Source organism: Opisthocomus hoazin, chromosome 6 (assembly GCF_030867145.1).
Source record: "Opisthocomus hoazin isolate bOpiHoa1 chromosome 6, bOpiHoa1.hap1, whole genome shotgun sequence".
NCBI lineage: Eukaryota > Metazoa > Chordata > Aves > Opisthocomiformes > Opisthocomidae > Opisthocomus > Opisthocomus hoazin.
Window position 1 is genome coordinate 19445472 of NC_134419.1, and position 458830 is coordinate 19904301.

At 40.0% G+C, this 458830-nt stretch overlaps 13 protein-coding genes, 1 long non-coding RNA gene and 1 other non-coding gene across 38 annotated transcripts; 10 read left to right on the top strand and 5 right to left on the bottom strand.

The window, feature by feature from the left end:
* Positions 1 to 31454: 31454 nt before the first annotated feature.
* On the top strand, positions 31455 to 53690 carry BRDT (bromodomain testis associated). The gene is made up of 18 exons (XM_075424092.1): positions 31455 to 31646; positions 33944 to 34081; positions 34837 to 34966; positions 37059 to 37231; positions 38337 to 38708; positions 39690 to 39818; positions 40022 to 40210; positions 41525 to 41706; positions 41783 to 42075; positions 42231 to 42344; positions 43874 to 44005; positions 44916 to 44977; positions 46175 to 46364; positions 47010 to 47162; positions 49175 to 49234; positions 50475 to 50670; positions 52737 to 52896; positions 53613 to 53690. The coding sequence occupies exons 1-18, from the start codon at positions 31455 to 31457 to the stop codon at positions 53688 to 53690; spliced, it is 2943 nt and encodes a 980-aa protein (XP_075280207.1).
* A 6857-nt stretch (positions 53691 to 60547) lies between these two features.
* On the top strand, positions 60548 to 77579 carry EPHX4 (epoxide hydrolase 4). Its single transcript, XM_075424074.1, has 7 exons — positions 60548 to 60822; positions 64201 to 64286; positions 67525 to 67682; positions 69752 to 69880; positions 71953 to 72056; positions 73004 to 73152; positions 76657 to 77579. The coding sequence occupies exons 1-7, from the start codon at positions 60580 to 60582 to the stop codon at positions 76889 to 76891; spliced, it is 1104 nt and encodes a 367-aa protein (XP_075280189.1). The 5' UTR covers positions 60548 to 60579; the 3' UTR covers positions 76892 to 77579.
* Positions 77580 to 78944: 1365 nt separating this feature from the next.
* On the top strand, positions 78945 to 123227 carry BTBD8 (BTB domain containing 8). Of its 7 annotated transcripts, none has more exons than XM_075424896.1 (18): positions 78945 to 79241; positions 79322 to 79507; positions 90196 to 90467; positions 91378 to 91495; positions 94543 to 94632; positions 96825 to 96905; positions 98055 to 98151; positions 98766 to 98854; positions 99067 to 99169; positions 102562 to 102744; positions 103542 to 103679; positions 104757 to 104886; positions 107428 to 107486; positions 108567 to 109203; positions 109549 to 109636; positions 110175 to 110314; positions 111453 to 113813; positions 115163 to 123227. In XM_075424896.1, exons 1-18 carry the CDS (start codon positions 79045 to 79047, stop codon positions 115630 to 115632), a joined length of 5439 nt encoding a protein of 1812 aa, XP_075281011.1. In that variant the 5' UTR covers positions 78945 to 79044; the 3' UTR covers positions 115633 to 123227. The 7 variants fall into 7 exon arrangements, with proteins under 7 accessions (XP_075281011.1, XP_075281010.1, XP_075281012.1 ...); XM_075424895.1 differs by having other exon boundaries at positions 78946 to 79241; positions 107425 to 107486; XM_075424900.1 differs by lacking the exon at positions 79322 to 79507 and adding an exon at positions 79605 to 81539 and having other exon boundaries at positions 79177 to 79241; positions 107425 to 107486.
* A 5999-nt stretch (positions 123228 to 129226) lies between these two features.
* Positions 129227 to 134832, top strand: C6H1orf146 (chromosome 6 C1orf146 homolog). Its single transcript, XM_009941163.2, has 4 exons — positions 129227 to 129290; positions 130433 to 130601; positions 133428 to 133506; positions 134568 to 134832. The coding sequence occupies exons 2-4, from the start codon at positions 130471 to 130473 to the stop codon at positions 134667 to 134669; spliced, it is 312 nt and encodes a 103-aa protein (XP_009939465.2). The 5' UTR covers positions 129227 to 129290; positions 130433 to 130470; the 3' UTR covers positions 134670 to 134832.
* A 23-nt stretch (positions 134833 to 134855) lies between these two features.
* Positions 134856 to 158735, bottom strand: GLMN (glomulin, FKBP associated protein). Of its 3 annotated transcripts, none has more exons than XM_075424904.1 (19): positions 158688 to 158735; positions 157005 to 157076; positions 156381 to 156506; positions 154854 to 154973; positions 153940 to 154048; positions 152542 to 152788; positions 151908 to 152007; positions 147354 to 147541; positions 146816 to 146869; positions 146023 to 146053; positions 145578 to 145667; positions 145006 to 145047; positions 144851 to 144924; positions 144449 to 144533; positions 142161 to 142267; positions 140970 to 141033; positions 137485 to 137608; positions 135985 to 136067; positions 134856 to 135849 (listed from the first exon to the last, which is right to left on the bottom strand). In XM_075424904.1, exons 2-19 carry the CDS (start codon positions 157068 to 157070, stop codon positions 135742 to 135744), a joined length of 1818 nt encoding a protein of 605 aa, XP_075281019.1. In that variant the 5' UTR covers positions 157071 to 157076; positions 158688 to 158735; the 3' UTR covers positions 134856 to 135741. The 3 variants fall into 3 exon arrangements, with proteins under 3 accessions (XP_075281019.1, XP_075281018.1, XP_075281020.1); XM_075424903.1 differs by having other exon boundaries at positions 142161 to 142270; XM_075424905.1 differs by lacking the exons at positions 157005 to 157076; positions 158688 to 158735 and adding an exon at positions 156023 to 156086 and having other exon boundaries at positions 134857 to 135849; positions 142161 to 142270; positions 156381 to 156438.
* Positions 158736 to 158761: 26 nt separating this feature from the next.
* RPAP2 (RNA polymerase II associated protein 2) lies at positions 158762 to 228410 on the top strand. Of its 5 annotated transcripts, none has more exons than XM_075424909.1 (13): positions 158762 to 158844; positions 159786 to 159831; positions 160828 to 160942; positions 161628 to 161726; positions 162687 to 162752; positions 166162 to 166250; positions 168324 to 168359; positions 169242 to 170181; positions 171209 to 171303; positions 173761 to 173841; positions 181425 to 181493; positions 202103 to 202252; positions 202842 to 203440. In XM_075424909.1, coding segments are annotated over exons 1-13 (1848 nt in total). In that variant the 5' UTR covers positions 158762 to 158783; the 3' UTR covers positions 202843 to 203440. The 5 variants fall into 5 exon arrangements, with proteins under 5 accessions (XP_075281024.1, XP_075281021.1, XP_075281026.1 ...); XM_075424910.1 differs by lacking the exons at positions 202103 to 202252; positions 202842 to 203440 and adding exons at positions 160525 to 160652; positions 226655 to 228410 and having other exon boundaries at positions 158812 to 158844; XM_075424906.1 differs by lacking the exons at positions 202103 to 202252; positions 202842 to 203440 and adding an exon at positions 226655 to 228410.
* Positions 228411 to 229422: 1012 nt separating this feature from the next.
* GFI1 (growth factor independent 1 transcriptional repressor) lies at positions 229423 to 240443 on the bottom strand. 2 transcript variants are annotated; one of them, XM_075424075.1, is made up of 6 exons: positions 240329 to 240443; positions 239887 to 240093; positions 234813 to 235228; positions 234587 to 234724; positions 232853 to 233018; positions 229423 to 230749 (listed from the first exon to the last, which is right to left on the bottom strand). In XM_075424075.1, the coding sequence occupies exons 1-6, from the start codon at positions 240441 to 240443 to the stop codon at positions 230571 to 230573; spliced, it is 1221 nt and encodes a 406-aa protein (XP_075280190.1). In that variant the 3' UTR covers positions 229423 to 230570. The 2 variants fall into 2 exon arrangements, with proteins under 2 accessions (XP_075280190.1, XP_075280191.1); XM_075424076.1 differs by having other exon boundaries at positions 239887 to 240028; positions 240273 to 240443.
* Positions 240444 to 249474: 9031 nt separating this feature from the next.
* On the bottom strand, positions 249475 to 333907 carry EVI5 (ecotropic viral integration site 5). Of its 8 annotated transcripts, XM_075424916.1 has the most exons (21): positions 332819 to 333268; positions 320721 to 320950; positions 316117 to 316306; positions 312884 to 313108; positions 311787 to 311861; positions 311045 to 311170; positions 310077 to 310220; positions 308985 to 309074; positions 308779 to 308876; positions 307336 to 307396; positions 305384 to 305437; positions 302976 to 303008; positions 302266 to 302412; positions 294470 to 294604; positions 292192 to 292332; positions 291516 to 291674; positions 289659 to 289805; positions 284625 to 284720; positions 272969 to 273064; positions 262864 to 262891; positions 260519 to 260562 (listed from the first exon to the last, which is right to left on the bottom strand). In XM_075424916.1, the coding sequence occupies exons 2-21, from the start codon at positions 320867 to 320869 to the stop codon at positions 260534 to 260536; spliced, it is 2223 nt and encodes a 740-aa protein (XP_075281031.1). In that variant the 5' UTR covers positions 320870 to 320950; positions 332819 to 333268; the 3' UTR covers positions 260519 to 260533. The 8 variants fall into 8 exon arrangements, with proteins under 8 accessions (XP_075281032.1, XP_075281027.1, XP_075281029.1 ...); XM_075424917.1 differs by lacking the exons at positions 260519 to 260562; positions 262864 to 262891; positions 332819 to 333268 and adding exons at positions 249475 to 250733; positions 333789 to 333907; XM_075424912.1 differs by lacking the exons at positions 260519 to 260562; positions 262864 to 262891 and adding an exon at positions 249475 to 250733 and having other exon boundaries at positions 332819 to 333263.
* Positions 333908 to 338342: 4435 nt separating this feature from the next.
* RPL5 (ribosomal protein L5) lies at positions 338343 to 345793 on the top strand. The gene is made up of 8 exons (XM_075424925.1): positions 338343 to 338469; positions 339348 to 339417; positions 339514 to 339629; positions 341151 to 341285; positions 341873 to 342075; positions 342942 to 343119; positions 344886 to 344974; positions 345630 to 345793. Exons 1-8 carry the CDS (start codon positions 338467 to 338469, stop codon positions 345727 to 345729), a joined length of 894 nt encoding a protein of 297 aa, XP_075281040.1. The 5' UTR covers positions 338343 to 338466; the 3' UTR covers positions 345730 to 345793.
* LOC142361813 (small nucleolar RNA SNORD21) lies at positions 342662 to 342758 on the top strand. Its single transcript, XR_012764431.1, has one exon. It is a non-coding gene; the product is annotated as a small nucleolar RNA SNORD21 (small nucleolar RNA).
* A 24-nt stretch (positions 345794 to 345817) lies between the features above and the next one.
* On the bottom strand, positions 345818 to 368216 carry DIPK1A (divergent protein kinase domain 1A). 2 transcript variants are annotated; one of them, XM_075424923.1, is made up of 6 exons: positions 367124 to 367380; positions 352204 to 352307; positions 351984 to 352118; positions 351544 to 351651; positions 350663 to 350839; positions 345818 to 349316 (listed from the first exon to the last, which is right to left on the bottom strand). In XM_075424923.1, exons 2-6 carry the CDS (start codon positions 352258 to 352260, stop codon positions 348504 to 348506), a joined length of 1290 nt encoding a protein of 429 aa, XP_075281038.1. In that variant the 5' UTR covers positions 352261 to 352307; positions 367124 to 367380; the 3' UTR covers positions 345818 to 348503. The 2 variants fall into 2 exon arrangements, with proteins under 2 accessions (XP_075281038.1, XP_075281039.1); XM_075424924.1 differs by lacking the exons at positions 352204 to 352307; positions 367124 to 367380 and adding an exon at positions 367858 to 368216.
* On the top strand, positions 367630 to 384187 carry LOC142361802 (uncharacterized). Its single transcript, XR_012764416.1, has 4 exons — positions 367630 to 367753; positions 368706 to 368781; positions 370351 to 370627; positions 381376 to 384187. It is a non-coding gene; the product is annotated as an uncharacterized LOC142361802 (long non-coding RNA).
* A 1455-nt stretch (positions 384188 to 385642) lies between these two features.
* On the top strand, positions 385643 to 415774 carry MTF2 (metal response element binding transcription factor 2). Of its 3 annotated transcripts, XR_012764415.1 has the most exons (16): positions 385643 to 385851; positions 396627 to 396825; positions 396973 to 397054; positions 398568 to 398663; positions 399029 to 399129; positions 399473 to 399621; positions 400872 to 400967; positions 402103 to 402171; positions 402969 to 403092; positions 406379 to 406446; positions 406837 to 407007; positions 407671 to 407779; positions 407982 to 408040; positions 408176 to 408280; positions 410426 to 411668; positions 413813 to 415774. XR_012764415.1 is itself a non-coding variant. In XM_075424921.1 (15 exons), the coding sequence occupies exons 1-15, from the start codon at positions 385847 to 385849 to the stop codon at positions 410778 to 410780; spliced, it is 1788 nt and encodes a 595-aa protein (XP_075281036.1). In that variant the 5' UTR covers positions 385643 to 385846; the 3' UTR covers positions 410781 to 413789. The 3 variants fall into 3 exon arrangements, 2 of the variants coding, with proteins under 2 accessions (XP_075281036.1, XP_075281037.1); XM_075424921.1 differs by lacking the exon at positions 413813 to 415774 and having other exon boundaries at positions 410426 to 413789; XM_075424922.1 differs by lacking the exons at positions 385643 to 385851; positions 413813 to 415774 and adding an exon at positions 385998 to 386196 and having other exon boundaries at positions 410426 to 413789.
* A 3076-nt stretch (positions 415775 to 418850) lies between these two features.
* TMED5 (transmembrane p24 trafficking protein 5) lies at positions 418851 to 428022 on the bottom strand. The gene is made up of 4 exons (XM_075424926.1): positions 427779 to 428022; positions 425387 to 425484; positions 424502 to 424685; positions 418851 to 421957 (listed from the first exon to the last, which is right to left on the bottom strand). Exons 1-4 carry the CDS (start codon positions 427971 to 427973, stop codon positions 421739 to 421741), a joined length of 696 nt encoding a protein of 231 aa, XP_075281041.1. The 5' UTR covers positions 427974 to 428022; the 3' UTR covers positions 418851 to 421738.
* Positions 428023 to 428197: 175 nt separating this feature from the next.
* Positions 428198 to 451310, top strand: CCDC18 (coiled-coil domain containing 18). Its single transcript, XM_075424928.1, has 24 exons — positions 428198 to 428279; positions 428961 to 429108; positions 429286 to 429442; positions 429702 to 429869; positions 431870 to 431979; positions 432834 to 432962; positions 434319 to 434415; positions 435187 to 435308; positions 437210 to 437519; positions 438815 to 438918; positions 439028 to 439188; positions 439846 to 440066; positions 440862 to 440972; positions 441772 to 441903; positions 442676 to 442810; positions 443382 to 443459; positions 444833 to 444949; positions 446275 to 446442; positions 446904 to 447046; positions 447489 to 447652; positions 448475 to 448688; positions 449265 to 449364; positions 450454 to 450570; positions 451016 to 451310. Exons 2-24 carry the CDS (start codon positions 428978 to 428980, stop codon positions 451199 to 451201), a joined length of 3375 nt encoding a protein of 1124 aa, XP_075281043.1. The 5' UTR covers positions 428198 to 428279; positions 428961 to 428977; the 3' UTR covers positions 451202 to 451310.
* Positions 451311 to 458830: the final 7520 nt, after the last annotated feature.

The window sequence follows — 458830 nt, forward strand, 5'->3', positions numbered from 1 at the left end:
ATTGTGGCAAGATATTGCTGCCCGGCTGGAGCAGTTGGTTGTAAAAGTCTGTCACGTGGACGCCCACTTCCCTAAGAGTCGGGCCACTGAGGAACATCAAAACAACCACCACGTGGATCAGGCTGCTAAGATTGAAGTGGCTCAGGTGGATCTGGACTGGCAACATAAGGGTGAACTCTTTATAGCTCGGTGGGCCCATGACACCTCAGGCCACCAAGGAAGAGACGCGACATACAGATGGGCTCGTGACCGAGGGGTAGACTTGACCATGGACACCATCGCACAGGTTATCCATGAATGTGAAACATGCGCTGCAATCAAGCAAGCCAAGCGGGTAAAGCCTCAGTGGTATGGAGGACAATGGCTAAAATATAAATATGGGGAGGCTTGGCAGATTGACTACATCACACTGCCACAAACCCGCCAAGGCAAGCGCCATGTGCTCACAATGGTGGAGGCCACCACCGGATGGCTGGAAACCTACCCTGTGCCCCATGCCACTGCCCGGAATACCATCCTGGGCCTGGAAAAACAAGTCCTGTGGCGACATGGCACTCCCAAAAGAATCGAGTCGGACAACGGGACTCACTTTCACAACAGCCTCATAGACACCTGGGCCAAAGAACACGGTATCGAGTGGGTGTATCACATCCCCTACTGTGCACCAGCCTCTGGAAAGATCGAGCGGTACAATGGGCTGCTAAAAACCACTTTGAGAGCAACGGGGGGTGGGACTTTCAAAAATTGGGATACTCATTTAGCAAAGGCCACCTGGTTGGTTAACACCAGAGGATCCACCAACCAGTCTGGTCCTGCCCAGTCAAGACCTCAGCACCCCGTAGAAGGGGATAAAGTCCCTGTAGTGCACATGCGGAACATGTTAGGGAAGACAGTCTGGGTTAGTCCTGCCTTGGGCAAAGGCAAGCCCGTCTGCAGGATTGCTTTAGCTCAAGGACCTGGGTGTACCTGGTGGGTAATGCAGAAGGATGGGGAAGTCCGATGTGTACCTCATGGGGATTTGATTTTGGGTGAGAATAGTCCATAAATAAATTGTATAAAGTTAATTGTTAAATAACCCTGTCACTCTCTGTTATCACTGTTATAATTGTTATATGTTAGACCAGTAGTACCATAGAAGGCTGCGAGGGGACCTTATAAATGCCTACGAATATCTGAAGGGTGGGTGTCAGGAGGATGGGGCCAAGCTCTTTTCGGTGGTGCCCAGTGACAGGACAAGGGGCAATGGGCACAAACTGAAGCATAGGAAGTTCCGTCTGAACATGAGGAAGAACTTCTTCCCTCTGAGGGTGACGGAGCACTGGAACAGGCTGCCCAGGGAGGTTGTGGAGTCTCCTTCTCTGGAGATATTCAAGACCCACCTGGACGTGGTCCTGTGCAGCCTGCTGTAGGTGACCCTGCTTCGGCACAGGGGTTGGACTAGATGACCCACAGAGGTCCCTTCCAACCCCTACTATTCTGTGATTCTGTGATTCTGTAAGAATCATCCAGATTAAATAAGGATGGACTTTTTAATGAAACCTAGCAGAGCACAGCGATGATGGGACTGGACCTGGTTTTCAACAACTGGCACCCAGCAACTTCATCAAGATCGACATCTCCAACCTGCAGACTGTGGGAATGGGCCACACCAGATACATCAGCCGTGAGCTCCGGATGCAGCAAGTGACCGCCCATCACCACACATCACCTCTCCTGCCATGGAAGACCATTACGATGGATGGAGCCCGAAGTCATGGATTAAATGAACTCAACAGACACTTTAGAGTGATGATCCATAGACTAAGGGAATGATATCTGGAGACAGGAGAAGTGGTGGTGATCAACTGGACAATGGGGAACCTGGGCATGACGTAGATGGTATGGAATAAGGGGTGGATAATGTCCTCGGTTCGGCCAGGACAGAGTTAATTTTCACTGGACTCCAGGAAGCGGCACAGCGGTGGGGGAGTTGGAGGGGGGGAGGGGGGGGTGGCTGACCCCACCTGCCCAAACAGAGCAGGGTATTCCATACCATGTGCCCTCATGCGGGGTTCCGGTGGGGGGAAGCTGGGCGGCGGGAACTCACTCTTTGCTCGGGAGTTCGCAGTGGCAGTCGTGGAGGGCGGCTCTCTGGGTTGTGCGGTTTGTGTTGTGTTTTTCTCCTTATCTGTATCAGTGTTGTTCCTGTTCCCTCTGTTTGCTGTTCTGTTCAACAGCCCTTATCCCGACCCACCAGTTTCTGCCTGTTTCTTTCCATTCTCCTCCGCACCCCGGCGGGGGGAGGGGCGGCCACGTGGCGCTTTTGTTGCCAGCCGCACCAAACCAGAACAGTTTCAAAAACTGCAGTAACAGGTCTTAATACTTGGTGCTTCAGTAATAGTTTTTAATACTTGGTGCTTCTGCAAGCTAGTATAATGTAGGGAGTTGAGCTGGACTTCTCTTGCCTGGTCTTACCTGGGAAACTGCCCTCGTTGCACATACACAGATTCCTCCTAAAACTAGTAGGTGTCAAGGCACCATGAGGACCTCATTCTACACATGGGGGAATTACTGCCGTCAGAGTGGAGGAGTAACAACTGTTGTGCTGGATCAGGCCCATAGTGCAGCTGGTGCAGAGCTTTGTGCTTGGCCACAGCTGTTTCATAAAACTTCAAGGAGTTTTGCAAAAGGTAGTTAGGTCACATCTGTCTCAGGTAAAGATTCTTCTAGAACATGTGAGTCGAAGCATGAGAATTTATCTCTTTTCTGAAATGCTTTTTTCTTTACTTAACAGTATGTCAAATTAGAGCAAGCTTGGGGGTTGGTTTTGTTGGGATTTTTCAGTCAACTCCTTTTCTAGGTCCAATTAAACTCTAGATATCGAACAGTATCCTGAAATAATGATTTTCCCAAGGAAAATACACATTGTACGAAAAAAACTTCCTTTCAATTTTGAAAGCAAAACATTTGAGTTTCACGAATATCTTATCCACCATGTTCTGTAAGATAAAGTGATAGCCATTCCTGCTCTAGTTATTACTTTGTAAAAGACTGGGTGCATCATGGCACAGCTTATTTACCTAAGGTATAAAATTATCTTAATTGGAGTTTTTCACCTCTCTGTTTGAAAGCTTTTCTGTGTTTTTATTACTTTTTTGACCAAGCTAATCTTGTAGCCAGCTGTAATTCAAGGCGAGAAAGATTTTGCGGCAGCAGGAGTCTTATCAATATTTGTGACATACTCTGTCTGCTCCACTTGTATTACATTCACAGTACACAGTGATGTGATGCAGGGAAAGCCTTGCACAATGTAGGGAACTGAGGGTGCCTTGCAAGCGGCAGCTCTGGGCTTTCTGTATTTGTAGATGTCAGATACACAACAATATCTCTGTAATTTTACTTAGGACCAAAACCTTCTGCCCAACAGTTACAGACAACTGTTCCTTTCTGTAATAAAAAGAAGCAACAATGCAGAAGAGTGAAATGTTTCCAGCACTGAGGTTACTCATTTTAAAACAAGTCCAATAGCTCTTGTTGGAAACTTTGCACAACTGAGGACTGGCATTTGACAAAATTTTTAATCCTAAGGGAACACTGAAAGAATTGAAAACTATTTCAAATTAATGGAAAGGTACGTGGCATGTTAAGAATATTAAAGAATATCTCTTCAAAAGAGCGCCAGCAACACCAGTCAATTTAGGTTTCTCATAAGCCTTAAAAAAAGGAAGTATCGAATAGACATTTATTCATATTTCATGAAATATTAGAATTATTTATGTTCCTACATAATTTTGCTGAAATCTACAGCTAACTGAGCACCACCTATGAAATTTACATATTCTGTGTAAAATCATACAGATAAGACAAGATTTCTTCATCTTGTAAAATCTGCTTAAGTCTTCAGATCCTCACTGCAGGACAGTATTACCTGAACATAAGGAGATTTTGCACAGAAAAACCATGTCTGAGACTTCTATCAGTGTTAAATTTTCCGTGGTAGCATAGCCTGTGAGTAGGTGTTTATTTTGCAAGAATTCCTTGGTTTCAGCTTCTCTAAGCTGTCATAACCCTCGTATTTACAAACTGCTACAGCAACTGTAATGAAGCTCATTCCCAGCTCTGCTTTTTGCATCCAACACTTAACACTTCTCAGAATTTACCACTAATGCATGTAGTACAAAGTGTTCACAGAATATCTTAAGTATCCTGTAAGACTCCATTTCAGCTCCTCGATATATCTATTCAACTGCCTATAAATTGTTCAGAATTATTACTGTAGATTTTACTATTATGCAGCTTTAAAATTAATGAGATGCAATATGAAAGACTAAATCAGATTTTCACTTGTTCATATTTTCCTAGATCATAATTACTAATAAATAGAAATAGAATGGACAAGACAGAAACCTCAATTACAGTTGACAATACAAATACGTCTATTAAAAAAACAGTAATTGCATAAGCATTATATGTATGGATCTACACATGTATAATATTTTTTCTTCATTCTAAGCAGTGCAATGTCTCAGTTATTTTCAGATTATGCAAACAGAAGAGAAGAATACTTGCCATACTACAGAAATAACTGCTGTCTCTGTTCTGTGGCAGCAACAAAGAGAAAAATCTTGGTGAAAATGTGAAAAAAAAAAACCCAAAACCTATCTCTTTTCCAGCAATTTGTAAATTCTGTTGCAACTACAACTCAACAAAATACGTTTTTAAAAGGGCAGTAAATGATGTATTATTCTACTATAAGCCTATTTGCACTATTTGTCAGCCTGAGATTTTACCCTGATACTGATACATTCATCTCTGATTAACTTCTTTTCATTTTAGATACAATTCTAAAATAAATAGTTTTAAACTCCTAAACTGACCTTTGTCTCTGTTTCAGTAGTTCTCCCATAAGAAGAAACAGTATAGCAGGACCTGAAATAATGTAAGGTATTTGGTTAATTAAAAAAGGTTTAATAAAGCAAGTTTTGCCATGTTAAGTCTACCCAGGAGTTATTTCTTCTACAGTGAATAGAAAGATATAGTTCATAGCTATTCAGTTTTAATTCGTGATTAGTGAAGTCAAGAGCTGTGGTGCCTCATGAGAGCTGTAAGAAATCCTAGGTTTGATCCAGCTCTTATTAATTTTAACAGTAGCTGAAGTCGGCTCCATTTTTCCCCTGATATCTCCACTGTACTACAGGCAAACAATCCTTTTTCATTTTTGTCCTTTTACACTTTCACAGATAACATGTAAGTTTATAAATGTAAAGAAAAAGAGTTCCTGCTTAATATAGGGATATATTCTCAGTCACTTTTTGAGATTATTGATTAATTTTAATAATTTTTAATAATTTTTAAGTTGATTAATTGGATTAATCAAATACTTGAAGAAATACAGAGCACTTCCACCTTCCACTAAATTAGAGGGGTTTAGACCTATCTTAGGACTAAACCCTCAACATGTAACATTTTTTTACAATATGGCTATAATTTTATCTGCCACTCACACAGCACAAGAACCTACACAAATAAATGAAAATATGCAAAATATCTGGACGTATTTTTTTTCCTCCTATATGAACATTGTACACATTGTATTTACAATGATAAGTACACAAAGTACAGTGGGTTTTGTCCTCTGCATGCAGCAATTTTTACAAAGAGAGAATGCTGAAAGGTCACACTGTTAATGACTTCCATAATTTCTCCACATTTAGAATATTCCAGTGCTGGATGGATACTACAGTGGATTTATGTTTGCAGGAATCACCTGGAAAAGGTATTGGAAGAAATGAAAGTAAAGTTGCACAGTTTTTGTTACTCAGAGGCAGCAAAGCTGTCTGGAACAATTTTCTCTTAATGGCTGTTTTAGCTCAAAAGAGGCCCTGAAGTGAAGAATAAACAAACTGTCACAGGAACAGAGAGTAAGTCTCTTAAGATCAGGGTTAAGGTTCATTGGTACAATTGCTCTAAGGCAAAACATTGCCGCATCTTGGATTAATCTTGGCATGTAGATAAATATAAAGGTACAGTAGTAATGCACATATAGTGCCTTTTTTGTAACCCTTGGACATGCAGTACAGCCAAAGGCATGACACAAAATGTAGTGTCTTGTGAAAATGAAATAGGAATTCTAAATATGTTGAAACAGAGGTTTAGAAATTCAGAAAACTAGATAATAATAAACAAAAGTTAGATAAATATGCTCTGCTGTCCCAATCTTGCACAAATGGTATTACCCTTGTTTAAGCTAAAACATAGACTCCAGCCAGCAATGTATCTTCAAAAATAAAAGACCGTTTTCCTATCTACAACTTCCCTTCACCTTCTTTCTTCCCCTCAAAACCTCAACATTTTATTTTTTGTTTTAAAAGATTAGTTCAACATATTTTGACCCTCCCATGACCAAAACCAGATATGCACAGTGCAACTGCGGACTGGAGGACCAAGGGCAGGATTCAGAGAATCAGATATGGAAGCTTCTGCACACACCCTATGGAGGGGTTAGTCCTCCACATTTATTTAAATATTGTTATATCATGTTACTGAACAAACATTCAATTTAGGATCAGTTAAAAGAAAGGTTATACCAAAACCCTCTTCCCTTCTCTCTGCTGATTGTTCATTATCCACGAGTACCAGAGTCCAGAATTTAGCCACATGTCTCTCACCCCCTGAAACACGCCTCTCCGTACATCCCCCTGACCCGTCCAGCTACAGACATCTCAGCTCTCAGAGCTGGGTCAGAAGTGTCAGCACACAGGCTGCAGTCTCAACCTGAGCACTCTGTTCTCCTTTGCCACCTTCAAAGCTGCCCCTGTAGCCATTGCTGAGCTTCACGCAGCAGCCGAGGACGTGCAGAGGTTGGGACAGTCCTAAGCTGCAAGAGCAGGACTTGGCAAGGATGTCTCCTCTCCTCTCCTCTCCTCTCCTCTCCTCTCCTCTCATGTGAGGTTCCTCATTCCCTCGCTATGGACTGTAGTTTTAGTTAACACCTCACCCTGTGCAAAAGTCACATATTGCCACGCTGATACGGTGATAAATGTTTCCAACTAGCAACAGACTGTTACTACTGCAAGAACAAAGCCGTATAAAGCTGTATGTCCATGCTGCTTATCCCTTCTCATTTATTTGCAGAACATAGCTGAGCTAAGAGGGTGAAGGGGAAGAAGCCATTCTTCCGATGGCAGGCATCCGCATCCCAGTGCAGCATTGCATTATCCTTTCTCCTCTCTAATAACTAATGTTAGCCAGCATTATTTATCAGAGTAAGAGCAGTAACAGTCTATCAGACTGGGGAAGCTCCTGAGGCCTGCACTGGTCACTTACTAAGCCTCTCCGTTTGCTGATACACTGCTCCCTTCACAAGCTCGTTGGCACAGAGAGGTGGAATATTCCCACTGGCCTCAAATATTAGTTCTTTTTTCCATTATAGTATTTTAGAAACTGTTGTACTCTCCAGGAGTTCCCTGGCTTGAAACATAGTTAGAACCAGCACTGGTAACAGAGGCTCTCCCAGACAAAATTCTAACATTATTAAATTGCTCTTAACGTAATGTGCCTATAGACATTAATAGCAAGAGCTGCTGCTGACATGTATGGAGGGAGGAGCGTTTAATGATGGAGGAAAGGCAAGCAGGCCTTGGATGAGTTTTCCACAGAAGTGGACGTAGAACGCAGCACTGCACAGGCAGGAACGGCAGGACAGGTTCCTTGCAGAAGGACAGAGGCTTAGGAGCAGGACCTCATCCTTGTGAAATCACACGCCAGCCTGCTTGCATAGGCAGTCTCACAGCAGTTTCTCTACCAGCTTCAATATGAGTGCTTTCAATAGCCTTCAATATCAGTGCTCTGAAGTACCAGCATCCATATGCTCAGCCTCAAGCCACTTCATACAAGCACTTATAGGAACTGCTATACTCTGGGGATGGCCAAGGAGTGGAAGAGTTCTTCAGATAGCCATTACCTATGAGACTGACCCTAATAATCTTATTCATGACTCACATAATTTTACTGTAACTATGTTAGATGTTTTGAGCACATAAACATACAGATCGTTTAAATTTACACTGCATGGGAGTTATTTTCTCTGTATATGAATAAGCAGCTAGTAGGCTTAAAATGTTTTGGCTTTAACTGAAGAGTTAATAATTTGGTTTGTTTTTAAAATAAGTTGCTACATGGGTTCTGCACACACAGAAGAGCCAAGGAACAGATTAGTAAGCTTTAAAAAAGTTGCAAAATGTCACTGTAACCTACAAGCTAAAGCCATATTAAGCCTGTAAAACATACGGACACTTAACACTTAAAAATCTCAACAAATCTATAATCTCATAAAGCCTATGACAAATTAACTGACGGTTGTACAGTGAAATCTAACTACAAATTGATTAAAATTACTCAAACCCTTATAACCCCCCTCAGAAATTCACATGCTGTGTCACTTGGATGTAGATATGCAGGGTGTCTCTTCATTCCTCACCTGCCTAGGTCCAGCCCCAGGAGCAAAGGGAGCCACTCTGGCTGCCCGTATCAGCTCTGTAAACAAGCAGGCTGGAACCACTCTGTATGAAAACACCTCTGGGTCTACAGGTGCAAGGTTTGTTAGCTCAATCTAATTGATGGCACTGACCACACTGGTATCCAAATGGATTTTTGTCACCAGCATCAACCTTCACTCAGCTCAACAAAATCAGTCTTTTGCCATTGTCAAACATTTACAGCTGGTTCAACTGTGTCCGGCCCTCTGATGCTGAAGAAGTCCCTTTTGCTGAGCAATGGCAATACTGAGGAAGCCCACCCAAAAAAACCCATGACACATGATAAGCAGCAACGTCACTAGAGTCCAGTTTTTAAGCAAAGAGGCAGTTAAATCTCCTAAAGACATTGGAACTGTGCAACTTGGCTTTCCTGAAATGAATACATTGGCATTCACGATTGTGCATTGAGCTAGCCCACAGTCTGCAAAAAAAAAAGGAATAACGTTCCCTTGGAACCGATGTATGTGCTCTCTATGTAGAGCACCAAGCGGGAGCAAGTATGCCATCTATTCAAGGCCTAATCTCTGAAAATCATCTATTACTTCTTATCTTCATAAATTTTGAGGAGATGCGTCATTAATCACTTAATAGACTCTGTGGTACTACTACAGAGAACTGAACTGCCAACACAAGTTTAATTTTAACTTATTCATGTATTTATAAATCATAATCTGTAATACACATAACATAAATGAGCCTGTGATAGCTACCCATTGGTAACAGCAGGTTAGCGTCAGGGAGCAGATGGAGCTGGCTGCTCCATCAGGGAAGGTGAGCACGGAGCCAATGGTGGTGGCCTCACCAGCAAGGTCCCCGTCCCCAAGCCCCCAGGCAAGGCGAGCAGAGCAGGTTCTGCAACAGTAACCAGGGCCAGCCGACAGTCCAGTGACCGTCGGACAAGTTCGTGGTGACGAGGCAGGTCCTGGGCCAAGCCAGGCAGCCGGCCGGGGGTCACAACTAGCAGGGAGATGGCCAGGCACGGGCACAAGTACCACACAGCTCAGGCAAGGGCAAGGGCCTGAGCCAAAAGGGGAAGATCCCGAGGAGGCCCCTCGCAGCCCCTTCTCACACCGCTCTCTCCATAGCAGTCTCGTCCAAGGCGACACAGCTGCGCTGTGTCCGGGCTGGCCTCGGACACAGGCAGGCAGACCCTCTCCCAGGGGAGGAGCAGGGCCTGCCCAGCCTGCTGGTGCACCCAGGGTCCCCAGCCCCACGCTCTAGCTGCCGGGTGCCCCGCTGCTGGTTCCCCCAGATGTGTACGACAACGCGGCCTCAGCCCGACCTGCAGCCCCATCCCTCCACAGAGATGCACAGTAACCCCAGTGTTCACACAGCTGTTGAGTCTGTGTCCTCATCCCCCATGCCCTGTGCCTTCTGCATTTCAAGCGGAAAAAAACACTTCTGAACGCCACTGATTTCACCAAACAGCATGAGCAACTCGCCTGCAAGCAGGAGAAATCAGCCCACTGCTAGACGTGGGTTTGCGCAGGTGAGGCTCAGCAACGCAGGGGACAGAAGAGCCTCAGTCGAACGTGGCGTGGCGGCGGGCCGAAGCCCCTGCCGCAGAGGGCACGCCAAGCTCTCCCAGCAAACCACGGGCCGGCTCGGCACAGCCCCGCGGCTGCGGCACTGAGATCCCCAGGGCAGGCCTCTAGGAGCCCCCAGGAGAAACAGCTACAGCTACAGCCATATGGAAAGTGGGGGAATATACTAATAGCGTGCTTCTATCCCCGAAGCAGGAATTTCTGAACACAAGACTGACTGTGCCGCGCACGCTCGCTCACAAAACACAGGAACACGCCAAAGCAAGGACGTGTCCCAAGAGCACGGCAGTAATTCTGTCTGTCTGCCTGGAGAGCAGGTGCCGTAAAGCAAGCAGAGACAGCGCTATGGCACCCATCTCCACAGTACGTAGAGAAATACACCTCCTCCTCTTCCAGCTTGTGCTTGTATGTACAGTGCCATGCTACTCTGAAGATCAGTGATCAAATTTTTGCCTCTCAGATTATGCTCCAGCAACATAAACAAGCTGCAAATAGCCCTATAATTTTAAGAAAACAAAAAAGAAAAAAATCCCAGCAGAGCAGTACAGACCAAGCGTATTCCCCACTCACATTGTCTCGCAGGGGCAACTGGTTCACTGGGGCAGAGACTCCTCCGAATGCTCCAGTAATTCTGGTTTTGGCAGCACAGAGGCTGTCACAAATTACTACCTCCCTCTGCGCCACAGCGGTTCCTTTGCTCTGGCTTATTAGCTTAATCTAGAAGTACGTCAACTTGGAACTAGAGTTTGATCTTGAAAAATCTTTCCTTAAATTTTAGTAACTAACAGAATAACTGGCTTTCTTTTTTTGATCACACATTTATTCAGTCTGAATTCTCTCTATCCTTGCAAATGTCACAGTGGTCATATGTTGAATGTCTGAACAGTGACATCATGATTTCTGATGTTCTGAACAAGCACTCCGATATCAAAAGCCAAGGCCAAAGCCACAAAACCACTAATTTTGATTACCTTGAAATAAACAGAACAAATTTTCATCAGTTCTGAGCTGACATCTACTGGTAGAAGATTGCAACAGGGTAGGACAGTGGACACAATCAGGAAACATATAGCAAGATATTTTGTTACAGATCTCCAAGTGGTACCTGGTGTATGATCTGGGATTGGAAAGGATGAGAGCTCACAAAAGTGTAAATTTCATGCAATTCTGCTGTGAGGGTAGTAATCTCTTGCAGAGGGATCAGGCACATAGCTGGGGGATGAAACTCCTCAATCATCACCTCAAGTTTTGCATTTCAAGCATAACTTTGAGACAATTTTATTAATACAAACAACTGTGCTGAAATTCATTTTAGTCTGATCTGCTTTGGGTTAGCTTAGACCATGAAGCGTATGAACACATAATAGCTTGCAACTGTGTCAGAGCAGTTCAAAAAGTTCTTAGGTCTCAGCTGAGGCACAGTAATTAATAGCATGCACATCCTCCTAGCCAGCTGCAATGTAAAGTCAACACAGCTTGCTTAAAGCCACCACTGAAGAGGGTTTAAAAATTCAAATTATGCTGAAATAAACCATTGCTAAATCAGAAAAATATTGTTTTCTCAGGGACTTGCACTACTGTAAGAACACTACTTCAACAAAATAAATTCAGTATGCAGATAAGGCTGCGGATGCATCTTTTCCACTCTCGGTTTCTCACATAGCAGAATGAAGAGACTGGCAGCGTTGGGAGCATCCAAACCTTTCAATACACATGGAAGTGGCACTCAAATTCTCTGTACTCAATTGTATGACAGCAGCACTGCCACACCATAGATACACTTGAAAATTACTGCCACAGATTCTGTCCAAACTACTATAAATTATGTGATTTAACATATTCTACGTAACAGAAATTAGATCCCTAATTTATGACTAAACACATAGGATTTTATCACACGCTGTTTCTTTAGGCAAACATTACAAGATCTCCTAGGAAAGAACACGTCCCTTTCTGACATGTTCAAAGAGGGCATCCCATCAAGGAAAAGAAAAAGGTGAAATGCAGATTCAGTATGCTGCTTTATTTCTCCTGTTCATTGCACCCTAGCTGGTTCTAAAAACCACAAACTTTACACATATTTAGTGCTGATATGGAGTATCAACATCCTGGGGAGTACAAAAATATACTGAACAACTCAGTCATTGTCCCTTGGCAACCTATTTAAATCTTTGGTTCTGAAAAGCACACTGGGACTTTGATTCTGCTGGTTTTTCATACCATGAAAAGAACCCCCTTTTCCATGTCAGGGGAGTTTGGTTTTTTTTTTCCATTCTTTCTCTGTGTCTAAAGGCCGGGAGATGGGACAAAGAACTGATGGGTACTTGAGTTCTTCAGAATAGTGCATTGAAGTCCTATATGGGAAAGACCACACACCAGTCCTTTAGTAACTGAGGCTTCTTTTCATGCTCAATGTACAGAGGAATGGGCACTTCCACAAGACACCCTCCCTTTCGAAGCAGAGTAGTCCCCACATCTGCATACAGGTGTGGTCTCTGGAAGCACAGAAGCAAGCTGGCCGTCACAAGTGAAGGCCTAACCAGACAGAAATTATTTTGAAGAGGTAATTAGTGAAGGGAATATGGGTAAAGAAAGAACTTACAAGATCCAAGGAGTAAGCAGACATCCTTTACCGACCCAATGAACAATAAGGCCAGGCAGGAGCAAAGCAGCTGGAGGGACACATCTGTTTCAGGTGAGAAGATGAAGTGCTGGAAGGGAGAGCAAGGCAGAGAAGACTGCTCATCCACAGGCTGGCAGAGGCCAGGGAAGCAGCAGCAGGGGTACACGGAGCATCTCACTAGCTGAATGTCAGAAATAATTGACTCAGTTGTAATGAAAGAGTTTAGAAATTAATTTTCAGGGAGAGAAATAGGTAGTTGCCAGTTCTATCAGCTGACGATGTAATATGGCCCCAATCAGGGATCATGCTGCAATAGTCTCTTGGTTGGACACTCACTGAAGGCTGAGTTAATGAAGTGTAAGATTTCTCAAGTGAGACCACTCTAATGGGTAAGAAAGGCAGCAGTAAGCAAGAATGGGGCTGCTTTCTGGGACAGATTAATTTTTTCATTCACATTTCCTGTATGTGCCAAAGACCTGCCTGTACAACTTTCATGGGTACTCTACCACAGAGTCTTAGATAAAAGTAGATTTATAAATAACCATGAAAATGTACCAATGAGTTAAATGAATAACACAGGGCAATGACACTTTGCTATCATTTACCCTGACAGAAACCCAAGGCAACTCTATTGAAGTTCATAGAGTTATTCCAAATTTACAGTGGTACCTGAGAGCCAAATGTGGCCTATAAATTAAAGCAGTAGTCATGAACTTCAGTTTCTATATCTTGCTGTGATGCAGAGCTGACTTCTGTAATCACATTTTGTTTGTGGGGTGCTTCAGTCCCCGTTACTCCGTTTCCCATGGATTTTGAAGTATTTGTTACTTGTGTAGTTATATGTGCTGTCACACAGCATTCACAGAGTGAAGCAGTGCTTTAAATGCTCACAGGAGAAAAAATTAACATGCTATAAGTGAATACTTCTGGGAAATACCATTCAACTGTAATAAATTAAACAAATCAAAGTCTTCATTCACAAGGTTTCAATTTTGTTTGCATTTCACATGTTATGAGGCTGATTCAGCACTCTCAGCAACAGCCAAAACCACAAAGTAAGCATATCTCAATATGAATTATTAACATATGCATCAAACCAATGCTGCTATTTAGGATAGTGCTCTCCATACATGATTAAACCTAGAAACCGGTGAAAAGTAAGTGTGGGGAGTGGGGGAAATAAAAAAAAAAGTTACAGGAATCTGATTTATAAATTATCTTGCATCACTTATCCCAGTTCCTCCCTAAGGTCATCTTTGCAGAACACAGGCAGTACAATTCTGCCAAGTGTTTGCCTTTGTTCAATGTTCTGTTCCAAACACAGTGTTGCTGAAATGCAGTAATATGTGCAGCAGCACCTCTAGAGCTGTTTTTAAACTAATAATAGGAAGTAACACTACAGTAGCTCAGACATCATTTCATAAAATCCTATTCAGAACAGATCTAGGTGGGCACAATTCAGAGAACTGCTATGGGAATGACTACGTCAGCACTCTCACCAGTGCACTGTCTCCAGTGAAGTACCTGAGCATTTTAGAAAACGTACCGTAGATAGGAACACTGTAGACAGCTGCTGGTATCTTAACTACTGTATCACCTTACATTATAAGCAAGGGAGAGCAGAGGGTTCTTTTAGTATACACATCTACAAAAACACAGCTTCCTGTTCCTTTTTCTTTTTCCATTTAGTATTTTAATGTTACTAGAAAGGATTGATTTTTAAGAACTTAATTCTGACCTAAACACATTACCTGCCTTATCACAAAGACTTCAATGTTGTAAATTGTTGTTTCATGTTGCTACACCATGATAACCTCCATGCTTCTAACTCAAAGTAACTCTTTATATGAAAATTTTATCCAGATACGACTATAATCACTATTCTTTGTCCACAAAGACTGATTTCTTGGCACCTTCTTCAAGTTCATTTTTACTGCAACCATGGACCTTTCCGTCCCAGTTTCATGTTGGCTGCACATTCAGCATTAAAGCTGCATCACATGTACAACTCATTTATAGTTTTGCTTCACCTCTTGCTGTTGGTCTAGGAATAATAACAAGGAAGCGTTGTCATTTCCAAAGACAAGACTGCATTTACAGCTTCAAAGTGATGTATGGTAAAGGTGTATCAGTGGTAGGCAAAGGTTTTCATAAAGGAGAATTTCTACCAGATGGGAATACTATGGCAACTCTAGAAACTGTATCTGGAATATGAACTCATGCGAAACATGTAAGAGTTAGTCAATGAAACAAGTCCACATGCTAAGGAATAGGGGCTGAAAATCCAGCTAGCCTTAAGACATAGCTTAAACATTTTATGAGGGATATAGGACATGGTTGCTGGTGACAAGAGGAGATTAAACTCAGTAAGCCAAGAGGTCCTTCCAGCCACAGTTAAAAAAAAACAAACGCCTCCTTGTTAGCTCAAACTGGGTGCCCAAATTTCTTTTTGATAGTACTGTTTTTTAATTTCTGAACTTCAGTTGTCAATACATAATGACGCAGTGTGCAGTTGGCATTGTTTATCACCACTAGACAATGTTTACATGGATGTTTATAATCAGGAAGAGTTCATCATGACTCAGAGATAAATGGCTATCTGTAATAGAAATTTTCACCAGAATGTGTAAAACTTGCAAATCTCAGCTAATGTGATCCATAGCAACTGAAGAAGATAACCTGTAGCAAAAGAACATTTTTTATTTAAAGATGACTGAGCAATATATAGTTCACTATTTCATATCTCCTAAGCAAACATTTAAAAATTCACCTTTTCTCCACGGAACCTTCAAAGGTCTTTGTTCAGTAGGTCAGATCCCACTCATAACATATTTTCTACCTTTGTAGACATTTAACAATCATCAGTGATACCTGCTTTAACATTCTAAGTAGATTAATAATTTCAAATATAATACCCAACTCAGAGTCATCGATGTATTTCTATGATACTCACCACATTTATGGAGTCTTGGCCTACTACCTCGGACATTGTCTTACAGTCTCCCAGACAGAAGTGATTAAAAGTCTTTGCTGAGTAAGATATCTTCAGAAAGATGCAGTCTAACCCACTGCAGGAAGAGAAAACTGTCAAGAAGTTTGCCACTGAAATACCACTCCATTTCAGCCATCCTATTATACTTGTAAAAGTTCATTTTCTGGAGTATGTTAGGAACGTTATTCTAATCTCTCACGTAAGTGGATGGCACAAGGACTGTTTTCGAAATAGCAGATACTGGGTAAGGACAAAAGCACAGAGGTGACCTCCTCTTTCCGCTCCTCTGTTGTCCTCTGCTCTCTACCCAGTGATCACCTCTGGGAGAACTGCCAAAAGTATTGCTAGCAGCTACCTGCCCACAGGTTACAGACAGGCAGAATCAGGACTTGTAGCAAGTGCTGAGACTGTGGAGCCAGCAAGGAATACTACCATATTTTCGAAGTCATATTTTTCAAGTCTTTTTTTCAATACCATATTTAAATTAAAAAAAAAATATTGTAATACACTCTTTTCCATCTTATTTTAACATCAGATACACAAAGGTAGTGATTTCTTTAAAACTTAGTTTTCTAAGTGATTACAAACCAAACTAGTACAGTCTGCAAACATAGTGCTTCCCCATCCACAGTACAGCCTAACAAATCCAGCTGTCTTAAATTTTTACAGGACAAAAACAGATTTAAAGGAGAATTAAGCAGAAGTTAAAAGCAGAAAGCAGAATAAGACAGCAAACAAGTACACTTAATGGACAACAGCTTCTCTTTTCTTTTGCCAGTACCCTTCTCTTCTCACTGTCCAACCCCATCAATAGTAACAAAACCTCACACTCCCCAATGACAGTCTTCTAGCGAGATCACTCAGTTCAACAAACCTTGAGTTCGCCTTATAGAGGATTCCACTCGCTTTCCTTGCTTCACTTCATTGAGCAAGGCTTCTATTACTTGCTCTGCTTCAAATACAGGAACAACTGCCATCTCAGTAAAAATATCCCCTTCCTGTCACCTGTAAAGAATAAGCTTTGCATTAGCTACTCCCAGCTTAGTAGAGATGCCAGAGGTGTTTGCTGCTTCCCACGACAACTGAATCCATATGCTCCTAACAGACTGGGCTGCTTAAGTCAGAATACATGCTGGATCTATGTGCTGGTTTTGGCTGCGGTAGAGTTAGTTTTCTTCATCGTAGCAAGTATGGGGCTAAGTTTTAGATTTGTGCTGAAGGCAGCATTGATAATACAGGGATGTTTTCATTATTGCTGAGCAGTGCTTACACAGAGTCAAGGCCATTTGTGCTTCTCACACTGCTCCTCCAGCAAGTAGGCTGGGGGTGCACAAGAAGTTGGGATGGGACACAGCTGGGACAGCTGACCCCACCTGACCAGAGGGATATTCCATACCCTATGGCCTCATGCTCAGCATATAAAGTGTGGGGAAGGAGGAGGGGGGACATTCGGGGTGATGGTGTTTATCTTCCCAAGTAACCATTATGCATGATGGAGCCCTGCTTTCCTGGAGATGGCTGAGCACCTGCCTGCCAGTGGGAAGCAGTGAATGAATTCCTTGTTTTGCTTTGCTTGTGTGCACGGCTTTTGCTTTAACCGTTACTGTCTTCACTTCAACCCACAAGTTTTCTCACTTCTACTCTTCCAGTTCTCTCCACCATCCCAGCCAGGGGGAGTGAGCGAGCAGCTGTCTGGTGCCGTCATGGCTTAACCCAGCAGCCAGCAACGAGGACCAAGCAGATGCTCAGTTGCTCCTCCCCCCCTCAGTGGGATGGGGAGAAGAATGAAAAAAGAGTAAAACTCATGGGTTGAGATAAAAACAGTTTAATTAGACAACAAAGGAAATACTACTACTACTAATAGTAATAATAATGATTATGCAAAACAAGCTATACACAATACAATTTTCTCACTGCCCGACAACCAATTGCGTAGGCAGTGCCCAAACAGCAACCACAGAACCCAGAGGTTTGCCAGAGCTCACAACTTTTGCAGCTTTTGCTGAGTCTATGAATTTTGCAGAACTCGCCAAACTCACAGAAAAAGACTGAACTCATAGAAAAGTTCGAACTCCTGGATAAGAGGTTTCTTCCCCTTGGCCAATCCCCACTCATAAAATGAGCATAGCGTCCATGGTATGGAATATTTCCATTGGCCAGCTGGGGCTCGCTGCCTGGCTGTGCTCCTGCCCAGCTCCTGCCCAGCTGCTCATGAGCTGAACAGGGGAGACTGGAAAAAGTCCTTGATTTCTTACCAACAACTAAAACCATTGCTGTATTATCAACACTCTTCTTGTTCTAGATCCAAAACACAGGAGCTACTAGGAGGAAACTTAACTCTATCTCGGCCAAAACCAGGACAGGTGTTTAGGTGCTGGCCGGGGTTAAACCACAGCAGTACTTTTTGGCACCCAGCATGGGGCTCGAAGGGTTTGAGACAGTAACAGATTGACCTGAGTGTATTAGAAGGGATTTATATCTTTTAACAGTTGCAGGTCATGATATCGTTTCATCTGTTCTTGATATTCACTTACATGATCTGCTCCATGCTCTTTTTTTTGCTGTACCTGTTAAAGATTGGTGTTGACTTTTTCTGTTTGCTGTGCTCTGTAGTGATTAGTGATGTTTTGCCTTGGACATCTGTTATTAAAAAACTGACATTGATCTTAGTCTGGTATCTGGGCTCTGTACTGAAGCCGTTAACTGTATTTTGGGTACCATCTCATGGAGACAATTAACAATTATACTTATTCCTCTGAGAGGTTTTTTGTGGAGGAAATACAGGATTGCACCTTCACTGCCTTCTTCTGTGATGTCTTCTCCCTCATTACAATAACTCCTCAGTATCTTGAACATCCTTGGGTAGTTAAAATACTCGTATTGGCATTTCTCAGAAATATTGCTTTGGTTTTGTCTAAGGTTAATTAGCAATATAGGAATATGACCCAGGCCCCATGAGAATATGGGAGAATATAGGCAGGTATCTGGAGGACTTCTCACCACCAATGGTCTGGAACTTCACTCCTGAACTTCTGGATCCTGATTAACTGATAGAATGTTTGAAAAAATATGCCGTGGCTATCCCAGAGAGGCACAGCTTCCCGCACTATGCTGAGCCCTGGCCAGTATCTACCAAACACTGCTCGATATTATGCAACACCCTCAGGGAGGAGAGAGGGAAAATAAACCAGCAGATGCTGTGGCTAAACCAGACACTATATCAGTCACCCCTGTAACTAAAAACAAACAACGGAAATGGAAGTCAGTTTGTTTAGTAAGGGACAAAGAAGCTTCTCCTAAGAGGGAGCAGTCACAGGAACAGGAGGAGGAAGAGACTGAAATAAATGACACAGAAGCCACCCAATCCGTATCCCTGAGCGAGTTGCAAGATATGCGGAAAGATTGTAGTCATCAACCAGGTGAGCTAATTCTCAGCTGGCTACTCCTGTGCGGGGATATCGGGACCAGTAGTCAGGAATTAGAGGGCAGGGAAGCCCAGCAGCTAGGATCCCTTGTTACAGATAAGGCCATGGACAAAGGGATTGGAAAAAAGGCAGGAATCCTCAGTCTGTGGCAGCGACTCCTGTCAAGTGTGAAGGACAGGCATCCCTTCAAGAAAGAACTTGAAAATTCCCGAAGCAAATGGACCAACATCAAAGGAGGTATCCTGTATCTGAGGCAATTAGCTGTGTTGGAGGCGATCTATAATGACCAGTCATCCAAAGACCCAGAAGAAATATAGATTATGCAGCCCAAGTGGTGAAAGTTTGTGCGAAATGCACTGATGTCACATACCCACAGTCTGGCAATAATGAGCTGGACAGATGTGGAAGCAGCAACTGTAGATGAACTGGCCAGACATCTCCGAGAATACGAAGATAATCTCGCTCCCTCCATGTGTGCCTGTGTCCCGGCTGTGGGTATGTCTTCCTCACACACTCCAACCAAGGCCTCAGCTATTAAGAGTCCACCTTTTTCCGTTCAAGGGAAAGGGTACCGGTGGCATTCAGCATGTGCAGCTCTGTGGTTCTTCCCGTGTGACTGGGGGAGGACATGAGAAAGTGGGATGGTGAACCTACCTGGAGACTAGAAGCTCAGGCACAGGAACTGCAAGGAAAAACAACAGCCAAAAAGCATCCATCCAGGAAAATGACTGCTCCAGTGTCTGTTGGGCAGAGTAGATGGTCTGACTGGACTTCTGACCGTGATGAAGGGACTTCTGTTTTGCAGTTACAAAAATTAAGTCATGAAGACTCCAACCAGAAATAGAGGGTCCCTGCCTTCAGACAGGTGGAGGAAAGGGACAAATGGGCTTACTGGACTGTGTGGATTCGATGGCCTGGCACATCAGCCCTACAGACATATAAAGCTCTAGTAGACATCGGTGTACAGTGTGCTCTCATATGATTAGATTACAAAGGGGCAGAATCCATCTGTATTCTGGAGTGATGCAGGGATCCCAAGAACAGCCTGTGTTGGAGGCTGAGGTAAGCCTAACTTGGAATGAGTAGCAAAAGCATCCTATTGTGACCGGTCTGGAAGCTCCATGTATCCTTGGCATAGACTACTTCAGGAGAGGCTACTTCATTTGTCATTGATTGATACAGATTGCACTGGAACAAGGTGAAGCTCCCAAACACTTGCAGTATATTGATAACATCATTGTGTGGGGCAACACAGAGGAGGAAATGTTTGAGAAGGGGAGAAGAATAATGCAGATTCTTTTGAAAGCTGTTTTTGCTATAAAACAAAGTAAGGTCAAAGGACCTGCAAAGGAAATTCAGTTTTTAGGAATAAAATGTCAAGATGGGCGTCATTAGATCCCAATGGATGTGATCTTAGGTGTTGTAGGTTTTTGGAGAATGCATATTCCCGGTTATAGTCTGATCATAAGTCCTCTCTATCAAGTGACCCGAAAGAAGAACGACTTTGAATGGGGCCCTGAGCAGCAGCAAGCCTCTGAACAAATTAAACGGGAGGTAGATCGTGCAGTAGCACTTGGGCCAGTCCAGGCAGGACAAGATGTGAAAAACATTCTTTACTCCTCAGCCAGGGATAACAGCCCCACTTGAAGCCTCTGGCAGAAAGCAACCGGAGAGACTTGAGGTCAATTTTTAGGGTTTTAGAGCCAGGGATATAGGGGATCTGAAGCCTGTTACACTCCAACTGAAAAAGAAATATTAGCAGCATATGAAGGAATGTGAGCTGCTTCAGAAGTAGCTGGTACCGAAGCACAGCTCCTTTTGGCACCTCAGTTGCCTGTGCTTGGCTGGATATTCAAAGGGAAGTTCCCTTTTATGCATCATGCAACTGATGCTACATGGAGTACATAGGTCGTGCCAAAAATGCAACAGGTTTGAATGGGAAACCCCAACCGCCCGGGAATCCTGGAAGTGATCATGGACTGGCCAGAGGGCTGAAATTTTGGAGTGTCACCAGAGGAGGTGACCCATGCTGAAGAGGCCCCTCTGTGTAATAAATTACCAGAAAATGAAAAGCAATATGCCCTGTTTACAGATGGCTCCTGTCATATTGTGGGAAAACATCGAAGGCGGAAAGCTGCTGTGTGGAGTCCTACACAAGTTGCAGAAACTGCTGAGGAACAAGGTGAATTGAGTCAGTTTGCAGAGGTGAAAGCCATCCAGCTGGCTTTAGATATTGCTGAATGAGAAAAATAGCCAGTGCTCTATCTCTGTACTGACTCATGGATGGTGGCAAATGCTCTGTAGGGGTGGCTACAGCAATGGAAGCAGAGCAACTGGCAGCACAGAGGTAAAGCCATCTGGGCTGCTGAATTATAGCACGACACTGCTGCTTGGGTACAGAACCTGGTTGTAAAAGTATGTCACATAGATGCTCACATACCCAGGAGGCGTGCCACTGAAGAGCATCAAAACAATAGGCAAGTGGACCAGGCTGCTAGAATTGAAGTGGCCCAGGTGGATCTGGATTGGGAGCACAAAGGTGACCTATTTATAGCTCGATGGGCCCGTGACACATCAGGACATTTAGAAAGAGATGCAACATACAAATGGGCTCGTGATTGAGGGGTGGACTTGACTATTGATGCCACTGCAGGGGTTATCTATGAATGTCAAACATGTACCATAACAAAACCAGCTAAGTGGCTGAAGCCTTTTCAGTATAGGGGATGACGGCAGAAATATCAATATGGGGAAGCCTGGCAGACATTGTTTCACACTACCATGAACCCGCCATGGCAAGCAGCATGTGCTTACAATGGGAGAAGTGACTACTGGATGGTTGGAAACAAACCCTGTGACCCATGCCACTGCCCAGAATACTATCTTGGGCCTTGAAAAACAAGTTTCACGGTGACACAGCATGCTTGAAAGAATTGAATCAGACAGTGGGACTCATTTCTGAAACAACCATATAAACACCTGGCCAAGGAGCATGGCATTGACCAGGTGTATCACATCCCCTATTATGCACCAGCCTCCAGGAAAACTGAAGGAGAAAACAGACTATTAAAAACTAGACGGGGAGCAAAGGGAGTGCTGTGTCCAGTTCTGGGCTCCCCAGTTCAAGAAAGATGAGGAGCTACTGGAGACAGTCCAACAGAGGGCTACAAGGATGGTGAGGGGACTGGAGCATCTGTCCTACGAGGAGAGACTGATGGAGCTAGGCTTGTTCAGCCTGAAGAAGAGAAGGCTGAGAGGGGCCCTTAGAAATGCTTATAAATATCTTAAGCGTGGGTGTCAGGAGGATGGGACCAAACTCTTTTCAGTGGTGCCCAGTGACAGGACAAGGGGCAACGGGCACAAACTGAAGCATAGGAAGTTCCACCTGAACATGAGGAAGAACTTCTTCACTCTGAGGGTGACAGAGCACTGGAACCAGTTGCCCAGGGAGGTTGTGGAGTCTCCTTCTCTGGAGATATTCAAGACCCGCCTGGACGTGGTCCTGTGCAGCCTGCTGTAGGTGACCCTGCTTCAGCAGGGGGGTTGGACTAGATGACCCACAGAGGTCCCTTCCAACCCCTACCATTCTGTGATTCTGTGATTCTGTGATGGTGGGACCTTCAAACACTGGGATACACATTTAGCAGAAGCCACTTGGTTAGTTAACACTAGAGGATCTGCCCATCGATCTGGCCCTGCCCAATCAAAACCCCTGCGCACTGTGGATGGAGATAAGATCCTTGTAATACATAAAAGGAACTTGTTGGGAAAAGCAGCCTGGGTTGTTCCTTCCTCAGGAAAGAGTAAACCTATTAATGGGATTATTTTTGCTCAAGGACCTGAGTGCCCTTGGTGGGTAATGCAGAAGGATGGGAGAGTCCAATGTATATCTCAGGGTGATTTAATCCTGGGTGAAAATAATCCATGATTTGTGTTGCACATTATGGAACCTCTTGTTGCTAGCTAAACTAGGAGCAAGGGGAGTAGTTCATTGCAGTGTTAAACCCTATAACCTGGCCCAAAGGGACCAGGGGTGGAGACTGTAATGAATATACCTTTAAACTGTTGTAACTAGTGATTTGATTTGCATGTTATAGGAATTACTACAGCAGGAACCACCCAAACCAGTGGAGGACAAGTCTTATAAGAAGCATTGCAAGTGCAGCAGTGACCCAACCTGAGCTGGCTTTGGTGCTCAATAACTCCACGCAACACACCATGTCTCTTATGATCACCATAACAGATGGAGCCCACAGTCATAGACTAAATGAACTCAGTCGACGTTCTGTGGACATTTGTGGACATTTTACAGACATTTTATAGGGGTTGTCCATAGACTAAGGGAACGATATCTGTGTATTACATAAAAGGATGGGAAGGGTGGGGGAGGTTAATGAGCATGTATAGGATAATGTGGGACCTGAGCATGATGTAAATGGAATGGAATAAGGGGTGGCGAACGTGCTGGTTTTGGCTGCAGTAGAGTTAGTTTTCTTCCTAGTAGTGAGTATGGGGCTAAGTTTTGGATTTATGCTGAAAACAACATTGATAATATAGGGATATTTTCATTATTGCTGAGCAGTGCTTACATAGAGTCAAGGCCATTTCTGCTTCTCACACTGCTCTGCCAGCGAGTAGGCTGGGGGTGCACAAGAAGTCGGGAGAAGACACAGCCGGGACAGCTGACCCCACCTGACCACGAAAGGGATATTCTGTACCATATGGCCTCATGCTCAGCATATAAAGTGTGGGGAAGAAGAAGGAAGGGGATGGTGTTTATCTTCCCAAGTAACCATTATGCATGATGGAGCCCTGCTTTCCTGGAGATGGCTGAGCACCTGCCTGCCAGTGGGAAGTAGTGAATGAATTCCTTGTTTTGCTTTGCTTGTGCGCACGGCTTTTGCTTTACCTATTAATCTGTCTTTACCTCAACCCACGAGTTTTCTCACTTTCACTCTTCCAATTCTCTCCCTCATCCCAACCAGGGGGAGTGAGCGAGTGGTTGTGTCGTGCTTAGTTGCTGGCTGGGGTTAAACCACCACAATCTACCTAGATATTTTAAATCCTATACCAGTACTTCATGCATTTGCCAGGGAAACAAAAAAGTCCAAGTAAAGTTGGCCTCGTAACAAGGATATCTTGCTGAAAAAGAAGGAGAGGAGAAAAAAGAGAGAAAAAAGCATGGAGATTAATCACTTACATGATAAGAATCCAAGCAGGTTTTGGTCCCAAGTTGACACACGCACCTGAATGAAAAAACTTATTAAATACCAATCTGATTTTTGTACTACAGCATGCCAGGGCTGAAATGTTTAGGCGTACTGAGAGAAAAAAAAGCTTAGTCAATAACCAAAATTGAAACCAAGCTGGCTAAATTCCCAGTCTTTGTAGTTCCAATAACAGCAAATAACATTTATTAGGAAACAACCTGGTCCTCACTTTAATGCTACAGCAGCTTTTACTATAGTATATATTTATATATATGTATAATATATAATACTATATATTTGGTTTTCAAATTAAGTAAAGGAACTGGAGAGCAAAGGAATGTGTGAATACTTTAGAGCCCTTAACAAGATATGCTATTTATACATCCATCTTATGCCACAACACAGTATAATTTAGGATGATTGATAAAACATAAGCATTTCCATTACATTTAACCTTAAGACTTTAAACCTAAGATAAGAAAATCATACCAAAGTTGATGTAAGTAGAATCACTCATCTTTTTACAACCCTCCACCTTGTTTTATTGACTAACTAGTGAGCGGGTCTAGCATAACTAACTATCTGGTGTGTCTTAGCCCTTAGCAGCTGTTCCTATTTTATACTGATAACTTTCCAATAAGAACCACTGATAGGGCAGGTTTTAGTTAGGGTTGCAGGTGTATGCTAGAGAGCAAAATGAGGGAGTGAGTAGATTATAAAGACTTCTCTGTCTCTTTTCTAAAGTTCTATTCTTCCTTTGCTCCTCAGAGGGGGAGGAACTAAGTTGTGGCTTTCCCTAAAATTAAGGTAAAAAGGTACCTGGTCTGTTCTGAGGGTGGTAATTAAGTTTTGATTGCCTAAGGCTAGTAAGACTGGCTGGTTATGGTGGTAGCTGTAAGTCAGTGACTTCTTAGGATCTAATGTTTATATGGCTTGTCTCTACAACTAATGTTTGTTTGATGTCTCAGGAGAGGTCCTAAGAATAATGAAATATTGTTTTATGGGTATGTGTAAGGGGATAGTGTTCTTCTGAAAGAAGAGATTGTGCTGCTTGGAGTAAGAAGGCTGTGCTCTGTTCTGGGTGCCCTTAATATACCAGTGGGGGGGGGGGGGGGGTGTGATATTGTTTATGAAACTTCTGTGTGATAACTGACTACTGGTTGAATAAAACCTGTTAAGAAGGCCTTGCAAGATGAAATGTTCCTATTGTGTAGAGTCTGGTAGACTGTATGTTTCTGTTTTGTATGTGGTATATTAATACTTCTCTGAGCTGCTGTTCCTGACTAGTAGGATAATATGCACAAGTTCTATGTTGGTAGGTATAATGCTGAGCTAAAACAAGGGGATGTAGCCACCTTTTTGGTAGGCTTGCTAGTGCCTGCTTTAAGAGAACTATCAGAGATAGCAAATAATCTTTTCTTTAAAAAAAAAAGTTTGCTTCTCACAAGATATGATTTTTTTGCCAAAAACCTTGATTTTTCTCGTGATGTAATTCATATGAACTATTTGCTTTTTACTCTTGAACTAAATAACGTACCTCTATTGTGTTAGCTAAAAACTTTAGTCTCTAAGGCTTCTCTTTTGAGACTGCTTGACCTCTGGGACCTGCCTCAGCGGCTCAAGGATGCATGGGACTGGGAAGGGGTGCTTTGAAAAATATCAAACAATCTATCTAGCTGGAATCTGATCACACTTTTGCTACAGTATACAAACTCAGGTTTTATTTTAAGTGAGAGAAGAGTGCTATGTGATTAGGGAAAAGGGGAACAGAAGGTAGTAAAGGAGGGATTGACTAAAACATAAACCTTTGTCTCTTCTTTCGAAGATGCAGTCTCAGCTCTTTTGTTGGCATGTAAGCTAGTTTCCACGGCATAAATTAAGTTTTTAAAAGCTAGGCCCAAGACATGGTGTTATGTACACAAAACTTCAGTCTTCCGGTTTCCTTGGGCACTCTTGATGCCAAGTTTGAGCTTCCTTCCAGACTCCGCTGTGCTGATTTATAAAATGTTCAAGAAATTAGACGTTATCTTATGTTCTTACTTCAGCATTAAAAGTTATTTATCTGCTTTTTATGATTGGATTTTTGAAGTTCAAACAATAGTCTTTCCCTTCGTGTCTTCCACTTCTAGCCTTTGTGCTTCAGACAGGGAAGGTGAACAACTTGCAGTTTATATCACAAAATGTCTTTTTTCGTAGAAAGAATCAGAGAAAAATGGTGTGGCCTAATGGATTAAACCAATGGATGCTAATTGGGTTGTGCGGTTCTTAAAACTGCCTCAGAAATTTTCCCAGTTATAATACTGACCAGCTATAGGAGAGGCAGATCCTATGTGTGTCTGGATTTTTCCATTCTGAGATATATACATTGGTGAAAAGGTTAGTATTTAGCATGATGTGTGGTGGTGCAAACTATATGCACTCTTATGGTGTTTCTAAGCCCCTCTGGAAAGAGAGAGTGGGAATGGGGAAAAAAATTAGCTAGTGAAGTCACTTCTGAATTAAAAAAGACACCAAGTTCCCTACTGCAGCATGCTCCAGTACCTAGCACTGTATCAGCTAGCTTTGCAAAGCAGGCAGCACCTTCACCTTTCTGCTCTCCTCCTTCCTTTCCTCCCCCTCTTTCTAGCGTATCCAAGAAACCTCAATGTTTGGAATTTACTTGGCATTCCAAATTCTAAGCACATCACAGAAGGCTCTGTTAAGTTCTAGTCCTTGCTTGGTTTGGATGACACACTGCTCTCTGCTTGTGTGTCTCCTTCTGAACGAGAGACGTGCGAAGCCTGAGACTGTGTACTTGGTAATAAAAAGTATAGTTGCATTCATTTTTCATACTAGGTAAGTGTTGCGATTTTCCAAGGCATGCGAACTCTAAATGTGTGCAGCAAACTCCAGAAAAATAACGCATGTTGCTCGTGCAGAGGGAGAGCAGTACGGATGCCTTAACTGGTACTGCACCAACGGAAGGTGTCTGAGCTTGGCTCTGGCTGGTGCCAGGAGGGAGGCAGGGCGTGGCACTGATGCGAAGCGCCATGCTGGGAAGGTTGTTCTCAATACTCTAGCTGGCTGGGCTGCCTCTGGGTAGCTACAGGCATCTCCAACTGAAAGTACAGAATGAGTGGTCAAAAAGAGCAGGTTAGTCTGATACGAGCTTCTCCCTAGGAGAAAATAAGTTGCTGCAAGACTGACAACCACAAAAATGCAACACATCTTGTGCTGATGGTTACTGCCTCAGCACCTGAGACCAAAATCATACATAGCTAACAGTTCAAAACTGCTATCTTTTCTGTAAGGAGGTAGCTGGGACTTCAGCATTTTAAGGGGAGGTATTGTGAGTTATGGTGTTTCTAAGCCCCTCTGGAAAGAGAGAGTGGGAATGGGGAAAAAAATTAGCTAGTGAAGTCACTTCTGAATTAAAAAAGACACCAAGTTCCCTACTGCAGCATGCTCCAGTACCTAGCACTGTATCAGCTGGCTTTGCAAAAGCAGGCAGCACCTTCACCTTTCTGCTCTCCTCCTTCCTTTCCTCCCCCTCTTTCTAGCGTATCCAAGAAACCTCAATGTTTGGAATTTACTTGGCATTCCAAATTCTAAGCACATCACAGAAGGCTCTGTTAAGTTCTAGTCCTTGCTTGGTTTGGATGACACACTGCTCTCTGCTTGTGTGTCTCCTTCTGAACGAGAGACGTGCGAAGCCTGAGACTGTGTACTTGGTAATAAAAAGTATAGTTGCATTCATTTTTCATACTAGGTAAGTGTTGCGATTTTCCAAGGCATGCGAACTCTAAATGTGTGCAGCAAACTCCAGAAAAATAACGCATGTTGCTCGTGCAGAGGGAGAGCAGTACGGATGCCTTAACTGGTACTGCACCAACGGAAGGTGTCTGAGCTTGGCTCTGGCTGGTGCCAGGAGGGAGGCAGGGCATGGCACTGATGCAAAGCGCCATGCTGGGAAGGTTGTTCTCAATACTCTAGCTGGCTGGGCTGCCTCTGGGTAGCTACAGGCATCTCCAACTGAAAGTACAGAATGAGTGGTCAAAAAGAGCAGGTTAGTCTGATACGAGCTTCTCCCTAGGAGAAAATAAGTTGCTGCAAGACTGACAACCACAAAAATGCAACACATCTTGTGCTGATGGTTACTGCCTCAGCACCTGAGACCAAAATCATACATAGCTAACAGTTCAAAACTGCTATCTTTTCTGTAAGGAGGTAGCTGGGACTTCAGCATTTTAAGGGGAGGTATTGTGAGTTATGGTGTTTCTAAGCCCCTCTGGAAAGAGAGAGTGGGAATGGGGAAAAAAATTAGCTAGTGAAGTCACTTCTGAATTAAAAAAGACACCAAGTTCCCTACTGCAGCATGCTCCAGTACCTAGCACTGTATCAGCTGGCTTTGCAAAAGCAGGCAGCACCTTCACCTTTCTGCTCTCCTCCTTCCTTTCCTCCCCCTCTTTCTAGCGTATCCAAGAAACCTCAATGTTTGGAATTTACTTGGCATTCCAAATTCTAAGCACATCACAGAAGGCTCTGTTAAGTTCTAGTCCTTGCTTGGTTTGGATGACACACTGCTCTCTGCTTGTGTGTCTCCTTCTGAACGAGAGACGTGCGAAGCCTGAGACTGTGTACTTGGTAATAAAAAGTATAGTTGCATTCATTTTTCATACTAGGTAAGTGTTGCGATTTTCCAAGGCATGCGAACTCTAAATGTGTGCAGCAAACTCCAGAAAAATAACGCATGTTGCTCGTGCAGAGGGAGAGCAGTACGGATGCCTTAACTGGTACTGCACCAACGGAAGGTGTCTGAGCTTGGCTCTGGCTGGTGCCAGGAGGGAGGCAGGGCATGGCACTGATGCGAAGCGCCATGCTGGGAAGGTTGTTCTCAATACTCTAGCTGGCTGGGCTGCCTCTGGGTAGCTACAGGCATCTCCAACTGAAAGTACAGAATGAGTGGTCAAAAAGAGCAGGTTAGTCTGATACGAGCTTCTCCCTAGGAGAAAATAAGTTGCTGCAAGACTGACAACCACAAAAATGCAACACATCTTGTGCTGATGGTTACTGCCTCAGCACCTGAGACCAAAATCATACATAGCTAACAGTTCAAAACTGCTATCTTTTCTGTAAGGAGGTAGCTGGGACTTCAGCATTTTAAGGGGAGGTATTGTGAGTTATGGTGTTTCTAAGCCCCTCTGGAAAGAGAGAGTGGGAATGGGGAAAAAAATTAGCTAGTGAAGTCACTTCTGAATTAAAAAAGACACCAAGTTCCCTACTGCAGCATGCTCCAGTACCTAGCACTGTATCAGCTGGCTTTGCAAAAGCGGGCAGCAGACAAATGCCTAACTTCAGAGTCAGCAGGCTGTTAAGCACAAAGCAGATTATTTTATCTGCCTGCAGAGTGCAAGCTCTTGTGCACATGCCATACCCTGGAAGCAGCACATCTTATTCCAGGGAGACTAGGTTCCCTTTGGGATTTTTGAAATTTGCTTTAGAGTAAATGCTAGATTTGGCCTCATCAGAAGACACAGGTGACAGAGAATGATTATTCCCCAGTTTAAAATTAACACAGCTTGTTATTTATGACTTGAAACAAAAACTTGATCCCTAAACTATTAAAATTATCCTCTCAAGTAAAATGAGTATTATGAAAAATAATAGTAGCTTTGATACCTTCTTTACTGTGGACCTCAAAACCAGTACCTCTTGTACTAAATTTACTACTGATGTAGTGTCTATGTAGGTATGCTGGCTCAGCCCAGAGGTGTTCCTGGTGTTAACAACTCAGGTTTGATATATTTTCCTTACTTAAGAAAAAAGGAAGCTTTTACCTTGATGGCAGTACTGTTCAATGAAAGTCATCTGCATTCTGTATATGACTAGACTGAACACATGGGGGAGAAATCAGAACAGTTCTTAGGCTTCAAGAGCTGTTTGAGAAGAGGCATGCTTTTGAATGCTGAAGTAAAGAAAAAGATGAAATCGTACGGTGTGTGATATGTAATGTCTGATGGGATGCTGCAGTTGTATGAGTGGGACACAGATGATGTTCCAGCAGTGTGCTGACAACAGTACGCTTTCTGAAACTCATGAAATACTTTATACCATGATGAAAATCAGGCTATTAGATTTTTTTCTACCAGAAAGCAGGACAAACTGAGAATGGAATAAGCAGTGCTCAATCAAATGAATGCACAAAAAGAAACTGTTACATTGGTAAACCAAGGAATTGTTAGAATAAGGGAAACATGGTGCTTTTCTGACTTACTGGAGAGAAGAAATTGATATGCCTGATTGAGTGTTTGTAACTCAGTGACGAGCTAAGGAGGTGGGGAAAGACTGGAACTTTTGTAATCATGCTTGTGAAGGTCTTGCCTTTAACACAGCCTCTGCCATTCATAAGTACCTGCATGCTCTGCTCCTGCACAGCAATGCTGTGCTGGCTAAAGACAAATTACCATGGCTGCTTCTTGCAGCATTCTTTAAAAGATCCAAAACTGTTTGAGGGGAATAAACTTTTTGTAGTCCTCTGGTACATAACAAAGCTGAAGCACAGTGGCAGAAAATACTGTTATGAATATACCCACACTTGAAAAGTACTGTTTCAAAACACACTTTTGCTAAAACATTTCATTGGCAGTTGTAGGACTTCTGTGTGGTCACTTGGCCCAGATGCATGAGGAAGGTAATACCTAGCTATTGCTGTGTGAGAAGTGAGACTTGCAATGGGTGCTGTAAAGCTGCATCTCAAGGTTAAACCTCTTCTACAGGACTCCATCTGTGGAGGGGGGGAGGCAGAAGATGTATTTCTAGACTTTGATAGATGAACCTTGGTGAGGAAGCTTATTTCTAGGGAAACCTTACAGATCTCAACATGCTTCCTCTTTCAGCATTTATAAATATAGCTGTTTATAACCTAAAGAACTGACCTCTGGTGGTCCAGCACATGCAATTATGCACTGTAAAACATATGTGTCTTGGTTAAACTATGAAGGTATGCCTGTGACTACAGTATTGACACTCCACAAACAGAAGTGAACATGTAAACAGTGTTAAATCTAGATATCTTCACTGAATACTATTTGTTTTTTTTTTCCCAGGTTAGATCTATAGTGAAGATCTTTGAACAAGTGGATGTGGATATACAAACTTGCTGAAGATGTCTGTTCCAAGCCAACACCATTCTACTATTATTAACCCTCCTCCACCAGAATATATAAATAACAAAAATAGCGGCTGTCAAACAAACCAACTTCAGTTCTTACAGAGAGTGGTCATGAAAGCCATGTGGAAACACAACTATTCCTGGCCGTTTCACCAGCCTGTAGATGCAGTAGCACTGAATCTTCCTGTAAGAACCACTTTGATGTTGGAATATTAGTATGTAAAGTATTACAGGACACGTGAATGAATGTTAGTTTAAAAAAGTTTTTCTGATGCAACAGGTCATGGACAACTACTTTTGCATATGAACTGCTTTCTTTAATCCAAGTCTGCAAGAAAACTGTGGTTTTGCTCTGGTTCATACTAAATGCTGCATCTTTGTTCATTTACTTTCTGATCTGAGACTGTAGTAAATCAGTATTTCTGAAGGATAATAAGAATGCTTAGATAGGCCTCTTGGAGTTTCTGGTTGCTGGTATTTGGTCTTGTCGTCTTTCCACCTCCCTGCTGGTTTAGTCATATTTCTTAATGCTGCATATGATGAGCATTTTCTTTTGCCTTTGAGGTTTTTTTATTTTTAATAGGAGGCGACCAATTTCTTTCAATGTCAAATACTTCATGGTGGAAAAGCAGATCTGATTCACCCTAAAATAGAGGCAAATCTGGATCTGGTTTGATGCAGAGAAGTAATTACTCTGGTAGTACTTCTTAATTTCAAATCAACTTTGGCATCTTGCTCTGAAATTTCTAGAAGAATTAAGTATCCATGCAAAAATAGAGAAGAAAACGGAGATTGGGGTTCTCATCATACCACAGTGGTAGAACATTCTGCTAGGAAACAGATGATCTGATGCTTACATTCTTGTTCTGTATTGCCTTGTCGGTTTTGTTTGTTACAATTTAATTGCAACTAAGTGAATAAATACAATGTCTTGTGACAAATTGTCTTAAAACAGCTATCTTTAGACTCCAGTTTTGGATTACCCCAGGTTTTTCAGTCAAATGAAAACATTGGTTATCCACACAATGGTATTTCAAATTACTTGAAAGATACTGCTCCTAGTAGTGTTAAATAAACACATGGTACATTTCCTTTGATTCCTTTTTTCCTCCCCCAGCTTAAGCATTCATATTTAGTTCTCTCAAATTTCCAAGACTAATTCTACAAAATTATTGGCTCTGTTTAGAGTAGACAGAAGCCTTTATCTGCAGCTGTTTCTCGTGACAAAGGCGTTTGGTCAGTTCATCCAAAAGCACAGTCAAAGTGACTATCTTTTTGTGTCTTTTCTTACTCTTCTTTCTTCTTGAAAAGAACTGTCACTTAAGGTTAATATTAAGAGTCATTCAATCAGAGTTGTAGCAACATTTGCAGCTGACTTCAGGCCAGTTCTGCCTCTTTGGATTTCTAAGGCAGCCACTTGACTTCTAAAAAGTATGTGCTAGTTCAACCACTGCACAATAACAAGCAAACCTCTGGCTCTGTGGCAAGGACAAGGAGGCATTTGCTTCCTTTGACTCTCTCCTCCAGGTGTTAGCAGATGCAGAATGGATAACAATTAATTGTTAGCTGTATTATTTAAGTTTTCTTGGGTTTGTTTTGGTAAATTCAATAGGCTGCACTATGATGTATTTAGCTTTTTAATGTCACCAAAACAGATTGTTAGGACAGCCTTAGACTCCTGAAGCAGTGATTTCACACAACTACAACCACAGAATCACAGAATGGTAGGGGTTGGAAGGGATCTCTGGAGATCTAGTCCAACCCTGCTGCCAAAGTAAGTTTACCTAGAGCAGGCTGCGCAGGACCACATCCAGCATATCTATATCACAATGTATATGTGAATTTAGTGGAGATATTCCTGTTCTGATTTCTTCAGTGCGCCAGCAGGGAATTAGCCTCAAGCTCTTCATCACAAGATTTTAGCCATGCTACTAAAATAATCACGACAGTTCACATTCCAGATGTCTTTCAGTCATATTGCCACATCTCCACTAGACTGACCCTGAGAGGAGAGCCAATATAACCCAAGGGATGAAGTGTTTGATCAGCAACTGTGAAAACTTGGCAGCTTCTTTTTGTCAGTGACCAAGTCTCTGTCAAAGTCTGTCTTTGGCTTCTTTCCCCCTCCTCTGTAAACCAGAGTGCTACTTCAGATAAATGGCTTTGAGATAACAAATGAGAAGTTTGTACACTTTTCATATGTCTTACTACTAGTATAGCTCTGGATCCTATTGAAATAAATATTCTTTGGGGCTTTGAACGGTGGATGTTATATAAAAGAGCAAGGAAAAAATATGGGGTGAAGAGTTCCTGAACACTTACTTCTGTGGTATGTACCTATGACTATGGGGGAAAGTTTTCCTTTAAAATATTCTGTCCAACACAATGCAATTATTCTTTTGCAATTTAAGTTTCATAACTAAATGTAAGAATCTTCATATCCTAATATTAAAGATATGTTGTGGACTCTTTTAAAACCAAAGGATTATTACAGTATTATAAAGAAACCTATGGATTTGAGCACCATCAAAAAGCGTCTGGAACACAATTACTACACAAAAGCTGCAGAATGCATTGAAGACTTTAAAACAATGTTCTTGAACTGCTACATATATAACAAGGTATGTGAAACATTTTACCAGTAACCCATTCTGTTGAACAATACAAACAAGTCTAAAACAAGCAAATGGTTATCAGAGCCTACGCTAAATCAGTTGATGTCTTCATGATTTTTTTAAACTTTTTTTCTCTGAAAGGTGGGGGGGCTTTGTCACTAGGGTTGACTGAGGGCATGTAAGTGAAGTCTAGCCTGCTGTTACGACAACCCAGTGCATAGTCTTTTCTGCACAGGGATTCAGCCCACAAAATCTGTGTTTTAGTTGCAGAGCTCATGATCAGCAAGCACCACGTGACTGCTATACAAGTTCAAGGCTAGCAACCCTGAGACATGCCCTACTCCAAGTTCAACTAGTCTAACTTGAAGTGTGAGCATCTCCCCACACTTGGAGGTTTGCTGGCTGTGTCTTAGTATCTTTAAGCTTTAATATCTTTAAGCTTGAACAGCTTTCTTCAGAACATATGAATGAATAAGGGAGATGGACTGCCCCATTTCCCTTTGCTGTGGGAAGTATGTGGATATAAAGCAGGTAGGACTGTGTGATGGGACAGTGGGAGAAAGAGTATTTCAATAATTCAGTAACTTATATTAAAGTGAGTTGAGGAGGGCAGGGATGGCAAGGTCTTAGAGACCTCTCTGGTACTGGTGGCTTGGTTCAACCTGTTGGAGCACGATTTTGTAGACTTTTTATTTTATGACGTAGCTCTCCATTACTGCAACCTCTCCTTTACTCAGCATGTTACTGACTATGTTTTGTAGCCAGGTGATGACATTGTATTTATGGCCCAAGAACTAGAAAAAGTATTTATGCAGAAAATAGTCCAAATGCCACCAGAAGAAAGACTAGTGATTCTAAACAAAGGAAAGAGAAAAGGAAAGAAGTTGGAAGGTAAGGCCTGTATTATAAGTTGAATTGTTAACATATTAAACAAGCAAAAGCTGGAAATATGGAATCCTTCGTAGCTTGTCAAAACTCAACCCTGGAGCAGTCAAGGTCTTCTCCACTCTTCCCAGAGCATATCAGACAACTAACATTGCTACAAGGCTTTAGCAGATTCAGTACAGTCATAATATTTTTTATAGGTACTAGCTAAATTTCCTGTTTTCTGTTAATGAATTGTGTTTAAGAGGGAGTAAAAATCAGAATTAACTTCAGTAGCGTAACAGCATAGCCTCACAGGCAAACTTCTGGTGCAGTGTGTTTGCCCACAAAAAGGACAATTCAGTCAAGACATCTCAAACTTACTAGGAAATCACATTGTAAGTGCTTGAAGTAACATTGGGAAGCCTAATTGCAAGGGGCCATGTGATTAGCTGCAACTTATCACTCATCACTGGCTTCCTAAGTCTTTTTAATTCCTCTTATAACATGTTTCACTTTGTATAAAGTGTGCTCATTTCTACACCTAAGCTCTCAACATTACCAAAGAATAAATATTTATATTGATAGAAGTAAGACTATGCAGTGCTTGGAATCCCATGTGCATCTCAGTGAGTTAACTTGGAGACCTCCAAGACAGTCTCTAAATTGGCCTGGAGGTACTGCTGTCAGTTATTGGGGGAATGTTAGCTATGTCTCAAGAGCTGCAACACTTCACCCTGATACCTCTTAATTTGCCTTCTGACAGCCATGGAGCAGTGATCTTAGCTAGCTCAGTTGTTACTGGGTCACTTCGCTATGCAACTATATAGCTCTTCAGGGTCTCCTGATGAATTCATTTGCCTCCTTGTACTGCTGTTTGTGGTGGTGTAGTCCTTGTTGCTGGTAGTATCCAAAACAAATATTTCTTCAAAATAGTTTTATAGTTTGATAGATCTCTGTAGCTTTCTTCTCAAGGTATATTTGGGGAGTAACACTACCTTTCAGTGATCTGGTAGCTGGATATGGAAAAGCAGTGGATTTCTTGGTCTTTTCACAAGAACTGTTAGAGGGTTAGGAGGGAAGAGGAGGATACTCAGCTGGCTTCCTGCTCTTACCAGCTTATCTGTGTAAATTCTTAAGCAATTCATTGCCTTGGCAGAATATGTTGGTTGAACAGGCAGAAGTGACTCCCAGAAAAGGTTTCTGAGAAATGTGTTGGAAGCTGAGTTAGTGTCTTGGCTCTCACATGATTGCAACAATTTGTGATGCTTTCGTAACGCCATCTTGCTAGTATTAATGTGGTTTAAGTCCCCTTGTTCCCTTTGCGCACAAACATCCAGCTTGTACAAATTTTGAAGTGTTCTAAGCACCTCATTTTTTAGTTAGATAGTAGAGTATACTGATATGACCAAGGAATATTTCTGTCCCGTCTTTTGCAGACTCTGGCTTTAGAGACAGATCTAAACACACAGCTTATTTCCCTTCTTTTAAAGAAAGGCAACTGACTCCCATTTCAGAGAATTTCATGGTGTTGCCTGGTGTTATGTTACATAAACTAATAGGTGTGAACGTTTATGGGAACTAAACAGAATCACAGAGCTGGAAAAAACATTAGTACTCTAACCAGCCAAATCAAATATAGAAAAAATTGGTCTAACCTGTCCTCAAATCACTGATGGGTATCTGTAACATTGCTAGCAATACATGCAGGTTTTAACTATGCTTAGGAAATATGAACCTTCATGATGCAGTTTGCATCCTTTGCTGCTTTGTCTTTATGAGTATGTAGAAAACAACTTGATTCTCTTTTTGGCAAGAATGTTTTTACTATGTACAGGTTTCAGTGTGATGTCTCCTTGATCTTCCCTCTGAGGTTAATCTGCCACTTCTTTGAAGCCAAATACGCATAACTTGGTACAACGTTCTAGCTGAGGTGCTAACGGTGTTGAGTAGAGGAGGATACCAATGTAGCTATACATAACAATGCTCTTGTTTGTATTTATTTATATAGTTGGGATTTGGAAGAGTGGTTCTGTTGACAACTGTTCAATTTGATCGTGAAGGACATTAACTGCAACACTTAAGACCTACCTCTAAAACTTTGTTTTAAAATAACCAGAACCCCAGCAGCCCAACCCTGGGACTTCAAATGAACAAGGTAGAATGCAGAAACAAGCTGAAAGCAGCGAGCAGCCTCCGGTGATGACTCAAGATCTACAGCAGGTTACACCAGGTCCTTTGCCTGCAGCTCAGCTGACCACTTTAATGCCAACTGCAGTCGCTATAAAAAAAGTAAGTTTCCTCAAATAACTTTCAGAAAGAAAGGTATTGAAATTGCTCCTTCAAGCACTAACAGCAAAACCATAGGCACCACGCTTATTGCAGTATTTTTACAAAAATTCTATTGTGACAAAAGATAGTAAGAAATCTCTATTAAATCTTCTAGGTTTCTGCTAAATAATTGGGCCAGTACTAATTCTAGAAACTAAGAAATTGGGATGACTGCTTGGTACATCTCTTATAAATGCGACTTTAAAATGTTGTTCTCAAAGAAACAAAGTGAACTTTAAGATTGTCTTTCTTCAAGCGTACTACTACAGTTCTCCAGGCTTCACCTTCATGTAGAAACTGTTCTTTCCTTCAGGGGTAGATAATAGCTTTAGTATTAAAATAAAGGTCTTTCTAAGTTCTATTTAATAACTTCTCATGTTTTCAATGTAAATCAAATGCTTGATTCCCCAGAAACAGCATGTTTGCTTAAACACTGTGTGAATAGCCTGGAAGGTGTTTGTAGATCACAAAAGAAAACTCTTGTTAACTGCAGTCTGCATTGTATGTGAACATCTGACATTTTCATCAGATAAACCCTCTTGTATTGAGGGAGTTTGGGTTTTCCTCCTGCAGTGAGGAATAGGCACATGTGCCAGGCTCTCCTACAGTGTATATTTACACTTTACTGAAGAATTTGAACACTGATGATAAAGCACACAAAGTATCAGTTCCAAACCAAATATCACCGAGGTTAAAAAAAATAGAGATAAACCTTGAACATAAAGCTCTTAACCAGGCTTGAAATGAATTGCAGTAATTTATCCCCTTCCCATGGCAGTCACCTTGTGGTAACTTCAGAATTTACCAATTCTTGGAGTCTTCTCGGATGCCAAAAACCCGACCACAACTTGACCTGCAGTACACCCTGTTCTTCCCTTTACATCCGAGTTTGGTGTGCTGCTCTTGTAACACCTTTCAGTCTAAACTTGTAGCAGTGCCACATTCTGCTCTGACTTCAATAGCTGTAAAAGTTCTGACACTTAGGGGTTTTTTTGCGTAGTCTGAAAGCTGACCATTCTCACTGTTCTGGACACCTGTATTTTAGACTGAAAAATTTTTTTCCTAGGCAAAAAAATGTGCGAAAAGGAAGGCTGACACAACAACTCCTACTACTTCAATATTCACAGCGAGCAGTGACTCTTCTGCAACATTTAATGAAAGAAAAGCTGTTCAAGCATGCAGAGGTGAAAATGAGCATATGACACCAAATAAGCTTCTGAAGAGACACTTGCCAGATTCTCAACAGTCACCTCATATTCCTAATAAGATTCAGTTGTCAGAACAACTAAAACATTGTAATGAAATACTTCAAGAAATGTTTTCAAAGAAACATGCAGCATATGCGTGGCCTTTCTTAAAACCTGCAGGCGTTTCATCTTTCTCACTTTGTGAGAAGCAAGGGATCACCAAATGTCCTACAGACCTGGGAACCATTAAAGTAAGTATGTTTCAGAAGGAATTAGACTACTTGTGTGCTTGCTTTAATAAATTGTGTAATGACTGGATTTTAAGTGTTAGCTGAAAAGGTGTAATGAAAGCTATTTCCCCTTTGAAAGAAATAATGGGCATATAACTTCATACACCTATCTCAACAAATTAAGCCACAGCTCATTGAAAAAAGTCTTGAAGTCTCACTGCAACTATGTGCATGGTGGCTAATCTACTTATCTGTTGATCAAACTAATAAGTAGTGAGGGCATTACCATCTCCATGAAGCACTTCCCATCAGGCTGTGTGTTAAATATCTTTCAGTCTGTGTATGCAATGCTTTTGCTAACACCCTACAAAACACAATGCAATTCTGTAATGTCAGTGTCAGTACTGGATATTTGCATCACCATTCACATTTTCTGTAAAAATGAACCCTTCTAGATGGAGAATCTGGACAGTGCTTTGTGAACACTTGGCACATCTGTCTGAGGTTCAGGGATTTAGCCAAGTTAAGATCCACCTTTGTGGGAAGGGTTAAATTTTAATAGCTTATTGGACTGTCTTGAAAACTGGCTTGTGCAATATAAAGGTTATTTCCCAATTTCTAGCCCACTTCTTTGACTCAAACAATTATGGAATAGGCTTTGTATAAATACCATGCTTAGAATCAAGAACAAGTGCTGAGTACATGACCAAATAAAATCACCTGAACATTCTTGTCTTGGCCTAGTACTGAAACTAGTATTACAAAGTCCTTACAGCAACTACAGTTAGCAAATCTTAAGAGGAAATTCTGTTATTTTGTTAAAAGGACAATGTTGAAATGAGAAGCAGGTCTTTCCATAATGGTTCTTACAATATTTACTGTTTTGATACAAGCTGAACCTGGTACTGGACATCAAAATTCTTCCTCTTCTCTTTCTGCAAGTTCATGGTGACGCTCTCTACCTTTAAGCTGTAAATGTGCATTAATTTTCTTTTCCTTTAGAAGAAAATGGATAATTATGAATATAATGATATACAAGAATTTGCTGCGGATGTTAGATTAATGTTCATGAGCTGCTACAAACATAATTCTCCAGACCATGAAATAGTTGCTATGGCAAGAAAACTTCAGGTGAGTATCACTTAAGTCAGACTTGAAAAAGAGTAAGACTAAGATTTCTTTGTGGCCCTGTGCCCTGATGTAGCATCTACTGATGTTACCAACTACTATGTTGCCGTGTCATTCTAGAAAACAAGCAGCAACTTCATAATGCTTTTACAAATATGAACAACATGCTGACCCAAAACATGCTGTTCCCAAACCTGATTCTTTAGGATGTTTTTGAGAGGCACTTCACCAAAATTCCTGATGAACATGTTGCAAGTGTTCCTCTGCCACAGCCTACAAGAGAAATGACAGAAGCTTATTCCAGTGAGAGCAGTAATGATGACTCTTCAGAAAAAAAATCACCTGAAGATTCTAAAGAGGAGAGAACAGTGCACCTTGCAGAGCTTCAGGAGCGAGTAAGCATTAGTATTCAATGTGCATGATTTATAATATAGTGCCACTTGTAATTGTCCATTCTAAGGCTTAGCACTAAGAATCAGTATCTAAAAGATTCTACAGTCATTTGTTTTTCTTAATACAGAACTTTATTCCAGTTTGGAATTATCTCCAAATATGAAGTGAATAGTGCTTCAGCAAATGCAAACTGGTTTTAGTGAAAAGTTGCTTTAGTACTCTTGCCTACCATTTCTTCAGATGACTCTCACACTTTTAAAAAAATAAAACTGTGTTGCTGTGGTATAATGAGAGCATCCAGATACTCCACATATAGCTTAGTGGCATATTCTTCTAACAATGGTTTTCCTTCATAAGGTTGAAGACCTCTCTTACGCTCAGTCTCTTTTGAGCCACACAAAAGCAAGTCATTAAATTCTACTTCAGAAAGCTCAGTATGAAGTAAAACGGAAGGAATCTTATGTTCATGCTAATGTGAAGCATGGCCTTGCTTCACTGGCTGAGTGGAATGAGTCTTGCTTTTGCTTGGACATGATGCTTTAACCTGCTGCTGCTGTATCTATAAACTGTGGGGAAAATTAGCATTTGTTCTGCTAGTCAAGGGACAGTCTAGTTTTCAGACTACACATATATCTACATATACACATATATATGTACATATACTACATATGCATATACATGTATATGCATATACATTGTTGATTTATGAATATGGGCATGAGGACAACCAAAAGTCTGCAAGACAGCCTTTGCAACAGGGAAGTATTTCAGTGTGTCTGGTCAGATTATGAGAACTGGAATACATCTTCCTTCTAATTCCTATGAGATTTAACCAAACTGGTGTTAGGTCTTTCTCGAAGCTGTTAGTATGTCCCAACTGGCCATTTTATATCACAGAGTATCTGGGATTCATGGGTCAAAGATGCACAAGCCTGGTCCCACTAGCCTAATTCAGTAGCACTGCAGAGGTCTAACCTAGTAAGGCACTTACGTGCTTCCCAAATGCTTGAGATTAAAGAGAAGCTGCTGGGTACTCCTACAGTGATTTTTGCTTTTGTTTATTCCTCACAGGATGCTAGAAGACATATGCTGTTAGAAAGGTCTGCATAAAATAAGTAGCCTTACATCTTCTATATCCATAGTCTGTGATTAATCTATAATATAGTAAGATGCTTGGAAAATAAACCCCACTTGGAAAGCAAACATCCTATTAATATCCCCTCAGCTGCCACAAATCTCCTGTGATATTTAGGACCAGTTTGTTATTCCTCCTACATTGCATAAGATTATCAGCATTCATTTTCTGCTTTTGATAGCTTAAAGCTGTTCACCAGAAATTGCGGGCTTTGACCGGAGCATACTTACCTAGACTGAAAAAGAAAGAAGGGAAGTCTGAAAGGGAGAAAATCAAGGAAAAAGCTAAAAAAGAAAGCCTGATTCAAAAGAAGAAAAATCTAAAACACAAGAAGAAATCTAGGAAAAAGTTGTCTTTAAGCATGTAAGTGTGGGGGACTTGTGTGGGTGTCAAATTGATTTTTAAACTGCCGTTACTGCAGCACACTTTTTTCTTGCAGTCAATCAAAGAAAACCACGCAGCAGGTCTTTTTGGCACATAAGTCAGAAGATGAAGATGGTGCCAAGCCTATGAATTGTGATGAAAAACAACAGTTGAGTTTGGACATAAATAAACTCCCGGAAGGTAAGCTTGGGAAAGTAGTCCATATAATACAGTCAAAAGAACCTTCACTGAGGAACTCTAACCCTGATGAGACAGAAATAGACTTTGAAACTTTAAACGCTTCAGTACTCAGAGAACTAGAGAAATATGTGGCAACCTGTTTGAGGAAGACACCAAGAAAGCAGCAGGGTATGTAGCAAAAATGATTCCTAAAAAAAAATAAAAAAACAAAAAAAAAACCCACAAAACAAAAAAAAAAACCAAACAAAAAAAACCAAACAAAAAAAAAACCACTAGATTTGTTTTCTGTTTGCTGTCAATGTTAATTTCTGTTTCACATGCAGCTAAAAACGCAACAAAGTTCAAAGAACAACTTAATTCTGAGAAGAAACAAGAGCTAGAGAAGAGACTACTGGATGTCAGTGGGCAACTAAACCCACAGAAGGAGAACTTAAAGTGTAATGTGACTCTTACTTTTATTCATTTGCAAAAATAGCTTAAAGTGGGATTCTCCCCTTGGGCTTATGTACTATTGTGCAGCTGGGGACTTTCTCCTCAGAGCAGCTGAGGTCTTAAGCTTCCCTTTGCTAGTTTTAAGATACTTTCTATGCCGAGCGAGCTGGTCAGCAGCAAATTTGGTCAGTCGCTTGTCCTGTCTAAAACATCTTCCTTATTCTTGCACCTAATCCTTTATTACAGGTAAAGATGGTAACAGTTTCAGAGCATAAGGCACACTGAACATCCTTCTCCCTTATGCTGACATATGAAAACATGGTGGGGGCAGGAGGAGTGTCCAACAGTCTATGTATTTGTTTGCAATTCACTTTCTGTGGCTTAGATTCAAGAACAACAAATTCTAGTTATACTTAGATTGCAGCCTCACTAGCACTGTCATGCTAGCATCAGGGACAGGTGTGATGTGTTGCCTTAATCTTAAGGAAGTGCCCTAGGAGAATCAGTTCAGTTTTTCAGGCAATATTGCATTCAATATCAAAGTCAGACATTCAGTACATACTTGAGCGTGTCTACACCTACCGGTGGTTCTCATCAGGGACTGAGAACAGATCAAGGCAGCTGATGCTGCATCAAGTTCTTCCTCATCAAACTAGTGAGTGCTATTATTGCCCTCTATCGGATAGCTATTAAGGTCCTTTGTAAAGCTAGTTAGGTGAACTGGTAAGAAGCAGCCCTGCAAGACACAGGCTTGCATCCAGCATTAGCTTAGGCAACAGTCTTCCTGTCTGGTATACGTGAAGACTTGAAAACATCTTAGGAAGAAAAACTTAAATAAGTAGCTGAAATCAATTGTGAAGGATATGCTGTGGGGAGAGGGAGGAGGCAGGCCAGTGGCTCTTTACAACAGGCATCTGGCTTGTTTACAGGGAAGAGCTTAAGCTGGCACTTAAGCTACATGGATACCTGTTTCCCTGGACACAAGTCTCTGTTATCTCCAAAGCTTCCATCGGAGCAACACACTTTGAAAAAGCTTTTTGACTGCAAAATCACTATAAATTGAGTTAAATCAACCCTGCAGATGCAAAATAGTCAGATGGTGGGGAGGTGGCAAAAGATGACAATTCTGGAGTGCATATGATTTGAGAAAGAGGAGAATTGGCTGTAAAGACCTCAGTGTGCAAGTCTTGCAGTAGCAACAAGCATAGAATGGACTCTTAACAGCAGGAAAAACTTCTGGGAGGGAAATTGCTTGAATAATATCCTGAGACACCAGTTTTAACCTACTTTAGCATTATAAATTGTGTGTTTACAGTTCCTTCTTAGCTGTTTCATTCATTCAGCTAGCTTGCTGCTGGTAAACCTCCCTCCTCTATAAAGGTCTCAAATCCATTGCTAAATGGACAGTGGACAAGGAAATGGCAGAAGACAAACTGTTACATGGAAGAATAGACCTAACAAAGTTGATCCTAGTCTTGTATATGAAGACTGCTCCATTGCAGGTTGTTCTAAATTCTTTCTTTTTCTCCTGCAGTTGAAAACAATGCTGAGTCCAGTATTGGACCAAGCAGGCTGAGCGACAGCAGTGACAGCAGCAGCTCCTTGGACTCTGGCAGTAGTACTAGTAGTGGCTCTAGCTCCTCAGATAGCAGTGACTCTGAATCAGGTCAGAAAGCTTCTGTTTGTGTAGGCAATTAGTCTACTGTTCCACATGCTTACCAAGGATTTCAGTTACCCTTGTAAGCTTGTTCCATGTTGAACGTGCAATTCCAATGCTATTAAATGAGTGTCCTTACTACTGAGTTTGTGGGGGGGAACACCAAGAAAACCCAAACCAAAAAACACTACAACATCCACCCAACTTATCAGTGAAAAACTTCAGGAACAAAAATCGGCAAGAGATCTGTGTATCTAACCTGGAGACTTGACTACTAGGCTATAGCTTACTCTTGTGGCTTTGATTCCTTTTTGAAAGTGTGATTTACTTTATTTTCATCTTCTGGTCTGCAGCATGAAGGGTGTGTTACCTCGAGAGTAAGGCTTTGTCCCTAAGATGAGGGACAAAAGTGCCAACAGCATTGACTGTAAAGCCAAAGTCTGCCCTGATGCTTAAGTTGTATCAAACTTCTTCCAGGGACATCACAGTGCTGCAGCATCAGGATATCAGAATGATGTTTCTCTCTGTACACAGAACTCTCTCTAGTTTTCTAGGACAGAACAGATCTGCCAAACTGGAGGTCTTCAATGTAGCTATCTGCATGAGGTAACAGTGTAAGCTGAGATGAGTGCTCAACCCTTTGCAGTGTGGGGAAGCAAACAGTCAAGTCACTGATGGCAGCAAAGACCTTGACCCTGCAGGAATCCCTGTAGGTTTTTTATATCTGGGAGAAGTTCTCTAAACTCATCAAGCTGAAGTCAAAAGTATTCAGGATAGAATGTTCCTTTCACTGTGAGCTCTGACTGTCTAGGTACAACTGCAACTTGCATCTTGTATGTGTGAATAATGAAACACATGCAACTGATTTTATTTTTTTCATCTCCCTCTTTCTGCCCACTCACTGTATTTACAATTACAGAAACCTGCTCAAAACAGACTGAAGCCAGGCAGAACTGTCTAGCTCCTATGGAAAAGCCTAAGGTAAACCGACCAGAATGGAAATAACATTTTTGCCCTAAACAGTTACCTGTTGCATACAGTGGTACTCAAAATCACACAACTTTATCAGGAAATAATGAATGTGGCTTGAATGCTACTTGTTCCATAGACCTTACTTACATGGAGATGTCAAATCTGCTGTTTGTTAAAAGTAGCTTATGTATCCGTATAGAAACGGATGTACTGGGAGAACTGCTGAGGCTTTTGCCTCTTACAGTCATTGTGGTAATTCCATGTTGGTTGAAGGAGAAAGGAAAAGAAGAGAGGAGGACAGTGCTCCACACTTCCCAAACTTCCACTCCAGCCATCTCCAAAAAAGGAAAATACTCTTCAACTTGATCTTTGAGTATAGAATTGACCTAATAAACAGTGCAAACCCCCTTAAATGTTTTCTTTATGAATAACCTCATTTTACACCTGAAAAATAAATAAATTGTACAATATACTAGTCATTTTCAGGATACTTTACTTATTATGGTATTATTATGAGCAACAGCAGTTCTATCTAGAAATAATTTTTAATGTCTCAAAGATTGAATTGCTATGTTCCTGTATATACACTGAGTGTTAATTCTTGTCAGGGGTAGCTGCCTTTCATAATTTCCCTTGAAGCTACCAGAGATGGAGACCTTGGATTTCAAAGCAAGATCACAGCAAAGCCTCCATTCTTCTTACAACAGGCTTGCTTTCACTTGAAGTGCTTAGTTGGATACAGGAAACTAGGCTGCAAATTTATTATTCAGCTGCTCCTTCTGCACTTTCATAAGCAAAGACTGAGGGAAGGAATTATGCAACACCTTTTTTTCTTTTTTGTTTAAAAACTGCAGCCTCTGCAGTGACAGAATGACAGCAATAAACTTGACAAAACAGGATCCAGGAATTAAATTTCAGCTTGATCAGTTATAGCAGCACCTGACTGAGTAACAAAAATGATCATATCATAAATCCTCACATTTACATCTTGTTCTCGTGGGTTTTCTGTATCTGACAGACCAAGGAAGTGCCCTTTACCTCGTGGAGTTTTGTCATCTGAACTCATAGAAAATGCTACCTTAGTATTACAACACAAGGACTACTGAATCCTATAAACAGTGAAAACGGGGCAGGGGTGGGGAAAGAGGATGAGATAGCTACAAAAATTAAGATTTGGCTGTATTTACTACTGCAATCTCTTTCTAGAGAATACCACTGCCTTTACAGAGGAGATCCTGCGATGTGCTGCAAGCACAGCCCTCATCACTCACCACTAGCTTGCCAAATCATGGATCATCTGAACTGCAGCAGCCACCTCCCAATGTACTGCAGAGGCTTCAGCCTTTACAGAATAGATCACTTAAACAAGCAGAACAAAATTCCCAGTCTTCCTCAGGTAACAACTTCATGGCAAGATGCATGGCTACATTTGACTGCTGAGGAAAGAAGGGATGGCAGAACTAATGTTTGTATTGCTCAACAAGGGTTTCAGATTACTGGGGTGCTTGTGGTGGGGCAGAATAGCATTTTAAAACAGGAAGACATGTTCATGCCTCCCTATGATAAGATGGAAATTGATACCTAATGAACCTAGGGTTACATGAAGTCCTGAACACCTTAAGGCAGGAATTGGACGCTTACACTTAAACCCATCACCACCACTCAAGTTCATGTCTGAAATCCCTATTAGCCAAATTTAAGCCTTGGTGCTATAGGCCCTCTGAATTGTTTGCTGTTGTCTAGACATATCAAATATTAAGTGGCTTAGAAACTTGATCCAAGGAGTTATTCTCTTCCCTCCTTCACTCCAAAAAGTCTAACTCCAGACACTTCTGAGTTTTTGGTAAAAGACAGCTTGAGCTGGTAGCTGATTAACTAAGAAATCAATTTAAAATTAATTAAAAATAACTGTCTCAAATCATGCAGCTAGGATACATCTCAAAATTAGGTCACTGTTTAGATCTGTGGATTAACTGGATATGAATATATGTAGGACTACACTTTGCGTGTTAGGGGAAATCATACTCTACTCCTTTCTCAGGTATAAACTTGGCTGTATCTCCTCTGTGTGATGTGCCAGACCAGCAACTTCCTCAGAGTACTCCAAGGACAGCTCAGCCTTCTGTCACATTCATTTTAGAACTGGATACTCAGAGCAACTCATTGAATTTTGTAGAGAATCCCACTGTGTCAGGCATTTCTGTGAGGTTACCTGCATCTCTGAAATGAGCTCTAGATTTTAGACTTGTGACACTTCTGACGGCATGGGTATAGGCCTGGTGTGTTGCTGAATTCAGTGGTGGCTTGTTACGAAGCTCAACTTACGAAACTGGTAATCACAAGCTTTCCTTCATATCAAAAAGCAGTGTATCTCAATGAGAGGTTCTGTGAAGGCTGGCATTGCTTCAAGGAGCTCTAAAATGCACGTTTCAAAGTGTGTGGCTGCAAATACATTTGACGCAGCCTCATGTTCCTGTGTTATGTCTAGAGCTTTAAGAAAACTTAAACTCATCGTAAGTTGGCTTCAGGTAGATCTTCTTAGCAGGTATAACAGGTTGATCAATTGATCTTAACAATGGGGTTAGACTTTCTTGAGTATGTGAAGCTCCTGCTTTATTTTGGAGTGTTCAGTGCTCAAGACTGTCAAGAGGATTCCAGCTGCCTGTATGAGGATAAATGATCTTTGAAAGATGTCTATTATATTGAGAGGGACACCTTAATATGCTAGTTCTCTAGTCTGGAGGAGAACAAGTTTCTGATAACAGAATTCAATCTAGGCTTTGCTTAACTGGACCTAGAATCCATAAGAATGGAGATCTTAGGATTTGGAACCCTCTTCAATAGTACGTGAGGGACTTCAGAGGTTTTTCATCCTATTTTATTCCACTGTATAGTAAAAAATCTCCTGCTCACTTGCAATTATACCATCTTGGAGGCAATGCATGGGGCATAGGGTAAAGGCCAGGTACTGTTCTTGTCTTGACTTTTGGAAGCTCTGAGGTCTTTCTGAAAACCCCTTTTATGACAAACTGGCTGAGGGTTTGAGACTCTGCCTTCACCATTTGAGATTCAAACATCCAAAAACTTTACCCTTTACATAAAAAAAACCCCACGCAACATGTTAAGTTTCTTTTTAAACATTTACTTAAATACTGAAACATCACAAACTATAGTAGTGGATCATTGCTGAATGATATAAAATACCTGACTTGTCTATATCTGGTTCTAAAACAGTGGCTTTTACAGGTTACACCTAGATTTTCATCCTAGAAGGTCTTTAGAAAGGGAATGTAACAAAGTAATACACAAGATTAAAAAAAAACCAAAAAAACACTACCCTATAATACGTGGCTTTTGTTAACCATGAGATATTCTGGCCAGGCCTTAGTATTGCAAAAGTCTATTTTCAGGCTTACAGTAATGACTATAGGAAATTGTATCTGTTCCTGCATTTAAAAAGTTTTTTGAAGTCTTAAAAACTTTGTGGAAAGTGTTTTTCACACAAAATAGTGTGGACCTTCTGCAGTAACGCAGCATATCAGAGCTGTTAATCTGAAGTTAGTATTGTCAAAATAGTACTTCTACTTTGCCTGTGTAAGTGTTGGGGGTTTTTTCCCTCACAAGTAACAAAGAGGTAACAGCATGGATTATTTGTACATCCTGTAGGCTACTGGAAATGTCACGGCTAGCCCTTACTGGCTGATCTACTTGCCTTTTAAAACGCAAAACAAACAAACAAAAAAAAACCCACCACTGAAATAGGCTGTAGAGCTTTAGGCAAAATGAGTTTACATGATGAATGAGGTACTCTTAAATAATGCTGGAATAAAAACAGAATAGGGCTGCGTGAGGAGGGGACTGGGGGTGAGCAACTGGCAAGGTGCTGTGTTGATAGTTTCTGAGCAAATTTCGGGACATTCTGCTGGGACTTGTCCTAGAATTAACCAGGAGTTAATTTCTCATCTATAGTTGACGTTATCCATTCCTTTCCCTGACCCAAACTGGAAGTGGTCCAGTTCAACTTCAGCTTAGGAAATGTTTGGGAGCATTTCTGTCATTCAGAATCAAACAATAATAATAAGAAAAAACTGCGGTGTAAATTCTTTAGTAAATTTCTAGAATGACTGAATTTTTATCACTTGCATTTGAGGAAATTTAGTCCATAAAAGCAATGTGAGTCAAAAATCTTTTTTATTATTCCATCAGGTCATTGTACACCTAATGATAAAAGCATGCTGGAGCCAAAATCCAGAATTCTTCCAAGAAAGATAAGCATTTCAATTCCTATTGGAGGAGAAGAGCTTGAGTATACTTACTAGGATCAATGATTCCCTGTCCTGGCATCGTCTCTGAAGATGATCTTCTATGGTTCAAATATTTAGTGTCTGATAGGTCTTGGGCATTGCTATAACCTGTATAGATTTATCTCATTTCTAGTGCTAATAACAAACAACAACAAAATCTATGGGTTCTGATCATTTCAGGAGGTAAATTATACAAGATTGTTCAAAATAGCATATCCGTATTGTCATTAAAAATAACATATCCATATTGTCATTAAAATATGGCTTATGTCATCTAGTTCTAATATTTAAACTATTAGTGTTCCTTGATCTAGTTCTGATATTGAAGCTTTTAGTGTGCTTTCCCTTGCTGATCCAGTAACAAAAAGAAGCGTAGTATGGAATATAGCCATGGGTACTATTGAGAAACCTGTTCTGAAACAGGACGATACACTTCTGATGATATCATTACAATTGGGAAATAATCTGAAGGTTTTTATGAACGTTAAGCAAAATATTTCCTAGCATACAATAGGCTATCTTAAATCAAGGAACAGAGGAATTTTCTTACCTATTATTTAAATTCTTCAGTGGTAATCAGCTATTTGAAAACATCAAATCAAAATTGCTTGTCTAAATAATTGATCATGTCAGCCTCTGGACCTAAAAAGTTTGTATATAGTCTCTTGAACTAAAATATTCCTAGGATTTTTCTTTAGGCACTTAGCTTTCAAAAAGCTATTAACTAACTTACTGAATTAAATTAAAAAATATGTATTCCTTCACAAATATGTGACCTTCTTCTACAAGCAGTACTTTTTAAGAATACTGGGTTTATGCTGGTTTATACCACGAAGAAAATGCCACTGGGGATGTGGGGGGAAAGAAAACACAGGTATTTAAAACAAACAAAACCCATAAGCCTTTTCTGGAATTAAAAAATGGAAAGGGAGATATATAGGATTGGGTAAGAATAGCTACAAATGCTAATGACTTTCACCATATTGCTAAAGAATCTCAAAGTTGAAGAGAAAACATATTAAAGTCTGCTCAGATTGCTGTATTTGCACTAATATTCTGCCACAGTAAGGATATTTTGTTGCAAATACTCTCAAATAGATCCATTCAAAACAGCATTGTGCTAATGTAAGAACTAAGCAGATAGTGGATGATTGGTAGCTCTATTTTTGCCTCTTCCATGTTTTCCATTTTCTAATAATTTCAGGATACAGGATTTAAGAATATAAATTCCTGGGTAAACTTCTGTAAAATGATGACACTTCCGGCTCCGATAAAAGCATCTGCTGACGTGTTCAAACAGTTCAGGAAAGTAGCATTAAAGAAGAAGAGTGAGCAAGCACAGGAGTTAAAAAGGCAAGCCGAGAGGGAACTGCAAAAGCTTTCTCAGGAAAAAGAAAGGTTTGTGACCACATATGCTGAAATATTATTCTATTTTTCGCTCCTATGCTTCATTTATGTGCAGGGCCCACAATTTGGATAGTTAAATAATTCTGTGGTCTTTCTGTTTTCAAGAAAATATTTCAGCCTCAGGCTGCTTAATTGATGCGATACATGCCTCCCATCATGGTTAAGGATACAAGTGTGTTGAAGAATAAAAGTCACCTTTATAAACTGATAATACTATTATTTAAAGTTTTATTAATAACTATAGTTGTAATAACCATATTTATGGTATTTGTGGTTGGTTTTTGGGGTTGGTTTTTTTTTTTTTTTTTGTCCCTTGGAGCACTCAGTTCCTCTGGTCATGACCAGAATTCACCCCTGTCCTCAGCACCTTACTTTCCTATATCTGTAGTCAGGAAAATCCCCATCTTATTGCTATCCTAAGGGGAAGCAGGATAATCTAGTCTTCAAGAACTTGGCATTAACATAGCTAAAGGAGTTCCAGTGTGCACCACTTCAGACAGCAGAATTCTTTGCATTGCTGTAGAGAAACATATTCAATAAGCTACTGCTGTAGTATTCTTCCCTCGTTGTTTGGAGCCACTGTTTCAGTGAGTGCCCACATATGTATCCCAGTCTGAGGTCTATTATTATGCTGAGTGGGATAAGTGACTGCCTATTAATTACTGCATTGCAGTAATATCTTAGATTGCTCTTTGCCACCTTTTTGAAACTCTGCTTCCTGTAATATTTCCTTCTTCAGTAATCTTGACTTTTTTCTTGCCTGTTTAATCCTGTGAAAGATAAGGCTGATCTGGTTCCAAAATTCTCCTGCTCCTGCCAGTTGCTGGCTGTATTAGAATAGGCTACTTGTTTGGAGTGTATTATTATAATAAACAGAGCATTTGAGATCCTTAAGAGTAGGCTCCTTGTTCAGAATGTATAGTGAACAGTTCAGGCACCTTCACAGAATCACAGAATCACAGAATGGTAGGGCTTGGAAGGGACCTCTGTGGGTCATCTAGTCCAACCCCCCTGCCGAAGCAGGGTCACCTACAGCAGGCTGCACAGGACCTTGTCCAGGCAGGTCTTGAATATCTCCAGAGTAGGAGACTCCACAACCTCCCTGGGCAGCCTGTTCCAGGGCTCCATCACCCTCAGAGGGAAGAAATTCTTCCTCATGTTCAGACGGAACTTCCTGTTCTTCAGTTTGTGCCCATTGCCCCTTGTCCTGTCGCTGGGCACCACTGAAAAGAGCTTGGCCCCATCCTCCTGACACCCACTCTTCAGATATTTGTAGGCATTTATAAGGTCCCCTCTCAGCCTTCTCTTTTTCAGGCTGAACAAGCCCAGCTCCCTCAGCCTCTCCTCATAGCAGAGATGCTCCAGTCCCCTCACCATCCTTGTAGCCCTCTGCTGGACTCTCTCCAGTAGCTCCTCATCTTTCTTGAAGTGGGGAGCCCAGAACTGGACAGAGTACTCGAGATGAGGCCTTACTAGGGCAGTGTAGAGGGGAAGGAGAACCTCCCTCGACCTGCTGGCCACGCATCAGTTCCGCTTGACAGTAAATGTAGGTTTGAAGATCAAATGGGGGTGAGGATGATTGAGCTTGCTTGTAACCTTCAGCTACCACAGGTTTCCATGAGGAGGAAACTGGGCATGTAGCTCTATGGAATAAGACATTACAGATGCTTGCCGGAAGTTAGATTTCACTAACTTGAGTAATCAGTTGAAGAGGAACAAAGCAGAAGCACAACATTATGGGCCAAGAAAGTAACAGAAATTTAAGTGTTTATGTCTGTCAAAATAAGTGTGTGTAACCTTTGTGTAGTGTCTATATAAATCCTGTGTGCATAAGGATTGGAAATGGAACACAGGAAACCTTGTCCTGTTACAGCCCAACAACTGCATGCACATACCTCTTGCAGAGGGAAATTGCTATGAATCGACATGTAAAACAGAACCACAGTTTGAGTGCTATATGCTGATTTATTTGCAGAATTCTCTTCAGGTGCAAAGGCTTCTTACGAAGAAAAAGAACAACTTTTACTCTATACCAATCTCTTCTCCTTTCTTTAAAGGGGCCATGAAGGCCCAGGACTGGATGCCATGGCAGCAACAGACTGTGAGCTCCAAAAGGAGCAAAAGAGCAAACAACTGCCCCAAGTTCAACAACAGACTCCTCTTGAAGACCGTAACTTGGCTAGAAAAATGGCACAAGAACGCAGGAGGAGAGAAGTAGTAAGTTGCTGACTCTTGCCAGCTAATTTTATTTCAATTTTAGTACAAAATAAAAAGTGTTAGCTCAGGTTCTTATTTTAAAGGGCCTGAATGACTGTAAACAACAGAACTACGCTACCTGAAGAGTTAGTCCAGAAAACTAAATAGGAAACTCAAAGTAGATCTTCAAGTAGCAGAATATGAAAAACTATCTGCTTGGTGCTATTACTCCCATCAGCTTAGAATAATTGCACAGTAAAATCAAATTTTAAAGGGGAATTCCAGCCATTTGAATAACTTCAAGCCTCAAGTCTTGCAAGCTGTCTATGCTGTTTAATGTACTCCATGTCAACAAAAGTGCTAGTCCTACTGTTCAGGTCTGAAATATCAAAACTGAGCCTTTCAAAAACTAGCTTAATGGGTTTATTGATGTAGGTCACAAATGTTTTTTAATTGCTACTATTTTTTTAGATTAAACATTTTTTTTTAAATTCATAATATTGTACAATGCAATGTAACAGCTGCAGTGTGAGATCATGCCAGATTCAGATGTTTACTGAAGCTTTCATCCTGTTTCAAAGCGCACTTCAACAACATGCACACTCAAACTTCTAATAACAGAGGAAGCATACGCTTTTGGGGAAGAAGCTTTGTAGGTTTTTCTCAGATCTTTATTAAATATTTGACATGCATAGTATTAATGTCCAAGTACTCTACACTAATTTGCTTTCTTGCAGATGGCTTCCACATTTGATATTTATCTGCAGCGTGATATTATGTCATCTTTTGAAGAATCTCTTAAGGGAAACCTGTAGTTAATATATAACTTCACTTCAACAATACTACAAACTCTGTACAACTTTGAAAATGTACTAGTTGCAACCTTCAATGTTAAGACTACTTTAAAGAGCATGTAACCTCCTCTAAGATGTTTAATATTAAAAGTTGTTCTCTGACACTTGAAGCATCACAAGATCTTTTTTGCTACTTGTTTACAATATCTGTAATCTAGTCTGCTACACAGTGGAATGCAGTTGTTTTTTTGATTACAGTTTTATATGTTGTGTATATATATGATAAAATTTCAGCTGCTTGATTTTTTTTTCTTTTTTTTTTTTAAATCTTTTTTTTTTCAGAAACACTTGGGAATCTGTTATACTGAGCATAGCCAAATTCTTGTGTTTCACTGTATTAAGTCATAGCATGATCTAAATATACACCTATAGAAACTACTTTAAACCAAGGTCTTGTCAATTATGTGACTGCTACTAAAGCAATCACTTTACTGTGACACACTTGCATGGAATCTGAGCTGTGACAAAAGACCTCTATAATAGTGATAATTTCTAAAGGATGTGTAACATTATTTGTAATTGTAAAAAAAACAAACAAACAAAAATAAAAAACCAAAAAAACCCCATGTTTCCTGGAACTCTATAATTTCCGCAACAAATCCTGTATATTTGCATGTCTTTTAAGGCCCAGACATGATCTTCTGTTTAACGTATTTTATGTTAACATAACATTTGGATAAGGGTGCAGTCATGTTTGCCAGATGGTTTTGGTCCTACACAGAAAGAAATTATCTAACACTTCCCACTTCTGGCTCCAGTTTGAAAGACCTTCTGATTAATGCAAGATTTCATTAATGTTGGGATACTTGTCTAAAGGAGAAACTAGAGTGTAAAAACCCTGTGTCCTTCTTGATTACATATAGCTATCTCAAATTCAAGTACAGGGCTAATAAAACATTGTTCTATAGAATTAATACCAAAACACAATGTATATTACAGAAATGTTGGGTGGAAGGGGCCCCCTCGAGATAATCTAGTTCAGTGGTCTTCAAAGTTGTTTTCATCATGCACCCCATCAGTAAAAATTTCTAAGCATGCACCCCCAAGATATAGATATTCATTTATAAGTTATATAAATTTTCTGCAGTACTAATATGTGCATTATAAAAAAATACATTAAAAGATAAATTTAAAATATTTTAAATAGTCTTTCTTTAATTTTGTTTATTTAAGTTTATTTTATTTTGTTTTGTAATTTAAAAGAAAAATGTATTCTATTAAATATTTTCTTCCCCCATTCCACTTTGGAGACCATCAATCTAGCTGAACCTCCCTCTCAAAACTCTCTCTCCCTGTGGAGACCTCTGGTCTGTTCATTTCCTGGATCAAAGTTGGAAGTGAAGGAACCATTGCCAGTGTTGTGCTGAGGGTCTGCCACAGACCACCCAACTACCTAAGTGGACAAGGCTTTCTACAAATAAATAAGTTGCATCTAAAATCATAAACAACAGCTAAAGCATTGCTAAAAATGGTAGCCTGGACTTTCAGGTAGCAGGCTGAAGAGCTAGTGCTAGCTCCAAAATACCTATTCTGCAATAAACTACCCCTCTGTATCTTCTACCTCTGCCATTGCTGGAAGGGTAGTATTTCATCCAACAGCAGAATGAGTGTATATTGCCAAACGCTCAGACTGGGGTATCACCCCTTGAAATGTCTAGGGAAGTCATAGAATCGTTAAGGTTGGAAAAGACCTCCAAGATCATCAAGCCCAACCGTCAACCCAGCACCATCATGCCTGCTAAACCAGGTCCTGAAGTTCTGTATCTCCATGTTTTTTGAACCCCTCCAGGGACGGGGACTCCACCACTGCCCTGGGCAGCCTGGTTCAATGCCTGACCACCCTTTCAGCAAAGAATTTTTTCCTAACATCCAATTTAAACTTCCCCTAAGTTACCTGAGAGAAGAGACCAACACCCACTTACATGAGCCTTGCCTGGATGCATGCTGAAGTGTATGCTGCTTGGGAGCCATGAGTACTTGGCTAGGAAGGGGACCTGGGGTGAAAGATGTGTCGTAATGTAAAGTGGTGCTGTTAGGATGTCTTCTTTCACATCCACATCAAAAGTGATTTATGCCTGCCTTCATTTGTAGCTTATACATCATTAATAGCTATTTGTCCTGCAATAAAATACTACAGTTCACATTCAGGACTCCCTACCTTGCTGTCATTTGGCCATACTTTCTGATGGGATTAATGCAAGCTCAAGACATCCCTTTGTTTTGGAAACAGGACTTGACAGAGGTAAGGGCAAGAATTTATTCTCTGCATTTCCTCTATTCTATATAACCATATGTGCATTGCTAACAGTATGAACTGGTACTCTTGCCCCTTCAAAAACTAATTCTAGCTTCCACGATGTTGTAATTTAACCCGGCAGCTGGCAACTAGGCACCAGACAGCTACTCGCTCACCCCTCCCCTCCCTCCCCCAGTGGGATGTGGAGGAGAAATGGACATGAGATAAAGACAGTTTAATAAGACAACAAATAAAATAATAATAATAATGGATATGAAAAACAAACTATACACAATACAATTTTATCACCACCCTATGACTGATTCACAGCCACTCCCTGAGCAGTGATCATGGAACCCAGAACTCACGGATTTCGCGAATTTTGTGGAACTCCTGAAAAAGACCAAACTCCTGGACAAGAGAAGACTTGAACTCCCAGACAAGAGACTCAAAAAAAAGAATCAAAAGAGAATTCCTGCCCCCTAGCCAACCCCCACTCATAAACTGAGCATGGCGTCCATGGTATGGAATATTTCCACTGGCCAGCTGGGTCTTGCTGCCTGGCTGTGCTCGCGCCCAGCTCCTGCCCAGCTGCTCATGAGCTGAACAGGGGAGACTGGAAAAAGTCCTTGATTTCTTACCAACAACTAAAACCATTGCGGTATTATCAGCATTCTTCTGGTACTAAATCCAAAACACAGCAGCTACTGGGAGGAAACTGAACTCCATCCCAGTCAAAACCAGGACACATTGACACTCTATATTGTCATGATGACTTAATGTCACAATGTCAGTGCTGCTAACACTAATCTGACAAACCCTTTGTTTGCAACCTACAAGCCAGCTAAAGAGGATAATCAGTTCCTACCTCCAGACAGAAGGCTGAGTGCAGAGGAAACAGAGATGGCCCCCAAACATAAGTGAGCAGCAAGCCCAAAACGACTGTGTTTGCGCAAAGCTGTCACCACACTCAAGCAAGCAGGAATACCACTTGTGCAGATATAGCCTGCAAACAAAAAGCTGCTTAAACAGACGAAGTATTGTTAGGTACCTAACAGTTAAAATGTGTACTAAGTTCTGTTATGCCGTTAAATTACCTTGATCATTTGTGGAAACAGCTGCGCTAATGTGTCATTTTTATACTGGTGTCTATACTAGTAGATTATATCGACATATAAATGCAGGGTAAGATAGTTAAAAGCTTCAAAAAGTTCCTCTGTCACTGATAAACAGAATATGTTAAATTTTTTACTATCAGCTATGAGTTGGTCATGCTGGAGGCAGAGTCAGTGACATGCAAAGTTGTCCTCTTTTGTCTCTCAGAGAAATGGGATTAGTTGAACTGACAAAAGATAAGCAGGCAGATGGCACATCATGGAGGGCGAAGCACACTGTCAAAGCACTTAAGACAATCTGCCCTGGGGATGGTTTGGCTTGGCACCCATTACAACAATAATTTAGAGCAGAAGACGAGAAAATCAAAATATAAGGATGACAGAAAAATAATTGTTGGGGTCCTCGATTTTTCTTATTTATATTTGCTACTAGTTGGCATGAGATATATAGAAGATTCTAAGATTTCTTCTGCAAAATGCTGGAAAATGTGTGGAAGATATTTGCCTTGTACAAACAGGTTTGCCATACATACGTAGATGGCATGGTCCTGGAGCACAAAGAGAGCACTCCTTAGTAAAACAGGAATTCTGCTGCTTGCTTGATAAACAGGACAGCCAAGGTAGTGCAGCTGGAGGTGCCCAGAAACACTGAGCCAGGGTGTGCAGCAATTTCATCGTGCAAAAGCCACTCACAACTGCTAGGTCCCCAGCACTTCTCGTCTTTTCAGCTCTGATACTGGATCCGTACCTCATGGCGGAAGATGACATAGCTAAAATCCATAGGCTGTTGCAAAAGGTTTGTATCATTTAGAAGTTTGACATAAAACCACCTAGGTAGTTAGCGATGTATAAACTACAAATAGACTTAGTTCTATTCTTGCGAAAAAAATGGCTCTACTGTTTGTACAGGAAATAGGCATAGCTTGGCCAAATCCCTGCTTATAATAAGGCACATCATGGTTCCATCCTTAATCTTTCTGTTTTAGATGGCTACTACAATTTTGTGACTGCTGTGCCTGACCTATTGCTGCGCTTCTGCCAACCTTTCTTTAGAGGTAAGTGGAAGCTTGTGGTCAACTCCAGGATTTCCAACCTTGGTTTTCCAATTTTTCTTAGGGGATGTTTTCTACCAGTTCATTCCGATTATTAGTTTATTAAGGAATTTAATGACTACTGTGATATGAACAACAACATTGGTTGCTTTGCTCCTGCCAAACTTTCTAACTTCTCTAACTGGGTCACTGACTTACTGAGGTGCACTTCAGGGAAAATCCTGCTGCAGCTAGTCTGATATTGAGAAGCTGCGAAGGCTTCTTCCCTACAAAAAAAGTTATTAGCACAAAGTCTGATGAATAAAAAATTAGCTATATGCTAATCCTAGGGTTGGCGGTATGAGTAATCTGAGCATGAACGGAAAGCTCAGGCTTGGTAGGCATGATTCATATAATCCTGCTGGAGTCTGCAGAGGTTAGTGTCTTAACTGAATCATCAGCTTCTGATGTTATTCCTTCTCACCCAAGAGAAGGAAGGACCCTTAAACGGCCCAGCACCTTTTTCCCCAGCAGCCTAATAAAGCTCCTGACCTTGAGTTTGTAGGGCTCACACTGAGACAACGAGCAGGGATCGTGAAACGCATGATTCAGTGTTGTCAGCTGATGTGGGTTGCTGATATTTCATTTGTGTTATTGGTAAGAGGAAGCCAGGCAGCTTTTTATAGCTACTTGAAGATGTTATCTTTAGTAGTAAAAAATAAACTCAAGTAATGGTTTTGTGTCTTAAACTTTTAAATGCATGAAAATGCAGTAATGGGCAATTCTTTACAACATTCCTTTCTGCTGCTTAAGTTTTTTGTTTGATTTTTTCAAAAAGAAAAATTCTGAACTGGTTGAAACCAGCATTAATTCTGTCACTGCCTTCAACGGGACTAGGACTCAGCATCAGTGTCTATATTTGTAAGTCTGAATTTAGAACAAGTAGGAGAAAGCATTTGGTATGCTACAGACAGAAACTGTCTACAAGCTGTGTTCCGTGCGTAGTGAATAATGATATATATTCCATCTGTATACATGCTTATCCAATTTGGTTTGTGGTTGTTTTTTTTTTTTGTAAATAGCTCATTAAATTATGTATCTTAGAGTTAACAGATGCACGACGTCTCTGTACCAGCTCCTACTTGCACTGCTGGACATAGCAAACAAAAAAAAAAATCTTGCAAGGTAAGTTCTAATTCTCCAGACTCACCCAGGGCAAGAAATTCTGGTCTTCATCAAATCCCAGTAGCATCTGGCAAAGGCCCGCCGCCAAACCGGCAGGCAGTTGCGCACAGTGCTGTGTTACCAGCCGCGACTCCCAGGTGGGCTCTGCAAGGCCCAGGCCTGCCTGCGCCCTCGCTCAGATGCAGCAGCAAAGCAGAGCAGGCTCCGCAGCGCGCTGGGTCGGGACGCGTCGGGGTTCGACTCGCAAGCCCCGTTCTGCGTTTCTTGTGGTCAGCAAGTGCAATGTCCACTTTCCCTTGCCTCCCAGGCCTCAACCGTAACTTTTCATAACTTGCATTTTTACAACACGTCAAATCCATTGCTCGATATCGCTGGGCTTTCTCTTACAGTTCCGGATTCCGTGACCCGTCCCGACCCCGAACCACCCCTCGCCCCGCCTGAGGGAGGCTAGCCCGAGACCGGCGCGGGCCGGGGCCTGCCGCCTCCCACCCGCGGCCCGCGGTGTGGCTGCCGCTGCGGGCTAACGGGGGCGCCGGGGGGCTCCGCTTCCAGCGGCGGCCTCGGGCGGGCGAGAGCTCCGAGCGGGATCGGCTCGGTCGGCAGCGACGGCCCGGCTGCCTCTTCCGGCAGACTTCTCCGCTGGGACAAGCTCCGGTTTTAAAGCTACGAATTTTGGCGCTGGAGCTTGGAATTTGTTATCTTTTTAGTAATAACTAAAACCGCAGCGCATGCACAAACCCACCCGCAACCGGGGAACCGCGCAGCAGCGGCGGAAGCACGCGCAGCCCTGACGAGCGCGGCGCGGCGCCCGCGCGGCCCCAGACCCGCGCGCTGCCCCGCACAGGTGAGCGGGGCAGGCGCGCCCAGCGCGCGGGCGAAGCGGCGGCCTCAGAGCCCGGCGGGCCCCCGAGCCCGGGCCGTCCCGCGCGCTCGTGGCGGTGCCGTCCGAGGGAGTGTCGGGGTTCCCGGCGGTTCCGCCGGCGCGCGCAGCTGACAGCCCCGCTCCGCCGCCGCCCCAGGGACGGTTTCTCCTCACTTCGCTGGGGAATTCGGGGCGCGGGGGGAGGAGGGGGAGCCCTCCGCGGCCGAGCCGGCGGTCGCGCCCCCCCCAAGCGCTGCCCGGGGCCTAGCGAGCCGGGCGGGGCGGGCGGCGCGGCGCTGTGCCCGGCGCGGGCCCCGGGGCGGGCGCGCCGCCGCCGCTCCCGGTGCCTCCGCTCGGGCGGCTCCTGGCGGCGGCGGCGCTGCGAGCCCCTCCCGGCCGGCGGGGACGGCGGCGGGGCCCGATGGCGAGACCCGGCGCTGCGTGCCCGCCGCCCGCGCGCCGGGTGATGGTGGCCGCCCGGGCGCTGCTTTTCTGGGCGCTGGTGTACAGCTACTGCGGGGTGTGCGCCTGCATCGCCGGGCTGCGGCTGCTCTGGAGCATCGGCCGGCGCCCGGGCGAGACCTTCCGCTGGGCGGTGCGGGAGAACCCCCCCGCCTGCCTCAACGACCCCTCCCTGGGCACTCACTGCTACGTCCGCATCAAGGTGAGGGCGAGGGCGGACGGAGCGGGCCCCGCGGCGCGCGAGACCCCCGGTCGTGGCACCCCCCTGCCTGCCTGCACCCCCCCGGGGCATCGTGCGTGCCCTCCCGTGCACGCCCGCACACCTGCGCGCGCGTACGCGCCCGCCTGCGCCGCCCGCGGGGAGCCGTGCGGGGCCGAGGGGCCGCCGGGAGGGGCCGCAGGCCGGGCCCGGCCCGGCTGCCGCGGCGGGGTGCGGGGCGCTGGGCGCGGCGGGCGGCAGAGGCGCTGGCCGGCCCCGGGTCTCTCGCAGTCCGGGTGCCGGTGCGTGCCCCGCCGCTCGCCGCTGTCTCCGGTGCCGGGCCCTGCCCGTTAGTCACGGTGTGCCCAGCCGCGCCTGGGCGCCCCTTCCGCGCATGGGGGTGGCGGGGGAAGGCGCGGTCGGAAGAGCAGCCCGGTGTGGGAGGCTGTGCGGCTGCGGCCCCCGGTCAGTTCTCATCCCTGCCTGGGAGCTCTGCCTGCGCCTGGTGCCTCCACCAAACGTGCCGAGGGAAGCTGCAGCGGCTTGGCTGCTTTTGGAGGTACACCTGAGCAAAGGATGAACCGCAAATTTTGTCAAGTGTTATTTCTGACAAAACGAGCACAAAGATCTCGGGGATCTGTGCAGATGATTCCGTGCCGAGCAGTACTAATATAAATTATTGAGCCTCCCAGTTTCTCACGATCGCTTGGGGTTTTTTTCTGTTGTTAGGAGGCATGTGTGTGCTTTTTTACTTGCATGCCACATTCTTTTTTCCTATAGCAGCAAATGGACCTGTTGCTGCGGAAGTGAAGGGGTGTGATAGCAATAGAAGAGCATTTGGGAGAAAATCAAACTGCTGTCAATACGACAGTCTATCACTCATTTCAGGAAATATGAAACCCGCTTGCTGTTGGACAACAGCAGCCTAATGTGTTACTTTCCAAACACATGTATCCTACAGATCTGTACAGATTTCAACAAAACAAAGAAAAAAGTGTGTTTCAGAAAAGATGGCAACATCCTATGTCTGTTTGGGGGGGGGCAGAAAAAAGGGGACAGAAAGGAGCAACTGAAAAAGTAGAGGATGGGCTTACTTTGGGGCATGTGACATTTAAATTGCTGCTGTACAAGTGGTGATTGAATTTGTATGAGTAAAGGGGGTGAGCATAAAAGCAATAAATAGATTAAAATAAAAACATTGGAAGTAAATCCCTAGAGGCCACTAGCTGAAAGAAGCGGAATGGAGGAGGGCTTACCCACTACTGGCTAAATTGAGAAGAGAAACTGTGGAAGGAAACTTGAGAAACTTCTACTTTTTTATGTATAAAAGAATCAAAGGCAGAGCGATGTGGAGAATGGTGAAGATGATGTAATGGCCCTAAAATTTACTAGGAAGAGATCATTAAGTTCTTAGAAATGAATAGATACTTTTATCTCTAGGTACTCGTCCCAGTTTCATCTGGGATAGAGTTAATTTTCTCCCCAGTAGCTGCTGTGTTTTGAATTTAGTACCAGAAGAATGCTGAGAACACTGATGTTTTCACTTGTTGCTATGAGATCAAGGACTTTTTCCAGTCTCCCCTGTTCAGCTCATGAGCAGCTGGGCAGGAGCTGGGCGCGAGCACAGCCAGGCAGCGAGCCCCAGCTGGCCAGTGGAAATATTCCATACCATGGACGCCATGCTCAGTTTATGAGTAGGGGTTGGCCAAGGGGAAGGAATCTTTCTCTCTCACTTCCGTGAGTTTGAATCCTCTCTTGTCTGGGAGTTCAAACTTTTCCAGGAGTTTGTTTTTTTGGGGGAGTTTCGTGAAATTCATGAAATCCGAGAGTTCCAGGTTCTGCAGTCGCTGCTCAGGGACTGGCTGTGAATCAGTCATAGGGTAGTGATAAAATTGCAGTGTATAGTTTGGTTTTAAAATTCATTAGTAGTAGCAGTAGTAGTAGTAGTTGATTTGTTCTCTTATTAAACTGTCTTTATCTCAAGCCACGAGTTTCCCCTTTTGTCCATTTCTCCTCCCCACCCTGCTGGGGGTGTGGGTAGAGGAGGGGCAAGCGAGCAGCTGGCCAGTGCTTAGCTGCCAGCTGCAGGGATAAACCATAACAGGACTTCATTGGCATCCCAGAGGAGAAATATCGGTGTAGTTTTGCGCAGAACTGAGCAAAAGTCCCTATGGTATCCATAGCGAGTATAAAAAACCCAGATGTTCTCTTTGTAGAGACCTTTCACGAATCAAGACATAAGTTAATGGTTCTGTAGTTGCTTAGTGACTTAGCAGTGCCAGGGTAGCTCAGAGAATTTGAAGCATTTCTGGCAAGAAAAACTTTTTCTCTGCATTTGTGATCCTTGGCGTGATATAAGCTCTTCATGTACAGCAAAGGCATAGGGTTTTTCTTCCCTTTTTGAAATAGCAGAGACAATGCAGGCTCTGATGTCTGTTCAAGAGCTGTACAAACTTTGTTCCTGTAGTATCCTTCACGTGGCATCTAAATAGCATGTTGTATTTTGTGAGCTCACTCCCAGCTTCTGTATCTGCTTCTGTGCCAGAACTCAGTAAACCCTCTAGGTCATAATTTTAGCTTATTAAAAGTCCATTGGATTTGACCTTGAGTTAGTGTAAGCTTGTGTACGTCCGTTCATTTCAATGGCATTTCAACGTTCAGCCTCTGCACTGCTAGCAATAAGAAACTTGGCTGCTGGTAATTCTCCGAAGACCCATTTTTTTAAAAGGTGCATCAGAAATAGGGACTATAGGTAGGGGAGAAAGAAGATGGTTACAGGAAGGATTTCTTTTCTGAAGTGAGTCTGAAACCTTGAACAATAAAAGCAAGGAAAAAACACTTGCTTTCTAGTTACTTAATTTTGATTGGATTTGGTTTTTAAGAATCCATGCAGTCCTTTGTTGTTCCAGAATGCAAGGTGATGGTTTAAAATACAAACGAACTGAAAAATTGAAAGTGCATTTAAAGCATACTATGTCTTAAAATCTTTCTGTAAAGCACGACTGGTGTCTGTGTGAAAGCAAGGTGCCTGCTTCAACAATAATTTGCATTTCCTAGTCACCGTGCCAGGCGGTGCTCTTTTGCAGAAAGGTTAGCATGCTCATGGCTGAACTGGCATGTAGTCAACAGTGATAAAGATGATTCTCCCTAGAAGAAACTGTGGCAGCCGGGATGTGGGATACTCTGCATTGCCAGAGTGTAGCAGGTAGCTGGTCTGCAGGTCGCAGAAGACTTCAGCTTCAAGAACTGACAACCTGATTTTTTTTTCAGGGGCAATACATTGTTTCTTAGAATATTGTCTGAAACCATATTCATTCTCAAATCCCAGTACAACAGATCTACGCAGCAATAAAACCACACTTCTTTTTCTCTTCGTTTTAGGATTCAGGGTTAAGATTCCACTATGTGGCTGCTGGAGAAAGGGGTAAACCACTGATGCTGCTGCTGCATGGCTTTCCAGAATTCTGGTAAAACTCCCTACGTGCTTTTCTTGTATAAAAGAGGCTGCTTAAGATACCCGAGAGGGATCATCTCAGCTCAAGTGTACCCAATGCGATCCATTTTACGTATCTATGAGTACTAACTAATGGCATGAAATTTTAGTGGGGAACAAATCATTGACACTTTTTTAACTGCAGCATCCACAAAAAATTCCTGCACGCTCACACAAACCAACCATCTTTTTTGCACTGTCAATCCATTTTTCCCCAAGTATGTACACATTTCTTTAAACTTTGGGGAGGAACTGCTCATTTTTAATGAATTTCCTGTTCAGATAATGTTTGTATTAATACAGCTGAATTTAAGAATTATAGCAGAGGGTGTTTAAATGAGGATCCATGATATGTTAAGTGCAATATGGATTGCTGCATTTGTTAAAAATACTATACATTAATTTTTAACGAGGGGAGGGGAAGAAGAGCTATGAGTTCTATAGGCTATTGTGCAGCCTAATTTCAGAATGCTACTCAGGAAAAAAGGTTCTATTATTAGTTCATCATAAGATGAATGATGAATCAAACCCAGTCCTAAATGTTTGTTTATAACAATGAAAAGCAGTCATGTGTCTAATGATTTAATCACATTGCTTGGGCTGTCATTGCCAGGTTTAACTAGTGAACATGGCTTACAGAGCTTGCACTGAAAATATAAGGAAATAGAGGAAGTGGTGATGCCAGTAATTCAGCAAGTTAAATGGTCCTTTTCCTTTCTAAACTCAGATACGGAGCTAGGCTCCACTGTTGGAACTGTGATCTTTCAAGCTGGACTCAGGTCATACCATGATAAATTGACCCAGGTAAACCAGAGGTCAGTTCTTTTCCCTTAGCAACTTCCTATAGATACTAACGGCCTTGAGGATGGTGGTAGAAAGTCATATTTATTTAAAAAAAAATTCAAAGTAGTAGGTTGTTCTAATAATAAATTGCTATCTAAAAGGATTGAAATGGTAAGCTTTGATTAAAAATACAGTTAGATTGGGGGGTTTGCATATTCTGTGCAAACATTATGCCTACCTTGCATAATGCATATTCTAACACACTAAGACAGCCTACAGCTAATTTCACTTACAGTGATAAGAATATTGCAAAATTTAGTATGTTATATACATATTCTGCTGAGATATGGTATATTATTTTCAAAAAGCAGAAAGCCATTCTTACAGTTTAGAACGGTGGGTCAATATATTAACTGTCACCATTCAAAAGGAATTAATAAGAAACTGTTATATAGGTCACTGGGACTATCAATAGTAGAGGTTATATAACTGTTTTTAAAAGGAAGAAATCCCAATATTCTGTAATGTAGTCACACTACCAATACTGGTGTTGGTTTGTTAATTCAATCAGTGAGGAATTTTTTATGCAAGACTAGAGATTGTTTTGAAAGTACAAGATAAAATAATCACAATTTAAGAGATATTTAAAGCCGCATCAAATTTGCATCATTTGTCTAGCAAAAAAGACCCCAAAACAGATACCATTCACAGTTACAATTCTTAATTGTAACAAATCCTCTGCCTTCAAATGTCTCAAGGTTATAAGTAGGACATCTGTACCCAGACAATACTGAGCTTAGTGAGGGGTTATAATGTCTGAAGATGAAAGATCACTTAAGAATATAATGCACCAGAGCCATTAAGTGCTTTAGATGCATAAGAACTTGAAAGTCAGTACCAGTGTCATGCAAAGACCATAATAAAATATTTGACATTAGGCATGATGTATTGAGCGTATAAAACATACCCATTTGGTAGGTTAGACGTTTGGTAATTGATGGACTGTTGTGAAAACAGAAGATGAGGATAGCAACTAGACATTTTCTGAAAACAAAAATAGTTTATTTATTTATTTATAGGCCTCATTTTTTCTTCTTACTGAAGTATATAGGATAGCTACAACTGTTACCATGGCAAATTCAGCTTCCAAGTCATTGTATAATGCCTTTAAAAACTTCATTCCTGGAGATCTCAGCTAAATCATGTATTTGCATGATATGGCACTGAAAGAAAAAGGTTCTGACTGTTCTGTTTATATGAATACAAATTTCCATAATTAATTAGTGTTACTGTAATATTACTTATGTTCAAAATCCCTAATAGGCTGGAGGCAAAGCTAAAGTGGAAGAGCCAATGGTCTGATACAAACATGGTTTAAATTTAAATTCTGTGCATCACTCTTATGATCGCTGATGGTCCAAATGTTATATATCATTTATCTGAGGTCGTTGAGACAAGAGCAGAAGTAAAAGCTAGATCCTAGCACAGAGGGATGCAGCCATTGTTATATATGCCTAGAAGGATCATGTTTTTCGTATGTCTTTCTGTTACTGTATACGGTAAGGTCATGTCTGTCTTGGTACTGGCTATTCTGGAATTTATCTGGTTCAGTAGCAGTTGAAGGACAGGTAGTTATTGCAGGATGAGGCCCACGATTTTCTTGTTATTTTTGCTTCTTAACAGACATGTAGTCACTACATACCATTCCAGAATGAGGAACAGCCCAGGCGTGTGCCTGAGCTCTTACTTTTGTATGTCTTTTAATGTGTGTAATGTTATCACTCTTTTCCATAGAAACACAAGCAATGAAATACTTTGTGTAGTTCTGGAACAATTCTGGTAGTAAAGACACAGATGAAAGTGTACATAATATAAATCATATAAACTTCACCAAGTTCATTTGACAGTAATTGTATTTATTTCTTTGGTTTATGTAGTGTATGAGTTATCTGACATTCCTTTTCTGAAAAGAAAAAAAAACCCACATGCCTTGAGGCTTGTTTCCCTACTCCATCAGAATGTGTGTGTGAGCAAGCCAGGGAGAAGAGAAAGCTTTTTCAAACCTTACTTTTTTGATGATACTATGGCTCCAAGGGTAAAACAGAATAGTCCTCTGTGTGCTCTGGTTTATGCCTGCTTCCTTTGCAGCACAGGGACCATGCCAGACTCCAGGAACTGTTGAAACACCCAGGCTCTGGCCATGCCCCCTTTCTGGCAGCTGCAGTTCCTTACTGGGGAATTCAAGAAGGGAGCACAAAACTACTCTAGCCACAAAGGACCATCAGCATACTACAGAAAGAAAAAAGAATCTCACTATAGACAAAGCCATGCTAATTTACCCTCAACTATTTGGGACCAAAAGCATTGAGTACATTTTGGTATCATACTGCTTGACCTTGTAACTCCAACTTTTTTTTCCCCTTTGTTAGGTATTCTTGGCGCCATCAATTGCGGGAATTTAAAAGTGAATATCGAGTGGTGGCCCTGGATTTGAGAGGTTATGGAGAAACAGATGCTCCTTCTCACAAAGAAAATTACAAGTTAGATTGCCTGATAACAGATATAAAGGATATTTTGGAATCTCTAGGTGCGTTAGTAGAAAGCAAACTACTCAGCTCATAGATGACTTGCTTTTCTGGGAAAAAACCCACAGAGATCTAGCATTGATTTTTTTTTCAAACTGCATTCTCATTAATATATACACACTGCAGATATGTATAGGTATAAATCTAAGGATACTCATATTTTGTGGACTATTATCAGTGAAAAAGATCTGTTTTCTAATTATGATGTGTATGTCAGTATAAACAATATGTAAAGATGATTTTTGTTAGGAGTTTAAAAGAAATCTTCCCTATGTGCTGTGAAATCCAGCAGTTCAAACCTATGGTCTTTTTCCCGAAGAAGATCTCCTAACCATTGCACTTGGTGGCTAATGTTCTGGAGTAGAGTCTAATAGCGCTTGCAGACCAAAGAATTTAAATCAGGTGACTTTTTTCTTGCACAAACAAGATAGAATAAATATTGTGGGCTTTATAAAGATGATGACAGTACATCTGCTGTATTAAAAAAAAAATCCCAAAACACTACTCCTGCACGGTAGTCAGTTCTCAGGAGCTGAATCACTCTGTCTTATACAACAGTGAAAAGAACAGAAGGGAGAACAACGGACACATTGCTCCCTGTGGCAAAGACATGGTGTAACGGTCTAGAGCTGAAGCAGGCCTGCAAAACTTGCCCCTCCAGTTGACTTTGAAGCGTAGCTGTTCTGGTGATAAATTATAACACCTAGTGAAGCACATTTCCCTTCCACACCAGTAGCAAGACAAGGGATTAGACTCTGATTCTCTTGAGTCATTTTAATTTCCTGGATACTCTACAGATAGTGAAACAACTTCCTGCATTTCACATGAAGAAATAGCGAAGCAGTAATGCCAGTTCTAAGGTTCGAATTTAGGATTTGCTTTGCTTGTGATGACTGAATATTGTCAAAAATTGGGCAGGCAGTCCTACACTGTGTTTACATTTTCCAGCCTTTGCTGGTTGTGTTAATCTCCATGGTAATGCCATGGTTATGCTTGAGAAGTGCTCCCATCATAATTCAATTTCACAGAGATTTTACATTTTTTGGAAAAAGTATTTCTGAGGCTTGTTATCTTTGTTTGTTCTAACCCCAAGTTAAATTCTTTTGGAGAACTTGATTATATTAATTGTGCTCCAAAGATTCCTATTCAAGAGGAGTTATAAGGTGCTTTGACAACTGTGTTCAAATTTATGTCAGAATTCTGAACAGTTTGGCTTTTATACATTTCATTTGTAGTGTATGTGCTCAGTGTGACAATCTTCAATGAGGAGGGTGATGGTATGTGATGATACTACCATATGTATTCCAGCAGTGGTTAAAGGAGGAATGGTTAGGCTTTCAAAAACACAGTCATGATTTTTCTGCCCCCTTTAATTGCAGTTAAATTACCATTTTTATCGATGGCAGAATAAGTATGTGAATGCCAAGAACTTTAAAAATTACCATCAGAACAGCATACGGAGAAAAGCTACAGGCCTACTAAGTATATAAATGAGTGTATTTACATGTGTATATATATTATATATATATGGCTATTAAGTATAGTGCCCACTTTGTCCATAATGATGATATTCAGTGCTTAGATAATGTCCCATATTCAGAGAAATTCATACGAATTAGTTTTGTTCAGGAGGGGCTCAGGAGATTGCTCAGTCTTTCTGTCTGCAGTTTCAACTCCAAACTCCCTAAACACAACAAATGTAGATGCATTATAATGACTGCAAGTTGAATTGTATATCTAACACTACATTGGCCAAGATGTGAACAGGATGGTCATTTGGATACCATTTGGATACTATTTGAATACCGAGTGACTTTGGTTTAACATTGAGGTAGTACAGTTAAAGTGTAATTGAAGTCCAATTAAATAATTTTGACTATTTGTGAATTTTTTAACTATAATAGTGCACTGTTTTTTCTGGCCATTAGTAATGGAAGCAGTGTAGTATTAATTACATGAATATATGTGCTGGACCACATATTTTGGCCAATAATTATTTTATTGTATGTGATAATTTGTATGGATACAAGTCCCTCTGAATTAAAAGCACAAATCTGTGTTTATGTGGTAGGATACAACAAGTGTGTGTTGGTTGGCCATGACTGGGGAGGAATGATCGCTTGGTTAGTGGCCATATGTTACCCTGAAATGGTGACTAAGCTGATTGTGGTTAATTTCCCTCATCCTTCTGTGTTTACAGGTAAGTTTTACAGTAGTCTTCATTCATCCAGAGTACCTGCATTTTCATTAAGCTTGTGTTTGCTTTGAGGTTGCTAAAGAAGAACCATTTGCTCCTTTAGATGTTCAGTAGATAAGCTGCCAGTGCTCAGTGCCTCTCACAGTCTGGACTGTGTTTTATGAAGCAGTAAGGTATCAAATATTTGACTTTTGGAAATAATTTATTATAGGAAGTGGGAGTGCTTGCAACTAAACTTACTGATGTTTTTCTTAATCCTTGAATCCTGTCCACAAACATAATTTTCATATACGTGAATCTGTTTTATACTACTTTGGCAGGATAAAATTCCCTGAACAGGGATGTATATTGCATTACACCTAGGTTAAGCCCTCACTGTATTATGAAACCTGCATAAAACAGCCTTTGTATAAATGCGAATCGGACATTAGAACTTAATCCCGATTTAGGTGACAAGTGACGATTTATGATCTTGTACAATATTCATTGGAACAAGACAGCCTTTCCAGGCTACTTACTAGAGGCTCAGGAATGCAGTAGTCGTGAGCTGAAACAAGGATTTAGGTACACTAGCAAAATTTGTTGTGTGACAGCCTGCTTGTCTGCTACCCAGAATTACAAATCATTTCACAGGGATTAGATCAACATTCAGCAATTAAAATGAAAGTAGTCTCTCACTAATTTTAATTCCTTCAGTTGCTGACCTTACTGTATTTCCATTTGAAAAGTCACACCATTTCCCAAGAAATTGGTTAAGAATATTCAGTGCAGCTTTCATTTTGATTTCAATTGACGGTAAACCTGACTTTACACCACTGTGGAATCGGAGCCATTCACCCATGTTGTTCTCACAGTGTTCTTGGGCACCTTTCTAAGATATTAAAGAACATTTTGCAAGGTAGTTAAGCCTCACTTACCCAAGGAAAGGTCTGTTCACCACCGCCTGAGCAAGCAGGAGATTTTTGCAGTACTTTCACTGAGAGCAGGAGCCAGGCTGTATAGAAGACAAATACATTTTACTATAGTATTTCTTAGTATTTGTTTGCATATTTGTTAAAGTACAAAATCTGTTCTGTAGCTTGATAAAGTCTCCCTGGAGCAAATTTGTTCTGCTGTGGATTAAATGAAAATACACAGTTTATAAATTTTGCAGATCAGGAAAGTGAGCAGTGTTGATGATGGTCCATCAAGGAAAAGTACAATGGGTAATGCAATTTAAGACTGTATACGATACGAAAGCTTAGAAGATAGCTGACACTTCAATTTACTTTGTTTTAAAACCCATTTTTATTCACTGTCAGAATTAATATTTCAGAGACATCTCCTATGTTGGGAGTGCAATTTTGCCTTCCTGAATTTGCATCTGTAAAGGACAGGTTCTAGACTTCCTAGTACGTGCATACATGCTGTGGTTGCTTCGAGGAAATTAGATGTTTGAATGCCAGTGTTGCCTCTTGCCACTCATTGGAGACACAAAATTACAATTATTTTTTTTTTTAAGAGACAATTCTAATTTGGCTATGTCTTTTTCATTTGTTATATATGCTCTAATGTCTTTAAAAAGTGACACTATGTAATCTTGATTATGCTTCTTGAAATTGCCAAGAAGACAACTGTTAGAAAAATTCTGTACTTTCATGAGCAGGATGGATGCTGTCTTCAGCATGTAAGTGGATATCATCTACAGATTTCTGTTCATCACATCTTTGATGGGAGAATTACTTAAAGACTTGTATTTACGCCTCTCCACAACTGAAAAAACTGCTTTGGACTAGCTACACAAATAGATCTCTAAGTGAAAACCTATCATGCAATTAAACTCTCCTGTGTCACTGCCTTCACCTAATCTGTGGCAGGCTTCCGGTTTGCCAACTGTTTCTATTAGCACATATAAAGGAAGTATGTTTTAATGGCCACATCATATACTTACTCCTGAAACAACAGCCATCGTTTGTCACATAGCACGCTCTAACGTAGTATTTTTAAAACATTAAGTTTAAAAAATAGTAATATTAATAGTAATTTTGTTTGAGTCATCAGTTTTCATTTTTAATTCATGGGCATTTTTGTTTCAGAATACATTCTACGACATCCATCACAACTGATTAAATCTGGTTACTACTTCTTTTTCCAAATGCCATGGTTTCCTGAATTCATGTTTACAGTAAATGATTTCAAGGTGAGCAAAATGAGTGCTCTTGTTTATCTATTTAACTGTGAGTGATGGGAGAATTTCTTGATCCCTTCTGATGTAGTTATAATTACTGGAAAAAATACGGATCTTTCTGATTTTTATTCTTAAGCTTTATGGGTTTATATAAAGTAGGATATAAGTACATAGAGTCTCTGAGATTAACTCTTGCTTTTGCATTTCTGGGAGGCTTTCAGGTACATACTTTTAACCTCCAGCACTACAGTGCATTACTCCACGTAGACAGTCAGCTGGTTTTACTTGTGCCCATGCCAGTAGGACACATTTGGTGCCTGGGGAACTCGTGCTGACTGATCTGAAGCTCCTGTGTGCAGTGGGACATCTCCTATCCCTCAGGGACTGCTACGGGGCAGGCAGCCGGGGAGTCTGGGCATCAGATTCAGCCAGGTGATTAATTCTGCCTGAGGAACCAACAAGGCCAACACCTTGTATAACCTTAAAAAATAAGCACAAGCATATAGAAAGGGAAACAGCAGCAGCAGGCACGCATCCTCCTAATGCATACAGCCCAGTGCAGAGCTCCCAGTGCTGCACGCATACGGGGCACGGCAAGCTGGGGGGGTCCTGAATCATTCTCCCTCCTGCCCTCTCAGCTGCTGGGGTCCAGCCCAAAGAAAAGTATGTGCCTGCGCTTGCCTATGCCTGGCACAGGTGGCAGGTCAGGGTGCAGAACTAAGTAACTTGGTAATACTGCTATTTGCCTGTACTTGATTATTGTGAAGTAAGTTATACCAGAAATAAGTTTACTGTGTGCTTTACACACAGCTCTCTAAAAAAAAAAAAAAAGGATTTAAACCATTCATTATACTCTAAACAATGTATAACTAGATTTTAGAAAGATCTGTCCTGATGAAGGAGAGAAATCACATTTTCTAGTTATCTTAGGTGGTGGCTTTTTATTCTTCCTTTTGTAGGTTCTGAAAAGTTTATTTACCAGCCAGGCCACTGGAATTGGAAGGAAAGGCTGCAGATTAACAGCAGAGGATATTGAAGCTTATCTGTATGTCTTTTCACAACCTGGAGCATTAACTGGACCCATAAACCATTACAGAAATATTTTCAGGTGAGTAGAACATTTGGAAACAAAGTAAAATATTCTAGAGACGCCTGGAGGCCAAAAATATTACTGCAGCTTGTACCGCTGAAGAAGAAGGAAAAAATGCATTTGGTGGCAAGCAGTGTGATGCAAAGTGAATTGTACAAGATACCCACACGAAACAGTGAAAACAACCAGAGTGCAGGTAAAGAAAATCTTTGTTTCAAAATCTAATAAAGCAAAGACCCTTCCTCATTCACAGAACCCATGGCAATCACAAAAATCCCTCTCTAAATAATACTTAGAAAATTGACATCAATTAATTGTTTGCATTACAGTTCATGTTATCTAATAATAATATGTCTTCGCTATGAATAGCTTATTATTAGATAATACTACTAGATACTATGGCATCCAAGTAAGTTACCCTCACTTTTCCTTTAAACTCTACAAAACCGTGTCTGACTTCAATTTTATTGTATTTGCGCTGGGTTTTTTTATAAAAAGGTGGAGTAGGGTTTTTTGTAACTAAGCCTAAAACTAACCCTAACTCATTTTTTCTTTTTGTTCCTGCACTGGTCTTATCAGACTCACTGGCAGCAGTAAGCACATATAGCAGGGTGCATGCATAGACTAAAAATGAGAGATAGCATCATAATAGGAAATATTTTTGCAAGCTAAATATTTTTTTTCTCAAGTAGTTTTCTCATGTTTTTAACTTTCCTGAAAGGAGTTGGCTTGGCCTTAGAGACTGATGCCCCCTTTTTATCTAACAAAAGCTTAACAGGCCAGAAGGTCTTTAACTCAGCATATACTCTACTTACGCCTGGTAGCCCTAACCTGAAGGACTATACCGAGAAAAGTGAGATTGAACTCTTTTCTCCTTTACTGCCTCCAGTCTTCAACAGTGCTAAATCTGCATGCTTCTCTAACACAAGACTAGCGTGTCAATATTCTTTAAAAATGACACTTTTCTTCCTTCCTGAAACTCAGACAGATGGTTTTTGAATGGATTAACTTCTCATTTTCCCTGGTCCAAATTTAGTGCCATCTTTACTGCTCTTTCCATGAGTTCCATGCTGTTGCTGTCAGGAGTGCAGTCAGCAAGGAAATAGTGGGAGGAAAACAGATCTGAGCTGGGTGCTGTCTTGTTCAGGCTAGGAGACAAAACTGGAATGAGAGAGACCATATATTTTCTTCTAAACAAGGTAACACCAAGCACAGACCCCAATGGGGAATAAATGAGATGGTTGTGCTGGTAACAGTGCCCTTATTTAACGCTGCACAGGGAGCGGTGATGACATGGGCTGGGATGTCCACGGGCAACAAGGAGCTGCGCAGCTGCACATCGGCTCCCTGGCCCTGCCACTGCACTGCAGGAGGCCCCTGGGCAAGGCTGATGGGAGCCGGGGAGCCCTCAGCACCTGAGCCCTGTTCCTTGCATCCGCCCCAGCACCTCCCATCACTGAGTGTGCACTTCAGCCAGGTGCTTCTCTGACAACAACAGTGAAATAGCTGTGCTAGCCGATAGAGGAATTGCTGTGGGATTCAGATGGGACGAATGTTAGAGTCACATATGTTTAAACTATTGCTTCAGGCCTGTTCAGGCTCAAAAAGAGCCTAATAACAGTTGTTAATCAGTAAGTATCTTCACAGCATTAATGCCTCTCTGTGTGTCTGTATGTTTGGGCAGTGTTTGCTTTATTTTTCTAATTAAGGTATACCTGTACTGAATTCAGAGAATATTACTTTAGGTGGTATCAGCCACAATGCAGCAGGCTTTGGACTGGAAGGAAAAGATCAGTGTTCAGCCCATTCAGCTCTTGCCACCAATTCTGATGGTCACAGGTTATGGGATGTGAATCATTAAATACTAAAACTGGATTGAAATTTTCACTCCCTCTCATATAAGCCATTGAGCAGCGCTTGGATGCTAATGACTTGTATTCACCGTAACTCCCAGCGGGCTGGCCCTGGTGACCTATGTGTTAAAGGCTTCCAATTCATCACTATCCACCTGGAGTTTCATTCTTCAGAGCTTAATTTTTCTGAAAAGTTATTTCCAAAGAGATGATTGAAATCACCTACTTCCATCCATCACCAACACATCCTTGTGTAAATAGCACAGCAGTTGTTCCTTTCACTATACTTTAGATACAAACACTTTTCAAATAAGTCATAAAGCTTTTGTGTCATGCTTGGTTAAGAGAGATAGGTAAGCAGCTGAAGCTTGAATTTGCTCTGATATGCAATTTTTTAGAAGATGGGATTACTTCTTTTACAGCAGTTACAAAGTACTTCAGTATATGTTTACAGACAAACTGTGTAACAGTGCTGTATGAAGGTTTCAGTCTGCTTTTCAAAGACTTAAACTTTGCGAGTGGAACTTCCTTTCTAAAGGGGAAAGCTGCGTGTTAATTCTTTCTAGAAACTTCAGGCATGATATAATGTCCTGTATTCCAGACTGAAAAGAAATATAGTGTAGCTCGTAGGCAATGAAGTGACGGGTTGTTCATCCATGCGGTGTGTGTAAAAAGCCCAGTAGAGTTTTCTTAAGTGAGACTACAAATCTTGCAAGGCATTTAGACACAAAACAGTAAACTCCACAGCAGTGAAAAAATACACATAAACTTAGTGGAGTATTATACACATATAATAGTGGAGTTTTTCAAACTGATCCTATGAATAAGCTATGGTTCAGTGGGTGAGGTCAGGTTGCTTGAAAAATGAGATCTTAAATCCATTGTCACAAAAGCCATTTTAAGATGTTCCTAATTCATCAATCAAAATGAAATTAAATTATTATTTAAAGTGACCTTTTATTAATATTTCTTGACATATGTATGTGTAGGGAGGAAGAATGTCTTCAAAATCTCCATTTCTTTGTCTCATTTTAAACTAATGCATGCTGTCTTCTGTGTCTTTCCCTTTTTACAGAGCATCGTCTCTTAACTAACTCCTAAGTTTCAGCCTAGCACTTGTCATAGAAGTTTGTTCAGAAAATTTTTTTATACATTATTGGTTTAAAATAATCATGTTTGAGCATTAAAGTAATAAAGATTTGTATCTGATCAGATGGAATCTGTTTTGAATTGTCACAGGTAGTCTGTCAGAATATGTGGCTAAGATTAAAAAGTTCAAGCATAAATTAGGTAAATTTTTCAGCATCTCCAAAAAGATCAGCTGGAATAAACTCTGGTGGGTGATCCTGAGCTGTGCATCATGCTGAAGCATCATTCATGTTCCAAAAATAAGACTTCTGTTGCCATCAGCTGCTGATGACAGATGTTGCAGTAAAAGTATCTTCTAATAATTTTACCATCCTTAAAAACAACTGAAGGACTTTGAGTCACAGGAGTGTTGTCTTGGTATCATAGAACCAATATTGGTATGTATTGGTATCTTGGATATTGGTATCTTGGAACCTGGAAGGCTTGCAATGAGATTCACTGTGTTGATTTCGAAAGTTGACTGAAATCTGTCTTGATGATTTTTGTAAAAAAAGGACCTAACTGTGTTTTATTTTTAAAGCTGCCTACCTCTGCAGCACCATGAAGTCACCATGCCAACCCTGCTGTTGTGGGGAGAAAGAGATGCATTTATGGAAGTTGAGATGGCAGAAACTACACGGATTTATGTTAAAAATCATTTCAGATTAACTATTTTGTCTGAAGCCAGTCATTGGCTCCAGCAGGATCAGCCTGACATTGTGAACAAGTTGATATGGACCTTTCTAAAGGAGGAGACAACAAGAAAAAGACAATGACTTTGTACATGTTTCAACATGTCTATATAAAAGCTCTAATTAAAAACTAATTGTTATCAGGGCCATTCTTCCAGCCTGCCTTCTATTTTGAGCTCTGTTAGAGAAAAGTGTTTTCAATGTACTGTACATTTGGACACCAATGTTACTGCTAAAAGAAGTGAGTATGAGACTATATGATACCAACATTGGTTTTACCTGTATGCTTGTATTTTGCACATAAAAACACCTGCCTTAAGATATATATGTATTTGTACAGAAAGAAAATCATGGAAAGTTGCTTGGTTTTGTTTTCTCCCTTGCTTTACAGTTTTAATGTGTGGTGCCTTTTACAAATTTATAATGAAACAATAGAGTGGTGCCATACATACATACCCATGAAGGAAGTCATGAGTTTTCATTCTAGATTCACCTGATTTTTTTTAATGTATTTTACCATTAAACAGTAACTAACTCTTTTTATTATCTATATTTTAGTTACTGAATGACTGAAAAATTTCTGGGCACATTTCTAGTCTTCAAGTGAATAATGATACATATCTTGTTGTATTGTTGAATGCAGCTGCTTTGTGCGATGTGTTCTTCTTTCTTGACTAAAAAATGGGAAAACCTGTACACTTAACATGTCTGAACAAGAAGAATGAAAAATTAAGATATAACATGTATCAAATCCACCTCTGTCTAATAAAGTGCAACTTACACTACTCCTGTTATCTGACTTCCTATGGAGGGAGACTTCTTACTGCAGCTGAGAACTGGGTTTGAATAGCTGAAGTGTCTGTCCACTGTGCAGCCTTCCCGATGCTATAGTGGTTGTAGTTTCTTGGAAATAATGCCTCGTTGTTGGCATTGTCCTGCCCCTGTTAGCAGCGACTGTTCTCGTCCCCAAGAACCGCTGCCAAGTTCCTGTGTTTGTAGGAGGAAGAGGCACAGTGATTACGGAAACAGAGGGCAGAATTAACTTGGACCTGATGGCAGGGGAGGAGAAAACTGGATGGTAACTGCAAAGAAAAAAGAAGCACGAAACGTGAGTCCCCAGACGAGGTGCGTCACCTGCTGTAGGGTTTCCCAAGGCTCCCTCTCCAGCTGCAGAGAAGCGCGGTGCCCTGGGAACAGACGAGGACGAACATGGAGGGGGGAGAACTGGAGCCACCTGAGCCTGAACCGACTGCCCGCGCCAGAGCAGAGCAGGGCTGGCAGTTACCGGGGAGCGCCCGCAAGCCCCACGCTGCCTCATGCGTTGTCTCTCGCGAGCCGCGCAGGTACCAGGCGCAGCCCCGGCTGTCGCCCTCCCACGGAAGGGGGCCGAGGGGTGCTGGCAGCGCGGCATCAGCTCTCAGCTGGCGGCTGGCTGCCTTCGTGCGGCGCTCACAATCTGAAGGAGAGTCCTCTCGGTGTGGGGACGATGGTGTTGATCTCGCCTCTTCCATCTACGGCTGGTACCTGCTTTTGACGGATAATCTTCCCCCGAATATCTTCAGCATTTATCAACTTAAATCGTTATGTGCCTTTTTCACTTAAAGTTGGAAAGGGTCTGCTTGTCTCCGAAGCGTCTTGTAGGGCGACCCTTATCGCCTAACGCGGCAGTTTAATTTCTCGGCAAGAGAGCCGGCGCTGGGGAGCGGGGTTTTCCCGCGGAGCGCCCGCTCGCCGGGGCTCCTGCTCTCTGTGACAAGGGCAGCGGGCGAACACGTAGCGGCCAGCAGCCAGGCTCCGGGGGCGAAGCGGCCGGCGGCGCTGTCCCGGTCGGGGCGGCACCGGTTGCCCACGACCCCGCCACGGCTCTCCCCGGGAAGAGCGCGGCAGGAAACCACCGGCCTCGGCGCCGGCCGGCAGGCGGCGCCCTCCCCGCTGCAGCCGGGGCTCGGGGGGGCCGGGCCGGAAGGGCCCCGCCCCCCCCCGCGGGAGGGACCGCCCCGGCCACAGGGGAGGGAGGCGGGGAGGGCCGGGTCTCCGACCCCCCGCTAGGGACGGGCGGGGCCAGCCGGAGCGCCGCTTGCCTCCATTAGCGGAGGCCGCTGCTGGCCACGCCCCCTGAGAGCGAGTGGGGAAGGCGGTGCAGCCCGCGGCGGGGGGCTGTCGCGCCCTGTTGGGAGACATTCCCTGGGCTGCGGGCGGGGCTGGCGGCGACGGGAAGGAGGGCGCCGCTCGCGGCGATGAGCGCTGTGCCGGTCGTTCTCGCGAATACGGCGGGCCGCCCCTCCGGCCGTCTGTCAGTCCCGAGCGGGAGCGGCTGCGGACACATGGCGCGCTGCGGGGGCGGCGCCGCGCCGAAGGGCCCCGGCCCGGCGGCGGTGGAGCGGCAGCGGCTGAAGGCGGCGCTGGCCGAACAGCTCCGGCAGGACCTCGGCAGGTAGGCGCCGGGGGGCGGCTCCGGGCGGGCCGGCGAGCCGGGCCGGGCGGGCAGGCGGCGGTGACGGTTCGCTCCCGCAGGCTGCTGGCGGAGGGGACGCGCTCCGACGTGACCATCCGCGTGGGCGAGGCGGCGCTGCGGGCGCACCGGGCGGTGCTGCTGGCGCGGGCGCCGCGGCTCTTCGCCGGGCTGGGCGGGGGGCGGCCGCCCCGGCAGGTGCTGCGGCTGGAGGGCGCGGGGCCGGCGGAGCTGCGGCGCTTCCTGCGGTGAGTGCGCGGCGGCGGCGGCGGCGGCGGCGGCGGCGGGCGGGGGGCCGGCGCCATTCCTCCCCCGTTTTCCTCCCTGTTAACGGCTGTTTTGAAGCTTTCCCCGTCGGAGCAGCATCTTCACCGCCTGCCCGCAGCGCCTGCAGAGGACTTCCCTGTACCTTACTGATTTCCCTCTGCCTTCCTCCCGCTGCTGACGGCGCGTGGGTAAACTCTCCACCACAGCGTGTTTTTTATGGTATGTAAAGGCTTTGTAATAGAACAAGAGAAAAAGCAGCAAAAATCCCGAACGTATCCTTTAAAATTGTCTGTGCCTACTAATATCCTCGTTAGCAAGATTCCCCTAATGAAAAACAACAAAGAAAAATCACTCTGGTATCGTGTTAGGAACAAAGTTACGGATTCGGAGACCTGGGAGGCCTTGGTCAAGTTAGGTGAAGGTGCTTCACAAGGATGCACCAAGTTAGAAGCGGCGTGGTCAGCAGCGAAGCCGTAGCGACCCGCAGGCTGGGCCGGACACGGCACAGCCTCCCCACCGAACCGGGGTCCCAGAGGCCAGCGCGGCCGGTGGGCTGGCTGCTCCCCAGCACTGGTGCAGGGGCCGGCGTGTTTCCTGCTGCCAGCTTGCCCGACTTCCCGCTCATCTCGCTGCACGCTGCCGGGGAGCACGTCGGGGCGCTGGCCAGTGCCACCACCAGACCCTGCAACCCTCCATGCCTGTCAGTGCCTCTGATCCTTCCCTCAAAGAACTGAGCGGCGCTGGCTTTTCTGTGGCGGTGCCACCGACCTCCTATGAAAAGGGGCTGATGCGAGAGCCGGTGGGCTCGCTGGGGCACACGCGGGAGCGGAGCGTAGGCACTCTGGGGTGTCAGATGGGTTCAGGATGTGCCTAGAAAATGGATGCACCTGCAAGCTCAAGAGTGCTGGCAAGAGGAGGGGGAAGGTGTTGCAGTTTTGAAGTTTAGTGCCTAAAATATAACCTAGGCTGACCTCTCCCCACTGGTTTCACTTGTTCTCTCTTTAAATTTGTAAATAAGGCAGTAAATGGCTAAAAATGTGTATTCAGGGTACTAAAGTTACAAGTATGAAAGAAAACTTTCTGAACTGAGAGTAAAACCACAGAATCACTGTAGTGGAACAGGCTGATAAACTGGCATTTGTTAGGTGACTCTCAAAGCCTGGCAGGAGCATCAGCAAAACAAGCGGTAAGAAACAAAACAGCATGGATTTTGTCTCGTATTGTTCTGAACTCTGTTATTGTTTTGATCACGTTCATTTGCTTCACATTCACGTAAGTGGTGGTACAGAAGACTTTCATGCATAAGCATGATAATACAAATTTTAAAAATTCCAAATTATTTTAATTTGGACATTGGGAAATAATTATTGGGAATAATTATTTTAGTTCTTTATCTACTGTTATTTGCTTGTTTTCCTAATGTAAGCACTTAATATGCCTATAGTTAATTGATACTTGCTTTCAATTTTGTTAGTGTTTGCTGGAAGGCAAATAACGATCGCTAGAGCCCTGCATGTTCTCCAAAAAACATGGTACTGAAAAACGCCTTTCAACTCAAAACAGCTTATCTAATTAGAAATCTTTTGTCTTTTCAGTGTGAGTTTAGATTCTTCAGATGAACATCCCCATATATTCTAAGCTATGTATGAAGTGCACTTCGCAAAATGGTTGATTTTTCTTAACTTGGTCTTCAGTGCTGTTTGATATTTCAGATTTTGAATTCTCTAAACTAGTATATTTTGTGAAAATGTGTGTCAGAGAATGCACTGGAGTTTGACCACAGTGAACTACTCTGCACCAAAAGCAGCTTTGGTGGAAAAGAGCCTAATTTCATTATTGGTTCATTGTTGGACTGATGACTTCTGCTAGTGTCGGTGGCTATTGAATCTCAACGAGGTCTTACTGTTAAGATGCAAATGGATTAGATCTTCACAAATCCAAGCCAGTGCCTTACATTATACCTTGAGGTTGCCTGAAAGCTAGCCTAGTTCTTGGAGCACGGGATTCGCCATGGTGAGTTGTAACAAAGACCTGTAGCTGCAGTTGAGCTCCCAAGAGAAAGTTGTCATCTTCTACAAAAGCTCTATGTTTTCTGCTTATATATTCTGTTTCTCTGTAGAACAGAAGTGGAATACTAGTATAGCACTGAAGAGTTCATCAAAACTCTGACAGAACCTCATTCCTTTTCCTGTTTGTGTTCAGCTTTTATTTTGGCATCCCAAGTAAAAATGATCCTTCCTTGCGGATTTAGGGATTTTTTTTTCTCACAAGCTGTATCTGGCATGCATCTTGGTGAGACAGACTTCCGTTGGGCCTCTGTCTCTCTTAATCAGGAGAGATGTAGGCTACGTGTCAGTTGTGTGCTGAAGGCTGTGCAGCTCCTCTTGCCAAATTTCTGAGCATTTTTGAGCAGGATGGAGGACATGGTGAACTTCATGCTGATCTTTCTGCATAGCCTCAGCGTGAAATAGATGAGCACTACTTAGTTTCCCTCCCTGTACTTGTACTGTCTGAGGACACCAGCAAGAAACTGCTGGTCACCAGCAAGTGCAGTATCCGTACTGCAGACGCTATTCACCCTATGTTTTTGCCCAGTGAAGCTAATGTAATATTGACTCTGCCCTCCAATAGCCATCTGTCACGGAACTAGGAAAGGGTCAACAATTGCAAGTATGTCAATGGCAGGAGATGACTGTTCAAGCAGGGTTCTGCAGTCTGCCTTGAGAACTGAGCAACTTAGCATCCCTGAAGGACAGCAGTCTGTCACAGATCATTAGTATCTTGTCTTCTGAGAGACAAGCTGCTTTTACCCTTTCAGTCAGAAAAATGAAGCTTTAGAAATAAAAATCTAGTTACTATTCTCATTGTCTCCTGATATTTGTATTAAAGAGATCTGATTTAAGGAAGGACAGAGAAGGACCTAATGACAGTCAGATCCAGTTAAAAAGCAATAAATATGGATCAAATACAAAGGAATACAGTTGTCATTGTGACGTTTACTGCCACAGGGGTTAATTTGCAGCACCAGCAGTTGATGCAAAGTAGACCAGCCAAGGCTTCGACCGTGTTGTTGTGTTTGTATAGATCTGTATTGGGGAATAGAAGGATGCTACCTCTAGCTTAAGTGGAGATGCAAATATTCTTGAAGGTAGACTCCTAGACAGCATGATGACAGTAACTTCTTTCTGTAGACTGTATGCACACCTTTCTTTTGTAGAATAAATTTTAGGCTGTAGCAACTGCTATTAATACAACAGATATCCTACAGCATTGTTCCAGTTTCATCTGTCACTGAGTCACACCTCTTGCAATCTCATTGCTGCTCATGTCTGTCAGAATCTTTCCTGTGTGCAGGGGAGAAAAAAACAAGCCAGAAGGGCAGGCACCTGTTCAAATTATGTGAAATCAGATTGACACTATAGAAGATGATGGCTTAGCTCTATTTTCAGCTTGACCTTCTCTTGTGTGTGAGGTTTTCATAACACAGTTGCGCCAAATACACCACAACTTGTTTGTGAGTATTTCTTCTTCAAATGCAATTCCTAGTTACAGTTCCATAACACTGGATTACACAGTAGTGAAAAAGGAAACATTTCTTTAAACAAGTTGTGGATGAGATTATTCTTATTGATTGCTAGACTGTCGTAGTCCCCATTGGATACTGGCTATTTTGGAGGAAACAAATGTGGGTTCTGTTCAAGTACACTGAATTCCTTTACGCTTATGCCTCAGCAATCTTACCCTTAATATCTAGGCTTCTACATTCCCCTCTAATGGGTTATGATTGCAGACCACTCTGTTTCAGAAGAGTAGCATGCCTCCTATGTTCTTGAAATGTTTTGGGTTATGCAGTTTACTCTGATATGATCTTTCCTTTTTATCCTCTTACCACTTGTGCCTGTTGATGTGGTGTGCCCTACCATGCAAGGAGTATCTTCTCTGAGCCACTGATTTATGAAACTTGAAGCTAACTGCAAAAAGGGCTTTCTGTGACACTTGCAGGTGCGTTTCATGGCTCAACAACTATTCTTTCCCTTGCATTAAGACATAAGGGAATCAGCAATACAGCTGAAAAAAAATCATCCCTCCCAAAACAAATGGTATTAACAAACCCCCACCCTGCGGGGTTTGAGCAACACAAGAAATTTGATGTGACTGTCTTAAACTTTGTGAAACGATATATCCTGAATTATGGAAGTTAAAATGCTTTGTAAAGGCTTATCTCCAGTGAACAGTGAAAACTGAGAAAGTTGAAAACAAATTATCATGAACCAAAGTGTTTTTTTTCCCAAGTTAAGGGATTAAGGAATTCACTCCTGAATAGCTAAGCTGTTTTAACTTAATGGCTTTTGTTCATACAACCATATTTTCTGGTATGAGTTTGTTCCTGCAGCGACAAGTTAGTTTGTTGTGGTTGTAAATGTGAGCTAAGCTAGTCATTGAGAATAATTAGACTTTGATAAGCAAGGAAGGTGGGAGGAAGGGCAATAAGTAAGATACTGCATGAAGCTTATAGTTTAGATTTTTATGCTATATCCTGTTGGGGGAAGAAAGCCTTCACCATGAGGACTTGTTTCTTTTGATGAAAACAGGCTTTAAACACATGCCAAACAATGGCGACCTTATCTCCTTTCACCATCCATAGAAACAATGAGTTTGTCTTTTGTATTACTGGATTTTTTTTTTTGGACCCATGTTTATATCTAATCTCAATTTCTCAGGGGAAGCTGAGAAGCTAAACTGTCAAGTCACAATATATTCGGTATATGTGCATTATTAACATCTTGCTTTGGAAAACATAGTGTCTTAATGCCATGGATTTATGCCTCGAAAAAAAAAAATCAATTTATGTGAGAAATTGGTAGAAACCTTTCACTGGGACCATGATTTCTTAAGGCCCAGATTCTTCTGCTGCTGAAATGCTTAGCTTTCACAAGAAATTGGAAAATTTAATTAGCATCTGTGTGAGGCAGTGAAGCAGTTGATGTTGCATCTCATGAGAAGAAATTTACTGAAACACTTGTCTCAAGAAATCAATTAAGTTAAAATAATCATCTGAGCTGCAAAAGTCAAGCAGATGGTTGTTTTAGCAAATCTAAAGGGAAATGGAAGAATCTTAAGTGATTAAAGTAGGTGGAAGTTGTGCGTATAACATGCCTAACTTGCACTAAAAAAGATTGACTCCTATAGCTATATTGCTGAAATACTTTTGCAAGTCCACCAAGATTAAATGCAGTGTGTGAGAGTATTTGCTGCAGCTGGGTTTGCTGAAGACATCAATGCATTAAAACCGTGGGCAGGAAGTGGTTTGGAGACTTCCTGCATTCTCAATGTTATTTCTATTAATAACAGTTACTAGATCTTGTTTTTATTTTGGCATTTAATTGTGATAGCACATAGCTTTAAGTAAAACTGTATATTATGGTATTTTACACATGTATAGCAGATATTTCATTGCTAATCTTCTTACTACATGAAGTTCTGGTATGTGCTATACCAAGTTCCCATTGAAAACAACACACAGCATCTATACAACTTGTGAATAAAAGAAAAACATGGGGGGTTTTGTCTGTTTTCATTAATTGTATTATCCCCTATGTTACCAAATAACTATCCTGTTCTGGGCATTTGTAGTTGTCCATCTATTCTAAAGTTACCATAGTATCTTTTTTTCCAGGGCAATTAAACCGACGCACTGTCCAACAGTAGAATTTCCCCTTTTCATATGTGTCGGACTTTTGTGCTGACAGCTTCATGCTATCCATAGTATTTATGACAGAGAAGTTTCTGATTTCCTGATGGACTTTAGCGTTAACAATCAGTCTGTGTTGCTAGCTGGTAGTAAAAATGTATCAAGATTAAAAAAAAATAAATCCTCTCCCCTGGCATTAATGGCTTTTGTTCAAGCCTGCTTTGTAATCTCTTTACTAATGCTCTGCAAATCTGGGCATATACACAACATATCCATAACAACATGTACAAGATCCTGTCTGTTTAAACAGTGAGTGTCTAAGAAAAAAGCACTTCTCTAGTGCCATCAATGATGAGTGTGTATGTATAACTTTAAGGAGAAAGTGGGTAAGGAGAAGATGTCAGGTAACTGTCTTCTCCTGATGGGCTCTCAGTGAAGAACTCTGACTCAGAGGAAATGGAAGCTGTTGTATGGGAGCATTTGAAAGGTGGATGCCTAATTCATTGAGAATTTTTTATTTATTTGGTTAACAACTGTTTTGGGAACAATAGGAGAGGCTGTACTAATAGCCTTCAGTAAAGTTTGGTGATGATGGTGTTAATTCCAGTGACTTTTGGTGTTCTCAGAAATAAAAAATGGGTTCCTCATGCTTTTAAATATGGTGTTTCATTAAAATAAAACCTGCCGTTTCTTGCTTTCCTTCTTATTTGTGTTGTCTCCATGGCCATTAGTGGCATACTACAGTTCCATTTGGGATTTTGTTAGTCTTGCAGACAGTGGGTGTGTCCCACAGTAAGGAAATTCACCTCTTGACTCGAAGGACCAAAGAACTGGATCATAACTCAAAATTCTTTTTCAATCTAAATATTATCTTAGAATTTGTTTTTGTGGTCCTTTTTTTAAATATTTTTACTGAGCATAAAAATGTCTTACTGATTCTAATCGGTATTGGCTTTGTGGCTGTTCTGAGCACAGAACTGCATTATTGTTCTTCTAATGACACTATGGTTTTCAGGACTCTGGAGTCATGCGTCTACAATTGATAGAAATAGGTGGGCTTTAAAAAGAGCTCTCAGGCTGAGAAACTTCCCAAAGAATTTAGCCTAAGTGGTTTGGAATGAAAGGAGATACAACTTCAGGGCACCTTTAAAAACAAAACTGTGAATTAAATTTTCAGATGCACAAAAGTAAGTTTGGTTGGGCTACTTAGTATTTTTTAGTACTTTGCAAACTACCCACAAAGTACATGCTTTTCTTCAAAGTGCGTTTTGAGATGTCTGTGTAGACTATGTGTTGTTATAAAAACAAAATAACTCCATACTCTTCATGCATTCTAGGAAGCTGTTTGGTTACAGTGAGTACAATCTAGTTCTTTCCTGATCACCATTAGGGATGTTGGAAGAACTGGAACATTTTTATGCCTTCTTAGATTGTTCAGATGACTATGAAAACTGCCTTCTTGTAAATACTTAACTCTGTTCAAAACTGGTCAAGCTCTAAGACCTCCTGATGATACCTCTGTAATCTTCTGCACTTTAACTTACTAAACTAAGGTGTCACATCAAATGATGCCTACTCAAGAGGTCTGGAACAGTAAAAACTATTCATATCATAATTCTGTAGGAAGGGTCCTGGTTTCTTCCAGCAACTGTGTTTTAAAGAGATGGTTTTACATTATCACTAAAACATCTGAGCTCCAAGGTCCGAGCTATGTATTTTGCTATAAATGAAAGATTTTCCTGGCTTTTGCTTACGCAGGAAGGTGCCATTTGATACTCTGTAGAAGACAGTCTAGAAAGCTTCACTCTGCCTTTAGAAGTGAGCCTATAAAATAAAGGGTGTTGCCAAGCAAAGTTTTCTGTAACAGGTTTTATTTAGAAAGCTGGAGAATCTTCCATTCTGGAAAAAACATTTAATGGGATTTAACTGAGAGAAAGGAAAATTTCTAAAAGATGTGCCAAAATCATTATTGTTGTCTGTGAAGCAGAAAAATGGATGCCTCTATGAGTCTTTCAAAGTAGTAAATTTACAGTCTGTGTTAAGCAGGACTCTAATATACAGATACTCTGATAAGTTTCTGGAAGTAATAAATCCAGGACTGGCTGGATTTTAAACATTAACTAAAATAATCAAGGCTCCCTGACTTTTTACAGGAAAAAACTTAGACTAACTTTTTGAGATCTAAAAACCAGTTACTTAGTTCTCGTTCAACAACATGCCACTTCTTTTATTTACAGAGTTGTGGTAAGGGTGCCATTTTCATTGACTTAAGCCTAGTGATAATAGAATTGCATTCCTGAGTTTTCTTATGTAAATTATCTGAAAATACCCTGAAGATTCCCAGGAGACTGTTGCCTCATTGCCCAGCTTATCAGATTCCCTGTGGATATGTTTTTCAGTTACTGGCAGAAAGTAAGCAAGAATATTAAAATAATGAATTTATGGCAAAGCAGGGCATCTTTTACCGCTGATTTTATTTCTCCCTCAAAGTCCATTTATACTGTCTTGACATGTTGAATATGCAACAGCTCCACAGCAACATAAAGGTGAATAAGTAGAGTTCCAGTGCTAATTCAACATAACGTGTTTTGAATAGCAATTTTCTTTCAACAAACCCTTACTAGAGATCTTCCTGCAGTTTTTCACATTCAGTATGTGTTACCAGTTTGCTTCTGTAATTGTGGTATTTGCTTGCATCTGGTGAAGATGCAGGGACAAAGGGGGAGTGATTGGATTTTTGTCTAGTAGTAGTATTGTCTATTTAAGTGACATTTCTTGGAAGATCTAATGTGGAGAAACAACTTGAAGACAAAGCTCCAGAATACTTCTGTGGAATTCTGAAATCTCTAGGTTAATTGGGTTTCTACTTTGAATTTCTGTTCTTGAGTCCTACTGGCATAGATCTGTAAAACACAGATGGCCAGGATGGAAATTTACTGATGCCTGAAGTCAATCATCTCATGACCCTATGAACAGCGGTACCCATTGAGGCCCTTTGAGCTCTCCTGGACCGCAGCAGACTGTGCCCAGCATCTCCCTCTGAGTGGGATGCCTCTCAGAGCACTTCGAACTCTGAAGTTCGAAGTTACCGTCGCTGACGGAACCTGGGCTGAACTGCAGGGATCCCTCACTCCGTGAGGCTCAACCTTTGCCCATTGAGAAAATCATTTGAAGTGAGTATTTCACTTAACTCGAGGGGAGTTTTTAAGAGGTACGTTTATATATGCATATTGTCTGTGTGCATGTGTGTGTGAATCGCTTCAAATCATAATATCCTACTGTTGTGATCGTAGTGAATCCTACTTAATCCCTTTGTAAATGCTAAATTAACCAATGATTAATTGCTGCTAAAATCCGTTTACTTTCTCTTTAGCTGTGAACAAACTTTAAATTGTTGCTAGACATATCCTTTAGACATAAACTGTTAAAGTCTGAGGCTAAATCTGGATCCAGCTGGACACGGGCTCCTCTCTGAGAAGAGTTTAGAAAGCAAGGGGGTCCATTCTGAACCTTGTGACTTAACGGAGGGACCTCCCTTATCCCTTACCTCTTTCTTCTATCGCTGTATAAATCATTCTACCTCAATCCTACCTTGATCTTTCCTTTGCACATTCCGTTCATTTAATAAGTAATAGAGTGGACCTTGCCATCAAACTTTGTTAAATCACATTGTTACAAATTCCTATTAAAATCACTTCTTGCAAATACCTTTGACGGTGATTCTTTAAGCGACCTAACCACTCATTTGTGACAAAGCCTAAAAACCCATGTAAAGAGGGTCCACCAATCTTAACTCTTTCAATGTGAAATTTTATTACTCCTGTCACATGTTTTCCTGTACCTTACTTTCAAAATCTAATAACATGTTAACATTCCCATTCCCTACGTTCTTATTTCTTGTCATTCTCTCTTAGTGAGAACCTGTATCACACAGACAAAAACTTCTACCTAACTCAGTCCTTCAAATACAGGACATAAGAAGGAAGATTTATTTGTGTGTTTTCTCTGCCCCTTTAGAGGACAGTGTTCAAATAGCATACTCAAATTACTGTGTTCCCAATATTAACAATAAAGCCTCTTTGCTGTGGAATGATTGACTAAATGCAGATCTGTAAGTACAAGTCTGCTAAATCAAAAGTAACTGTAGCTCTTCTGTTAGACACTGCTAACTTCATCTATATGGTATGAAACCCCTGATAAAGCATGGTATCTGTTCACATTGACTTTTCAGAGCCCCATGAAGTTGCTGGAGTGCAGTATCTTTCTATAAATACAAGATCTTTGCAGTCACAGACTGCAGGCTTTGTTAGTCTTTCCAGATCTTAAGCCAAAAATAAGCTGGCGAAACAGAAGGGGAAGGTGGGAAGCTGGAGCTACTGTATGGGCAAAGTGAAAGTTCTTGGGTCATCTTAACTGCACATTTTCATGCTTTCAAGTACGTCCTGTGAAACTAAAATTTATCTCTGTAATACAATTCATTTATATCTCTATACCGTTCTTACAGTTTTGTACTTGTAACCTTGGTTTCCTCAAAGGTTTTTGTATTTTTGGGTTTGTAAATTTAATGACATTAAAGGAAAATCAAATGGCTTTTCTTGATCATGCTAAGATTTATAAATCGGTCCTCTCATGACTGATACAGTTCACTTCTGCTTTTGCCAGTAGATGATTATAGTAGATCAGCTATAAAGAGCAGACAAAAGTTTCCTTAATCAAAAAAGCAAAGTAAGGGAGAGGAAACTTTGTTCCTTTTAACCTGATACTACATTTTACTTGTAATCCTTGTTTATGCTTTTTCAAGCACTGCAGAAGTAAGTTTTCCAGAGATACAGTTTTTAAAGGTTTTTTTTTTTATTAAGTACTGTAGAGTCCAGCTTTTGTATTCTGATCATGAACTTTGCTAGACAAAAAAAATGACATTTTTTTTGTTTTGATCAATTAAAAGATTACAGGAGTAAACCTAGTGTCATCTTCTAGGCTTGTGTATTCATCTGATAAAAATCTTAAAGAAGCTGAGGAGCTGGCTATGATGAAAAAAGTATGGGAACCCAAATTAATACAAGAAGACAGCATTGCCGCTCTTCAGAACACTCAGACAAATGTAAATTGTCTTGGAGATGGCAAAAGAACACATGTTGATCAGAATACTCCAAGTGGAGCTGTGCAGAAAGAAGTTGCTTGTTCATCTTGTATTGAAGAGGAAATTCCGGAAGTAGTTGTTGATGCAGAAGCCAACAAAGCCACTGCAGGTAGGTTTGGAGTTATACTTGTGTTCATTTTTGTGTTTGGTTTTTTTCTTTTAAGTAATTATCCAAAGACTTATACAGATGTAAAAATTAAAGATATTGTTATAACAGAGCTTACATGGATATTCTTTGCTATGGTCTACCTCATTCTCTCACACTTTGAACAAAGGAATTGCTGTAGAAGTTTGGTAGGAGTGGTTCCCAGCCAATGTGTAGCATAATAAATCTGACAAGACTTGCCAGGCATCAGGCATGTTCATCAGCATCGTGTCCCGTCTCTTCTCTGTAATACAGCAAACTTGAGGCCTCACCACGTGGGACTTGCACAAAGCAGAATGTCTCCATTCCCTTCCCTTTCTAGCAAATTACACTAGTTTCACTGTTGTTTTATTAGGATTTTGGACTCTTTCAGAATCTTCCCTACTACAACTGTGAATGAATAAGCAACACGAGGAAATGTGTAACTGCATCTACACCAGAGGTGCTGGCTGCTACAGCTGTGTCAGTAAGATAGGCTCAAGCAACAAATCTGTTCAGGCAGAAGCTTGTAGCACTACATAACCCTGAACTTCTTCAAGGTTTACTTTTCTTTAATGCTGAGGTATCAGATCTCGGTAGAAAAAAAAAAATGAAGTGGCTTATGAAAAAGTAACCGTAGCACTTCTGTAGATACCAAACATGAAACATTGGTCAAATTTCTGATATCTTCAGTCAAAATGAGAGGTAAAATGCAAGGTCTGGAAAACCTTTCAAGGAAAATTCTAGCTTGAATATGCAATATTAAAAAAAAATCATTATGTCAGATTCTTCTCAAATATTTTAAGCTGCCTGTGTACTGTCAATAGTCTCGCCTACATGAATAGTTGAGTCTACACCAGACAAAGTGAAAACAGCTATTTTTCTCCATCTGCAGGTAATTCCAAACTAGAAACTGCATCTGTGCTAGGAGAAGACTTAATGATGCTCTACAAGAAGCACTGTTGTCCAGATATTAATATTTGCGTAGAAGGCAAAGATTTTCAAGCTCACAGGTACATAAGTATTTACTGTAAAGTTTTTCAATGAAAATCCTTCTAGTATAAAATGCTGCTGGTACTGTATAGTAAGTTATTGCTGGTGCTGTTATCTAGCCATGAACCATTATAGTTTTTAGGTCTCATGTGAGAAGTGGTCATACTTTGATACTAATGAAAATTATTTCTCTCATTAATGGCAACTGTGAAAACAATTGCGTTTTTAGCACTTCTAAGCTTGCCATTGTAAACTCATATAATGAGTATTTACTCACGTATAAATACTGTGTAGGTTTTCTTTGCTAACCTTTTTTTAAATAATCTGTGCTCTCTGAAGAAAATGAAAACTTTATTAATAAACTACTTGGCTATTAATGCTGCATAAAATTACCATGCAGGTAGAAAATTTTTGGAGTAGTAATTATATTTTTTTTTCTGCTCTTCAGAGTCTGCGCATACTAAACCTGATTTTACTTTCATTCCTTCAGTCACAAGGATGTAAAGATTGTTAGCAGCTTTTATTAGACCTGAAGTCCAAGACCATTTAGGAACTTTGACTTGTTTGACTTCTGTAGCTTGGGAAAGCAAATTAAAGCATCAGTACCATACCTTGTACCTTTGTTATGAGTCTGTTTGCATTTGAGATAGCAAACCAGACAGCCTGTATTTTGATCGCTTTGAGTGTATAACTAACTGAGAGAGATTATTAAAACCTCCACTACTTTAAGTATTTTCTCAACAGTGTCGGGGGGTTATATTACTGACATTTCAGATATCTTTACAGAAGATACATTATAACAGTGTGTGTGCTGGGTTGTTTTTGGTTTTTTTAAATAATGGAATTAGGGTATAGACTAAATTTCCATAATGTAGTGTACTTAGGCATGTTTGTTTCTTCTGGTCTACACTATAGGAAGACATGTTCTCAGGTCCATAACCGAGAAACAAATACTTTAATGCAAAAAGAAAGTCACCAAAAAGATTCCATCAGCAGAGCTGCTTTAATTTAGGCCACTAACTGCCTGCAGCAATGTGTCTAGTCTAACTAGCATCAAAAATATAGCAGTAAATCATAGAGAAAACAAGGATGTTCTGAAACGGGCACAAGACTTGCTTGTTTTAGTACTGCATCACATGAACAGTAGGAGTCAATAAGGAAAATCTAACTTTGGGTAAAATTGTGGTGAAAGCACCAGTATGATCTACTTATTTTAAGTTTTTTTTTTAAATTCTCAAACAGGAGACAGTTTAAGCCCCCACCTTCTCCCCACCCACTTATCTCAATATTCCTTACTTTCTCATGAAGCCCTATTAACTTCTTCCAATAGACTTTACAGTGTGAGCACCAGTGCTCTGAGCGAGCTGCGAAGTTTTTTCTTCCTAGTGCTGTATTGTATTCTTACAGAGCTCTGAGCGGAGCAAGTCAAACTTGTTCAGTAATAAACTTGTAGCACAAACCATGACAGTAGGAAAGCACAGATAAATTTACTTCAAATTTATTTGGTATCTCCATATATTTTAAAAGTTAAAATTGTATCAGTGTATATTTAGGTAGTACATACTTGTCCATATTCTACTGAGAAGCTATTTATATTATATGTATATTATATTATGTCTTTGAAATATCCACTTCAACTATGCCATTGAAGTTAGTTCATTACTAAAATTTATTTGGAGGACGATGACAAGATAGGAGATAGTGTATTTCATATCTCCATGATACTGTGTTATTGTATCTTATAAAAACAAGATCGTGTGTGTATTCAGAATTTCACATACTCAAATTTGTGATGTCCCATTTACATGTGGACATATTTCACTAAGATATAAAAGGCTCTGTAAAATCTTCTTTACTATTATTTCTGGATGAATCACAGGAGGAATGTGCAAGAAGTTCCTTATTGAAAGTATTGAGACTTCTGAAGCAGAAGGAAGGGAGATGAGAGATTCCAGAACATATAGTGACTAGAAAAGAGACCATAAATAGAATTCTTCTTACTTCTTCCTACACAAAATGAGAATGCTCTGAAATATTTTAAGAGCCAACAAATACATGTAAAATAAAGGATTCTCATGCCTAATATAACACATTGTTTTTTCTGCCACATGAAATACATAAGTAATTTTATAAGTAATGGGAAGCTTAGTAAGCGTCAGGAAAAAATCGTATGTATGAGAACGTTATCTACAGCTGCAAGAGCCCAGATAAGATATATAAAGGCTAACACTATAACTGGTGTAAATCTGGAAGGCTGAAATCATACAGCAATTTTCATCCACTATCTTCTCTTACTTGTGCCCTTCCACTTCCACCTTAAGAAGTTCCTGTTGCAAAGATCTTCACGTCTGGTTTTTTGAAGACTGTGATACTGGTGGAGATACTGAGCTACACAGACTACTGGTCTGGGGTTTCTTTGTTGTCTTTGATAGAAGTAGTAGTAAATTGGATTAGCTCCTTTATGGCCAGTCATGCCTTTTAAATATACAAGGTAATAAGTCTAAACAGAAGTAATTGATAGCTCTCCTAAACAGTGCTGGAAACACAGGTTATAGGGCATCATATGTTAGTATTAGTTTGTTTGACTGTTAGGATGTTCTGGTAGGTGGCCAGCCAATTTCAAATATGAGAAGTTTTATACTTCTCTTTTCATTTTAATAAACACACATTTTGTAGTATGAAAAGAATTTAAGAGATTCAGGATATAATTATTTGGCTAAAATGGGGCTGCATAAACAAGGTTATTTACTGTTATTTGGTAAATAAAACAGATGAAATAAATTTGCCATTTTATATTATATAAAAGGAAAATGCTTGTGATAATAGATTTCTTCTGTGTGAATGTCAGTCATACTAGAGCCAAGCTTTAACTGAGAAATTTAGAGTACTGCTTGGTTTTTTTTTCCTTCAGCTTATTTTGAAATTCCAAACATACTGGAAGAAAAGGCATGCAGTACACAGATGACACCTTAATGTATAAAGGGCAAAGATTTAAGTCAATGTTATCAAAGAGTCTCGCAATAAATATTTGTATGTAGTGGAATAATGTTTACTTTTTGTCTCTCAGGGCCATTTTATGTGCCAGATCTAGTTACTTCGCTGCTATGCTGAGTGGAAGTTGGGCTGAAAGCTCCCAAGAGCGCATCACTCTTCAAGGGTAAGTGTTGTCTTTGCAAGTCATGGGGGAGCAAAGGTAGGCAATTTAAAATCACTGCAAATATGTAACAACTGTGTTGTGTATAGAGCACTGAAGATTAATCTGCCTTGACACTTTTCTTCGCCCTGATACATTTCCTGAGTACTCTTTTGACTTCAATATGAAACTCTGTGTGCAGTGTATTTGTCAATATTGTCAGATGGTTCAGGGAAGAAGTCTTTTTCATCAGTAGAAGGGTACTAATCCTTTTTTTGTAAAAGAGTATGTTTTATGTTTATGTTTTAGTATTCAGTCTATTTTACAATTCTGTTCTTTCACTTCATGTTGTACATGTCGTGAAAATTATTATGAATATCTGAACAATGTAATTTATTTTTGTACCTATTTGTACAATAAGAGTATATTCACTATGTAAAGACAAATAATTAAATTTCTTAAATAGTGGTTAATAATGATATTTCAGCATCATATACTAAAACAAATTTTGACTAGTGTGCTCATTTGCAATGGCGCTCTGTGTGAGACCTGAAAATAATGGAGCTGTCAGAGTAGGATGAATACTTAGGACTTCATGAATCATCTGGGACTGCCAGGTTCTTTTCAGTATCAGAAAAATCAATTGAAATACATTAAATTTTCTTTAAAAGCAAACTAGTACTGATACTTGTACATGTTAGCTTTTTTGTTCAGGCATGATGTTAGCTGACTCAGCTTTCTTCAGAAAGAACTGTGTACCTTACAGTGCTGCAAAATATAATTGCTTTGTGTTAATATAAAATTGCTTGACCAAGTGGTCCTTTCTCGTATTTTCATAATTTTAGTTTTCTGTCAGTGTAATAATATTGCTGAAAAATCAGGAAGGTTATCTGTTGATCTGGTTATGGCTTCCTAATCCTTATAAAATAATACACTTTTAATGGATTCCTTAGCTTTTATGCTATACCTAGTATATTTTAGAGGCTGATAGTCAGCAATTACTCTGGTATTTACACTTCTTTCCCTATAATTGATTTCCATATGGCTAAGAAATTTTCATCCTTATTTTTCAGTAGAGGCTTTCTCCTGAGAAGTACTTAATCTTTATATGAATATATTCTCATGCCAATGTCTCATGATTTCTGTTATTAAGAATCATATTCATAAGTTTAGTTTTTTGAGTTCAGCTTTCTGCTTGGTGCAGATTTCCACACTCTTTTATAAGTTAAGTACCTATGGCTTATTCTGAAATAATGAAAATTCTGCTTAAGATAGCAGCTGTGGAGACTGTGGGGAAACTCCTTCTTGCTGATTTTATGGCTATCATGTGCACTAATATACAGAGAGACAATTGTGCTGATTTTGCTTCTTAGCATGTTGCAGTGGGGGTTTTTTCCTTTTGTTTTTAGGAGTCAACATCTGTTGTTTAAACATGTCTGATGTTTTAAATGGTCTTAGCTCAATCTGCATGACTACATTCCATTTATACTAATGTACACAGCACTTATGGGTTCTGAAGATTGCACACAAAGACATACATATAGAAGTACAATAATGTATTGTTCAGGAGATCGTATTCACCACTTAAAATAGACATTCTGTGCCTTTCTGCATTATGGTGCTGGGGTGATACAAGGATGCACACACTACTCTGTGTAGGAATTCCATATTTCTTAATCTGAATGTAGGCATAAACACCTTTTCTAAATATTTTGCGATGTGACATTCCTACTTGTGTTGTAATAAAACTATTATATATATTTTTATTGTGGGAAAAGCTTAAATACATCGTAAAATCAAGAATTAAAAATAACTGTTATAAAACAATTTTTAAATATATAGTTGCTTAATAATTGACTTATTACTAGTGAAGAGCTTGGAGATGATGAAAAAAATCCTTTCTGCATATTATCAATGTATATAATCTAGATGCTAGTATTAGTCTGCTTATGACTTATTTTCAAAGATTTCAAGTATTACAAAGTTTCAGCAAGACTATTCAGTAGCAAAATTCACCCAAAATATAGTCCATTTAGATACTTTTACATTGCAGTAATCTTGAAAATAGCTTTAGTTTTCTTAGATGATGTACCTTCCATTCACAGAACAGCTGGACGATGTGTCAGCCTTTTGACCAACTTCCTTTGGCTAAGAAATGTAGTGTGTTTATTCTGGACATGTCTTTATTTGTATTTTTTTTCTTTCTTTTTTTGCAGCATAAGCCATGTAGAAATGAGTGTCATCTTGCTTTTTATATACGGAGGTATTCTGGACTTCCCAGACGAAGTTGATGTTGGGTATATGTCGAATTCTATTATTTTTTTTAATTGTAGTTTGTTCTTGTTCTGTATTTTCTCGGTTAAAAGTCAAAAGGAAAATTCTTCATGTGGTATAAATAAGACAGAGATGTCAAACATAATGATCACTACACCTAAACATACTTGAGGAAATTCCAAAAATAAAGCTGTTGAAGAAATCTTATTTATTTGGCAGCCACTGGAAAAGGTGTGCCAGCCATTTCTGGAATATTATATGAGGAGAGTGAAAAACAGGAGGGTGTTTTATACCAAAGTAATTTCCAATTTGCATGTACCTTCCTTTTAGTTTCAGAATAATATAGACAATGTGTGATAACATATTTGGAATTTATTTTTAAATAATTTGAGTTGATGTGAGGGCTAAGCAGTCTTAGATCCATAAAAGACGATATATAGCAACCAATGTTAAATGTTGGCATTTTCTTCTGGGATAGTTTTAAATCACAGTTTTATACATAATTCTGTATTAGTGAAGTAAGTTCTGAAATGTGTGAATTATTCTCTGAAATCATTTATATATTAGCTGTTGAACTCTGCCGCTAAACATTAAAGCACTACAACTTCTTAATGCTAGAAATTGTTCAAAGTTTGTCCATCTAGAATAAAAATATGGAATTGTTTATAATATGCCCCAATGTCAATATTTATGTAATTAATTTATATAGAAAATAAAACTATGATATTGATTATTATATAAAAGAATTAATAGTGTGCTTACTGTGCTTTTCAGTATTTGGAAGGGACATAATTCTCAGGTATGATGTCATCAATAGCATTTTACGTAATCCTTGGAGAAAAACTACAAAATGCCAAAACTCTGCTGGCACCATTATCTTTTTCACTTGCTACCTTTAGAACAGAGAAACTGAGAGTTTTCTAAACAGTTTCTCAGCCAGTGGCTGAGGCTTATTATATAGACTGAACTCGGTGTTTGGGAGATTGTTATTAGGTCAATACATGTTTCTGTTGGAAGATCATTCTCTGGCAAGTTTCACGCTTGGTTATCAGTCTGTTTCTGCAGTAAATCCTGACTGAACAAAGAGGTGAAATTAGCATGTAAATTGTCTTGTAAGCAAAATACATATATCAAAATGATTTTTGATTCCTGTTGTACCTCTTTCTCTTTAGTCGCATGTTGGGCATTGCAGATATGTATGGGCTAGATGGGCTGAAAGAAGTAGCTATCTACATTTTGAAAAGAGATTACTGCAATTTTTTCCAAAAGGTATGTCAGTTCTCATGCTACTTAGTGAGCCGAAAACCCTAAGACAAATTTTCATTCTATTACTTATACATCATACTGACATGATACTTAAGCTAACACATTGAGCACACAGTTGTTAAGTCAACAGACCCTATTCTTAAGTGTAAATCTGCTAAATTCACTGGGACTGATGATGGGAGGGAGGCCTGTTGTATCATCCACCTATGTATACAAACCTGTAAACGAGAACTGATGAAAAGCAGTATTCCACAAGATTAATTCAATATATTAGAGTATAATTTAAATACATATATGCAATTGTTCTTAATAGAATATGGAAATATTCTATATATTTGCATATCACATTTCATGGGCATATAGTTAGAAAATATTTCTGTTCAATTAAAACTAGTTTAATAACAACTGCTTAGAGCTGAGCATAGGCTCACTAGGCTGAATGCTACTTTATTGACATGTGTGGAAGCAGATGACCTCCCTATTCTGCATGAAGGCAAACAAGCTTAGATACCATGGTAGCTAACAGTACTTCTGTTTGAACTGAAGATTTTGTACTTCTGTACAGCTTCTGTAAGTCAGAATGTACAATAATTGTGATAATTTGCTAATAACTCTAGCCTGTTCCTGGAAAACAGCAACCTGTACTAGAATGCATGGCTATTGCTCATTCATTAGGAGTGGAAAACCTATATGCTGCTTGCCTGAAGTAAGTAAAATAAATTATATTTATGTTTTTCATTTCTCTGCTTTCTGTTGAAATTTTTTTATTTTGCAAGATTGGGTTTATTTTGGCATGTAAAATGTTCACATTGTAAACATTTTTTTCTTCACAATACTTTAGAGGTATCATTTATGTTAACAAGTGAAGACAGAACATTTTTCATCTTCCTTACCTAAGAAAGGCTCTCTTTTCAACAGATGGGTAGGAAAACATTTTGCAAAATGTTTGTCAGAGAGAAGCTTTGCCAGTTTACCTACTGAACTTCAAAACAACTGTCTTGTTATGTTGATTAACTCCTTGGTAAGTAGTATATAGTGTGCTTTATATGAAAAGTACAGTAGTGTAAATTTTTTCCTTATTTAGCAGTACAATGTAATTTAAGAGTTAATAAATATAGTATTTTAAATCTCTAGTACACTTATACTATGTAAAAGTTCCCATTAAAATAACAACTTAAAAACAGATTTTGATGTGCAGGTGTCATTGTTAACTGGCTATCAGTGATCATAAGCCATTTGTTTACAGGCAAACTAACTTTTCAAAAATAAAGTTAACAGTATAGTACACATCTTCTGCTTCTCAGGTAACAGTACTGAATTGGTCCCCTCAAAGCTCAGCATTTGTTTTTTGTGGCACATGCTTACATTGTTCCAATTTAGATCTGCCTAAACTTAAGTACTTTCTAACTGTGTTCTGTATAAAGCTACACTCAGAGCTGACTTAAAGTAACTGATTTGAACTAGACCTGTTATCGGGAATTTGATCCACTAAATGCACTGAATTGTAACAGAGATATGAAGAGTACGTAAGGAGCTAAAGGTGAACCTGTATAGCTGCTGCCAAGCAGGACCGTATGTGTATGTGGCTGTAATGTGGATTGGCATGCACAAAGTGTAATCTAACTAGCTTGGGTAACGTTCATAGGATGATATTGGTTGTAGCACACACCAGACAGCTAACTACGTGATGTCTCTCATATCTCATGCTGAAGTCCTTGTCCCCATGTCTCTCTTATCGTTGTTATCTAAGCTGAATAGCTCGGATATGGCTACCCACACTGCTAAACATACCCCTGGTTCAAGAGATTCACTCTTAAATGGTTCTGGCCAAGAACTGCCCCTGTTTTTTCTCAGGCACTTCTTTGATGGAGTACTTACCCCATCAAGTGCTGAGGCCAGCAGGTCAGCTGTGAGTGGCGGCTGCTACTGCATATTCAGGTGAAAGACTCAAAAACAAGAGATTTCAGAGCTATGTGGCTGTACCACAGGAAGCTTGAGAGTATCCACAGTTATAAAACCTGAACAGTCCTTCTGCCATAACGCATAATTTCTAACAGAATAAAGATAGTAGCTATAGCTCTTCAGATACTAGGTATTCTGCTGTTATATTGGATCAGTATACTTGGTTGTTCCTAGAATATGTACATATTCGTATGACACGTTGTATAAATATTTGAGAAGTTTTAAGTAACACTTTCGGGATTATAGATCAATTCATTCTGATCTGCAGGTGTTTGTAGTTATACCCCCACCCATCTCCAAACTAGGTCAGGTGTGTACTGTAGCCAAGAGTGTAGGTAGGCACAGTTCTAGGCTCCTCTCCAGGCACCCTTGTGCAACATTATCAGGACAGCTTAAAGGTAAACCTAAGCCACTTTAGGCCTTCGTTCCCCTCTGTGCCTGTTATAATATATGAAGATGCTGTGGTTACAGTTTGTGCTGAAATAACGTGTGCTATCTTTAAGCTACCAGTATTTGCAGAACTGCCATGGCACCGTGGTTCTTTGTACTACTCCAGCTGTGTACCCAGCTTCTCTGGAAGATTTTTGCAGTCCGGACTAAAGTGTGTTTTGGTTCCCATTCTACTGATTTAAAATTTGTGTTGGTGTGTCTTTGCAAGATTCGCTGGTATTCAGTGGAAGCCTAGAAACCTTTTCGAATTGCAAAATTAAAAGATAAAGCATAAGCCTCTTCTGCCCACAGAACTGTTCTGGCGAGTGACCATGTAACTCAGAGCAGTTAAGACACCCAGTCCAAAAACTTGTGGAATTCACAATGGAATTTTTCACAAGCTGCAAAATTGCTTAAGGCTGCTTGAGGGAGAGAGAAGAAAAGGTCTGATATTAATTTTGCAGGGGCTACTGTTTTACTATCCTCTTTGCTGCTGCAGTTCTCTGCTGTAAAACTTTTTAACAGTTACACCCAGTTAAACAGTATGACTCTCCTGATCTTTTCATTTACCAATCTTGGAAATGTAAAACCTAGTTAATGTGGGGCAGCCATTTAGAGGAAGAAAAGGTACAAAGAAAAGGAGATTGCTGATCGGAAAATCTCTGGGAAGCCACAATGATGAACACAGAAACATGAAAATGGGAGTGCAGTTTAAAACACTGTTTAGGTACTTATCCCTGATGTCTCAACTACATGCAAGAAGATTACCGGTTTTTTAGATAAGTGGACTCCACTTTAGAATGCTTAGGAAAAATATATAACAAGAGAAGTAAAATTCAGTTAGAGCCACTCCTACGAAGTGCTGATTTAATTAGAAGTCAATGAAGGAATTTTATATTTCACTGGAAGTGTCTAATGGGAGTAAATGCTTATTGCCTTGTGAGCAGGGACTGAATTCTGGACAATTCACAAAGCTTGTAATTGAGTCCAGTGGGAGCAGGATCAAACCATAAGCATATACTTAATCCTTAATTTACCTTATCTGCATGGTAAACTGGTTTTGCCCACAGATGAGTAAAATAATAAAAAAGTATAGTTGAACCATGGCTGGCCACATTTTGTTTTAACTGTAGTACGCATGAAGAAAATCCTCCCTGCTTTATACTTTGCATGGGACAAACATGATTATAGTTTGAATTTACAGTAGGGGGTTTTGTGTCAAATATTTATCTGAATTGTTGCCTTCTCCAGTGTCACTGATCTTACTGCATAATTTATCAGTGACCTGCTAGGTCATGTTGAGTAGAGCTTTCGTTCCATTCTAATGTGGATAACAATAAATAGCAAGTTCTTTTTAAGTTATATGTTAGCCAGGAGGAGTTGCCCTCAGGTACCGTGCTGACGCAGTGCACGAAAGAACCAAAGGCACAGACCAGGGGAATAGATATTAGCAGATCTGTTTGCTTGTTTTAAATGTAACTATAAACATAACAGTAACATTTCTTAGAGAAACGTTAGACAACAAAGAGGGTACATTCAGTTAAAACTCCCATCCGGGAAGACAAATATTTGATGTCTGACTCCTTTTAAATAAAGCAAAAGGATTCATAAATATTAAAATGCTTGGGTATTTATGTATCCCAAATACTAGGCCAGCCACACTCACCTAAAACTTTCACTTACCTGTTTACATAAAAGATTTTTCTCTATTCAGTTTTCTTCAGCGAACATTCGCCTTAGTTCAGGACTGCAGTATGTAATGATACACAGTTGAAAAAATACAATAAAAGATACTGAAAACTTTACTGCCTAACCTCAGCAAGCAAAACAGAAGCAGTAGATTTTTCATTTTCTGCTTTAGTTTCAAAGGTGGGTATAATGTTTGGAATTATCAAAACCTGAATTTGTTTAAAGAAGGGAAATTAATACATGAGTAAGTCTTCAGTAACAGAAGCTGCTTTACAAGCAGCAATTCTTTAGGTGATTACTTGGCAACAGGCTAATTTCTGTTTTTATTTTAAGAACCACAAGAATGCTGCTTTCCTTTTGATGGAGAGTGATCGGCTGATCAATAGTCTTCCCCAAGTGAAATGGACAGAGACAGCTGTGGCCTTGGCATCCAGGCTACAAGAAGAATGCGTAACATTTATTGTGGCAAATTTCCTACATGTAGTACAAAGTGAAGGCTTCTCCATTTTGTTGCAGGTAAAAGTGCCCTCAAGTTATTGTATGCCTCCAAATAAATTGAATTATATCACACTTTGGATAGTTCAGTCTGCTAAATAATGAAAACAGTTTTAACTTTTGCTCTAAACTACAATTTTATAGAAAAAATAAAAAAAAAAACCCATTAGGCAGTGCTAAGTCTTTTTGGGGGCTGGAGTGGTTGTTTTCAGTGTTGTTTTAAAGCACGTTACTTTGATACACAGGGTTGATACTGCATTCAGGTTATGTGCCTCAGTTAAGCAAAAGTTCCAATGAACTTAGTGTGACAGTTTGTGTGTTGGCAAGAGATAAGTATATGCATAAGCTTCAGAAAAGCTTTCGGACCCCTAGAACAGCATGTACTTCTAAGATGAAGTATTAGCAGTATACTCAAACTTCTGATTTTTGTTGCAAATTGCAGGAAGGTGGCAATGCTGCAGGTCCTGGTGAGAACATATCTAGTCACCTAGCTGGTTTTCTCCAGTGACAGGGTTTTTTTTAGCATGTATAGAGGCTTAAAAAGAAATAAATAGGGAGATGTTAAAACATTTTGTCTTTATGTGGCTGTAAATTCATCACAGTGTGTTTGTTCCAATAATTCGGGTTAGTGAGAGGCCTCAGGATGATTTGCAGGAGGCCTGGAGGGGGGTGGCATTATGGAATGGATACAAAGGAAGATGCTCAGCTTTGGAATGCCTCCTGCACAGCGCGATAGCAGATCCTCTCTGCTCAGTAATGCTTTTGCATACAAAATACACTTTTTTATTTTAAATGGCTGCCTTTTGTTGTTTCCTCAGGCGCAGGCAATGAGCAGCAAACCTGACCTTCTAGAACTAATTTTTAATGCAATTGAAAAAAATATTAATAACGAAAATAGCTGCTTTCTTCTTGTAGCTGTGGATACGTTGTTGGACTCCACAAATGTGAAGGAAATGGTAGGTTTTTCAATGTGCAATGTCTGTAGGAAAAACTATTCTGATATTGTTTCATGTAATGGTTCAAATCAGATGATGTGGTTTGAGCTCTGGTGGCGGAGTCCTGCAACTGGGGTCACACAGAAAAGCATCTGCATAAATCCAAGGTCCTGTTGGAAATGCAGAAAATGTTGGCATTTCTTTACAGGATATTAACACTTTTTTCCTTTAAAGAGGAACCCTGTCTATGGCAATAAGAAAACTATTGTGTATTACTGAAAATGTAAGTCCCATGGGCACCGCTGCTCTGTTGATCTTCACTATCACTTTAAATTTGTGATGTATCAAAATGGTGCATTACCTTAAGCTTGCAGGGGAAGCCCGCTTATTCTCTTTTGCTCCATGTATCTTTTCCCCTCTTTTTGTAAAAGTCACAGCTACATTTGGTTTTGTTCAAGACTGTCCTCTGAAGCAAGGACTGCCTCTTTATCTAGTGTGTGTTTTTTGGACTGGGGGGAGGTGTCAGTCTCCATGTGTGTAACATACCATGTATATCTGCATAATCTAGTAATATTTAAGCTGCGGTTGACTGAAATGCTGGGGATAATTCATTAATAACGTGACATACTGATTAAAATCCAGAATGATGCTACAAGCAAAGAAAGAAAAATAAATACAAACTGAATTACTGCAGTCTGGTACTATTGTAGATCTTCTTGGTAAAAGAAATGAAAATTTAATCAGATACATTATTTTTCCCTAGAGTATTTGACCTTGTTGTGACACAGCTGACAGTAAAAAGCTATTATGGGTTTCATTTAAAAAAAAAAAAAGGGGGGGGAAGAAAAAAAAAAGCAGTGTGGTGCTTTTTAGTGCTGTAGTATGCCTTCAAGTGACTTGGTTTTAAATTATTGTAAAAATTACTGTGGTGGGCAATAATCCTTCAAAAACAGCATCTCCATCTACCAGGCCATTATAAAATATAAGTGATGACATCATTGATCTAGCTTAGGGAGTAAGTAGATTCTGAAAGGAATAATGACTGGTTGCTATGACAATATGCCCCTCGCCAGCTGCTGATTTGTTACTTGAACACAGGGTTTTACGTGCAAGATCCAGGCTCTGCGTGATAAGCTCTGGGTCTTCCTGGTTCAGTCTTTTTATGCTGTTCGTCACACAGAAAGCTGGAAGCTGGTGAGGCCAGAACATCAACAGAAAATACAAGCAGGTATGTCTGCTGTTGAATGGCTTTAGAATTTTTTAGCAATCTGTTTAGTAGAGAAAATATAGGTGGTATTGTGGAGCCAGATACAAATAAAAGCAAAATTGTGATGCTCTAGGTTTTTGAAGGGGTGTTTTAGAATAGAAGCATGACAGCATGCTTAGCTAGTTTCAAACGTGGAAATCAGTAAGTCATTTTCTGTGAAAAGTCTCCCCTGCTTTTCTTTTTAGGGGTGTATATAATAGGAACGAAAACCATGTAGAGATTGATTCTATTTGTATTTACAGTTATTCTACGTTATTGAAAATACTGCAGTAGGATTAAAAACCTTATCTGTCTCATTTTTAAGGAGATAAGCACTGTGGATGAATTAAATTTGCACAAAGCAGATTATCCGTTCTGTGAATTCAGTTTCTGTCCTTTACCATTTCCTACATAATGTATAAATATTGCTTGTCTCTTGCAGAATGCTTATCTCGTGCACTGTGAGTAAATGCAGATAGCTTGACTTCACAGTTGATTGGTATTGTGATAATGTGTATGCTACTGCAGAGAGCCCCTCAGGAGCTGCACAGCGTTCTCTCAAAATTTTAACAGGCAGCACTTCCAACAAAAAGGAGTTTTTGTTCTGAACGTTTCTTTGTTTTGAAGTACATAAGTATTCTGAGGGTGCAGAACTGATGATGGAGTTCAGGTTATGGTTGAATATTAGATTTGACAGTACAGTGTTACAAAAGAAAAGAATGCATTGAAGACTTCTCTAAAATCAAATCACTTTGATTCAAAGGAGAAATAAACATTTTGGTGTTTTTGTTAAAGACATTAGTAGCTAGGATATGATAGTTAAAAATTTGTTTACGTATATAGGTAGATGAAAATTTTGTTCTAGTGTTACATGCCAAGAGAAAGATGCAGTGACTGTCTTTCTATGCATGATTTAGGGATGTAGTGAAATAACATCTCACTGCTATTGTATGAAACAGGTTTATGATTTCTTTCGGGATTATAAAATCCTTCAGAAGCTGAGGAGCTGGCTTTAGAAACAAGAGTGTGTTTTTTTGTTTGGGGGTGTCTTACTTTTTAGGATGATCGTGTCCTTACCGTAAATAATGTTTAGGCTGCTTTGCACTAGTGCTTTCAATACAAAAAAATATTTAAGACTTAGGTGTGCGTTAGTTGTCCAAACTCCATCTTGCCAGAAATTGTTTTGTTTTCTTTTAGATTAAATTATGAGTCAGAGCTAGCATACACTTTGTATGTAAACAGGCTGAAATGATTGCATAAATTATCTGTTTTTAATAACAAGCAAAGTGATCACACAATACTGGTAGACAAATTTTAATCGTCAGGTGAAAAATGTCTAGGATAACTTAAATCAACTTTCATCTTAAAGATTTGTGGTAGTGGTTTATCTTTAAGGGATTTAACCTATATAGAATTAGGCGGCTATAATAGAGGAGGAAAGATGCCAAAAGAAGACAGATGATATTGTGGGGTTTTTTATTCACAACGTCTTGTGTTTTCTTAGGCATAAGTTTATATGGATTTTGTCTTAATATATTGGTATGTATTAATGTGCAGAGTCATTGCTAGAAAAAGGATTAGATCTCTGGGGTGCCATTTTCAGCATACCTTTTGTGTGATTTTTACAGACCTGTATAAAAATTATTTTTAGTATCTTCAATAAGAATTCATTAGAATTCTTGCGTGTTACACATGGACACATTTTTTGTCTGTATAAATCTTATGTCAGAATATGAGGCACTGAATGCTTAAATTTTTAATACATTTTTTGCACATTCTTTTTTCAGCTCAAACATTAATACAAACAAGAATGAAACCTTATCGATTCTGGGTCTGTACAGTGTCTATAAATATCCTTTTTGTATTCAACAAACGCAATTGATTTAAAGGCTTTATTGAAAAATGCTTCCCTCCCAGAGTAGACCAGTCAAAAAAAAAAAAAAAAAAGCCTGAAAATTCCACATGACAATCACAGGGATAACTCTCATGACATTATGCTACATGCTAGCTAAAGAGGCACTATGATCTTATGTGTACATGTAGATATTTTTACTTTACTGCTTTTGAAAACTAATGTAATTTAATGTAATTAATCTCTTCTTTAAATAGTATAAATATTCTATAAATGACAGTACATCACTTAAGTCTTTAGTACTTTAAATACGAACGTCTCTTTTCTGTAAATTGCATACAATTTCAAAGGTCTCAGTGCACTGCAAGCTTTAAGTGAGCTAGTCTTGGATAAACAAAAGTGTGTCTTACTATGGAAATGGGGAGACAGAAGAGTTAAACAACTTGCTTACGGCCATGTGACCTCATTACAGATACCACATTTTTTGTTCTGAACATAAAACCATGATTTCCACTTAACATTTGCCATGTCAAGACAATTAGCCTTCCCTTGCAGGACCCAAAGAACTGCTTTCTGATTTCAGATGGTGTGAACTGAGTAGGCTGGATTGTTTTCTATCTCCCTTCTTTCGTGCTAAATAGTAAAGAAACTGCTTGTTCCTTTAACAGCAGCATTTGACAAGGGTGACGACCGAAGACTTGGTAAAAAACCTGTATTCACTAGTTCTCAGGTAAACATTTATATCCAAACATTAAAAATACTCAGAAGCTTGCAAATAAAACTATTTTCATAATCTGTTTTAAATTTAATATTAATTTGTCATATTATTTAATGGAACTTGCTTTTGAAAAATTAATATTTTTTTGGTGAACTGTTATTTCTGCAGAATCAGTAATGTCCATTACTGGAAACATCTTAGGACTCAGCCTATGCTCTGCTACATTTTCAAACAGATAAGCTCAAATAAAAGACAGGAATTTGTGTTCAGAATCTCACATTCCCCTGTTGCTATGTAATGCAACCAATCTGTTTCCCAGAGCAAATGGTTTGCTACTGAGCTAATGAATCTTTGCTATTATCGCAAGCCACCACAGCACTGAGTCTGTTACACTCTCTGCCCTGAAAAAATATTTTTTAGTGCTCTCAACTCTTCTATTGAGACGTACACTGAAAACTACATTACTATTTGGTAGAAAAACAGTATGGGTTTCACATGATTTGACAGTCTTAGATACATTGCAATGACACTGGTATCACAAAGATTCCATTTCATGCACTTAATTCTCCATGTATCAGTACATGTCTTTACCTGGCAGAGAGAATGAATGTTGGCACTTATCTAGCCAACACACTGTTGGTAATGGTTAAAAACATCCCATGCATTATAAATGAATTTTTGTTTTTATGTTTGTAATATTTCGTAGTCTTTATTCCTCTTCAGAAAATATGCACATATAACTCAGAAAAAGTTTTCTTACTTCAGCAGACACTAATAATGTAAATAAATAATACAGAGTAATGTGTCAAAAGTTAAAATGAAACTCTGCTTAGGTATTGCTATATCCTTTATATAGAGCAGTATTCACATGAGATTTACTCTAGTTACCTCTGGTACTTTTATATATTTGAAAGCCAGCAATCTGAGCTAAAATATAGTATGTTTTTTAAATTTTTTTCTGTGCTGAATCTTGTTTCTTTAGATTCAAATACTTTAAAAAGTAGCTATGTTTCGTAAATGGAAGGTTATGGGTAGTTTGGTGTTATAAATGTCTTTTTGTTCTGTTTTTTTGTGATGCTTTTTTTTTTCTAGCTAAACAAATCTATTACTGAATCTGTTGGTGTAAGGAATACTTCCTGGATAGAACACAGCAAGAAAGATTGCTCAGAAGATTCATCCACTAATCAGGATAAAATGAAATCTGATGGATTAGGAGCATCTGGACATACATCAAGCACGAATAGAAACACTGTTAACAAGACTTCAAAGCATGAGGATGTAAAGGGGAAAGATGGCAAAAAAGTAGTTTCCAAGATTACTAAGGATTCAAAACCTGGGGAAAAAGCTGCTTCGCCAAAGGCTAGAGCTGTTATAAAGACCAAAACAGAAAATAATGGCAATGTGAAGGATGAAAGCATGCTTACCAAGCCAGATATAGAAAAAACATCACCAGCAAGTGGACAAAAAAATTTAGGAAGTGGCAAAGGACTGAAGAACCATGAAGGAAAAATTGCAGGTGCCAGACCTAAAGTGCTCACAGTAACCTCAAGTGTGCAGATCAAAACAAAACCATTGAAAAAAACCACAGCAAAGGAATCTCCCTCTTTAGTGACTGTGTCAGGAACTTCCAGCAAGTCAGCAAACTCAAGCATAGATATCCAGACTGCCAGTGAACAGACAGAGGAACCCAGAGAGGATAAATTGGTAGAGAAAGGGAAAAAACAGACTGGTAATTTTTCTTTTTTTTCTTTTAAACTCCCCTTATGGTTTATCCCAGGCTGGTCATACACTGAAAACCAGCCTGGGAAGCTTTAAAAAAGATCTACTATAGATTGATAAGAGTCAACTTCTTCCCCTGTAAATGAATATTAACTTGAGATAAGAATATTAAATTTCTCCTCTATTAACTGATTTTATTTTATGATCAACTGGTAAACATAGAAAATGGTGAAAGTTTTACCAGTTTAGCATCTATACTGTTTTCAATAGCTGATTTTCATGTATTAGAATTTTTTCAGTACTTACATGCAATGCATTTCCGCCTATAATTAACTTTGAATTTACTTTACAATAGTGAAAACAAAGTCATCTGTGAAGACATCAAATGGAGTCACCACCAAAAAAAAAAAGACTGAGCTTGAGGCTACTATCATAACAAGCAGGTATGTTACACATCAATATGATGCTATATATGTGCGTACATATGCATATATGTTTGTGAAAAAAGTTTCAGGTGAACTATTAAACTTACTCTTAAGTGAATATGTTCCTTTTAATCTGAGAATGGTTGTCTATTGCATGTTGTTATTAGCAAAATTTGAGTTAGCTATTGGAAACTGCTGTACAGATAAAACTGGTTTGGCTGTTCTGTTGGATTGTTTCATGCTAATCATTTTAAAATTGTTATAGGTCATTCAGAATTCTGCACACTGGAACAGTTAATTGCTATACAAGTGTTGTAAACGTATCATTTCTGGGATAGCTTACATTAAACTGGCCAGGAAGACAGCTGAAGCACTGAAACTGTGAAATGGATCATATATATATATATATAGGTTTTATTTTCAAAAAGTGTATCTTTTACATTTAATTTTCAATGTTTATGTATGTGTGCATACTAAAACACATATTGCCAGTTTAAATATAATTAAACGTTCCTAGATCTTAAGCTTGGAAATAATCAATGTAATTTCCTTGCAGTCTGACAAAAAAATCAACTGTAAAAGGGTGTAATGAACAAAATGTACAACCTGTTCTAAAGAAAAAAGGGAATGTGAGTAGCAATTCTGCAACACAGCAAAAGGCTCAAAACACACCTACCAGTTCTCCCAAGAACCAAGGTAAAGTTTCATACAGCAGTGAAACAGTCTGCCATTATTATGCAAAGCACTTTTTTTTTTTTTTTTTTTTTTTTTTTTTTAGTGCAAGCTTTTGGCAAAATCTTCTGAAGAATTCTGTTTATTTTCCATATTTCACTTTTGGTGAGAATCCTAAACTGTAAAATGCAAATGAATGTGTGTCAGCTTCAAAATATTTAAAAGATGGTCTTCACTGCCAATTGGTGTTTTCTTCTTAAATTAATCTGCTTTGCAGAGTCTTTTATTTGCTGATCCCCTGCACGTCTGCACTTGGAACTATGACTGAGTTCAACAGAAATTCTGTAGGTCAAGCATTTATAATACGCATAAAAGATGTGGGCTGCAGACTTCTTTATGAACTGTTAGTTTATGCCTCCCTTTTTTGGTGGTCGGCCCCTAGGTGCAGCACTACTGATACTGACCTACCCCACAAACAAATACTTGATTTCAACAGCTGTTGATACCAAGTGTGGGAAATGACATTGTAGACCACAGAGAGGAAACCCTGTTTTATAAAGATACAAAGTGTTAAGGACGGAGCTCTTTTTAATCCCATTTGGACTTGACACTTACTCGGGGCGGGGGGAAAAATACTCAAGTTATATTATCTTAAATGCATTATGACCTAGAAAACACAGGTCCTGTCAATTTGTGGTCAGTAAAGATCTTGCAGTGTTTTCTGACTGCGCAGGGATATTAATTCTGGTATTCTAATCACATTATAACTAATGTAATGATCTTCTGCCAACTTTCCTCTATAATATAAATTGAATACTGTACTCATCATTTCCTGTGCTAAGCTGCTGTGCAGTGTCTCTATGCACTATTAGCTGCTGATTTCTACTGCAGTGATGACTACTTCAGTTAGAGGTTGAAGTAATTCCTTGATGTATAGTCTGTAAAGTGCTTTAGTTTTAAAAATGGCATGTAAATGCAGGATGATATTTTTGTCTCGTATTTGTTTAAGATCTCAATTCTTTAACAGACCTTAAATCCTTTAGTTACATAAAAAGTTGAGTAACTTGCTTCTCAACAGAAACAAACACTAACATAAATTGGGTTAATATACTTTGACTGGCATATACAATTTTTATAGTCTTTTTTTTCTACTGTTTGTTAGGACCTCAGGGGGAATCACCAAATTCACTGAAATCAGGAATGTCTCCACAACATAACGAAGAAAAAAATGTGTTACAACATCTCATTCAGACAACATTCCCAGAAAAACATCCTTCAGCCAAGAAGAGGAGTGTTAAGCAGTTGCAAACACCTGTAGCAAAAGTCACTGCAAAAATAACACCTAAAACTCTGTCTCCATCAAAGCATGCTGAGAATATGAATAACAAAGACCCAAAACCGAAAGCACCTGGGCAATCTGTATTAAAATCTCAGTCCTCTGCCCAAAAACATTCAAGGAGTGAATCCCCTGTTGTCCAGAAGAATGTGCACACCTCTGAGCACAGAAGTTCAGGACAGAAACTTGAAAAAAACGTGGCTGATGCTGTTTTAAAGCATCATGACAGTAATGAATGTTATCCTGCAAAGCAAAATGAATCTTTAAAATCTGTTGTGGAAAGTAGCAGTGAAAAACTGCTGGCGACCTGTGAACCCAATAAACAAAAATTAGCAGATCCTTCTGAAAATGTGGAATACAAAATACAATCTGTATCTTCTTCTCCTCTAATTACAGAAGAAACTATTTCTAAACTGCACATTTCACTGCAAAATCAAACAGAAGCAAGACAAATCTGCGGAGATCAGACTGGAATTAAACAGATTGAAGACACAGAGGAAGATGATAATACAGCTGAATTTCACTGTCATGCACAGTCTTCCAGTGATGGATACTCAGACTTTGACAAGGAAACCAATCAAAAGGCTAATGCTTCAGGAGAACTGGTGAAACGTTCAAAAGCAACCAAAGTCTGTACTGAACAAAGTGAAAAATTAAACTCTGAAACAGGACTTAACTACAGTGAAAATGTTTTACCAAGCTTTTCCAGACCTATAACTAATAAAGAGGATGAGACATCATCTCCTCACATGCATATGGAGGGATTTCTTACAGCTGATGAGCTGTGTGATGCATCAGCTTTGAATGCATCAGCTTTGACTGAATACAAATCAGTTACAGCAGATTTAGATGATGTTTCAGAATGTTCCACAGAACAAATAACAGAAAAATGTTCACCTAGTTACACAGAGCCTATAGATCCTACAGAAACTCCAGAAAACCATGAAAATGCAGACATTCCCTTTGTGGACCACTGGAGTACTGGTGCCCTAGATCCAAAAGAGAGTCCTGAATCAGATACTGGCAGTGCAACCACGTCCTCTGATGACATAAAACCAAGATCAGAAGATTATGATGCTGGAGGCTCTCAAGATGATGAAGGATCAAATGAAAGAGGAATTTCTAAATGTAGCACTATGTTATGCCACGATTTTCTTGGAAGAAGCAGCAGTGACACAAGTACACCTGAGGAGTTGAAAATTTACGACAGCAGCCTAAGAATAGAAGTGAAAATGAAAAAAGAGAGTTCTGATCTCTTCCGTATTAATTCAACAAGTGATGATGAAATACCAAGAAAAAGACCTGAAATTTGGTCCCATCAAGAAAGTGCAAGGACCAATACTAGAGAAAGCAAAAGTTCTACTTCTGGCAATGCACAGTTTACTCAGGAAGCAGACCAAGTTTCTTCTTCTGCTGATGAAACAGAAGAAGACAGATCAGAAGCAGAGAATGTTGCACAAAACTTTCCTCCATTGAATGCCCCTACTCAGCAGTTCCAAGGAATTGATAATTTAGCTTTTGAAGATGCAACAGAAAATGCAAATCAAGAGTTTTCTAAAACTAAAAATTTCAAACGATCTGTTTTACTTTCAGTAGACGAATGCGAAGAATTGGGATCTGATGATAGAGTGGAAACCCATATTTCACGTGAGCATTCAATAGATTCTCTTACTCCTTCAGAAGTATTTGACAGTGTTGCTCAAGAGCACCATGGAAAGACTTTGTATTCAAGATACTCACTGGAAATTGAAGATGGATTCCTGGATTGCAAACAGCATAAGGACAGTGACAATAGATCAGATAAAAAAGAAAGTTCTCTCCTACACCTTCATGGCACTGAAATCCCAGGGAAGGAGAATCAAGGTGCTTCAATGACTGAACAAAAATGCCCAGAGAAAGTATATTCAGCATCTAGTCCATGTCCAGGAGAAAAGCAAAAAGTAAATCTGAAGAAAGAGGTGGCTAGTGAATTTCACCAGTGCAATAAATACTTAGACAGTGATGCAAAATCTCAAGAAAGACCATGTCATCTGGATCTTCACCAGAGAGAAACTAATTCTGATGTGCAAAAGAGCAGCTCTGCAAAACCTGTAGAAGCCAGTAAGAATCAGATACTGACTCAGGAAGGTCAAGTGAGAGACAGTCAACCAGCAACTACTGAATGCGCTAATACTGATTTACTTCCAGGTAATGTACAGAAATAGAAACATTCAGTCACTCAAAAACAAATTAATAGGGAAAGCTTTGGCAATTTGTCTAGGATTGAATCCTGAACTGAAGTAATTTTGGCTGAAACGATATTAAATTTAAATATTGTTAAGTATTTCAGTTGGGTAGAGAATGCTTGACTGTTTGAAATATCCGTCAATATCCTGCTGTTCAATGAGAAACTTGACTACAAGAAAAGAGATTTTATGTAACATTAAAAGAAAGATTGGATGCAGTTGTCTGTACTTCAGTTATTTTTGATCCAATCTAACATTGACAGCATCAGCTTTTGATGGAACCTAAGTATTTTGTTTTGTCTGCTTGACAACATATAGTATGTCTGAATGGGATGTGCAATAACTACAGTAATAACCTTAACTAAAGCGCACTGAACTGTTTACCTGAACAGCTATATGCATTATTGTTGTAATTTATTTATATATTATACACAAATTTGGATCCTTCTCCCACTGAATATAACTATTTGCCATATACATCAGTGGGAGCAGGTTTAAACTCTGATTTAGAGCTTTTGAGATGTCTAAAATTCTAAATTTTACCAGTAAAAGCTTATTTCCTAAAAGAGAAATTATACTTAAAACTAACGCTTATATACAGAAAAGTTCTAACTTGTTTCATGTAGCTAGATGTATACTTGTCTAGTTTTGTGTTTTGTCTTCTTTATACCAATAATTCAGTCTGTTTATTCCATCAAAAATATACAATAGTGTTGATCACAACTATTGTGTATTCAAGAGTAATGAAATGCTGATGATGGTCTATGTTCAGCCAGACTACAGAACAAGAAGACATTAAAAGTACTATCTTTTTTTAAGTTTGCTTGCCCTTGCCTGCAGCTGCCCTTGCATGTGCAGTGTAGAAAAAAGCCTGTGGATAAACAATTTTGGTTTTAATTCTCTTCTAAGCTGACATAGCTTAAGTCACCATTCAGTAATCATTCTCTATTAATTCCCTCCAGGCACCTCCTGATCTAAATTTAATTTATGTAGTAAAAGAAAAATTTCATGTGCATTAAGTGTGTATTTACATTGTCATTTTATGTATCAGAAACTTAATTATGGAGGTTATTGTTAATTACCAGTGGTGATTACTGCTTTAACTTCATTTATAAATCATACTTTGTTTTTTATATAGGAAATAAATGCCTCAAATTTTGTCAATTTTCTATAACCCTCCACCCCCCCCACCCCCCTTTTTTTAACCTGGTTGGATTGTCCTTCCTGAATGAGTTAAATTTTGCTCTACACAGCCCTGAGGGGAGGCTCATCTGCAATTTTTACATTGTACAGTATTGTGAATTATTTCAGGAGACATAGATGATTATGACACAATGGCACAAACCTGCATGTATGACCATCGGCCTTCAAAAACCCTTTCTCCAATATATGAGATGGATGTTGGAGAAGCAATTGAGCAGAGGATGGATTCAGAAACAGCAGTTCTAGATGTGGATTTTGAAGATCAGCAGTTTGCAGAACAGGACTGGACTCTTCTCAGGCAATTGTTATCTGAGCAGGACTCAAATATAGGTTTCAAAAACTCTGTTCCTGAAGACCTTAACTTAGCACAATGTCTTATCAATCAGACACTGTTTCTGGCACGAGATGGTTCAAATCCTCAGGGTACATCACAAATCGACACATTCAGTAGGTGGACTGAGCTCATGTCTCCACTTGATGATTCTTCAGCAAGCATTACAGTGGCAAGCTTTTCATCTGAAGACTGTTCGTCCCCTCAAGGCGAATGGACAATTCTTGAACTGGAAACCCATCATTAAGGTGATCAAATGTTTGCAACTGAACTTCAGCGCATTCCCCAAATCTATTTTTGATGAGTTGTTTCCATACAATAATGAAATAATCAGTCAAGAACGAGCAATTCTTGATACTGAGGCAATCTTTCTGATATAATGAGGTAAATATGTTAATTTATAATCTAGATTTAATCACAAGTACAATAATTTTTCAAGACTTAAATGTATGTCTTTTCTAAAAATGAACTTTGAGCATGTATTTTCTAGAATTGTTAGAAAAATTAGATGACATGAAAGAAAAATCTTGGTTTCCACCCTCTCTCTTATCATCCTTTCTGACATTTAATATTCTCATTGAGCAAGAATTTAAAGATGGCTGCACAATTAGTAGAGCTATTCCCCTCCTTTTTCTCCCCCCGCCCCCCCCCCCTTCATATGGTGACTTCATTTTACAACAATAAAGATTCAGAATGGTTGTGTCAAAAGGTGATGTGTGCCAACGCTGCTTTAAATGACGGAAACATATATTCAAGGAAAACATTTCAATATGAATCTGCCTTGGGCCTTTATTAATATGAGCAGCATGTTTCATCTGTTTCTTCTAGATTTGATTTTTGTATTTTTGTTTTGTTTAGAATTCTCCAATAAATTTTTTTAAATTGTCTTTCCTTTAAATGTAAGACTTCAGAGGGCCTGAGCTATAGGAAGAGCACTGTTTCTTTCTTGGAAATGCACGTTTTTAATGGCATAGTGCATGAATTCAGAGGAGTGGGTAGAATGCTGCTCCTGTTCTAAAAAGCCAGTATGTCTGACATCTCCAAAAGTGTATCTCAGTCTGAAGTGATGGTCAGTGTTACATCAGAAGCCTGACGCTCTAGAATTTCTTTCAGGCTTCAGTTCATTACACTTGCACCCTCCTGACGCTATTGGAGGCATAGCAAGATTCTCAGGAATGTGGTTTTGTTTGTTCTCATAGATGATACATTTTTTGAGGGGTAATGGGATTCTTGAATCTTCGTTAATACCTGTAGTGTAGCTTTTATATTGAGACTAAATGTCAACATAACCATTCTTCTAAGAGTGAAATAGGATATACTTCTCAGTACTGCTCATTCTGCTGCTTTTGGCTATTAATTTGGGTGTGGGTAGGACTGTCTGCTGTCTTTTCTGATTTGACAGGGGAGAAAGGGAATGAGAAACTACTTGTAATTCTTACCAAGTCAGAACTCCTCCTGCAACTTACAGGGTTTTTTCCCTGCTAAGGTTAGGCCCTCTAAGATTATCTGCGTTATGAAAATAGTAGGGCTTGTCTTTCACACAGCTTGAAATCTAACCAGGAAGTATTCTACCTCCTCTTAGTCATTAACAGAAGTGCCTTCAGAAGTGGGTGCCATATGGCTACTAAATTTTTTTTTGTTAAAACTATTTAAGAGAATTGACAACTTAAGCGAGCTGTAACCACTGATAATATGGTCAGTTTTGCAATCTTTTGCGCCATTCCAACAGTGCATCTTAATTTTCTTTAGGAACTTCATTTATTTTTGTTCATAGTCAGAAGCTCTCAGTTGTGTGAAAATATGAAGCTGCCCCAGCATATGACTAAAGAAGTTATGCCTTGTCTTATCTTTGGACTTGACATAATAAAGAGCTCTGAGGCAAAACAGTTTATCTAGAAAGCCACTTGGTTGAACTTCTGATACAGAAGTAAAAGTGGTGTTTTATTTTCCCCAAATGAAATGGAGGAAGAATTTGACCTCATGCTTTAATATCAAGGCATGACAAAAAAAGGAAAGCCTTCCTTTCTCTTCATGTCAATGAAGAAGGACTTGAAGCTCGTGGAAGGAAGATGTTCAGTCTCATAATAAATATCTTTCCCCTACTCTTTTAGCTTTTAGCAGCATAAATAGTCTGAGATATTATAATTCAAAATATTTTAAGTGTCATATGCTGTATTTACCCTGGTCTTCATACTGGGAGAGTTAAAACCTTTAGAAGTGCAAATCATCAAGAAAATCTATTTTTAACTTTCCAGTTTACAACTTGTATCAACAGTGGACAATCGTTTGGATGAATGAAAGAACTATAACGTTAGCCATAGCAAGAGATGAAACTCTAGAGAACGTCTCACAGAAGGCTGAGGAATGGTGTTTTCTCAATTTTAGTGTAAAAAGCTAAAGTAAAAGTTGTTTAAAATAAAGTTTAATCAGCTTTAAAGTCCTGCTGATATTCTGGTAGAGGGCATTCATATGTTAAACAAAATGAAATGATGGAAAGGAAAATATAAAGGATTAGGAAAACTGACAGAACGTGAAAGAAGGGTCCTTTTTGTCTGTTTTTTGCTTTACCCATATTTTTAACTTCATACTGAATTGAAAAAAGTAACACTGGAAAGTGGCACACAAACTTCCATGTTTGTCATATAAATACAATCACAGAGTTTTTTATTTGTTTTTTCTTTTCTTTGCATTTACTTTTCCACTTGTATGAAAATTGAATTAGCGTCTCTCTTCAAGTCCCCAGTGATGTTCTTGCAATTCCTTTAATAGTTTTGCAGTAGAGCAGTGATTAGGATTTGATGTATTGTTCAGTTGGTACATATGCAGTCATAGAATTCAGCTTCGCACAGCCAAATAATCTCTGTAGAGGTAGCAGGAATAGAAAGTGGTATTGTTTTTAATTCACGTTAGCAGAGTGCCTGTGAGGCTTAATCAGACCAGCATCCCACTGGCTAGACATTGTACAAACACAGAACAAAAACAATGACATCCCACAGAGTGGTTATAATCCAAGTTAAGACAAAAGACAAAAAAAAACATGAATGGAAAGGTAAAATGAGAGTGTCAGCATTTGTCTAGCTGATTAGCAATGGTTTCAGCATGCTATCATTTTAAATATTGTTATTTTTTAAATTCTGTATGCATTATGAGAAGGGGAAATTGGAGGGTGAGATTTGGAGGCTGGATAATGAGGGAGCTGTAAAGGCTCTGTATTCCTGACCAGCCCTGCGTGTCATTTAAACTCTGCTCCTGTTTGACATTGTTTCGTAGTCCCTCCTCTTTCAGGAGGATGTTCAAGCTTTAAGGAGGCATAGGTGGCTATCTGTTTAATAGTAGCACTCGAGTTCCTTGGAGTCCAGCGCATACCTCCTGACAGTGATTTTGCCACTGTAGTGGCCTCTTCTCCAAAACATGAGAGAATGGACAAAGGTTTGTTTTAAATTTCCATATATAAACAATCAAAGCTAGTGTCATGGGCTTCGAGTGTATAGTGATTAAGAGGTCCTGAATGACCTCTGAAGTAAAGACACGGTATGTATACCTGATGAACCAGTGAAAGGGTATCAATGAAGAAAATAAAGAAAGAGATGGTATAGTCAAAAGAATGTTTAAGAATTTACCATTACAGTAGTATTTTGAATGAGTAAAAGCAGTGAAATTGCTTTGTCAAAGTCTGAGAAGACAATGTTGCAGTCAACAGGCAATACTGACAGCTTACCTGAGATTGTTATATGAATGTGTAAGAATGTCTGTATCCTACAGGTAGTAACAAGAAATTTAGTGAAATACCAATGAAATTTAGAGGAGAGGACTCGGAAATCAGAGTTTAAAGTAATGACCCTGGTTTTGCCTACCTTAAATGACATGTTATGAAAGTGAAAAATAAGGAAGGATGTTTTATGTGTGTTATGTTTAAAATAGGCTAGACCTCCAAAAGGTAGTGTCAATAGGCAGAATTACTTTTTTTGTTTGGAAAATTAGAGTCTAGTCTGGACTGGAGAAGCAGCCCTGCAGGTTTTTCACATATAGATGCTAGCTAAAATAGTATTTGTGGAATAAATCACCAACAGACATACTGCAGAGGGACAAGAGAAGGAAATTGAGGTCCAAGCACTTGGACCACTACAGGAAACTGAGGAAAGTGTAGATTCTTCCAAATGATCTGCTCAAAAAAACAAAACAAAACCAAAAACAATTAGGGAAGTAAAGGAAATAAACAAAGATTGTGAGGAGTAAAATGAGCAGACAGGATATAACAGAAGCACCACCACTGGCTCATTGAAGATGGCCCACAAGACAGATGAGTATGAAATAGCAGTTCTGAGGCTGGTTAAGTACATGTTCTTATGGATTGTGATCAAAATGAGATATTGGCTTCCTCAGAATGAAAGACAGGCAGATCCCAGTTTGGTAGAGTACGGCAGAACTGCAGGAAGGAAACTGATCTTAACCACTGAGAGAGAGGCAAGAGCACATCAGTTAATTTTTTTGTTTTGCTTTTTAAAGGCATGAGGTTATACCATATTTATATAGTGCAGCAAAAGAAATGAGAAGACTAAGATCTAAAGTCAGATAAGTATGCGTGAAACAAGACCAGCAGCCAGTCTGGGCTGCTACCACAAGTGATCTGATAAGAGCATAGGAAAAGAAACATCTGCTTTTGTGGCAAGGGTAGTGGGAAGGGCACTCCATGTATTAATAATTTTTCTGTTAGAAAAACCTGCTGTAGAATCATAGAATTACAGAAAAAATTGCAGAAAAATCATGGAATTACAGAAAAACGCAGGCTTGAAGGGACCTCCAAAGGTCTGTAGTCCAACCTCCTGCTAAAAGCAGGGGTAACTTCAAAGTTAGGTTTGCAGCCCGAGGTTGCTAGGGCCATATCAAGGTCCACAGCATGTAAAATGGTAATAAAGTCAGCAGACAGGAACGTGGTGCTCACAGGAAATAGTGATTTGAGATAAAAAATATTCTCATAAAATTACTTTTGAGTATTGCTGGAAAAAATTAGTAATGAAGTACAAGAAATATGGCTTGCTTGCAATATTTTTAAGTTCTCGATTATTTGTGACGGAACTGTACACATTTAATAGTATTATTCCACGCTTTACTTTTTAAGGTTTTAAATTATTTCAAAATGGCACTGCATTTTTGAGTTTGCAAGTTTTATTATTATTTTGGAGGAACTAGTGGGCTAGAGAACTGCCCATGTTTCTCACACAACAACTGTCCATGGGATCTGTTCCCCTAGCATTGTCTATCTCAGTTCCTTTCAGGGAATATGTACAAAAAAAATGAACGTACCTGCTCTAGATACAGACTGCAGGAGACTACTTTAAAACTTTGAATATATATTGTTGCCATCTGGAAAATAATTACTAGCATGCTCATTCTAGTTTGATGCAGAAAATGTAAACCTTTGCATGAAGGAGTCAAGAACTGCTATTATGTTGTTCATCGGTTGCTCAGAACCAAGACATTTAAGAAGTCATTATTTTGCTTCCACTCATGTCAAAGGAAAAACTCCTGTTGACCTCAGCTGAAGCAGGTTCAGGGCTTAACTATATTAACTGCATGTACTAGAAATGCTATTTTTCCAATATGTCTATTTCATAGTTTTCTAGTTTTACTCTACTAATAATGTTGTACAATTGTAGATATGATAAATTGCAGCTAGAAAGACTTCAATTTAGGAGTCATAATTGTATTCATTCTGTTAATATTTCATGACTGGGGTGATTTAACATTTGTACATTGATAGATGGCATTCTTGCCAGGACTACACAGGAACAGAGGACGAAAAATAGAATGAGAAGTGGCAGCTTTATTACAACGGATGATTCCATGGAAATAGGCTTTCTGATTTTAAATCCAATACAATTAGAAGCTTTCATCTCTTGCAGAAAATCCATACTGCTTTTCAGCTCTATCTCTTGAACGCAAACTATATATGCTATTTTTGAAAAATAACCTTTAATGTGTTCAATTTTGGAAAAATGACAGCTCATATCTCTTCTTTGGCTAATTTAAAACAAAGCCTCCTGTCGACAACTACTACGTGTTGAAGGAAACTAAACCTGTAACAGAGGAAAGTGATTTATATAATGGATATCAATGGATATAGTGGATATAAATTGGGAAAAAAATACTGGGTTTGATAATTATTTTTTGTTTTCAGCTTTTGTAACTAGTAACTGAAGAAGCTACACAGTGCATGCATGCATGCATGCACACATACCTGCTTATTTCTTGCATTTGACCTTCCTTTTACATTTTGCTTTGCAATCTATATTGTATAGTCAGTTAGGCCACAGTTCTGCAGACATGGGAGCAAATCCACTTAAACGTTTGTGGATTGGCTTTCAGGTTAACATTCACTTTTCAGAAAGGGTAATGGAACTGGCACTGGGGGCAGGCAGTGTGAATACTTGTGTTTTTATATGGTACTCGAGAGGTTCTAATCCTGATAAACCATCTGGATGCAGTTAAAGTATGAAATAATAATGAAATTCCATTAAGTTGCTTCACTGTTCTTCTTGATTTATTGCTGAAGTTCCCAGCTCAGAAGACTGTTCCATTAGAGAAATCAAAGTCCTGAGAAATCTAACTTCTGGCATTATGTGCAACAAAAGATCTTTTGCTATTGCACAGTAAAATATGAATAGTGATCGGATCTTCAGTAGTTGAAGCCTTAATATTTGGGGGGGTTAAGTATAACTCAGTAACTAGATATATTTAACAAGGACATCAATGGTCAAAATAAGTTTTGTATGTTAACAGGAAATGACAACAGGATTAGAGTAAGTGCATATTCTTGTGCACCAGAACACGTACAAATTTGGGGACTGAGCCCAATTACCCACGTAATCTATCAGGTTTTGTATTTATAAACACAAGTACTTTTACCCTGACTTTTTCTCAGCTCCCACTGAAATTAGTGTGAGTGGTATCAGATCCACATTTATAAAAATCAGGGTATTTTTAAGTGTCTGAACAGAAATACTGGTAACCAGAGTAAAAATTTTGGCTCATGTAACTTACTTTTTAACTGTATAAGACAGTTTTGAGACTGATCTCGCCAAATGACTTAGATCTACAGCATCCTCATTTATGCAATCCTTATTTAGTCATTTGTGTGATCTTCTTACACTTGTGTTTAATGAAATCACTTTAGTTCTTCGCTCCTTTTTTTATAAGCCTCTTTGAGAGTGGCATGGCATCCTGCCCCTCAGTAGAATTGTATCAGTGTGCTTAAGATCAGTATAAATAGGCCAAACCATCTGTACATGCCAGATTCAGTGTAGGTAGTGTAAAAACTTCTTGTTACCTTCATAAAATGAGGTAATTTTCATGTTGATGAACATGACACCTACATATAAATCAAACTTCCTACCTGTAACAAGATGTCCTCCTTTATCTTTGTGGTAGAGAAGGAAACTTCAATCTCTATCTTCTGGATTATCATATTCTAGTAATCAAGATTAATCCTATATATGTATAATGGGATGCATTTGGAGAAAAATTTCATTCATCACCTGTAGTCCATGGCTTTATGGTCCTAGAATATTTTGACCTCTCGATCTTTGGGAAGGTGAGGGGAGGTGTTCAGCTCTCAAACTGAATGTCTGCATGTTTTCCACCTGCTTGTTTTTCAAACCTAGATAATTAGCTGGGGCCTAAGTAACCATATTTCCAAATGACTCTTTGTGAACACAGTCTTCTGTTTCCACAATCTCTGTACGGTTGCATAGTCCCACCAGCTTTCTTCCCCATGCTACATACTGAAGACTCTTAGTTGGTTTATGTATGACAGAAAATAATAAAGCCTATGTGTAACTTAAATGCTGAGTCATTGTACTTCATTGAACTTGTGGACTGCTGCCATCTACTTTTATTTGTGCTCCGTAAATCGCAAAAGAAGTGCTACTTTCCTCTTTTACCAGTTTAGCGGACCTTCACTCCTCCTTTTTCTCCTCTAAAAGGAAAAAAACTACTTTTTCTTGGATTGTGTCATGTCGTTGGAGAACAAGACAGGTGATGTGTGTGAAGATGAACAACCAGTTCTCATAAAAATCTATAGAGAAGGAAGACACCTATGCAACTGCCCCACGCAATCATAAAATGGTGCTATTTAGAACATACAGAATATGGCCCAGGAGAGCACAGCAAAACACTAATTTGATGAAAGATTTTGCCTTGTCATAAATTAATTATTCATCCAAATGCTTAAGCCGTTATCTTCATCATATGGGAGTTCTAATCCGAAGATCCTTCTATTCCTGTCTACCTGGGGTTCCCTGCTCCTCTCCCAGGAGTTATTTGATACGCTACTAGGCACAACCCTATTCTTTCTCTTGCAGCTTCGCCTGTATGTGAAATGCACTATGCAGGTATGTGGGAAAAGGAATGCTTCTGAGATCTAAAGCTAAGACTAGCAAAATGTCAGAAACTGTCACAGCAGAGATAACAACGTAAGTAGTAAAATAAATTTAGCTCAGAATATCAGGTAGCACAGGATCTCCCAAAGTCACTTTTTGGATGGGAAACTACTGGGGAGAGGAATGTTCTGAAGAATACGCAATCCAGAAAAAAATATTTTCTTTGAGTCCAGGATCTATTTAATTAGTCTTCTGACATTAGGTTCATAAAAAGAGAAAGCCAGGTCATGTAGTGAGATTCGGACTCAAATGGCATTGCAAAACAAACTACTACCAGAATTATCCCTTGAGCAGTCCCCAGCCCAGGGGCTCAGCATGTCCCATTGCATAAGACTTGAACCAGACAAGTGTTAGGCCAGGGTATCTCTTACAGAAGAGGCAGTGGGGTCCGTTTCCATCAGAGCTTTCCAACTCAGAGTCTTATTTTTATTTCAGATGTGAACTACTGTCAATATTTTATGCAGAAATACATTCAGTTAAGTTTCCAGTATAACTTTTGGATAACTGAAATTAAGATATACAGAATTTACACAAGTTAAAATGTAAGAACTGGAGTCAAAATACTGACAGGAGGCAGGCTCTGTTAAGGCTTTGGTTTTTCTCACTGTCTCGCGCTTGCCTATCATTGTACTTTGATGCCTCTCAAACAGGTATTTTGAGTTGGGGGGTGGGGGTGTCCAACTTCATGTATGATAAATAGCTATATGGGAAAAAGGCATCTGCTGGTAGGCCCAGAGTCTAAATCCAGTGTTGAAATTTCCCTGTAAATTTTTTTTAAATGTAGTAATTTATCCTTTTTTTTTTTTTATGTACCATACATTTCTAACAGTATTACACTGAAGGAAACAAAAAATCTACTCACCTGTTAAAGATATTTACATTGTGAGTCATCTTTTTATTCCATCCTATTCCCTTCTATTATTTTTTCTCCATCTGAATTGTTGTAATTCAACTAATGTATGTACATATTCGACATATTCCAAAATATGAATTCAGATACACTATAGTGTGATAAATCAAGTATAATCACTACAGTGAACCACTTCCTACTCTATACTGCTGAAACACAAAATCATTCACAGTGTGCGTGAATTCGGACTTCGCATCAGCAGATGTCAGCAGGATCATCAATCCTCATCATAAAACTGCCTTATTTTATAACTGTATTTTAAAATAATTCCCTATGTTCTTATCTCCCTGATTTTTGTACGCAGTCAGAGCACGTGGCTGCATGGTTTGTTGGTCCTGTCACAGCTCTCCAGAACACTGCAGCCGGGTTACCTCATTTGTTATTTTCCTTTAATTTGCTGACTTTCAAATTTATAATCAACACAAATTTAAAAATTTAGTATTAGAAATATTCAACTTACTATCAAAAGCAGCATGACATTTCCATAGCCTTGCAGTGAGGGGTACCTGTAACTTGGGTGCATTTAACAAATGGAAGTAGGTAATCAGATGTCACTCCACTTATTTGTCTGAAACAAAAAGAAGAGTCATCTTTAAATCACTAAGATGTCTAATTATTTCTAAGGAAGCCAGATAATTCACTGTTTAAATATATAATTTTTAATATATAAACAAGGTAACTTTCTTTGATTTTAAAATGTTCTTAAAAGAGTTTTAAAATGAAAAGCTTTTATTAGAGTAAAACTACTGGTTTCAGTAGATAGGCATGAGTCTAGATTCACATGCTGGGTGAAGAGCAGAGCTGGAAATCAGTGCTCCTTTTCAGTACTTTTAATGACTCTGTGCTCCAGTTCTTCTTTACCACATAAAAGAATTACTGTTTCCTCTCATATGATGAAAAAAGAAGCTCCAACATGCCCAGTATTTCTCTTTCACTGAAAGCGGTGCTGTTCCTTGCTTTCACATTTTTGTACTGTGTAACTTCTATATTTAGAATATCATAGAAACTAATTTGGAATATTCTTCCCCAGAAACAGCTGCAGAATTAGCTGTCCATCAAAAACACTCCCTCAGTATTTTTTCCTATGCAAAAGTGGAATTATTACCATTATTGTTGATTACACCCATTTGTTCTGCCTGGTGTCCTTCCACATTTTTGCCCTTTCAGTCCTTTTTATCATCTAACAATGTCACACAATCTATAGCAGCACGCCAGCAGCCTCTCAGGCCGGCAACACATTTCTGGAGGCCTTTTTCGGGGACGCCTGCAAGGCGACAGGGCCTGCCGCAGCGCCCGGCACAGCGCGGGCCCCAGGGGTCGGGCAGCCGGCGGGGGCCGAGGGAAGGCCACCGGCCTCGGTGCTTCCTCGCCTCCCACCAAGGCCTGGGTTACTTTCTCAGCAGTACGCTACGCGCTCTTCATCTGGCTGCTGGGAGCTTTTCTCTGCCGCCTCTTAATTCCTCAGCGCCGTGACGCAAGGCTGCTTGCAGCTGCCGCGCTTCCCCCCGAGGGCGGCGGGAGGCAGATGGCAGCGCCGCGGAGGCCCGGCCGTGCCGGGGACGGACCTGCCCCCCGCTCCACGCCCCGCTGCCAGGCGGAGAGGCGCGGCGGCCACTGCGCGCGGCGGGGGTCGGCCGGCCCGACGGGCGGGAAGCGCGGGGCGGGCGGTGCCTGCCCGCTGTCGCCAGTGCTGCCGCTGCCCCGCCGAGCCACGGGGATGTCATTTTAGCGCCTTACGAGGTTTGTAAAAAGAGGAGAGGCCGGACTAAAGCTTACACTGGGACCCAGCTGGCGCAAAGGCTCCGAGGAAACCGGCAGTCCCGCCGCGCCCCGGGCACCCGCCTCAGGGCCTCGGCGTCCCCAGCTGCCCCGCCTGAGCCTCACTGAGACGGAAGCGCCCGCCAAGCTGGGTATCCAGGAGTATTCTCATCAGCGCGAAATGCAAGCGTACGTGAAAAGAGCCAGCGCCCAGGCCCGTGGCGCGGTGGGGGCTCCGGAGGCCCGGGGCAGTCTTCCCGAAAGGATCTCAGTGTAAAAGGCGCCCGGTGACAAATGTGCCCTGTGAAAATAAGGCAAACGTCCCTTAGTCATTGTAACTGCTTTTAGGAATGTTTTTCTGAAGTCGTTTACTCATGATGCTGCTCTCTCTGTTATGAGTTACAGTGGAAGCCCTCTCAGCTGCAGATTCTTTAAAGCCATGTAGGTATCTAATTACCATCTTAAATTAGTTCACTGGTAGTAGGCACCTGTATACATTTTGGAGAGTTGGGTAGTGCCCTGGTTTTTAATCAGATCTTTAATGGATCCGTGTGCCTTAAACATTTCACCTCTTTAATTGTCAGGTAATATTTGTCATTTTTTCTAAGCTTTTCGGAAGGTGGCAGCTGAGGTTTCACTGGATAGCCATTAACCCCGTGAAAAAAATGTCAGAGAGCGGTGGGCAGGAGCAGTCAAGATGGATAACAACAGTTATCATGAGTACAGCTCTGCAGGTACAATACCCCTTGTTAAGAGCAGCATCTGACTCACTAAGAAACGCTGAAAGAAGCATTTCCTATATTCTATATGTGAAAATACTTTATGCAATGTCAATGAATGTAGTTTTTTGAGATAAAACAGTGACATTAGTCTGAAGTTGTTTTTACTATAGTACTGGTTCTTTTTTTTGCGGGGGAGGGGTTCTCCTAGCTCCTTCTGTACCTATTTAGTATTCTTGCCACCTGCTATTCTGAGTAATACTGCTTTAGGATTGTCTTCCTGACTCATCATTTTTGCCCTGCACTGATGCTGCTTTCAGTTAGCACTATGAATAATTCCATCAGAATTTTTTTTAATTTTCTGAGTTTCTTCCTAAGCACTTTATTTTCTACTACACATTATAAACATCGGGGTAGATTATTACTCAGTCAGTGTGCAATTCAGTTTAAATTAGTGAGTCTTACGGATATTTATGTATATTTCTGTCCGTTAATATCAGAAGCCTGGACTGTGTTCCTCAGTAAAGTGAAAGGGTATGTCAAGGAGCTGGTAATTAGTTCCTGCAGCTGAGATCAATTTCATGCCAGCTGAAGAGAATTTAGAGGCAAGAGGGCTTTGATTCACAAGCAAGGAGATCTTATGCTATTTTGGCTGACAAGGTTATCGCCCCGTCTCTGCTGTATAAATGGGTGAATGGTGTTAAGGTAATTCCTGAATCACATCAGTTTAAAGCCTGTTCTTATTTGCCTGCTTGTCGTGGAATGACAGCCTGTAAACTGTTCCAGTTTGGGAACTGCTTCAGTTTCCAGCAACTTAATCCATAATGCGGTGAGAGGTATTGGAGGGCAGTGATCTCATCAGCTATACCAGCATAACTCACTCATTAATAAGAGTCCCAGCTCTACTCAAAACTATTGCTGTTGGTAAGGCCTCCCAGTGAGCAAAGGTATGGAAATAGCTGAATACAAATTTAAGATGGCTCTTCTTTTACAAAGGCATTGCTTTGTATCAGTTTTGGTTATGAGCTTTTTTTTTTTCCCTTGTGCAGCTATCCTTTTCTTATAGCTGTTATTTATATTTGTGCATTAAATAATTCACTGTCAGCAGTGGCTTTGAAGCAGTGAGTTTTTCCAAAATTGTAGTTACACCTCATAAGCAGCTGTCATTGAGTGTTCCCTTTCCAGACCAATTGAAAGCGTAACATTTCTGGTTACAGTCTCCTTCAGGGTTCGTTTGCTGTCCTGACTTTATTTTGTACTCTTCTACTAAATCATGACACTTCCTATATAGGCCGGTTGGCTACATTTTAAATGGGTAGGTTAAAGAACATGTTATTAGCTAAAAAGGATTCCGTGGTTTAATCTTTAAAATGTGTGTGCTTGAGCAGCTGTGGTAGAACACGCTGCAGAAATGCTTTTTTCAGGCTGAAAAATATATCCAAACCTGCTCCATTCTGTAGATTATTATGTTGCATAGTGCCATGTTCTAGTTTTCCTGAGTGGATTGCATTCTGCAAAAAGCTTCAAAGAAAATCATGTCCCATACGGATTTTCTAAACTATCTTCCAAATGAAATGCTGACACCTGTGAAAATAATGCTGTCTAATTAACCAGAGTCATAGAAACACACTACTGTATGTTCCTCACTTGTGCAAATCCTCCTTTAGCACATCTTACAAAATTAGACTGTAAAATGTTTGAGCTCCTTTATGTGTTATGCAAGAGTTTCCTGTGGCAAACTGAATGTATGCATACAAAATTGTCATTCAATGTTTGAGAACTTCCAATGCAAATATTTCAAAATTTGATTAACGGAAAAAGTTTAATTAACTTTTTACTAATTTTTTATTGCGAGTGGAATAAAAAACGGTTTTTAAACAGCAATGCCAAAGTTCTATCTATAATGGTTCGGGCAATGCTTTAAAAATATTTCTAACTTGCTGGCTGAAAATGTATTTTTAAAATAACCTTTTAAAACTTATTTAGAATCATGAAATTTCTACAGTTCTACAGAGGCAACAACACCGAGTTCGATATTCAGAATCAGTGGAAATTGGATCCGTGATTTTTCCTCTTTCTGGTACAGTACTCTGAAGTTTATGTTTTTAAACTCATTAGCTCTGGTGAGGTCCAAGATCAGGCCCTGCTGTAGGCTACACTAAACTGAATAAAAGCTGCCTTGTTGGAATGCCGTGCAGTAGTGGAAGGAGCTGTGCTGCAATTGCACATAAATCAGAGGATGGGGCGGAGAACTTTGAGGATGAAACATTTTAATTGGTTTTTACTTTTTTGTCAGATTGTATTGGATGTATTGCAGAACAGCTATATTGGATTTGGTGATCAGCTGAACTGTTTAGTAAATTCGTGTTATAACTGAGCAAACATGCTAAGTGCCATTAGTATATAAGACAGCCATCAGGATTTTTAGTATTTGTGGCTGTAAACACACGAGTGAACCAAGACCCTTGGCTTTCACCTTCCAAGTTGAGTTTGCAGACCTGGTGGTAGTGGAGGAGTTAGGGAAAGGATTCATTGAGCAGGTTTGATTAGGAGATTATTGCAACTGCAAATATGAAATATCTGTCCTTCCTTTTTAGAGCAGAAGATGCTTTAGACAGGTAGACAAGATCCTTAAGCTGAAGCATTCCTGAACTATGAGGTGTAACAAGGGACACATTGGCCTAGTCTTTTGTATCCTCGATTGTTAAGCCTCCTAAACTTCAGCCTTCTTAACTTTCTATTTCAGAATCACTTATTTGATAGGGTTACAATTTCATTTTTTGTGATAGTTTAGGTTACTTTTATTATGTTACAGGTGTGTTTATTTATCTCATTTAGAAAATGGGCTTGCTGAGCTCTTCAATCAGTCTTTGCATTTGCCCTAAATTCATTTAATTATAGCAGCTGCCTGTTGCTGAAGTGCGTGCTTTCAAAGGCATTCAGATGTCTGTACTTTGAGTGGATTGAACAGTTGGGGTTTTTTGATGTTATGGTCAAAAATAACCACAGAGTTATTTGTAGTTTTATCTTAAAAACACTAGTCATCGCTGGCCAAATCTCATGATCGCATTTCACTGTCAGGATGTGTAAATTCATTCAGGTGTTTTGTTCCATTCCCTTTTAAAGAAATGGTTGAATTCAGATTCGCGCTTCCTGGTTTGTGGTGAGAACTTAATCACGTTACTGCCGTGACATACTCATTTATGTCAATTTCTTCAATAGGTCTTGCATTTATACTGGCAGCCACTCAAGACTTGCTTATGACAGGGGAAGAGCAGTTTTTCAGAAGAATTCAGAAGTTTATAAACATTCATCGGAACGGTTTTTTGGTTTTGTCAGCCGCTCTTCATGGACCGGAAGAATGGAATGTCATGTTTAGGATTCAGAAAAGGTATGGCTTCAACCTCAAACAAAAATTTTTGTTGCTATGAAGAAATGAAGTAGCAGTCCTAGATTTAGGAATGTTATTTTAGGAATTATTTTCAGGAATATGAGTTTTATTTTGCTAATGCACTGGAAAATTATTTAAAGCATGTGTTTATTAATGGCAAATGAATACTAAATTAATCAATCTGACATGTCATAGGTAACAAAAGGGGACGTTCCTCAAAACACAGCAAGTAACATCCCTTTCAATCACTTTAGGGCTATGTAATATAATTAAAGTTTTCTCTTGAACAGGAAAATTAGGCACTTTTCTTGGCTCTGTCAGCATCTTTTCATGGTCATTTATACAACAGAAGAGGCGAGTTTCCTTCATGAGAAAAGGCTTTATTATAAAGTACAGACTCTTTACCAGCTTTTAAAATCTGTTTACTTGGAACAGCGTCAATTATACAGAGCTAGAACAATTGAAATAGTCAATGTTATTTTACAACAAAAGTACAAAACTGGACATTAAAACTGGTTTAAAACTTTATTTGTGATTTCTAATGAAGCCTGAAAACCTGCATGTTTCGGTACATACCTACTGACAACAGTTACCAGATTGTGTTCCATGCTTGTAGTCAAAACTGTTTTCTGGTAGGTAGAGTAGCCCTCACTGCAGCTGACTTTCACTCTTGACATCAAAGAAGTGACTATTCTAATGCAGTCTTTGATCTTTACCTCCTTGAAACTAGCACGTTTCATTAAATCCTGGGCACACTGCCAATTGCTGATGAGTGGCAGAGTGTATAGGATGAAATGTAGGAAATCTATTACCCATTTGTGAAAATTTCATAGATTTTCATGAGAGGTCTTAAAAGTTCTGCCACCATTCAGCAAGAACATGTTATTCAGCTGATGGCAATGCTAATTCTCAATCTACTTTGTGGTTACGTACAACAGATTTTGTGCACATCTTGATCACTAACAAATGTGATGTCTTAAAACTATATTCCATTTGGCAAGTCAGTAATTTTATTAAAATAAGTTTTGTCATTGCAGGCCGTACCAAATTGATGGTGACAAGGCACAACTATGTTTTAGATGTGCTTTGTTACTACCCAGTAGCTTGGAGTTCTGCTGTTGTATGTAAATCACTGACTCACCTTTTGCATTGGTGGGGTTGATCCTTGTGCCATATTCTTTCAAACTGCAAGTCACTTGTGGGATTCAAAATCCCCTGGTATTTTCAGGTCTTCCTGTGTTTCTGCTTGTCTATGGGTTTGTTGCAACTGGGGAAGGATTTTTATTTACTTATCTAATTTATTACTTATCTAATTTTAACAAGAGCATTATAGGATTGTTGTTCAACACCATGAATACTTTATCTAGGGTTGCGTACATTACAGGGGAAGGGGGAGAAAAGCAATCTTTATCATCACATCACAAATGAGCATTCCACTAATATCATCAGAAAATCCTTATGTTAATTTTTAAACACCTCAGAGCAAAGACTAGATGTATTGTAATGGCCACTATTCTGCCCATTGGTCAAATTAATAAAATACAAACTAAACTTAGACATGCTGTAATTGAAAGCAAAACTATTGATAGAAATGGATTTTCATGGACCTAGGTAAGTACATGTAATTGTTTATTTGTTGTACTTCATTCATTCACCCTTCACTTAGTCCATTTGCTAGTATTAGCAAAGTTGCATCTATTTATTTCCATAATCCCTAAATGTAAATCAGACCACCGTTTCTGCATCAGATTTTAGCAAAACTCAGCAGTGACATGAGTACCTATTCTTAGGGAAGGGCACTGCCTACAACATGTATTTTTGCTAATCAGAAGATTGGGCAGCCAAGTTCAGATCAGGAGGTATCTAACCAGCATAGGTCTTAACATGAACGTGTCCAAGTCATCAAACAGACTGAGGGGAAGGACAGGTGGCAGTCGCAAGGGGAGGTCACAGGGGAGTACACAACAGAGCAGCTGGGCACTTTGTTGGGATTAAATTTTTGATTATTTAAAATTCCTCATTCTTTGTTGGTAAGTCCCTATCATGTTTTAGATCTACACCAGAAAATGGCAGCAATGCTAACTTTGTTGCCATGTTACAACACACTAAAGATACAAGTCTAAGGAGAGGGAGAGGCTCTGTGCTTGCCTAAGCTTTGAGCTCTCTCTCCTCCATGACTGCACCGAATGCCAACTGATGCTAATGTTTTAAATCTTCATAGTCCATTCTTAAGAATGAATGCATATGAATAACATTATTTAGAGAATGAATTTTAGGTTAAATTATTTGAATGAACAAGTCTTTACATCAATTTCTTAGCAGAATTATCCCATTATCTTAATCATATCTGACGTACAGATTGCTGTATTTAGACAGAACACTACAACGATTTAGGTCAAGTTCTGAAGTATTTTTAGCACAGTGTTTTTAGATACTTTCCCATGTTCTTCCAAAGCCATAAAAACTCCCAAACATTTTTTTAATGGCACTGAGAACATACAGTTTTCAACAATATAGCAGAGGAGGGTTTAGTTCTCTCTGAATGTACATGTAAGAAGTGTTGATTGATCGTCGAGGAACCCCAGAAAAAAAAAAATGAGCCCTTCCAAATCCCACCTGAACAAGTGGTACAGAAATGGGACAGATGGCTATACAAACAGCATGAACTCTCCAGTTGCCTTTAAAGAAAAAAGCAATCTTCTGTGTGCTCTTGGTGAAGGCACACTAAGAAGTTGTTTCTATCATGCAGGAATGCTTTTTGAGTTTTATGGCATAATAAATTAAATGTGCATTCTAAAAGTAACCTTAATTTATTTTGATGTGTAGATTCCTGGGCAGTAACCTACGTATAATACCAGTTCATAATACTGCTGAAACTGTTAAGTTAATGCTAACTATAGCTAAGGTAAGTCTGGTTGCATATACTTAAAAATATTAGTTCCTCAGAACTTCAGAAGCATATTAGCCAGGAAATGCCAAGAACTAAAAAATACTTATTTTTCCTTAACGGAACGTTTTGGGTCACATTGACCACAATCCCTGTAATACACTGAGGTAGGACTGTTACTCTGATGCTTTAGCCGAGTGTTTAAACTATTGTTAAAGGTAACTTTAAAAGCTCTTAATAGCATCTGTAAAGACAAATTAGATACTAACTGTAACAGTACTAGCAGCATCCCACGTACCAAAAATAAAAAGAGCAGGTTGAATGACATGTTAGGAATCAAATACAAATTTACTTTTTATCCTTTCCTGAAATGGGCATCTCAAAATAATAACCATTATCCTATTTAGAGTATTCATCATTTTAAACGTGTGTAAGCTATGTCTCACTTATTATATGGCAAAAGTTGTTAAACACATAAGCTTTTTATGGAATCTAGTGATGTTTGGCCCAGTCCCTTAATACAGCATTAACCTTATAGCTTTTAAGATTACTGCTGATACTATAAATTTGAATTTGCTTTTCTGCTTGTTCAGAATGTTTATACAAAACCTCAACAGCAGAGCCCCATAAGAAGTGTTGACTGTATATACCACGAATCTGGTTGCCATTACATTATCTCTTACTGATACAGTGCAAAACCAGTTTAAGGAGCTGATCTTTTGCCACAGAATCCCTAACTGGTATAGGGCCTACAGAATGAACTTTTTTGCTCCAGGTTAACAGACAAGGCCAAGGGAGCAAAACCACCCAACCAACCAATGAGCTACCATACCAGCTCCTGTTGAAATGCCGTCCAGATAATCAGATGCAAAGCTGACAAGACTGGTTATTTTAGGACTGGTCTTGCATGTAAGGGATACATCAGATCACCTCTCTGTACATAATTCCTGAATATCTACTTCAGAAAACATAATTCAAATTTCACTGCCGAACAATTTTACATTTGTACTATTTGAAAAGATGTTGAATATTCTATTACCTGATAATGTCCTACTCATAATATTTTTCTTTCCTCTAAGATAACTTCCAAGCCACAAGCAGATGATATTCGTTACAAAATGGCAATGACAAAAGCCCAAATAATAGAAAACAGCCCAGTTTGGAAGATGCTTCAGGAGTAACAGCTGCATTGTAATTAATTTAATATTTGGGGTTTTTATTAATAAATAGAGTGGCTACATTTTAAACAATATAGAATGTTCTTAAAAAAATAGTTACATTTCAAAAGACTGTATATACAACTTATGCATTTGGAATGAAAATTTATATTAAATAACTATACAGTGAAAAATAGCATACATTATACCAAATGTGCATTCTAAGGAAAAAAAAAAAAAGTGGTTTAACTGCACTGTAGAAAAGCCACCCTTATTTATAACTTGATTCTGAACTTACAAGCTCATCTGTTTATAATAATGTCCCAAAATATTTAAGGAATAATAAGGAAAAAAGGCAAAATAATTAACGAATCTGAGGAAAGCTTTATCATTAAAGATAAGGATGATCAAAACAATTCCAAAATATAGGTTTCCCATGCATAAACAGGTATGTGTATGAATTCTTATACAGTGTGGTTTTCTTAAACACAAGTGTTCTCTGTTGTGTTACTAAATTTTAACATCTTATTTGGCTCAAAGTTGATGTATTTTTCTATAAACCTGGTTACATTTGCCATAGTGTTTCTACTATTATCTATCTATAGCTTACAGTCCTGTTTGCAAATACAGAAGTTTGTTTGTCAACATTAAAAAGTGCCAATAAAAATACCTTGTGCTTACACAATGCTTTTTAATTAATGGTTCTCCAGCCACTTCATAAAAATCTTTGTAATTCACAGCACCAGTCACCAACTATTATCTAAGAAATTTTGAAAATGAACAGAAAAATAAATGCACAACCATACCTCCTGCCACAGCATAAGAACAAAAAAACCCCTTTGTTTTTGGTTTCTAAAGTTAAGAAAAAGCATCAAATGCTGAATTACTTTAGTAAATAGGCCATCCCAGTGAATCGCATACAACAATAGCAAAAGAAAATAAAAAAGAACAGCAACAAGACATATGAAAAGCAGCATCTGCAATTTTCTAGAGGCCACTCCAAATTGCTCTTTAAAGGTTGGTAGCCTCCTTTTCAACTAAAGCCTCAGTCAAAATGATCTTGTAAGAAGCATGTTATTCAAATACTTAAGCTGACCTAACTGTTTTCATCCATTACAGCTTTTAGTTTCACTTCAATGAGTTCTTCTACTCGAGCTAGAACACTTTCTATTAAATCAAACGTGAAGAGAGCTGAGTGTAAAACCTGAAATGACAAAAGAGAATAATATTATTTTTGTTAGAAGAATTGGGTTTTTTTTTATCCACTGTAGATGTACATTTGTCTCCACATTGAAAATTCCAATACTTCTAAATAACTCTGAAGGAAACGCAAACTCACCTGAAGCTGCATTTCAGTAGTCATGGCAGGCAGCTTTTCCCCACTAACAGTTACAGAACTGACTGTGTTAGAACCGTGTGCCTCTGTAGAAGAAAATAACCGATCAGAGATCAGGCTGCTATTTCACATCACTTTTAAAATGAAAAGCATATTTAATATATTACCATTTCTAGATAGTAATTGTTTAAAAACACAAACCTAGAGGTTGACCAAACACCAGACAGAAGGTGCAGAAGAGGAAGACAGTTTGAGCTGGTTACTGTCACTACACTTTCTATATCACATATGACTACATTACTAAACAGGCAGTATCTGCAACTCAAAACAATTTTGTATAGCTAAAATGCTCCTTAAAAGGAAAAAAAATAGTATTAACAGGTTATTTTTTGATACATTTTTAAAATTTCCGCATCCAGAGAGATACTAGGAGGTTCTTTAGCTTCACTTAATGAATCCAGACATTAAATACTTATTTTATTAAGAAAAGGCTGCAGGCTTCTCTGTTTCTGGCAAATTACTTGCAGCAGGGAAAAGTACAAGGACAAGTATGAAAACTAAGGGGAAGGCCTCTTACATTCAGACTACATATGTGAAATTCAACGTAATGCTCACAAAGATTATACTTTGGGGGAAAAAGGCTAAACCATTTACTGTTATGAGTTAGATGTTCTCCTAAACTCTCAACACTTTATGCTTTGTCAAAGGCTAGGGAAATGTAAGAGGGACTTAAATAAAAAGCTTCCTGATTCATTTTAAAGGATTCCCTTTGGAAAGATATCCACAGGCTGCCTTCAGAAAAATTCCCCTTCTCTAGCTCATACGTACATAGTTTACAACAAAGAGGAGAATAAGATTAGAGGCAAAAAGCTGTACTGACATTTTTGGTAGCAGAACCAAGTTCCTTAGGCTGTCTTAATTATACTGGAGACCACAAAGGAAGAGAGGATCTGACGTACAGAGAGACAGCCTAAAGCATCTACAGGTCTTACGCCCTGTGGAATGTGTCTGCTTAACCCAGAGCAGAATCTGATTCTATGTGTCAGATTAAAATAAATAAATAAATACAGCCTGAAGGATTACATTCTGGAGTAAGAGAGCACCTATTTGCTGCGTGAGTTATGTCTTCTCTTGTTAACCCCCCCACACCTAGTATGAAGCTTAAGGGCTATATATTCAGAGAGACTTAGATGCTCCTGTCTAACCTTAAAATCAAAAGTATAAATGCAGAACAAGTTCTGAAGGTCTTCATGTGACATTTCTATCAGGTTTCCGTAAGGTTTACAAACATGATGAGAGAGAAACAAGTTAAGATTTTTCTGACCAATTATGGAAATTAATAATATCAAATATACCAACTACTGAATTACTATTTGAAATCTGGAATAGTGTCAACAGTCAAATAAAACATGATCTATACAGCACTCACCGATTCTTCGTTTCCAAAGGATTTCCAAAGTTTCTAAATATGAACAAAGCTAAGAAAACAAGAAAACAACTAACCTCTTCTGTTTTCTTTCTTATTCTTTATTTCTGCTTCATAGTGCGCTTTTGACATATTGAGTCCTACATGCAGTGGTTTTAAAAAGTTTTGCTCAATCTTGGCAAGTGTAGTCCATACACCAGTCTGTTCAAACAGAACAGAGGTTACACATTAGTTTTAATGAGGCATTCCAATGCAGTTTTCAAGCACAAGTTTTTGAACTAGTCTTTATAACATACACTTCTGTGCTGGAAGGAAGAAGAAAAAAAAGAATTTAGACTCATCCATTTAATTGTGAATAGCATCATGGTGGATATTTAAGCTCCTCTCCCTCAACATTATTTATTGAAAATTGGAGGATGAAGCAGTCAAAAAAAGGGGGGGGACAAACTTAGTATGTAGGCTGATAACTACAACAATGGAAATGCACATTTTCAACCTCTTCTTGTAAGCAAAGCTGAAAGGATCTTGGTATGCTGGAGCGGGGTACTAGCCCCTTACTCCCTGTAGAGATTCTAGCCGGAGAAAACAGCAGTTGTGGATTCCTCTAAGATAATTCAGCAGCAAAATAGCACAAATATTTAAATTCATGTTCCCAAATTAACACTGTATTGTGATGCCAAATGAAAGCTCTGATAAATGTCATGCTTCCCAAATACATAAGGCTCCTGTCTATATTGCATTCAGTTTAAAAAGCGCTGTAGGAATGTTACTGCATATGCTACTACCCCATCCTTAGGTACAGTAGCCAAAGTGACCATGCATTTCTCCCCAATCTGGCATGGGTGAAAGAAGGAGCTTATAAAAATGGCACTCCAGAAGCAAGAGATACAAGGAAAAGGTGCTCAAAAGAAAGGCTGTTCAAGATTACACAGCACAAGAGGAAAAATTCTCTGCCTTGGCACCTTATAAGCTTGTAGTTACAAAGAGCTGTAGAAGGAAACAAATACAAAGCAGTCGTTGTGTCTTTAAATACAGGAGCCATTTATACCACTCCTTTCTTCAGGCAGTATCCTCAAAGGGTAGAGTAAGTACGATAAAAATTAGAATTCTCAATGTTAAATAGCGTTGTTGATCACAGCAGAAAATGCACCAAATTCTAATGCTAAATGACAGAAAGTTAACTGGTTAAGTAAGAAAACCGGTAATTACTTCCATCAGAATGGGGCTAAAAATGAAGAAATAACTTTCCAGAAAAATACTGATTTTTAAACTTGATTAATGAAAGTGCTTGTTACACAGCAATCAAAACATCTGAACTGACATGAAAGGAGGCAGTTTCTTCTGCCCCACTTGCACTATACAAAGGGAGACAGGGAGGAAGTCAAGAAGAAGTGGCAGGGCTTAAATTTAAAGGAAAACTTCAGAAGAGGTGATGCTATTTTCTCCTCAAACTGCAGGGACATTCTTTATGCCAAATACAGACAGCACTATTACAGCAATTGTGTGCTACTGTGTATAAATTTTTAAAGAGGAATTCTCTTTTCTTACAAAGCTACGCATTTACATGAAACTGAGTGGACCATAATGAGAACCTAAATATTAATCACTTCTTAAATCTGAGAAACAGATATAGTCTATCAATACTACCTGATTACATAAATAGAAAATTAGAAATGCACCAATTGAAAGCTCTTGTTATTATTCATTTTCATTATGGTTTTGGTAATCACTGCAAGCTATATTATTATTATTCTACTTAGACTAATACCATCATCAAGCACTTAAACTTCTATTCATAGATCTCAAAGTGCTATAAAAGTAGATCAGAATTTTTTATGTATTTTAGAAAACTGAAAAGGATATGCTGAAATCCATTACTCCAAATCATAAAGAAAGTCAAGGAACTGGGTGAGAACAACAAAACACCTTAGGATGCTTATCTGCTGGTTAGAATATTCATCTGACCATAACATTGCTTATTCAAGTCAGGAAAGTACTGACTGTACTTTAAAACTGAAAAGCAATTTTTCTTTAAACTGTCACTAATTTAAACAAATATTTTAATACAAAAATCAAAACATTTAGTACTAAGGGATAGGTGATACTTGTTTACTACACAATATACTGGATAAAAAGCTCCTGAATTGCATAAGTTAGAGGAATGGCAGAACGTAATGGTTTGAAAGAGTCAACGGAAGTTGCATTTACTATTAGAGTAAGTAGCTGTTTGGTAGTGGAATGTAATGATAAACTAAACACAAGTAATTCCATTGGCTCTTGAATGCTGTAGCAACACCATCCAAGTCAGAGTACCTATAAATCAGCTGCTACAACATGGAATGCGTATAACTGACCAGTTGTGAAATTCAAACAAGCTTCCTCTTGAGTATGCAGGAACACATTTCCATCAACTGCAGGTGGACAGGACTGACTGTACACAAAACCACCAAATCCACCACAATATAATACACTGAAAAGCCATACAGCAGCTGAATAAGAAATATAGTTTACACTGATCTATCAGTAACAAACGTTGCTGACTGCTTCAGACAGAAAAGAGCTAAACAAAACAGAGAAGAAAGAGGTGGGGATTACAACTGAAGCTATAAAATCCTGCTTTAAACTGAGGTAGCAAAATATTATATGGATAAAATACATAAGGGCAGTTTCAGTTTCTCAAACATACTGCAAAATTTAAATATGCAGAGTGTATCTGAAATATCTACATTCAAACGTCCACACACAGGAGAAATGAAGGTAAAGAGGTTTACCTATAATAAAAACATAGATAAACTTCAGCGGTGGGGATTTTAGGCTGGCAGGTTACCTTTGTGCACAAAACATTCTAGGCTGTATCCGGTAAAGCAATGTAGCAGAAAATTGGATAGGTCTGGCCGTTCCTTTTATTACTTCAGCAGATGGATCTTACAGACAAGAACTTTTTTAATGCCAACACCTAGAGAAGCTTTTAATATGTACCTATCATGCAGCTGCACAGTTACTGTAAATACAGAATACTGTTTTGCACAGCTAAAAACCTATTTAAATATGATTATGAAATACTTTATGAGAAATCTTAATACTATTAACTTTTAGCATATCACACAAAAAGTATTTTGCCTTAAGATGAATAAAATGGATCTCTTAAACTGCAAAGGTTTGTATTATTATTATAAAGAAATCCACTTGGAGGCTTGAGGGATACCACTGAATAAATAAGCAAGAGTAACAAGTACTTTTTTCTCATGGGAATACTTGGTAGAGATGTTATTTTATGGTGACATGCTCTAAAATTATGGACATAGACCACAGTTCATCCATCAGAGTAAAAGGATTAGCTTGTTTACAGTAACAGGTAAGTATGAATGCAATCAAATTTCATCAGAATAAAGTAACATCACATAGCTCCTAATGTAGTTAATAAAAACATCACTTCTGGATTACTGACCATTGCAAAGAAAAAAGCAAAAAGCATGATTTTGAATCAAGGATAACAGTGTTCACGTGAATCCAGCTCTCAGCCCTTAGCTAATCCATCACTTTCAAATCAATTATAACTTACTTGATTATCACTTTCACAATCCTTAATGACCAAGTATCTCAGTAGATTTAGTGACGCCATAATCCTGTGAATTAAAAATACACTATCATTTAAAACACAGATTTATAATAGTGATAATAATTTAAATTGTCCATTAGCCAGACATCCTAAAAATATCCATTTGTGCAAAATGCAACCACTCATCTGCTGAACAATATAGCTTAGTCTAGGGCACCACTGTGAAGTAACGTCCACGTTACAACAGTTGACACTTTGCAAGTAAGATTAAACTGTCAGCAGACTGGAGAAGGCTGGTGATTGTGAAGGAAAGCACTCTGAAGAGGCAGAACCTTATTACAAAATTTCTAATATGCACCACTGGTAATCCACAGTTGAAACTAGTGTGACAGTTTTCTTTAGTACTGTATTGAATTTTTACCTTTGAGTGCTTTTTTAAAAACACTTTTTGCTTTTGTTTTACCATAGTTTTTAGCAGAAACTATTTATTGCTTTTTCCAGATAAACAGTACAATTACAGATCACACATCTGGGTTTTTAAGTAGTTATGTGTCCATCTGGACACTATCACCTTACTGACTTACAAGCCTAGCCTTTACTCATCATAGAGGAAGAGACTTGTCCTACGCAGGAGATTTTCAGATATGTTTCCAGTTATTTTATATTACTTAACACCAGCATTTGCTGCTTAGATGGCTCTGTATTCCCACTCAGGAGATACTGGATTCCCAGCAGCAGTCTGTGAAACAGCTTCAAAAAGCCTGTGTGCTGTAAGTTGTATCTGATAATTCTTGTTCCCCTGTATCACAGAAGACAACATACCACATTTCTTTTGTTCCTCCAATTGCTTCTGCAGAAAGCTGACAAACCATACAGTCCTGAAGAAATAATGCTTTACCAATTAGTTCTGTGATTTGACATCTGAGGCCTTATATCATCAGAGAACAGAGAAGGAATTCCTCTTTTATTGTTAAAATCAATGTAATAGCATTGTGACATTCTTCTATACAGTTAGTTGAAAGGATGGTTGAAATAAGTGATCATTTCCATTTCTAGTTCCAAAAATTTAAAATACATTGATGCTGTTGCCTCATTAATTACATGACAGTATACCTCCCACTGTAATAAGGTAGTCTGAAGTCCTTCTAAATGATTAAAATAGGTGAAAAGCCTCTAACTGTGATTACAACTCACCTATCTGAGTTTTGCAGAAGATCTGTCTCAGCACCTTCTGGAAGCAAAAGCACTAAATCCAGAAGGGAGATCAGGTGATGTCCTGTAAACCAAATGTTGTCACATGCCTTCTGAAAAAATGATACAAAAAGTTTAGCTGAGTGCAAAATTTAAATGTTAAAATATCTTAAATAAGTCTTAAATAATTTAACAACAATTTCGGCAAAAAAAGGAAATAAAAAAAAAATCAAACACTGGAAGAAATATTTTCTAATTACTACATGTGATTGAAATATACAAACTAGTCTTTTCATAATCCTCCCTACGTTGTCTCTCCATGCCAAGCTGCTCTTTTCAGTTTCAACAGAATAGATTCTCCACCTCTTCACCACACCATCATCAATATACTTTGTATTTGTTTACATAAACTTAGAAAATTGCACTAGGCACTCTTTGGGTATGGAACAATTTGCTATCTTTATCAGAGACTATTCATTTTGTAACAGTAGTGTCACAATTTTTTTTTAAAGATGATCGGGTGTTTTAAGTTTTCTTTGCGTATTTCTAAACCCACAACTCCTAGCAAGGCTTGCAAGTAAAGGACACCTTCACGTCTGTAATTCTTTGATGGCAGAAGGACATTCAGTTACTTTCTTTCAAAAGAGGGAGAGGGGAGAGAATAGAAGGGAGCATCGTTTAAGCATAAGATGGAGAGTACTAGGTTTTGAAGTGGCAGAACATAATTATTCTGATGCCCTCTGCATTACAGATAGACCACTTGCTATTTTCACAAAAATTCCCCTAGATTACAACTAATTATGAAGTGAGGAGGGGCAAAATGACAAAAAACCCCCACCTCTCTCACTTGCTTAGCAGAAGTTTTTTAAAGCCTCACAACTAAGACCCCTGAAAATTCCCTCCTCGGTCAGGATGGTTAAGCCTCCCTGCGCTGGTGCTAACTTAAGGGTGTGCACATCATTCCCAAAGAGCAAATGAGCACACTTCTCTCTGACAGTTTTGCTGCCTGTTCAAAAGGCTATTTCATGTCAGTACAACGAAGCTGAGAGCATGGAGCTGTTGGAAAGATCCCATGTTGGCAAAGTCCTTATCGCGGGTAAAGGTGGGGAAGGTTGGAGGACGAGATATACAGAGGGCAAAAGGTTGATGAGAGAGGAAACTGGGACAAAGCCAGAAATGGACTGGCAGGAAAACTGAGATTACAAGGGTGACTGTCTCTTAAATCGGATAAGATGAGGGACTGGAAAGATTAAGACTGGCTAGGCACAAAAACTAAGATGAAATAAATAGATAGCAGTACGAAATTGTTATCATTACATCTATAGCAGAATTCTTTGCAATGAAAATAAAATATTCCAATTCATATGATGAAATTTTAAAATTATTTGCCTGACAGCCAGAGAATGCTCCACAGAAGCAATGTATTAAAAGAATTCTGAAGCTGCACAGTCAAAAAATTAATTTACTAAGAAAATTTCAGAATACACTTTTACCTATTCAATTTTAGTGCAACCCCCCCTTTTGGAACACTTTTCATATTATCATTTTCTTCATGCCTGCTGATTCAATATACAGGACAGATTATTATCTAATAAATAGTAATTCCCTGCTTTCTAACATAATTATACTAGCATAAAATATGCATAAATTTACTACATTGTCCTATTTGACAAAAGGCAGTATCCCTGAGAATCAAATTTGGTTTGGAATAGGCCATAAGCAGTTAAAAAAAAAAGAAAAAGATAAAAAAAGAGTTAATTTATTTTTAATTAATTTTTCCAACTGCCTAGTATAAATTATTATAAAATATGAGATTTAAATGGCTTTGATCTAGCTCAACCCCTTCTGATGAATTTAACGTTTGTGAAGCACTCATAGTATAATGCTGACTGTCATCATAGAAACCAAGAAAAAAATCAATAATTCTGTGGGGACTGTAGCATTTGAATTAGATGCAAGAAATGAGTTACTGTGAGGGTAAAATGAAATACTGAGTAGTTCCTCTTCAAGAAAGAAGCATATATTTTCAAGCACAGAAAAGATAATAATAACTTCTTAGAAAAACACAGTAAGATTGTGCAATTAAAAATAATTTGTAAATTTATAATATAAAAATACATATGAAAAAAGCCAAATTAATATATTCAATTATATAACTTCCCAGTCTTATGTTTCTCTTCAAAGTGGATTTTTTAATGCATCACTCAAAGTTTAAGCTTTACGCATTTTCTCAACATAATACTAATAGAATTTTGAGATGGCAACTTGTTTTTTAGTGGTAATATCCTCACCGTTAACGATAAGTGAACCTGATCTTTTATGTTTTTAATAATGTATCCTTCCACACCAGCATGGTTGCTTGTCTTCAGTAAACACCTTCAAACGAAAAAAGAGATATTATCTCTTCAAAGTTGCCTATATAGTTAGCTCAAAACTTAGCTGACATTATGGCCTTATTCACTAAGTGGGAGTTTTACCACAGAAAAATAAGATGATTATGTAACCTTTAAATACTAGCCCACATAAGACAGCTGATTTTATGTGAGGCAATTGAAATTCATCATTTATCCAAAAATTAACATTGTAAAATTAATGTGGTTTGCCAGATAGAAACTGTCAGAAATCACTGTATCTATGCAATTAAGCTACAATAAGGCTGATATTACACCATCTACAGTAATTTGGATGCATACCTGAATAACGTATGTTTTCCCTCTAAGTCAAACTTGTCTATGAACAACTGCAAAATATTTAAACTCTTCTTTCTCTAAAGAAAGAAAAAAGATGTTAATTAATTCTAATTAAATAAATTCAGCACTTAACTGATTCTATAGGTCATGTTACATACCACATGCTCTATGGGACAAAGCGTCATAACTTTCACCAAATCCTGAAGTTAGACAAAGAAAACATAATAATGATTATTACATTACATCACAGACTAAAATCTAGTCAAGACATTAAAAAAACCCACAACAAACCAAAACCCCACAGCCCACAAAACCATGCCTATGAAAGGACTGTTATCAGAGAAATTCACATATGCTTCAGTGGTTGAAATCCCAGGGCTGATACACAAGAATGCTATTCTTGTACTGTTGGGTCCAAATAAGAATGTAGCCAAGCAGCAGATTTGCAAGGAAGAGGCAAAAATGAGCAAGCATCACTTTTCAGCTAAGGTTAGTGCCCACCTGCCTCAGTGGCTGTACATAAATAAATATATTTTAATTGTCACTGAAACTTCATCCTGTAGCAGATAGAAAAGACAATCAATTCTGTACAGCAAGACACAGAAGGTTTCAATTTAACAATACAAGTGTATAAAGGTACAGTAGTATGTCCTCTCTCGAACACCAAAAAGACACCTAGGTATTATTTATAATCAAACTTTAAATACTTCTGTACATTGCTTCTTATTACCTGAGGTACGTTAATAAAACCTCTGAATTCTAGATACTGATGGAGAAGGCTATTATCTTCCATTCTCAGCAAACAGCTCTCAAATAGATCCTGCAGGTAGGAAAAAAATAAATAGAGGCCAACATGTTGCACACATATAAGACATTAATCTATAGCCATTTCATGGCCAGAACTGCCTTCACTATAAATGCTCATCCGCATATCCAAAGTTCTTAGGAGCTACAAATGTAAGTGATAATGGTAATTTAGACATTTATGCATGTCTGTAAAGTTCAATAAGTGTGTTTGTAAGACTGAAGGATACCTAATTAAGCCTCAAAATATTTTTGAAACTATTATCTGAACTATCATTTTTACCTTGCTTAGAAAGGGAAACTAAAATTTTACCATTATTTGGAAAAAATAAACATTCTAACACTGAAAATCTCATTAAAAGAAAACTTACAAGTCCTTTAGATAATACAGATTCTTCTGTTCTAGAAAAAAAAGAAACGTTATCAAATTTAAGTTGTTAATTTAAAAGACACTGTTGATATTTCAGAAGAAATACTAGAACAGAGATCAAAAAGAACTTGTCCCTCAACAATTTTCATTCCGTTTTCTAAATATAGCATCTTCATTATTCCTCTCAAAGATTTTTAGAATAAACTGGCTGATAAAATGTTGAAAATAGACTCCTCTCTTCAGGGTCAAAAATTACTTCCCCCCCCAGTATTTATAAATGCTCACAAGCAGCATCTTGTATCTCACAGGTATCAAGATGCTGATTCACAAAAAACCATGAAACTTTTCCCAGATGATTCCATTTGCATAGTTCTGCAAGCCTACAAAAAAATACAGCAGATCCTAAACTAAAGAGGCCAGGACGTTTTGTTTAAATTTTACCAGTTTTTAAAGTTTCCCATTATGACTGCTTACTATTTTAAACTAATTGTTACGGAAGTACAAGTACATATACACTCTAATTATTCTGCATGTGTTAAAAAGACCTTAATTTTGCATTTTCAGAATAAAGTTTCTAAAAATGATATCACAATAGAAGTTGAAAACAATAAATGTTTTAGACAATTTCTTATACTTCTTAGTAAGAAAAGCCATCTTGTTCTAGAATTTGCCATTTTAATGCTCAGATTTAAAAACCTCCTCTGAACTTATCTGGTATATTCAAAATTTGATTCTATGAATTCCTATACAAGATCACACCCACTATCTAGAACTCCAAATACCATAAACCCTACCTTTTCATCAGCACTTCAATATGTGTCATATTGCATTGCAGAAGGTATGATGGACTAAAAGAGAAAAATTAGGTTTACATTAAACTGCACAAACCATATATATTTGCATATAGTTAATATATTTGACAGGATTAGTCTTTTTTTGAAAAATTTATAAAAATATCTTTAAAAAAACTAATAATTTTGAAATAGACACTAAAGAGTAAGACAGATTGCTAATAACTCTTAAGTGGAAACTGTCTATAAATATGCAACTGAAAAATTAATACAAGTTAATTATCAGCATGTGACTAATCCTACCAGTTTCTTTAAAAGGACAGCTCATCTAAAATTAAACCATAATAGAGTAATCTGCAGGACGGGAGTACGTTATTATGTACATAATACAAGCTACACAAAAAATAAAAGCATAAAGATTGATATAAAACATACTATGAAATACACAGTTTTAACTCATAACTATTCACAAAGTTTTCTTCTGCTCAGAAAGAATCTTCAAAGTATTGACTCCTGATAAATGAGGAAGAATACTTCTTACCTAAATACCATTGGAAAGCAATCAACACCAAAATGCTGAACAAACATCAGATATGACAGACATGCCAAAGAATCTGCCGAATCCTTTCTCTCTATGTCCGCAAACTCCTGATTCTCCCAATGTGGACTTTTGCCTTTATGATGTAAAAACACTAATGGTATCAACTCTCTTATATCCCACAAAATGTCCTAAAAAACAAATACAGGTTGCATATAGTTGCCTTTAAAAGACCTGTATACCAATTAAGTTTCAAAGCTTTAACTGTATTTACAATAAATTCTCTTAGATAGCATAGGTATAAATTAATATACTTATTTTGTATTTACAATATATACACGTACACAAAAAAGGCCCTGCAGGAAAAATAGCTACTGTTAGAAGAATGTTGCTAAGACAGCAAAGTCAAGCACTCAAAAGTTAGCAAAAGACAAACTAAAGTTGCCCTGCAAAACCCTGGTTTGGCTCCCTTATCCATAATGCTATGAATAATCATAGCTTCATGATCACATTATGCCAGAGGACGCCTGTGTTTTTCAGATCACAGAATACTCAGTATTTTATTTTCTGCTCACTAATCAATATGCAACACAATGTTTATCTGCTAAAGGCAAGCCCTACTTGAAAGCTGCAATCACTCTGTATGGCCTTTCTTTCCAGTGATGCACAACACAATGACACCTCAGTACTTCACAGACACTAGCGTGGTTCCCCACCCCACCCCCAATTCACGTGGATTAGGAGGTAGTGTAACTCCTACTGTATGTATTATGAAGAAACAGCGAGATCAAGTTTAACTCACTATTCTGGGATCATCCAAACTGAACATATGGGATCTCACACTTTGGAAAATTAGGATTACACAAGATGTCATATAGTCAAAGCATGACTTTACTGATCTTAGTTGCAGCTCTCATTACCCAATTCCACAAACAGCAGAAGTGAATTTCTTGAGAAAATGAAGAAAAGGTAATTCATAATTAGCATAAAAAACATGGTTTCAGGCTGTGCCCAAGAGGAGAGGCAGGATACAAAAACAGTTTTTCAGAACATCCTTCAGCTATCTTAACCATGAGATCATCTTCTGGTAATCCCTGCCTCCTTCACTGCACACCCTGAAAGTCCTGCAATAAATGAAGTAAAGGTCTTGGAGACAAGATTCTCGTTCCTTGCACAACCCTGATTGATCCACACCGCAATTCCATCCTATGCTGAGACATGCTGTGGAAAAAAAAAGGATGTGATGATGATAGGAAACCTAGTAATGGTTAAAAAACACCAAAAGTTTTGCTAACTGCCTATTGTACTTCACTTTACAATCTTAACATTTGGATATAGCATTTTGTGTGCAAAAAATGCTTAGATTTTTAAGCACAAATTGGAGAAAAAAATAGAGTGGCATCCCATAGCAACTTCCAGACTTCCTCTGCATGCATGCACATTTGCATACTTACATATAGCACACTTATGTGTGCTTTCCTCATCCCAGCTGGCTCCAAGTCTTCCTCCTGAAACTCGTCAAGCCTTGTGTGCCATTCCCTCCCCAAAAATCACACCCTGACCCAGTGTCTCTGCTCTTCCAGGACTAATTCCTCCACTTTATCATATAAAAAGCTGTCTTTCCTCTAACTCCCTAGTTCATAGGCCACAGCCATTTCACTCATCTTCCTTCAAGAGCTGTATTTTCTCAGTCCCTCAGCCAGCCTCATCCCCACCCTACCTTCTCCGTAACTTCCATTTCCCCTTACATAGCTCCACGTATTCTTCGATTTCTGTCTTTCTGTATCTGACAAGCCAGCAAGTTTGCCAACGACACCAAGCTGTGTGGTGTGGTTGATACGCTGGAGGGAAGGGATGCCATTCAGAGGGACCTTGACAGGCTGGAGAGGTGGGCCTGCGTGAACCACATAAAGTTCAACAAGGCCAAGTGCAGGGTCCTGCAATGTGGGTCGGGGCAATCCCAAACATAAGTACAGGCTGGGCGGAGAGTGGCTTGAGAGCAGCCCTGAGAAGGACTTGGGGGTACTGGTGGATGAGAAGCTCAACATGAGCCGGCAATGTGCGCTTGCAGCCCAGAAAGCCAACTGTATCCTGGGCTGCATCAAGAGAAGCATGGCCAGCAGGTCAAGGGAGGGGATGCTGCCCCTCTACTCCGCTCTTGTGAGACCCCACCTGGAGTATGGCATCCAGCTCTGGAGCCCCCAACATAAGAAGGACATGGATGTGTTGGAGCGGGGCCAGAGGACACCAGTAAAATGATCAGAGGGTTGAAGTATCTCTCCTGCAAGGACAGGCTAAGAGAGTTGGGGCTGTTCAGCCTGGAGAAGAGAAGGCTCCGGGGTGACCTTAGAGCAGCCATCCAGTACGTGAAGAGAGCCTACAGGAAGGATGGAGAGGGACTTTTCACAAGGGTGTGTAGTGATAGGACAAGGGGGAACAGCTCTAAACTAAAAGAGGGCAGATTCAGATTAGATATTAGGAAGAAATTCTTCACCATGAGGGTGGTGAAACACTGGAACAGGTTGCCCAGAGGAGTTGTGGATTCCCCCTGCCTGGAAGTGTTCAAGGCCAGGTTAGATGGAGCTCTGAGCAACCTGGTCTAGTAGAAGATGTCCCTGCTCATGGCAGGGGGGTTGGAACTAGATGATATTCAAGATCCTTTCCAACCCTTACCATTCTGTGATTCTATGACTTGTGAATTTTCCTCCTCTAACCAGGGATAACAAGGTAGAACAAAGTCCAAACCTCAGACTGAACTCTATTCTTTCATACAGTTCACACTAACATGAGAAACAAGTGTACCCACAGTTAATAAAACAACTTACACAAAAAAATTGTAATGGCCAGTTATCAAAACCAGAATTGTATTTTTGTTAACAGTAAATATTAATAACTAGTTAATAGTCATTTAATGCTCAGTTCTCCGATACTTCTAAAAATGTCATCTTGTTTTGTAAGAGTTGAAGACATTAGCTTCAATCTTGACACAAATGAGCTGTTTCTGTCTATTCAGTGTTCCCAACTAGCGACCCACTGGCTATCCTGAGGGAAGACTCCATTTAGTATTGAGAATGTTTTCCACTCTTATATTTCATTACAAGATTTACCAGCCAGCTTCCAAATAAACTGTTATAAAATAATCCAGCACCTGGCTGTCAAGAAGGTTCCTTCATTTCATCAGCCCAAGAAAAATCATTGTATAACCATGCATTTGAAAACTGGAAACAACTGCTATTTACAAATATTTTAAATTTGGTGTACTGGGTCTGGCTGGCATGGAGTTGATTTCCTTCATGGCAGCCTGTATGATGCTGTGTTTTAGCTTTGTGACCAAAACAGTGTTAATAACACGCCAGTGTTTCAGCTATCGCTGATCAGTACCTACACGGCATCGAGGCCTTCTGTTCCTTACTCTGCCCCTCAGCAAGCAGGCAGAGGGTGGGTGAGAAGCTGGGAGGGGATACAGCTGGGACAGCTGTCCCGTTCTGATCAAAGAGAGATTCCACACCACATAACATCATGCTCAGCAACAAACTGGGGCGGAGATCAGAGGTAGTATTTTTCAGATTAACTGTTGTGCAGAGACTGGTTGGGCATCAGTCTGCTGCTAGGAGGTGGTGAGTGACTGCCATTGCATCACTTGGGTTTTTTTGTCCTTCACTTATTAAACTGTCTTTTTCTCAACCCATGAGTTTTTCTTGCCTTTGGCCTTCAGATTCTCTTCCCCATTCCACTGCTGGACCTAAGTAAGTAACTGGGTGGAGGCTTAGCTGTCAGCTGGGGTCAAGCCACTACATTTGGATACATGCAGGAGCGGAAATACTCTTTACTACATTCAAAACATGAACAAAGCACAGCTCTACTTGCAGTAACTTTATTAATCACACCTAGTCCTGTTTCTGAAAACATACACATATTGTGTGTTCCAACATACGCATGGACTGTAGTGGACTATCTCTTTATAAGGCTTGATTTTGCTGCAAATTGAAATAAAATTACCTAAACCCACAATAATCTTGCTCTAATAAAACATTCAAAACCAGAGTAACCGCACTGGTAGCATGGAGTGGACAGGTTCCCACTGAGTTGCCAGCTACAGCATCAGCAGCAGTCAAACATCAGCTTATATTCTTTAATAGTCAGCTGGCACTGCACTAGATACATTAGAGATTTCTCTGTGCAACACTTCAATTAAAGGCAACATGTAGATTTTACCTTGATGTAATACTGCGGCAAAGACGATCCGTCAGATATTCTAATAAACTCATACATTACCAAGAAACAGCAGCAGTTACAGCAAAGTACCAGCTGCTGATTCAGAGAGCAGTCCAAACTGGTTCATGAAGGAGCAAAACGGTGTCTGCAAGATTTGTGATTTCCAGAGTTGGGACCTGGAACTGTTCTAGACCTTCATCTACCTGCATTATCTTACAAGATGCAGTAAGTCACCCCACTAACCAATAAAGGAAGCAAAATCAGCTCTAGAACAAATTATACGTAATTCTGAACTAGAGCACTGGTTCTGCAAACACTGTAATTAATTTTGACTGCACTTACTATAATTTCAGTTGCAAAATGCCTGAAGGGATGTTCTTCAATGCCTTCAAGTTGTTCAAGCTGAGCTGTCAATAATGGGTATTTCAGGCTTTTCATACAGCTGAAATAAAAAGAATTGAAACTAAATCACCAATACATCAAAAATACAGACTACAGCAGTGTCATTGATGACCAAGAATAAATTCTATACTCGTATTAGCTACTGGTGTTCTAAGGAGAATTAAAAAAAAAAAAAAAAAAAAAAAAAAAAGCATCTCCATCTCCTGTAGAAGCCTTCCTCAAATTTCAGCTCCAGAATATGATTATACTCCCTGCTATAAAATTGAGGAGAAGCAGAGGAATACCAAATCAGCTTCACAGCACAGAGACTAGTATCTCTTTACTATTTCCCTGTACTAAAAAAAAAAATAAAAAAATTTACCTTTCTTCTCTCACTTCACAAATATGTAAGACATATTTAGGGTTGGGTTTTTTTGTTTTTTTGTTTTTTTCTTTTAAATACCACATTCGTTAATGTAAGTCAGCAGCACTATAAAACACTAATAAGATGATTTATTTACTGCCTATGTAGTAAATGTCTATTGTTCATTTTGTTAAGTCATAGGAATATATTACACTGACATAAAATGCTCACAATTTTAATAATTCTTCTTTCAGCTCCATGTCATTGTATTCTGATGACTTTTCCATGTTTTTAACAACTTGATTCACAAAAGGTTTAGCAAAGTCCACCACTGCATTACAACATTGACAGAGACCAAGTTTATCTTCTTGTATTTGTTGTTTTGTATATGGTACAGGTAAGGGAGTAAGCTGATTCACAATCATGGCCAAAGATAAACCCACTGAGTAGGCCTTCTTGTTCTGAAGTTTCAAAAGCACTAGGGGAAAGAAAAAAGGGAAAAAAAAAAAAAAAGAAAAAAAAGAGAGAGAACCTTTTGAGACAGGGACTGATAGCTGAAATCACATAAGCAAATCCAGCAAGACTAAACATCATCAGCTAGTTTAATATGCTGTAGTGAAGATGACCATATATTTGTGCATGACAAATTAAAGCAGTCATGTATTTCAACACATTCTTCCTTTCTCTGTAGGACCATGAGGATCAAAAAAAAAAAAATCTGTCTTTCTAGAACTAGTCTAACTGAAATAATACTTGCTATCTGATCTGGAAAACTCATTTTATTGCTTGGCTCCTTCTGTGCTTAGCAAAACCAGAGACAATGGCTCAACATTTCTGCCGAGATCTGTCTCTACCTGAAGCAGCTCAGAACCATTCCATACTCCATGGCAGAACCAGAGGGCTCCCAGACAGAGAGCAGCACACGTGGCTCTCCACTTAAACCGCACTCAGTACAGGCTAACTGCAAACTGGCTACCCAAAAAAACACATACTTCTAATTACCAAAATGCTCTTCTTGTTAAATTCTAACGTAGTTTAATAACACATCTTAGAGACTGCTACAATCAGATTTAAACTTGATACATGACACTTGATTAAATCTCACATATCACAACAGAAATTACTACTTGTTACCTACTTAGTGGGTGTCCAAAACCAACATTTCTAGTTTTTAGATGTAAGCCAGAAGAATGCTTCCCCTCACCAATCAAATATTTCAACCTGCTTCAATGTGAAATAAAAGTTTCATACTACAAAAATATGGAACTGTATGTTTAAAAAGTTAAATAATGAAGAATTTCACAAATCCATGTAATTCTCTATTCCTTTAACAACAGCATGAATGGTTTACACCTTTAAATATAACTGTCACAGGACCATATTCTTCTAAATGATGAAAAATAGCTGAATATTGCTTTTTCAACTGATGCTATTAGTTCCATCCAAAATCTTTTTATAGCAGGTCAATATTAGCATGAAAATTATAGCTTGTGTTATTTTGCAGAATATAACAGACTGCAAAACCTGTCAGGACAGACATACTCTGAAAGCACTCCAACAAAGGCTAAATTAATTTGACAAATAAATGAGAAAATAATTTCATTCAGAAATCACACGATAAAGTGTTACCTGTCTGCAAAGGCTGAAGCAATAACATGACAGTTTGGCACACTTGCTCTCCAGAGGTCTGCTCAATCTGCTCAAGTAAACCCAAAAAAAGTTCCTTTGGATTGCATAGCTGCAGGAGAGGAACAATGCATATCTTTTAATCCCCATGGTCATAAGCTAAAAAACATAATCACAAGCAAACTTCAATACAGAAGTTCCCGAATGTCAAGGAAACAGATCTGAATATCCAAGATAATCTTTAACAAAACAAATATGAAACATAAGTACTTCCCTACAATTTACGTCTACTGCAGAGTGTATCTGTGTGTACACTTTCACATAAGCTTAAAACATATAAAAATAAATAATTACACTAAACTTGATTTCTATGGTCTATAAAAACTTCACAGCACCTTAGCCAAGTAATCCTTAGGAGTAGAGAGAAAAGAAAAACTTCAGTGTGAATTCAAGCTATAAGGTTTGCAAGCTGTTTTTTAATTACATGGATGAAAAGGACCTGGTTTTCTACAGATTAAAACTTTTTTCCCCTGCTACTCCATCAAAATCATAAGGTACTCACTGTCATACTGTATCTGCAGTAGACATGAGGCAGTACTGCTGTGGCTGCTGACTGCAGCAACTGACTATCAAAAACTTTACGAGCTCCATCTGCCTTTTTCTCGGGTAATGCTACATCTCTTTGTTTTGCCCAGTTACTGATTTCACAAGATTTGTAAAAGGTTCATTAACTCTGACAACACTAAGCCTGTGTCTACTTCAGACGAAACTGGCCCATGAGTTCAAAAGTTATGGGAAATGGACAGAAGAACCCAAAAGTATTTTTGCCTTGTTTTCTCTGGAAATAGGAGGTGAAAATTAGGACCTCTACGTTCCCTACAATTACTGTATTATAACCATATATTTCAAAAACATACCTGTGCCAACTGATCTAGTATCTTCAGGCAGTGATCTCGCTTATCATCTTCTTGCTTATACATGAAAATACATCTAACAAGAGGAGAGATGAGATTCCAACCCATATTCTTGATGATAACCTAAAAATCAGATTTTAAGAGAACAAACGAAAACTGGACATCTTCTAAACCCAGAAAGATTGTACATATGAAGGCCATAAAAGACAACAGATCAGTGTCCTGGTTGTAACCAACACCATAATAATGTCCTTGAAAATTTAACATCTATTACCGTATATTTCTGTACTTGACGTACATTGTATTCTCTCTCCATACCTATAAATGCAGCTGCATATTTTGTGTAGTTTTCTTCAATGTATTAATTCTAACATGCCAATATATATTACTAAGAAATTGTATGACAATACATTTAAAACAAGACTGAGTAGAGGAGTTTTGCTGAAAGAAAAAAAATGCTTAAATTATGTTTAACCGGAGGGGACTAAGATCTTCAGTTCTTAATCCAAACTCACAAAATTCAAAACCAGACCATGACCCCCATGTAACACTGCGAAAACACTCCACCCTTACTTTCTTTCTGAACTTCCTATTTATCTGTGTACAATTTAGTATATTCTCCATCTCCCCAGAGTGCCTACAGACATTAGCATCAGCTTAGTGGGCTCTTATAGTTTTGGCCAATATTATTTTATCTACCTGTCATGGGTTGACCCCAGACAGCAACTAAGAACCCATCAGCTGGTTGCTCGCTCTCCTTCCCCAGTGGGCTGGGGGAGAGAATCAGAAGAGCAAAGCAGAGAGTAACTCCTGGATCGAGATAAGGACACTTTAGTAAGTAAAGGACAAAAGAGGAGGGGGGAATGGCGCAAACCAACACCCACCAGCAGACCAATACCCAGCCAGTCTCCAAGCAACAGCTACTTTGGAATGGGTCCCCATCCCCATGTGTTTTTATTGCTGAGCATGATCTTACATCGTACGGAACATGTCTTTCAACAGTTCAGGTCAGCTGTCCCAGCTGTGTCCCCACCCAATTTCCCTGCTTGCTGAGCAGCAGAGTGAGAAACAGAGCAGGCCTCAACGCTGTGCAAGCACTGATCAGCAACAGCTGAAACACTGGCATGTTATCAACACTGTTTTGGTCACAAAACTAAAACACAACATCATACAGGCTTCCATGAAGGAAATCAACTCCATGCCAGCCAGACCCAGGACACCATCTGAAATCCTGTCCTGCAAAAGAGGGACAGTGTCACTTTCTCTTAACTAAGCAAAGAGAAAAAACGGGACGAAAGCAAACTCACTGAAAATCAGTTATTAATGGTTTTGTTAAGATTACCACGACTTGGTTTCTGTGAGTTACCTGAAGTTACAAAAGAATGTGCACTTAGCACAGCAGAAACTTATTAACTATTCACATGTACAGCCTTTCTCCAGAGTGAAAGTAGCTTTCCCTTTTTAATAAGCAGTTTTATCTATTTAATGGTGTTAGTGCACAACTAATACATTGTCCAAACTTAAACTCACCTTATTTTTCTCATTTTGAATTACTTCTAATAACTGAGCTGCATACCCATCTTCTAAACATTTCTGACCTGCTACCTGAAACAGATTAAAATCTTCTCCTTTGAAATCAGCTTCTTCCAGAATTTGCTGGAAATAAAACACATGTTTAACTCCACACTTCTAAAAGGCAAATAAAACATAAGACAATCCAAGCTTTCATTTAAAAATTAAATATAGTATCATTGTAACTTACCTTTTCTTATACATATCTTTCACGTATTAAAAAAAACTACCAAGAGCTACTACAGCAGACAAAGCAGCATTTCAATAGCACTCTCAAAGTCTAGACTACAGCATGCTGTTTGGAAGATGTATTTTCTACAACAACCTGCTAGAGTTTTGCTCCTTCAGACAGGTACTGTTGAGTCCAAGAACACTTCTTTCTCCAAGAAGCAGAAGTTATCAAGCACCTTGAGATAGGCTCCACAGAGAAGTCAATGAAACATGGAGGCTGAACTTAGCTGTCCAATAAGCAGTTCTGGTAACAACTGTCTTGTGTTTTGGGGTCATTTTGGTTTTAACTATAATTGAAGAGAAATGCACACTGCTTACACTTGTTACTTTTATGGAAACAAAACTACTTACGCATCTTTGTATTATGGCTTGAAGTTCATCTACTGCCATTATAGCTTGACTTTGTTCTTCCCGCATTGAAAACTGTTATAAATTAGAGAATGCAGTATTAAAACACATGAAGTAAAAACAGAGACTGAAAAATAATCAAATTATTTTAAAAAATGCCAATAGAGGAATGAGAACAACTTAGATGTTATGAAGACCACATGATGAAAAAAACAGGAAAAACGCACTTTTAAGAAGTGTACACTGTATTATTCTACTGCCCATATTTGCAGGAGACAGTATTACAGACATGAAACAACCTGCATTCTATGTACAGGGAAGCAATTTCTCAAGCGGTATCAGGGTCATCTTAAGCAGTTAGGAGACCTCAGCTACTTCTTGGGCACATACATTGAACACTGCAGCTAACACAGAGCAAGTCTGCGCTCACAGCGTACCAAGCACAGATGCCCACGATACACTACATTTTCTGTGACTTCTTCTCACGAGAGGAGCTCCTGCTCAGCCCTGACTGGAACACTCTAACCTGATGCCTGCCTGGCGTGTGCACAGCTGATTCAACCACCGTGCCAGTTTATACCAACAGTCCAACCAAGATTACACACACAAGATTTTTTACTTCTTTCTAGTGTCTAGGCTGGGCTAGTTCAGTGGCCCTTTACCTCTAGATACTATAATTTAAAAAACTTTCTTGCTAAAAACACTTAAGTTAAACATTTGATCAATATCAAATACATAGAAAGTTTTACACAGTCAGGACCACAAATTACAAATAAAATCCAGCTTGGTTATCCCATGTGATATATCATAGAAGCAATCACAATCTTCACAGTTTAAAGCAATTCCATGTGCCTAAACCTGGTTATACGATCACTACAAGTGTCAATTACCTCCACACCTGGACAATTAGCTAACTATTCATCAAAACAAGCAAGTTTCATATTTATACAGTCATCTCAATGCAACGTCCTCTATTTTTCCTCTTACGCTTGACCTCTGCCACGCCACACAACATCTAGATAACTAGGTTACAAAAACCAGGCAAGTCACAAAAGCTTAAAAAGCATCTGTGTGTGAATTTTATTATTCAAAGAATAAACAACTCCCTATTCTCAACTGCCTATTTTAACATTTTTACATCACTGCAATACATCAATGTATCTAGCCTGTCATTTTAATTTGGTCATTATCATATACTTTATTACCATACGTTGTACTATTTGAGCTCTTTATTTTACAGGATGTTACTAATCGTCCCCAAACAATTCAAATATACTTTTGAACGCTAATATTATTGCATTTGCCACCCTCGATAACTTTACAATGTCCTTACACCCACCGTGTCGTTCCACGGATTTACCAGCTGAGCTCGCAGGCGGTCTCAGGCCTTAATACTTAATCCAGTTCCTAATTAAATCTTTTCACAGGTTTCAGCGGCAAGTGGACAGCATCTGAATCGCGCGAAACTTTCCACTGCGAGCACTCACCGAACACCCTCCTCTGACGAACACGCACCTCAGCCCGCTCCCCGGGCGGGGGACAGCACGCAGCCCAGCACAAAGACGCTGCCAGCGCAAGCCTTTCACACAGCGCTGAATTATAAAACCACAACACATCCCCCCCCTCAGCGGGCCGCCGGCCCAGCCGCGCCCCGCACCGCAGCCCCCCAGCCCCGATCGGCCGTACCTCTCCGCGCCCGCCGCCGCTCCCGGCCCGGGCCACGCCGCGACGGCGGCTCCGCCTCCCGGGTGAGAGGTCAGAGGGAGGGAGCGGGCAGCCACGATGATGGCGGCCGGGAAGGCGCAGGGCGGTGCGAGGGGGAAGCCCGGCCGGCGGCGCGCAGGTAGGCTCTAGGGCGCTCCCCTCCGCCTGGCGCTTTGGGCTCTCCCTGTGCCCTCTGGCCGGCACAGCGGATTCGCCCAACTCGCTGTACCGGCGGGAGCGGCGGGACTGCCGCGGTCGGCGGTGCGGGGACGCTGCCGCGAGCTCGGTGGGCCTCGGCCGGGCCGGGCCGGCTGTGTGGTCGGGGCCGGCGAGCGGCGGCCGTCGGCGGCTGGGGCCGGCGCCCCGGCGCCTCGGCCGGGCGAGGCGCGGCCGAGCGCCCCGCTGTCCCCTCGGGCTGCGCAGGGGCTGGGCGCCCGGCGCCTGCGGCGGGTCCGACAGCTGCGTTCTCCCTTTTTAAGCATAACGATCCCTTCTCTTCCCGCCCTGTCGCCCTTGCGTGGAGGGAGCAGCTGCCCGAGCCCGGCACAGCGGGCAGAGCCCTGGGGCAGTCCGCGGGGGCGACCGGGAGGCAGGGAGGGCGGCGACAGCGGCTCCGTGGTGAGGGCGCCGGCGTCGAGGCCGGGTTGTCGAGTCCTGCCCGGAGCTAAAGGCGGTGGTGGGGCAGCTGGAGAGGACAGCGTTTCCCAGCAGTGGGGTGCAGGGGTACAGCTGGGCTGGAGAGTCGGTGGAGAACCAGGGTGAGTGTGGCGGGCATGAAGTTATTGCCAGAATTATTTTTCCTTTAGCTTTCTGACTATACAAAACATGATAAATTAGAGTATGAAGAGAGTTGGGCCTCACTGTCCTCACACTTGCAAAAAGCACATCTAAGCAGCTGCTGAAGGGTAACTAGCCTACGGAAGGCACTCTTGGCCACCAAAAGCAAGTTGCTAAGCAGTTCTCTAAATTATACTCACAGTTTAGAGGTTTTAATATTTTTCAGGTGCCGATATTTTCCACTGTTAAAGAAAGTAGGTACACAAATTTCTGTATTTCTACATTTGTGTGTTTGGTTTCTAGGAGATAAGCATTCAGCTGCTCTGAAGAATGAAGACACTGCTCAAAGGTACAACTAACAAACAATATATGTGGCATTCACGGTGGTTTTGCCTCACTTTGAAATTGCATTCTCTGCCTCGCATGTTTTTTTGCTTTCGCAGAGTACCATGACTAACTTCAGGAGATTGCCAGCGTCAGCATCTTGCAGGCTTGTTTGGAGTGATGCTGTGTAACTTCTGACAGCATGCACATATGTGCATTGTATAATATGCTGAAAGTCTATGAATCTAACCTCCACAGTTCTCATTCCTTAATCTGTAGTGCTTGCTTTTTGGCATCTCAACTTCTTTGCATGCCTGCCATTTTTCTTTATTCAGTTTAAAAAACAAACTTGAGAGGAAAAAATACTTTGTGCCATGGACAATTATGTAAATATTTATTTGAATCTCTAGTAGGCCTAGACTTCCAGGTGAATAACGTTGACCTCTGTTGGTTAAGACAGCAGAATGACTGTACATTGACAGCTTCTGTGGGAAGCGCTGCCAAATGGAGATTGGAGACATGCAGATGGTTGCTCTCTGAGCATGTGCTGACAACAGAATAGTGGCAAGACTCAGGAAATGTACTGTAGTGGGATTTGTTTGATTTATTCCTTCCTTTACTTTGTACCCTCACACCCAGTCTTGTCCCAGTCCTTTTTTCTTCCTGCTCTTCATGTCTCATCCAGCTCCCATTCTTCTGACAAAATTGTTTGTTGCAGGCTCTTTGTCCACCCAGTTCTGGGTTTCCCTGTCTTGCAAGAAGAGTTGGGAAAACTTGTATGGAAGTATTGCAATGCCATAGGAGTCCATACTTTTCCTGACTAGGGTGGAAATAAAGCAAACCAAGGTTGGAAACTCCTTTGTGGTTATTACAGAATTCATAGTCTAGTTACTTGTTGCTTTGTTTGGCCATCATGATGTGATGCAGAAAAATGTAAGCTACTGTATTTCAGAAAAAAGATACTGGAGAATTGTTTATGGATATCTGCCCCCTCTGTCATTCAGTGTCTGTTCTGTTACAGGAAAGCAGCTCTGGAGGCTGCTATGAGAAAGAAGATTGAATTTGAGAAAAAAGCGTTGTATATGGTTGAGCAACTCCTGGAAGAGAACATTACTGAAGAGTTCCTTCTGAATTCTGTAGGTGTTGCAAGTTTTCGTACTATTTTGCATCTTAGTGTTCAATTTTTTTTTTTTTTTAAGTTCTTGGAACAATTTGCTGCAGTTTAAAGTAGACAGATCATTTATTCCCTCTCACATCAGCACGGATGATGATTGCGTTATTTTCAAGGGTTCTGCAGTGAAAATATGGCCTGTTTTTTCAGGACTGTATACATTTATGAATCTTCACTTTATTACCACAGTCTTTGTTTATGCCTCTGTGGTTCTAGACTGGTAGGTCAAGTATAAAAATTTAGGTCCACATCGCATCATTTGTGAATTTAGACAAAGTCTCTGTAATGCCCCACAGTTTGTCTGGCAGCACAGTTTTGCTGGAATGATATGATTACTCCTGTTAAGGTTGTAAATAGGCTGGTAAATAGATGTACAAAACATGTAAACAGAGGCAAATTGTGAAAATAAGTGCAAATAGAGGCAAAATCATGAGGCTTTTCTATATGTAAAAAGAAGTGCCCATGTCTTTTTTCTTTCGCTGTTTACCCTTTTACCATTTTTACTGTGTAGGTTCTAAATGTTGTTTATTAAACTTACAAAATAACTGTTATAAAATTAAAAAATACTTATTTCTTTGTGAGGTGTTATGAGTATGAAAAATCACAGATTTTCCAGTATCTGTTGTTGAACTATTTTCTTGTCATTTTAGGGAAAATTTATTACTCCATCTCACTATAAAGACATTGTGGATGAACGGTCTATCATCAAACTATGTGGTTATCCTCTGTGTCAAAATAAACTGGAAAATGTAAGCAGCTTTTTATTAATGCTGTTACCATAAGAATCTCTTCGTGATTTTTATTCTTTTGCGTTTTCTCTTTAACTTTAAACTTACAACATTAAACATAGATTAAAATACTGTCAAGTAATGGGGCAGGCATCATATCATTCCATTTCAGTATAATGCTTCTGAAGTAAAAGGTAAAATTTGACAACCATTACTGTATGACAGAATGAGTTAGCATCTACTGTGACAGTAATAAAGATGGATGAGGTATGGCTTCGTGGCCTTGCTTTGTGCATGCAGAAACTTTCTGAGCTTGTTCCTTCTTCATGTAACCATGTATCTCTGAGAAGGATTGAAGTGAAAAAATGGTACAATGCAGGGATGCACTATGTGAATGCATAAACATCTGCTCTAAAAACGTGTGTTAAGTGTGTCAAAATCAGTCACACTTATTTAAGTATGTATGTCAGAGCTTAAGCAGAACTCTGAAGTATGCAATTCAGTTAGAAAGGAACATTATCCTGAAGAAGAGAAGGGTGAGAGGGGACCTTATAAATGCCTACAAATATCTGAAGAGTGGGTGTCAAGAGGATGGGGCCAGACTCTTTTCAGTGGTGCCCAGTGACAGGACAAGGGCCAATGGGCACAAACTGAAGCATAGGAAGTTCCACCTGAACATGAGGAAGAACTTCACTCTGAGGGTGACAGAGCACTGGAACAGGCTGCCCAGGGAGGTTGTGAATTCTCCTTCTCTGGAGATATTCAAGACCCGCCTGGACAAGGTCCTGTGCAGCCTGCTGTAGGTGACCCTGCTTCGGCAGGGGGGTTGGACTAGATGACCCACAGAGGTCCCTTCCAGCCCCTACCATTCTGTGATTCTGTAACATATTACACAAAGTACAATATGTGAATTAAGAATGAAGTTTTTTGTAAAGTCATGATGAAAGTAGCAGTCTTGCTGATGAAAGCATGTTGTTTTAGGTGCCGAAACAGAAGTACAGAATTTCAACAAAAACAAACAGAGTTTATGATATCACTGAAAGAAAGGTAAGGTAACAAGACTGTTTCTAAAATCTATTTAATATTGTCTCAACATCAGAAATGTATTTTGTAACAGCATTCATATAGTGGCTTGATTCATAGAATTGTAGAATGGTTTGGGTTGGAAGGGACCTTAAAGACCATCTAGTTCCAACCCCCCTGCCATGGGCAGGGACACCTTCCACTGGACCAGGTTGCTCAAAGACCCATCCAACCTGGCCTTCAACACTTGCAGGGAGGGGGCAGCCAGAGCTAATCTGGGCAACCTGTGCCAGTGCCTCACCACCCTCATAGGAAATAATTTCTTTCTTAGATCTAATCTAAATCTATCCTCTTCTAGTTTAAAGCCATTATTGCTCATCCTATCGTTACACGCCATTGTAAAAAGTCCCTCTTCAGCTCTCTTGTAGGCCTCCTTCAGGTATTGGAAGGCCGCAGTAAGGTCTCCCTGGAGCCTTCTCTTCTCCAGGCTGAACAGCCCCTGCTTCCTCAGCCTGTCCTCACAGGAGAGGTGTTCCAGCCCTCTGATCATTTTACTGGTGTCCTCTGGCCCCGCTCCAACAGGTCCATGTCTTTCCTGTGCTGAGGGCTACAGAGCTGGACACAGGACTCCACGTGGGGTCTTACCAGAGCGGAGTAGAGGGGCAGAATCCCCTCCCTCGACCTGCTGGCCACGCTTCTCTTGATGCAGCCCACAATACAGTTGGCTTCCTGGGCTGCAAGCGCACATTGCTGGGTCATGTTGAGCTTCTTGTCGACCACCAACCCCAAATCATTCTCAGCAGGGTTGCTCTCAATCCATTCTCCACCCAGCCTGTGTTTGTGATTGCCCTGACCCACATGCCGGACCTTGCACCTGGCCTTGCTGGACTTCATGCAGTTCATGGAGGCCCACCTTTCAAACCTGTCCAGGGCCCTCTGAATGGCATCTCTTTCCTGCAGCATGTCGACCACACCACTCATCTTGTGTCCTCGGCAAACTTGCTGAGGGTTCACATGATCCCACTGTCCATGTCACTGACAAAGATGTTAGTGTCAGTCCCAGTACCGACCCCTGAGGAACACCACTCGTCACTGGTCTCCACTTGGACATCGAGCCACTGACCACAACTCTTTGAGTGCAACTGTCCAGCGAATTCCTTATCCACTGAGTGGTCCATCCGTCAAATCTATGTCTCTCCAATTTAGAGACAGGGATGTTGTGCGGGACAGTGTGAAATGCTTTGCTCAAGTCCAGGTAGGTGATGTCAGTTGTTCTTCCCGTATCCACCAATGCAGTACCCCCATTGTAGAAGGTCACAGATTTGTCAGGTGCAATTTGCCGTTAGTGAAGCCACATTGGCTGTCACCAGTCATCTCCTTATTTTCAATGTGCCTTAGCATAGTTTCCAGGAGGATCTTGCCGGGCAGAGAGGTGAGACTGACTGGCCTGTGGTTCCCCAGGTTTTCCTTTTTACCCTTTTTAAAAATGGGGATTATGTTTCCTCTTTTCCAGTCAGTGGGAACTTCCAGTTGGAACTGCCACAACTTCTCAAACGTGATGGATAGTGGCTTAGCAACTTCATCTGCCAGTTCCCTTGGGACCCACAGATACACCTCATCAGGTCCCATGGACTTGTGCACGTTCAGGTTCCTTAGATGGTCTTGAATCTCATCTTCTATTAATTCTTACATTTATAATTAATAATATATATTTATATATTCTTATATTTATAGACCTGATCTTCTCCTATTTATCCTGATCTTACCCTGTTTGCTATTATCATCCTGGCTCTGATTCAGAGCCAATACATTCGGTTCTTAGGAAAATAATTTTCATGAACTGTTAGAATATGAAGGTTTTTGTGCATTTCGGTTTCTAGATGCTCTCTTTGGAAAGACAAAAATGCACTTGATTTCTGAGTTTAAACATAACATGGGAAGTTTTACGTGGATAGCAGTTTGAATGTGGTACAGCTGATAAAGACATTTGTGAAGAAGTGTTCTCTGTTTTGCTTCAGTATAGTTAATGAGCTTTAGTAGGGTCAAAATGCACACCCTTTTCATTCAATGGAGTTTGCAGTAGTGTAATACAAGTCACATCCATTCCGTAGTGTGACTGCCTTTAGGGTTCTTTTTTGAGGACTTTTGAACATAAAACCTATCTCTTCATGCAGTCTGTTCCTTTCTTTAAGCGTATTCCTTCGTGTGGTTGAGTAAAAGCCTGCTCACAGGATACGCAGTCATCTACAGGTGCTTATACGCTGAATTACGGAACAACTGTTTTTAGTTCCAGAACAAATTTCTTCAGTGTCGCTAGTATACATTTCTTTCCTCTGGTTACAACTATGGGAGACACAAAATTCTGGGGATTGCTTTCTCATGCTACTAAGCAAGACTGAGGAGTGGAATGTTTTGTCATGTTCCCTGATGCAAGCATGCAATTTAAATCTTTAAAGATACTGTGAAATTTTAGGTGTTGTTCTGAGTATTGCAAAATACCCAAGTTCTGTCACCAACCAAAATTTTCATTATTAAACACCCGGATTTTGTTGTGTGTCTTTATCACTATCTTGTTGGGTGTCGTGATTTAACCCCAGCCAGCAACTAAGCACCACACAGCCGCTCGCTCACCCCTCCCACCCCCACTGTAGGATGAGGAGGAGAATGGGAAAAAGTAAAAACTCGCAGGTTGAGGTAAAGACAGTTTAATAGGAAAGCAAAAAAAGAGATAATAATAATATTGGTAGTAATAATAATATGTACAAAACAAGCGATGCACAAATGCAATTGCTCAGCACCCAACGAACAATACCCATCTCATCCCCAAGTAGCGATTGCTGTGCCCCAGCCAACTCGCCCAGTTTATATACTGAGCATGATGTCATATGGAATGGAATACCCCTTTGGCCAGTTCGGGTCAGCTGTCCTAGCTGTGTCGCTAGCAAGCCAGGCCAGTGTGAGAAGCTGAGAAGTCCTTGACTGCGTAGCAACAACTGAAAACATCAGTATGTTGTCAATATTATTTTAATCCCAAATCCAAAATGCAGCACTACACCAGCTACCAGAAAGAAAATTAACTCTATCGCAGCGGAAACCAGGACATTGGATTAGGGAATTACTCTGTGAACAGGTTTTGGGTTTTTTTAATTGTTATGTAGAATCTAACACTGGTTTGCTTCTCAGTATGTAGTAAAAGTGCAGAAAGGAGAAAAATCTGGAAAAAAGAAGCAGCTTCAAGTGGCTTGTGGGGAATGGGGTAGACCTATTTGATAGTTTTAGTTTCTTGGGTGAATTAAAAACTGGTCATGGGCTTAAAAAGAAATGTGAATTGATACTTAAATTGTACAGGCATAAAAACTGATGACTTTTGTACCTTCTGTGAGTACTAAAGTGGTCTGTAGTCATGTTTTTTTGCTTTCTCTCTCATTTCCAGTGCTTTTGCAGCAACTTCTGCTATAGAGCGTCTAAATATTTTGAAGCTCAAATTTCCAAAAGTCCAGTATGGATGCGAGAAGAAGAAAAGTAAGTATAACCTTATACACTCAGTACTACTCAGTAGACATGACCGTGTTAGTTTAGAGGGCAGGTCAACTCCTTTTAACTTTAAAATGTACTTGCTATGATTGGGTTTTTATAAACCATACGATGTACAGGGTGAATTAATCTTATCCTGTTAAAAGAGATTTTCTAATTTTAGCACAGCAGTTGGCATTGATCTTAAGGTTAGACTTGTGAATGCTTGCACCTGAGAGCAGGCTATAACACCAAGAGGTTCTTTATCCTGACTAAAACTCTCATTTCAGATTGTCCATTTCCTGCTTTTACTGCAGTACACATTTTGAAACAGTGTGATGCAGTCCATGTTCTTAGCTTAACATAAACTTGCAAATAATGAATTGAGCCAATGGGTGTCACTGTTTAACAATAAGTGCTTGCCTAGAGAATGTTCAGCTGAATTTATAAAGCTTTTGTTCTCTAAGACACTACTTTTCATAGTCTCCTGGTTTTCAACAAAAGAAACTAGCTGAAGTTATATGTGTGAGCTTGGTTTCAGACTTCAGTTGTATAAAATACCGGATCAATGAGAGAAGAGGTTTAGAGCAGCCTGATCTGATCTGAGGGATTCTAGTAGGTAAAACTAGTCTCTTCATTAAATGTTTAAGCAAACTTACCAGTATTTTTGAGCTATTGTTTTGCTATCTTTCAAGAAAGTACTTCTAAAATCTCCCTTTATTCTTGACATCGAAAGTGTATAGTTCTGATGTGCCTGATGTAGTTAATTATTTATGCTGTGTGTTGGGGTTAGGTAGTATTTTCAAAAAACAAACAAAACCCCAGATGGTTCATGGCTAGGCGTGTCTGTTTGCACAACCACATACATGTGCACACACTGATAAATGATTACGCATTAGGATAGCTAAAATTCTTTTGGCAGAAAAGATTACAACCTCCACTTAAACCCTGAAGAAAAATTATATAGAGTTAATAATTTAAGTCATTGTATGTTACCACCTTTAGTTTCCAAACTCAACTCATTCATGTAAGTGGTGCAGCTTTCATATTTTTAAACCTGTGGGGTTTTCTGAATACTGTCTGAGAGATGTTAGTGCATTAACTTGCATTTAATGCATGTGTAGAAGGTTTTCTTTCATTCATAGGACAAGTGAGTGAGGATTTGAACATTTAGTATTGGATAAAATGAACAGGATTGTGATGCTGCCTCATAACTGAATTGAAGCAGATTAACTGCAAGGAGAGCTTTGGAAAGAAACCCATCAGAATTTGTTTAGTTATGGTTCTTATAGTTTCTGGACACTTTTGAACTCCATTTTCTTTAAGCAGTATAACATGATGGCCTAATTTTTAACACAGTAAAGTTTTAATAAGTAAAGGTATCCTCAATATTCAAATTTTTGCATTAATTTGGAGCATTTTCCTATAAACAGTCCAGGACTATTTTTACTATAGGAACTTTGTGACCTGTGAGGATCTTGGCATGTTTACTTTGTTGGAGAGGAGACCAAAGGGTGATCTGAAGGCAGTCTACAACTACTTGGAAAAAAGATTACAGAGCCAAATTATTCTTGGTTGGTGGCAGAAAACTTAACACAAGGGGTGATGGCCACAAATTATCGCGTGGGTAGTTCAGGTTGGACGTTTGAAAAAAAAAAATGCACGAAGGTTAAAGTGGAATGAAACAAGATAGTCAGCAATGTTTTGAAATCTCCGTCTTTGGAGATTTGCAAGATTTAAACTTCATGAATTCGTGGCTGACCTAATCTAGTGCTGATGATAGCTGCATTACAAGCAGGAGGCCAGACTAGAGACCTCCAGAGGTCCTTTCTGACTAACATTTGTGTGACTTGCTGATTCTGTTAAATGTTGTTCAACATAACAGCATTGTACTGCAGGCATGTGAGTCATGCTCTGTGAACACGTATGTATAAACCTGGTCTCACCAACCCTGCTTTAAACAGAGGATGTTGGACTAGAAGATCCTCAGATGTCCCTTTCAACCTCAACTATGTATTTTATGTATTAATGTGTATTTCAAGGGCATTGATTTAATCTTCATTCCGTATCTTCTTTTTGCAGACCACCAGACATAGAGCTGCTGAAGGAGGGACAGAGGTACACTGAATGGGATTTTTCTTTTATTATTATTATGCGGGCTTATAGTTAGAAGTGGTAGCATCATATCAGGTGAAAGGGGAATCTTTGATTTCCTGTGTTATACACAAGGCCTTATTAGAACCCACACAAAGGATTATTTGTCTTGTTTGGTTTTTTCCTTTGTGACTCTAAAACAGCATATTTGATCTGTATGATTTAGTGTACAGCTGCTCTTGGCCTGTATGTCTTAATTGAGCGTGTTGAAATCTGAAACAAATACATTGTTTGTACTTTGCATATTTTATATCATCTATTCTTTATAAAGCAGATGGTACGAATTATATGTGATGAAAGCTTCTGTACTTCTTGATCTAGAACATCTGTATCAGCTAAGATGAAATCACGCTATTCTGTCATCTCTCTGTACCTTGCTGTGTATTGGGACTTTTTGTTTGTTTTCTTTTGCAACACATGGCCGTTAGGTGGCAAACTTACGTGTGCTAAAAACAGCTCTGCTGTCCCCCTGATTTTAGGGTATCATATTCGAATATATGTTAAGATGTCTGTCTTCATTTTAAAATTGCATTGTTCATCATGCTAAGTCTCAAGTTATTCTGTTGTCTTTAATAATATCTTGTTCACTATTCTTTTCTGACTGCCAGTAAGCAACTGACAATTCACTTCTCTAAACAGTGTCTGTACTTGTCATCTTGATTGCAGAACATTTCAACTGTTTGGCTTCGAGATGACATTTAGAAGAGCAGCCATGATTCTTAAAGCAAAAAAAGTACACTTTTATTATGGGGGAAAAATGCCTTATCTTTCTTTTACGAGAATGAAAAGCTGTTACAGGTAACACCCATTTCTTATTTTGTTGATAGCTTGTGTTTTCTGTTACAGTGGACAGTCTGGAGAAGAGGTGAAACTACGTGATGAAGTAATTAAAGCTTCTGACATTGAAAATCCTGGGATATCTTCAAATCCATGTGAATCTCGTTCTCATGACACAGCCAGTGACAGCAGTAGTGACACTGAACAAGAATTTGTTTCTTCTGTCCTACCAGGAAGTCAGTCAAGTTCAGCCAGTTTTGCACAGCAATTGCACAGAAAGAGCATCCTCCAAAAGAAGCATGCTCAGAAAGTCTATTCCAACCCTATAACTGAAGACTCAGATGTGGTAGAAGCCACTGAACAACTATCTAATTGTAAATTAGATGCTCAGGAAGAAATGTATGCTTGTTCTGATCATAATAGAATAACCACAACACCTTCAAAAAATACTACTCTAGGGAAATCAGGTGCTTCGGAAAACTGTGAAAACACCTGTAGTGGTTCAAAGATAGTTTATCTAGGTGTGAGCAAAAGAGGGGCAGAACATCTTAGAAGAACGCTAGCTAATTCAGAAGAACATAAAAAAAATGAACTGAGGGATCCTGTTAATTCCAAAGGCAGTTTATTAGAAGCGCTTAAGCAAACGTTTATGGAATGGAGAACTGAGGAAACCTTAAAATTTCTCTATGGCCCAAACTACACTTCTTTATGCTCATCAGAATGCGTATCATCTGCAAACCAAGAGAATGAAGAACTTGATGAGGATGACTTAGATGCAGCTGATGATCTTAACACTGTTGCTGTAGGGGAGTCTGAACACAGTGTGAACTGTTCTTTACCTTTCACAAGCCCAGGTGGAATAGTTAAGCCTGTGCCTAGTTATGAAAAGTTAAAAGAAGAAACAGAGTTCCTAGAACTCCGAGTGAAAGAGTTCTATAAAGGAAAGTGCATCTTGGCCGAAGAGGCTGTGACAGATGCACAAGCAGAGGAACATACAAGAAAAGACAAAGTAAGTGTCCAGGCTGTATAAAGCCTGTCTTCAAAGAATTATTCCAAGCTCTTTGTTTCTGTCATCATAAGTGGATATGGGCAAGGTAGTATCAAGCTATTAATGTAAAATAGTAAAAGGAAAGTTAGATAGATTCACAATCCTATAAGTTGAGCAATCACATTTTAGGTTGGTAAGTATGAATTTGTATGACTGTTCGGGACAAATTCAATTCTGATAGCTGTCTTTCTGTTTGTGAAGTGTGAAGGTGAGGAAGGTTTATGTAGATGAAACAATCTTGTCATAAGACAGAGTAGACTTTGGGTGAGGAGGGAACATGTTTGGGATTTTTTTTTCCCTTCCCCCTTTTATTCATTAAGTAAAATTTTTATTTAATGATTTTTTGCCTTTTATTCATGACAGGGTCTCTTGAGTAAGAAGAGATCTCTGACATTGCTTATTGTTAAAATTCTCTCAGTGGGACCCTGCTGATTTGTTTGGATATGTGCTGCAATCTAGACAATTTGGAAGAAAACCTCAGGAGGATTTGCAGACTGCAAGAAATAGAGCGGTCTGAGGTTTTACCCCCTCCAAGTCCCACAAACCAGGTGACAGCAGCCGGGTCTTCTTGTCACTGCTGTAAAAACAGTATGCTGACTTGGCTGGGTAGGTTGTACAGCTTGAACTGGCATATGAAATTGCTTTTGCTTTTGAAGTTCAAGTGTGATGTTAGCATCAGAGGGTATAATTTTCATAACGCTGCTGCTTGTAAAACAAAGCTATTACGTTGCTTCTTGGAAAAAGCTTACTCTGAATTAAGTTTTGAAGGAGTTTACCATTAGTTGAATTAAAGTATATAGCATAGGGAAGGGGAAAAGTAGGTTAACTAGCAAACTTCTGTCCACTAAGAAATTACTGGTTGGGTTTTTTCTATTCAGAGATAAGAGTTTTCTTCTGTTTAAATGTTTATTGGTAAGCTGTGACTATTTTGATGCATTGACTTTAATTAAATACTAGGTTATAGCTGTTAGTTTTTTCTCTAATACAGGATGATCAACAGGAAGATCTCACCTTCCCACTTGTTGATTCAAATGCACAAATGCAGATTAGAAGGCGAATCGTCCTTGAAAAACTGAGAAAAGTGTAAGTATCCTTTACCAAGCTGGAGTTGGTACTCTTTCATCATCGTTGTAAGAAACAAACACACTGTGTGAAGACATTCTGGCTTTTTCTAGGTGACCTCAGTCATGATTTAAACCCATTATCGCCATAAAGAACTTACTAATTTCTGAGATAGTTATCTGCGGTACAATTGCAGATGTTAATTTGCACAGCCTGCTGAGGTAGATGTCAGAGTCTCACTACTAAGGTGTTCTCTGGAAGAAACCTGTCCCTTCCTACAAGGATTGGAGCTTGCAGTTGACAGCTTTCCAGGCTGGCATGACAATGTGTTCCCACTCTTCAGTAGCTGGCAGAAGTCAATGCAATTGTGCTATTACACTGAAAATTTCTGTCATTTTTGGGTCTAAATGTTGGTATAACACATGGAGCTTAAAAGGAGAATATGTGCTTAAAAAAAAAAAAATTCCACAGCAACTCCGTTATTTATCATTCTCGTTTCTCTCAGTTATCTGGAAATCATAGAATCATAGAATGGTTTGTAAGTTGTTTAAAAGCAGATTCTGATGGACATAAAATATGAACTATTTAAATAGCTGTATGTAAGAACTGCTGAAGTCTAAACTGAAAAACTTCAAGTTGATTGGGAGGAGTGCAAATACTTGTCCTGTACATGAAGCATACTGTTACTGGTAAATCTACACAGAAGGAAGTGGTGTTTTCAAACATCTTAATAGTTTAAGCAGAGGTCTTTCTAAAAGAATTTCTAGTTTATGTTTGGATCTCTGGTATCAGTATGCCTCTAGCTGCAACCATTAAAGGCCCTCAGAGTTGAATCTTGTAACCTTCCAAACACCAGACCTTTTTCACATATGTAAAAGGGTTTTGGAGTCCCACAAAAGAGATCAAGGCATCTCTGCTGTAGCTGTTAAAATTATTAAATTGTCAAAGTTGAGAGGACCTTGAAAATACTCCTGTTGTTGAGGCAATGCAGATAAATGAGTGTTTGAAGGCCATGATGGTCGTGTTTGTGAGGGGTATTTTGCTTTTCTGTGGTTGTACTTTGTGTTAGCAAGCCAAACTGGATTTTTCAGAATATTTTTCTTAGCTAAAAAAATATCACAACCAAAACTCCTCCCCCAAAATCCAAAAAAAACTCCGTTCTGTTTCTCTCTACTTGCAACAAGTGTGTGCAGGCCACAAACATGGAATCAAATCATGCTGCAAAAAAGATGGCTGTCTCTTATCTTTCTGTAAGTGTCGATGTCACATAGATTCGAAGGACTAATACTGTATAGTAAAGCAGTTTCTCTGCTCCTTCAGATTTTTCCACAAGTTTGTCAGTCATTTCCAGCTTCTAGCAATATTTCTGTTGAACTTAGAAATCCGGTACTCCATGAATAGAGGATAAGACAGGATGTTTTTTCTTAGTTTCTTCAAAGGTTTTATTCTTTATGAGCACCTTCTTTAGTTGGTCTTTTTAAATTTTATGAGGTGATACAGCAGTCCTGTCACACTCAAGTAAGAGAGACAATTTTCATTGTGATAAAGCAATGATTTCTTGGTGTATTCAGATCAAGTCAGTGGGAATATGAACATGTCCAGCATCCTAAGAGTCCTGCGCTCAGTTTTTGTAAAACATGCAGTGATGTAAAGGAGAACAGAAATCTTCATTCTTCCAGCAATACTGATGCACCATACGCATATATGCATATGCATATTCCAATGGAAATGTATGCATATTGGATATTTCAATGGAAGAGGATATTAACTATTAAGTAAATAAAGGTAAAAGTTTCATCCTAAATGTGAAAAACAATGCATGTTATTTCCAGAATTTGGGAATACTGACTACTAGTTAAACAGTATGTGTGGTTGGTTGTGTGCTGTATCAATTTTTATACACAGTCAAGCAGGGAGGTAATCTGTCTTTTTCCTTCTTTTGAATTTTTCTGATTACCCTACTATCACCTTGATTCCAGCCATCAGGCTTACAGTGGAGTGCTGTTTCTTTTTCTGTTGTGAGTCTGAGGTTAGCAGATATATTCTCTGTGCAAACCTCGTTTAGACCTGTAGTTTCCTTTTGTATTGTAATTTTTGAACCAAGTAAATACAAATATTCGAAAAATTTGAGGCCTGGAATTCTAATCCTCATGATGTAAACGCTTTGATTTTTTTGGTGAGAATGTCTTGTCAGAACTGAAATGTGAAGTTAATAGAGTATGCATGTAAAGCTATGTTTAATTTCTTCTTCACGTTCACACTGGACTGGAGCTGTTTATTTTTTAAAAACAACTGTTGTAAAGTGAAGGTGTTGCCCAAAGACCACTCAGGAATCTGAAATGTAAACTACAGGCCTGATCTGCTGCACAAAAGTCAGTTTCTTTTATTTAACTTCCATGAGCTTGGGTGGAAGTCTTACTTGAGCGGAAATGAGAAAGTGAGGAAAATGTATATTGACCAGGGTCTTTTGCCTTCTAGATTACCTGCAGTTTTGGGCCTTCTTCAGATTACTCCAGGTGATGTTTATACAGAGCTGAAAAATCTTGTCAAGACTTTCCGGTGAGTATTGGTCTTTATTTAGAGATTCTTCTTGATTGATTAATTAAACATGTTGTTGAATGATTTCTGATTTGGGCACAGAGGGCTCCACTGCAGATCTGTCCTTTTCTAGCCATGTGTTTGTGTAGGTAGTGTCACATTCCCTGTGGACTAATAAGTCAACCCTTTCCCTGCTCCTGACGGTGGCTAGGTCACCAGGAGTATTTGTAGATTTTTGAAAACTAGGCCAGCGATCTCTGGAGGATGATGATGAGTCTTTTAAAGGTTCTGCTACCTTGTCGCCTCCTATTACGTGTTGAGTTTCTGAGATCTGTCGCTTTCTTTTGCTCTGTCTGCCTACAGCCGGGCTAAATGGTTTAATGTGACTAATAATTGTTACCACAAACTAGCCAGGAAGAAGGTCCACTTTGACCTGTCTTGTTTGACCTATCTTGTTCCCAATTTCAAGGTGAAGTAGATCTAGTAGGCACTTTAGCACCACAGATGAAGATTCTGCTTCAGTCAGAAGCACTAAAGACAGTATTTGGAAACACTGGGATAAAGGAGGGAAGACATAATAGTGGTAACTTCTCTGAACATTTTTAGGTTTTCTATGGGACACAACTCTCAACTTGGACCTAGATCATGTCCTGCATCTTGAAGTATTGTCAGGAAAAGGAGCAACAACAGTTGCTAACTCTGTGTATGTTGTCAAGCTTGAAATTTTCCCCCAACATCCCCAACCTGCATAAGGTTTACATGTACATTTTCCAAAACTCATTCATGTAGCATTTGCAACAAGGAATATAGGCTTTGGTGAATAGAAACCCAGCTTTACCTGATTCCTTATGGTTTATCTAATGTCTGGAAGGATGCCACTAAAACACAGATCTCTATATGCGGGATTTCTCACTATGGAAGATAGTATTTTCCTTTCTGGTGACTCTGTGCATCTTTTGTGTAAAAGAATTGTTAGTGTTTGAACTTGATTCTGTAATTGCTGTCTTTTAAGGTACAATTAACCTTTTATTATAACAACAACACTGAAACCAGGGAAGATTTTTTGGTTATATTGGAGCAGCATGCATATTCTATGTATATACCTACTATTTGAATGAGATTTTTGTGTCTTAAAACAGTTCTGTTGCTCTGCAGTCTAAATGCTTAACAAGTCACTTTAGTTTATGGATTAGTAGAACTGGAAAAATTACATTTGGTCTCTTTCAATCTACTTTTGTATGATTGATTGTGTAAAAAGTCCTGAAAGTTCTCAAAAGCAGAACTTCTATTTTAAATCATTTTTACTATTCAAAGACAATGTGGCCTGAATATGAAATTTTAACTGTACTTTGTGGCAAAGGAGCCTCTTGAAGCCAAAATGGACTTCTAAAAACTTTTATATATATATACACACACAGACACCTGTGGATTTACAAAATGGAACCAAATCTAGTTAATTTGGACTTTGATCCCAGTACCTGCCTCATGTAGCAATAATTTATCATATTTGAAGTCTCCCCTGATCTACTTTTGATCTCTGAGATAGCACCTTGAGTTTATTTTTAAGTCTTTTTCTCTAAGGAAGTAAGTTGAAGGTAATGGTCGCAAGTTCTTGGGGCTCTCTTACTGTGAAGATTCTAGATAAATTACTTGGAAATTAAGCATTTTGGGCAGGAGGTGGTTGAAGAAAATTGTGGGCACTACGGAGGAGTTTGTAAGTGCCTTTATATATAGCGCTCTCTCTAAATAAATGGAGTTTTATTGTCACTGATAGTAAAATAATACAAAAATACAGGAAATAGGGAAGCAGTAAAAACCTTTGGGCCCTGTCTCCTTCTTGCATTTCTGATACAGGAGGGTCTGTTGATAGACAAAAGCTGGGTCATGGATATTAAGATGAAGGCATAGGTTTGAATCTCCAGTTCTGTACGTAGGTTTACATTTAGTTGATATGAATGGTCTCTCTGATTTTAGATTGAATGCTTTGGCAGGGGGACCTGGGATAAATTTTAAACTGTATTTATGTTTGAAAGGTGTAGAAATTTAATGTTACTTTCTTTGTTAACGTGGTTAAAATGCTTAATGACTATGGAGGGAGCACCGACAAATGCTAATGTCTTTCCTGCTTTTTGTACTGGAAATATTTCAGGCTGAAGAACTTGCCAAGGAGGGTAGGAGATAAAACACATGGCTGCAGTAGAGCTTAGCTGAAGAAGGGTAAAAGAGCGTGTGGTGAACTATGCAACAACAATTTTCAGCTCCATTGGTTTTTAAAGGAACTCTTCCAGTTCAGCCTCCTCTGGGCAGCATTTTATTCAATCACCACTGCTGGGAAACGCACTAGAGGGATCTCAAGAGACATTTTAGAATGGTTAGAGCTCTTCCCAAACAAAGTCCCTCAGTGCCTGTAAGCTTTTGTTACGAAAACTGAGATGTCAAATAATTCTCCAGAGTGTGTAAGGGCACTTTGTTAAGAAGTCTCTGTTTTCAAGAGAAGATTAGCAATTTATATAAAAATCAAGGCTAACTGATTATGTTTGTGAAGGTGTAGGGGGTTTTTTTGAGCATAATATTTCATACTGAAAATAGAATTTCATCTGTATCTTATGGTTGTAAGTATTTTAATTCCTTTTATGGAACTTATCATTGACATTGAACTCTGCCAATCAATGTGATACAGTGTTTCCTAAAAATGTGTTCAAGACTTCTTATTACAGCTTTGTCTTACCATGTTTCCAAGACAATATTTTAGCTTTTAAATATGTATCGTGAGTATATGTTATCTAGTATATACACTCAGTAATAGGCTTTTACTTATTACCCTTGTTAAGTGGAATTTTAGTTTCTGGGTTTCAAGTCAATCAGCAATACTTTGTCATAGACAAGGTTCTATATGGGAGTGTGAAAGTACCAGAACATTAATGACTTTGTCTCAAATAAATGGGCTTATCTTGAAGAGAGCCTAAAGTTATAATAGTAGCTCATTTTTGCTGGTTGTCATCAAACTAAATTATGCTACAGTACTCGGAGTCCTGCATCCAGCTCTGTAGCCCTCAGCACAGGAAAGACATGGACCTGTTGGAGCGGGGCCAGAGGACACCAGTAAAATGATCAGAGGGCTGGAACACCTCTCCTGTGAGGACAGGTTGAGGAAGCAGGGGCTGTTCAGCCTGGAGAAGAGAAGGCTCCGGGGAGACCTTACTGCGGCCTTCCAATACCTGAAGGAGGCCTACAAGAGAGCTGAAGAGGGACTTTTTACAATGGCGTGTAACGATAGGATGAGCAATAATGGCTTTAAACTAGAAGAGGGTAGATTTAGATTAGATCTAAGAAAGAAATTCTTTCCTATGAGGGTGGTGAGGCACTGGCACAGGTTGCCCAGATCAGCTCTGGCTGCCCCCTCCCTGCAAGTGTTGAAGGCCAGGTTGGATGGGTCTTTGAGCAACCTGGTCCAGTGGAAGGTGTCCCTGCCCATGGCAGGGGGGTTGGAACTAGATGGTCTTTAAGGTCCCTTCCAATCCAAACCATTGTATGATTCTATGATAAATAAATATGTTGCTCTTTTTTCAGGGGGTGGAGGAGATGACTAAATTGGTGTAGTTGAAGCCTAACGTAAAACAATCTGTGCTTTGGTATTTGCCTGTGCTGACCTGAATTAGTTAAACTTCGCTGATCTCAGTTTTGGAAAAATTATAGATAGCTGAGGTCCCCAAAGTCACAGCTTTGTCCTAATCCCATGAAGTCATCTTGCTGCCTTACAGAATAGGCAAATAGCCAAACAGGTCAGATTCTTGAACTGGAGTTAACATATGCCTACACCTGGGAATCTGGATATGTGAACAAAAAGCCTGCTTCATTTGCAAAGATGCTGATAACCTCTCTTTGCAACATAGATAAATTGTAAAACAAACAAAAGAAAATCTTCTCCATTTGGGGCACATTTTTTCTTTTTCTCTCAGTGTAAGAACATGGATGTACTGAGTAAAACTGAAAGAGAGCAAGCATGGGCCCATTCAAAGGAATGTTTTTTTTCACCCAATGCACATTTAGTACCAATAACTCATTGCTACTAGCTATTAGTCAAACTCATAGTAACATATTAAAAATTGAGCTCACAGATGACAGTGTATTCTCATTGTAACAATAAGCAAGCTTCTCATAAAGGAAATAACACTTGACTATAATTTATAAATAGATAGAAAGAAAAATATATGTTTAAAAGATTGTTTTATATTAACCAGTTACATTTTCTTACGTCTTGTTCATAATACCTGATTCTAGGTACCTTGTTAGGGGATAACTATTTAGCATAATAATTCTGGTGTCCATCTGCCATTCCCCATTGGACAGTGTTCCTGTTTTCAAATTGTTTCCTAGAAATCCCAGGAAATGTAATTCTGCTGAGGAAAGGGTGGTGAGCTACTGCATTGCTGAGTTTTTCCTATAATTTCAAGTGGGTCGTGGTCCTAGTTCAAGTTCTTGCACAAAGCACTGAGGGATGTGTTTAAATCTGCTACCACACCAGGCACTGTTTACAAATCAGGCCATCGTTTGCTAATGGAGTTCTGCTAGCAAAATTTGCAGCTGATGGTGATTAAATGGGAAGACAACTAAAGGAAAAGAAGTAGAACCAACTGTGTATGCTCTTTTTCTATCATTTTTGGGTTTACTTTTTTTTATTTACTAGTTACTTTAGCTTTGGACTCCCCTGTATTCCTATAACTTCTGTAATAGAGTTCACTTTCTTTGCAGACTGAGCACTAGTCGGTTATTGGGAGGTCATTTAGGATGGAATTTTTATGCCTCTTACTCTTTAAGCATTTATCGTGTCAGCTTCTGCCACTTGGATCTGTCTGCTCAGTCTGAGCTTCTTCATAGAGTATTAAAACCGCTGCATGGGTCCTGCTGCCTGCTGGATGGTGGAAGCAGTCAAGTCCAGCTGCAGTGCATCTTGCTGGGGTGAACCACAACACACACAAACTAGCAACTAAGCGACCCACACAGCTATTTGTGATCATCCAACCTTCTGGGCTTACCTGTCCTGCCCTACAGAAGCCAAGAAGGTAGAGACATCCTATTTTGAGAAGTTGCATATTGTTTTCTTTCTTGGGTAGGTGAGGGAGAATCTAGCAGATTTCTTTAACAGAAAATACTTCACTGCATAACTCGGATCATATACACAAAGTTTTGTAGAGTTTTAACATTTCCGCATTATATGTTTATGGCAGAAATCTAGTGACCTCTCTTTGATGGATTGTTCTGAAGTAACAGCTTTGGCTAGAGACAAGACAAAGAATTAATGAACCTTTTTTACAGAGGACTTGCACTTCCCCTGTTTTCTGAAAGCTTTGCTCTTCAGAGGCCTTGGTGTTGACACACAGCTTGTTTTTGAAAGTGACTGCCCTTCCACTGCTCCTTATTATTTAAGGCTTTACACCTGTAGGTTGCTAGCTTTAGTCTGATCTGCCTGAAATGGTTTTTTTTCTTTTGTTTTTTTTTTTCAGCTGCACAAGTGCTTGAAGACAGGTGTTGTACTGAAAGGTTACTCACTGTGGAAGCCTGACTTGACTGGTCATCCAGTCCAGCGACACTAGTACATCAGCAGATCCATATTGCTGTATCCTGATGGTTATCTGTGTCTTTTGACTACCTCCTTCATAAATAGCATATTGATGGCAATGACTAGTGTTCAGACCTTGCCAATCAATACTAACATTGAATAAGAGTTAATTGACACAAATAACTGCATCTCTCAGTTTGTGTACAAGAATGACACCTTCCTGTGCTCTAATCAATAATAACTCCTTGTAGAGCATTGAAATAAAGCTGCTTTCTGTACTTGACAGAGTTTTCCCAGGTGGCTTGGAGCTGTCTCTTCCATTGTGTCTCATCATAGCAGATTAACTGGAATGTTACATATGAATTGCTTGTCAAGATGATTCCATCAGGCATTTCTTGGTAGTGTTTATCACTGTCATCAGTGTTGAGTTCAGCCTTTGTTTTGTCTCTTGTTCTGTAGCCAGAAAAATGTAACAGTTTACCAGGAACAATCTTTGTTGCCAGTTAATGGCATTAGCTATTTCCTGTTTCCCAATTACTACCTGAATCTTTTAATAACAAAAATAATCTGTATTTGCCGGTACTATTGGTTCTAGTTTTACGTGACAATTCTTGTACCTGTAATACAAAACATGGCTTTTTCTTCCATCACTTAACAAAACTCAGGCTGTTGAGACTCTATTTGAGTAATCGTTGCTTCAAAATCTTATTTCAGTTGGAAAACTTGGAGATTTGAGAAGAAAAATAGGTTAATGTTGGTTTAATCATTACTATCATTAAACAGGAATGAATTTTGTTAATTTTTAATATCTTTCTGAAGTAGGGAAATGCAAAATGATCCTGTAAAACATCTTAGTCATAGCTACATTTGTAATGACCATGTTGAATATAATTTTAGGGAATTAGTTAACAATTTGAATTTTAACAATGGCAAGTACAAACACTTTTATTTTTCCACTTTTTAACACTTTTTGGGGGTAACTATATGCTTGCCCAAAGAAATTTAAAATTTAAAAAAAAAATGTTACTGGGTAAGAAAACCCTGGATTTGAATTTGTTACCAAGTATTTCATTTTAAGCAACCTCCCATCTTCACCAGTGCCTGTAGAAGTGGTTATGAATGACAGGGTAGCTTCATTCTGGGTCTGATTTTATACCAGCCTTCATGGAGGGGAAGCTGAGAGCAAGAAGGAAGCAAACACTGGGAGGCACTCGACCCGCAGTGTTTCTGTTGGATGGCACTATCTGTCTGAACAAAATTAATTCTGCTAGCCTTTCTGGTTGTCTGCGTAGCCACAGCTTAGTTTTCAGCTGTGACTTTTCCATGAAATTGCTTGTCTTGAACACCATGGTTCATGCCTAAATTCAGCCATAGCAATTCACATGTGAATTTAAGTCAGATTAACATTTGCCTTAAAGCAGGTCTGTCTTATTATGAAGTTCAGCCAAATGCATCAGCAGGTGTAAAATGCAGCAACTCTTTCTGTTGAGCACCTAAGAGGTTATTGATTCACACCTCATTTTCTTGCTCTTGCATCTTCACTGTCTCCCATTGCATAAGTTAAAATTTTGGGTTTCCATTTTAAAAACTAGAATCATCAGAGGATTGTGTCCAGTATCTTATGAAGTCCAGCCTGTTTCCGCAACATTAGCTTTTACAGCAAATCTGGATCTGAAGCCAACAGAGGGGAAACTTAAGTATAGGAAGGACCGTTTTTCAGAAACGCCTGTGCAGTTCCTGAGAATTTCCCAGCAGGTATGAGTGAGAGCTGAGCCCTCACAGCAGCCAGGACTATTTGCAAGCTAATTCAAAGAATTAGCTTCTGTTCGGTCTATAGAAAAAAAGAGACATATAGGGAATTCTGCAATTCCTCCATTGCAAGATAAGATGAGAGAGAAGCCTGAAAGTTGGTGAATTACTCAGATAGGGCTGTAATTGCTACATTGTAACTCAGTGTATCAAGTCTTTTAATGGTAGACTTAAAATTCAGCAGTTAAAATCTCGCTCTGAAATGTTCTGATGGGTTTTTTTTATTATTTTTCAGGTTAACAAACAGAAATATTATCCACAAAATGCCTGAATGGACTCTAATTGCTATTGTTTTATTATCTGTGTAAGTACCCTTTAATGTCAAATATTCTCATACACAGCTGTCTTAACTAGCCTATCAAAAGAAGATTTAATTTTCACATAAAAAGAGGGAAGTATTTCTTTGAATTAGCTGGGGAATCAACAGAATTATTTTTTTCATGCAAATGAACTAAATTCTCTTGATGGAACAGGATTGTCCCACTTGCAAACAACATGTTAACGATGGGCACAATGTTAGGTTAAAAAAGAACTTTAGGGATTTTTAAAGAAGTCTGGTGGGATGAAGGAAGACTATACTTCACTCTTTTCCACGTGCTGCTGACAGACATTCTTCCTCTCTCTGACACTAGGACAAAATGACCTGTATTGTATTACTTAGATTTGGCATGACAGTTATGCTTTTAGTTTCTCATTTTAGTTCTGATTTCTTAAAAGATTTCACTTTCACGATTAAAATTATTTCCATAACAATATGGTGTGCTTCTAAATGTGTTTGTTTGAATGAAACTCTTTTGAGAGGGGGAAGCGTTTTTAGCAACTCCCTAATTTCTGAAAGGAATACTGGGACCCAGTATTCTGTTTTTATGAGGATTAGTTTTGCTGCTTAAGATTATGATACTACAGTGCCTACAGTCCTCCTTAGCTTTGTTCTACTTACTGTAGAATTAAATTCTTTCCAAGGGTTTTCCTAACAAGAAGCCTGATTTTATTATAGCATCTTTCAGTAAACTTCTACACAGAGGCATGATCTATAAAAGCTGTAGTCATGTGCATCAATAAACTTCCTTAATTTATATTTTCCAAATATATGAACATTTCTGGAGTTAAAGATATAAACTTTGCAGTGCGTAAAACAGACAGTTCTCTCACAAATTCGTATTAAACTTTTAACATCAGTTCACCTTTTTAAGAAATCACTGGTGGTCTCACACCTGCCTTTCAGTAAGGTTAAACCATCAAGCAATCTTTGTATGTCTTTCAGCTTGAATTACAAGATTGCAAAAATCTTGTTCCAGAGACTGTTTATTACCGCACTGATGCTGCTTCTTTTGGGCTTCCTGGGTCAGTGGAGCCTGTAGGGCAGAGAAGTACTTAGACATTCATAGGTCAAGAAGTGTTGTGGGCCAACCTCGTAGCATCCCCAGTACTGCACTTACTTACCTTGATATTACTTCAGTCTGACACATTGTTCTGGCTTTACTGTCCCAAGGAAGGCTATACCAGCAGGCATTAGAGTAGGCTTCAGCGAGCCTTACATCTGTGTCACCCAGCCAGATACCGCTCAAATGATTCATTAAATCAGAACACAGAAAGTAACTTTACTTGAATGCCTTGGCATAAATTTTTTATCAACTATAAGAACAAATCTTTTGTCATTTTTACTATATATTCTTATGGTTGAATTGGTAATTTGTGAAACAGATCTTATGAATTTTTCAAGTAGTTTCTGTACATTTAAGGAAATGGTGACTCTTTTGATCAGAAGTTAAAATATGTTGCTGGTCTCTTCGCATATGATGAGCTCTAAGTGTTTACATACCTAATGATTGTTAGACAATTGCTTTAAAATGTTATACAAGTAGCAGGCAGTCTTGGTAGCAAACAGTAGAAGCAGAGAACCAAGTCTCATTTCTAAGGGTCCATCTCTAAACAAATGAATTATATTTGATCCTAAAATAGAGTAGATTTTATTTCTTATATTCTATTGAAATAATGAATAAAACTCCTGTTGACTTCAGCTTATTGTAAGGTTCTTACAAGCTCATGATCTTCAGATTTTGAACAACTTCTCCCAGCCCCATCTTAGGAGGGCATGTGGAAGAATGTGGATGGGGTAGAATGAGTGTCAAGATTGCTCTGAGAAGATGATGAGTGTTGCATCATGTGCAGAAACATTACTACAGAGCATTTAATTATTTGGGAATCCTAATCGAACTTGACTATTTAGTGGAAGCCAGAAGTGTCCAGGGAAAGGCTACTGAGAACCTGGACAACCCCTCGCAGAAAGGTCCTCAGATTGTGGGCCTTTCTCACTTCCTGCAGTCTGCCAGGGAATCTGTCATATCTGGTAATTACTAATTACATTACTAATACTGCTCATAGAAAGAATTACATTCTAACATTCTAGAAGTCTTCTCTGGGTTTCCCCTTATCTATACTGAGAGATGATGCATGTTGCGGCACACGTGATATCATTTAGATTGCCTGTATTCACAGGTCTTGACCTGGTCTCAGACACAGGATGGCCATTTACTCCTAACACTAAACGGTGAAGTAGCATAAGCAACACCCTGGAAGAGGATACTATGTCCTCTTTCCAGTAGGATGAAAGGCCATATTACAAGTACCCTGGGGTGCAGGAGGTTTAAGAACAGAGACTACAGAAGGCAGAGTGAGCATGGGATTTCAGGGTATACTTCAAAAGAAACTACTAAGACCTCAAGTACTTTTGTTTTGTTTGGAAGGGGACAGGGTGGTTTTGTTTAAAGTAGCAACAGTTGGACTTTCCTTGCACCCCATTTAGTGCATCGATACTGTGGCTCACTGCTTCCTTCTCGTGTATGGCTAGCATGTGCTGAGGACTCGGTGTACTTAACTTCACAGTGCACTTTCAGAGTGGCCTGGCCCTTTTTGTGATATGCTGCTGGACAGAATAACTATTACCATTACTGCTGTATTGAATTCAAGTGTCATCCCCTTAATGCTGTGCATTGTGTTATGATAATGCTATCATCTCTTCACTGGACTGTGTGCATTAACTCTTTGTAGGATACAGCATGTTGGATAGTCATAATGCCTAATTTTGGAGCTTGAATTAGACCTAGGCTCCGTTTATAGTCTGCTGGTCCTCAAGAAGCTGTTAAAAGTAGTTATGTGCCCTGGAGTCCACTGGCTATTAAAGAAACCTGGGCTTCTAATTCATTGCTCTGAAATACGGTACCTAAAACTAGACGCTATGACTGTCTTTCTTGAAGTATATAATACTGGAGATCACAACAGTGGAGCATTCCCTGTTCCTAGCGAACAGCTGGATTTATTCAATCAAATTATAGTGTAAAATAGGAACAGCCAGTCTCAGCCTTTATTGAAAATCTAGCCTGAGGCACTCCTGTCTTTATGACCACCACATTCAGCAATGCTGTATCGGCCTTCCTAGAGTACACTTTGACAGCCAGAGAATTATGTTCAAATAAAAGAGTGGGTGACTCTTTAAAATGATCTGTAGATCAAATTTCTTATTTATTTGTCATTTGCAATAGTTTTGGCAGTGGTAGATTTCTGTGTTTTCCTGTTGCAATGTTTAGTATGTCAAGCAGAATTTTTCATTATAGTAATAGCTGCTTTATAATGTACTGTAAACTAGAATACAGAATTTGCATCTTTTTCCCCCAAAGAACTTTGCAAGATATCAAACTAAGCAGATAAATAAATACAAATACAGTAATTCAAGAAAGAATGGAGAAAGCTGTGGGAAGACTGGTTGCTATACAAGCATGGGCACTTGCTGTTTTTAGTGTATACCCCTGGTACAGTCTAATGGAAAGCTTTCAAGATACTTTCAGGAAATGTCTGCTTTCATCTTGCTTATCTGAGCTGGCTGGTTCCAGTGAACTGTGGTCAGCTTCATCTACAAAGCCTATGCAAGAGGTTCCTCCGCTAAAAGCTTTGAAGCATTTCAAAATGTTCTGGGATTAGTTTGTAAGCATTCGGCTGCAGTATTTAAACAAACTCAAAATGACCATGATCACTAAACAAAAGCCATCATTATATGTGTGCAGCCACTTTAGATAAATGTGTCATGTGAAGATGTACTCTAGAGGTTTACTCTCTTGGAGATAACAGTTCGGGAGCTGGAGAATCTTGGCTTCAAGTACGCGTTTTTACTTCTTTGCACACGAGAGCACATCTATTGCTCAACACTGGCATTTCTAAATTATTTTAAGAGGAATTCACATGGTTGAGATACCGCTACTGTGTTCTTTTCTGAAAATGTCTGAATGTTTGAAATGTACAAATCTAATGTACAAATACATGTTGGATATGACTCAGACATGAAGAGTGACTTTTTCCTAAGAAACTACATACAAGTCAGCTGGATGATCTTTTAGTTAGCAAGTCTGATGATAGAAGATTGGTTCCAGGTTTCAGCTGAGAAAAATCATTTATCACTAAGATAGAAATGTAATTATTTCCCATTTTGAAACAGTTTGCAGGACCAAAAATCCAAAAGTCTTTCTTTTTAAAATAGTGTTTGAATGTGGCCATAGTACTGTCTCTACTTTTGGTCTCTATCTGTAGAGTTATGTTACTGTGTGAAATAGAGAAAAGGCAAGTTTGTCTTAATACGTTAAAAAACTAAGAAGTATATTCTTCACTTTTTCTCCCTTAATAATTTTAGGTTGTCATTTAGTGAGTGTGAACTCAAATAGTTTTTCTGTTAAGCAGTTCTTACTTATCAGCACTTTCTAAGCAAACTCAAATTGGCTTATTTGACAAATTGTGGAGGAGATCAGTATTACTTTACTTCCTCCCAGCATGTTCCAGTATTACTGAGGAAACATATATAGAACAGCATTTTGAGTGATTTGCAGTGTTGTTAATTGGAGCATTAGTCAGTGCCAACTTTTTAAAATTGATTAAATATCTTCATCATTTGTAAGCGAGAAGATAGAAGAAGAAACCTTAGCAATTTCAAAGAAGCTGTTTCTCCTTGTACAAAAACCCCCACTGTGTTGCTGTAGTGCTGTTACCCAGGAAAGTGACACTGTGGATTCCATTGCAGCACACACAGCTGCAGTCCTTTTCCATTTTAGTGTTTCTTATGGATATCCTTCTGAATGGGAGATTTGGATATGCTGGGGAACTTTGGTACATGCCCAGCACAAACTCTCTGAGGTGAGTCAAGGATAATCAGTTCCCCTTTATGGTTCTGGTGCTTGACCTCATCAGCAGGAGCGGAGCCTTAGCACATGCTGTCTCCTGGACTTCTGTTGTGTGGAAACAGGAGGGCTGGCTCAGACAGCTGTCTTCTCTGCACCTGCCAGTGTTGTTGCCCAGTGCAAGGGAAGAGCAGGGTCGTGGCCTTCTGCCAAGTATCTTGGAAATCCCTCCAAGAGATAGAAATCTTCGTGTCCCCAGCAGCTCTGTATGTAGGCATTCAGACTGAAGTCATGCCCAGCTGTGCAGAGCTGGTGTGCAAAGTGCATCACCAGTTACAAATTGTCCTTCATGGTGATGTTCTTCTGACTAATCTTTTTGTTAGAATCTAGAAATACTTTTATGTTGAACATAATTTTGGATCTTCTGCTTTAGTCACCGTTGGGAACTTTATGTTCCAAATGTACTTGTGAATTAAGAATACGGTAGTAAGGAAAGTACTTGCCTCTGCCACTTCATTTTTGCCTTTTGTCTGTAAACAAGATTTTTGTTGCAACTTCTGTTTCAACCCTCTGAAAGATAGCGTGCTAGACTTCGTAAGACTGCTTTATCATGTTGGCTCTTTGGGGAGCTAACTTGGTCAGTGGAGTTCATGTCCTATTGAACTCTGTGCCACAACTATGTGCTGATCAAGCAGATGGACAACTTGCCCAGCCCTATTAGAGAGAGAACTGTTTTCAATTTGTGTTTCTTGAAAAGGTATGTATTTAGAAGATTTCTTTTGTAATGTCATATCTTTTCCTCCTTCCATAGTTGCTGCATACAGCTTTGCTCATTGGAAGTCGTGTCATAGCGCAGAGTAGTTTATACAGTTACATAGCAATATAGACAGTACTGAACTAATGCTGCAAGTAAGACGTGAGTAATCCACATTGTTAACAGCTGCCCTAAACTTAGTTTTAAACTAAACGTATTTTAACTTCATCCACTGAGCAAACTGAACTGTTAATTTTGCACCTGAATCCTGAAGCTGTAGCCCTATGAAAATATACTTGCTTCCTTATTAATAATTAATCTTAATACATTCAATGCAAACATTTTTTTTTTATCATGAAACATTACCCATCTGGTAGAAGAAAAACATGACTTTGACACACACATCTTTTATTTTCAGAGTTTTAACTTTGTAAACTTTCTAAAGAACAGCCTACATTAATGAGGACATGACACAAAGGTAGTGTTTTTGACTTACTGGAAACTTCATTATAAGATGAAAATCAGTGTTGATTAGGCTTGTTGTTTCTGACAAAAAAAAAAAAAATGTAGAGCTACACATCATTGGAAAGGTTACTACAACTTCCTAGCATGTGATCACCAGGTATTTTGTAGCAGCAGAGTTTTTAGCATGAGTTCTGGATTAATTTGTGTGGTTCTATGCAGAGAGTCATAACGGTAGTTCTGCTAGGCTAAGTAGTGTGTCATATTCTTCTTTAGCACTGAAATAAATTATACTCAAAGTAGAAATATTGTATTCCTATTCTGGAACCACTGTAACAGAAAAACTTGGATTGTAGAAAATCCCTGAAGGAGCAGTATCTTTTGAAGATCTAATCATTCCATTCCTGATGGTGCTTGATGCAGATTATGGAATGTAAATCCTTGTAATGCTAGACAGTAAGACAGGCTGTCTGAAAAGATAATACTTCATTCCAGAGATTCTAGTTTCCTGTGTCATATTGCTGTTGAAAGTGTCAGACCTGACATGGCAGACAATATTTTTATTATGAAGTGTTTAATGTTTTTTAAGGAGGAAGAATCCTGAAAGTTATTAAAAACTGTGAAGATTTCAAAAATCTTGTTTTATGAATGAACTACATCTTAGAAAACAAAATTATTTGAATAAATGCGCTAAGTTATAGTTTGCTTGGATCGGAGCAGTGGTCCATAGTCCTTCTTAGACCCACGTGTCAAAGAACTGTGTCAGTTAGGGGAAAATAGAGACACATGCATTTTTTTTAGCTTTCCTATCAATAACATTATGTTGGAGAATGTTCGTGTTCCCATAATATTCTACAGTGACCAGGGAGAAACTAAAAATTACTGAGAGGCATGAAAAATATGGAGGGGGAGGGAGAAGATTACAGCTAATTAATTTGGAAATAAGGCAAATTGGTTTTTTATGTGATAATCGGTAGTGGGCAGTACACTTAGAAAGTGGAGACTTGCTTTCATTTCCTAATACTGTAGCAATCGAGCGCAAAGGAATTTTGTACTTCTCATTAGTTTATTGCTTCTTGAGATATAATAACATTTTGACACACCGTGCTGTCATTCAGTCTGGCAATTAAGTTCTGATCCTGATCTGGGATGTTAACAGTGAAGGTAAAAAATGCACAGTATTTTCTGAAGTATGTTTCTTTCGTATTTATGAAAACAGAAAATACAGCTTCTTTGTGGAAGGAAGGAAGGGAGGAAACAGATGTCGCTGACAAGATGGTATATAAAGTGTATCTCTAGACGATGGGCTATGATGAAGGTCTCAGAATTTACAGCCAATCCAAGCTAGCGGATTTGGCATCAGGGTGCAGGTAGCTCTTTTGGCGTGAAGTATGTAATTAAAATAAATACTTGGGATAAGACAGCAACCATCAGTTAACCAGAATGTTGTATAAATAAACATGAAATAACTATATATTAATAAAATTTTGCATGGCATAATACAAAGAAACTAGAACAATCGTATCCATAACAGTACATGTTCTCGTCAAAAGTAAAAGTGTGCTTTAATTGCCTGGTAGCAAACCGAGCTAATCAATATATGGCAGCTTAGTCCAGAAACTGCTAAGTGTATATGTGTAATTACATATTATTAGGGGCAAAACCAACATCCATGCAAAAACTGTATGGAAGCTTCATTGTTTAGAGGCTTGGGATCTCAGTATGTTTCACTTCATTTTGATGTATACCACACTTACACTTTATGTTCTACAGAAATGCATATATCACTCGCTCTCTTCTGCCCTCTCTATCCACCTGAACATTTTAAGAAGACACTGAAAAGATCTAACTCATTCATCAGAAAACTCAGTATTTCTGAGATGAGGGATTCGTTTTTTTAAAAGGATAAAGAATAGCTGAGATTCATGTAGCCCTTCATATTTGTTTCAAACCTCATCATATTGTGCTTTTTTGGGTATATGTTTAGGTCAGTGTACTTTCAAAAATTAGTGTTAATAGTGTTCTTCTGTTATAGAGATGGTAAAATTGAGATTAAGAGTAGAAAAGTGATTTACTGGAGATCATCAAGTCAGTAATAGATCTGGAAATAGAACAATTCAAAACAGTTGAGGGGGGTGTTTTTTGTTTGGTTTTTTTTTTTTTTAACCCACTGTGAGCTGGCACGTCTGGGAAAAGGTGCATAAGAATCCTTAACATTTGGGGATTTGTAAGAATCTCATTTTGAGAGGTCCAGAACTGCGCTGGTATTTGTTTTCAAAACTGGGAGAGGGAAATAGAAAAATATTGAGGTCCTTATGTTTAACTTCTGAACAAAAAAAAAATTTGGACACAGTGGAAGCAAGTCTATTCCTAGCATGTCTCTTTACTCAGCTGCATTATTACAGGTGTTTGGTCTGTATATTGGACTGAAAGTAAGATAATCAAGTTACAAAGTTAGAAAGTTATGAAATTAAACTATGATCAATTTTACGATCATTGTTTCCGTAGTAACTGAGTACAGGTGAGTACATTTTATAAAGTCAAGTGTTGACAAAGAATTTACATAAGCATACTGCATTGTAGCTGTTTTAACTGTAAGACAGTATATTTTATTTAATCTTTATTGAAATTTTTTTTGGCATACCACTGAGATAATGAATTTATAGGAATAGAGTAGCAGTATGTGGCAACAAAAAAGTCCAGCAGTTGCAAAAAATGGATGTGTATGAAACAATGTTTAATTCATAAAAAGTACCAGGTTTATATGTAAAGGCATCTTTTAGATAGTAAATTGCCCCACTGTATGCACACAATTATTTATACAACGGTGGATATTGTACAAAGTATTTAAGAGGTTCAGGCTCTAAAGAGCTTACATCTTAGCATTTTTTAATCTTACAGAGACTTCTACCTGTGCTTAATTTCATGTAGCTAAGTAATCTGAAGACTTCATAGAGTGGCATAGATTCCAGTATTTGAGAGGCGTCACAAGGAAACTTTGTGGAACATAAAAAGTAAGGAAAAGAAGACAGAAAAGAAGACTGGAAAGGATGAAAGAATAAATTTTAAAATAATTTATTAAATTTAAAATTTTGACCAAGTTGAAAAAGAGGGGAAAATGGGAACAAATGGTACAACTGAGAAATACGTTTGATCTGTCAGCTGGTTAGCAGGAAACAGACTTCAAATAAAGGGAGCTCTTTAAACAAGGCCTGTCCTTGAAATGTGTACCTAAGAAACTTAGATTTGTTAGAGAGAAGCAGCCTATAGTGATTTCTTCCGGGTTTATAGTATGAACTTTTTTTTTGCCTTGGCTTTATGCAGTTAAGTAAGCTAAACTGAAACCTTTTGGAACAAATCCCTGCATGAAAGTGCTTTAAATGGCACACAGTGTTAAAGAAGTTCTGATGTTGCATGTCTGTGAACTAATGCTGTAGTAGTAATAACTTGAAATATGGTAATGTAGAGGTGGGTACCATACTCCATTTGGTTTTAAAAAAATAATCCTGCAGTCATATCTATTAATAGAAAATGGTGAAACACAATCTCTGATCCAGCTAAACTTTGTATGAAGAGTACTCTGGATAAGAAACCACAGATGTCATTGAGCTGGTTTTGGTGTTTCCTTAGTCTTTTTGTCAGGCTAGAGGTTTTTCTAATCTGCTGTTAAAGAAATGCAGGTTTCTCATATGGTTGCCCAAGTAATTGTGTTTTGCCAGACCTATATAATATTTGTGTTGATGGCAGTCTTGGTAGTCATTTTAAATAGAGAAGTGTTTGAAAATAGAGTTCCTGAATATCACTATAACAGGAGGCAAATAGAACCATTACATATTATTACTGTAGCTTTAAAGGAGTCATGGGTCTCAGAATTTTGTCACTGGCATTGCAACATCAAAGTATTTCCAGAGTGTTGGCCGTCTTCTTTCTCATTAGACAGGCTAAGCCTGGGTTAAAAACAGTGATCCCCGAGTACTTAATGAAGCCAGCTGCTTAGTATTGCAGGATCAGCGTAATGCCAGCAAATGCTTGCAGAGAATGTGATGTTATTTTTTACCTGCTGAATGTTCTGAAATGTGTAGTTCCTTTCCTGGACAGTTGCCAAGGGAATTGACTTTATTTTGTGTGTGCATATATACGGTCAGGAAGCTTGCTCAGGAGGAACATGATAGGAGTGATACTGTGTGAGAAGAAATGGTGTTGGTGCTTGCATTGCAAATGTTAAAATAATTGTACAAAGCGATAGACTTGTAAATTTTCTCTCAGCTGAATAGAAATTGTTGCTATCATGTTTATGTGCTACTGGTCGCTCACAGGGAACTGAAATATGGTAATAGTGAGAAGTGCCATTTTCTAGTTACTTTCTGAGAAGAATTGTATTATATAATTAATTATGTTGTGGTATAATAATATGAGTTACATGAACTGAGAGTGTCAGATGTTTAATTTTTGAGGCAATTTTTTTCAGTTATTTGTATATACAGTGTACATTCTAAGGCATGTTGTCTTCAAGTGTATGATGTACAGAACTGATACAAATAGCGCTAAATGGCTACACTAAATTGTTACACTGTTTGTTGAAGTGTCTCACCGTAGTTTCTTTGAACACATTATGTATTTTCAGGCTTATTTTGGGTGTTCATTTGCATTGGACTTTTACTTTGCCTGTAAAATTTAATTACTGACTCAATGATACAAGTAGAATTTCTTGGTATATAAGAAAGTGTTTTACTTGTCCTTTATTAAAAGTCGAAGGTCATCTATCCTACAGAAGTTGATGTTTTGAGGACAGTCTGAATTTACCTGAGTTTTTTCCTTTCTGTATCTTGTTGTATCAGTGCAACATTATTATAAAATCTTTTCATTGCAGGATCTTTGAAGTTATATAGCTAGCTGTTATTTATAACAGCTGGCACCTGATGAAGCCACCCTTAACTTTCAGAGGAGAGGAAAAAAGTGGCATAAACAGTACATCCTGCTGTGCGTACAAGGAGTTTTTTCATTAGCTTAAAAACCCCACAAAGATCCAGAACATTTGTAGTGTATTAAATCCATTTTAAACAAACAGTTTCTGTACCTGATAAAGGAGCTATAAGCCTGTTGCCTCAACACATCTCCCCTGCATGGTGAAGGTGTAACATTGCAGTGCCATCCAAAAAATTTTCTTATGCAGCTTAACGGAAAAACAAAAAATGAACTCTCATGGTATGTTAGAGTAGAACCAGCAAAGTATTTTGCAAGTGTTCACTTGGCCTCCAAAGCCCATGCGAAGAGAGCATGAGATGACACGAGGGAACTCTGCTGTGCAGCCTGGTCCCAGGGCCTCACCCAACTCCCTGACCACCGTCCTAGAAAGCAGTGGTGTGGGGGCTGGTACAGCTTTAGGTGCACCACAGATTGTTTTCCGAATTGCCAGGTGCCTATTTGGATACAAATAACTGATTGGGGGCAAAGGAAGAAAAAGAAAAAAAAAAAAGGCAAATCCATAATCCATTGTCTCTTTTTCAGTTGTTAGTAAGTGCTTTTGTCAAACAGCTAGCTAAACCCTTGTTACTGTGGGTATGCTTCCTTCTGCTGTTTGTTGTATCCATCCAGCTGCACCACAAGTGAAATTTTGGCCCTATTAAAGGGAAATGGAAGTTGACTTATGTCTGGAAACCAACTACGTTGAAAGTGTGTGTGGAAGATGAACTTTAAAAGAAGAAATACATATATTTTCTGTAATATATACATAAATGTGTATCAAAGAGAAAGTTTTTCTTGAACAGAGAAGCTGCAGAGTAAAAAACATAGTGGAAACAACTAAGAAATTAACTTTTGAATGAACCTTAAGTTTTTCCATATACTTGGAATTATGTAGGAATTCAAGTTGATTTTGAATCAGTGTTTGTAGCATTGATTTAAATGTAGTGGACAAAAATTTTGAACTATGAATTATTTAGTTTCTGTTGCTGTCAGAAGATTAAAGTGTGTGTGCTGGATTCTGTGGAAAAGTCGGTACACAATAATGAAAGGAAGTTAAATAATAAATAAAATATAAGTTGCACTTAGCTACAAAATTCTTGTCTTTATGATGAGAATAGGATCTTCTGGCTATATTTAAAACTAGGCCAGGAGTAGCTTTTTTCCTCAGTAAGAAAATTACTTGTTTATTTATGTCAGTTGTTATCATTCAGCCCTGTGGGCTTTAGTGTTTTATCTTTCATTAAGAAAATAGAATACAGGAATAAATTGGGAGAGATTAAAGAAAACTGCCCCTGAATATTGACTTCCCTCTTTGATCGATAGGATATGCTAACAAAGGGCCCCAAATTAGAGGTTGCTTTAATTTCAGAGTTGCAAATGACACTGATCATAATTACTTTTTTTTCAGCAATAGTATCATTTAATTTAAAAGAAGACTTAATTTCAGAGATATATTTAAATAGTTCTGCATCTTGTTTGTACGTTGCTTCCAGTTCAAGATTGTCTGTCAAATATTAATGTGTTCTAATGGAAAGTGTTCACTCTAGAGACGGTCATTTGCTTTTAAGGGTTTTTTAAAAATGTTGAGCTTTTTAAATCATGCTCAAACTAAAGTTATATGAAACAAGTGGGGGTTTTTAACTGAAACTGTGAGCGTAACAGCTAAATTACGTAAGTTGAGGCTGTAATGTTTTCTGATTTCTGAGTGTATGTTAAAACAGTATGATTGTGTAACCATGTAATTATACCAAAGGTTATAATTTTTTAAAGCTCCCTGCTGTTCCATCTTTAACTTAGAACTACACTCACGTTGTGCTTCACATCAGCTTTCTGTCTGATACTAACTTTTGCCTGGTGGATGCGTTATGCTTTAAGGTCTGTGGAAATCCCCGCTGTGATTTAAGATACTTTACTAACAAAATTGTTGTCCCTAGGCAAGTGTACTGTATCCAGTGATATACTGGTAAATGAGGGACACTACCTCAAATTAAGCAAGCAGTCAGTATATTGTGAAGAACATTCAGAATCACAGTGATGCTTTGACATTCTGTCAAAATGTCTGACCGCCTTTCAGTAGGGGTTCAGGAAATGCAGCAAGTGTTTCAGTTCATCCCATCAACTGAGGCACTATTATTACGTGATTGATACGTTGGCGACACTCCAGTTATACTTACAGGCAGATGGTCTACAGGCTACAATGCACATCTATTTCAATGAGTTTTATTGCTCATCTGTAACACTTGTTGTATTGGCTCAGTCTAGTCATTTGTCTTAATCAAAAGAATTACTTTTGTTTAATCAGTTGTGTTGGACACTTCCTTCATAGGAACATAATTAAAATGGAATCCAAGACTATTCTATAAAACTGCTATATTAAAAGAATGGCATTTTTGATTAATAACATTTTATTGCATTGCTAAGCCCATCTGTAACGAGTAAGCCAAATCTGTAACGAGTAGTGCAAATATATTTGAAGTATTTAAAAAAAGACAAAACAAAAATACCCCAGTCCTTGTGTGTTGATGTAGTAGAGCACATTATAATGGCACAGTTGGCCCCATTCATTCATTTAACGTGGCTTGGTGTATTTCTAGAGGATTTTTAACACTGAATGAGATGAACTATTACTGAGGGTGACCTGCAATATCATACTGCTACTTAGTTTTTATAAATCTGCTCAAAAATTTATTTAAGTCTGTGGATGAGGTTTTGTGCACTCTCTTCTACTTGCAATGCAAGGAGTAGGAAATGTACTGTAGACAGCTGCTGAAGGAGTCTTGGGCTGTTGATGAAATTAAAGTACCTAATGTTACTGAAACAACTTTAGGGGCTCCTGTCTAAGTAGTGGCATCCTCTTTGGTACTGTCCTGTAACCTGCCTTTGGTCCAAGAAGTGGTGCAATATGCTCAGCTTGGTTGTCCACCTGTCTAGTGCAGAAGGGCTTGTTCTGGGCTCCTCAGTAGAGCGCCTCTTCACAAATCTTCCACAGGGTCACTCTGAAAAATAGTCCCTCTCCTACCACTTGCTGCACACGACTTGTTTTGATCCATGCAGTACCGTTGCAATCCTTTATACCTTCTAGGAGCAATCAGAGATTATTTCCTTCATGATTTCAATTTAGAATAGTAGGTACAGAGCTGGGAAGAAGAATATGTTAATATTCCTTGTAAATCTCAAAAGTAGTTTATATTTAGGTAATACTGTCCCAAATGTCTACAAAAAAATATGTGGATGGGGGAAAGCTGGAAATCTTGTGGGTTTATGGCCTTGTAACTTAAGAGAATTAAGTACCAATTAATTATTCATAAAGATGGGTTGGCCTACATTCATGACTTTGTTTTTCCAAATCCAGAATTGACTCGTAATAGTCTTGCAAGTGTGAGTTTTTAATGGAAATTGACAGACTTCCAAATTAATTTCCGTTATCTGTGACCCACACAATGGTGGTATTCCCTGCTTTTGAATTAAAGACTTAGATAAGCTGCTCTGCTTTCAGAGCTGTTTGATCACACACACAAAAAAAGCACTGGATCGCTAACCAGTCCTTAGACAAATCCCAGCAACACACTTCAGTGTAGAGTTTCCATTAAAATATTTTTCATTTGTATCTGAATATTGGCAATACCCTGGAGGACTTTCAGCATAAAGGGTTTTTCTATTCAGATAGGGTTCTGTTTGGTGCTTTATTGTAATAGTTGACAGGTAATGACCAGTGGCACTCCACAGAGTGTCTCCTGCATGGTTATGTTTCTTCATGTTTTTTAGCATTGTTTCTCCTAAATCAGTCCTTGTTAACAATGTGACATGACTTTATGTCATAGCGATGGAGCAAATATGCTTTAGTGTAGGGCTAACAGCACATTGTTGGAATGGCTGATTCATCTCTCAGAAGCTTTAATAGCTATGTTAAATCACCTGCACTGGTGTTCGAGGCTTGTAAGCACTTTTACTCTTTAAGTGTACATAGTGCATATTATTATTGTTATTATTATTATTCACCTAAAATGCTTGAGGAATGAGAGGACCAGATTGCTCATAGCCATCGTCCAATTTGTGACTGTCTGAAGACAGCAGAAGATGCATTGGATTTCCTTGCAGGTAGCGACCCTTAGCAAGAGTCTATTGATGGTGCCTCGATCAGAGGCTGGCACCCTCCTTGTGGCACGTATGCGGTAGTCTGTGTCTGTGTTTCTGCTGGGGAAGGAAAAAACAAAGTGCTGCCTATAGTTGCTGCCAGCTCTTGCTTTGTTTCCGTGTTCCAAAATGAGTGTTTAAGAAAGTTTTGTGATCTTTAGTGCAACTCTGTCATTCTGATAGAAGAACAGTTATCAGTCATCCTGGTTATGATGATCTTAAACAATTAAGTCTTAAGAGTCTAAAACAAAGGTAGAAAGAAACTGATAGAATTGAAAAGAAGAAAACTTATATGTTGTGATGATTATGTTAAGAGTCTTATGGTGCTCAAATGCCTGTAACTGGCAAAAATGTTAATACCCTATTTTCCAAAGCTTGCTATGGAAGGGCAGGTGGTGCTTGTCTGTTCCACCGTTCTGCTTTATAGTTCTGTTCTTGTTGAAGTTCCAAGCATGCCAAACAAGGTAAGCAGCTGAAATGATTGCATTCAGATCCATGACTTCTGCCAAAATCAGTTGCTTTTATTTTTTTAAGCTTCTGCTATTAGAAAAAGTAAGGAAAACTGGCAATACTTATCTTTTTATTGGAGGAGCTGCTGCTTCTTCTTTTGAAAAGAAGCATATGGCTTTTCTTCATGAGTAAACAAGTGCATTGCGTGATACTGGGTAAATTTGTTTACATTCGAATTCACAACACTTTCCATGTAATTTTAAGTGACCAATTTTGGGCAGTGGAAAGGAATCCAACTCTTAGGTGGTTGTGTTCTACCCCTGTTTTCAGGTGTCTGTTTTAGAGAGCTGTAACTGGCTGGTATCACAGTGGTGACTTTGAAAATTGAACTTTTTTCAAAGGGGATCACAGAATTCATCTTAAAGAAAAAGTTCAGAAAGGTTTTCCTGAGGTCCAGTATCTGAGGGGAGGATGGTGCTGTACAATTAGGTTTTTTTAGAAAGGGTATTTACACCTTTGTATAGGAAATGCCAATTAGTGCTTTTAACTACATAAAAATACTACTTTACCGTCATCTTTTCTGAATGTATTCGGCTGCCTTGGTTAAGATATGCTTAGATCTAAGAACGAGTTGTGCACACTACCATATCAATTAATGAAATTTACTCCTTGTAATGTGACTGACTCTAAAAATATTTTGATATTAAACTCCTAAATATGCTTGTCAAATGTTTTTGTAAGGCAATTAATTCATAGAAATCTTGGGTATTGACTTGAAGCACTGAAGGTTTGTAAACATTTTGTGGTAGCCAGATGTCATTTAATAGCTTGATAATAACAACTTGGTCTTCACATGAATCTCGCTTTTTTTTTCTTGTACATGTAACATATGCGGAATAGCCAGCAAATACAAATTTTATCAATCAAATACAGTTTTGACATTTTTAACACTTTTTAAAGTTTACAAAGACCTGTTTACCATATGGTGTAAGTGGGTGTGCAGGAAACGGCACTGTTTCGTGAACTCTGATATATACTGTACTACTTTTCCATGAACTGAGCATGAACGTTTCCTTTTAACGGGTGTGCTGAAGGCAAGCCTTTGAAGCATGGGTGTATAACTTTGGACAGTAACATTTACGTTTGTGTGCTTCTGTAGGTGGTTGTTTTAAAATCACTTAATCCTTCAGCTTTTCTATTTTTATTTGACTTTATTCACAAAAGTTTGTTCCAGATTAATGTTGCAACATGTGAAAGAAATAACAGAGAAGCAGAATTTCTATTTTTCTTTTCATTATTGCAGTAGCCAGTTGTTATTATTGTGGTCCCACGTATCCCATTTCCTGTTTAGATGCTATGTCTTCAGAAAATGCTGCAGACTTTCGAGGCAATTCCCAGGATCCTTGACCTGAAATCCTGTGTATCAATAAATTGAAGTAGTCATGATAGTTTCCTCAGCGCTAGGGTCGTTGCAGCTTTCAGTGACTTGAAGATACTGATTCCAAATACTGATCTGGCTTATTTGCACACAATTATGGTCTAAATCAGTTAGCGTTTCGTGCAAGGGTGAAAGCACAGCCCTTAAGCAGCGTTACTTAGACCGTGGAACTTACCACTCAGTGCAAACTGGCAACTTGTGCTTGCTCTTTTGCATACAAATCCTTCTGCTTCTGTTCCAAGAGCCACTTAAAAGTAGAAAAGTACTCAACAAATACTGCTTTTCAAATGACAAGTTAAAGCATCATTTAACTGCCAAAAGGACAGTTTTCCAAGATTAAAGTTTTTGTACGTATATTCATAAATGTTTAACTCCCATCTAGATACGATTTTTAACTAATTGCTAGAAATTTACATGTGCCTCTGTGAAATTACTTTTTTATTTAGTCTCCTGCTTATCAGATAATTAGTAGCCTAATTAGTTTTTATACAAAGTTCAGGTAAGGGAAAAAAATTGATCCACAGCTAAAACATCTTTTCTTTTTTTAACTTCACTTCTCAATATTTAATGCCTGGCAGTTTCTCTGACAATAGAAATACCTTTTTCTTTCTTAGTGTGGGCTATAATAGCTACTCTTTAAATAAAGTGTCTTAAACGGGGTCTGGTAGTTAGGACAAGTTTGTAATTTTTGTAATTCGTGAAACTATTATATCACAGACTGCGGTTCAAAAAAAAAATAGACTGCTTAGCATGTTAGCTTCATGGTGTGAAGATTAGTTTTAGAATATTACTTAAAACTGCATAAGTTTCCTGGTCTTTTTGAAAAATAACATCCTTATTAACATCCCCTTAAGCCCAAGGCAGGAGGAAGAAAGTAAATCTACAACATTGCCAAGAGAATGTTTTGCAGTGTTACAGCTGCCTGGCACCAGCACTCAGGAAGTCATGACTGTTTATGTCACCAGTCTCTTTTCATTTAAAACCTACTTAATGCTGAGAAGGGGGAACTGAAGACTGGTAATAATGCATCTTCAGGTTTTTCTCCCACTATCCTTGTCTCCACACTAACCCTCTCAAATGCTCGCTCTGATCCTCTACCAGCACTTCCTCTGCTCCACTGCTGATAAAACATCATAATCCAAAAAATCAGCCTCCAAATTACCAACCCTGGGCAGAGGCACTCTGTTTTACCAGTTTAAATAGCAACTGCTATACTTCTCACCAGGAGAGAAACAACTCAAGTCCTGTCTGTCATGAAATACATTACAAAACCTAGTGGCCTCAGTCCAAAAATCACAAATCTAACTGTGAATACTTCTCTTTTGTGGGAGGGTTTATATATTAGAGTTTGTGCTGAGTCTGTTTCTTTCCACACCATGTCCTTACTTTGAGCATCTCTTAAAGTCCTTCTCACCAAGTGTCAGTGTTTGATAGTTGAAATATTTATCATTATTTTTGCTTAATTTAAAAGAATCTTCTTTTATAAGCAGATTTCTTCAAGTGGAGATATTCTTAATGACAATGACTGTAGGGAGATTGATCTCAGTTTTTACTTACTTAAAGGCTTTCTGAGCTGGGAAGCTTTCAGGAAGCTGTAGACTACCTTGAGTTCCTTATTAAAAGTACATAATTTCACAAACATTCTAAAATAACTCTTTCCTATATGGTGTCAATGGCACTATTTATCTAAACACAGTATTTGAGATGAAGTTATTGTTGCTGTGATGTGAGTTCCTTTTAAGTGGTCTTGTCAGTAACCTTTGGTGTTGAAGTTACTTAACATTCAGCATAAGCTTTAATACTTGGTTTTGTTCATTAAAGATTATTTTTTAAATATTTGTGCTTAGGAAATAGATTCAGCTATTACTACCTTTGCAATATTTTGCAATAGAGTTATGAGAAAAAGAAGGGCCTTTAGGATAAAAATAGATTTGCATAAAGTTTAAAGCACAAATGAAAACCAACAGCTCAATGTTTCGCCTCATCTCCATGCAGATATTCTATATGTAAATGATCTGCATGGTGATAGCTCCTTCCAAACTGAGGAGTGCATTTTAGCAGTAGCACTAGGCATGGTTGGGTTTGGATCCTTTGAAGATTATGCCTTCTGTTGCTGCTCTTGTTGATTCTGGAACAAAATGGAATACACAGTAATGCATGCCTTGCAGTTTCCGTGATAGCAGATGACGAATAACATTTTATTTGGGGATGTGTACTAATGACTTATTTATTTCCATTTTCTGTACTCATGTATATACTTTATTCTCCTAGTTGGCAACTACTTTCAGCTTCCATGCATTGTAATTTTTAAAATCAGTGGAAACTGGATCAACTCCATCTATCAGCAGTTCAGAAGATCAGGCCCAAATGGAAGATTTTCTGTAAAATATTGTTGCTAAATAGCAAATTTTGAAAGGCCAACTATTGTTTGAATTTTAAAGCTAAACTTCATGAGCTGAATTTCCTCCCTCTCACCCCCCGCTTTGATTCTCTTATTTTTCTGAAGCACTCTTGCAGGCACTTTGAGAGTTTAAGCACTTAATATTGTTACTGAAACAGAAAATAGTTTTGCTATAGCAAAGATTTGCTATAGTATCAGCTTTAAAACTGAAGTTTAGTATCCCATATAAAAACTTCTCAAGACTGAAGGAGTTTTGTTCTAATTTTGTCTGTCTGTCTTAAAGCCTATTTTTTAAACAGTTCAGTGTGTAAGAAGTATAATTTAAACTGCTGTAAGGTACAGACTGTCAAAACTAAGAAATCAAATTGCTCTGATTACTCACTCGGATTGCTCCTTGGTTTGAGAATTTAATTGATGTCTCATGTGCCCATGTGTGTCAAATAAAATCAATAATAATCCAAAATGCCTCCGTGAAAGGCTTCTATGTGTTTGGAGAAATCTCAGCTTAAAGCAAAATGCGTTTGCTATTTTGACATACTATGTGTTTTATGGCATGCAGAACAGGGGGAGAATCGTCCCGAGTAAGGGACCCTCTTGAATGTCTTTATGAAATCTGACAGTGTGTGACTTGCCAATTAAGTACAACTTCTGTCAAGGAGCCCTGTTAAAAATTTGTAGTTAAAATCATCTTCTTGGTTACTTTAAGATAGTGTTTTATAGCTCTTTCATATTTTACTCATACAAAGAACTATATAACTCTTACAGTATGAATGTTTAGGAGCTTTTTGGTAAAGAAGAAAATAATAGCTGATATCTTTCCTTTTTTATATGTAATTATATAACATTTTGCACTTTGTTCTGAATTTTGTCTACATTATATAACATCAGTATACAACTGATTAGAGGCATACAAACTAGTCTGGTTTTTTTCTTATTAGATTTATTTTTTAATTTCACTACATCTTAATGAAAATTCATATTCTGGTACAGGTCATACAATCTTATGTACTGTAATGAATCAGATATGACATTATAAACTGCCTTTCTTCAATGCAGTTGTTCAGACTCCCAAGCTTTGCTTTTTTACATCTGACGCTGAAAAGTCGCTTTTCTGTATCAAATACGTTTTGGGCGGTTTTTTTGCCAGGTTGTCAGAAATTACTCCACTTTTCAAGAATACCCAGATGAGCCCAATGTATACACAGTTCCTGACTACGTTGCTGGAAGAACTGCATTTCAGAAATGAAGATCTGGAAAGTTTAACAAGCATATTTAGAAAGGAGTGCCTAGTTGAATGGTCAGTCAATTTTGAGCTGTTTTGCGTGTCATAAAGCTAAGCCAGTTAACAGCAGTTTTAATTTTCAGCATTTTGTAAGGATGCACAGTAACTACAGATCATATCTGCCAGAGTAGAAAATGTCTAAAGTATATTTTAAGGTAAAGAAATATATATGTGGTATGGAAATGAGTGTCATCATTTTGTCACTTACAGTAAGTGCCAGCTGCTTACTTATCACTTTAATCTTTTGAGAATATATTGTTGGTTTATATGTAGTTGGTTTACTGCAATTTTGGGAGGAATTTTTACTAAAGTTCTACTACAGTTAATAAAAAAAAAATTTCTGTGTGGCTACAATGGCTAAGTCTCAGAGGGGGTTTTTATTATTAAAATGGAATTGTAATGTCAATCTTTGTGATACAAAATTGAGCTAAAAGCCATGTATTTTTTGCATAACACTGAAATTACATTTTGCATTCTGGGTAGGCTGAAAAATTTAAGAGTAAATACCGTATTTATGCTGTTCATATTCAGCTGATTCAAGGAGTATAGTATTTAATTAATTAGCATATTAACATTACTGATCATGCTCCTTTGTTCCCAACAGAATAAGGTGATCATCTTAACACCTCCTACTGTCTGAAATAGTGGCACAGAGAACAAAAGAACACCTTCGATTGTTGCAACATTCTTTTAATGAAAAATGAAATTTAGTATTAGTTGTACTTCTTGCACTTCTGCTTTTTCATTTCCTTCCTATGAATAAGAATTTTTAAGTCTTCTGGAGAAGCTGACTGTAACAGCAGTTGTTCAAGGTATGCATGAAGACTAGTTAAAATGTGGATCGTCTGAAAACTGTCTGTTTGAAAGCAGTAGAAAGGAATTTGGATTGGTTTGGATTTTTTCTTGCTTTGGAAATTTTTATCCAAAATTTGCCTACAGGAATTGGGGAAGGGGGGAGAAGAAAAAGCATGTTAGCCTGGAGTCTTAAGAACACTGCTGCTGATGTTTTTCCAGTTGACCCAATGCACGGAGGAGTACTCTTTAAAAATGATGATGACAGTGCACAGAGATGTCTGATCTATAGCCTGTGTATCTTGCTAAGAAAAGGGCTGATCTTTGAACTTGTGTAAAAGTTATTTTTAAACAACCTCCAATTGTTACTAATTTGGACTTTAAAATATATTTTAATGACTAAAAACTTAATTTTTGGCTTTCAGTAGTCGTTTCATTTAAAGACTTGTGTTGTTTAGACTGAGCATGTTTAGACTTGTTTCTGTCACTAACTGATTATAAAATGCAGTTTAAAACTAATCTACTAGTCATTCTTAATGATTCCATAGTATGATTTGTTGCACAGTTCTCAGTTCATAGGACGCTGTCCTTTGAGAGGCTTGAGAAGAAAGTTGTAACCGACAGTGCTTAGTCTGCAGCAAATGCCAGAACTAGTTAAGGCTCAAGCAAGACTTACCAGGGCTGCTACATAGCAACTCCATTTGAAAAACAGAGTTTGTTCCTTTGTTTTGTTTCTGTAATTGGACATCAAAAGGGAACTCTGAACTTAATTAGTTGATTACTGTGTAGTTCCTTCATGATAATCAGGATAAATGTGTTGATTGTCCCCGACACACAGAAGCCCATTCAGCTTTTCCCTGGAAGCTTCATTGTGCAGCAGAGTTTATTTAGGTGATGCTTGACTTTTCCCAGCTTACCTTGTTATGGGAAATTACGTTCAGTACAACTTGTAAAAGCAACAATTTAAAATGAGGAAAACCTTTAATGCAGAGTTAAAGCTATGTATTTTTCTAAGTATGCAACAGGAAAAAAATACCCACCATGATCAGAGCATGGCTGATGTCAAATTCATAAGAACGCATGATGTGATCTGGATAGAAGGTACATCAATTTTGTACCATGATGGAAAAATTTTTACTTGATACGTATGCAAAGAAGGGACAAGACCTCATCAAAAGATAAGCTTACAGAAGACTGAGTAATAGGTAGGATACTCTGAGCAAAACTTAAACCTTGAATGTATATCTGTCAGCTTCTGATTTTGGAAGTTAAATGTATTTCTATTTTTAGCTAGGACTTCACTATAGATTCTGAGCAAGCCACTGTTCTGTTCCATGTACATTTACCTTGGGGCATAAAGATTGCAAGTACCCTGTGACAGTGCTGCTATACTGAGCACACCTAGAAGGCATTACAAATGTACATCATACCAGGAATGTGACTGTGTTTCATAAGGTGCAATGGCTCTTGTTTGGAAAGTTTTTACACTTCCTGTCAGTTTAGTGGTGTGATTTTTTTGTTAGTTATTTTTAGGCTTGGTCTTCAGCACTTACTGTGTAGGAAACGTGTGATCTTGTAACAAGAGTGAATAGGTCACAGGCCCAAAGACCTCCTTATTAGCGTTCTCTCTAGCTGCTTTTACTGTCTGCCTTAGCAGCTCAGAAAAGTGAGCTTCCAGGATTTTTGCATCTCTTCCTTGGCTGCTGTGTGTAAGCTCATTCATTCTTCTACTTGCCCTAAGAGAACAGAATAACCTTTCTCCTTCTGTGACCTTCTTAACCAGTCCAGAAAAAAGACTTCTGTAATATGCTAGGAATGCCCTGAAGGGATATTCTTCACTTACCTTTAATGATTTCATCTCCCCTAGACGTGACTAAAATACATGTAAATGAATGCAGAAAGTATATACGTACTCACTACTTTTGAGAAGGAGAGAAAGGCTGTAGACTCATCTCAAAAGGATCTTTCATACTATCAGCGTTAACTAATTGTACAAAGAGCACAACTTAAGCACCAAAAATTAAGTTCATCAATGTAGTTTTCTTATGAGCATGTTTTGTAACAGCTCAACTGCTTAGAAAAGTTCAAATCTAGACCTCATTGATGACTGTAAAGCTAATTTCTGCAACAACTATCTGTCCTTTAACAGACTTCACTCTTTCTCAACTCACTCCCCCCCCCCTTCTCATTTTGGTTATGCTTGCAGACAGATTGTTTCCTTGTGGCCTTGCTGCTGTGCTCACTGTTTTCCCTTCCTGATTTAGTTGAGCAGATGAGAACAGTTAACAGCTGTTTCAGTGGTGGATTTGACCCTTATCTCGATACACTAAATTTTAGTGGCGTGACTTATGAGCTGCAGGCGTGTAGGGACATTATGGGTCTGGGGCTTAAGGTAGATGGGACATAAGCCTCATTTTCTGAACAGCTCTATGAAAGGGGCATGAGCTTGGTAAAGCTGTCAGGTGCTTAGATCATAAGGATCATAAAGTTACAGAAGTCCAATGCTGTGACCGTGTACAGCATCCAAGCGTGTCTGGCAGTGGACCTGTAGCAGGGCAAATATGGTATGATGTGTTTGTTTTAATAGCAGGGGGGAAACCAGACTTCTACAGTGATTTTTTTCTGATGTGTATAATGGATATAGTAAAGAATAGATGAACATTTTAGTTTAAAGCTTAAAGCAAAGCCTGCTTTGTGCTGTTCCAGCTTTTCAGCATCAAAGGAGGAGTATGTGACATATACCTGCACAGTGCAGATACAGATTTCTTGCTGAGTTTTCTGTAGATGTAATGAAGTAATATCAGCAAGGGAACAGCGTTAATAAAACCACATAGACAGAGAAAGTCAAATTGTTCAAAGTTATTCAAAGCAGTCTTTGTGCCGGCCAAAGAGGATGGAGGAAAAGCTTTTGTGTCTGTTTTCACACGAAAGTTCAGTTCACAGTCCTGTAAATACTGTCAGTGTAAGTACTGCACTCTGCAATACTGAATTTCCTAGCGCAGAGCCCTGCACTGCTGCTGTTCGATTCTTTGTGCACATTGACAAAGTTGCTGATTTTTCTTGGATTTTGGAGGGAAGAAGGACGTTCAGAGTGGTTCACTTGATAGCTGATATTTCAGGAAGGTGAGCAAGTCATAATGTAACCTGTAAATTATCAGGTATTCAATATTATTGCATCTTTGTAAAGTTTGCAAATCATGTTATGCTTATATATGGTAATGCAAAATTCTGCATTAAAACCAGCAGAAGAGAGCTTGATTTATTTCACTGGAGACTATCAAAACAAAAAAATGCCTTATAAATCTAGAGCAACATAACTGACATGGCTGTGCTGCTGTCTAAACCCAGGACTGGAAAGTTACATCTGCCCGAGCTTTAGAGAGTGATGCAGGGAGCAACAAAGAGCACGGTGCATACATGAGACACATCTGGGGCCTCAAAGGCTGTGTCCACACAACACAGAGAAGATTCACCTGCATTTTCACTCTTTGGTCTCAGTGAATAGTTGAAGTGATGCATCTGTTGTGGTCTTGGGGGAGAAATAACGGTCCTGTGAATCTTGGTGTTGTACCTGTATGTCCTACCCTTCTCTCCCTAGTTTGAGAGAATCTGGACTCTACAAAATAGAAGAGGGGATTAGGAGCTCAGCTGGACATTAAGTCTCAGCTGAGCTTTGGCTGCTGGAGAGAAAAGGACTAACATGTCAGAGAAAAAAAAAAGAAGAGAGAAGGGGAAAGCGATATTCACACCTTCTAAATTTAGGCATCCAACCTTAGGTACCCGTCTGTCTGCATTTACTTCAGAGAGAACAAATGCTCATAAATTTGGGTTGTCCAAATCATACCTTAGTGCAGTGTATGAAGTGGGTGGTGGTAGTGCATGTGCCCCTTTCCCTGGTGGTAGAAAGAAAGCAGAAAAGTCAGCTGAGAACTTTGACTATAGTAGACTGGCTCTCTGTGGAGTAATTTATATAGTAATAAAGTGTGGCACAAAACTGAATGGGGACCTGCCCCTGCAAAGGGGGAAGTTTTTAAGCAATCTGATGCTATTGTTCAGTTATTTTCATGGCTACTACTTTGCACAGAATTTTTTCTTAACCTTTAAGACTTAAAACCAAAAGAATTAACGTAAGTGGCAGTCTTTAGGAAAAAAAATAATGCCAGTGTGTTGAAAGTACATCCAGGAGGTTTACACTCTAGTTCTACAATTTGCCTCTAAGCTTTCCATACTTAATGTTTATTTTTTGCAGTTACTTACAAATATCCAGTACTGTGGGTGGGGTTTAGCTTGATCTCACTGGGGTAGCAGGTAGTGCTGAACTGTCACTTCCAATGAGCATTAAATATTGAAAACACAAAATCAGCCTCTCTTTGGCAAGTCTTAAGTTTCCATAAGCAGCAGATGGTATACAAAGCAGGGCTAGGCACCTATAAAGAATTCTGTTTCTCAGCTGCATATCTCTACCACCTGACAGCCAGTCGTCCTCTGATTAGAGTCAGAGGAAGTGGGTGTGCCTGCCATTAGCAAAGACAGAAAGTAATACTGCTAGAGGCTTTTCATCTTCTAAGCTTTCTTTTTGTGACTCTTCATTTTAGAACCACTTCTCTGCACAGTCTGCAGACAGTGCTTTGAGAGACAGGTTGTCTGGAAAACGCTGTAGAACATGAACTGTGGCATTTGTGGTGCTAAACAGAATTTGATGAGGTGGGAGGAGAGAGCTGGAAACCCATGTCTTCAAGTAGCTCTTATTTGAGCACTCTGGTTTCAAAAGGCAAGTGAAAGCATATGTTGCCTCAGTGGCTGAGCTGGACATGCGTGATAAATGTTAGTCATTCCCCCCTTGGTTGCTTGCAGCTGTAGAGCAAGGAACGAGGCAAACTGAAGTTCTGAAAAAATAAACAAGACTAGCCAAAAAGAGTGATAATTAGCAAGAAGATAGGGGAGAAACAAGCAGGAGCCTTTTTCAACTGTTCTTGCCCTGGAGAATGGGCAATATTGTGAGATACTTTTAGGCATCCTCGTCAAAATAGTCTCCTCAGTACAGCATCATATTTGGGGCAGCACCAACAGTGGTGGCAAGGCTGGAAGGGCCAGGAACGAAGGCCACCAACTTTCTGATCAATGTTTCTGAGATCTGTGAGCAAGGTTTATCTTCCCACTGACTTTGTCACCATAGTTGAATGTGCAGATTTGACTCCTAGACTTGGGACAGCTTATCAATCAGAATAATGCATGAAGTGTGGCCCTTGTAATACTTCAGATGTCCACCTGTTTGTTGGTTTTACTATGCTATCCTGCAGTTACCCAAAGACAACAGCTCCTTAATGAGACTAGACAAGAACAGAGTGGAGCTGACGTGGTGATTGTAAGGCAGTCACATCTTGCCACGGTGAAAACTCCCCCCTTAGAAGTCAGTCCCCAGAATGCTTTGGTAGCCTATACTTTAAAGGCAAAGACTTTAGTACATTTTTGCACACTGTGATTACCTGCAGGAGCTGCATGCAAAGATCAGAGAACAAAGCCGGTGGAGCTACTGACTGGTACATCCTGCGTCATTGCAAGCTGCATCAGATCAATGCCATTTCTGGCGCTTTTTAGCCTCTTAAGTGACATGGTGTATGTAACTGAATTGAATACATAGTGGGACAGCGGCAGCTTCCTGGAGAGCCCTACAATTTGGTTAAAATTAGTCATCGCTACAGAGAGTTGGAAGGACTTGGGATGCAGCTTAAATAAGCTGCAAACACTTAGATCAGGATTTACATCATAAATCTTGCCTTTTTGTTCTACTCAAATGGGAGTGTCTACAAATCAGGTTAATATAATTTAACAGTACAGCAGTTAAGTAACAAAAAATATCACAATTGGTAGTATTATCTAAGAAGCCAGAACAACCTGCTTACAGCTGCCAGCTAAGATCTGACTCATCTAAGGTATTTTATAGCAACCATATGTTAGGCCTGTCTATCTCACCTATTATGCAAAAAAATGATAACATTTCCTAATCAGGATTTGCCACTGAGCAGGATTTTCCGTAAACATCTCAGTATTGCAAGTGCTATCCACAGTCAGGAGAAAGCCTCTTGCAGACACTTCTGATTTGTTAATTTAACAAGTAGAGTAAATGGCCACAAATCTGTGGCTAGTACTGATTCAGCAAGGCTGGCTGTAGTTCAAACTATAGGTATGTTACTTTGGCAGTTGACATGTTAAAACATCACTTAGGAATTTTGTGTTAGAAGGTAATAGCAGAATACCTGCACTTGTGCAAAAAGCCCCAAGTATTTCAAACTGAAGACATGCTCTTAAAGCAGGAATGACCATGCAATACATTAAAAATGCTTCAGTGAGACAGCGCAAGCAAAGTTGTATTGGTATAATATATTTACCTGCATAGCCAGAAAAGAGAGGTGAATTCATATCAATACAGGAAAGAAAGATTAGAAATTGAGTTTGAAAATATCAAGGTCTTTTGATAAGAATGCAGTTGGTTAAGTTAGAATAATCATTGCATTTTAACAAAGTCATACACGGCTGTAAACCCCTTTGGTTGTTGATTGTTGAGCAAGTTTTACATCCAGTTCACTTTTATGCAGAAATCTGCCTACGCCTATGCCCCTCTGCAATCTGACTTTAGTTCTTGCACGACGACTGGTTCAGTGTCCATCTGCCTAACTGTTCCTTGCTGCAATATCTGTGTAGGCTAAAGGAGTAATATGGGGGATGAAGCCGCAGTCCCGACACTCACTCACGTTCTCAAAAAGGCAGTAGTTCTACTGCTTAAAGCTCTGATGACAAAGCTCCCGTTGATGCATATGAGAGCAAACTGTTGTCTTGGTAATTATATACCTTGCTTAGGAATCACAGTATCATTTTTTGAAGAGAAGCCCTTAACTTATAAGGATGTATTCAAAAAAGCTTTTTTTCTGAACTGTGGGCTCTCACTAAATTAAAAAAAAGTAAAAAGCAAAGTAGGTATTTTTGCTTCTTAAGATCCTTGGCTTAATGTAAAATTTCACAACTAGAAATGTAATTAAAGTGTTTCTTCCTTACTCAGATAATTTCACCAGAGGGCATTTGAAAACTTGGAAAATAATTGATTTTACAGATACTGCAGTAGCCCTCAACAGCTCTGGGTCAAATACATGTCATCTCTGCCAACTAGTCATTTCTAAGATCCTCCCAAGCTCTGCTTTTTTGTACACTGAACATCTGATGCTTCTTGTTTTTCTTCTATAACCACAGATGTGCCCTCTTCAAAAAACTCACAATCTGAAAACACTAAACTGACAAGCTGAGTGTCAAACCACACACCCCAAGCAGCAAGCAGTGCTGAAGAAAAACAGAATCACGCTTGAAGAAAAACAGAAGAAATCACATAAATTGTTTCCAAAGAATGAATCTGAAACGTTTTCAACTCGTTGCAGGCATTGTTTCTTAAGAATGCAAATGCCATTTGATGCTTTTAGTTTTTATGCTCACTTACTGTATAAGCAGAATCTGCCCTGGGAAAGAAGAGATTAGTTTGGACAATGCTTTCTATTTTCTTGTTAAGATGAGTTTTGATTAATTTGAACAACGCTTTATAGTTTCTTGTTAAGATGAGTTTTATCTCTTTCAGCTAAGCTGGAGCCCTGCTATGGGACCAAGATGGGTCTCCTTGTTTGCCAAAAAGCAACATGGGTGTTCTGTGCTAACTGGGTTAACACTAGGGTAAGCAAGGCCTCTTCACTGGGAACGTGTGGTTTGTGTGCACCACGGAGCCTCTCTGCCTCAGAGCCCCTGCGTGTTGCTCCCTGAGAGCGCACCAGAGAGCTGGACAGGAACTGAGCAAAGCTCCCATCATGACCAAGCAGGCCCACAGCGGCCAGGTTGCTGTAGCAGGTCCCTACGTTACAAAAGGCTGTTTGAGCACAGTGGGGTTGAGTGATTTGTCCAAACCTTTATGGGCAGGCTCCAGCAGGAGCCACAGCTCTTCCAGCTGCAGGGCCTGTCTGCAAACCACCCCGCTCCCACTGTGGGGGCTGATGTGGGACAAGATTTGGTCCACAATGCTCTAGTGCTAAGGTGCCAAATGCTTATAATTCGGCTTGGTCGTGATGCTATGAGTTATCTAAAAGGCCTCATGATACTGTGCTGCAAAGAATGACATACAGAAGCAGTAGAAGGGGTCATTTTCATGCTGAAAAAAATATGTAAGACCAGCTAGCTGGTTTCTTAATCAAACTGTCAAACACGTCATACTTTCCAGTGTGCCATCACCTTATCTCTACAGTTCAAAACTTCTCATAGCATTAAAAAAAAAAAAAGTTAAAATGTAAAAGCATAGCTACAAATGTGTATTTAGCTGCCTTGAAAGCTGTCTGTCAACATGCAACTGTAAGATAATGCTGTTGTGCTGTTGTGCAGGTTTCACTGCAAGAAGCATCCTTTTTTAAATCCGGTGATTCATAGGTAAAACGTTGACCTCCAGTTTTGGTACTTTACTGCTGATCTTTTGTAAAGATCTGTGTAACATTAGTGCTGGATTCTGGGTTGCATCATTTATATTTTAAGGGTCTGAGTCAAAACCTGGATTTTTTTTTTCTCGTTCATCTCTATCTGATAACCTTGAATACAAGAGAGATGATGCCCGAGGCAAAGCTGATAAAGTCACCAGTACTAAGAAACATGTGTGTTAGGGGTGAGGGGGAAGCACAACAGCATAGATACCTATCTTCACATCCCTATTTCCTTTACAAACGGAGGAAGGAAGTTCCCTGCAGGTTAGCCCAAGAGTATATGCTCTTACAGCCTGGGAGCTAGCAATGTACAATTTCCAAGAACGACGGGCTTTTTAAAATACTGAATTCAGTATTTGGCAGATAATATTCACTTCATCATGTTTTTTCGATACCTAGGACTACTGAAATCCTCCTCCTAAAAATTCACAACTGGGTATCACAGCCATCAGTTACAGTCAACCCGCCCTGTCTGCTCTGCTCCTCTCTCTTCCCTCTTCTTCCAAATCTTTCCTATTCTTCCCATCCCAGTGTCTGGCCATTCCTTTCCACTTTACCCCTTCTCTAATGCCAACACCCAGCGCTCATCCTCCTGCCTGCTCCCTGCCCGCCCCTGTAAAGCTCCCACCCAAACGTTCAGTTTCCCCGGCAGGAGGCCCCTGGACCTCCCACCCCTCACCCTGGCTCCCTGCAGCCCGCAAGGGGAAGGGAAAGGGATGGCACTGCCCGGCACCCCGCGCCTCCCACTCTCCCGTCCACACACCGAGCTACTGCGGGGAATCTGCTGCAGGGCTCATTTTCTTCAGCACAGGGAGGTGAACGGGCCATCTCTCCCCTCGGGCCTTGACAGAGGCTCACAGGAGCCGTTGGTTTGGTGCCCCTTTACACGGGCGGCCTCTGAAGCTGGGAGGACACTGCCCCGGGGCCACACAACTGTTGCTGGACAGACTCATATAATGATTCGTACAACAGCATCTATAAATTATTATGAAACTTGTCTCTAAAACAGATATGAATCACCCAACAGCTACAGCAGGCCTCCTGTGCAGAGATGATTAAGAATTTTTATGCAACTTCTTTAATCAGAAGAGGCCTACTTGGCTGAAAATGAAACCTCTGCAGGAAAAGGTTGGTTTTGATTAATTTCTCAACTTGAAAAAAGTGTCCAAATTGTCAGTGTGTTTCACCTCAATATTTCTAAACACACAGAAAAGGAAAAAAAAAACAAAATCAAGTTTAAAGTCAGTTTTCATTTTAAGGTGGGTTAAATTTCATTATGATCAACTGGTATCCAACCATTTTAAGACACTTTACACCATTATTTTTTTGTTTGCAAAAGTTTACATTTTCACTTGTCTTTCCAGATTGTGTGTTGTAGGTTAGACCCTGTGGACACTCAAGTCTATTTTTCCTGAGTAGAAGTACAGTATTTATTTTTAAAACTAATGTGATGAGGTGCAGGAACAGCTTTGTTCAGAATTTCGTGCTATATAGGAATCCCCAAATAATAACCCCCGTATCTCTACAGGCTGTTACCTATCAAAAGCCATTATCTTTCATAATGCAACCTCAGGGAAGATTTTATTGCTGAAAGAAGAAATGCATTCCCACTTTTAACTAATTGTTGTAAGAAATGGTCTAGTTTCAAAACTTTGACAAAGATTACAAATTCACCACTGAAGATGGATCAAACTGATCAGTGATTACACAGGATCACACGTATTTTTAGTTGCTAATTTTTTTTTTAGTGAGCTAATAGTCTTCTTATGGCACATTTACATGTATTGAGGTGAGCTGTTTGCTATTTGAGGACTCAAAATTTTAAGAGGGTTATCAATTAGCATTTCATCATCAATTTCAAAGCACTTTCCAAAGATAGGTAACCCCTTTTCACAGAAAAGGAAAGTGAAAGGGGAGTGGAGTGACTCATCCAGGCATGTGGACTATGTCAAACGCAGAGCCAGAAATAGACTCTGAGTTCCTGGTACCCACACTCACATGGCCTGGGGACTAACATGGCTTTCACTGAAACTGATAGCTGTCATCCCACCATTTTGCAAAGGAACATCCCTTTCAGGTAGAACATGCATTTGAAATTCAAAATATATTTGCTTTCTTCTTGGTGATACATGCTGTAATACCTCCCTTACTCTTTTGCCTAACCCTACCCAGAGTTGAAAGAAAAATTTAGGAGTTGATTGACCAAATTTTTCTGTATCTCTTGCTTTGCCTTGATGTTGCTGATGCTATAAACTTGGCTCCCCCACCCAAACAGAAATGTTACAGCTAAATTGGGTCAGATTTTTGTTAGTACTCACCACCAGGTTTGGGTCGTATCTGTAGATATACCGCCTGCAACGTTTAGACGTGATTTTGAACATGTTCAGTATGTTGAGGCCAGGTGCTTTAAAATAAAAAGACACTAAAAGCAGGCCTTTTGCTCTGGCCTCAATTGCAAATGCTGAGGTCTTTGACGAATCTGGCCCGCTTCGTCCATCTTGTCTATTTATAACCTTCCTGCCCATTGAAGAAGACAAGATGAGGCTACAGATGTAAGAGGGGGCAGATGGTTGGGACAGAGCTGCACGGGAGGTATTTGGAGAGCATGGGACAGGAGTGCTGTGGGGATGGAGAGTTTGAGGTCCCTTCGCTCAGAGCTGCTCATTGCAGCCACCTAACAATAAACTCACTGGATTAGCCCAGGGCTTTAAACTGACCTCGGGGAGAAGATAAGGTGGCCACTCTGGTACAGTGGATTATTCTAGGCTACGTGAGGAAGAAAGCAGGAGGATGTTGTCCTTTCCTGTGACACTGTGGATGGACTAGACCAACTAATGTTACTTTTACAAGTCTTGCAAAACTGGAGTACATTTGAAAGTAGCACTATGAACTTCAGTATGTTTCCAGTAGCAAAGGATGAAAGAGGGAATGAGAGACGGTCCAAGGAAGCCTAAGCCAAGTGGTCCCACAGTAGTTGTGGGTTAATTCGGGACTACAAAGTAAGAAATAGGTGCATGGGTGTTGGGCATGGGTGGAAGCTGTTCTTACAAACTAGTAAAATAGCAAATCTTGAGTTTCTTCTACCAGGCATACTTATTAAAAATGAGCCTTTCTGTTAGGGATAAAAAACTGAGAGGGACACACATTAAGTGTGTTGAAAACCAGCTTGCTGATGAATCTCAGAGCGGAATCCAGCAGTAAATGGGGCTGACTGAGCAAAGACTGTAAGTATTAGTTCTTGGTGAAAATGCTTCACAGTAGGTGGGTTGTTTTAGGGGGGTTTGTTGGAATTGGGGGGTTTTTTTAGGTTTTTGGAGTTTTTTAAATCCAGACCATCAGTGTGGAGACGTTTTTCATTTAGTGATTTCATCAGCACAACAGGCAAGGTACATAGAGTGTGTGACAGAGCAGACCCACAGCTTTTGCTGAACTTGCCAGCTTAGAGTCCGTGCCTTTCACTTGTTCAGAGAGGGATAAGGAAATGCCCGCACCAGGTGCTGTGTGGAAACTTCAGCAGCACAAGCTTAAGAGGAGAGGAAACATCAGCAGAGGTTTATGGAAGAGAAGGAGGATGACAGCAGAGGTTTGGTAGATAAGGAGCGGGCAGCAGATGAGCTTACAGGACGAGAAAGGGGCGCGGGGAACAAGCTGCAGTGCTAGAAATCTGTAACAGTAGAAATGGCAGAGAACATCAGAGCGTGTGGAGCTGTAGGGTGATAAGGAGCGTAGGTCAGTGTTAGAGTGACATCAATCACACAGCTACAAAACATGTTTTAATACAAGCAGATGCAAGAGAACTAACCTCGGAGAAACGAAAGCAGGCTTCTGTGGTAGGGTGAGAATCTGCCTGTGAAAGCAATGATGGATACTAGGCTATGAAGTCAGCCTGGACAGCTAAATGCTTAGCACAAAAGCATGATGATGTTTTTAGCATCTGCATCTATGTGTCAATGCTATGTACTACTTATCTCTGTACAGAAGTTTCTTTAAGTTCAGTTGTAATTATAAATGGGAGAACCACCACAAAAATCAGCACAAGCGTTATAGGCCTGTGAAACCGTTACAGAGCCAAGCCATGTTGCAGATGGTGAAATACAGTGTTGTGTGGGAGTTAACTATTTCCACATTAACATTATTCAATCACAGTGGCCCATTTTCACATTGCTTGCTGAACTTCAGAAAGTTTGCACAAAGGTTAAGGTTTGACATTTTGAGACAGAATAGCTTAGTCCTCTATCCTCTAGTGAGAACTACAATAAATAGTAACAGAAGAGAAACACAGACCCTTACTTCATCCCTTTCCAGGGTGGAAGCATTGCAAACATGCTTTTTTTGACACAAATGCTTATTCTGAGGTCTTCATTACCAGGATTTCCAGTAAAATAGCCATAGGCAAGAAAGCACTTAATCTGACTGTTACATTAGGCTTCCTGAAACCACATGTAGGTGCAACTGTGATAAGAAAATGTTCTCAACCTTCTAATGAACTGATAGAATGATACTTCTATCAATATGTAAGGTTGTGATGAGGTCCTACGTAAGAGGTAGCAGTTTAGTGCATTAGGATTTCTTTTATTTTTTAACTGGTGTGACTTCTGTGTTAGTTTATGCAAAGCATGCCTCTAAGAATGAAGCACTGAGACAGGGCATAACGCCTTGTTCACAACAGCATACTTCATGACTGCACTCGGAAATCACTTCTCTCTTTAGATTTAGGTATTAGTTCAGAGATGCTTACTTCTAGAAAGCAATATTCTCTCTGAAACACTTGGTTCTACAGACCCCTAAATATGTGTTTAGCTCACATTGTTGTTGCTGCTCTACATCTGTTATTTCTGCAGTACGGGTAGATACAGCACAACATCTTCAGTGTTATTACCGTCACAGAAACATGGTATCTATAGGTGTTTGCACCACTGCTTAATCAGAACTTTCCAGTTCTAACAGGACTGGTGCAATAATTCACTCCAAACACCTAAAATAGACAACCTTCAACTGGATGATTTTCCTACCAAAAGATACGCATCCTCTATCACAATATGCTTTGGGGTAAACTGTTATCTTCTGGAATGGCTTCTACCACATTTCGCTGCAAGTTCTCTCGTCCTCGCTTAATGCTCACAACTGGGTTCTTGTATTTGGTTCTTAGCGATATTCTCAGCTTTCAGAGCTGCGGGCACAGAGCGCACATTGCGCATGGCAGTGACACAGTCACTCTCTGACAGAGCAGAAGTCCAAACCATGCAGCCCCTCCGATCCCAGGGTCAGACCAGGCTCTGCATCAGGCCAGCTGCCACGAAGCCTCCATGGCTTGGCGCTGCTCATTAGCAGCACGACTGCTAGCCGAGCTTTCCACTGCATGCATGAAGGAAGTGGTACCCTGTAAAGTTTGCTGCCTTTCCTGCTGACACACACATCAACCTTTGCAGCCAACGAGATAGGGATCATACAGAACCTACCGTCTTTGTTACCAGTCAGTCTCGAGTCCTCCCAAAGCAGGTCAGCCTGGACTGTATCCTCTGGATAAAGAGCAGCCTGTGCTCCTACAGTCAGAGCTCATACAGTGATGGGTGTGCACAAGCAGCACTGAAAATGCTGGCATTTCCACAACACTTGCCTTTGCATGTTCATTTATTAAGTGTTGGATGAATTTTGATTGAGGGGGAAACCCCAAAACCCATTAGTAGAAAAACTGTTGTGTGGCAATGAGGCTGCTTTTACAGCATGACTGTAGCTTCCAAGCTCCAGCTCCCTCAGTCGCACACGCACACGCGTCATATCCCTGCTCATTTCCAGTTCCACGTTCCTTGTCCCAGATTCCGGAGTTTCCTCATTTACCTGCCCTTGCTCCCCTATGCTCCAGAAGCCCTACACCTGTATTAGGTGGTTTGTCCCACCCTTCTCACCCTGGCACTTGGTGTCCTGAGGCTGTGGGAGGAGGAGGGAGACCCTGGCGGTGGGCCTGCCTCCTTTCACCTCTGCCTCCTGGATGCAAGGAATCATCTTGAGAGAATTTAGCTGCAGAGACCTTGAAAGTCTCCACCAAACCTGCATGAACTGTGGGTTCACAGCTTGCAGTGGGTCTTGCAGAAGTGGAACCCTGATACTAAATGCAATGTCTTTGCTACAGCCTTGATCCCACTGTCCTGGAGCAGTGGAGGAGCAGCAGAGGTACCAAACTGTTGCCCATCACTAATACAGCAGGAGTCAAAAGACCTCTGGTCTGTGTGCCATGCTCAGGTCTGCAGGTGAGGCCAGCTGCACAGCGATCAGCTGGTACATAGCGGAGAGTCACTGCTTGGCTCTAGGAAGGGACTGCAGCAAACCCAGCAGTGTCATCCAGACACCACTCACAGGCATGCAGGCACAAGCATGTCGCAGAGGTAACTGGTCGTTAAGGAAAGGCCATACTCCCTAGTGTCCCCAGGTATAGGTCCCATTTCCCTGCCACACACCTTGAGGTGAAGGAACAAAGTGCCCAGCTCAGAACAGCAGCTTGAGAGGAATGAATTGTTGCTTCAAGTGCCTTCCCCCCCTCAGGACAGAGCAGTTCTGCAGGGACCTTCCAAACAGGAGTGTGCAGAGAAGGGAAGGCATCCCACCTGAAGTGCCACGAGAGGGAACTGCAGCTTCAGAAAGAAAAGGGCACAGAGCCAGAGTGACATTTCCCCAAGGCCTCGTTCTCAGAGATTGCTGAACCACAGTGACTGCCTGTAACCCAAGCAAACAGCAGCGTAAAAGTTCAAGCACCAACATAAGAGAGTTCAACCTACTTTGTTAATCTGACAGTTACAGGCAAACAAGAACAGGGACCATAACACCGTTAGGCAACTTTTAAACACGCAGTGTTTCCTATAGTCGTAACATATAGCAATCACCAGGAATAACTTCTCTCAGCATGTGATGACTGCTAAGTCACCCGCAAGGAAAAAAATGCAGCACTGAACCATTCTGCTTTTTAAATGCAACAAGGAGATCCAAAAAAGGCATTTGAAATAAATACCTGCTACAAAAGAGGAGAGGACTTGTCAAACCCTGCTGCGTGCATTCAGCTAACTGGACCAACCCGCATCCCAAACCACTGAGCATTTAGGCAGGGTGTAGTCCCGCTGCCAGGAGGCTTCTGTCACATAGTAACCTCCTCTCTCTGCTGAGGTCAGTGTCTGACCAGGAATGGGTTCATCCTTCGCCCTGGTGTCTGAGGATGAAATGTTTTGTGATAGCACTGGATATGCCACTTCCAGTTCAATGCAATGAATTTCAGGCTGACCACAATCTGGTGTGCAGCTACTGAGCGCGAGTTCTCTCCCAGGCAGGCTTAAGAGTAGCCCTTAGTGTTATGTTAGTTCCTGGCCTTGAGGAAGAGCAGAGCAAAAAACAGATGCTGCCATAAGCACAAACCCAAAATGTGCTGAGCCATACAGAATTGCAGTGGAAGTCCTGGAGATAAGAGTAACGCCTACTGAGCCGGCGTTTCCAGTAGTCAGCAGTGACCAGGAAACAACCGTTTTCCCCCAGTAGACCGGTCGTTGCCAAGTTCAGCCTGCAGAAACACCTCGCCAGCACCAGTGAGACTCCTGCTCTATCAGTTAGATGCAGTCCATGTATCATTGGCATGGTTATGGAGCTACAAACAGGTTCAGTTCAGTTTAGAGCACAGACCGCTCAGATTTACGCTACATATTAGATTAGATGTAGGTCATCCCACAGTCACGTTCTTGCTCTTTGATTTCAGTTAGAGTAAGACAAATCTGTTACATGTGAGTCAGCTCCTAAATGCTCCTGGGGCAATGGGATTTAGCCTATATACAGACCTATGTAAATACCAAAAAAGAAACTAAAGATTTGACCTTTGTTTACCCAAGTGAATCTCAATTGACCAAAAGGCAAGTCAGATTTTAGTACCATTTCTAGGATTGATTCAGCTCTGAATTAGGCTAGCTTCCACAACCCAACTGCAAGTACAGCACGTCTGTCAGCAAAAGCCTACGCAGAGACTGTGGTGGCACCAGGAACCCGCAAGTCACACAAAATGAAGAATTTGTTGCAGAAGTCTGGAACAGGAGCACAACCAGCGTGGCATATTGCACTGATTTATTCATCGCCTTCGCCCCAGCAAGGAGCCCTCTGCTGCAAACATCTCCACCAACTCTGGCTGCCCCAGGGGAAGGCCCAGCAGGTTGGAGAAGGTGCACAAGCAGTACCAGTCCCCCAGCAGCACCAGCGATGAGTCAGGCCCGATCTGTACAAGCGCACGGGGGCCAGTCATCCAGGGCACCATCCGAAACTATCGCTAGCAGCAGCCGTGCAGGACCGGAGGTGTCAGAGACACCCTGTCGCAAAGCTCTGGGTCCCTTTGCCCACACGTAAGTCCAAGACCAATCCTCAATGAGGGCACTTTTCCCTTTAGTCAGAACTTCATGACCGTCTTTGTAATACCTTGGGCAAATATTGACTCCGATCCAACAGACTGAAAATATTTGGCTTGCACCAGATGTGGTGCGTTTATATCTTTGAAACATTAGCTAAAGGAGTGATTTGGGAAAATAAAAATTGTAGGTGGATGTGTTTACTTTGCAAGGTTGTTCGCATTGTGCTCTGATCCCGGGAAGTGTGCGTGAAGGTTTTAACCACAGGAAGAAAGCCAGCTGTGAGTGCCGCAACGCACAGTAGAACTGTGTGCATGCACGTGCATTCCTGCATCTGCAGCTCCCCCCACATGATAGCTGAAGGGCTGAGGATCACTGGTGAGTACGTTAACGAGTCCATACACTGCTGCCCTGAAGAGACCCCAAAAGGTCTGTCAGGTGAAGAAGAAATTACTGAGCTTCAGGACAGGTCCTTCAAAGTATTTGGCATCTCATACTGGGCCTGCTTTTCCCAAGAACTTGGGCACTGTTTCCCTGGCTCCCAGCTGACAGCAGCTTTTGGGAATGCTGACAGCGTTCCAAGCGAAGGGAAGGTATTGCCCCCTCTGCCATTTCTCTTGCCCCAGCTTGTTAGAAAAAGTTTTAGTAAAAAGCATATATCTAAGCAGAGAAACAGCTTTTGTCAGAAGGTTGAAAGCAAGAGAGAGGTAATTTGAGTGGTTTAAGTTGCTTCAGTTTTCAATTCTTAGGTCCCTTTCCATCCTGAGCGTTAATTCCCTGTGAGTGGCTACTCTCTCCTGCTAAAAATCATCAGTCAGGCGTGGCTTTGGCAGTGGCATAGCTTGCCTCATGGGAAGCAGGGAAGGGAGGAAAAACAACCTGGGAAGTAGAGCAAAAGCACTTCAGCACCATTCAGTAACCTGTGGATATTCCTTTTGTCCAGTAGTTCCATTTTGGGAGTCAATGGGCATTCATTTTAGGGGCCTTTCAGAAGGAACAGGAGCATGAAAATAGGTTCTTTTCCATATGTATTAAATAAGCGTAGAAGAAAAGAAAAAAACCCTAGACTTGTGTTCAGTATATTCACAGGAAGAATCCTAGTGAAATATTTGTTTTCTGGACAACTTAGGGCCAAACTCAATAGGTAGAAGTTTGAACAGCATTATTGTTTGGGACTGTTGGACTGTAAATTTAATGCAATGCTCTTTGACCATCCTCTCTTAAAATAATTCTCTTTGAGTCTGCAGCACATCCCAGGCAGCACTTGAGAAGTACAAGAGGAACTTTTTGCTGAGTCTTTTTCCACAAGTGAATCTCTTCATCAGATACACAACACCTGACACCTGGGGCTCTCATGCCCTCTGAACAGTCAACAGATATTGCCCAGAGCAAGAAAGATGTGCCAGCCACACACCGATCTGCATGTACACCTACCTCTAATGTAGAACTGCCTCCCAGCCCTACTGGAAATTCAGGGGTGTTGGAGATTTCCCGGTCACGAAAGACCACACAGCAGCCAACCTGTCCCTCCAGACAGCTTACCTATTCGCTGTGAGTCCCTGCAGGAAACTAACCCTGAAAACTTTACTGAGACACTAAGCTTGCGTTGAAATCAATCTGATCACATGTGGGAGGTGTAGGAACATCACTTCCCCCAAAAGGGGAGTTACAGATTGGTTTCAACGTGATGATCAGTTAAACCAGCACTAGAAAAGAGACTGAAACTTTGCCCACGTCTCCTTGAAAATATTCCCTTGTTCCACAAGTTCACTGCCAGAGGCCAAGATACTTCAGAGTAATACACCACGAGTTCAGGAACTCAGGTTATTTCAGAGGAGCGCCTAGAAGGCCACTTTGCTGAACTCATGGTAAGGTAGTTAAGCTCAGGCCACAGTGTCTCAACAGCATGCAGAGCCTTCTAACGCAGCTGTAAATCCAGAAAGGCCACTTGGAGGTTTCCCCCTGCCAAGGAAACTCTTTAGGTACGATACAGTCGGTATTCCTCATACCTGGAGGTTTCTGAGCCATCGTCCCCACCAGCAACACTTTGCACACCCCCCTCCCCAGCTAATTACTGATGGTCCAGCACGCTCTTAGCTCTGTGTGTCCAAGTGAGTTCAGCCTAGGTTTTCCTTCCTCAGAGTCGCAGCATATATTTGAGTACTCCATCTCCCAAGCCATAGTCAGGTCATATTCCCCTTCCAAGGTGTTGGAGGCATTCCTGTGGAGGAATCGAGTCACTCCAGCACCACCTCGCGAATCCTCAGCCTGACCTTTCTGACCACAGCTGCCCAGAGCCGGGACGTGCCAGGGACACTGGCTGCACACACATTTTCTCTCAAGCGTTGTGGTGGAGTTTCCTCCACCTCTTTGTCAACCACGGTTACAACATACAGCCGAGCACCACCGTTAGCAAGATGTGCAATTACCCTATTTGAAATTTCTCTCTCAAGTTTATAGGACTGCAAATGTGCCAGGAGTCCCTAGCAGGTCTCAGTTGCCATGGGCAGGTGGAATTAAACACGATCTTCCCTGGCCCACGGCTTTCTCATACCGATGCCATCTTCCCTATCCCCCCGTGTTCCTCAGCCCTAACCAGCCTTTACACGAAGGGGCATTTTAGTTTGGTTTTGGCCTGCAGAAGTCTTCAGGGCATCACATAAAGCTGTTAAGTCAGATTCTCAGTCACACGAAGATAGCTTTGTACAAAGCTAACAATAAAAACGGTCTTTGAAAAGCTCCTCTACTGCCAGATGAGGAATTAGGCCCATTTCACTTTTAAGTCGACAAAATACTTTGTTATGCTATGAAGAACACGAACATCCCAGAAGTGTGGCTGGGGCAGCTGCAGTGTCAATGTGATCAGAGATCGTGCCATGTTCCCTGCCTATTGTGGAATGTGCTAAAGGGGTACTTCAGCTCCGTTAGCCCATACACCTGATTTCAGTCACCACCCTTTATTCACAATAAAGAGAAGAGCACCCCTTTGGAGTAAAGGGGCTGAAATAGTAGGAAGCAGAGCACCCAAAGCATGGGCCAGACCTGTGGCAGGCTGGGAGCAGGGCTGCACCGTCACAGGCCTGTCCCTGCCACGCAGCGGCCTGGCTGGGAGCCCACGTGTGGGAGCCAGCTCTCAGCTAGGGCATGTGCCACCAGCTCTCCCACAGACGTGACCCCCAGTCTCTCACAGCATGGGGGGCCGAGGGAAACGCACGGCAGCAGAGACCAGGCACAGCAACACCCACAGCCCAGCCTGGAGAAAGGTAAGAAGCCAGTTTTTGGGTCGGAAGCCAGGCCCCACAAAGTCCACCAGACCTCCAGCGTTGCCAGGCCACTCTGGTCAAGAGGCAGTGGTACCACCACCGGAGACTTGATTCACCCGCCAGCTCTTGTGCCCTCAGGGAGCGTCACTGATTCTCAGCTGAATTCCCACCGTGCAGGCAACCAGGAGAGGGATCGGACAGAGGGCAGTAACATTTACCCAGGAGACTTCCACTACCAGCACCAGCCGACCCCCTCACTATAGCAAGTGCCACGTGCTGCTTAATTGCAGCTTTTCCCTTGCTTTGGATGAACAGCGGCAGAACCCAACCCAGCCAGTGCAGTTGTCCTTTTGCGTTACTCTTTACTGCATGGGATCCTTAGGATCCAACACCCTTTCTGGGCTGAGAACCACGTCTTCTCATGCCTGCATTTTGCAGAGATCTCCTTGGCTCCCTGGCCACTACTGATATCTAAAACACCAGCCAAGAGAAGGAGTTCCTTAACCTTGCCAGAGCATCAGTACAAAGGCTGTGGCAGTCTTCTGCATCATGCGGAGGCCCGCAGAAAAAATTGCTCAAACATGAGATTTCAGCAACCAAACATGCAGAGGAACAAAACGGACATCCAAATGGCACGTGGAAGGAGCCACAGTTAAAACCAAACCACAGCAGTCTCAAAAGAGAGAAGTAACAGTCTAACATCTCCCCCTCTGAAATTCTTTAGTGCCTAGCAGTTTGAGGCGTTTGAGGCACTTCACACTTAAGCAGGCACGTGCTCCTCCATGGCCCCACGTCTGGCTGGAGTCCTGCTGTGAGCAGCATGAAAGGTTTCAGAGAGAGGTGTTTAGAATTTGGGGAAGAGTAAGAGAGGACAAAGCTCACCCCACTTGCATAAAACCCCTTCCTCCCATAAATGCAACCGCTCTTTTCCATCCCTGCAAGGGTCTGTGACGCAACCTGGGCTGGGGAAACCGGGACGGAAGCGCCCGCTGGAACATCGCCCCCCTCGCCCGGGATGAAGGGAGAGGTGGCAAACGGCCTCGCCACCTCAACTGGCCGCGGAAATCAGTCCCGAGATTGCCAAACCCCCATAGGAAACAACGGCAGCAAGCCCTGCTGGGGCCCGGCCCGGCTTGACAAGCGGGCAGGGAGGGAGCGAGGCTGCCCGGCTCGTGGCGCAGCAGAGCGCACAAGAAAAACACCTCAGCCGTAGTGGAAATGTCACACAGGAAGGAGACTCTTCCGATTGCCATTAATGTTAATTTAAACTACTGAAAACACAAATAATTCCAAAACTGGCTAGCAGCAGATACAGAGAGTACCCAGCAAAGGTCAGGCCCTGCGGCACGAAGCCCAGCACAGGCGTGCAGGAAGACCCAGCTCTTTGCTCTCAGAGCTCGAGGTGCCAGTGCCCTGACTCACAGCCGCTGCTGCTCGGTGCAAGCAAGAGCACCCTGGTCCAGTGGGTCCGAGCTACCCAGCTGCTGGATGTGCAACACAAGGGATGTCTACAGCCCACAACTGTCACTCCTGCGGCGGCTCAAAGAGCTGGAACAGCTGTGTAAGGAGCATCAAGACCATTTTTCACCCATTCCTTTTCGGGAGCTAGTCTCGCCCTCCTGCCCCTCTGTCCATGTTGCTGTGTTTCAGAGAGGCAGAAGGCAACAGCAGAGGCAGAGCTGACAGTGATATTGGGAATTTAGCAGGTTTAACAGATAATATAAGACCCCTTGGCTTAAACCAGGGTAAATTAATCGCTGGAAGGAGCCACTGCAAGCAATTTAGACCAAGTAAACGTCTGATCTCTTCTGGCTGATCACTTAATGAAATACTTTGTTGTGGCTCATCACTGCAGTACTTAAACTTTCCTACATGAAACACTGAAAACATCTATTTTGCCTCTTTTCTTGGCAGATGAGTGTACGCTTTTGAACTCCGGGAGTTCAGCTTCCTGTCTCTTGCACTGATACCTCTTTTCCCCCTTTGAACTTGCCTGTTGAGTCTATCAGTGAGTTTTGGGAATGTATTATTCATAGGAGAGGAAAGAAAAAAAAAAAAAGAAAAAAAAGAAAGTGCAAAAAATAAGTAGATATCTCGTACTGAACTGTCTGTCCCCTCTCAGATGATTACAATTTCCCCTTAATGCCAGCTGGCTACATTACAGTAGCTAAATCAACGGAATATATGGGCCATTTTACACGCGTACTGTGCTGTCTGCCTGCCAGCGCCCTTGGCTGAGCAGCCACCTCCATCCATCCCGTGCACCGAGGAGGCAGCTGGCAGGACGAGCCCCTGGCTGAGCTGCTTTCTGGGCTGCTTGAGCAGAGGAGTCTGGCTGGCACTGCCGCAGCGGCTGCTGCCAGCACCTCGGCACGCTGGGCCCTTGCAAGCTGGGAGTGGATGCTGCCCAGGCACGGATGCTCCCCATCCCCATCCAGCTGGCTGAGGGATCATACACGTGTCAGAAAGTTGCCTGGATAGTATTAAAAGAAGGAAATAATTTCATTAGCTGTCACATCATTTTCTTTCTAGGTTTCTTTTACTCAGTATTCTTTTGTCATGCCATCTTTACTAAAAAAAATAAAAAATTTAATAATCCAGATGAGAAGAAGTATGTTGGAACAAGCACACAAAAGCGCTTTGCTTTAATTTTATTTGAAAGATTTATCACATGTTCCAGGTTAATCCCTTAGGCAACATTATTCTAACAAGGTGTGGCCAGCATTTTTACAATGTATGAAACATTTTCTTCCAGATTTATGTGCTCCTTCCACTTATAGTCCATATGTTGTGTGTATTACAAACTGCGGTGATAAAGGCTCAGGAACTTTTCTGAGACTCATACATTGTGTTTTTTGACTTTTTTGCCTTCTTCTCCGCTCCCACCCCCGACTAATTGGGCAGTCAAAGACAGAAAGACACCCGTACTGGATACACATTCAGACTCCTCTGCAGCTTTAGATGCACAAAGATCTTTTCAAATCTGGTTCCATCACTTTACATGCCTTATAATGCAGTGCACACGTTTGCATGCCTTAAATCTATTTAGATTGCTTTATTACTGAGAGGAAAAAATACTGGAAATTACCACTATCTTATTGACATTAAAAAATAAAAAAAGTATTACGATTACCCTTGGCATTCTCAGAAGCCACCTCCACTGCAGGTAAAAACACGCTAGACAGAGAGGATGTGGCTTGGGAATGGAGTGAGGTCTAGGATTCAGCAGGGAAAATCTCTGGAGCTGTAACTCCGAGCAGGCATCTCATAAGGTCCCTGCTATAGAAGAACTTTATGAACTTACATGCATATTTCAGTGCTTTTCTGAATCAGAATTCCCTCAAAGGGCTGTATGCTGAGCTGTATTTCACTATTAAGTTTAGTGAAAGACCCAAATCATAAATAAAGCGAAAATCCATTCCTGACATGAACAGGCGTGATGCTGGAGACAAATTTGACACAAGTGACCTGTTTGGTTTTTCTCTCTTACAGAAAGAAAATGCAGAGACTTGAGGAGCACTCCTTTATCAACGTCCGACAGCAGCACGGCTTGCAAATACAGTTGCATGAGTCTCGCAATCTTTTACCCAGGGCTTATTCTAGAAACCTCTTCCTCCCTCCCCCCCTGCCATCAACTGCAAGAAAGATTTTGCTTGAGGAAGGAGCAAGACCCAGCAGAGCTGCTCTCTCCCTTGTGTTGCAATAACCAATCTGAGTGTTACTATCAGCTTTTGGAAACTGACTGTACAGAAAACACAGATGACGTTTGCATATTTTAATTTTAAACATCCCTGCTTGGCATAAGGATGGAACTTAATAAGTTGCTTTGTTTCTGCCTCATGAATTAATTCAGCCTGCTAACTGATTTGGATAAAGTGTTTTCATTCCAATTAATAGCTATGTTTTCTGGGCAGGCAAAGGGACTTTAGGAGGCAAAGTAACAAGTTCGTTAGCTTGCCAGGAGAAGTACTTCTATAATATCGATAAGGAATATACTTTTTCTTTTTTCAACCCACTTGTTCCACCCATGTCTTTTAAATCAATCAGATAAATTCACCTTGTTTTTCAATGCCCTGAATCCTGATAGCTCTGTGCACTTGATAGGTAATTTAATCATCGTTGGTGTGGATCAACACAAGCTCGAATTAGCCTCTGAAAGGCTTAGTCGCCCGTAGATAGCTCTGCCTTTCCAGTTTTATGCAGGAACTGAGCTTCACCAACTGGTTAGCTAGAGGTGTCATTAAAAATTTACAGAAAGAAACAAAGGTGTGCTCCAGCATCTCTCCTTACCCTTTCTACTGTTACTCTGACAGACAAAAGGTATGGAACCTGCTTCATGAATAATGGGTCATGTAATATGCATAATGCATTTTTAATGGCACGCAGTAATAACATTGAGAGAGATATTTCCAATCTTCAAGCTTGCGCCGCAGCCTCTCAGTAGCCTGTTCTGATTCTGCCCAGACGGATCTTCTTTTCCTCCTCTTCATTTCTAATTCCCCACCTTAAGGCCGTGACTTTTTCCCAGAGGCAGCCGCATTTCACCCAAACCAGCAGCGGAGCGCTCGGTGCAAGGTGCCAGCGGGCACATGGCTGTTTCAAAGGGGTTTGAGCCTGAGCAACGCCTCAACGCCTGTGCCCTGAGGTATGCCTGTAAGTTGCAAGACACTCTGGGGGATGACACACTTAAACCAGTAAGAACACCCACCAAGTTGCATCCCCTGACGAACAGTCCCGTCACGCAGGCTGCGCCTGTGCCATGGAGCCCTCCTGCCCCGCCAGCAGCTGCTCCACAGCCACCCAGCCCCGGCCAGCGGGCCAGCACCAGGCTCCAACCGCACGCCTTGTCCTGTCTGGAAACGAGCCGCTCCGAGGGGCAGGCACGTGTTGCTGCTGCCATGTTAAAGGTGAGTGCTGGGACCTGAGCCCGCTCAGGGCCTGCTGGAGTAAGGCCTGCCTGGTGGGAGGGAGGACGTGCCTGGCAGGCAAAGGCCCTCCTGAGGGCAGAGGGGCTGGGGCCAGCGGTGCCCTGGCCGCCCCGTGCCCGGTACCCAGTACCCGGTACCCCCGGCCAGCCCTCGCTCCACCCACGACAGCAGCTTCCCTGTGAAATGAATATTGGGCATCGCCCCGAGCCTACCGCAGCCACCCACTGAGCTGCTCCCTGGTCTGGGCAGCGCCGGGGGCATCGCCGGGCCTTCCCCATTACCACTTACTCTCCTACGCTGAGCTGCTGCATGAATTCACCCAGCACGACGGGCCTGATGTGGTGTCCAGCGCAGCTGGCAGCTCCTGCGGTGCCGGTCCCGCAGGCTCTCGCCCTGGCCGCAGTGACTGCGTGTCAGCTTTCCGTTCAGTAACGGCGCCGTCAGTGAAGCCTCGGCATGGGCAGCCGTGTGCGGGAGAGCTGAGCCCTGCCCACGCAGCCACTGCCGCGAGGGCAGCCCGGTGAGGTGGGGGCTGCGGCTGAAGGTCTGGGGGGTGGCAGAAAGCGGCAGGGTGGAGGGACCTGGGCGGTAGTGCGGCAGGTGGAGGGCCACGGCCCTCAGGTGGGCAGCGTGCCCCAAGGGCTGCACCAGCCCGGCGGGGCAGGGGGACCTCTGCTCACTGGTTTTATCCAGAATAAAAGTGCGCAGCTGGAAACAAGGGTGTACGTCCACGTGGGCACACAATGTTACATGCGCATGTAAAAGCCCGAGCTGCCATGCTGTGCTCTGCTGGGAAAAGGACAAGGGACCCCTCTGTCCTCGTCCTGCTTCTCTTTTGTGCGGGCCGCGACTGCCAGATGGAGCAAGCCCTGCTGACAAGGCAGGCAGGCAAAAGGCAACGTTGTGAGTCCCAACAGGCTTAAGGATAAATGACGCACCTGCTGCTCAGGTGGCCCTGCAAACTCCCAGGCACAGACATTTAACCTTGCGGGAGGACATTCCAGTTCCTCCTGGGCTAAGCGGGGACTTCTGGCAGTCTGCGTTTCCAAAGCAGACACTTAAAACTGCTGTTTCCCCTCTAAACTCTTGTATGGTGATAGTTTAACTGAAATCAGTGGGAGTTCAAAAAATAGATACGGCAGCGGTGTTCTTTAATCAGCAGAGCCCTTGTGCAAATTCTGCCGTGCCTGCATTCCCTCCTTGAATGCCTTGTCCCTGACCATCACGGTGACGTATCATTGTAACGGCTGATGTTCACAAATGTGCTGAAGTTACGTATTAAATAAAAATCACTCTGGACCATCCTCAATATTTTATTAACTTAATTGTTCCAATAAATATGTACCAATAAACATAAAACACTCAGTAAAATCTAAATAAGGACATTTACAAACCTATCAACAAAGTAAAAACAACATTTTTTCAACTGAGATACACGCAGGGTCATTTAAGGCAAATTCAGTCAATTATACTTTTATAACGATTCCTGCCCACCTCAGCTGAGTTTACCTTTAAAAATTAAAAAAAACCCCAAATATACAAATGATGCTATTGAGTAGCTATTTTCCAGTTATTAGAACAAGCCCAGAGTGCGGAAGCCCGTAATGGTGCTGGACAGAAAGTCCGTGCCTCCCCAGTGCTCCTGCCCTCCTCAGTCAGGATCACCCGTTGGATGGGTTTCTAGTTATAAGGCATAATTCTGTGCTTTGGCTTTTCCACTTGTGTTTCACAAGCTTCCTTCTCCCTAGTGGATGCAGCAAGCAGGAACCCCCCATGCCTCAAACACACATGCACGCAGCCAGGCCTTGCACAGCCAGCGAGCTCGGGGAGGATGAAAAAGGCCTCTCTATAACTGTTAATGCAGCTCCCAGTTTGCACCAGAACAAGTGAGAGCAGGGTCAGACCCAAGCTGGTACCTTTGCTTAAAAAACAGCAAGATGTCAAACTGCACGGTTCTGTCCTGATCCTCCAGGTTTTCCTGACAGGAAACCAAGCGTGAAGCCACTCAGCATCGAAACTCAACCAGGGCAAGTGCTCCCTACCCCACATGCTGATGGCTCTCTGTGATTACCATGTAAACACTGCTACACCCATGTTCCCCTGCAAGGTGATTCAAGCTGCTGAAAATTCCGGGGGGTTCATCTTGGCCAGGGGAGAAATATTTTCCAGTTTACAGACATTTGGTAGCTTATCCGTCTTTGGAGTATCAGGCTTCATATCTAAAAGGCTTATTTTCCAGTGTTATTTCAGAAACGGAGAGGGGGAGAGAAAGAGAGAAACCCCAGCCTTAAATTTCCCCTTTCACAGTCATTCAGGTTGAGCTGTCAATGCGTGGCCCTGTCCTCTTCTTTCCTCTCCGAGCTCCTGGTCAGAAAGGTAATGCCAGGGTCTGTGCTCAGGACAGGGCTCGGGTCCAGCAGGGAAACCAAGGGAGTCTGTTCTCATAGTGTTGTAGTTGCTTTCTGCATTGCAGCTGGGACTCACTTCAGGCCATGCTGTGTCTCCCGGTGTCTCCGTAAATCCACCTTTCGTTGGAAGCCTTTGCCACACAGATCACAGCCAAAGGGCTTGAAGCCTGTGTGCTTACGACTGTGGGTGATAAGGTTGGAGCTCTGACTAAAGGCTTTTCCACACACCTGGCACTTGTGAGGCTTCTCACCTGCAAGCAGAAGGCGGGGGGGGGGGCAGAGAGGGTGTGAAAGAGGCAACGTGCTGCTTACGCAGGACCAGAGCAAACAGGAAATGCACACTGGGCCTTAGAGCTAATCAAAGTGATTCCTGTGTGATTACCAAAGCAGCCATTCTTACAAAAAACATGCAATGGGGAGCCTCAAAAGCATTAGCTGAGCCTGCACTGCAGCTGAGCAGGCCTGGGCTTGGCTGCACCTCCATCAGCCCAATGTAGTCATGGGAGCAGCCTGAAGCACAGACTGCTCCCAGGACACCGTGACTTGTGAGTACGTTTGGCTGCATGGGCCCCGTGCAATTCAAACTGGCTTTGAGTCCTAGAAACATCAGGAACTCCTGGAAAGACCCTCAGGTCGTGCTGAATGCCTGACATCAGTTATTCTAGCATCAGCACGGGGGGAGGTGGGATAGATAGGTGGAGGTTGTTCAAGTAAACCCCGTGAGCTGGGGTCTGTTCCCAAGGGAGGCATGAAGGCCATTCAGCGAACCCTGAAGGTCAGGGTTCATCCAGAGATCTGCTCTTCTCTCCGTTCCCCATACTGAAATGCTAGCAGTCATCCCGAGCCAGCCCTGAAGTTCTCCTCCAGGCAAACAACGTAAATGGGAATAAATCCAGCCTCCGGAACTTCTCCTACAGAGGGTTCAGTGGCAAAACTCCACCAGCTTTCATGGGAGCAGGATCTCAGTGCATTTTTTGTAGTGTTTATTATCAAATAACGGATAAAAGAGAACCCAACCACAAAACCCAGCCTGATGTTCGGAGTGGCTTTGCACCTGCAGAGCCCACTGACTTCAGCTGGAGCAACAAACTCTTTGCACGTTTGAAGATCACATTCTTGGAAACGTAACACAAAATGTGCTGGAGGCTCAGTTCACAAGTGTATGCTGCATACGAAAGGGATCCCTGATTCAGTTAAGGACCTGGTTTTAAATTAGCAATTTAAAAGCCCAGGCATATTTTCTGATCTCACAATAAAATAATGGTTTTGACTGATTCATAATTTGGCTGAGATTCTACTTAATCAAGCCTCATTTGAAAAAGTTATTATGGAAATACTTTTTTCTGTTACTTCCTAAATAATTCATTTTCATCCAGCAAACATCTGGTGGAAAATCTTTGTAAGTGACATTTATTGTTCACTGTTGGTCATCTAGAAAAGTCATAACCAAGCAGTGCTACACCTAACGCCGTCTTTCTACACATTTGCCATTTTTAGACTTCACCCTTGATATCTGCTAGTGGTCACTATCAGGAAATGGGACTTTGGTCATCTGAACCCTGGGTTTGGCCAGTACAGCTGTTATTTTGTATCTACAAATGCTGCTGTATCTCACACATCATTCATTTCCCTCTAATTTAAGTGAATGGTGCAGGTCCGAAAGCCAAGATTTGCTTTTAAAGATTTCTGATAAATATGCCTTCTCACTGAATGATATTTTTAAACAATTTCCTTCGGTGATTCACCTGCACTTTATTAGTTTCCATGTTTATTACTAACAGTGAAACTTGAGAACTCTGCACCTCTCCTTCCATTCTGTACCAAACTGCAGCCACTTCTCAGAAAGTCCGGGTGGAAGTGCAGAGAATCTCTGAACAAATATTTAGACTAAGAGTTGGACCCTAGGCCCTCCAGTTTAGTGTTTGATCTAGAGGAGGAGACTCCTGTTGTTCCTATTGTAAATTGGTAGATCCTGCAACAAGAAATGCTGCAATCAAATTCCCCCGTCATTTTCCAGGGACCTCAGCCGTAAATCAAGGCTACACGAATATAATACTCTAGAAATCATCTTACACAAAAGGCCTTTGAATAAACACTGGTGGATCCTATTAAGGGAATACTGATTGGATTGTGAGGATTTGGGTTATTTTGCAGCTGCTGCTCATGAAACCACACTCAAATCACCCTCCTTTACACGAGCAGAGCTCAGATAGCACAACCAGCAGCAGGGCAGCAAGAGGCACCGGGAGGTGCATGTACTGTCCCAGCTGAGGAGGAATGGACTGCTGCAGTGAGACCTCTGCAGCGACCCACCCCCACAGCTGGGGCTGAGCACCAGTAGCTGCAAAGCTGACCTGTGTGAATGAAGGTGTGCTTCTTCATATCAGATTTCTGGTGGAACCGCTTCCCACAGTACTGGCACGGATAGGGCCGGGTGTCCGAGTGGATGAGCAGGTGGGTTGACAAAGTAGAAGATCTCTTAAAACTCTTGCCACAAATCTTACAATCAAAGCTGCGTTCCTGCAGAGAGAGGAGCCCAAACACATGCACGTTACACCACACCAATGATCCCACCAGCAACAAGCTGCCCGGCAGCACATCAGTGTTTCCCCTTCTGCCTTAGCAAGCAATTCCACTTCTCCAGAGAGCCTGACTGGCCTGCAGGGACGCTAACACTGGCATGACAGCACCACATGACAAAAAAGAGAATGCACCCGCTCCCCGTGCACAAAAATTTAACTGTTCTTCCTGCTGGCAGGAATGGCCAGGTGGGAGCAGCCCTGACCTATGGGGTGAGTCCACCTGCAGATTTCAACAGGGGCCCAAGACATGATCACTCCACTGGGAAGCCCAGCAGCTGCACTGCTGTTCAGAGGCCACCTCTCCTCTGTACACGGGAAAGTGGGTGCTGAGGTCTGCTTGGCTCTCCTGGGAAATCTCTGTGGCAGGCTGACTTCTGCTGGCAGGGCAACAACTAACTGCTTATTTGTAGTTCCATTAAAACTCAACTGAAGGGTACCTAGAGCACCTGGGGAAAACAGCTTTTTGGCTTATTACTTTGACAAATTAAATGCATTAAGATCTTGCTGTCTCTCTCCTCTCCCTCACACACTCCTCTCCACAACTTTCTTCCACCGTAAATCACCCCTTCTTACCATCCCTTAACTACCATCACACCTTCCTATTGCTGCTATGCTTTTCATACAATCACGTTAGTTTATTTAGCTTTTAATGCACTCTCCCTGAAATGTTGTCCGTGGACACAACATGTAGTGCTGCTCTTTTCACCATTATTTAATAGGTGATATTTCCCCTCATTGTGTGCTCTGCTGTTGCACACTCATGAAATTGTGTATAAAACAGCAAAAAACCATTGCTGTAACTCTATCCTCCAAAAGCCAATCTGAAGAAGGAAGATTTGCCAGGTCAAGTGGGTGGGTAAAGAGGAAATATGGCACAGTATCAGCAGGTGGAAAATGTTACAAGTCCTCCTACCAAAATTAACTACCATATTCTTTTGGTGTGTGACTCAGAGTGTGTCGACACGGGTGAAGTCTGTGCTCTATACCTGACTGGTCGTTCAGATGTTCCCTGCACAGACACAATGACTACAAACAAGGGAAGACTCACTTCTTTGGGGGAGGGGAGGAGAAAGAATGAGGAGAGCTGCATCAAACAAAAGCACAGTGAGTTGCTTTAGCTGTTAAAAAAAGTCCACATCCGCGTTACAATTTCCAGCTCTGAGAGTGAAAATTTATTATTTATTATCTGTTACTTCTGGAGTGCCAAAAGTGCCCACTGCTTCATACAGATGCACGCAAGGTCTGGGGAATGGAAACAATGTCCATGTTCTTTAATTTGTTGATCTGCTCCTTCGCTCACTAGCTGCCCACCCTTTCCTCTGCCTGCCACCATATTCTTTCACCCACAACTGCCCACTGCAGGCCCACCATGTTCTCTTCCTCTCCTCAGTTTAGATGCCCATCTACAGCTCTGTGATTGCGTCCATGGCCTCCCAAGAGCCAACTGAAGCAAGCAGCTGGCCCTGGCCTTCGGACCTTCATCCTGGCAGTCCGCCCTGCTCTCACCTGTGAGTGCACGGCCTTGTGCTGCTCCAGGCTGACTGCATGGCCGAAGGTCTTGCCACACATGTCACAGGCAAAGGGCCTCGTGCCACTGTGTGAGCGGCGCACATGCACCTCAAGGCCATGCGGCGTGGAGAAGACCTGAGGGAAGAGAGCACACAGGGTCAGGCTTACTAGGGAGAAGGGGCTGGGAAAGAGTCATAACCAGTATGGGAGAGAAGGATCCTACCTTGCTGCACTTGACACACTTGTAAGAGCCAGTGCTGATGAGCAGTGGGCGGCACAAGAGGTCTGACTCCACTTTGATGCCACCTGGCCCCTTCTCTTGCTGCAGCCCAGGCTGTGTCTCAGCATAGAGTCCAGGTGCTGCTGCCGGCGGCCGCTCAATCAGCCCCGGGCCTGGGGAGACGAAGTCACCATAAAGTCCGAAGGAAGAGCTACACTCTGCACCGTAGAGGGCAGGCTCAGAGCCTCGGTCACAGAAGAGCCCCAGGGCTGAGGTTCGCTCCAGCATCGGGCAGGGCCTGTAGCTTTGCACAAGGTGCCTCAGCTCGGAGCCACCCAGGCTGTTCCACATGTACGGTTTGAACGGCACTGAGAAGGGAGGTGCTTCATCTAGGGATGGACACACAGATCGCTCTGAGGCTGCGGAAACACAAGGGCATGGGAATTAGTGTGCTTCACAATCCAGCCACTATCATTGGGCAGAGCCATCTCAGCCCTCAGACTTGTGCCCAGAGCCAGACCCCTGTACTGCACATTAAGGCTGCCCTTTCATCTCTAATGGGAGGACATTTTATATTGCACAGTAGGGTCTGTGCTACCCTACTCACCTGCTGTCCCAGCCAAATCATTTAAAGCAGCCACCAATTTTGTCTGCCTCCATCTCTGGGTGCCCAGGTGTGCACACAATGGTCTGACTGTTGAGACACTAAACAACTCAGTCTGCAACTTCCTTTGGTTTTATTTGCAGCTCCTCAGAAAAGTATATCTACTGTGTCCCGAGGTGAGCATCAAAGATGACAGTCCACATGTTTAAGCTCTCATGTAGATCCCACACGTCCGTATAGCAAATATGACATTACGGAGACAACAGAAGGAGCAAGCGTGCCAAGATTTACCTGTTCAACAAAACTAAAAACCGCTTGTTGCACAATTTAATGACCAAGTCTGGTCTCTCAACTTCATCCCACAACTGTCCGTAACTATACTACAGCATCACTGAAACAAAGAACAGCTTCTGAGGTGCTTAAGTGTCATGCCTCACTTTTTCAGAAAAAAATAAACTAAAATCAGTCCTCATCTGAAATAAAATCATGGTTGTTTCAGGTTGCTCTGAGTTTCTCCAGGTGAAGAAACTGAGTCCACCCAAAACATAGAGCTTTGCAAAATCATCAGTTATAGGCCACATTAAAAACTGAAGACACTGAAAGACTTTCCTAGCAGTCATAATCAAAGCGATCTTCCACCACGACAAACTCAGATGGCTTCAGCTGGCTCTAACAGGCTCACCTTTGCGAATGGCATCTGACCAAAGCAGTGGGCACCACAAGATGAATCACACTTGGGGGGCCCATAGCAGAGTCGGATGCACTGGCAGGAACACAGCCTTTGACATCAGTGTCTAGTGGCATAAATGCTCAGGGAGCCTCACATAGAGGAAAGCACAGCTGGGCAGAGAACGAGGTACCAGACCCCAGCTGTGTCTGCCAGAGATGCTGATCAGTGCCCGGCGTGCTCTGTTCGTTCTTCATCACAACAGGCAGTAGAACTGGGAGAGTCAAATATCTCCACTGGACAAATGTTTTAGTGAACCAAGGAAAAGATGAATCAATTAATTGCTGAAGCGTCAATGCCTTCACAGACATATTGGCATCCCTTAGAACTTGGGCTTCCAGAATAACCTCCCTTACCCAAAAACTTGTCCACCCACAATTGCTCTCTTGGTTTTTCTCATCCCTGTCAGTCACAGCTTCCATGGCTTTCTCAACCTTCAGCAAACCGAGATAACCAGGGGTGGGCTAGGGAAGGAAGGCATGATGTGTTAGGCTATCCACTTGGACAGGCAGATGGTCACTGAGGGTTACAGAAGGGAGTGGGAAATGAGGTGAAAATCGAGCTTTGAATGATTCTACTGTTTCCTAGCTTTTACATAATTGCAGACGTTAACAGTCTCATATTCTTCCATTGAAATGGGCAGTCTTTTGGTTGGAAATATATGCGCACACACCAACTGGGACATTTGAACAGAGCAATGAAATCAAATTAGCTGACATGGTGCTGAGCATGATTTTTCCTGTTCTGCACTGACTGCAAAGTTGTGGTCAGCGTCACATCATCTATCTTGTGTCTTTGCAACCAGTTTCAGTGTTGCCATCTCTCACGATTTTATCGCAAGATTCAAAACTATCTTAAAGCCCCAGCTCTTGAAACTGCATGATTTCATCAGGCCCTCAGCTTTCCTTCTGTTTGCTTGTTCTTATTTTTCCTCTTAAAGTCAACTTCTAGCCCAGCCTGTAAAGGAAAACATGAAAACATAAACCCTCAATATTTCAACACTAGAACTGAATATCCATAAGGTATTACTTACAATCTTGATTTCTTAGCCAGTCTGGTGACTGAGGGGAAAAGGAAGGCTGACCTGATTTTTGAGCCCTTGGAATTGGCAACATGGGACACGGTAAACATTGCACCACAGATCAGTTTGCGTGCAGCGTTCCTTCTATCACCTCACATGCTTTGGAGACCTCTCAAGCACAAGTGCAGGGGAGCCACTCACTCTATACTTCTCAGGGGCAATCTCAAGCCATCCAAGCCCTGTACCCAGTGTCAAGGCGACCTGCAAACCCTGCTCTGCCACACTGCAAGGCACTTCTGTCTGCCTCTCCTCCGGTCCACAGCATCTAAGTCTCCAAGGGGTAAGCAGAGACAAATTCTCCCTCCTCTTCCTAGCAATTCTGTGCAGCCTTTATATAGACCACTCCTGGGATAAAAAAAAAATCAACACTCTTTTTTGAAGGCAAGCCAAACTCACCCTGATATAGTTGGAAACAGATTGATAAGCACAGCAAAGAAAGATTCAGGTGTCCTCCTCCACAGACCAAAAACACCATGCTCTCTGCACAACTTCATCATACCCATTAGAAGTCTCCCTCCAAGACTGCAGAATCAACAGGCTCATCAGGAGGTACTAATACACTGTTGCATAGAGTTATCAGGCACCTTCTGTATATGCAAACACAAGTGATTACAGACACGCGTAGAAAGTGAGGTTAAATAACAAAGTGATTTGCACTGATGGAGTCAACGACGTATTAGTGTTAACAGGTACTGTGTCTGTGCATGCCCGCCTGGATCGGCAGCACGGCGCTCCAAGACAAACCTGAAATCTGCCTTTCACTGTGTATCGATGTGCAACCTGCACTATGTTCACTTCTAAGGATAGGGGGCTGATAACGCTACGCACCGCACCTGCCCTGAGCATGATATAGAAACAGAATTTCTCACCCGCCCTGCCTGTCAAAGCACACAAACTGTGCCCCACCCAGACAAGCACAATCATAGAAATCCAGTCTCTCGCCAGTGCGTCTTGCAGCAGTGACCTAGGCACAAATTCCAGCTTCGTGCTGAATCTGACAAAGCAGCTGGAAGGCAGAGGGGCTGGGGGGGGAGCCGTGGGAGGAAGCCCGACTGTCTAATCCTGCTGCCACTGCCTTCATCATTAACGTAACAGCACCTCTCTCAATGCAAAGAGGTTCATTTAATAAAGCTCTTTCCTTACAGTACTTCGAGTCCCTTGCCTTCCCCTTCCTCCTGTGAATGGGGTCAGACAGTCCAGGACCGCCCTCCCCCACCACCTCCAAAGATCTTGATCTGGGAATGCCACCCTCAATTTTGCAAAGATACCCTCCCTGGGTAGCTGGACGGTTGGCGGGGAGCTAATGAATCCCACCGCGGGGGACGAAATGAGCAGAGAGAAGAAAAAGGCAGAGCAGCCCTGGTAAATATCTGCTCCATTTTACACCTGTCTTTCAGACACCTCGTGAAAACAGTCTGTGTCCCGTGCAGAAATTGTCATTGTTTGGGGAAGGAGGAGCAGGACAAATTCGTTACAACAAAAATGACACACATTGCTACACTTTGTGCAGAAATACTAGCAAAAGAGAGACTGCTGCACTGCTGCGTTTGGTCCGGTCTGTCATTTGCACAGACTGAAACCGTCCCGTGGCTGGCTGTGATAATACCGGGCAGGATTTTGAATGTCCTCTCAAAGGGCTTTACGACTCTTAAAAGAGGGGGAGGCTATAAAAATGCAAATCCACATCACTACAGTCGGCCGTTGATACGCAAAGACACTATAAAGATGAAGTGGGAAGATCGGTGGGGAACCGGGACTACGTATTCGTTTGCTGGCGTCTGCTGTCAGCCGGTAAAGCTGAGACAATTTTTCCTTCACTAAGGCAGAAATTGTTCTTTTTTTCCAGCTGTCACTTTTTAACCGAGGCAATAAAACCTGGTTTTTATATATACATATTTTTGTTATAAAATGACACCATCGTATTTTTAAACGAGATAAGTATTCGCGCCAGGCTGGGGACAGCATCTCCCACTGCTTCAACCACATCAAAGGCAGGACGAGGGAGCTAGAGACAGGCGCTGCAGCCATAAGTGTGAGTTTCCTGGATTTGGGGTGTTTAAATCCGACCGTCATTATTTTCATCTGTTTTTTACGAATGCGTTTTTAGAAAAGCAAGGACAAAAAACCAAAACACAAACATAAAGAGAGAAAGGGGGAGGAGAGGGAGGGATCCTTTTTATAGGCAAGAGGCAAGAAATAACCTGAAAGGGATTTAGGGAAAATGTCTAGCAGGTAGTACAAAACACAGTCAACGTTGTTTACTACAGGTGTATAGATAGCCTAGTAGAAATTTTTACCGTCTTAAAAAACATCTAAACTGCGGGTAGCAGGACCCTGTAGGAAAACGCCAGGACCTTTAAAACATAACCGGCTTGCCTCTAGCAATTAATCAGAAACCAAAAAATCAACACCCGATGCCACCAACAACTTCCCTGCAGCCTGTCATCCACTGCTCCCTCAGCAGTGGGAGACGGGCTGGAAAAGCAACACGAAAGAGAGAACCCGAAAACGAGTGGAAGGGACAGATTTGCCTGCCAGAAGGGCAAATCTGTCCCTTCCACTCGTTTTCGACGGCGGCACCCAGCCACGAGGCATTGCCCCACGGCACCGACGTGGTCGGTCACGCAGCCGAAACCTCGCCGAGCGCCGCTCGCCCCGGTCCTACCTGGCGAGACGGAGGGCGAGGGAGGTCTCCAGAAATCCCCAAACTCGGACACCCTGTCACAGACGCTGCCCTCGCAGCTGGGCGCTGACTCGGAGGTGCCATCGGCAGCCTCGGTAAGGTGGGATTCCGGGTAGAAGCGGCCCTGGGAAGGCTCCGGATCGGGCAGGACGGTGCGGCACAGCCCCGTGCCCTCGGGTATCTTGCTGTCTGCGGGGGAAAGGGGGCGAGGGGGCTCCTCAGTGCGGCTCCGCGGCAGGCCCGCTCCCACCCAGGTTTGCCGCCGGCCTCTCTCCGACCCCGCATCGGCCCCTCTGGCGTCCCGCCGAGGCTGCGGGGCCGGGGGGGGCTGCACTGCCACCGGCCGGTGCCGCCAGCAGCGGTGCGACGCGGGGCGGGCGGGCCGCGTCCGCCGCAAGCCGGGCTGCGGCCGAGGGACTCCTACCTGCGCAGATCTGGGCTAGCACCGTCTCCAGCCGCAGGCTGTAGTCCTCGTCGGCGGAGCGGGGCTGGTGGTAGCTGTGCGCTTTCTTGCTCTTCACTAGGAAGGACCTCGGCATGGTGGGGTGCTGCCACGGTCGGCGCGGCCGCGCTCCCTCTCCCAGCGTCGGGCACGGCGGCGAGCGTCACCCGCAAGTCTCCCGCAGGGCGGCGGCGGGGAGGCGCCCTGCGGGGAGGCGCCGAGCCCGCCGGTGAGGGCCGGGGGCGCCGGCCGGGAGGGGCCGCTCGCCGGGGGCGGCGCGCAGGTGGCTCCGACCCCCCCCCCTCCCCGGGGCGCAGCTACTCGGCCTCCCCCCGCCCCCAGTGCCGCCCCGCCACGCTCCGGCAACCCGACGGCGAGAGGTGCCTGGCCCGTCGGAGGAGGGATGCCGGCCCGACGGCGGCTGCCGGATCGCGGGGAACGAGCGACAGCGGGGGCCGGGCACCGTTCGTCGGACAAACGGGGGCTGAGGGAGCTGGGGGGGGACGGGGGGGGGGGAACGGCACCGGTCACGGGCACCCCTGTCCTCCCCGCGGGAGGTGGGCGCACCGCGCCTCCGTGTTCGCGTCCGCACCGGCAGCCGACAAAACGCACCTCCGGGACTGGCCATCAATCCCCGCCACCCAGAAAGGGCCGGCGCCGCAGGGCTGCTGCGGGGACGGGCGGGGGGAGTCGTTACACACCCGGCAGCCTGCACCCGCTGCCTGAGGGGCTGTCGCCGTCGGAGGGACTGATTCACCCAGCCAGCGCGAACCACGATAACGCGAAAACGAACAAAACGGAATCTCTCCTGCAGCCCGCAGCTGTCGGCGCCGCGGCACCCTGCAGCTGCGGGCACCGAAAGCCTGGGCGGGGAGAGAGGCGAGGTGGGAAACCTCCTGGGGGGGGCATTGCGGCGTGCCGGGGGCCGGGCTCGCTCCGCGGGGGAGGCGGGAGAGGTTGACTCGAACCCGTCCAGCGCCGGGCCGCCTTGCCGTTACCCCTGACACTTCGCAAAAAGCGAGTTCACACCACGGGTGTTGGGTTCTAATGGGGGACTTCGGGGGCTCGCTTCCTGCCCCTCCCCCCTCAGGTTTGCGAACGGAGAGAGGAGGGAAGGGTCCCCGCCCCTCCTGCCCCGGCTGTAGCACCGGTGGCGACCCTGGCTGCGCCGCCAGGCACCGGCCCCTCCGCGCCGGCTGGGGGCAGGGCCGCGCCGCTCCGCCCCCGGGCACGGCGCCGGGCGGGCGGCTGGGAGCGTTGCTACCCGGGCCCACCTGCGCCTCGGTTCATCCTTGAGCGGGGGGCGAGAAATCAAAGCGGCCCGATAACGCGTCGCCCTCCCCGACAGCAGCGGCAGCCGCAGCCGTTGAGGGGCGCCGGCGCCGCTTCTGCCGCGTGTTGTGGTCGCGGCGCTTTTCCCTCCAAAAGCCGGCCTCCCCCGCGCCGCCGCCCAAGGCCGGAGCCCGCCGGGCTGGGGCCGGGCCCGTGGGAAGGCGAGCCCCGCAGCCCACCTGGCCGCCGCTGCCCTCCTCGCCCGCCCTGACGGCCGTTGGCCCGACGGCCGCTGCTGGCGCCTGGCGGCACGCGGGGCCCGCGCCCACCAACGGCCGCCGCTTGTGGGGGCGCGAGGCCGGCGCCTCCGCGGCTGAGGCAGGGCCGGAGCGGCGCGGGGGGGGCGGCGGGGAAGAGAGGAAAGGCGAGGTGGAGAGGAGAGGAAAAGTGAGGTGAGGAGAGGAGAGGTGAGGAAAGGCGAGGTGGAGAGGAGAGAGGAGAGGGGGCGCTGCCATCCCGGCCCGCCCGCCGGCAGCTGCCCGCGCGAGGCGAGAGAGGCAAGAGCGCTTACCCATTTGGAGGGGTAAAGGAAGCTGCGCTGCAGACGGGGTTTGCGCCGCAGCCTGCGAGTATGGATGACTTTAAATTTAGTCTCCCTTTAAGGAGCAATGGTGCTTGAGTTGGCTTTTTTTTTTCTTTTCTGTCTCTCTCAACTCCTTCAGAGCTCGGCCCCCTAAACCACAAATTCCACTTCCTGAGCGTTAGGAGCTTCTGCAACAACAACAAAAAAATCTTTAAAAAAAAAAGAAAAAAGCCAAAGCCTCACAAATCAGCACTGTTCCCCCTCCTCTCTCCTTTTCCTTAAATGAAAGCGTCTTACCGTATTCCACCTCACAGAGCCCGCTGAAGTGACATCAAAGTGTCATTCTGGAATCGGGCGTTTCGTTTCTCTCGGGGGTTCTGCTCTAGAAATGACACACATCTATCTGAACTATTCTTGGATCCCCTTCAACTTCCGCAACGAGAACAAGTCACAGATTCAAAACACAGATTGACTCAGGGCGGACAGGGGACGGAGGAGCCGGCGCCCGCCCCGCCGAGCCGGCCCCGCGCCACGCCCCGGCCCCCGGCCCGGGAGCGGGGGGACGCGCCGCTAGGCGACGGAGACCTCCCCTAGATTGGAAATAACTTGTTGTGGAAAACTCTTTTGGGATAAATACGCCCAACGGCGCTGAAAATACCTTAAGACCCAAGCCTCGAGGTTTGGTCATTTCCCTTCGGATTTAGGTAATGGTTAAATATAGAAGCGGTAGGCGAGATCCCCCACCGCCCCCCCTCCCCGGCGCACGGTGGCCGCCGTAGCTTGAGGGCGGTTCGAACGTGAACGCGAAAGAGGAGCGGGGCCAGGCGGGAGGGAAGCGGTCGCCTTCCTCGCCGGCGTGCCGGTGCGCAGGCTGCTAGCGCGGGGGCGGTCGGTGCGGCGGGCGCCGGCGGCCGGCGCCGTAGCGGGGGTCCGCGGCAGGCAGCGCCCCGCACCGCCCGCACCCGCGGGGACCCCCGCGCTGCGCAGCCGGGGAGCCGGCTCCTTTCTACAGAGAGGAGAAGGCTCGCCCGCCTGCACACACACCTCCCGACCCAAAAACGCGGTTTCCCGGGTCTAGCCTCGGATTCCTGACGCAGCCAGGAAAACCGGCTCGGGCCTTCGGTATCTTTCCGAGGCGGTTCTGGGCTGCGCTCTCGGACGTCTCGGGCCACCAACAGCTTGGTTTCGATGACTGCAGGGCCGCCCGCAGTACGGCTGGCTCTGCGGCGAGCGAGTCGAGGCTCAACACCATTTCCCGTTCAGAAACGGCCGAGGCTGAGAGAGACTGACGTCGGGCGAGGCAGACTTCAGCCTCCCAACACGCCCGGGAACATGCTGGCTTTGCGGAACAGGTGCTTTTCCTCACCGCCACCCCACCCCCGAAGTATTCACGGAAAAATTAGTCACTTTGTGCCCGTGAGCCCCTGCGGAACATAGGATTAACCTGACTTCCCAAAATCTAACTAAGCAAGCAGATGCCGCCACGAAAAAAACTGTCCAACGTTTTGCGTGGTGCTTCAGTAGCGACACAAAAGGAAGTTGAAGAACACGGCCGACACAGCGCCCTTAACACCTTCATTATTGCCGGAAAGTTCCTGGTGCTGGGCGCAGCAGTTTTGCTCACGGCATCTGCGTACCGCAGTCGCCTCGCTGCGCCTTTGGTTGGTTACTCTGAAAACCATTTACGCCGTCATCTTTAAAAATAAATACTGGAATCAGTAGAAATAACCGGATTAGAACAAGTCGGTGTAATTTCTCGTGTACGCGTCTTCGTTGACTCACCGTTCGCGACTTTTTGCTAGACAATCTTTCTCGTTTAGCTCTGAAACAGGAGGGCAAACTAACCGCCCGTCGATCTCCTTGCCGCGCCGCGCTTCGGCCGCGCGTAGCGAAAGCAGCAGACAACATCACCGAATTACCGTATCAGCGCGCACAGACCTCCTGGCCTCGTTACACCAAGGCAGCAGCAACCGCGCTATCCAACGCGTGAATCGAGCGAGTGCGTGATTCGGCGTGAGCTCCCACGCGAGCGCGGGAGCAGACAGCGGCCTCCCAGAGCGCCGAGGAGAACGTGTGCGCAGACGGCCCGGTGCCGCGGTGCGCGCAGCCGGCTGGTGCCCGCCGTGCGCCCTGCCTCCCCGGCTCTGCGGCGGGGCGGGCGATGGGCTTCGCTCCGCCGGCGAGGATGGGGCAAGCGAAGGCGGGCGCTGCCCGCCGAGCCGTGCCGAGGGCGACCCGAGGGTCCCGCCGGAGCTCTGGCCCCGGAAGGCGCGCGGCCGGGACGCGGCGGGCTCCGGGCCTCGGCACAGGCCGGCGCTGCCGGGGGCCGGGAGCTCCCCGCCGCGCCGGGCCGCTTGCGCCGGGTGCCGGGCCGCGTCGTGCGCGCGGGCGCTGCTGCGCCACGTGCCCGCGGGCGGCGGCGCGAGGCCGGGCGAGGCGGGAAGCGGCCCGTGCTCCCTCACCCCGCTGAGGGGAGCCGTCGGGGGAGCCCCCGCCGCCCACCTCGCCGGGAGGGGGGAGCGGACCAGAGCTGACCGCGGCGGCCCTTTGTCGGCCGCTCTGCACACGCGAGTGCCTCCCCTCCCACTCCCGGGGCTTTGCCGGCCCCGGCTCGGGCTATAGTGCACGGGATTTTTGCATCTTGTGGACTTGCAGCCCTTTTTATCTGGAAATCGCCCCTCACGCGTTTTATCTCGTAACCCAGAAATATCGCTGGGTTGCTATCTCTGCAGAGCAAGGGGCAGAAAGAAAAGTGCTGCAGCTGCTGCCGTCCGTAGGTGGGACCTGAGGGCGATTTCCACTCCTTAGCCTCCCAGAGTCGTTGTCCCAGGGCTCTTTCCACCCCCGAGAGGCGCTCACTGTCTGTAGTAGCTGCACGCTGAACAGAGGTGATGGGACTAAGCTCTTACTCTTGGTTTATGGTGTGACCTGTGTGCCGCAGGTCGGTAACCCTTAAGGTGGTCTTCTGTATGCAGTGGCCGTCACGGGACACTGCAAAGAGCCGTGTGACAATACCGAGTATTCTGCATTCCAGCCTGAAAAAGCCAAAAGCCAGCGGTCCTGGGTTGGCAGCGGGAGGTAACTCATGTAAAGGGTAGGGAATGGGGGCTGGGGCTGGGTTTTAAAAGCGCTCATTCCCCCAAAGCGAGTGTGATACTCGAACATAAAAACTTGGTAAGATACAGTTGAATGCAATGCAAAGTACGTGATCATTACCCTGCAGTGACGAAAGAGGGGAATAAATGAAAGGTTTAAACTAGTGTGGGATTACATTGTAGTGGTACTTAAGACGGAAGAGCTACTCAACCGAATTCTGTTCACAGCAGCTGCCTGATGTCACCATTAGAGCTAAGAAGACATCAGATAAGAAACCAGAGGTGACCGGATGGAGATGAGATCTTCGTGTTTAGAAGTGATGAGACACTTTGTAACAGGAGGAAGGATTTGAAGAACAGAATTTGACAAGTTAGCTGCTTGGTACACAGGGGAAGAGCAGCAGTTTCTTGTGTGTGGAAGTCAAGACTGGGAGAAGGCAGCGAAGAGGGTGATTCTGTGGGGAACTTGTGAGTAATATACACACTTTAAAGTGGAAGAACCAGAGATGAGTTATCCCAAACACTTTCACTGTGAGAAGCTGTTAGAACTTGTAGCACTGTGCATTCTGCTGGGAAGTGCGTACTTTATTTTTTTTTAAATAACTTTTTTGTAAATATTTTTAACATATCTTGCTTATTTTTTATCCCCCTCCCCATCTTCTCGCTGCCTTCTTTATGTTTCTCCTTTACATTTGCTGTAAATACGTGAGACATTAATCAGTGATTTTGATAGCAGTTTTTCGGATCGCTGAGGAAACCAAAGTAACTTCTGCTGCTCTCAGAGCAGATTAGAAAAGTAATGATCACTCTTGAGCACAAACTGGAGAAGGAAAGTGACAGTAGGCTGTGGTGTTGAAAGCTGGGATGAAAAGAGGGATTCCAGCTTTGGGAGGGAGGGGACCCAGAACTTACCTCCATGACGAACAGAAGAAAGTTGAATCAAACGGTTACAGAATGTAGAATATGCAAAATGCTCTCAGGAATTCTAGTTCTCATAGTGGGATGCTAGAAATTTCAGTCACTTCTGCAACAGCATACAATTCTAAGAGTATGCCACATTGCTTTAGCTTTTCACAATTGTGAAATGAGGTATTAATTCCTGGAAATGGAGGATATTAAGCTGTTGTATCTTGGATCTAGCAGCTACATCTTGGTCAATCAGTGTCCATGTATGTGTAGGCATGCATATTTTCTCCACTCTGAAGCTGAAACTTCATGCTATAGAGAGGTTATGTTGAAAGCCAATTTACTGTGTGCTTTTCACGCCATCATTCAGAATCTATGAGCTACTGCATAAATGTGTTTCACTGATTTTTCTTATGTCTTGAGCTAGCTTGTAAAAAATCCAAAAGAACAAAATCCCAACCAAAACACTTTGAGAATTACAAAAATCATATTGGTGCAATTATACTGATAAAAGTCTTTCACAGAACAAAAATTAACTTCATTAAATCCAGAAATACGTTAGAAATGCACAGCTTTCCTCTTCTCTCTCAATACACATAGAGTCAGTAGCACTGCATTATTAAACATAACACTAGTTTCCACTTAGGTTGTACTAACCTCTATTTTATAGGTCGATTCTTTATTTTAGTTTCCAGGACTAGCCTAATGGCTTTCCTAGGGTATTTGCGTTATCCTCTACCTTCCACCAAGATGAGTTACATTTTTTGGAGCCTCTACAGGTAAGGGAATTAGCACCACATCCAGTCTAAAATGTGGATATTTTTATGCTAACATATGTTTAGGTCATTCTAGCTTAAAATACAAATGTTGTCAAGTTTCACTAAGTTGCTAGCATAGTCTCCAATACAGAGCACTGATTACACTAAAAACCCCAGAGAAACACACAATTCCATCTGTGTTGCGGTTCCACAAAAGGGCTGAGTACTGATTAAAGTTCAATAGTACAAGATTTACAAAGTGGTTTTGTTAAATTTATGCAAATGCCTATGTGGATACTTCATTTAATCACTTTCATACCAATTTATTTTAGTTAAAATAATACAGGAAATTGTGCATACAATTGAAAATTGAATCTAGTGGAAAATACTACTTTATGGATATGTATGTCGATAAGGCCTGCATTTTGTCAAAACATGAACAAATAGTTGTTGAGCTGTGAATGTACTACGTGCTTCTTAACTTCACAGATGTACTTTGTCCCAACTAGTCATGTTCCCAATTTTACACAACTGTTACAAACTTCTAATACGTGAAATGAAATTACTGAAGTAAAAAGAAATCTAATCATAAATTCTATTCGGACCTAAAATATTAACTCCCATAAGCCTAACCTAAATATTGAGGCTTCTCTAGCTAGTGAAGACATTTGATTATCAGGTTGGGAGAGCAGAACCATTTTCACTATCAACATTAAAAAGTAATTTACACGGAAACTTTGTATATAGCAGGGCATCCCGCTTCCCTATTTCACCTGTCTTCTCAGCTGCAGCATTCAAGAATCTTAAGTTTTCATTTTTACATGCTTTTAGCATTTGCATTGAGCTCTCACAGCCTGCATGGAAGAGCAAATCTCAGAGACCAGCAATGTTTGTTAGAAGGTCATGGTGTATAGCATAACTAATACACTTTATTTATTGACACATTAGTAAATATATTGCCTATGCTGTTGATGATTTCACACTATTCTGGTGCATATTCAAATTATAATACATATAGGCAAAGAGATCAGTGTCATTTTTTTAGCAGAATAGTTGCAGAAAAAACAGGATGGTTCTGAACAGCCTCTCTTAGGTTTTCTTCCTGCGATATTCTGTAACTAAGTCTTCTGAAACCACAACACGTTCTTCAACTTCATCACTTGAAGAGATGCAGTTAGTTAGATACGGACTTTTGCTTTTCCCTTAATATTTTTATTTATGCGTTATTCAGTATCATATCAGTATTTATTCTATTAGCATACTTTACAACCACAAAAGTTCAGGAAATAACCCTTGCCAACGAATCTCATTTGCTATCACTTGAACAGTAAGGCAGTTATTGCAAAATCATAACACTTCACTGTTCAAACAGACAGGATTTTTATGGCTCTCCAACTGAATTTTGCTCCTGCCACTTATTACAGAACATTACCTTTAAGAGACAATTGCAGCTGGTATTGATGACAGGCAACAAGACATTCGTCACCTATCCTCTTGGGCAACAATTATCCAGGTGCAAACATAAGTTACCAGATGCTCACTGGAAGGAAAAAAGGCAGCTGTTACTTGATAGTGAACAAAAGTGCTGCTGATTTGGTTTTGCACACATAAAATTTCCAACAGGGATCAGAATCAGTCAACTAATCTGCCTCACAAATGGCAGTTTCCATAGGCTATACTGGGAACTATGTATTCACTGGTGGTATGTGGGGAAATTCTGCAGCATTACTGAAACAAGTCAGGAGCTGCAGAAATCAGTAACTTGGAATTTGTCACCCACCTGCTTTAAGACTTAAATGAAATTGCACCTGGGCAGATAACACTGAGAGGCCCAGAACATGCTTTTTCCATGCAGCCTTCCCTGTCATTCTTTGAACATTTGTTATCTCCTCAGTTGTGCTGTTTCTTTCCAAGGACACATTCAAAATGAAGGAAATGCCTAACAGGACTAGCAGATGCATCAAGTAGTATGCTTCCACATTTTTGCAATTTTAAACATCTACGCTGCTTCTCATAGGTAGCAAGATAGTTAACGTGCTGACTATCAGTACCAACTTGTGCATTGCAGCTTTTTTTTATTAATAGAACAGTTGCAAACACTGCTAGCAAACACATCTTATGGATTGTTTAATTAGGTAAGATGGCAATAATAGCTGCCATTAAGAATATTCTTGACTAGCATGTGTCTGAGAAGGCAAGTGAGTGTTCATATGACAACAGTAGAATATCTGTTCTGTTCAAGAAACTAGGGCCATTTTACTGGATCTCAATTTTCAGGACAGTGTGAAAGCAGAATGCTTAGCTTGGCTCTTACTGCCTCTGCAACATAAAACTGTAAGAGGACTGAACTTACATATTTTCACTGTACTGACCATGCCTTCATTAGAACTAACTGTAAGAAGTGAATAATTTTTCACCTTATTTGAACTACCACTCTAACCTAGAGCCAGCAAGTAACTATACGGTAACCAAGGGCTGGAGCTTAGAAGTGACTAAACAGTAAATGTTGCAACCTTGTTAAATCATGAAAAATTTATTTTCATTACATATATATGAAGGTAAAAGATTTCAGTCAATAGTGTTTTGAACAAGCATTTCCAACATGAACCTGTTAGTGTAGCTAGGCTGAAACTGAAAGTTAGTGTTTAGCCTTTATTTAGTAATTAATTTCTAGTGTGTATATACAGAATTCATTTTCATGTTAGAATACCAGAGACTGTAATATTGCAACATTTACATTCCTCATATAAAATGGTGTAATGTACATTTTCAGCTTGGTGTAGATATATAAATATGTACAAAATAAACATTACTGTAATTAATATATTCAGACCAGTTATTTAGCAACATCAAAGGCAGATGCACATAGATTTAAGTGAAAATGGTGAAAAACACCTTTATGACATTAGTGACCATTAGTTGCATATGAAGTAATACCGATGAAGACTCCTCTTTCAAGCCTTCTGTGTGCATCCAATAACTTTAGTAAAAACCAAAGTAATCAAGAAGTACAAGATAATTATATATATAGTGTCATGATCAGATGGTTTACTAGGGTCCATCCTGATCACAAATGGATAACAATGTAAAATATACACGTTTGTTCAGAGCATAAAATATTGCATAAGAGCAATTTCTTTTGAGAAAAATAATTCCTGTGTTTGTGAACAGCAAAAACGGTTCTTATGCATTAAAGAAATATATTTGCAGTTTCTAAACCAAGGAACATTCAGTAATACTGTCAGAACTGTCATACATCAACTTCTTCCCAGCCTGTTTTATGGCAATGGCATGTCATTAGCAAGATTTGGCAAAGAGAGAAGGCAGATAGACAGTACATGTATATTTTTACCACAGGCCAGACCACATTGAATAGTTATTTAAACCAGCTGCTGGATAGTTTCAGTTATCTGACAATTTCACTCTTAAAGAAATATGAAAGTCTTCAATGCTAGTGACAGTGATAATTACACAGTAGTAGAGTAAGATTCCATTCTTCTCTGCTTGCAAACCATCTTATCTGAATTCCCAGTCTGAAGGGCACTTTCCTCGGTATCACTGTCACTGCTGTCTACAACTGTGTGATCCAAAGCCATCTGACCAGTCCTCCTGTGTAGACGAAAGCTCACCCCACTCTCCTGTATGGAGTTAGCTATAAAATCTTCATCAGAAGAATGAAATGATTCATCATCTCCTGTGAAATGGTTGACAATGTGAATCCCATCAAAAGTGGGTTGGTCTGAGAAGTCTCTCTGGCCTTTTAGACATTTGATCTGTTAGAAAAAGCAGAAGTTAACAGTTTATCAGAGCTGAAGAATCCAGCAGTAAAAAACCCTCACAGCTCCAAGAAGTGTCTCATTGAACCCTTACTGGATTAAATTAAATGCTAATTCTAGAAGTATTACATTTGATGATCACTTCAAAACTCAGCTGGAATCAGAACAAAGTCTTTCAGGCTGCTCAAGCAGAGACCTTGAAAGAATGTCTTAAATAGTACTTGTAATTTTCCAAAATTCTCCTTCCACCCCCAGAGTATTTCAGTTTTAAGGCTGAATAATCAAGGTACCTAGAATCACTAATGACAGATTCCTCCAGGCTACATCTTTAATATCCCCACAAGGATGGTTTATAGTTAGTTTTCTAGAGGGGTCTATTTGTATTGACAGCACTTTTGGCCTTCACATCTTACTTTCACAGCTCCCTTCTTTCCGTTATCACCTAACTTCTCACTTGACAAAAGCCCTTCCCCAGTCCCAAAGACCACAGTCTCAAGTGAATATTGCCTGTTTCACACAGCCACAGAAAAAAACCAAACAAACAGAGAATATTCTTAGTTCGGTCTACATTGCAAGATCAAGTGTCTTCATTATCTAGTTCAGATCCAATGAGATTTCAGATCAAGAAGTATGAGACAAATTTCTCTTTGTATGGTATAAAGAGATAGTAGTTTCAATTTTAAGAAAACATCAACCAAGAGAAAAATTATTGTCAGACCACGGACTGATACAACATTTTAATTCAAAATGCACCACAGAGTGATAAACTATTACATCCATGCATCCAAGCTATTCAAAAGTAAAACCTAGAGCTCAAACTCTGAAGTCTGGCGAGTACCCCGTTAACGTAGTGAAAATAACTGCAACTCACGGAAGACATTCCCGAGTTGTGTTTTTTGGGTGTTTTGTTTGTTTGTTCATTTTAATTTCACTTTTGCTAGCTTTTAGTAGCAACTACCTCAGGGTCAGTTTGACAGTCTAGGAGTATTAAGATAAAAAATCCTAGGGATGCAGAAAACCATTAAAAATGCATTACAGAAACTTCCCAATGTCACTCTGGAACCTTAAAAAGGAAGATGCACCAAGCGCTATTTAGTAAGCAACTTTTCACAGTAACAGACACCTGGAAAATAGAAAGAATAAAAAAAATCTGAAGAACTTCTTTACACAAATCTATTTGATGTTTCAGAAATCTGAAGCAATATTCACTCTGATAAATAAACGTACGTGTAGGTCCTTGCTACTGACACCAATAGAAGATTTTACCTGTCCATTTGGGGAAGAAGGAATCTCTGTACTTACCATGGGCTTGTGCAAAAAATGAGAATAAACAAGGGGTTGAAAAAAAATCACAAGAGTCAACCATGATAGAAGCCATCAAATCAGATGTTAACAGCATGTAAAAGCTCCAGCTTTTAATATATATCAAAACATTCCTGTTAGGAGTATGGGTACATGCTGTAGATCTAAACCTTGGTTGTAACTACACATCCTAATGTTCTTTGTTTTCATTTTCTTCACATATACACAGGCTGTAGTTGCTTCATGAGGAATCTGCTTGTGTAAAGGCACGCAAAACAAAAAGTTCAACACTTGCACAGCATAGTTCATGATGTAAGAGAAATCAGCTTACGCCAAATATTAGATACTGAACAGTAACGTATGTGGAATAAATAATTTTTCCTAGCTTATGTACCTAGATACAAAGATTCTTGTGTTATTTAGAAATATTATCCCTAAAAATATCCTGCAATACAATCAGATTAGCTGCCACATGAAGTTTCCAAAACAGCTATCAATTTTAGTCACTAAGAAAACAAAACACACCAAAACACCACCAAACCCAACAATCTCTCTTCACCCTCACCACAGAAAAAAGCTCTGCTGTACAAGTGACTACAAATTTCATATTAGGATAAGAAATGACATGCTTTTAGGTCTGCGCAGTCAAGCCATTGGTTTACCTGATATTATAAAGCTGATACTCAATGTTAGCTGCTTTGAACATTCAAAAAGCCAAGCCAATGACCTCAACTGTTTTCTTGAAGGCTTCAAAACATGATACCTTTAGATAAACGTATTTAGGCAACATGACAAAATCATGGCTTCACAGTTTTAGACAATAGCCTTTCCAAACATCAGAGTCTGTGGAAAATGCTGTTGGTGAAAAAATCATGAACAGACACAGCTGTCACCAATTTCTAAAGTGACTCTGGGAAAACAGTGTGTTATTTTTTGTTATGCTTATAAAGGGATGCACAATCTGTGACCTTCCAGAAACACTTTGACTTGCAACTTTATACTTGCCTGCTCTTTTTCTCAAGTACTCCTCACATCCAAGGGGAACCAGACTGCTAGGAAGAAACATGAATGTACTGTAGAGAATATATGCAACAAGTGTATCAATGGTCATATAGTTCCATAACTTCTCTGCCTGCTTGAAAAACGGCCATCTCTGCCTGAAGCACAGACAAACAGTGTAGCATAGAAATTGTATTACGGGGATCAACAGGCTGGATAGGAACACTGCTGAAGAGGACATGGGGGTCCAGACACACAGGAGGCTAAAGACGAATCAGCAGTGTCCCCAGGCAATGGCGATGGCTAACAGTGTACTAGGCTGTATTGACAAGAGCATAGCCAGTACATCATGGGAACCAATTCTTATCTGGCACTAGTTAGACCGCATCTGTCCTATTCTGCACTTGCTACCTCACTCCTTCCTCAGTACAAGATATTAATGAGTAGATTCTGTAGATATGCACCAAGAGAGTTAAGAGGCAGAAGCTTATGGCTTAAAGTAACAAAGAACTGGTTCTTCACTGAAATAGAGGGTGGAGACATTGATCATAACACAAAACACAAGGTTGTGTTTGAATGTGTAGGGCAAATAATTGCTACGAGGCTAGTTAATTAGAATAGGTTGTTCAGAGACTGCAGACTCTCCATCCTCAGTGGGTTTCAGCACCTAACTGACAAAGCCCTAAGCAACCTGCCTTGAATTCAGTGTTGATCCTGTTTCGAGTGGACAGTTGGACTAGAGGCCTCCCAGGGTCCCTTCCAACTTGGATGACAGACTACAATTCAGTGATGTGTGAAAAGCATGGGCAGTGGGATGCCTATTACTGTTCTTATGGCAGCCATCTGAGTTTGAGAAATGGCAATACTTTGTACCTGCCAAAATTACTGCACTTGTTAAAAATGTAAATGCTATTATCTGAATCCAAATGCCTTTACATTAAATGGTAGTACCTCAATTTATCACAAAACCTAGCCTTCAACAGAATGTTACTTTTATTTTGCAATTAGAAATCTATCACTTTAATCTTGAAAATACTTTAAACAAGTTGTTTTTCAGTTGACAGTAGAATCTGATTTGCCTTTTTTTTAAAAAAAAAAAAAACCAAACATGAGCACTGACGAAAACAACTAATCTTCAAGAAATTAGAAGTACCCAACAGAATAGGTTGGGAAGAGCTGTGCATTATTTAGTTTTGTGTAGTTTCAGAGTTGAAGATACTTCAGGAGCACCTTAATCTAATATTTGTTCACGAGCATTTCTGAAGGACCCCCATTATCTGCAATTTCTATTGCAGCAGAAAGGCTTTGTAAGGCTTCTCAAAGCACTTGGAACAACTTGTAGACAACACGCACTCCAATGCGATGAGATATCAGTGCCTAATGCCAGCCTAAGGCTCTAAAATAGAGGTTTCTTAAAATGAACAGTTTTGTACTCTCACATAACTTTACAGTGTAGCAAGTCAGGCTCTGCACTTCTAATAGAAAAAGCAGTATCTTTGTTTCAAGATGGGAATGTAAGTATCCTACTGGCTCAGGGCAATGGTCCATCAGCCTAATATCTTGTTGCCAGCAGGAAGTGACAATAGGACTTTCATGTTGCTTTGTTTTTAAGGGAAAGCATATGAATATGACCAATTTTTGCAATCCATTCTCTTCATATTCCAAAGTCCCCAACTCAGTTGTCCAGACACTGCTGTAGTAGATATGACAGTGCATCTCTTCCTAGCTGTTTCAGCATGCATTAATAGACCAGTTGTCCATGACTGATGATTTGCTTTTTTTTATTTGCTGTCTACCTCCACAGCTTCCTGTAGCAGTAAGTTGCAGAAATTCCTTTATTTGTTTTAAACTAATCTCCTGCTTGTTTCAGGAATTGCCCCTGAATTCCAGTAATGCAGGAACAAGTGGTGAAAAGCAGTTCTGCAGTCATGATTCTGAAACATACATCATAACACCTCCCTCAGCCTTCTCTCCAAAACAGAAGACTCCCAAACCCTTTTAGCTGCTCGAGAACATGCAGTGCTCAAGATCACTGATCATTTTAGTTGCTGTTTAACTTCCCTACTGACCTTCTTTAAACTCTCTACATCCATCTTTAGGTGTAGAGACCAGACCTGCACCAAGGTTTTGTAGTGGCAATATGAACCCCTTTATTTTGTTTTTAATATACTTCCTGTTGATGCCCAACGTTGTCTTGTCTGTTTTGGCTGCTGCTGCACACTGAGCCAATGATGTCAGAGGACTCTCACCGACAACTCAAAAATATCTTTCCTGATTTGTAACTACAAAGTCTGTGTTTGCCATCATGAAGGTATAGCTTAGATTTCACAATTGATGAATTACTTTATTCACACTGAAGCTCATGTCACCTTTTTTACGGAGACTTCTTGAGATCCTTGCTGATAAGTGTTTTATTTGAACACAGAAAAAGAGCTTGAAGTAGGAAGTAAAGTGTTATGCCAAGATCTTGTCATTCATGTAGCCAAGCATATCAAGATAATGGGAAATCAAACTAAGGACTCGGGGGACAAAACACCCCCTCCTCCCTCCCCTCCGCATTCTCTTCTGTCCTTATCATTCCACCTGAAGGAAAAAGAACAGTCCTTTTTCTTACAGCCACATTGAGCAGAGTATGGACTTACACCTCAGCGTCTGTCGCTTCTGTTCTCTTTTGCACAAAGAGCCAATATTGGTTAAAGCCTTTCGGGTGTGAGTCTAGCCCTCCTCCATGTGAAGGGAATTAGACCTCTGTCACCTCAACAAGTGACATTCAAATGAACTTTGGCTGTTTCTTACTGCTTCAGTTTTGCAAGAATCTCAAATCTGATCATATCTATAAAACACCCAGGTCCGGTAAACCCACATGTTTTGCTTTTAGTTCTCACATCCAGGTCATATTGTCTAGATGACTGCAGCTTCAACCCAGTTTTCACTGCAGCGCATTCACATGGTCTTTAGGACATTTCAAACTGTTAATAACATTATCTGTCCAAAATGTACGTTGTCATTATCCCTTCAAAAGCCAGTTGAATCAAGAACAGAATCTTAGTAAAAATGTTTGCATTCATACACCTTGTGCCTACAAAATTCAGCATTTTGAAGACAAACTGTACATCCTACTAGTCAGCATATCAAAATACTTTAATTGTATATACTCTTAACAGGTAACAGTATACTTTCACAAATTCAGAAGAGCTGAAAAAAGGCTAACAATCATATCCTTGAACCTCAGAATAAACTTTCTTACCTGATGCTGACTGCCTCATCAAGCCAGGCATAAAGGAGAGACAGTAAAGAGAAATTTAGAAGTTTTAGTACAGTTCAGAAGTTCTTCCACGTTAAATCATAGAATCATAGAATACTTTCAAGGGTGCTAGTCAGTTTCAAGCAAGTTGTATTTCTAAGCCTGTTTGATTTTTTAAAGAGAATATAGGTCAGATTTTCAAGTGGGACTTCATGAAAAGAGTTCTACTTAAGCTCTGGGAGACATTTTTATGTTGAAAACTGAGGGTTTTTTAAAGCTAGGAATTCAGTGGTGGAAAGAAATCAAACTAAAGTGTTACTTTCTGCTCCCTTTAAAAGGCTGCAGTAACTAATTCCTGACAATTACCCAGTTCTGAAGTAGTAGAGTTTTAACAAAGCTTGCCAATAAATATTCAATCTAGTCACAATAGGATAAGCAAGCAATACATACGTGAGATCAAAATCAGATAAAAATATGACCCCTGCTTTGAGTGAATGAAACTGGTTTTAACAGAAGGCAGCATGCTAAATGTTTATTTAAATAATAAAGACACTGAATTCTCAGTGTTTTTAGTTATAGCAAAAGGAATCTAAAAATCAGAGTTCCCTCTTTATTTGTCTCCACCTTAGTAAGAGTAGGAAGTCTTCGTAAGATTTCCTGCTTAAAAACCAAATGTGATTCAAAAGATAACTAGAATGTTGCTGAAAGTATGATCTAACCATGTTTAGCTGAGAAAAAACAAGTCATAAGCATTTTCAAATACCTGTCCTATAATTCAAAAAAGCATTGTCATCTTGGCAACACAAAAAGAGAGATTTAAAAGTCAAAATCTAATTTCAAGCCAGTTAAGAAATGGAGTTATGATCTATTAAATTATAATCACATTTAACATGAATAAAAGCAATTTAATTGGAGTTTTTAAAAATTCCTGAGACTACCAGTCCACCGAATCTAATAGGATCTCTTATCACACTTAACAGTCAACCGTTACTTACAGCTGACCCTCTCCCATTGTGATGAGATCACTCCAGTTTAAGGCATACACTAGTATGCTATCACTTCTTCTATCACTGCTTTAAAAAAGCTCCCAGTAACTTCTTTTGGAAAAATGCTTGTCTCAGAAAATGAAGTAGTCACAGCATCTCAGACTGAATTAATGGAAAATACATTGTCATTTTTGGAGACAAATATGAGTCCAGAAAAATATTATGCCCAGTAGGCACTACAATGCAGAAGCATTTCTGCACATGCACACAAAAAGAATGAACAACATTAAGGTTGCAGACTTTTTTTTTCATGCTACTTTTTCACTTCCACGAACACAAGCAACTCCTTAGATATCTTAAGCTCTCTGAAGCTCATTTTAAAAATATACAGTTGTACTTCCACAGTGAGTCACATTCATACTGAAACTATCGCAACACGAACACTGCACAAATGGAGGCATCATGAGCTAAACTAATAGTTGCGGAAATTAATATTAGCAATCCACCGTCTACAACAATTCTTAGCAAGTTTAATGGCTGTACAGCTACAATGCAAATGGCGTTTCTAAAGTTCCCCAACAGAATCAGCTTCCTTATATGAAAGGGACTGCTAGGCATGCATTGTGACAGAACTGTATCAGAGCATTTTAATGAAAGCCATTGCTTCTCAATCTTTGAAAAGTCTGAGATTCAAAACAAGGTTAAATATGGTTTCATCTATCCTGCAATAAAGGAAAAGTTTAATGCAAAACCAAGCCAACTTTAAAGACATTCTTCATTTTCCTCAACGATGAGACAGTTTTTGCCCAAACATGTGGATCATATGCAAAAGACAGAGGATAGTTTGAGAGCTTCCTGACAACTTTTATAGCTCTCAAGATTATGTGTAAAATAAGGCTATGGGTAAAATAAGTAAACAACACATATTGCATATAATATGACAATATCATTTGTTTAGAAAGTGACATATTCTCTAACAAATGTAAAAATAAATTTGAAAAAGATATGTTAAGTTAGAAATGTGTTATCATTGTAACTGTATTAGGACAAAGCTAAAAGTTGTGGCTTTTATTTCAGTGTCAGTGAATTTCCTGTTTCACTTCAGTTAGCATGAAGCGTTTTTTTTCTAAAGCCGTAGCTATAAATGCAGTCATAATTAGGATTATTAATTTACAAAGAACAGCCATGAGCACTGCCAGACAACGATCACTCTTGGAAATTACTGATGATTCAAGAAGCCCAAACCAACCAGACCAAACAGATGCTGAATCCAGGAACTCCCATTTACTCTGCTTGCTCCCATTACCCAATCACTGTTATCCCTCCTGAGGAAGAGGCCCTAATACCACGGACTCACTGTTTGAAAGATAACAGCCAAGAGGGACTGTATGGGCTTCTTTTCCCTGAAATCCATATGAAAAGCTGCAGAGATGGCCACCCCCACATTTCTTACCAAAGCCACTCTGGTTTCTCCAATGCCATATCTACCTCTAGAGATTTAAAAACCGAATTAGAATACATTTTGTGGACCCCAAAAGATATGCAAGGAATATGTAAGAAAACAAGAAAAAAGTTGAGGGGAAAAAAAAAAAAAAGAAAAATCACAATGAAGCATCTTTTCCTTTCACTGTGAGGCACACATGGGAGAGATCTGCAACAATCAGAGATATCATTAGTAGAGAAATTCAGGAAATAGGCTACAACTTTGTTTATTGCTTTCACATATTTGTCCTTTTTTTTATTTAAAATATTAAGATAAAAATTCTTCCAGAACAACTTTGAGTCTTCTCAGATTTGCTAAAGATGTTCTGCTCCAACTTAAGATCTGACTAACTAATTCTGAAATTTATACAATAGACAATTATATTCTTAAACAGGAAGTGTTACTATGCTGTTCTCTTTTCCCAAGATGTAATTTCGTGTCAGAACTCAAAAAATCCCAGCAAATTAGCTAGATTTTGTTGAAATAAAGTTGTTCAACACTTTCTAATAGGTTGTTGAAGAGTCATGGACATAAGGACGAAAGTGAATACGCTAAAATGCGTTAAAAAACTCTGGAAAACTACTTCAGGGAAGTTTTACTACAACACTAACGTGGACAAAAATACTTTTTCATCTTGTAGTTCACCTAAGCTACAGATATTAAAATTAGCCTGAAGTGTTCAGGGTGGGAGTTTGATATAAATTTGGGGTTTAGCAGATTGGAATCACCATTACATAGCTTTATGGTTTATCTTGCTTCTCCCTTCCCCCCACCCCCAAAAGTGATGTTTGCAAGGCAATATTCAAGATTCTAATCAGAGTCTAATTTGCCCAATTACACTAGTTAAGCAAAATCAAGCAAACTGAAATTGCTGTTTAACAAAAGTCCAGTGCATTAGATACTGTGACTTAAAGCAGGAAATGTATTGATCATGCTTACAAATAACGGGCAGTGAGAGCATTTGCAAAATTGCTTCCTTTGTTTAGTAGTTAATAAATCACAATTAAACATTTCATTTATAATGAAGGTTTTTTTTAAGACATAATTTTGTTTTTTATATCCTTTAAATGTGGAAATTAATTTTCTCATATAAAAATTCTCACCCAGCAGAAGTTTCACTCAGATAAACAAAATGCTGATTTTTAGGGAGTCTAGCAACGATCTTTGAAACTAAGTTGTTAGCCAGTCCCTGTAGGTTGCCAGTAGGAAGAGCCAAGCTACACTCCAGCGTACTCCAGACTGTCTGGGATCCACCTTAGCACATTTGGCCATTTATTTGCGACTGAGTTTAGCATGACTAAAACGGGAAACCTGCACAATCAACAATGAACCCTAATAAGAAATAATGATTCTAGAATACTGCAAGTTTAGTGGTTTCTATAAAATAGTATTTCTAAAGAATAGAAACCATAAAATAGTTTCCTTAAGAAAATTAACTCCGCTTTGTATGGATGTGTTTGGAGCTGTATTTGCTTCCTGCTGGCATTACCTCATCTGCCCCCCAAATAATTTCATAATGCTCATACCAAGACAAAACTCAGTTGACAAAAATTCTTAGAGGACTTGGTAGAGTATTTGGGTCCTTATTTTGAAGTGTAATAAAATGAATCTTGGAGCAAAGTTCATTTGATTTGTCAGGGTTGTTAGGACAAGCAGAAAGAAGCAGATAGAGAAAATTAATTTTAAATTACTTTCAGTATTGCAGAAGGGTTCAAGGCTGATTTGCAGCATAACTTAATTGTAGAAAGACTGCATCTGTCCATATCCACTTGTCTCCAGGGTCTCATGTGTGTCTGAACTTCTTGATCCGCACTGTCTTAAAACAGTACAACTGTTTCTGGAGTTCATAAATTTAATTCAATCTAATATAGTTGCAGTACAATCTATCCACTTGTTATAGCAATTGCAGCAAAACACCTTGAAACTGGCAACAACAGAAGCTGATCAGAAGTCAGAGTAAGCATTTAACTCTAGACTTCATAAGCCTATTTGTGAGCCCAAACCAGAACAGAATTGAATGACAGTATCATATACCTGAACAGACCTAGGCTGCTTTTGTTGGTTGTACCAATATAGCTGCTATTCTTAAAAGATAAAAACCCAAAGAGTCTCCAGACTGAGATTTTTTTTTTTTCCTTTGTCATCTATAGTGGTATTAAAAGCAATAGTCATGAGGTACTACAACATTAGATCAATCTGCCCCACTCTTCGGAATCCAAGCTCATGTATGTGATTAACTACTAAATTCTCCTGTTTAAGGAAAGAATTACCTTTGGTTTTGAAACTTGTACTTTTAAAAGTATGACCAGAGTAACACACTGGTATACAACCCAAAATATTTATTTCAAATGAACTTTGCTGACCGTATCACTAGATAGAGTTCAAACCATTGTAGTGTGTCATAAGTGAAAAGCAAGAGAGCAGCAAGAAATTTCCAAGACTGAGTAATTTCAGACTTCTGTTTTTTCTAATAGCACTTAAATATTTGGCCTGTGTTTTAAATTGCCAGCTTCTGTAAGTCCTATTCAGGACCACAGTAATACAAAATGCTTTACAAAATCCCTATAGATGTCAGGAAGTTTAAACAAAATCCATGAAATAATTTTAATGCATTAAAAGAAAGCTCATCTCCAGGTGTCCTGCTATTTATTTCATATTGCTCTGAACATACTCTTACATTTCCTGACTTATGATTTTATAAAAAGTGTTTTTTCAACATTATCAGCTAAAGAGCACTTGAACCAAAGGGAAATATGATGTTAAATGTATGTTGTATATCAGTTTTACTATAGACAAGTCTGCTGTATTGTGAACGTGACAAAGATTAAAACTAGCAACAAGTATTCAGACCAGAAGGTTTCCAGTGAATCAGAACAGGAAACCAATAAAGCGATCAATGGGAGGTCATGACTTTTTGATCACTGCACTATATGGTTAAAGAATCTGGTTTTGATCTAGTGCCGTGTAATCAAATTAAACTTTGAAGTTCTCTATCAAACATGCAATTGAAATAGCAACAGTGCTAAGGAAGTACCCAACTTTTAAACTATTTTCAAAAGAAATCAGTCTTTGGTAACTGTAAGTCAGATTTTATCTGTTGAGGGAACTTTTCTAAAAACTGATGAGTTTGTTGTAGTGAAACTGTAGTACACAATTCCAAAAAAAGTTCTAAGCTAACAGCCCTGGGAAGTTTCTACAAATAGCCAGTTGGTAGGTGGAAGGAAAGTTCCCAGAAACTCTTCCTACAAGAAGTTCTAACAAAAGTGTTTATTTGGAGTGAGGACATGGCAACAAAAATGATTTAAAACAGCAGCACGATCACACTGAAAGTACTGCAATTATTACATTCAAGGAACTACCTAAATCTCAATGCTCCTTTTTCCTAAAGCATGCGTCTATAAATACAAAAGTTACTGAAACCTCAAGCATTAACTAGAATGTACTGGCTGATACAGAGACTGAAAATGTACCCATTATGGGCAACAGTTACAGGAAATGATCATTTTACACTTTTACTCTGTCCTTTTAATGCAGGAGTTAAACTCAGCATTTTCAAATGGACTAAGTAACATTTATTTTTGCCTCTGATTGCAGAAATTACTTCCATCTGTACTGGCTGCCATTCTGAGAGCGATAAAAAACATTTTAGGAGGGGTTTCCACCATGTTTCCACTGTTTGCCTCACTTTTATTCAGATATATTTACAGAGACATATTACAAGTTAATACATAGCATTCCTCTCCTGAACTTGTTTCTCACACAGATGGCACCTATGTACGGCTGCTAACACAAAATTTTTTGCAAGGAACTACTTAGATAAATTCAAACCAGCAGGACCTCAATCCCTTCACTTTTCAATCCCCAAAACTTGATTTATGGGCAGAAACATAGGATAGACCCTGACATAGTTCTAATTAATACAGCAGACAGGTCACACAGCTTCACCACTCAAGGGCATTATTGTCATGATAATGAAATAACTTTATAATCAGTTTACTTGCTTTGACAATCCAGACAAATTCTAAACAGGGACTTAGCATAGTTAAGTATAGCTAGCTATATTAATCTCTAATACTCCAGTCAAGAACAAGTATATTGCTCAGTAAGACAGACCTGCAGCTTTGACGCAGCAAGATACAGTCTGAAAAAAAAAAAGGAGGGGGAAATGTTTGTAAAGAGAACAATCACCAATCTTCATTTATTTTATCACTGAATCTAATCTGTCTATAGTGGCAGTGAAACAGTTGAGATTCATAACTAAAACTGTTGCCCTCAAAGTAAACAAAGCCATACCTATTCCATTTAAGGACAGACTAAATCACTGTTCTGGTTATGCTGTTCACTTTTAGAGGTTTCCTTCACTCTTATGAGAGATGGAAGATATTTTGTTGATGGTGTTACTGAGTGGAAGGGAGAGGAATCAAACTTACCTGATGCAAAGATGGAGTTTGTGACCAAAGATTTGTGGAATGGAGTACCATCATTATGGAATCAATCCTACCTTTTTGAGCCTGTGCTACACTTGTTCAAAATTAATGGAATTAAACAACTGATGTTCATAAAATATACAGGGATTCCACTGTGCACTTCAACGCTTCTGCCTGTTGATTGCTTAAGCCAGACAGTTTCTGAAGCTAGTTGTTTTATTAAGGGCAGGGTAACTGAACTGGAGAAAGTTATTGCAGAATTAAGAATCCCAATCTGTTCAGTCTCACACTTCTGTAACAATCTTGTTCTTATGAAGCCAGTGTAACATCTCTGACTCTCAAGTACAAGCTGAATGAAAGGAATAAAGCAATTCACTTTTCTAAAGCATACAGTATATATTTAACTATCCTGTGCAGACAAAGCTGCTACATTAGATTGGGTGTTTGCAAACCACATGACCTCACAAACGCTATCTTATCACATCACAGGTTCCTCAGACTGACCACAACCACTTAAATCAGACTCTGCCAGCATAGAGGCTCTGTAACTTTGACACGTACTAGTAAAGCAACTACATTTTTAGCTGTCCAGCAGCCTTGCAAGAACTTTGCTTGTGGGGAGGGAAAAATCTGATGTTCTCTTGTCCAACTGTGTTTGCAAGATATGGTAAAAGAAAAGCACATGATTTATTGTGCTATAAACTTCCACTACAAGTTGAAATGCTTGCTTTGTAAATCTGAGGGCTAACATATTTCCTTTCAGGGACAACATTTCTTATCAAGTAAGAAAACATTTATAGAGCACCACATATTTTGAAAGCATTTGTCTAGCAAAACAAACAATTAGAAGGTGTTAACACCATTCTAGTCAGTATGGATAACAAGTGCTTTGCAAGAGTTAATACAGTACTTTTAACAGACATTACAGTTTTAGTGAGAAATATGAATTGAGAACAATGTAAAAATTGACTGAAATAAATCCCACGAAGATAGGTGGTTTTATGAAAGCAGGCAAGTAAAATGACAATTGCCAAGAGACAAATATACATCTGCCCATACTACATGGAAAGCAAATAGTAGACTTCTTACAGAAGAAAGGGAGAAAAAATAATGAAAGAGCATTATATCTAATTACAAATTTTATAGGAATAGTACTAGGCATTTTTGGACTTGCTGTTCTCTCCTTAGTTCTGATGAAAAATGTTGCCTGTTTCTGTTTCCAAGGTATCTAAATGCTGATAAATCTGATCATCTCATTCTTATTTGCCCATATGATCTGATCCACTGCTAGCCATCACCCCATAAATATGTCTTCAGACAAGAACTTTAACTAGAAATCAATTTTCCCAGATACTACTTCTACCTCTATCATGCAAAGCTACATACAACCCGTTCATAGCTTTAAAAGTTAAAGATTTGTCCACACTGCAGTCATGACTGCAACACAGCATAGGCACATCCAAATCACATTGCTGGACACCAGCAGTCCAAGTACAGCAGAATGAAGCTCAGAGTTATTTACCCTGCTTCTGAGTGTAGCCTAGTGATGCTTCAGATAACAGAACATTTGATTTCGTAAGCATTGAATTCGACTCAAAGGACGCCTAGTAACAAAATTAACAGAGGAAAGGAATAACGCTTCCTGCTGGTATCCCACGATCAAGCCCAGATGCTGTTATTGTGAGAGGAACAGGAGCTAGGAATGCTGCTAGAAGCAGCCTAGCTTCGTGCTACTCCAGTGGGCCACAAGCAGCAGCGTCACCATTTTGTGCTTATCTATGGCCGACGCAGGAGTCATCATTTAGCTGCTTGTAAAGATCCTCTCTCATGTCCTCAGGGGACAACCTGGATTAAACTGTGTTGGGGACTGGAACCACTCACTGTATCATACTGATTTAAGATTATTAGCCAATAATAAAAAAAAGGAGGAAATAATTTGGAAGCTTTGAAACACAGCTTACCTACCACACAAGCTTATGGTATTTGAGAACCAAAGGAACTGTTAATGTGGTTTAAACTTTCCTCCTGTATACTATAGTGCATTGAATTTTATTTAGGTGTTGTATTATTTGGCCTACCTAGGTGGGTTTTTTTAATCCTTCACACTGATGGCTACGGTTTACTCCATTTCAGTTTCAGCAGTGAAAGCCTAGAAAGCTAACCCAAAGTGCAAAATGTATCGTTAATTCATCCATATTACCAGCTACTCCTTTGATCATAACTTATGCATTATTTATTCTCAAAGTAATTACTTAAGTGCCTTGAATTTTATTTACACAAGCAAAATCTTTTAAAAGCATAGTATTTAATCTCCTACTTTTATATCTCTCTTCATTAAGCGAATCTTAAAATGTTAGCTCACCAGAAGCAAGATCAGATCATGAGATAACACCTATATCAGAAACTTACTTACTGACTGCATTAGGTTCTTTAAACGTAATATCAGATCCATTCCTAGATAAATTATATGTATGTAAGAATGGAAGACCAGTAAACTACCAGTCACTACTTCTTTGAATAGCCATCAAGTTTTTAGATACTGAAAATGGGAAATACTTTTAAAAATCCCCCCTTTTCTGCATTGTCAATATGCAAGAATTTAATCACCAGAATCACTTAAATTTACTATTATGGTCTTTTAAAAGCCTCAAAAAATTCTTTCAGCAGAACAATAACACTCCAGTCATCTGTCATCTTGTTCTTTTCCATCAGCCATGCTGCAACATTGTTAACATGGGCAGTGTGCAGAGGGTTTTCTAACTATTGGAACAGTGTGCCACACTAACATCAGGATTGTTTTTCATTTAAATACCAAAAACACATGCATAAGATTTGCACATTAGAAAACAATCTCATCCTTGCTTCCTCTCAAAACATATCAAGTAATTATTTGTTAAGAGTATATCTCATTACAGAGAAACAGCTAGGAGAAAACTAGTTCTGTATTCTGTCTCTGAGATAGGTCAATAGGTGATGCCCGGGAAACAATGTAACAACAGGCAAATACATAGTGGTACTTTCCCAGAATGTTCTTCCCAAACTCCAGCAAGTAGCCCGTTTTTCAATTATACATGTGACATCTGTGCAGCTCCAGGGATCATTTTCCTCCCCATGAATTTAGGCAGTCATTTTTTCCAATTATCTGTATTAACATAGATTTTAGTATATGGAACAATTATGGATCTAAAGGAATTTAATCTTTCAAATTTGCAAAAATCATACAGTCTAGTGTTTTTTCAACACACCTCCAGTTTCATTTGAACGTCCTAATTCTTACACTGGAATAGAGGTGAATAAATGCTCCCTACCCATCTTCATCCCACTTACAGTTTGAACATTTTATACTCCCTCCATTCAAAATTCCTTGGATGAAAAAACCCACAACTATTTCAATTTACTAATGTTATCTAGACACAAAAAGTAAATGAGTAAAAATTAGCTGATCCTCCCCCTCACAGTCACAAATTGCACTGGCTGCTGAAGGTGACTAGAAAACAGCTAGAATAGTAGTATGAAAAGGAAAAGCAAGGGCACAAAGAAACAAGGCAGTTTATTCCAAAACTTTCTATTTTGCTTCAGTTATCTTCCCTGATAACCTTGTCTTTCTTATGCTTTTAGCATTAGTTCAGTCAAGTCCTCATTCAGTCACTTTTTTGTATCCCCTAAGAATGGCAAAAGCACCCCAGTATCTTTTGAAAGCTCTACTCAAATTTAAGACAAAAACTGGAGATAGATTCCCAGAAACCACCTTTCATCCCTCACAGGTCTCTTCTGACTGTAGAGAGGTCTGAAACCTTTTATCTGAAAATCATTTTTACCTAAGTTTATCAATCAAGAGCAAAAGGTATCAGTATTATAAAGCATATTTTGTATGTCAAAAATGCCAAATAATTTTTCAAAAGGAGAAAAAGCATCACTAAGCTCTGAGTATTCTTCACCTGCTTCCAAGCTACAAAAACCTAATGGATCCCTCAAATATAGGAAAAACATTGTCAAAAATGGATTCTTAAAGAGCTATCTTCAACTTGCATATTCCCGCTTTCTGAGGAAAAATGTATGCTAAATGAAGGAAGCACTAAGTTTCTGTATGTTGTTGCTCCCCTTCATAATGCTGTCCCCTAATGCACATGGCCAATGAATGTTATGGAACAATGCTCTGCAATCCGAAATTGTAGAGGCTACTTGCTTCTGTGGACTTGAATACATATTAGGCAGAATTTAGCTTTTAATATGAAAACTGTCATAAGATTAAAACAAACCTCCATTTGAAATACTGTAGTAATATAAATAAACTTAAATTTAACAGCAAAACAAACTCATTAAAGCATTCCCAGAGACACAAAAACCAGATAGCAGTATGACAAAGGCAAACTTCACAAAGTTTCACTTGAAATACACTTTAAACTTAAGCACTTCAGTCCTAAATCACAAAGTCTAAGTCTGGAAACCACTTGCTTTTGTCTCCAAAGGTGTCTTGTGGTCTGCCAGCGTAGTTTGTGGGTAAGCATGTCAATTCTAATCTTTTGTACCACTCCTGTAATCTAGGTAACACATACAAGCCTTGCAACATCCAACAGGAAGCAGAGACAGCTTCTGTGTAATATATACAAAGTGACTGCATGTACAGAGGGGTGGTGCATGAAATGCAGAACTTCAGCAGTTTATAAATCATTTAATTCCATTCAGTTTGAATTCAAATAGTGGCAAACTACAAAGAACATTCTCCTTTTTTCCCCAGTTATGTGATTTATGTTGAAATGAGCAACAACTAGTTGAAGATTTATCTCAGTTTTTCTTAAACCTTCAACTTTACTTAACGGAACCTTTTAACTGTTCAAACTTTCTACATATTCTTTTCCACATACACTAACTGCTGTATTTCAGTACTATCTACTGAAGTGGGATACTCTCTTGAATTGGAAAAGTGTTTCTCAAAAGTTGCTTTCACTTAATATTTCAGTGTCTAATCAAAGGGAACTTCTATGAAGTACTAGCACTCCTTGTGCAGCCTGAGAGGACGTAACCCACAGCACAAATCTTGCAGTGCCTATATACTCATGAGATTTACATTACATCAGTTAAAGCACACTAACCATAAGGTCAAGTGAAACAGTACAGTGCTCACCAGACCTTATTTGTCTTGTGCCAAAGACAGGGCAACCAAGCTTGTGCATTTAGTGATAAGAGTAACAAATTTGCTTCACAGAAGCTTCAGCCTGTTGGGGCTGCACAACGGAAAAGCATTTTAGGTTAAAATCCGACTAAACTAGAAGTAATCAAGAATGCTGTAGATATAGCTTTAAGAACAGAAGGAAAATAGAGAAAGAAAGAAAATGCTAGGTGAAAATATTTCAGTTAATGAAAAGAACAATGGGACACAAATTTCTGAAAAGGCAAGCAGAATGCCTAAGCCTAGTGCGTATTAAAATCTCTGAAAGAAGTTTACTTCATGACTTCCTGTTTGAATCTGTGACAATCCTCAAAATTTCAGGTTTTCACACTGGTTTCAGCCTTCAACAATAAAGCCATAAGGCATAAGCATCCAACAACTTTGTGCCCAATAAAGCAACTCAGCCAATAACAAGGAAAAGAAGCACAGCACTAATCTGGCAAAATAGACACAACTTTTCACAGGATTAGCTTTTGGCTAACTAGAAATACTGCCGTGTAAGGGTTCTTTTATTACGCACCAGCTGTTCTTCAAATGGTGTTAGGTTATGTAAAAGATTAAAGGATTGCTGTCAGTAACTTTCTAGGGAAGTGACTAACATATATCTACTAAAGTTAAAATTGCAAGTTAATAATAATTGTTTTGCACATACGTGAACTCTGAAATTATGGCTGCACTGAGGAATTTAAGAATTAATTCATAATTTTATATAGTAATGTAGATTATGTTAAATATTTTGATTCTAACCCTGATTTGGTTACTCAAGTTAGCACAAAGAAAGAGCTGCAAGTGAGTAAATCAAGATGGTGTGCACAAGGCAGAAGTCCACAACATGTCCTGTCACAATGTACTTAAAGCTCCAGCTTTTGTCTGTTTGCTCTCCTGAAGTTTTCATCAAATACAAGTTGAAGACCTACTGTGAAGTAGTCAATACACAATTCAGCTTAGCATACTACAGAAATCTGCTGGTTAGGTGTAAGAGGAATCAGGCAGGTATCTTGTTAGAACAACCCAATGATCCAATATAGTAATTCCATTTATAGTTATTTTACCTTATTTGAAGGAAAAAAGGCATCATCTTTTTCTGTGTAATTTACCTTGTACATTTAATAGCAAGGTGCCTAATTGGTTCAGTTTTGGATGCCATAATACCAGTCTCCAGTACATGCAGTTTTACTTAGTAACATGAACACAACTTGAATTTACTATGAATAAGGCTTCTTATAATATGATTTGAAGACTGACTGTAGCATCCCTATTCCCAGATGAATAATAAAAGCAGCTGAAATTTATCTTTTAGGCTGCAAGCTGCACGATATTTAAGACACATGCAAAATCTTGAGCTCAGGAAAGAAAGATCAACGGACTCAGATTACAACAAGGGGCACTCTGTTGGATGTTTTTAAAAGTATAACAGGTTTTTTTTAAATAAAATTGATAACCTTAAAATATATGCAGACTTCTGATATGTAGCTGGATGGGTGAGAGAAGTATCTGAAATGTGAGTGTCAAACTTCCCTCTACTACAAAGTAAAGAGGCATCACAGCAACAGCCTGTTGCACCTGGGCTGCAGTAACTGTCCACACCCTTGCCACCCACTTTTAGTGGAGAGGATTCAGCTTTAGACCCTGGGCAGCAATAGTGACCTCTCTTTGCTCTTCTCTGGTGTTCCTTGTTGGTGTTCCAGGTTTGCCCTCTCCCTGGCTGCTAGCCTGGCTTGCAAACACAGGTGGTACAGTAGAGCTTTCACTGGAACTCTGCAATTAGGATGGATCACGCCACTGCCACATCTCAGTACCATCGCCATCTGATGGATCATATCACAGGACAGAATTAAAGTATCTAGCTCCTCAGGTTCCACTGATACAGGAACACATACTGGCTATTCAGACTACTGGCCAAAGATATGGAATAGTGTTTATCAAAAGGCCAGAATATCGGCTAAGTTTGCAGTTACTTATATTCAATACAGGATCTGTTCAGTATTTTGTTCCATCCTTCAGATGGAGAACCTGCAATTCTTCTCACGTACACGCTGTAAAATTGCAGTACTGGAGAAAAAAGTTCAATAAGCAGAATCAACATTGATGGCCACGCCAAGACATTTAATCTTGTAACACACACACCTCATCCCACCCCTACCTTAAACTATAACTTTTGCATTAATTTATGTCCACTTTAAAGTTCCGCAATTACAATAGATTAGATGGTAACCATGCAGTCACTGAGAATTCTGTTTCTTCACCAGTGCCTTTTACATGTTAACCAGTAGGGTGGTTGTGGTCAGCATGTCACATACACGGTCAGCCTATCTTCAGGAAGATGAATTTGTAAATTTGTAACGTTTCTTTTAGATTTTGCAGAAGTAGAATCAAAAAGTGGCTAGCCAAAAAACAAAGAGTGTAGTCATTAATGGATCTACACATGAAGACACTTCACTGCAGATGTAAAAAAGTGGGTTTCTTTAATTGGCATTGAAAGTATACTAATCCTAACATTTAGCGGTTAAGGGCAAATATTTTTGCCCCTTCCTATTGCCATTTTATTCAGATTTTGCTGTTTCGGGGAACACTGGTTATGTTCTTTACTTAGCAGCTATGTTAATCCAAGACTTTATTATTATTTATTAGCACCAACTTACATATAAATACAACATACATTTCAGACTTTACATTATCTCAAAATCAGCCCAGTGGGTTATGGTCAAAATAAAGGATTGTGCGTGAAGTGTTACCTTACCTCCAAAATTTTTCTTTAAAAACTAGACAAACACATATGTAACAGGAAGGGGGGTGGAGAAAATGTCATTAGTAAACAAGGACTTCCAGGCTTTAAGAAACTCTGTGTAAGGAAGCATTCAGAAATGCTGTTAAGGTAGAACTTGTCTACTACATACAGAGTTTCTTCCCACTGTTTCTATCCTAGAATGAGATTCCTATAGCATTCACCTAACTTGAGAGCTGAAAAATAAGCTACAACAAAGCATGTATCTGGAACAGGAGTGCTCTTCTACATAGAATTACTCAAACTCTACTATTGTTGAAATTCATATCCTCCCTAGCTGATGTTTTCTTTCAATCAAATTGAAATGCTAATAAAGATCTGTCTAGACTTTACTGTTCAGGAAACACTGGTATAACTCAGAATTATCGTTGTTCTGTGAGCTACTGAACCTCATCTTCATTCCAATCTGTTCACATAAACTTAGACACATTAAACACATACACAATTACACGCCTTCATCACAATTGAGTTGCTCAGCCAGGCGTATGACAAATGCTTGTATAGAGAAAATTATGCAATAGCTTTGCTTCAGTAATTCTACTTTTACCTCAAAGCAGTGGTTTCTTAACTTTCAAACCTACACTGAGCAGAGGAAAAAGTTAGTACAGTGCCTTATTTATTCATAATGCAAAAATACACAAAATCTCTGGTGTTCTGGGAATTCTACAAGCAACTTGCTCTCTCATAAGGAACAAAGCAAGCTACTTATAGTCTTTAATGGAAAACGCCAGGTTATTGATATTTAAATTTGTTTTAAGTGAGCTTAATGACTGGTAAAGCTGCTGGACTGATGGCCCTAGAGACTATAGCATAGTCTCAATCTATAGCATAGAACACATTCCAAGATATTCCACTACGTTGTAACTCTTAAGGGACTGGTCCTAAATGGTTGAATCGACTAAGATTGTTATAAAAACACTACCTACACTTAAATAAAGAAAGGATGTGTTTATTTAATAAAAGCAAAAAGGCAACAAACAAATAATTAGGTTGTATTGCTCTATGATACTATGATTTTAAGCAACACTACCAGAGCTGTGTATTAGAAGGCGTATGCAAACAGAAGCAGACTACAGTGCCAAGATGACTGGGCATTTTGCGCACAGTGTAGTATTAGGTAAAGACATTTCTTCACAATGCAAGATGAACTGAAATGAGCCAGTGAGCACAGTAGTTACATAAGTCAGCTCTGTTTCAGGGCTTTCTGATCTTTTTAACAAACAGAAAGTTACTACAACTATTAGCGCAAGGAAGTTTGAAGACAGAAATTTCATAGGTTGAAAGGTTTGGCAGTTTAAAACTTAAAAATCTGTTAACTGATATTAAGCAAGCATCCTTTTTCTTTTTAAGTAATCTCCGTATACTGCCACACAAACTTCATCCTCACAACAGCAAGAACCAAAAAAATCTACACATGGACTCTTCTACTTGCACAAATGCAGTTTGGTTTCTAACCAAATTAGCCTTAAAAGTTGTAGCAAGTAAAGACATAAAGGGGCTTGTTTTCATGCACACAGCTCCAAATGCAGTAAATGCAACACAATGAAATATGATCAACTCATGAAATTAAGGGAAAAAAACCAAGACAGAACGTAAACGCTGATCTCATTTAATGTCAAATCATGCAACTAAGCATTTTTTTTGTTCTTTTACATCCCAGGATAAGGGCAAGATTCATGTATAAGAGTTAATTTTATTGCATTCACTTAAAATAATGTATGCTGGCAAAATCAAGTACTGAAGCTCTAACAACTATTAGATAGCAAAATCTGCTACAAATGAAAGATATGACAAAAAGGTGCAAGTGATCAGACACAATTGTATTTTATCACTTACCTCATGATGCAGCTCAGCTATCTGATCTTTCAGTTCTCTGATGTACTGGTTAGAATCAGATTTATTAAGCTGCCCTTGAATTTTTCCTTCTTCTTTCTGTTTGGGTTAAAAAAAAGAATCTTATTCAGTTTATTCACAGATACACTACATTAAAAATCTTATTTTAACTGTCTGCATATTTTTGTCATGAACAGAAGCTATTGACAGGCGCTATCCAGCACTTTTCACCTGGTTGAAGTTGCAGCAGGTGTGCTAGGGCTGTCACTAGCTCAGACCAAGTTGATCCTTTCAATACTAACCATGGTACAGAAAGGATTCTATGGAGGAGCATGAAGAATTAACAAAGCTTCACAGGTAAAATTCACATCCAAAGTAAATGAGGTTGCATACGCAATTTACTAAAGCATCCCTACAGAATACTATCAATATATGGAACATATCTTAGTGTACATTATTTTCACTAATGTAAAGTTTTCATTTAGTAACAAGGAATTTCCCGTCGCCTCCAAGCAACAAGCAAATAGAACATGTTCCTTCCTTGCATTGTAGGATACGCACTGGGAAACACTACATATGACAAGCTTTTTTCTCCCTTGAAAAAAACAAACTGTATCATATAAAATACTGTGGTATTTATCATATAGGACTTCCAGTAAGCATAAGTGAAGAAAGGTATGTCCCCCAGTACCAACACTGTGAGAGGTACAGAGAAAAACTGGCAAGTTAAAAAAAGACAGTGATGAAAAATGTGAGATTTCCCTCATCAAGATGCTCAAGCAGGCATCATCTGCACTTGAATGACTGCATCACTAACTTTCAGCTTGTCTCTAAAGAGAGTCCTAATGTGACTGAAACAAACTTGGCAGATCTAATATAAACATACTTGATGGAGAAGGCAGCCCATATCTTCAGTTTGCTATTAAGTCAAGAGCAGCTTTGGGGTTTTTTGCAGCTGAATAATTTGTCAAAGCCAACAGCTTTAGAGGACAGAAGCACCTTGATTTTATATAAATCTTCACCTTGACTTAGTCACCTACAACCAATATATTACAGAAACACAAATACAATGGGAATACCTATTTTTAATACCTGTAGCTTGTTTTGCATAAATTTTAATTATACTTGAAGAAAGCAAACAATTAATTTCAACAATAGGCAAGTTCAAAGCCATTTGCAAACAGAATTTAAATTCCTTTTAGAATTAAAGGTGTCAACTGTGCTTCAAAATACAAGACAAAAAGCTTTAACAGAGAGGTTCTTTTAAAACATCCATCTGAAATATGAACACCAGGACAGAACATGTACCAGGACGTTGGAGGGAGGGACAATATACCACCTTCCAAAGCCTTTTGCTGCATGAAGAGAACAACCTTGAGCACTGTCAGTGCTGGCAATCTCAAAGCAATTTCTCAAATTTCAGACTTTGTTTTTCTTGCAGCAAGGTATGCATTACAATATTACTCAGAAAAATAACTGTCATATTCATTATTAATTCATAGAATCTGCAACATGGAGGCACAAGATCCTTTAGCACAGAATTCCATATTGAACCTAGTTTCCAAGGCAATCTATGGCTCATTCACAAAAAAAAAAAAAATTGATATTTACGTTACTAATTATTCCTACCCTAAACAGGTAAAACAACCCCAAAACACAAACCCATCATCTTTCTCTACAAGAATGACTGCTGTTATTGGAGAAACCAAACCAGAAGCAATGTAACCTGCAGACCAGAAATAATGCTGTTTAAATCTGTATATAGAAAAAGCATAATTGCTGGCAGAAACTAAGTTTCCAGATAACGAGAATGACCTGATCTCTTGTGGTAGCAGGAACATATCAGAGAAACGCTCGTCTAAGCCCCTTCCCGCTGTCTGAAACCCGGACTTTTCCACTTAAGCCTCTTGTTCTATGTAACCATATATTATAGTATTGAAAAGCAGAAGTAAAGCAAGATTTAATCATAAATAAAAGATAGGTGCCATAGTCCTTTTAAAATTAAAATGCAATAAATAGCTGAGCTTACATTCAAACTGGATGCACAAGACGACATGAAACAGGCATTCTCAAGTTAAGTCAGTATAAACTAACAGCAGAAGCAATAACGCTTACTAGCTTGACACTGCACAAATAGCTGAAAGCTGTTAGTGTGTACCACACAGAATATACCACATTGGGAGTTACACACTATCATTATATTTAAGTGGTTTTATTGTTACTTTTTATTCCATAAATAACAGTGTGAAGTTAGTGCAGATATCACAGAATAATTTGACATGTAAATTTGCTCATGAAAGAACTGACTCTAGCTCCAATCAGTTGGAACTAAATGTACGGTGTAAGACTGGCTTGCAATATCCTCATTATTAGTGAAAGGCAAATAAGTTTCAGTTTTCCTTTCAGAACTTACACATTTTGTAGAGCTGACAATTCACAAAAATGCATTTAGCACAAAAAATGAACCCTGCAATGTCATTTCTTTGAAAAGTATGTTTGTAGATAAAGTCACACTAACTTCCTCTTGCAACACACAACACACTAGAGGTCAGAAGCTGATCCTTTTAACTAGCTACAACAAAAATCAGATATTTCTAGCTAACTAAATAAGCCCATGTTCTATAAGCTACAAAAGGCTGTCTACAGTGGATAAGCTGGAAGGATGACATAGGAGAAATTTTAGGACAAGGTATCAGCCTCTTCTTCTTAGCTGCTGTTCATCTCTGAGCAAAGATACAGTCTACTTTCTTTTTAATAAGTAAAGTTGATCATGCCATTGATTTAATTATTTAAAAGACTCAGGCAGGTGCAGTAGCAAACCACTGAAAAACATGCAGGTGTCAGACATTATAGTATTAAAATATTTTCTAATTCTTACCAAAATCATCTAATTTATAGAATAAGTAGATAGCTCAAAGTTTACGTATTTCAAACGAACCAAAACATTTATTTTATAAAAATTAGTTTGATCTGTAAGTTACCCAACGTTCTTTAAAACTCTAAGACGACATTGCTATTTCTCATCAATATGTACATTTATTTTCAATGAAATATTACTAGGATCTGCAAAAGTGTTTCACTTTCCGGTCACATGCCATATTCTCATGAAGTTCAGATTACTTTCTAGCAATTTCCAGTTTCTGATGAGCATTTGTTAATGAAAGGCAAATTTTAATGTGAGCAACTTAAATTTGGTAGTAATATTATTTAAAACTATTTTTTCATTAGGGCAGCTTGATAGAAGTCAAAAAGAAAAATTGTTGGCAGGAAAAACTTCAACATAGCAGTTCCTTTTACCATTACAGAAAGCAGCATAAAGAGCTTTCCCTACTATCTGTTGGTATCTGTCACAAAGACAAAATACTGTCTCCCAAAAATTCTGTGGTTCTAGATTTGCTTGTTGACATATCCTAGACATATTCTCTATTAATTCCTGATTACAATAAAAATCTATTTCTTACTGTTCTTATCAAGTGATCTTAATATCATCCTGGAGTCTCTTTTAAGGAGTATTGTCAGTGCATGTGCACTTTGACAGTAAAAACCTCCACCACTGCGAAATAACTCTACATTCTGCCCCCATGCAGGTTAGATTCCCACTTGTACATCATAATTCTAAATTACATTAGCTGTGCTTTGGCACTAATCTATATTCCACTGTGACTGGTGAAAGCCCCAGAGACAGCAAGCACACTCATGCTCCAAACATTTATTGACACATGTGGAAACTGGACAAAAGATTTTATGTTCATGTTTCGTTTAGTTAATTAAGAAAGCTTGAGCAGCTTCAGCTTGGATTTTTCAAACCATATTATATAGATATAATTTCTAGCTCTGGAGACTGATCTAATCACGAGGCAACTGAGATTGTTATCAGAGTTACCATTTGTTCTCAGTTCAGAATCTGAATTGAACTTGGCCAAGAAATAGAGGGACAGTGAATTAACTAGGTTGCAAGTGACATGAAAGTGGAACAGAAATTGAAAATGAAGATACAATAGGTACTGAATGGAACTGAAACAAAAGGTAAGGACCTTAGACAATAACACCGATGGATTCTTGCAGATTTCATCTTCAGCCCACTATCTGCAGGATATGGCTGTTGCATTTGGTTAGTTGATATACTTCAGGGCAACTAAAGATAATAATCTTCCAGGAATAACTACTAGCCCTCTATCATTAATTTCCATCTCTGGAGATGCATGTCTTCCATTCTTCCTGTTCTGCTGCTGCCATCCTTCATTTTGCTTCCAGGTATCATAACCCTCTAAAGAACAGATGAATTAAGTTCTCCTCTTGAGGGTCCAGCAGTGTATATTGAGAAGGTTTCTAGGCTCAGGCAGGAAGAAACCAGCCTGGTACAAGTCTTGCCTGGCCTCACCCCCTCAACCTAAGAACCAGCTATGGCAGACGGAAGCTCCACTACTGAGATCATGGGATAGCCCTCTGTTCACCAGTTCAAGTTACTTGCCCAAATGGTGGAAGCCTGCACTCTCCATGCTCCAACCCCATCAGCCAGAGAGGTGAGAGCCCACATTCAGGACATTCTTGATATTCTTCTTTCTTGTCAGTCCTAGCATTAGTATTATTACTGACTCCTTGCTTCAACTGTTCAGCCATGCAGATGTGCTGGAAAACACATGCAATCACGATGGATTTAACAAGTCTTCCAGAGCTAAAACAAATTAATCTCAACTTTCTTAAATGGTAAGGGTGCTCAAGGGCAAAGGACATAAAAGCTGTCTTCTGTAAAACCACCAAGCAAAGAGGGAGCTGACTGCCCTGCTCAATGCCCTTCTATATTCTGAAGCTGGCTTTAACTTTCAATTTTCTAAAATACCTAAAATCTCAGGATTTCTGTTTCCAGTGAATTACATTTTCATATGCTTTGGCTGCAAACTGGTCCAGCTTCCTTGTAAGGTACTAGACAGTCCCACTGACAAAAATTAAATTGCTTTCCTGTAGCTTGAGTTAATTTACTGAATGCTTACTATTGTAGCATTTACTTCACCAGGAACCAGGCATTTCACTCTGTGTTGGTTTTATACTGTGCTTGAATAGTTTTGTACTTCTGAAGACAACACTTGGATCAACCGCACTAGTTCAAAATTGAGTGTTAAGACTCCACTTACAATTTAGAACTCTTTAAGGTATGAACATCACACCTTTTAAAAGGAAATAGCATAAGCAATTAGTAATCTTTCTTTTCATTCTTTTTCTTAATCTGAGATTATACACATAGGATGTGGTTTGGTTTTTTTGAGGGGGAGCACTGTTACAGAAAATCTGTGGTGTTTGGGGAGGTCACGACACAAAGAATAGCTGGTCTCTAGCCATTTTAAGTTTAAAATTAATATACAGTGAAAAAGGCAGATAACATATCAATTAGCAAAGTGTGAGTATTATCAGCATAGCAAAATAATGAAAGCTAGCCAATTCTGGAATCTAAGAATTTTGTCTAAAAAAGACCCTTGCAGTCATATGTGAATGAACGAATCTCTACATCAGTTTCCCTGGGGTACTGCTTCTGCATATTGGCACCACTGCAGTGCCTACCTCCTCTTTCTAGAAGGGTTTAGAAAATAATGTCAGTTGGTGTAACACTAATTCGAGAGCCATCATCTCGATTTCACTGCTTTTGAAGATTAATAACTCTCCCTAGTCTTACCATCTCCTCCAAGAGACTAGCTGCACCAGCACTAACCCAGTTGGAAAACTCTGTATCAGTGAAATAAACACCCTAATGGCCAAGTATCAAGGAAAAGTTAGTGGTAACAGTGCAAGCAGCCAATACGGAATCCAACCTCCTGTCTCAGAGACTGTGTATAGAGAGGGAGTAGCATGGGCAGTGAAGCAGGAAGTGAGCTCTATAGATCAAAAAAATCAGCACTAAAACAGAACTCACTTAGGCCGCTTCAGTTTTGGAAGCTCTCACCCCTCTCATCCTGCTCTGAAGTACTAGAGTGACTGTACTTGTGTGCATACGAGGACCTACACTGAGAGCTCCTGAGAAGAAAAATCAGTTCCCCAAAAATTTTCTATTTAGAATGAGGAAAAACTCTACTGACCAAACAGTATAAGCCGACATTTGTGGTTGTAGTATCATACTTAAATCCTCCTTCATCTGGCTTTCTAAGAGAAAAACAGCTTTTCTCTAACTTCAAAAGCAGCAGCAGCTAGTCTCAAGAAACACACCTGATGCCTACTGAGAACTACTGAGCATGTGTAGACCTTCCAGACTCAGTCAGCATAGGACCAGGATGCACAGCTGGCAACACAAGAGTGCAGGAACAGACTTCTTCAAAGAATGCTGATCTTAAATACCATTACTGTACAGTACCCCTCCAAAATCAAGTATAGCAGTCATCATAAAACAAAGTTGAAATAATAAATCAATCACTGGAAACCACCTGCAACACTGGAGACCTTAAGCTTGCTTTTGCTGCTCTACCAAGAAAGGTCTAAGATACAGAAGCTCTATGTAATCAAATGTCAGTTGCATGTGTTGCATCCCAGGAGGAGCACAAACACAAAGTTTTCTAAAATACTCGGTGATCACAGAATAGGAAAATAAATACAAATCAATAAGAAAATAATCCATTTTAAATAATAAGAAAGCATCTAGGGTTGTTTTCCCTTAATAATTGTGAACTTTAAAACACAGAAAAACAAAACCAGTGGTTTCATAGGCAGTCAAAACACCAGACAGTTGCTGTTCTTCAGATAACAGTGTATCATCTTTACTAAAAATGTCTAGAGGGTAGGACATTTCCCTAACAACCTTAGTTTGATCTTTTCTGATTTAGAAATATTTACTTGGTAACAATCTGCCTCAGCCTCTTTACAGGGGAGGCTTTTAAATTCTTACTCTGTGGCAAAAGACACTGCATTAAAAATGTAAATGAAGTTTATTCAGAAGGGTAAATGTGGTAACTAGTGTCCTTTCAGTGACTTTACACTGACTCATTCCAGACTTTCAAAAAACACATCACTAACATCACACACCACTACTGATAAGAGTAAAAAAAGTTTCCTGTAATTTCAAAAGATGGAAACAATTTCTTTACTCAACAGTCAGTACTTGGAAAAGTTATTAAACAGAGGTCATAGAAAGGCTTCATTCTAACGAAATAGTGTTAAAAGTTTAAACTGTGGGGGAGAGAACTAGCACAATCATGGATTTCCTTTACAGTTGTTCTCAAAGCAGGTTTGACATGGTTAGAGATAGGGTAAATGTGACAAAATTCTCTGAATCTGCCAGGAAACACATCAAGAGGAAGTGATGTTACCCCCTGTCCAGATCAACCTAACAGAGAGAGGAATAAACTCTTACAGACAGTTTTTGCTTTAAGATTACTCAGATGTAAATCCAGTTTTCTATACTATAAGTGTGCTTCGTACCACCTCAACCCAAACCAGCCATGGATAATTTTAACAGGGCGCTACAAGTTCACCAGCCTGAACAGAAATGGAGGGAGAGGGATTAAGCTGCACAGGAGAGACTGCAGCTGCACCAGCTCTGCTTCCTCAGTGGGCCTACATTTTCACTGGCCTAGTGCTCCTTACTTAGCCAGTTGATTGACTCTAGCTTGTAACTGATTTAACCTTGCCTGAACTTCTCCAAAGCCTCTTTTTCTCTCATTTCATCTGACTATCCTTCAACTATTGCAGGGAAAGCTTTTTTTCCCCTCCTAAAAAAAAAAAAAAAACAAAAAAAACCAAACAAAAAACACAACCAAAACACCACCAAGGAACCAACACGACTCTCCATACGCGATCAGAAGCAACACTTGCTATTAGGCCAGAAATGTAGCGAAGCTTGGTAGACTTTTCTTAGCAGCTTTAGGAAAGCACACACACAAGCTAAAAGCAATAGGGTTTTAAAAGCTGATGTTAAGAAGTTAAAAGCATTTGCTTGTTGCACTTTGAAGCTATCAGACCAGTTCAGCTGAAAACAAGAAAGACTATTTCCCTGAGGAAACAAACCTGAGGTTTTGCTGATTGATAGAATATCCATTTCTTAGTCCTGCTCTCTACACCTTACAAAAGGATGGGACAAAAAGTGTCAGAGAGTGCATGCAGTGTGGCCAAAACAAGTCATTTAGTTACAGTATGTGAACATCTAACCTTTGTGAGAAAGTAGAACTTAAAGAGAACAGTTTCTCCCCAGTGTGGAGGTACAAAAAATAGCAGCCCAGACACCCAAAAATCCATCCTTCCTTTGTTAATAATTTGCTCAAATGTTCTGCTCAAAGACCAGAAGCCTGCTAAATACTTCCAAGTCATATTTGCTTCCCAAGGGTTTTACAAGCTGAACTGGCGAGTGAGAAAAATGTAAGGAGAAGGTAAAGGCGCAAACAAAGACTGACAAAGTAAACCTGTGTTTGTACGTGACTTCGGGATTTTTCTTTGTCACTTCCAGGGCTTAGGCATATGCAACATCAGTTAAACTTCAGTCACACTTCAATTTTATGTTATTTTTGCTAAGGCACAACTCAGATTTCTTTTGTTTAAGAATATCCATCATGTATTGGACTACTCCTTGCACTTCAATATGCTTACACATAAGTTTAAAAGCTTAATATCAGGAACTGAATGCCTGACCAATATAAGGTGACACTCTGAATATATAAAAAATAACTTCCTAACTTCAGAATAAACTGACATCTTGCTGCAGAATTACATCTACTATTAAATGATAGAGTTTTATCTCCTTCTCTGTCATTATTACTAACCAAAACTAAGAGTGACCCAGAAACTGTGATTTAAATCTAGCATTTGCGTGTGTAATGTCAGATGAGTTCTTATGTGGGAGTAGTGATACTCGGCGTTACAAATTTAACACCAGTGTCTTGCACCTACACCTACATGAACATTTAAAAGAAAACTGCACAATTTAGGTTAAGTATTGCTAATGAACCATGTGGACCTGGCACTGAATCCCTCGAGCTTCTTAGAAATGCACCATCCCTCTCAAAAAAAGGAAGATTATGTGGTCAATTAACTTCCTCTCTTCATCTTTATCAGCTTTGAAACAATACGACAAGCAGACCTATTTGTGATGCTCCATGTTAAAAGCAACATTTGAGTCTGACACCTACACTCCAGGACTGACTAAATATATTGTATAGTATTAAATGTTGCATTTCAAGTCATTAGGGCAAGTCCAGATTAAAAGGCACTCTACTTCTCATATCAGATCACAGCAATTCCAGTGACAAGCTGAATGGAAGAGAATGGGAGGCAGCCTTTCCTCCAATGAGGAAGAAGTTATCTAGATTTCCAATTTCCTTAAAATGTGGCTTTTGTTTAAGCTTTATTATCAGTTACCTGTTTTATAGTTCACAAGCTTTGGGAGCTAAGGCTTTCCAACTCCATTATCACTTTTTTTTGGTGCAGGTGTTTTGGAGACCTTTGAGCATGAGTACCCAAAGTACTCATAAGTTTCATATTTGCTGGCAAAACACAATGGTCAAAAATATCTATTTGCTTACAGAATCTTATACAAGAGAGAACTGTCACAGCCCAAGAAAATAATTTCAAGTCACATCTAGAGTGTCAAAAGTAAGCTGACATTAGAAGAATTTATTTCTACTAAATCACTTTTGTTTTAAATGCCTTTATACCATTAACACTCAAAACCTGTATTTCACAACTGAAGAAGTGTATTTCAGGCTAGTATAAGTTTGAGATCAATAGTTCAAAAGCCTAACAGGGCAAACTCATTCAATTAGAAACATGAACCACAGGCACAGAATGACTTCATACTCCAGACTGTTTACAAAGAAAGCACATCCATTCTCATTTGTGAAGAAAATAAAGAATCTTTAGAGACTACAGATCAAGAAATACTTAGCAGATGATCATCTAAGAACACCAAAAGGATTGGAACTTGAAATGCACTTTAGTAGGAAACAATAAACAAGGCCACCTAGAATACCAGAAAAACAGAAAAACTTAAGACTGCATCATGCAAAGTAGTAATTGTCAAAAGGAAGGAGAGATGATGTGGATAAGCAACTGAACATGAGACAGTGCAATATCACAGTGTGATCTTTGGATGTATTAGCCAGAGTCATGAAATAGATTACCTTCCTGCACTTACCTTCTTTATCTGTCTCATGACAAGATATTATAAAAATCTGCATGCAATTCTGGCACCCATAGCTTAAGCAGAAATATGGAAAAAGAACAGGAGAGAGCTATAAAATGACTGAGCACTAATGATTTGATCAGTCAAACAAAAGACAACCAAGTCAATGTATTTACATTAAAAAATGGACACCATTCTAATTGGATGACAGCTATCACAAAAAAAACCCTGATCAGTACGGGATTCACCATTTATACACTTCATAAAATCAAGACTAGAGTATTTTTTGGGAGACCCGTATCAGACAAACAGCAGAAGCAGGATGGCATTTAAAGCCTGCAAAATGAGTACTGGCCCTCACCTACAAAAGCACTGTCTGAAATAACCTTTAAATTTTTTTTTTTTTAGTAAAATGCACATGAGTAGGAGATTGACCTAAACTCAGCTATTCTCTTGTTATCTTACTAGATGATGATTCATATGCAATGCTTACTGCACTCATCTAAGTATTTCTAATTTACGATCACAGCATTATCTAAGCATTATGTGATTAAAAGAAATGATTGCTTTATCTTTTAGTAAATTTAGTGCCTGCTACACTGGAGGAAGAATATTCAAAGTGAAAAGTCTTTATGCAAGCTCCATTAAACTTATTTGTACATTCCATACATGAAGAGATGAAAAAGATGCAAGTAGCTGAGAAATCATAAGGAAAAGAAGACTTCAGCACAAGTCAGTAAAACCATCACCTCGAAGGAAAGATTTCAGAGGGAAGACATATGCTAGCATTTGCAGTTTAAAAAAGTAAACTAGAGAGTAAGGAGCTTGTAACTTAGGAATAAACACGAAGAAAACCTTTGCAGATAGGCACAGCAACATGGAGACAGCATAACAGTGTATGAATATAGGAAGGACAGATTACAGTAAGACACCATGATTTCTCAAAGCCAAGAAAAATATAAACAGTCATTTATGGTTCTCTCATCACAGGAGCAGTGAGTTCATGAGACAATGAAAGCTTCAAAAGGAACTGAAAGCATAAGGAACAACACAGAGGCCAAACAATGCATCTTCAGATCCTACAATGACATGGCAGCAATAAATAACATTTCTGGTTTCAATATTTACATAAAGGGAGCAAAGAGCTTTGCAACAAATCTTCCAATATGGGTCATATCAGAAGAGCAAGCACAGAAAAGAATGGTTGTTGGAATCAAAATGTGTGCATTTTTTTTGGACAGAGGAAGTTTTCAATCTCACCTATTAATTAGTAAAAATTACCAAATACAAGACAGAAAACAAATACAGAAGTCAAAGCTTAAGAGTGTTGCCTGTAGCATGGTGCTTGTACAGAAGCAATTATTAACAGCTCACAAGTATGCCCATAAGATTTAAGGCCTTTGCTTATAAAGGAGGCACATTCAGCAATATGTATTTCCCACTTTGCACAGCAGCGTCTTGTATTCACAGTAGGTTAATAGGGAAAGAAAGTGGAGGAAGAAAAAACCCATGAAGTATAAAAAGTAATCAGTATCAAGTTACACATTTAATGCCATCACTTATTACCTGGATTTCTAATTCAGCAATATGCTGTTGGAGTTCAGCCACAGCTGCAATGCGGTCAGCTTCACGGAGCCGTACTGCCATCACTTCTTCTTTACTCTGAAAGAAGTAATAGATTGAATTTAAGAAATAATATCCATTTCAGTTGATTAAAGACACTGCACTGCTTTTACCCAAAAATCATGTAAGTAAAGACTTAACACGCTGCTGTGTGAAATATCATACCTATTCATAAGGCATATTCTGAAGAAACCATATTTAACTTTAAGCCATAGAATTTTGTAATCATCTAATATCAATTCTAAAATGTGATAATCTAAAAATCTAATTCTAAAATATAATAATCTAAAAAAAGTATCTGTGTAGTTTTTAAAACACGCTATTATCAATTTCCAGGTCCAGAATACAGTTGTCTTGTGTTCCAGAAAAGTTATATGGTAAATTAAGAACAAGTATCAACACAAAAAAAACAGCTCATGCTTCACCTTTTGACTTTTATATATAAACAGCAAAGCTACACAAGTTCTTTATTTTATCATTCCCTTTGTGTAAAAAAAATTTAAAAACAAACACAAAAGCACAAATATTCTCAACCTCATTTAAGTCCAGCTATCTTAGTCATAGTATACAAAGATTTGCAAGACAGTTTAAAATTCTAATGCCCGTAATCTACAATCAGACTCCTGGTGTAAGTTTAACCTGTAAGTTTGCCTATGATAGACAATTTGAGTTTGGACAAGGGAAGGAAATGTCCTTATTTCTGTTTCATGAGGCAAGTCCTCGGGACTTCACAGCACAAAACAATATTACATTCTCAGCAGCTTGGCACAAACAGAGCAAGTGATAGGTATTGAGTGAGCAAAACTCTTAGCTGGAGTGCAAATAATTCTGGGGAACAGACAAACTAGGCTCAGGTACACTTACTTTTATGGCAGACTGGTGTAACTCTGCAAACTGTAGTTACTGTAAATGGGTTTCAGTATTTCAGGTATTTTAATGTGTGCTTCAAACTGACAGTACTTAACCACCCTTCATTAGACAGTTTGATTGAGACTAAATTGAGCATCCCAAAGCTTATCTATAGTAGCTACTTGAAAACATGCTGTTTGTTTTAAAACAGATTCCTGTAATGAAGGTACATCATCTACAAGATCCAATTAACAGCATTTGTAATCAGTGGAGTCCATTTCAGAGGAATCCACCATGTGCTAGCCAAAGTTTAGCCACTGTTGCTAAAATCTGCTATATGATTGCTTGAATTTAACTGAAAGCTAAAAGCTAAACAGACTGGTTTGCTTTGAGTTTAGTATCTGAAATGAGTTAATAGTGTTGCTCTAGATGGCACTGATGCTTTATCTGCAAAACAGAGCATGTTCTCAATAATTACTACAAAAATTGATATGGTAGGAAAGACAAGACTGGGGCTGGGGCACAAATCTTCTGTTGTAAATTCTTTAGCAAAACTGATTAGAAAGATTAGTGCTGTGTTTCAAGAAACAGATTGAAATTAAGCCCTTGCTGTAGAAGCAGTAGTTGGATAAAAAGGGAAAAACATAACAGTACACACCAGTGACAGAAAACAGTTGCTGTATAGGTGGTACGAGATGCAACTTGCTACAAAAATCTTAATTCCTGCTTACGTATTTTAAGCTATCCTTGCAAGAAAAATACAAGCTCCACAAACACTGTGCCACTTTTCTGCATAGGAACAACAACTGGGCAGCTGAAAATCAAAATCCAAATTTTGACACACCTCTTCAAGTAGAAATATTGTTACCTAGCCAACACATAGCAAGAGAAATAAAACTAGCGCATGATTTCAGATGACTTGAAACAATAGGAAACAAAAAAAAAACACAACCCATGAACATCAGTTTCTAACTGAATTGGGAATAAAAAACTTAAAAGATTTAAGAAGATGAAAGGTAGAACTTTTAAAAATACTTGGTGCTACAAAAACTTAACATTTGTTTTTATTGCTCCATGACATTACCTGAAAGATTACTGAAACTTTCTTCATCAGTTTTGAACACAAAGTTGTTATATCAGTAACATATTACTTAGCTTTATTTCAGGTATTCACACAACAGTATTGTCTTTTCAATTCAACCAACCTGCTATTATCTGCATTTCAAGCCAAATCTAAGTTGGCAGCAATGCTATTGAGTAAAGTTACAGACACTGAACCCACTTCTAGGACTGTAGGTATGACAAGTTTTCTGTTACTGCTGGAGGCTGGCCCTTCACACTTGTAACATACACCTTACACAGTAGTCATAGGACACGCTGTTTTTTTGTACACCTACTTAGTAAAAAAACAAAACAAAACAGTAATGTTGCAAGGTTTTCACCTGACAAGCATAACAATGTTTCTCTTTCTACTTAAGACTTCAGATTTTATTTTTCTCTTTAAATTCACTTTAGAATTAAAATCTCTTTTTCCTCACACAGTGAAATAACCTTAAGCAACCCAAAGCAGCATTTTCCTTCATTTATTGTGGTACAGAGGTGGGGAGACAGGAACCTAAAATAGTCTCTTCTATAACAAGAAAAAGTTAAAGCATTTGGCATGAATCTTAGATTAAGCTAAAAATCATGCTTCCAGTAGTTTCAACGTGGAGCGCAAGGGACAGGAAACAGAATGACAATCCTTACAAATCAACTGTCAAAGGGCAATGGCTTTTTATATCCTCTCATTTTTCACTTAATGGTATATTATTATACTTAAAGAGTTTGAAATTGATAAGTTTTTCATGAGTTTGAAACAGCAATAGAAAACTCAATACCAAGTTTTGTCCCATCTAAGGAGCAGTAGAGCACTTAAAGTTGCATATATTGTTTAACATGGCTTCATTTTTTTGATGACACAACATTTTTATCAAATCTATAAACCATTGCAGAATTGTTTATATAGATCACTAGAGAATAAAGTCACAGTGACAGTTCACAACAAATGTCATAGAATCACAGCATCATTAAGGTTGGAAAAGACCTCTAAGATCATCAAGTCCAACTGTCAACCCAACACCACCATATCTGCTAAACCATGTCCTGAAGTGCCACACCTACACTTTTTTTGAACACCTCTGGGGATGTGGACTCCACCACTTCCCTGGGCAGCCTATTTTTTCTAATATCCAATCTAAACTCACTCTGAGGCCACTGCCTCTCATCCTACCACTAGTTACTTGGGAGAAGAGACAAACACCCACCTCACTACAGCCTCATTTCAGGTAGTTGTAGAGAGTAATAAGGTCCCCCCTCAGCCTCCTCTTCTCCAGACTGAACAGCCCCAGCTCCCTCAGCCGCTCCTCATAGGACTTGTTCTCTAGGCCCCTCACCAGCCTCGTTGCCCTTCTCCAGACATGCTCCAGCACCTCAATGTCCTTCTTGTAGTGAGGGGCCCAAAACTGGACACGGTATTCGAAGTGCGGCCTCACCAGTTACAAGTATAGGGGGACAATCACTTTCCTACCCCTGCTGGCCACACTATTCCTGATACAAGCCAGAATGCCATTGGCCTTCTTGGCCACCTGGGCACACTGCTGGCTCATGTTCAGCCGCCTGTTGACCAACACCCCCAGGTCCTTTTCTGCCAGGCAGCTTTCCAGCCACGCCTCCCCAAGCCTGTAGCGTTCCATGGTGTTGTTGTGGCCCAAGTGCGGGACCCAGTATTTGGCCTTGTTGAACCTCATACAGTTGGCCTCAGCCCATCGATCCAGCCTGTATAGATCCCTCTGCAGAGCCTTCCTACCCTCGAGCAGATTGACACTCTCACCCAGCTTGGTATCATCTGCAAAATTCCTGAGGGAGCACTCAATCTCCTCATGCAGATCATTGATAAAGATGTTAAGCAAGACTGGCCCCAAAACTGAGCCCTGGGGAACACTGCTTGTGACCGGCAGCTAGCTGGATTTAACTCCATTCACCACAACTCTCTGGGCTCAGCCATCAAGCCAGTTTTTTACCAAGTGAAGTGTACACCCATCCAAACCATGAGCAGCTAATATCAGAGGTAGAGGGAAAACAGAATACGAGGGGAAACTACACTGAAGAAAGGTTGTTTCCAACAAGTTAAATTTGAGCATCAAATTTCAACACAGTTAACAAAAAACCTTTTGCATTTAAACAGTACAGGAGTCTATATTCAGCACCACAACTTGTGGCCAGAACAGAAAGTACTGACCAAAGCAAATCATCTTGTGATCCCATAAATAGTGATCCAAAGGGGAGACCCTTTGAGCTCTCCCTGACCACAGCAGGCTGTGTGACCCAGTGTCTCCCCTTGAGCTGGGACACCTCTCAGGGTAGATTTTGCAAGGATTGAAAGATCATTGATCAATGATTTCACAAGGTTCACCGACTGTCCGTTGATGAATGCCCGCACATAAAAGTGAGAAATCCATGAAACTCATGAAAAGCGAAATTTTAAGAGTTAACCTCTGTGTGTGTATGTGAGTGTACAGTCTGGTTCAAAACTATTTGGCTGTCTGTGCAATTTGATTCAGAATTATTTGTCTGCCCATACGTGTGATCTGATTTAACCTTCATCTGTGTGTGCAACCCTGCTGTAAGTTTTGGGTGGTCCTTGCCATTCTCCCATCTTGAACTAAGTCACTATTTTGATTGTAACACATTCCACTGAAACATTCTGTTAAACTGGCTGATGATTAAGTGCTGTTAATAATTATACAACCTAATCTGGTGATCTATCTCAAAAATATTAATAAATTCTAAATTGCTAAACCAAAGCCATGTAACAAAATCCTATTTGTAACAGTTATATAGACACTTTTCTGAGTAGAACCATACTTTAAAGCAGGAGTTTATCTTTGTGGGACCACAAAGAAGCAGCTCTGTCAAAACCTCAAGTGATTTTCTGAGATGTAAATTCAAGATGATATTGTCAAATCAGTAAAAGAAAGTTTCGGTTTTGCGATTTCTACTTCTTAATTAAGACATAATTCCATCCAACAATAGTGGACAAGACTAAAAAGTACATATGCACACAAATAGTCTGTTCACAACGATGTTTACCTTGCATTCAATCTCTGCTTGTCTACGTTTTGCTTCATTCAGCTGAGCAAGAAGTCCTTTGTTCTGTGCAGAAAGATACTGTACCTTCCCCTGTAGGTTGGTAACCTCTTGCTCTGCCCTTCGTAAATGGTTACTATTGATCTGATTCTGAAATTTATGACAAAAAAGGAAAGAAAATGCATGTTACGAAAAGATGTCTATATTAATTTAGCTCCCTGAAGTCTGACAAGAAAGACTTCTAGAGCATTTACTATTAAAAACTTTTGATGAAAAAATCAGAGTTTTTTGAAGTGTGATCAGAAAAGTTTGCATGGCAATTAGTTTATGACCAGGATATTCAAGTTGTTCTTAAACAACAGATGACTCATTGTAAGAACACTATTACAAAGCCCCTACACATCTGTTTTTCCCAATCTCTTGTTCAGGTAAGTCTAAGATTTCACGGACTTGTATCCCAACTACAGCGATAAGCTGATGCATCCAAGAAACATCAGTTATGCCAGAAATACTATGAACACATTTCTCTGCCCAGTGAATTCCTGAAAGTAACATGGCACCTTAATTAAGATCACTGTATTAGTACAAGTCTTGCCATTTTTATATGAAGCTGTACATTGACCAGTACACAACAGGAAAACCACTGCATTTCTGTCAAATGGTAACTAAAACAGCATAAACATATATAAAGAGTCCATGCTAACACTGAAGTGAGAAGTACCTAAAGGTCTTGTAATTAACACGTGTAATCCAGACAGCAGGATACCTATGCCCCCTACTGACTAAAATAAATACACAGATGGGGAAAAACAACAAAACAAAACCAGACATTGACTGCAGTAAAACACTACTAACACATCAATGAAAAATTTAAAAGTTAAGGCAAGAGGAAACTTATATTCAGTTGGTACAGAAAAAGTGGTGCCTCTGTCAGAAATAAGCCATCATGTGCCCTGCAGTTAGCTCATCTCCCATCAGCAGCACAGCCTTACATGCTCTCCTGTTTCTGGGATTGCTGAAGCTTGTCAAGTTCAGTTCCTGTTTGTTTAGCCTTTTGAATGCACAGGTCTCCTTCAAGTAACAGTTACACTTAGCAGGTATTTCATGGGAAGAGGTCTCAAAATCTTTTAGAAATCCTTCTCAGTCAACAGCACATCATGCTTATTGAGTGAGAGTTCGCTAATATAATATGAATTTACCAACTTTAGTGCACTTTCACTTCAGATTTGTTTGCTTAATAACAACTTATTCCCTAGTTACACAAAAAAAGATCCTGGCAGACAAGTTATTTTTGTCTTTTCTGCACAAATCTCAGCAATGGCGAATCATGCTTTTCTTTTCTGGCACATGAAAGGTAAAGCTTCTGCTAAAAAAATCCTGACAATATGCACCTGTTTTGCTGAGAGTCCACAGTTTAGTAACCAGATTCATGACCTACATGGATAATCTTGCATAGGTAATTTCACCAGAAGAAAGAAAACACTGCCATTTAAAGAACTTGAATTACTATTATCAGAACCATCAATTAGGTTTGTGAAATTTAAAATACCTTAAACTTACTTTTGTTGTTACATCAGTTACAATTTAATGAATTAAGATTCACACACATTCAGAGTCTACCAGTTAGTCCAAATGAGAAATTCAGAAAGCTTAGTTGTGGAAAAGGCTAAAGAAGAGACATTAAAGTAAGTTGGACTGTATGCACTAGGTTCTCCCTCCTAGTCTAACAGCATTTAAAAAGTGCATTTTGGAACTAGTCATGCATGTAAGATGTAAAAGATCGTCATCAGATATCTACCATTTGACACCAATTTGCCAGCACTCAGCTCAGTTCACATGTGCTAGTGGTCAGTAACATACCTGTGTTTCCATCTCCATCATTCTTTGTTTGGTCTCTTTCAGTTCAGCCTGAGTTTCTGCTTCTCTCAGTCGGACTGTCATCAACTCATCCTGCAGCTCATTCACTGTGTTTTTTCTGGGAGGATCTTTCCATCTTCCAGTGGTGCGAGCTAGATGACGCTAAAGAAATAGCATGGCATTGCTGATGATGCCTGATCTTTCCTAGTGTTCCCTTATTTCATTTGAGGTCTCAGAGTTACATGCTCCTGTTTCTCCTAAAAACCAGAAACTGATGCAAATGTACTAGTTTTAAGGACAGACAATTAAAAAGCTGAAGACAGTCATTCCCAACTGCAGTAAGTCAGTGAATTGCAAGTATATCCTGAGACTTTTGCCTCTTTCTAGCCCTTATTAACATTTAGTGAGGTAGGAGTACTGATCAGATACACTTCCTTTCTACCAAAACAGTTAGCTGGTAGAACAGGCTCTCTGCCATCTTTAACAACTAGGACTAATTTCTAACATACTTTTGAAGTAAAGTTCCTTATGGCAGCTGCGTTTAAAGATTTTCCCACCTCAGTGGTTTGATCCATAATCACTAGTTTCTACTTGATCTCTAAATCTCAAAAAGTCATAGTCTTTTACTTTATCATCATCCACTGAAAATAAGTTATTAGAAGTGTATTGCTGACCATACCTGCCAGTGTTCCTCCAAATCCTTGACTTGCTGCCTTAGTTCTTTGAGACCCATCAGAGCTTCTGCTTCTCTTAATTTTACTGCAATCAGTTCTTCTTGTAGTCTAGCAACATTTTCCTCATCAGGGAGAGAGCTGTTCCTCTGCAACAAGGACCATCCTCTTAAATATGTATTTGAATAAAATTGTGCTTAGTGAGACTCACTCCAAGAATATAGACACGGAATGATAACTTATTACTAAGCAAACTTTCTTAATTACACATCCCTTGCAAAATAAAATTCCTCAAAAAATCTTAAGTTCCCAGATGTAGCAAGTGTGAATAAATATCTTTCAAGTGCCAATGACAAGGTAGTTTTAGGTTTTCTGTCCTCCCCAGACAATATCCCTAACAAAGCATTATTTACACTATTTTTCACATATCATTAAACATATGGAGAGAAATCGGAAAGATTTTGAGCTAGCTGATAAAAGTAAAGCAAATGAGGAACTGAAATTACACCTTTAGGGTTATGACTTTTGTTTAGACTTACAGGAAAAATAATAAATGGAAATTTATTTTTTGGGAAGTAGCTAATTGCCTTTGAAACAGAGAAAAGATATGTTGACAAAGGAACCATCCATTAATATTTATAAACAACAATCAGTCAAGAAAAGGTCTTACAGATGAAAGTGCAAGGTTGTTTACACAAACACAAAAGGAAAAAGTAGAAAGACCAGAGAAAGCTAAACAGAAAACAGGAAAACAATGGCAGGAGTGACCTGTGAAAGTACAACAGTGATGAAAATATAATAATGTAAGTCTGAGAAAGAAACAGAAGGGAAGAAAAAGGACATAGTCTGCCTAACCACAATATCCCTACATCGAATCATAGGTCACCACACAGCAAAATGCGAACTGTGCTTCATCACTTTCTATTGTATTTCTCAGTAGTAATGTTCAGCCAAATCAAGTGTGTTTGTAGATATGTAATACTGTGACAGTTGCCAAGTTTTCTTGAGAGTAAAGTACATTACAGAACACAGCGCAGCACCTATTTATTAGCATCTCCGTGTTTCACATCATGGGATCCAAGTATTGGCAAATATAGGAAGTGATAGGGTGTGTTTCTGAATGTTTACACCACTGTCAGTATAGCCATGCAAGTCTTGGGTTACTGAGCAGACTCTTCCCAGACTACCTGACACATCGCTAACAGCAGTACAGAGCTGTATTTGTAGGAATTTGAGGGAGTTAACTTCAGTCACTTTCTGATGTGCCCAAGTTCATTATGGGCAGACTGAAACAGTGCATCTGAGTGTGTCTTGTTTACTGCAAATTCCCTCACTGCTCCAGTTTTTCTTCACATTTAAGTTTTCAGTGTACGCTATCTTCATGCTGATACAGGTTAAATAAAGAAGTAGTCTCTTTTTGAACTTTGAAAAATATGTTAGATCTTGAATTCTTACCAGTGTTCAGTACAGTAATAACTACCACACTACTAGCCTGTCAGAATCCCATCAAGCCCCTCAGATAATTGAAAAAGTAAACTCTCGATTCCAGTGAACTAATCTAATTAGCTAGTAAGTTCTGCCCACATTCCTGAGTATACATCTCTACATTTTCCATGAGGAAACTATTTCCAAAGCCGATACAACAGGATCTGAAGAACATGCTTTATGTTAGGTCACTTCGTGGTTTTTTTCTTTCTTTTTCTTCTATTTTATTTTGCAGTTAGGTTTTTCTTCAGAGAAAAGTAAATGTTTGACAGCTGGTTTGAGTACAGCTCGAACGCTGGCATCAGTAACAAGCTGGCACAGCACCCAAAAAGCATTAGAGATTTTGATAATAAACAGTGGAGATATTCTTTCCCTGCCCATAATGGAACGAAGTGGGAGACACTCTAGAACTGAAGACCTGAGAATGGTAACATTGAACTCTTTCCTCCTTCCAAACTACTTAGTTTCACATCACCTCAATGCTCGCCCTAAGCCTAGTGCTCTTCTTGCAGGGTATAATTTTGAAACAGTTGATGTTTACTGTAAAGACTCCACCAGAATTCAAGTTTTCCAGTGCAGTGGGCTTCAGGGACAGGAAAAAAAGTGATCTGTTCTTCACAAATCTTTCCCAGCGCAAAAAGATCTTAGTTTTTTTGCTGTATTAACTTCAGGTTTGAAAAGCATCTTGAAATCATGAAAGCATGGAAGACAAGGTTCTAGAGCACAGTTATGCAAAGAATTACAGGTATCTGTATCCTGTTTCTAGTGCTATTTTATACAGAGGGTCTGGGTTTGATTTACCTTTTCCATCTCTAGAACTTTATCTTGCATCTCCTTCAGGGCACAATGGGATTCTGCTTCACTCAGCCTGGCTTGGACCAGCTCTTTTTCCAGCTGTAGCACAAAGTCTTCACTGTATCGTGAACTGCATTTATGCTACAAAGTTTACAGAAATATGTTTAGTATGAAGCACAGATGGTTTGAAAGGGGTTTTATATGCCGGATTTGGAGTGAAAAGTACATTCAAATGCTTAACATTAGGAATACTAGCTTAAGAGCAACAGAAGAGCTTACCTTATGCAAGTCTACTAATATGTCCATCCAGACTGCTAACGACAACAACCCTTATGCTATGCCTGTCAAACAACTGCACCTCCACAGTTCAGTCTTGCGTGTTTGGCTAAGACCCCTATTAGTCCTGATGAGCAACAACTCACACTTCTCTCTCATTGTTACCCAAACTGAAAAATTCTCAAAGGATCTGTGGTTATTTTGTGATATGCAGAAAAAGATGCTTATAAAGACTAGGTAATTACAAGGTTAATACAAGTATCTCTTGATCCCTACTCAAACTCTGATTCAACAGACGCCTTCTATAATCTTGGAATTAAAATAACGTCATGTATGCTTCAATGCACAATCACTTTGGTTTGCCCTTGTCTTCCACTCCAACCCTTGGCTCTCGTTTGCTCACACAGTACATATTCCTTCTGAGAGTCTCTTCGCGGGCAAGTCCTGTGGATTTAAGAGAAGTAGCAGTACAGCCACTTCGAGACAGACAGCATAGGCCCAAGCTACAAAGAAATCTGGTTCTTTCCATACAAGACTTACTCCAAGACTAACCCCAGCCAGCTTCGCATCACCCAAACACGTTCCTTCAGCAATAAAACAGCAGTTCAGAACTTAAGGTTCCCCCTTCCAAACCCTTCGGTGGAAGGGAAAAACCTCAGTTCTGGTTAAGTAAGTTGATTCACCATTAACTCATTTCTTGACTGTTGACTAGCCAGAGTTACAGAAGTGAGATCTATCCTTTCACTTGCTAAAGCACAATTTCATGAAACTGCATCTTTCAACAAATACACTCCAGACATACAAAGCCCGTGTATTCAGAAGCTCCACTTTTTCCTCCAGTCAGTAGTTATAAAATACATTTTGTTTTTTTCTTGGGTCACTTTAAAATGACTTGAGATACACCAGGCTGTCAGACTTGCTTGACAGGCCACGCCAACCTAAATCAACATTGCAATTTTCAGTTTAGGAAGAAAAAGGGGTGTTAAAATCCCCAAAGCATAGTTGTCTAGTCACAGTGTAGGCATAACAAGCCTGAAAATTAAGTTTACAGAGAAATAATACATCTTTGGTGCCATAACTACATTGTGAAGAATAAATACCATACCATTCATTCATAGATGAAGTTTTACTCACTTAACAATGCAACATTAGTATAAGGAATACTTTATGGATTTTAAAGATGCAACTATTTCTTACTTTGATTTATGTTCATATCAAACAATTTAGATTTCTGCATCTAAAAACAGTTGACAAAATTAACAGAAAAGTTTTCAGTTCCATATGCTCCTGTCAGGGTATGACATTCCCTGACCTTTAATGCACAAACCAAAGGCAAACAGGACAAAACAAAGACTTACTACATGGTCAAGGAAGTGTATTTTCACTTATTTTTATACCTCTGCATGCCAGCTAAGCCTTTCATCATGACTTACAGTACAAGCCAAATTAAAAATCTACACTAACGTTAGTGCTAGAATTTATTGTATTTCTTATATATACATATCTACAGGGAGCTACAATGGAGGGGATATATACAAAGCATTAAAAGGCAAATATAGCTCATGCAAGCAGTCTTTAGTGTCACTGAGACTATCCATTTAAGTGCTCATCCTACTTAACTGTTGAACACCCATAGAATGCTTAATGTAAAGAGATCATAGTGTATTTAATATTAATTTTCCCTTATAGAATAATAATTTAATGTTACTTTCAACCCATATAGTGTCTTTGCCTCAGCAAGCAGTGGAGGTAGCCCTGATTTGAGTGTAAGGAGAGGATGTGTGGACAACGCTGATGCATTTCTACAATTGCTTCACATGACAGGGGAGCATGAGTAGCATATGTAACATGCAGACGCAGAGCTCTTTCTTATTCCCCGGCTGTTTGTGCCAGTTCATCAGATGATACACACAGCACCTGAAATGGACTCTACATTTCTTGTTCCAGATTCTGGAACAGGAATGAATGTGGAACAGGAATGAACACAGTGTGCTTTCCTCAGGTAAGAAGGCCTCTTTGTACTTTCCAGGAAATCGAGAGAAAACAGCAGCTTTGAAGAGCTGAATACATCCTGATCTTGCAACACTATGTCAGTGTATTCTAAATAGTTTTGGACTACAAAAATCTAACTGATGTTTGTCAAATAATAAGTAATGCAGAGTGTAAGAGAAGTTACTTATCCTGTTTCAGGCACAAGTCATGCCTACTTTAAATCTGTGTTTAGATTTTGCCTGCCTAAGGAATACGTTAGGAGTACTTATCTATTCAGCCACAACGAACTTTAAATCTAGTCTTGATAGACTGGCAAAAAAAGACAGCTAAGGTCAAAACAGATTTAAAAAACAATATTCACAAGTTCAGAGTTGTGATTTTGCTCCTTAGAAAAGCAACACATAATTTTAACAATTTAGTATAGAAAGGTAACACAAGTTTATAGTCAAAACAATGTTTGAAAACTTCTGCTATAAGACTGACTTCGGTAAAAAACTTGCTTTTATACAATTGCCGTAAGCCCTAGAATTTGTGACAAAAAACATAACGGGAATCCAGATTTCCACGCACCAGCCAAATGTTTTAACCACAGTAACACTGTTTTTCTTGGCTGCGTTGAAAAGATGTCCGTAATATAAAACACTAAAAATGTAGATCCACAGCCATTTACTTCTGAAAGAAAAAAGTCCTTGCTTGGATTCACACAACTGGAGTTATTTTCCCACAACTTTTCCAAGAAATCTCAGAAACATTAAAATCTCAGAGACTGACACAACCCTTCCCAATATTATTTTGGCCGATGACAGATTATTACATGTTACTATGTACACTACAGAATGCTTTTCCAGTACCCTGTACTGAAGGGCAACTAACTCATTGTTCAGCAGTTACCCAGCTAACTTTGTTTACACATTTATGCACTAACTTTAGTACTTTACCAAATACAATATTTTTTCTTCTTCTTTCTGGTTACAAATCAGAATGTAATATTAAAAAGTGTACTTTAAAATAAAGCAAAGCCTTCCATAAGGTTGCAACACTCATTTCAAGCACATACTCTATATATCAATTATTAAGCTCTTAATTATTATCAGTTATTTCAGCATGAGTTCCTGAAAAGAAACTATGCATTATGGGGTTGCTGTAACCAAATACACAGCTGTAAATTACCTTGCAAAATGTGTATGCTTCCATCTGACTGTTTAGTCAATTAACACTCTATCTTCACATAATACACTTGAAGAGCCTTCTTAAAAGTAAGAGTTGAAGCAATCTTAGCTTGAACTGCCTCTCATTTCTCGGATTCAATTTTCAAGCATTCGGACTGATGAACTGGGTAATCACTGAAAATTCAAGTATGACTGGGAAAGACAGATTTGTGTTCAGGAGGTATATTTAACTGGCAGAAATCATTATTCATTTTTAGACATCCAGCAGAAGTTACCTTTTTGATTTAGAAACAATAGGAGAAAAAGAACAGAGGAAAAAAAAGCCTTCAGCACATAATTATGAGGAGTAGGCTAGAACAGGCTGATTACCCTCACCCCTAACTCCTCAAATACCATTGCTCTTAGCATGCCTTCTGTATTCTGATGAAGTTGGGCACAACTTCTACACAGTTCTTGATTTACTAGCTGTATGAGGAAGAAATCACCTTCCTCTTAATCTTTTCGTTACCCACCACATCTAGAAGTCTTTGGCAAGTTTCTATCTTTAAAGATCAGACACGCCAAAGACAGATTAGTACCATTCTCTTCAAAGCCATTCAGGCACATGTTTAGGTAGCTGAAGCACTGAAGTCCAGGAGCAGTTCAGAATATTGTTAACTCTACAATTATTTTTTCCTAGTTATCAATATAAAAAATTGTACAGGTTATACACTATTTTTAAAAGCCTTACACTAAGAGAGTTGCTATCTACTAAGATGCAAAAGTTTGCATCCACAGTAAAATTAAGTGGGAAGTCTCCATCTCAAACCTTATTATTTTCTGCTTCCTTTTCTCCTTCCAAATGACTTTAAATATATTCAGAAATATGTAGAATACATTTGATGACACTTAATATGCAATTCATTATAAGGTGATTAGTACTACTTTCAGGTCATTTGGGAGAAGTACTATAGCAGAACTTTCCTTCCTTTCACTAAGAAACCATGGAAAGAACCACCTCTCTAAGACTGAACACTTTGTAATAAAGTCATTCTGGTTCAACTAAAAACTCCCTATAGTTTAGCCCAGGAAAAAATTAAAGTTGCATGTAATTTGGCCTTCTGATGTTGGACTTCAGTCACATGAACACTCCTCCACCCATCTCACTCTTCAGCCTTACAAAGCAGTGCTGCAACAGAGAATTTCTTCATACACACACACATCCTGTAAGCACCTTCAATACTTACCTTTAAGCCATCCAACTTGTGCTATCAAATCTCACAGAACAGAATAAACCCTAAATTATATTTAAACACAAATGCATAAGCTTTTTAGAAAGAATGTTAGCCTTCTTAGAAATACTATGGTTTGAATATTTTTCTACCAACAAAACAAAAAACTCTACACTTACTTCTCCTGTCTCATGATTTACAAGCAAAAGTGGGTTGTGTTTTGCCTCTTTTTTTTTAAATCCCATAGTGTTGTTCAGAAGAGGCAGCTGCAAATATGCTTAGGCAGCTCTACTCATACATTCCTATTCAGAAATTCATACCCAAATTTTACAGTTTCTATCACGCTGAACCAGATAAAAGATGGGAAAAGATGTAGATTATAAAACATGTAGGATAGACACTGTACCTTTAAATAAGTACAGATAAACTATGTAGCCATTTATAAAGTTGCCATGCAATCATTTTTGCTGATCATAAACAAACCTGAAGTAACTGGGGGGAAAAACACACATTAAAGCAAATATGCATAAGACCATATGAGTCCAGAGGAGGCCAAAAAGATGATCCGAGGGCTGGAGCACTTCTCCTGTGAGGAAAGGCTGAGAGTTTGGGCTGTTCAGCCTGGAGAAGAGAAGGCTGTGGGGAGACTTTATAACAGCCTTCCAGTACCTGAAGGGGCCTATAGGAAAGATGGGAAAAATATTATTGCCAGGGCTTGTTGCGACAGGACAAGGAGCAATGGCTTTAAACTAAGGGAGGGTAGATTTAGACTAGATATAAGGAAGAAATTTTTTTACGATAAGGGTAGTGAAGCAGTGGAACAGATTGCACGGAGAAGCAGTGGAGGCCCCATCCCTGGAAACATTCAGGGCCAGGTTGGACAGGGCTCTGAGCAACCTGATCTGGTTGAAGATGTCCCTGCTCACTGCAGGGGGGTTGGGCTAGATGACCTCTAAAGGTCCCTTCCAACCCAAAGCATTCTATGATACTACTGAAGAGGAGTATTGCCAAGAGCAAAGCTACTGGCACTAGAAGTGACAAAAAATTTATCCCTGTACTCTACTTACAATGAAATGCCAAAATTCAAAAGAAAGGGATGGATTTCCACTAGGTGGTGCCCCGAGTGCACGCAGCTGTTTACATTTGTTGCTTCAATTTCCGCGCTTGGAAACAAGTTATGAGTCTCTTCAATTACAAATCTTACTAGTGCAGCAGAATCTGGGGAACTACTAATTGAAACCATCTTAACACTTTCACCACATTGCCTAAGTTAATTCCGATGGTCCTCAAAACCACCCTACTATTCCTTACACTTCAAAATGAGTCAGTTACTAGGCACAAAACCGTCTATATCCACATGGATTTACAGCCTCAGTTCCATGCATAGTCAGACTATTTCCTATAGTCACGGTCACATTTAAGTGGAAGAAGACAAGGCTGCAAGCCTGCAGGGTAGGAAGCATGGCACTTGAATTAACTGCCCATTCTTGCATTTTACTTACTCTCCACTCCTGCAGTACCTGTCCAATCTTCTGCCCTCACAGCTCCAATCCAGCCAATTTTGCAATCCACAGTTACCTGCAGTTTTGCTCAGGACCAGTTCCCATGCCTAGCCAAACTGCCACACTTCCCCATCATTGTTACTTAATAAGGTCCCCAGCATAATTAAAAGCATTAGCTTTAAAAGTCACATTACACATCAATTAATATATAAATACATCATTTTAGTCTCTTTTAATAGCTTTTAATTGAAAACAGGTAAATAATATGGATGCCTCCAAAAACACATTCCAAAAGCCTGTGTTCTGTTGTAATCAGACAGGAAACAGCTGGCTACCCAAGTCTACAAAGATTTCTCATTTTATTTCACATGAAAGGTTACAACAGAACAAAAATTTTGGAAAGCATCACTAGAACGTCCTTATCTTCCTAATCATAATTTCTTCATGTTTTTTTCCCCCTGAAGAAATTGCTAAAGTTAAATAAAAAGCAGCAATAGACATTAGAGTAACAGCTCATTAATAACTCCTTGTAACTATTCTAAAATCTGTACGTGTTTACCACTGTAATGTGTTAAACAGACATACTAAGCTATTTCTACAATGTTGCACTTCAGTTATGATTTCTATTTCAGTCTAACAGTAAATCTCATCTCCAGCTTCCAAGATGAGATATGGGTATTCCCAGAGCTTTGGTGGAAGATGCGCGAAACAAACTGCTATATTGCCTGCAAGGGATCTGGGAAGCAGCCGCAGTGTGCTGCAGTTCTAACAAGTTGTATTTCACACACCTGAAATGCCCAGAGCTTCAGACAAGTACTTGGATATCACTTACTTAAAACAATATAAGCATATTCACATCAACACTGCTAGTGCACATCTCATTCAGCAAGTGAAGACTGCTGAAACAGCTTCCCTCCCTCTCTCAAGAGAGGACACCGATTACTTCAAGTGGCTTAGAGAAAGTAACTTCAGTCTCACAGTAACGGTCTAAAGTCTTGCACTTCATATTGCCTAAAACACATAGTACATACACAGTACTACATATAGTTGCTGAAAATTATTTTCCTGCTCTATCTGCACATCAACCCACAACTTTTAATAAAGTCCTGTAGTTCCAAACTCAGAGAAAATACCCTTCTAATTTTTGCAAGCAGCATATTTAAGCACACTAGGAAAAAAAAAATACATGTACACAGAAGAAATGTTAACATGGAAGAGACTAACTTCAATGAGAAGCTAGGTAAAGGCATTATGAATGAACTCTCAGATTTGAGTATTCAGAGTGACACAATTTGCAATGGCTAGATTCTTATCATTAGGCTCTACCAAAGGTGGTGTGTGTGGTTTTTTGTTAGTACTGCTTTGGTGGTGATGGGTTTTTGGCTTGATGTGTTATGTTGTGCTTTTGTGTTGGCTTGGTTTTCTTGGGTTTTTTAAAAAAAACCAACCTAATAACTTGCATCTATCCAGGGTTATGAATCTTATCTATTAGTAAGAACAGACCAAAATATCACTTAGTTTAATTTGTGTAATTTTAAGAATGCAAATCACAATAAACAAGCATTTACAAGGACAGCACAGAGACCATGTCATGATGATGAAAAATAAACATGAGTGAAAAACATGAGATGACGTGCTGCCAGGCTCCTTACCCATTGCTGCTGCTGCTGGAGCTCCCTGATGGTATTCTCAGCTTGCTCCAGTTTAGTAATGGCCTCATCACTCTGCTGTTTGATGGTGGCCAGCTCCCGTTTTATGAGGTAGTTTTCCTCAGCCTCCTGGGCCCTTGTCACTTGTCCCTTAGGACATAATTATTTTTTTTTTAAGCAACTGAGGACAAATTCATGAAAGATTGCCTTTGTGATGCTTAGCTGCTTATTTCATCAGATTGGTTTTGCAAACAGCATAGAGTACAATTGGTAGAAATTTTAGGACAATGTAGTACTAAACAGCTGCTTTAGTACTTTATTACGAAGTTCAGCATCCGTTTAGCAAGCACAGATGTGTACTTGTATTCAATAAAATTCCTTTCATGCAACATTACTCAGTTGTACATGCACAGATTTAAGTTCACAATATTCAATTTCAGTGTTAATAGAGTGTCACAGAATTCATTTGTCATAGGAATTTGTACCCCAAAATTATATTAGGTTAGAAAAATATTGTAACATGCAGGTATTGAGTTTATATATTTTTAGTACACAAAATTAAACAAGTATCTACCAAAAGATTAGCTCTATATTTATTCCAAATCAGCAAGACAGAGACAGAGTATAGCATGCAAATATGCATGCATTAAAGCAGTTTGGAGTTTTTTGAGAGCAGGAAGAGATTCATACTGAAAAAGACTAAAAGACTATACCTGTATCAATCTATCTGCCAAGGAAGCACTTTCCTACAAAGGAAAAATTCAGATAGGAATAAGGAAAAGAAAAACCACAAAACAAAGGGGTGATAATAGTGACAAAAAAAGACAAGAGCTGAGAGAAAGAAAATGCCCAAATTCTACCCATTTTCTGTACAAACTCTTTTCGCAAAATTAACAACTCTTCATATAAATTAAGGTGACTCAGCCTGAAAGTCCCAGGAAGCAGCCTTTTCTGCAACAGATTTAACACAGTCTATCTTTAATACAAGAAGGTCTCAAAGCCAGATTTCCAAAACACTTAGAATTCACCTGCAGGAGGCTGGGGATTTGTATCAGAATGGCTTGCTTCCCTAATTTACAAAAGTCAGTGATACTATCTAGTAGATGGATGCAAGACGTGTTCTACAGTCTGTCTGCAATGTGAAAGGAAGGCATAATTTGAGCACAAAGAAAACTCCACTAAGCACTGAGGCATTCATGCAGAACTAAAGCGTCCAGAAAGATGAAGCAGGAAAGTTAAATGGTGCAAACTGACAGACACGAGTAGAAAATTTCAGCTGACAGCTAATATTTTGTTTTACTGAACTCTTGCACTAACTCAATTGAGCAGTTTATAGATTCTCTTTCCTTGCCAAAGTTTTGCAAAAAATAGATTTTCATTTAAGCACACTGACAAGCACTACATACTGCCCCCTGCCCCACTGCAGATTTAATTAATTTCTACTCTATCACCCTGGAAAACACTCAATTTTTGCAGATTCTACAACAGCGAACACGTCTATTTGCAGACCATCTTTGTCCTTGAAACTTTTATTAAAATCAAAGTTCAAACTGGTTGATAAGAGCCGTTACTTGCAAGTAAGATTTAGTACATTAAGGTACACTAAGGAAATCACACCTAAATCATATAGCTTAGAATGAGGAAAAAATATCTTAAAATAAGTTTCCAACATAATACATCTGTTCACACTTTACGATCTGTTTTTCAGACACTGTGATGTTAATGATCTTCAGAAATTCTTGTCAATATTTGCCCATTTTGAAATGTTCTAATTCCAGTCAGAATGGGATACTCTGAAAGTTAAATCTGAAATTAAGTCCAGAATTTACAAAAGCACTAGTGTCTGGCAGTTCATCATGGACTTCCTAATTAAAAAAATTCTGATTTCAAACCTCTGCAAGTATCAAAAAGGGATATTTACTATTATAGATTTGCCAAAAGAACAATGAAGCGATTCACTACAGCTTCAAACTTTTTAAAGAGTCTGCTCTTTTCAGTTAATTTTATAAGCACTTAAATATTAGAAACAAAGATGTTTATAAAATTGTATTTTTGGTCACAACTTTCACAATATGTCCTCATTACATGCATTTTTCCAAACTAAATTCAGAAATCAATTAATTAGAATTTGACATAGATTGACTTTCCAAGAAACTGTAATGGACTTAACATCTGAAGTGTGACACTTTTCAGTTATGTCACTCTAAACTGAATCTTTATCATTTTCCTCCCTGTGAAACACAAACAACTGTTTGCAACTCACAAGAGCATTCAATTTCATTTGTTGAAAGGCAGTTGCTACTCATGGTTAAGACGGACAAGAGTGTTCTCATTGAAGAGCAGACCAGCTGAGGTACAATCTATCACAGGAAGCACGATATCAGAATATAGGAGAGGCCATTGGAGAACAATGCCTGCAGGTTGGCAGGGTACTGACAATAGTCACCATGCATACTTTTAAAGTTAAACCCAGTTACAATGAAGCCGAACAAAACTCTATTCCAGATGAAATCTGTGAGAAATAAGTCTTGAAAGATATTCTCTCCTCCATGTACACAAAATTGCTACAAAAATTCTAAACTATATAAAACAAATTAATGGCAGCAGGCTTCCTGTACTGAATGCGAATGCTGCAGCAACACCCCTCTACTGCTGTATTTGCTAGCGATGAAATAATCTGCCCTCATCTCCATCTCTCTGGTCATTTTGTAGGTCTCTCATTTTGCTCCTACGCAGAAACACCCAGGACTTCAGATTTTCAAAACTGAGGATTCTCTCACAATAACCTCTTTTCCACCCAAGCAGTCCCCTATTTCATGTAGTCTTCTCGACTTTGAACTGATGCTTCTAATTCAGAAAGAAAACAGTACAACAAAAGCTGGGTAGATCAAAATGTTTGATTTCATATTCACTAAGAGCCAAACATAATCTTAAACATTTACTAGCACTGACCCTAACTGCTTTGCTACTGTCATGCTATTTGCCTAAGCACTGTTAGTAAACACCATAGGTTAGCAGGAAAACAAGTAACTTAATTCTGAAATTCCCATTTCATATAATGAAAATGCCATCAATTTAAGTATAAGTTAACACAGATAAATCTAAGTACCACCATACTTACTTTTTCTAATGTTTCAATGCGCTGTTTTAAGAGTCTATTTTCAGTTCGTAACCTCTGGAAGGTAAACAGTTCAGAATTGCATTTATGAAGTCATGAACTGGAAGTCTGATAAAAGCCAAGCAAGCTAACAATATTTTTATCTCATCACATCTATGAACACCAATATAAATACAAAAATAATTAGACCTTTTCAGCATCCTTTTATATGATGTAGTAACTCAAAATAAGAGTTTGAACAGCTTGATACAGCAAAGATGAGAAGTCTTGTGTTATATGAAAGCATCTGTGTTGCATTAGATGAAAGCAGTACGTCTGCAGGTGAACCACAGGGCTTAGCCACACATTAGGCTCAACAGCCTCCTCTCCATAAACAGAGCTGGACACCATCTTTATGGTTAAGGGACAATAAAGCGCACTCCCTGCACTAGGACAGGCTAATGAGATAGCTACAAGGCTTCCTTCCGCTTCCTCCTAATACTTTATATTAAGTTATATAATAATATTTATTTCATCTGTAAAGTTATACTGAGAATTATTTACCTTGGATGCCCCAGAAGTGAGAAATAATTGTACCGAATTGCATATTTTGCCAGTGCATTTCCTATAAATTTTAGCAGTCCGCATTCAGATAGAAGAGATCTGCATCCCTAAGAATAGAGCCATGGGTATCAGTTCAGTAATGCTTCATTCTGCAAGGCTAAGCGGCAGACTCAATGTGCTTGTTTATCTGTCTCCCTAAAAGAGCAGAGCTTCTTAGCAGGCAACAGTAAGCTAACAATGGTTTATATAAGGTCCCAAAGCAGGGCCTAGAAATGGACACTTCTGAGTTGTTGGATTTGGTTGGTTGGGGTTTTTCGGGGAGGGGAGGAAGGAGGGAGGGAGGGGGAAGCAGGAGCAGGGAAGGGTTTTAAATAAGTTAAAATACTGGAATCTAACGTTACAGTTGTCATTCAAATGATTTTATTCTGTCCTGTTCTGCAGAGAGCAGAGTCCTGCAAATATTCTGATTTGAGATGCCATTACAGCAAGTCCTAATGTTGCTAACTGCCCCACAGCCTCTTACAATTACAAACTGCCTGAAAAAGCTTGGAACACCTTTGTGCTCCCACGTGCGTGTCACTGAATTTTCCGAACAACTGAGGCCCTCGAAAGTGATATGGGAAAGCAAAATGACTAGCAGTGGACAGGAAGAAGGAAGGCTGTACCCCTCTCCCTCTACTAAGCTTCATATACTACACTTGCCCATCATTTCTCCCACTGCCTTTTCTCATGGAACTGGTTAAAAACACGACACAAGGAAACAAATCCAGATCAAGCCCCACGCTGTGAAAAAAACATGAAAAAATTAAAAAAAGCAGCAGAAGCCTATTTATCTCATAAAAGCAAAAAGATGCAGTGATTAAGTACATACAGGAAGTAAGTCAGCTAGTGAAAGGGAAACAAACTGCACTTGCAGGGTGGGTTTTTTCTACATGATCTATCAATTGCAGAAGCTTCAAAAGGAAAAGTTACTGCAGACAGAAGACACTCAATCTTGGGTCCAATGCATAAGAAAAATCAAGATCTCAAAATCAATGATAAACCACACAAGTGCGTTCTGATAAATTCTCTTAACATGTGTTTTACAAACTGCCTGTGTGGGACACCTACATCTAAATCAGCATATTCGGAACCTCTGGTAAATGAGGCCATCTGTAATCAAGCTTTAGTCAGTAGAAAATAATGAAAACTAAGTACAGCAGGTCGTTGTCAAAGATTTTTCTTTAAAATCCCAAAGTCTCAGTAATTTCATTAAAAGTATCCTTTATGAACAGACATCCCAAATGCAAATACTGAAAGAAAACAATTTGGGGACCTTAATTACATGTCCTGCTGTATATACAGACCAAATATGTAACCCCACATCTACAAACTAAATTGATCTATAAATAAATTTGTTGAAGCTCTCTTACTTTAATTTCAACTTGTTCTTCCATTTCTTTTGTCTTTATTGTAGTGTATTCCTTTTCTAACCTAAAAATTAGAAATAGTAAATTATGATTAGAAAAATTTTGGATAACTTACTTGTTGGTATAATACCTAACAAACCACAGTAGAACAGAAACACAGATTATTGATATTTCCTCTGTATAAGTGGCCACTTGAAATGCACACCTGTAAATATTTAGACTGGACATTAAAACTAAGTCTAAACACAAACACTTCTGTAGATATGAACAGACTCTGAACCAGCACTCTGCAGTGCAGGTGCTTGCTTGTACATGTTTACAGTGGCAGCGATTTGGAGCTACTCTGTAACAACCACTCAATGCAATTATACAATAACCAATTCAACAGATTCAGCCAAAAGAAAACAAAGCTTGGAAAGGTTAGAAGACAGAAAGATGCAGTGAGATTTGAGACAAAGAACTTAAACATATAAACCCATTTTGGCCCCTCTCCAGCAAACCACACAATTGTCCCACTTAAAAAGGTGGCAAGCAAGAAGCAGCAACCTGAGATATACAAGATCTCTACAGAAAACAACCAAGGAAGTTTAGATCTGGAATGGCAGGATTTTAAACCACACACACTTACTTCCAGAGAAAAAGTTTTTCCTGAAAGCTTTGTTACTAGTTCTGATTTAGAGAAGACCGCTAACTCTACAGCATTGATCATAGGCTGCTGACAGAAGGATTGGCAAATTCAACTCAAAAGACCCTAGCACAACCTGCGGCGCAACGACAGTGAGTGTATAATACATTACAGCCACCTGGAAAAGCACAATATGTGCAGCTTAGCTTATTGAAACATAATTACCAAAGACAGAAAAGAGAAGACATGCAAGTAACAGTAAAAAAAAAAAGTAGCATTATGCTCAGGATTTCAAACCCCAAATGAAAGTTATTTTACAATTATCAAAGGTATTACAAAGTTTCACCAATTTATATTATAAACAGCACTAATCTTGACCATACATGCTCTCTTTAACATGGTGAATACTCTTACAGTTCCTGAGAGCTAACGCCTCAAGAATTTAGGCCAGATCATAAAGTTTAACCTCCTTTCCTTATTTCAATCCCAAAAATTCAATCCATCCCACCACCAGCAGGCCCCCCCCCTTTTCTATTCAGATCCTGCTTACAGAAGTGCTGTAATTCGTAGCTGTCTTCAAAAGTTTTTTAGGTTATTTTTATAAAGGAGATATAGCTTTATTATATTTAAGAAAAATGGCAAATACTGCTTTAGAAGAATTTTCTTGCAGACAAAATTTCAGTTTTAACTGTTTATAGTAAAAAAACACCAAAAAATTTAAAGATGAAAAATTCAAAATGAAATAATAACTAGTTTTAAAGATAAACAAACAGTAGCTGTTAGCAACAGTATAATCTATTTTCTCAAAATGTTATACCTACTTTTTCATCTTTTTTGCATTGTATTTGACTTGGTAAGATGCTTGGATTAATTTGTCTGGACCACTGTCAAACTGATGTGGAATGACCTTTTGAAAGTGCTAAAAGTAATCAGAGCACAAGATTACACATAATTAATAGCTGCAAGGAAATACACACACACTCTCTACACATTTCAGGCATTTACAATTATTATAATCTTAATTTACCTGTAACATTCCTTCCATGTCAAGTTGCAGTAACTCTGCTTGGTTCATCTGAAGTACTGCTAAACCTACTCGAAATACTATCTCTAAACCCTGAAAACAGAAGTGAAGATATATCCAACAGTTATTCATGGCATTATCAACAGGATAGAACGATTCTACTACTTACTAATGTTGGAAATTTCACCTAGTTTCTCAAAAAAGCAACAGAGCTACTAAAAAAATCTCAATAATTTGGTTCTGGGTTTCTCATTTTGGCCAACGACAAGTAGTCTGGTTATTTGTCCTGATGCCAGAGCTATCCCCCTCAGAGAGGCTAGTGCCAAGGTAAACACTCTTGAGTGACAGGCGTTCTCCATGTCTGCTTTATCAAAGTTTTAAATAGATCTAGCACCAAAAAAACCCAGGTACTCCCTTAAAAAAGCCATTTTAATTTCAGACTTGGTGCAATGCAGTTAAACTGCTTAAACAGATACAAGGGAACGTCTCAGTATATACTATTCTGGACATTCTTGAATGTAAGCTGAAAGGATCCACTTTTGACTTCCTATTTTCTTTCTAAAGGCAGAGAAAGGGCATAAAGGGACCATAAAGTTTGGTTTGTTACCAGTTACCATCCCACAAAGCTCTAATCCTAAACACAACTTGGGTGTCTTCATGATTGTGACACTGATTAATTCCACAAATATCTTTGGCTACATCCCCTCTTCTTGGCCTCTGTATCCCCATGGAGCTTTAACTTTGGCCTGAAAGCAGCATTACTTTCCACCCCAGATTTACTATAATACTGAGCAACTGATGTCCCTGCTGTATGCAATGCTATTGGGCTGCATTCAGAACTGACAGATGTGGCAACTCTTGAATAGGCTTAGAGTACAAAGGTGCATACAGTATCTACATTCAAAGATTTAGATGCTCTTCCTTGATAAACTACATACACAGACATTTTGCCCTGAAAAATAATCTGATAAGCATAAGGACTAAAAAGCACAAGTATTTGAGATTTGCCCACCGTAATGGGATTTATACCAGTACCTAAATAACTGCTTTTAACAGTTACTGTTGAAATGGATCATATGAGTATTGAGTAGTTACCTCAGACATAAAGATATCAAATATTCTTGTTGCAATTGGTAGTGGAAAAGTTGTGAGAAATATAGTTAAAAACCATGACGATGCATACATAGAAGTGTGGAAACTCTGAGACTGAAAGTGCACATAAAGCTCTGGAAGATGCTCCTGGAAAAGAAGAGAAAGAAAAAAAAAAACCCATACGTTAAGCTTCTTCTGGTAGTTTCAGCGTGTCCATGTTTGACAAATTTTGAATAAAAGAAGAAAATAATTGACATTTAGTAGAGACAGCAGCTTGGTAACACAGGACTAGCAAAGATACTACTCATCATGATCAAGAACCATGCAACAGAAGTCCCAGTACAGAACGCCCTATAACTCTTCTATCCTGCAAAGCACAGATTACAAAAACACTTCCTGATCCTAACAGGAAGTCACGAGCTTGTAAGTCACATCTAGAGAACGGGCTACAAAAAAGAGCTGGAAAGATCTAGAGTATGGCTAGGGACCTACATCTTATTTGCTATCTAACACCCCACCTCTGCTCATCATGGTAGGAACTCGATCACAAAACACAAACCTATTTGTCTCTATCAACCTGACCAGGAAGAAAAAGTTCTATGTCCCAAATCTGAACACAATTTTAACTCTATATATGAGGACATCTCCCAGACTCTATTTTTTAAAATAGCTATAAATTGACTATGAAGACATCGACTTTCAGAATCTTTGATCCAAACAGAATTAGACATTCATGTGCTTAAACTATAGCAATACAAATCCTCCTGCTTCAGTGTTTAAAGCCAGTCACTGTCTGCCAAATGTTAAACAAGTAGACCACACAGCCACACGTATTCACTTCTGAAGTTCTGAAACTAGCTACTGGCAAGAGCACAGCCATTAGCCAACAGACACGCCTGCTCTTGAACTGTAATTCTCAAGTTCTTTATGAATAGTTACCGAAGAGAAAGTTTGATAGATTTTGCATGTACCTGTATCATGCACTCAAACTGGTACATACAAAGACCCAGTTCAGCCATACTTGGTTTAAAGAGTTCTCGTAGTCTGTAATCTTGCATTAATTTAACAAACACACAAAATGCCTCTTCTTCTGGCATCTATAATTAAAAATACAGAAGCACAATAAAAACTCTGGACAAATATAAGGATATATCAGAGTAAGTGCATGCGAGGGTTTAGAGTTGGGGTTTTTTGTGTGTGCAGTGTTTTTTTTCTGGTTTTGGGTTATTTCTGGTTTTTTGTTTTAAGGGATTTACAACCAATTACTGTAATGAACTTTTGTATATATTGAATTCTATCAAGTGATTTCTAAAACGAAATGGAGGTGTGCAAGTTTCTTATACCCTACTTTGTCATAAAACACAAGGCAGTAGTACAAAGGCAGCTTTAAGACTATCAAACAAACTGTGAAGTTCCATTTGAACTCTGAGGAGATTCAGTGTAATAGAACTGAAATAAGAAGTTTGTTAATATGCAAGCCTGCAACCCTACCTTAGCTCTGAGAAATAAATGTATTCTCCCACTCAAAGATAGTATAGAACCACAGAGAGTAAGTCTCCTTTGATTTGCAGAGTAAATAGCTGCCCGTGACAAGTCCATTGTAACAAAATGACGAAGGAAAATCGTTATAAAAATTCCCAATAAAGCACCATGACATATTATGCATTCTAGCAGGGATTTTAAAGGTTCACATATTAAAAATATCACGTTTACCTGCATAAGCAGTAATCCAACTATAAAAGCACTTCCTTGACAGTATCCAACCTCACGATCCACCAAAGAATAAGCCTAGGAAAAAGTTTTAAAACTCTCAACAATTAAAACCTCATCATCAATAAAAAGTAATCATAGTTCATGCTGTTAGTTTGCTAATAACTCACTCTTCTCTCCCAAATCCAGCAAGGACAGATACTCTATGCAGAAGTTTTAGTCAGATATTCTAGTTGCTGCCTGCTGCTACAAAGGGGTATGATGAACTCTGCTCTCTGATAGCCTACACAGTTAACACACTAAGGCATACCTAAAAAAATACATGCAATTTTCAAACACAGGAATTTGCCAAAAGATAAGAGAAGCCACTGACATACAAACTGCACAAGGTTACTACTTTTGTAGGAGACAGACCAGACAAAGACTTAACAGTTCTTTTCAGAAAAATTATGTGCTGCAGTCTTATTTACAGGTGGAGGAAATGCAGTGATCTCCATGCATGTTGTGTCTTCATTTCAGAGTTACAGAAGTTACTATGATTTGGAAACCTGCCAACATTTCTGTTGAAACTACGTTGCATGCAAAAGTCTGTCTTTCAAAAATTAAGCTCTAGTATAATAATGAAAAAATAACTTAATTTTATGGTGGCCTTCTCATTTTGTGCTTGGGCACTGTAACAACTGCACGTTAGCTTGTACCTGCCACTTGCTGCTACCACCTGCAGGTTCAGAAACACTTGAAAACCGAATGCTAGTTCTGATTTCAGTGTTCTTGTCTCGGCCAACATTGTTTACTTTACTTCATGGCACACTTTATTCCATTACGCTACCAGCAGTTAGCTTGTGACTGTTTTAATGCAAAGTTAGTAAGTCTTTAAAATCTCTTATAAAGTAAAACCATTAACTACAGGAATACCATATTTGAAGGCTGTCTTTGAAAATGGAATGTAATTTGTTCAACCATTCGTTTCAAGTGGAATAAGTTTAGAAAACGAACACATGAAACTGATGCAAATTCAGTATATACAAGGCAATTTATTTTCCAAACTTCTGTGCACGTTCTAGCTAGTGTACTTTCAAGAGCTGAAAATACTGACTTACCTTCATTACATTGAACAAGACCTCTTGTCCAAGGCTGTCTTTTTCTTTAAAAAAATCATGTTCAGGGTACGTTCTAGCTATGTCCCTTCTTATTAATTTCTCACAAGGAGATGTCATTTTCAAAAGCTCTGAATACTGGTCCTTAATTGGCATGCTTTGAGCACTGCATAAGAGTTGCCAAACAATTGCTCTGAAATGATGAGGTATCCCTTTTCGAACAAGCTCCTAAAGCACAAAAAAGACATGAATTCATTTATATTTACTGAAAATATAAACATAAGCCTAAAGAACAAAACACTTCAACACACTAAAGTTCCTCACAACTTCAGGGATGAATGTTTACATAATGTCACAAAGCAACCATATAGTTTATAATGTGTAAACCTCAATTTTAGCCTGACAGATTGTCAGCTAACAAAAGCAAGGAGAGACAGAATAATTTTTAGTGGCTAAATTAGCTAATGAAAGTAGTCCCTTATTCATAGTAAGCTACTACTTCAAAAATGGAATATTCAAGTAATGTTAAAACAAGAGCTCCAATGAGCCAGAATTTAATAGTTATTTTTATATTTCACAAAAGATTACTGAAGATAACACCCCTAATTATACTTTTAGCAATTGAGATATAAAAAATCACCAATTAAAAATTATTGCCAAGACAGGTAAATGATAAAAAGTGGAACTAACTGCAGCACAGCCAACTGCAACAAAAAAATATTGCACAGTACTACTATCAGAAGTCATGTGCCAAACTTAAATTGTGTCTAATTTCTCTGGTATGCCAGTATTTCCAAGTTCTCTTTTAAGAAAGTATTTAAATGTAGTTTCAGACACTGGACCAAGAAAATATAAAGTTTACATCTACTGAATTAGCTAAATTTACTTTATCTTCCCTAAAAAAAAGTCATCTAGGTATCACACAACTCAAACCTTTCCAAATCAACAGATCAAGGAATCGTCTTTTCAGAAAGCACAAGCAGAAAGTAGTCTTGTTGCTTATCTGAAATCTGAGAAAAAAGCATGAGTCGGGAAGTTTACAGACTGAGTGGTACTTTCTGCAACTAGGATGAGTCTGACCTCAAAGGTTGTCTCCTCAAGACAAGAGGGTTCCTTTAATAATTTTTTGTACCTTAAGAACTCTTATCAAGTATTCTGTCTCCTAAAGGACAGTATTTATTCTGAAGCCACAGTAATCTCCTGTCCTGCAAACCTTCTTATTCCTGTTTGTTCCAAATATTTCTCCTACTTCTCCAAACTAATTAACTAATGCAACAGTGATAACTTTTAAAGAGACTCCTGCTTTTGTTAAGCTTGAACTCTACTACAGGAGTTTTGCATCACTGACCTCAATTTTCTAATATCTTCTGCCTTCTTCAGAACCATCCTAGTAAATGCCACTCCAACTATTTGGCTCAGCTACAACGCAACTACAATACCCTGTGTTATTTCCTAAAAGATCTCCAACTCCAAGACAGCAACCCTACCACATCAGCTTTCCACATCTGTCTGTAGCTACCATTTGTCAACAACGCACTATCAGATTGCAGATCAGTCAGCCTAAAGCCTCCAGGGCTACTAATAACAAAGCATTAGCAAGTGGTTTCTTGCTTTAAGACACCATGCACCTGCTCGACAAAATAGTGGGGTTAATCCCTCCAAGAATCCTAAAGAAACAGCAGGAAAACGCACCTACTAAGCAGCACTAGAACAGTGCTATTCTACACAGCATTATGCACACTGAAAAGCAGGACTTCAGTCACCCTTCAGAATGCCTCCGTAACAGGAAGCAAGTTCTGAAGAGGATCAAAAGATGTAAGGAAGGAACACATCATCCAGGCAGGAAGGTTTATACACCTATGTCCAAAACGTAAAAAAGTTAACAGATATCTAGTAAGACCAGCTTTTACAGCCAAGACAAAGGACACCTATGCTGCTAAAGTCATACCTCCTGGCACAATCAGGAAATAGGTATGGATGTTCAGGTATTCCATCATAAACGCAGAATGACACCGTTTAGGCCAACTTTCAACAAACAAAACAAAAAAAATTTACTGAGAATTATTTAACCAGCAAAGGAAAACTCACTAGCAATGTAATTAAATATTTACTGGAAGTTAGTAGAATACTCCCCAAATTATACTTGGCCAGCTGTAAAAAGAAGTTATATGTGTGACACCAAAATGTTCAAATGCAGGAAGTTCAAACAAACTCTATCGAACTGTATCTACTCATTACCATCTCACTTCTGCTTTCTCTTGCCAGGTTCATGTGGCCTTCTTTTCATGACCTTTCGGGAACACCTTTCCAAAAACTGTTTTCCCTACGCAAGCAGGAAGTCTTGAATTCATTTTCTTCCCTTGTTTCCTCTCTCAAGTCATGTTCTCCCTTCACAATTGCTTCACATAAAAGATACTTTAGCCCATTGTTCTGTCTTCCCACAACCTATTCATACACACACATTTCAAGCTGCTCAAAAGACCCTGAAATTTGTATTCTGCACATAAAACTACGGACTACAGTCAAACAACCAAAGCAGAACAGACTTGCCTACAGACAAAAAATCCCACGCCACTGAACTTGCTGCCTCTGAAACATGGACATGTTCAAATGCCGTAGATACTTTTAAGTTTGAATTTAAAGCGTAATTGAATTCCACTTCTGTACATGCCCACGACTAACCCAGACCGAACACACACTGGTCCAAGTTTGTCTGACCCACTCCAAATTTAGAAACTATGTGTTCTTCTGCTTAAGGTCATCCCTGGGGTCAATACACTTGGCATGCACAAAAACCTCATCAGAGCCTCATACAGTAGAATTATCAGCTCTTCTAATAAGAATGCTTTAAAAAGACAGCTGCTCCGCGGGAAAATAATCACAGCATCCAGCTATCAGATGCCCTTCAGTGGGCTTTCAGTAATTCCAGTTCGAAAACATGATGCAATGTTCCCTATATTCCTGGGAATCTCTCGTTAGAGATAGACTGAAAGCTTTAGTATTCAAAACATAGTAAAGGCATCCAGTTTTCAATAAGAGACATTGGCTGGACAAAACTGTTACTGAAGTCTGCTAACAGTTACATAGGAAGCACTAAGGCTTAAGGATGGAAGTAGATTCAACTGGAAGCTTCTAATACATATTTATTTTTAAAAAATAAGGCAAACAGGAAGATAAAATAGTGTGATTTATATCACATCACAGATACATCCTAAAAAATGGTGTCCAACTACTACCTTAACTTGCTTTTCTTTCTTTTTCCGTACATCTTCCCATTCATTCACAATCCTCCCCCACAGGATCCATGAGTCTTCTTCAAGATGGCTGAGATTGCTAGAAGCTGATGAACTAGATACAAGAGAAGATCCGCTATTTCTTCTTGACCCATTTACTGATCGCAAGGATTTGCTATCTGTTTCCAAGAGTCTGCAAAGAAATCACACACACACAAAAAAAATCAAGTTCTTCTAATTATAGAATGATTTGGGTTGGAAGGGACCTTAAAGATCATTTCACTCCAACCCCTCTTCCATGGGCACGGACACCTTCCACTAGACCAGGTTGCTCAAAGGCCCAGCCAGCCCGGCCTTGAACACTTCCAGGGAAGTGACATCCACAGCTTCTCTGGGCAACCTGTGCCAGTGCCTCACCACCCTCATAGGAAAGAATTTCTTTATTAAATCTACCCTCTTTCAGTTTAAAGCTATTACCCCTTGTCTTATCACTACATGCCCTTGTAAAGCGTCTCTCTCTAGCTTTCTATCTTAATCACGGACCACACTATTAATTGTTTGTTTAGAAGTCAATTCTTCCAACCTCTTTAAAAAGAACGCACCCAAAGATTCAGTGAAACAGTTTTTCTGACATACATTTGCACTAAATTTGAAAATAACTGGTCAATGTTGCAGTTTGTTCTTGAGATCTCAAGTAATTCTGCAGACAGAACAGCTCACATTGCAGCGTTAAGAAATGGATAAAAATGTCACATCATGCATCAGCAATATTAAGAATATAAGCATTTTGTGGTCTCATGAACTAGATCTTAATACATAAAGTCATTAAATCAGAAAGTACAGAAGCATTGCAATTCCAACACTCTTTTACACATTCATCAACTGGAGATTAACAGCCCTGCAGGGAAGATGTTTTGTTTTGAGCAGAAGTACCAGCAAGACAACTTTGATTTTACTAGCAACAAAAAAATCCACAACTGTTGTGCATCAGATTGACATTTGACACTATCATTGAGGATCTTTAACTTCCTTGTGTTGTTTTTGTCGAAGTACTGCAAAAGAGTCAGTAATCTTAAAGAAAATATTAACCTCCTAAAAGTCTACCTGATTACACCTTTAATTTAATTGGCCATGCAAATACAGATGGAATAATTAAGACCTGGAGCAATTTTAAAACCCCTGACATTTGCTGACAGCTGTTCACAAATCAACATGGTGTTTTATAAATGCATGGGAAAAATTTCAGACCTAAAGAATGAGGACCAGGCAACAAAAGTGGTTAGTATAGCTAATGAATGTGTAATTAAATCCTGGAGTTGAGATGTGAGAACTTCTGGGGTCATCGGGGAGCAAGGTATACATAAAGATGTGCCAAGTGCTGGACAAGTTGCTGAAGAGACTTCCCTGGTAGCTGGTTGCTAGGGCCATCAATTTTGCAAGGAAGTGGGGATTCTGGGCAAAAAGGCACCCTTTGTTTACACTCAGCTAAAATTGAGCCCCATAAGCAGGGGGAATTTTTTTAGACCACATTAGCTGAGAGCAAGAATTCAGACTAACTTGAAAAAGTGTTTTGCTATATCAAGAGTTTCATTTGTGCTTTAACTTCCAAAAATTTCAACATCCCTAAATCAGAGTGATCTAGTTGAACCATTTCTCAATGCACCTGCACAAAAGCTAACCCCCTCCCCCAGCATTTCAGCAAGGTCAGCTTAGGTTTTAGATATTTAATAAATTATAAGCTGAGTTACATTGTACCTGAGATTGTACAGACATCTCAGCATACCTACACCTTTTAAGCTCTCTGCTACAATAGAGATATTTATACTAGCTTTCCCTGTTCCCAGCTTTCACCCAGTGTTTATGTAAGTTAGGGGAAAAAGTAATTGAATTCATGAAGATAAAAAGTACAGTCTCTACAGTAGTATTTTGGAAAAGGGTTAAATAGTAGTGCCTTCGAAAAAGAAACAAAAAGCTTTTTCAGGATGAGTCCATGTTAAGGAAAAAAATTTTTTTTGAGGAAAAACTAAAAAAAAAAATTTTACATGTTTAGAAACCTGGCCTACACTGATCCATAATGAATACAGTTTGGAACTCCTCCTCTCAACCTGAGACAGTATCTAAAGATCAAATTCAAAGTAATCACAAACAACAAACAAGCACAGAATAAACATTACAGTTACAAAAACAAGGTTCTAACTAGTCACTTACAGTTTTCACAGCTTTCTATAGAAGCTAGGCTAAGTTTCTGTAATTTGACCTTACCTGGATAAACTCATTGTCCTTAGATTTGAAAACGGGAAGTTCTTTTTGCAGTAAGCAGCAAGTTCTGTGGCATTTAGTCCCTGTTTTCTTTCACCTAAAACTTTTATAAATGATTTACTAATGCCAAACAGCTCCACCAGGACTCTGGACCGAGCTACCTCATTATTCTGAGGGGAATTTCAGTATAATTGGATTACAGAATGCTAGAAGACATAGCTTGATACAGTTTTAGTTCTTTCCATTTCTAGCTGCTTAACGAATTCATATTCCTGTTACTGACATAAAAGCCAACAATGAAAAGGAAACCTTTAAAAATATCCATCACCAGCAATTCTCCCAGCAAGCAGAAACAAGAATAGTTCCCTGTGTTCAGAGTACAGTTCCTTGTCAACAATGTGTCACTGTACTAAAATGCAGACTCAAACTGTGCTGAAACTACGGTGCACCCAGCATAATACGAGCATTAAATTTCTGTATTACAGTGTAGTATTCACGAGAAAAGGTACACTTGATAGGATAGCCTCTGATTAGAATGCACACAGATGACTACTATGGGATTGAACAACAGGTCTGGCTAAAATTGAATGAGACCAGACAAGATTTGCTAGCTTATTTACTAAATGAAGAAAGCCGACTTGAAAAAGAAAGGCTAGCAAGGCCAAGCTCACATCCTTGTTTCAAGAAACAAACTAGTGTAACTGCGAGGCTTAACGAGATGACTCTAGCGGTAAAGACATTATGCTCTAACACAGACAAGCAGTCCAAAGAACAGACAATTACTGCTTTTCAAATAGAAGTTAGTCACTTAGTCATGAACAGAGCTGAATGCCTCAGATTAAATGCAAATTAGCTTTCTTAAAAGCACTCTAACTCTTTTTTTTCTTCCTTTGATAAATTTTTGTTTGCTACTAGCACAGCAAAAATTACATATAGTTAATCTTTGAAGGAGAGACAACCCCATAAACCACAAGGAAAAGAGAATGAGGTGGCTCTAGAAGCTGCCCTCCGCTCTCGGTCAAGAACTAGACAGATGTAACAAATTCCCTGTAAGCTGTATTGCTATTAGGCTGCAGAACACAAACATGAGAGCAGACATACCACGTGACACAATGGTATTAGCCCCTCCTTCTCCCAGTTACTCTCTTCCTCTGCTGAAAGTCACTGCCCTCATAATTGAAACACCAGAATAAAAAAACCCTGAGCACATCAACTGCCTCAGTGCAAAGTCCAGCACGCTAGTAGAAGCTGGAATGGAAGCTAGTTTGAGCTAAACTGCCCAACTCTGCACTTCACTACAGCACACGGGATAGCAGCCTTCAGTAGCTGTCAAAGCCCTGCAGCAATCTGCCAAGTCTAAACTATTTGGAGCTCAAGTTCTCCTTTACAGCCAGCCTCTCACAAACTACTGAAACATGGTTGTCAAATATAACCACATTTTGCAAGAGGCCAGATGATTTAGAAGTCCTGCCTCAAGACTGCAAATAAGTACAGATTCTGGAAATTCAACATTAAGAAATCACACAGTCCAATTTGATATTTTAGTGAGAATTCCTATTTGCAATCACTGCACACGTCAAGAGCAACCGATCCAAAGGAAAGTTTCATCTTGTAATGTCGATGGTGCAGATAAATATACACTCATGGAAACACTGCCAAAGAAACAGTTGCTTATTATACAAAAAAGCACCAGGATGAACAGGCAAGACTCATTAGGAATTTACTTTTCACTAAATGAAGACATTATGCATCTTCCACCACTGGCATAACAGCAGGATTCGTCTACTACTTCTTGCAAATAAAGATGGCTGACCACTGTTCCATCTCTAAACAGAGCAGGTTCTACAGTGGAAAGCAAGAACTTAGTAAAAGTGGAAAAATAAAGAAAATAGAATTCAGAAATCTAACATTTCAAAAAGCTGACAGATATTACGGTTTTGATCTAAGCAAGTGAGAAGGTTACATGAAACTTTCATCCCTGAGATACTCCATTTTACATACAATTGGACTCGATCTTAAAAGGTCTTTTCCAAACAAAACGATTTATGACTATGAAATTGGATACTGAAAATCACATGACTCCAGTGTAAATTCTTAGGATTAGAGGCAGCTATAAACACTCCTGTAAAACCAGGAGAGAAAAAACACGTTTTAGAGCTCCACAAAAAAAGAACTTCTAAAAACACAGCACAAAACCACAAGCTCTTAAACCTTGGGACCTTGAAATTGAACTGTTGTGCCATGGCATTTTACCTAACCTACCTTTAACAGCCATTATGCTGAAATGGCAATAAAACAAACTTTAGTCTCATTACTATACTTTGAAGACCAAAAAGCTTTCCATTCACCTGTTCTGTTCCTCAAGTTTAGCGAGTAATTCTAAGTCGTCTGGACTCAGCTGTGTTGGTGAGGATGGCGATAACGCAGGTGTAGACAGAGTGGTAGAGGAGGATGTAGTGTGTAACGAGGCAGATGGACTTGCCACCTGACTGGCCATTTGACTGACGGTGTGTGATACAGTATTCTTCACCCATGAGAGAGTAGAGCTCAGCTTTCCTGCAACCTTGTCTGTCGCCACCTGTGATGACAAAAAGAAGAGGATGCAACAGTTGTCATTTTTAATACTCTTATTTCAGTAAACGTGCTGTCACTGAAGAGAGAGAGAAAAATACAAACATGTGTGAAGCGACACTGAGATTATGTATTTCTTCAGAACACCCAAGGCCACCAGAAGCAACACAAGCATCAACAGCAATACAACATTCCAGAAGAAGTGACATGCAAGTATGCTGCTAACCCACAAAGAAAGATTCAGAGGAATTCCTGACACATACTCAGAGCGCTCATTTCTGCAGTACAGAAATACCACAGGATCCAGGATTAGCTCAGACTTCCCATTATAAAAATAAATAGAAATAAAAGCTTATTTTAAAACATCTTGATAAACTAGTAATGGCACATAAACTGTACAAAAATAGCTATAGAAACAGTCATAGAATCATAGAATTATTCAGGTTGGAAAAGACCTCCAAGATCATCAAGTCCAACCGTCACCCCAACACCACCATGCCTGCTAAACTGTATCTACACTTTTTTTTGAAAACCTCCAGGGATGGTGACTCCACCACCTCCCTGGGTAGCCTGTTCCAATGCCTGTCCACTCTTCAAGTAAAGAAGTTTTTCCTAATATCCAATCTGAACCTCCCCTGACGCAACTTGAGGCCATTGCCTCTCCTATCACTAGTTACTTGGGAGAAGAGACCAACACCTGCCTCACTACAACCTCCTTTCAGGTAGTTGTAGAGAGGAATAATGTCTCCCCTCAGCCTCCTCTTCTCCAGACTAAACAGCCCCAGCTCCCTCAGCCGCTCCTCCTAAGACTTGTTCTCAACTATTTTACTGAGGGACAGTGGAGCAGAACAAGTATATCAACGTAAACACTCCAGACCACCCACTGCTCACCTTCATTAACCCCAACAGTGGCAGGACAGAGGAACAGGGGTACCACATTTCCAACCTGCACCAAAGGTCCTCTAGCACCTGCCAGGGTGCAGAAAATAGTCAAAGAATTTACGCCCATGAAACTGCAACAGCTCCTGAAGGTCTTACATTAAAGGCCTCATGCCACCAGCTCTTCTTCCTCACTTTCTCTTCAGGTCACCCCTACACCAAGTGTCCTTGACCCCTGAGCCACTGCCAGTGCCTGGACAATCCTAGGGTTTGAGAAGGGTCCTGGAGGAAAAGTGAAAGGTGCTACTAATGCAGAAGGGAGCTCTGAGCAGACAGTCAGGGAAACTGCAGGTTCAGGAAAGAGGAGATTAACTGGGGCTGATCATAATCTGCCCCTACTTCTTGACCAGTGTTACAAGGTACACAAACAGATTTGCCCATCACTAGAGCAGAGAGACCAGCAGCCCCTGAAGTTATTTTCTAATGAGCCCCTCACTACATCTTCCTTCAGCAACCAAAAATATAAGAGGCTTTGACCTACAGTGACAGACGGAGACCAGTTCCTCCCCGGGTCAAACTCTGGGAGAATCTAGATGCATCTTAAAGGAAGATAGCTGCCTAGCAAAAGGTTACAACTATTCAAAACCAAGGTTGAAAAGGAACTTCCTTTGAAGTGGTGCTGCTGGCAACTATTTATTTTGACCTTTGCCGACTTCCTCAAAACACTGAATTGCTCAATGGTTGTCACAAACAATTCTGCAGTGCAGCCTACACAACAATTGCTAAGACACTAAACGCACTGAGCTACAGGAACAAATCCCTTCCCGAGATCTTCTAATAGAATCTAACCAAAGCAGAATTTCAACTGGAAAATGCAACTCCAACTCAGCACACTGTGCATCTATCCAAGACACTACGAGACACCTGCAACACCGGACTGAGGGACCGGTTGCTGAAGCAGGAGTTTTTATTTAGATACAACGCCACAATGAACTCTTTTGCAAATCAAGTCCAGCAGTATTTTATTTCCACGTCATATCAAAAGGAAGACACACTGAATGCCTTCAGAAAACAAGAGGAACGCTATAGGCCAAACACAAAACTGTGGTACTCAATATCCCCAATTCCTCTCCATCAGCAACGCTACACTTCAGAGCTCTCCCAGAGGACTGCAGAGGGGTTTCCAATCTCCATATGCTTAACATTCATTCTGGAAATGGTAACAGATTTTGCCAGAAATCTTCTGATGCAGGGATACAAACCATAGGTGGGAATAGTAAGGTCCCAACATAAGCATCAGAACGGTTCCAGTTGGTTCTTACGTCACTGTGGGACAGGAATGTTCAGAATACAATATGTTTTTTAAAAAAAACAAAATCCAATACATGATCTTTTAAAGATAATCTTTGAAAAAAAATCACTTCCAAGACTAGCATTTGACACCATCTTTTATAGCAGAAAGTAATAAGAATTGCTGGAGGTTTCAAAATCTTAAGTTTAATACATGCATTAATATTTCAGTCAGTCAATATCCTTTATTGCTGTTACCTTTATCATAATGCTGTTTTATTCAAAGTGAAACTCATACATCTCACTTAAGCTGAATATTTTTTCTCAAAGGCTTTCAACTGCTTAAAATACAACTACTCCAAAAATAAATCTTGGCAGAAACAGGGCACATATGACTGCCATACACAGCAGACTAAAGGTCACCCATTCGAAGAACCTTATATTCAAATACTAGAAAAGCAATGATTTTGAGTAATACGCTATGTGACAGAAACAGGAAGAGAGAGTATAGAATCAATTTTTATCTCTTTACAAAGTAACTAGGAAAGCTTAAAGTGAAAAAGTAAATCCAAGCTGAGTCTGGCTTACACATTATGAGGCTCATACTCTATGTTAAGATAGCTGAAGCACAGGGTGAGGTGGGGGACAGAATCTTACTAACATTCATTCACCAACACATCACTAGGCAGCAAAAAATTAATGCAAAGGTTTGTAGAAACCTATTATGTGAAGAATACTAACAAAAAGTATGGTCAAGAAACCGTCCAAGACAGTAGTTAAATCAGAACAATGGGTCTAACAACGGTCTTCTTTCTAAAAGCAGTTCAGAGTTTCATTAGAATGTATTCAGAGAATTAGTAGCAAAAAAAACTAATCTAAAAGCATTAACACATATAACAGGCAAAACGCACAGCTGCAAAAGGCAAATGTTTGAAGATCAAAAGGCTCCCACTGAAGATTGTATCACAAACACATGAAGAATTTGTTTGGGGAAATCATCTATGGCAGTCACCCAGGGCCGAGCTAAATTAAGCAAATACAATTCTGATATAACAGCTAAGTAGTCAAGCCTATATCCCTTTTGCCAGGCTTTTCCAAGGTTTCCTAAAAATCTGAAGCCAGCTCAAATTGTCAGCAGTGTAAGTTCCTGGACCAACCACAAAGGCACGTAGTATCAGTTCATCATCCCTTTCCCTAAATAGGATAGAGTAACAGGATTTTCTCATTTCATCATTTCACCTATGTTAACTTCAAAATTTGTGTTCAGTGACTGAAGATTTCATAGAGTTATTCTCTGACAAGTGGCTGAAGGCATTCCAGAAAACAGGTTACTTCAATCCGAAAACGAGAAAACTTTTCTAGGAGCAATGTACCAGTATTCCTATCAACACGCACACAGTGCTCCTACACTTGTCCTTCCAATTCGTCACCCTTCTCTTAATGCAGAATGAAAATCCCTGCTACATGGCATAAGCTTTTCAATTCTACATACACCGTTCCACCTAACTGCGTAGTTGTACTTAGCCATCACTAAACCACAGACCATTGCTACTTCCCTCCTTGCTGCTGACAACACCTGCAACAAGAAATCCATGCCTCACTACTAAGACAATACATATAGGTAGTACAGCAACGAATCCTACTGACTCCCAAGAGGTATGTACCTCTTTCCTCTGAGAGCACAAAGGAAAGAGCTAAAGGTTTCACTCTAGCCCCTTCAGAGAAACTGGGGCTCCCCAGTCAAAAATCCCAGAGCTATCAAGTTATTGAAATTAGTCTGTCTGCCTTTCATTATACCAATGAAAACGAATTCAGTATGAACGATGGCAGATACTTTCACTGGGTATCACCAACTCCAGGAAACAGAGGGAAATCTGGATGAGCACTTAACACCTCCCTGCTTTAGAGATGTGATTTTGCTGAACACAGCACACTGGAAAGACTCAAGCAAGCCAGTATCATTAAATCTTTAATCTTTTCTTTGTGTTTTCGGATAGAGTCTCCTCAAGGCTTTCCTAAACACGTTTCTTTTAAAAAATGGTTATTATTTAACCAGAGAGACTTCTGCTGGCCTGCAACAGTGTCTCACTTTTGGCTACAACGATGATGCTCTGCAGTTATGAAGTGTCCCTCCCTTTGCTACTCTTCATTATTGTGGAAAAGAGATCAGCGTCACGTGCTCAGATGTCTGTTGCAGTACCAAGGACAGCCAGACACACCACAGCACCCATCCCAAATCTTAGCTAGGTCACCGCGATAAATCTAACTACACACGACGTAGGACTTTTGCCTTTGCCATCACCCCCTCACTACACGCATACACCAACACTACTTCACTCTGCTCTGCCCCACCTCCCCGCTGAAGCGCTCAGACGTGCAAAGCTGCTCTGCCTGGCACCCTCCTGCGCTGCCCCGCAGGCAGCAGCCACGCAGACAGCTCAGGCCCACGCTCTGCTCCGTAAGCCCTGACACTTGCTCGACCTATGCAAGCCCTCTGTCCCTGCAGCTAACCGCCCTGGCTGGAAGGCCCCCGTTAACAGTATTCTTTGCACAGCTCACCACAGCCAGTTATTCAACTATACAAAGAGAATTGCTTTCCTTTTTATTCCCAACGTTTTTCAGATGCTGAAATTCAAGTTACATGTGAAGAGTACAAAAGGTAACCTACACTGCCTGGGAAGCATGCCAAATCATCGAGAGCACCATCAGGATGATCAAGCCATTATTAATTACTATTAATGTCTGATCAAAAGCAGAGTCAACCCGTTTTTAAAATGTGCTTTTCCTCCAGAGAGGTCTCACTCAAGAACCTGCCAATTAATCAGACTTTGAACACAAATGCTACTCCGGGCCTGCTCCCAGGGACACCACCGCTTTCCATAGAAGATGGCCAGGTCTGGAGACAAGCAGGCAGGGGTATGCCGCCTTTGTCCTTTGCACAAGAACAGAGAACTGAGCAGACATCATTCAGCTCCAGAGCAGGCTTTCAGGCTCCAAGTCATATTAACAGCTACACTGCTCCCTCTTAGCCAACAGACCAAGAGCACAGGAAGAGTTCGTTTGCATCTGCCTGCCTAAGACCATGCAGATACCTCCTAAATAAATGGGTGAACCTAGAGTTTGAAAAAAAACAATCTTTAGAAAGATCTAAGTCTAAAGATCTGCTACTCTACTGCAGTTTCAAGTGAGCAAAACCAAACTACCAGCAACTCTCACCCATCTGGTCAGCCATCAGGCAAGGCACAGACCTGCTATGTACCTTACATTACTGCAATGATAATAAGTGTTGATATTATACACAGATACATATGATGTGCAACATATATGCCAATTAAAATACATAAAACTCAGTATCTCAACTTTTATGTTTAGTATCTTTAATTAGCTGCTGATTACAGCACTTTGTTACCAAGATGAAGTACAATACTGTGTTCAGATTTTTGAGTTACTCGGAGGAATACTGCAGTGGAGCAGCATATGAAATATTTTAAGTAAGGCCAGCTGAAGGCAGACCACAGCATCCCACATTACATACAATTACATAAATCCTTTTCCCTGAGAATCCCGAGGTATTGTGCAGCACCTTACAGTAAGCCCAAAAATGCTACCACCACACACTTTAGCATTTGCCAGAGAGGTAATATTTGTTTTTCTACAAAACTCTATTTAGATTTATTTAAAAAAGGTATTTCACTGTACACATTGAATTAGCTTAATACCTACATTCTGCATTTCCCCGAGGAAAATCTGTATTAAAGTTACAGGTATCTTGATTACCCAAAATACTGTCTCAGCTATTCTTATCATATGACAAAATAAAAATAACTGCAAGCCTTACACAAACACTACTGCCTATATTACATGCTCTCTTCTCTTCCTGAAAAGAGAAAGAAATGAGAACTTCCACAATACAGGAAGTAACCCTCATACTATTCTACATGTAAAAAGAAGTCTCACACAATTGGGGCTGAAGTAGTATATGTGGTTTTCAAGTCAGTTATATAGCATTCCATGGACCCAGTCTCCTGCTTGCTTCAAAAAAGTTAATAGCATTCTAATATCTGAAGAATAAATTAAAGTGACTCAGTCAATGACATATGCTGGCAAGGCAGCTGGTGAATCAGCCTGTTCCCATGCTTCCTGACAAGCTAAAAATCCTGATTTAGAGCTCAAACATGGTTTCACTATAAGCTTCATTTGTATCTTTTACACTACAAATTCATATAACTGATTTCTGCTGAAGTCTGAGGAGCAAGTCGTGATTTAGTCGCATGTTCCTGATTTTTCTTGTAATATCACCTAACAATAGTCAGGAATATCATGGTTAGCATTCACCAGCTTCCATTTCACTCGATATTCACTAGCTCTCCAAGGCTTTCTGATATAAAGAATAAAGCAGTATAATGTTTTAAATTGTGTAAATCTTAAGCTGTCAGAAAGCTTTCTGTAGTACCATTTAGCAAATATGTAAATACACATCCCTTAAAAGTTGTCTTCAGACTCTAATGTACTGGGGTTTTGATAGTCCCAAAACATCTGAAAGAAGAAAAAAGAGAAGCTGCAAGTTCACATACACAACATAATCTAACACGTAAGGTGGTTTAAGGAGGTACTTCATTAGAAACACTGTAGTGATCCACTAAAGGCTGAAACCATTGCTCAAAGTCATATGAAGAACACTTCAATCACTGGCCAAATCGCGCTGAATTCTATTTACTTCCAAGAACAACTCCAGGTTTTTAATTACCTCTGAAGTCCAGTGTGGTTTACGAGCAGTTAAGGACTGTCCCAGTACGCTAGCTGAGAAGACAAACCACAGTGCTTTTGCAGACACTATCTCCTGTCCATCTAAAGGTGGTCCTTTATCAAACAAGTTTCAAATCTGACATAGGAATGAAACCACCTTCAGGAAACAGAGACTTTCTTTCAAGGGGAAAAGAATTAGATATAGTGCTTTTGTATAAAAGATGGCTGAGAGCTCCTCAGAGCTGCAAGAGAAAACACTGAAGGACTACAGTGAAAACCTTTAAAAAGCAACTTATTTTGTTTCTTTGTTCTCTTAGACCTCGGTTTGGAAAACATCTTTGTATTCAAGGTTCAACACGCCAAGTTACAGGCACATACACTTCAAGGATCATCCCCTTGGCTAACAAAACAGAGGGAAGAATCAGATTAATCAGCTAAAATAAAGAACAACTCCTGCAAAGTCAGTTTGTTTATGCACCAGAATGGGAGTTTTTTTTCTTTCTTTTCAACAAAATGCCACTCAGTCATTTCACTGGAGTTCAAGCCAGTATCATCAGGCATTCACAAAAAAAGTAACACACCCCTAAGGACACATATGTTTATCACTAAAGCGCCTTTCTACAAATTTTACTTTCCCACTCATTCCCCGAAGCCTAGCTTCCTTCACATTGCATTTAGCCAACTTCCTCCTTGGAAAGGAGCCAGGACTAGCATCCAAACTGCATTAGGGTAAAAATAAGCAAACAAAAGCACATAAATGCAGTTACATTTACTAAAAGCCTTAGGTCCATATTTTGGAACTGAGAAACAACTAGGTCGTATTTTTAAATGTTCACCAAGCTTAATTACAATCAATGTCTTTAACACAACTCTTCATTAAAAAAGTATATGAAATTTGCAAGGGGTTAAACTGATAAGTTTAAAAGGATCCAATATCTGACAACATGAAAACATACCATTCCATGCAACACTTGTTCTTCTGTATTGGCAGCCCAAGTATTTTCTAGGCATAATTCTCCTTGTTTACAGAGATTAAATAAACTGACATCACAATCTATGAGCTAGAACCAAAATGCTTGTCTCATCTTTACCAAGTTGCATACAGTTCCCTTTCCAACAAGACGAATGAAACAAGATTTGATGGAGAAACTGAAGAATATAAGCACAGCCTTACAGAATGTGGTAACACTTGAAACTTTATTAATTACTTACTAAAATTTTAAACAAGCCAGGTGACAGAGGTTGGCAAGACCCTACTTTCAGGATATTACTCTTCTTTCCTTTAAATGATCAGCTAAAAGTTCGGCCTTCTACCAATTACACCTAAATTCAAAAGAGTACACCAGTTTCTGAATGACTGACCGGTAACCAGCTCTACTTAAGCTACAAATTCATTGCAACCTGCAGCTGCTGACAGAGAACAAGAAACAAAAGGTAAAAGTTTTAGCAGTGGGAAGTGTAACCAATTTAGTAATTTCCACGTAGGAAAGTTCTCTAAGCTATTCAGTAAATGTAGCAAATTTCAATACAGGTGCATGAATCAACAGTCAATTCTTTTAACACAATCCACACCAACATCTGTAGTCTTGCAGTAATATTTAATTTTGCCCACCAGTTTACTTGCTGTTTCCATGACTTGTCTTCACGAGATCTTAGTGTAACTTGAGGCAAGCATGTTTTTGTGGCTACAGAAGGGTCTTCCTCCATGCGATTCAAGTCTGTAACAGTGCTCCTCCAGCCTTTTCTGAGCACAGCATTTACAGAAACCTCATTTTCCTCAGTTACTGACTAAAGAAAAGAGAGGGTGCTCCTCAGAGAAATGACATACCTGCTCATCATCAAGTGAAATCAGTTGTTTTCTGGTTAGTTGACCACTGACTTTTACCCTTTCATTTGGAAATAAGGGCGTACTTCTTCTTTCAAAAAGGCCTACTAGGGGAAAAATCCAAGGAAGATCAATGAAACACGGATTATTTTTAGTGCTGGTCTGACACCAAAGAGCTTATATAAAAATCCCAAGCCCATTCTATTGTGGTCCGCAAGTGTCTTATCAGGGAATTTTAACTTGCCTTTGTCATTTTGTCTTTAGACCGACCACAATCTTTTTTCCAAAGGGCTGAGAAATACTTCCTAAAGCTTCAGCCAAACCCATACAGTTGCACCACTAATGCATTCCCAGGGGGGGAAAAAAGTTACTTTGCTTAACAAATATTGGGGTTTAGCTCTGCTGTTTCAGGGAGCATGGAAGTTGGAATTTCTTTTTACTATACCTGAAAGTAGTTCACTGTTTGAACTACATATAATCAAGAAGAACACCTGAAAAAATGAGATGTAAAACTAACTTCTATACAATGTCACTCTGCATAGTGATGTGGATGGTGCACGTCCAAAATATTAGGTTTTGGCTAGCTACCAGGTTTTGACAATTATTTTAAGCAACATTCGACAGTTTTACCCTTCTATAACAAAAATAACTGTAAGTCCTTTTAATACCCTCTTAGTTACATGTGCACAGTCAACTTGTGGCAACAATAATCCACCACTAACACACTGGGCTCACCTGCCAGTCTGACGAAATTAAAAATAACCCATAGTTCATACAGTATAAGATACTGGTGAGTCAGAATTCTGTATCATCACAATTACACTTTTTTAATTAAAAAAAGGATCACGAACATTATGATGTCATCAAACAGGTATGTAATGCTATGCTTAGAATCACGAGGACTTAGTCATGACAATAGGGCATAAGAAAACTCAGAAGTTAGAGAAGTTCAATAGCTTACCATGTAGCAGAACGCATTGTAACAACCTAGTACCAAAACATCAAGTTTGGGTTGTTTTAAAGGATTAAACTGCAGAAGTAAAAATAAACCAGAAGTTACTTGCAAAAGAATACAGATCAGACAAGATGATGGATTTTGGTAACAGAACCCATCAGAGACAGGTATAATTTGTTCAGACAAAAGAAAATAAAGATATTAGGTGGTGCCTTTTGGCTGCTTCCCAAGTTGGAAGCTAATACAAAAAGGGTAAGTGTCCACAGTCATTCTATCACAACACCTTACTTTTGGTCCAGAATAAAGCCCAACCCTAGCATTGTACTTCAACCTCAAATATACAGCAACTGCCTCACTAAGACTCAGAAGGATTAATTTACAGACAACTAGCAAACGAAGTTGACAGGCAGCCTGAAATAACATGAAGACCACAGCACGATCCCTGTCAGCACGACTGAAAGGAGATCCCATTCTTCATTGCCTGAGCCCTATAGCAGGCTCAACACTTCCCAGGCCCCGAACCACCACTCCGCGGCTAACTGAACAGTTCGCAGAGTTCCCAGGAAGCTACACAACACTTAAGAGTAATTAAGGAAAAGCTACCATTCACTAAACCACTTCTGCTGCTACCTTGTGAGAACGCAGTTTCCGTGTACACACATACACCAAAAACACACAACTGCATACAAAATGAGCAAAGCAAGACAAGAGCCCCCACACTACTATTAACCCACCATCCATCTACTCCAACCACAACCCACTGCAGGAGAGGACGCACCTCAACTCCAGGCACTTACGCAGACAAGACTACAATGAAAGCAAAACAGTATTCCCAATTTAAAGGAGTCAAAAACTTACCACAGATGATGGTGATAGTTACAAATATGGAAGGCAAGGCTTTAATTTAGCATGCAGTCTACAAACTTAAGTGACATATATTCAAGAGCTTCAGAGAATATATCTAACAACTCAAAATTACACACTACTATAATATTTACTATTTGCCTTTTTTTTTTTAAAAGAAAACTATTTCAATTGGTCTTGGGGAAAAAAGTGAATTAAGGGTACATAATCAAGGCAAGTATAGGTTGATTGAGAACACAGCATTCATAAAGTCAGGATTTGTTTTCTTTCTTGTTGCTCTTCTCGGACTACTAGAAAAGATTTTTCTTTTAAACTATGCATTTGACACTTAAAATGATACCTAAAATAATAAATTCAACTATGTCTCTCCCTTAAACATTAGAAATTTATTTTTTGTACAAGCAAAAAAAACAAACCAGGAAGAGTAAGAAAAAGTAAATATAATACTAGGTATACATACCCCAACTTCATTGTTCTCCCCCTTCTAAATTGTGATATTAGAACCTTGAATTAGCAAAGTAAACAATCTTGTTTTCCAAAAGTCACCGACACAGGACATTTCTTCCATTTTTTTATTACTTCTCTATTTATTATCAATCCAACCCAGAGACCAAACTGACAGTCACCGTTCAGGCACGCCACTTCCCCTACTCCTTCTCTTCTTGTAGGCTTCAAAAGGCTTTTCCCCCATCTCTTCCTTTCCATTCACACCATTTCATCCATTCTGCTCGCCAACCACGTCCTGCTTACTTGATCAAAAGGAATCAAACAAGTCCACAGAAGACAAACATATGGAGAGCAATGGAGGAAAAAAAAAAAAAAAAAAAAAAAAGGAAAAACTCCAAGCCACCAAGCCGCAGCTCAGGAAGTCCCTAAGCCGCAGGCTGTGGGATGCTAGGAAGAGAATGATCTGGGGAGGAAGCAGGGCTGCTCTGCTGGAGCTTTCTTCTCCAAACATCTGCTCCTCCCAGAGGTGCTGCTGGGTGGACAGTCAGCAACAATCGCTGCAGCTGCTCTCATCTCCATTTATCAAATTCAGGCAATGCTGATTCACAACACTGAGCGCTTTCCTCCTGATCGCGCCCCTCTTTTTCACTGGCCGTCTCTATTTCCTTTCCTAATCCTTACTTGAAAAAGAATTCCTACCCATGTACTTCACAACAAGCCTTAAATCTTTATAAGTGTAAATACAGAGCTGTACAATCACGATCAAAGCAGAAACTGCACACTGAAAGAAGGGAAGAGAAATAAACAGGCACATTTATGCAAACATTTTTTAATACTGTCTACCAGAAAAACAAACAAGAGCCAATTACCTTCTCCTTCAGGCATGAAGTAAAGTGAATTTAAAAAAAAAAAAAATAGGAAAAGGAAAAAGTTTTGAATTTTTTGACAAATACTTTTGGAGATAAGTGAAACGTATTGAGTATTGTCAGTTCTCCTCTGCACGAATCTGCCTTCTTTCTACATCTTTTGTATGTCATCTCTGGAAGAAAAAAATGACCGGACGCTGAGATGAAGCGCTAGGTTTTGCAGCAGCCAGTGTTGATGCTAGCTCACGCTGGAAACTCAAAGCAGTACGCCAGGTTCACATTCGCTGCAAAGCTGCTCTGATGGGCATGGCTGAAAATTCACACGAATTCTGCGGAACTCCAGAAAAGCGGCGCTAGGAACTGCAGCTGGAAAACAGCAGCCAGGACGCTCACACCGGCTGCCTCCCCTCGCGACGGAACCCGGCTCCCGCTCGGGCCGCGAACCGCTCTCGGCGGCAGCGCTCGGGCACCGCCTCTCCCCCAGCCGCGCAGGACCCGCAGGGTCCCGGCTCCACGCTACTGCCACCAGACCGAGCGAGAAACCCGCTCTGCCGGCGGCCCCTGCAGCCCCCCGGCCCGGGCCCAGGGCCGCCCCCACACCCGGAGCCACGGGGCGCCCAACCGCCGCCGCGGGCTGCGGTGCGGAGGCGCTGGGGAGCGCCGGCCCCGCAGCCCCCCGCCCCGCGGCCTCCCGTCGCCCCCGCCCCGCGGCCCGCCGGAGCGGAACGGGCTTTCCCTGCCCGGCAGCGGCCCCGCTCCACTACCCACCGCGGCGGGAGGGCCCCGGGCCGCCGGCGCTGGGCGGGGGCGGCCGGCGGTGCCCGCGGGGTGGTGACGCCCCGCCGCTGCCCAGCGCGGCCGCGGCCCCACGGGACGGGACGGCGCGGCCGGGGTCTCCGCGCCCCGCCTAGGCCCGGCCGCGCACCGCCCCCGAGCCCTGGGCGGCGGGGGCGCGGGCCCGGCCGCGCCTCACCTTGGAAGCGTTGCCCGCGGCGGGGAGGTGCGAGCATCGGCGTCCCCCGCCGCCGCCGGCCTCCGCGGAGCTCCCCGCTCCCCCTCCCCGGCGGCTCGCCGCGCTCCGCCGGCCCCGGCAGCCGGGCCACGTCCCTGCCCGCGCAGGCGCACTCCGCGCGCAGCCGCCGCCGCCGCGAGGGGCAGCCCCGCGCCCCTGCGCGGGGAGACGGGGCGTGAGGCGGCTCGGGCTCGCCGGGCGGCGGGGACAGCCCCTGCCGGCGGGAAGGCCGCGGCTGCCGGGGGTCACCGGCGCGCCGGCAGGCCGGGCGGCAGCTGCCCGTGCCTGCGGGCAGGGGGGCGTGCGGCGCCCCGCCGTTCTGTCACCGCCGCTGCAGCCGCGAGGGGAGCCCCCGCAGCTCCCGCGGGCGCCCCCGGCCCCGGCGCCCACGGCAGCGGCGGGGCAGAGCAGCTGCCGCCGTCGCCTCGACAGAGCAGGGCTTGGGGCAGACGGAGCGTCGGGCGGGGACCGCCGGCAGGCTGCGGGCGGCCCACAGCACCGCGCTGTGCGGGAGCAGGCGGGAGGGCCCTGCCGCACCGGCGCCGGCCCGTCAGACGCGCTCCGGCCGGGCGCCGCCGCGGGCAGGCGAGCGGTCGGGAGGCGGCTGTCCGGAGCCGCTCCCCGCCTGGTAACGAGCCCGCTTGCCGCTCGCTTCTGCGACGGAGAACAGAGACTCCCAGGCAAAAAGACGCCACAGTTTTCATTTGCAAGGATTCTAACAACAGCTTAGTGAGAAACACAACCCAGCGCTGCCAGGACACACGCGCCACATACTGCCTCATAGCCAAGCGTGCAAAGAATATTTAAAAAGCAGTCAGCAGCAGGAGCAGGGTGTAGGCAGGCCTCCAGCACAGCTTTTCTCGCTTCGCTAAGGCTACCAGCTGCTGCAAGCGGCTGCGGAGAAAATTCGGCTGCCGCAAGCACGGCCGAGGCCAGCCCAGCCACAACCGGCGGCCTTGCCGCCGCGGGTGCTCCGCGGGCGAGCGGGAGAGGGTCCCTGCCTCCAGCAGCCGCCCCTTGCTCCGAGAGGCGTCCTCCAGGCACAGGGGACGGCTCTGCAAGCCCTGCATGATGCCCCGCTCCCCAGAGCGCAGCCAGGTAACCACGTACAATAGAACAGAGATAAAGAAACAGCATCAAAGAGATAACCGCAAATACACTTTTTTTTCCCGTCAATAAGTGTTATCAGTAAAAAGTATTTTACTAAAGCATGGAAAATCTTAGCTTTTACCTCAACAATTTCAGTGCCTCTATGAATAGCGGTCACCCTTTTAACAAACATTGTCACCAGAAGGGAAAGGCGACGTTTGCTCTGCATTTGTAAGTAATTCGGGGGTGGGGCGAATCGGCCCAGCTGGAGCCTCCCTGTTGCGCAGGGTGACAACGAGCAAGCCCGCCTGCGGAGCTGTGATGGGATAATGGGCCAGTGGTGGTGGTGGTGAGCTATTTTAGGAGCTGTGGAATTATTAGTAAAATTAAGGTTTACATCTGAAAATTAAGGTTTATATGGAAAACGTAGCATTGTTCACCCATTGAGGAAAAGCATGAAATCAAAAAGAGCTCTGAGGATGGGACACAGCTGCAGCAGGCGTACGAGGAATCCACTAACACAGCAACTCCCTGCAACACACCATAGGGGATGGAGCAGAGTGAAGATTCCACGGCCCTGCTCCGTGATGATAAAGCGGGAAGAGATGGTCCCCTAGAACTGATAAGCAGCTCCTCTGGTCCCCTGAGCCAGCAGGTTTTCGAGACCTTGCCAAAGTGCTATCCTTTCGTGAACTTTTCTTGTTTTAGTATCATTTTAATACCAAAATACACCTCCATCCCGAAGGCTACCCGCCTCTGAGGTACAACCCCTCCTCTCTGAGTCTGCGCCCTCGATTTTTTGTAAACTCTACCTTTAAACGTGAAGCAAGAGGATTTTACACCAATCACGATAAAAGGTATGTATGACTACAGTCACTCAAACTCCACCTTAAATGTAGAAGGGATATTAAAATAGCCAAATAGGGGATTTTCGGAGAAGATATCACCGTGAGCAAGTCAAGGGAAACTCCACCTCAAACTGCCTCTGACTACGGGGATCGGCTGACGGGCTGAGCCTTGCTTCTCCCCCCCTTGGGACACCTTGGGTGAGACTTAGACTGAGCGCTTTTCTCGGGAATCTTAGAAATCTCTCTGGAGAGTTACTCCCTAATGTTTATAGCCAGGCTGTATTATTTATAAACTTTTCACGCGTTTTATACTTAATAACATCATATTTGCATGTACTTTCTTGCAGCCAGCCACTATCACCAGCAATTCAAAAAACCTATCTATCTGTTGCACAAATAAAACTGCACTGTTTAAGTAGCCAGTTGTCACAGTTTCTCACTGAACGTGACCGAACCCTGGAGCGCAGCTGTGCCAGTTCATGAGCACGACTGGACTGGAGGTGCAGACCATTATTAGTGTATCCAGAATCGTGGTAGTTTAATATACATATTAAACGCCACTGGGCTGCTAGTGGTAAATTGGACATCACCCAGAATTTAAACCTAGCCGCACCTAGCCTCCCACTCCGGTGCGGAGAGTTAGAAAGCAAGGGGGTTTACTTTCTGCCAAATTACTCCATCCCTTATAACGCAACAGGAGCAAACAGTACAGGGGCGAACAAGAAATTTATTTTATTTTTTCTTGTTTAATAACAAGACTCATGGACTCCTGCTTATGATACCATTGACCGTGAGGTGTCCCTCGTCAATGTACTGCCCAGCAGTTGCCAGCGGACCCTTACTGGGGGGCATGCATCCATATGCTAGAGAGGAGCGAAGACAATGGGGTCCCCTGGAGTTACTTTTATTTAAAAATTGAAAAGCATGTAGAATTTTGAACATTGTAAAATTCAAACTTTGATAGTTCAACAATTTCTGAAGCTAGCAGCTACCTACCTGGTAGGAACCATGCTGGTACTTGCCTGATGTAGGAAACATTCATTATTCTTTTCATTCTCTTGTGGTTATTAATATCAAACTAATAAATTATTGAAGTATTGGTCTATGTGTAACAATTAGTGTGGGGTTTTCTTTTTTGTTTAGTAAAGCAAATGAGGATAACCACACAAATGCATCAGGAAGAAAGATGCTGGCTTTGTGCGCTTTTCTCTGACCATGTCAAGAAATCTGATGCCACTTGACCTGTTTGTCCCAGTATATGTGCACATGTGTATGCAAGTACCTGTTCTTGCTTTATTTCATCAAACACCGATTATCCCAAGCATCCTGGGTCCGGGCAGCCCCCAGTATCAATACAGGCTGGAGGGCAGAGGGATTGAGAGCAGCCCTGCCCAGAAGGCCTTGGGGGTACTGGTGGATGAGAAGGTGGACATGAGCCAACAATGTGCGCTTGCAGCCTAGAAGGCCAGCCACATCCTGGGCTGCATCACAAGCAGCGTGGCCAGCAGGTCGAGGGGGGGGATTCTGCCCCTCTGCTCCGCTCTGGTGAGACCCCACCTGGAGTCCTGCGTCCAGCTCTGGAGCCCTCAGCACAAGAAGGACATGGAGCTGTTGGAGTGGGTCCAGAGGAGGCCACAAATATGATCTGAGGGCTGGAGCACCTCTCCTATGAGGACAGGCTGAGAGAGCTGGGGCTGCTCAGCCTTGGGAAGAGAAGGCTGCGGGGGGACCTTATTGCGGCCTTTCAGTACCTGAAGGGGCCTATAGGAAAGGTGAGGAAAATATTTTCAGCAGGGCCTGTAGCAACAGAACAAGGGGGAGTGGCTTTAAATGAAAAGTGTGTAGATTTAGGCTGAACATAAGGAAGAAATTTTTTACAGTGAGGGTGTGGAGGCACTGGCACAGGTTGCCCAGGGAGGAGGTCGATGCCCCATCCCTGGAAACCTTCGAGGCCAGGCTGGACGGGGCTCTGAGCAGCCTGGTTGAGCTGAAGACGTCCCTGCTCACTGCAGGGGGGCTGGGCTAGATGGCCGCTAAAGGTCCCTTCCAACCCAAAGCATTCCATAATTCTATGATCTAGGATGAATTTTAGGAACAGCATCCGGCTGGGGTTTGGTTGGCGTAATGTTTTTATTATTTACTGTTCATTCGACTGTGAGAATTTTCCCTGGAAAGTGAAGGGAATTTAAATCTTCCAACATTTCCATAACTGATGATTTTTAAGACCAGCTCTATCGATTGTTCTGCCGCACGAGTCCCTCTGCTGCGGCGCGTCCCTGTCCCCGTTGCCTGGGTGGCTGGTGACGGGAGGCGTGGAGGCGGTGACACGCTACGCGCAGGCATTAGGTGGCAGCAGTGGCTTTTTTCTCCAGAATCTGTGTTTCTCCGACCCGCTCGAGAAGTGGCCCGCTGCCTGCGGCTCCGCAGGCAGGAGTGCGGGCCTCCCTCCCGGCCCCGCAGCCCCGGGCTGGGTCCGGACCGGGCGGAGCGGCCGCGGCGCGCCGTGCGGGCGCTCCCCCAGGCCGGCAGGGGGCAGCACGGCGGGCGCCGGGGGACAGGCAGGTCGGCGGCGCCCCGCCTCGCCGGCCAGGCCAGGAGCTGCGGCTGCGCGGTGGGCGCGGCCTTTTCCCCCCTGCTGCGGAGCGCAGTCGTTGTGCGGAGCGGGCCCCGGCCTAGGCCTAGACCGGACAGTACCTGGCACGATGGTCAGTACCGGCCCCCGCGGGACTCGCGCGGCGGGGGGAAGCTCTGCCCGCCGCGCAGCGCCCGCCGCGCGGCTCTGCCCGCCCGGATGGCGCCCGATTGGCCCGGGCCCGGGGCCGGCTGCGGCGGCTCCAGCGTGGCAATGGCCGCCACGAGCGCCGGGGCCGCGCCGCAGGGTGGCTTGCGGCGGCTCGGCGGGGCCCCCGCGGGGCCCGGCACGGTCCGGTCCGGCCCCGCCGCCCGCCCGCGCTGCCGCCCTGGGTTGTGGCATCAGGCTGCGCCGGGCCCGGACCCCGGCCGCAGGCGCGGGGCGGCTTGGAGGGAGCGGGAGGTGGGCGGCGGGGCCGGCTGCGGCAGAGCCCCCCGTGCCCCGCGGCAGCCGCTGCCCGGCCCGGACTCGGGTAGCGCGGCTGTGGGGCGGACCGGCCGCCTGCCTGCCGCGGGCTGGCGCCTCTGCGGCGTCGGGAGGTGCCGGGGAGCGCCTGCCCCGTCGCGGCACCGGCGAAGCGGGAGAGGCCGGCTCCGTGGCGGAGCTCCCCGGAGAAGCGCCGGGCTGCGGGCGGTGACGGGAGCCGGCCCCGGCCACCGCCTGGGCCCGGCCGGACAGCGCGGCCGGTAGCGGATCGAGCTCCCGGGGCGCTCCTGAAACGGTCTGGAGTTCGGGAACGGCGCGTTCCCTCCCTGGGGAAGGATGGCAGTTCTGGAGTTTGGGTGGGGTTTTGTTTTCCACTTAAAGATGCTTTTTTATCGAAATGTTAAGTAAATGTTACTGTGTTCCCGATTTCACCACGGTTTTATTCTTAGCAGGTTTAATTTGGTTAAGTGGTCTTGGCTTATGTGGTTGCATGTTAATAACGTCTAGTCATACTTCTTATTCAAGGGGTTTGTGAAAGTTGTCAAGAATAAGGCGTACTTCAAGAGATACCAAGTGAAATTCAGAAGAAGGAGAGGTATCGTTAAATTCTCTGTAACTTATAGTTAGATGTAATTGATTAATGTTCCTGCTTTTTTCACATGTTTTCCACACTATAACTGTTGTTTTTTAGAGGGAAAAACTGATTACTATGCTCGCAAACGTTTGGTAATACAAGATAAAAACAAGTACAACACCCCCAAGTATAGGATGATTGTGCGTGTTACCAACAGAGACATCATCTGCCAGGTAAGCTCTGCAGTGCTCGCTGCCTACTTACCAGCCTTCCCAGGGGGACGTGAACGGACAGGGAAGGGGGTGGAAGCAGCTGGGTTTTTTTAGGCTTGTTCTGAGCAGGTTTTATATTATAAAATGGTTTATTAGAACAATCTTTGAAGTTGATGCAACTTCAGTAATAAACTGTATTCGTGATACAAAATAGGTTTTACGAATGCCAGCATTGTTCAGCAAGGTTATTCATAATATGAGATTGTACTGTTTTAATCATGCTGAGATAAGCAGAAGATTTTTAGGGAGAGGGAAGATTTTTTTTTTCTCTATTTTTTTCCTGCTGCATTTGAAGTGCTTTGAAAAGAGGGCCTTTTTGCTTGACTGAAGACGAGGAAGTTGACTGCATGACCTGTCAGCCTGGTTTGACTATTGCACTGTGTCTAAGGGTGCCTTCTCTTCGGAGAGGTTTATTCCTGGGATGTTACGTGGGTCGTGTGAAGCAGATAGGCCTTGTGATGGCTTGCCTGTGAGATTAAAGGAGACGAGTAAATGAGAATGGTAGGCAGTTTTTCATGCGGATTAAGTGTGCAGTTGTGTGTTGCATCATACACAGTTCCTCACTGTGGTTCACTTTCTTGTTTAATTTTCAGAGTGTTTTGACTAATTTTGAAGTTAAAAACTCAGGCATGTTTGTTGTTATCATAAATACATGTTAAGCTAAAAAAAAAAAAGGAGAGTTTAACTCATTTCTTTCTTCATAGAGTAATGATCTGTTGAGAACAGTGAAGAGTGCTGTTTTTACAGCCAGTTCTGTCAAAACGATATGACCTTGACAAGGTTATTTTATCTTTGAAACTCAAAACAAAAATCAGCGGTGGCAGGCGCTTGCATCTGACTGATAGTGCCTTTCCAGTATGTAGGAATCCTGCAAAAAGGGGACAACTTTTGGATGTAGAAAGGAGGTGTGGGAGTCAAAAGGAGAAGGTTCTGTATGTGAAAGGAATGGTAGAGACATAGCTGATGGTACCGCTGTCTCGCAGGAGACCCCTGAGATTGTGGAAATCTCAGAGCCATTAATAAAATCATTCCATAAGGTTAGTAACAAAGTTACCACAAACTCTGTATCAGATGCTTTTGCATTTTTCTGAGGTGCGTTACACACTGTGTTCTGCATGAGAACTGCATGGAGAAAGTGGGACAGAACCCATCCACATCTGTAATGATTCTTTGAAGGTTGCTTTGGTAGGCAGTTCCCTGGCCGCTTGATAGATGTGGAGAGGTAAATAAAAGTTGTTGCTGACATATGCTTTTTCTGGCCTAATACACATTTGAATTCTTTGTGTCTGTACTTGAGGAGTTAATTATGCATTTAAAAAAAAAAAAGAGAAGAAAACCACAACCTGTTGAGCTTGCATGTAAAGGTTGGCAGTTTGCTGGACATTGCTATACAGAATTACTGTTGGCTTAAGTAGATGTCAAAGAAACAGTAAATTGAACCCCGAGTTACTGGGAGAACACTAACAGTTGTTTTGTTGTCAGATTGCCTATGCCAGAATCGAAGGCGACATGATTGTCTGTGCTGCTTATGCCCATGAGCTGCCAAAATATGGCGTGAAGGTTGGCCTGACCAATTACGCAGCAGCGTACTGTACAGGTCTGCTGTTGGCACGCAGGGTAGGTATCTGTCATGTTGTCTGGAAATTGCTGCTCTGTTTTTCTTGTTTTCTTACAAAAGGTAAAGCCCACTTTCTTAAGTGGCGTGTGAGTATAGATACCTGGCTCTGTGGGTTTCTCTAAATAGTAACATTTGCTCTTTACCATATAGATTTGATGGCCTCTTGTGACTGTCAAATCACAGTGAGAAGTATGACAGCATGCAGTTTCCACTCCAGCAGCCCACTGCTAAGTCTCAGCACTTAAGTTTGGTGGAGGGAGGGAGTCAGGATAAAAATGTAAGAAATGTACCTCTTAACAGTTTGAAAACATGTGAACAGCGTCCATCCATTTTCTGTACAAGCTCATGAATAAGTCTTAAGTTCACTGGTGTACCTGTTGGAACAAAAGGCTGAAACTTAAAAGACATGCTTACTGTGGTGGTTGTTAAAAGCTTTGTTATTAGTATGGGGTGCTTTTATAAAGAAATGTATTAAAACCGTGAAGGTTCTACTGCAAATTTGTGTTTTAAGGTGGTGGTGATTCTTCATTTTTGTCAGTAAATGGAAGGAATTTCAGAAGTGCTTTTTTTTTTTCCTTCCCGACAGCTTCTGAATAAATTTGGTCTTGATAAGATCTATGAAGGGCAAGTTGAAGTAACTGGTGATGAATACAACGTGGAAAGCGTGGATGGAAAGCCTGGCGCTTTCACATGCTACCTGGACGCGGGTCTTGCCAGAACTACCACTGGAAACAAAGTCTTTGGTGCTCTGAAGGGTGCAGTGGATGGTGGTCTGTCAATCCCTCATAGGTAATGTAGCCTGTGTGGAGGAATTCCTCTAGAATTAACCTGGGATGCTTCCGTATGTGACAGTCTACTTACATGGTCACTTTACGTGGAAATAATTTTGTTATGGCCTGGTAGTGATTATGTAGCCTAGGTTCTGAGGTGGGGTTGTTTTGGTGGGTTTGTTGGTTGTTTTTTAATCCACAAGTGCAATTCTGATAGTGCTGCCAGGAATCTTGCAACTATCAAGAGATGCTATTAAATTTAAGTGTTTAGCAAATTGTCTGTATGCATTAATTTCACTGTGAGAAGCTGTACGTACCAGGTACAGAACCACTGACGTTTGCTACAGTTGCCAATACAATAGTAGGTCTCAGCAGTCCACCTGCACTTAAAATTTCCACATGGAAGTTTTTAAGAATTCCTGTCATAGGCTATGAATGACTGAATTGAGTTTTTTGGCAGTGTTATCTAACACTGATACTACAGCCGACTCCTTTCTGCTAGCAGCAGCAGGGAAAAAAATCTGAGATCTGCTGTGTATTTTCCTACCCTCTCCCACGCTGTCCTGTTTATTCTTGAGTGACTGTCCAGTTTTTCTGACTTGGCTGCTACATGATGATTCTCCCAACGACTGAACACTCTGTAGTTGGTCCATGGTGTGTATATGATGTACTGCACTGTTTCAAGACGGGACTGATGGCAGCTGAGATGAACTTCAAACTTCTATTTCTTCATTTTCTGTATCTCTTCATTTTTAATTAGAGGGTCCTATCCTTCAGTTACCTGTAGGAGAATCTGATGTATCGGTCATTTCTTTGTGGAACCTAGCCTCTGAATGAGAGGATTTGGCAGTATGTCTTAATCTGACGGTAACTGCTGTTTCACAGTACCAAACGTTTCCCTGGTTATGACTCGGAAAGCAAAGAATTCAATGCAGAGGTTCACCGCAAGCATATCATGGGCCAAAATGTTGCAGATTATATGCGTTACCTGATGGAGGAGGATGAAGATGCTTACAAAAAACAGTTCTCCCAATACATAAAGAACAACGTAACACCTGATGGGGTAAGATTTATCTGTCTGGCTCTTTGTGCATTAATAGAGATGCTGATAAGTCTTGCGTACGGCCTTCTCTAGTAATGCAAATAAGCTTGGTATGTAAAATAGTGTGATTCATGCTGTATGTTATCCATGCAAAGAAAATACTTTTTCATTCATAAAGGGCTCTATAGTATATTGCAGATCTTTTGGAAGTGAGATCTCTTCTTGCTGTGAAGTTTAATGTTCTGTCTGTAAATCTAAGCTTACAGGCTGTCATTCTAAGCTAGGCCACTCTTTTTTTTTTTTTTTCTCCTGATACGGAAATTAACTTGAAGTTCCTATACATGCTACTCACTCATTCCTAATCCTGCACCACAGCCTGTCATTTCTGCACCTGTGGTGGTTGCAACTGTGAGGATGTGCTCTAGGTCAAATCTGGTTTATGATTTGTGTGACCCCATAGGTAGTTCTAGGTCCCAGGTAAATATAGAACAGCCCAAGCTAGCGTCTCATGTATTTACACTCGCTGTAGTTTCATCTTATTTTAGTACTACTTCAAATTTTTGAGTATTTTGCACAAAATGCCAGAAGATACATAAGATTACCAAGTTGCTTCTTTCACTTGTTTCAAGTGTTGAACTCCTTTCAGATGGCTTGTCTTGCTGCTTGTAATGTTCTTGCTTGGTTTCCCAAATTAGTAGCTCTGAAGCTTGAAACAAATGTTCTCGTGTCCCTTTTTTAGGCGATGGAAAACTTAACTTCATTCTTTATCCCTTTATTGCTATGGGGTTTTTGTGTGTGGTGTTTTTTTTTTTTTGTAAACTTAATGGCTAATTTTTTGTAACTTGGTCTTTACTGAAAAATAAGTAACATATTATAAATGCCATATTCATCTATTTTACTAAACAATCAATACTTTTAGTTTGTATTGCAACAAAGAGGGTCCAGGACTTATATCAGTAGCTAAACAGTTACTCTTTGTACATCTGGAAAATTTTGCACAGCTGGGGTCTAGCGGTCTTCATTAACCACCAGCAAAGGTATTCTTAAAATTGGTGCCACTATGGAGCCACAGTTGTTTGTGGGACCGAGCAGCAGACAAATGGGGATCCTTTGGTACCTTCTGCTGTTGGTCTGTGTAACTGGACAGATGACTTCCGTTTTCCTGTCTTAACATGTTAGAAGAATGCTCGCTCAAGTACGGTGACCTGCTATAGGAGCTGTCAGAATTTGCTGTTTGGGTGTAGCCCCTGCTACTGTATTTCTGTTACTGCACCCTTGGGGATGATGCAGGGACCGTCACGGTTCTTGCAAGACCTGTTAAGCTGTAGCTGTTCTCACAACTTTTTCTACTCTTTCCCTCTTACAAAGCAGCTTTGTAATGTGTACTGCAGTAGGGTCTGAAAAGTGGTAAGATTACACATCTGATGGCAAGAGTTTGTGTGTAGTAGTTCTGGTTTGATAAGTAAGCGTGAAGTATTTTATTCTAGGCAGAAGTAGAATAACTTTCTAGACTGCTGTTAAAATGTAGGGAAGCTATGGCACTGAAAGTAGGCTTAAGTTGTGGGTTTTAATATTTACATTGTATTACAGTGATAGTAGGAATTTTAGTATGCTATGGCAGTGATCTTCTGTAGGAAGAAAGTGTTTTATAAGCAACCACACAAAATTTTAAGCTGTATTGTGATGAAACCTGTTTCTAGTGCATGCTTGGGTAAGGGTTAGATTTTTGATATAATCCTACGACTGGATCACTATGGAGAATTTAACTTTTTTTTTTTTTTTTTAAGATGGAAGAGATGTATAAAAAAGCCCATGCTGCTATACGGGATAATCCAGTCCATGAAAAGAAACCCAAGAGAGAAGTCAAGAAAAAGAGGTAAAACTCTCATTCTCTTTAACATGAATGTGACTTCTCTGCTGAAGATACATTAAAAAAATAATGTGATTCATACTGCAGTTGTGTCAAAACACACATGTTTTAGATCAGATTAAGATGCAAGCATTTCTGTATAACTTTGTCGGGAGTTAACGTTAGCAGTAGGAATTTTAAAATTTAAGAGCTTTCAACTATATAACGAAAAAGTTAGAAGTGGACCATGCTTGTGGCCTGAATAGATGGAACGCTTTTGTGTATCTTCAGGTCTTAGTCTTTTTTGTGGGAAAGCTCCTTCTCTTCAGGAGGGCAGGCTGACTAATTTGTCAGTACTGAACTATTTTGATTTTTCAGGGGTCTGGGAGAAAAGAAATAAAGGCATGGCTATTGCATTGGGCTTGGTACTGTCTCTACTCTGGTCGCAAAAGAGTAATAAGCTTACCTCCTGAGGAATTAAACTGCTGCACTCTAACCAAGCCTTTTTCTGGTGCCCTAACTACAGCCTTGAATCATTGGAAGGAAATAAAGCATGTTACAGAAGTGGGAATATGTTCTAGCATAGCACCCTTAATCACAGTTCTGGTGCACTGCAGCTTTCTTGACCACCTTTTTGCTTATTTCTGCCTTGGATATATCATACATTGTGCTTACATTGCAGGTGGAACTGTCCCAAGATGTCCCTCGCCCAGAAGAAAGATCGTGTTGCTCAGAAGAAGGCTAGCTTTCTCAGGGCCCAGGAGCGCGCAGCTGATAGTTAAGACAACTTCCACAATTTTCTATGAAGCTTTGGAAAAAGTGGCAATAAATTTATTGAGTAAGCAACTGTGTAAGACTGGCTTATTAATATAAGAAAGCAGAATATTTTTTTGATCCAGATATTCTGTAGCCTCAAGGCTTTTTTTCCCCTTCAGAGTACTGTTATGAATTGAACACCTTCATAGAGGAGAGCAGAGGTGACAGACTTCAAAACCAAGGCTGCTGCATGAGAATTATTCCCATAAGAAGGGGAAATAAATTTGAATAATTTTTGGCATGACTACTGTCAAAGACGAGATGTAAGAACTTGCTGCTTCTATCTACAGAAAGATTGTAAATGTTTTAAAAGGGCTTTACCTGTCCTTCATTTTTCTTTCAGCATACTTAATGCTATGGGGGAAACTTTATGTAGCTTAAGAACAAAGGAGTAGTCACAGTAGGTTCTAAAGCCTGTACCCAAAGGCAGCGGTAGGCTTCCAGGAACACAAATGGCAACACTTTCCCTACTCTGACTTAACTGTAGCTGATACAGGAAGGCAAGTCTAACTGAAGTATTTAAGCTCCCTCCAGTAACTGAAGTAAGCATTTCTACGCATTCGAGTCCAAGCTCTGACTGCTACTGTAACAGGTACTGTCTTAAGCTAAATACTTCACATTATTTAGTGATGAGACAAGATAATTCCACTTCTAAGTTGCGTATATATACGTGCTTACAGAGGCCTTGACTTGCCCCCATCTCTTATTTTCTCCTCCATCTCAGTTTTACAGGGACTTCTGATTTATGTGTTTCCCATTAGACTTAGCAAGTTGCTTACACACTTAAAACATTAACACTTAAACCACGTATGCTACATGGAGGAGTGTTTTGCTTTCAGATACTGATAGATAGCAAGTACTGCTATGAAAGAGAAAAGGAGGCTTGTGATTTATTGTAAAACAAAAGCATGGGGTTTTTTCCAATGAAGGCTCCAACTTGATGCAACAGCAATAAAAATGAAGGTTCTATACAACAACCTGCACTATTAAACATCTTTTCCAGTTGTTTAAAATACCTGATGTCATTTTAGATTCAATAATCTCTGCCCAAAACCTAGTAGCAATTACAGTCAGATTTTTCCACCAAGAACATGACCACTTTACATTTGAGTACACTGCTAGTTACAAATGGTTATTGGCTCACGGTTGGAGGACATTATCAATTTAGAGACAAAATTAGTATTAGCATAGTAATTCTTAAAAGCTGATGCTTACAAAACAGTATGCTCTTAACCCAAGCTGCATACTATTACATACGGTATGGAGAAATGAAATGAGTTTATGCTGGTCCTGTACTTCAGTGTAATTATTCAATGAATGCATTTAGTACAGGATACCTAAAGCAATTAACAACATTACAAATGCTTAAATAAAGCTTGTCTTAATTACCTATGCTGAAAATGAATTAAGGGGACAGGATTGAGAAGTAGATGGACGACTGCCATGTACTTCAATCATTAAGGATTGAACCACTTCATACCTAAAGCATTTATAAATTAAATATTAACAGATGACTATTGAGCACAATATTAAGGTGTTTTATGGACATCCAATTCTGAGTAATTGTGAACACAGATGTTAATCTGAGAAACAACAGGCATGTAAATCAAAGGTAGTACAGTGGTCATGCCATGTGGAATGCCAGGATCAGATAGTGTTTACTCATGACTCAAGACTTTTAACAACAATTCATAGATGCTACTCAAAAGAAAAGAACCATAACACACTATGGCTCACTTATGTTCCACTTCATTCCTAGCTGTTACTATCTCATAGGCTCCCATTTAAGTGATAGTCCGTGCTCCTGAACAATCAAGCTTCTGTCCTATAGTTCAGGTCTAGCTCTGGCTTACATACTTTCTGCAGTAGTTCAAGATTGAAGTACAATCTGTAGCTAAATTTGGAGGGACAATAAAGAGTCAAGACCTTATCCGTAACTATTTCTTGTTTCACATGTCATGCAGCAGATTCCTATACTATGCAAGCTTCCTTTTTAACTGTTAGGACATTTCTGCTATCAGTATTTTAAAAAATTAATTCAGTTCTCAAAATCGCTTGGTCCACAAACTCCTTACTTTTCAATATTTGCTACAGCTTAATTTGGGTTAAAGGTTTCAGCTGAAGTACCATAATCTACAGTTTTTGAAACAGATGTTGATATTGCTGCTAGACTATATACATGAGTTTTAAAAAATAACAGGCTCTAAAATTCTTGGCTCCCAACATTGTTCACTGTATAAGGACTTAATTAAAAAGTGTTGAACTACTTGAACATTCAAGATGTAAGCATGAGGTAAGAAGGTGTAAACAGGATCTCATTTAAGTCTCATATTACAACCTGTCAGTTCTAGAACAAAATTCTAATTTTCCACAGTTTAAAAATTATTAATGTGCAAATTCTGCCACGCCAAGGTATTAGTAAACTTCAATCTCACAGTTCAGTTTAGTCACAACAGCAGCTTGGACTCACATTATTTGCAGTAGTGGTGGTTCTTCATAAAACTATGTAGGATAAAAATCTTTTGCCAGTATTTCACAAGTGAGCAGTGATTTTCATGGAATTGTAAGATGTTCCATCAGTTGATGTGGTGGCACAGTGAATACTTTCATCCTGTTTGAGATCTGACAAAGTGCACACAACAGTCAAGCATGCAGGGTTAAAAAATGCTGCAGATCATTTTTATCAAATGTAGGCTGCCTCAGTGGCAGGCATCAGTATTATCTTCTGCTGGTAGAGAAGCTAAGAATCAGTTGTATGCGAAATTTTCTTCCACAGTAAAGTTTTTAAGTTGTTGAGTATTAAAGAATGCTCCATTTCCATCTGATTTGCTGTGACTTTAAGGGCAATACACAAGTACAGTTGTTTTTCTAGTTCTTCATGGATATCAGAAGGAGCACCACGAAGCAGATAGTCTTTAAGTAGCTGACATGCTTTTGCCAAGTTTGGCTGAATTACCTCCGTGGTACATCTCATTTTGCTTTGGTCACATAGAGTTCTACAGTCTGTACCATAAGTACAGTCCAAATCTGATTCACACTGACGATCTTTAATTATTTCCTTCAAATTAATTTCTGGCACAATTTTTCTCATGTCCATCATTTTCAAATCATATTTATCATTATATCCCAAGTTTTTGGCACTTGTATCACACATAAGAAAGTTTCCATAAGGTCCATGGAAAATATCTTCCACAAATTCGAAAAGCCCTATAGCTATTTTTGCCTTTCTTGGCCATGATGGAGTAAACCATTGGTCCATGCTTCTTCTGAAGCCAGAGGGAATAAAAAGTTCTATAATCCATGGAAGGCTGATTCCATAGAGAGAGGTATATTCAACTCTTTCAGTCACGTAGAGATCCCCACAAAAACCCATCAGCTTGGGAGTATGTTCTTTATCCTGCAAGATCACCATTAACAGAAACTCATCTAGCTGCAGAAGTGCCCATGCAGATTTTGCCTCTGGCAAAGAAACTCTGCCATCTTTGTTTCCATCAGCAAAAGACAGGATGAGATTAACCAGTTCTGAAAGATTTCCTTGTTCACCCAATTTTGCCTAAAAGCAACAAATGAAAGAGATTAAGTATGATTTCATAACCTACCACCAATCCACCTGTCATTCTACCTCCTGTTATGCTCCTTCTATGGATAGTATGGTAGGGTATGTTACCTTCTAGTTTTCATTGGGTATAGATGTTACAGGACTTGCTACCAGATGCCTGAAGAGCGTCCTTTTTGTTATGTTTTCAAAGGCACCAAGTATATGATCTTCTGAAAGTACTAGTGTTCTTTGCATTTCAAAATGCAAACATTGTAATTCATACATTGTTCTTGGTCAGATCAGTCTTTAGAAAAAAATCATACCAAGTAGCTCATTAAATATTCTCTTAGAAAAAGTATGTAGAATTCAAATGTTTAGATCAAGTTTAGTTTTCAGCTGCTTCTCTACAGGTATAGAGAAATTACAGTATCAACTACATTTTGGCCAAGTATAAAAAGTACCAAGACACACTGGGTACAAATCTCATACGATAAGTGTACTGAAATACTTCATTTTGTCATTTGATATAACCACCTCCATTGTATCAATGCAGAGGAAGAAGCCATGGCTGGAATCAGAGCTGTTCCATTTTCAACTACCACCAATGCACACAGGAAGTCAGACAAACTTTTCCCAAATTCTCCTAAAAACTACTCTAAAACACCTGCTGCTCACCCATTCTTATAGACAAAGCTACTGTAATGCATAACAGCTGTCATCAGCTTTATATAATTATGTTATACATGTGTGCATGTGTACACATAACGTTCACTCCGCTAGAACAGCATTATTTCCATCACTGGAGATACAGGAGCTATGGACAATAGTTTTAAGAAATAAAAGCCAAAATTGGTATTGACACAGCATCAAAGTGATGACTCTATATTCTGAAAATTCTGGGAAGCATTAAAGCGATAGAAATAAGTATCACATTAATATAACACAGAAAGAACTGGGAGAAGTATGGCAGTTAGAGAGATTCTGGCAGCTCAGTTAACATAGTAACTCTTCCCAAGCATGAACAGTTTCCAAATTGGCACTTCAATATTTGCCTGGTTACAATAACTCGAAAAGCAGAAGAAAAAAAAAAAAAGTATATTTTTACCATATTTTCTATGCAAATGCAAGTGAAAGCTGTAGACATTCAATATGCATACCAGCTTCTATCTGTTAAAAAGTAAGCAAAAAACCTAATAATTAGTTACTTCAAACTTTGAGATAAGCACCTCTGCAAAAAACTATTTTTGTGCCAATTATTTTTCTAACATGCACTTGAACAAGGCTCATACAATACGGCATTCTCTCCAGCTGCAGGCAAATAAGCCTTTCTGTCAAAATAGAATAAATAAGCATACACTTACTTTAAAAAGACCATATACCATTTCTTTGAATTTCTCAACAGTGGTTCCTCTTGTGGGTTTATCAAATAGGACTATTTCCTTCCTTGGTTCTGGGTCAGTACCAAAATCAAGTTGAGCAGCTTCTTCCATCTGGCATTTTATAACCCCTTGCAGATTTCCCCAGATTCCTAAATACATCTATACAGGAAAGGAGGGAAAAAAGGGTAAAAAACACTGCAGAAGTCGATCAGCTAAAGACCACCCGTACTCCAACCACTGCCTGAAGAGTCAAGTAGCAACACAGATTAGAAAACCGAGTCCTGCGTACAGACAACACGCAGAGCACATTCAAACGATGGCAACTTCAAATACAATACACTAGTGCAGGTACTTAGGAGATGCTACACTGTCAAAATACAAAGACAGCTTGATAAACAATGTATTGGCATTACTACCATCTTTGTATAGGTTGTTAAGTGGCTGTTGCTTTGATCTGGGAAGCAGGATAGCAGAGAAGTAATATGCTGTACAAAAATACAGGTATTCTTTCAAAACGTGGAAGGATCCAGGACATTACATATATTTTATAAACATATATATAATGTATAACAATAATAGACCCCTCTACATATAGGAATAATATATAATATATACAGGTATAGTATATATAGGTGCATATTGTATTATATTATTAATAATATATAGTATATCTATATATTCTCTCTATACAGGTATATTATATACATATATATAAAGATGCTCTGCATGTCACAGCAAATAAGAGTTTGAAATAATCTGTATCAAAAAGGTACAGCTTGCTGACACTAAGGTCTACTCAATGTTCTAGAGAATGACATTTCAGTGGAAAATAATAAAACTAGGTTGGATGAGTAAAGTCTTACCTGGTTATTGGGCTTTGTTGATAAACATTTTGCAAAATATAATGTTTCTTTAGCACAAAGACTGCTACATGCTGACCCATCAATAACTCCAGTCTTGTATTTATCACACTGAAACAAACAGGGAGAAAAATATTTAACAAATTGCTCAAGAAAGAAGGCAATCACTGTCTCTCTCTCAACACCTGACTCTTGAAAGAAAAATCTAAGAAAACATAATAATCTGTTAACATTAATAACCCTATACCTATATGTTAACATTAATAACCCTATACCAAAACAATGTTAAGAAACATAACTGGTTTTATCTGTAATTGAAAATGTAATCTTACTTCAACATGATGGAATATCACAATTTGATTAGTTTACATGTGGCACTGACTGAATTGGCTGTGGAATTACTCAGAACAAACACTTGAGAAAGCTATGCTAAATATACTTACTATTATTTTCCTACAGTCATGTCCTCTGCATAGCTCTGTGTAGGTCGAGTACTGAACATACATAACCCAGCTGCCAATAAATACTACTAACCAAGAGATGAAGAGATACTTCATCCGGATATATGACAAACGTACCTAGAGGGCACAAAGAGAAAATATTCTTTGTAATTCATTCAGCAGTAGTCAGAATGATAGAAACAAACATGATTTACTATTTCACCTTTAAGAATTTGTCTTCCATAGTGATAAAATAAGCAGACTGCATTACATGGAACATTTGCTTCCCTCAGTGAGCAAAACTGACAGGGGAGGTCAATTTGACTTCTGTGGGTGGAAGAAAAATTAAGATGTAAATAAATAAAATAAAATGTGACAGACCCTCATAGGGCAAGCCAGGCTGCAAGAACCAGTTTGATCAAAATCATAAATTGTCAGAGCTCAACTACTTACATTTTTCTCTAAGACGAGTTACTTATGTTCCCCTCCTGGTAAACCAAATCCAACAGACCAGGAATCTGGTCAAAAAATAATCTGTGTTAACGTGTAAATATGCAAGATACACAGTGTGCAGGGTGGGTATCAGGGACAGGTTCCATGTGCTGAAGTCTCCCACTCCTTCCTTGAGATTACACCATTTAATTATTCAAGTAAAATTCCTCTGTACTAGCCCCACCTTCAGTGGTCTTTTCTGTAACTGTATGCAAGACTTTCCTGTTGCTTCTGTGGCCTCTCATTTACATTTATCACTAGGGACAGGGGAAAAAAAAGTGTTTATAAATTAAGAATTAAGGGAGAGATAAGTGCCTTATAAGGGAGGAGGCACATTTTGATCTTTTGTCTTTTTTTTTTCTTTCTTCCTCCTCCGAGTCTGGTATGCTAATAGTTTGATTTTCATACTCACATCAGGATGAGAAAATAATTAGGAAGTCATGATCAGATTTATCAACAGGATATAGGGAAAGTGCATGAGAGCAACTGTATTGGGTCAGCATGAGATCCATTTCTACTAGTATCCTAATCTTCAGCAATAGCTATAAACAGATGCCACTGAAGAGTGAGAACATATAATACATATCCCACATGTGCTCCCATTTTCCTCTGGAAGAACTCGCTAAGCCAGATGTGATATTCTATACTTAGTAAATCTCAAACCATTTATCAGACTCCTTAAAATCCACATAAGGTTTTAACATCCACAACACCCTTTAGCAATTAATTCCATCGGTCTACTATCCACTGTACTGGGGTCAGGGACAAGACTTTATTTTGCTTAAATCTGGTTCATATTAGCTTTGTTCATATATTAGAAGAGATGAGTTATCAATTTGTGTCCACTCTCTCCACATCTGTCAGGATTTTGTGAGCCTCCATCACATGTCTCCCTGCCATGTCATATCTTTTCCAGAGTGACAGGTCCTAACATAGTTGTTCCTCATTAAGAAATCATTCCATATGTTTGGAAAAGGTTCCAAGAAAGATAGGAATGATGAGCAGTTTTGCCATCACATACATACATACACACCAAGGTAAGCCGTCTCACATATATTAATTGCAGATTGCTCCATCTGCACAGGAGAAAAAGCAGTGAAATCATTCCAAATTGCTACAACTTGATAGTAATTATCTTAAATCAGAGTAAATTGAATACATGGCTTCAGCTTTTAAGTATTTTACATTTTAGAACAAAATAATGTTACTAAAGAAAATTATCTTCCACAAATATAGGAAGATCTTCAAAGATGCATTTCCCTTTCTAAATATGTATTCTATTTATTTTTAAGGGAAGTAAGGTCCAAGAAGCAGTTCTAACCAGTTGAATAGTAACTTGGTTTAACACCTATGACAAGAACTGACTTTTTCAGACTTTAACAAAAGAAGCATAATCCCTAGTATAGGAGTCCTACTCTCAGCCTATAGTGGTTCTGACTACTGTAACTCCTGTCGTGATTCAGGGTATACTTTCACACAGGCACTCACTCTATCCAAAGACTAAAGAGGAAGTATATCTTGACCCCATATAGTTCTGTAAGGAACATCAAGTCTCAAAGAGAAGCAGGAATACAAGAAACAACACAGAAAAACTGCTAGGAAAAATGATGCTATACGGCTCAGCCCTTAACTTTATATCCTATTATCATTCCATTTTACAGCATAACGATTAAAAAAAAAAACCACCAACAATGTGTAATTGTGAATCAAGAGGAAGGTACAAGCAAGGTGTTCTAACACTTTCAAATGTAAAAGAGCAGCCCCAAATTCCAGCTGACTCATTCTCTGAAAAAGACTGAGAGCCTTTTGGGTAGATGTCTCTTATGCCCAAGCAACCCTAACATACAATGCTGCCAAAATCAAAGGCCTCAGTCCAAGGAAATCTTAATCCTCGTCCTCTCTCCCAAACCACCAAAAAGCCCAAACTGAATAATACAAGAAGTTAACACAACAAGCTACCCAGAAAAGCAGAAGCATGCTGGAATGGCCATTAAACAGTTCTAGCATAAATATTTCTCATGATGGTTTGTCACTTCAAAACACACAGTAGCATGAAATTCCACATCAAATTAGTGTTTGCGGTTCCAAGAGGCTAACAAATATGTATGCACAGTCTCTGCAAGAATGTAAGTTTAGATACAAAATGAGCGAACGCTTCTCCTGAGGACAAGCAACAGCAGACCAACCCACCTAAGGCCTCATAGGTAATAACTCATACTTAAATCTACATGTCTGAAGTCACAGTCCACTGCTCTAACCACAATTTCATATTCCTCTCCTTCTACAGGAGAACAGAAGTGTTTTAATGTTGTCTTTATGTGATCTACTGTTCAAATCTGTACATTCTTCACCTTGCTCAGCACAAGAATTCAGAGATTCCATAAAAAATTAGGAGCATCACTAAAGTTTATTTGTGAACAACCTTAAATTTCAGACATCTTATTTAAGTAAATGAGAGTTGTAACATGCTTGTATACAAGTCTAACACAAGAGGCATAACTTGAAAATTGATGGGTTTTTTCCATAGGATCATATACACACACTTGTCCACTTCATCATCTCAAAACTTCTTTCCTCGTTTCAAGACCAGTTCCTCTGTCTTTAAGTAAATATTGTAGTTACAGCCCAGCATCTGGCGACTGAAGAAAGTAATTTCTATTTTCTTTAATATACTAAGCTATAATTTTCTGTATTTCAGATGAAATATCACAGGATCTGGTCATACAGCCACAGGAACTTCACTAATAAGTAAATATAGTCAAAAACTAACCAGTGTCATATTCTAAATTTTTCTGCTTTTGAAAATCAGAACTGAAAGAAAACTACTACATCTTTGGACTTGCCTAGACTGCAATTTCATTATACAAAGTGTTCAGTATGGTACAAATTGCTTTGCCCCTGTTCTTTGCATCTCTATACTGAAGCCCATTTTTGTTATAATTACACCCAAAGAACTGTTTGTGTGACTATACCACAGATGAAATCAGAGAGTTGACCTGATTCACAGCACAAGCCTGCAAATAGTTGTGCCAGCACAACTGCAGAGTAGAGCACCTTGGCAAAACCAGTAGAGGTATTCTGAAGTAATTTTACTAACAACATTTTAAACATATTTGCCTTATTTTTAAGTTTTGTTCCTCCACTGCCAGTGCAGCAGGTAAAGCCAGTTTAAAGAAAACCATGTACTGCAAGCAATATTTTTTTAAACATTCATGTTTTAGACTATTGAAGTGAGCAAAATGAATATTCCTTTCCATAATATACATAGCATAGTCATGTACCAAAAAGTCACTTAAAAACCAAATCATAATACCCACCCACAGTAAACCATGCTTATATAATCCTTGGTCTTCTCTAAACATCCATGAATAAGACTAAATATTAAGAGTTATCATTAAATAATATAAAGGTTTTGTTTATGCTGTCTAGGAAGTACTATTAGAATTTTGACAGGTTGATTGTGGTAGTGTAGATGTCTAACAGTTTAATGAAACTACACATCTTTAATATCAATATAGGTTAAGAGGAACACAGAATACAAACACCCAAGCACATACTTACTAAAAAAAAAAAAGTTACTTTCAAAGATTGGGCCACTTTAATAAATGAAGTGCTTGCTCTTATTTTTATGTAACTAGAGAAGGAAAGGTAGGAGAGAGCTGAACAGGAACGCAGGATTGTCATGCTAGACTACATCAATGGTTCACCAATAAAGACGCTTTGAAAAAAATAAAATTAAAAGAAAAAACAGAAAAAGAAAATCCCATCAAGGAGTTATCAATACAAATTTAGAAACCAAATAATCAAATATTTCATCACAAGTTCTTGTTTCAGATGACATTTGCTTCAAAATAAAAAGCTTTCTTAACGGCTGGTGACTGAAAGCTCATCACAAGCATCATTATTTTGCTGCTAGAAGTCTCTGACAGACACACCTAGAAGAAGTGAACTTTCTGTAATCAAGCTTGAAACGCCTCATACCCTTGGTCCCTCCAAATCAGGGCTGAGGTTAGCAAGGGGCTACTGTTAAACAGATACAAATTTATTTATTTATCTGATCTACATTTAAGCAGAGGATTTCTGTTTCCAGGACAGCTAGCTCCTCAACTGATTAAAAATTTAAAACTGTTTTTCAACTTATGAAACTAAGCAATGTTTTATTGTGAAAAATCAAGAGTGAAGCTGAGAAAAATAAAATGGAAAACCTGATACTGCTTCAGAACAAACTCTCAGCCATGAGCTGAAAGCTTGGAAAGCTTATGGAGGGCGACCTTGGAGGGATGGGATGAAGCAGGTTCCTGAAGGGCAACAGGATGAACACCATAGTTTTAAAATGGAAGGAAAACACAGAACTGCAGCAGATGTAAATAAGTAAATTTTTCTAAAACTAGAAAGTCTACAACAATTTATGAGTACTTACAAAAATATGACAAACAACCAGCATGCATTACACCCTTTCCTCCTTGAAGAAATAATCCAAGAAAGGTCAGTTCCAAAACACCCAAAGGTGACTCAAATCCATGCAGCTGCGGTCCTGCCTGTGCATCGCTATTGCTTCACTCCTTCAGACACACTCACTTAAGTTATCTTAAAACTACTTAATTAAGAGGCAGATACAACTAACTGCTTTTATTCTGGTGATAGATGTTGATCAGATAGTTCCTTCAACCAGTTCTTTTTATTATATTTTATTGGGAGTGTTGTAAGACAGGAATAATTTCTGCTATTTTCCTCAGAGCCACAAAGACCTTCGTTGGAGTGACGTAATTTCCTCTAAAACATGGTGTCCACAATATGGATAGAAACCGGATGGAGTAGAAAAGGAGACCAACAATAATGCTGTGTGGTGTACAGCACATTTAGAAACAGCTTAGAAAATGTATGAGGAAGCTGGAAGCAGGGAGGACAAAACTGCCAAGGAAACAAAACTGACAGCTAGGGCCTAGGGAGCATCATAGAATCATAGAATGGTAAGGGTTGGAAGGGACCTTAAAGATCATCTGGTTCCAAACCCCCTGCCATGAGCAGGGACATCTTCCACTAGACCAGGTTGCTCAGAGCTCCATCCAGTCTGGCCCTGAACACTTCCAGGGAGGGGGCATCCACAGCTTCTCTGGGCAATCTGTTCCAGTGTTTCACCACCCTCATTACCACTTTCATCAAAAAAAGAATTACCATACATAAGCCTTTCCCATTGAAAGAACACTACTAAAACAACAGAATTGCAAGACTTTTAGTGCACTTTCCTAGCTTAAAAAAAAAAAAAGACAAAATGCTACACCTACATGCTTACAACATAAAGAATCACAAACTTCCTTGCAAAGCACACTACTTGAACAGACTGATGAAAAGCAGTAGGAGTCATTCTACATGTGAACCAGCAATAAGTGAGAACTGATACGTTACAATTCCAATTACCATACTTCCGCCCCGCTCCTCAGCCCTTACAGAAGAGAACTGAAATTTTAGTTCAAGCTCAGGTGGACTCAGTCTCATCTACTCTTTTTTTCCAGACCATTTTCTGTATTTAGTCATATACAATTTTCACCTACTAGTTTTTTCTTTCCAGTACCCATCTCAAGCTGTTTGCTTAGCCAGTCTTAGCACCCCCCCTCTAAAACCACACACTGTCTGCTATTCTTTTTCTTCCAGTTACTTCCAGTCTATTTCCATCCAATTCTGCAACACTGGCCTCAGTTTCAGTCTTCCTCCACTGTCTGTCTTCCATTCTCAGGTAAGTTCCCAGCACTACTCAGTGCCTCATTTGCATCTTCAGCTTCTCCAGCACAACCTTCCTACTTCAGAATCCTTGTCCTGAACTACTGCCCATGTACAAAATGTGTTTATCGTCAACAAGCATCCTTCTTTCACAGCTCTGGGACGCCAGCAGAGGTGGTATGGCAAAGCACTAGGAGAGTGTCTCTCACTGTTCTCACTTCCAGAACTAAAGTAGAGCTGTAAAGAGGGCGTACGGATTTTTCATGTAGTTTAGTTCTTACACCCACACTACATTAAAATAAACCAAAACAAACCCAAAGAGATCTATTCTTCCCCAGCAGATCTGTCCCAGGAAGCCCAGGTTACCAGCCCTGAGGCAGCCCTCCAGCAGAGGTCTCTTGAAACACAGTTTTGAACTCAGGTGAACCAAATCAGCAGATCAAAAACATTTAAGGTACAGGACTGAGGGATCGTCTGATCTGGATCAGTTGTGAGCGTACAAACAGATTTTTCTCGGTCTGCCTAGAACACACAATGTGCTTTTTCTTTGCTATGTTCATACCTTCTGCTGGTTGAAGGACAGATGATATATAATAGTTGCAGAACTTACAAATAAGAACTACAATTGTATAGTCATGCAGGTTCAATGTCTTCTGTAATATTTTACTTATTTTTATTTGTTGTTATACCACCTAAAAACTAATGGTTTCATAACCTAGAGTTTAATTTTTTTGCTAGTTTTAACATAGTAATAATACCAATGACTGCTCTGTAGTACAGTTCCTGAAATTATCTGAGTCATTTATCTATTTCTACTTTGGCCTAACATTTCTGTAACTAGATGCAGCATCAAACAGAAATAATGACCTTCTTTGCCTTTGCAAGCACAATGAGATACAGCAGCATCTGACCAGAAGTACAGAGGTTATTTGTAATTAAAGCGTGGTATTTTGATAAAATCGGATCATATTCAATTATTGATACCTATGCCAACAAAGGCATGTTCATTAGGTTTTTGTACTCATCCTTTTGTTGGGATGACTTCTAGTCAAATGAGCAAACAGCTGCTCACCATTCCCACTTCTACTCCCTTGCCCAAGTCCTCTGTCAAAGGTTACCACCACATAGCAGAGTCTGTAGAAGCAAACACACGTAGGTCTCATACTCTGAGAATCATTCTCTTCATGAAAAAAACATTTTTACTGGAAGTTTCCAGTAGTCAAAGAAATAATGACCTGGAGTAGCTAAGGTGTGGGTGCATGCTCACTATGCCACTTTAGCTGTATGTATAGTAAACTAACAGAGCACAGGGTCAGAGGAGCATCTTGGACTACTCCAGCAACACCGCACAGCTCAGCTGTTAGCCCTCTTACTGAATAGCTACAATTAAGATGGGCCAGGCTGAAATGAGAATGGCTGCATTGGCATAGGCTGACTCAAACCATCCTTAACTTCTTCCATGCACACTGTCACAGAGCTAACTTGAGAAATTTCATTTTCCATCTAAATATATACCACCAGTGTAGTGTTGTGAACCTAATCTCAGACAAAGTTTCATCATGTACTACATAAATAAATCCCAAACACAACCATCACATAGACAGAACTCCAGCAAGAAAACTCTTGAGCATTCAGTCTGAAAAGGATTTATATTTTCAAACAGCTTATGATGTTCTACTTAAATTTGCTGCCAGCACAAAAAAATGGGATCTTGTTTGGCATTTCAGGTAAGTCCTCTTTGTTTCTACCCAACCTCCCATGCTCTCTACTCAGCTGAGAGCTGCTGAGATCCACTATCTGGACCAAGAAAGTATGATAGCCTCCTATTCTCCATCCAGCACTTGGCCTACAGCAGCTGGAAAAGCTGACAGATGACATTCCTACACATAAAAGGTTTCTCCTGAAATGTGGGGTTTTTTCATTTTTTTTAGTTTCTTTGTTTTTTCGTGGCTTTTGTGGGTTTGGGTTGTGTTTTTTTTGAAGTAAACAGTACTATAGTACAATCATCAAAATTTAAGAATTCAGTAGCAAAGCTGGGTGCTTTCTTTATCATCTCATGTACTTTAATTTTCAAGTGTCTTTCCTTTACGAAGTTTAATTATGTTTCTTCCAATGAACTTTACTGAATCCTATCAGAAGTCATCTCATATCCTGACATACTGTCTGCACATTCTTGAAGGAAACACTTTCCCTGTAAGTCCTATTCTTCAGATAAGTCTAGGTACTTTTTTTTTCAGAAAGTAAATAAAAACACCAGTTAAAAATGAGCTAAAAAATGTTTCCAATCCAAGTGACATAATTTAATTCATTGAAAACACTTAAGTTCATGGCTTTCTCCTTTTAGCCACAAAAGGGCAGGCTGCAACACAAGGGCAGATCCTGGCAAGTGGGGGAAATCCATTTAACAGAAAGCGTATTCAGTTATAGCATTTCTTACCTTTTTCCTCTTCTGCTATCTATAAACAAACTGCATCCAGAATAGCTATTTTTGCAATATAAAAGAACCTAACTTAAATGTCAACAATGCTAAAATTCTACGCCAAAGAAACACATGCATGAACATTAATACCTACAATCATGCTGATAAAGCTTCAAAGTTAGATTTAGTCAGCTTCTTTGGGGCAGGGTATAGGGGATCTAGTCATATGCTCAAAGTCCCAGTTTACCTCACATTGCATTCTACAAACCGTTCCAAGTATTTCCTTTAAGTTCTATTATTCATGTTGGGAGACAAGGAACATAAGAGGAAATGTGGTTCTTTTTTGCTATTAAATGTCTATTGCCCCAAAACAAAGTAATCAAATCAAGGCAGAAGCTATGGCAAGACACCTGCTTTCTTCTGATAAGCACCAAGCCTTCTGGCAACTTTAAGTGCTTTCTCTTAAATGCAATTTTTAGCTTTATTTCTCCAAAGAGAAGTATGATTTGCCAGAAACTATCACAATACGTTCCACATTTTGATATCTAATACCACACACAAAAACAATCCATGACAAAAATCGCATCAGTACAGAGTTTCTGGGTATGTTTACTTCAACATACCAGCATGCCTTCCAAGGCCTTCTAGCTCACAGAAGCCAAATCCGGATCTCTAACCCCATCACACACACTTTCAGAAATGCAAAGCAACATGAGAACTTCTTTTACCATGTGAAATTCTACCCACAAACACAAAAAGATACCAAACATAATGGCAGGCGGTTTTCAGTGATTCAAGCAACACCTGTGTGAGACAGAACCTCATAAAACTTAAAAAAACCCAAAACACGGGTTGCAGATTATTATGAAAAAGGAACCACAAGAAGGACCCAACTGTCATTTACAGATACTAAATGAAAATATATCAAGGATTGTTATTCCACAGTTGCAGTCAGTCTGGAAAAACAGGATCCTTGGGGCAGAGTTTCAATAGGAAAGATAAAGACAAATATTTGCTTTTCTTTAAATTGATTTTTGTTTTCAGAAGTGAACCTTTCATGACTATTTAATTACCTAGTCCTTCATAAAATATTGCAGAACACTTATAGGGAGAAATAAAAATTATTTTATTACATCCTCGTTTCTACAGAAAATTATGACAATGGTCTTCCTAAAGCCTGTCACAAGACTCTTCTCTACAAAATGTCTTCTATTAATAGGATTACTGCAATTTCTAATAAATTAACTTTCTTCAGTATTTCCCCACACATACATAAGAGGAAGCTCCTATTAATTGGGAATCGTAGCAAATAAGTGCTAATGATTATCTTTCATCTATTTGAAAGATAAGATTCAGTGATTTCCTTTCGAGACAGGGGTTTTTTTGTGGTGTTTGGCATTTAATTCTTTCTAATAACTGTCACAGTTTAGCCTGGATGAATGCCAGGTACCCAGAAAAACTCTATTACTCCCCCTCCTCAACTGGACAGGGGAAAAAAATATGATGAAAGGCTTGAGGGTCAAGATAAGGACTGGGAGAGATCACTCACCAATTACTGTCACACACAAAACACATTGAAGTTGGGGGAAAAAAAAAAGTTTAATTTATCACCAATCAAATCAGAGTAGGATAATAAGAAACAAAACCAATCTTAAAAACACCTTCACCCCACCCCTCCCTTCTTCCTGGGCTTAAGTTTACTTCCGATTTTCCTCCCCTCAAGTGGCACAGGGCAACGGGGAATGGGAGTTACAGTCAGGTCATGACTGCCACTCCTTCCTCCTCAGGGGGAGGACTCCTCACACTCTGCTCCTGCTCCAACGTGGGGTCCCTCCCACAGGAGACAGTTCTCCACAAGCTGCTCCAGTATGAGTCCTTCCCACGGGGCGCAGTCCTTCAGGAACAGGCTGATCCAGCGTGGGTCCCCCACGAAGTCACAAGCCCTGCCAGCAAACCTGCTCCAGCCTGGCCTCCTCTCTCCATGGCTCCACAGGTCCTGGCAGGAGCCTCCTCCAGCACGGGCTCCCCCCGGGGTTACAGCCGTCTTCGGGCATCCACTTGCTCTGGTGTGGGGTCCCTTCCACGGGCTGCAGGTGGGAATCTGCTCCACCGTGGGCCTCCATGAGCTGCAGGGGCACAGCCTGCCTCACCATGGTCTTCATCACAGTCTGCAGGGGAAGCTCTGCTTTGGTGCCTGGAGCCCCTCCTGCCCCTCCTTCTGCACTGACCTTGGTGTCTGCAGAGTTGTTTCTCTCACACATTTTCACTCGGCTCTCTCAACTGCTGTCCCACAGCAGGTTTTTCCACCTTCTTAAATATGGTATCACAGAGGTGCTACCACCGTTGCTGCTGGGCTCAGCCTTGACCAGTGGCAGGTCCCTCTTGGAGCCAGCTGGCATGGGCTCTATCGGACATGCGGGAAGCTTCTCGCAGCTTCTCACAGAAGCCATCCCTATAGCCCCCCCACTACCAAAACCTTGCCACATAAAGCCCTAATATCATAGAAAATAAATACTACAGCACAAAAAATGACAGGCAAAATCTGAGGAAGATAACAGAAATAAATCTGTCAATTGCAGGCAAAGCTTTTTCATGCGTAAAAACTGCTTGGGAACCAAAGCTTCTGTGACAACAAACTCTCTTCATTCCTCAAAGTTTCTTGCTGACTCCTTCCATACACCTTTGTAATATTAAACTTCAAACCAAAGTGCTACTTAATGCAATTTTGTATTAAATGCATATTGTTTAATGCAATCTCAGAGACCAGCAGTGGTCTACAGGCCTCAGGACTACTGCAAAGTGTTTACCATATTCATAGTACAGGAGAGACTACAGTGCACATGGGTTTATCCAAATTTGTCCTCCTTCTTGGGCACAAAGAGAATGTGTTTGAGACAGAAAATCCTCCCCAAATGCCAGCTGACTACATCATATACTTGGCAGGAAGTTCCAGAGAAGCTAGATTTATTTTGGGCTCAGCACTGTGCCAATGCAGTCGTGTAGCTTTTGACTTGCAAAAGACTTAACGTCCTGCCAGTTCAGAGCATGGACAAGAGCATACATCTGCTAACAGAAGACAATGAGGTTCCACTCTCTTTGATTCAAAGGGAATTACTTTTCTGATAACGACTTCCTTATCCCGTTCAGCAAAATGTTTTGTTTGGTTCATTTTGTTTCTTCCCATACATTCCCTCTATCAAATCTCCATTTTCTGCCCAGAATCCATCTGTGAGTGTAGATGCACTTGGTCCACCTCACCTCAGAAGAGTCAGAACTGATGTGCACGTGCTGTACTAATGCAGCAGGGACACAGATTGCTGAGCCTGGTGCACTACTGCATCCTGAACACAGCAGATTTACTGCACATATGCTATGCAGATCATTTGAACACATTTCTGAGCAAGAAGTCCCAGACAGAGATTAGTAAGCAATACATATAGACAGACTTCATTTGGAATCGGGACAAACTGCTAGGAAATACTTCTAACAACAACATATTCAAGGTAACAGAAGGACTGAGAATTCTAAAATTATCAAAAAAGGAAGAAAGTGTTCAAAACCAGGAAACACAGTTCCTCTTTTTCGCTCCACTCTTCCATCAAGACTGTTAAATATGAGCCAGGGAACGCAAGAATGAAGGAAAGCATTTGTAATGCTTAAGAGGATATTACAGAGTTGACTTCTTCCATCACTTTTATCTTCTACTAAGTCATGTGCATTGAATAATAATTAGACATTAATTCCCTGGAACAGAACTGAAAAACCACTTCTGGCAATACTCAAGCCTGGATGCACTCCAAAGCATATGGAGAGTAGCATATCAAAATGCAACATAACTTGCCAGTTTTTTGGCAAGTGTACTTTTTATTTAAAATATTTTTATGATTAAAGAGCATGAAAGTGTTTCTTTGTTTAATAGTACAGAGAGCTTAACTCTGCAAAGTATTCTACATGACCATAACGCACTAATCTTCTCCAAATCTGAGTTGTTCACTCCATTTGTCTTACATATTAGCAATAGGAAAGAACAGATTAAAAAAAATGTAAGCTGATCATGTTAGAAATCCTGTTTTGTTCTCTGTTCAGGTAGGCTGACATGAAGTCTGAGAATATCAGCCCATGCTGTCTTGGATGCCATGTACTGGATACATTCACATTTCTGAGAGCAGACAGAGCATGCTTAAGATTATGCAAGTGTATTGAACGTTTTGTATCCTGAGTAATCAAACTGAGTAAACAGAGTTGGAGATATAATTTGAAATGAAATAAGATAATGACCAAGATGGAAAACAGGATGTTTCCCCTTAAAATGTTAAGCAAAACAAACAAACAAGAGGATTACAATCTCAGATAAAGAGACGGTAGAGGAAATTTCTGTTATGTAGGGCTTTAAAACATCTTTATTCTTTCGCCCTTAAAAGACAGTCTCTTGTACATTACTGAAGTCCATGGGACATCTCTAAAGAGTCTGTAAATTTGGTCCAGAATCTCCAGAGGCTAGAAAGCTTCCAAGCATGCTTCTTTACATGATTGTCATGCACAATCCTGCTGGCTTGCCCTCAACCTCATGATACAACTGCTAACTACAGCTATCAGGAAGAACTTCAGGACAATGTCTCCAAAATTTGGGACTCTAACCTCTCCTAATAAAACATAAATCAAACCCCAACAGTGTTAATCACCCAACTGTAAAATCCTATACAAACAATTAGATTTCTTCTTTGGTGGTATTTAGTAGTGTTTAAAAGTTTGTCAGGTTTGAGTGGGTTTTTTTTGTTGTTACATGATTTGCAGTCTAAGCAATGGGAAAACTTTGTATTTCAGAGTTACTGTTTTGTGACGAAACTTTAACAGTGTCTGTGCGGGTTCCTAACCACCAGGTTTTGGGCTGATGTAAGATATCTAAGAGTTCACCCTGCTCCTTTTACGTGAGCTGATATTTGGCAGCACATCCTTCTTAGCCGGAAAGATCATCAACTGATTACCTATGGATCTAGCATTCTGTGTAAAAGCTAAAGAATGGTAAAATAATAATAGTTATAATAATAGAGCATTTGTCATACAGCATCAGTTGCAAACCAACTCATAGCATCCTGCTGCTATTACAGCAGGAAAGCTAGAAAGCTGGAGCAGGTATTAAGTTCCATTTCACAGAAACTGACGTTCTATCAACTCACTTCACAACACAGTTTTCCAAAAGTCTGGAACACCAGCCAACAAAATTTGGAAGTCACCCAGCAATACCACTGCACAACCGTCTTCCCTGGTGTGCTACTTGAAATACTGCATAGCAACGCTACACACATCTTTTTATCTTGCTCACAGCTACATCTCAGTGAGTTAAAGTCTAGCATTTACTTAAAGCACGTTGACTTCTTTGGAGACAAATCTCAATAAAGCACTCAGCAATTAGTACCATGACTACATTTATCATGTACGAACAGTAACATGCAGTGACAGGAAAAGCCAATATATTGATAGCATGCTGCCAGTCTATGGATGCATCAAATATCAACATACACTCACCGTCTAATACAGAAAAATGTTAAAGTTCGCAAAACCACTATTAGGTCTCTCAAAACAAATCCATAGAATATTCAAATGCAGCTTTCAGTATAAGAAAGCACAGTCAGAAATCTTTTTTTAACCTGATACAGAAACAAATACTTAACTTCTTCGGCTTTTCTAATAAATGATCTTGCTGTCTTCCTGTTTCTGAGATTTTAAAACAACATACTTTGCGTGAAAGGCGTTAAAGTAAATGTTGAGAAGAAGAATTTAGAAAAATGTTACCAGACATCACTGTATAATGATCAGAGAAAGATTTATCACCAAGGCAAAGGAGGCAAACAATTTAGAGAATACTCATTTGAAAGGTAGCATATAGATTATGAATTAATTTTCATTTTTATTTGTATCAGAGGCTTTCTCCTACGGGAATCCAAATGCTGTACAAGTGTCTACTTCAGTAAATAGACTGAAAGCAATCTTTTCTGGTCTAAAAAAAATCAAGTGATACTGACCCAGATTTGCAGATACACACCATAAAACAAACACTAAAGAGGGTAAGACTATACCTATATCTGTACACTTCTCCTTAAATGTTACATCCCATTTCAGGTACTTCCAAAAAGAGAATAAGATTGGAAAAATTCCAGATAATGAGGAATTAAAACATTTGAGACTTTAAAATGAACCAGGATGAAGTTCACATTTTTTTAATCCAATGATCACAATGCATTTAATAAGACATCAACAGATGATAAACATATAACTAGCATATATAAGAAATAAAATATTGTATCTATGTCCTCCAACTCAACAAATGCTCATTTTAGTTACAATTTAATTAAAACATAATGCAACAGATAAAAAGGAACCCCAGAGAATAAACCCCAACGTACCAGAAGGTCATAGCTAACATTTCACAGTAGAATTTCCTGCTACATGACAGTCACAGCACTTTCAACCAAAACATCCTTACATAGATAGCTTAAGTAATACAAACATGTACCTGTATATGTAAACACAGAAGTGTCTATGAACACAAAAGAAAAGTGCCTGACGTTAATCCTTTCAGGACACGTGAAAAAAAGCGTCTGCTCATGCAAGCTCTAGTCCATCCTCTGATGGGACGGACGGCCACAGCACCGGCGACAGGCGTCAAGGAAGGACATGCGCAGGAAAGCACGAGGGCCCCGGCAACGCCGCGGGTGCAGCCGACCGGCGGCAAGTCTCTCGTGAGCCCGAGGGGGCCGAGGGAGCCGAGGGAGCCGCCGGCCGGGCTGCCGCGTAACAGGTCCTGCCGGCAAGCAGCGCGGGCCGCTGGGGAGGGCGCTCGGTGGAGCTCGCGGCACCCCGGAGGCGGCAGGAGAGGCCCGATCCGGGCGGCAACAGGCTCCGCGGCCCCCGAGGCCGCCCGGCGCCTGCTCCCGTGCCCCAAGACCCGCCACCAAGGGGGCCCGCCGGCCGCGGCTTGCGCCTCAGCCCCGGCGCCGCGACCTCCCGCCGGCCCGGCCGCCCAGCAGCAGCGCGGCGCAGACGAGCCCCGTCCGCCGCCAGGCGCCGGCGGGAGGGAACGACGGCCGCACCCGCGCCGGGCCGGGAGAAGCGGCGAGTCCTGCGGGAGGCGCCCGCTCCTGAGGTAACTTCGCGCGGAGGGGAGAGCGGGGAGGGAAGGGTGTTGGCACCGGCCTGCCCGGCCCGACCCGCCCGCCCGCCGCCGGGCACGGCCCGCTGCCGGCCTACCTGCGTGTAGTGGGGTTTCCTGAGCCAGGCCCCCGGGAAGAGCCGCCTCGCCATGGCAATCACACATCCCCGCAGCGGGCGGCGATCGGAGGCGGAGCGGTGAGCAGCGCTTCCCCGCCTGCCGCTGCAACCCGCGCCGCCGGGTCGGCTCGGCACACGCGCGGCGGCGGTGAGGGAAGAGCGAGCGAGGGCGGCGGGCGGGCGGGCGGCCGCCCTCCCTCTGGCACCGACGGCGACCGAGCGACAGCAGCTGTCAGCGGGCGAAAAGGGCGGGCAGCTGCCGCCACCGCCGCCGCAGGAAACCGCCCGCGCCGCCACCCTCTACTTCGCGCGGGGGATCGGAGGGGCTCTCAGGCAGCGAGGCGGGGCTGAGGGGGGGGCGGGGGCGAGGAGAGGCCCCGCCCCGCCGGGCCTGACGGGGCGGGGCCTCTCCTCGCCTCCGCCCCCTCAGCCGCGTCGAGGCAGCGGGGTCGTCCGCTACCCGGTTTCCAGCTGCCGGGCCGCAAGGAGAAGGAGTGGGGCTCGCCGAGTCGAGAGGCACCCCCGAGCTCCCCTCGGTGCTCACGTCTGGCAGAAAGTGCTCGGGCCCTGTCTGGGGAAAATTATGAAGAAGTCGGTTAATAAATAACGTGTCTCAGTGATTGCGAACAGGCTCCTGTCGTTTACTGGACATGGTATTGGAAACAGCCGTGGGCCTGTTACAATCTAAAGAGAAAAAAAGAGTATTTCCTCCAAAATAAGGAGGGAGTGTTCGCCTGGGCCCTGATTAACACAGACTAGGGACTTCAGTTTAGTTTGGCTTCAGTTTCATAGAGTGGGGAAAAAAATTATCAGTGGCTTCTTTGCAGGAGGATCTCTCAACGCTTCACACACTGTGAGAAGTCTCGGCCCGACTGAAACTACTGGGAACGCTGTTAGCTTCAAGTAAAATTGTCCTTTCTTACACAAAGTTTTATTTTTGTTCTGCCTTCTTGTGTTTATGACTTGATTGTGACTTCTTTTGATGCAATGCATTTCACAGAGTCAAAGGCAAAAGCTGGGAGTCTCCCATTCGGCTGCTTTTTGGCTGTGAGACTTTGGGCAAAAAGATTCTGCCATGGTGTGGGGATAAAAATAATGAGGGGATGAGCATAGCGTGTTACGGCTCTTGGTGTTCAGTACGCTTTCCAAAGAAGGCTTCTTTGATGAAAAGACGGGTCACAAAAATACTACTGTAAGAATAAGTTACAGTTTTTTTGGCAGGGCTTCCTTTTGTGGAAAGATGTGTATCTGGAAAACAAATGTTAGGAGCTCAGAAAGTATTAAAACGCCGCAGAATTTAAAGAGACTTGTGCTTTAAGATTCAAGAACGGTCTGCAACCGCTTTTTGAATAATATAATTACTGCCAGAGTCCCTCTGAAGTATAAATCTGAAAATTAATTAGTAAGATTTAACACTCCTGTAAAAGCAATCCTGGCTTTAATAACAGCCAGTGACTCTCACAGTAAGGATGTTTTCTTCTCTTCCTATTCAGGCAGGCCCAGATGGCTGCACTTTCTGCATCACCTCCCTCTACAGTTCAGTGGTTTGCTCAAGTTTAGCTAGATTACAGGCATACGACGGAAAGGCAACACAAGAGGAGACCACAGAGCAAACATTTAAACATTTTGCTGAATAATCTCAAGCCATTAGTTCATCCAGTGCTCTGTGCCAACCCTTGGAATGACAGGCTGGGAGTAATCATGAAATGTGGGTGTCCCATACGGCAGGCAAGGATCTAAATGTTTCATTCCTGTTATGTCTGGATCCAAACAGTTCCTGGCATATGTTCATTAGGGGATATATTTTTCACTTAGTACATGAGATCTTCGTCGTCTGTGAGAGCAGGTGCTTTTTTCCAGCACTGAAGTGTTTAGTTCTTCTTCAGGTACTCTTTGTGCCCAGGCCTTGCTAAACGCTAAAAAGTACGGCAATTTCAGCCTTTTTCAGCTACCTGTTAAACACAGAATTCCCAGTTAAGCCTCAGTAGAGGCAACTCCCGTGAAAAGCTAGGCGACGTAAGCCAGAACAGTAACAGAAAAGGTGTAACGTGCACTGACTTGGCATTCAGTGAGTGTGCAAAACTAAAGTACATTCTGAAGACTGGGGGGCAGGTGCAGAAAAGCAACAGAGGTAGAACATAAATCATACTGATGTGTTGTTTGAGGTACAGCCTTTCCATTCACAAATGCCTTTCCATTCTGCAGTTCACACATTATCCATTTTTGTACGTCAGTGCCAAAACTTTGGTGTATCTTAATGCCCAAGCAGTAAAAGTTATGCTGATTTATTGCTACCTGTTAATATTTAAGTTTTCTATCCAGCTATATCAACACTGAGTGTTGTTATTCTAGTGGTGCAGGGTTTGTGTATAAGATAGAAATAAACTACTGATTATACAAGTGCAGTTTTTGTTACTCACAATGCCAAAAGGTAAATGTCATTTTATAATACCTTCTTACTTTCACCTTCAGTTCTGTGACGACTTGGAGCTTATTACATACTGCATATAAGCCAGGAAAACCTAAAAGTGGTTATGTGTGCTGAAGCGACCAGGAATTCTGAACGTACAATGGATGAAAATATGAGACTAATGAGGAAATGGAAAACTACAGAGAAGAATCTGGATTCCTGAAGATACTCAGTATAATGTGCACCTTTAAAAATACAATAAGAATTTTATCCAATTTCTTTTGAAGGAAAGTCTGTGTTACTTGAGCAAGTAATACAGGTTTTAACATTAAACAAAAGGTAAACATTAACTTACTGCAGTGGTGCCCAACTTACTTCTTACACAGTTACCTGAAGCAGCTGCATCCACATAGCGATTTAACTCAAATGACTCCATGGGAAATCCTCAGGGTTCACATACTCTCCCCACCATCGTATTATATGCAGGGAGCCTCTGGCTAATGTTAATAGTCACAAGACTTCTAATGTTGATAATCACAAGACTTCTGTTTTTCACGGCAGCTTTACAAATTTTCAGTCTGCCTAGCATGGCTTCCTGGATTAGTGCTCTTATTCTTTGGATATGCCTAAGAAATACTCTGTGATCCGGGCAGTACCACAGTTTTAAAGTATTACAGGACCAGTAGGAATGGAATGCGTTAGTATTTGCCAGTTACCTTGGTTTGTAGTTACTTTTAATAAAGGTATTTAAACAATATACAACATGACAATGATTTAAAACAAAACCACTTACATTTCCTAAAATAAAGTCTACAAAAATTTAGAGGTTTCTCTCTCTTCATACTACCCAGCTATCAAGGTGCTTGCTCAGAGTTCTCTCTGGGATTCTTTTTTTTTACACAGACCCTACTTCCTTAGGCTTGTCTCTGTGGAAGAGAATGAAGATCTGGGGACACATCCAACCTTTAGACTTAAGCTTTCCCTTGTGTTCCCTTCAGAGTGAAATTCTGCTTCCTTCCCCTCCTACAAATTTCTGTGAACTCTGATTTAATCAATGTGTTAACTTTAATTTTATCCTAATAGATTATTTCCTATCGCATTCCAATTCTTAAAAATGCTAATGCTTCTAGTGCATGAATAAGTGGAGCCATCTCTTACCCAGAAAACAGACAAAGCCTGTTAAGGATTGACTTGAAGCTTAACTTGTTACAAACAAATCATTAATCTATTTGAGGAAACAGATTCTTCTAGCCAGCAGGTTTCATTTCTAAGGCTGTATTGGTATGGTTACTTTAATCTTGCATAAATTCACCCTGCTGCAGAAGCAGATGGTGTCATCTTCTTCTCTTGCTCCTGCGATTGGTGCCTACCTTCTCCCTTGGGTTTGGCACAACCATTTCTGTTGTCGTATAAAGAAATAGATGAATGATCCAAACTAAAAACTAATTTTAATTCTTTTTTTCCTCTGAGTTATATTAGAGGCAGTCCAGTTTCATCAGTAGCTTAGATTTATGCCACAGCAAAGTAGTTGTTTGTAACCACTAAAACTTTTATCTTATTTAAACATATCTATATCAAAAAGCATGTTTTAATACAGTCAGATAAATGACATAAATGTATGTGAAAGTTCTAGCTCTTGACTGAGATTAAATACAACTCTTGTTAAACATTCAGAGATGCTGATTAATTTGGGGTACAAGTCTTTGCTTTGAGACACACAGTGTCTACTGCCTTTTCTGGTATATTGTTTAACATTGTGTAAAATATTACAGTTAATAGGTCTTAATAACATAACATAACATAACATAACATAACATAACATAACATAACATAACATAACATAACATAACATAACATAACATAACATACATGTTTAGAGTAAATAAGTCTCCAGAAATTCAGAATAGAAAGCTTCATATATTTAAGTCCTTTATATGTTAGAGGGCTGAGGAAGCTCCAAAAATACTCTGCTCAGAAGAAAAGATTTTAAGTTAGTCACTACCTCATTAATGGTCAATTGTAAGCAAATGCTAAACAACAGTTCACATTTGTGTTCTCACTGTTTCAGGGTTTACAAATATAGCACAGTTCAGATTCAGTCAACCAATAAAATTGTACGTACTTTTCCTTTCAAGTCTATTTCCTCTATTAATTGCTGGAGTTAGGAGGTTTAAGAATTTTACTCAAGATAAATTGAAGTGATATGTTAAAATGCATGGTCAGAGTACACTTACTAGCATTAATCTACTTCTGGTTTGGAAATAATTTTGTCATTTTCAGACAACTTATTTTTGCCTAATGATTTTTAAAATGTACCCAGCTTTCAACATGGTTATTTTGCTTAATTATACAGGCTGTTTCCTTTGTCGAATTAGTGGCAAAATAAAGTTATAATCTACTGTGAACTTCTGTTGACACTACTTGAAGTTAAATACTTGCTTGTTCTGTTTGTCTTACCCTCCTGGTAGTCATCTGTTAAAAAAACCCAAACATTTTTATAATCTGAATGTTAGAGTCTTAATTCCTATTTATGGACTTTTGCATAAAGATAAATAGTCTAGCTGGCATTTTCTTATGCACTACTGCCATTTCCCAAAACTTCTTACCCAGAGTTAGCACTTCCACCTTCCTCCTTACTTTATGAGGTAGCTCTCAGAAACATGCAAGTTCTAGGTCACGCTCTTTCAAAAATCCTCCTTAGGTTCTAAATACTGCATTCCAGTACTGAAGCTAGTAGACACTGACATAAGAAGGTCAATGACGAGAAGGAGATGTCAGCAGAATTCAATTCAGAAAGAAGATGTTCATTTTTAACTCTGAAGGAAATTGAGTATTGGAACAAATTACCTAGCAGGGTAGTACATTTTTCAACACGTGGTGTACTTACTTAAGAGCTCTGGCTTAAGTGCAATGAGGAAAACAGCTGCAATTGTTTAATGCATTGCTACCCCCAGCTGTCCTGCCATCCCCTCTGCCAGAGGACATTTCCAAAACGGAACTGTTTCAGTTCACAGCCTAGCATATTTGCTTTAATTGCCTGTGAATGTCAGTTCACGCTAAAATGCTAGACTGTGAACCTCAGCTAGTGAGGTACAGATATGCCCTGCCTTCTACCTGCTATGGTATGGAGGAGAAAAATGGAACTACAGGTAACAGAGCTGCTACGTGAAGCCCTTTCCTCTCTTGTCCTCTACTCTTACACCTACTCCTATGCTGTTCTCTCTCTTCTGCCGTGCAACTGTTTGTGTAGCTCAGTGGTGAACTGTTTATTAAAAAATAAAAATAACCCAGAAAAAGAAAAAAGCCACATCAGTTCTCCCGTTTGATTCTGCATGCCGCTCAAAAGGCTGTCATACTCAGAAATGCAGGAATAGCTTGGCATTTGGAAGAAGCAGCAGAAACAGGAACTGCTTAAAATGGGATAGGAATAAAAGCTCTTAAAATCTGCCCTAAAACTGATGTTTCCTTAAAATTTATACTCCATCACAGTGATTTGTTGGGCAGAGTGAATGAATCATTGTGTTATGTAGGAATTTGAACTGAACTAATTGTTCTTTCAGGCCTTAAATCATATATAAGGAAATCTGCTTCAGTTTGCAGGCGTTAATGAAGCTGAGAATCTGGCCCTGTATGCAAGAATTAATACAATGTGCTGGCATGCCTTGTCAAACAGTCTTTGTGATATTGGCAAAAATTACTCAAAACATAACACTTTGTCTTACTTGTTTTGCTACATGCAAAATCTCTATATGTGAAATGCAGAAATTTTGCACTGAATTATTAGAGGATTCTGACAGCACCCTGGAAAAGCAGTGACTATTAGCAGAAATCTTCAGGATATAAATATTTCCTTTTAGGAAACCTCTAATTGTAAGGATTACAAATATGTTAGGTCTAAATAATTTTTAATATTATCTTATTAAAGTTGGTAATTCTGAGGTCATTTGTTATACATAAACGTTCTTTAAAAAATTATCACCCCTTATGAAAGAAGCAGCAATGTATTGCTTAAATTCCAAGCTGTTAACTAATTATATGTACACTTGATCTACTTAAGTATTCACCATTATTTTTTCAAGATAAAACAGTTTTCACTTCCTTTTAAATAAACAACAAAACAAATAGCCAGACAGTCAAGTATATTCCTGGCACAGAGCAGATGCCTTTTTCAGTCCCTAGAGCAGGCAGTCTATTGATTGTATATTAATTAATTCCTGTAGCCTACTTTATAGAAAGTACTGTGGGATTTTTGATATAAAATATTCCAGTAGACATAAGGTATTAATTCAATTATTTTAAATTTGTCAACATCTAAATTTCTACAGTAGTTAGCAGCAATACCCACTAAAAACATAATTACTCTAATAAAGTAAAACTATTTTATACTTAGGATGATTTTATCAAAAGGAAAAATGCTGTTTTAAGCATAGTACTGCATTCACAGACAAATTTTCTTACATCACTAAAAATACCTAGGCAGAATAAATTCAGTAGTCTAAAATACATTCTTTGCGTTCTACTCTATGTAATAGTACATATTTCTGAACAACAGATGGTTTTGATCCACCTATACAAAAATAAATTAATGACAACACAATAACTACGAAGTTACAGCATTTCTAGAGGTGTTTTTGTCCCTAATTGAATGACAAAAGGCAATCTGGAGCAGTAACAGTTTAAAACTCTTTAAATAAATTATCAAACTTATGCTAATATAGTATACAGTATTACATTTATCTATATGTATACAGTATATATTTATCTATATGCTTTATTTAACTTTGGGGAGATAAGTATTACTGCAGTCATAGACTGACTACATCATATCAATATACTATAAAAGTATCTTGTCAAATGAGGCTTATGTGTGGTTCCTCCAAGTCTCTGCAAGCCTGGCTCTGCGCAGCGCTGCAGCTGTCACCGACCAGTTCTGCACCGTGCTTTTTCAGCAACACTGAAGTTCACCACAGACGTTATTTTTACCCTGCCCCCTCCCAGCTCATTTTATTTCTGCATCACAGTCATCCCTGCTCCCACTCCCCACCCCCACCCCAATCCAGAGAATACTGTTTTGAGACAGTTTTATAACCTACACCATCAATATTATTCAATTATTTTTAATTAGAGGTTATTTTTAACCCAGGTTGTTTCTGTGATGAAATTCACAGCGCAGCTGGACAAACAGTTTTGCACTAAGGGTGTGGGGAGAGTGCCTGACAAGGAGGCTGTGGTGGGAACTTCTTCAACCAGCCGGCTGCTAAAGAAAATGTATAGTGGAACTGCAACTAAAGTAATTTTGTTATCTGATGATACAGTAAGAACATAGGCCTCAAAGATGTATTTTAAGATTGCTCTGTATGAAACTACATCAGAAATCATGCTATTTGATTCCTTGTGTTTCATTTAAATGAAACCAAGGCTGCATTTTATATATAGTTCAATCTATTAAAAATATCTATTATTTGTCTAAATGTATAAACGATAAACTACTGCAGTTAATTAAAGTATTTATTAGCTCAGAAGAAACACATTGAAAATATATCTTTTGTCATAAACTGCATACATTCAGTGCTATTATGGTGAACAGTGCAACTGTTGTGCATGCTTTGAGTTCTCATTGTACGTAGACTCAGAGCCCTCTTTCCAGAGCATTTAAATGACACCACCAGCTTGCCAGGACAGAAGTTGTAGCAGATAAAGCATTTTCTTTCAATCGAGCAGGCAATCAGACCCTTTCTGGATCTTTTGTATTACAAAGTAACTGCACAAAAGGAGATTTAATTCACAAACCCGCATTTCCAACACACAAAACCAATTTGGGCTTGGGATTTGGGAGTACATCTGCAAAAATATCAGTAGCGGGTGAGGTAAACTGAATGGTTTTCTGAAGACATAGACAGTCTTTGTTAGATTTTTACACCTCTAATAAGGGTTAACTGGTAGCTGGTCAATGCAGTTATGTTTGACACAGCTAGTGCCATTTCTCAGAAAATATTTCAGATGACTACAGATATTTATTTTCTATTTTGTCTAGATACGTACTAAATAACTTGTTATAGTTCAGGTCAACTGTGATGTCAGATTTGCAGAGTTTTCAGTCCTTGTGACTGCCTCTATGTACACAAACAAATAGGCTTACTGTGTGCTGACATCCAAGCTGACCTCCTTTTACCCATATTTTATCCCAGCTTCCTGTTCGCATCCTGCAACTGTCCACACAAAAAACCTTTCTGCACAGTATTGTTTGAACCTGGGCTCATTTATACAACTAAGGACGTAGGCTTATGTCCAGTTTTACTTCAAGTCAAACTCTAACCGCAGCTATTGTTTCCGCGTGTCAGAAATTGATGGTTACAATTTGTTTTAAAATTAGAACAAAGGGGAAACCACACAACTTTTCCATTTCTTTTTTTTTTTCCCTCTTTCTTCCCAGCTATCATGTATGATTCAAGGTGGATTCTAAATAAAAGAAAATTACTTATTCAACCAGTGACTAATTAATCCTAAATTTGCTGTTTCTGTTTAAAAATATTTTTAAATAAAACCTGGATTTACAGGTCTAGCAACTAAGGATGCCCATTTCACCACAGGCTGTCCACTGGTAATTCAATCACACCAGTAATCTGATACAGCATTATATCTTTACTAGTATGATAGCACTGTCACATATGTTTTATATCCTAGAACCTGCAGTAAATTAAACAGTCCTTGGAAGCCATCACTGCTTGACCTCTTGGTCTGTTTGCTGAATTCCAGGCAGGGCAAAAGACAATCAGTCCTACTTTTAGCAACCACCTGCATGCTAGCACAGTGTCTTGTTAACACTTGCCTGCATTTCCTCCAGTCCTCGGCGAGGACAGCTCTAGAATCGTTCCTGCCTGAGAAATCTGAGACAGACAGTAAAGGTCCTGGGAGAGGCAAACTGACAATCAATAGTTGTAATTTGAAGGAGAATTAAACTATAGCAAAGTGGCTTCTGAATTAGATGACCCGCATGCAGACTTAGTATGCTTTCCCTTTTGTGCATTGTCCTTGTACGTTTAATTTGTCACAGCTTTTTAGGGTGTTTTCACGTAGGCAAGCCCTTTGAATTTGGTCTTTGTCACCCTGAAGTTGTCTTCACATCTGCTTATGGCAGGTCTGGATATTCCCCTTTGCATTCCTCATGGGCAGGAGGATGGACTTTGATTTGCTGTAATGGAACACAGCAAAGCTATCAAGACCCCTATATGGCCACCACTGCTGCCCAGGTTGGGAAAGCATGTGGTCCTCCATTCCAGTTTGGCTGAGGCCATCACACAGTGCTTTTCAGTATCAGTGAATTCACAGGGCTAGCATGTCTACCTGGCAGTCCTACTTGGCATGCTTCTGCTTTCCTGACTCAAGCCGCATCTCACTTGTCCTGCAATCAGAAATATTTCAGTTGCCACTTCATGAGCTGCCCATGACCATGGAACATACATTTGGCCATCTGAAAGAGAGATGGCAGTCCATGGGGTCAAACTAAAGGTCAGATTATGTTTCCCTGTTGGCTTGTTGTAGACGTTTCATGCTATGGCTGGAACAGAGGAAGAAATAAGCCTTTTCTCTTTGCGTTTCCATTTTCTAAAACAAGTATTTTTATCGCCTCTTCTTCTACCTTGGTTCTGTACTCCCTCCTCAATGTATACATACTGTCAGCTCCTTGACTCATGAAGTTGCTGCTAGCTGATCTGGCTGAAAACAAACACATTTTTGTATGTACATATAGGTGTTTTGTATGTATAGATGCATAAAAGTAATGTTTTTTCAGCTGCAGCCGTTCACTGACCTGCCACGTCTGTGTGGCTCCTGGCATAGGGGACAGCCACCATGGCAGATGACGTCGGCAGCCCTCTGCGCAGGAGTGAGTGCAACCTCACATGGCAGCAGCTGCCTGACAAGTTTGGCTGGGTCAGGAAACTGTACCCCCAGCTACAAGTGCAGAGAAGAGCTGGACTAGCAGCCCCTCGCTGGGGCTTGCCTCCCCACCCCTCCTTCAGCCAGGCCTCCCCTGCCTCCATGAGGAGCAGGCTCAGGGGACTGAACCAGCAGAAAACGATTTAGCACTGTTGTGGGGTTAGTTTATACTACTTGTGCGATGAAGCAGGTCACTGTAACGTCAGAGGAGTGCCTAGGTGGGCTCAAGGGGAGCCCCAGCAGCATGCTGGGAGGGAAGCAGCAGGACCACCAGCCCTTTGCTCACATTAGCTGCTTTGCAAAATTCATACTTCCACCCGTCTGCAAAACCTAGGGCAGGGGACCGCTCAGCCGCCTTTGCGCATGTGCCACGTTCCCCCACTTCTCCCAAACCCATCTTTAAGTTTAGCTATCTGGTAACTACATCCATGCTAGGACAGCTTCAGATTGTACTATTTTAACTACATTAATCCAGTAGAAATATAGCTCTTCTGTGTTGATAAGACCATTTTTTAATTGATACATTATAAGAATTTCAGTAGCTTACTGAGGCACAATCTGGCTTACAGTATGCTTTTGCAGCCTGATGAAGTTGCAAGTGAACATACTGTTGCTTTGGTTTTACTTCGATATTTAACTAATTTTTTTAACTCATCACAAAAGCACATAGCACAAAAAAAAAAAAAAAAATTGTCCTGGCAGCCCCAGATTTTAGGGACAGAATCAGGACTGTATAAGTAGGGATGTCAGTGCTGGTGTGAAGGATGTCAAAATAGACAACAAATGACTGATGTAATAAGAATTTTTTTAGCTGAGTGCAGATAAGCAATACTGTGTTAGAACAGAATCTGGGCTTTCAAGCTGTGATAACATGGCATCAATGTGGGAACATTAAAATATATGTCAGACATAGCTATTACATCTTAGCCTGCACAATGATACTCGGATTGCACCTTTTACTTAAGCATGTCAAAGTTAACAAATTTAACAGTATTGCTGTTTTGTAAGCAGTGGAAAAATGAAGTATGGAATTGATGACTTGGGTAGTGTGTTGGCCTGGGACCATTTAACGGTTCTTTCTATGCAGCCCTCTTGGACTGGCAGCAGCTATGCCAAGGGCTACTGCCTCATCTTCAGCCCCTGCAGCTGAATTTGCCAGCCTGCAAACAGCTCTAAGTGTTAGCAGGATCCTGTCACGCTGCATTGTTCAAAAGTATTTTGTCTCCATCTTCATCAGATAAAGAGATGCTATTAGATAAAAAAAAAAAAGAAGAAGAAAATAAGAGACGTGGGGGACTTTCCATCTGAGTGGGACTTGACAGGTCTGCTGAAAGCTTGTGAGAAGGCCCACACTGCATTCCAGGTGGTGGGAGAGCAGAAGGAATGCAGTACTAATTCTCCCTCTGGCCAGACTGATGTCCAGAACAGATTTTTCACCACAGATGAAACAGCAATATTCTGCCATGTAACCGTGTCCTGAGGGGCCATTAAACTTTTTTTTACTTCAGTTTAGAGTTAAGAGGTAAGTCTGGTCTGTACTGTTACAAAATTTAACCACACATGACCTGGAAATTCTGCTCTAGCAAACATTTTTACAGTACACAAAGGAGCATAGATGCTGACAGAAAAAACCTTGCCATAAAACTGTATGATGCCAGCATCTTCAAGAAGTTATGATACAAGCCATTACCATGTAAAGTATTTGAGACTGCAATTAGTTTTGCAAATCTGCAGAACAGAGCTGAAGTGAATGAATAAAATGCCTGTTTAGACTTTAACTCTGAAATGCTGACTATGCATTTTAACTTTTGTCACTAGAGCTTCAGTAACTGCTTTCAGATCTGTGCTTGGAGAGTAAGGGAAGGAATGCATCACACCGATGCATGACTGAATTCTCAGGGAGTTTGGGAGCCAGAACCTCTTTCTGATCCAGGACATTAACCAAAATTTCAACTCTTGGCAGCTGTTTGTTTTCTGACAGAAGGTGATTATATGACCATGGCAGCAGAATGACAGTGCAGAGAGAGTAGTAAACCTCTCTTAAATTCCAACCCTGAGTAATGAGGTCATATTTTTATACACCAGTCTCACAAGAAAAAGACAGGAAGAAAGATTACGCAGGACTATGCTTGCATACCTTCACAAAATTCCCACTAGCTAGAACAGTAATAAGCTACAGTTCTCTCACAGCTATTTTCTGGAGCTAAAATAATGCTACATAGGCTCATAAGTCTTCAATACAATAGAAAAGACAGCATTACCAGTGAGAACACGGTAACTCATACATAAGCACCCTCAGCAAGGCCAAACCTAGTCAAGCACTTTTTTTTTCTCCTTTGGGCCTCACTCGCTGTCTTTAGGTACAAAAAGGCATTAGTATAACTAAGACAGATGTGAGACACATACTGTCTCACAATAAAAGCCTTTCCCACTCTTTGGCTGGCATACTCAAAGATGTTGTAAACAATGTAGAAGCACTATGTCTCAAGCTCTTACTATTTCAGTCTTGAATATTTCAGTCTACTACAAGGTTTATTTTTTCCACTTTTATACATACGTGAATTGAGGGATTGCTTCTTGTTCAGCCACTTCCAGCAAACAGAGATTTCAGCCATGGCAGCGTATGAACTGCATATTAGGAATAACTAAGGTTTTATATTAGAACTATGTGAACATTTAATAGCTGGTAAGTGCTTTGAACTGTGAACTGTAGAGCACCTGAAGAACTATCTATCCACCTACCAAAGACCACTCAGTCATACAAACCCCTGACTTATGTTTTACAAGTAATTTGAGAAAGGTTACACATCTGGAATAAAATTTTAAGTGAATAAAGTATTAAGGACTTTTAAAGTTGTAGCTTGTTTGACATTTTTTCAAGAATCTGAAGTGTCTGTTATTAGATGCAGAGCTAACAGCCATAGGTGGTTTTGGGGGTTTTCTAAGAGTCTTTGGAGCTTTGAGTAACAGCACCAGACAACGATTTAAAGAACAGAGTTAGATTGCTAAATGTTACTTTTTAGAAGGTAAACAACCTTCTAATGGTTTTCAACTTTAAATGTGGTTTAGTTCAAAGGCTAATAAAGATTGTGACACAAATATCATATACTAACCCACACAATATTTGCTGTTTAATTCATGTGTTGCAGAAGCGCAAAAGCAATTGCAGAAGCAATTTATATCCTGAAGATATTCACAATAAGATGATGGAGTACAGGACAGATTTTTTCAGGATTTCCTGAACCCTGAGAAGATAAAAAAGATGGGAATGGCAAAGTGCTTACACTAGAAAAAAAGTGTTCCTGTGTGAAGACCAATATCACGGTACCTTACAGTCAGAAATATTAATTTATTTTCCTCTGTATTGCTGATATATAAGGATGAAAAAGTATTCATATTCTTGTCTATCTGGAAAATAATTAAAGATGTCTATTTTTAAATGTTTTCAGTGGTATTTTTAGATCTTTAGTATAAAGATAGAATAAGTACTGTAATTTTATGATACAAATTGTTAGCTAGTTGTAAGACAATACAAAATTCTTTGTATCTTCTAACATCACTTGCCTATTTTTCTATTTTGAAATTGATGATTCTGTTCTGAGTTGAGCCACAATAAATGCAGCATATGTGCATGGTCTCACTAATTATTATGTTTATGCAAAAATAGATGTACCATATTTATCTTGATTTAAGATAGGAAGATTCTAGGTGAGCTTCCTTGCTGCCCCCCATGCTTAAACAATGCAGAGAAAACGGCCTGAGATCTAATTTTCCCTCCTTACTGAATTGTGGTCATGACAACCATCTGTACAAGGATAAGCTTTACAGTATTGTCTGGTTCAAGGGTATCATTTGGACGTTATGTTTTGTGATACCATAAGCTAATGAAAAAGAATACCGTGCAGCAGTTGGTGCTTTCATCTACATATACTGCTGACTTATACTTTTGCTTTTTGTGTGTTTTGGTTTGCTTGTTTAATACTTATGAGGCCATTGTGGCAAGGAAAGTATATAAACATAACACCAATCTTTAAAAAATATGTTAATGTTTGAGAGAAGAGCCATTGCCTAAGGGAAATACCACTGTTTCTGACTCTTCAAATTTATCCATCTCTACTGGCTACCAGGGAATTTATATTTTGAATATGAAATTTAATTTTTCTCTGCTATGCCAGCAAGGCAAGATACGATTTTAAAAAGTCACGACTTTGCTTTTGCATGTCTTTATAGCAAGAGCTTGCCTAACATTATGTGGACAAAAATAAAGAAGCAAAGACAGTGCCAGGTTGTTATTCTTTAGCTCCTTTCTGAAATACAGCTGTTTATGACACTACATGGAATAAAGCTGAACATATATATTATTAAGCAGAATCTGATAGATAATCAAAGACTATTTTTTTCCTGAAGATTCTACACAAAAAAATCCTTTACTGACACTGGAGAGAAAGTAATTTAATTTGGCTTTGGTCACCCTGTGCCTCAAAGTACACATGCAATGTGTCTGGAATGGAAAACACAACAGGAGAGACTGATTAAACTGTATGTTCAAATACTTTTGAGGTATTAGCAGAAGACAAAAAAGAAAGTAAGGCGGGAAAGTTCATTCTAAAGTCATGACATAGAGTCTTGCCATATGTTAACACAAGAAACAACTGGTTGTGTTACTACTAGCACTGAACAGAAAGCAGAGATTCTAGCTTGCTCTGAATCAGATTAGTCATACATGTCTCATATGATAGCAAAGGGAATCGTGGAAAGAGTGTTTAAACTAGGTTTTTTAATATTGCTGTTGATTTCTTTGCCTCATATAAGCCAGTGATTAACAAGGACCCTCCTGCTGCTGCAAATACAGAATTGCTGATTTGAGCATTTTAACTTGAAAAACATTTGTAAAGGATCATTTGCACATTTCCAGTAAGATCCCCGACCCTGTAATAATCTGGTCAGGTTGGGCAAAGGAACAATGCAAGTGACTTTTCCAGTGCAGATTTCTCTTCCTGGAGTACAGCTTGTTGAACTTTCATCACCTGTGTCTATGTATACTTCAGCCATTTGATTTACTTGGTCTAGCAGATGGATTGGACGGGTGAGAGTCACACGGTCACTGCTCTAGAAAGGGGCTTCCTGCCAGATGGAGATTCAGTGACTTCCTAAACTGATTAAAAAATGATGTTATAGTATGAGTTACTAAATTAAGGTGGTGGGGGACAAGGTGTCTATGTTGGAGGTATATGGCTTGGATTTTTTCTAGCTATCAGTAACAGCTGGCCTTAAAGTACACAGAGTTTAAAATGGCTTTATTTGGTTTATTTGGCTGTAAGTTCAGATTGTACTTCTTGGATACTATGGTTGAAAGATATTATGTGGAATCCCGGTTGTAGTAAAATATAGATATGGTCTGGTGTTTGTAGTAATAAAGCTAATGGTAACAAGCTTTGGGAGGTACATTCTGGTGTAAGTAGTGCAATCCCTGTAACAGCAAACTAATCAGTTTATCAAATCCTAATTATTCTTGTAGAACGCAGGGATTCCCAGTTTCTTTCCATGCTGCCCTCAGATGCTATTCCAGCAGCAACTCCTAGATTTGTGACAGGTGGTGCTTTATGGATAGGACGGGGCCATGCAGCTCATCAACTCTGCGCTGGGTTATGCAAACTGCTTTTGGGAACAATATTCTAAGGACACGAAGGGTAGAGCTAGCATGTGTATTGCTGGTCAGCAGCTTTTATGTTGGGTTTGTGGGTTTTTTTGGTGCTGCTGGTTAAAAAAAAAATTACGTTACAGAGATGTGATTCTACTTTCAGAAGTTTTAAGTCACTTCAAAGACACAGCACATGGCTGGTTAAGACCCTCCATGTATGACACTAAAAAAAGTTGTGAGGGAGTAAAATATTGATGTATAATCGTGTTTATTCTGTTGCTGACTAGAAAGCTTGCTTTTAACTTAGATAAACACTTGTTCCAACACCACTGTTGTGATTAAAAACTTGTATGCAGGTATATGTCAGACTAAGTGTAATTTTTTTTTCCTCCTGCTGGTGACCCGTTGCCTTTAGCACCAGTGAACAGTACCTGCCTGCTATTCACAGTACATTAAAATCTGTCAAGGGCAGACAGGGGCCTCTGTGTTGTGCATATCTGGTTTTAGCAGCAGACCATCACAATTACTGAGCAGTGTCTAGGTAGCACATCCAGGGAAGAACTATTCCCTAAAACTTTCATTTAAAACAACTGTGAACAAGAGATTTCGATCATAAATACTGCTTTATTCTGATGTAACTAGGAGTTGGCCAGACTAAGCTGTACTCCAGTGCCCTGCCTAGGTTTCCTGCCCTGTGCCCATTCCCGGGATAGCAAACTGGTCCAGCGTCTTACTTTCAGTGGCTTATCCTGGGAGGGAAGGTGGCTTTGAGAGCTTGGCAGCATAAGCAGGACAGAGCCAGGAACTGGAAGTTCAGCCTCCAGCCCACCGATCCCAGCTGTCCCCCATGTGTTACACCAGTCTGCGGATCTGACCCAGTGTTGCATTTCAGCATTGCACAGAGGCCTAAGCAGCGCAGAGTAACTGCCCGTCGGGGCTTGGGCAAGCTTTGTAACCTATCTTACCGCTGCATTGCGCAACTGCTGCTTTTAGTCATGGGCACTACGGGGACTGGTCCCATACTACAGCCTAAGAAACTATTCACAAAACCAAGCTGTTCTCAATGACAGCAAGCCAAAAGCCTGTTTTGCTTAGCTAACACAGCTGCTGCTGAAAAACTGAGGCTCAGCTCATCCCCTCAAAAGGCAGCACCCCTACCACTGTCACCACAGAGCCGCACCCTGTTCAGCCCGCTGCCCCCTGCCCTCGGCACCAACGAGCAGGCCGCGGCAGCCTCCAGTAGCTGGGCCGGACGCAGGCCAGGCCTGGCCTGGCCTGGCCTCGCCAGCCACCTGGGCACCAAGCCGAGCTCCCCTTAGCCCTCCCTGGATCATTCCATATGCCAGGGCCGACCCCCACCGACGCGCGGAGCTGCGCCACAGCCCCGGGCCCAGGCGGGGCACCCGCGGGGCTGGCGGGCGGAGGACGCTGCGGGGCGGGCTGCGCTGCCCAGGCCGGGGCCACGCCGCCTCCCCGCAGGTGCGGCAGCCAACAATAGGCAGCTCCACCACAGCAGCGCGCACGGCTCGCACTGCCGCAAAGAGTCCCGGGCGGCGGGCAGGAACCCCTCCTTCGGCAAGCACGCCTAAAGTAGTCCCTCTTTGTTCACCAGCGGCGAAGACTCGGCTTCACCTGTGTCCTTCCGCCGAGGCGCTCGTCCGCCCCGCCCCCTGGCCCAGGAGCTGCCTGTCGGCGCAGGCGGGGCCCGCCGGGGCGGGGCCGAGGCCCTTTGTGCTCCCAGAATGCACCAGCCTCTCCTCCGCGGGAAACAAAAATGGCGAGGGGCTACGGTGGAGCCGGGCTGGCTGTGAAGCGGGTCTGACCCCTCCCCCGCCGACTTTCCTCCGCTGCGCCGCGGGGTCCGCGCTCGGGGGGGGTCCCGCTGCGCGCCGAGGGCCCGCCGCACCGGGGCGCCGGGGGAGGCTCCTGAGCTCGCTGATTTCCCTGTATGAGGCGGTTGGCACCACTGGAGAGACCGAATGAGGTGAGGGGTGGGGGGGCGGGCCGCGTCGGGGGGGTGGAGGGAGGGAGGGAGGGAGGAAGGGAGGGGCGGGCGGCCGGGCCCTGCGCGGGGAGGGGGGGTGGCGGTCGCGCCCCGCAGCCTGGGCCGCCGGTGCCGCGTCCCCCCCCCGCGCCAGCCACCGGGGAGGGGGTGCGAGGGGCCCCGCTTGGCGCGGGGGGGCTGGAGGCCTTTGCGGGAGGGAGAGGGAGCTCCCTACGAGGCGGACGCTGGCCAGCGAGTGAGGGGTCAGCGGTGCTCGTCGGTGGCCAAAACAAAGGGAGCGGAGGCCGTGGACCGCCTGCCGGGGTCCGTGGAGGTGCCGCAGCGGTGAGGCTGGGATCGGGCTTGCGCTGGCTCTAGGTTTTGCGTCCTCGTCTGAGGAGATTGTCCGAGCAGGCCGCCTCTGCTCGACTGCGCGGAGAGCAGCACAAAAGAGGTGGTGGTGTTCGCTGGTAACTTTGTTTTTGGTTTCTTTTTTTGTTTGCAATGCCTCCCCTCTTGGTCTCTGTCAAGCTGGACAGAGTGCTTAAAAGCTTACATTTTTAGTCCGCTAAAATATGGTTAACTGTTGCTGGCTGAAAGGATGTGCAGTAACGCATTTTCTTTTCTTTAGTATTTTTGAATTCCGTAGGAAAAACGGGTGGATACTTTTGTTAGTCAAAGAGAACAGTATGGTGCTGTGTTGGATGCTCTGGACACTGATATTAGTGTTGAAATACTAGGGGTTACCTTCCACCCATGAGATATCTGAGTGTTGTTTAAACGAGAGGGCCTGCGTAACTAAATGAAAGGGCCTGCCAGGAAAGCAGTGTAGCATGGTGCTTGTTTCTTGAATTTCTGATAGTTAGGCCCTTCTCATGACTTTAAAGACCAAATATAGTAATGGATAATAGCATGATTTTCTCCTGACTTAGTGTAAGGGAAAGTGATCAATGCTTTATATGTAAACTGTCAAAAGCATGGGATAATAGAAAACAGTTTTCATGGTGTTTTGGGGTGTGTTTTTTTTGGTCTGTAATCAGGTTGGTAGAAGTTAACAAGTTAATGTTTGTCCCTTTATTGAGAGCTCGAATTATGATTGATTTGAAAGTATTTGAGGTTAAAAGAAGAAAAAAAAAGCTTAATTCATATCGTATTAGAATACAGCTTAATAGGTTCATAGCTCGTTAGTGTAAGGAGAATAAGAGAAAACAAAGACTGAGAATATGAAAGAAGGTGCATAATAAAGTAGTGAAAGTGAGAAGGATCTTTGCAAGGAGCTATAAGCTGGTGAAACGTGGATCTGTATTGAGAGCATAATGTAGTAATGTTTTCCACAGTTAACTCTGATTTTTTTTCAGATATAATGTGTGGCTTCTCAGCAACTTGTCTTTTCTACTCTGGGAGGAATTTTAAATCAGATGTTGCCTTAATATGGTCATTACCAGTTGTTGAGGGGGGGTGTGTGTATATATATATTTTAATAGATGAAAGACATATGCACTGGTGGGTAGTATAAAGTCTGGCCTTGGAGACAGTTGTGTTAGTCCTTCCCTGCATTAGGAGATCAGGTAAAGTGTATGACGAGCAGCTGTAATAAATAAGTTGCAGTTCATTTGCTAGTAGAGAGTGGACTCTCTATTCTCTGGAGATAGATGTGAATGAATATGGTACCAGAGGCACCTAAAATTGCTTTAAAGCATGTTTTGTGCTCCTCATGCTAATTGTGGAAACACATATGACTAGAAGCCAACGTGAATCTTCTCTTAGTTTGTGAATTGACAGTACTCTGTGTGTGACTGACCTCTGAGCTTGCTGCGGAGTTGGTTTCACCTTCTTTACAGGCCTTCCTTGCAGGAAATGGAGGAGAAGTGTGTCTTTGAGTAGAGCACACCAGGAAAAGAATGGTAAAACCAGAGGTACTGCAGGAGGGCCCTTGGGCGGGGTGATACATGTTACTGAAAGCACTGAAACTAGTTGGATTTACACATTGAACAATATAGATTTCAAGCTGATGGCTGCTTCCCGGAAGGTAGAATCTCTGTGGAGTGAAATAGAAGCTTAATTTTCTTTGAGGGGAGGACAGCTAATGAAGAGAGCATTCATGATGAGTCTGGACATATTTCATGTACTGAATATCTTGGAGGATAATAATACTTTAAGTTTTAGATCAACTTATTTTAATTTCTTTCTGTGGAATGCTTATGAAGGCTGCTGTTCTTGTAGACTAGCCTTAAAGAGGGTAATTTATGTTCAAGGAGTTTTGATCACCTCTGAAATCCTTTTTCTTCCCCCCCACCCCCAGTGCAAGTCAGCATATTGTCCGTTATCATGCTTGGGTGCATGCTCGAACTATACTCCTTTAGGTATGTTGCTGGGTGTCCTGTATTTGGGTACTGTAGAAACACAGAAGCCAGTTACGGTGTTCAAGGAGGTTCTAAGTATACAATGAAGGGAAGATCTGATCTGAAAAGGGTGTTTTGTGACTTGATGCTATTGTTCTCTCCCTCTTTTCTTTGTGTACAAACACATTATCAGTCCCAAATAAATGGGTCTTATCGTACAGGACTGCCCTACCCGATTTCCCTACATATGAAATATGTAGGGAAATATGTTATTCTGTAATGATAGTTTAAAAACTAATACTTTCACTTTGCATATAAAATAGAATTAAAACACTTCTAGTTATTTAGTATTTCTTGAGGGAGAATGTGAGCAAGTGAAACCAGAATTGTAAATGATTGTAGTATTATGGGCATGAGAATGCACTTACCCTGGTGGCAACCTTTTTTTAGTAGTATGAATCAATCTTATCAAGGACAATTGTACTTCACGGGGTCAAAAGATGACTTAGGTTAGAATGGATCTCAGGGTTGTCTAGTCCTGCTCAGTGTGGCATCAGCCTCAGCCATGAGGCCATGAGCACTTGCCCTGTGAGATCAGAGAGATTCTGATGGGCTTGGGGGGAAAACGTTGGTCCCCTGTCCCCTCCGTGAGGACAATTCAGCAGTGGAACGGGGGCCCAGGGTGGTTGCGTGACGTCCATCACTGGAGGCTTTCAAGGGCTGACTGGATAAAGCCACCTGGTCTGGCCTCATGGCTGAGGCTGATGCCACACTGAGCAGGACTAGACAACCCTGAGATCTATTCTAACCAGAATTATTCTATTATCCTGAACAACTGTAAAAATTGAAAAGAATTTTTAGAATGTATTCCTTATACCCCAACCATTACTCTTTGCTTTTCTAGACTGAGGGATGGCTAGGTTAGAGTCCCTTTATCCTTCTGCACGGTTGGTGATGTGGCTTAGGCTTTTGATTGTACCAGAATACAAAATACTGTAAAGATAAGGAGATCAAAGTGTATCTTGTAGATGTTTTGTGACAGCGGTGCATTGGAAGCTCAGTATTTGTTTGGCTGTGTGAAGTAGTGTAAAAGGGTAAGAGTATAATCTAGATTTGTGGTGGATCCTGTCCTCGAAAGAAATTTGTGGCAATTTACTAATGTAAAATAGCCTGTTCATATGTAACTGGAACAGTGACTTGCAACAAAGTTGCTATTATGAAAAGTAAAGTGAACTTTTTGGGTTTTGAATTGGACTGATCCCAGGTTTGGGCATGGGTTAGAGTGGAGGAAGTATCCTGTGAAGTCTGTCTTCTTGGCCCAGCAGAATCTCTTTATTTGGGGAAGAGAGGTGGTTGATACAGTGAACAGATAATGTTTGGTATGAGATCTCAGATGGCAGAGAAGATGCAAGGAAGATGGGAAGAAACATGTGGCTGGATTCCAGCATTTCTCAGCTGCTAACAGAGGTACTGGATCCTGGTTGTGGGTTAGCAGCTGTGTTGGAAGTGTGGCTTCAGCTTGGTTATGCAGTGCTGGGTAAACCAGCTAAGATTATGGCTGTCAAAAGATTAATTTCCTTTTTTCTGCTGCCTTTTGACTGTGAGTGCTTGCTGCTTACCTGGGTTGTCTAATCACCAGACTTTTCTGCGAGGTGCTTTAATTTGTTTAAAATATCAGAAAATAATCCATATTAAGGGAAAGAAAACTGAATAGAAAGCTTATGGAGAAGTCAGCTTGTTATTCCAGAGCTGGTGGGAAGGGAGCAAGATGCTGTATTGGATAAGCAATGTGTGAAACTGCCCTTAGTTTTGTGTGTTCTGGGCCCTGGCTGGACCTCCACCCCCTATCCCTGTGAGATGTTAACTGTCCTGTTTTAAGAAGTGCGGAACAGACTGCTGGTACTTTACAACCCTTCTTCGTAGTTCATTTTTCTTTAAAGCTTAATAAAAGTGTAATTTGTAACTTCAGATACAACAATAGTGATTAATCAGTGGTAACATCACACTTTCACAACTTAAACTGATTATCTCTAGTTATCAGAAGTTCTTTCACTAGACCTTCCTCTCCTGTGTGTTATCACATTTTCAGGTTTTGAGATAGGTGTAGGATCTATGTGAGCTGTCTTAGTAGGATGCTCTCTGTGTGTGTGTGATTTCTAGTCTGAATTCCCTTCTGCTAAATCTGCTGGACTCTCTAAACTCATCTTCCCTTTGGTGTGATTTGTATTTACTGGGAATAGATGAATTATCTGTAGGTCCTACTTTTGAGTTGTCTCAGTGGATTAATATTTTTTTCTTAATATGCTTTGTGCACTTACTTGTTAAAATTTAGTATCTTTAAATTGGCTTCCAAAAACTATCTGTAGTTGTAGGGTAGCTATCATCTGTAACTGCTGCAGTATTTGTGAATCACACAGCCCTTCTGGAAGAAACTTCCTGAAATTGCATGGGTTGTCAATGGAACTGTCTATAGTTCAGTCATGAAGTCTAGCAGTGCCAGTTGAGGGAGTGTGTGTCCCAAGTTGCTTGTTTGCATTTGTTCTGTTGTGCTGACAAACCATTCTGTGAAACAAATCGTTGAACTGAGGTGATTGAAGAAAATAACTCTGTCAATGGAGTTTTTCTTAACAGGAGTTGTTTCACAGCAGTTGTTACAACTGAAGGAGTATAGGAGTATGAATGACCTTAACCTGGCAGTGCTGCTGAGGAAGAAGACACTCGGAAACAAGAGGGAGAGTCCTCAACCTGTTTAATTCTCCAGCTTCTTCCCATAATTTTACAGCTTCTTCCTTCTGTAGGATTGCTGTGGAGATACAGGAGTTAGAGGCACCAAATGAACACTGACATTTTCTAACCTCTCTTAAAAAGGTTAGAAAGAGTTACAAACAAGTAATAACTGACAGAATTCTAATTTTGATAAATACAGTGCTATGCATAGTATGTTGTCATGGTTCACAAATCAGACTGATTTAATTAGCATACCTTCAGAGGGAGTTTGCTGTTCCTGTTGGCAAAGAATGACAGCATCTCCTGCTGCTGCAGCATATTATCAACTAATTTATTAAGTAGAGAAGTAGAAGGTCTTCTGCCTGTCTTCCTTGAGAATATCTAGAACCGAAGGTGAAAAATGAATGAGCATTTTCAGTACTTCATGAGATCAACTTCTCAAGGAATGGTGAAAGTGCCCTTCTATTTTGAAGCATATTTCAACATGCAGACACGTTTTACTGACTTCCTCCACTAATTTCTAGAAGATTGTATGAATGCTAAAGTACTTTCTTTGCATTTTAAGTGCTTGAGAAAGAATACAGCCACAACATACTCCTATTGAGTAAAGGATGTAAAACCAAGGTAGGTTGGACATGCTGTGTGACAGTGTAGCTTAATTGTGCAAGTTAAATGAGATAAAGTGTATTTTTATATTGGATAAGTGTTTCTGAAAAACTTAAGACATGTGTTGGATATTTTGCAATGAGAAGTTCTTGGAGAGAAGTTTTTAAGATGGTGGGGAAATTGTTACTTAAAGGTTACTGATTTTGTTGGTAACTATAAATGGTACGGTAGGAAGGTGCTATGGAGCTAGATTTAGGAAAGACTTGAAAGCAAGTTTCTGGAAAATGTGGAACCTTTAAATTGGTTTCAAAATGGGCAAGCAAAAAGTTAACCTCAGTTTGCATTGTCACTTAACTTCCAACAGAAATGTTATTTTAGTTGTTGGTGTGACTTTTTGGTACTCCACTACAGTTGAGAGAGCTGTGGCAAGACAGATGAGAAAGTTATTAACATTTTAGGCATGTAGTTTTATGCTGGTCTGCACTGAATTTCTTGTGATTTTTTTTTTTTTCCCTGTGCAGTGTTTCCAGAAGGTGTCTCTGAAGTACCTACTTTAAGTAACTTATGGCTTGCTAGTTAAAGTCAACTTGTTAAAATGGTAGCTCTTCCCACTTAATCTCCATCAAAAACATCGAGAGAGTGTTTCCCTGAAGAGGAACTTCTTATCCATGTGGAAAGCAACTGTTAAGCTAGCTCCAAGTGTCAGCGTATTGTGATAACTAACCCTATTTTCAGTCTCTCTGTTAGATAAACCATAAACTGCCACAGCAGGAGCTACTTCATGAGCTGTTTAGTCCCCACTTCAGCAGTGCTGTCTCCCACAAAGAGAGCATCGTGGACAATGGAGAACTGTCTGCTTTATTGGCTCAGACCTTTACTGTGTGTCAAGATCCTTCCGTGTCTAAAGTAGCTGTTAAATGAGTCTACACACTGACTTATACAAGTGCGTTGTGCCAGAAAATGATGCACAATACATTTTTGTTATAATTTGAATGGAGTTACGGGACAAAATTCTGTACTTAAAGAGAATGTCATATGCTTCTGAAGAATTTTAAAATATAAAACTCATAAAAAGTTAAGGATTTTTAAAATGGAAATATGTACGAGATTAATAAATGAATTGTGTCTTATTGCTTAATCTGTATGAGATCTTTCACAGCTTTTTTTTCAAGTACCTAAGAGCCAACATTCCTACCTCTTAGCTGCTTTCTCTCGTCTATTACATCGGATAAAGAGCTGGAAAGAAAATCTTTGAACCTCTAGAAGAGACTAGTCTTGTCAAAACACTTGTTAAACTGTTGCAAGGTGCACTAGTGAATTTGCTTTAGGTGCTTTGAACTACACACAGCAACTTATTGACCCATTTAATATGCTAAATCAAGTTCATAAATGTAATTTGAAGTGTCTGAATACATTAATACTTTGTAATGATGAGTCCTTTCCAAGAAAACAATTATTGACTGAGACTAGGCCACAACCATTTGCAGACTGTTTCTATCAAGCCTTGCCTTGCCATTCACATTGCTTGCGTTGTGCTAAGTTGGACATAAGTGTAGTCAGAAAGGCTTGGGGAACTGATGGAGGTAAAACCCTTTTTGCCTATTGACTGGCTGACTTCAGACACATTTGTTTCTGAGCCTGTTTGGTACTTGGGTGTGTAAATGGTTGTAAGATACAAAGGAGAGAGTAGAATGTGGCTGCAACAAGTGTTAAGGACTGGAGCCCTGCTACAGTGACCCTTGCAAAAATTTAAGCTACTGTACAAGATCAGGGGCAAAATCTTGTGGTGATGTGCAAAAGGTGGCAAGTTTAAATAAAGAAATATTCTAAGGTATGAGGTTATTCAGAATAATGTAGAAAGTATAGAAGGACTTAAAGCTACTGGATAAAGTAGTGGCAAATGAAATCTGATGCAAACAGAAGTAATACACTCTGCGAAGAGAAACAATCTTCGGGGAACAGTTAGAATGCAAACCTGTAGTTTCTAATAATTCTTTGAAATTTTTGACTCAATATCTGATTGCGGTGTGTGTGGGGGAAAGGCTACAAATGTTATTAGTTGGAAAGGAGGAAAGAATAAAATGGCCTGGGCTGCTATGCTATTACCCTGTTATTGTAAACTTATTTTGAATGCTGAATGTGTCATGTCTTATTTATCAGAGATTAGAGTAGAACTGGGGAAAAGCAGTGATAACTCTAAACAGCAGAATTGGTAGGATTCTTTATCAGGGAAATATGGCTGGGTGCATCTAAATATTGTTACTGGGGCATGAATGGAGAAGATGGAAAATGGCTGTTCAGTTCTCTGATCCAGTGATGAAGGGTATCAAATTAAGTGACAAGGTACCAGCTGTGAAACAAGCCCAAAGAGGTGCTGCAGAAGAACTTACAGAAGAAAATTCTATTAAGGACAGAAAAACCCCAGCAAACATTACTACTTCAGATCTTTGGATCCACAGCCTGTAAGAATCACAGAATGGTAGGAGTTGGGAGGGACCTCTGTGGATCATTTAGTCCAACCCCCCTGCTGAAGCAGGGTCACCTACAGCAGACTGCAGAGGACTGTGTGCAGGCTGATCTTGAATATCTCCAGAGAAGGAGAATCCATAACCCCTCTTGGCAGCCTGCTCCAGTGCTCTGTCACCATTAAAGAAGTTCTTCCTCAAGTTTGGCTAGAACTTCCTATGCTTCAGTTTGTGCCCATTACCCCTTGTCCTGTCACTGGGCACCAGTGGAAAGAGTCTGGTCCCGTCCTGTTGACACCTACCCTTAAGATATTTATAGGCATTTATAAGGTCTCCTCTCAGCCTTCTCTTCTTCAGGCTAAACAACCACAGCTCCCTCAGCCTTTCCTCGTAGGAGAGATGTTCCAGTTCCCTAATCATCTTTACAGCCCTCCTCTGGATGGTCTCCAGTAGTTCCTTATCTTTCTTGAACTGGGGAGCCCGGAACTGGATGCAGTACTCCAGATGGGGCCTCACTAGGGCAGAGTAGAGGGGGAGTAGAACCTCCCTCGACCTGCTGGCCACACTCTTCTTAATGCACCCCAGGATCCCATTGGCCTTCTTGGCAGCCAGGGCACACTGCTGGCTCGTGGTCAGCCTTGTCATCCACCAGCACTCCCAGGTCCCTCTCCACAGAGCTGCTCTCCAGCAGGTCCGCCCCAAACCTGTACTGATGCATGGGGTTGTTCCTCCCCAGGTGCAGGACCCTGCACTTGCCCTTGTTGAACTTCATCAGGTTCCTCTCTGCCCAACTCTCCAGCCTGTCCAGGTCACGTTGAATGGCAGCACAGCCTGCTGGTGTATCCATCACTCCTCCTCCCAGTTTGTGTCATCAGCAAACATGCTGAGGGTGCACTGTAACTCTTCATCCAGATCATTGATGAATAAGTTGAACAAGACTGGGGCGAGTACTGACCCCTGCCAAGAGGGCACCTAGAAAATATTTGGGAGAGAAGTGCTATTCTAAGTTTTTTCTGTTCCTCTGGTCTTCCCTAGTCAGCTGTCTGAATTTTTTTGTATTTGGGATCAGGCAGGATTTAAGCTGGTGACCCAGTTGTGCAGGAGGGTGCCAGAGTTACTGGGCTAGATGGAACACTAGTCTGGCCCATTGTGGCTGCTCTTACTTGCTTCTTGTTTACACTTACGCTGATTATAAATATGCTTAAAATGGATGTCAGGTTTTCTTGTGTCTAGCCTTCTTGGTTTAAAGTGTTTAGTACAAAAAATAATTGTTGTTTGCTCTCTATAATACTAACTTTTGCATTTTTGCATGTTTTGTTGTTTTAAGCCATTATAATTCCAGTTTTATTTTCATACTGAACTTAAATGGGAGACTTTTTAGGGAGAAGAGATTCCCTTCTCTGAAACTTCAGAATAACATCTCTGACATCTGAGTAGTAATTCTCATCAAACTATATAGGACACTGATTCATTTACTGGTTTTGTTGGGCTTTGTGATTAATTCAAATGTTTCTGGTGCTGATAACGTACCCAAGGTATCTTGAGTGAGGTGAAACTTTGCTCTTTCAGTTGACTATCCTGTTTAACTCCCTGATCTGTTCTTGTGTTTGCGTTTTGTTATACATACTTGTAGTTTCTGAAGAGAAAATACATTTGGATATAGGAATGGTAACTTTGTTTTACAGTCTCAAATTCTGCCTATTACTTACAAAGGTTCTTCCTTGTGCATTGTCTGGTCCTATTGTATAATTTTCTGCATGTTACTCCTTTACTTGGAATATAGTGATTGATAGCTATTCTGACATAAAAGCATATTCATACATATATTTTATATGTAAATAGTCTATATATTGTGGTATTGTATGAGGAGAAAATGATTATTCATTTAAGTAGTTTGTAGTTTGGAGTTTCGTGTGTGAAGAAAAGTTGCAAGATCCTTTGTTTTTCCTTCCTTATTCTTTTCCTCTCTTAACAGAGAAAAACTTGTTTTACATTAGAAATTTAACATGTAGAAATTCCTCCTGTTCTGGAAGCCTCTACAGCTATGCTTAGTGGCAAAGCATGATGCTGTGTTGGAGATACCTGAGTTAGTATAGTGTTCAACCTGGTTTCTTTCTTTTTTTCCTCCCTATGTTTTTTGGATTAATCTGAGTAACTAACTGCTGAGTACCATGTTAATTGTCAACTCGTACTCTCCCTACCAAAGTAATGTAGTTACAAATGGCTTAAGACCTATTTAGCTTCTTTGGAATTTTAGAAAAGAGTCAGTGATTCAAGTGACTAATATTTTGCTTAAGTAATCCTGTATTGAATATTTTTGATGCGTCTGGCGACTGTATGAAGACTCTGAGTTGAAAAGTTTGTATCTCCCCATCCTCATTTACATTAGTTGATTTTGTAGAAGATTTGTCTTTATGTAAACTTGTCTCTCTCAATTTTGTAGACTCTTACTAGTAGCAGAGGCACTGCTACTAAAGGTGCGTAAAGTCTGAAAACATGACCAGGTTTTTATCTGCCTGAAGTTCTGGAGTTAGCTAAGTGAGTTCTAGATGTGAATCATATTAATATTTAAAATGTATGGTTTCTTACTTTAACCTAATTCTGAGTACCTTTTCTCTTGCTTCCCTTTCTTTAGAGACTCTACAGCGGTGGGTAATTCACTGGTCCATAAGCGGTCTCCTGTACGTCGAAGCCACAAGACCTCAGCATCTCTGACCAAGCTGTCGTTACATGATGGACAGAAAGCCAAAAAGCCAGTGTGTAAATTTGAAGAAGGTCAGGATGTCCTAGCTAGATGGTCAGATGGCTTGTTTTATCTTGGAACTATCAAAAAGGTACACAATTTTTTAACTTTATTGGAGTACTACAGTATCATGTGTTGGTTAAATATTGCAATATTATTGTCTCACTTACTTAGTATTAAATATATTCTTCTGTTTAGACCTTTTACTCATTGCTTTTACTGTATTTGTGTTTTTCAGATAAACAAACTGAAACAGAACTGCTTCATTATATTTGAAGACAGTTCCAAATCCTGGGTTCTCTGGAAGGACATACAAACAGGCAAGAACTTCAGTGAAGTAGTCGTTGTTTGGTATTTTATTTGTTTAGATTATTATATCTGTTAAATTATTATATTCTCATTATCCTAAAGAGTGATATAGTTTAATGTGACCCAGGATCATGAATTAGGCAAACTTAAAAAAAAAAAAAAATTCAAACAACTCTTTATCGTTGCAGTTCCTTTTTTGTTTTGGTTTGGTTTTTTGTTTGCACATAACTATGTGCAGGGAGGGGAGAACACTTCTAAAAATAATCACATATGAGTTTATTTGGATGGGGATAGATGCTCTGTCTTAACAGAAAACTCCAGACCCTAATTTACACTGAGTTTATGTCCTCGTATTTTCAGTTGAAACAACATGATGTGGAAAGAAACCAAACACTGAAAAATCCTAGGTTTGAGTGGGGTTTTCACATTTGAAAGTAACACCATAACTGTTGCACATAAGAAACTATTACAGATTTGGGAATATTCATGTGATATAAAGAAATGTGCAATTATCAAGTGAGACATCTATTGTATATTAGCTTTTATTTTTTTCAGATATTGGGAGAGTAGCTAGTATTTTGATAATCTAGTGCTAATGAACCATGGATGACAATTTCAGTGGCAATTTGTTTTGAAAATCAGTTACAATTTCCTCATCGTATATAAGCAATGGAAATCTGATCTGGCTCTTATTGATTCTTGCTGTTTAAATGCTTTATCTGCTAATAGGAGAAGCTTTGTATTCATAACAGCAAAAAATCATCTGCTTTGTTTCAGAGAAGCTTTTAAAATACTGCTGTTCTGCTTCTCTATAGTACTAGTTTATGATCTTTGATTCATTTATTGTAACTATCAAACTTTCGTGTATGAGTGCGGTAACGTGTAGATTAAGTAACTTGTATTTTAATGCAGATTTCTACGTTGATATATGGTCTAATTGGATCAAGATGTAGTATTGTTTCCAGTTTGCAAGCTAACATTTTTTTCTTACCTCTGCTGTTACTGTGTGCTTTTGTATGCTACCAGATACGTATAAGAAGTAATAACATATTTCTTAAGTGTGTTGGAGTTTAATATTAAAGCACCTTGGGCAGGTCTGTCAAAAAGATACACACTAAACTGTGCATATATTTACATGAAAAGAAGTACAAACTACTGTAAAGCAGAACATACCTATCGGCTGTCCGGATAGGATTTGTTTATACATATTTTTTAGCCTGCATTTACATTCGTTATTGAGTTATTTAATTTTTATTGTTGCTATTAAGGAACCATGGACTGCATAGTAAGTAGGCAATATATAGCCAATAAGTAACTGATAACATATGATAAGTGATATAAATATTTGTAACACATACAGTCTGTACAAGTTGTCTGAATATATTTTTTTAGGAAGTTAGGCTACGTAACAATGTTTCTACAGTGCATGGATCTGTAACTGAAAATACAAAAAAAGCCATAGGCGTGGTAACCTTTCCAGCTGCAGTGTAATCTGAAAAAAATCACACTTTCATCTTTGTCTAGGAGCCACTGAAAGTGGGGAAATGGTCTGTACAATATGTCAGGAAGAGTATTCAGAAGCACCGAATGAAATGGTTATATGTGATAAATGTGGGCAAGGTAACTAGATATTTTTTTTTCTATTTACTGCATTTTAAAAGATGTTTTGATTTGTTTTATGAAGGAGGATATATGCCTGGCTATGACTGACTGCTCAACTGATCTTAAATTTTATAGCCCTTAGTGGCCATAAACAGCTCAGTGAATAATGATAGTCCATGTTAAAGTGACTAGCACCTGTTCCGTAAGTAAAGTTTGGTTTTTCCACTAAGAAAATTTTGAGTGTGTTGTCAATCTGTTTGGTTGGTTCTTTGACACTTAATGGTGGATAACACCTTATAGTTGCATTAAAATTGTGATGGTTAATTCTGTGTAAGCTTCTTTTGCCATTTTAATAACACTGTGGTTGATCGTTATTTATACAGGTTATCATCAGCTGTGTCACACACCAAATATTGATTCCAGTGTGATTGATTCAGATGATAAATGGCTCTGTCGACAGTGCGTTTTTGCAACAACAACAAAGGTGTGTTTCTAGAAAGCCATTTCTTAATACATCCCATATTGCATGCATACTCTGGTTTTGAAGTTGAAACAAAAAGAAAAAAGCATTTTTTTCAGTGATATCTGTTTTATTAACTTTGGTCTGAATGGAAGTTTTATATGTTGGGAATTAATACTTCTTTTAGAAATAGGTGATATCTGGCTTTCCATTTATTTTTGAACAAATATGCTAGTATTAAAACATAAATACAGGTGAAAGTATTTTACTTGATTATAGAAAAAATCTTGAAACTTTCAAATTAAAGGATTTGATAGTTTCAGATGCATTATTGTTTTTGTGAACTAATGTATTTGTTTTGGCCCAGCGGGGTGGTGCGCTTAAGAAAGGACCAAATGCCAAAGCGCTGCAAGTCATGAAACAAACATTACCCTATAATGCAACAGACCTTGAGTGGGATGCAGGTCATAAAACCAATGTCCAGCAGTGTTACTGCTATTGTGGAGGACCTGGAGAGTAAGTAAACAGATAATATATGAGAACTTTTCTCTGTAATGCAGCTGCAAACTTTGGCCCTGATCCAGTAGACTTTTATTTGTGAACTTGTTAGTTTCTCTTTCTATTGTGTGTAGGTGCTAAACTCGATACAAAGTGGAATTTTGTATTAGATATATTTAAAAAAAAAATCTCGGAAATACATTATTCATGGCTTTCATTCTCCCATCAGATATTTTGGTTTGTTTTGTCATATGACCATCACATAACATCAGTCCATTCTACAACAAGGAATAATTTATTTTTTTTTCGTTGCTGCTGTTAATGTGTTGAGATTGGATGGAATTGTTTGTTGATCTCTTGCAATTCTAGGCAGCATTTTTCTGACATTAGCTCTGTTGTTAGTCACAAATGTAAATGTATCTAGAGATTAGTTTATTAAGTTTTGTTGGAATAGACAGCTGTCTGATTCTACCATTCTACCATAACATCATACTCTGGATTGCAATTATTGACGGGGAAAAGACTTTTTTCCTCTTATGGCATTACAGAGTCCTCTGCTGGTTCTTTCTTACAAGAAAGGCAAGAAGAGGACTTCTTAAGCAGGTAGAGGTAAATACTGTGGTGTCTGCATGAATGAGTGAATGAATAAAATGGCATTGAAGATTTGAAGTCAAGGCAAGAATCCCACCAAGAAGTGAAGCTTTGGAGTTTATATTCACAGGACAGAGCTCTGGTTTGAGAATTTTGCAGACTTGGACAAACATCACCTTCAATTTTGCATGGTTCCTTTTATCAAGGGAGAAACTGAAAAAGGAAAAGAGGGGAAAAAAAAGTGTAAACTGTGAGGTTCATTTTGAGAGTTCAAGTAGTTGAAACCTCAGAACAAATGTTTGTGACTTAATGCGGCTGTGCCGTGCTTTGGAAGATAACAAGGAAGCTAATGTGAGAAGGACCTTATATGGAGTTACTGAATTCTTACCATCGAGAATTAAAAGGTCGTTGTCAGAGGAAATTAAATTTTTATTTTCTTCATTTAATAAATTAATTCATCCTTTTACTAGACTCTTATTATTCTTAGTCACTTTTTTAGTAATGATTTATTATGGAGCTCAGTGTTACTGAAATATCCTTACAGATGACTGGTCGTTTTATAAACTGTGAAAATCAGTTTGGGTCAGAAGATCCCTTGCTATTTAATTTAAATGTAATGAAAAACAATATTCAGTAACTTTTTTTAACACATCTTGTTTTTCTTTCTGTTGGTGAAGCTGGTATCTAAAGATGTTGCAGTGCTGCAAATGTAAGCAGTGGTTTCATGAGGCTTGCGTGCAGTGCCTCCAAAAGCCAATGCTTTTTGGTGACAGGTAAGAAACTTGAGTTGTAGTTTATGGTTGTCTTTATTTAAAGTGTGGAGGAAATGTCATATATGAACTTTTATTGAGGTGTCCATAATACAACAGTAGTTTCCAAAAACGGGATGGGTTTTGTGTAGACGATTACATGAAATAAAGCATGTGTTCAGGTGCTGGGAAAATGCAGTTCTTCATCTCAGGTTAATGAAGGAGGGTGGGGTGGTGGGTGATAGAGAGGTAACCAATGGGTAGTTAAATTCAAACTTTTACTGACTTCACTTTGTGTGGAAGTCCATTAAACTGTAGGTGCCAGCTACTGGGAGACTGGCAGCTTTAAAGCAGACCACTTTAGTGGGCCTATAAGTTAGATAAGGGCTTTCAAGTTCACATTGTGTAGGTGACTCATCTCTTGTATGCAACAGGCTCCATGCTTCAGGGTAGGCTGTGGGGGGGTGGGGGAATGGTGGGGTGTGTATGTGCCGCGCGCTAATAGTAGTAGTTCCCTAAACTGGAGAAAGCTGGAAGGATAGTTAGACTGATGGGAACTGTCTACATCCTCCGTTCATGTGTGATGAGTCGGGACAAAAGGAAACGAAAGAAAGTGCTGGTCTGTGCTTTCGTTTTAAAAGGAACTTGGAGCAGATGAGAGAGAAAACTGGAGAAGGGGAATCAAGGAGTATCTCATTCATTATCTATTACACTTTCTTTTATCTGTTGGTTGTGCTGGAATGTTTGTATGAAGGAACTGAGTTAGGACCAAGAAACGCATGGGTCCTTTAAATACATGCTTACACTGGTGTACAGGTTTCTGCATTTGAGAGAATGAAGTGGGGACATGACAGAGCATCTTCACTGACAAAGTCACAGGGTGAGGGACTTTGTTAGGCAACATGAAACAGTGGTACCAGGATAAAACTGAGGAAATGCCTTGTATCTGGCCTAGTAGGTACCAGCACAGATTGTGAAAGTTGATAAAGGAAGATGGAGGAAAAAGGGTCTCTTAAGTATAATATGGCTGTGTTTCTAGCCTGCCTAACTTTCATTCTTTTTATAACTAGGGTGTTAAAACACAGAGAGAGAGAGTGTGTGTGTGTACAAACACCCCCCACCCAGACACATGTACTTATACATATGTATATATTTTTAGGTTTTATACATTCATTTGCTCAGTTTGCAGTTCTGGACCAGAATACCTCAAACGCTTACCCTTGAGATGGTAAATATGAATTTAAAGAAAAAAAAAGGGGGGGGGTGTGAGTTGATTACATGCTCTGTTTTTTCTTTTTGTTGTTTTGATTCTCCTTGCAAAAAAGGAAATCCACTTTCTGTCTTGAGTTGTTTCCTGAGTTGTTCTTACTGCTTGTGTGAACAGGGACAACATTTCCTTCGAAGTTTATCCTTAAATGTAGAGATACATTGCAATTGCATGCTCTTGGGATTTATTCCTGGGGTTGTTCAGTAAAGTAGCAAGCAACTACTCACTTGTTTATGTGAAGACTGAGATACCTGAACAAAGTCTTCTTTGCAGGTTTAGGATCCTGCCATTAGATAAGCCAAATATACTCAGTACTAGAGTACACATCTTGACATATCTTATAATGAGACTTAATGGTTAGTTGTACTTTGAAATCTTTAAACTAACCCATATTAGAAATTATATCCAATTTAGTGGATATGTGTGCTAACAAATATATGGTGGAAGTTACCTTGTTAGATGTTAGTTCACCAAAATACTTGCTTGAATTCAGAATTGATACATTCAACTATGAATTTGGACTTACTTAAGTATCCCATGGTTTTGACCAGTTTTGGAGTTTAAAAGAACATCATGACAATGAGATGAGGCAGATATGAAAGTAAGATTCAGAGCAGAAGGAATCACTTCAGGAAGAGAAATGACAGGACACTTCAAGATGATGTTTGCTGGATTGAGTGTTTTAAGTTGTGCTTTGTGTTCCTCTAACTATACTGTGCTAATTTCCTGGTTTTTATTCAAATATTTGTGTATTCTAGGGTAGATATAGCACATCTATGCCTTTACAACCTAAGTGTTATTCATAAGAAGAAATACTTTGATTCGGAGCTTGAACTCATGGCCTACATTAATGAAAACTGGGATAGATTGCATCCTGGTGAGGTAAGTAATTGGAATACTCTTTCTTATTTTTCCTCACAGTTCATACATATGTCCTGAAATTTAGCAACCTATGAACTGTTTTATTTTGGATGTTAAATCCTTGATTACCTTAATATCTGCTAATCCTAAATAATGAGGAGACGTCTTTAATTTCCTTGCAGAAATAGAATGCGTTTTAAATGGTGTTTGTTTTTCTGAGCTGTAAAGTTTCTTAAGTGGTCCATGTAAATATTGTTTTATTGTTTGCATGGCAGCTTTATTTATACTCAACTGTTTATGTAAGTATTTTCCTTTTTTTTCATTTTATAGTTGTCTCATATTTCTTTGATATTTTCGTGTGCACAGACCAGAAAATCTAAATGTAGAACTGAATGCAGAGTATATGGCATATGAAGACATCTTCAAAGTTTCTAAGGTGTAACACGTAACAAATTATTGTACACAAACATTTCTTCTTTCCTCCCTCTTCCAAACATGGAGTTGATCAGTTCATGTACAGGTCTACAGATTGTTTTGATCCAACCTGATTCTGCTGCTTATCAAGGCATCTTAGCTTTTGTTCACTACTATACTGGTTATTTATTTACTGGGCAGTTATCTTAGCATTAAAGGAAATCTATTTCTCCAAACAGACTGACCTCAAATTTAATGAAGAGGAGTAGTGTAGATACGTGTTTCTGCATGTAAGGTTGGATGCAAAATTTATGTCTAAATTCAAATTGGCATACTGCTAGTAGAGTACGCACTTTTTTCGTGCATGAAAATTGCTTAGAATTTTGAAGTTTTTCAATACAGGTGGCATATAACTGGTTTGAAATTTTCTTATCATGAGTTCATCATACTTTTATACTTATTTTCGGTAAATTCATACATCTGTCATCCATTTTTACTAGCAGACACAATTTGAGAATCAAATGTTGGCTAAAATGAGTAACTACTCATAAATAATGGAAAATAGTTTAAAATACATGTGTTTGGACTATGAGTGTCAATAGTGTGTTAGAAAGACAAGCAAACACTTAAGCATTACTAAAAAAAGACAATTAGTCATTATGAACATACATCTGGTTTACATTGGGATGTATGGCATCTCTTAGTTAAGTCATATCAAGTCAATAATTCTGTTATATCAAGTCTCGATTCTCACACCATCTTTTCAATAGAATGAAATGCTCTAGCTGTCTTACTGCGCAGTTTAACAAACACGTAAGCAGTGTTTAATTTTGACTTTTGTTTCTCTTACTATTGAGGGAAATGTAGAATAAATTAACATTTGTTTATTTCACATAATATAATTTTCTTAGGTTTAACTTAATTTTGTGTCAGAATGGCTGGTCAGAACAGCCATGGGGTGGATGAGGAGAGTGGAGCTATCTAGGTGCCATTGACCTGGAGCACACATGCCATTTTGGAGAAACTGAAGGCTACAGTCCTCATTGTGCTGCTCTTCCCCCTTGCTGCTTTCAACCCATCCGTGCTCAATCTATTTAAAAATCAAATAACTAAGGGGGAGGAAGGAGAGTGGAGATCCAAAATAAGTAAACTCACCTCTTTGTAAGGGGTATTTTCAATTCCTTAATCAATATATTGATTACCTTCAAGGAAACTACCTTTTTTTAAGTCTGAAGACTACATTTTTGTAGTCTTTTGTAGCGGTAGATTTTGAATAAATGCATAAATGCTGTGTTGAGCAAATCTTTAAGACTTTATTCTGAAAAGATTCTAAATGTCTCTCACTAAGTTGGGAAAGATCGTGTCCTGAAAAATTGGAGGCAAATGTATTTTATGACTTTGGTTAATCTGGTTTCTTTATTAAACAGAAATTAGAGAAAGAATAACATCTAGAATGTAATGGCTTCATTTTTTAAAAATATTTTTAGCTTGTCACTGTCAGAAATGACACTTTGGTTTCTTTCTCTAGCTGCTAATGATTGAATAAGAGGAAAAGTTTTTTAGCCATAAGTAAGATTGGAGTACATGGTGGAATTATCAGACCTCCTAAGCCAGCAATTTTTAGCATGTTATTATTTAGAATGCGATAAATATATGCCAGTTTTCTATAGTTCAGTGCTGCAGAGTTGCAAGACCTCTGGATAGCAATGGATTGTACTGAATGCATATGGTGAAGATGTGTAAAAACAGTTGTTACTTTCTTTGGCTAAAATCGGTTGAATGCCTCCCTTAACTTTGGTGGTCAGGTAGACTGACTCTGGATCTTGCCCAAAATTGTGTTAAAAGGCTGGGTTTTATGAGTGTATTTACTCATTTATTTAGGTGTTGGCACATTTAATCATTTGAGCATTTCTATCTGTCCTGTTTGGTCAGAATTGTGTTCTTCAGAAAGTATTGGAAGTTGGTTTGGTTTTTGTTTTTTTGAGCTGCAAATGTACATCTGCTCTGTAGTATTCATACTAATAGCAAAACTTTTAAACTGTTTGTCAACTCTATAATTGAAAATTAATTTACTGCAGAGCCAATTGGTGTGGCACTGGAAATATGGTAGCTTTACTGGAATTTAAAAATATCTGTCTAAATATAAAAATAATGTTATTTTAAATTTTATTACAAAAATACTTATTCTGCTATATGTCTCCAATTCATAAGTATACAATTTTTCAGAGAGAAGATTCCATATTTTGGTAGCTTGATAGGGACTAGCTACTTCAGGCTTTGGTGCAAGAAGAGGGGATAGGCTGGGTCTTAGCAAAAGGGGCATGAAAATGGATTTACTCTTTTTTTAAAACTCTACTCAACATGATACAAAATGCAGAACAGACCCAGAAAAGTTATTAATGTTGGCAAAAATGAGAATTAGGTCCTGTGGCAGGACCTTGGTTAAAATGATCACCAGTAAAATAACTAAGTTCTTGTGTCAATATAGTTATCTTCTGCTTGTGATCTCAGTTAATTTGGGACTACATGATATCACAGAAGAATTCTTGTTAACAGTCTTGTGAGGGCAAACTAGTATTATGTTCTTTACATATACTGTAATTCTTTGAGAGATTTTTCTTGTACTTCCTCTGTACTTCCGTGATTCTGTGATTCTTACAAGTGAAACTCAAATTCTTTGGCCTGGGCTTGATCCTGGCATGAATTCTGTGGTTGTAAATCACACAATATATAGGATACTGATTAATAGCCTTTGGAGTTAGGTAGTTTCCATAGCTAATATTTCATAAATGTACATCACATCCAAGTCTGTAGTTACAGTAACTCAAAGTAACTGGAATCTTTCTATTACTAAGGACTTTGACAGGTTAAATGATTTCTTAATACTTCACAGCTGGCAGATACACCAAAATCTGAAAGATATGAGCATGTACTGGAGGCATTAAATGATTACAAGACCATGTAAGTTACTGGTACTTTTTGTTTTAAATGTTGTTTGCCTGTTTAATCTGATGTAGACTACAGTCTTCAGTCTCCTTTGCTCAGTCTATCTCGTAATCACTTTGGCTGCATATAATATTTACATTTTAAATACTGTTGCTGTTTTGATCTATAACACTACATAACTATTTGAGTGTAACCGAGATCATGAGAAAAAATTGTTTTAACTTTCATCCTCTTTCCACTTCACATTCTGTATTTGAGAGTGAGGATTGCATTAGGGGAAAGAGGGAAATAAAACAGCATTACAATGAATATTCTAATTTGCATAGTTTTTTCCGTGTACACTGTTATTTTAAAAGTTGCTTTCCGTAGAGTCAGAATTTAAACAATTAATTTTAAATCATCTAGGTTTATGTCTGGAAAAGAAATAAAGAAGAAGAAGCATTTGTTTGGCTTGAGAATTCGTGTTCCTCCTGTGCCTCCAAATGCTGCTTTAAAGGCTGAGAAGGAACCAGAAGGAACTTCTCATGAGTTCAAAATTAAAGGCAGAAAATCATCTAAACCAATCCCTGATGTGAGGTAAAATAACCCAGTCATTCTAGCAATGTTGTGGTAAATCAGGGCTACTTTGGGTGTATTTTTGGTGCCTACAAAAAAGGCTTTTTAATGGTATAATGTATTTTTTAAAAATAACTGTAAAAGTGGACTATTTGTGAGAACAAGGTCTTTGAACGAATTTAATTCACTTTCTATTAGGATCCTTCTAAAAAAAAAACAAAACAAAAAAACAACGTGAAATTTAGCATTAAGAACCATAGAAATTATCCCAACTTTGTTGCCCTTTGGGAAACTAACTCTCTTGCCTTTCTGGAGTTGTTACACAATAATCTAACTGGAATTCTAGATAGGAAGTATGATGTGAAGTTGTAACTTGTATTGGTAAATGTGCTATCTTTTTTATGAAGTATCACCATATGAATAAAGAACATTTAACACTTGTTTGTTCCCCTTCAAGGTTAGGGAATCAGTAAGGTCACTAGAAAGATCATGTATCTGTTTGTGTTATTCTAGAGGCAAAAGTATCTGGCTTTGTACCTGACAATTTCAATTTACCAGAATAACCTCATTTAGCACAATGTTTTAACAGTAGACATCTAATCGTGTATTCATTGCCAAAGGAAAACGTGTATTCAATTAAAATTATCTTTAATAATACAGAACAAAATATAAATTTTCTTCTAGGGAATTAAGTAATGGTATAGAAAGAAAGGGGAAGAAAAAATCAGTAGGTCGTCCACCTGGTCCCTATACGAGAAAAATGATTCACAAAACTCCAGAGTCGTCTCCTCTGGTAAGGTTTTGGATATTCTCTTCTGCTCCAACCCTGCCTCCCCCCGCCCCAGCCCCTTTCCCTCTAATTGGGTTATCATTTCTGAAGAAAAACATTACCAGTTAATTTGAATCATGATATTCTTTCATTCACCCTCAAACAAAATTAATACAGCAATTAAAACTGAATTTGAAGTACTTTTATTTTTTCTTCCCTCCTTTAGGATAATGATTCAGTTCCAGTGATAGAGAACCCAGCCTTGGAATTACCCTGCACTGTTGGGTAAATAGAAAAAAAAAAAATCAAAAATTCCCTGTTAATACTGTGTTGTTTATCTGTTTGCTTCTGAAATGTCAGCTCAGTTTTTAAAAGAAGATTATTTTCATTACATGGCAACCCTGTTATCTCGCATATCAGGAAATCGGATGGAACTGCACATTCATCCAATACCTCAGATGTGGAATCCACAGGTGCTGCCAGTATGAAAGAAACTACCTCATCTAGCATTTCCAGACATTACAGGTAATTATGCAATTACTTTATCTGCTGTAAAGGTCAAGATTTGCAATATATTCATTTTAATATGTTTTTTTGAAATGGGGGACAGGAAACAATTGGTTCAGCAATGCTTCACCCTTAATAAACAGAAGTTGCAGGGATGCTACAAGAGATGTCTTTGCCAAAGCATGACATGTAATGTTCTGAGTCTGGTTTCTTAAAACCTGAGGTTCTGTTGTACTTCCAGTCATTTATGAACCTTTTGGCTAACTTCCATGAAATCTGATCCAGGTAGTTCCAAAGAAAATACAGTCTAACAGGCTTCATAAAGATAGATGCTTGGATGAGAGAGACCCAAGCCAGAAACCCACCCTTACAGAAAGGCAGACAATTATCTAATGATCTGTGGCCTAGTCATAGCCAGAGCTGTTTTGTTTTTTTAGTTGAAGCTTTGGCAAAATAAAGGTAGAAGATAAGGTAGAAGATAAGGTAGAACAGTAGGCTGAAGTTAAGAGGCAGCTGTAGTAGGTGTGCAATGGAGGTGAGGGTGTTGCAGAACTGGTGGGAGAATAACTAGAGAAGAACTGAGGATATTACAAAGGAGTATAATGTTGAGGATGTGGTAATTCACTGGGATTTGGAGTAATGAGCAACTGAGACTCAGAGTAGAGCTATAGATTGCAAGGGGAAATCTAAAGAAATAGGACAAAAGAAACCTAGTCTTTATCAGTCTATCTGCAACAGGCAGGGTGAGGTTTTTTGTGCTCACTAACTGCTGTTCTTTGCTGATGTAAAATACGTAGTTAAATTACTTTTACTGAAAAGAATTAAACTCCATAAACACTTCCTGAGCTTAGTTTTCTAATAAAGGTCGTAAAAGAGCTGATGTGTACCCAGAGTTAATTTTAGCAGCTTTTGTTTTTGTAGGTTTGTGTATTCATGTTAAAGAATAGTAAGTATGTTGTGATTTTCTACAGTCAATAGAGCATGAAAAATTTTTGGCACTGTCTTCATAAATAAATTATTAACTATATTATCAACTTTTCTGCAATTAAATTGCCACTTGAACTTTCCCTCTCTCAAGTTCAGTAAACATAAACTTCTCTTTTATTGAGCTACATGGATCCTCAATCTACTTATTGTCTCCTCTTTCTGATTCGTGCTGTCAAGTGTGAGTCATTTGTGTTCATTACTGCTACAAATAGTCTGTCTTCAAAAACTCATGTTTAACTTACAGACTTCTGAAATTGCTGTCTAATGACTGAAGTCACGTTTTTTTTTTAATTTCTGCTCTTTATTCCGTTATTTTTTTAACGTTAAAAGGATGTGCGTTTTTCCTCCATATGTTACATAGGAGTCTTGAACATCAAAGTTTGTGTACCATTTAGGACATTATCAAGTATGTTTTAGTATGTGCAAATTATGTATGTAGGTTTTTACAAAAGGATTTATGTCTTGGACATTTAATATTTGGATGATGGTTTATTCTTGGATAATGTCAGAAGTTTCTTTTTTCATTACCAGTTATAAACCTGTGAGAGTTTTGGATATACCTGTTTTTCTGGCCATATATAGCAAATCTTTAGGAATTCATATGTACTGTAGAAAGCAGTGATGTAGAAGAGATTTTGCAACATCTTCTCTCATATTTCAGAATTTTAGTTTAGTCAGATAAATTCAATTTAAAAAAAACCCATATGGATAAATTCTTTTTTATTTACAGTCTTAATTAACACGAAGTCTCAAACTCTTTTATAGTATAGCTTTTGTAATTGAGGCCTACCTGTGTGACAAAGGTATATTTTTGATTTACAAATTCAAGCACATTTGGTGCAAACTTCTCTGGGGACAGTTTTTTTAAAATTTTGCTTAAGAATGGGATTAAGCTGTATCAAAATAATATTCTTAATGTATTTAGGCGTAAGTTAATATCATTTACCTAACCTTTCTGACATACTGTTAAATTAGTACAACTTTCATTATGTAAATAATCTTTGTTTTGCAAGTGCCATATTTATAGTCCTCTATTTCTAGGCAACGAGTAGTTTTATCAGTGAAAAATAGAGTGAAGAAGTTATATGAGTTGCATGGAAATAACTGATGATGAAGAATGCATTTTGAATAAGTTCCTTGGAGTTAATGCTGGTTGTTTGGGGTTTTTTTTAATAGTTTATCTGACTCGAGAAAAAGGACTCGTACAGGAAGAACTTGGCCTGCTGCAATACCACATTTGAGAAGAAGAGGTCGCTTTCCACGAAAAGCACTCCAGACTCAAAATTCAGAAATTGTAAAAGATGATGAGAGCAAGGAAGATTACCAGTATGATGAACTCAATACAGAGATACTTAACAACTTAGCAGATCAGGAGTTACAGCTCAATCATCTAAAGAACTCGATTACTAGTTATTTCGGTGCAGCAGGTAGAATAGCTTGTGGGGAAAAATACCGTGTTTTGGCTCGTCGGGTGACACTTGATGGAAAGGTGCAGTATCTTGTGGAGTGGGAAGGAGCAACTGCATCCTGACTGTAGGACTGAACATTATGTTCACTGCACTGTCATCTGTAAGTACAGTTCATAATGCAGAGCCACAAGAGAAACGTGTCTTTAAATGTGTTTCTAAAAACAAAACAAAACCAGTTTAGCCTTAACATGTAATTGTTATCATTACAGCTCTTGTGATAAAGACTTATCTTTTTAAAATCTGATCTGAAACTTAAATTTTTTAATCTGAACGTTGTTAGATTGTTTTAGGTTGGGATATTTTGGGTTACAATTGCTTAAAAATGTGCATGGTGTTTAAAAAAAAAAAAAAAAAGACATTTTCTAGAGAACATTCCGTGGATACAGTTATTGTGATTTAGAGAAAATACTATGTAGATAGCACAAATCTTTGAAAAAAATTTTGGTTTGTTTTCTTACCCAAATGTTTGCAGAAATGTATTTCTATTTCAATACTTTCTAGATTTCATAAGTGCAGTGTATATAATGCCTACTGAAGACTGTAAAATACTGAAGTTTTCTTTCAAAGTGTAAAAAAAAAAAAAAAAAGGAAAAATATATTGAGCCTGTAAATTGCTCTGTGACCAGACTTCATTGTCTTCTTAATATATTCTTTGTGTGTGTGCGTGTGCACGTGTGTGTGTATATACACATATGTATATATGCACACACATACTTGTGCGTGTATATATATGTGTGATTGTGACCTATGCAATACAAATTATGGGATTGGGCAGCTTCTGAAAATGTATCCCATAATTCTTTTTTCAGGAATAGTTGCCAGTATTTACACAGCAGCATTTCTTCTCAGGCTTATTGGGTGCTGTTGCTTTCTATGTACTATGGAAAAGTGTCAAACCAGTGCAGCGTGTTCTGGCAATGGGTGCAGTCATTGATGTTCATATGCTCTAGGTAATATATTCCATTATTTTCCATATGAGTTAACTGTTAGAAAACACTGCAGGATCTGAACATTTTGAAATTAACTCTACTGGAAATAACAATTTGCAAGTTATTGTGGCACACTGAGTGTAAATTTTGTGTCCCAGTTATAAACTAAAGTGACAGGAGTCGCACACAAGATTCCTACATATCTGTAGAAACAGTCATATTTTGATAAATGTAGTATGAACAAAGTATATTATTGCACAGGGTCAACAGTTTGTTGCCATTTGAAGTAACATTACTGATTTTATTACAACATTACCTCTTTTGTTTTTATAAAATGTACCAAGTTTTAAATTGATAAGTTTATTTTACTTGGGTTTTTTAGAGATAAAAAAAAAGTCAAAAAAGTCTCTTGCCAGTATTAGATGTTTTTTGTTGTCTGCTACTTTTGAGGGGGTTTTAGCCAAAGAGTAAACGGAAGAATATTTTTGCTTTGGTGGTTATTCACTGTACTGCATAAGGTTAGTTTTCTTAACATGCTTACAGTTTACCACCAAAATAAAATTATGTAACATTTACAAATGACAGAGTGGTTTAAAGTGTACTGCCTGTGTTAGTACTTATTTATTCCATTACTTGATTATTTGACTTTTTCTGCTCATCTTGAACATCTTGAAAAGGTGATGTTTTTAATTATTTTTTTTTCCGTCACCTTATAGCCAAAGGAAGCAGAGAAAGCTTTTTATCCTGTGCTTAGTTTATGGCTGGCCGGGTAATACTAGCTTTATAAAAATGCTAATTAGAAACTGCCACTTCTGTTTACCTTCACTAAAATGTGTGGTTATTTTCTCACGCCCTCAGCTATTAATTTAATGTTGCCTTGCCTATAGCTGCAATATTTTGATAACACAGCAACTTCATGTTAATTTTTGAATGTTTTTATCTTGGGATAATGCAAAATGTAAACCCTTTGTAACCTTACTCACACTATCTGTATCTGTCTTTATTGTTTCACTTTATCCAAGTCCTTTAATTCTAACTGAACACCAGCAGTATTTTCGTAAAGTATCATTTAAAATATTGGAATGTACTGGGGGGGGGGATATTTGTCAAACTTAAGCTGTGCATAGACTTAACTATTGTGAATGTCATTGTTTCATTTTATTATGGTGGTTGACTTGACTCTGATGTTCAGTTTGTATTTTTGGAATTGCTTTTTTCTTAGAATTAAAAGACCAACATTAAATATGTGTATTTTTTTTGAGAGAGGAATGAGTTTTGATTCTGTATTCTTGTGAAGCACATACTTGGTGTCATCTTCCCATCCATTGTTTCTCTATCTCTAGCTTTCCTGTTACTGTCCTGGAGACACTTGCCCTGCACATAGACACTAACTAGTGTTCCAGCTGTGCTTGAGAGATACTTTGTTACAAGGTGTCATGTACTGAAAAATGCTGCAATAGTGCTGCTGAAGATACAGCTAGAGTAGTAATTAAAGCACACCTACAAATGCCTTTCTCTCGTTTTATGTGAATTTTGTTGTCTGTACTAATGGAGTGTCTAAAGGAAAAATGAATATTGCTGTACGTAACGATTTCCTTTTGGTATGACTTGATCATTGTATGTATGCATATGTGTAAATATATGTAATTCAACTTTGTTGTGGTCACTGATTTAAAAACATTTTTATGTGTATCAGATTTAATATTTTTCCATCATATATTATTTGTATTACAGTAGTATTTAGGTAGGTGAGGTCTCTCCTGAGGCCATTCTAATAATGTAGGCATCATGTGAACAAGACAGCAAAGAAATAACAGCATGTTACTGGTGCTGTACACTGAACTGTAAAATAATTGTCATAGCAAACTACTTGTCAAATTGTTCTCAACAAAAACTTCAAGAGGAATTTTGAATTAAAACTATGCTTTTCTATGCATTTTGAGTGAGATTACAAAGAAATTTTGAAAAATCAGCATGATATGTGAAATGAAAGTCAATGTTTTGATTTAACACAAAGACAGAAACAAACCAAAAAAAGACCTTGAAGGTGAAGACAAGCAGTTTGTTGTCTAGGGAGCAGGGGGAAAGATGAGTGGATAAGCAGAAAAATGGTGGTGTCTTTGGAACATCCTACTAAGGTGATCTTTAGTGTTATATTTTAAAAGGAAACCGGTGAATTGAGATGGAACGTGCCAAGGCTGGAGACGGAGCAATAGTCAGGACACAGTGATCAGGATGAACTGGACAGGAGCATCAGTTGTGTGCACAGAGGGAAGAGGATGAATCTTGCAAATGCTATGCAGGTAATGTTTTCAGGCTTTAAATTGTGTCACTTCTTTCGTTCCCTCACATCTGCCTGAATGAAAATATCTCTGCAATTAAGGGTATGAGGGTAGAAAATGATATTTTGTAGAAATGGAGAAAAGGGTTTAGGATGGTGAGTTGTGTTTGGTCGATGCTGAACTGAAGCTGATGGCTAAACACCCATATATGGAGGTGTGAGATCTGTTGAGATCCTGGTTTGGTCAGAAAAACATAGTCATGCATGAGGAAAAATAACCAACTTGTCGACCTAAAGTTTGTAGAAAAGTTTATTTTTTTGTAAATTGGATCATCTGTAGGTGACGTATAAAGAGAAAGGGGAAAAGAGACTCCATTGGAGTTCCTGAAGAAAGTTGAAAGGGGAACCATCATCTTCTAGAAAAGATAGTGCAGGACGATAGGAAGAAAGGCAAAAGACGAGTACAAGTAGAAGCTGTGCACAGTCTGAGAATGAGCTTGGAATTCAGTGCTTTTGTGGTTCAGCAACAATGAAACAGAAGTTTTTGTATTGTCGTGATGTTTTTATCTGTTTTGTGTTTCTGAATCCCCCTAAATGTTCCTCTCTGCTAGCTCATCTCTGCTATTTTTTATCAGTTTTTTTCATATTACAGCATTGGGATCTGTATACCATAACATTAACAGTTGTTCTGCTTTTCATTGATGGCAAAATACTTTGCCTTGCAGATAGCAGTTTTTTCAAATACAGCTGTAGCTCATACAGTTCTTTTCATGTCATCTTTCTCCTAGTCTGTTCACTGATACTAATTCACTAGCGTGTATTTCTTTTTCACTTGTTCTGATTTATGTTTCCAGCTTCTGAATTTGACAATATTCTGTTCTCTTCCCATTATTAGCTCTTTTGTGTTTGGCATTGATTGACTTCCATGTGGTTTTGGTTTCTTAGTCTTATGTTTACTTAATGTCTAGTGTGGTAGTATTAACTTGTAATCTTGACATCTGCGTTCTTACTCCAATACGCTTGTTTGCTTCAAAACCTGCTTTATAGCAAGAAGCTAATTAATGGTTCTGTCTTGCTCTAAATAAAGTTTGTTCTTCTGTGAGCACCATTTCAAAGTAATTTACTTGTGCTCTGCCATTCCCTAATGAATACTCACAAAACTGTTGCTAGTACTGCATTCACTCATGTCATCATCCAACGTGATAGTTACTGCTTTGCTAGGTACACGTTTTTCTCGCTCATGAACATTACTAAGATTGCCTACTTTGTGTGTTTCACCTGCTTGCTCTAACTTGGCATTCATAACTTCACAAATTGGCTGCATGATAGCAGAGATTGGAAAGCAGGAAGAGATTATCAACAATGGTTGGAAATTCAGGGAAAGGGAAATAATGAGTGAACAATTGGAAAGGTTTTCAGCCTTTAGGATGTTAAGATATATTTGTAGTGGTAGCAGGAGGAAAAGGTGAGCCTAGAGAAGGGGAAGAATATAAGGCAGAACTAAGAATTGATGAAGGTAACAATGCACAGTTCCTTAGGGAAAGTCATGCTTTTTGCACAGAATCCACACTCAGAACTGTTCAACAAACTGGCTGGGGAGGCGAACTGGCTTGTTGCTGAAAAGTATGTGTATATAAATACATGTAACGTGTATACTTATGTGTAGAAATACACAAGTCCAAGCAATACAATGAGAAACAACTTGAATGTATTTAATTACAAGGGGAATTTATTACTTTAAAGGAAGTCCTTAAGTGGTCTGTGAAATGCTTAATAAAAACACAGCCTTTGGACTGTAAATATATAAAAAAAAAAATTGCTAATTCAATCCTTGCCTTCTTTCCTCCCATGCTTTTTCTTCTCTGCTTGTGGTAACGAGCCCAGGTATTGTAGGTGCTTGCCTGCCTCACAGTCATTCAGAGGTAAGTGCTGAAGCTTTAGAATGGGAACTCCTATTTGTTTGTCCACTTGGTGCCTGAGCCAGCTTCCTTCTCAGTCTTGTGTTGTCATCTTGTGGGAGAGAAGTGACTGGAAAGACTGATTGCAGGAGAGGCAGCATAAGTGAATAATGGCTGAAGCATGCTCTGGGCTGTGGGGTGGGGATGTCTGGTCCTGCCCTTTTCCTGTCCAGAGAATGTAATCAAGAGTCTTCTCATTAACTATTTGGAACTGGGATTGATTAACTGCCAGAAGCTTTTTGTATGGACAGTCACAGGTATCTTTTGACTTAACTTTGACTTTTACCACTCCCTGAAATCCTCCAGCATAATAGAAAAATTACCTTGATTAGATGGTTAATGTCAGGTCCTTTAATGTAATATTGAAATAAAGATACGACTATACATGCTTTTAGAACTTTTCTTTGGCAACTCTTATGCCTTCATTACACATCTGCATTCCAGTTTGGCAGGTAGCAGATGGAGAGTGAAGAAGGGTATCTTGTTTCCAGAAACTCGGTTGACACTAAGGGAAGAAAGGGACTTGTGAGCTGTACGGGTTCCAAGTCTTATTAACTGTCCTCAACTGTAGCAGTTGATAGCATGAGAGAAGATGATTTAATTCAGATGCTTCTGATGAAACTTCAGCAGCATAGGTGTGTTTATTAAATATTTTAAATTATTTTTTGTTATTACTTTATTACTATTTTATTATCTTTACCTGTGATAAAACTGAAGTTACCTTAATTAAATTGGTTTTGAAAACAAAATCATACAAAAAGGCATACAGCTTTTGATCTGCTCTGCAGTAATTTACAAATATGGTGCTTCTTAACTCTGTACTAGCATTCCTCCCGTATGAATAGCGAGTTTCTGTCACAGGGCACTGCTGGAGCAGGGGAAAAGCATGGAAAAGGGCAGGCTTAACATAAGCCATTTCTCAGCGATAACTAAGAGTTGTATGTCTCCTGTCTGCACCAAAAGTTGGTAAGTTTTAAAGTGAAACAGTCGCAGAGTTGTTCTTTGAAACAAGGGAAGGCACAGCAACTCTTAGTTTTTAAAGACATCAGATATAGCTCAATCTGCTTAGTTCCAGGCTGTCTTAATTAACTGTTGGGGATAATGAGTCTTCAGGATGCATTGCCATGTAGCTATTTATTTTAAAAATACTTGGGGAAGGAAAAAAAAAAAAGTTAACTGCTGTGGCTGGTTGAGTAAAATTTTGAACACAGTAGTCTTACTGCCATACCACATGGTCATGGACTCTGAGGATGGTGCTGCAACATGACAAAATGAGCCGAGTTAAACAAGGCAGTGCTGCACTGCCGAGCGTGTGAGGTGCAGTGGACTTGTGCCAGTCTTGAGGTACGAGTGGTGCGCTGTGCAGAGGAAGAAGTTAAGGCAGAAGGGTGTCATTTCTCACAGTGCGTGCTTCAAGAAACCAGCAAAGGGAACATTTGCATGCCTTTCTGATGTCTTCGTCCAAAATGGCTTTTGATAGTTTTCACTGTGTGTGTACCTTTTCAAGTCAAACCACTGTTCCTTCTACCATTAATTGCCCCATCTGGCAACATAACGTTGTACCTCAGTATTTTATGGTATCTACTTCATGTATTCGAAACACAGTACAAAAAGGAAGTTCCTGTTTCATTATTTGAACAATGTGGTTAGCAGGCTTCCGGACAGGCCCAGGTTTCTCAGGAGTCTTATGAAACGGTAAACAAGCTTAGATTTGTCATGCATATTACTCGATTAAGCTGAAAAAACTGCTCCAAAATGTTGAGCTTTCAGTCTCAGGATCTGGTGTATTCTCTTATGCTTAATGTGAAGTTATTTATATATTAGTAACTAGTAATTTAATTGCTACATTTTGATATTCTGTGATACTACTTTCCTGTTTTCTTTCTGTTTTTCCCTAGGCATTTGTTTTTAATATACCTATACCTAAACAAAAATTAAAATACTTATATTGTGATAAATTGTTTCTTTAGAAGAGGAAAACATAAGAATTAATGGAAGCACTCAGCAGGTCATCAGATTATTTCAGTTGATGTTTGCTGCTGAAAAATACAATTTTTAAAAAAATCTTAATTCCTCTTGTAGTTTCCTGTGAGTTATGTACTGCTTTTAATTGGAAGTGCACAAACATGCACACAAGTTAGAACAATGTATCAAGACAAAGTACTTTCTGTAAAATCCTTTCTAAAACGGGTTTGTGAGGACAGATGACCATTGGGTTAGAGCAGTGAAGTGTTTTTTGAGTTCGAGTGTTAATTTGTGGCTGTCCTTCGGTGGTATCACAAGCTTACAAATTCCCCTAATCTCTTGCTGGGAATATTTCCTCTCACTTTTTTTTTTTTTTTTTAGGTGAAAAACTTGGGACTTGGTTTAGTTACTAACAAGTAACATTCAAGTAGATAAATAGTTTCCCAAAGTCACAGGAGCTCATTTAATACCAAACTATCTTGACTTAGGCTGGTGTGAGGTTCTTACTGGCTCCTGCTTTGAACACAGATACTAGTCTCATTAGTATTATTGATCTTTACTATAATTTTGCACAAGACCGTACCTATTATTCTTCCCAGAATTGCTGCTAACCTTACTGCCTGCATAACTGGAAGCTATGCTGTTCTGTGTGTGTGTAACAAACTGCAGGTGCAATATGGAATTTAAGTATTAAGGTGCTAACATTGAGGGAAAAAAAAAATTAAGGCTTGTACCTGACATTCATCTGATAACTTCAAAACTAAATGTATTTTCTGTTACAGAGTTTCTGATCTGACAGCTATGTAGACCTTAAGTTATTTGCACTGAAAATGTTGGTTTTGGGTTACAGTGAATAAGAACAGAATTCGAACATTGCATGAGAAAGAAATTGAAAAGCTGCATTACTAAAAACAGTTCTTGTTAGCTTAGCTTCCTTGATCTTTTGAAGCATTCATAGGTAAAAATTCTTCCTTCATTATAAAACAAAGAACGCAAATGCAGGTTTAAACTTCATTTATTGAAAATCTCAGTTTTGCATAATTTTATTCAACATCAGCAAGTCTTAAAACATATAATTCTGAAAAGTCCATTAAGAAAAAAAATCTAGATTTATATTCTCCTTTGTAAATTTTATACAATCAAAAGGAATCTACTATTCAAAATACAAATGAAATTTTATTTAGCTGCAAGTTTAAATGCCAAATCCTTCACCTGTGATAAACATGTTCCAGCTGCCAAAGTCAAAGCACAGTTACCTTCATAGCTATTCTCTGTTTTGTTTTCTATAATGAATCTTGAATGGGGAGAAAAATACAGTCAGAGCTCTGAGCTTCAAAATAATAGTTTCTTCTACATGAACTCTGCTGACAATTGTTTGTTGTGTTATTTTCCTTCTACCAGAGACTGCTATTTGTAATCAGAGAAACTGCTGCAGTTCAGTCTTGTATCTTTGATCAGAGAAGTCTGCGTTCATCAGCAGCTTAAGCTAATACACCATACTGTCTTGCCACTGGATGTATAACCACTGGCAGAGAGGCACAGCAGAGCAGCTGGGGAACCTAATCTCTTGAGGTGCCCTTGGAAGACTTGGCAGAGCTCATCTGTGGGGAGGTCTAAGCTGAAATCTAGAATCTAGTAGCGTTGATATAAGAGGTAGATGTCTGAGTCACAGCTTCACAGAGCTGGTTCAGCATTCTGCAGATGCTTTGTAGCATCACGCTCATGGTGCTGCAAGTGAAGATACATCTTCTCTTCTAGCAGAAGGAGCAGAGCCCTAAAAACTTTATTTGCCTGTCCTGAAGGGACCAGATCAAAACCTTGGAAGTTGACTTCAGTGAGCTTTGGCTTATGCCCTGATGTAGATATGTGGTATATTGGTACTGGGAGATGTACAAGGAAATGGCAGAGAAATACTATTTGCCACTCTAGCAGAAAGAATTAACTTTTCCTAGACTTTGTCCTGATCAGAAACAAGCTTTCTAATTCCAGGCAGTTCAGAATAGAAAGCATCATGTGCAAAAAGAAGATATGCAGAACCATAAAAAGTGATACAATCTTATTTTGGACACAGTGTTGCAGAAAAAAAAAAAATAGTAGTTCAACAGCCTTTGGAGCCCTCTATAACAAGTTCTGTAAGGAACAATACTTTTGCTTATAAAAAATATTTAGAAATATTATTGCTAGCTCCCACTATCTTAAGTTGAAGCTGAGGTGCTGTTTCTATGTACTGTAGCCCTTGCTAGCATCTGCTTCATTTGAACAAAGTGTTTCTTCATGCATCTACTGACCCTGTTTTATCTCCATAAATCTCCATAAAATAACTTTTAATCACAGAAAGTCTCAAAGTTGCAATTCTACTGTTCATACCCAGATGACGCAACAACAGATAAAACACTAATACATACAGGTTTTTTTAAACACTTTTTTAAAAAGTGTTTTTTTAAGAAAGTGTTTTTTAAAAACACCTTTGTGATGAAATGTAGTTTGACATTTAGACAGGAAATTTCAGTGACTTGGCACATTGTTAAAATTACTAACTTTGAACTATTAAAAAAAGTTGATTCTCACACACCAGGGCTTTTTGGCAAAAATTCTCCATATCCTCACTACGCTGTTAAAAGCCCCTACATCTAGAAATTACAAATTACTGATTTGAGGATAGTTTTCCCTTAGTTAAGTGATTATTACATTTTCAGTTGATCTTAAAATATGAATGTGTACTTACTGCTCATGTAATCCATGCCTTTCCTGTAAATAGCTAGATACAGAAACAGTGCTTGTATGAACTGAGTGTACTTGCACAGCTAAAAGACTTGCGAGGATGAGCAAAAAGGGAAAGATTAGATGAACAGCTTTGGTTTTTCATGACCATGTAAGCCACCCTATTAACTGCCACATTAGTCATAGATGTGGTAGACAAAAACTAATAAAATTAGGGATTTTGAGACTACAGAAATTAATGTTAAGGTAATGTTTTCACATACTGTGACACCCCCCCTTTATTAAAGGGAAAGAATAGTATGACAAATGACTTCTTGAAAATTATACATTACATGAGGTTAGAGTAACAGTTTGCAAACCACACTTCAAGGTGTGTGTGCATTTGTTTGTATACCATATAGTCACTTGTCTCGAGTCTCGTGTAACAGCCAAAAATGAAAACAGGGTTGTACAACTACAGGACAGAAAGATGTATGAACAGGAATTGCACCTATTTTCTCCAATTCTTTTCCACACTGACTCAATTTCACATTGACGGTGCTTTTTCTAAAGTGCTGATGTTAGCCATCTAAATGTAAAGAGTTCTGTTTGCTCTCACAATGTTAGCCCAGTGTTTCTCCACAGTGCTGTACAACAAGAGATGAGGATTTTTAAAAACAGGTTAACTTTGAAGATAAATGACAGTAACTACAGAATACCCTTGTGGGCCCCAATCCAGTAAACACCTATGCATGTACACAAATTCACTCAATGTTTAACAGCAAACAAACCAATGTCTAAGTTGCCATTGGAAGTTTTATGTGAACATGAAAAACAACAGTATTAACATTACTTTTCATATGCACCAAGCATCCTGTGTGCTATGCATAAGTTAGTCATTAGCAATCGTTAACAAATGCTACAAGTACCAAAAAAAAAATATTGTTAGTAGCACTTGCAAAAATGGAAGAGCTTGGGGCAAAGCATTCTGCTGATGTTAAAACACAAACAAGACCACCACCAAACAACCAAAAAGCCCAACATGAATCGAAAACCTGATGTCTACTGCCTGTTCAAAAGAATCTGAAAGGTCATGTTTTCATTTTTTTTTTTTTCCCCCTTTCTAAATAGGTTACTGCTTCCCCTCTCTCCCTAAACTTGTTATATTGTTATGATCGTATTGAATATTAAGTTCTACTTTTCCTTTTATCTTCAAAGAGACTTTTCAACATGTAAACCTGAACAGCTGATACGACCACCATTACTCCCAAGTTGACCATGGACCAGAAATTCACTCTGTCAAAGTTGCTTTCTTGTATGTTTCGGTCACGAGCCTCAAATGCTCTGAGCAGGGTCTGAATCTGGACACTTTTGCTTAATCTGGCTTTGACACTGTTGATGGATTCCTGGTAAGTAACAGAAGAGTATTTTTAGAAGAAAAAAGAACACTTGAATTAAATTTATAGCTTGCAACATATATGAAATGTTAATACCATATTGCCACCTGAAATTTAATTTCTTGCCAGGTAGACAGTTAATTTAACTTTAAAATATATACCTCAGTTTTCATCAATTTGTCTAGCCTGTTTATTGTATATCACCTAAAAAGACTTAATTAACATAGCACTGAGGTTCTATAGTAATGTGTTTTTTTCCCTTTTACAGGCTAGGGAGGCAAGAGAGACAAATCTAAACCTAAAATCAAGTTTTTTAATATTCCATGTATCTTAGGGAACTGTGATTCCAGGTATTCAGACAAGTAAAAAGCAGTGATCTCTACAGAACTAGTCTCAAGACAATTTATGTAGTAGCAAAAAAAGGTAGGGTTTTTTCAGCTGGATAATCAAATGAAAGCATTTTTAAAAATACAAACTACCATCAGGAAGGAATACAGCTGTAGCAAAGGAAAAGTAGTACAGTAATGTTATATTTCCACCTGATTTTTATGCTATCATAGAGTCATTAAGGTTGGAAAAGACCTCTAAGATATCAAGTCCAACCATCAACCCAACACCACCGTGCCATTGCAGTGGCTATAAACTGCTGCTTCAGCTTTGATACTATAGCAGAATTTTAACAATAAATTGTGAATAGGACAACCAGAGGTCCTACAAAGGACACACAGTGCATCTTGAGGAACCAGAGGAAGTACGTGAACACTGTGGCTATAACAACAACAGCTCAAGATCCACTCCTTATTCTGCATTTACAAAGTAAATACCTGTCCTATAATCTGTTAAAAGTTTCATCCACAACATAATAGTCACAACCTAAAAGCTGATCTCATTAAGTGCTGATTTATCTTTTTGATATAATTATGGGACCATGAAGCAATTTTTAGTTGGAAGAGTAATGTTTGCAGTAACAAGAGGATATAAATAAAAAAAAAAAAGTTAAACCCAGCAGTAACACGTCCTCCATGGACATTTTCTCTGTTGCATATTTAACAAATATTTCAAAAGAGCTATTTTTGGAAGCCAAATAATTTTATAATGATACTAAAGTTCATATGTTACACAGTAAGGAACACCAACGCCATAAAAGAGCTTTAAAAATAAAACAATTCTCCATTTTCCCCAGCAAGTATGTTGTTTAAAAAGTTAAACTACTAGGTGTTTATGTAAGTCCTCACAGAACTTGCAAGCAAAGTAGTAACATGACTAATAAACAATGGCATCACATAATAATGTTAACTTTACAAAAATTTTTATAAGATCTTTATAAGATGTGCAAGGCCCTCAAATAAAGACAAGTTCTGCTTTTTTTTTGTATTTTGGAAGAGATACCAGTATGTACACAAGAAGCTGTCAACTCCATTCAAGTATTGCTTGTGATTAGTATGAGAGGGATTTTCTTCACAATTTCCCCTATAAACTTTGTTTTTTCCAGTTGTCTTGATCGACAATTTTCAAAAAGATCTGGCTAGCTTTTCAGATTCCATGTTTGATTTTCACTATTTAAAAGTGTACTATACACCTATAAAAGACCTTAAACATTGTTTGTTTTGTTGTTTAAAAATCTGTATGTTGTTTGTTGCAATAAATAGAACATAAACAATGTCATTCTCTACACCAGTGTATTCAGTAAAGTGTTTGTGGATGTTGGGTTTTTTGTTTGTTTGGTTTGTTCATTTCTTTAAGACACCTGTTGTCTGTAGCTATGAGAAAACAAACAATGGCTTACTGCATCCTACCAAGTGCTAAGAACAGTGGCAGAGGAACACCGAACAATCCTCTGCTTCTAAAGTAATCTCAACGTTTAATGATCATGAAAGGAAATAAAAGCTTTGACTCAGCTGTAGTCTTCATCCGACATCAAACAGAGTCAGCGTATGGTTAAGCAAACATTACCATTCATAAAATGTCTGCAAAGGTGAGCGGTGTACTACAGATTAAACCCTGTCCTGTTTATTAGCTTGAAAAGATGGAAATAAAATTGGGACACCCCCCCCCCCCCAATAAAGTACTATAAAAATTACTGAAGATAGAAATATTAATTCATACACTGGTTGGGGCACTTCTGCAAAGGTGGGAAGAGGAGGCTGACCCAGTACTTTATTTTCAAACACCGATAAAAATCTACGCAGTGGTTCCAGCTACTTCATTGGGATTAAGCAATACTTTAGTACTATAAATACCTATTTCATTGCTGCTAGGGGAAAATGTCCCATTTTAGCAGTAGGAAGAAAAGGAGCTGAATTGGAAACAAAATGATGTTGAGTGCTAGGCAGCTTCTTCTTGCTGATTAAAGGTCTATTCCTAAAATATTCTCAAGCTTCTGTGTGGAAGCAATAGATCCATGATGCTAGGCTTCATGTATCAGTAAAAGCAATACACGAAACTGAATTAGTTTCCAGGATGATGCACCAGACCAAGGCAGAATGGGTAAATGACACTGAGTTTTTTTCCAAATGTGCATACATGCAAAAGAATTAAAGATGAAATACTAACCAGAATGTCTTCCAATTTCATATCTAGGAGATCTGTGCCTGTAACGTACTTCTTCCAGTCTTCCTGCTCTTGTCCGTCTTCTCCCATATTGTCCAGGATCAGTTCAAAGAAAATCACCTTTTCAGAAATGGTACTGAATGTGTTGTCAAAGCAGAACATGTAATCCCCATCTTCTGTTTCCACCCTGTGTATATAAGCAAAATATCATTAAATTTAACTACGCTTTTTGTGCTGGTTCTCAAAAAGTGGGTTTTTGCAAGCAAACTCTCCTCATAGTAAGACTGACAATCATGCACTTAGAAATAATTTAATATGCTTTTCATATAAAAATAAGAACTCTAAAGACACATTACAGGTTGCACAGTCACAGCAAAACAACCCTACTGACTCTAAAGGCTTAAAATGATGAAGACAGCAGCTTACTTCCATTTTCCTTTATTGGGATTTTGAATCATTGTTAATCATTACAAGAAAGCTATAATATGAGTGGAATTCTTATACTCTACAGTAAAATTACAATAATTACTACATGTTCTGATAAAAGGACTGGAAAAATAGGGGAACTTTCAGCTTATCTATATGAGTGACAAGATCTTTTGATATTAGATGTGGAGACCACTTTCAACTCCACAAGAATTATTTTTGTTCACTGACCATTAACAGCTATGCTTAAAACAAAAATATCCTTCACTTCATGGTAAGATCCATGTAAAAAGCATTCAGTGTTTACAAAAAGGTAACTGATATTCTCAAACTGTCTTATTAGAAAGTCTTTTGTAATACTAAGGAATTAAAAGTACTCAACCTTTATTCAAGTTGTATTTGTTAAAGAAACCAGAAAATTACTTTATGTAACACAGCTAAGTCTGAAGATTTTACACTTACGTATGAACTCCATCTGATTTTCTTTCATCAAAAACTAGAGTTTCACCTTTTGGAGACAACAGATGAAAATCAACATCTAATCCTGCTCCATCTAGAACCTGTGAAACAAACAAAAAACCCCTCCAAATCAGTGGAATTCCTGTTTGCATTGCTGATTGAAACATTTTTAGGGAAGACAAATATTTTTAGGTAAGGGAACTGACACAGAAAGAATCTGAAAGCTGAATCTGTCTGTATGAATTCACACCAAGTTAACTGGAAACAGGTTAAAAACCAGTTCAATGCAAAAGCATTTTAGCTATTTCAAATCTTAGACTAAGTATGATCTAATCATGCTAGGCTGGGCTTATATTGAAACTTTCCCTCATTGTTTTTAAGAATGCATACAATTGTATCACTGGGCAGGGTTAGACAACCTGTAGGAATACCAACAGATGGCTAAATCTGGCATTTCTATGGCAGACATCATCGATGGGCAAGAACCAGCGCTAGTTCAGTGGTAGAAATTTTGTAACAAAGGGTTGTCACTTTTATGTGTATCTACATATGTAATTGTACATAGAACATAGTCTATGCAGTGTCATCCCTAACATCTCTTTGCTGGATGTATTAACAGTGTAGAAGACAGGGCTAGCCAATCAAAGCTGTACCACAGACCTTCTCACCTTTTAATACAGATTTAAGGCCTGAATTCTCCCAGGGCATTCTCATTTCCCAAAGGTACAAGTAATTGAAGGCATTTAGCTTCCCAAGCTCATGTGTACACAGTATTACAAAGCTGTGCTGCTTTAACTGTATAACATGGCCACAGTTGTATCACCACGGATGTTGTGTTGCAGAAATTCGCTACAGGGAAGGTAGTAACTGCATAAGGGGGCAGAGAGGGATCATTTTTATGACATTTCAGTCCATGGTAGGGGATTTTTTTGGTTTGCTTGTTTTCCAGTGAGCTATTTTGAGTATAGCGGTCTGCTCCTGCTGAAATTGAGGGCAAAGTTTACACCGACTTAAAGTGACGCTGGAGACTTACCAAAAAAAGACAAAGGACAAGGAAAATTAGTAGTTAACAGCTGATCGTATTAAAAACCTTACATAGTGATATATACCTTTAGGGCTATGATACAACCTAAACACTCGGAACAAAACTTTGTATCAGCACAGTGTTTACTGCATTATGTCTTTGGAGAATTAACTGCATCCTATGTTAAATATTCCTGTGGTTTAGCAACTAACAATTCTGGATAATTACATACAAAATAAACCTATTTCCAGTAACAAAGAGCTGCTTTATGCTTCAGTAGAAACAAATTCAGTTACACACATTTATTCTCTCTAAAATAAAATTTTCATTTTTTGTCCATGCAAAATAAACTTGTTTTGCCTAGACAGGATCTGAAGAAAGCTTGAACACCTCAATCTTTCATTCTTGTTCACTTCTGCATGTAACAATAATTGGAAAATGATGAGGAATTTCAGCTTTGTATTTTTATCTGCGAAGCTGAGGGGGGAAAAAAGCAGGGGGGAAGAGACAGATCCTGGCCAATTCTGAGGCACAGTAGCAGGATGGGAAAATATTCACTGCAGCTTCCCTCACTTTGCCTGTTCTGAAAAAAGACTTTGTTTTAAGGAAATAAATAATAAATTTTAAAAAGGCCAAGACGTTTCCTGGAGGTATCTGGGGAACTCAACTCTTCCCAAGAAGGGCACGAAGACCTTAATGTTGGTCTAGTTACGCAAGGCTGGTTTTGAAAAACTTTCATCCTCGAGATGAAATGTGTTTAATGGCAACACAAAGACGGGCAAGTTAAGGGTTTTGTCCATCAGCAACAATTTTGTTTATGCTGCAGAGCTACTACACAAGGTCACAGCCGTCGCCTTCCTACGTTCTGCCGTTTAAAGGATGGCAACGTGAGATCTTGTAAAGTAACAAGGAGACCCATCAGAACAATTCCAGAAGAGGCTGTACAAGCACAGCGGCCCAGCTCGGAGCCGCGCGCCGTGCCAGCGCGGATCTGCGCGCGCACCCTGCCGCACCGGGCCGCGCGGGCAGCGGCCTCCTGCCGCCGGGGCCTGCGGGGGAGGCCGGCGGGGCCACCCGGGCCGCCGCTCGGGGAGAGGCATCGGCATCCCTCTGCCTCCCCGGGTACCGCCCGCTTGCAGGGGTGAGGAACCCCCGGGGCGGCAGGAAAGAGCTCCCGGTAGCAGAGGCGGGCGGCGCCGCCGGCGGAGCCTCGCCTCAGTCCGAGGGGGCCGGCAGCCGAACCGCGCCGCCCCGCGCCGCCCGGGGAAGGCAGCGACGCCGTCGCGGCAGGACGCGGCCCCACTCCCCTCAGGCCCCTCGCCCTCCCGGGGCGGCCCCGGCCGGCCCCGCAGCCGCGCCGCCCTGCCCGACCTGGTACTCGAGCTCCAGCGAGGCCTCCTTGGGCATCGGCTGGTAGAAGCACTCCTTGCGGCCGGCAGGAAGCGTGAAGGTGAAGTCGCTGTCCAGGGCGGGGCTGAACTCGGCGGCGCCGGGCGGCGGGAGGAGCAGGGCCAGGCACCCGAGCGGCAGCGGCAGCAGCACCCGGCGCCACGTCACCGACCCCATCCCGGCGGCCGACGCCCCGCTTCCGCCGAGCCCGCCGCCGCCGCGGAGCCAGCGAGGGGCGGGGCCGAGACTGACCACGCCCTCGGGGGGCCCGCTCGCCCAATCGCAGCCACGACAGCACCGCTCTCCGCCCGCCCACAGTGCACCGCGGCAGCGAGACTCTACCTCTGCTGGCGATGCACTTCCTCCTCCCAGGTACAGCGGCGGCAGCGGCTGCGCACAGGGGAGAGCGGTGCGCGCATGCGCTGCGAGGGCCTTGCGGGGAAGGCGGGCCTCGCCTCGGTGGCGCGCGCCGTTTGAAGCGGGGTGAGGACCGGGCCGTGGGGCCGCCGCGGGGCGGGGGTGCGGTGCTTGACGGCGGCTCCGCGCTGCCGGCACGAGTCTCCTCGGAGCCGAGGACGGGCGCCTTTCCGCCTCTCCCTTCCCTTCGGGGCGGGCGGCTGCCTGGCGGCCTCGGGCCGCTGGTGGGAGAGCGCTGAGGCGGGCGAGCGCCAGCTCGCGTCGTCTGTGCTGCCGAGGCCTCCCAGCTCCCAGTGTTTAAATTTCGCTGGTGATCGGACAGCGGGGCGAGTTGTGTGTATGCGCTGTGTGTGCGCTGCTGCCTGTCTAGGCACCCTGCCAGCTGCATGGGGCCTCTGAGCTCACTGAGGTGCGTTCTGTAAGAGGCTCTTGGCAACTAACGTGTAGCAGGTTTTTCCGGTTTTCGTAAGTGGCAATTTGTGGAGCTTCTCATGCTTCATGACTACATACAGAATACTTTTTCTCAAAAAAGACAATTTGTGCGGGGTAATTTTTATCTAGTGAATGTGGGAAGAGGCAGTGTGTGAAATGTATGCTTACATTTGGAAACTCAGTGTTTGCTTTTTTGTGTTTTTCTTTTATTGGTCTCTTTTTTTTCTGTTTGCCTTATTTCAGTATCTTTAAAAGTATCTTTGCAAATAATATTCACATAAATTAACAGTGTTTTAATATTAAATACTATTTTAGCCATACGTGTGGTACCAATGGAATATAGTATGCGGACTTGCTCTAAAAGTGCTCCTGATGAAGACCTGCTTGCAAATTTACAGTCATTACGGAATCAGCTGAGGAGAACTGAAAAAAACCTACAAACTGTGGAGGAAGAGCTTTCCAGGTATAAGTGTGTTTGGAAATGAGAACAGCCTGTCTCTTGTAGTGTAAGTCGGTCTTATTCAGTCTAATGAATTATTACGAGCAGCTCCTTTTGTGTCATTCTTTTGAATACCCTTTATGAGCAGTTTAAAAATAATGAAGAAAAAATGGTGTAGCAACTTTTTGCTTTCCCTGCTAGCGCTAGTACAAGTGAATATTATGGCCACTACTTTGATGAGGCTGCAGACTTCACTCTGGAGGACCTCGCTCAGCCTAATTGCAACTATCAAGCCTTTTCCAAGTGTAAGAAGAATGCCGGTAAAACATCCTGCCAAGATTTTCAAAGAAAATCCAAAGTAAATATTCCACTTCCTTACTTATTTTTATTGCTTTGGTTTTCTGTTCTTTGCTATGTTTATGGGGTTTTGTGGGTTTTTTTGCTTTTGGGGTTTGGAGTTGATACACTCTGTCATTGGGCAATTATATCAATGGAGCACTTTTAAGCATAATACAGTTTAAATACATTTGTTCTGCAGAGTTTCCATTGATGTATATATTGCTTGCATATGCATATATAAGTGTGTGTACATATAAAAAAATGTGGTTTTTGTCTAGTCTTACTCAATATCCACAATTTCTGATAAAACTGTGGAAGGAAATGAAAGTCTTAAGGAGAAGCTGGATGCCCTTCATGAGCAAAATGCAGCTTTGACTTCTCAGAACTGCTACCTGAAGAACAGAGTGGAAACAATGAGCTTTGAATTGATGCAGTCAAAAACAAGGGTATGTATCTTTAGTGTAGTCATCAGAAAGACAAACCCCAAATCCAAAAAAACATGCTAGTGACAGTGACTTTTGAGTCTGCAGTTCCAAGGAGAATATGCTATTTTTTTGTCTATCTTAATGTAATAGTTAAACTCTAAAGCTTAATATTATATTTTTCCATTATATTCAACATTCATGTTGGAACAGAATAGTTTGGAATCTGTTTCTCTGTGAGTAAAACAACTATATTAATTATGAATTCTATTTATTCATGTTCCAAAGTTTAATCTAAAGTCAGTAAGTAACCTAACGAAGAACACATTATCTAAGAAAGTAGTTCAATAATGTATTTAGTACTGTATGTTCATATGTGCGAGCTACATTAATGTGAATAGTAATGGCACAGCATTCATTTGTCTAAGAAATGAAAAATGTTGACCTTTCAGGTTGGATTAATATCGCTATTTTGAAAAAGGGAAGGTGAGTTAGAAGGAAATATTGTATCTAATTGTACTGGGTTTGGAAGGCAAGGTTTTGGCAGCCAGAGGGGCTACAGGGGTGGCTTCCGTGAGAAGCTGCTAGAAACTTCTCCTATGTCTGATAGAGCCCATGCCAGCTGGGTCCAAGACAGACCCGCTGCTGGCCAAGGCCAAGCCCAGCAGTGACAGTGGTAGCACCCCTGTGATAACGTTTTTAAGAAGAAAAAAACCCCCTTGCGTAACGGCATTTGCAGCCAGAGAGAGGGGTGAGAACTCTGCAGACACCAATGAGGAGGAAGTGAGGAAGGAGGGGCAGGAGGTGCTTCCAGGCACCAGAGATTCCCCTGTGGACCATGGAAAAGACCTTGGTGAGACAGGTTGTCCCCCTGCAGCCCATGGAGGTCCATGGTGGAGCAGGTGGGTGCCCGAAGGAGGCTGTGACCCCATGGGGAGCTCACACTGGAGCAGGCTCCTGCCAGGACCTGTGGAGCCATGAAGAGAGTAGCCCAGGCTGGAGCAGGTTTGCTGGCAGGGCTTGTGACCCCATGGGGGACCGACGCTGGAGCAGCTTGTTCCTGAAGGACTGCAGCCCACGGGAAGGACTTGTGTTGGAGAAGTTAATGGAGAACTGTCTCCTGTGGGAGGGACCCCATGCTGGAGCAGGGGAAAAGTATGAGAAGGAAGGAGCAACAGAGACAATGTGTGATGAATGGACCATAACCCTCATTCCCCATCCTCCTGCACTGCTCAGGGGGAGGAGGTAGAGAAGAATTGGGAGTGAAGTTAAGCCCAGGAAGAAGGGAGGGGTGGAGGGGAAGGCATTTTTAAGATTTGGTTTTATTTCTGATTATCCTTCTCTGATTTGGTTGGTGATAAATTAAACTGATTTCCCCAAGTCGAGTCTGTTTTGCCCATGACAGTAATCGGTGAATGGTCTCTCCCTGTCCTTCTCTCAACCCATGAGCCTTTAATTACATTTTTGTCTCCCCTGTCCAGCTGAGGAGGGCGAGTGATAGAGTGGCTTTGGTGGGCACCTGGCATCCAGCCAGGCTAAACCATGATGCTGATAAATCATTACTGATTTAATATACACTTGTATGTACAGTTTTGTTCATGACAACTATATTCTTGTATTTGTTTTTTTTTGTTTTTTACATTAATAAAACATAGCTATGCTTAATGCTTTTTTATTTGAGACATCTCCAAGACAGTACAAATAAGTAGATAAGCAAACTGTTCGACTGTCTGGCATGGAAAGAACAAATAGCAGGATGTAAACTTCTAGGGAAAAGCAAGAGACAAGATCAACATATAAAGAAATCACTCTGCTAGACAGCATATCACACTGGAATGCTGCCAGGGAACTGGAAGGATGTTAAATGAGCAGAAAATTGGAGGTCAGTTTCTGTAAGTGAACAAGGATCTGCTACGGTAAGGTTAAAAGCACTGTGTCATTCAGTAAGCGGATTGTTCTTATGCGTCTTACCTGAAGGTACATATGCAAGTGTTAATGAAACCCCAAATATGTTTGTATTTCAGATTTCTTACCTTGAATCAACTTTAGGTACAAGTTTAGTCAGCATTCCGAAGCTGAAGGAACAGATAGTAGGCTTGGAAGCAGAAGTTTCAGCTCAAGATAAAATTCTGAGGTAATAAGTGTACTTTTAAATCAACATGTTATTGTGGTCTGCTTGCTAGTCCGATCTCTTTTTCGGGATGATACAATTACTGGTACTGTGTGGTCATGTAATCTGGGGCTTGAAACTTTCATTTCAGAGCCATACGTAGGAGGAGGGAGGTGTTTTATTTTGTGCTGAATGTATTTAAAGAAATGGAGAAAAAATAAAGGCTGGTAAAAAAAAAAAAGTTTATAAAGTATGCTAAACATGAATGTGCCCTAATAACAGACGAGTCATAACTGTGAATCTTCTGTAGTAAAAGAAGCATACATATTTTCAAACATGACAGTGCAGCATGTAGCGTAAAGGATTCTTTCTTCATGAATATATCAAGGCAAATGGCCAAGTAAAGCTAATGTAACCCGTGTCCAGAGGCTGTCAGGAAGACATACCTGGCTGTCAGTTTATCTTACAACCTCATGCTATATAATAAATATCTCAATAGACTGTCTTAACAAAAAGAAGTAAAAAATACTTGTATTTAATTTATATTTCAGTGTTGTTTCCCATGTGTGTATTCTGACCAGTCATACCTATTGTCAGAAAAATGGTGATTTCTATGTTCAGATCTCATGATACAGTCAGCCATCTGGGTCCTTGGCAATCGTGACACCTGATGCCTATTGATTTGGTTTGGACACCACTCCAGCCTGCAGACATGCTCCTGGGGCATCTCAGACGACGGGTGTTCCAAATCTAGTTTTGAGAGTTGTAATGTGTTTGAATAGTGCTTCTCAAACATCATGTGCAGAAAATAACAACAAAAATATAGTTTATTTACAAAAAAGTTCCTATTTTTTAATCATACTTTGTTTATTTGCTAGAGATGCAGAAGATAAACTAGATCAAAGCCGGAAAACAGGAATGGAAAGAGAAAACATGTTGCAAAGGTATAAAAAGGACTGTGAAAATCTGAAAATGGAGTTAATTGAACAAAGCAAGCAAGGAAAGAGGTAGCTAAGTAACTTTAATAAATTGAATACAGAATAATAGTGCATAAGGGTTTATTTCCATTGGCTGATGTTTACTTTGTAGAATCAAATAATTTCTGTGCTCTGAGGATGCTTTTTTTAAAAAAAGGGGGAAATTCTGTGTGAAGATACTTATTACTTAAACAGGCATGTTTTAAATCTTGAAATTTGCTGGTAGTTGCAGGCTGATATCATACACTAGTAACCAGTTTATCACCTGTTTCATCCCTTCAGAATAGAGGTACTGTCGTGGAGAGCTGAAATGAGTCCAGAATATACTTTTCCTGAGTTATTTTTTACTTTGTCTTGCAAGAGCGTACAGTGTATGCTCAATACTCAGTATTCAACAGTACTGAGTGCTGTATTTTTGGAGCTGGTGTGAGGGAAGTGATTGAAGCACAGCTTCATCAAGAGAACATTTTTATGTTATCCTTAATCTTACCTGCCTATATGGTACTGTTGAAAAGGGTGCTGTAATTCCATCCCAATTACCATTTTCCTTTCTTGTTGCCTCCTTTAGTCTAGTGTTTGTGTGGCTATTGGGAGGGTTCGGTAATTTCTTTTGGCTGTTGGAAGTTACCGTATACAATCCTATCACCTCCAAAATGTAATTTTAATGAAATGAGAGGAATAAATAAAAAGATTCCTACCTGCCCAATTCATTTAACTCCATTACCTGGGGCAGAAATTAACTGAATTAATGACTTAAGAAAACATTTCTTGAGCCTTTTGAATGCAAACCCCTTGTTCGGCTTGTCTGTCTACCCATGAAATTACCTCTAACCTTCCAATACCTAGGCAAATGGAAATACCGTGAGGCTTGCACTACAGGTGAAGAAATGTGGTGTGATTTATGTTCATGGTTCATTCAGAGCATATGGGGTTGGAACTATCTGTGCTTAGTCAGTAGTTGCAAATGTAAATATTGTGGTGCTTTAGAAAAACTGAGCTTCTGCCAGGTGTTAAAGGCAACACACAGAGTTATGGTTAGTATTAACAATTATTACAGTTTGCTATTAATCAGCAATTACAACCCCTTACAATTCTTTGGCCAAGCAAGTGCTTTAGACTAACACTGTTTTGTTTTTTATTCTGAAATCTATTTATCCCCTTCTCTTTTAGTTTTTAGTCTTAGTGAAATTTTGTTTATGTTAATATGCAAAAATTATATTTAAAATTAATTTATGCCTCATGAAACTTTTATCTAGGGCTTAAAGTTGGAAGAAGAAAAGAAGTTACATGGAGCAATTAATTTAGTGGCTGTTTTTAGTAACTGGATGAGTTAGATACATAATGAATGAAATTTGTGATTTTTAAAATTGGTATGCTTCTTTGCAGAGCAGAACAGCAAAGAAATGAAGCTTTGTTGAATGCGGAGGAGGTGACAAGAGCTTTCAAAAACTATAAAGTGAAAATAACTGAAAAGTTAGAAAAGGTAAGAGTTTTTTCTTCACTTGTTTTTGCTGCGGTATTAGTATTTTGCTTCTTCCAATAAGCTAGGCAGCAGACAGCAACAGGTTCACCAGTGGGTCAAGTGTTTCTGCTTGTTGATGGCAAAGTCATCAACAAGAGGTGGGACAGGGTAAGCAACTGTTTGTGGTGATAACTTCAGTTATGCAGTTTTAAACTGTCTTTGTGCAGTCTGGACAGTCTGCATCTTTGAGGTATCCTGATACTGCTTCTGTTTCTTGTGTCTCTTGCTTGCCGACTGGGTTAATTTTACATTTTAAAAGTATATGATACTTTTAAAAGATCTCTTTTGGCTCCATCTGTAAAACCTGTTCAATGAAACATGAGCTAGAGAAGAGGTAAGATGAAAATAAAGTCATCTCCCAAAGTTCCAGTGGTCAAAATTGTTAATGCTTCCTGCCTTGTGGGAGGAGAAAATACAGGCCTGAGACAGTTAGCTCTTACAGAGAATTTTTATTTGATTCTTCTTTCCATGTGGAAGGAGATGCCAACCACAAATATGCCCTAAAAATATTAAGCCAAAATAACATTACTTTTTTTCCCAAATGACAGAAAGAAAGAAAACTTCTTTGCCCCTCTCCTTTTCTTCACAACAGTGAGCAATAGAATTATCTACAGGCTTACCAGAAAGAAAAAAAGAAACAGCATAATGTTTCTAGTATTCTTTTTTAAAAGGCCTGTTGGCCATGGAAGCTTAGATTATTGTTGTACCGTAACCAAAAAATTGCTTTTTAAGGTTAAAGCTGAAGAAGTAGTCTTGGAAAAACGTTTAATTACTTGTGAAAAAGAAAAAGAGAAGTTGCATGAAAAGTGTGTGAGCTACAGAAAGGATCTAGACATCCTAGAAGAGCAATTAAGGTAACACAAAGCCTTTTAAAAATCTCTGTACAGTTATCTGAGAAGAAATTGTGTGTTACAACTGTCACTGTGAACATGCTGCTGAATTCGTGTAGTTCAAATTAGAACAAACATCAGCGAACACTCAGGATCAGTATCAGCAATTCAACAGAAAAACTGTGATACTAAACGGGTAAACAATGTTAGTATATGCTTACAAATTTCTAAATTATTTTATGTAACTAATCCTTAAAAGTTCTAATCCCACACACTGCCATGTATTCACGGTAACAAGCTGTGTGTGTAGCACAGTGTGTGTGATGCCCCACCAAGCCTTCTAGAAGCACAGGTTCCCTTGCTCACACACTGCTTCTGTGGGAGGTGTGGGTACTCTGGCTTTATGTATACCTGTTCTGCTGCCTGCGGTCTGCTGATGTACATGCCAATGAGAAGGCTCCCCATGAGTTCCCTTACACCGCCAGGACTGCCTGCTTACTGCACACCATGTTGTCAGTCCCTAGCGAGAATGAAGGATACTCTTTGGATCTGGTGGGGAGGCTGCACTCAGGCCTGAACAGAGGTTGTGATGCTTGACTGCAACTTATAAATATCTGAACGGTGGGTGTCAGGAGGATGGGGCCAAGCTCTTTTCAGTGGTGCCCAGTGACAGGACAAGGGGCAATGGGCACAAACTGAGGCACAGAAAGTTCCGTCTGAACATGAGGAAGAACTTCTTCCCTCTGAGGGTGACGGAGCACTGGAACAGGCTACCCAGGGAGGTTGTGGAGTCTCCTTCTCTGGAGATATTCAAGACCCGCCTGGACAAGGTCCTGTGCAGCCTGCTGTAGGTGACCCTGCTTCGGCAGGAGGGTTGGACTAGATGACCCACAGAGGTCCCTTCCAACCCCTACTATTCTGTGATTCTGAAAGTGTCAGACCAGGGTTTGACTGCTGCTCTGTTCCCAGTCCCAGTTCCTTTCCCACTGTTACAAATTTTTATGCTCCTTGTGTGTGTCTTTGCAAGCCAAACCTCACTTTGTTTCAGAATTCTTTTGGTAATTCCCTCCTTACTTTAACGATGGAAGGCAACCATCAGCTAGTTCTCTTTAGCACTATTAGGTGTGGACAAACACCTTTCTCAGTTTTGGGTATTCCATTCCCACGCACTGTCCACACCCATGTTCCTCTCTGAGTAATTGTTGTTTAGGCCATTTTGGTGGGCAGTGTGTGAGCAACCTTGCACTAGCTTGAGCCTGTTTAGTAGCTCTCTGCTGCTGCTGGGGGTCTTTTCTCTGGACTGCCCTCGTTTCTCTGCTAACTTGCCCTGGGTTTGGCGGTCTTCAGGACCTTTGCCAAACTATTTCAGTTTGCTAAATCAACAGGTACTTTAAAAAGTGAATAATTGATGATGGGCTAAAAATACAGTTGGCTTACTGTACAGTCAGGAGGGGAGAGAAGAAATGGGACGACTCCTCTTGTTAGCAGCAGAATGCTACACTAGCTCAGTCTTAGTACCTCATCTTCATCCGTTGTCGCTTTAGGTATAGTTACTTAGTTATTTTAACCTGTTCTTAACTGTGCTGAAGCCAAGGAAATTTAAAGCCACCTTGATCCGTTTCCTACCAGTGACTCTTCTGATAGTGCTTAAAACTTTTTAAAGCTGATTAAGAACAAGAAGTAGTTTATTCTCTGCTTTTGTTTGCTGATAGCGGTTTGTATGTTGGTCCTCAGGAACAGTGAAAGTTTAGTAAAGCAGAGAAAACTTTTCTGTCCTTTGTATAGAGCTAATCCTAGATTTTGAGAGGAAGGAGACTAGTAAAACAGTATAGTTATGGTGTGTTCTTCTAGTATTTTTGATGATGGAAATCCTAGTCTACTTCTCTATGTTGAACTATACCTTTCAAATGGATATACTTTTTTAGGCAATTAAAGGAAGAGAATCATAGCACAAAAGAAGAAACTAAGACTCTAGAGGCGAAGAATGTTGAAATGGTATCAATGCTGACTCAGTCTGATCAGAAAATCATTGAGCTTGAGAATGAACTCAGTGAAAAAGAAATAGTACTTAAAGAGAAAAATGCTCTAGTAAGTGAAAACATGGAGCTAAGAGCACTTACTGCACAGCAAAATAACTGCTTGAAATTATGCTATCAAGAAATTGAGGATTCAAGGGGAGAGCTCAACATACTAGAAACCATTATTTCCCAGTTGTCTCTAAGTACATCTGAAGAGGTACAGTAACTGATACATCCTTGCAAATTCTATTATGCGTCTTAAACAATTCTAACTGGCATTGCATGGAAATCCTGTGATGTTCTTGAGAAATAATGTGAGTAAAATATCTTTGCTTTTCAGGATGCATGGATAAAATGTTTTCTTAATATTTTACTTTTGCCTTCTCATTCAAGAACAAGGAATCAGTAAGAGTAATCAGCCAGCATTTAAAATTACACATTCTGTTCCTCTGTTCTAGGTATTGGTTCTTCAGATGTGGGTATATTCTCTAAAACGTGATGATGTCCTATTATGATGCTGAAGTGGTTCTCGGTAGAACAGTATGACGCTTCCCATATGTTTGTAGGAACTTTTTTTGCTGGAAAAGAGAAGGCATACCTTCCCTGACTGTGAATGAACTTTTGTTTTACCGGCATGAATCCTGGCTTATGAGCCTGAAGCTTGTACTGGTGAAGTTTATTGCTAAACTGAGTATGACTGGAGGAGTTGTGTAAAAAAACCAAAAAACCAAAAAAAAACAAACACAAAGTTGTGAAGTGGCTGGGGTTACTGGAGGAACTGTCTGGGAAGTCAGGAAGGACTAGAGAGACATATAAGGTCAGGAGTACAGATTGCATCAAATGTCTTTGTGTTTGAAGTATAACTGTGAGTAGCTGTATTGAAAACAAAATTGAAAGTATGCTTTCTGTACAAGTTTGGATTGCCAAAGCGACCTCTGCTGAAAAGAATGTAGTAATTTTGTACAAAAATGATGTTTTAGGCTGTTGTGATCATAGACATTTGTTTGGAAGTGCCTTAAAAATTTTTTAGGGCCCTTTTTTGGAAAACACATTTACATTTTCTGGAAAAATTTGGGATTATTCTAGTAATTTTTTGACTATCCAGAAGCCTTCTGTAACTTGAGGAAAAAATGGTATGGAATGCAGTCACCGAAATCTGAAAGGAAACATGATGTGAGAATTTAAGAGTGGAATTATACTATTTCCATTTACTTAATTTTTCACAGCAAAAATATTCATGCTTCGGTACATGTACAAAGGTACCTAAAGGAATGGTCTCAGTTTCAGAGGGCCTTAATAATGCCTGTAATGTCTACTAATGTGAGACAAACCTGCAGTGCTCTGCAAGCACTTACGTAGGAGAAGAATTTTAAAGATCAAGTTATCCAACCTTTTAACATCCCGGCAATATGCCTTAAAATTTATATGCTAGTACAACACATGAATTAATCACCCTGTGAAGCAACAAAAAGTCGATTTTTGCATTGATCTTGGTTTTCCCTTAACTTTCAGTTTAAATTGCACCCCTTGAAATGCCAGCTATCCAGTTCCTCAACAAAAGAAGCTGTCTTTAAATCTCAGTGTGAATCAAATAAGCCTCTGATTGCAGACCAAAGGTATAACTTTCTGGTTACTGAATTATGGCAAGAATAGGCAGATAATAAGGTGGTGTTAGAACTAGCATGTAGAAAGAATGTCGAATAATTGTCTCGTCATTTATAACAGTATTAAACTGGCAATGAAAGAAGCAGAGATTCAAAAGCCTTGTGCTAACTTAACTATCTGTACTGGAGCTGAGCGTCTTTCTAATGATAATGAAGGACAAGGAAATAACACGTTATGTGGCTGGGAAACAGAGCCTGTCAAATTGATCAGAAGTCAAGGAGGTAAGCTTACCGAAATAGCTGTGCAACTCTGATTAATACACAGAACAGGATTCTTTTGGTGGGGTTTAAATTGTTTTTATAATGTTCTTTAAATGTATCTCTGAGCTAACAAATATGGTTTGGTTGAACAGGGAGTATTTTGCCACCCTGGAATTCTGGATATTGCCATGTTCTCCAGGCACGATATTATTCTTCCTTTTACTAGTTAAGTTACTTGTTCAACAATATCCAGGCTACGAGTTTTGTTGAAATAGAACCATGTATTTTTCCTTTGTGCAGTTTATGCTAAGGTCTCCATATTTTCTGCAATTCTTTTCTCTCTGTCCTGCTGTTGCAGAATTTCTGCAATCGTTTCTTCAATCACTATTAGGACTGCTCCATGAAATGACTTCAGGGCACCTGTCTAATGATGCTGTCTTTAATTTTTTTGTTTGTTTGTTTTTGTTTTGGGGGGTATTTGTTTTCAGGAGTTGCAGCTTTCAGTTACATTACCGGGAAAAAATAAACAGTCTTGTTTCTGAATACTGTATGTGTTAGTTCAATATGCTGTCATTAAATTGTCTTTCTCCTCTCTTTGGTTTGTGTGATTATTTGCTTGAGTGCTGCTTGTATGTTTTTTTTATAAATTAACCTTAAATTTATTTGTTCTACTTTGAGAGAGGAGGAGATGTCAACAGTTGGAACTCATCAGCAAACAATTTGAAAAGGAGAGTCAAAGATTTCGGAAAGAGATAGAAGAGTTACGCACTAAACTGAGAAAAGCAGATGATGAGAATTCTTCTTTGCAGGCCAGCATGGCTCAGAGAGCCAGTCAGTTTCAAATCATACAGGAAGACCTGTTGAAGAAGGCTTCAAAAACTAGTAGCTTAGAGAGAGAAGTAAGTTTTTAGCAGCACTGGAAAAATACATCACTTTCTGCTTAGTTCAGTAATCAAAGACAGTTAAGACAATAATTATGGAAAAACTGCAATTGCCATATTAATTTTAAAATCTGGCTGATTTTAGAAAAATTGGAAATAAACTTTTGAGCAAGCAGAAAAACTTAAAAATAGCAGCCTTAATTTGATAGTTGTCTGAAATCTTGTTTTAAAGCTGATGTATTTAGTGGTCTTTACTATGACTACTTTGATTTGTTTTGTGGAAAATATGCACAGTCTTGTTGCTTTGGTATGGTTGAATTAATGTGTAATCTTAAAAGACAAATGTTGAAGGAACAGTTGTATTTTTCCTCATTAAATGTTAGTACAGTTGTCAGAGACTAACATTGTTAACAGAGAGACACAAAAGAAATTAAGCTTCAGCTAGCTCTTCTCTGGTTGAGTAAGTGAAAATGCTAATGTTTACATTCTGGTGCTAATGTGTTTATAGAATTCCGGCATAATGGGATTTGCAGTATTTCCTAATAATGGCCATAAATGTTATAAAACTGTAATAGCTAATTCATTCATATGGTACTGATAATAATTACGAGTTGGATAAATTTGAGGTAAATTGTTCTGAATTCTTCTCTGTAAGTGATAAAGTTTAATAGCTCATAGAAAAAAATAAACAAATACATAAATAACTAAAAATACCAGGAATTAGTAGCTCAAATGAAATTGGTGGTAAGAAAGTATATACAAGTACTTGAATAAACTCAAAACAGTTGTCTTCATGCTGTTTTTTAATTTCAGATAACAAAGAAATCTTCTGCACTTTCTGCACTGGAGAAACAGTTGGAAGAAAAGACTATTGCTTATTCTGCTGCTGCAGCAAGAAAAACGGAGTTGGAACAGGAACTCATGGTAAAACGTTCTTAGTGAGAAACTACATTTATGTAAAAAGACATAGATAGAGATTAAGTTAAAACAGTATTATTCCATGTATTCAAAATGGATAGACTTTCAGATCTTCTAAAGAATCTGTGCAGTTTTTAGACAGTGCAGTTTTTAAAAATAGAATCTTGCTGCAAGTAAAACATCCTTTTTTTTCCTGCTTTTGAACATTGTAAATTATTGTTACTTTTTCCTTGTCATGTTACATGCAATGAAAATCTAGTCCTATTGAAATAAATTGTGGCATTGCCATTTGTTTCAGTGAAATACATGTAGACCTGTGAATAAAAGTCTTCTAAATGGTAATAAGTGAAGAAGGTGATCTAATACTTGGAGCACTGTAAATTCTGGTCTGGGTATTGTTGTACAAACATTTTTAGTTTTGGGAAGGGGTCTAAGGTTGCTATAAAAGAAAACTAGTTATGTGGTGCCTTTCAAATGGAAACCTGTGTTTTAAAGATTCCATCTGTCCGTGCAAACATAGAATTTCTTTTTGTCCTTGTCAGAAGTTCCTTGCTCCAGTTGCCATAATCTGCCAGCAGTCCACCATGGCAGACACCTTGTCTCTGTGTATTGCCTGCATTTAGTGGCATTCTATACCGATGTTGTAGGTGTGGCATTCTTTGAAATGAAACATGCTGTGTATAACTTCAGTATTTTCTGTGTTGTTCTTTCATGAAATCTAGGAACTTGATCATCAAATATAACACCATTTAATATCACAGCTAAATATTTTTATGAAGTTCTTTTTGTTATTGCTATTTCCCAGGGAAAAAACAGACGCATTCATGAGTTGGAAACAACTATCAGTGAAGAACATGAGCAAATAACTTCGGCGTTTGAAAAAGCAAAGTTGGTTCACCTTGAGCAGCACAAAGAGATGGAGAAACAGATTGAACTAGTAAGAGCTTCCTTGTGTGGTAGTATGTATGAGTCATGTACTTGGTGACTCTTTTCCTATGTTAATTTCTTTGTCTTTTTAGTAATTCTGAGGCAGATGTCTAATTAAAAAGTTATATCTTCTCCCTGCTTTTCCTGATTTTAGTTCATTTTCCATCTAACACTACACAATCTCACAATTTCCCTCTGAGATATTCATATCCTCTTTTCTGCTCAGCTGAAGACAAATAGGGACTTGGGGAGAATTCTGTTGTTCTTTGCTCCAAACACCTAGCAAAAAAAAAGTATAGCTTTTCTGCCCGTTGGAGTTAAACAATGACAGCTTCTAACAATATTCTCTCATTTGCTGAACCTCTGCCAGCCTGACCCTTATGAGCATCTGTGTTCAAGGAAAACTGTTGGTAGGTTTTTCAGTCTTTACAGGTGAATTCTGTTGCTTTGTGTGATTAGAAATATAACTGTGGCTATTTCTAGCTGTTGAAGAAGCTTGACATCTTTTAGTAAAAAGAGCATATGCATGTCTTGCTGTCTTGACTGATGATAGACAATTACACTCTGTCTGCCTGCATTCTCCTGTTGCTTTAAGATATTAAGTGTTTGGGATTTCTTCATATTTTTGAGACACTGCAATACTGCTGATGGCAGGAATGTATCTGCTTTTCATTCTTAAAGTGATGGGTGGATAGAACTGAATGACATATTTAGATGCACAAATTCTCTGAAAAAGCTAAATAATAAATTAAAATAATAAACCATTAATTACTTATGGACAGCTTCAGACACAGTTGGAGAAGAAACATCAACAATTCATTAAACAAGAGAAAATAATATTTATTTTGCAACAAGATATTATACATAAACAGCATCATATTGAATCATTGGATGGGCTGCTGATAGAAAGCAGAGAGGTAAGGTTGGCTCTTGACTTTCTTTAAATGTGAATCAAAGAAGTGACTAATAATGATGAAAAGCATATCCATAAACACATGGAAAAATTAGAGAAAATGGAAGATACTTATCTTTTTGCTTCTTAATTCTTGAGTGATTGATTGAATCTAGTGTAGTCCCCAGCTACTACTACTGTATATTGTACAAACTTTAATGACCTTTCATTATTTTGTATCTCAGCATTTTGTGTATACCTCTGGTTTGCCCCTTAGGCTTCTCACTCTAATTAAAGGAAAGAGATCTGGATGAAGAACAATTGCATCTATTCTGCACTAGGTGGAAACCCAAGAATGTTCTATTATGGCAATGTTATATTCCTTTTAGTGATGCCTGCTGCTGCAGAATATGAAGGGACACTATCAGGAATGAAATTAACTTCAGAATATGATGTACACAAATATAGTATACAAGAAATTGTGTTTTAAATACTGTTCTATTTTTTTCTGATTCTTAGGATGAATTTTTATTAGTTAAATTACTTTTACTATATTTACATTTTGTTCTTTTGAATAAAAATATGTATACAAACAGGAAATGGAAAATCAAAATGTCAAGAACGATGAAGGATTGAAGATGCTGAAAAGTCAGTTAACAGAAGAAACAATCAAAGTTAGTAAGTTCTTTGTAATTTTCAATTAAGAGTTTTAAAGTTTGCAGTAATGGTGTATTTCCTTTTATCCTCCATAGAAAATCTACATTAGGGCTGCTTTATAGAAGTTTCTCTCATGTAAAGATATTTCAGAAGTCATTAACCTGAAGTCTTTTTTTTTGTAATTAAAACCTGCAGTAAGAGATTATGCAATACATAATTGCTTTATAAAATTACTGTAGTTACAAATAAGGCAGATTTGTGCCTGTTGTAATCTTAAAGTAAAACACTGTCTAAGAAAGATAACATTATGTAGGGTTTTTCCTCTAGATATTATATGATATATGTGATATTATAATATTGGTCATGGTTTTTAGCCATCTATACGTCTTCCTGGTGTTTGTCTGATAAATATTTTCCATGCAGCACTTGTAGCAGTATTTTAATAAACCACTGCTGTGTGGTGGTTTAGCACAGTCAGGTTTCAAACAGCATTAAATCTTCAGGGTATCACTAGAGAAGATTTTCTATCCAAGTGGCTTTGTAGTATTTTGGATGTTTTCCAGAGATGTAAAACTGACCCATTATCACTTTTCAAAAAGCTCTTGATTCAGGTGGGGAGGGAAGTGTACAATGCAATATGATTTAGAAGTCTGGTAGCATTGAAAGCATTAGCCAATCTGCAGCTAAATTCAGCACAATTCTCATTGATGAGAAAAGTCGTCTTAGCATTGAAACCAAAGAGTTAAGAAATGTTTAATTACTATGGTTAAAGACCTCTGGGGGTTTGTTCCTCATAATTTTTATCTGAGATTATAAGATATTTGTTAGAGATTACTCAAATCCAAATTAATAATAAAAGGATAAAATAGATTAACAGTATTGACATTGCTAAAAGCTCTTCCTTTCCCTTTTGGTAGAACTCGGGCACTGTCAGTGCAGAAAGGAGAAGAAAAAAAAAAAGCTTTCTGAGAGGAACTGTATTAAGATCTGAATGTTATTTTTGAAAGACACTTGTCACAACTCACATGTGATCATTCCAAATATTTTTATACAATTCTTTATGTAATAAAATGTGGTAGATAAATGATTTGGTATTGGGCATATGTTTGCTTTTAATTCTAGCTACTGACAAATACTGGAATATCTTCTCATAGCTGATAGTCTCATCTGATTTAAACAGTCTAATGTATTGTAATTTAATTTCACAGTTCTAATTTCTGAATACTATTTCAATTTTAAAGTTTATAATCTTCTTCCATGCCTGTCTTAATACTCTTTAGATAAAGATCTAGCTTTTCAGACATTTTACACAAAGATGTTTTTTAACCCCTTTTTTAGACTAGTTAATAAAAACCATGCCATGCAATTTTAATCTGTTACATTCAACTAGGTGAGACAACTTGAGTCAGCACTAGACGTATGTAAGGAAGAAGTTGCACTGTACTTGAGTCAGTCACAAGAAAATAAGGACATATTTGAAAATCAGCTCAAAAACCAGTTTGAAGAGGTAACAATTTGTTTTAACAACTCTTCTGTATTGCAGAGAACACTTGTTATGAATGACTTAATCTAAAATTTTGTCTGTGAAATAAGATACAAAACGTTTGCAGCAGGAACTGTGAATAGGAAGTAAGCTGGGAAAAGACTATACATTTTGTGAGGGTAAAGGGGAAAATCATAACTAAGAAACACTGAATAAGCTCACGGAGAAGAAGTGCAAAGATAAATGACTTGTTGAAGTAACAAAATCAGAATTGAGTGGAAGAAAGCATTATCTTGGGGAAAAAATAGAGAGCGCACTTATTGCAGTGTAAACTTAGGTGCACGTAATTGATTTGTGTTTCAAATAACTTAATGGGGAAGAAGTTCTGGGCACAGAAGATTTTTATTTCAGCTCCCTGGAGTTTTATCATACTTTCCACTACTACATGAAAACAAGAAGGAATTAAGTTTAAATATTATTAGTATGAATTTTTATTTGTGGGTATGCCTAACCACGTGAACTAATTCTCATAGTAGGCTGTTCATGTCAGTACTGCCCTGCCTGCTGAGAGACAGGATTTAGTCAACCGGAGATTACTAGACCTTGTTCAGGAGTAACTTGATGGAAATCTATGGTCTGTGTTATGCATAAGCCTGTGATATTTACTCCTGCTTTCTGAGCCTTAAAATCTGTTGTCCTTATACTGCATGTGAAACTCAAGAGTAGCAAGTGAGGCTTTGTAATTGTGGCCAACATTTTCATAAGTGACAGAGTCACTACTTCCACTTTAGGATGAGCCAAACCCCACCATGTTTTTTTGTGTTTCCTCTCTTTTTTTCCTGGAAATTCTTGACATTCATCACTGAGAAATCAGACCATTCAACATGTGACAAGTTAGGCGCTCAGAGTTTCTGGTTTTTATTGGAATGACTATTGTCGTAGAGGCAGGAAGAAATAAAGGGGATTGAGAACAAAATCAAAATCTCAAGGGGTAAACGAGGACTTTCTGAGAAATAAAGAGTGGCAGAAAGAAAAGCTGTTCAGTAATTTAGAAATGAAAAATCTTTGTTACATGTTTTTACAATATTGACCATTTTAGGTATCTTTAGAAAACAAGAAGTCAAAAACTGGGGCTGATAAGTTACTTCTTTCCTTCACTTTATAAAGCACGACTCAGTGATGAGTTAAGAGATGTTATGTACTGTTGAAACTGTAAGGCAACTAAATTCAGAGCCAGAAGTTTTACTGAATCATAGGTGTGATTCTGTGCTTGTTAAGAAAGAAGAGAATAGCTGATGCAAGTGCAAATAAAAATGTGTTATTGTAATGTAAAATAAATGTGTTTTCAGGTTTGTTATTTACAGAAAGAAATAAAACTAAAAGATCGGAATATTCAGGACACAAGTGAACAAAATATTCTCCTGCAACAAACTTTGCATCATCAGCAGCAAATGTTACAGCAAGAAACCATTAGAAATGAGGAGCTGGAAGATAATCAAATTAAACTTGAAAAACAGGTACAGTATGCTGAGAAGTGTTTACATAAAGACAGACAATTAAATGCTTTTATGTGTGTTTTTGTAATAGCTTTAAAATCTGAATGTTTGGTAACTGATATTTATTATTTTAGGTATATCTAAATTAAAGAGTTTAGTGGTTTGTTTAGTCTTAAAGCAGGTTCTATGCAATCAGAAACTAGTTAGCATGACAGTGGCTAAGTACTTGGAAAATCAAAACCTAGATTGCACTTAAGGAGAGGTGTATTGAAATTCAGAAAGTTGAATCTTGTTATATTAGAAACTATTGGTCTTTCAAATGTGACTACAAAGTTCTAGTCTTAAATTATATACAAGTTTGCACTATAAAGAAATCTGTTGTTTTAAAACTCTTGCTATGTGTGAGTTGCAAGACAAGGATGTGTATTTCTTTGGTATGTAATTTAAAGGTGCCAACACTTTTTAAATACAATTTTAAATAGATATCCAATTTGGAACAAGAGCTTCAGAAGCAGAAAGCATATGCAGAAGATGAGTTGAGAAATGTAGAGGAGAAACTTCGCCTAGCTGTTCAGGAAGCAGATTTAAAGAGCATGAAGGTGGATGAACTTAATAGTACAATCAGGTAGGTTTAGAGTAACTGAGAGGTATATTCTGCAGGTAGGCATATCAATGAGAAAGATTGCTGTCTGAAATGCTGTTTGCTATGTAGTCATACAGTTCAGTCTCTGAGCGTAGACTGGAAATCGGAAGGGAATTTTCTAACTAGCAGAGGCATGAGTTTCTGGAACAGTCTTCCAATGGAATTAATGTGTGTCCTGGCAACCTGTTTAGCTTTAAGATGGCACTTTGTAATGCAATTAAACTCATAAATATATGAAGTTGCTTCTAATTCTAGATAGTAGATTCTAGGAGAGCTTGGTAGTCTTAAAGAATATGGTTTTAATTGGAAGAAAATCCTGCTGAACGTGGATTATTCACAAATGCTTGTCTTGGAGCATGTGAGGACATATGTATGTTACTTTTGTTATAGGGTTCATTTTGTTCTGGTCACTTTTTCTATTTAGACAAATTAAATTGGAGATGGATCAGTGCAAGAATGAACTTATTGGTATGGAGAAAGAAGTAGTGCAAGTAAAACGAGATGGTGAAAACAAAGCAATGCAGATAAATCAGTTGGATATTACTTTGGAAGAAGCACGATCAGAGCTCAGTAAAAAGGCAAATGAGGGTAATCTCACTGTTTTGTTTCTCAGGGTTCCTCTCATCAGTCTCTGTATGTATTAGATGAGACATTTTTCCTTTTTTCGCCTGTTTTATAACCAAGGATGTGAGAGTCAAAATATGATAATTTTTTTAATGTGTTGGTAATTCTGTAGTTTAAACAAAAAAAGCTAAAAAACGCCAAACCAAACAAAAAATCCCCTCTACCCCAAAAAAACACCACAAACTTTTTTAATGTACCTTTGCAAATTCTCGCTTTTGTGGGATATACCTTTACCACAGGTGAAATAAATAAGTAGTTTTCTCTGTAAATTGGTAATGCAGATTGTTAATGTAGTAATCAAACAAGACATAGATTTAATAAAGGCGTATGCTAGTCACAAAAATTCAGCTCTTTAAAACAAATAGAAACCTCCACAAGAGAGTTTATGGAAATAACAAACTTTCCAACCCCTTCTCCTCTATTTAATTTTGTTTTACCATTCTTTTCAACTGGAGCCTTACTAGCAATTCTGCTTGCATTTTTCATAGCACTACATATACAGTTACTATGTTGTCTCTGTACTTTCTCCTTGGCCAAATGTTTTTAGATACATCCTCATATTTCAAATCAATTATAGATTATGAGCTGAATAAAACCGACCAAGACTTAGGTGCCATGAAAAGGTTGTTGTATAACCTCAGAAGTCACTGTTTTTCTAGATTTTCCTAAAAATAGTGATATTGAAAATCGATTATGACCATAAGTGCTAGTAGGCAGTGGTGTTGCATAAACACCCGGACTTACTGATTATTAAACATTTTGTGTTTTGCTGTGTGTGTAAAATAGTGAGTGATTTAGAAGATAAGCTGCTTCAAAGTGAGACTTGCCACAGAGGAGCCTTACAGAAAACAGTAGAACTAGAATCTGCATTACAGAATGCCCATGGAGAATTAAAAATCACTGCAACGCAGCTTCAGGAATTGCAAGATGCATTAAGGAATGCACAGTCCTCTCTGGAGGAGAAGCATATTGTTATCATGGATCTAACAACTGAGCTCAGGTAAGCTGATATCTTTTCCATCATGAAAATTCAATTGTGTCAGTTTTACCTTAGAACGGCAAGTAGCTTGGATGGTCTTTTTTATGTTCTTAGCAGCTCTCTATAATATTTTTAGGTGGTTTGTGGCTGCAAGGTAAATTGATACAGTAGCTCCTCAGTTCACTTTTAATTCGTAAAAGTGGTGCTGAATTCTTTCTTGAGAATTCTGTTTTAAAATGTGCTAAAATTTTTTTCTGAACCCCAAAGCTGTGAAATAATTGTAAGAGGAATTACTTTCTCTTATAGTGAAATTATCCAGTTTCCTTTGTGACCATGAATTAATTATGCTTTCTTCTGTACTATTCTTTTTTTAATAACGAGTTGTCCTGATAACCAATTAAATAACTTGCATCTCCACCTGGAATATCGTTAACAGAATTACTCCATTTGGGTGTGTTTCTCTGCAATCAGTTAGTTGATTCATGTTTTAGAGTAATTTGGTGTTAAGTAAGTAATAGTTCTCATAATTTTCAAGCTGGATACTTGAAGCTAAGCAACTGAATATGCATTAAGCAATTAAACTTATGAGAATTTCAGGTATTGCAAGGGAGAAATTGAAGACAGAAAACAAGAGCTCCTTGACATGGACCAAGCATTGAAAGAAAGGAATTGGGAACTGAAACAAAGAGTAGCTCAGGTCAGATCACTTTAAGTATGTTACTGACAATTATTCCTGTTATGTAGTAGATAAATTATAAAAAGCCTGCTAAGTTTAATTGCTTGCGCATATAATTCTAAACTGTACTGTTCATATAGCCACAGTGTCAACCTCAAAACCAGCTGTATGTTACTGAAGCCTTATGGTACCAGGAAAATCAGGTTGTGCTCCCCTAAGGGACCACAGAATACTGTTTTGATAAAACAGAAGCCTTGTGCAAACCTGTCCCATAATTCTTCCTTAGTGATAAAATTACAGGACAACTGTTGTCGTCCTGATATTTGATAAAACGAAGGAAAGATCTGCACTGAAGTGTGCTTGGAGATGATAGTTTCCTTTGCTTGTTTGCACTGGAGCATACCTGACTAGCTCTAAAGTAGCCTCTAAATATGAAACACTATCTTTGTGAATAAATTTCTGTAGCTCACTTGAAGTATTTTCAGTCTTTTCATCTGGCTTCAGGATTTGATACCCATTGACACCCATCATGGAAAAACTATTCTTCTGTTAGTTATAATTAGCCTATTAATAGCTACTTCCTGCAGAAGTTACCAGCCTTTGTATCCAAGAATATTTGAGGTTCACAGGAGGGGTGATGATTGTTTAAAACAAACAAAACAAAAACTCCAACTGTTCAAAAAATTGACACTGTAAGGAGGCCAGACCTTCCAATATATTCTGGCTACAGTAACCTATGGGCGGCTCTGGGAATTCATCAAAACAACAGGATTTTTTTTTTTTTGCTTTGGCAAAATTTGGCACATTCAAACCGGATGGGTAAGTATAATAAACTACTTACTACATTCTGTTTCAAATGAGAACTAAGTTTGTATTCTGTGTATCTGAGGCCCATATTCAGTTATGGACTTTTCCCCCAATTTTTCCCCTTTTCTCTTTGTGTTTGGCCCCTATTTTTTTTTTCAATGAGAGCTTTTTTTATATTGACTACTTGAGAGAATATCCTTGAGACTACATTCCTTTTGCTGTCATATTTTGTAATATGACTTCTTAAAATCTGCATACTAGTGCAAAATAAAATATTTCCTTTTCTTCCTTTTTTACCTCTAGATTACACAGTTGGATATGTCAGTTCGTGAACACAGGGGAGAAATGGAACAACAAATAATTCGATTAGAGTGCAACTTAGAGAAGTCAGAGTTAAAAATTAAGGAATGCAATAAACAGGTAATTCTTGCTTAAATTAAAAACCTAGTTTCCCTAACAAAGGGCAGCTAATTCTATGAAGAAGTCTGGTCCTGGAACACAATAGATGGCCAGGTTTAATCTGGAAGATTAATCTGGTTCCTTATTGTAGGGAGAGGGAAGAGTACCTTAATAATGTAAGAGCAAAAATATTTTGTTTGTCAATTAAAACTAAAAATTTTACAGGGATATACCAGTATAAAAATGAAAATGTATTTTTTACTTAATATGATATAGCTCCCAAACTGTTTTATTAATAAAGGAAAATGTTGACAAAATAAAAACTACATAAAAAGTTGACAAGGGAATCCAAAGTCAGAGGTGATATTGATGGTATTTGTGAGTTTTGGGTTGTTTGATTTCTTTTTTTAAATTGTTCTGATTTCAGTAAAATATCTGTTATGGTTTAATTGCATTTTCTGTTCAGATTGAGAGCTTAGAGAAGAAACTCCAGCATTCTAAAGATGAGCTTCGTGAAAAAGAATTTGGCCTGCTCCAGAGAGATCAAGAAATTAATCAGCTGAAGAAAAAAATTGAAAGAAAACAACAGACCTTAGAAGCTCTTGAAAAGGTAAAACGTTCCTTGGATACACAACAAATTACCAATTTTTAGTGCTATTACCATAACTACCTAGAATGAGTGATATGGTGTCCCTTTAGAATAAGTGTCATTACCTCTCCCCAGGTAATTGTATTTTCACAGCATCACAGAATGGTTTGGGTTGGAAGGGAGTTTAAAGATGATATCGTTCCACCCCACCTGCCATGGGCAGGGACACCTTCCACTAGACCAGATTGCTCAAAGACCCATCCAACCTGGCCTTCAACATTTCCAGGGAAGGGACATCCACAGCTTCTATGGGCAACCTGTGCCAGTGACTCACTATCCTCATAGGAAATAATTTCTTTCTTAAATCCACCCTCTTTCAGTTTAAAGCCATTACTCCTTGTCCTATCGCTACATGCCCTTGTAAAAGGTTCCTCTCCAGCCTTCTTGTAGGCCTCCTTCAGGTCCTATAAGGCTGCTATAAGGTCTCCCCAGAGCCTTCTCTTCTCCAGGCTGAACAGTCCCAACTCTCTCAGCCTTCCCTTACAGCAGAGGTGTTCCATCCCTCTGATCATTTTTGTGGCCTCCTCTGGCCCCGCTCCAACAAGTCCATGTCTTTCCTGTGCTGAGGGCTCCAGAGCTGGATACAGGACTCCAGGTGGGGTCTTACCAGAGCGGAGTAAAAGGGCAGAATCCCCTCCCTCGACCTGCTGGCCACGCTGCTTTTGATGCAGTCGAGGATACGGTTGGCCTTCTGGGCTGCAAGCGCACACTGCTGGGTGATGTTGAGCTTCATGTCAACCACCAACCCCAAGTCCTTCTTAGGGCTGCTCTCAATCCATTCTCCACCCAGCCTGTGTTTGTGCTTGGGATTGCCCTGACCCATGTGTAGGACCTTACACCTGGCCTTGTTGGACTTCATGAAGGTCACACAGGCCCACCTTTCAAACCTGTCCAGGTCCCTCTGAATGGCATCTCTTTCCTGCAGCATGTCGACCACACCACTCATCTTGTGTCCTCGGCAAACTTGCTGAGGGTTCACATGATCCCACTGTCCATGTCACTGACAAAGATGTTAGTGTCAGTCCCAGTACTGACCCCTAAGGAACACCACTCGTCACTGGTCTCCACTTGGACATTGAGCCACTGACCACAACTCTTTGAGTGCAACTGTCCAGCAAATTCCTTATCCACTGAGTGGTCCATCCGTCAAATCTATGTCTCTCCAATTTAGAGACAGCGATGTTGTGCGGGACAGTGTGAAATGCTTTGCTCAAGTCCAGGTAGGTGATGTCAGTTGTTCTTCCCGTATCCACCAATGCAGTACCCCCATTGTAGAAGGTCACAGGTTTGTCAGGTGCCATTTGCCGTTAATGAAGACCATTGGCTGTCACCAGTCATCTCCTTATTTTCAGTGTGCCTTAGCATAGTTTCCAGGAGGATCTGCTCTGTGATCTTGCCGAGCACGGAGGTAAGACTGACTGGCCTGTGGTTCCCCGAGTCTTCCTTTTTACCCATTTTAAAAACAGGGGTTATGTTTCCCCTTTTCCAGGCAGTGGGAACGTCACCAGACTGTCATGACTTCTCAAATATGGTGGACAGTGGCTTAGCAACTTCATCCACCAGTTATTTTATATCCTGGTGTTTGCTGAATCTTAATCCCCTAAAGTTAAACCGGTTTAATGATTTAAAATTTATGAACTTAATGGCACACTCTTAATTATCTGCTTTGCGGAGAAATTTGAATATTGATTGTCTTTAGTAACGCAACGTTCTGGCTATGGCCATGGTCTTCCTTGAAATGAAATGAAACAATATGCTGTATGATGAGAGCTTCTTATGAGCAGGTCGAAAGCTTATGGGTAAGAATCGGAGAGAGAGGCAACAAAGGGAACCTAGTGGTTGGTGTCTACTACAGGCCGCCAGATCAAGAGGAGCTGATAGACCAAGCGTTCTTCCTCCAACTCCAGGAGGCTTCACGCTCGCAGGCTCTTGTCCTACTGGGGGGCTTCAACCACCCCGACATCTGCTGGAAAAGCAACACAGCAAGCTGTAGGCAATCCAGCAGGTTCCTGGAATGCATTGAAGACAACTTCTTAAGCCAGGTAATAAGCACCCCTACCTGAGGGGATGCGATACTAGACCTGGTGGTCACCAATGCAAGTGAGCTCGTTGGGGATGTCAAGATCGGAGGTAGCCTGGGCTGCAGTGACCACACGCTGGTGGAACTAACGCTACGGAGGGAAATGGGAATAATGAAGAGCATAGTCAGGACCCTAAATTTTAGGAGGGCAAATTTCCAGCTCTTCAAGGAGATAGTCAGAAGGACTCCCTGGGAAACAGTCCTCAGGGACAGGGGAACTGGCAGGTCTTTAAGGATGTATTCCAGAGAGCGCAAGAGCTCTCGATCCCCAAGTGTAAGAAGTCGGGCAGAGAAGGGAAGAGACCGGCATGGCTGAGGCAAGAGATGCTGGTCAGACTAAGGAAGAAGAGGGAACTGCAGAGGCAGTGGAAGCAGGGACTGGCTTCCTGGGAAGAGTATAGGGAAGCTGCCTGGTTGTGTAGGGATGGAGTCAGGAAGGCCAAGGCACAGCTGGAGCTGAACTTGGCAAGGGATGTGAAAAATAACAAGAAGGGCTTCTACAGGTATGTCAGCTGGAAAAAGAAGGTCAAAGAAAGCGTACCCCTGCTCATGAGCGAGACCGGCAAACTGGCAACCGCAGATGAGGAGAAAGCTGAGGTACTCAACAACTTTTTTGCCTCAGTCTTCACTGGCAACCTCTCTCCTCACCCCTCCCAAGTTGATGGATGGCATGAAGGAGACCAGGAGGGTAAAATCCCTCCAGCTGTAAGTGAAGACCAGGTTCGGGACCTCCTGCAGAACCTAAACGTACAGAAGTCCATGGGACCTGATGAGATGTATCCCAGAGTCCTGAGGGAACTGGCTGACGTAGTTGCCAAGCCACTCTCCATGATATTTGAGAAGTCACGGCAGTCAGGGGAAGGTTCCAGTGACTGGAAAAAGGGAAACACTGTGCCCCTTTTCAAAAAGTCCTGCCTCACCAACCTAGTGTCTTTCTGTGATGGTGTAACAACAAGGGTGGACAAGGGAAAACCTATGGATGTCATCTATCTGGATTTTTGTAAAGCCTTTGACACGGTCCCCCACAACATCCTTCTCTCTAAATTGGAGAGCCATGGATTTGATGGGTGGACCGTTCGGTGGATAAGGAATTGGTTGGATGGTCGCAGCCAAAGGGTAGTGGTCAGCGGCTCAATGTCCAGATGGAGACCAGTGACGAGTGGAGTCCCTCAGGGGTCTGTACTGGGACCGGTGCTGTTCAATATATTTATCAATGACATGGACAGTGACATCGAGTGTACCCTCAGCAAGTTTGCAGATGACACCAAGCTGAGTGGTACAGTTGAGACACCAGAAGGACGGGATGCCATCCAGAGGGACCTGGACAAGCTGGAGAGGTGGGCCTGTGCAAACCTCATGAGTTTCAACAAGGCCAAGTGCAAGGTCCTACACCTGGGTCGGGGTAATCCCCGCTATCAATACAGGCTGGGGGATGAAAGGATCGAGAGCAGCCCTGCTGAGAGGGACTTGGGGGTACTGATAGACGAAAGGCTGGACATGAGCCGGCAATGTGTGCTGGCAGCCCAGAGGGCCAACTGTGTCCTGGGCTGCATCAGGAGAAGCGTGGTCAGCAGGTCGAGAGAGGTGATTCTGCCCCTCTACTCTGCTCTGGTGAGACCTCACCTGGAGTACTGCGTTCAGCTCTGGAGCCCTCAGCACAAGAAGGACATGGAACTGTTGGAGCGGGTCCAAAGGAGGGCTACAAAAATGATCCAAGGGCTGGAGCACCTCTCCTATGAGGACAGGCTGAGAGAGTTGGGCTTGTTCAGCCTGGAGAAGAGAAGGCTGCGGGGAGACCTGATGGCAGCCTTTCAGTTCTTAAAGGGAGCCTATAGGAAAGATGGGGACAATCTTTTTAGTAGAGACAGCAGTGACAGGACGAGGGGTAATGGTTTTAAACTAAAACAGGGTAGGTTTAGGCTGGATATAAGGAAGAAATTCTTTACAATGAGGGTTGTGAAACACTGGAACGGGTTGCCCAGAGAGGTAGTGGAGGCCCCATCCCTGGAAACATTCAAGACCAGGTTGGACAGGGCTCTGAGCAACCTGATCTAGTTAGCGGTGTCCCTGCTCGCTGCAGGGGGGTTGGACTATATGACCTCTAGGGGTCCCTTCCAACCCAAAACTTTCCATGATTCTATGATTCTATGACTTATGTATCTATCTTGTGAAAATAATTGCATCAAGAGAGCACTGAGATCTAGCATGCTTATAGAAAAGAGAAGAGAAATTTTTGCCATAGTGAATGGGAGCATGCAGATAGAATAGAGAAGATAGCTGATTTTACTTTATGAATGATACAAATCATTGGTTTGGGGTATGAGTTAGTCACTTGCAAGTACAAAAGCAGTCTGAGATAAACAGGCTTTCTGCAGAAATACTTTCATTCAAAGATGCTTACGAGCTAGAGGTGAACAGCAAAACTGAAATGGCTCCTGACACTTTGATTGTGCTGCATTTGTGAGTTATTTGTGTGTTATTTCTTCCCCTAGGCTAAGGTACTTTTAGTGTAGTCCTCAGAGGAATTTGATCTGTGTTCTGGATCATGGGGGCTTGGCTGTGTTGCAGCTCAATATGAAGGTTCTTTCACTGCAAATCAAAGCAATGTCAACCCTTCCATCTTGACTTCTGTTAAAGGTTATTTATGACAGTCGAGAACAGGACAGTGCCTGCTGCTACCCTTCACACATATCATTAACGTATTTCCAGCATCTCCTGTGACTTTAGGGATGATTCTGAAGGACAGGATTTCCTAGCTAGCTCCTGTACAACTGTTGACTAGACCCTTCCTTTCCAGATGAATTACTTTGTTATTTTTGCTAAGGAATACCAGGTAGGTATTTCAAGAATGATGTAAGAAGGGCTTTGAAAATAGACCTACTCCAGTCATGTCCCTTTAGAGACTTGGGATGAAGGAAACGAGATTTCAGGTTTATTTTGGTTGTAGTGAAGTAGAGAAGAACACTGGATTTCGGAAGCATTCTGCATAAAATATGAATTACATTACAGGGGGGTTCTGGCTCCACTTAGAATATGATACGGTTGCTTTCTCATTTAAAAATTGTGTACATTAACATGATGTAAGAGAAGACTTTCTCCATTAGTAACAAGTTGCAGACTGACCAAATTTCAACAGAAACTTTCTGTCCTAGTTCTAAAAACTCAGTTACTTAATCTATCTGGGGAAAAGTGGTGTGTGGGTGTGGGGGTGCGTGTTTTGCTTGGGGATATAGTCTATCACATTCTTTTCCCCTTAATACACTACTTCCCTTGCTTATTACAGGAAATATATTAGTTCAGGGAAATAATTGTTATATAGGATTGATTTCTGTCCTGGTCCACTTCCCTTTTGGGACTCATGAAGAAAACACGTCACAATTTCAGTTGAATCCTTCTTTGTTCTTACTCTGCTTTAATCCTCAGTGAAGATCTTGTAACTATACAGCACTCTGCTGTCTTTAGAAGTTGTAAGTATTCCAAATAAAGGAACTGGAAATATATTACTGAACATTCAGAATGGCTTTAGTAATTTCCTTTTATTTAAAAAAAGAAAGAGGCAGATTTGAATTATAGAAAATTAATCTTTTGTGGCCACAGTTCCTTACTGAAATGAGAAATAAAATTATGTTAAAAACGCTAAGTGAAATAAGAAAAAATTAGTGCTTACAAAAATAGATATTTTTTAAGAGTAATTTTCACAATGTTTTTGTAAAAGTCTACATAGTACAAAAATAATTACAAGTTATTGTATTAATCTTTCATTCATTAGCTATAAGCTTATTATGTGCTACTTATAGATGTCTGTGTACTCTACAGCATTCCTTATAAAGAATAAGCATCTAGCTAACATGAATAGATACAACATAATCACGTTTATATTTATAATTAACAGGAGCCTTGGGGGGGGGGGTGTGGAGAAAGCTAAACTTCTAGAAATTAACAAAAAACACACTCCAACTCCAAACATACTGTGTTTGGCTGTATTTATTTCTGTATAATGTAGAAAATCCATAATTTGTATTGGTAGAAATCATAAGCTTTTTTCCTATTGATATTTGATACTGTTGATGGGGTTTTTACAAACACTTCCTATATTGTTATAAACTTAAGTTGTTAGGAACTTAAACACAGTAATGCAGTTCAAAGTGAAACATTAAGCCCTACACAGAAGAGTTATTTAAAAAGACAGTGCTCCTTTAAATTCCACCAAATTTTTATAGGGATTTGTATGTGAAGATTTCTTCTCAAGATATTCTGCATATTTTCCTACTTATCTGCTAAAACTTAATATATGCTGAAAAATTCATAAATTATGCTCATCTTGAAAGCAAATGCACTTCAGTTACAAGAACAGTGAACAAAAATGCGTCAACAACTTCAGTCTATGGGGCAGAATTTGAGATAGAAGCCATGGACTTCAGACCTGCAGCTAGTTTTCTTGAATTTGTAAGATAAATCTGAATAATGAAGACTAATATCTTGGTACAAATGGATTTAGATATAGTAAATCGAGTGCTGAAATTTGAAGGAAGGTTCTGATCACAGGTATTTTGTTTCAGGGGCAAGAATTGTGAAGGAAGGAATGTTGCCCATTGGACAAGCAGCAACCCAGGAGTGCTGTTGCTGGCAATGTAATCGTGCATTCAAGAGGAAATTTGCACACTGTATCTGTAAATAATGAATGTGGTTCTTTGTACTGACACATATGACAACCTTTGTATTTCTCCAACTTTGAGATTATTGTCTTGATATAATAACATCCTAATTTATTTTTGAGAAATAAATTTATTTTTTAAGTGTAAGTTGCAGGCATTAATTTCAGCTGTCTTTTTTTCCAAGGATTTTGAACCACACTTGGGTTTCACATCTAACTTCTACTTAAGAGCACAGTGGTATTACCTTATTAACATTATTTGTCTGGGAATATTTTCTCTTTTCCTGTTTTTTTTGTACACATCCAATGTTGCAGACACAATATCTTGTTAAAATTGACCTGTTTGTAAGGTGTGTTAGGACACTCTCATGATCATAGATACTAGTAAAACCTGCTTGCTTTAATCCAAGCAGTATGTTTCAGATGCAAGGAGGTGTGGGACAGGGCCATAAAGCCTGAGCTCCCCCCTCCAACCAAAATCCATGCAAAAATTACCGTTGATTAAAATGGCATCATAACTATGCATTCTAAAACATATTTTTCCAGTTTTCCAAAAGTGCCACACAATTTAGCTAGTACAAATGGCTAGTGGCCCCAGTTTTGAACATTTTTGTATTTACATAAGCATTGGAAACTGCAAATATGGTTATGAGGCCTAAATCTGAGTCTGATAAATGCAAGCATGATTTATGTGCATTAAGACGTGATTCATACTTCATGAAATCAAGTTAGTGAAGTTATTTGACATAAAGCAGAAGAACAGAATTTAATGTATTGCAGTTTAAAGATTAGGCCTAAGTGGTTTGTGTATTAAAAGTGTATCTCGGCCAACAAACCTATCTGTTGTATTTCAGCAGCTCTGCAGGTGGAAGTGTGCTGTAGGTAGGTCTTTCACTGT

What these genes read in the sequence shown, in the direction of transcription:
- BRDT (XM_075424092.1), top strand. Translation starts at nt 31,455, where the DNA reads ATGTCTGTTCCAAGCCAACACCATTCTACTATTATTAACCCTCCTCCA. An exon ending in CAGTAGCACTGAATCTTCCT is followed by an intron (nt 31,647 to 33,943) that starts GTAAGAACCACT and finishes TTAAAACCAAAG; the next exon opens with GATTATTACAGTATTATAAA. An exon ending in TAGCAGTGACTCTGAATCAG is followed by an intron (nt 44,006 to 44,915) that starts GTCAGAAAGCTT and finishes TTACAATTACAG; the next exon opens with AAACCTGCTCAAAACAGACT.
- EPHX4 (XM_075424074.1), top strand. Translation starts at nt 60,580, where the DNA reads ATGGCGAGACCCGGCGCTGCGTGCCCGCCGCCCGCGCGCCGGGTGATG. An exon ending in ACTGCTACGTCCGCATCAAG is followed by an intron (nt 60,823 to 64,200) that starts GTGAGGGCGAGG and finishes TCTTCGTTTTAG; the next exon opens with GATTCAGGGTTAAGATTCCA. An exon ending in GGATATTTTGGAATCTCTAG is followed by an intron (nt 67,683 to 69,751) that starts GTGCGTTAGTAG and finishes TTTATGTGGTAG; the next exon opens with GATACAACAAGTGTGTGTTG.
- BTBD8 (XM_075424895.1), top strand. Translation starts at nt 79,045, where the DNA reads ATGAGCGCTGTGCCGGTCGTTCTCGCGAATACGGCGGGCCGCCCCTCC. An exon ending in CTATATGCTGCTTGCCTGAA is followed by an intron (nt 98,855 to 99,066) that starts GTAAGTAAAATA and finishes TCTTTTCAACAG; the next exon opens with ATGGGTAGGAAAACATTTTG. An exon ending in CAGTTCTCCCAAGAACCAAG is followed by an intron (nt 110,315 to 111,452) that starts GTAAAGTTTCAT and finishes ACTGTTTGTTAG; the next exon opens with GACCTCAGGGGGAATCACCA.
- C6H1orf146 (XM_009941163.2), top strand. Translation starts at nt 130,471, where the DNA reads ATGACAGGGGAAGAGCAGTTTTTCAGAAGAATTCAGAAGTTTATAAAC. An exon ending in ATGTTTAGGATTCAGAAAAG is followed by an intron (nt 130,602 to 133,427) that starts GTATGGCTTCAA and finishes TTTGATGTGTAG; the next exon opens with ATTCCTGGGCAGTAACCTAC. An exon ending in TAATGCTAACTATAGCTAAG is followed by an intron (nt 133,507 to 134,567) that starts GTAAGTCTGGTT and finishes CTTTCCTCTAAG; the next exon opens with ATAACTTCCAAGCCACAAGC.
- GLMN (XM_075424903.1), bottom strand. Translation starts at nt 157,070, where the DNA reads ATGCGGGAAGAACAAAGTCAAGCTATAATGGCAGTAGATGAACTTCAA. An exon ending in TGCTTTCCAATGGTATTTAG is followed by an intron (nt 146,870 to 147,353) that starts GTAAGAAGTATT and finishes TTTCTCTTTTAG; the next exon opens with TCCATCATACCTTCTGCAAT. An exon ending in ATTGTGAAAGTGATAATCAA is followed by an intron (nt 137,609 to 140,969) that starts GTAAGTTATAAT and finishes CTGTTTGAACAG; the next exon opens with ACTGGTGTATGGACTACACT.
- RPAP2 (XM_075424906.1), top strand. Translation starts at nt 158,784, where the DNA reads ATGATGGCGGCCGGGAAGGCGCAGGGCGGTGCGAGGGGGAAGCCCGGC. An exon ending in AAGAGTTCCTTCTGAATTCT is followed by an intron (nt 160,943 to 161,627) that starts GTAGGTGTTGCA and finishes TTGTCATTTTAG; the next exon opens with GGAAAATTTATTACTCCATC. An exon ending in GCTATTGTTTTATTATCTGT is followed by an intron (nt 181,494 to 226,654) that starts GTAAGTACCCTT and finishes TCTCTCTTACAG; the next exon opens with AAAGAAAATGCAGAGACTTG.
- GFI1 (XM_075424075.1), bottom strand. Translation starts at nt 240,443, where the DNA reads ATGCCGAGGTCCTTCCTAGTGAAGAGCAAGAAAGCGCACAGCTACCAC. An exon ending in CTCGCCCTCCGTCTCGCCAG is followed by an intron (nt 235,229 to 239,886) that starts GTAGGACCGGGG and finishes GTGTTTCCGCAG; the next exon opens with CCTCAGAGCGATCTGTGTGT. An exon ending in ACAAGGCCGTGCACTCACAG is followed by an intron (nt 233,019 to 234,586) that starts GTGAGAGCAGGG and finishes CTCTCTCTGCAG; the next exon opens with GAACGCAGCTTTGATTGTAA.
- EVI5 (XM_075424917.1), bottom strand. Translation starts at nt 320,869, where the DNA reads ATGGCCAGTCAGGTGGCAAGTCCATCTGCCTCGTTACACACTACATCC. An exon ending in AATGCAAAAAAGATGAAAAA is followed by an intron (nt 307,397 to 308,778) that starts GTAGGTATAACA and finishes TCTAATTTTTAG; the next exon opens with GTTAGAAAAGGAATACACTA. An exon ending in AAGCAGAGATTGAATGCAAG is followed by an intron (nt 284,721 to 289,658) that starts GTAAACATCGTT and finishes TACTTCTTTCAG; the next exon opens with AGTAAAGAAGAAGTGATGGC.
- RPL5 (XM_075424925.1), top strand. An exon ending in GAAATTCAGAAGAAGGAGAG is followed by an intron (nt 339,418 to 339,513) that starts GTATCGTTAAAT and finishes GTTGTTTTTTAG; the next exon opens with AGGGAAAAACTGATTACTAT. An exon ending in GTCTGCTGTTGGCACGCAGG is followed by an intron (nt 341,286 to 341,872) that starts GTAGGTATCTGT and finishes CCTTCCCGACAG; the next exon opens with CTTCTGAATAAATTTGGTCT.
- DIPK1A (XM_075424923.1), bottom strand. Translation starts at nt 352,260, where the DNA reads ATGTTCCATGTAATGCAGTCTGCTTATTTTATCACTATGGAAGACAAA. An exon ending in CAACAAAGCCCAATAACCAG is followed by an intron (nt 350,840 to 351,543) that starts GTAAGACTTTAC and finishes TTTCCTGTATAG; the next exon opens with ATGTATTTAGGAATCTGGGG. An exon ending in TGGTATATGGTCTTTTTAAA is followed by an intron (nt 349,317 to 350,662) that starts GTAAGTGTATGC and finishes TGTTGCTTTTAG; the next exon opens with GCAAAATTGGGTGAACAAGG.
- MTF2 (XM_075424921.1), top strand. An exon ending in ATGTGATAAATGTGGGCAAG is followed by an intron (nt 398,664 to 399,028) that starts GTAACTAGATAT and finishes TTATTTATACAG; the next exon opens with GTTATCATCAGCTGTGTCAC. An exon ending in GAATTACCCTGCACTGTTGG is followed by an intron (nt 408,041 to 408,175) that starts GTAAATAGAAAA and finishes CTCGCATATCAG; the next exon opens with GAAATCGGATGGAACTGCAC.
- TMED5 (XM_075424926.1), bottom strand. Translation starts at nt 427,973, where the DNA reads ATGGGGTCGGTGACGTGGCGCCGGGTGCTGCTGCCGCTGCCGCTCGGG. An exon ending in CGCTGGAGCTCGAGTACCAG is followed by an intron (nt 425,485 to 427,778) that starts GTCGGGCAGGGC and finishes TTTGTTTCACAG; the next exon opens with GTTCTAGATGGAGCAGGATT. An exon ending in AAATCAGATGGAGTTCATAC is followed by an intron (nt 424,686 to 425,386) that starts GTAAGTGTAAAA and finishes TTATATACACAG; the next exon opens with GGTGGAAACAGAAGATGGGG.
- CCDC18 (XM_075424928.1), top strand. Translation starts at nt 428,978, where the DNA reads ATGGAATATAGTATGCGGACTTGCTCTAAAAGTGCTCCTGATGAAGAC. An exon ending in AGTTGGAACAGGAACTCATG is followed by an intron (nt 440,973 to 441,771) that starts GTAAAACGTTCT and finishes GCTATTTCCCAG; the next exon opens with GGAAAAAACAGACGCATTCA. An exon ending in TTAAGGAATGCAATAAACAG is followed by an intron (nt 450,571 to 451,015) that starts GTAATTCTTGCT and finishes TTTTCTGTTCAG; the next exon opens with ATTGAGAGCTTAGAGAAGAA.